Source organism: Lampetra planeri, chromosome 1 (genome assembly GCF_965212315.1).
Source record: "Lampetra planeri chromosome 1, kcLamPlan1.2.h2, whole genome shotgun sequence".
NCBI classification, from domain to species: domain Eukaryota; kingdom Metazoa; phylum Chordata; class Hyperoartia; order Petromyzontiformes; family Petromyzontidae; genus Lampetra; species Lampetra planeri.
Window position 1 is genome coordinate 15,154,515 of NC_136107.1, and position 576,716 is coordinate 15,731,230.

Here is a 576,716-nt window from a genome sequence, read left to right on the forward strand (position 1 = left end):
TACTCATTTTGAGCATGAGTCGACCTAGGTGAGCCCATGACCGGTTCAATTAATCGTCACTGGTGTTGGTCATGGCCTGGAATCGAATTTGGGTGGCTGGTTTCATAGCGCAGCGAACTAACCACTACACTACCGCTCCCACACACACATATATAAATAATTCTGCAGCTAGATGAAGGCCTCCACATTACATGTTAGTCATGCGATTATTTGACCATACTTCACCACATAGGTAGTGTAGGTTGGTAAAGGAGATGGGCCAGTAGCATAGCTACCAACTCAGTGATCAGTGTGGCGTAGTATCATCAAATAATACCTCACAACCGACACAGCCTGGAGGAGAAGTTGATTTACAAAGATACTTACATTTAAATAATAAGAGCAATTTTTGTTATTTGATGCAATATCTATTTGCCTTTTTGTAACACGTTGAATGAAATAGCTAAATAAATATCTGAGGTAAAGCATCGCTACATAACTGTAATGCGGGAAGAAGGAGAGTGGGGGAGTGGCAGTTGTGGAGATTCCTGCCATCGAAACCGTCCAATGAGCGCCAAAATCACACTTCTCCATTCACATACCACTGTGCCATTTCTGAGAGCATTGATGCTACCATACAACCTACAATTAACCCCCACGAGTGCTTCAAACATTTTCTGTAATGGGGTAGTAAAAATACATTGTTATGCCCGACATGTAATATCCATTGCATGTAACGTATATGAAATAATCAATTGCCCATGGAAGCATCATCTTAAAAATGGTGCTGGGTGTAGATGTATTGACGGTGCTGTTCTTCACAAGATTGCTATTAACCACAATAAATGTGTCTGCCCTCGAATTGGAGCACCTGACCACGTCCTTCATTTCGAGTGTGCAACATATTTGTGCAACATATTTGTGCAACATATTGTGGTTAATAGTAATCTTGCGAAGAACAGCACCGTCACTCTGTAAAATGCACCAGCACGTGTGTCACACACAGCAATTCTTCCGAGTCGCCATTAACCATGTGGCTGGTGTCCAAGTCCGGTTAATCATAAACCCTGCCAGCCACCTACAGGCCCAACTCAGTCATCACATGCTGCTGTACACACATGCATTGATGCACTGCACAGCACATCAGGACTTTCACAGAACTACACTTTACTCCCTTGCTGCACAAGGACATAATTAAAAGAGTGGTCCCTTCCTAATGTGCCACAGATGCTATATGTTTATGCATACGTGGATCCATTATGGAGCAGTGCTACGGAGGTATAGAGGTTGATGTGCTGCGATATGAACCTTGGTGACCTTAATTTGATTCCTGCCCTTGGTTATCAATAGTCGCGAGTTATATCCAAATCGGTGCTGATCACTCCCTTTACCGGTATGGCCTGGGCAGGCCTTTATTGATCAGTGGATTGACAAAGGGTTTGCTATTATTATGAAGGAATTATTTCATGAAAACGTGTGCTGAATTTCTCTGTGGTATGTCATGTTATATTTTTCATCATCTCTTAAATAAATGTAAACTTAGAATGAACTGTACTTTAGTTAATCTTGTTCATAAGTGTCCTGTCATTAAATATACATTTCTTGGAGGCTCAAACAGGGCAATATGATGAGTTGTCATCCCCTCTTAACAATCAGCCTTTCCCCATTTAACATGTCCACACCCACTCAATAACTCCAACCACTTGCCGCTCCCTTTTGCCTTATCATGAGTCGAATATGAGGCCAGAAAATGGTAAACGGGGACAAATTCCTAATTTTACAAACATTTCAGGAACACAAGGATAGCCTTTTTGAAACGTGGATTGTCCTAGCCATATGAAACATTTGGTAGCCTTACCTATCATCTGCAGTTAATAATTTTGCTCATAGATGGGACCAGTCCAGTGAATAAGTTAAGACGAGTGTGGATTCATTCGTGAGTATGGCAAAATATGTTTCATCCACCTAGCAGTGAATTGTCTGTATTTAACCAGTTCAGCAGCTATTACAAGAAGCCCCAATAGAGTCGTGACATTGGTGCTACAATTCACCACTTTCCAGACCCTTCTGTGTATACGAGCTGGGTAAAAAAATCATTGTGATAAGTTGGCCAGAAAACCTGAGATAATTGTACACCATTGGACAGTCTGGTAGTCTCTGGAAGTACTGCCACGTGTAAACAGTGAAGAGTTTCGAACCTCATTTGCCAGTAAAAATATGATAATTGGTTCTTTACCCTTCTATCTGGCAACAAAACTGACACCTTTTTACAAGGAGTCATGTTTGAATAGACCGCAATACCTGCAGTCATAATACAAACAAAAGAACATAACTCTGATAATGTGCACTGTCCTTGAAGTTGATTGGTCCACACCCGAGACAGCTTTCCTTAGAGCCTAGTCTCACATGGGTTGGACCAGATGACGCCAAAAGGCGCACAACTCAACGACAATGCACCATCAGAGTATGAGAGCTCGGGGCAAGCATCTACACTATGGGAACCTCATTTGCCAGTAAAAATATGATAATTGGTTCTTGACCCTTCTATCTGGCAACAAAACTGACACCTTTTTACAAGGAGTCATGTTTGAATAGACCGCAATACCTGCAGTCATAATACAAACAAAAGAACATAACTCTGATAATGTGCAACTTCAAGGACAGTGCACATTATCAGAGTTATGTTCTTTTGTTTGTATTATGACTGCAGGTATTGCGGTCTATTCAAACATGACTCCTTGTAAAAAGGTGTCAATTTTGTTGCCAGATAGAAGGGTAAAGAACCAATTATCATATTTTTACTGGCAAATGAGGTTCCCATAGTGTAGATGCTTGCCCCGAGCTCTCATACTCTGATGGTGCATTGTCGTTGAGTTGTGCGCCTTTTGGCGTCATCTGGTCCAACCCATGTGAGACTAGGCTCTAAGGAAAGCTGTCTCGGGTGTGGACCAATCAACTTCAAGGACCGTGCACATTATCAGAGTTATGTTCTTTTGTTTGTATTATGACTGCAGGTATTGCGGTCTATTCAAACATGACTCCTTGTAAAAAGGTGTCAGTTTTGTTGCCAGATAGAAGGGTCAAGAACCAATTATCATATTTTTACTGGCAAATGAGGTTCCCATAGTGTAGATGCTTGCCCCGAGCTCTCATACTCTGATGGTGCATTGTCGTTGAGTTGTGCGCCTTTTGGCGTCATCTGGTCCAACCCATGTGAGACTAGGCTCTAAGGAAAGCTGTCTCGGGTGTGGACCAATCAACTTCAAGGACAGTGCACATTATCAGAGTTATGTTCTTTTGTTTGTATTATGACTGCAGGTATTGCGGTCTATTCAAACATGACTCCTTGTAAAAAGGTGTCAGTTTTGTTGCCAGATAGAAGGGTAAAGAACCAATTATCATATTTTTACTGGCAAATGAGGTTCCCATAGTGTAGATGCTTGCCCCGAGCTCTCATACTCTGATGGTGCATTGTCGTTGAGTTGTGCGCCTTTTGGCGTCATCTGGTCCAACCCATGTGAGACTAGGCTCTAAGGAAAGCTGTCTCGGGTGTGGACCAATCAACTTCAAGGACAGTGCACATTATCAGAGTTATGTTCTTTTGTTTGTATTATGACTGCAGGTATTGCGGTCTATTCAAACATGACTCCTTGTAAAAAGGTGTCAGTTTTGTTGCCAGATAGAAGGGTAAAGAACCAATTATCATATTTTTACTGGCAAATGAGGTTCCCATAGTGTAGATGCTTGCCCCGAGCTCTCATACTCTGATGGTGCATTGTCGTTGAGTTGTGCGCCTTTTGGCGTCATCTGGTCCAACCCATGTGAGACTAGGCTCTAAGGAAAGCTGTCTCGGGTGTGGACCAATCAACTTCAAGGACAGTGCACATTATCAGAGTTATGTTCTTTTGTTTGTATTATGACTGCAGGTATTGCGGTCTATTCAAACATGACTCCTTGTAAAAAGGCCAGATAGAAGGGCAAATAACCAATTATCAGTTTCGAACCTGTTACCGGCCTAACTAATATAATTACTGTAAGCTTGTCCCAAGTATATTGAGTCATTTCAGAGGTGTAGCCGGTGTAAGCTTACCCATGATGAATCGCATGAATAATTGTGCACTATGTGACTGCGCATTCATGATGGATTGGACTCATAAAAGTGTGTAATAACAATATTCTTACTTTGTTCCTGTAATTGCTACGGAGAGCCAGGTGCGTTTTGTTATAATAAGTGTAGGCCATGATGATTAGAGATAGGACTCCAAGCCTCACGTGCACAGCAGGCCAGACGCAGGAGTGTGTAGACGATTCAGATAGTGGGGCACGCCCCAAAATGAGACTTGGGGTAGACTCCGTGATAAGCTGTTGTGCGACGTGGAGGGAGATAGGGGTATACTGTACCTTGTCATGATTACAAATACGCAAATGCCTCTCGGAAGAACACTTTGAAATAAAGCATTGCCGTTTCACAAACGTCTGGTACTCACTTCTCAGGACAGAACACACGGCAGATAATCTATTTTGTTGTCTATTTAGCCGAACTGTCCACTCGTTACGATTCACGAGAGCAGAATGACATGGCGGGCCGGCTACAGAGGCATGATCTTTTGGTATTTTTTTGACATAGTACCCACTCTGCATCTCTTGTTTCTCTGATGTATCAGATATGTGTTTAAAAGGTGGTGTGATGTGGAAGGATGTGGATAAACTGGTACATTGCTGATCCCTCTGAAGTAAGATTGCCACCTCTGAGGTACAAAAAACCTGGGACACTTCATGGTAAGTAAAATATCTCATACTGAGAGAGGGAAAGCTTCATGCTGCATAGTGTTTGGTGGTAAATTCTTACTCAACAGGCAAACTGAACTTTTAATATCCCAGGAAGACTTACAGATTTTCCCAGGACAACTAAACTCAAAAAGAGGACTATCCTCAGCTAACCTGGGCAGACAGTAACCCTCCTCTCAGAATGTGAGAAAGGCTGCAAATCAGTACAGTCTACTGTTGCCTTATGAAGCGCAACTTATTTGCATTAACTGTACATGCATCCTGAATGGTTCCTGTGAAGCAGAACCACTCAAAGTGCAAAGCAGCTTTGCATGTGTGAGCATGTGATTTGAAGGCACCTTGTGGAAGAAGCGAGTCTGCCTAGTGCAGGTTTTAGTTAACTGTTTTTGTAATTGATGGGAATGATGTCGAAGGTTTTAAGTGGCCACGTTAAAAAAAGGCCTCAAGAATTATGTGAGGAAATTATGGAAAAATAAAAAAAAATTCATTCTTAGAAAATTGGAGGAAATAAATTATGTAAACTCAAAACTACATAGATTTTTCCAAGACGAAGGTACTCTGTAAACCCACTGGCTATCATCAAATATTTGTTCATGAAGCCATCCAAATATATAAACATAGACACAACTTCAACCGAGAAGATGGGTACAAATTGAGCAATCATTGGAAGAACGTGATTAACCAAGTAAAGACTTAACTTGCTATGATGATTCCATCCTTTCTACCGATGTTAACTGACTCTGATTATCATGACTAGGTTGGATGTCTTTGTATTGACAGGCTGGGTGTCCACTGCCCCAGCCTCTGTGGTTGGACCATCTCTAGCTCCACCCACCGATCTTGATGCACCCTTTTCAGGACAGGATAATCTCTCACAATACAAAGGCCACTGTCCCAGCCATTGACATACTAATCTCTCACAATTTCTAAGGACACTGCCCCAGCCAGCCTTCGTTGGTTGGACCACCTCTACATGCTAATCTATCACAATACAAAGGCCACTGCCCCAGCTTCTGTTGGACCATCTCTAGCTCCACCCACCTACCTTGATGCACCTTGTCTCAGCAGCTTTCTCTCTCTCTCACCTGAAGACGATTGCTTGTGTTGCGATCAAAACGTTGTGATCTATTATTTTTTATTTACATGACTTGACCGAAAGACCCAAGAGTATAAACATTGTATTGTTTTTAGTGAAGTTACACAATCTTGTGTTCCTGCAGTCTTCATAGCCAAAACATGCATGTTGTGTATGGAGTATATAAATAAGTCATATAGTATATAGTAATTGGTTATCAAGGAAGAAGCGGTGCACTTTCTTAGCATGGTGCGTTATGAATCTCATCACCTGAGTTTGATTTCCAGGCATGGCTAACATCGGTGGTGAGTGATATTTGAACGGGGTCCTATATCCTGCAATTTTAATGACTTGCAATGATCCACATGGCCAAACTAGTGTTCAGACAATCCCTATGATTGGCAGTATATTGACAAAGCCTGTTAAAACATCTGTACCTCCGATAAGCCCGGTTGGCATTGTACGGTGTAAAAGAAGTTCAACATTCGTATATACATTTAAAAGTGCACCTTTTGGCGTCATCTGGTCCAACACCATGTGAGACTAGGCTCTAAGAAAAGCTGTCTTGGGTGTGGACCAATCCATTTCAAGGACATTGCATGCATTATCAGAGTTGTGTTTTTTGTTTGCATTCCAACCGCAGGTATTGTAGTCAATGCAAACATGACTCCTTGTAAAAAAAATGCGTCAGTTTTGTTGCCAGATAAAAGGGTAAAAAAAACAATTATCACATTTAAAAGAGTTTAACTAAGTAATAATGTAACGTTTCTGTATATTTTAAAACTCTGAAGTCAGACTTGGAAAAAGTTGGAGACTGCTTTATTCAGTGTTTCATTCCTCCCAGTCCCTCCTTCTGGCTACTTCTTCCTCTCTCACCGTGCAAGTATTTGATCAATGTATCCAAGCCAAACACAGGCAGCGAGCAGAGTTAACACGTAACTGTTTGGTTAGCCCTGAGATCCACAGAGGCCAGGCAGTGCATTGAGCAAATAGACCTCATCTCTGCAGCACCACTTTTTAATACACCTGGAAAATCTATATGTCTTGCGGGGATTTATTTTATTTTAGGCACGCTCTTTTATTTTGATGTATTGATAGAATATGCTCTCAAACAGACAACACAATGAAATAGGCAAACTAGTAAATAAAGACAATAACGTCTTGGGAAAGTAAAAAATAATTGTCCTCAAGGAAGCAACTGCCAGAGAATTGAGATATGACGAGCAGCTTTGGTCAGTGCGAGTGGCACAATAAGTCAGCGTTGGTATCGATGCGAGGTGCGTTAAGAGCTGCGCAGCGTGTACCGTGCCGGACGGGTCGATGCACGGATGATGGACGTGCGTGCGCCTGGGCGCTCGGGCTCCTGCGACATGGCTCTGGGGGGTGTTATGTGCGCACGTGTGCACGTATGCGTACGTGGGTATTCATGTTTGTAGGCACATCAGCTCGTGGTGTGCCTGTGCTTTTCTGACACATTTGCCTGTTCTGTTCGTGGAAGTGCAATCTTTCGTATATGTCTCATATAGTAATTTGAAAGAATCATCTCTTTTCGTTTCTCTGATTGCTCTCTATTAACTTTATATCCCCCTCTTTTCCCTGCTGGTTTCTCTGTTTCTGGTGTTTATCCCTTTGTCAATGGTTTCTGCACATTCGTGAGCTGCTCGTAAAGCCTATTAAAACAAAGCCACATGTTTGCACTTGGCATGCAAATGTATTTTCAGCAGGTATGATAAACCTTATTTTATGAATCATATATGTCATGAATTAAATTAACAGTATGAAGAACGATATTAGTTATTTTCACGATTGAATTAATAATACTGATAATTGACTTAGTTCTGTCAGATCGAATTACTTATTTTTAGAAGATAATTACAATGCTGTATTACTGTAGTGATATCAATAATCAACGTTTTGGTAAATTGACTTTCCCGTGTTAGGTTAAATTACACAGTGTTGAAAATTAAATTCCTATATTTCTAAATACAATTTTCTGCCTCTCAATTGAATTACCAATATAAAGATTGCAATTAGCGGTGATACTTGTATTTGGAACCTTTTCTCATTCTTAGTGATCTTATGGTTCATGAAATCTGTATCATCAGTAAGTCAGTCCTTGATATTGAAAACTGCATTTTCGTCGTTGTCAATGCCTCAAGTAGTGTTGAGGGTACTTGGCGTGTGCATGTTTGTTTTGTTTGTTTTTGTTTGTGTGTGTGCGTGCGTGGGGAAGTAGTGAGTGGTAGAGCAGCGGTTAATGACCTGTGCTACTAACCCAGCGACCCGAGTTAGATTCCCGCTCATGGCCAACACCAGTGACGATTATCTGAACCGGTCCTGGGCCTCCCTTGGGTCGACTCAGGCTCAAATTAGTACCTGCTGCGATGTGTAAACATCGCCACTAGGAATACAAAGACGGCCGGGTGTGGTAAGGGTCACCAACCCCCTCATGTGCCGTGCCGGCCTTCATAGGTGCTCGCTAACAGCACTTGCCCCAACAGTCTGTTAACGCTAAACGAGATATATTTGTCTTTGTGCATGTGCGTGCGTGTACATGCATGTATATAACGGGCTTTTGAGAATCTTTAGGAATGGCCTAAAAACATCTCCATACAAGAACAATGATTGTGCTCGTACTCATCACGATACTTCTGTCCGCAAAACCCTGCTGGGAACAAGTTACCTGTGTAATAGAGTTCACGACTCTTGGACGCCGGAGTTGGAGGCACACGGGTTTATTCACACAGCACAGTTGTGGCATACAACACTAGAGGGGGTGTCGGCCCCCTCACCCGGCTAGCTGGGGATACACGCGCTAGCTACTTCCTAGCCTGCCTCCTAGTCCTCCTCTAACGGGCTAGGGGAGGCTATCTGGCCCGACACTGGTAAGTCGGGCCCGGTACCCTGAGTCCCAGACCAGCGCTGACAAGAGCACCGGCTCTGGATCTCGGGACCACGCCGCTGGCTCGGTCTTGTTCGGCCCTGATAAGGACGGCGAACCAGGGGAGTCCAGGGCTCTAGCTAAGACGTCTTCAGTCTTCACTGGTTAGCTTAACAAGAACCCCGAGCCCTCCGATACATCCCCTTTTATACCCAACCCCCCGCTGAGGGGTGGGGCCCCCCCGGGGTGCCTGGTGCGGACGTCGTAGAGAGCACCTCCCCGTGCACTCACGTAGCCCCGCCCACTGTGTTTGTTTGCCATAAGCTGCCATGCATAACGGGCTCTCTCTCTAACACCCCTACACCTGTAACAAAGCCAGAGTTTTATATTCACACCACCTGCACAATGTAATTCCACATTTATTCGCATCAAAGGGATCCATAACAAATCATACCAATCATGCTTTATTCAGCACTGCATCTCCATCATCCCGTGATCAGTAGACTTGCTACATAACACAGGTCTCATTACTTGAACATACTAAATAATTAAATATTTTATCTGTCATCTGTAATGATGTTCTTTATATTTTTTTATATTTTTTTCACCCTATTAATTTTGTCCGACTGAGCTATTCCAAACCGAGATTCTGGATGGTGGCATTTTCTTGCGGTGCGCTGATGGCAGGGCAGAGCTGTGTTCTCTGAGCCTTGGCCTTTCAAAGGCGTGAAACACAATGTCAGCCAGGTGTTTTCTGAGCCTGCAGGAATTGGAATGCTTTGCACATCCTACAATATAATTTTATATGCGCATGTATAAATGTCCCGTATTAAGTGCATTGAATTTGGTCAGGTGATGCAGTGATTAGAGGGCATGAGTGGAAATTCTGGTCAGGGATCAATTTAACCTTACATCCAGGGTGAATGAAATGAGTATCACTTTGTAGGAGCTGGCTTAGTGCTGTAAATGGGAGATAAGCACCTTCTATACTAATTTAGCAGAAGCTAATTTAGAAGTGTTTTATGACATGCTATGGTTTTGCTAGCAGATACCTTTATTCATTAACTTATGAATGAAGTCATATGAACTGCCACAACATATTTTCATGTCGGCACGAGTGATATTTATTGACTTAGACAATAATTGGTGATTTCGATTTAAAGCTTTCGTGACTGCAGGGATTCATCTTCTTGGTTCTTTCGGTAAAGTCACGTAGAAGGTAAGTAATACAATAATAAAAATACAACATAATAAAATAATTCTCACGACGTTTCGGCCACAACGCAAGCAGCCGTCCTCAGGTGAAAACCAGGTCTGTCGAGGCGACAGCGTCTGAATGAAACAGCACACGAGCTTGGAGCATATATATATAAGCTGGGCGCCTTGACAAAGGAATTTGCATATCAAGAGGAACTTAGCATATTTATGGGAAATGCAGGAATGTGATTAGTACTACATATGCATGTGCATTATGCAGGATTAACAGCATCAAAAGGAGAGGATATGGGAAATGCAGGTATGTGAATAGTACTAATTCAGCATCAAAGGGAGGGGATAGGGGTAGCATTAATAAAGGGAAGGAGTGTTAATAGTATGTAGCTGCAGTAACTAAAACCAACACGTAAACAACTAAAGTATAAACTACATAGTATCATCAGTATACTTACTATACTCTACAATAAGCTGAGTTACTAACAGTAAGTAATACATTACAATTCTACGTCGTAAAAATTATATAATATGCTTCCATCTAAACTGTATTATCTTACATCACACGAATCTACACCGTACTATATACTGCCATAGACAAACCCAACATTAAATTGCTATAAACCACCTTATACATTTTAATATAACACTATGTATTATTCTACCCACCCTAATGTGTATCACACTGCTATATATTTACTATACAATTACGATACTATATATTACTTTGTACATTGTATTAAGCATATAAATGTTATACTATTTGTTATTATACACGGTACCATTGACCATTGACCGTCGTGTCAATGGGTGAATAGTGAGGGGACTTGCAGCGGAGCAAAGAATCCATTCTCTGCGGAGAATACAATGCCAGTGAGTGGAACGCGGTCTGAAAGTCACCGTAAACGTGAGGACGGCTGCTTGCGTTGTGGCCGAAACGTCGTGAGAATTATTTTATTATGTTTTATTTTTATTATTTTATTACTTCCCTTCTACGTGACTTTACCGAAAGAACCAAGAATATGAATTGGTGATTTGTTTAGATTACATTTTATTTTTTGTTGCAAATATTACACTGTACTTCACATATTTACAATTCTTTTTACATATTCTGTGAAAATATTCTGTTATAATTTACCCATATTTTCCATATTGACAGAATACTTAATAAACGAACCCCAAGAACGACAGTCATAGTCATAAATATTATCTGCTGCCCTGGGAACAATTTCCGTGAGTATGAGAAGCATTTATAACAACTGCTGTGGAAATCTGCCACTGCTAATTTGCCCTATCTGATTTTTCCCATACCTGTATTCCAGGGAATAGCAGGTAAAGCAGGTTAAGCCACTCTGTCAAAATTCATGAATAACTGTAATGTACTGGGGGGTTCTATAAAGACCATCAGTAATGTGTCAGTTTTTTTTTCTGGCCGGCCAGAACTCAGCCTCAGCCACTATTGTTTGATGGGATCTCGTCTCCGATGGGGAATTATGGGGTATAAGGGCGAGAAACGAATGATGATGGCGGCTGGAGAATAGGCAGCTGGGTGAGAGGAGGCTATTGAGAGTGGGGGGTTGGGGTTGCTGTGGGCCATGCCTCTGCTTTGATGGAGCATCTGGCGCATTGACTGACACACGCTGAGAATGATGAACTATTTCAGCCACTCTGCTGTAAAAAAAATTAAAATGTCTGCATTGTGGGGTGTACAATGTGTTGTGTTGATTTTTATTCACAACAACATTTGTACAAAATGTGATATCACCTTTTGAATACATTCTGATTTAAAATGTATTTCCTCCCTCCAAAAACACTTACATACTGGTGGCAGCATAAAAGCGATTAAGCAGCTGCAGGGATAACAATTTTAAGATATTAGCGTTAGTGTTAACAAAGTAGTAATAACAAATGTCCATGCCACTCGACACACTCTACTGCCTCCACAGTCAAGTCAGATTTCTAGATCTCCATGGAGTTATCTGTTACCTGTTTGTGTCATATCCCCTATTAATGTGTTGACTATACATACTGAATAACTTTCTCGGCCATCAAACCATTTCCTTGTCACTCTTTTATAAATACTATCACAATCACCGTGTCCTAACTTCATTATTTTATACCTCCGGAAATTTCATGGACTCGTTTTGCCAAATGTTTCCTTTGCTGTCATATTATCTTCAACTACCTCATTGAAGGATGTAAGATTTATCTATATCCTTCCTCAAACCATTATACTTTGGAACTCCATCGCATTGTCTATTTTTTATTAATTTTGTTAACCTTGGACAGTTCAAAAGACGTATTAATTATTATCTGCTATTCTATCATTGGCACTCTCTGTTCCTGCCTGCTGTGCATTGTCATTTGGGTCTGATAAACAAAACATCACATGGCAGTGTTTTACTTGTTGCCATGTGACTTGATAACGTATGACAGTGTTATTTGTGATTCTCACTTGTTATTCGTGGTCTTTATTTGACGTGATGAGATCCCACTTAGACTTATCGATTGTTGCAAGTGAGTTCTGGATATATATATAGTTAAGTAAAGATCTGTTTTCTGTAAAATGTTATTGCAACACAATTTTGAAATTTGGAATGTATTCATTTGTATCACACAATGGTTAACTTGAGCAAATTATTATGTTGCAGGCTCTTTAACACTCATTTTACAGCATAACATACTTTGGTAATTTCTTCAAGAAATTCTAGCCCGAGCTTGGAATCACATTGTTAATTCTGTGAATACTAATAATCACTGAAAAGTACAGCGAGTCCATTCCATTTCGTGGATAATTGTAATTGGATTGCTATGGCTGTGAATATGCCAGGTTTTTACTTATGGATTTTTTTTTTAAAGTACCTTGTATAATTGGTTCACGGATCATTTCAGATTTGCTGTTTTTGTTAGCTGTGTTATCACTTCATTAGAAATGTTAGATCCCCAGAGGCCAATACTAAGTCCAAAGTCATACACATTTCTACAACCCCATAGGAACAGATTCCCCCTGATAAGCATCAGGTTTTCCATTTTTATATCCCTGGGTGTAAAATAAGAGCAGCCTTCAGGACCTTTGCGCGCATCACTGCAGAAAAACTGACCCAATATGGTATTCTATTCAGAAATGTTCTAGTGAATAGTATTTTAACATAATCTCGTTCATTGGACCCATCAATCTGTTGAACTCTAACATAACTGTTGAACTCTAATGAACCCATAACCTTTATGTGCTATGAAGAAGGGTCATTTCCCAAAACGTCGCAGATGTTATATTTTTATATTTATTTTAAGGCAATGTTATTTACAAATGTGTTGAGGCTCCCCCTCCCCTCCCCCATAACTGCAGGACCTTTAAAACATACCTATATTTGTTGGGGGTTTCACATATATATTACATTTTTCCATCACTCAGTTTCATGATTAGCTACTGCCACTGACAATGAGACAAATATACTCATTCGCAACCTTTGTTGGGGAGATATATAACACAATTCCACCAGATAACAGCATCAACTTTGGAATGCCACAAATCTATTACAAATTATGCAAATTACATGAAGGATGCATTTTACATGCATCTACATTTTTTTGTTGCTTTCAAAAAAAGTTAAGCCACTGTAATTTATTCATTTTAGTTCCAACAAATATCTGTCACACTTGAAGATGTTGCGGTAAATTATGTATGACTACAGTTATGCATGCAAATGGGGCTGATATGTATATATTTTTTTATATAAGCCACACGGCAGACTGGCCCCCACAGAGCCGTTGTCAGAGATCGTCACTCTAACCAAACATGCCATTATGTAGTGCTGAGAGGGCCGAGATAAAAATAATGAATTCGGGGTAAAAATACCGGATTAATATCCCCAGCTCTGCCAACCATCGTGCATATTAAGGACAGGCTGAAGACGTCCAATTGAAGACAATTAGATTAGCAGCCTCTTGCGAATGGCGGTAGGGGCTAATTGCTCGAGGGTGCAGATGGGAAGGTGTGTATAGGGAACGGCTGTTCTTCGGAGCTCGCGACTGACTCCGTAAATCAATCTTGTTCATTGCTGTCTGCCACAGGACTTGCGTTACTTGAGTTCCACAATGTTGTGGAGTTTTTTGTTTCCTTATTGCCATGCGTGTTGAAACACAGATTTCCCCAAGTGGCACGACGCATCTTGTTTGTCTGAAACGCAAAGTGTTTACCCGCATCTGTGCTGGCTGAGTTGCAAGAAACGACTCGGATAATGTTTTACAAATCATAGCTGGACACAGACAAGCATAATGTCTCTCACAGTGGAGAGGCAAAATTAATTTGTGGGGCAAACGCACACAGGTTGTAGCCTGTTTTCCAAAGGCATTGCCCTATTCTTCAAGGCAACACAGTGTCAAATGCCACTTTCACCGTCTTCTCTGAAAGACATCCATTGCTTTAGAACGCTTATTATTCATAACTTGGCTAGAAGGCAGTGTTAATGGTGATGGTAGTAGAGTGCTTTCATGTTCGGCAATTTAAACACCACTGACAAACTCTTTAAATTAAATTTATGTACAGCATTGTTTAGCTGCATTAGGTTTCCCATAATGGCATAGCAACTGAGAACGGGACAGCAGATAGTTTAACACTTCCTACCCCCAGCAGTATATGAAAAAAATGACATCACAGTTAGTCGATCAGCAGATTGCCTGTGGTGGAGTAGAGTATGGATATTCCCACCTTTAAGAAACCTGGCAATCGTGGAAGAGTAGGCAAAAATACCCTCTCGAGGTGCTGTCCAGACCTCCATCAAGTGAAGGTATTTGTGGCAGAAGGCATTCTGTACTGAATGTTTTTATCCCTGTTTTTACCCCTGACCCTGGGTCGGTCTGATAATTAATTGTGTAACAATTTTTATTTATTTGTTTTGTTCCTGGGTAGTAAGTGTTATTTCCTAATTGCTTATGTCTCAAAGGTATAGACAATGGCTATCATTCCCCACAAACTTTGCTTTTGTGACCAGGACAGTAATATTTTGAAATTTACATATTTTCAAGAACATTCCAGATAGATTCAGTACTGAGTAAACTTGGAGTAACTTCTAGAACATTCTCGAACTTTCCAGTAATATAAATAGTAGTATAAATTCAGGGGCCTTAAGCCCACCAGTACAGTTTAGTTCTAGCTGTCTAAGTGGATACATATCTGCATTTTTCTGAGATGGCATCAAGAGGCTGCAAGCATCCAGCAGACGCATTTTGCTATGTTTGCGGCCAATTTATCAAGACAAGAGCGAAAAAGTACTCTGTGGAAGCATCTGCTAAGATGTGTGAGGCCTACAAGGCATCTTTCGGCATGCCTGTCGGGGATCAAAACAAACCCTGGGCACCTCATTTCACCTGCGAGCAATGCAAAAAGCTTTGGAAGGTAAGATGTACAATTGTTGCTCAGAATTTTACGTTATTAAATTTGTTACAATTTTAAAAATTGTAAAAGTTTTAAATTTGAAAATGTTTTACAATTTTCAATGTTATTGAAAAAATATATCATATATGAAAAATGTGGCGAGAATCTCTTACACATTAGTCATGGGTGAAATAAATGTATTTTTGTAGGATGGTACAGAGGGGAAAAGAGAGCCATGAAGTTCGCTATCCCAAGAATTTGGCAAGAACCCACTGACCACTCAAGCAACTGCTACTTCTGCATGGTGGACCTTTCCAAACGCCGGACTGGCAAGAATGCACCTGCTATCAGGTATTCGGACCTTCCTTCATCCATCACCCTGGTGCCGCACTGCCATGAGCTCCCCGTACCCACTCCTCCGGAGAGAGAGAGCAGCCATCTTTAGAATAGAGCACCAAGTCAGAGAGCGAGGAAGACGTTGTAGATCCAGATGACAATTTTAGAGGTGAAGCTAAGGAGAGAAACCCATACTACCCCAACCAAAAAGACCTGAACGACTTGATCAGAGATCTTGGTCTCACCAAGTCCAATGCCGAGCTTTTGACATCGAGGAAGCAGTGGAACTTGTTGGATGAAAGTGTGCAAGTCGCAGATCAGAGAGGCGTCACCAACCTTTTTGCAGCTTTTTCACCCGTCAAGATGGGCTCTGCTTCTGCCACAATGTGACCACTCTGTTCGAGGCAATCAGAATCACCTGTGTAGTGGGAGAGCGAGACGACCCGTAGAGGCAACGCGTTAATTCCAATAAACGCTACTAGCAACAGTCACAGCCTTCACTAGGGCAACGGCCCTTTTTACCTACAGACTGGGAAGGTACGGCCTCCGGACTAGTGTGCCCTAACACGGGGCAACGGGATCTAAGTCCCCCAGCTACAAGTGACCTAGGGGAGGCTACACTGACCTGACCTAGCCAAGGTTTGGGTCCCGACCACTGGCCCACTCGGACCCGGCCCTTACAAGGACGTCGGGCCGGGGGTTCCCAGGGTCTCACCACTGGCCCACAGAGTCCCGGCCCTTACAAGGGCAGCGGGGCTAGGGGTCCCAGGGTCCTAGGCTAGCTGATCTTCTGGCTTCGGTCTTGGACTGGCCCCGGACCCTTCTAGAGGTCCAGCCTTTATACACCTCCCCGGTGTGTCCAGAGAGTTCCAGGGGGATCTCGGGGGATCCTAGGACACCCCGCAGCCCCCTCCTATTGGGAGGGGTCTCGGGAGATCCCAGAACACCCCACAGCCCCCTCCTGCTTTGGGGCTGGGGAATGTAGTGAGTCACATGCAGGTGTAAGTTACTGCCCCCGATGGGCCGTGTCTGCTACTGTAGGAAAGTGCACGCAGCCCATTTACAGCGCAACACCTGTAACCACAAGGAGTGGTGCCTCTTCATTGACAGCTCATCCAGGAGCCTCAAAAACGTGCTGCTCCATAATGGTAACAAGTACCCGTCTCTTCTCCTGGCTCACTCGGTGCAACTCAAAGAGGATTACAACAGCATCAAGACCTTGCTGGAAGTATGATGAGTACAGCTGGGAGGTAATCGGAGACTTCAAAATGGTAGCATTCCTGATGGGTCTCCAAAGTGGTTTTACCAAGTTTCCCTGCTATCTTTGCCTTTGGGACAGTAGGGACACCAAGGTGCATTACCACAGGTGGGAATGGCCACAGTGGGGAGGAACAACGTCAAGTGGGAGCCACTGGTGGACCGCAGGAAAGTGCTGATGCCACCACTGCACATCAAATTGGGCCATATGAAACAATTTGTCAGAGCTGTAGATAAGGAGTCGGCAGCCTTCAAGTACCTTCAAGACTTCTTCCCTAAGCTGTCTGAGGCAAAGTTCATAGCTGGTGTCTTCATCGGACCACAGATAAAGAAGATCCTGGAGTGCAATGAATTCCCCAAGAAGCTCACTAGTAAGGAGAAAGCGGCTTGGAACAGCTTTGTCGCAGTGGTGTGTGGCTTACTGGGCAATCATAAGGTTGAAAACTACGTGGAACTGGTTGAGACTCTGGTGAAGAATTACGGCATAATGGGCTGTAGGATGTCCCTCAAAGTCCATATCCTTGATGCTCATCTTGATAAATTCAAGAAGAACATGGGAGCATACTCGGAGGAGCAAGGCGAGCGCTTCCACCAGGATATACTGGACTTTGAACGCCGCTACCAAGGACATTATAACGAGAACATGATGGGAGACTACATTTGGGGGCTGATTCGTGATAGTGATTTACAGTATAATCATAAATTTTGAAAAACTACTCGCATCTAAATCTTTTGTAGTCATTTTTCTATTGCTTTAAAATAAATACATGTTAATTTGTATTCATGTTTTTTTCTGACTTTCCCTGAACGAAAAGACACAAATTCGCCCGTTTTCTCATTCAAAATGGATTAATTAAAAATATCACTGCCCTGGTCACAAAAGCAAAGTTTGGGAGAAATAATAGCAATTTTTTATATTTTTTAGACATAAGCAATGAACACTTACTACCCAGGAACAAAAATTGTGTTACATAGTGAATTATAACATTAAATAAACTGGTTTGCTGCATGGTGATTGCTGTCGTCGTTTCACACCCGAGCAGGCCGTGCACTATAAAGCAGGTGTTAGTAATAATATGATGAACAGAATTCTTAGAGTGTTACACAAAGAGGGAATTTGAAGTTAAACTTTGAAGATTGTACATTTTTCTTGGAAGTATATTGCTGTAAAATGGAGATGGAAAATTATCCCAGCCCTACCGCCGTGTCCCTTATTAACCCTTGTACCGCACTGATGGTTGTGGTGGGTGTACAGCAATTCATCTTTTGTAGAATTAATGAACCAAGGCATAATGCCAGCTATGTCGTGTTACTTTAATTTGTAAATTCTCATTTTTGAAGTTCATTAAAATCTATTGAACATGTAGATTGCAATTATTAAAATAGTATTTAAATATAGTAAATACAATCTGCAAGAAAAACTAATTAAAATATATGCCAATCTATTGATAAAAGGAAGAGTAGGAAGACTTTAAAGTGTGTCGATTAAATGTTCACCTCTACTAAGTGTGTGCACTACAGAACAGCCTGAAAGTGCAAATGCTTATCGTGAGCCCCTATTAAAGCTGCTATGGGATACAAGAAGGTCATATTGACAGAACCATGTCTGGCTGCTTTTGCTACCCAGTACAAATGTTCATATACTGTACCAGAGTTGAGGGCCATACCCAATTACCACGAATACTATTATCCATTGATATTAATTAATGCAGTCCACTAAAAACTGTTACTGCTCCCCAACGTTTTCTAATAATGGCCGATGACATAACCTGAACAATTGTGCCAGGTTAGGTGCACTTTGACAATGGTGTGGAGTGGAAGAGATTTTTTTTGGGAGATCATGGGACAGAGCCCCAGGTGTTATAGGTTAACAGATGCGGGCAATTGAACGGTGAACCACCTGTGCTCCCCACTGCCAACGCACTGAATTTCTAGCTACCCACTGCTCTGTCCACTATTGTTATGGCCTCTACTCCGTCCGCTGCTGTTGCTGGAGGGCAGCTGCCATGAGCCGCCCAGTAGCACCATTCACTGGACTCTCCCACAAAGAGTCTTCTACATACACACCTATATGCTGTAAATATGGATGTATTTAAAAGGCACTTTCAGTCCATCGAGAATATGAGATGTGCTCTGATTTTTTGCAGCGCAGAAATCTAATTCATCTCGGCGTGTCAGCACTGGCTGATGCAATGGGCCAGAGCGCAGGCTCCAACTGGCTGACAGCTTAATCAAGACAGATGAATCCAGCGTTTTGCGGGACTGCGCTCAACACCCTGCGGAAAGCACTTGCGAAACCTTTAATGTCAAAAAAATGCATCTTAATTATCTGGCTATGGTGCATGGGCAGAATCCCCCATCATTTTCATTTAAGATCCAAGTTGTTTAAGATTTTGGAAATATTTTTGGTAACACCTGCTATGTATGGTAACGTGATGGTTTTGATCGGTGAACTGGAACAGGTACACTAGGCCCTCAAGATGAATGGGTACTCGGACCGCATTATTCGCAAAGCTGTTTCTCCAACCATTGAGAAAAAACCCCTGAGAAGCCGATCAAAACCATCACGTTACCATACATAGCAGGTGTTTCAAAAAAGATTTACAAAATCTTAAACAAACACAAGATCCAGGTCCGATTCAATACAGTACACAAAATCCGTGATCTAATCCCATCTGTGAAGGATGTCATTCCTGACATGCAATATCCTGGAGTCTACAAACTGAGTTGTACCTGCGGTAGCAGTTACATTGGGGAAACGAAAAGATATGTCTCGGACCGTGTTCGCGAACACAAGGCAGATCTAAAACACGGCAGAACCAATACCTCTGCCGTGGCTGACCATTGTTATAACGCTGTGGGGTCGCATGATATTGTTTTTTCCGAGACCTAACCTTCAGGCTACTATCAAAGGTTTGTTCATAAAGCCATCCAGATATATAAACATAGACATAACTTCAACCGAGAAGATGGATACAAATTGAGCAATCATTGGAAGGATGTTATTAATCAGGTAAACCCTTAACTGTTTGTTCCATCATATCTGCCGGGACCTAGTCTATTTTTAAATCCTTTATATTAAGGTCGCTTGCTTGCGTGCTTGCTTGCGTGCTTGCTTGCTTAGGACCGTGCAAATCTTTCGCTCGTTTTTTAACCCACTTCCCGTGATCCAATCGAGCTGACATTTTCCACACAGACTCGTTGTGCGAGACAATTAATGTTCGTTAAATTTTTTTACATTTTTTTTACACTTTTTAGACAAAAAAAATGTATTTTACATTTATTCAAATACAACTCATTCATGGCTTTGGCTGAACGTCACAGTGTAGGAGCCCAGAGCGTAACCCCTCCACAGGCCGTGGCGGAGTAGCGCAGTTGGTAGCGCCCTCGCTTCCCATGCCAAAAGTCGCGGGATCGATCCCCGCGTCCTCCACAAGCGAATATATTTTTAAATCCTTTATATTAAGTTCGCTTGCTTGCTTAGGACCGTGCAAATCTTTCGCTCGTTTTTTAACCCACTTTCCGTGATCCAATCGAGCTGACATTTTCCACACAGGCTCGTTGTGTGACAATTAATTTTCGTGAAAATTTTTTTCCAAAATTGTACACTGTTTAGGGAAAACAAATTAAATATTTAATTACCAATTGCTTAATACTGGCAGACAATCATCTGACCCATAGGTGGCAGCCATCTCAAGCCAGAGGACGAGAAGACTCTAGCCGCCACACATATAAAGGATTTATAGTGAAAAACTTTGTTTTTACGGGTTTACTTGTTAAGTCCTTTATATTAAGTTCGCTTGCTTGCTTACGACCGTGCAAATCTTTCGGTCGTTTTTTAACCCACTTCCCGTGATCCAATCGCGCTGACATTTCCACACAGACTCGTTGTGCGTGACAATTAATGTTCGTGAAAAAAAAATTCCAAAATTTTACACTTTTTAGGACAAAAATATTATATTTAATTACCAATTGCTTAATGGTGCAATGCAATCATCTGACCCATGGGTAGCAGCCATCTCAAGCCAGAGGACGAGAGGACTCTAGCCGCCACGCATATAAAGGATTTATAGTGAAAAACTTTGTTTTTACGGGTTATACTTGTTCCGAATTAATTCCCCCCCCCCCGCTTACCCAGTGTCTCAAGCCTCCCACTTCCAGCCCCACCCACTCCCCCTACCCCACACCCCGCCCCCTCTCTCTCTCCCCCTTTCTTACCTATATAACCTCTTGCCATGGCAGCTCTCTCGCCCACTGCATTGGCATTGTTGCTGTATTGGCATTGCGGCTACATTGGCATTGTTGCTGCATTGGCATTGTTGCTGCATTGGCACTCGTGCACCGCCCATGCTCCTGGTGCTGTTGATACACTTGGGCTACACCCATCCCCAAACCTTTATAAACAGTTTGCCTTTAGAGGCTGACTCCTTTGTCTGATGATGACTGCTTGTGTTGTGATCAAAACGTCGTGATTTGTTTTATTTTATTTCTAACTACGTGACTTTACCGAAAGAACCACAGAGTACAAATTTGAATTCTTTGCATCCATTTTCCATCCTGAATTTTCACAAGTGCATACAGAAATACCATCGTTTCCTTACGATAATCATGATAAGTTATAAAGTGTAAGAGGTAATTGTTCTAATTTACACCATTGGAACCTCCTTTGCCATTAGCAAAATATGATAATTGTTGTTTTACCCTTTTATCTGGCAACAAAACTGGCACCTTTTTTTTTAGTGCACCTTTTGGCGTCATCTGGTCCAACACTATTTGAGACTAGGCTCTAAGAAAAGCTGTCTCGGGTGTGGACCAATCAATTTCAAGGACAGTGCATACATTATCAGAGTTCTGTTTTTTGTTTGCATTCCGACCGCAGGTATTCTGGTCAATGCCAACATGCCTCCTTGTAAAAAGGTGTCAGTTTTGTTGCCAGATAAAAGGGTAAAAAAACAATTATCAATTGTTTTAATGTTAGTGATTGTTCAGTTGAATAGGACTGTTTTTATTTATTTGCTTCAGGTATAATTTGGTAAATGATCACAAACATTGAAGATTGCAAGAGTATATTTTAAATACAGCAATGATGTTGTGTAGACCCTTGGGCTACACCCATTTTAAACCTTTTAAACAGTCTGCCTCAGCAGCTTTTCCCCCTCTTTTTTCTTCTTAACGACGAACGCTTGTGTTGCGATAGAAAAGTCGTAGTTTTTTGTTATTTTTTGTTATTTTTTTTTTAACATATCTACGTGATTTCACCGAAAGACTCAAAGAATAAAAAAGTTTTATTACTTTATTCACCCAGAAAATATATATTTTCATCACTATCAATGGATAGTTAGTCTTGATTTTAAGCTTTCGTGACTGCAGGAATCAATACTCTCTGGTTCTTTCGGTAAAGTCAGGTAGATAGAAAAAATTATAAAAGAAACACGACGTTTCGGTCGCAACATAAGCGTCCGTCATCATGTGAAAAAAATATCTGCTGTTGTGGCTTTATATAGGCACGTGCCTAAATAAATTCATAGTGAGCACAAATGTTCATGCATTTTAATGCTCATGCATTAGTTCCATATATCTGTCTGTCGGCAACACGATCACATCTCATATAGATCATCCAATCTAAATTAAATGTAAGTATATAGATTGCTTGTTAAAAACCGGCCAAATTGATGAAAGGCTTACCAAAAACTCTTGCGATAATAAAACCAGCGCGAAACATAAAAGCCTTTTCGGCCAATGTGATAATTTCCCACACTATGCACCCACTTTCCGAAATTGATAATTGTACAATGTCATTGGGAAGTGCATGCATGATGTGACATCATCTTACGTCACACACTATGTGTTGTGACCTCTTCATCTGGCTCGAAAGATAATGTCATCATCATCAGCCATAATCAATTCACCGCTGGATGAATGCCTCTCCAAGCCGGACCACCAGGTCCTACTCGCCTGCGATGTAACAATAAAAGCAGCAACTGAACATGGCCTGATTTCATTGCTCAATCTCCACGATGGATGTCCTCTTGAAAACTATTCCTTCATTGGCTGCCGCTGTCATTATTCTCAACCACAATCCATCTTCCTTCAAGTGATGCGTTCTGCCCAAGCCTACTTGCTTGTCTTAACGGTCGATATGATGTCTTTAACCTGTGCGGTTTTTTTTCTGATCCATATGTTAATCTTTCTGTTTCTCAACATAATTCCAAGCATGCACCTCTGTATGCTTCTTTGCAAGCTTTTAATTTTATTACGCTCTTTCCATGTTTTGGTTGGTGACCATGTTTCAGATCCACATGTTAAAGCAAGCAGTATGCATTCATAAAAATAAATCCCAGTAAAACTACACGTTGGAAAGCATTACAAAACGCCACGTAAAATCGTGCATTGTTTTGCTTGTTATAGTTATAAATCCAGCTTGAAAACGTGGTTGTTGGCCTTTAAATTGTCCCTTGTTCGGTTCCCTATGATGTTCATGAACAATATATATCCAGGCGACTGGGAGACTCGTGAGCCTGTAATTTTTCAAATCAATTTTGAATAGGATAATGACTGAGGCATCCTCCCACGAGCTAGGTATTTCAGGTATATGTAAATATTGGGAATGTAGGTCTGCTAATTTTTTTTCAACAGCTGGTCAACCTTTTGTTTGGAATATATCCACAGTTTTTCCATTCGATTCAGAGCTTTTATTTTCTTCATAAGGCAGTTCTTACTAGATTTTTGTTGTCACTCTCTGCTTGTGTATCGGTCTTCGTGTCTGTGTCTTACACATTTCACACTTAACTTCTAATTTAGCAATCTTTGTATCTCGGCCTCGCTGTGCGCTGCGTTGCACCGCTAGTCGAGTAGATAACCTTGCGTTCAATAAACCCTCGGAGCCAGGATGAACGTCCAACTCCAATCGTCATTTATTGATTGTAACAAGGTAAAACTGGTGAGAAAACACAGATACAGCATCTGTTATAATCCGGAAACACCAACACAATGAACACCACAGCATCAAAACATTGTCTTAGATAACAAAAGATACTGGACAGACCAGGCCCCTACATTACCACTTAACTAGACAAAAGCACAAGCCGGTGCGTTGCATACAGGCACATCGTGTATTCATCCCACTGCACCCCAAATGTACAGCATTACACATAACACTAAACTGTGGATGAGATACTTCGTCATCTTTACTCTCAGGATCGCAACATAGGCACAAGTCTGACTCGACCTACTAAATCACAAGTAACATCCACAATAAGGAAAGTCGCAGGCTTCGTTACTAACAAGGCCTCGTATTTACTACAACAACTTAACGGCACCATAAAGGCATTTACATCACTATAACGGTCATTCCAACATTACAACAGCATTGCCAATATTATACGAATACAAACAACTTACAGACAATGCTTCTTAAGCTCCCACAATGGACAAGTGCGGCTGTGGTCTCACTGAGATGCGATGCGTGCCGCCATCTTGAATTATCAGTAAGATGGCAGAAGCCCGCGTGGTTCACTGAAAATCTAAAATCGTCACTTCCTGGTCACGTGACCAAAATTAGCATAAAAAAACAGGAACTTCCTGTGAACGTACGCTCCACATCTGCCGTGAGGCAAGACACTTTGTAAGAACGTAATCAACCAGGCTATGTGTTAATTGTGTGTTGACCGACCCTCTGTGTTGCATTGCATTATATTTCGAAATTTTGCTAGGTTTATTTGATTTAGTGTACTTTCTCTGTCTCCACTCGTTTTGTCGTTCTTATGTTCTGCTCTCTCTGTGTGTCTCGGCTGTTGTCCCTCTCCCTCTCTGCAGCGTGCCACTCATTGACATTCTAATTTCTCTAACCCCTCCCTCTCTCTCCGCCCCCACCCCCCTCTCTCTATTTAAGGCCTCGACACAGAGACGTGGTTTCTCTGTGTGCCTATGCACGTCTCTCTCTCTCTATGTATCTCTGTGATATCTGTCTCTACTTATATGTCTGTCTATATGTCTCTGGTTCTGTGTTCAGGAAGAACGTAATCAACCAGGTAGGGTGTTGACTGTTATGTTATCCGACTCTCTGTTGTATTACATTACATTTCTAAGTATACTAGATTTGTGTTTCTATTTCATTTATACCTGATGATGATTGCTTGTGTTGCAATCGAAACGTCGTATGCTAGTATTTAATTTATAATTTTCTCTTTATACGTGACTTTACCGAAAGAACCAAAGAGTATTGTTAATATTATGTGTGAAGGACTAATTTAACCTTATGGCGGTACCCCGAGGTACCATATTACCCCGGCTCTTGCATAATGTCCGTGATGCAGTCATTTTTAGTCTGTTGATGGTCGGCGATGCGGCAATCGACTCATCTCGATGAGCTGTACACGATGCACTATGTATGGTGCATACGAGCGTTCAGGGTTTCAGCGCAATCGTCCTTGCTGCGTTTCGACATCGCGGAGTAGCACTGATTTCGGATTGATTGGTACCCCAGTCGCGGAGTTAAATACATCCCTGGAAAAAATAGTGTCCCAGAAATAAAATGTTTAATTGCCTCGGCCATTTTGTATTATTTGGTACCCCGGGATACCGCCATAAGGATCAATTGTAGACAGTCAGGTGTAATAATTGGAGTGATCAGTTTGTGTGATGGTGTTCATCTTAATGAATCATAATGAAGAATTTGCATGTATTCATCAGGTTAATGTGCAATTATTGTGACAGTTTAATTAATACTGTTACAGTCAACGAGCTTAGAGGGTAAGTGTTTTCCTTCACATGTTTGGTTGTGCAATGCCAGATATGGGTTTTAGCACACTCCAGCATGCTCCTGTGTGGTCTCATAAACATATTGAAATGTTATGTAATTTTTTATTTAGTCATAGGAAGGGTTTTTTTCATTCACGTTTGCTGCTTCAAAACAGAATTTACTTTATTATGACAATGGCTCTCCCTTTGCATGATTTGGCTCTGGAATACACCTCATGGACATTCTTGGTGTGACTCTGGTCATGGATTCACATGTTTTCCAGCAATATTCAGTACTGTTTTCAGGCAGGTTAGCTGTGCTATTGCATAGTTTTTTCTCAACACTGGCTGAAAGAAATAAGAAAATCAAAGGCCTTGAAAATCTGTTTATGAAGCACCTAAATATATTTATTTGAACAAATTTTTATTTCCACACATGGATAAGGCAAGCACAAGTTTTTGGATGTGCAGACCACCGTATTATGTTACCAGTTGCTGATATGTGTGTACGTGCCTGAAGGCACACTTGGCACTATCATGTGGTTGGAGACAGAGAGTGAGCTGCAGGATTGCGGATGAAAATGTGAGGTTGGTTGCTACACTGTTTAGGGTTAGAGAGGGATGGTGAGATCAGCGTGTTCATGTGATGAGACAAAATTGCCATTTTTTTTTTTTTACTTTTTATGAGACGGCATCTTGAGCCAGGGTGCGATGAACTCCAAGTCCCCGAGGAGAGTTGGCACTGCTGTGAATGTGGGCAACTCATCAACCTCGCACCTCGATCTGGTTTCACGGATCTCAGCAGAGGGCCACATCTCCACTAAGTGGCAATCATCTGGTTTTGCCAGTGCAAGCTAAACGCCGCCAGATGCACCTATTGTACTCTGAGTGCTGACTTGGATTGTTGGTGACACACTGTGACAGTGGCATACCAGCCTCGAGCTGAAAATTTAAATATTGGAGCATGATGTTCTCTTGATGCTACGAACATCAGAAAGAAGTGTACATCTGCTTCATAGATTACGAGAAAGCCTTTGACTCAGTCGACCACGACCGACTAGCTGCTCTATTAAAACAATTGGTACTAGATAAAAACGACATCAACTTCATCATTGCTCTTTATTGGAAGCAAACAGCCGAACTCCGATATGACAACGAATTGACAGATCCAACACCAATACAAAAAGGTGTACGACAAGGCTGCCCACTTTCACCCAGTCTTTTCAACATCTACTCGGAGCAGATTTTTGATCGAACACTAGCAGATAAAAACATTGGTATTAAAGTCAATGGACAATACATCAACAACATCAGGTATGCTGACGACACTGCACTGCTGGCCGATTCGGAACAAGACCTACAACAAATCTTGGACGAGGTTGCCACAGAGAGTCAAATATGGGGCTTACGAATTAATAAAAAGAAAACAAAGGTTATGAAGGTCAGCCGAACTACAAGCGAAATAACAATCAAGCTTGGCAGCGAAAAATTGGAACAAGTACACCGATTTAAATACCTTGGTGTAATCATTGACGATCAGTTGAACCATGAAGTCGAAATCAAGAGCAGAATTGCACAAGCAAGGCAAGCATTTATTAAATGGAAAACACTCCTTGCAGACCGCAACTTGAGTACATCACTGAAACTGCACACACTGAAAAGCTACATCTGGTCAATTTTGCTGTACGGAGTAGAGACGTGGACATTGACAACAAAGGCAACAAAAAGGCTCGAAGCTTTCGAGATGTGGCTGTATCGAAGAATGCTGAAAATCCCATGGACAGCCAAAACCACCAATACACAAGTTCTGCAAGATATGGGCACTGACAGGCAACTGCTGAAGACCATCATTAGCAGGAAGTGTTACTACCTAGGCCACATTGCATGAAACGACCACAAATACCAGCTATTAAAGCAAATCCTGGAAGGAAAAATCGACGGGAAAAAACGACCAGGACGGCCAAAAACGACATGGCTCAGTAACATCAAAACATGGCTACAATTAACAACAGCACAAACTCTACACGCCATGCTAGACCGGGACCAATATCATCGTGAAGTCGCACACGCCGTTAGGCAGCACTAAAGAAGAAGATGTTCTCTTTTTAAATCCTTTTTATTAAGTTCGCTTGCTTGCGTGCTTGCTTGCTTACAACCGTGCAAATCTTTCGGTCGTTTTTTAACCCACTTCCCGTGATCCAATCGAGCTGACATTTTGCACACAAACTCGTTGTGCGTGACAATTTATTTTTAATCATAATCAACGTTTTTGGGTTTAGATCGCGTTATTTATAAATGTGTCGTAACCCTCCACCACCCGACACGGCCAATCAGTAAAAAAGTGTCACGTTGACAAAGGACAAATAGTTCACTGCTTTAGCCCACCGGTGTGTTGAAGCGTGAAACCACAACATTTACAATTTGAGTACGACGTTTCGCTGGTAATTGCATCCAGCATCATCGGGGAATTCGCCAGAATGGTGAGGCTCTGCTGTGTCTCCCGTTCTTATATAGAGCAGCAGCAGGGTGACGTCATCATTAACTCATTAATTCGTCAGGTGCAAAGATTTGAGGGGGGTTATTGTAATTATATACTAGATTAGTAATCAGGCTATTGTTACGATGCGAGTTGTAGATTAGTAATCATTTGGCATGTGTTTTAGTGTGATTATGCTACATTAGTAATCAGTTAGTGTTTGTTTCCCTTATAAGGAATTGTAAGGTATCTTATTTAATAATACGCTTCCAGGCCGCACTAAGCCTGTAGCTGTCTGAGCGATTAAAGTTATTTCTGTTTCTCTCAATTTCAATGGATTCTCTAATTAGTCTTTGCCAGTAGTAACTAGTTTTACACAATACTTCAACGTTGTCAAAATCAATTGAGTGTCCCTGTTGACATGCATGTTCTGCCACTGCCGACAGTTGTGTTTGCGATAGTTTAATATTTCTCTGGTGTTCTTTTAGTCTTACACTAACGTTACGCCCTGTCTGTCCAATATAGCATCTGCCACATACACAATTAATCCGATATACACCTTCTGTTGATAATTTAGGTAATTCGTCTTTAGTGCACGTTACTAGTTGTTGAATTTTGTGTACTGTACCAAATCTTACTGTAATGTTTTCCTTTTGCAAAACATGGATAATTTGTCAATTACTCCTGAGATATTGCAAACACAACTGTCGGCAGTGGCAGAACATGCATGCCAACAGGTAGTATTGGGAGGCTTGCTGAGCTGGGTGCATGCAGGTGGGTGGTTGGGAATGAGGTTGGTAAAAGGCGTGTACAATAATGGCGAGATGCCTTTTTAGAATTTTCATTCAATAATGCTTCGCATTTGAATTTATGTATCAGAAATGCTGATGCAACCTTTTAAACTGTGTCTGTTTTCACACGTGCTATGCTCTGTTTCACCTGGCACACATCCACCTCTCTTGTGGCCACTGGAAAATGCCAACTCTGCACCGTGACATTTCATTACGGAACATTTTGATCACAGTGACAACTTTGATGTTGTCTCATGGCTCTGAGATTCTCTGACCTCTCTTATCACAACTATAACGTAAATATCCAGGACCATTATATGCTCATGATGATTATGATGATAATCATCACGATTGCTGAGGCCATTCTAGATATTCCTACCACTGAAGCCAACGGGAGAATCACAGTAATCGTAATGATTATGATTGTCAATCATCACCTCTCACTGCATATATCACTACTTATGGCTTGGTATGAAATAAGCTGGTTGTCTATATATAAGGGAAATTTGTGGATATGTGTGTCTGTTCGAAATGTTTAGCATACTTCCCAACATGCTACAAACTTGAAATTTTGCATGTGGGTAGCTCCCATACTGTACACAATGTAAAACGTATAAAAATAGACTTTTATATTTGGGGGAGGGGGGGGACGACCATGAAGTGTGTGGCGTCAACCCGCAACCCACCTCAATTAAGCAGTCTGCAATGCTTACCCCTACCATATGGCTCTTCGCGCGCCATAGTTCTACGGCTGTTAACAGCGTGCCGGGAGATTTTAGGTGGTGTCTCGCTCCTGGCCGATGAAGCCATTGGCTTCTCGGAGTTTCAATACTTAACATCGTACGCGCCATCTCTCTAAGTTTCAATATTTTACGGTTATAACCTACTCTTGGATTTGTAACTGATATAATATCTTGATTTAAAGCTTTCGTAACTGCAGGGATTCATATTCTTGGTTCTTCCGGTAAAGTCACGTAGAAGGGAAATAATAAAATAATACAAATATATTATTATTGATTTGTATTATTTTATTATTTCCCTTCTACGTGACTTTACCGAAAGAACCAAGAATATGATATAATATCCTTCAGAAGAGCATTGAAAATCACTATCTTGGATTATATTGTGTTTTATAAGAGCAAACCTCTTACTTTCAAGGCCTAGGGAGCCATTAATATTCACCCAATTTGTGGAGGGGCTTGACAGACCTGCTCCTGGTTACTATAGGCCATTGTTTACTTGGGGATTGTTAACATATTTGATTTCACCGTCTGCACTAAGAGCTAGCGTATTGTTTGGAGCTTGGTGTCTGTTCTCACACACCCTCCAGTTCAGAATCAGCAGCAGCACTTAACTTGACTATTTTATATTACGACTAGCAATATTGTGTACAATGAAGCATTGGTTTAGGAATAATCGTATACCAATGCTGGCAGTAGTCAAGAGGGCCTGCCGGGACAAATCAAACTCCCCATAAGAAACGACGTATGGTCACCTCCAAGCGTTGTTTTTCGGGTAACGCAAAAAACCATGGCACATCATAATTTATATTAGTTCATTGAATAAACTTAAAACTAGGACTAAACTATTAATTTCCGTGTGAAATACGGGTACAACTGCTAGTTATTTTATATACAGTTGTGATGATGGATTAATGCAACAAATTTAAGAGCACAAAGTTGTATCTGCTTTGTTGTTTGCGCATATCAGCTATTTAATTGTTATTATTTTATGTGCCTAAAACTCCATGACGAAATGGTAAAAAAATTTGATTTAATGTTTGCTCTTCAAGTATAGGATGCAAAATTTTAAGCCAACATCTCCATTTACAGATGAACAAGTTTTAATGCATAATATATATGCATTCAAAGAACACTGAAATATATCATAAAATTTCATGCATTATTTCCTATTTGCCATTATTTTAATTTCCCTTTTTTGTTGCCACTTAAAAAATGGTCTGTAATAGGAAATGGGGCCATGTTCCTCCTTCTGAGAGAAAGCTGTCATGGTAATAATACATGGTATAGAGAGCACCATTTTACAGAATGTATTTTTAGCTTTTAACCTTTGGTATAATGGAATTTTCATCTTCATGATATTGTAAAATAGGAATATTTTTTATTTTATTTTTATTCTGAGGACATTTCCACTCTTACTTTAAAATGTTGCATATCTATATTTAGTGTATGAGACCAAAAACCAGATCTTTATTTTTTTTATATATTGCATACTAATTTTAACACACCTATTAATGTTTTATGTGTATTGTTTTAATGCATAAATGTCGGTGTTAAAATTGACTAATCGTTCCTTTTAATACTTTTCTCTCATAGCCCTTCAAGTCCTGCCCTCACTTCATTCCTGTCAACTCACATAACCCACCTCCCTCTGCTTACATCATTCCCATCCTCTGCCTCCAGCCTCCATTCCCAGCATTCACCAATACCCTCCATTTCTATTTTCCACATCCAGCCTTCATCCCCAGCCTTCACCTCAAGTCTCCACCACCACCCTCCATTCCCATCTTCTGCCAGCACCCTCCATCCCCAGTATCCATCCAGTGGTGTCTTCATTCATCCACCTACAGCATCCATCCCCAGCTTCAACCACGAGGCTCCATGCCCAGCATCCACCACCCTCCCCCCTTATATCTCCCACATGCCCGGCCCTGATTGGGAAGCATCTGTGCCTACTGTTTTGCTTATTCTCCTGGAGAGAGGGTGTGTGCGCACGTGCTGTGTTCCATCACTGAGTATGGCATACAGGAGGTGAGGAGCGTGGGGTGGTAGGGCTGGGTAGGTGGCCATGCTCGAGTGCAGGGAATGGTAGAGGAAGATGGATGAAAAGATTAGAAAGTGGTTAGGGAAGGTTAGAAGAGTTGTGAAGCGTCATCAAATTCTCGAGTCTAGTGGCGCATCCAAGGTTTATGGAACGGGGGAAAGCGACGAAGGACGGGTGCTGAGCTGTCATATGGACATGGCTTGAGATGGGAATGGAGAGTTTGGTTTGTTCTATTCATCAACAAAAGTGGTGTAAATTGTAGGTGGGGGGCAGTGTTCACGTGGCGAGTGTGTCATTGAAACATGCCCCCTGTAGACCTAGTGGAAACAGGGACTAAGATACTGCACGCGGTTTCATCTCGTGTCATAGGGCCTGTCCTGCTGTTTCATCTCATTACGGGGGCCTTAACTATTTTCACTGAAGCCTGTGGATTCTAATCGTTGGGTATAAGCGATGGGTCATAAAAAAGTATCAGGGAGCTGACACTGTGACACTCACTAAGACTGTCAGGTTTTTTTTCAAACAAAGTCTCCTGTCATTGTGCTTATGGCTTTGCTTTTTACCACAAGATCAGGATTTATATTACAATCTTAAGCTAGCTTGTGAAGCATTAATCATCATCAGCCATGGTTAATAAACTGCTGGTTAAAGGTCTCCTCAAGCCACCACTATATCTTGCGATATAATAATCCTGCTAGCACTTGCACAATACCTTATTTCATCACTCCATCTGCTCGGTGGTTGTCCTCTTGGATGCATTCCATTGCTTGGCTGCCACCCCATTAATATTCCTTCGTAATTTCTTTAATTGCTTTACCATGAACTTATTTATAGTATGACCATGCATGCAAACCAATGCTATTACTCTGGTGGTTGTATACGGAGTAGCACTTCAGTACATAAATACACTTATGCTCAGCATGGCATAAGTTCGAGTACCGATACTTCAGGCGCATTGAGTCTCTGTGGGCTCACCCAATATCGTTAAGTCCCTCCCTGCCACCTCCCCTTTCATGATTGGAGTGAGTTTAACACGTAGGCCTTCAAAACCAATATCATCCATAAGAGGTATTTGGGTTAGATCGCGTAAATATATAAATGTGTCGTTAAAATCCGCCACCACCCGACAGCCAACTAGTAAGGGTGTCACGTAAACAGAACGTGCCAATTTGTCACTAGTACAGCACACCGGTGTGTTGGAGAGCCAAGCCACTACATTTACAAAATGAGTACGACGTTTCGCCAGTAATTACAACTAGCTTCATCAGGCGACAGACAGATTTGTGGAGAAGTCTTACTGTTTCGTTCCTTATATAGAGGCGTAGATGTGTTGACCACCCTTCTGTGCCGTTGCACAATGTAGGGGGGGGGGGATTACTGAGGAAACGTACATTATGTATGTGCATTATGCCAGCCCTTTGAACTTGTCCTTCCTGTCTATTGTGTTTATTAAAATAGCCCTACCAACGGTAATCCCTACTGAAGTACGCTGCCCTTTGTAGGCATGCATTTAAATAATGTATTATTTGATTATTCGCTTCCACGTAGCACTAAGAAGGTAGCTATCCGAACGGTTATAGTTATTTTGATTTTTTTCAATTTCGATAGATTCTCTAATTAGTCTTGGCCGGTAGTAGCTAGTTTTGCACAAAACTTCAACATTATCAAAATCAATTGAGTGTCCTTTTTGGCACGCGTGTTCTGCTACTGCCGGCAGTTGCATTTGGGAGAATTTAATATTTATCTGATGTTCTTTTAGTCTCGTGCTGATCATTCGTCCTGTTTGCCCAACATAACATTTGCCACACGTGCAGTTAATCATGTACACACCTTCTGTTGATTGCTTCGGTAATACATCTTTTGTACCAGATATTAAATTCTGTATTTTTATGTACCGTGCCAAATCTGACGCGGATGTTTTGTTTTTCCAAACATCTGGCTAGTTTATCAGTTATTCCCACAATGTACGGATATTTTGATCGTTTTAATTACTTGAGCATTTAAAAAGTGCCAAAAACAAATATTAACTTCAGTGAAGCAAACGCCTTAAGATAATTGAGAGCAAATAAAGATATCCAAATTCTTGCTGCTGATAAGGGCCGATCGACTGTTCTGATGCCCCGTGAGGACTATAATAATAAAATCAAAGATTTACTCGATGAAGGTACCTAGCTTCAAATTAAACAAGACCCAACCAGCACCTTGGAAGGTAAAACAAAGGCAATCATTGCCAAGTCATCAATTCCCAAGGAAGAGCAATACCTGATCAAACTAAGGGAATCAAAACCACCAAGACTTTATGGGCTACTAAAAATTAACTAACCTGATGTCCCATTAAGACCCATAGTTAGTACAATAGGCTTTGCCACGTACAAATTAGCACAATATGTCTCAAACTCGCTGTGCGCTGCGTTGCACCACTATCTGAGTCGTCAACCTCGCATTCAATAAACTTTCAGAGCCAGGGTGAACATTCGACTCCGACGTATTTAATTAATTGAACGAGGTAAAACTGATGGAAAAAAAACAGCACAAAATACAGCATCTGTTAATACTTGGAATATCAATACAAAGAACACTGCAGCATCGTAACATTGTCTTAGATAACATGAAACTCCACAATAGGTCCTGGATGGACCAGGCACCTACATTAGCACTGAATACCTATATAAGAGAATAAGCTACTGTGTTGAATAACGTCAATTCGTGTAATCACCATACTGCAGCCTAAATGTACGGCACTGCACATAACACTGAACTCTGGATGAGATACTTCTTCATCCTTGCTCTCAAGATCGCATTAAAGTTAAATGGGTGCAAGTCCGACTCGACTTATTCAATTACAAGTAACATTCACAATAATGCAAGTGGCAGGCTTCGTTGTTAACTAGGCCTTATATTTATCCTAACAAGTTAACATCATTATAAAGGCATTTACAGCATTATCACGACAATCCTAACATTATAACAGCATTCCCAGTATTATAAGAACATAAACGAACTTACAGACCATGCTTCCATACTCTTTGGCTCTTTCGATAAAGTCACGTAGATAGAAAATTAATAGATCACGATGTTCGATCGCAACACAAGCGACCGTCTTCAGGTGAGAAAAAGAGAAAGCTGCTGAAGCAAGGTCTATTATAGGCCTGAGATGGGTTCAGCCTCAGGGTAAGAGAGCGGGTTTAGAGATGGTCTCCCTGAGGCTGTGGAAGTGGCAATTGTATTGTGAGAGATTAGTATGTCAATGCACGAGCTTAGTATGTCACAGCACCGGTGACTTGCCTAGTATGTTGCAGCATCGGTGACTGAGCGAGAAGGACATCCAGCCCATCAATACAAAGACATCCAACCTAATAATGCAACTCAAAGAGTCAGATAAAATCGCAGGAAGGATGGAAGCATCACAGCAGGTTAAGACTTTACCTGGTTAATCACGTCCTTACAATGATTGCTCAATTTGTACCCATCTTCTCGGTTGAAGTTGTGTCTGTGTTTATATATCTGGATGAGTTCATGAACAAATCTCTGATGATAACCAGTGGGTTTGCAGAGTACCTTCGTTTTGGAAAAATCAATGTCGTGTGTGCCCACATCGTTAAAACAATGACCAGCAACGTCAGAGGTATTGGTCCTACCGTGCTTCAGATCTGCCTTATGTTCGCGAACACGGTCCGAGACATGTCGTTTCGTTTTCCCAATGTAACTGCTGCCGCAGCCTCAACATAGTTTGTAGACACCAGGATATTGCATGTCAGGAATCACATCCTTTACAGATGGGACCAAATCACGGATTTTGTGTACTGCGTTGAAACGAACCTGGATTTGTTTGTTTAAGATTTTGGAAATATTTTTGGTAACCCCTGCTATGTATAGCAAGGTGATGGTTTTGATTGGGTCCTTAGATGGTTGTCTCCCCATAGCTGGGGAGACAGCTTTGCGGATTGTAAGGTCAGAATATCCATTCATCCTGAGGGCTTGGTGTACGTGCTACAGCTCACTGGCTAGGTGGTGCTGGCCGGAGATGCAATGGACCTTATGGTGCAGTGTTTTGATGAGGGAATTCTTCTGGGCTGGGTGGTGGTGGGAGTTAGGCTTTAGATAGGCATCTGTGTGGGTGGCTTTCCTGTAGACAGAATGTCCCAACGAGCCATCCGGTCTCTTCTCGAACAAAACATCCAGGAATGGTAGCTTGCCATCCCTTTTCACTTCCATGGTGAATTTGATGGCTGGGTGTATGGAATTGATGTGGTTGAATAATTGGTCTAGTGCTGGCTGGCTATGTGGCCAGATGACAAACGTGTCATCTACGTATCTCTTCTACAAGGAGGGTGGATGTCTGGATGGCATCTGTCTCAAATGTATCCATGAAAAGATTTTCTACCACTGGCGATAAGGGAGAACCCATTGGAGTACCCTCCTCTTGTTTGTAGAATGTAGCATTCAAGGTGAAGTAAGTATTGGTAAGGCAGTGCCTCGCCAAAGTTGGCACATCAGAATTCAGTCCCTGTTGGACCAAGTCTTCAATGATTGCAATGGTGTCAGGCACAGGTACCTTGGTGAATAGAGAGACTACATTGAAACTGACAAGCAAATCATCTGGAGACAGTGAGATGTCTTGGAATAGAGAAACCAAGTGAGTTGAGTTAAGTACAGCTGAGGTGGTCTTGCCAGTGAATGGAAGCAGGGTCTCAGACATAAATTGTGCCTGTTTGTCGGTGGGTGAGTTAATGGTGGAGACGATGGGATGGAGTAGTGTACGTTCTTTGTGGCTTTTTGGAAGGCCATAAAATCTGGGTGGTCTAGCAGCAGAAGGTTTTAGAGAGTGAGCAGCTTGGTTGGTTCTATTAAAGAAGTTGAGTTAGGGATGACATTGTTGGTTTTCGTAAACAAGCGGTTGGTAGGATCTCTACTGATTTTGGAATAGCAACCATCCATAAGAAGACCCTGCATTTTGTTGTTGTATGTGGTTTTATCCATGATGACAGTGGCATTGCCCTTGTTGGCTGAGAGGATGACAATATAATCTTTCTTTTTTTAATTGAGCAAGTTCAAAACGCTCGTCCTTGCTGATATTGCTCACGGGTTTCTTAGCGTTTTTCAGGATAGCAGCGATTTCAGATCTTTCTACGTCTGCTGGGATGTGTCCTAGGCCTTTGAGGGCTAGATCCACCTGGGCAATTATATCAGCCACTGGGATGTGTTAATGGGTGACTGCGAAATTCAACCCTTTAGCTAATACCGATTTTAGGCTGTCGGAAATTGGGATGTTACTTTGATTGATAACAATCTTCTTTTACATCTAACTTTTTAACATTTGGATCTGGCTTCTTCTTAGACAGGAAGTTGAATTTAGCAATGAGGGTTAACTTTACATTTGGCTGACATTGAAGCGGCATAAGAAACTATCATGTTATCTACATGGTCCTAATCAGGTGTGGAATTATTTTCTATCAATGCTAAGTGAGATTGTAAGAGAGTCTTGTCTAAATTATCAAGTTCAAATCAGAGCAGTCTTATTCTCTCTGAGATTAGGGCTAGGCTAGCACTGAACAAAATCCGTTTAGCATTAGGAGAAGAGACAGCAGCAGATGTGAGTGTAAAGGCGATCGGTAATACCTTGGTGTCGCGGCATCTCTTCAGACAGGTGAGAGACTCGATTAAGTGAGCCTTCTTGTCTCACAGTCTGTTAAAAGATCTATAAGTTTGGTGAAACCCCTCCCCGTAGAGGCGGTTCAATCTTGATTAGAAGTTTTCGTGACTGCAGGAATCCATACTCTTTGGTTCTTTTGATGAAGTCACGTAGATAGAAAATTAATAGATCACGACGTTTCGATCGCAACACAAGCGACCGTATTCAGGTGAGAGAGAGAAAGCTACCGAAAAAAGGTCTTATATAGGCCTGAGATGGGTGCAGCCTCAGAGTAAGAGGGCGGAGCTAGAGATGGTCTCCGTGAGGCTGTGGAAGTGGCTATTGTATTTTGAGAGATTAGCATGTCAATGCACGAGCTTAGTATGTCGCATAATCGGTGACTTGCCTAGTATGTCGCAGCATCGGTGACTGAGCAAGAAGGACATCCAGCCCGTCAATACAAAGACATCCAACCTAATAATGCAACTCAGAGCGTCAGCTAAAATCGCAGGAAGGATGGAAACATCACAGCAGGTTAAGACTTTACTTGGTTAATCACGTCCTTCTAATGATTGCTCAATTTGTACCCATCTTCTTGGTTGAAGTTGTGTCTGTGTTTATATATCTGGATGGTTTCATGAACAAATCTCTGATGATAGCCAGTGGATTTGCAGAGTACCTTCGTCTTGGAAAAATAAATTTCGTGTGTGCCCACAGCGTTAAAACAATGATCAGCAATGGCAGAGGTATTGGTCCTTCCATCTCTAGCCCTGCCCTCTTACCCTGAGGCTGCACCCATCTCAGGCCTATATAAGACCTTGTTTCAGTAGCTTTTTCTCTCTCGCCTGAAGACGGTCGCTTGTGTTGTGATTGAAACGTTGTGATCTATTAATTTTCTATCTACGTGACTTTACCAAAAGAACCAAAGAGTATGGATTTCTGCAGTCACGAAAGATTCAAATCAAGATTAGACAATGCTTCTTAAAGTCCCACAATAAACAGATGCACCTTTCTTCACTGAGACGCTATTTGTGCCTCCATTTTGTACTCTGTGTAATGGCTAATACACTGCCTCATGGCTTAGAGAATCTTAAATCGTCACTTCCTGGTCACGTGACCAAACTCAACATCATATCAGGAAATTCCTGTGTACGCAGACCCCACACCTTCCATGAGGCAGAACAAAAAAAATATTTTCGTAAGTTTTGATGTGACCTCTCTGTTCACGAGGGTTCCGGTCAACGAGTCAATTAAATTACTCGACACGCTGGTAACGAACAAAGGTTTAGCCAAAGATATCCCAAGACTAGCTGAACACTGTGTAATGAACACTTACTTCTTGTGGTAAGGTGACTTCTATAAACAAAAGGAAGGAGCATAAATTGGCTCACTTTTGTCTCCTGTGATAGCGAATTTGTAAATGGAAGATTTTGAAACAAAAGCATTAATTTCAAGCACACTAAAACCATCTGCTTGGTTTAGATATGTGGATGACATATTGGTGGTCTGACCACACGGCAAAGACACACTGAACGCATTTCTAAACATAAATGTCACGGGTCGATCGAATTTATCCAGCACACCCTTAATAAGACTGCTTCATTGAAAAAATGGAGCACATCTGCTCGTAAATGTACACACTATTTTTTGCACTGATAATGTACCTCACTCTCTGCTAACAAGCGCCACCACAGAAGATACATCAGTCACATTCGAAAGCAAGCTTCTTCATTGTACTATTTTATTACTTTTATTTTGCTGTCGCAATTATGCTGCTTAAATGTTCCTACAATTACCATGAAATCAGGAGATCTGGCAGAAAATTCATTCCAGGAACTGGATTTCATACGTGGGCAACAATTATGAAGCTACACATTTTACACATTCATAAAAAAGCTATCAAGAGTATCAGTTAAAAAAATGCATTTAATTTTTCATAGTGAACAAAAAAAATAAACAGCATCATTCATCTATCTATTAACTATGCACTCAGATGGAGTATATTGACTTTTTTATTTGATTAATTTCACATTTCATTGATGGTATCATGAACATAAAATGTAATACTCACTGCCCAGCTGTCTTGGTTTAGTTATCTAAATAAACCCAGCAATGTCTCATTTCAACCACCTGCTGGCCTAGGATTAGCACCAAGGACTGGGTCATTGATGCTCACTCTCAATGAGCAATGAAGCACATCGGTCCATCCATTAGTTTGAGCCTTGTGTCATATTTGTAGAAGATGCACCTTATGGACACTGCCATCTTGGTGTAATGGTTAGCACACTGCAATTGTAATCTCGAGTTTCACTGGTTCAATTCCATCCCCTGGCTTGGCAATTGAAACAATGGTGCAAGTTTCTTAAATGCCCCTGGCTTTGTCCCCTAAGTGGTGTAAATATGAATCCCACAGTTACTCATTTAACATTTTGTGTGTATTGGGGTAAAGTGTGGGTACATTTAATTTTATCAAGTCGACATGTGAGGGATAACATTTAGAAAATGAATACACGTGGATTGATCGAGTTTGCAAGTGACTCCAAAACAAGTGTCAACTGGAGTGGCGTCTTCTGAGCATGGTGCTGCACTTCATGTGATTCTTTAGTGACTGAAGGTGTTTTTGGATGTGGTTTATTATCAATAGGAAATTACTACATGGACACAATCGAGGGCATTTTTTTTTTTAATCATAAGATTCGACGTAATACATATTCACTCAACTTCCAAACCTGATATGGAGGTTGTGGTAAATATCCTGTATTTAATCTCACAGCTTATTACTCAATGAGACAGATGGAGGAGTGGAACAAACAATGCCACATTTCGAATGGTCAAATTAATGCAGAAGATATCATGATAAAAGCATGCTTCCTTTAGCCACTGTTTGGTGGGATATTTCAAGCAAATGTCTCACTTGTAGTGTGCTGTCAGAAAAGCAAATGCGACCAAAATGATCTCTGACAAAGCAGAGTCAACTTGGATTCTTATTTCTCAGCTAACATGGGTGCCATTCCAATTCTTACAGCTTGATTTGATGTAAATGACATTGCTCAGAGAACCTGAAATAAATATAGTTTCGAAAGCAGTTGTACAATGTTAACATTTAAACTCAATGTTTCACTGTTAAAATGAATATGTGAGTGATGTGTTAAACACGACTTCACATTGGCTTCGTTGAGCTATAGGCAGGAATATAAAAGGTTGGATGTAAAAAGCTCGTATTTGGTTCAATGCTCGTGCAGGAATCACACTCTTTTACCCAGTGGGTAATCACACTGTTTTACCCAGTGGGTCAATTTAATGTTAAAATAATGTGCATGTCCAGAGCTCGGAGGCTACTTCACGTATACTCAAGAAAAAATTGAGATTACGTGAGCAAGACAAGAAAGTGTGTGTGAAACAAGAATATATAGCATTGCTGTCATTCTTAATTAATCTGACCATCATCACCATTATTATATTCATATTTTTACATATATCAGGTCAGAGTCTATTGAGACCAAGATTATATTATTCACGGGAGACCTGGGTTATGGCAGTTAACAATATTTAACATTCAACAAAAACAATGAACAATGAAGCAGTTTAAAGTAAAAAAAACACAAGCGTGAAATTACTTGTTCCCACTACTGTGGAAGGAAGGGCCTCCACTCGAGGTAGCGAAAAAAAACCCTCTGGAGGGTATTTGGCCTATTCTTCCACTTCCGTGCCACTCCTCACCTACCTCCCTTTACGCAGTGAGTTGTTGTTTCAGACATTTTGGCCAAATCGAGCTTTATGTACCCATGAGGCATGTCGGGTCAGCAAGCTGAGTGTAGCCGGCAGCCGTGTTATAAAGCAAGGTGTGAGACATCTGTCTGATGCTTGCCCCAGCACCCTGATCGGCTGATTGAAAGAGGATGTGTTGGCTGAGGTATCATTTGTGGAGATGAAGGAGGTGGTCGTGGGGAAGAGGAATTAATGGGAGGTTCTGTAAAAAGACTAACACTGATATAATTTGTCTGGTGTAGTGATAAACATTCCAGCACATAAGTGTAAAATACGAACGTTTATTTTTATTATTTTCACCCCTGAGCATTACGTTTAGTAAATTGTAATCCATAGCAACAGAACTTTAATTTGTTTTGCTTGGGATCAAACAGTCAAGCATAAGCTGTAATTCTCACATCCATTACAATGCACATACTCGTGTAATTCACTTGATACCTGAGATCATATTCGATGTACCGTTGTGAGTTAAGGACTGTATTGTAGTTATAATTGTGTTATTATAAATAGGAATCACGCCAACTCATAATGGCAATTTGTGCATTGATTTCCATTGATGGGAATGACTCAACTCATCATATCTCTGAGTCATTATTTTCACTTTTTGGGAAATCAGCAGTTGTCCTATGGGAAGACTTGTCGTTGCTTTGGAAACATGGAATTTCCAGAATTGGCTGAGGGCCACCAAGGCAGATAACCACTGGCAAATGCTCAAGGTGACTTTTTTTCATGTACAGCGATGCATAGAGTAGCATGTTGTCGAATAGCACGGTTGTCTGTGCACGGTGCGAAAGAAGTTCAACATATGCATACATTATTACGTATACACACTTGAATGGTTATGAAGTGCCTTATAACAACAAATAAAATGCACTCATAAAGGGACACGCACGCAAAACAAAACTGTGGGAATGTTCATGTGCTACAGCCACGAAACCTCTGCATTCTTCCAAACAGCAATTCCTTATGTCCCACCCACTCCATACCGTTCTGCTTTCCAGGACATTTTTGAGAGCACTTAATTAAAAAAACTGTCAAGAAATGCACGTTGGAAAATAGCACGATAAATTTTCATCACGTAAATTATTATTACTAATTTGCAAATACAAATGTAGTTGTTTTAATAAGCTGATGCACAAGCAACTACTGTAACTACCGGAATGTTTTGTCTGTTACATTTTTTAAAAATCAAAATAACTAATTTGTAGAAAAACGGATTTCTGAAATACTAAAACATTTTCATCATAACCATATGGGTAAACACCTAATATTACAGGAGGAATTTTAATGAATTGCACAAGGTTCTTCACTAAATGGAAGTGGTGGATATATCGACTACAGGAGTAACGCATGCACATACATAATTGTGCACGCTTGCAGAGTAGGGAATCTGGCCTTGTTAGTTACTGCTTTCTATGATGAAGAGAATACCAGATATTAAATTCATGCATTAGCTAAAGGTTAGATGTGCAATATTTATTTATTAATGCTCTCCTGCATGCCATACTTAATCACCATGTGTGATCATGCCCTGAGACAGCTGCACATGCCTTGTGGAGCGCCCTGCTGCAATCATACTGGAAATTAATGGCAATGCCAGATTTGGAGGTTGGTAGGAGGACAGGCATGTGTGTGTGTCTGCGCATTATATGGAAGTGGGAAACATAGGTACAGTGGTTCACAAACTATACCACTTACCCGGTAACTTGAGTTCGATTCCAAACCGTGACTAACATCAGTGGAGAGTTATGTCTGTACTCGGCCTCCCCTAAGTCGATTCAGCCTTAAATGAAAACCTGGTGCAGTGCGTAAACATCAGCACTGTGGAGACAATAGCGACCCGGCATGCCGCTGGTCACACCACCCCTCGAGTGCCATGCTGGCATTCATACCTGCTCAATAAAATTACTTGCCCCAACAGTCTATATAGGTTACATGGGAGATGTTTGTCTTTAGAGGTGGTTTAGCAGTTAAGTAAATATGTACAGATCACGATGGAAGGCATTTGCTTTTTCCCAAGTGGCCCTTTTTTGGATGTTGCTGCAATATATGCATTACACTTAGCTGGCAAGGGCACATTTTCAAATTAACTGAGCAGGGGAGTGAAATAAATGAAAAGCACAACATAATGGCAGCTTCTGTGCCAATGCTGTCCACAGAAGGAGGGAGCACTGTGTTCTGGGTGGCTCATTAAATTGTAGGGCATCTGTCAGTATGTGTATCAGCTTCGTCATCATCTTCTTTATACCTCATGGTTCAAAAATCCAGGCCAGTGAGCTATGCTGCCATCTCATGTCATATGGGATATCATATTACTTTTATCCCACGTTGACCGGTGAAACCTGTATTTTATACCTCACCAATGCCCGACTCAAGCTGCCTGAAACTCAGCATTCCCCGTGTTCCTGCTACCCTTCCCACCTCAGCACTATCAATTTGATACCTTCTGGCCACCCTCCTTTCAAATTACAACCCCCTGCTGCGTTCATCTCCCCATCCCACCTGTTTGCTGACCTCTCAGCCCCCAGGCCCCCTCGTGCCAATAACGACAAGGGGAATTAGGATGCACAACCGCAACAAGGGAGGCGTTGGGGAGGACATGACGTCTTTCACTAATAATAAACTCTTCTCAGCCATAAACTGTATGTGGAGGTTGTTACATATAAACAATACTTTAATTATGCACAAGGGTATTTTACAGTTGCATTTGTTTTGAGAATTACCTTTTACGTGTTTGTGGTGTTGTGAACTATTTTAATGCACATTTACTGAAGTGGGAAAGCTGAGCTACATGGCTGACTGAGATGTAATGGTAAGTTCATTAGATCAATGACTTAATTGGCAATATCAATAACAACAAATTTAATGTGCGTAAAATGAGATGCACATTGAGGACAACATATGAGCTACAATTTACATTATGCATTAGCGATGGCTCAGTGATGTGTGCACTTCACTGCGAACCCGGTTACCTGGGTTTGATTCCTATCCATGGCTAACATCAGTTTCGAGCAATATCATAACTGGCGCTGTGCCCCCTATTCACCAACCCGCACTGACCGGCATGGTGAAATATGTAAAATAAAAACTGACACTGGCTATAAAAATAGTAATAATAATTGTTCTAAATACTACTAAATATGCACAGTATACTGTGTATATGTATATTTTTTAAATACATGATACGGATGAGTGCCTGAACTCATATTAACATACGCTCAGGATAAAATCTATGGCAGTATTTATATATCGATAGATCAATGAGCTAAGTCACAAAGTGAGATGGCTTGCTCGGAATTGTTAATGTCATTAATTCTGGATTCAACGCATTTTTGACACTCATATGGGCAATTCCAAAAGCTTTATAGTTTTGTGTGAGGGAAAAAAAGGCCCCAGCCTCCAAATTGTTGTGTTCGAGCAGTCGGCCAAATGAGGTGTGTGCCAATCAATAGGCTGTTAGCATTTAAAATGGTCCATTTTAATGAGGGCCTCCAAGTGTGGGTGGAGGAAGGTGGGACGTGAGGGGCCAGTGGGGTTGGTGGCTCTGAAGCAGCGATGATTGAAGATATTGTGGTCATGGTGAGGAAGAGGGGGGGTACCCCTGGGATTGCCCATTGGTGTGGGGTAAGGGGGGACCAGTCAAGGCAGGAGCCCTAATGTGGCATCATCCATATCTGTGACAGAATCTTGCCTGCAGATGAGCGATGATGTGATTAAAAGCTGTTAGGTGTAAAGTTTCACTTCACGGCCTCAGGCAAATTGTTGCCTTGTGATCTGGAAATGCATCCCATAATAACAACCTTGAAGGTATATTGCTGCTGTTTATGCTGCTATAGCAGCACACCCACTTCTCCTGCATGTTCCCACTCTCCTCCCACGTTTCCTCCACCACCTCTCCATCCCGCCGCGATTCTTTCCCCAACCATCCCACATAACGCTCGCTGTGCATTACAAAGCATAATTCAGCAAGTAGCATAATAATCAAGGCTTAATTTGTCATTGAATGTGTAATGAGTTCAACAAAGTCGCAGACATACTCTTTGGAGGCAATACATTTATTAACACCAACACACGGAGTAACTGCCCCTTAACAGAATAACAACCTATGGTGGTGACCACTGGGCTTTTTAAACTAATTACACCGTAACTAGTTACAATGGACCGGACCACAGCTTGGGTCCCGGTCCACGTGTTGGGGACTCTGTAGGACGTAGAACGTAGATGAAGGTTTCTTCAGGATGAACAACAGCGCCGGTCCCTCTGAGGGACCCGGCTTATATCCTCTGGTGTGGCCAGCTCCGCCATTGGCCAAGACCACCTTCGAGAATCCTCGAGCAGGATCTCGACCCTGACACGTGACTACCCCTAGCCCCCACTTGGGGCCCCTGTGTCGGCTTAACCAGTCACGTGTCCCTCTGGGGTCAACCAGAGTGCCACGGCCAATAGTAACCGCATTTCCATGGCCAGCACTCCCACACCCTATCCTGTAGGGACCGGCACTGCACGCCGAGTGTGGTGCCATCCAGCGCTATCGATCAGCGCTCACCGAGCCCCTCTAGGGCCAGTACTGCTCCCACATCCAAGTGGTGTCTGCGATGTCAATACATCGCATGCTGTGCCTCTATAGGGCCGGCATTACAGTGACATTCCGCGATGTCACTACAAATGTATTCTGAGTCACTGATGGCACATGGGGAGAGTTGTTCAAGTTCAAGTTCATTTATTAGGTATAGCCCTGTGAGCCATTCGGCTCTTGAATTGGGTGCAACCGCAACAAAAAAAAACATGAACAAGAATACATCTTATAGTTGGCACATGGTATGCTAGGTGTATACATATATTCCAACCCGCACAAACCCAGCTAAAATGAATACTTAAGTATAATGCTTTCGCGTTATTTTCACGAAAGCACACCTGTGTTTTTGTTTGTGTGTAAGCGATGTATTGTTTGCTGTTGTCCAACAACAGCAGTAACAGGACATTCAAAATGCAAAAACCCCCATAAATGTTTGATATGTTAACAAAGGGAATACATTTGTGGCATTAAAATATCCGTGACAGGCATTGTAATTGAAGGGGGGAGCGATAGCCGAGAGACTGGAGTTGTCTCCCACGCCGCCCGATCTCATGCACACTGGGGCTATCGGTAGTAACTGTCCACTGCCATTTGCTTCATTGTGAAGAGACAGCAGACAGCCGGTCCCAGAGGTGCCACACAAATCGGGGAAAGGGGAGAGGGCGCTCGTGTTCTGGGCTCCTGTCAGAGAGCACCACACGCTTGTGTGGGATATTCAATTTGGTGCTTTTGGAGAGAGCGCCTAGCTGGCTCTTTGTATATGATTGGCTCCCGTGCGAAACAAGAGTAATGGAGGTGATAGTGGTGTTGTTGTTGGTAGCAGTGTTCCTGTTTTTGGTGATTACTCCCATGGTTATGGTAAGGGTGGAGGTCATTGTGTTGTTGGTGTTGATGATTATGGCAGTAGTGGTTCTGGTGGGAATAATGGTCAGACTCAGCATTAGTGAAGTGTATGACATGGCATTTGTGGTGGTGACAGTGATGGTGGTAGCCAGGAAAAGAGCAAGGCAGGAGCGAGTGGACACAGACTTTGACCGTGTGATGACGTGATAAAGTGAACAGGCGAGATATAACTTTGGAAATAGTTCGTTTTGTGCAACTAAGAAATAAAGAAACAGTTTTTTATTTAAGACAGGTCAAACGTGTGTCAGACTTATTGCTCTCAGGTTAAGGCGTAGCTTATTTTTTGGTACAAGAAAGCTGTGCCTACACTCAAGGTGAGAACTCAAAAGACCAGGACCTGGAGCATTAGTCTGCCAGAAGGGAACGAAAATCGCTATGTATAATCCCAATTTGAAGGTAATTTTCGAATTTGGAAAACTTGGATACCGGCACACAATGGCCTTCTTTTGCAAAAGACATGAGGGGATCTTTAACGTCCACTACAAAGCATGAAGTGTGTACTATCATCGTTATCGATCATCGTTACTGATGATAGTACACACCAGAGGTGTGGACTCGAGTCATGTGACTTGGACTCGAGTCAGACTCGAGTCATGAATTTGATGACTTGCGACTCGACTTGGACTTGCATAACAATGACTTTGTCCCACCTATGAGATGTGGACTCGAGTCATGTGACTTGGACTCGAGTCAGACTCGAGTCATGAATTTGATGACTTGCGACTCGACTTGGACTTGCATAACAATGACTTTGTCCCACCTCTGGTACACACTAGAGCCCAGATAGCTCAGTTGGGAATGGGATGCCACGGTGATGCGATGTTAACTACCTCACCTGGTATAGAGAAGGTAGTTGGTTCGATCCCAACCCTAATTCCTGTATATTTGAAGTTTGCATGTTCCCCCTGTGATCGCTTGGATTTTTCTCCAGGTCCTCCACATTTTAGAAAAATGTGTTTATGGTATTTGGCTGCTATAAATTTCTGCATGATAAGGCACTTCGTTGAGATTTCATTTGTGGCCAGGTCGCTTCTGAAAAAGAGCAATATTGCTCAGTGGGCCATACCTGGTTAAATAAAATAAAAATAGTTAAAAATTTGTAATATTGGACCTGCAGTAATAATCGCGAGGGTTGTGTTGATGGTGTGCCAGGGCTCATTGTTAGGGTGATGTTGGAGGTGGTGGTACCAGTTGCTGAAGCAGTGGATGCCATACATTGTGCATCAGAGCTAGTGTTTGCTTCCAGCTAAACGAGCATGCGCATCTGCCTTTGCTGAGCACGATCTCCATGAGAGCGCTCGTCATTAATTGGTGTCACTCCGCTTTTGTGCCACTTCCAGGCACCTCATTTTTTCCATTCTTACCAATGCCACAGCATATTCTGAGCAGATATTAATCATTTAATATACGAGGCTGTGTCCACCTCTTTGCAGATCAATAGTGTACATCTACAACCAATAATGTGCCTGAAATCACTCTACTTCACAAGGGTTAGCTAAATGTAATACCCATGTGGAGTGTTTTTAATAACTATGTCTTTCAGATGGAATATCTCATTTTTGTAAAGGAAGTCTACGTATAATGCTGAGAACACACTATTGATATAACTGTTTAATAATTTAGCTGCTTGTTATTCAACCGTTTTTATCAATATTATTATGGTACCATTGCACTATGCCTTACTATACCCCACTCTTGTGGATGTATGATGAACTTTTTTTGCACCATACGTAGCCAACCGTGGGTTATGCCACAGGGTCATTTAATGGGATTTAAAATTAATGTCTTGCCAAACTTTGTTATATTTATGCGTTCCACCCGGTTGCTGATGTAGGTGTAGAACCTTCTGGTTTGGTTATTTATGTAGCCTAGTACGACCTTACTGTCCATGTAGAACTTGACCGCATCCAGTTTAATGTCCAATTCGTTTAAGATCAGTTCCACCATTTCTGTAGCTAGAACGGTTCCATACAGCTCGAGCCTTCGGATGGTATGTTCTGGTTGTGGGGCCTTGCCGTGAAACTCCGTACAGGATTCCCACTCGGCCGACAGCTCCGAGTCGAGGAACGGAGAGGCCACGGTCGCAGCGACCACCGCCACGACCACCAGCAGAGCGACGAGCAGCGGCTTCGTCTTAGTCTTCTTCCCGTCAGTCAGGACTGGCTTTGAGAAACGTGGAGGAACAAACTCCAGCGAAGACGGTGGATGTACAAGCGAAGTCGTGGTGGTTTCTATGTAAGTCTGCATGGTACAGCCTTGACTTCTCTCGCCGAGTTTCTCTTTCAGCGTGAAGTGTTTGGGGCACGGTTTGAAGAGTGACGTGCGTCCATTCGTGAGCACACTCGTTCTGAATGTGCTAATGTGGTCTGGTTTGTGTGTTCCATCGAGACAGACATCAGCTACGATGACCCATCCTAGGTCGAGTCTCTAGGCGTAGGGACGGTCGTGAGGTCCGTTGCGTTGATCATGAACCTTGTGGACTCTCAGCATGTCCCTGCCAAGCAGAAGTAAAATCTGTGCCGCGTGATCCAATGGCGGGATGAACTCTGCTATGGGTTTCAGGTGTGGGTGGTGACGTGCGACTTCGGGCGTGGGAATCTCACTCCTGTCGTCCGGTATCTCATTACACTCTGTCACCATAGGAAGGGCTAGCTTCATGGTGTTATCCATGGTTTCCACCATGAGGCCGCTCGCTCTTCTTCCCGCTGTCTCCATCAGTCCTGACCATGTTCTGAGCGTGTATGGAAAGGAATTCCCACCTACACTTAGCTGATCAAAGAACTCTGACCTTGCGAAAGACTTGTTGCTCTGGTCGTCCATTATGGCGTACATCCTTACTGCCCTTTCAGGATGTCCTTTGGGTGACACTCGGACGAGGCATATCTTTGAGCAAGATCTTCCTTTGAAGCCTTCTCCACAGACTTCTGTGCATTTGGTTGTGATTGACGAGGTGAGTGCGGCGGTCTCGCATTGCTCCCCGCCGTGCTCTGCTTCGGGATTGGAAGCCTTAGTGCCACTGGGTTTAGAGTAAAATGTGTGCAGGGCAGTTGTGTGTTTGTCACTGCCACATTCCTCGCACTTAATATCTGCCTTGAAATTCCTTGCAAGGTGGTTTGTAGAAGCACAGCATTTGAAGCACACTCCAAATTCTTTCAGCATGTTCTTCCGCTCTTCCAATGGCTTCCTTCTGAACTCACGGCATTTCTGGAGGGAGTGGGGTTGATCATGCAATGGGCATTGCTTCTCTGGATCCTCTATCTTTTTCTTTGTGGTGGTTGCCTGGACGGAGTTTGTGAATGTCGTAGGAAAGACCTCAGTCTTGTGTACGGAAATTGGCCATCTCGCTGTTCCTCGTTTCGCCATTGCGCTTTCCTTTTTTGGGAGATCTGGACTGGAAATCCCCGTGGTGCTAAACATAAAACTTGGGTCATTTCTGGTCTTAGCCAGGATGCGGATAAACTTTGAGAAAAACGAGAATGGGGGAATGCAACCTAATCCTCTGACTTGTATCTTGAACCCGCTGTTCTCCATTTTTCCTGCACGTCAAATGGCAATTTCTCTACGATGGGGTTCACGCCATGGTAGTTATTCAAGAAAATGAGACCTGGTAAGTAGGGATCAGCCTGGGCTGATTCAAGCTCCATCAAAAGATCTCCAAGCTCCCGTAACCTTTTATTGTCTCGACCAGAGATTTTTGGAAAGTTCTGCAACTTCTTGAAGAGAGCCTTCTCAATAGTTTCTGGGCTACCATAGCACTCCTCGAGCCTCTCCCACACCACATGCAGGCTTGAGGCAGGGTTGTCTATGTTTGCTGACCGGATCCTCTTTGCGTACTTTGCAGATTAATTTCCTAACCATTTCACCAACAGGTCGAGTTCTTCACTTGCAGAGATGTCTGCATTTCGGATTGCATTCCTGAAGGTAGATCTCCAGGCTCGATAGTTCTCAGAGTGGTCATCAAACTTAACGAGTCCTGTGTTGATTAGTTCGCGGTCAGCCAGGTACCTAGCAAAGTCCCCTAGTCCTGCTGATCCAGGGTGTGTCCATACTGGCGCTTGTGAGGTGCCATTATTGACTGTATTGCCTTGCATGCCGTCATTTGCGATGGCCTTGGACTGTGGGCCCAAAGGGTTTCGATCACGCTGGTTGGATCCCCTTATGTGACTATCTGGAATGTGGGTCTGACTGGATGCATCCATGTCTGACCCCACGTGCGCGACGCTGAGTCGGCGACTAACCCTCAGGGCAGGGTATGAATTTCTACCATTCCCGTAGACAGCATTCATGTTCATTCGGTGTGGAGATGGTGATGCCTGAACGTCCACCTTTTGTTCAGTATCGTTTGGAGAAGCATTGATGCATTGTTCAGACCAGTCCAAAATATTTTTTCTGTTGAGTTGATCACGGTCCTTGACAGGTATCTGAGTGCCAAACTCACTCCAATTCTTTTCCTTATCCAGGTTGGCTGCTGCTTCGAGCACCTCTGCTTGGGCCCTAGCAGCAGCTGCTACTTTTTTGAGTTGTAGGGTGCTTAACTTAGCATCCAGCTCAATTTTCTTCCATGTGGCAGTAGCCACTAATATACTCTCTTGTTCTTCAAACTCTGCTTTCTTCCGTGCAGCAGCAATTGCTATGCTTGTTTCTTCCTGCTCTGCTTTCCTCCGTGCTGCAGCAGTTGCTATGCTTGATTCTTCTTGTATGCGGGCCTTTTCAATTAGCATGGCTTCCTCTTCAGCCATGTAGGCGATATGGGCGTTTGCTGCTTCTGCTACGGCGCGTGCCTGAGCTGCTGCCATACTAGTAGATGATATATGTGAGTGTGCTGAGCCTTTAGATCTTGTGGTGGACCTGGATGAGACAGAGTGCTGAGATCGTGTCTCTCTTAAGCCCTCCACACGGTCCATTGTATCTTGTATCACTGCCTGCACATTATCATCGAGCAGTTCGAGGAAGTGCTCTTGCGTGCGCACTCCCTCAATGCCCTCATCTGTTTTCACCTTCATCAGGAGGAAGATGTATTTATTTGCCAGGAGCTTGTAGCTTGAGCTGCTCACCTTCACTCGCTGGATGGCCCGCTGAATTGAGGCCACTGTGTCTGAAGCGTTTGAAGCTTCAGATATATCTGCTTCAACCTGGTCCCATGCCCTTTGTATCCTGGCATCAAGGTCCTGCTTCTCAGCATCATAGCTTTCCAAGGCCCATTGTGTCAACCTGACCTCTCTTTGGGGCCTTGAACTCCCTTGGTCTCTTGAGGCAGGATGGGAGGTCCTGGATTGCTTAAATCACCTTCTTCAGCATCTTTCCCTGCTGAACTGTGGCTTTCCATGCTGCGATGCTTGCAACACAATTTTTAATGTAGACTTGCTGCAGGGCTGGCTGCAGGGCTTGCTGCAGGGCTGGCTGCAGGGCTGGCTGCAGGGCTGGCTGCAGGGCTGGCTGCAGGGCTGGCTGCAGGGCTGGCTGCAGGGCTGGCTGCAGGGCTGGCTGCAGGGCTGGCTGCAGGGCTGGCTGCAGGGCTGGCTGCAGGGCTGGCTGCAGGGCTGGCTGCAGGGCTGGCTGCAGGGCTGGCTGCAGGGCTGGCTGCAGGGCTGGCTGCAGGGCTGGCTGCAGGGCTGGCTGCAGGGCTGGCTGCAGGGCTGGCTGCAGGGCTGGCTGCAGGGCTGGCTGCAGGGCTGGCTGCAGGGCTGGCTGCAGGGCTGGCTGCAGGGCTGGCTGCAGGGCTGGCTGCAGGGCTGGCTGCAGGGCTGGCTGCAGGGCTGGCTGCAGGGCTGGCTGCAGGGCTGGCTGCAGGGCTGGCTGCAGGGCTGGCTGCAGGGCTGGCTGCAGGGCTGGCTGCAGGGCTGGCTGCAGGGCTGGCTGCAGGGCTGGCTGCAGGGCTGGCTGCAGGGCTGGCTGCAGGGCTGGCTGCAGGGCTGGCTGCAGGGCTGGCTGCAGGGCTGGCTGCAGGGCTGGCTGCAGGGCTGGCTGCAGGGCTGGCTGCAGGGCTGGCTGCAGGGCTGGCTGCAGGGCTGGCTGCAGGGCTGGCTGCAGGGCTGGCTGCAGGGCTGGCTGCAGGGCTGGCTGCAGGGCTGGCTGCAGGGCTGGCTGCAGGGCTGGCTGCAGGGCTGGCTGCAGGGCTGGCTGCAGGGCTGGCTGCAGGGCTGGCTGCAGGGCTGGCTGCAGGGCTGGCTGCAGGGCTGGCTGCAGGGCTGGCTGCAGGGCTGGCTGCAGGGCTGGCTGCAGGGCTGGCTGCAGGGCTGGCTGCAGGGCTGGCTGGGAGCTTCAAGAAGAGTGTCTTTTTACTATCTCGGCCTCGCTGTGCGCTGCGTTGCAGAGCTAGCTGAGTAGATATCCTCGCGTCTCCAATAAACCCTCAGAGCCAGGGTGAACATCTAACTCCGAATGTCATTTATTGAAATTGAACGAGAGAGGTAAAACTGGTAAGAAAACAGCACAAATACAGCATCTGTAAATACCCAGAAACACCAAAACAATGAATAAACACCACAGCATCATAACATTGTCTTACGAACTAGACATTTTGTTATTACAAGTTTGAATCCACTTACTCGATTACGGGTAAGTCACAACAAGGCAAGGTGCAGGCTTTATTGTCAACTAGGCCCCGCATTCCTCATAACAAATTAACAGCATTATAAAGGTCCTAACAGTATTACAGCATTATAAAGGTACTTCTAACATTATAGCAACATTGCCAATATTATAAGAACACAAACGAACTTACAGACAATGCTTCCCAAAGTCCCACAACGGACAACTGCAGCTGGCTTCACGGGGACGAGATGTGTGCCGCCATCTTGAATTATGTCTGTAATGGCCGACGCCCGCGTGGTTGAGCGGAAATCTAAAATCGCAACTTCCTGGTCACGTGACCAACCTCGGCATCATAAAACAGGAATATCCTGTGTACACATGCCCACATCTGCCGTGAGGCAAGACACTTGCCGTGAGGCAGAACAATGTACTTTTGAGGCATAAGCAATTAGGAAATAACACTTACTACCCAGGAACAGAATTGTGTTACATAGTGTTATAACATCTAATAAACTGGTTTGCTGCATTCTGATTGCTGTCGTCGTTTCACACCTGAGCAGGCCCTGCAATCCAAAGCAGGTGTTGGTAATAAGATGATGAACAGAATGCCATTAGGGGATGGCTCTGCTCGCCCGGCGAGACGTGGCCGCGGGGCCAAGCTTATTTACGCACGGATACTCCAAGATGTGCATTGTGCACAGAAGTAAATTGTCTCAGTGTGGCCCTTTATGAAACAGATGTGGAATAGAGCAATCAAAATACGTTCACTGTAAGAATATAGCATACGTTAATAATACATGACTGTAGCAAATGAATGTCAGGAAAATATGCATGTGTGAGACAATTCTTCCCTGATTCAAGTTTTTTCAAAGCAATGGTTTATTAAACTGTGCAAAGTTGCTTACGAAATAATATTTGTTTCTACTAATGTGTACACATTTTGTGAGTAGTGGCGTCGTATTTCGTGCACTGCACTATGAACCCGGTGCCCTAAGTTAAATTGTCGGCTATGGCTAACATCAGTGGTGAGTGATATCTGAACTGGTCCTTGGCCCCAGTGTACTGGACAGCATGATGAAGTATGGTCAAACAATGCCCATAACTAACATGGTGTGGGGAGGCCTCTACCAGCGACGAATTGACCAAGGGCTGTAAACTATTTAAATGTACTTTTTCTTATACTGTATACAGTCATTATACTTATTTTGAAGGGAGTGGGATCAAAACGGTTCTGCACTGTATTATAATCCTGACAATTACAGTTCAATTTCTGGCCAGTGCAGCAACGTTGGCAATTGTCATCAGAACCAAGCCAGCACTTATCATTGGTTCACTAAGCCTAAAATTCAAACTTGGCTCAGCATGTCGTCTAACATAATAAGCAATGATTATTTCAAAGGAAGCCTGGCATAGTTCTGGATAAACAACTCTACTATGCACCGTGCTGACCCTTTTGAACATTGTCTAATTTGTGTTTGTGTCTCACGCGGTAGTGTATCGGTTAGCGTACTGCGCTACAAACCTGGCGACCGAGGTTCGATTCCAGCTCACGGCCAACACCAGTGACGATTATCTGAACCAGTCCAGGGCCTCCCCTAGGTCAAGTCAGCCTCAAATGAGTACTTGATATGGTGTGTAAACATCACCACTGGGGAGACAAATGTGGCCAGGCGTGGTGTTGTCCACCCACCCCCTCGTGTGCGGTGCCGGCCTTCATAGGTGCTCGCTAACACTTGCCCCAACAGTCTGTTCAGGCTATACGGGTGTCATCCTAGATTTAACTTTATCCTTCGACCGTCAAACTAACCATATCATCAGCTCATGTAACTTTCACTTGAAGGCTCTCATACACATACGTCCTCTCATCTCTACTGAAATTGCCAACACATTGACATGTTGCATAGTTGGGTCTCGCCTTGACTATTGCAACTCCGTCCTAGTCCGGACCTCCGCTGGCAACCTAAAGAAACTTAAAAGACTACAAAACATCCTAGCACGCGTCGTCATTGCCCACACTCATCGCCGTCTCGACTCACTAGCTTGTCTCCGTGCTCTCAACTGGCTACCCATCACCAGTAGGGTCACATACAAGACCGCCTGCCTCTGCCACAATGCCTTCATATCCGCCTGCCCGCCGTACCTTTCTTCATTATTGACAACTTGCAGCTCAGCACACGGCTGATGCCTGCGCAGCGCGACTCACGACCTCCTCTTGATACCAAGATCCAGGATGGTCATGTTTATGCGCCGCTTCACGGTGGCAGCCCCAACAGTCTGGAACGATATCCCTCTGCATATTCGCAGCATCACCTCAATCGCCTCCTTCAAGAGAGACTTAAAAACTCACCTCTACAATCATGCTTTCGAGCGACTCTGAGCTTGGCTCCGTGCCTTTGAGTTGCGGCCACTACGTCTGCAAATTTGCGCGCGTTATAAATTGAACTATTATTGATAATTGGTTCTTTACCCTTCTATCTGGCAACAAAACTGACACCTTTTTACAAGGAGTCACGTTTGCATAGACCGCAATACCTGCAGTCATAATACAAACAAAAGAACATAACTCTGATAATGTGCACTGTCCTTAAAGTTGATTGATCCACACCCGACTTTAAGGACAATGCACATTATCAGAGTTATGTTCTTTTGTTTGTATTATGACTGCAGGTATTGCGGTCTATGCAAACGTGACTCCTTGTAAAAAGGTGTCAGTTTTGTTGCCAGATAGAAGGGTAAAGAACCAATTATCATATTTTTACTGGCAAATGAGGTTCCCATAGTGTAGATGCTTGCCCCGAGCTCTCATACTCTGATGGTGCATTGTCTTTGAGTTGTGCGCCTTTTGGCGTCATCTGGTCCAACCCATATGAGACTAGGCTTTAAGGAAAGCTGTCTCGGGTGTGGATCAATCAACTTTAAGGACAGTGCACATTATCAGAGTTATGTTCTTTTGTTTGTATTATGACTGCAGGTATTGCGGTCTATGCAAACGTGACTCCTTGTAAAAAGGTGTCAGTTTTGTTGCCAGATAGAAGGGTAAAGAACCAATTATCATATTTTTACTGGCAAATGAGGTTCCCATAGTGTAGATGCTTGCCCCGAGCTCTCATACTCTGATGGTGCATTGTCTTTGAGTTGTGCGCCTTTTGGCGTCATCTGGTCCAACCCATATGAGACTAGGCTCTAAGGAAAGCTGTCTCGGGTGTGGATCAATCAACTTTAAGGACAGTGCACATTATCAGAGTTATGTTCTTTTGTTTGTATTATGACTGCAGGTATTGCGGTCTATGCAAACGTGACTCCTTGTAAAAAGGTGTCAGTTTTGTTGCCAGATAGAAGGGTAAAGAACCAATTATCATATTTTTACTGGCAAATGAGGTTCCCATAGTGAACTATTATTATTATTACTTCCAATTTTAAGTGTACAGATTTGTACAGATGTATACAGAACCGGTCATATGTGGTCAATTCAGAATCAGAATCTTTATTTATCCTGGATAAATCCGATCATGCCCAGTCAGGGTGGGTCATAAAGTTCAACAACAAATAAGAAAGGTAAGCAAATCATTTTAACATATGTATACCGTATATAAATAATGTACGTATATATATATAATTGCATAAGTGCATCAATTCCTAAGCTTGGGCAGCAAAACAGCAAAAACAGTCCCAGATCACACCAGGACAACACAGATTCACTCAATAAAATTGCGCATGAAAATGTAACTATCAATGCACTGGTTAGGATCAAAGTTACGAATCACATTGGGAAATGTGGTTGTATTCAGGACTAATCTTCTGCTGCAAGATATTGTTTAAAGGGATATTTACGATATTAAGGTAGGAAAAAGGTTTCTGCAAAACGTCGGTGCTCTAACGGCAAAGGTTTTGTTACCCATTCCAATTATTGTGCTTGGGGATAGATGGACATATTAGCTGTCTTGGGTTTGACAATTGGGTGAATGAAATAGACTTTATAGATTATATATATATTAGTCCTGAGAAAATATATTAGTCCTGAGAATGTTATAGTCACATGATGGATAACAAATGATAGCATATGACAGGGTTATTACCAGCAGATTACTTGCAAGTGGCACCACACGTTTTCCCCTTCACAGGGCTCCATTTACATTGAAGCAAGGACTGGCTGCAGATATCCTTCTGTTTAAAAATTGTTTGAACACTCATGCATTACCACCGCCAACACATCCTGATGTTTTCAGTAAAGTTTACTTTGCATTTTACAAGCAAACAGTGTTTCTATTTTTTCACAAGACGAATACTTTTGTGCGATCAGCGTTATATTTTGAGGTGAGAAACCATCAGAAATCTTGTGGTGCATTGTGCACCGTCTATCACAAAATGGCTGTGGATATTTTTCACAGAACTTCTGAAAAATCTTTCGAGTGGCCGCTTTATTTATTTTTACTTTCCTATCCATATACTCAAAGTTTGCTTGATGTGCAACAGTCAAACCTACCGACATTTCTAATTCTCAAAGCTGGACAAATTTGTATTTAATTTCGGGAAATGAAATACAAAACCAAAGTTAAATTGATGGAGATTTGTGCAATCATTGGTAAGCAAGCTGAGACCCCTAATGTTATTACACTTGATAACCCATTTTAATCACAGGTGGATGCCCAGATTGTAACCCTGTCAGTGGTGCCAGCTCTGCATATTATACATGTGTAATAATCCTTCCAGAGACGGTATTCGGAATCGGTCCTTTTATTTCCACTCCACAATACACTTTGCTCACTCACTCTCCGTTGCTGGCAGACAACGGAGAGAGGACAGACCACGCACTAAGTTCCCACCGCGCACGTGGCAATCCCAGCCCCCGTCCGCGCGTGACCCTGCTCTTGTCAGTTTCAGTCTGCTCTCGATCGTTCCCCTCCACTCGCTCTTAATACCTTCGTCACGTGGTTCCCCCAGCCAATCGTACATGGACAGCTTTGACCATTCTCGATGGTTCCCTGTCAATCCCGGGACCACGCCCCTCATCCGGCTCCCCATTGGCTGGGGCCCCGAATGGCTAGGCCAATCACTCCTGATGACCTGTCGTGATGACAAATGGGCCATGGTCCCTATCTCAACCCTTATTGGCTACAAGCAGGACCGGCAAGCCAATCCCCATGTGAACCCTCTATGGCTGTTATTACATCACCCCGCCCCCCCCCCCCCCGGTGAAAAAAATGTTGCCGTCTCGGCTGGGAAAAGGGTGAAGAACCAATTCCGCAACATCTTATTAGGGCACCAAGGTGCGTTTAACAATTTGAGGGTGAACCGGCGTTCCCGCGCCTAACAACATTTAAAACAGTCACCCATAATAATAAAAAAAAAATCACAACATACATTAGGGCGCCCCTGCAGCGCGGTAACGACAGGGATCAGCGAAACGATCAAACGTTAACGAAACAGAAGAGATTTCGACCGCGTACGCGACGCGGGACCCTCTCCGCTCCCAGCGCAAGGTCGCTTTGCTTCCGGATGGACAGGAGGTGGCAGGCTCGAAGAAGAAGTCGGTTGTTGGTGCTTGGTCACGTCCAGGGCGGGCCCCGTTGGAGGGGGGGCAGCGGGGGCTTCCTCAGCCCTCAGAACCTGTTCATCTGCAGGAGGCACAACACAGTCCCCCCTGGGATCAACGGGCGTGTCAAGCGGCGTAGTCGGCCCAGCAGAACCCGACAGGTCAGCTATTGGGGATGAAGGACCGACACGCGCGTCAACATAGGGTTTAAGTCGCGAGGAATGAACATACCACCGACGTTTGCCGTATTGAACGCGGATACTTTGCGAGTTCCGAACGTCTACGAGCGTCACAGGCCCACGCCATGGCCTGTGCAGTTTAGGGGATGTGCCCGCCGGTACCTGGGGGCAGTGGAGCCACGCCAGGTCTCCCACTGACCAAGGCATGCGAGTATGCGATCGACGCGCGTACCGTTCGTTCCTTGCCTGAGCACGGGCCGTCGCACACCGGGCAGCCTCTCGCGCTTCCGTTACTCGTTCAAGCGAGTCACGCACGTGGTCAGGCAGGGAGCGGGACGGTTGTTTACTCGGCGTACCCAGTTGCACATCGATGGGTGGAACATTTTCACGGCCATACATAAAAAAAACGATGAGTATCCCGTGGACATGTGCGGAACCATGCGGTATGCCGCCAAGACGCCTGGTATGTGCAAGTCCCAATCGGTTTGCTTTTCACTGACCGTGTGACAAAGCATAGCGGAAAGGGTACGGTTGAATCGTTCCACCATACCATCTGTTTGTGGATGGTATGGGGAGGTGCGAACTTTCTTTGTACCCAGCGCGTCACAAACTTCCCTAAGCAATTTAGAGGAGAAATTCCGGCCTTGATCTGTGAGCAGCCTTTCAGGTGCCCCCTTGTCCATGACATACCCGTTCAAGAAAGCGTCGGTGATGGACGCTGCCGTTTGGTCGGGCAGAGGCCAGGCCATCGGCCATCGAGAAAAATATTCCACCCCGACCAGAAGGTATTTATTGCCCCTAGCCGACGGGGGAAACGGCCCCAGAATGTCGAGAGCCACTAATTCGTTAATACGGGACACTTCAATGGAACGCAACGGTGGTACATAGTGGTTCCGAGGCGGCTTCCTTTTCGCACAGTCATGGCACGAGCGGACAAAATCATTGATGTCCGCCGTCATACCGGCGCAGAAAAAATCCTTTTGCATCGCAGCCACAGTCTTTTGGACGCCAAGGTGCATCAACTTATCAGCGTGCAGAGCACGGAGCAGGTCGTAGCGAAGCGAAGTAGGCACCACCAAGCGTGGTCGGTCAGACACCCCGTCGGTACACATTAGCAATCCCGACTTACCCCGGAACATATGCCACTTCCAGCCCGCCAATTGCGATTTCTGTTTCCCAACCAATTTACGTAGTGGAGACAGCGAGGCATCGGCCTCCTGCTCGCGCAACCAGACCGCGTGCGGCAGCCGTAAGGTGTCATCGGTGTCCACCAACACCTGCTGGTCCTCCTCCTTCGCTTTCGCCCCTGCGTCGTCCTCATTCGCTATCGCCCCCATAACCGGGCAGGGCGACGTGGGCGGTGCGGCGCAGCGGTGCGTGCCCGTCAGGCAAGTGCACGGAGGAACGGGCGGCAGCCTTGAGAGCGCATCAGCGTTCGCATGACGGGCTCCCTTTCGGTACGTTATATCGAAGGAAAATTCCTGTAACGATTCCAACCACCGGGCCAATTGGCCTGACGGCTGATCCAATTTGAGGGAATATTGCAAAGCCGCATGATCAGTGCGGACCAGGAATTTCCGTCCATACAGGTACGGTCGGTACAATCGAACAAAATGGACAATTGCCAAAAGTTCCCGCCTTGTCACGCAATATCGCGTTTCCGCAGGGGACAGAACCCTGCTGCCATACGCCACCACTCTCTCAACCCCATCCTTACGTTGCGACAAAATGGCCCCAATGCCGATATCACTAGCATCCGTATCAAGGATGAACGGCTGTGAAAAATCTGGGTAATTTAACGTAGGCGCCGTGGCGAGGTGGTCCCGAAGTGCCATAAAGGAACTTTCTTCCTCCGCCCCCCATTTAAACCTTTGATTTTTGCCAGTCAGAACGTGTAATGGTTTTGCCAACGTCGCAAAGTTCTTCATGAAGCGGCGATAATAGGAAGCGAATCCAATAAACCGCCGAACATCACCCACTGAAGTGGGTGTGGGCCACTCACGTACACACTTGGTTTTCAGAGGGTCAGTGGATACGCCGTCCGAACTGACAATATGACCCAGGTAACGGACGGAGTGTTTCAGGAGGTGGCATTTCCTCGGTTTAAACTTAAGGTCAGCCGCACGCATTCTTTGAAAAACTGTCTCAAGGCGTTGGAGGTGTTCCTCGAACGTGCGGCTAAAGACAATTATATCGTCTAGATATATGAGGCACGTTTCCCACTGCAGTCCCGCCAACACCAATTCCATGAGCCGCTGAAACATGGCCGGAGCCGCGTTCAGGCCCATCGGCAACCGATTAAATTCAAAGAGGCCTTGCGGCGTGCGGAATGCCGTTTTGGGTTTTGACTCGTCATCGAGGGGAAGCTGCCAGAAGCCCGAGGACAGGTCAAGGGTGGAAAAGAATTTAGCACCCGATAAAGCATCCAATGAGTCATCCATCCTCGGTAAGGGGTACGCGTCCGCTACCGAGATTTTGTTCAACCGGCGGAAATCAACTCAAAACCTCGTACCGCCATCTTTTTTCTTAACCAAAACGACGGGCGCGCCCCAAGGACTATTGGATGGCGAGATAATATCCGCCGCCAGCAATTCATCTACCGCCCCACGCACGTGTTCCCTTTCCGCCGGGCTCATGCGGTGAGGGTGCATACAGACAGGTGGCGATGCACCGGTTTCAATATGGTGCGACAAAAGCGATGTGCGTCCGAGGTCCAAATCATTCCTGCTGAACACATCAGCGTACTGCAGCAACAGCGAACGCAAGGCGTTCCTATGTTCATTTGACAAGGAAGAATTCTCTCCGCATAAATCCGCGATCCAACGTTCTTGTGAACGATCATGCGGAGACCCATCAGCAGGCATCCGATCGCGCGGCGGTTTTTCACAAGAGGCGAAATCGGTAGTGGCGTGAGCCAGCACCGATCCCTCCGGAACAACAACGCGATCAGGTCCCCCATTCAAGACCTGTATGAAAGGTGCCTGACCTGGGCGCACAATCGTTTGTGCCGCCGCCAAAGAAAAATATTTCGATACGGAATTCGATGGGGATAATAGCACGCCTTTCGCACCCCTTCCCATTTGAAGTGGTTTTCGGAAACGTAGCGGAATGAGCATTTGCGCTCCCGATGGAACTTCCACCGTAGCCGCAACTACAGCAGTAACTGCGTTACCTGTAGGCGCTTTGGCCAGCAGGGAAGGCAGGAACGCCATCCTACGACCCCCCGGCATTTCCAAACAGTCCTGGTCGACCCGTATTCGCAACGGCATCCGGCGCAGGAAATCCGTCCCCAACAAGCATGGAACAGCTAGCGAGCGAGAAATTAACACAGGTCCTGCGGCGGTAATATTTCCGATAGCGATGCGCACATCCACCTGTCCGCAGATACCCATGCTCCCCCCATTGGCGGCAACACACGCATCATTAACCTTGCGTATTCTCGACGCAGGAATGGACAACAAATGAAAAATTACATCCGAAATGATGGTAGCCGATGCGCCAGTGTCCACCAAGATACTGACGTCAACGCCGTCGATGGTACCACGTACCGTCGACGAGCCCGACGCCGCAGCCACAATCCTGCGAGCCAATTTCTTCCACTGTGTAGCAGAGCGTGTCAATGGAGCAGGAGAAGTAAAATTGGCCTTAGGAGTGTAAGAATGAGTGCGAGTGGATGAGTGATGTGACACGACCTGCCGGGTGTCCGATTTGTGCCGACTCGCCCGAGGTTGTTGCAGCTCCGCGGCAGGTAGAGGAGATGGAGGTCCCCTTGGCGGAGGAGGCGACAGCAGAGGTCGGCAGCGGCAGTCACGGGCGAAGTGGCCCGTCTGCCGCACTTAAAACACGCGGCCGACGTCGGCCGGTGGTTGGACGACCCGGCCCTCGCACGCGGTCGGGCCGTGTAGTCGTCCCGCTGGTCGCGCAGCCGCCGGCCCGGAATCCTACGCGGGACAGCAGCAGCCAGCATGTCGTCGTCGCCCGAGTCGTCGGAGCAGTGGACAACCAGTCGCGGAGACCACCCCAGAGGCGGCCCGTCGATCTCGGGTTTCCCCGTCCACGCCGCCATCTGGTCCCACCGCTTGATATTAAACTTAGCGTCCAGGCAGCGCGCCACCCACCGTGATGAACGCGGTTCGTGGCCGCACACTGGTAGAGAGATGTTGAGCTCCTGAGACAACTCCAGCATGCGGGAAAGGATGAGTGGATCCAAATGCTCGGCCGTTGCGTCGGGGTAGGCAGCCATGGCCATCGCCATCAACGCCCCCCGATAGGCCAACGGCGATTCCTCCGGTGCCCGGCGACGCGACATAAATTTTCTGGTGGCCGATGTCGGCGGGTCGTAAAATTCCGCCATCTCTGTGAACGCATCCTGCAGTGTCTTCTTCTTGGACGCCGGAATGGAGCAGAAGACTCCCAGAGACACATCATCGAGCAGCGTAGGTAGCGCTCCCAGCGCTTCTTCCTCCGTCCAGTTGACAGATCTAAAAGCCGACTCGAAGCGCCACGTAAAAGCACTCCAATCGCCCCCGGCGATAAATTCTTTTATTTGTGGAAGGCGATGTCCGCGGTGGCAGGCGCGTGCCGCGGGTGTCTCCGGCCGCCGTTCCCGCTCTCCGCTCGTTGCAGACAAAATGGCGTCCGGCGGCTGCGTGGTAGCAGGCGCGCCCAAAATGGCGGCCGACGACTCCGGCGCAGCCGCCCCACCCAAGACGACGGCGTCCTCCCGCGTGGCAGGAGCAATGGCGGGTCCCGCTTCCATAGCAGGACCCCTTCCCGCGGCGTCCAGCTGATCGGCGATCTGGCGACCCACGGCTGGTGAGGACGCCACCGCGGTCACCAGGCTTAGCAGAATTGCGCGCAACGACTCAATCTGCTCCGCCATCAGCCGCCATTCGTCTCTCAGTCCTGCGGTGGTCGCATCTTCCCGCGGTCGACGCTGAGAGGTGTCGAGGCGAGCGTCGTCAGTCGGCGGCACCAGGGCTGTAGCTCCCAACAGCTCATCTTCCTCCGTCTCGGCCTCTTCCTCCGACAGAGGCACGGGCAGGTTCTTTTTTCTGAGGTGTTTAGACATCTTGACGATCGTCCAAACAGTCGCAGAATTACTTCTGACACCAGTGTAATAATCCTTCCAGAGACGGTATTCGGAATCGGTCCTTTTATTTCCACTCCACAATACACTTTGCTCACTGACTCTCCGTTGCTGGCAGACAACGAAGAGAGGACAGACCACGCACTAAGTCCCCACCGCGCACGTGGCAATCCCAGCCCCCGTCCGCGCGTGACCCTGCTCTTGTCAGTTTCAGTCTGCTCTCGATCGTTCCCCTCCACTCGCTCTTAATACCTTCGTCACGTGGTTCCCCCAGCCAATCGTACATGGACAGCTTTGACCATTCTTGATGGTTCCCTGTCAATCCCGGGACCACATCCGGCTCCCCATTGGTTGGGGCCCCGAATGGCTAGGCCAATCACTCCTGATGACCTGTCGTGATGACGCATGGGCCATGGTCCCTATCTCAACCCTTATTGGCTACAAGCAGGACCGGCAAGCCAATCCCCACGTGAACCCTCTATGGCTGTTATTACACATGTATTCAGAGTGATGTCGGCTTCATGCAACAACTGCGACATATATTGTGTTTACATTGATCCATATTTATGATACATTTATCATAGAATAAATACTTTAAGTAAGTGCCTATTAACACAGAAAGGTGCATATTTACATGTATTTGCTTGTACATTTCATTGGCAGAGACAAGAACTCATCTCTAATTATCACCTTTCAGGTGACTCCATTTTCTTAATTAACGGGTTTCTCGTTTCTTGGTTTTCATATGATTTATCATGATTACATCATTTTTAACCGATCTCACTTCCCAGTTTGTCACCACCCAAACGTTCTCTCTACCACCCTTATCCTCTGCTATCCTATCATCTGCATCCACTATCCAGCATCCTCTTACCAAATAGCTGTTAAATATCAATACGCCTCTCTTTAAATTACATAACAATCAAAGCCAAAATGGTTTTCTACACAATTAAGAGGGGGGCGTTGTTCATCCCCATTTACAAAAATGAGCCAGTGGTGAAAATTCCAAAGAACAACCTCTTGATTTCCCCACAATGTAGTACAAATGGTATTGACCCTTGAAAGATGAACGACCGAGTCAATCCCCAACCAGAATGTTTAACTCGCAATGCTGTGATTACAATCCACGCCTTTACCGCTGTGCTACCAGACTGGATATAATAATGAAAATGAATAACATAAACAAAGCAATTAAGTAGTTACAGAAATAGTCTCCAGCAGGTTTCGGGCTCTGCGCTGATTATAGCCATCAGCTCTCTAATGATTATGGCACTCATATCGATTATCCCGTAAAAGCCCTTTTTATCAATTGGTTGTTATGGTGTGGATGACGAAGAGTGTGCATTATTGTCTGTACAAAAATGTTCACCTCCTCTGATCCCCACAGTGCTGCTCACGCCATTCCAAGCTGCCCTCTTCATTAGGCTTCTGTCCATAAGCTCAACTACCAGGGCTGATAAAATTAGTCGCTATGAAGGCGTGGTCAGGTGAGGTCAAGCAGTGAAGCCCATTCTCCAATTACACACCCCATTATTACACCTTCATGGGATTAAGCACAAATCTCCTGGGGGGAAAAAAACAAATCCAGAAATCTTTTACATGCCAGGAAAATGCAGGTGGCAATTATTCAAAACGAGTGCTTACGATATAAACTGACAGCTGACGTGGAGAGTATGTGATGGTGATTTGAATTGTCAATATGCTTCTGCTCTTAGAGTGTAACGTTTCGATGTGCTGGGGGTGCAAGTGGGATAAGTTAGGGGTTTTTTTCCTTCAGGATAGTGAACGATGGCTTGGTAGTAAAGATGTGTGGAGGCAATAGGGGATTGTGGCGATGGAGTAAAGAATTGCTTGGCGAATGCATGATGCTTCAGAATTGAGTCAAACGGAAAAAACACGGTTTTGGGGTCAGGTGTTTAATGGAGCAGGCCTCGTGCTGATAATCACGATTGTGCAGTCTGATGGAGAAAGTGACTGGGGGCACTGCTTTTAGGTGGCGCAGGATCAACAGCCGGTTTACCTGACCCAGGGGGAGTGCTTCACAGCTGCCCCACCAAGCATGTCCTTGATTTCACGCAAGAGCAGCGTCGTATCGTGGCATGCTGGGGTTGGGTTCCACGCCGCTCACACTCACTCATTGGTGTTAGATGTTGGCGGAGGCACTCTCACATCTACAGTGAATGCCTGTTGCCACAGGGGATATGGGAGTACCTGCGTGGTTCACAGAATCAAACTAACCAAGAGTACTTTTCTATGCTTTTAAACCAACACCTAACTTTATATAAGCAACAGAGAAATAACGTTGTTAGATATAGCCGTGAATGATATTACAGTGGCAGTGTCATCATTTTAGAAGTTGCTTGGTTAATGGTTGCAACTTAGAAGCGCAAGAAACAATGGCTAATTCTTCACATGGCTTAATTTCAACTGGAAAAAACGATCGCTCAATGCACACTTTGTACTTTCCCAGTGTAGTTGTGGAGGGGGGGGGGGGCTCGTCTTTCTTTGAAAAAAAAAGGAGCACGTGGTAAAATAAATATTAACACAGAGAAGAGAGAATTTTATTTGGAGCCGCGGTGATGAATTATTCGCGAGCATAGTGAGGGTTTAAGCAGTGCAGTGCGCATCGTGGAATGTTGTTGACATCCTGTGAAAACGTTAAAACAATTTACCTGCTTTGCGTGATAGTTTATACTTGAAGGTCTCTAAAATCTAACACAAAATATTTTAATGACTCATTGCGGTGGATGTCATAGAGATACCAGCAAAGCAGTCTGAAAGTGCAATATGCATTGATAATTTATCTCCATGTAACATGAGAAAAAAACTGCCCTGCCATGCTTTTATTAACGTAATTTGTAAGTTTTCATGACTGTGAAATAATGTCGGACATTCCGCTCCACATGCTGAGAGCGTCTTCTCAAGTCAGTTCCTGGCAGAACTTTCTCCACGTGGAGTGAAACGCCGGACATCGTGGCGAATGACACGCCATATCGCAGGGGTGTTTGACATTACACAGCATAAAATAGGCGCAACATGTTTAAGGATACAATTACTCATTACGCTATTGAAATCTATTACGGTGGTATCAGATTGTCCCATTTTTGAAAACTACATTCATTAGTTACGTATACAACAAAACTACTCAACACAATAATTAATAACACTGCCTCAAAATAAAATATAAGGATATGTTTTGGGCAATGGCCCTTCTTATAAGCAATGAACAAGAGCCAATTCCTCAAAATATGGTTTAATATATATTTTAAGAAATGGTTATTATAAATGTGAGTTATTTTGTTTGACGTGCTTGTGCACTACTGCCAAAGTAGCATCACCAAATAATTAGTTTTTTTTATAAGATGATATTTTTGCTGATTTTCACATAATTGGCAACATAAATACTGTTTTACTGATGTAGTTGTTTTATTACTGTAACGTGTAAGCTTTTCATCCTGTTTAACTTTGTATTGTAAGTGATCTGAAAACAGGTGCAAGGCTTATTTAAGTTCAATGTGTGTCAGTAATGACTGAATTACCATGCTTCATTGATCGCACTAGTGGAACTGATCATTTGTTTGTTTATCGAATGCACGTAACTCTTGTACGTTTTGATTTTCATGAAGATTAATGTATACACTTTTAAACGAATAGAACCTAGCAATGGCAATCTCTAATCGATTAGTGGATGTTTGAGTGATGAAAGTTATAGTGCACATATACTAGTCTATGTATAATACTTGCATAGCTCCACCACAAAAAGTGTTTATCTATAAAAAAAAAAGTGTTTACATTATGATGTTAAATGTAGGCATGCTCGAAATTATAACTTTCATTTTCCAAATTGTCACCCATACCATTACATTTAACGATTGCTCTCACTATTCTTAACAACGTAGGTCATAGCTAGATATGTTGGATTTATTTTTGTATATGATCTCCTTTTGTATTTGTAACGTGTGTTAATTAATCAATCAATCTGGATATTTAAGCTCAAGATACATGCGTAGAATCGCGTGTGTAAGAATCAACATTTTTATGCGTATATATTTTATGTAATGAGTCCATATGACCGCTGCAACCACTAGACGCTGCTATATTCACCACAGTGGGAAATAAAAATAATCGACTCCGGAATAAAATTGTAATTGATAGAAACTCAAGCGGGACAATTTGTTACAACTTTATAGACAATTAAAACATTTGTTAGACTTCATGTCATATTGGTTACTGATCTAACGCAATAGATAATAGCTTCTGCCCAATAGTTTGGAGATCATTTAACATGTATAAATGTCCTAGTATCGTCTTATTTATGCTCAATAAGACATGTATTTTGAAGTTGTATTAATTGTCAATGTACACGTATTGTTTTTAGTAAGGTCATTACCAAATGTTATCATCATCAAATTTGGATTTTATATAACAACTCTGCATTTCATATTTTTGGGTCTTTCGGTAAAGTCACGTAGATAGGTAAAAAAAAAATAACAAAAATAACAAAAAACTACGACGTTTCTACCGCTTGTGTTGCGGTTTTCTTTGAACCTATCTACGTGACTTTACCGAAAGACCCAAGAATATGATTTCCTGCAGTCACGAAAGCTTTAAGTCAAGATTTAACTCTTCATTTGAATGAACACATTTCTAATTGCTTTTGAAATATATGTATGATGACAGTATGCAAATATACATACAACCGGGGATTATTTTCAGATGCAGCTGTCCACGGCTGATCTCCAGAAAATATATTAATCTGCCTCCGCTCCTGCTCTTGGTGGGTTGGGGGTTAGGTGCCTTTGAAACTCTTAAATAAGGAATTAAGCACTGCATAAACAACATATATACATACGTGTATTGTATTACCAGAAAAACAGCCCACTTCTAATTTTCTTGAGTTTCCCCACCTCTGTCCACAAAGAAGAATCAATGGGTGCACCAAAATTAGTATATTAGCAGGTCATGTGTGGTGGTTTAAATTGTAGGTTCTCCCACCTCTTCCAAGACATCAGATCAGCATGAAAGAGAAGGCTAAAACATATCCTCTAGAGGTGGTTAATTGAACTCCCTCGTGTGGAGGCCTTTCTCCCAGCAGTGGCGTGAGCAAGCAATTGCGGTGCTACACATTTATCTTTCTCTTTGCCGAAGCCTATCGATTAAAAATCCCTTTTTGTTTATCTATTATATAACAAAAACGTATTCCACTAAAATATGAGTTCGTAAAGAATGCATAATTCAATCGTGAAATTCATAATAATCAACAAATAACGGAGGAAATAATATATTGACAAAAACTGTCAAATTCACAAGCATCAATAATATATTGTTATGCTGTATGGGGTTATACGGGGAGGTAAGTGGAGTGTTGATAGGGAGGGAGCTGTAGGTGGGGTGGGGAGGAGGGCTTATAAGTTTCGATGGTGATGGCAGGAGGTGGCTAATCAGAGCAAACCACTGCCATCACTTCACACTGGCTCCACATCCCACAGGAGCGGATTAGTCACGAGCACATCCATTACAAACCCCACAATTAAATACGCTCACAATTAAAAACGCTCACAAATTGGGTAATGGCATAGCTTCCAAGATAATTACCATAATATTTTTTTTCTCAAGGATCGCAATATTTCTTGGCTGTTAGACATTGGTACGTGCAGTAATGAAAAATAAATATTGGTAATTTAAATTAATGTACCAAAGAAATGATTGCCATGATTGTTAATAATCAAGCATGAAATAGCTGAGAGGCTCTGAGCAACGAGCACTGCTGGCGCTGTCAGCTGAGATGTGCATCATATTATTAAGAGTGCTGCTTTCTGCTTCTGCAAGGAACGCTAGTTGATTTTGTAATAAACCACCTGTTCTCATGTTGCCTTCAAACGGGTGGAAATGGAAATAATGTGCACTTTGAAAAGTTTTTTTGTCATGGTCAGTGTGTGATAAGCTCTTATTTGTAAGCGCAAAACAGCAACAGCATTCATCGACCTCTCTTCAGCTTACGATACCGCATGGCGGAAGGGACTCCTGCTTTAGCTAGCAAAAGCCGTGCCTTGTCGCCCGACATTTAGACTAATCGCCGAAATGCTGAGCAACCGATGGTTCACTACTCTTTGGTTCTTTCGGTAAAGTCACATGCAATACCCTGGTGTCTACATACTAAGTTGTGTCTGCGGCAGCAGTTAAATTGGGGAAACGAAACGACATGTCTCGGACCGTGTTCACGAACTCAAGGCAGATTTGAAACATGGCAGAACCAATACCTCTGCAGTGGCTTATCATTGTTTTTACGCAGTGGGCTAGCACGATATTGTTTTTTTCCGAGACCAAGGTACTCTGCAAACCTTCGGGCTATCATCCTTCATTTGTCCATGAAGCCATCCAGATATATAAATACAGAGACAATTTCAACTGAGAAGATGGGTATAAGCTGAGCAATCATTGGAAAGACGTTATTAACCAAGTCGTAACTTGCTGTGGTGCTTCCATTCTTCCCTGCCGTTTGGCTGTTATCTCTGACTCTCTGAGTTGCATTGCCCTGTTAGGTGCCTCTGCATTAACGGGCTGGGGTCTCACTAACATGGCCACCTCTGCTCCCTTAGCCTCGATGTATCAATGGTTCTGGCTGTGTGATGGGCTTTGTCTCTCACTGCCGCAACCACCGTTGCGGTGGTTCTCTTGCGTGGATGCGCTTGCCTCACAGCGCAGTTGGCAGCGCCGCAGCTTGTGTTACACATAGACATGACATTAACTTACTAATCTCCCTGCCTAATCTCTCCCAGCAACATAGTGCTAATCTCCCATTAACACTGCTGTTGTGCGCATATGCAGGGATGATACTCTTATGCGGCGACGGAAGCGCATTTCATGCTAATCTCTCTCCCTAATCTCTCTCTCCATAATCTCCCCCATTAACGCAACTGACGTGCTTGCGTCTGGGGATGGAATTCCTTTCCAGCTCAGAAACCACTTGCTTGCCTATCACCACGTAAATAACCTCTTGTTGTAACAGCTCTCTCGCTGGTTCAGCAGTTCCACTGCTTGATTATTTTGTCTGCCTGAGGACGACTGCTTGTGTTACAATTGAAACGTCGTGATATATTATGTTTTGTTTTATTTTATTTTTCTACCTACGTGACTTTACCGAAAGAACCAAAGAGTATGGATTCCTGCAGTCACGAAAGCTTCAAATCAAGATCGATGGTTCACTGTCCATCTTGGTGAAGCTGCCAGCAGCCCACGAAGATTGAACAATGGACTCCTGCAGGGATCAGTTCTGGCACCGGCGCTGTTCAATCTCTATACTAGCGACATTCAAGCAACATCTAGCCATAAGTTCACAAATGCAGATGATATTGCACTCGCAACTCAAGCACGGAAAATGGAGGACACTGAGGCGGTCCTCAAAAAAGATCTGAAGAATCTGGAAAAACACTTCAAGAATTGGCGCATAAAGCCTAACTCATCGAAGAGTGTCGTTTCTGCCTTCCACCTGAACAACAGACAAGCTTCTAAAACGTTGAACGTTAACTTCTGCGGGCCGAAGATAAGGCATGATGAACACCCTCGGTATCTACAAGTTACCCTGGATCGGACACTTAACTACCATCACCACCTCAAACAAGCTAAATAAACTTGCAGGAACAACCTGGGGAAGCGATGCTAGCATGTTGAAGATATCAACACAGGCCCATGTTCACTCCATTGCGGAGTACTGTGCACCGGTGTGGGGTGCAAGCCCTCACATGAACCTTGTCGACGCCGAAATTAATAATGCGCTTCGTATCATCAGTGGTCCCCTAAAGTCTACTCCACTCCCGTGGCTTCCTGTGCTGGCGAATATTTCTCCAGCCAATATCCGACACGATGATGCGATGACATGGGAGTACAACAAGATAATGAAAAACTTCACTTTGCCACTTCATCAAGATCTAAAGGAAGCCCTACGCCTAAGGCTAAATTCCAGGAAACAGTTTTGGATACGCGCCTCTGCTCTAGCAGCTGAAAATAAAGACACTGCCACTCAGTGGTCTGATGGATGGCTATGGACGTGACAAACAAAAACATCATTCATGATCTGACGGTGGAAGTACCGGGATTCTCTCTTCCACGACGACTATGGACCATGCTGAACCGCGCTCGAACACAACACGCCAGATGTGCGTACACGTTCCATAAATGGAAGATCCTTTGCCCAACTGTGACTGGGGAGAAGTCCAAACCATCAAGCACATCGCCGATGAATGCTCCATCCATGCACACCCTCCTGGCGGTATCACTGAAATCCACACTGTTAACCACAACATTGGACTGGATGAGGAACCTTTGCATTCATTTATGATTATCATTAAGAAAAAAAACTGTTGCTTTTCACTGCCATAGGAGAGAAGAAGAATTTGTAATTTACTTCAGTAATTGTCAGATTGTTAATTTGGCTTCTTGGATTGGTCACCGGACGGTGTCGAGAGGACTGTGTGATGATAAACACGTAAATGGGGGTGACATGGGTTGTATCTGAATGCAAGGTTCTTTGTTAAACGCTTCGCTATAAAGAGAAAAACCACACCAACCCACCGACACGGGCTCCCGTTGCTCAAGAGCATTGTGGGCTCTCGATCTCTGTGGCCGACGTAAGTCTTTCAAGCGTGTTAACTCTTGTAAAGCTGCAGGAACAGATGGCATTCCAAGCCGCGTTCTCAGAGCATGCACAGATCAGCTGTCTGGAGTGTTTACGGACATATTCAATCTCTACCTATCCCAGTCTGTTGTCCCCACGTGCTTCAAGAGGTCCACCAATTTTCCTGTATCCAAGCTTGCTAAGGTAACTGAACTAAATGACTATTGTCCCGAAGCACTCACTTCTGTCATCATGAAGTGCTTTGAGAGGCTAGTCAAGGACCATATCAGCTTTACCTTACCCGACACCCTACACCCACTACCATTTGCATACCGCCCTAACAGATCCATTGACGATGGAATCACCACTGCAGTACACACTGCCCTATCCCACCTGGACAAGAGGAATACCTATGTGAGAATGCTGTTCATCAACTACAGCTCCGCTTTCAACAGCATAGTACCCTCCAAGCTCTTCACTAAGCTCATGGCACTGGGTCTGAACTCCCTGTGCACCTGGGTCTTGGACTTTATGACGGGCCGACCCCAGGTGGTGAGGGTAGGCAATAACACCTCTGCCACGCTGATCCTCAACACGGGGGCCCCCAAGGGGTGTGTACTCAGCCCCCTTCTTGCACTCCTTGTTCACCCACAAGTGCGTGGCCATGAACGACATTGGTAGGCCTGATCACCAACAATGACGAGACAGCCTACGGGGAAGAGGTTGGAGTCCTGGTGGAGTGGTGCCAGGACAATAACCTCTCCCTAAACGTCAACAAAACCAAGGAATTAATCGTTGACTACAGAAGACAGAAGGGAGAGCATGCCCCATCCACATCGACGAGGCTGCAGTGGGGAGGGTCAAAAGCTTCAAATTCCTGGGCATGCACATCACCGAGGACCTGACATGGTCCCATCACATCGACACTGTGGGGAAGAAGGCACCGCCCTCGATCATAAAGCTCTACAGAGGGTGGTGCGGGCAGCCCAGCATACCACAGGGGCACGCTGCCCGACCTCCAAGACATTTACACCACTCGGTGTCGTAGGAAGGCCAGGAAGATCATTAAGGACCTCAGCCACCCGAGCCACACGGACTCTTAACTTTGCTACCGTCTGGCAGACGGTACAGGAGCATCGGATCTAAGACCAACAGACTCTACCGCCAGGCCATCAGACTGTTGAACAGCCATCACTAGCTGTCTATCTGCCCTGTACTCTGAACTGCACCTTAGATATCTTTTTGCAGAACAACAGTCGCCATTTGCCACTAAGTGGCAGTGACGTCACCACGGCGCTTGTGCCAGGCTATGTGCACGTTAAAGCCACGTGAAGTGTCGAACAACAACAACAACAACTGCCATTCGCCACCAAGTGGCGGTGACGTCACCACGACGCTTGTGCCAGGCCATGTGCACCTTGAGGCCACGTGAAGTGTCAAACGCCCACTGGCAGGAGGTCACGGGGCAGACCCAGGTGCCACGGATCGACTGACTGAGATGACCGAGATGACTGGCTGATGCACCACCGGTACCCCCTACTGTACCAACTTGTTGTGCTTTAGCCACCTGGCGCTTCGCTCGTTGTTGTGAGTGATAGAAGGGTTGCCAGATAGAAGGGTAAAAAACCAATTATCATATTTTTACTGGCAAATGAGGTTCCCATAGTGTAAATGCTTGCCCCGAGCTCTCATACTCTGATGGTGCATTGTCTTTGAGTTGTGCGCCTTTTGGCGTCATCTGGTCCAACCCATGTGAGACTAGGCTCTAAGGAAAGCTGTCTCGGGTGTGGACCAATCAACTTCAAGGACAGTGCACATTATCAGAGTTATGGCTTTTGTTTGTATTATGACTGCAGGTATTGCGGTCTATGCAAACATGACTCCTTGTAAAAAGGTGTCAGTTTTGTTGCCAGATAGAAGGGTAAAAAACCAATTGTCATATTTTTACTGGCAAATGAGGTTCCCATAGTGTAGATGCTTGCCCCGAGCTCTCATACTCTGATGGTGCATTGTCTTTGAGTTGTGCGCCTTTTGGCGTCATCTGGTCCAACCCATGTGAGACTAGGCTCTAAGGAAAGCTGTCTCGGGTGTGGACCAATCAACTTCAAGGACAGTGCACATTATCAGAGTTATGGCTTTTGTTTGTATTATGACTGCAGGTATTGCGGTCTATGCAAACATGACTCCTTGTAAAAAGGTGTCAGTTTTGTTGCCAGATAGAAGGGTAAAAAACCAATTGTCATATTTTTACTGGCAAATGAGGTTCCCATAGTGTAGATGCTTGCCCCGAGCTCTCATACTCTGATGGTGCATTGTCTTTGAGTTGTGCGCCTTTTGGCGTCATCTGGTCCAACCCATGTGAGACTAGGCTCTAAGGAAAGCTGTCTTGGGTGTGGACCAATCAACTTCAAGGACAGTGCACATTATCAGAGTTATGTCTTTTGTTTGTTATTATGACTGCAGGTATTGCGGTCTATGCAAACATGACTCCTTGTAAAAAGGTGTCAGTTTTGTTGCCAGATAGAAGGGTAAAAAACCAATTATCATATTTTTACTGGCAAATGAGGTTCCCATAGTGTAGATTACACTATGTATTATTCTACCCACCCTACAGTATATCACACTGCTGTATATTCACTATACAATTACGATACTGTATATTGCCTTATATATTGTATTAAACATTACAATTTTATACTATTTATTATTATACAATCTGCTATACACTATACCATTGACCGTCGAGTGAAATATACTAAGAGGAAGCAACGAAATATGTCAATGGAAGAGTGGTAGTAGAAGACTTGCAGCGGCGCAAAGAATCCATTCCCAGCTCCACGTCCTCCTGTACCACATCACTCCATCTCTTCTCTAGCCCGTGCCGCGCCCGTTTAGCCCCCTGGATCCGGCCGAACAAAAGCTAAAAGCTGTTAAGGAATGGGGTGGCTGGGCATGCGGGCTACGTGACCCAGCCACCGCAGCCTTGCCTGCCGGAGGAGCTCACCGATGGGACTTTGCCCAGATCTTTCAAGGATTTGAGAATTCCTCACACAATCCAGCCTGGTTAAACCCAGGATGGATCGTAGGCAGGCCTGCCTAAATGTTTCCAACCAGCGAAGATGCTCCATTAGGGGGGTCCACGTTTCGCAAGCGTAGAGAAGGGAGGGAATGACTGTGGCCGAGAAGACCTGAAGCTTCGTGTGGAGCGACAGACCAGGTAGCTTCCACACAGCGTTACGCAACCGATGAAAAGATATTGCCGCTCGACTGATTCGGGGTGAGACCTCTGCTGTTAAACTGGAGCCGGTCATAAGCACACTGCCCAGGTATGGGAAACTCTCCACTATCTCCACTACTGCCCCATCACCGATTTGGAGTTGTGGGGGTGGAGTGCCCGATGGTACAAAATACCCAGGCAGGTGCTTAGTTTTGGTGGGGCTGATCCCCTGCTGATGTTGTACGTTTGCCCACTGACAAAGAAATGATAAGTCTATAATTTTAATGGTAGGTTTATTTGAACAGTGAGAGACAGAATAACAACAACAAAAATCCAGGAAAACGCATGTCAAAAATGTTATAAATTGATTTGCATTTTAATGAGGGAAATAAGTATTTGACCCCTCTGCAAAACATGACTTAGTACTTGGTGGCAAAACCCTTGTTGGCAATCACAGAGGTCAGACGTTTCTTGTAGTTGGCCACCAGATTTGCACGCATCTCAGGAGGGATTTTGTCCCACTCATCTTTGCAGATCTTCTCCAAGTCATTAAGGTTTCGAGGCTGACGTTTGGCAACTCGAACCTTCAGCTCCCTCCACAGATTTTCTATGGGATTAAGGTCTGGAGACTGGCTAGGCCACTCCAGGACCTTAATGTGCTTCTTCTTGAGCCACTCCTTTGTTGCCTTGGCTGTGTGTCTTGGGTCATTGTCATGCTGGAATACCCATCCACGACCCATTTTCAATGCCCTGGCTGAGGGAAGGAGGTTCTCACCCAAGATTTGACGGTACATGGCCCCGTCCATCGTCCCTTTGATGTGGTGAAGTTGTCCTGTCCCCTTAGCAGAAAAACACCCCCAAAGCATAATGTTTCCACCTCCATGTTTGACGGTGGGGATGGTGTTCTTGGGGTCATAGGCAGCATTCCTCCTCCTCCAAACACGGTGAGTTGAGTTGATGCCAAAGAGCTCCATTTTGGTCTCATCTGACCACAACACTTTCACCCAGTTGTCCTCTGAATCATTGAGATGTTCAGTGGCAAACTTCAGACGGGCATGTATATGTGCTTTCTTGAGCAGGGGGACCTTGCAGGCGCTGCAGGATTTCAGTCCTTCACGGCGTAGTGTGTTACCAACTGTTTTCTTGGTGACTATGGTCCCAGCTGCCTTGAGATCATTGACAAGATCCTCCCGTGTAGTTCTGGGCTGATTCCTCACCGTTCTCATGATCATTGCAACTCCACGAGGTGAGATCTTGCATGGAGCCCCAGGCCGAGGGAGATTGACAGTTATTTTGTGTTTCTTCCAATTACGAATAATAATCGCACCAACTGTTGTCACCTTCTCACCAAGCTGCTTGGCGATGGTCTTGTAGCCCATCCCAGCCTTGTGTAGGTCTACAATCCTGTCCCTGACATCCTTGGAGAGCTCTTTGGTCTTGGCCATGGTGGAAAGTTTGGAATCTGATTGATTGATTGCTTCTGTGAACAGGTGTCTTTTATACAGGTAACAAGCTGAGATTAGGAGCACTCCCTTTAAGAGTGTGCTCCTAATCTCAGCTCGTTACCTGTATAAAAGACACCTGGGAGCCAGACATCTTTCTGATTGAGAGGGGGTCAAATACTTATTTCCCTCAATAAAATGCAAATCAATTTATAACCTTTTTGACATGCGTTTTCCTGGATTTCGTTGTTGTTATTCTGTCTCTCATTGTTCAAATAAACCTACCATTAAAATTATAGACTGATCATTTCTTTGTCAGTGGGCAAACGTACAAAATCAGCAGGGGATCAAATACTTTTTTCCCTCACTGTATGCCATTTAACAGGCACACGTAGTTGCAACTGATGCAGTTTTCATGAAAAATAAGATGTGACCAGATGGGCTGTAGCAGAACCGCAACGTGTCGGGCTTTAGAGTCCAAACTATGAGCAGCTGAGCTGTTAATAATTGTTGGTGGGGTGAAAAAAAACTCATGAAAATTAATTCAGTTTATTAATTAAAACAAAACATGGCAAAAATGTATGCTTTTTTTACTGTCAATAATGTTACAGGGTGGTACTACCTTTACGTAATGCGGCCTTCAGCTAATGTCGACCCCCATCACCGCACGAGGTATAACGCGAGCTTGTCTTGATGAAAACACAATAATTAAAATCCGTCTTCTACTTGTGCGGAGATGTGTGTCTGCTCCAAATGGTCTCTTGTTCTTCATCGCTCCCCAAGCTCACATTTTCCTTAACCCCAGAACCCCACACCTTCCCTCCGCCTCACCCTCCTCGCAGTGTAGACGTTTTTAATGCATACAAGGGTTTACTTAACGTAATGAAAGTATGGACATATTGTTTAAAATGGATTGCAAGTTATTGTCTGTAGTTATCCATGCTCTTTATGGCTATATACCCGTATACTTTACCACCATTGGAACCTCCTTTGCCAGTAGCAAAATATGATAATTGTTTTTTTACCCTTTCATCTGGCAACAAAACTGACACCTTTTTTTTTTAGACTAGGCTCTAAGAAAAGCTGTCTCGGGTGTGGACCAATCAATTTCAAGGACAGTGCATACATTATGAGAGTTGTGTTTTTTTGTTTGCATTCCGACCGCAAGTATTGTGGTCAATGCAAACATGATTCCTTGTAAAAAAGGTGTCGGTTTTGTTGCCAGATAAAAGGGGAAAAAAACAATTACCCGTATACTTTTCAGAGTTAGTGCAGCGTAAAAAGACAAAATGGAATGGTATGATTTTGTGCTGAAAGTTATGGTCACGTAATTTTCACACGAGCAGCAAACAAAACGGTATTAAAAAAAAATACTCGGTGGGTCTCACATACGTCTATAATTAAATCACTGTACTGGTTAATATTTAAAATAGGGCAGCAAGCTTAACATGCATTTTGCAACCTTTCCACACCTAATTTTCAACATGTTTAAAAAACGATAGTCTTTGGAATGGAAAATGGCGGTTACACAGAACTAATTTGCTCTCAGGGAAGCTTATTTAGGCAGCTCCGTGTATGCAGCTGCAAACGGGACCTACGTGGTGACATGGAAACAGTCAAACAATAACTGTGTGCGCCTCTCAGCAGGAGGCATCAGTATTGTTACATGTGATTGGAGTAGTGGAGCAGTGGCTCATTGGTTAGTATGCAGCATTATGAAGCGGGGAATCTGAGTTATATTCCCAGCCATGGTTAATATCAGTGGGGGGGAGGGGGGGATGTTAACCAGGTCAGAAGAAACTCCCTTTATCAACCCTTCAATGTAACCAGCGTGATGAGGTGTGGTCAAGCAACCTCCCATAATCGACGTGGCTCGGGAAGTCCTTCGTTAAGAGGTTGACTGACAAATGAACCTCATTGCGGGACCCTGGGGTCCCGAATAAACGGGAGTCAAAATCGTAAATTATTTATTTATTTTTGGCGACTACATCCCACCGCGCACATAAACGCCGTGACCCACCTTGCGCGGATCATTCTGTTGTCATGTCGTCCAAGCGCAGCAGCGAGGACGAATGCGCAGAAGAGCTGAATAAGCGAATGCACTCTATGCTCAGGTATGGGCAGGATCATAAGTCGTATCCAAAGTTGCGCAAACTGCCTACATGACTTAAGTCCTTTATTTGTCATAACGGTATGCATAATACAGTGAAACTGCAATCTTATCTTCATTATTATGTGACCTACCAATGTCTGCAGCCAGAATCAATCGATGACAATCATATTACTTGCAGATATTTAACAGATGAGATGCGTTGCACCGTTAATTACTCCTGTTTGATAATACTTCTCTTGTCCGTATGCATCTGTGCAGATAGGTTTTTTTTGCGGTTAAGCCATAGTCTCCACATACCGCTCGTATCAATGCGGATAAGAGGAGTGGCGACCCACTACTCTGTAGAGTAACATTGGTATAAACGCTTATAACAATGTAAACAGCGCACTGAAAACGCGTACTATTTTATGTACTGGATACAAAGTCCACACTGATAAATACGATGATAGAGGGGTGTAAATAATTTTTTCGATAGTTTACTTAAATAGAGGTACTGCAGATAAGTAGTTTCCAGTTTTAAAGGCATAGTTTAACAAGACAACTGTGGGGGCCGACGTCCACCTCTTCGCTCCCCGTGAGCAGGTGGAGCGCAACGTCCACCCCCTCCACTCCCCTCTCCTCCTCGTCGGCCGCCTCTCGCTGGGCCCTCACCGATCGGGTGATCGGCCCCCCCCGCGTCAGCGCCCTCTCTGAGAGACATCGCTACTCGGCTGGCTCACCACCGCCCGGGGTTATCTCCCACACTCTCAAATCACACCACCACACAAACTAATGCGGGGGCGTGCACGCGCGCCCCTGCAGGTGCGTATTTCCCTCACAAAGCTGGCGCTGACCAAAAGGAACGGCGGCGGAATGAATATGCACGCTCCCCTCCGAGTGGTTAAGACCTAATCCACGTGCCCACAATGCTAGTGCTAATGTAAACTGAAAATAAACGGCAGCTGTATGAATATCTATAGGCGCGTGCATTCCCAACGGCCAGCGCTACGGCCCCCAGAGGACCCGGCAGCGTAATGCAAACACGTGGTGCAAACTCGCTGCGTAAAGCACGCTGTGTAAACACGCACGCGAGCGCAAGCACACGCAAACGATGGCGGCCGTATGTGCTGCAGTATACGCGCCTCACGCGCACGCTCAAATCACTCACACCACCCCCACGCTGCAGTTCTGCGCTCGCGCTCACGCCGGGCACACCGTCTCTCCACTCAGACGCGCCACACACAGATCACAGACGCTACGCCGAGGTTCTGCCCACACACACAGACATCACACTACACTGATATTCTGTACGAGAGTTTATTAATGGCGCCAATACACATTACCCGGAGAAGGAATGTTTCGCGAGGAGAGCCTAGCGTAACTCTGCCTATGAACCCAGTCACTCAAGCGTTCTACCACGTACCTCGTAGTTGTACTCCCCGCGTCGCACGGACGCTGTGAGAGTCGGAGGGAGAGGGACGAGCCAAAATCTCACCTATCACTGCCTCGTAGCAGCACTCGCTGGCATTACACGGATGCTGCGAGCGGCTCGAGGAGGCAGGACGGCAGGGTGTTGGTCTGGACGGCCTGGAGGTTGTAAACAACTAAACTAATCGTCCCGGGGCTCCCTCGCGTCACGCAGCCAATCACGCGCCTACCTTTCGAATTACAATTGATGCCCCGCCCTCACCTGGAGCGTCCGTCACGCCTCCACCCATTGTCCCTTGCTCAGGGTTCCTTGCTCAGGGTGCCTAATATTCCACCCTCCGTCCTCCCGCCAATGTTGTGTGTAACTCATTGCGGTTGGCCCAGGGAACCTTTTCTTTTTGCGCCCATACAATTTTAAGCCAATTTAGGGGCACCGCAATGAAACCTGTCCTGTGGGGGTCGGCCAATCTCCTGGCACCGGGAAACCGTTGGACTCTCCCCCTAGGGGCCCTTCGGATTAAAACCCGATGTGCCAAGGAACCCCCCGCAAGGACACTACGTGGGTGCTGTTGTATATGCTGGATTATGAAATTTAGATTAAAATAATAATAATAAAATTTCGAAAAATGCGTAAATCGCATCAATTATGTTAATGTGTGTAATTATATGCATTAATTATGATAATCACTGAGATAATCGTTTTAATTTATGCGAATGCTTGCGATTATCTTAGTGTGTTTATGTTATGATAATTAGGCTTAGCTTCGTCATCCAGAGTTGTATCAATCAGGATAAAACGATTATCTTTGATTAAACATTTACTGATTATCTTCGTGTTTTTATGTTATGTTAGGTCTCCAAATTCATATCTCATCGCAGGTTACAGTTATTATGAATAAGACAGTTTTGCATGGACTGGGAAAGAAGCACTCGAACACTTGGTGTTAAGCAATTTGAATTCTAAAAAAACATGACACTCTAATATGCAAAGGCAAAAGTATACGTCAATAGATTCATCGGCAAGATTATGCAATCAACGAAAATAAATGACTCAAACATTTCTTATTCATGTAACTCGACAGCAGAAACTGCTTTGCACGATCAGTTGATATTGAACGCACCACCTTGAAATGGCAACCCTTTTTGAAACACAAAGATATGCGTGTTGTGTGTGCATTGTCCCCTTGTAAAATTAATTAAATTTTTCTTAGAGCCGGGAGTTGTGTCGTTAGCTTGTGGGGTGGGGGAGGGAATATACAAACAGCGGCCAGAGAGGTTCTCTCTGGCTTGGGCATGGCCGCAGCGAGCCCGTTCTGCTTTCTCTCTCCACTGCTTGATTGAGCGGCGTTGGCACGATGCTCGCCGTCGTGGTGCGCGATGATTCCGTCGTCGGATAGTGCGCAGCTCCTCCACGAGTCGGCGCGACGCTCGGTGACGCCCGAGTCGTGCTGCTCGTGCGCTCTCTCTCTCCGCTGCTGGATGACGAGTTGGCACGACGCTCGCCGACGTGATGCGCGATGATTCCGTCGTCGCTGCTGGACGTCTTGTCTGTTCTCACTGGGTGTTGGTCGGTGTGTGTGTATCAAACACACGGCGCATTCGATGGCGCTCTCTCTCTCTCTCTCTCTTGGTCGCAGCTCCAGGCTTCTCCACTGCTGGATGATTGTTGAGTCGGCACGATACTCGCCTTCGGCGGTGCTTCTGCTGCTGTCCCTCTCTCCTTGATTGCTGCCAACTTCACACGGACACCCGCCCTTACTTCAGGCTGTGTTGGCACAGGCTTCTGGACGACGCGGCTGTGCGCTCTCACCAGCTTGGAGCGCTCTGGCGATGAACGATGGCTCTTGTTGCTCATCCGCTGCTGCTCGTCCTTTCCGATGCTCGCTTGGTCGACGCTTGGTGATTTCCGCCCTTTATACAGGTTGATTGCTTGTTGTCACTCGTCACTCTCTCTTTTCCGTGCTTTCCTTTGTTCGTGCAGCTGCCAGCTTCACTCGCACTTAACCACACCTCGCCACTTCGTTCTGCGAGAAGCGACACCTGCCATCGGTATCGGTGTTTGCTCCCTCACGACACTCCGCCAGCCAGAGCACGGCTGAACCCAGCCTCGACCCAGGTTGAACTCAGACTTCTGCGACTCGAACGACCCCTCCTCGTTCCATCTCTCTTCGAGGCACGACTCGCCCCAGCTCCCTTGCGATGCCCCGTCGCAACGCCGCGTCGCAAGCCGAGTTGCAAGACTGAGCGCAACTCGAACCAGACTGCTCATTCATGATGTGTGCTTGTGCTTAACTCGAAACGTGAACACCCTCTCCTCTCTCCGCGTCTCTTGCGAGAGGAAAACAAACAAGAAAACAGACGCCCTCGGAATGTCAGCACAGACCCCCCCCTCGCGACCCTTTGAGTATTTATGGTGCCATCTGTTTGTGCCGGACCGTTGGAGACAAAGGTGGCTGAGGAGATTTTTTTGCAATACATTTATGTGGTCCTGTGTGTTACATTTATTCTTGATATTTCTTATGAGTTCCCTCGGTCTTAGTATATCGTGGTTATTATTCGGTCTATGGTTAATGAATATTCGTAATGATCCTCGTTACATCATTATTTTGAGGGCTTTGCCAAGTTTGGTTATGCGTTTGTTTCCAGGGATTGGTGTTTTATTCTGAGTTATATTTTAATGTTCTGAGGTTAAGTGTAACTAAGTTTCCACTTAAGCTTTCTGGAATTCATATTCTTTAGTTTTTGGTAAGGTCATGCAGATAGAAACATACAATACAAAATAATATATATGCGGTGAATACGAGTAATATAAGGGAATATCTAATAAAAAGCCCCTATTGTAGGCTGCAGTCTTATACCGTTGATTTTATTTTTTGTTAAGTTTCTACTTTTCGTTAAGGAAAACGTTAAAGAAAACGCGAGTTGCAATAGTTGTTTTTCTCTGCTCTGCACCTTATCCGTGCATCTCCAGACGTCTTGGGAAGGTTAGGCCATCGACCTTTTGTCCATCTGGATGTCTCTGACCTCTCTGTGCTCTGAAGTCTTGTCGTTTAATGGCCCTCCCAGTTTCACAGATTCCTCGTGTGCTTGTGAGGAGTAGAGGCTGTTTTCATTATTTAATAAATAAATAAATATATATGTATAATAATAAAAAAATATTGGCCTAGTTATTCTTAATATTAAATTTTGAAAAACAGGACATAGATACAACAGTGCGCTGCGTGCGGGTGTGTGTTTAGTGCGGAGGGCGGGAGGGAGTCGCGGCACTTGCGGAGTTGCTCCGCGGTGGTGGCACCACACAACACTTGCCACCATCCTCCAAACCCACTGGTGAAAAAGAGCAAAGTTTTTCTTTACATTATATAATGTTAATGCGAGAGACGGGGGCTTATGGGACCCCGGGGTCCCGCCATAAGTTTCAAATAGCCATACATTATTATTATCATTAGCTATTCATAATAAGATATAGATGTGTGGCAATGTGAAAGCAGCACACCCAACTGCCATTTTCTCCCCATTGCTGTATTTCAGTATATAGGGAGTACATGACTAAGAGTTCAACCCTATGGATCTATGTGTGTATTAGCACATTTATGTCTGTGTATATATGTGTCTGTGCAAGGCTGGGGAGAGGTAGTGCAACGGTTAGCGAGTTGCGCTATGAACCCGGCGACCCGGTTTCAATTCCCGCTCATGGCCAACTCCAGTGACGATTATCTGAGCTTATCATGAGCCTCCCCTAGGTCTACTCAGCCTCAAATGAGTACCTGTTGAGGTGTGTAAACATCACCACTGGGGAAAGGCGGCCGGGCGTGGTGTTGGACACCCACCCCCACGTGTGCCGTGCCGACCTTCATCGGTGCTCGCTAACAGCACTTGCCCCAACGGTCTTTTATGGCTACACGGGGTATCTTTGTAATAAATAATTATCAAAAATGAGGGAGGTCTTGGACGTGGCCCACTGGCCATTTTACTGCTTCTGAATCTGTTAAGGTTGAGGTAATGATCCACAGTATCTTTGTGTTTGTATGTGTGTGGGCACGCGCGTGTGTATGTGTGTTTGTCTTTGTGTGTTCGTCCATGCACAGATTTCGTTAGTTTGTCCAAGGCCAAACAATTGGCTTGTGTTATCTAACTGATGGCTGGTGAGCCATGTATTCCCAATACGACTTCACGGCATTCAATCAGATGTCTCAGGAAAGCAGTATGTTGCTGTGTGGGACAATGGTGGGAGTGAGGGGGGTGGTATTACATTTTGTTGGGCTCAAGGGATGGGAATGTGGGCCTCGTGAACGATTATGTAGCTCTTGCTTTAAACATGATATTGACCATCTTAGTTCACCTTTAATATATTCTTGGAGGCCATTCTTTCGCACTATTGCATATTTTTATCGTCGACTAGCGGAAGTACCCGGCTTTGCCCGGGTGAAAAATATCTTTCTTAAAAACCTTACATATATATACACAGATACTAAGGTATTGTCAAAGCCCGGTGGGCTGTTTGTACATTTCTCCACCAACAAATATATAAGAGGCTTTCACAAGTCCAAAAAGTTGTAGAAAATGTGGGGTAAATAGTTGATGTCAAAATGTTTCCGAAAATTGTGGTCTCCCCCCCCACTCAAAAAATATCTTTACCCCTCGTAGGTATATATACTAACAACACCTTACATACAACAGAGGAAGTGGTATATATTGACTCTGTAGTAGTATCTACTGACTGTACCGTAGTATCTACTGAGCCAGTAGTAGCTACTGACTGTGTAGTAGTATTTAGTGACTGTAATAACTACTGAGCATAGTAGTATTTACTGGGCCTACAGTAGTATCTACCGACTATATACTCGTAACGACTAACTGTATAGTATCTGCTGACTCTATAGTTGTATCCACTGACTATAGTAGTAACTACAAAATCTATAGCAGTATCTACTCACTCTATAATAGTATCTACTGACTCTAGTAGCTACTCACCGTAGCAGTATGTACTGACTGTATAGTAGTATATACTGACTGTAGCAGTATTGACTGACTGTAGTGGTATATACTGACTGTTTTAGTATTTACTATAGCGGTATCTACCAACTCTATAGCAGTATCTACTATCACTACAGCAGTGTATACCGACTGAGGTCGTACCTGCTATCACGACAGCAGTGCATACTGCTGTGTTGGTACCTGCTATGATTACAGCAGTGCATACTGCTGTGTTGGTACCTGCTATGATTACAGCAGTGCATACTGCTGTGGTGGTATCTGCTATGATGAGAGGAGTACATATTGTGGTGGTGGTACCTGGTATGATAACAGCAGTGCATATTGACTGTACTCATCATTCACCCTCACCATTCACCACTCACAACTCATCCTTACCACTCATCCTCACCACTCACCACTCCCACTCACTATTCACCATTCACCCTCACAACTCACCACTCACCAACCTCCCTCACCAATCTCCCTCACCACTCACCCTCACCACTCACCCTCACCACTCACCCTCACCACTCAATCACCACTCACCCTCACCACTCACTCTGACCACTAACCCTCACCACTCTCACTCACCACTCTCCCTCACCACTCACCACTCACTCTCACCATTCACCCTCACCATTCAGCCTCACCACTCACCCTCACCACTCACCCTCACCACTCACCCTCACCACTCACCGTCACAACCACCACTCACCCTCACCACTCAACTTCACCCTCACTACTCACCATTCATCCTCACCAATCACCACTGACCAATCACCACTCACCACTCTCCACGAACCCTCACCACTCAACCTCACCACTCACCCTCAAAACTAACCACTCTCTCACCACTCACCCTCACCACTCAGCACTCACCCTCACCACTCACCACTCACCCTCACCACTCACGCTCACCACTCACCCCTCACCGCTCACCACTCACCCATCACCACTCACAACCGCCACTCACCCTCACCACTCATCCTCACCACTGACCCTCACAACAACCACTCACCCTCACCACTCACCCTGACCACTCGCCACTCATCCTCACCAATCACACCCTCACCAATCACCACTCACCCGCACTGCTCACCCTCACCACTCACGCTCACCCTCACCACTCACCCCTCACTAATCACCACTCATAACCGCCACTCACCCTCACCACTCACCACTCACCCTCAACACTCACCCTCACCACTCACCGTCACCACTCACCCTCACCACTCACCCTCACCACTCACTCTCACCACTCACCCTCACAACAACCACTCACCCTCACCGCTCAGCACTCACCCTCACTACACACCCTCACCACTCACCACTAATCCTCACCAATCACACCCTCACCAATCACCACTCACCCTCACCACTTGCCACTCACCCTCACCACTCACCACTCACCCTCACCATTCACCCTCACCACTCTCCCTCACCACTCTCCCTCACCACTCACCAGTCACGCTCACCACTCACCCTCACTACTCACCACTCACCCTCAACACTCACCCTCACCTCTCACCACTCACCCTGACCACTCACCACTCATCCTCACCAATCACACCCTCAACAATCACCACTCACCCTCACCACTCACGCTCAACACTCACCCTCACCACTCATGCTCACCACTAACCCTCACCACTCACCCTCACCACTCACTAATCACCTCTCACAACCGTCACTCACCCTCACCACTCACTCTTACCACTCACCCTCATCACTCACCCTCACCACTCACCCTCACAGCAACCACTCACCCTCACTACTCATCCTCACCAATCGCACCCTCACCAATCACCACTCACCCTCACTGCTCACCCTCACCGCTCACCACTCAACCTCACCCTCACCACTCACGCTCACCCTCACCACTCACCTCTCACTAATCACCACTCACAACTGCCACTCACCCTCCCCACTCACCCTCACCACTCACCCTCACCAATCACCAATCACCACTCACCCTCACCACTCACCCTCACCATTCACCCTCACCACTCACCCTCACCATTCACCCTCACCACTTTCCCTCACCACTCTCCCTCACCACTCACCCTCACCACTCACCAGTCACGCTCACCACTCACCCTCACTACTCACCACTCACCCTCAACACTCACCCTCACCGCTCACCACTCACCCTCAACACTCACCCTCACCGCTCACCACTCACCCTGACCACTCACCACTCATCCTCACCAATCACATCCTCACCAATCACTACTCACCCTCACTGCTCACCCTCACCGCTCACCCTCACCACTCACCCTCACCACTCACGCTCACCCTCACCAATCACCCCTCACTAATCACCACTCACAACCGCCACTCACCCTCACCACTAACCCTCACCACTCACCCTCACCACTCACTAATCACCTCTCACAACCGTCACTCACCCTCACCACTCACTCTTACCACTCACCCTCACCACGCACCCTCACAACAACCACTCACTCTCACAACAACCACTCACCCTCACTACTCACCCTCACCACTCATCCTCACCAATCACACCCTCACCAATCGCCACTCACCCTCACTGCTCACCACTCAACCTCACCACTCACGCTCACCCTCACCACTCACCCCTCACTAATCACCACTAACAACCGCCACTCACCCTCCCCACTCACCCACACCACTCTCCCTCACCAATCACCACTCACCCTCACCACTTACCACTCACCCTCACCACTCACTACTCACCCTCACCACTCTCCCTCACCACTCTCCCACACCACTCTCCCTCACCACTCTCCCTCACCACTCACCCTCACCAATCACCACTCACCCTCACCACTTACCACTCACCCTCACCACTCACTACTCTCCCTCACCACTCTCCCTCACCACTCTCCCTCACCACTCTCCCTCACCACTCTCCCTCACCAGTCACGCTCACCACTCACCACTCACGCTCACCACTCACCCTCACTACTCACCCTAACCACTCACTACTCACCCTCAACACTCACCCTCACCGCTCACCACTCACCCTCACCACTCACCCTGACCACTCACCACTCATCCTCACCAATCACCCCCTTACCAATCACCACTCACCCTCACTGCTCACCCTCACTGCTCACCCTCACCACTCACCCTAACCACTCACGCTCACCCTCACCACTCACCCCTCACTAATCACCACTCACAACCGCCACTCACCCTCACCACTCACCACTCACCCTCACCACTCACCCTCACTACTCACCACTCATCCTCACCAATCACACCCTCAACAATCACCACTCACCCTCACCACTCACACTCACCCTCACCACTCATGCTCACCACTAACCCTCACCACTCACCCTCACCACTCACTAATCACCTCTCACAACCGTCACTCACCCTCACCACTCACTCTTACCACTCACCCTCACCACTCACCCTCACAACAACCACTCACCCTCACAACAACCACTCACCCTCACTACTCACCCTCACCACTCATCCTCACCAATCACACCCTCACCAATCACCACTCACCCTCACTGCTCACCACTCAACCTCACCACTCACGCTCACCCTCACCACTCACCCCTCACTAATCACCACTAACAACCGCCACTCACCCTCCCCACTCACCCTCACCAATCACCACTCACCCTCACCACTTACCACTCACCCTCACCACTCACTACTCACCCTCACCACTCTCCATCACCACTCTCCCACACCACTCTCCCTCACCACTCTCCCTCACCACTCACCACTCACCCTCACCAATCACCACTCACCCTCACCAATTACCACTCACCCTCACCACTCACTACTCTCCCTCACCACTCTCCCTCACCACTCTCCCTCACCACTCTCCCTCACCACTCTCCCTCACCGCTCTCCCTCACCACTCTCCCTTACCAGTCACGCTCACCACTCACCACTCACGCTCACCACTCACCCTCACTACTCACCCTAACCACTCACCACTCACCCTCAACACTCACCCTCACCGCTCACCACTCACCCTCACCACTCACCCTGACCACTCACCACTCATCCTCACCAATCACACCCTCACCAATCACCACTCACCCTCACTGCTCACCCTCACCGCTCACCCTCACCACTCACCCTAACCACTCACGCTCACCCTCACCACTCACCCCTCACTAATCACCACTCACAACCGCAACTCACCCTCACCACTCACCACTCACCCTCACCACTCACCCTCACTACTCACCACTCATCCTCACCAATCACACCCTCAACAATCACTACTCACCCTCACCACTCTCCATCACCACTCTCCCACACCACTCTCCCTCACCACTCTCCCTCACCACTCACCACTCACCCTCACCAATCACCACTCACCCTCACCAATTACCACTCACCCTCACCACTCACTACTCTCCCTCACCACTCTCCCTCACCACTCTCCCTCACCACTCTCCCTCACCACTCTCCCTCACCGCTCTCCCTCACCACTCTCCCTTACCAGTCACGCTCACCACTCACCACTCACGCTCACCACTCACCCTCACTACTCACCCTAACCACTCACCACTCACCCTCAACACTCACCCTCACCGCTCACCACTCACCCTCACCACTCACCCTGACCACTCACCACTCATCCTCACCAATCACACCCTCACCAATCACCACTCACCCTCACTGCTCACCCTCACCGCTCACCCTCACCACTCACCCTAACCACTCACGCTCACCCTCACCACTCACCCCTCACTAATCACCACTCACAACCGCCACTCACCCTCACCACTCACCACTCACCCTCACCACTCACCCTCACTACTCACCACTCATCCTCACCAATCACACCCTCAACAATCACCACTCACCCTCACCACTCACACTCAACACTCACCCTCACCACTCATGCTCACCACTAACCCTCACCACTCACCCTCACCACTCACTAATCACCTCTCACAACCGTCACTCACCCTCACCACTCACTCTTACCACTCACCCTCACCACTCACCCTCACAACAACCACTCACCCTCACAACAACCACTCACCCTCACTACTCACCCTCACCACTCATCCTCACCAATCACACCCTCACCAATCACCACTCACCCTCACTGCTCACCACTCAACCTCACCCCCACCACTCACGCTCACCCTCACCCCTCACTAATCACCACTAACAACCGCCACTCACCCTCCCCACTCACCCTCACCCTCACCAATCACCACTCACCCTCACCACTCAACCTCACCCTCACCACTCACCCTCACCACTTACCACTCAACCTCACCCTCACCACTCACCCTCACCACTTACCACTCTCCCTCACCACTCCTCTCCCTCACCACTCCTCTCCCTCACCACTCCTCTCCCTCACCACTCCTCTCCCTCACCACTCCTCTCCCTCACCATTCCTCTCCCTCACCACGCCTCTCCCTCACCACTCCTCTCCCTCACCACTCCTCTCCCTCACCACTCCTCTCCCTCACCACTCCTCTCCCTCACCACTCGTCTCCCTCACCAATCCTCTCCCTCACCACTCCTCTCCCTCACCACTCCTCTCCCTCACCACTCCTCTCCCTCACCACTCCTCTCCCTCACCACTCACTCCTCTCCCTCACCACTCCTCTCCCTCACCACTCCTCTCCCTCACCACTCCTCTCCCTCACCACTCCTCTCCCTCACCACTCCTCTCCCTCACCACTCCTCTCCCTCACCACTCCTCTCCCTCACCACTCCTCTCCCTCACCACTCCTCTCCCTCACCACTCCTCTCCCTCACCACTCCTCTCCCTCACCACTCCTCTCCCTCACCACTCCTCTCCCTCACCACTCCTCTCCCTCACCACTCCTCTCCCTCACCACTCCTCTCCCTCACCACTCCTCTCCCTCACCACTCCTCTCCCTCACCACTCCTCTCCCTCACCACTCCTCTCCCTCACCACTCCTCTCCCTCACCACTCCTCTCCCTCACCACTCGTCTCCCTCACCAATCCTCTCCCTCACCACTCCTCTCCCTCACCACTCCTCTCCCTCACCACTCCTCTCCCTCACCACTCCTCTCCCTCACCACTCCTCTCCCTCACCACTCCTCTCCCTCACCACTCCTCTCCCTCACCACTCCTCTCCCTCACCACTCCTCTCCCTCACCACTCCTCTCCCTCACCACTCCTCTCCCTCACCACTCCTCTCCCTCACCACTCCTCTCCCTCACCACTCCTCTCCCTCACCACTCCTCTACCTCACCACTCCTCTCCCTCACCACTCCTCTCCCTCACCACTCCTCTCCCTCACCACTCCTCTCCCTCACCACTCCTCTCCCTCACCACTCCTCTCCCTCACCACTCCTCTCCCTCACCACTCCTCTCCCTCACCACTCCTCTCCCTCACCACATGTTAAGGGCGATCCTAAAGGAATCTACAACCTTCAATGATTCCTTTGCGCGATTCAAAGAATCGATTCCTGGCGCATAGGAGGTTTCCATTTTTAATTACAGAGTTTTATTTTCATTGTTATGTTATGCTTTAAAGTTTTCAGGAGTTTTTAATTATATTTTAGCCCCGGTCAACGCCGGATATTTCCCATTTGTAGCAGTTCATATCAACTCTATAACCAACTTATATTAAACGGAAATAATGCGATTCTAAATGAATCTACAACCTTCGATTCCTTTTCGAGATTCAGAGAATCGATTCTTGGCGCGGTCGGTTTTAGAGTTTTAATTACACAGTTGTATTTTCATTGGTATGTTATTTTTTTAAGTTTTCAGAAGATTTTAAATGTATTTTTCCCCCGGGCAACGCTGGGTATATCGAGTTTATACCACAAAGTCTTCGCCTGACAGAGTTGCGTGTCGAGGCCTAGTACCGTGCAGAGCCTCCGGCCTCGCCTAGATTGCCCACCCGGCTGAGGCTGGGTACTGGGGCCGTTACGCCCCCCCCCCCCGCGCTACAATAATACTGTCTAATCGCTATAATTGTATTATCTACCGACCCTATAATAGTAATTGCACACATTGGGGTGGGGAGGGAGTGAAGAGGACGTGAAACTTTGATGAATTTACCTCAGAGTCGCGTGTTAATGCGTGCGCATATTTTTAACGGGAATTAAAAATGGCGTCCACCCCGCAGCGAAGTTGTTGTTACCCGTTGCCAGGGGCAACCGCCGTGGTCCGCGCCGGCCGGCAATATTAAATAAATAAATAAAGAATTATATTAATAACTAAAGAGAAATCGCACTAAATCGATAATCGGTCCGATTTAAAGTTTAGAGACGAAAAATCGGAAATGCCTAAGTTTTCCGCGGGCCGGGGGCGTGCCCACCTGCAAAATGTAATCTCGGCGAACCCCACGGTCCGAGAGCTAAATCCCCCGGAAGGGAGCGTACGCAGACGGACGGACAGACAGACAGACAGATAGACAGACAGACAAAAAATGAATTATATAGGTTAGATAACGGCCCTGAGGGAGAGCAGAGTCAATGGGGTTATGTGAGGTTTAAGGTCACATAGGGGTTCGAGGAGAGCAGCAAATTAGGCCTCCAGAGAAGGACCCATGAATATTTAAAAAAATATAACACACGTGGGTGGATGTGTGGTCAGTTTGGATATGACACAGCAGGTAAAGGCAGTGGATCACTGACCTGAGATAGAGGTGGGCTTCTTCATGCCAATCATACAGCAGCAAAGGTGGGATATAGTTGGCAATAGTCTGGAACAATTAACCCCCCCTTCCCCCCAACCTCCACTGCCATCATTGATTAGATTTTTGTGATTCAGGGTTCTAATCTGATTTAATAATTAACAAATTGGGAACATTGCAGTGCATATTTTGTGCACATATACTTAATGTCTTTGTTGGCGACATGTATTTTTTTTTAAACGTTATATACTAGGCATGTAATGGTAGTGGTGGCAAACAAAGACATGATCCCAGGTAAATGTCCCTCTACAATTGTCGATCGATCAAACTGCCCCCCCCCCCCGTCCATTCCCCTCACCCCTGTCCCTCTACCCCTCGACTGAAACATCTGCCTCCTTCACAAGGGGTATATGGATAGGTGGTTGTATTGTCAGCCACAAAAGAGGCATTAGAGTTACAAAATGCCTTGTGTATTTTATTGCTTTCGAATTTACAGCCTATTATTTATCAGTCGCCCGGCCAGCCTATGGATGACAGAGAAATCTGGTCTGCAGCGATACCACTCTCGCTGCCTCTACACTTTCCACCCTCAATATATCGTAACTCCTTCTTGTCCTACCTAATATGGGCAATAGAATTGTGCACTGATATTGTCTTATGATAGTCAAATATTTATCAAAGTTGGCACCACATTATACTCATAGATACACATGTTCAAACAACATGGGCCAATTGTCTGAAACACGTGTTTAAACGTGTTTTGGGCAGCCGAATTAATATACATGTCGAAGCTCAAATGTATCATTCATTTTTTACGAGATGTAACAATAAAAGTGGCACGCAGGATGTAAAGTAGAAGTGATGTGCATACAAGATCAGCAGTCATGCAGTAGGACCCATGAGGCTGCTTTTATGACGACACGTTTAAAGCAATGCAGCCTGGTCGAGGGGAAGGGGAAATATGGATGACATTTTAGTCATATTGTACAACTATAGCCTGTCAACAGGGGAACCACCGTGTGGTCAGATATTTTTAGAATGAACCAAAAAGATCAAGCTCAAAAGTGCTTCTTTCACAGTATCCCATAACTTGACTTCAGGGCTTTCTCTTGTTACACAGTGAAGACATCCTGCAGTTTTATCATTGTCACCATCTGCGCTTAGGTCTTCCCCTCGGTCAGTGACGTGTGTGTGTGTGCCACTCCAAATACCTGTCTCAATAACCTGGCATCTTCTATCCTGCACTATGTGTCCGACCCCTTGGAACCTATTCCCTTATAATATGTTGACAGTGTTTTCTTGCCATGTTTACTTCTTATTTTAGAAGCTGCTTATCCCTACCTTTCCATGCCATTCATAATATTATCCACATACACCTATATTACAAAAATGTTAAAAGCTGGGATTTTAACAGAAACTATTATGTTTCTGTTAACAACTACAATTAAAAGAAAATGTGCGTCCATTGTTAAAGAGCCAATTCTAGATCCAAATAGAGTAAAGTGCATTATGAGTTTTCGGTTAATACAATATCTAAACCCACACTGCATGTGGTTTTTTTTATTCCTGCAGCAGATTTGAACAATGCTCGTGTGACTTTTAATATCTTAAAGAAATGTATCCAACATTAATTTTAGGTTTCATGTTTGTTCATTCATTTATGAGTTTATTTAGCATGCAAGTCATGTAGTTGCCGTATGTCACAGTTCAACAAAAGTATCATGGGTACAAAAAAATATGTAGTATAGTGTATATCTTTAAACGTGTCTTTTTGAATAATATATACATTTTTTCGAATTACTTTGGCACTGTGATGTAAGTGCAGTAGATACGCTTGAAGTATGAGCATCGACATTAAACAGTTCAGTGACTTCTTAGTGATGAGAAGGCTGATCTAGCTTGAGAAAGACTGTTGACAAAATATTACTTATTCTCAGGTTTTTTCGGTAAAGTCACGTAGGTAAAAACATTAAAATTAATGAAAGTAAAATAAAACAAAACAAAAATAAAATTCACGACGTTTCGGAGGCAACACAAGTCTCCGTCATCAGGTGGGACCGTCACAGCCGAATTAGCTGCATCAAGTGAAGCAATGATTCAAGATGTAATCCCTTATAAGCAAGTTGAAGGGAGGTGGAGAGGGGGGGGAGAGCTTATCAGGCTGTGGTAGCCAATGAATGGAAACGTATCGGGAGGGAGGAGGAGCGGTGATCAAAGACTGCACGCAGTGCTCAACACAATGAATGGAGACGTGTCGGGACGGAGGGCGAGCGGCGATCAAAGACATCACGTAGTGCTCAACACAATGAATGGAAACGTGGCGAGCGGTGATCAAAGAACAATGAAGAGATTACTGTTAAACACTGTGGATGTTAACACTCGGTGAAGTAAATTAAAATAGTGCCTGTCAGATAAGATGGTCCAAAAAGTGTAATTAAGTCTTTTTTGCGTGGTTAATAACATCTTTCCAGTGATTACTGAGTTTGTACCCATCATCACGGTTGAAATTATGTCTGTGTTTGTATATTTGTATGGCTTCGTGTACAAACCTTTGATAGTAGCCCGGAGGTTTGCAGAGAACCTTGGTCTCGGAAAAGACAATTTCATGAGAGCCCGCCGAGTTGTAGCAATGATCGGCAACGGCCGAAGAATCAGTTCTGCCGTGTTTCAGATCTGACTTGTGCTCGCGGACACGATCAGCAACATGACGTTTTGTTTCTCCAATGTAGCAATCACCACAAATGCAACTCAATTTGTAGACTCCAGGATACTGTAAGTCAGGAACGACATCCTTCACAGATGGAATCAGATCACGGATTTTATGCACTGTACTGAATCGGACTTGAATCTTATGTTTGTTTAGAATTTTGGAGATCTTTTTGGTCACGCCTGCTATGTATGGTAACGTGATAGTTTTGGTCGGAGTTTCATGTGGTTGTTTCTGTGTGGTGGGAGAGACAGCTTGGCGGATAGTGCGGTCAGAGTATCCGTTCATCCTGAGGGCCCGATGTACATGTCTTAATTCATCAGTCAGGTGGTGTTGGTCAGAAATGCCATGGGCTCTGTGGTATAGCGTTTTGATGAGAGAATTCTTTTGAGATGGGTGGTGGTGGGAATCCGGTTTCAAGTAGGAATTTGTGTGGGTGGCTTTCCTGTAGACAGAATGTCCCAAGGATCCGTCAAGCCTCCTCTTAAACAGAATATCCAAGAATGGTAGTTTACCGTCTTTCTCCACTTCCATGGTGAATCTGATAGATGGGTGTCTAGAATTGATGTGGTCCAAGAAGTGGTTCAATGCTGGGAGGCCATGTGGCCAGATGACGAAAGTGTCATCCACATATCTCTTCCACAGGGAAGGACGCAGGGTGGATGTCTGGATGGCGTCTGATTCAAACTTTTCCATGAACATGTTGGCTATAACTGGTGACAAGGGGGAGCCCATAGGGGTACCCTCATTCTGTTTGTAGAAGGTGCCATTCCAGGTAAAATAGGTGTTGGTGAGGCAATGCCTAACCAGCGCAGGTACATCAGAATTCAATCCATGTTGGACTAAGTCCTCAATTATTGTTAGGGTGTCCGGTACTGGGACTTTGGTAAACAAAGATACTACATCAAAGCTGACGAGGATGTCATCAGGAGATAGTACCATGTCCTTAACCATAGAGACTAATTGGGTTGAGTTGAGTACTGCCGAAGAGGTCTTGCCTGTGAAGGGGAGCAGAGTATCTGATAGAAAACGGGCTAGTTTGTACGTCGGAGAGTTTATCGTCGACACGATGGGTCGTAGCGGGGTGACTTCTTTATGGATTTTGGGAAGACCATAGAGTCTGGGAGGTCTTGCCGCCGATGGTTTTAGAGAGGGACGTTTGCTTGGTTCGATTAGGGAAGTCGAACTCGTGATGATACTGTTGTTTTTTGTCGTTAGGCTTTTAGTGGGATCGTTTTAAATTTTGGAGTAACTCCCATCATTAAGCAGGTCCAGGATTTTGTTGTTGTATGAATCTTTATCCATGATGACCGTGGCATTGCCCTTGTCTGCCGAGAGGATGACTATATCATCTCTCTTTTTTTTTTAAATTCGCGAGTTCAGAGCGTTCGTTTTTGCAGATGTTACTAGTGGGTTTCTTAGCATTCTTAAGAATAGTAGCTATTTCAGCTCTTGCTACATCCGCATGGATGTGTCCTATGCAAGAGCTGAAACAACAAAATCCTGGACCTGCTTAATGATGGGAGTTACTCCAAAATTAAAAACGATCCCACTAAAAGCCTAACGACAAAAACCAACAGTATCATCACGAGTTCGACTTCCCTAATCGAACCAAGCAAACGTCCCTCTCTAAAACCATCGGCGGCAAGACCTCCCAGACTCTATGGTCTTCCCAAAATCCATAAAGAAGGCACCCCGCTACGACCCATCGTGTCGACGATAAACTCTCCGACGTACAAACTAGCCCGTTTTCTATCAGATACTCTGCTCCCCTTCACAGGCAAGACCTCTTCGGCAGTACTCAACTCAACCCAATTATTCTCTATGGTTAAGGACATGGTACTATCTCCTGATGACATCCTCGTCAGCTTTGATGTAGTATCTTTGTTTACCAAAGTCCCAGTACCGGACACACTAACAATAATTGAGGACTTAGTCCAACATGGATTGAATTCTGATGTACCTGCGCTGGTTAGGCATTGCCTCACCAACACCTATTTTACCTGGAATGGCACCTTCTACAAACAGAATGAGGGTACCCCTATGGGCTCCCCCTTGTCACCAGTTATAGCCAACATGTTCATGGAAAAGTTTGAATCAGACGCCATCCAGACATCCACCCTGCGTCCTTCCCTGTGGAAGAGATATGTGGATGACACTTTCGTCATCTGGCCACATGGCCTCCCAGCATTGAACCACTTCTTGGACCACATCAATTCTAGACACCCATCTATCAGATTCACCATGGAAGTGGAGAAAGACGGTAAACTACCATTCTTGGATATTCTGTTTAAGAGGAGGCTTGACGGATCCTTGGGACATTCTGTCTACAGGAAAGCCACCCACACAAATTCCTACTTGAAACCGGATTCCCACCACCACCCATCTCAAAAGAATTCTCTCATCAAAACGCTATACCACAGAGCCCATGGCATTTCTGACCAACACCACCTGACTGATGAATTAAGACATGTACATCGGGCCCTCAGGATGAACGGATACTCTGACCGCACTATCCGCCAAGCTGTCTCTCCCACCACACAGAAACAACCACATGAAACTCCGACCAAAACTATCACGTTACCATACATAGCAGGCGTGACCAAAAAGATCTCCAAAATTCTAAACAAACATAAGATCCAAGTCCGATTCAGTACAGTGCATAAAATCCGTGATCTGATTCCATCTGTGAAGGATGTCGTTCCTGACTTACAGTATCCTGGAGTCTACAAATTGAGTTGCATTTGTGGTGATTGCTACATTGGAGAAACAAAACGTCATGTTGCTGATCGTGTCCGCGAGCACAAGTCAGATCTGAAACACGGCAGAACTGATTCTTCGGCCGTTGCCGATCATTGCTACAACTCGGCGGGCTCTCATGAAATTGTCTTTTCCGAGACCAAGGTTCTCTGCAAACCTCTGGGCTACTATCAAAGGTTTGTACACGAAGCCATTCAAATATACAAACACAGACATAATTTCAACCGTGATGATGGGTACAAACTCAGTAATAACTGGAAAGATGTTATTAACCACGCAAAAAAGACTTAATTACACTTTTTGGACCATCTTATCTGACAGGCACTATTTTAATTTACTTCACCGAGTGTTAACATCCACAGTGTTTAACAGTAATCTCTTCATTGTTCTTTGATCACCGCTCGCCACGTTTCCATTCATTGTGTTGAGCACTACGTGATGTCTTTGATCACCGCTCGCCCTCCGTCCCGGCGCGTCTCCATTCATTGTGTTGAGCACTGCGTGCAGTCTTTGATCACCGCTCCTCCTCCCTCCCGATACGTTTCCATTCATTGGCTACCACAGCCTGATAAGCTCTCCCCCCCCCTCTCCACCTCCCTTCAACTTGCTTATAAGGGATTACATCTTGAATCATTGCTTCACTTGATGCAGCTAATTCGGCTGTGACGGTCCCACCTGATGACGGAGACTTGTGTTGCCTCCGAAACGTCGTGAATTTTATTTTTGTTTTGTTTTATTTTACTTTCATTAATTTTAATGTTTTTACCTACGTGACTTTACCGAAAAAACCTGAGAATATGAATCATTGCAGTCACGAAAGCTTCAAATCTAAAATATTACTTGTTTGCACCATTGTAAAGTTTTGGTACACGGTGCATCATGTAATATAATGCATTTTTGGAGACCATTAATGTAAAAGTCAATCCTGGATTCTTCATTATCATCATCAGCCATGTTCAATCCACTGCTGGATCAAGGTCTCGTCAAACTACCACCAACCCTCACAGCATCTGCACATTGATTTCATCGCTCCATCTCCTTGGTGGTCATTATCTTGCACACCTTCCAGTCCTTTGCTGCCAATATTTTATTATTCTTGACCATCAGCCATCATCCCTTCTAGCCATGTGTTCTACCCAAGCCCCCTCACTTTTATTAATAGATTCAATAATCTCATTAATATGAGGATGTTCTCTTATCCATGTAATTTGTGAAATCTTACGTAATCAAATATTTATGCAACGGCAGCTCTAGATACTTAATGCAACAGCAGCTCTGGATACCTAATATATCACATATACTCTCTATTTTCCCACTTGCTATCTTCTCTGACTGTTTGCAACAACTTCAGGTTTCTGTACTTTTGGTTTTCTTCTTGGATTACGGTCCCTTTCTTTTGCGCCGGGTGTAGGTGGATTTATAAAGTTAAATGATGATTTATATTTTTATTTGCCCACATCACATCAGAGGATCTCGAAAGCTAATCAGGATGTGTCTGGATAGTGGTATGAGCTGCAGAGTGCACTGTACTGTGCTGCTGGCCGCTGGGCTGCTGACAGTTGGGCTCCCATGTATTTGCTCTCTGCCTTCACAACCCGCAGTGACCAGCACGGTGAAGTATGATCAAATAACCCCATGGTCTGTATGGCAACTGGAGGCAGTGGATTGACAAAGGGCTGTTCAGGTACATACTGTTGTAGTTGGCCTGTAACCTCCCACTGCTGGACAAAGGCCTCTCTAAATTCACTCCATTCCTTTCGAGGGGAAGGGGAAACAGTATTTTAGAAGTTAGCGTATTTAACCGCTTGGCAAGGAACATGCATGCGTATATTCTCATTTCCTGGAATCGAAGGAAGTACATTGGATTTAACACAGGATTGGAGGAATCTGGGATTGGAAGCGGTTGTACAGTAGTTAGCAGAGGTGGGACAAAGTCATTGTTATGCAAGTCCAAGTCGAGTCGCAAGTCATCAAATTCATGACTCGAGTCTGACTCGAGTCCAAGTCACATGACTCGAGTCCACATCTCATAGGTGGGACAAAGTCATTGTTATGCAAGTCCAAGTCGAGTCGCAAGTCATCAAATTCATGACTCGAGTCTGACTCGAGTCCAAGTCACATGACTCGAGTCCACACCTCTGGTAGTTAGTGTGATGTGCTATGAAACCGAGGACCTTAGTTTGATTTCCAGCCATAGCTAACATCACTGGCAGGCAATATCAGAAACATTCCTGCCCTCCTCTCAGACAATTATGGTGATATATAGTAAAAAGAAACAAAAACATTACCAACATAGCTTCCACGGTGGTGTGTAGCATATTATCGAAAAGGCTCGAATATTGCAACTCACTATTCTACGGGACGTCTGGCAAAAATAAGCTGCGTGTACAAAATTATTTGGTACGTGCCATAACGAGTACTGCTCGCCAAGCTGCATTGGCCGCCGGTTGCTGAATGAATGCATAGTAAGATCACACTCATTACACACAAATTAACCACAAAACCTTGCTGATCTCGTCAAGGAGCATAAACCATTACGCAAACTTCGGTCATCCTCATTGTGGCTTTTGGCTGGCCAACAAATGCAGTCACTGCATCGTGTGCTTTCAGATGTGCTTCTATGGCAATCTGCAGAGGTGTGGACTCGAGTCATGTGACTTGGACTCGAGTCAGACTCGAGTCATGAATTTGATGACTTGCGACTCGACTTGGACTTGCATAACAATGACTTTGTCCCACCTATGAGATGTGGACTCGAGTCATGTGACTTGGACTCGAGTCAGACTCGAGTCATGAATTTGATGACTTGCAACTCGACTTGGACTTGCATAACAATGACTTTGTCCCACCTCTGGCAATCTGAAATGTTCTTCCTTCTGATATTAGGAAGCCATGAGATCGATGCACTTTGAAATCTGGATTAAAAACGAATTTCTTTAGAACTGCTGTTTGTGTTTAGCTTATACTCTTAGGTCAAGTCACGTAGGTAAAAGAATAATAAATAAAATAATAATAAATGAAAATAACTAAATTAAATCACGACGTTTCGGAGGCAACACAAGTCTCCGTCTTCAGGTGGGACCGTCACAGCTAAATTTACTGTATCTAGTGAAGAGAAATCCAAGAGACAAGATCTTAAATACAAGTTAAGGGGAGGGGGGAGGGGCTTATCTAAATGTGGCAGTTAGGGACTGGGAGGGTGGGGGGGCAGGGCTAGAAGGGAAGGGACAAGTGGAGAACCTTAACCGGGGTTATGGCCGATGTTGGCTGCCACATCCAAAATAGCAGCACTATGAAACGCTGGGGATGTCCACACTCGGTAAAATAGACTAGTACCTGTCAAATAAGATGGTACAAATATGCGTAGTTACATTTTTTTACATGGTTAATAACATCTTTCCAATGATTGCTCAATAGCTTGTTGTGCTTCCCCCGCACCTCCGATTAGCACGGTTGGCTACATACGGTGCGGGAGAAGTTCAACATACATACATTTGTAATAAGAGCCTATGTCAGATTCACGTGGTGATCGGCTTGGCCGGTCCCGCTTTACAGCCAATGGGGGAAGAGCCTGGGAGCATGGCCCCGGCGTGATCACGGGATGTCAGCTAGGTGATTGGTTTCGGTGGTCTTGGCCTCAGCCAATTGGAAGACAAGTCAGGGGCGTGGTCCCGGGAGTTGATGGGGGATCTGGAACATTCGGCGCAGGCTATTGAGGATTGGCTGGCGGGTACCACGTGACCCAGGCATTAAATAAGGGGAGAGAGGAGAGACACGGGGTCAGACACGGAACTAAGAGAAGGAGAGGTCACGCGCGAGTGGGGCTCTGGGTGCCACGTGGTGGTGGGTCTCTGGTGACTGTCTGCCCGCTTCCCGTTGCCTGCCAGCAACGGGGAGTGTTTGTGAACTGCAAAAGAAGTGAAATAAAAGGACCGATTCTACAAGCCGTCTCCAGCGTGTTATTACATTGGTGTCAGAAGTTCTTCCGGGACCGTTTGGACGATCTTCAAGATGTCCAAGCACCTCAGGAAGAAGAAACCACCCGACCCTCCATTGGAGGAAGTTGTGGAGATGGACGACGACGATCTGCTGGGAGCTACGGCTCCTCTACCTCCGACGGCCGCTCTCCTCGACGCCGCTCATCGCCCAAGGGAGGAAGAGGCAACCACCTCAAGGGCGGACGAAGGATGGCGGCTGATGGCGGAGCAGATCGAGTCACTCCGCGCGATTCTGCTCAATCTGGTGACGGCGGTCGCGTCCTCTGCGGGCCTGGGTCGGCCGCCTGCGGCTCAGCTCGATGCCGAGGACCAGGATCTTCGGCGGGAAACGACGTCCGCCATTGCTCCTGCCACGCGGGGGGAGGCCTCCATCTTGGGCGGGGCGGCGGCGACGGAGCCTTTCGACGCCATCTTACGCGAGGCTGCTACCACGCGGCCGCCATTTTGTCGGAGACACGCAGAACGCGGGAATCGCAAGTGGAGACGCCCGTGGCGTCTGCCTGCCACCGTGGACATCGGCTTCCACAGATTAAGGAATTTATCGCCGGGGGCGATTGGAGTGCTTTTACGTGGCGCTTTGAGTCGGCCTTCAGATCCATGCGATGGACGGAGGCGGAGGCGCTGGCAGTACTGCCCACGCTGCTGGACGATGTTTCACTGGCGGTCTTCCGATCCGTCCCGGCGTCCAAGAAGAAGACGCTTCGTGATGCTTTCGCAGAAATGGCGGAGTTTTACGACCCGCCGACGGCGGCCACAAGGAAATTTATGTCGCGTTGTCGAGGATCGGAGGAGTCGCCCTTGGCTTACCGGGGGGCGCTGGTGGCGTTGGCATGGCTGCTTACCCCGACGCGACAGCGGATCACCTCGATCCTCTCATCATTTCCCGTATGCTGGAGCTGTCTCAGGAACTCAACATATCGCTGCCGGTATGCGGCCACGAACCGCTTACATCGCGATGGGTGGCGCGCTGCTTGGACGCTAAATTTAACATCAAGCGCTGGGATCAGATGGCGGTATGGACGGGTAAACCCGAAATCGACGGCCCACCTTTAGGGTGGTCTCCACGACGGGTTGTCCATTGCTCCGACGACTCCGGCGACGACGAGATGGTGGCTGCTGTTCCACACTGCATCCCGAGACGACGGCTGAACGACCGGAGTGGTGACTACGCAAACCGACCATGTGCGGGGGCCGGGTCGACCGACCGCCGGCCGACGATGGCCACGTGCTTCAAGTGTGGCCGACGAGGCCATTTTGCCCGCGACTGCCGCTGCCGACCTCTGCCTTCGCCGCTTCCGCCGAGTGGGCCTCCATCTCCTCCACCGGACGCGGAGCCGCGACACCCTCGGGCGAGTCGGCGCAAATCGGACACCCGGCAGGTCGTGTCACATCATTCATCCCCTCGCACACATAGTTGCACTTCCAATGATATTTGTGATTCTTCGGTGTTATTACCACGCTCTACTACACAATGGAAAAAATTGGCTCGTAGGGTTGTGGCTGCGGCGTCGGGTTCGTCGACGGTACGGGGTACCATCGACGGCATCGACGTCCGGATTTTGGTGGACACTGGCGCGTCTGCCACCATCATTTGAGATGTTATTTTTCACCTTTTGTCTATTCCCACGTCGCGAATCCGCAGGGTTAATGACGCATGTGTAGCAGCGAACGGAGGTAGCATGGGTATTTTCGGTCAAGTTGATGTGCGAATTGCTATTGGTAATATTACCGCCGAAGGATCGGTGTTGATCTCTCGCTCACTGGCCGTCCCATGCCTATTAGGCACTGACTTCTTGCGCCGCATGCCACTTAAGATACTGGTCGATCAAAATTGTTTAGAAATGCCGGGGGGTCGTAGGATGTTGTTCCTGCCTTCCCTGCGGGCCCGTTCGCCACCGGGTAACGCTGTTAATGCCATGGTTGCTGCCACAGTAGCAGTTCCATCGGGCTCACAAATGCTTATCCCGCTGCGTTACCGTAAGCCCCTTCAGGTTAAGGATGGTACGATGGGTGTGTTATTATCCCCGTCGAATTCGGTGTCTAAATCTTTTTCCTTGGTGGAGGCCCAAACGATCGTACGGCCAGGTCAGGCCCCGTTCATACAGGTGTTGAATGGGGGGCCAGACCGGGTCGTTATCCCGGCTGGATCGGTATTGGCTCACGCCACTACCGATTTCGCCACTTTTGACGGAAAACCGCATATTAAAACACGGTGTGTGTTTTAATATGCGATCGTTCACAGGAACGGTGGATCGCGGACTTGTGCGGAGAAAATTCATTTTATCGAACGCGCAGAGGTCCGCTTTGCATTCGTTGATAGTACAGTATGCTGACGTTTTCAGTAAAAATGATTTGGATCTCGGCCGCACGTCGCTTTTGTCGCACCATATTGACACCGGTGCGACACCTCCGATTTGTATGCATCCGCATCGCATGAGCCCTGCAGAAGGGGAACACGTGCGCGGCGCGGTAGATGGGATGTTGGCGGCGGATATTATTTCGCCGTCCAACAGTCCGTGGGGCGCGCCGGTGGTACTGGTTAAGAAAAAGGATGGTGGGACGAGATTTTGCATCGATTTACACCGGTTGAATAAGATATCCGTGGCGGACGCATACCCTTTACCACGATTGGATGACTCATTGGACGCTTTGTCAGGGGCAAAATTCTTCTCCAACCTCGATCTGTCCTCGGAGTTTTGGCAGCTCCCCCTCGATGACGCGTCCAAACCCAAGACGGCATTCCGCACACCACAAGGCCTCTTTGAGTTTAACCGCTTACCCATGGGCTTGAATGCGGCTCCGGCGACGTTCCAACGCCTGATGGAACTGGTACTGGAGGGACTACAGTGGGAGACATGCCTCATATATTTAGACGATATTATCATTTTTAGCCGCACGTTCGAGGAACACCTCCAACGCCTGGAGACCGTCTTTCAGCGGATGCGCTCGGCTGACCTAAAGTTTAAACCAAAGAAATGCCACCTTTTGCAACACTCCGTCCGTTACTTGGGTCATATTGTCAGTTCCGAAGGCATGTCCACTGACCCTCAGAAAACGCGATGTGTCCGAGAGTGGCCTACACCCACTTCGGTGGGCAACGTTCGGCGCTTTATAGGCTTTGCGTCCTACTATCGCCGATTTGTTAAGAACTTTGCCACGCTGGCTAAACCACTGCATATTCTGACGGGCAAAAATCAAAGGTTTAAATGGGGTCCGGAGGAGGAACGCTCTTTTCACTCGCTCCGGGAACACCTCGCCACGGTGCCTATGCTCGACTACCCAGACTTTTCCCAGCCGTTCATCCTTGACACGGATGCTAGCGATATCGGCATCGGGGACGTTTTATCGCAACGTAAAGATGGGGTTGAATGAGTGGTTGCATACGGCAGTAGAGTTCTGTCCCCGGCAGAAACACGATATTGCGTGATGAGGCGGGAACTTTTGGCGATCGTGCATTTTGTTCACCTGTACCGGCCGTACCTGTATGGAAGGAAATTCCTCGTTCACACTGATCACGCGGCTTTGCAATACTCGTTGAAATTGGACCAACCTTCAGGCCAATTGGCACGGTGGTTGGAATCGTTACAGGAATTTTCCTTCGATATCACGTACCGCAAGGGTGCTCGCCAAGCCAACGCGGATGCGCTCTCCCGGTTACCACCCATTCCCCCGTGCACTTGTCTGACGGGTAAGCATCGCTGCGGGGCGCCGCTTACCTCGCCCTGTCCGGTTATGGGGGCGATGTCGAACGAGGACGGCCAGGATGTACCAGTGGATACTGATGATACTCTGCGGCTGCCGCACTCAGTTTGGCTGCGTGAGCAGGAGGCCGATGCCTCTCTGGCTCCGCTGCGGAAATTGATCGGGAAACCGAGAGCTCATTTGGCAGGATGGAAGTGGCGGATGTTCCGGGGCCAGGCGGGACTATTAATGTGTACCGATGGATTGTCTGACCGACCACGCCTGGTCGTGCCTACATCCCTTCGCCATGATCTGCTTCGCGCTCTGCACGCTGACAAATTAATGCACCTCGGCGTGCAAAAGACTTTGGCCGCAATGCAGAAAGATTTCTGTTGGCCCGGCATGACGGCCGACGTCAACGACTTTGTCCGGTCATGCCATGATTGCGCGAAGAGGAAACCGCCCCGGACACATTATGTGCCGCCATTACGTTCCATTGAGGTGACCCGTATAAACGAATTAGTTGCTCTGGATATCCTCGGGCCGTTTCCTCCGTCCGCTAGGGGCAACAAATACCTTCTGGTCGGGGTAAAATATTTTTCTCGATGGCCTATGGCCTGGCCTCTGCCTGACCAGAAGTCAGCGTCCATTACCGATGCTTTCGTGAATGGTTATGTCATGGATAAAGGAGCACCCGAGAGGCTGCTCACGGATCAGGGACGTAACTTCTCCTCCAAATTGCTCAAGGATGTTTGCGATGCGCTGGGCACAAAGAAAATTCGCACTTCCCCTTACCATCCGCAAACGGATGGCATGGTGGAACGATTTAACCACACCCTTTCGGCTATGCTTTGTCACACGGTCAGTGAAAAGCAGACCGATTGGGACTTGCACATACCGGGCGTCTTAGCGGCATACCACATGGTTCCGCACGCGTCCACGGGATATTCGCCATTTTTCTTGATGTATGGTCGTGAGAACGTACCCCCCATTGATGTACAACTGGGTATGCCGAGGATACAGCCGTGCCTTTCTTTGCCTGATCACGTACGGGACTCGCTTGAATGAGTTACAGAGGCGCGAGAAGCCGCCAGGTGTGCGACGGCCCGTACGCAGGCAAGGAACGAGAGGTGTGCACGTCGATCGCGTACCCACATGCCCTGGTCGGTGGGCGATCAGGCATGGCTCCACTGCCCTCAGGTGCCGGTGAGCATATCCCCTAAATTGCACAGGCCTTGGCGAGGACCTATCACGTTGGTGGACATTCGGAATCCACAGAGTGTTCGCGTCCAATACGGAAAACGTCGGTGGTACGTCCATTCGTCGCGACTCAAACCCTACGTTGACCCATGTACCGACACCTCATCTCCACTTGTTGACCTGCCGGGGTCCGTTGTGCCGAATATGCCGCTTGCCTCGCCCGTTGATCCCCAGCGGGACTGTGTTGTGCCACCCGCAGATGAACAGGTTTTGAGGGCTGCTGAGACCCCCGCCGTTCCTCCTCCAATGGGACCTGACCTGGACACGACCGAAATCGGAAATCCTCCTTCTTCTTCTTCTTCACGCCAACCACCTCCTGTTGATCCGGCGGCAAGGCGACCGTGCGCAGGAAGCAGAGAGGGTCCCGCGTCGCGTACGCGGTCGAAATCTCTTCCGTTTCGATAGCATTGATTGCCTTGCAGTCTCTTCCCTGTTGTTACCGCGCTGCAGGGGTGCCCTAATGTATGTCTGGTTATTCATGGGTGAATTTTGTTGTTGTTCAGGCGCATAGACGCCCATTTCGCCCTTCATGGTTAATGCGTCTTCGACGCCCTAATAAGCAATTTTATGGAATCGGCTTGTCACCCTTTTCCCAGCCGAGACGGCTGATTTTTTCACCGGGGGGGGGGGGGGGTGATGTAATAAGAGCCTATGTCAGATTCACGTGGTGATCGGCTTGACCGGTCCCGCTTTACAGCCAATGGGGGAAGAGCCTGGGAGCATGGCCCCGGCATGATCACGGGATGTCAGCTAGGTGATTGGTTTCGGTGGTCTTGGCCTCAGCCAATGGGAAGACAAGTCAGGGGCGTGGTCCCGGGAGTTGATGGGGGATCTGGAACATTCGGCGCAGGCTATTGAGGATTGGCTGGAGGGTACCACGTGACCCAGGCATTAAATAAGGGGAGAGAGGAGAGACACGGGGTCAGACACGGAACTAAGAGAGGGAGAGGCCACGCGCGAGTGGGGCTCTGGGTGCCACGTGGTGGTGGGTCTCTGGTGACTGCCCGCTTCCCGTTGCCTGCCAGCAACGGGGAGTGTTTGTGAACTGCAAAGGAAGTGAAATAAAAGGACCGATTCTACAGCCGTCTCCAGCGTGTTATTACACATTGGTGAACTGGGAATGGCTAGAGGATTCTGGGAGCAGATGCCACGGACAGTGATCTGTATGTGCAATGCCTTCGCGTGACAAAGCAGGTTTCTTAGGGAGAATACGTCAGGCCTCATGTACTTACCTTGCTTAACGAAGCAGCCAAGCCGTAATTATGCACTCACTCACCTGTCGCCTGGCACTCTGCGCGTATTGTAGCACAAATGAATTGCATACTCAAAGGATAGTGTGCATGGCTTAGGGATGAGGGGGGGAGGAAGTATCCTGCCACTGTGTTAGGGATGGGAGAAGGGTTGAGTGGGGGCTATTTGTCCTGTTTTCCCACAGCCCCTCACCCGCATTACGGTCGTCAGTCACCTGCCAAACAAGCTCACTGGCATGGGATTTAAGAGATTCCCATGAGCCCACAAGCCCACTGTTCATTTGTTATGGCGAGCTGTGTTTACAGTTACACTTTGACTTAACGTGAACTAAGTTTGTGAATGAGGGATATTGTAAGACAATATTTCATGCAACCTTACACCACCCAACCCGCCCCTGCTCCACCTCACACTGAGAAGAGCTCTTGACCTGTGGATTAGAGCACGGGAAGGGTAGGATTGGGAGGACATTGTGCTGGCACAGTGTGAAGGTGGCGGTTTGCAGGTGGTTGACTGAGCGAGAGAGTGGGGCTCTGGTGCAACATTGATCATCCCGCTCATCGATCAGTCGCGTTTGCATAGTGTTGCACCGCACTTGGGAATATCATGCGATGATACACACCGGCTGCTTTGCACATCTTGCTAATTCCGAACCCTCACCGCTGCTCCCCACCACCTCGTGAGACTTTGCCAATGCCGTCGAGTGTCCCCTTGCTGTGGCGGGGCTATAAGCCAGCAGTGATGGATGTTATGGATTCCACACGTTGCCCGCTGTAACCTTGAATGCGAGCGACGCCACATCCCCAGCTCAAGCCCCGACCCATGCCCCAGCTGTGCCATGAACCGCCACCTCCCCCACCAACACACCGTGAAAACGCTGCAGTCACCACTCCACAAGGAAACTTGTTATCTCAGCAAATATCACTTCGCAACTCATGAAAGTGATAATTAATTAAATGATTGCATGCCCTGACAGGCGCAATGTGCTTACGTATTCTTGGAAGTGTTGTGTATTGTCTTTTGAATGGCAGCACGCCTTAATTTGAAATGCCACCCGACAACAGACGTGAGTGCTCAGAAGGTACGTGTGCATGAAAACAATAACTCGGTTTGGCTGCTGTAATAGATGGCAAGACAAAAATTTGGCAGGTGCAGACATTATATTTCATTGTGAATATCAAGTGGGCACTCTTATGCGATGCTTAAGATGAAAAGGGCAAATGTAAAGGTTTGGTTTCAGTAAAAGGAAACAATTACTTTATCAAAAAATATATATATTTTAAGTGTGTTGGATTGAAAGTGGCAGTTGTTGCTGATGTATGGGTGAGGGAAAGCGACGGTAGTTAGCGTCATTGCCAATTGTTATTTATCCAGGAATTCTTAACTGGGTCCCAAAACATTTTTTCAGGAGGGTCCTGCTGTAAGACGTTTAGTTAATACCACTAAGTAGTGTTTTGTATGTAGCATGGATTTGGTGAAAACCCACGTTTAGGAGTGGTAATAAATTACATGACAATTAATCAAATAATATCTACTTTGAACAGAATTTGATGATATCCAGTGGTTTATTTGGGGAGATAAAGCTGTCTCCTCTTGCATTTTTTAATATATTTTGAATGGTTAATATAAACCTAGTATAACAGTGGTATAATATAAACATGTGTCTTGTAATTGAGCACAATTGGTGTGGATGATATATAAATAGTGGAGCAGATGGCATATGTGATTTTGAGTTTTTTAAGCTGCTTCTCTGTTTTGGAGCTCCGGCTCTCCTAACTGGAGTAATATTATGTAGGTAGCCTAATGGAAGATAGGTCAGATTTGCACGTAATTTTTATTTCTCCAGAACTATTTTCTTCTCAACAATGTTTATTGTCGAAACAATTACAAGTATTGTAGGGTAAAGCTCTACTACACAGCCTAGATGCTCAGCAAACAGGTGAACTTTAGATAAAATGGTTTTGAGATGAAAGTGGTGCAAATATAATCATACGTGCTTTGATCATGCACAGGTGTGTTTTTTTTATTCATCACGTTGAGGCTGGAAATTTTCGCTCATTTTCTAAACGTGGCTGCTTATAAAAACTATTAAAAAATATTTTAATTAGAATTCCAGATCAAACATCTCAGATCTCATCAGCGAGCAACTGTAATGCTACTGAATTTACAAGTTCACCTGCTGTGCACATATGCAGGTGTGTGTCAGTTCCTGGTGATTGGTGCTCCTGTCTCAGGTGCAAGGTCTTATCAAGAGGGCCACGTGTGTGTTTCTGGTGCTGCATAAAAATTGATTTAAATCACTATGATTAAAAACGTGTAATGCTAATTGGGGGATACAGTACCATGTTTTAATTAATAACCAAATTACTGCCTCGTGCACATCTAAATTTATGCACTTTCAAGACATCATCAACATCTGGTTGGCCATGATGCTATGTTCTCAGTTATCCATGCCATGTCGTAAACCACATGCAATGAGTTAACACCTCCAGTGGCTTTTATAGTTACAAGAATATGGTTACTTATTAGAGTCTCCGCTTTTCATGGAGGATGTTAAAGTTATAATAAACCACAGACAACACTTGGATTTGGCCATGATATGTGATCATGATTTAAAATGTTTAACTTGAACTAGGCAGCAATAAGTAAGATCTTAAATGTGTGCTTGTCTATGATGCTCATTCGTGTACTGTACTAGAATCCTGACAACGCAAGTTTAATTCCTGGCCACATAGCACGACATTAGCGTGAATTGAAGACTGAACCAAGCCTAGGTTTCCCTGAGGTTGATGCAGCCTAAACATTGGTACCTGGTATGATATGGCCATGAACATGGAGGTCATTAAATTGGTAGCCAAAGGTGAACCATGCATGGATAATGTGGGGCACAATACCACTTTATGATTATGATAAAATAACAAGTGCTCGATAACAACATTCATGCCCCTAGTCTGTGCATCCGGTTACCGTATTTTCCCGCATATAACCCGCAGACGCATATACCCCGCAAAAATTGCGTTTTGTATAAAACAAATTTCAGATAGCCCGCACCTCCATATACCCCGCATGCATTCATATCTTTAACGTCGTTACCACAGCTTAATTCCATCATATTAATACGAAGTTTACATTTATAATACATTCCACTATCAATTGTTAACATTAAAATCATAACGTGCACAAAGAAAACAAACTAACCGGAAACGAGTGAACTTAAAACAGTAAATAAGTAACAAAAGTAAATATCTAATAAATAATTAACACATAACTGGTAGATAAGTAAGTAAGTTAAGGCACTGGTAGATTGCGCACTGCGCAGATAATAGCGGCACTACGGTATCGTCGTTGCCTCGCCCCACCATCTCTCCCTCCGTCCCAGCTCTCCCGTCGCCACCGCAGATCTTGCTTTGCCCCACCCCCCAACCCCCCACCTCTCTCTCCCCACCTCTCTACCTCTCTCTCGTCCCAGCTCTCCCGTCACCAGTAAACAAAGTGCGCCCACTTTCGAACATTGTCGTTTTATTGTATAAACAATTCGAATAATTAAAAACGTGATAACATGTGCAATTTTAGTGTAAGTGGTTTATTCAGCAGTGCTTTAGTGAAAGGTAAGTGTTGCATAGTGGATAGTCCTACCATAATTTTTTTTAAACACATTCCTGCGGTTGGAGCTGGTAGGAACGTTGGGTTGCTCGGTCAATGGCCAGGGTCAACGGCGGCGTGGTGTGTTCCGCAAATATGGCCGAGTGTGAGGGCGGGCACATTCTGGCGTGAGTAGGTTAAACATTGAGTTTTATAAGGGCACCACGGGGTGACCAGCCCCACCCTCCCCACCCAGCCCCTCCCCACCCTCCCCACCCAGCCCCTCCCCACCCTCCTCTCCCAGCCCCACCCTCCCCACCCAGCCCCTCCCCACCCTCCTCTCCCAGCCCCACCCTCCCCACCCAGCCCCATCCCTCCCATTTTTGGATGCACGACGGATGGACGGACACAATAATCCCCTGTGGGCTGGGGTAACCAGGAGGTTCCTACCAGTACGAGTTATGACATGTCACACGTGTAAAATATTTTGGGATAGCCCGCACCTCCATATACTCCGCAGGGTCTTGTTTTGTTTGTAAAAAGTGGTATACCCCGCGGGTTATATGCGGGAAAATAGGTAAATGAAAGAGTTTGCATCATCGTCTTGTTGTTGTGTGGCTCACAGGCCCATGGGGGCAGTGCGTGGCAAGACAGTGCGGGGCGCACGGGGTGCAGGGTCGTGCCGTGTGGTGCGTACATCCCACGGGCCGCGCCATCGTCTCCTCTTCGACTGCTGCCACCACCACCACTCTCAACACCGCAACGTGCGACCCATCCACACGGCCCCCCCACAGACGCAGCTGTGTTCGCACGTGCACAGAGCGGCTTTGGCACGACACGTCCCTGCCATGGGACACGGATACGACTGGCAGCACGGGCGAGCCAGGCGAATGTCGCCCCTTGCAGCAGCAGCAAGAGCTGCCGGCCTTTTCTGCTGGAGAGTGTGACCCTGCTGCTGAGCCCCCTGGCTGCGGCCCAGCACCGGGAACGAGCTCAGGCGCCCAGGACGGCGGCCCCCCGGGCAGTGCGTGTGATGCACGGCACGGCGGAAATTCCGGCGGTGCTGGCGGTGGCGAAGGTGCCGGCGGCAGATTACAGGATTCGTGCATCGTGAGCGGCTGGTCTAAATGGGGGGCCTGCGGCGGCAGCGGCGGCGCAGGGTCGGCGTGTGGCCCCGGCGGGACACGCTTGCGTGTCCGTCGCGTGTTGTTTCCGCCGTCGCATGGAGGTGCCGCGTGTGTGGAGCTGTCGGAATCACAGGCATGCACCGTGCCGGCCCCATGCCCTACTTCGGCACCGGGGGACGCTTTTTCCAACAGCCAGTATGAGCTTATTATGTATACACACAATCATTTGTTGTGCGCACGCTTTAATGTGGTTATTTTTGTTGTTGTTCGTGCGCGCGTGTGTCATACACACCCTTGACTACAAAGGCCACTGTCGTCGTGCTTTGACTGGCTTTTCTTGATGTGTTTTGAGTGTCAATGCCGTGGTGTGTTTCTTGTGCATTTCTGTGGTAAATGTTTCCTTTCTTAGATGCACAGGTGAATATCTCATGAAATAATGGTATCACACTCTTGGCATCTATTTAAATAGCAATATTTATTTAGGTAAATTATTACATTAATATGTCAGACAGTTACAATTTCCTATACATAAATGTAGCAAAAAGGTAAAATTCTTAGCTTCTACCACGTGGATATAATATGCATCTCAATGCTTATTTATGTCTCGATAAGCCTAGGGCCTATTGTCAAACTGCAATCTCAGTCTTAATTGAAAGTCATTGTCTGCTTTGCATACCTCTCTAAATTACAAATGGCTACCTCTAATACCGATTAAATTACATGCATATGCTAAGGACCTGTATGTGCATCCAATAATTTAAGCAATGGATATTTGTCATCCTTAGGTTTCATTGGAATACTTGATAATTTAAGAGCCAAACTGTCATTTAGGATGCTAACAGCTGTCAAAATAATAGGCATGTAAAATGCACGATATTTAATTAAAATAGATTCTTAATTAAAATCGCATTTTAGGTATCTGTGTTCATGTTTTATCTCGGCTAATTGAGCAAACAACTCAAAAAATAAGATCGAAAAATAAGAATACAAATCAGGTACAGTAATACAATTTTCTAAATAAAAAGAGTTGATTCTGAAATTACATCCTGAACTCAAATGTGTCGATTTAACGAGATTTATATATTTACGCGATCTTACCCAAAATACCTCGATTATGGATCAAATTGCGATAATTCAACAAATATTTGTGGGGATAAACAATTACATTCTAAAGAAATATGGCACGTGGCAGTCTGATGAATTTCCAAATCAGCAGGAAAACCAGCTCATCCGACAGCCTGTATGCCAAAGATATGTTTGCTTTTTAACTCTTGGAGAGTTTTGCATTTGTATTCACTAGGTCATATATACATTACAGTATAAGGTACCATACATTTTAGTTCTGTCTAAACGCAATTGCATCTGTAGACGCTGCTCATCAGTTACCATACATATGTATAGTCTGTGTGCTTAAGAGGTGTACACAAAGCCTGTCTGGATAAGTAAAACAACCACAGGGTGTTTGTCTTTAAAATAAGCATTTATAGATTAAGGAAATATTCGTTAGTCATAGAACACAGCAAGAAATGTACGTAAAACAATAATCTGTTTCTTAATACACATTGTATTGATGTAATAATATCCGCATACCAGCCAAGAGTGAGCAAATTAAATCCCGTAAATGAAAAATTCTATGCATTATTCACATTGTAGTATTATGTATACAGTATGTATTCATGAACAACTCGTATTCTGTGTACATGTTACTGGTGAATAATTTAAATTGCGCACATATATGTGCCTATATGCATGTGTGTATGTATGTATACAAGTGTGTTAGTGTGCATGTACAAACCACATAGTGTGCACATCATAATACATGCACACGCGCACATGCACAAGCAGCCTGTGCGCATTCCACACACGTGTAAATTGTGGTCTCCACGTGCCTCCCGTCCAGGTACCGGCTGAGGGTGGGAGCCTGGACTGAGTGCCTTCCAGTGTCCGAGTCCAGGATAGCACGGCGCTCCGTGCCACAGGTGCGGTGGGCTTTGCAGGCATCGAGGAAGCGGTCGCAGAGGAGCTCGGCGTCGTGGTGGCCCGAGGAGGCCGGCGGGGAGCCCGACGAGGGGCAGGCGTGGGACGTGCGGCTTGGGGCTCACGCACGCGACCTGTCATGCTTGTCTCGCCTGGGAGAGCACGTTGATCTCGTGTGAGTAATCAATTTCATGAATTGCTTCAATTTATTTCATTTGGTATGCGTGCCAAGTGCAATGCTCTTACAGAGGTGCTGTTATTTCACATATGAGTATTGTCACTGGCGGAGCCAGTGGGGAGGGGGGGGGCAGTCCCAAATGATCCGATCGAAATCTCTAATTTCGATCGGATCATTGGGGTTTATTAGTAATAAATCGGCATTTTGCGACCCCCCACTGCCACTGCGTAGCATATTATTATGTGCCAGGGACTCTATGAGATGATAGGACAATAGTCTGAGTCCATAATTGGCAATAAGTAACAGCAAAGCAGTTATAAGTGACTCACAGAATTGTGCACAGTTGTGTATACAGTACACGACTTCCCTGAAAGGCATACCTTCAGCGAGCGCGATGCTGATCACACACAGTTCAAATTCGACCCTCGATCGATGGCTGTGCCATCGCCGCACACGCGTCGAATAAAAAGCAAGGGACAAGTCCTTACTTACTAACAACTCCTATCATTTTTCATTGCTGGAGGGGTTGCCCCCCCTACCTGAAAATCCTGGCTCTGCCATTGAGTATAGTCTACCAGTTGGAGAGGGGGGGTGATGTTACTCTGTGATTTTAAACCAATTTAGCAGTTTGTGAGTCATTTTTACATTTTGGACCGTGATGTCAGCACAAATGGCTTCCTCGTATTACAAACAATGCCACGGGACATTTTATATCACTGTCAAGAAAATAACGCGTGTTCATGGTTAACACCCACAGTATTAGCCATGACAAGCACTGGGTTCAAACGGCACACCTCTGTAGCATAACAGCAAATGTCCCATGTCACCGCCTTCTCATCCCCACCACAGCACGATTTGTTCTCTTTAAAGACTGTCTAGAAGTAGCGACACTGATTTATTGCTTGATACTGGTAGGAACCACCTGGTTCCACCAGCCCACAGGGGATTATTGTGTCCGTCCGTTCGTCGTGCATCCAAAAATGGGAGGGGTGGGGCTGGGTGGAGAGGGGCTGGATGGAGAGGGGCTGGGTGGGGAGGGTGGGGAGGGGCTGGGTGGGGAGGGGAGGGTGTGGAGGGGCTGGGTGGGGAGGGTGGGGCTGTGTGGGGGGTGGGAGGGGTGGGGCTGGGTGGGGAGGGGCTGGTCACCCCGTGGTGCACTTATAAAACTCAATGTTTAACCTACTCACGCCGGCTTGTGCCCGCCCTCACAGTCGTCCATATTTGCGGAATACACCACGCCGCTGCTGACCCTGGCCATTGACCGAGCAACCCAACGTTCCTACCAGCTCCCTCTGTAGGAATGTGTTTAATGAATGGATTGATTTCTCTTATTTAAACCAGGTGGGAGCTCAGTGAGTTCAGGTACATTTTGTAATGGTAAAAAAGAACAGAACTGTTTCGAACTACAGGACATTGAATGCAATTTAATGTATAGTCATTTAAAAACGTTGATGATATAAACATGTTTGACTAACAAATGACATCGATTATCATCCTCACCTATCATTGACCACGATAACAGGAGTGGTGTCAATAGAGACTTGTCATCATCATTGTCATCAATTATCCAGAATTTTTATCTCCGTTCTCTGAGAAAGATCACAGGCAATTAGAAGTCCAGTCCATGTCTCGGTCAGCGCCATCCATGTTACACGGTTTGGGTTGTGTTGAGGCTAGGCTAGGTGACTATGAGGAGTGCGAGGACAAACCTGTGAAGTGTGGACTTGTTAAATAAAGAAGGTGCCTCCTGGAAACCCTTGTCTCCGAATCACATAAAGTTATACCATGCAGACATATACTGTATGTATAAGGTTTGGTGTTTCCCTCCACATTTAAAACGTACGTTTAGAGTATTTGTCGGCTATACATTTCTACGTGATGAGCCACTTAATTTAGCTATCATTTGTGGCCAGGTCGCTTTTGAAAAAAAGCTATATAGCTCAGTGGGCCTTACCTGGTTAAATATAAAATAGTTTTGTTTATAATAAGGGGCCGTCCATAAATGACGTCACGCACCGGGGGGGGGGGGGGGATCAGACACATGTGGCGATGTGTGCCGAGGAGGGGGGGGTGAGAAATGTGACGTCACATCAAAATGCACAACTTTAAATAACTATAGAATTGTTATAACAACACAAATTTTCATTATTAACTATTTGATTATTTTAATTTATTAAGGTCACCTTTTATTCCATGAAGGAGCATTTTGCTTCTCCATGGGATAATGGAGAAGCATACATTTAGAATTTTTTTTTAATGATTGTTATTCAACATTTTGATTCTAATGATTCTACCAGGGCTTTTCATTCTGTGGAATGAATATATGATTGTTATAATTGTACTCTCCATTTTGCTTCGTTCTACTACAAAATTTAAAGTTTTTTTTTAATAGTTATAATTACTTTTAATATTTTATAATTTTAAGATAATTTCAATATAATATTCTGAACATCTGCAATTTTAGTTAAACATTGAATATTTTCCAGTGAATCTTATGCTAAATTTAAGCTTTCCAACGCCTCCTTTTAATGTGTTTTCTACTACAACATCATGATGCAGCGCCACATTAAATACGGACTCCAATGACAACAGTTTAAAGCGATTTGAAGCATGTTTTACTTTCAAAATGGAAATATGTTTTGGGGGGGGGGGGGGCAGAGCTTTGTGATGTCATATTTGAGGGGGGGTCTGATTTTTTGTGACGCCGTGTGACGAGGGGGGGAGGGGGGTCAAAAATCGTGCAAAATCGCGTGACGTCATTTATGGACGGCCCCTAAGTACTGTACATTTAAAGGAATATTTTATTATTTTGCTCCTACCATTTGAAACTCCTAAATGCCTCCTTGGTAAGATTTGCCAAACCATTGTCCAGCTTTAAATCACACATGTAAAACATCGGTTTTAAAAGCTTTTCATAACACTTAACTTTACATCAATGACTGTATAATTTTTAAAATATTTTAATTGATGTGTTTTATAGTAACTGCAGCATGTGGTTGTATTGTTCATAATCAACGATTTTTGGGTTTAGATCGCGTTATTTATAAATGTGTCGTAACCCTCCACCACCCGACACGGCCAATCAGTAAAAAAAGTGTCACGTTGACAAAAGACAAATAGTTCACTGCTTTAGTAATAATAACCCCCCCCTCAAATCTTTGCACCTGATGAGTTAATGAGTTAATGATGACGTCACCCTGCTGCTGCTCTATATAAGAACGGGAGACACAGCAGAGCCTCACCATTCTGGCGAATTGCCCGATGATGCTGGATGCAATTACCAGCGAAACGTCGTACTCAAATTGTAAATGTTGTGGTTTCACGCTTCAACACACCGATGGGCTAAAGCAGTGAACTATTTGTCTTTTGTCAACGTGACACTTTTTTTACTGATTGGCCGTGTCAGGTGGTGGAGGGTTACGACACATTTATAAATAACGCGATCTAAACCCAAAAATCGTTGATTATGAACAATATTGGTCGCGAAAGCCTACGTGTTAAAATGTGGTTGTATTGTAAAGTGCTTTGCGAGGTCTTAATCTTGAAAGGTGCTCGCCATATAAACTTATTGTTGTATGTAAATATATTGAACTTTTTTAGCACCATACGTAGCTAACCATGCTAATCAGAGGTGTGGGGAAGGACAACAAAAAAAACACAAAGCAATTCTAGAGAATTGAGTTTTCAATCTAGATTTAAAAGTGCATAGCTCCAGTGGATTCCTAATATCGGAAGGAAGAGCATTCCAGATTGCCGCAGAAGCGCATCTGAAATTGCGCGATGCGGTGACCGCCTTTGTTTGATGGCTAGCCAAAAGCCGCTACGAGGATGACTGGAGTTCGCCTGATGACTTATCCTCCTTGACGAGATCAGAAAGGTATTGTGGTTCATCGTTGTTGTATATGCGAATGCTTGCGATTATGTTAATGTGTGCAGTTATGATAACTAGGCTTAGTTTCGTTATCCAGAGTTGTATCAATCGGGATAAACGATTATCTTTGATTAAAGATTTATTGATTATCTTAGTGTATTTATATCATGTTAAGTCTCCAAATTCATATCTCATCGCAGGATACAGTTCTTATAAATAAGACAGTTTTGCATGGACTGGGAAAGAAGCACTCGAACACTTGGTGTTAAGCAATTTGAATTCTAAACAAACATATGACACTCTAATATGCAAAGGCAAAAGTATACGTCAATAGATTCATCGGCAAGATTATTCAATTAACGAAAATAAATGACTAAAACATTTCTTATTCATGTAACTCGACGGCAGCAACTGCTTTGCACGATCAGTTGATATTGAACGCACCACCTTGAAATGGCAACCCGTTTTGAAACACAAAGATAACTTTTTGAAAGTCTTATTCGTGTGCGTGTTGTGTGTGCGTTGTATTGTTCCCTTGATAATTAATATTTCAAGTAGAGGCAGGGCGCTGTGTCGGAGCTTGTGGGGTGGGGGAGGGGAGATACAACCAGTGGCCAGAGATTCCTTCTCGCTTGGGCATGGCCGCAGCGAGCCCGTCCTGCTTTCTCTCTCCACTGCTAAATTGAGCGGCGTTGGCACGATGTTCCTTGAAGAAACTTGGTTGCTTGGCGCTTGATGGCGCCCGGGGCTTGGTGCTGCTCGTGCACTCTCTCTCTCCACTGCTAGATGAGTGGCGTCGGCACGACGCTCGCCATCGTGGTGCGCGATGATTCCGTTGTCGGATAGCGCGCAGCTCCTCCACCGCTGGATGACGAGTCGGCATGATGCTCGCCGTCGTGGTGCGATGATTCCGTCGTCCACTGCTGGACGTCTTGTCTGTTCTCAGCGGGTGCTGGTCGGTGTCTGTGTATCAAACACACGGCGCATTCGATGGCGCTCTCCTCTTCCTCACTTGGTGGCAGCTCCAGGCTTCTCCACTGCTGGATGATTGTTGAGTCGGCACGATGCTCGCCTTCGGCGGTGCCCAATAGCGCTCGCAGCTCATCCGCAGGTCGTCAGTGCTGACACACTTTCTCGGTTGCTGGTCACGCTCTCTCCCTTGGCGTGCAGCTACCAGCTTCACGCGGGTACCCGGTGGCGCCTCTCCCGCCCTTCCTTCAGGTTTTCGCTGGTTCAGGTTCTCTCACGAGAATGATAGCTGGAATTTCGCAAGCTTCACTCGCACTTAACCACACCTCGCCACTTCGTTCTGCGAGAAGCGACACCTGCCATCAGTATTGGTGTTTGCTCCCTCACGACGCTCCGCCTGCCGGAGCACGGCTGAAACCCAGCCTCGACCCAGGTTGAACTCAGACTTCTGCGACTTTAACGACCCCTCCTCGTTCCATCTCTCCTCGAGGCACGACCCGCCCCAGCTCCCTTGCGAGCCCCGTCGCAACGCCGCATCGCAAGCAGAGTCACGAGACTGAGCACGACTCGAACCAGTCTGCCCTCAGACTGTCACTCTAACGACCCCTCGTCGTCCCATCTCTTCTCGAGGCACGACGCGCCCCAACTCCCTTGCGAGCCTCCTCCGCCACTCCGCGTTGCAAGCTGAGAGCAAGACTGAGCGCGACTCGAACCAGACTGCTCTGCGTGATGTGCGTTTGTGTTTAAAACTCAAAAACGTGAAAAAAAAATGAACGTCAGGGATGCCAGGCACAGACCCCCCCTCGCGACCCTTTGACCCCTTCTCCCCCTGGGTGGGTCACCCCGAGGCCAGACCCCCAATACGTATTCAGGCTGGTATGTGTTTGTGCCAAATCGCTTGGAAGACAAAGGTGGCCGAGGAGATTTATGCAATACATTTATGTGGTCCTGTGTGTTACATTTTTTCTTGATATTTCTTATGAGTTCCCTCGGTCTTAGTATATCGTGGTTATTATTCGGTCTATGTTTAATGAATATTCTTAATGATCCTTGTTACATCATTATTTTGAGGGCTTTGCCAAGTTTGGTTATGCGTTTGTCTCCAGGGATTGGTGTTTTATTCTGAGTTATATTTCGATGTCCTGAGGTTAAGTGTAACTAAGTTTCCACGTAAGCTTTCTTGACTGCTGGAATTCGTATTCTTTAGTTTTTGGTAAGGTCATGTAGATAGAAACATACAATACAAAATAATATATATGCGGTGAGTACGAGTAAAATAAGGGAATTACTAATACAAAGCCCCTATTGTAGGCTGCAGTCTTATACCGTTGGTTGATTCTTTTTGTTAAGTTTCCACTTTTACCGTTAAGGAAAACCGTTAAAGAAAACGCAACAGTTGTTTTTTTCTGTTCTGCACGTTATCGGTGCATCTCCAGACCATCTTGGGAAGGTTAGGCCATTGACCTTTCATCTGACCTCTCTTTGCTCCGAAGTCTTGCCGTTTAATGGCCTTCCCCGTTTTACAGATTCCTGGTGTGCTTGTGAGGGGTTGTTTTCATTATTTAATTAAACAAAAAAAAAATTGGCCTAATTATTCTTAATATAAATTTTTTTAAAAGGGGCATAGATACAACAATCCGCCCTTTTAAAAATGATCAGTGGTCAATATGGCCACTGGCGATTTTTAAACAAAATGATTGCCCCTTTTTTTTCGTTAACCCATCAGCCGCCCTCGTGTTTCGGCGGTTATTCCTTACAACGCGCGCGTACGTATCACAAACTTAGCATGGTTACATTTGAAACAAGAAGAAAAATGTTAAACATCAATGCAACAAGTTACATCGGTTCTTATCCATCATAACTACTGAAAAAGAGAGAAGAAGAAAAAAAAATGTTATAAAATAATTTTTTTTATATTTAATAAAATTATTTTTTATTTTTAGTTCCTGGGAAGCGCTAGGTAGTGGTTTCGAACGCATTTATGCGTTATTTTCCTCCTGTTACCTCCTGGCCATATCTTTACCAAGTTATTATCATCTGGTTTGCCACTTTTGGTTTTATGTTGACATGCTGCTTTCCACGCACTGTCCTTCAGACTTGGTTCGTCTATAGCCTTTTCCTGTCCATTAACAATATTCTCATGGCCAGATATTTTAGAGTAACCTTTTACTCTTTCATGCAATCTCCCAACATCATTAACTTGGTTCATAGTGCTTATCGCTTTGATCTTTTGATCACGGTTTGCTGGTCCGTTTTTGTACTTTCTCATGTCACTCTTTCGCGTCGTGGGAGTGTGTGGTGTAAAATTGTGTTGCACATTATCAGAATTCGCGCACACAACCAACTTCTGCACTCCGTTATCAGTGGCACTTGCTCCCTCTGCGACAACATGCACATTTGCCGAGTCAGTGTGTCGATTCAATTCTGTGCCCCGTGGTGTCACCCCCTCCGTGTCCGTGAGGGTGCTGGATTTCGACACAACTCTCGATACGTTCTGGAAATTCGCCTCCTCAATTTCAGCATTCCGATCCACATTAATTTTTTTTCATTGGGATATTTTTCATTCAAATGCTGACTCCTGCACTCCTCAGGGCATGTCTCTGTGCTCCATCTCCCTGCACCACCATCGTGCGATCCTGCGACGTGCTGCACTGTTTTTCCTGTGCGCTCTGGTTTTTCTCTTTGTCTCTGCTGTCTGTTATCTACTGTCCGATCATACTTCACTGCAGTCATGTTTTTGCGTTCGATCGGCACATCATTTACGGGAGAAATGCTTGCGTTTTCTACCGCATCGTATGCATTTAATGTTTCCCGATTGTGGCGATATTTGCTCGCCCTGTCACTCGCAGCCTGCTTGCATTTTCCAGTGGGGCCGTGATCTGGCCTCAACTCAGCGGGTGGGGCGCGTATGGGCAGCTCGCTCTCAATTACTGTGGGTGGTTCATCACGTATTTGGGCCGCATTTTGTGTCTCAGTTAAGCCAGTTTGTTTTTCCGCATTATCTGTTTCTCTATCCCCTCCTGGTATAGCCGGTGGGGGAATTGGTCGGAATTGGACCGATTGTGTTTGACCTCCCATCCTGCGATTCTCATGAAGGTTTGTCTTTGTGCCTCCGCAGTCTGTGTGCCACCCTCCCTCTATATGGTTATCTCGCCATCGGGGTGTGTAATTTTGACCTTGCTTGTGTCATGGCATGGGGTGCTGATATGGTTCTGCTCTGGACCTCCACATCCTGCGATTCCTATGAATGTTTGGCCCCGTGCTCCAATCTGTGTGCCAATCTCTCTCTGTGTTATCTTGCCATATGTGCGTGCGTGTTCGCTCCTCTCTGTATTGTGGGGCAGCTTGGTGGTTTTTATTTCTCTATGAGAGGCTGGGTTCATTATCCCTATCCCTGTGTTCTGGATCCGAATTATGATTCTTAGCTTTGTATAACCATGCCATGTACGCCTTGCTCTCTATGCGGTGTAAGGAGGCTGTTTCTGGGTTCAAAACCATTCTCACACTTTCTGTAATCTCTGGGCTCATGGATTCAAAAAACATAATTTTGAACATGTTGTCCCCTTCGTGATACCGATTCACATTGCCTGCATAATACGCTTTTTAAAATTGTAAAAGATGATCACGCGGGTCTTGGTCCATGTCCTGGGTCATCGATTTTACAGCATAAAACCCCTCAGTGAGTGTTGAATATTCTCCAAACTTCCGAATCACTGCCAGGCTCAGTTGTTTGAAATCATTCTTAACCTTGTATGGTAGCGATTCTACCCATGGTATAGATTGTCCATGTAAACTCCTTTTCAGCAGACTCGCTTTCTCATCCCATCTCCTCAGACCTCTGATCATTGCCTCCTCTTCTACTGTTGCGATGTGGGTGTGTATATCCCTGTTCTTATTGTGTGGGTCAAAAACGGGAATTCTAACGAGAGCTTTGTCCATCAATTTGAGGGTTTTACCGTTGAAAGAGTATTCGGATAGTTGGTCGTTGTCAGAGGAGTCATCGTCAGACGATCTGTCACTTTGATGTGTGCTGTGTCGGGCGTGTTTTAGCGGCGTGCATTTTTTTGGTGAGCTGTCTGGGCTGTGTCGCTCGTGTCGCCAATTCCCTGCAGTTTTTGCATCTGCTCTTAGTGGAGTATGTTTTGGCAACTTTATTTTAAGATTTTGCGTTCCTCTAGCTTCGGGGTTGTCAGTTCCCCCTTTTTTTATTTTCAATCTGTATCTCCCCATCCCTTCTCTCGAATTGTGAGGGATTTTCTTTGTCAAGGATATTTTGATCGATACCCATAATTTTTGTGCGATCTGTCCCTGGACTATGTCCACGTACCCAAGATTGTTGTGTACTGCTACTTACATATTTATTCTGTGGATCAACGCCTGTGAGTTCCGCTGGTGTCGCGAGCACTGATTTCTCCTCCCTTGCGATGGTGTGGGGACATTTTACCTCGTTTATTAGAGACGATTTTCCTCATTCCACAATCCCTGTCTGTATGCCTGTGTGAGAAGGCATGAGTCCTGTTCTGCTTTTTCTGCAGTTTTTACATCGTATTCGCCTTTGTCACATTTTATCCAGTCAATTAGTTTCCCACGATGTGTCTTAGTGTCATGGATACAGCTCCCTTCCCACATGTCTCTCTGCCTTGTCTGTTCTGTAGCAGAACTGCCTGTACGTTTTAATACGAGTTCCCAGTATTCCGCAATCCATTAAAAAATTCCTCCTAATCCTAGCATCTCATGTGTGGCAGAGCTACAGACATTCCCTTTCAGAGTGCATATAAAACAATTATATCACAGAGTGTAGTCAGTTTGACTCGTGTTATTCTGTTATTTTTCAATTCAGAGTGCATATCTCTAACACAGTTTATCACAGGATGCAATCGGTTCGATATGATGTTTTCTTAATCCCACTGTATTTGTTCCAACCTGCTATTCTGGAGTTCCGCCTCGGAGGGCGTTTTTTTTTGTTTTACGCCCGTTTACAATCACAAGGCAATGTTGGATCACAATACTCTTGTTAACACGTAGTGATTCGTTCCTTCATCCATGCAAAACACTGTCTGCGAGAGATCCCGGACGAACCCCCATTATGTAGTATATGCTGGATTATGAAACTTTGATAAAAATAATAACAATTAATACAATTTAAAAAAATCGTAATTCGCATAAATTATGCTGCTGTGTATCATTTTATGCATAAATTATGATAATCACGGAGATAATCGTATTAGTTTATGCGAATGCTTGCAGTTATGTTAATGTGTGCAGTTATGATAACTAGGCTTAGCTTCGTTATCCAGAGTTGTATCAATCAGGATAAAACGATTATCTTTGATTAAATATTTATTGATTATCTTAGTGTGTTTATATTATGTTAGGTCTCCAAATTCACATCTCAACACAGGCTAGAGTTCTTATGAATAAGACAGTTTTGCATGGACTTGGAAATAAACATTCAACCACTTTGTGTTAAGACATTTTAATTCTAAACAAACATATGACACTCTAATATGCAAAGGCAAAAGTATACGTCAATAGATTCATCGGCAAGATTATGCAATTAACGAAAATGAATGTAACTCGACGGCAGTAACTGTCCCGCACGATCAGTTGATATTGAACGTACCAACTTGAATTTGCAACCCTTTTCGAAACACAAAGATAACTTTTTGAAAGTCTTATTCGTGTGCGTGTTGTGTGTGCGTTGTCTCCTTGTAAAATTAATTATTACATTTTTAGAGCCGGGAGTTGTGTCGGAGCTTGTGGGGTGGGGAAGGGGAGATACAACCAGCGGCTAGAGATTCCTTCTCGCTTGGGCGTGGCCGCAGCGAGCCCGTCCTACTTTCTCTCTCCACTGCTAGATTGAGCGGCGTTGGCACGACGTTCCTTGAAGATCTTGGTTGCTTGGCGCTTGATGGTTCCAGGGACTTGGTGCTGCTCGTGCACTCTCTCTCTCCGCTGCTAGATTGAGCGGCGTTGGCACGATGTTCCTTGAAGAACTTGGTTGCTTAGCGCTTGATGGTTCCGGGGGCTTGGTGTTGCTCGTGCACTCTCTCTCTCTCCACTGCTTGACGAGTGGCGTCGGCACGACGCTCACTGTCGTGGTGCGCGATGATTCCGTTGTCGGATAGCGCGCAGCTCCTCCACCGCTGGATGACGAGTCGGCACGACGCTCGCCGTCGTGGTGCGATGATTCCGTCGTCCACTGCTGGACGTCTTGTCTGTTCTCAGTGGGTGCTGGTCGGTGTGTGTGTGTATCATACACACGGCGCATTCGATGGCACTCTCTCTCTTGGTGGCAGCTCCAGGCTTCTCCACTGCTGGATGATTGTTGAGTCGGCACGATGCTCGCCTTCGGCGGTGCGCGATGATTCCGTCGTCGGATAGTGCACAGCTCATCCGCTGCTGGATGACGAGTCGGCACGACGCTCGGTGACGCCCGGGTGGTGCTGCTCGTGCGCTCTCTCTCTTCTTGATCGCTACCAACTTCACACGGACACTCGCCCTTACTTCAGGGCTGTGTTGGCTCAGGCTCTGGACGACGCGGCTGTGCGCGCTCACCGGCTTGGAGCGCTCTGGCGATGAACGATGGCTCTTGTTGCTCATCCGCTGCTGCTCGTCCTTTGCGATACTCGCTCGGTCGACGCTTGGCGATTTCCGCCCTTTTCTACAGGTTTATTACTTGTTGTCACTCGTCACTCTCTCTCTCTCTCATTTCTCCGTGCTTTCCTTTGTTCGTGCAGCTGCCAGCTTCACTCGCACTTAACCACACCTCGCCACTTCGTTCCATCTCTCCTCGAGGCACGACACGCCCCAACTCCCTTGCGAGCCTCCTCCGCCACTCCGCGTCGCAAGCCGAGAGCAAGACTGAGCGTGACTCGAACCAGACTGCACTGCTAGATGTGCGTTTGTTTTCAAACCCAAAAACGTGAAACCCTCCCCTCTGCGCATCTCTTGCGAGAGAAAAACAACAACCAAAAAGCAGGCGTCCCAGCTATGCCAGGCACAGACCCCCCCCTCGCGACCCTTTGACCCTCCTCTCCCTGAGTGGGTCATCCTGAGGCCAGAGAGGTTCTGACGTTTGCTCTTTTTGGTGGCATTCCACTTTCCAGATGCCCGGCGTGGAATGTGGCGAGTAGTGGGTTGTTTTCATTATTTAATTAATATTTATATATAAAAATTGGCCTAATCTCAATATTATTTTTTGGAAAAAGGGGTATATATACAACATTGTGGCTGTAGATATGTTCGAGGCTAGTAATAGTAGTGTAATAGACAAAAAGATTGATGGGGTGGTTGTCACTGTTTGGGAGGTGAGAAGGGGGTACTGAAACCTTTTAACTGTGGCTTGGGTTCTTCAAGTTTGCCCTTAAGTGCTTGAGGCTTCAAAAGCACACCGTTTGATTTCAGCCTCGTAAAATCTGCACATGAGGCGAGTCGTGTATATTTTGCATGCAATCCATTTGCTGATTTACTGAAAAAGAGATATTTGAGGGCGTTTGCTGATTTTATTAGCATAGTTTATGAACTTCATTGCAACAGATAGACGTTTTAATGATTGCATTAATCATGCAAACAGGCCATCAAGAGTTATGCATCATAAACAGTGGGAGTTGCCTTTTTATTTTTATTCTGAATATGGTGTGAAGTTGGCTGGGGGAGGAGATGTGGTGAACATAAATTGGAAAATCCTGCATATTACCTAAGTTAGACTCAAGATGATTTACATTGAGGGTTGGCATGAAAAAACAAACAAGGGTTGCATTGAGGGGGTTGGATGGTGGGTAGACAGTGAAGGTGTTGTGGTCGATTTTTTTGAGTTCCAGTATGGGTTTATAAATTATTCACAGATGCACCATGCTCTGGCAGCACACGCTGATCATGGTGGTTGTGGTCAACCCTTGGCGACTTGGACTGACCAGAATTGAATGCAGGATTTGTAACATGTCTGGCTAGTATCTTTCTTCTGCCATACTGCGGTTTCTGCGTGGACGTCACCTCTCAGCTTGGTTAGAAGACTATCTTGCACTGATGTTATTTTCAAATCCCTTCATGATGTAAATCACTGAAGGAACATCGGAATGGATGTAAAAAATAATAGAATGTCACTGTAACATCGCTTTTCCATACTCAAGAGATATCCGTAACATTTATTTTGTTCAATTATACCATTTAAGAGTTTATTTTATTTAAATGTTACTGCAAAACTCAGACATTTCATTTGGAGAAACAAAGCCAATACCACCAGGCTTATCCGGCAGTGAGCAGCGTTTAGCATTCCAGCCACATTGCTGTCTCTCCTGCGCATGCCGTGCATGTACACAAGAAAGAGAAAGGGGACAGCTCTGTTAGACAGTGTGAGCATGACGATACTTTACAGCACACCATCCCGTGAGCTACCAATTTATTAGCCTCCAACCCACTAGCTCCTTCTCCCCTCCCTCCCGTCGCTCGGTTCTCCAACCCCTCCTCTTGCTTCTTCGTGGCTCAAGGCATCCCTCTGCAGCATCCATTCCTCACATGTATTTCTCCCCCCCCTTCCCTGCCATCCCCTTCCCTTTCCATCTTCTTCCCTCTCTTTCACTATTTTCTATTCCTCCCTCTACGCCTCCAGTTTGTGTATATGTGTGTGCACACATCATTTCTAAAGATCACACCCCGTGAACTAATTTCTAAAGTTTTTTTCAGAACCTGCCCTTCCCCACGGTGCCTTTTCCGCTCTCTTCATTCTCTTTGGCACCTTTGCTGGCTTCTCCTCTCCCCTCCACCGTTCCATGACCTCAGGCTTCTACACACTCCCGGACTTCTCCCCTCACTCTGCGTTGTCCTATCGTCTGGCCCATCATGTATGGATTTTGTCATCTGTGTTGGCATGTTACGCTGGTGATATGTTGAGGACGGCTGCTTGCGTTGTGGCCGAAACGTCGTGAGAATTTTTTCTTTTTATGTTTATTATTATTTTATTATTTCCTTTCTACGTGACTTTACCGAAATAACCAAGAATATGAATCCATGCAGTCACGAAAGCTTTAAATCTAAAAATATGTTGAGGCTGTTAACCTTTTTGCTTTGTAGGATTCCCTGATGCTTCAATTAAACTAAATGAGGAAACCATAACAGGGGCATTGCAATTCTATTTCCACCTGTATCTTTCTGTGGCTTTTTATCTCCGCATGCCTCTGTGTATGTGTATATATTCAAGTGAGAGAGTGTGCGTTTGCATGGTGAGTGGTTGTTATAACGCTGTGCTATGAACTCAGCGACCTGAGTTCGATTGCCGGCCATGGATAACATCAATGACGAGTAGTTATCATAAATTATACTCAAGGTCAACTCAACCTCACATGAATAGCTGCTGTGTATTAACATCAGTGCTGAGGAGACAAAGTAAATATGGCTACATGGAGGACATTTGTATTTGTGTGTGCTTGTGTGTATGTTGTGTATATGTTTGATAGCTAGGATTTTCGTACATTGAGTAAACCAGACTTTCAGTTAAGTTGTGAGTTTATTGACATTACACATTTACTCCCATTGTCTGTTTATTTTTTTAATGCTGAAATATATTGGTTGGAGGCAATGCTGTAATGAAATTCGTATTTCTGTTGACCAGGAACTAGATCATGGTTAATTTGCCTATCAATATCATGACCTCCGTTGCATACCAGAAATATTGATAGCATATGGTCTAAATTTGTAACTGAAGTTGCATATTTAATGAACAAAGTACTTTGGTTTTTATAAAATTTTATGAAATTCAAAACACCCATGGTGGAGCATTGCAAAATCCTTGCTGACCTATATTATAAACCAAATTACTGAGGACTAATTAATTCTGTATATTAAATATATTTTGCATGCTCACAACAAAACATGTTGTCAACAGTTTTATCAATTTCCTACAAGTGAATGAGCTATGTGTATTAATTGAGTCAGAAAATTATGCATTTCATTAACATTAAATGAACATGATGTGTATTTTAACACGCTGCCAAGGTGATTCCACTGACATTATGTGCCCTCTGTGCCCATGTTTCATCGTCATGCAGTTGTCAGTTATATTTGCTGGTGGCAAAAACCTGAGATAATGAGTGTGTGGACCTCCTGCAGTTAAACATATTAGCAATAACACCATAACAACCGAGGGTCACTCCCTCATTTGCAGTTAAGGCAGGCTGACCCAGCAGTCAGAAAATTATAAACAAAAGCAATAAAGTAAGCTCACACAGCTTGGATATAAGCATTAGATGAATAAATTGTGCCAGGCAACATGCTTGAGTCACTGTGTAGGCAAATTATTTTGGGTAATATTTTAGGTGAAGCAAGAGATGCATATAACTGCCCAGTATGCAGGTGGACTTTAAGGCCAAGCAGTGCGCTGTTAGGAGTAGGTGACGCACTGTGGGCAGTTGCCTCTGGCGCAAAATGCAGGGAGCGCAAAACGTATTTCAGAAGGTCCCCTCCCTCTTACCCTCCTTCCCATCCCCTCCCCGACCGCCCTTCCTCCCTCCCCCCTCAACATTTTCTTCCAACGAACACAGACAGGGGGTCTGATTCTTGAAATGCCATTGAGGGCACCAGTAAACTTTGTGGCAGCCCTGGGGGCGAGTGTTGATGGTGCATTTGTCTTCTGCACCATCATGTGTGAGAGGGACCAACATGGCTATCAGCCGCCATTGTTTAACCCGCAGCTGTGCTTGTTGCGACGATTACCAATTTATGGCTGATTTTCATTTTGGTTGGCGAGCGTTACTTGACAATCACTTCCTGATGAGCCTTCCTTGGGGAAGTCATTATTGGGCATTCATTTCAGGCTGCATAGACCTTGAGGCATGCTGCTGCAGTGTAATGACTAGCACAACGTATTTGCAATCCAAAGGTCCGTCGATCCAATCTCCTGGCACAGCAGGTGAAGCACTATGCAAATGTTTTAAATCCCCCCACCTCTCTGTACCCCAGTAGTATAAATGGCTAGACCAGTCAATCCGAAGGTCGCATGTGGTGGTGTAAAGTGTGGATAGGCCAAAACATCCTCTCAAGCGGCTCTCTAGAGTTTGCTCTCGTGGATGCCCTCTCGCCAGCATTGGTGTGATGCAAGCAATTGCAGGGCATCACCTTTAACATAGGCCTTGAGAAGACACTCATAAGGTTTCCTGTTTTTAGCTGAAGACAAATCTTGGAGAAAACAATCTTAGATTGTTCACTTTTGGGAGGGCCTCAGCAAGTGCCTACCACCAGAGCAAGACGGTGGGGGTCTGTCACTGGGGAGGCCAGATGGCGTAAAATAGTTTATTGTTCATTGCGTAACAAGGATGCTGTTGCACCCGACAGGCTGTGCAATCGCGAGCTCATGGCGGTGCCCTCCATGGAGGAGGTGTGCATTCTCCCAAGGGACTGCGATGTCGGCGAGTGGTCGCCTTGGTCTCCCTGCTCGGTCACCTGCTCAGGGCAGGGCCACAACCAGGGGCACGGGCAGGTCCAGTCCTTTGGGCTAAGGGGACTGAGGACACGAATTCGCTCGGTGCAGCATCCAGCTCTGGCCGGAGGCAAGGGCTGCCCATCTCTCCAGGAGACGGAGGCATGTGGGGGCAGCATAAATGGGATTCTGCCTCCATGTCCACGGTACAGAGACGCACACAAGCAAAATGTGGATTAAAACGCACACATGCAGCAACGAGGAAAAGTGTGTGCAGACAATACATGAACACACAGCAGCAGACAAAAGAGACATACAGAACAGGCGTCCCTCGTGTCACGTGCTCCCCCATAGCGTGAATTTGCAGTTACACAATTTATCTTTTAGGGACATCACACTTACGCTATGCGTTTCACAATTACGCGCTCAAGAAAAAAACTAAAACATTATTTAAAACGCGCGTGGGCGACGCCACGTCCAGCACCGATCAGCACACAACCCTCCACGAGTGAAAAAGCCCACAGAAGCGTTCAAGAAGCCCTGAAGTTACTTCTTATGAACTCGTCTTTGCAAGTAGTAATCTTTTAAATACGTTTATTTGTTGTTAAAATCCTTACTAAATATTTTTGTAATGTTATTGTTATTAAGTATTATAGTTATACATATTTTGTAAATCCAGGGCTAAAATAATTAAATGAAATGATACGGAATAATTATTTCGTAACGCACCCCCCGTTATAACATGTATATCTATGAAAAAAAGGCTTCATTCAGCGTGATTCGACTTAGGCGCTACTTTTCAGAAACGTATGTTGTGCGTCATGCGAGGGACGCCTGTATATGTACAGTATGACCACACACACATACAAGAACAAACACGTACAAAGACAGTGCCTGAAACAGCATTAACAACCGCCATGTTACAATAAGTGGCAGTTATATCACCGGAGCACTTGTGCTGACCATAATGACACACACATCTGCAAGTACACACACGCGATGTAAATCAAACATGGATAAACACATAGACACCAACATAGGTGTACATAAATACGTACATACAGTACATCATCACACATGACCACACACATATACACATGTGCATGCATGTTAACACGTACGTACACCAACACAGGTTGCTTTGCATGGCTTTTCATTACAGAACTTTAACCCATTAAAAACATATTCTTTGGTTCTTTCAGTAAAGTCACGTAGATAGAAAATAACAATATTCCATTAAAACAGTAAACTGACCAGTTTTAATTATATTTTACATGATATCTTGGAGATGGCCAGGTAGCTCAGGAACTGAACACGAAGCCATCACCGGTGACTAGCCTGTGATGAATCTACATTTCAACTACTTGTCATTTAACTGGTGTTGTAAGTTGATGCTCTTAGCCTGTTCACTCATTACATCACAAAAAACTCGTCACATTTAATTGTTTTTCAATTAATTTGGCAAAATTGCAGCTATCATAATGAACATTTAATTTGATTGCTAAGGACTATTATAATCACCTCAGAAGTAGTTGTGTGATTGTCTGACCACAACGTGACGCACTGCTAGCTGGGAGATTTCTGAATTTAATTAGATTTTTTTTCATGATATGACACCAATAGTGCAATTAGAATCTAACAGGAGAAAACAGCTAAACATTCAGCCTTAAAGACTTCAATATAAATACGGTATGAATATTCAAGTAATGGAATACATGTCACTAATTCGAAGAACATATGTCATTGGGAAAATTTAGCCAATGGTGATGGTCATCATTACACTTTTCACCACCTCCTGTGCGTTTCCATCGTATAATTTATTCAGAAGTCAGCTCTTTTTGCCTTTACAGTATTTTAGCCCGAGGCATTTGAAAAGACTTGTATGCAGAATAAAAATGGATATGCATGAGAAAAACTTACTTAATTTGATATGACTGGACAAAATAGTATAGCATGTATCATTTCCTCACTTATAATTTTTACATTTGAATCTCATTTCTGTCTTAATTTTCGTCGTCAAAACGTACCCTTTGCCTCTTGAAAATTCAGCTGGTCTTTATCACTTTCATTGTTGTGTGAGTTCTCGGCAGCTGTCATTTTTTAAAACAATTAACGAACAAAATTGGCCAATCATCCAATTACAGGACCCATTTATTTATCATGGTGCAATTGGCCAGGCACAAACGATGTTATGACATCATTGTCACTTAGTGTGGCGAATGGCAAAATTGTTGTTGACGTTCATGTGTGTGTACCCGTGTGCGTATATGTACATCTGCATGTGCATGCTTGCACGTGTGCGCCCACACATTCTTTCCAGATACCGCTGGAGGGGTGGAGCTTGGGCTGCGTGCACCGTGGGTCCCTTGCTGGACCAGCACGAACGCTGCTGGGGAAACCAGACGGCGTGGTGCGGTGGAGGGGTGCAGGTGCGCGACATCTACTGCTCTCTGGACGACGACAATGTGTTCTCATACTTGAAGGGACTACGGGACGCACCCTCCAGGACTGGTGCGCAATCTCACCCATTCAAACACCCCGCTGGTCTGTCCGTCCACTGCTTTGCTCGTAACAAGAAACGTTAGTATCAGCAACATCATCATCAGCAGGCGTATCCTCATCCATATTGTCGGACCTTTTGCTGCAGGGCCTGAATGTAGTTAGCATGGCCACTGATATTGTGCAATATTTAAAATGCAGGCTAAGGTTCCTTGCCAAAGGTCACAATTCTAATAAGGATCATGAAGTAAATTCACGAAAATATTTGTTTTAAATATGACGTGCAAATTTAGCAAGTGGTGTGATCATTATCAAAATCACCACAGCAGCTTAAATAATTGATAGCTCACTTCCCAGATTGCATGTAATCATTTGATTTCTGCAGCAGCCCAGTAATTTATTGGGATAATTCCATATATGTACCAAATGCTGCAATACCAGTGATAAAGACGTTGTGATGTCACTTGCAAAGTCAGTCACCTGTGTCAGTCATTGTTGTATCACTATGCCAAAAACATTTTCTGCAAAGGATTAGAAAACATTAACAAATCATTCTACATGACTGCGGGTATCAGGTCCTGTGTAGAAATCCAATAATATACAAACTAACGAGCTCTCATCCAGATAAATGAAAGGGCATTAAATCATCAGCAGCAGTAGCAATATACACGCATGCCTTACCATGCTAATGCCATGGTCTGTATGTTTAAAATGTCATGTTCCCACACACCTTGATTTTCATCATTCCAAGATTGTCTCTTTGTCTTGTTTTATACCTTCCTTCACTCCAGGTTTTTCCATCAGTTATTTTTCATCCACGCAACCACATCCATTTATTAATTATAGTAGCGAGTGTGATGCCTTGGATTCTCGTTTTTTCAATCCAGCTGTCCGTTCTTTGTCTGATAGCCATGCCTATTCCACATTATACACTTTACGTGTGTTAATAGCTCCCATAAAGCACTATGCTGGGCTGACTTTTTTACTTATTGCAAGGTGCTGATGTGTAAACACGTCATAAGTTTAACAGTGCGTAGGTTTTTTGAGACATTTTAAATATTTATCCGTGTGGCATGCTTGTACGATATTGGATTTTTACCACCTGACTGCAATCACAGTGGGACCGCTTTGTAAACGGGGAACCTGTAGTTCATTGATGATAGTGCACGCAGCACAGATTTTTTTTAAAGAAGTGAGGAAAAATAATTGCAAGCATTTTAAATACAGCTTTACTCGTGATTGTTGTTAATATATAGCCATAGTTTACGTTTGGAGGCGCTCGTTTTCAAAAGTAACTGCCACATTAATGTGGTAATTTGGAACATGGCCAAATTAGAAGGAAAGGCAACAACGCTGAAGGATGTAACTTTGGCCTCTTTTCTTGACAACTTACATCAGCTGCCCTACTGATGCATGGCCATGACCAAATATTAAGTTAATTACCAGCTCACAAAATAATATTTAATGAAGACAAACTTTTGTTACAAGTGGGACAACTTTGAGTGTTATTTTGTTTCCAGTATGGACAGTTCACAGTGCAAAAAAATCTTCATCTATTAAATTGCTGTGATTAATTACACTAATTAATTGGCACAATAAAATGTCATGTGTTCACAGTTCCATCATGTTGATAAGAGGCCATGGTGTGGCTGTAATGTTTAGGTCCCCTGCGGGCTGTTCGTTAATGAGCCTGATTGCTGCCTCCATCCACCACCTTCTCCCCACCCCCAACCCATCTCCCCCCACACCCCCGTCTGACCCCTCTCCCCACTCCATTGTATGTGTATAGTGCACGTATACAAAGACAAAAATCCCCCCTATAGCCTGACCAGACTCTTTCTCCCCAGTGTTTTTACACACCACACCAGGCACTCATTTGAGGCTGAGTCGACCTAGGGGAGGCCCGAGACTGGTTCAGATAATCGTAACTGGTTTGGGCCGTGAGAGTGAACCGAACTCGGGTCAAAGGGTTCATAGTGTAGCACGCTAACGGCTACACTACCGGTCCCTACTATGCATGTATACACACACACACGTACTCAGATATGGTGAGCAGCAGCATAGTGTTTAGTGTGCTCGCTATGAGCCCAACGAATTTAATAGATTTTTGGCTAACATCACTGGAAAGTGCTATCAGAACATCTTCGATGTCCATTAATTTGCATTATTTTTTAAAATGGACAGCCTTTTGCCAGTCCACTGCTGAATGAAGGCCTCTGCACACCGCGTCAGTCATAGGGGTCTGTTTGACAACATTATATAGACTCGCTCATAAATGAGTATCTGGTCTAGTGTGCAACATCAGGACTGAAGAGACAAAGGCATCCTGTTGTGGTGCTGCCCACACCACCCCCCCATGCACCGTGTTGGCCTTAATAGGTGCTCGTTAACAGCACTTGCCTCAGCAGTCTGTATGGCTACACTGGGGATCTTTGTTTTTATACGTGGTGTTCTGAATTTGTTGTCAGTGCACTATATCAAAACACCGGGGACGCCAGGTTCATTGAATGCCATGACCATAATTTTTAACTTTAATGTGAAATTTACTCGAAACCAATTTAAGTCCCTTAAAATTGGTACAGCATTCTCATCTTTATTCTCTCACTCTTGTACAGGTAATGGCCGGTTCACAGTGTCAACTAAAAGAGGCATCAGAAGTCAATTGTAGCTGCTGCCGTTTGTGTGCATATATATGTGTGCATGTGTGGGGAGTGCTGACGTAGTGGTTAGCGCGTAGTGGTTAGCGCGTTGCGCTATGAATCCGGCCACCCGAGTTCGATTCCCGCTCCCAGCCAACACCAGTGACGATTATCTGGGCCTCCCGTAGATAGACTCAGCCTCAAATGAGTACTTAGTGCGGTGTGTAAACATTACCACTGGGGAGACAAAGGTGGCCATCGCTAACAGCACTTGCCCCAACAGTCTGTCAAGGCTATACAGGAGCTCTTTGTATTAGTTTGTGCATGTGTATTTGCATGTGAATACACATACACAGGGATAGTTTAGCGGTTAGCGTGCTGCGCCACAAACCCGATGACCCGAGTTCGATTCCTGCTCAGTCAACACCAGTGACGATTATCTGAACCGGTCCTGGGCCTTCCCTAGGTCGACTCAGCCTCAAATGAGTACCTGGTGCAGTGTGTAAACATTGCCACTGGGGAGACAAAAGCGGCCGGGCGTGGTGTTGGCCACCCACCCTCTCATTTTCCGTGCCATCCTTAATAGTTGCTCGTTTACAGCACTTGCCCCAACAGTCTGTGAAGGCTACATGGGGGGATCTTTGTCTTGCATGTGTAAGTGTTACAATTATCTGACAAGTTCTGGGCCTGCCATAGGTCGCCTCGGCCTCAAATGATTGCCTGATGTGGTTTGTAAACATTGCCACGAGGGAGACAAAGGTGGCCGGGCATGGTGCTGGCCACCCACCCCCTCTTGTGTCATGCCAGCCTTCATAAGTGCTCGCGAAGAGCATGTACTCCAACAGTCTGTTGAAGGCTAAATGGCAGATATTTTTTGTGTATGCTTGTCTGTGCACTTTTGGGCAGGCCAGCGAGCTGGAGAGGGAGGGGTTCCCACCACACAGCCACTGCTCTCACTGCCCCTGGAACCAGCAGGTATGATTAAGGAAAGTGACCAAGGTTGGGTGGAGTTTGGGCTGGAGGAACTTCCAAGGTGAATTTGGGAGTTATTCATAATCTCCACCATTTTCAGAATATCTACATCTCAACTAATCAGAGGGAGCTTCAGTCTTCCTCTTCACTACCTTTACCATACTGCACTCTCTTTGTGTAATACATTTTGTCCTTGGGTGCATTCTTTAAATCATTGAGGGTGGATGTGGAAAAAGTAATTGTAGTGGCACACACTGTGAAGTGACATGTTAAGCGAAAAAGTGTTCATCTCAACTCACAAAACTGCCACCGATTCATTGCCTCCCCATACTCTGCGTCATTTGAAATAAATTAATGTTTGTAAAGGTGCCAATCAATGGGATGTGACGGCACGGAGCTGTGGGGAATGCAAGGTTGTGCGTGCACGCGTGGGTCTCTGGGCATGGGTGCCGTAGTCGACATAGCCCCGCAGTCAGTGAATGCACAGCCATTCTCTGCACACCCATGTCGTAATAATAATGTGCACAGGCGCTTTCATGGCACAGCAATGAGCATCGTGTGTTGATCGTAATCGATGTAAATTGGGATTGTATGAGGCGGGCGGACTTGGAAGACAGCTGGGAGGTGAGATAGGAGTTGGAATAATTCTCAAATGCGGCACAATGAGCAGCAATCTTTCCCAATCAGAATTGTGAAAAAAAAAATGCAATCTTTAATGTTCAAACGAATTATATACTTATGAGGTATGTTAATTGTTACATCCAGGGTAGCGTGGGCCACTGTCTAGTTTTTTTGTTCTAATTTTGTGTCCACTGCATATTTTCTCCTTACCATCTATCCACTCTTAATTTACCTTGCAATGGTTGTCTCCACCCCCACCCCTAACAAAACTCATCCCTTCCTCTACAACACCCCCATGGGCCAGCCCCCAGGCCAGTAGAAACTGGGTTGTGCCCTGAGCTGGTTCCACTGGAGTCGACGCGACCATGCGAGCAGCCCTGTCCGCACGAGTGTGTCCTATCTGCCTGGTCCGTGTGGGGACCTTGTGTGCCCGAGACCTGCACGCCACCCACAGCCACCACAGGTACACGGTGACATACGCACAATGGTGGGGGTGGGAGGGGCGCCCATGGAAATGTCCTGATATGCATTTGACGACTCGCATACGACAAGTGATGCCACAGTGGCGGCGCTGGCTGTGCTCTCGTCAACACCACGGACACACTTCCTGCAATCGTTCTTTAAGTGAACACTCAATTGCCATGCGATAAGGATAGGGGTTGAGGGCAGCAGTGCGTAGGTAAGAGGACTGACGTTGGAAGCAGTCACTCTGGGGACCAAGAACCCTGAAAATTCTCTTCGTTGATCGTCGATCAAGCCTCTCAGACAAAAGGTAATGCATTTTAGATTACGTGTCCTCAAACCCATCAGACAAACAAACGTGGCTCGCCGCGCACTATTCGGCAACACATCACCTCCTATTATGCCGCGTCGGAGTGATGCACCATCACACTGATTGACGGGGGCAGGTGGCCACCCGAGCCTTGCCACTGCTATCCAGAGCAGATTGCGGTGGGAAATTGGGTGCACCGTTATACACGTCCGTGCCGAGCACAAGAAGGGCCTCATGGAAGTGGTGGCGGGTGGTGGTAGCGTGTGGATGGAAGGATAGGGATGAGACGGCCTGTTCTTTCACCCATACATTATTCCTCTGATGAACTTGCATGCGTTAACAAGTTTCAGGCTTGTCTCTGTAACTAATGACTGGACATGGAAATTGTATTTGTCGATTACTTTTATAAACGACCTGTTTGTACATGGGGCTATTTAGTATTAGCTTTCACCTGTTTGAGTTGTATGAACTAGTTTATTTCAGACATGTATGGTTATTATTATTATAACACGTGTTCTTATAACTAAGCGACATGTCTCAGACCGTGTTCGCGAACACAAGGCGGATCTGAAACACGGTAGGACCAACACCTCTGCCATGGCTGATCATTGTTTTAACGCTGTGGGCATACGTGAAATTGATTTCGCCAAGATGAAGGTACTATGCAAACCCACTAGCTATCAAAGATTTGTTCATGAAGCCATTTAGATATATAAACACAGACACAATTTCAACCGAGAAGATGGGTACAAACTGAGCAATCATTGGAAGGACGTTATTAACCAGGTCAAGTAATAACTGGCTGTGATGCTTTCATCCTACCTGCCTATGTTAGCAGTTATTTACGACTCTCTGAGTTACATTACCTTGTTAAATGTATTTACATTAACAGGCTAAATGTTTCACTAACATAGCTGCTGCTCCCTTTTCCTCGATGCGGTGGTGGCGCTCATTGTTTAATAGGCTAAATGTCTCATTAACACATCCGCTGCTGTGGGAGCCGTCTCACATTGACATGCTAATCTCTAATCTCGAGCAATACAATGGCTTCTTCAGCACCGTAGCCGTGGGGTTACATTAACAGATTAACATGCTAATCTCGAGCAGCACAATAGCCGAGGTATACCTAGCTCTGCGATCTTACATTTACTTGCAAATTCCATCTCTAGCCCCGCCCACTTACCCTTAGGTTGTACCCATCTCAAACCTATATAACTTTTGGCTGCAGTAGCTCTCTCGCTAGATTTATTCCTGCCTCAGCAGTCTGCCTGCTGTATTTTTTCACTTGAAGACGATTGCTTGTGTTGCGATCGAAACGTCATGAATTTTTTATTATTGTATATATTTTTCTATCTACGTAACTTTACCAAAAGACCCAAGAGTATGTGTTCATATATGTTATAATTTGCAAATGCAGATGGCTATCTCTTCAAACTGATTAGACCTCAGGAGCAATATTGGTTATGTGGGTCCTCTGCTGTCAGTTCAGCATCGATGCTAACCAAGAGCATCGCCCACCACCTTTCAACACCATTCAATCCTCCTATAGAGTATCTGTATGCCCTGACTCTTGGGAACATATAGGGTCAACTATGTCAGATATGCTAGTCCACTAACCATTTTCATACCCCTGCCCTAACACTAACCCTTAATCTATAGCCATTGACCCTGCAGCCTCAGCTTATCATGAACCAATTATGGGAAGAGCCTCATTTTGATGTGGTCAATCTGATTGCAATAGGGTGGAAATGTCACCTGTGGTCTTTTTGCCTCTGAAATGGGGTTCTGGCCTCTTGGTGTATGTGTGTGCCTGTGTACCCATGAATGTGCTCGCATGGCCATGTGGGCACGGAGTGTGCAGACAAGTTTATATAAATACAGTCCTTTTTGCTGTAATGTGTATTGTTTTCTTACTTTTTTTGTCACAAAACTTGTACAATTGGCCCAATACTATACACCATTGCTGACACAAAAACAATTACACATGTAAACAAAGCCATTTTATAAAACTATCGCAATGGCACAAATGCGGTTTGTCTCTTTCATCCAAGCACTTCACCAGGTGCCACCTGCCAAAAACTTTGCAGGTACCTCCCCCTCTGGCTGCCTGCATAAAGCTTGCAACTGTGTGTACAGAATTGGCACGCTGGGCTTGACATTCATCACAGGTTTCAAATTTACACCAGGCTCCATGGCGCTGGAGAGCGACAACTTCCTGGCCACTCACTTGGCATGCGGCGCTGGTCCTCGGCAAATATTACTCACATCTGCAAGCAACTCGTTTCTCTCCTGTCAGATTAATTGTTACTTTTTGAAAATTGCTTTGATGGCCATTACATTATCTCCCCGGAAATTACTCCCTTATTCCTTAACGTTGGTGACGCCTTCGACAAGAACACCACATTTATCATCTAATGAGTGGTGCTCAACTCTGTCTGCGCATTCCACATTATTGTAACGCTGCTCGGCCATCTGGGGATGGAGTATGGAGGTATTTTGCCGCCGTCGACTTTGCAAAATGACTCCATGCTGTGTTAAGCGGAGATGTGCTGAGGCTTTGGGAGGGCAGCAGGATGCCCATCCTTGTGCACCGCACTGTGGGTGTTATGCTGCAGCATCCCAGAGAGCACTTTGACCATGGAAATAATTGACCTCGCTGTCCGCTCTTTATTACAAACTGTAGACATTCTCATACAGCCGCCAATGCATTAATCTATCAGAGACAAAGCTCTACTTTAAGCCTGCTGTAACTCAACCTTAAAAGTCACAGAATATATTACAGTGTGTGATGTACACATAAATTGCCTTAAAATTCCCCTGCATGTAAGTAGAGAATATCATCAGGGAATTAAATTGTTGAGCTGCAGGGTTGCCCAGACAATTGCATTTTGAACATTCACTGTTGCCAAAAGCCACCACTGCTCAACATTGGTGGTTTGTGCTTCCAGTTTGAGGAGACAACAAATTTCACCTTAGATGTTCAGTCTTAGATAAATTTACATTTTACAGCTGGGAAAATATAGTAAAAATGTATTCAAAATGTATAAAATATATCTTGAGTGAAAGTCATGTACAAGTTTGCTGAATAAAATAAATACATTTTAAAGGGGCACAGTTGGAAAACACAGCAGAAAATGTATACCATGGTCTATTATTGAAGGATGTTTTTGCCATTACAAATACTTTCTAATCACTGCTTACTGCCAGGTATAATATATGGATCAGAAATATAAACAATAACAGAGGAAATGGAGCAAATGCTGAGCCGAAAGTGTGCAAAGAAAAATACACGCTTTCAACTACACTGAATAACAGAGAAAGGAATGCATGGATCAGAACCCAAACACATATAACAGATAACATTAACTATTGAGAAAGTGGGCTGAGCAGGACATATACCCAGAGAAGATGACTAATAGACAAGACTGGTCATGGAATGGCAGCCAAAGAGGAAAACACACCCACGCCAAGAGAATGACCACCACAGAGATGGAGCAATGGGATCATATGTGCAGGAGTGAGATAGATTTTAGATCTTCATTCAGCAGTGGATAGACTATGATTGATGATGAAACAGGCAAAGGTAGATTATTATTTTTACGTGTCATTTGCCAAAAAACATGTTAATTGGATAACTGACCAAAAACAAGGAATACGTGAATTGTTGAATGACCAGGTTCTCCAGTGGAAGCCCAGATGGCCATTGTACAAGAGTCAGTGGTGCACAGCCTTGGGTGTCACACTGTTGATCAGGATTTGTACCGTGTGTGTTTATTTACTCTACTCCTGCAAAGACATTAGTTAACAACTGAGCAAGAATATGAAGGACACTTTTAATAGGGCTTGTTGACTCATTTAACTTTGCATCTGTTGTCATTCAGGGGCCGGCTTTATTTCCTCGCCTGGAGCTTGTTTGATGCTGTGTGACTGGTCATATATTGGCTGTCGCTCTTCCCCCACATTGCCTCCACGAATTTAATTCAGTTATTGAGGTGAACACTAAAAATTAACCCGTAAAAACAAAGTTTTTCACTATAAATCCTTTATATGCGTGGCATCGGTTTTATTTTATTATTCATTTCTGTTTTTCTTGAGTAAGAGTTTCATTTTTATCACATTGGTATTTTAAATAAAATATGAAAACAAAATTTCCTAAAAAGTGGCAAATTTTGGAAAAAAATTTTCACGAAAATAAATTGTCACGCACAACGAGTCTGTGTGCAAAATGTCAACTCGATTGGATCACGGGAAGTGGGTTAAAAAACGACCGAAAGATTTGCACGGTCGTAAGCGCGCAAGCAAGCAAGCAAGTGAACTTAATATAAAGGATTTAAAAAGTACAGGCAACATGTGTAGTGGCTGTATACTGGGGCAACAGCAACTTATTTTATTTCCTTCCAATTATTTTTTTTATTTAACACGTAGGCTTTCGTCACCATTATGATTTGTAATAGATTTTTGGGTCACACCATTCGAGTAAAATGTACTCATGTGACTAAAATTGACTGTCACGATCTGACCCAAAGATCAATTATGAATAATTTCTATTTAAATTGTCATTTCAGCACCATGTCAAGAAGACACATTTTCTAGATATGCTCTCACAGACAGGAGTATGTCATCTCAAATCAAACATCAGTCCCAGAAGATTATATAAAACAACTAATTTTATATGCCATTTAATTACAAATCTTATCCAGTAATAGGTGGCGCACATTTTCATATGCTTTGCAAATAGTGTTCCACGCATGACATTCAGTGCAAAATATTCTAGTCCTGAGAGCTGCAATCTGCAGAATGTAGTGACAAATCAGATGAACAAATTATGCGTATTTTTTGTCCATTCATTGGTGTCAGGATTGTGACCATCAATTCGCTAAAATTGAGAAGCTCGGTGGCTGCCCAGATTCAAATTTGGGATGTTAGAGGTGCCGCTCAGTGCACCTATATAGCTCACTTGGCCACCTTGGCTGTGGAACATTCTTAATTGAAACCCTGTGAATGAGGACTCGGGCATTTTGCATAAATCTCAATACGGGGAGTAATGCATGTTCGGTCTACTTGCTGAGTGTAATTCAGCTGCGTATGTTTTAAAGGAGACGTTGATGACCCTGTGATGTTAATTGCTAGAGGAGGATATTGTATGGCAGTATCAACACACCAATCACAAATTAAAATAACACCTGTAATTTATGTATCAAAATGTGTGTAGCTTTTTCCATTCGTAATTGCATTGGCTAATGCCTCCATTACGTAGGATATACTATCAATAGGAACTTAAGTGGATACATAAATGGCATTTATTTATATTGCTCCAGGTTTGACCTTCACATCACTGATAAGGCATTGATGCTGGGTATGTGAGAAAACGATTGTTTTCACACAAATGCATATAATTATGAGTATGCATGCATAGGAAAGTTTACATTGGGTATTGTGAGATTCTCAGCAGTTTTGTTATTGCCTCACTCACTGATTGTGGGTGACACTGCGTGATGAATGATAGATATGCTTCGTGGCACACATTAAAAGGGGTTCAGTGTGCTGAATGACCTTCTTCCAAATTGTGGCTTCGTGTTTTTTTAGATAACGCCTTTGAGAAAAAGTTACAAAAATATAGAAAAAAACCTTTCTACAGTTGTGTAATGTAGTAACTCCACGGGAGACGACTTCACGGGTAACACACTCTTTATTTTATCAAACTTGGTTACAGGTGACTAACACCTACTTTGTATCTCGGGTGACAACCACCCACTTAGCTACTTGGCGACTAACGCCCACTGAGCTACTCGGATGACCAACATCCACTTAGTACTCGGGTGACAAACACCCACTTAGCTACTTGGCGACTAACGCCCACTGAGTTACTCGGATGACCAACATCCACTTAGTACTCGGGTGACAAACACCCACTTAGCTACTTGGCGACTAACGCCCACTGAGCTACTCGGATGACCAACATCCTCTTAGCTACTTGGCGACTAACGCCACTGAGCTACCCGGATGACCAACATCCACTGAGTACTCGGGTGACAAACACCCACTTAGCTACTTGGCGACTAACGCCCACTGAGCTACTCGGATGACCAACATCCACTTAGCTACTCGGCGACTAACGCCACTGAGCTACTCGGCTTCACTAGGTCTTCAGCTCCGTCTTCGGGTCTTCAACTGGGTAACTCCCCCCGAGTGCTCTCGCGCGTCCCCCTTTATACCCCACCTGCGGACGTCGCTGCGAGCACCCACTTATTCGACCAATCGCCGGGCGCTGGCTACGATCCTCTTTTCCCACATCTCATCGTGCCTCACCACTCACTCCGCGCCGCCTCGTCATCTGTCACTCCCGGCGCGCGCGTCCACACCACGCCCACTGCGCGTGCCCAACCCCGCACCCCGCGCCGCCCCGTGATCCATCACTGTCACAGTCGGCGCACGTCAATACCACCACTACATCACCCCCTACCACATAGCTCGCAGCCGCCCCGGCTGCTACAAAAATATACAAACCCTCCCTGTGTGCCCCGTAACACAACACAACAATAATCAACGATTTTTGGGTATAGATCGCGTTATTTATAAATGTGTCGTAACCCTCCACCACCCGACACGGCCAATCAGTAAAAAAAGTGTCACGTTGACAAAAGACAAATAGTTCACTGCTTTAGCCCACCGGTGTGTTGAAGCGTGAAACCACAACATTTACAATTTGAGTACGACGTTTCGCTGGTAATTGCATCCAGCATCATCGGGCAATTCGCCAGAATGGTGAGGCTCTGCTGTGTCTCCCGTTCTTATATAGAGCAGCAGCAGGGTGACGTCATCATTAACTCATTAACTCATCAGGTGCAAAGATTTGAGGGGGGGGGTTATTGTAATTATATACTTGATTAGTAATAAGGCTATTGTTACGATGCGAGTTGTAGATTAGTAATCATTTGGAATGTGTTCTATTGTGATTATGCTACATTAATAATCAGTTAGTGCTTGTTTCCCTTATAAGGAATTGTAATGCATCTTATTTAATAATACGCTTCCAGGCCGCCGTGTTAAACAACACAACAACAAGAACAACAACTAAGCTAACAACACAACACGACGCGAACACCACCATCCGCAACCCTCAACCAATGCCACCGCGACAATAGAACAATATATACAAACCGGCGAGTGACAATAGCAATGTGTATACAAAAAAAATAAATGGAAAATTTTTTTTTTTCTTTCGACTCGTGCAGTGTCCCCTTTTCTTCCGAGCGTCCCTACAACGGGACATTACCCCGGCAGAGGGGAACACCGGGCGAGCTCGGTGTAGAGCACAAAAAAACCGTCCTCATGAAAATTGTTGAGACCTAGCCCGAGTCCGCCTTGCCGGTCCGTCGTACGGCACCAGACGCGGTTGAACGTCCGGTGGTGCCGGCGGTTCAGGAAGACATCGGCCAGGCATCGAGGACTCGTGCGTGCCCCGGGGTTCAGGCTCTCGACGGTCAGCAGCCGTCAAGCCCGAGGCACCTGGGGGTGGGTCAGGTGGAGACACGTGAGGATCAGCCTGCGACACCTCCCTCCCCGAGTCGACGGTCACATCACACGCCCGGTCGTCACGGCACAGAACGGGGTCACACGGTGCCGCATAGGGCTTCAGTCGGGAGGGGTGCACATACCAACGGCGTTTCCCCCATTTAATCTGTATACTCTGGGGCCGTGCAACCCGCACAATTTCCACCGGTCCCCTCCAAGGTCTCAACAACTTGGGGGACGTAGCCAACGGTGCATGTGGACAATGCAGCCAGGCCTTATCGCCTGGTTTCCAATCATGCGTATGCACCCTCCGCTCATGCAATTTCTCGTTTGCAATTTGCCGCGACCGCGAATTCAACCTTGCCCCCTCCCGCGCTTCAGTCAATTTGGCGATATTAAATTTGATGTGGTCTGCCAATTTAGATTTTGCACGTGGCTGGGAAATCCCCAGTTGGACGTCCATGGCCGGATCGGCCTCCTGCCCATACATGAGAAAAAATGGGGAAAACCCTGTCGCCGCATGAGGGGCCATTCGATAGGCCGCGAGTACCCCCGGCACCTGTAAGTCCCAATCAACCTGATCGTCGCAGACCTGTTGGCACAACATAGACGTAATCGTTCTGTTCAGACGCTCAACCATCCCGTCAGTCTGCGGGTGGTAGGGGGAAGTACGCACTTTCTTTGTACCCAACAGGTCGCACACCTCGCGCAACAAAACGCTCGAAAAATTCTTCCCTTGATCCGTCAGCAAGCGTTCGGGGGCGCCCTTGTCCAACACATAACCCTGGACAAAGGCGTCCGCCACCGCCGCAGCCGACTGGTTGGCGAGCGGCCATGCCATAGGCCATCGGGTGAAGTATTCCACGCCAACCAGCAGGAACCTATTTCCCCTTGGTGTAACCGGAAAGGGCCCCAAGATGTCCAACGCTACCAATTCGTTTATACGCGAAACCTGAATGGATTGCAGCGGTGGATTAGCTGGCAATGGTGGCGGTTTCCTTTTGGCGCACCCTACGCATCCCTTAAGAATATTTGCCACGTCGTTACCCATCCCCGGCCAATAATAGTCTCGCTGGATTAGGGCGAGCGTTTTGTGAAAACCCAGATGCATGAGCCGTTCATGAGCTGCCAGAACAACCCTACCCCGCATAGCAACAGGCACCACGAGCACGTGACGCCGGGACATGTCGTCCCACCTCATCAACAGGCCCTGTCTGCACACCCAGGAACCGACCCGCGCCTCCCCTTGTTCGGGAGCGCCAACTTTCCGACGCAGCGTAAGTAGGGAGCTGTCGGACATCTGGAGGCGGCCCCACTCAATGAGGGGCAACGACAACAGCGAATCCCTCCCCGTGGGGGCGTCCTCTCCCGGGGTGTCAGTGGCGGCGAGCGCAACTCCCGGGGTGCCGGCGACCGGGGGTTTGCACCGCGCTGATCCCAACAAACATGTGCAGTCCGTGCACGGCGGCAACCGCGACAAGGCGTCCGCGTTTGAGTGCCGCAACCCTTTTCGGTAAATCGTCGTGAATTGGTAGTCTTGAAGGACCTCCAACCATCGGGACAATTGGCCCGATGGCTGCGCCACGCGCATAGCGTATTGTAGAGCCGCATGGTCCGTCCGGACCGTAAAATGACGGCCGTAAAGATACGGCCTGAATTGCTGTGTAAAAAACACAATGGCTAACAATTCACGACGAGTTACGCAATAGCGTTGTTCTGCGGGGGAAAGAACCCTACTACCGTAGGCGACCACCCGTTCAACCCCCCCGACCAACTGTGAGAGCACCCCCCCGATACCCGTATTGCTGGCGTCCGTGTCAAGCAAAAACGGTTGTGTGAAATCGGGGTAACACAAGGGGGGAGCCTGCACCAAAGCGTCACGGAGGGAGCAGAACGCATCCTCCTCCTCTGCCCCCCAGTGAAACCTCACACCCTTAGCCGTCAAAGCGTGCAGGGGCTTGGCTATGGTGGCAAATTGCTTGACAAAACGACGGTAATAGGAGGCAAAACCAATGAAACTACGAACCTCCGTGACCGAGGTTGGCGTTGGCCATGAGCTGACGCAATGCGTCTTAGCAGGGTCCGTCGAGATCCCTGAACGACTCACGATATGGCCCAAATACCTGACCGATTCCCGAAGCAGAAAACATTTAGCCGGTTTAAATTTTAGCTTAGCGGAACGCATCCTGAGGAACACCGCTCTCAGTCGCTGGAGGTGCTCCTCGAAAGTCCGACTAAAGACGATAATATCGTCAAGATAAATCAAACAGGTATCCCATTGGAGGCCCGACAAAACCAATTCCATGAGTCTCTGGAACGTGGCGGGAGCGGAATGTAAGCCCATGGGCAAACGGTTGAATTCAAAAAGGCCCCCAGGTGTCCGGAAAGCAGTTTTAGGTTTAGACTCGTTATCGAGTGGCAATTGCCAAAATCCAGAAAGCAGATCGAGTGTGGAAAAAAACTGCGCTCCCGCCAAGGCATCCAGCGACTCATCCATCCTGGGGAGCGGATACGCATCCGCCATCGAGATTTTGTTTAAGCGGCGGAAATCGACACAAAACCGCAAGGACCCGTCCTGTTTCTTTACTAGGACAATAGGAGCACCCCACGGACTAGAAGAGGGCGAAATGATATCGGCCGCCAACATATCATTAACCGCCGATTGCACATGTTCCTTCTCGGCCGGGCTGAGCCGGAAAGGATTCTGACGAATAGGGGCCGCGTCCCCTGTAGCTATGTGGTGGCGCAACAGGTCAGTGCAGCCGATATCGTACTTATGTTTGCTGAACACGTCAGCAAACTCGATGAGCAAACCCCTCAATGCTCCCAATTGCACCCCGGACAAGTTAGCAGAACCCGCACACAGCGAGTCCAACCACTCAGTCCCCTCATCACTTTGAGGATGCGACTCGACAGTAAAATCTGCTTGAGCCACGAGCCGTTCCTCAACGGGCAGCGGCGCGGCGTGAGCCAGCACCGTTCCCTGCGCAATTACGGCCGGCCGCGACCCCGTATTCAGGACCATTACGAACGGCTCACTGTCCCCTCTCACCATGGTTTGAGCAACCGCTAAGTCGAGGCCCTTACTGGCTCTGTTTGACGGCCCCAACAGCACCCCCTGTGCCTCCGCACCCACCTCGAGTGGCTTCCTGAACCGAAGGGGTACTAACATTTGCGATCCCGGGGGTACCCGTACAGTGTGAGTCGCCAGCGCCTGCACCGTCGCACAAACCGTGCGCACTTTGATAGGGCTCGACAAGAAGGCAACCCGCCGACCTGACGGAAGCTCTATGCAGGCCTGATCAATAAGAATTTTGATGGGCATTTTTGACAAAAAGTCCGTACCTAGCAAACAGGGAACGGCCAGCGATGATGATACAAAAATAGGGCCCGCTAATTTAATGTCCCCAATGCAAATAGTCGCCCGAATCTGGCCGATGATCCCCAGGGATCCCCCATTCGCCGCATAAAATGGCACGTCTACCGGCAGAAGGGGTCTACTTTGGACGGGAAGAATGTTATAAATAAGGTCCGAGATGATGGTGGCCGACGCACCCGTGTCAACAAGCACCCGGACCTCAACCCCGTCAATGAACCCCGTTACCACGGACGACCCGGCTGACGCAGCCACGATCCTGTGGGCCAATTCGGACCACTCGACTGCTTGCGGGCCGCGTACGGACCCCCCTCGCCGAATTGAACCCCCGGCACCCAGCCGCGAACCCCCCACCGCGAAGCGGCGACCCGAATGTGCCGTGTTTGTGGACCGAACGTGTGAGGTGCCGCGACTTGCCGGGTTTTGTTGGGATGACTTGTGGCCCTGGTCGTCGTCCCGACGTGGTCCTGCGGCGCGCGGACGCGGGGCCCGGCACCCGGCTGCGACGTGACCCCGAAGGCCGCAGTTGTAGCAGACGACGGACGTCGTAGGTTTCGGTTGCTCCAGCTTGCGGGGCGAACGTGTGGGCGAACGACCTCCCGTTCTCCACTCCCCCGGACACGATGCAGCGAAGCCCCGCTCCTGCACCGCAGCTGGCTGAGGTTCGGCGATCGTGGCGGCCAGTGCCGCATTCCCCGGCCATTTGCAGACGACCCCCGGCTTGCGTTTGAGGACCTCGTACGCGTGAATGCTCGTGGCGATCGCCAGGGAGCAGATCTCCATCTCGTCTGCCACGTTGATGGGGACCCCCAACTCGTGGGCCAACACCAGCAGCTGCTCCGTCACCATGGCGTCCTTCCCCTCCTTATCCATGCGGGGAAAAGCCGCGTCCGCCAAGGCGAGCAGTGCCGTGCGGTAGGCTAGCGTCGTTTCCCCAGCCACCTTCCGCCGATCGTAGAACTGGTGGCGGCACGTGGAGGGCGGCCCGAACACCTTCGCCATCAGGTGTAGTGCGGCCTGGAGCGTAGAGCGGGACGACCTTGCAGCAGATGTGAAGGCTGCAAGCGCGTCGTCGTCAAGCATCGCTGGCAACGCACGCAGGGCAGTGGTGTCGGACCACCCCGACATCTCCTGATGAGCGAGGAACCTTCGTTGGAAGGCTCCCCAGTCGCCCCCATCCGCCTTGAACGCCGACAGCGCGGGCAATCTTTGCTGGAGGACCCGATCGTCGTCGACGTCGGAGAGATTTTCCCGCGCTCCGCTGGAGTTGTGTAAAATGTCGGCTCGGTTGTCAGGCGCAAAATGGAGGGCTCCGGCGCGCGCCGATGACGTGGGCTGCGCTGCGCGGAGGTGTCCGGCCACGTGGCGTCCGTCTTTCCCGCCAATCGGTGGCGGCCCCCCAAAAACGGCGGCAACTTCCAGGCTTTTGGCGCGAAGCGCCCTTTGGCGGGAATCCTCCACCGTCGCTTCCTCCACGACCCCCGCAGCCGTTTTTCCGCTCGCCGGAACGGAGATGTCGGCCAAGACAGCGGCGGCGGCGAGTAGCAACTCCGCCAAGCGGGCGTGCGCGTCCTGGAGGCCGGTGTCGGAGGCAAGCGGAGCGTCGGCCATCACCGCGAAGTGCTGCATCGGCGGCAACTCCTCGTCCTCTACTCCCGAGGTCGGTGTCCCCGGTACGCCGTCGTCATCCCGACCTCGCTCGTGGGTACGGGTAGTCTTCCTTGTGTCCATACTTCTTGAAGACAGGTTTACTTCTGACGCCAGTTGTAATGTAGTAACTCCACGGGAGACGACTTCACGGGTAACACACTCTTTATTTTATCAAACTTGGTTACAGGTGACTAACACCTACTTTGTATCTCGGGTGACAACCACCCACTTAGCTACTTGGCGACTAACGCCCACTGAGCTACTCGGATGACCAACATCCACTTAGTACTCGGGTGACAAACACCCACTTAGCTACTTGGCGACTAACGCCCACTGAGTTACTCGGATGACCAACATCCACTTAGTACTCGGGTGACAAACACCCACTTAGCTACTTGGCGACTAACGCCCACTGAGCTACTCGGATGACCAACATCCTCTTAGCTACTTGGCGACTAACGCCACTGAGCTACCCGGATGACCAACATCCACTGAGTACTCGGGTGACAAACACCCACTTAGCTACTTGGCGACTAACGCCCACTGAGCTACTCGGATGACCAACATCCACTTAGCTACTCGGCGACTAACGCCACTGAGCTACTCGGCTTCACTAGGTCTTCAGCTCCGTCTTCGGGTCTTCAACTGGGTAACTCCCCCCGAGTGCTCTCGCGCGTCCCCCTTTATACCCCACCTGCGGACGTCGCTGCGAGCACCCACTTATTCGACCAATCGCCGGGCGCTGGCTACGATCCTCTTTTCCCACATCTCATCGTGCCTCACCACTCACTCCGCGCCGCCTCGTCATCTGTCACTCCCGGCGCGCGCGTCCACACCACGCCCACTGCGCGTGCCCAACCCCGCACCCCGCGCCGCCCCGTGATCCATCACTGTCACAGTCGGCGCACGTCAATACCACCACTACAGTTGTATTAATGAACAGCTTAACAATGATCCTTCCAGGACATGGCCTGTGTATGGAGCGTAGTACATGATTTCTAAACAAGTGCCTTGAACTCATTTCCCCAGCAATAAACTAACGTAGTGTTTGGTGCGTGCCAAAGTGTAATTCTATGGAACGTATTTTCTGTCATTCATCTGGCACCATCAGCACCCATTTCTCACTTTAGAGCCATGTGAAATTTTGTAGCGGTGTGCAGAGTTTGAGTCGATCCTTCTTTACAACCTTACCAAGACAAAGCTAAAGATCCCGCAATATCGCTTTAACAGGTTGTTAGGTCAAGCGTTATTAGCGACCACCTATGATGGCCGGCATTGTGCATGACGAGTGGTGTGGTCAGCACTATTCTCTGCCATCTTTGTCTCCCCTGTACTTGTGTTTACATACCGCATTAGATACCCATTTAAGGCTGATAGGGGAGACCCACGACCAGTTCAAATATGAAGAGGGAAGATGATGGTAACCTCACATGCTGTGCATACGTTTGAAAATATTGATACATTAAAATGAGCCTTAGCGAATGAGATACTGTATATACTTATACAAGTTTCTTTATTTTTATTATTAATTTCCATTTACCTTTTTCATACGATTACTTTTAACCCCTGTTTGTCTTGTTTTCATAGGACCCATATTTTTACACAATTGTTTATTATGAAATATTTTATTAGGCTTAAGAACATAATTACTTATGTTCCTGTCTCCCAAGTCTACTTTCACTGTGTCAACTGATATCAGGGTAGAAGCATTTGAGCACTATCAATGTGATTGGCTACGGATGCCTTTATATGCAGTGCATCTGTATATAATAGGAGAATCATCCCCTAATGAAGCTGTGTCGTTGTTGCATGGAGCAGCAAGAGGTGAAACACATGGGCTGCTGCAATTGAGATTGGAAATTTCCACCTCTGTTTGAGCTTAAATGCCTATTAAGGAAAAAAAATACTTTGTAGCACAAGCCACGACACTACATGCCCAATTAACTTTTGTTTGGGTTGTTTAAGAGAAGCTAAACATGTGTGGCATGTGCTAGAGAAGAGATAGACTGATGTGATATAGAAGGATCTTCGGGCAGAGTGCACTTCCCTTCTGTGAAGCCAGCGGTGTCCGAGTAAGCGTGTGTGAGGAGGCTCGTGAATTATGCTGCACAGGGATTATTTTTTATAAAGAACAATAACGATAATGTACAGATGTTTGTCAATATACTGCTGGATTAAGGCCTGCCATGCCATGTCAATCATGGACAGTGCAGGTTAAACCAACCCCAATGACTGACAGTGCAGGTTTGTGAAAGGGTTAGATATGGTTCATAGGACAGCGCAGTAACCACTCTATCCCTACTCCACCCCACGTTTTTCAACGGTTTTACTCAGCTTGATTCCTCTGTTTGTCGTGGTCAAATCTTGTAATCAAAATTTCGTCCACTTCCCCTTGTCCAATCAATTCCACATTTTGCACACGTACCCAGATCCGGTGACAAAGCATGCCTGTATCAAAATCGGCATCAATTAATACATAAATTCGCTACTTTAAAGCTATTTACATTTTGTATGGACGCCTTATTATTTATATATATATTTGTGTAGGCCAAAAACGCAGCGGTCCCTAAACTGGAATCGGCTCGCACAAAAAGCAGGCGCCGCTTGTCTCAGGCGCCATTGACGTTCTTCTCGACCGTGAGTTAAACGAAGTTGTCTGTCGAGAAGACAGAGTCTGAAATTTCAGACTCTGTCTTCTCGACAGACCTGTTCTCCACCTGAGGACGGCTGCTTGCGTTGTGGCCGAAACGTCGTGAGAATTATTTTATTATGTTTTATTTTTATTATTTTATTATTTCCATTCTACGTGACTTTACCGAAAAAACCAAGAAGATGAATCCCTGCAGTCATGAAAGCTTTAAATCGAAATTTAAACGAAGTTGTTAATGAAACCGTTGTTTTAAAAAAAAAAACTTTTAAAAGGAGTTTATTATATGTGTCGTGCCATTGTTCAGCAGTATGGTTATCACCATTGATTATTACCTGCAGTAGCGGACATGTGCCAACAGAGGTCAGTTTTGCCCATACAATGACCACCACAAAGTAATACATTACTCCATGTGTAATAAAGGACTCTTTCACTGTGTCTGTCTCCGTTGTCCTTTATTCGGGTTCTTACAACTTGTCCCACACGGCCCTCGCTCAGAGCCTCCCCGCTTGGCAGCTCGACAGCTGCCGTCGCTCCCGTAGCCTTTCTCCACTCCGATGCAGCTCCGCTGCAGGTTTCCTTGTGCAGTCTTTCAGCTGCTCTCACTGCAGCTCCACCGCTGCTCCCCGTTCCTCCCGTGCCCGGTCACCGCTGGCCGACGGTGCCGAGTCTCACCGCGTGGCGATCTCGCCACTCTCCACCCTCTGCCCTGCGTGGCCTCTCCTTGTCTCTATTCCCATACTCTCCTCCCGTCTCTTCCGGTTCTCTCCCTTAAGAGCTTACCCCTCTCTCTCACGTGACCTAACCCCTCCCCCCGTGACGTCATATCCGCGAGGCCGTTTACGCCCGCATTTACACCACCCTCCCCCGTGGAGAAAATTCCAGCCGTCCTCGGCTGAACAACAACAACAAGTAATGAGAGCGAACACAACCATCATACATGCGAGGACAACGAAGCATACAATAAATATAACAACAAGAACACGAACAGTATAAATTAACGAAACGTAAGGGACTTAGACCGCGTGCGGGTTGCCGGCCCGTCCTGGACAGGCGGCGGCCCCCCTGCAGACCGGGAACGCGACGGGGTTTTAAGAGCGACAGGATCAAGTCTTCCTGTCGCTATTGGAGGCCCGCCAACGTCCCGGCCCCGTATCCCTGAAGGCCCAGAGTCCGGGGTGTCCCGCAATCGTGTCTGCGGCGGGGTCGGAAGGGCGGCGGGGCTCGGTGTCCCCGCAGCCATGGTGGGCACACCCCGAGCAGAGTCCCCTGTGTCCTGCAGTGTCACGGCCAGCTTGTCTGTAAAAGGCACGACAGGCGCTCTTGCAGGGTCAACAGGCACAGGCAAGGGTGCGTCGGCAGCAACAGACCCCGGCAAGGCAACATCAGGAGATGACGCATCCGTTCGAGGGGCCACATATGGTTTCAAGCGAGACGTGTGAACGTACCAACGCCGAGATCCAAACTGAACGCGTGCAGACTGTGGGTTGGGAACCTCAATGAGGCGAACAGGCCCTTGCCATGGTTTATGTAATTTAGGAGAGGTCCCTGGCCGCACCTGTGGGCAATGCAACCAGGCCATGTCCCCCACCTTCCAGGGGCACTCCCCCTTAGAGCGTCGAGCGCACCGTTCGTTCCGGGCCTGGGCTTTGGCCATAGCCATGCGGGCCCGTTCCCGCGCCTCAGTGACACGGCGAACGGTGTCCTGAATGTAATCAGGAAGAGGTATAGTAGGTCCCCTCACTCCTGTTCCCAACTGCACATCCATCGGCGGCACGTTTTCGCGACCGTACATAAGGAAAAACGGCGAATATCCTGTAGCCGCATGCGGCGTCATCCGGTATGCCGAGAGTACCCCAGGGATATGCAAATCCCAATCTGATTGTTTTTCACTCACCGTGTGACACAGCATGGCGGACAAAGTCCGATTTAGTCGTTCGACCATACCATCCGTCTGTGGGTGGTAGGGAGATGTCCGTATCTTTTTAGTTCCCAGAGCCGCGCACACTTCACCCAACAATTTAGAAGAAAAATTTCGGCCTTGATCTGTGAGGAGCCTCTCCGGTGCCCCCTTGTCCATAACGTACCCAAATAGAAAGGCGTCTGTAATGGACGCCGCCGACTGGTCGGGCAAGGGCCAGGCCACCGGCCAGCGGGAGAGGTACTCCACCCCAACTAGCAAGTATTTATTACCTTTAGCGGATGGCGGGAAGGGTCCCAAAATATCTAACGCCACCAGTTCATTAACTCGAGATACCTGAATAGACTGTATCGGCGGCACATATGGGTGTTTAGGTGGCTTCCGCCGGGCACAATCGGGACACGCGCGAACGTGACCGACGACATCCGTTGTCATGCCGTGCCAAAAGTAATCTCGCTGCAACGTCAATAGGGTCTTCTGCACCCCCAGATGTAAGAGCGTGTCGCAATGCAGAGTCCTAATCAATTCGTACCACAAGGATGCCGGTACAACCAGACGCCAGCATTCCTGTAACCCTTCCCTCCACATCAGCAGACCATCGCGGAGAGCAGTTTCCGGCGTACCCCCCGAACCCGGTCCCCCACTCTCCTTTGCAGCCCGATTCCGTAAGGTCACCAATGAATCGTCCAGCATTTGTTCTCGAATCCACACAGCCCTTGGAAGATTCAAAACCCCATCAGCCGGTCCCGGCCCCATTGGAGCCTCAGGCACCTCGACCGCCAACGCGACAGGCTGAGGGGGATGCTGGATCGGCGCACACCTATGTGTCCCGGACGCGCACGCGCAAGGGGATCGCTGCGGCAACCTAGAGAGCGCGTCCGCATTCGCGTGACGCACCCTCTTCCGATGGTGAATTTGAAAGGAAAATTCTTGCAGCGTGTCCAACCACCGCGCCAGCTGGCCTGATGGTTGGTCCACCTTGAGAGCATACTGCAAGGCCGCATGATCCGTGCGCACAATAAACGAACGGCCGTAGAGATACGGTCGAAATTGACGGAGAAAGTACACAATAGCCAAAAGTTCTCGGCGAGTGACACAGTAGCGGGTTTCTGCGGGAGACAAAACCCGGCTACCGTACGCCACCACGCGCTTCACACCGCCTTTGGACTGAGACAACACGGCCCCAATGCCCGTGTCACTCGCGTCCATATCCAAAATTAAGGGGTGATCAAAATCAGGATAATCCAACGTCGGCGCCGTAGCCAACCGATCGCGCAGGCCCTGAAACACCGCCTCTTCTGGCGGTCCCCAAGCAAATTTCCGTCCTTTACCCGTAAAGAGGTGCAAGGGCCTCGCGATCGTCGCAAAATTCAGAACAAACCTACGATAATATGAGGCAAACCCCAAAAACCGACGCACATCCCCCACCGTGGCCGGGGTTGGCCAGTCACGGAAACATGCTGTCTTGTCCGGATCAGTGGCAACCCCGTCCGCACTAACGATATGTCCCAAATAGCGCACGGACCGTTGCAGTAGGTGACATTTCTTCGGTTTGAATTTCAAATTAGCGGAACGCATCCTGGTGAACACCGCCTCCAACCTCAGTAAATGTTCGTCTGATGTGTGGCTGAAGACGATAATATCGTCTAAATACATCAGACATGTCTCCCACTGCAACCCCGTTAATACCAGTTCCATCAACCTCTGAAATGTGGCGGGGGCAGCATTCAACCCCATCGGAAGACAATTAAATTGAAATAACCCCTGCGACGTACGGAAAGCAGTCTTTTCCCGCGAGGACTCGTCAAGGGGAAGCTGCCAGAATCCCGAAGAGAGATCCAGCGTCGAAAAAAACTTCGCCCCCGACAAGGCATCGAGGGAGTCGTCCATACGCGGCAGGGGGTACGCATCCGCCACGGACACTTTATTCAATTTCCGAAAATCCACACAAAATCGCAATTTCCCGTCTTTCTTTTAAACCAAAACAACAGGCGCGCCCCATGGGCTGTTAGATGGAGATATTATGTCCGCAGCCAACATGTCATCCACTGCCCCTCGAACATGATCTCGTTCCGCCGGACTCATCCGATGCGAGTTCAACCGAATAGGGGCAGCGTTCCCTGTGTCAATATGATGGGAAAGCAATGAGGTGCGTCCCAAGTCCAAATCGTCTGAGCTAAACACGTCAGAATAACTCAACAATAACTTATGAAGCGCGCAACGTTGGTCCCCGGAAAGGGAAGGATTTTCCCCGCACAATTCGGCGATCCAGCGATTATCTGCGGCCCCAGGGCCCGAAACACCGGCAACCATGACCTGGCTGCCCAGATAATCCTGGGCCGTAAACGCCGTAGTGGCATGTGCCACAACCGTACCAGCTGGCACACACACGTTTTCGGTACTCCCATTAAGCACCTGCAAAAATGGCTGCTGGTCCGGCCGGACAATAGTTTGCGCCCCGACGAGCGCCGATCCGCCCGTTATGGTGGCGGACGGCGACAACAAAACCCCAAATGCACCTTCACGACCAGGCACAGGTTTCCGATATCGCAAAGGGATAAGCATCTGTGAGCCAGGTGAAATGTCAACAGATACCTCGGACAGCGCCTGCACCTGGCTGACTTGAGCAGGTCGCCCCCAGGGCGATGGCAGAAATGTAATTTTACGACCCCCCGGTAATTCAATACAGTTTTCATTAATTCTTATTAGAATGGGCATTTTGGCCAGAAAATCAGTTCCCAACAAACAAGGAACCGCAAGGGACCTCGAAATTAACACAATTCCCTAGGCCGACACTCCCCCCATATATATATTGGCGTCCACCTGGCCCACAATGCCCATACTACCCCCGTTCGCCGCGACGCAGGAATCATAAACCGGACGCACGGCCTCTGGTGGGATGCCCAACAGATGGAAAATTACATCCGATATAATGGTCGCGGACGCCCCGGAGTCCACTAAAATACGCACATCAACCCCCTGTATAGAACCAGGCACAGTGGACGAACCAGTAGCGGCCGCGACGACCCGCCGTGCCAATTTACGCCACTGCGTTACCGAGCGACATGGCCCCGTCGATGGCCTCCCGTCATTAACAACACCCGGATCGCGCGACAATGGTGATGAATGAGGTGTCAAGCCTTGCCGGGTGTCTGGTGCGCACCGACTTGCCTGTCCTGGAGGATCCTTCCGCGGCGCGTCCGCTGTCGAGGCCTCCTGCTGGGGCGGACCTGGGATACGGGCCCAGCAGTCCCTGGCGTAATGGCCCTTACGACCGCAGCGGAAGCAGTCGATGTCGTTGCGCCGCGCCGCAGGCCCCCCATCCCGACGCTCCCGTGTCGGCGGTGCAGATTGCGGCCCCGGTCTACTGCGGGCCGACCACTGAGCAGAGGCGGCTGTCAGCTCCTGCGGGCCCCCCCTGTCAGGAACGTACACCGCCTTCTTGGGATCCCAACCCACGGCACCTCCCTCGATGATGGGCCCCCCGTCCACGCCGTGACTTGCTTCCAGCGGCGTAGATTGAACTGGGCATCCAGACATTTAGCGGCCGCCCGGGATGTCAGCTTTTCGTGGCCACACACCGGCATAGGGATCCCCAAATCCCGGGACAGCTCGAGCATTTTTCCCAAAATGAGGGGTTCGAGTAGGTCAGGCTCCGTCTCCGGGTATGCGGCCATGGCTAACTCCAAGACAGCACCCCTGTACACGGCGACTCCTCGGGTGCTCGCTGGCGTTGAACAAACCGGCGATGAGCATCATCCGGTGGCTCGTATGCATCTGCCATCTCGTCGAAAACTCCTCTCAACGTTTTTTTCTTCTCGGCCTTTATAGAACGGAAGAATCGCACCGACTCGTCGTCGAGAAGAGTTGGTAGAACCTCCAATGCTTCAGCGTCAGTCCATCTGGCGGAGCGCACCGCCGCCAAAAATCTGCAGGCGAAAGCACTCCAATCGCCACCGATGGAGAATTCTTTAACGGTTGTCAGATGACGACTGCGACTCCTTGTTGCGCCGTCCTCAGCAGATGACTCATCACGCGGCATATTCAAAATGACGTCGCATCGCAACGTGTCCAAGATGGCGGCCCCCCGCCGCGGAGATCGCAAGATGGCGGCTTCCCGCCGTTCTTCCCCTGCCACGCCCAAGATGGCGTCTTCGTGCCGCGTGGCAGATGGCGCTGACAGCGCAGGCAAGGCGGCGGCCTGCAGATCACCACCGGCCCTCCCCGACGCCATCCTCGGCGTGACGAGCTCGCACAATTGCGCCAGCACGATTTTCAAGGTCTCCAGCTGCGCCGCCATCTGTCTCCATCGTAAGTCCGCGTCCTCCGGCGCGGACGGGTCCACCGACGCGGCGACATCTTGTACACCCGGACCCGTACTCGTTCCCGCACGGATCTCCTCTTCCATCGCAGGCAGGTCCACCGCCTGAGGAAGGTCGTTGTCGTCGGATGATGTAGCAGATGATGGCGCAGGAATATTCTTTCTTCTGAGCTGTTTTGACATGCCGTTTCACTTCTGACACCAGTGTAATAAAGGACTCTTTCACTGTGTCTGTCTCCGTTGCCCTTTATTCGGGTTCTTACAACTTGTCCCACACGGCCCTCGCTCAGAGCCTCCCCGCTTGGCAGCTCGACAGCTGCCGTCGCTCCCGTAGCCTTTCTCCACTCCGATGCAGCTCCACTGCAGGTTTCCTTGTGCAGTCTTTCAGCTGCTCTCACTGCAGCTCCACCGCTGCTCCCCGTTCCTCCCGTGCCCGGTCACCGCTGGCCGACGGTGCCGAGTCTCACCGCGTGGCGATCTCGCCACTCTCCACCCTCTGCCCTGCGTGGCCTCTCCCTGTCTCTATTCCCATACTCTCCTCCCGTCTCTTCCGGTTCTCTCCCTTAAGAGCTTACCCCTCTCTCTCACGTGACCTAACCCCTCCCCACGTGACCTCATATCCGCGAGGCCGTTTACGCCCGCATTACACATGTATGCAAGACATGCACTCTAACACGTGTGTATTATAAATCAACTTGTTTCCCTCTTCACTAGAAGTTACGTTTGATGGTGACAACGCATGGCAATGTGGGCACAGGACATGTGATTGTGGCAGGGACGTAATGAATATGTTTGTGATGCAACTAACCTTGGCTCTAAAAGGAAAACAAACAGTGCCTACCACTTAGTTCCAACGCTAAATGTTCTCAGGGAACATGTTCTCAGGGAACATTTAACAATTTGTGAATTGCGCCCTTTGTCTTGACATCTGAATTTTCATTTATCTTGCTGCTTTGCTGAAGTTATTGAAGATGGTGTGTATGTACGTATGCATGAAATACTTTCGGTTTTGTTCCTCTCAAACTAAGGTACAAATGTATGAAAGAAAACATTGGGCTTCAGTGTTATCAAATGTGCTTCCTGAGAAGAGTGACAGCAATATATTGTATTGACCTTTCAGAGTTTGACTTTCAATCCCATCATGTAGCAGTTGGTAATATCATCCTTTGAAAGATTATTGTAGATGTACGTATGTGGAGAGTGGTGCTATCGTGGTTAATGTAATTTATAAAGATTGGCAGCCATGATTAATCCACTGCTGGTTGAAGGCCTCCCTAAGCTGTTGCCATTTCTCATGATGTTCCTTGTTAAAATGCTGGTGGTAAAAAGTTTGTTTCCTGAGCATGACTTCATAACAATTATAATAGCAATGGCAATTTCCACCTGATTATGACTTGGGACTCTTCATTCATCAACTCTGGCTGTGTAAAATGTGTAAAATGGGTAACTTATGTGGTGTGGCCAAAGTCAGCACTGCTGGTTTGCTGAAGTTATTGAAGATGGTGTGTAGCTACAAAGGCAATCAAGTGTACTTGGTGTCAACCACACCATTGCCTTGTATTTAATGTCAGATTTAATCGGTGCTTACTCACAGCACCTGCCTATTGAGTCTCTTTGGCTAAATCTGTGTTCTTTATCTGCCTCAAAATAATTCGGTTTTTCTTTTGCCATAGAGTTATCCAAAGATAATGTGTAAAAGATATGGTATTTTAGCAGTATATCACCCATTGTGTTATTTATCATTCGTGAGAAATCAAATATACTGCATGAATAATGCACGCATGTACACATGCATATGTTGATTTAGTACCAAAACATGTAATCTTTGCTAGTTCAGTTAGAATATACAGCAAGGCCAAGCCCCATGTAACAGATGTCAATGTGTGTGTTTATGGATTGGTGGGTTTATTAAGTTGCAACAAACTATAACTCTGGGAAGCAGCATGCTGCATGATGTCAAAGGAAATGCTACAACGCATACACATGTAAGCGCAGCTTACAGGTCATTTAATGTGTTTTATAGGGGAAATTATATTCCGCGGTATCATGATTTCCCTCAAGCAGTACACAACTGCTCGCAAAGATTTTAGTGTATGGTATGCTCTAAATGCACTGCAGACTGGCTCCGCATTGCTACAATGGGTATCTTTCTTCTGAAAATCTTACTTTGAAGCTTCTCTAACATCCCTGCAAGTGAATTCTCAACTTCATTTAAAATTTAAAATCCAGTACGATTAATTAGCAAAGCAGGAAGCTTATCTCACAATTCAATGAATTGTCAGAATTAATTGTGAGTTTTTGTGTGCATGTGTGTTATTGTGTTAATGTATATTTTGTGTATGTATGTATGTATCTGTGTTTCTGTGGGTACATTCATGTGTGTCTGTGTGTGCGGCGGGGAGCGGTAGTGTCGTGTGTAGTGCGCTGCGCTACGAACCTGGCGACCGGGGTTCGATTCCCGCTCACAGCCAACATCAGTGAGGCCTTCATACAGCAGCGGATTTGCAAAAGGCTGTAAAAAAAAAAAGTGGACATCGAAAATGTTCTGATAGCGCCTTCCAGTGATGTTTGCCAAAAATCTATTCAATTCGTTGGGCTCATAGCGAGCACACTAAACACTATAACGCTGCTCCCCATATCTGTGTACGTGTGTGTGTGTATACGTGCATAGTAGGGAGCGGTAGTGTAGTGTTTACCGTGCTGTGCTATGAACCCGTTGACCCGAGTTCGGTTCCCGCTTATGGCCAACACCAGTGACGATTATCTGAACCAGTCTCGGGCCTCCCTTAGGTCGACTCAGCCTCAAAGGAATACTTAGTGCGGTGTGTAAACTTCGCCATAAGAGAGACAATGGCGGCCGGGCATGGTGCTGGCCACCCACCCCTTCGTGTGACGTGGCGGTCTTCATAGGTGCTCGCAAACAGCACTTGCCCCAACAGTCTGTTAAGGTTATACTGGGGATCTTTGTATTTGTGTTTGCACCTGTGTGTGCGTATTCACATATGCGATGCATTTTTTAATTGTGTATTAATATATATGCGTGTGTGCGTGTGTGTGCTCAACGTGCGGTTCCAGGGTTCATGATGCGCACGCGGCGCGTGCTGGGCGGCCCCGTCGGTGCTGGTGGTGCACCCGATGGCTGTCCCCACCTGCTGGAGGCAGTGCCATGCGAGGGCGCACTCTGTTTCCGCTGGCGCGTGGCCGAGGTCAGCATCTGCATCCCCACCAACACCAAGTGCGGCGCAGGCACCCAGTTCCAGCGCGTCGTGTGCACGGACCAGCGCGGTATGACATGGGCACAGCAACACGTGCGCCAACACTCTAACCGTACACAGAAGTGGCAATACAACAGTTTACCTTCACAACTAAGTGACGGGGACGTCACCACGATGCTCGTGCCAGGCTACTTGCACTTTTAGGTCATGTGAAGTACTGTACTGTATTGAAAGCTCTTTGGCTGGCAGTTATGGAACTAGACCCAGGTGGTATGGTTTCATTTACTGAGATAATTAGCAGATGCACAAACTGTGCTCTTCTCCAGATTTGAAGCTTTCGTGACTGCAAGGATTCATACTCTTAGGTTTTTTCGGTAAAGTCACGTAGGTAAAAAAACAATATAAATAATTACATAAATAAAAGAACAAATCATGTGATTTATTATTTTATTTTTATTATTATAAATCATGTGATTTATTATTTAATTTATATTATTTGGTTTATTGTTTATTTACTTATTTCCCTGCATGACTTTACCGGAAAAAACCTAAGAGTATGTGCTCTTCTCTACTTTGGCAATCATCGCCACTTGAGAGACATCTGAAAAAGAGCTTTATAGCTCATTTGATTCCTCCGGTATAAATAAAGATTCTCATTCTGTCAATCATGTACACACTGATACGCAAAAGACAAAGGTAACCCATATAGCATGCACAGGCAATGCTGTTCGTGAGCACTTGTGAAGGCCACATGGGCGGCTGGTGTTTTCACCACCATGCCCAGGCACCTTTGTCTCCCTAGTGGCGACATTTACACACTGTACCAGGTACTCATTTGAGGCTAAGTCGACCCAGGGGAGGCCCATGACCGGTTTAAATAGTCATCACTGTTGTTGGCCGTGAGCGTAAATTGAACTCAGGCCACCAGGTTCATCGCACTGCATGTTAACCATGATACAAAGACAACAATCCCCTTTATTTCCTATTAGCAGATTGTTGGGTCAAGTGCTGTTAGCGAGCACCTTTTAAGGCCGGAATCTTACATGAGGGGGTGGGTAGACAGCACCACGCCCAACTACGTTTGTCTCCCGAGTGGGGATGTTTCCACACTGCACTAGGTACTCATTTGAGGCTGAGTCGACCTAGGAGAGGCCCACGACCAGTTCAGATAATTATAACTTGTGTTGGCCATAAGCGGAAATCGAACCTGGGTTGCCAGGTTTGTAGTATAGTGTGCTAACCGCTACAACGACAAAGATCCCCCGTATAGCCTGTAACTGATGGTTGGGACAAGTGCTGTTAGCGAGTAGCAGCACCTATGAAGGCCGGAATGGCACACAGTGGGTGGGTGGCCAACACCACGGCTGCCCGCCTTTGTCTTCCCAGTGGCGATATTTACACACTGCACCAGGTACTTATTTGAGGACTGAGTCGACCCAGGGAAGGCCCAGGACTGGTTCAGATAATTGTCACTGGTGTTGGCCGTGAGAGGGAATCAAACTCGGGTCGCCGGGGATTCGTACCACAGTGCACTCACCGCTACACTACCGCTCCCCACAACCTACACACTACCGCTAACCGCTACACTACCACGTACACACACATACAAATGGATTAGTTTTTTGTGTTCGTCATGGTAACAATGTCATCATCAATATGCATCGCCGTCATTTGTTTTTCAAGTACATTTTTACATTGCTGGAATTATTTATTCAAATTATTTTCAATCGTGATATTTTCCACCTTTTATGATTGTCATTCTCTTCTATATGTTGTCTTTGTCGACCTTGTTATCATTGCTGTTTGCAAAAATGAAATGTCTGCGCTTAAACATTTTTGAGGAATTGGACAAATTTTACATCATTACCATTGCTTGGCTTGATCGGTCATGCTGTCAAGTTGATGCGCGCCATCAGCTTACCACAGAAATTTTCTTATAAAAGCTTAAATTAAGACAGTGACATGGGTACATATATGTACTTACTGCACCTATATCTACATGAGGAACGTGCTGGCAAGTGTTTGCAGCTGTGAAAAGGCAATTCATCATTGGTGCCTGGGACAAATGGGTTGCTTGGTTCAGAGGCAGATACTGTACATGCAAGTGGCTCGACCTGCCAGTCATGTGTTACACTCCGAGTCCTTTCAGCCGTATCATATATTTTCTTCCTTGTGCCAGGTGAGATGTTGCAAGCCAGTAATGAAGGGGTGGTTTGCTCGTGCAGAGATATAGTTATCAGCTGACCTCTAGGACAAATGGTCACGTGTGTGCAATTCGTTCCCAAGACAGATAAACTTGACTTCTTCAGGTGAAATTCGAATGAAATACACCACGCAAAATAATCAGCAGTGTCATTGTTGGATACACAGCCATTTTTCAAGGGATTCCTTGCAAACTGCAAGGGATACTGGCACCAGGGACAATTATCTGCACAAGTCCTGGGCCTCCCCTAAGTCGACTCAGCCTCAAATGAGTATCTGGTGTGTAAACATTGCTATTGGGGAGACAAAGGTGATCGTGCATGGTGTTGGCTACTTCCTCCCTCGTGTACTGTGCTGGCCACAATAGGTGCTCGCTAACAGGACTTGCCCCAAAATTCTCTTAAGGATATACGGGGGATCATTGTGTAAAAAAGTACTTCCACAACAACTGTTGACTGGCGTCTTTCTTTATTATATGACTGAACAGCTCTACTCTCTCTCTCTCTCTCTCCGGATGGTTCCACTCTCTCCCTCTGCCGTGACGCGTGCCCTTTCTGCTCCACCGTCGCCGCGCGTCTCTCCCTCTTGCTCCCTGTCCACCGCTGGCTGACGGTGTGCCGGGAGGAGAGACGGCATCGCTGGAAGGACCGCCACGTGGCCGATGGCGAGTAGAGGGTGGCGATGACGCAGTCCGGACTCCAGGCTTCCCACACCGACCTCGCATCCTTTCACTGCCTCCCCTTATATTCCTCTCGGCGGAGCAAGCTCCACCTTCGGACACGCCCCCTCGTAGAACCTTCCTCGACTGTCCTCGCACGTACTCTCTAGCTCCGCCCGTCACCTTTGGCCCAGATGGATCCCACACTTCTCATTGGGTAATAGTTACCCAGTGGTGGCTTATGCAGATACCCCTCGTCGTCTCCTAGATGGCGCTTTCTCATTACATCACCCCCCCCATGATGAAAAGACTAGCCGTCCCGGCTAGGAATGAACCCGAACAAGTAATGGAAGGAGTGACATAACCCTAGTGGCAACAAGCACAGGAGCATACATAACAAAGAAGAGTGCATGAACGACAATGAACGTAAGAACAAGGAAGTTAGGCGAATACCCACCACAGGCAGGGGCACATGTGGAACGTTAACAAAATCGGGGTGTCTTTGAATGGGTCCGCGATGCCGGACCATCCATGACATTCGTATCCAGCCCTGCATGGGTTGGCTCAGCAGGAGGCAGGGCAGTCAGCGGAAGGGTGGTAGAGTCCGTTGCTGCGGGGCTGGATCGGGCGGGGTCGTCGTCCGCAGCAACAGTCAAGGGCTCGGGTACTGTGGGCATTAAAATAGAATCCCACGGGGGATCAATCTGCAACCGCTCCGGCTCGTCGGACACATCAGACCCCGGCAGGCCAATTTTTAGGGATGACGAAGCAACGCGCGGAGGAATGAACGGTTTCAACCGAGATGGGTGGACGAACCAACGACGGCTACCCGCTCGAATGCGTACGCACTGGATGCCTAACCTAAACCACTTGAACAGGACCATGCCACAGCCTGTGTAACTTGGGAGAGGTGCCCTCAGGTGCCAACAGGCTCTCAGGTGCCAACCGGCACCTGAGGGAAATGAAGCCAGGCCCGGTCACTGACGGACCACGGCATGTCGCGGCCGGACCTGCGTGCACAACGCTCATTGCGAGCCTGCGTTTTAGAGGTGTTAACCCTAGCCGCCTCCCGCGCCCAAGAAATCTGGCACAGGGAGTCTCGAACATGGTCAGGTATGGTCCGTTTTGTGCCCCCATCAGTCGTGCCTAATCGGGTATCAATGATTTGAAGCTTTCGTGACTGCAGGAATCAAATAAGAACCAAAGAGTATGGGTATCAATGAGTGGCACATTCTTCCTTCCGTACATGAGGAAGCATGCGGGGCCATTCTATATGCGGCGAGCACGCTCAGTACGTGTAAATCCCAATCGGCCTGTTTTTCTTTGACAGTGTGGCAAAGCATGGCAGTCAGAGTACGATTCAGTCGCTCGACCATCCCGTCGGTCTGAGGATGGTACGGCGACATCCCGATTTTTCTAGTGCCAAAGCGTCACAGACGTCGCGGAGCAATTTGGAAGATAAATTGCGACCTTGGTCCGTAAGCAATTGTTCCAGGGCACCCTTGTCCATAATGTACCCATTCACAGCGGCGCACGGCGATGAATGCAAGAGGAGAGATTGTAGAAAAAACAATTTGCGACCAGAGGGCATTTCCAGACAATCCTGATTGACAAGAATCTTAACAGGCATTTTCCCAAGAAAATCAGTGCCCAACAAGCAGGGCACAGCCAAGGACCGCAAAATCAAGACCGGCACTGACGCAGCGACATCCCCGATCGCAATGTGGGCATCCACCTGGCTAATGATGCCAATGCTACCCCCATTAGCAGCAACGCAAGCATCAAAGGCCTGTCAAACTCGTGAAATGGGAATAGACAGAAGCTGAAAATTACATCAGAAATGATTGTAGCGGAAGCCCCCTTGTCTACTAAGACACGAACATCAATGCCCTGAATGGAGCCAGGTACCATCGAGGATCCCGCTGCCGCCGCGACGACATAACATGGCAGATTTTTCCATTGCGTTATCGAGACAGGCCATCCCTTAGCGACAGTATCCGAATCACGTTACGAACGACCCTGCTCAGTGATATGAGATGCCTGAGGTGACAAATTAGGCGGGTGTCCGACATGTGCCGACTCGCCTGCATGGGAAGATGTTGGGCCGTCGGAGAAGGAGTTGGAGCCGGAGCAGCAGGCAGAGTCGGAGAACGAGGGCGACTCCGGCAATCCCACGCGAAGTGGCCCAATCAGCCACACCTGAAGCATGGACCGTAGAACCCCCGGCGACGTTGAATTTTACCCCGTCGTCGATCCCAACGAGGAACAGCCGCCGCAAGATGACCCTCTGAAGGTGCATCATCTGGATTGTGGACGACTTTAGTTGGTGACCAACCCGTCGACTCACCATTGCGAACAGGATCCCCAGTCCATGCAGCCATCTGCGTCCAACGCTGTAGGTTCTCGTGCACATTCAGGCATCTGGCGGCCCATCGAGACATCTGCGGCTAGTGACCGCAAGCAGGTAGAACCACCCCCATGTCCCTTGCCAAAGCTAGCATTCTTTCCATAACCAGCGAGTCGAGGACTTCTTGCTTGACATCGGGGTAGGCGGCCACAGCCAAGGCCATCAAAGTGCTACGGTAGGCGAGGGGGGATTCGGAATTCCCCCGCCTACGCTGCATGAACTTTTGTTGAGTATCGCAAGGCGGTTCGTAGACCTCAGCCATTTCCACGTACACATCCTTCAACGTTTTCTTTTTCTCAGGAGGAATCGATCGAAATACCGCCAGCGCGACGTCATCCAAAACGGTCGGCAGAGCGACCAACGCCTCTTCCTCTGACCAGTGTACTGACCGGAACGCCTCCTCGAAGATGCCAAGTAAAGGCGCTCCAATCGCCGCCTGCAGCGACTAATTCCTTGACTTGAGGAAGACGGCGGCTGCGCTCGGCTACGTTCTGTCCAACAGCAGCAGCCCCCACCGGCTGCACACCACGGGGCTCCTCAGAAATGGCAGACTCCAACCGCGCTACAACAGCGCCGCTCAAGCTGGTGGTGTCCCGCTGTGTGGTCTCCGTAGCATGTGTTATGGCGGAGAGTTCTCCGGCGCCCACAATGGCAGCCGTTGACACAGCAGGTGGACCCTCTGAGGCTCCATCCCGAAGCCTCTGCTCATCACCCCTCGGCAAAACATCCTGTGGGTGCCCCGTCACCGTAGACGACGAGACAAGCGACACCAGCTGGAGAAGCACCGTCCATAATCCAGCTGCTCCTCCACCCGTTTCCAGCCGTCCTCCGCCCGTTGTGGCGAAGATGCCGCAGCTGCGTCATCTGTCTCTGGCACAGTGACCTCACCAGCCGCAGTACCTGTGACCAGGACCATGGATCCTGGGGTCGGCAGGTCCTGGGTCCCCGCCTCATCATCGTCGGAAGATGCCACAGGTGGGTTCTTCTTCTTGAGATGCTTGGACATTTTGCTTTCCGTTGTACTTTCTTGTCTCTAGAAGAACCACTCCAGTTGTAAGAAAGCACTTCCACGACCACTGTTGACTGTCATCTTTCTTTATTATATGACTGCACAGCTCGCTCTCTCTCTCCGGATGGATCCACTCTTTCCCTTTGCCGTGACGCGCGCCCTCTCTGCTCCACCATCGCCGCGCATCTCTCCCTCTCGCACCCTGTCCACCACTGGCTGACGGCATGCCGGGAGGAGAGACTGCTTCGCTGGAAGGACCGCCACGTGGCCGGTGGCGAGTAGAGGGTGGCGATGATGCAGTCCGGACTCCAGGCTTCCCACACCGACCTCGTGTCCTCTCACTGCCTCCCCTTATATTCCCCTCGGTGGAGCAAGCTCCGCCTCCGGACACGCCCTCTCGTAGAACCTCGACTGTTCTCGCACGTACTCTCTAGATCTGCCCGTCACCTTTGGCCCAAATGGATCCCACATTTCCCATTGGGTATTAGTTACCCAGTGTTGGCTTATGCAGATACCCCTCGTCGTCCCCTAGATGGCACTCTCTCATTACATCTGTATTTGTGTGTTGGAATGTGTTGGAATGTGTTTGAGTGTGTATAAGTGTGAGAGAGAATGTGTGTAAGACTGCAAATGTTTGAGGATCAGTGAGTGTGTAGGTATCAGTATGTATGTGTAGATGTTTATGTCAGATTGTATATAAATTGTCATATTTGTGTCTAACTATGTATGTGTGTGAGGTGAGTGTGAGAGCTTTAACCTATTACTGTATCTACTTTTTTGTTATTTTTAAGAGAGTGTTATTGATGAATGTGTGCAATGTTTTCAAAGCAAGGGTTGGTACATATTTGTGAAGCTCCCAAACCCGCGGGGGCAGGATGTTAACTGCCTCGCCTGGTATACAGTATGTCATGGGTTCGATCCCGACCCTAATGCATGTTCTCCCCGTGGTCGTGTGGATTTTTCTTCGGGTCCTTCATTTTTTTCCTCAACATTTAGAAACGTGCATTCAGAGGATTAGGCTGCTACAAATTTACACTCGACGAGCCACTTTGTTGAGTTATCATTTGTGGCCAGGGTCGCTTCTGAAAAAGAACTATGTAGCTCAGTAGTGGTTACTTAGTAACATAAAAAAGTGCATAGTTGTTTTATAGTTTACATTCTAAACCCACTGGGAGGCTGCAAGTTGGTGGCTGGCATTTAGGCAAACAGTGAGTGGGATCATGAATCCATCTGTATATTGAGCGATATACCTGCCGTGAAAGGTGGCTTATTTGAAATTTCAAATTTAGATAGAATCCTGGAAAAAGTCTTGCGATTCGGGGCTTTCCGCAAATGAGGGTATTGTACAATTATTTTTTATAACGTTTTACATATTTTTTTACGAATTATAAATATTTAATGAACAAAATGAATGAAATTATTAAATAGTTTAAGAATATTAAAAGAGAGACTTAAAATATTAAAAAAAAAAATTTAATATGGAGAGGTAACATTTCTTTCCCTGCAGATTATTGGTAAAACTAGAAATTATTAATGTATAATAATTTTAGTGAATGTAAAAATGTATTTCTAGATTTGAAGCTTTCGTGACTGCAAGGAATCATACTCTTAGGTTTTTTTTCGGTAAAGTCACGTAGGTAAAACATCAAAATTAATGAAAATAAAATAAAATAAAAACAAAAAACAAAAATCACGACGTTTCGGAGGCAACACAAGTCTCCGTCATCAGGTGGGACCGTCACAGCCGAATTAGCTGCATCAAGTGAGGCAATGATTCAAGAAGTAATCCCTTATAAGCAAGTTGAAGGGGGGAGGAGAGGGAGGGGGGAGCTCATCAGAATGTGGTAGCCAATGAATGGAACGTATCGGGAGGGAGGGGGGCGGGGCTCAAAGACAGCACGGGGCGCCACGCACAACGCATCGGGAGGGGGAGGGGAGTGGGGCCAAAACAATGGACGACGGCTTGGACGCGGTTGCCGCTGCACACGCCAACACAATGGACAGAGAGGGGGGAGGGGAGGTCTGATACACATGATAGACAAAAGAACGAAAATGTATCCTGGAGTCTACAAATTTAGTTGCATTTGTGGTGATTGCTACATTGGAGAAACAAAACGTCATGTTTCTGATCGTGTCCGCGAGCACAAGTCAGATCTGAAACACGGCAGAACTGATTCTTCTGCCGTTGCCGATCATTGCTACAACTCGGTGGGCTCTCATGAAATTGTCTTTTCCAAGACCAAGGTTCTCTGCAAACCTCCCGGCTACCATCAAAGGTTTGTACACGAAGCCATACAAATATACAAACACAGACATAATTTCAACCGTGATGATGGGTAAAAACGTAGTAATCATTGGAAAGATGTTATCAACCACGCAAAAAGACTTAATTACACTTTTTTGGACCATCTTATCTGACAGGCACTATTTTACTTTACTTTACCGAGTGTTAACATCCCCAGTTGTTTTTTGGCAGTGCTCTCTTCATTGTTCAGCCGGCATTGGTGTAGGCATGGGCATTTTCGTTCTTTTGTCTATCATGTGTATCAGACCTCCCCTCCCCCCTCTCTGTCCATTGTGTTGGCGTGTGCAGCGGCAACTGCGTCCAAGCCGTCGTCCATTGTTTTGGCCTCGCTCCCCCCCCCCTCCCCCTCCCGATGCGTTGTGCGTGGCGCCCCGTGCTGTCTTTGAGCCCCGCCCCCCTCCCTCCCGATACGTTCCATTCATTGGCTACCACATTCTGTTGAGCTCCCCCCCCCTCTCCTCCCCCCTTCAACTTGCTTTTAAGGGATTACTTCTTGAATCATTGCCTCACTTGATGCAGCTAATTCGGCTGTGACGGTCCCACCTGATGACGGAGACTTGTGTTGCCTCCGAAACGTCGTGATTTTTGTTTTTATTTTATTTTATTTTCATTAATTTTGATGTTTTACCTACGTTACTTTACCTAAAACACCTAAGAGAATGTAAAAATGTGTCCAAGATATGCAATATTGCCCAAATCCCAAAAATGTAAATGAAAATTGTCCCTAACAGTTAAAAACGAGTTAAATTACACTTAAGCAATACTTGTTAATGCAATATAATACATAATATAATATATTCTATGGTTCTTTCGGTACAGTCACGTAGATAGTTAATGCAGTGTGGGTGCATGGAACAAGTGCAATGCTTGATTGGTGTAGACCTACTGCTGGTGTCGGGGCTTTCTCCAACATTAACATTAGCTGCTCCGCCCATCTCTATACCGTTATAAACAGCTCTTTGATTGGTGTAGACCTACTGTGGGTGTCGAGGCTTTCTCCTACATTAACATTAGCTACCCCGCCCATTTCTAAACCTTTGTAGTGTAGTAGAACGACACAACTGTGTTGGCTCGGTATGGGGGCTGTAGGCGGATGTCACGGAGGTCGTGTCAGGCCGTGACACTCTGCCTGAAGCCAACAGGACACGTTACCGAATAAAGGGGGGCCAGGGGCCCTAGGGGGGTCATGTGGTTGGGGGCTCGGACCATCCCGAAGGATTGAAAAGGGGGGTGTGGCCTGGGGCGGAGCCAGCCACGCTGGAGTAGTTATAATCGGGGTGTGGACGGAGAGCTGGGCTGTTCTGTGCTGTTCTGCTGGGTCATCTCTGGGATGAAGCTCTCCAGTCTCTGCTCGTGGACCAGGCAGCGTCTTGAGCTGTCCTGGTCCAGTGATGTAGTACCCCCATGGGTTAGCTAAGTTAGGAACGGTGGTTACCACCTTAAGTCCAGTGTGCGCCTGAATTTAACCCACTACACCTTTATAAACAGTTTGCCTTCAGAGGCTAACCTCCCTGTTCCTGATGACGAGTGCTTGTATTGCGATCGAAACGTCGTGATATTTTTAATCACTTATTTTTTAAATATTTTTTTTCTATCTACGTGACTTTACTGAAAGAACCATAGAATATTAATTCCTGCAGTCACAAAAGTTTTAAGTCACAATATAATCTACTAGCGGTAAGTACCCGGCGTTGCCCGGGCGAAAAAGGCAGACACACACATGTAGTTACACACGCAAATCGACTCACACACATAGAGTTACACATACATACATACATAGACTGAACAATAACTGCCATTCACCACTAAGTGGCGGTGACGTCACCACAACGCTTGTGCCAGGCTATGTGCACCTTGAGGCCACGTGAAGTGTCGAACGCCCGCTGGCAGGAAGTCACGGGGCAGACCCAGATGGCACAGGTCGACTGACTTAGACGACTGGCTGATGCACCACCTGTGCCCCCTACTGTGGCAACTTGCTGTGCTTTAGCCACCCGGCGCTCCGCTCGTTGTTGTGAGCGTCGCTCCTCCGCCCTCCATTGTTGTTGGAGGGCGACTGCCTCCAATTGCCCAGTAGCGTCCTTCAGGAGCCTCCTCCACAGAGGCCGATCTTGACATGGCTGGTACCAGTCATCGGCAAGTCCACTCAGCTCCACGTCCTCCTGTACTACATCACTCCATCTGTTCTCTAGCCCGTGCCGTGCCTGTTTAGCCCCCTCGATCCGGCCGAACAAAATCTGTTTAGGCATGCGGTGGCTAGGCATGCGGGCTACATGACTCAGGCAACACAGCCTTGCCTGCCGGAGGAGCTCACCGATGGGACTTTGTCCACATCTTTCAAGGATTTGTGAGCTCCTCACACAACGCAGCCTGGTTAAACCCAGGATGGATCGTACTGTAGGCAGGCCATCCTAAATGTTTCTAAGCGGCGAAGATGTCCCATTATGGGGGTACAAGTTTTGCAAGCGGAGAGAAGGGAGGGAATGACCATGGCCAAGAAGACCTGAAGCTTCGTGTGGAGTGATAGACCAGGTAGCTTCCACACAGCGTTGCGCAACTGATGAAAAGATTATGTGGCTCGACTGATTCGGAGTGAGACCTCTGCTGTTAAACCGGAGCTGGTCATTAGCACACTGGCAAGGTATGGGAAACTCTCCACTGTCTCCACAACTGCCTCATCACCAATTGGGAGTTGTGGGGGTGGAGTGTCTGATGGTACAAAATACCCAGGCAGGTGCTTAGTTTTCGTGGGGCTGAAGGTAAGGCATCACCTCTTGGTGGCAAGCTCCAGGTTCAGCAGCAGCACCTTGAACTCCTCCGAGTGAGCAGCAATTACCAGATCATCAGCATACATAATGTTGTTGAGCAATAGGGAGCCATCCCTTGACCGCACTTGGGGATCGATCAGCCTCCCATTGTATCTGTACCAGATGGTAATTCCTCCGAACTACATGGTAAAAATATATGTAAAATAATGTGGGAGCCAGACATCCCTGTTGCACCCAAAGGTGTAAAGGGAATGGCTCTGACTCACGACCATGTAGTTTGATGCGGGGCCGCTCACCATCATGAAGGTCCTTAAAGATCATGAGCAGAGGGTCAGGGACTCCGAAAGCATGAAGAACAACCCAGAGGCCAGGCCTACTGATGGTATCATAGGCCTTGACCAGGTCAATAAAGCACACACATTGACTAAGACACACACGGGGACCAACAGACACGCAAAGAAATGGACTTAGACTAACATGGAGCCACGCACACACAGCGACTCACACACACACACATAGACTCACACACATACATATGTAATGCGGGCGTAAACGACCTCCCGGAAGTGACGTCATGGGGGGAGGAGTTACGTCACGTGGGGGAGAGGGTAAGGGTCTATAAGGGGGGTAACCGGAAGCGGTCGGGAGTGATCGGGGACTGGGAAAAGTGAGAGGCCACGCAGGGCGAAGGGTGAGAGAGAGTGGCGAGGTCGCCACACACCCGAGCCATGAGGATCGGCACCGTCGGCCAACGGTGACCGACCCCGGGGCAGGAGGAGCAGCGGGGAGGCTGCAGAGAGCAGCGGGTCTGCAAGGGAGGAGTCGGCAGCAGGGGTCTGCACGACGTGACAGCGGCGGGGCTGCTAGGAGGAAGTTTGGGCTACGTGAGGGACAGCAGCCTGGGGCTGCAGAGTGGGGGCTACGTGAGCGACAGCAGCCTGGGGCTGCAGAGTGGAGAGTTATAGGGGAGTACATTGAGGAAAAGAGATCGAACCCAAATAAAGGACACAGGACAGAGAGAAGCGTCCGAGTCTTTTATTACACTGGTGTCAAAGTGGAACGGTATGGCTAAACAACTGAGAAAAAAGAATATTCCGTCTCCGGCATCGGCTTCATCTTCCGACGACGATGACCTTCCTCCTGCGGTGGACCCGACTCCGGCAGAGGAGGAGATCCGTGCTGGGACGAGTGCGGGTCCAGGGGTCCAAGATGTCGCCGCGTCGGCGGACCAGTCTGCACCAAAGGACGCGGATTTGAGATGGAGTCAGATGGCGGAGCAACTTGAAATTCTCAAGAACGTGCTTGCACAGTTGTGTGCGCTCGTTACGCCGAGGACGGCGTCGGAAGGCGATGTTGGTGGTCCGCAGGAGCCCGGGTTGTCTTCAATGTCGCCGCCATCAGCCACGCGGCATGAAGACGCCATCTTGGGCGTGGCGCACGACGAAAGGCGGGAAGCCGCCATTTTGGGCCCTCCGCGACGGAAGGCCGCCATCTTGTCGACGCCACGCTGCGACGCCATATTGAACATGCCACCGGAAGAGTCAGCGGCTGCAGGGAACGCGCCAAGGCGTCGCAGTCGTCACCTAACGACTGTCAAGGAATTCTCCATCGGGGGCGATTGGAGTGCGTTCGCCTGCCGATTTTTGGCAGCGGTGTGCTCGGCGAGGTGGACTGACGCCGAGGCATTAGAAGTTCTTCCGACTCTCCTTGATGATGAGTCCGTTAGATTCTTTCGCTCTATAAAAGCCGCGAAGAAGAAAACATTGCGTGGTGTGTTCGACGAAATGGCAGACGCTTACGAGCCGCCGGATGATGCTCATCGCCGGTTTGTGCAACGACAACGCGCACCCGAGGAGTCTCCGGTGGCGTATAGGGGCGCGGTACTGGAGCTGGCAATGGCCGCATACCCGGAGATGGAGCCTGACCTGTTGGAACCTCTCATCCTGGGGAAGATGTTGGAGTTGTCCCGGGATCTCGGCATTCCCATGCCGGTGTGCGGTCACGAGAAGCTCACATCCCGGGCTGCGGCTAAATGTCTGGACGCCCAGTTCAATCTGCGCCGGTGGAAGCAGGTTACGGCGTGGACGGGTGGGCCCATCGTCGAAGGGGGAGCCGTGGGTTGGGACCCCAAGAAAGCTGTTCATGTGCCGGACGACAGGAGCCCGCAGGAGCTGTCGGCTGCCGCTGCTCCGTGGCCGGAGCCGCGGGCTGCGCCGCCGACACGGCCGCGTCGGGACGGCGTAAGGGCCATTATGCCAGGGACTGCTGGGCCCGCGTCCCGGTTCCGCCCCAGCAGGAGGCCTCGACAGCGGCCGCTCCAAGGAAGGATTCGCCAGCACAGGCAAGTCGGTGCGCACCAGACACCCGGCAAGGCTTGACACCTCACTCATCACCGTTGTCATGCGATCCGGGTGTTTTTAATAACGGGAGACCATTGACTGTGCCTTGTCGTTCGGTAACGCAGTGGCGTAAGTTGGCTCGGCGGGTCGTCGCGGCCGCTACCGGTTCGTCCACCGTACCTGGGTCGATACAAGGGGTGGACGTACGGATTTTGGTAGATTCCGGAGCATCCGCGACCATTATTTCGGATGTAATATTCCATCTCTTGAACATCCCACCAGAGGCCGTGAGTCCGGCTTACGCTTCCTGCGTCGCCGCGAACGGGGGTAGCATGGGCATTGTGGGCCAGGTGTACGCTACAATTGCTATCGGGGGAGTGTCGGCCTCGTGAATTGTGTTAATTTCGAGGTCTCTTGCGGTTCCTTGTTTATTAGGGACCGATTTTCTGGCCAAAATGCCCATTCTAATTAGAATTAATGAGAACTGCATTCAATTACCGGAAGGCCGTAAAATTGCCTTTTTGCCGTCGCCCTGGGGGCGACCTGCTCCTGTCGGCCAGGTGCAGGCGTTGTCCGAAGTGTCTGTTGATATTCCACCTGGCTCACAGATTCTCATTCCTTTGCGTTATCGGAAGCCTGTACCTGGTCGTCAAGGAGCGATTGGGGTTTTGTTGTCACCGTCCGCCACCATCACGGGTGGATCGGCGCTGGTTGGGGCACAAACTATTGTTAGGCCAGACCAGCAGCCGTTTTTGCAGGTGTTTAACGCGAGTGCCGAAAGCGTGTGTGTACCGGCGGGTACCGTTGTGGCACATGCCACTACTGCGTTTACAGCTCATGATGATCTGTCCGGCCGGGGGGTTGTTGGGGGTGTTTCGGGGCCCGGAGCTGTGGATGACCGCTGGATTGCTGAATTGTGTGGGGAGAATTCAGCTCTTTCCGGGGAACAGCGTTGTGCGATTCGTAAATTGTTATCGAGCTGTTCTGATGTGTTTAGTTCCGATGATTTGGACTTAGGACGCACCTCGTTGCTTTACCATCATATTGACACAGGGGACGCTGCCCCTATTCGGTTGAACTCGCATCGGATGAGTCCGGCTGAGCGATAGCATGTTCGAGGGGCAGTGGATGACATGTTGGCTGCGGACATAATATCTCCGTCTAACAGCCCATGGGGCGCACCTGTTGTTTTGGTCAAGAAAAAAGATGGCAAATTGCGATTTTGTGTAGACTTTCGTAAATTAAATAAGGTGTCGGTGGCAGATGCGTATCCCCTGCCGCGTATGGACGACTCTCTCGATGCCTTGTCGGGGGCGAAGTTCTTTTCAACGCTAGATCTCTCTTCGGGCTTCTGGCAGCTTCCCCTCGACGAGTCCTCGCGAGAAAAGACTGCTTTCCGTACGCCGCAGGGGTTATTTCAATGTAACTGTCTTCCGATGGGGCTGAATGCGGCCCCTGCCACTTTTCAGAGGTTGATGGAGTTGGTATTAACGGGGTTGCAGTGGGAGACATGTCTTATATATTTGGACGATATTATCATTTTCAGCCGCACATTTGACGAGCATTTATCGCGGTTGGAGGCCGTGTTTACCAGGATGCGTTCTGCTAAATTGAAATTTAAGCCCAAGAAATGTCACCTGCTGCAACACTCCGTGCGTTATTTGGGGCACATCGTCAGTGCAGACGGGGTGGCCACGGATCCGGACAAAACTGCGTGCGTCTGTGACTGGCCAACCCCTGCCACGGTGGGGGATGTGCGTCGGTTTTTGGGGTTCTCCTCATATTATCGGAGGTTTGTTCCAAATTTTGCTACGATCGCGAGGCCTTTGCATCTCCTGACGGGTAAAGGACACAAGTTTGCTTGGGGACCCCCAGAGGAGGCGGCGTTTCGAGGCCTACGCGATCTATTGGCTACGGCACCGACGTTGGATTATCCGGATTTTGCGCATCCCTTCATTCTGGATACGGACGCGAGTGACACGGGTATTGGGGCGGTGTTATCTCAGTCCAAAGATGGTGTGGAACGCGTGGTCGCGTATGGTAGCCGGGTTTTGTCTCCCGCTGAAACCCGCTACTGTGTCACTCGCAGGGAACTTTTGGCTATTGTTTTTTTTCTCCGCCAATTTCGACCGTATCTGTACGGTCGTTCGTTTATTGTTCGCACGGATCATGCGGCCTTGCAGTATGCTCTTAAAATGGACCAACCTTCCGGCCAGCTGGCGCGATGGTTGGACACGCTGCAAGAATTTTCCTTCCAAATTCACCATCGGAAGGGAGTGCGTCACGCTAATGCGGACGCACTTTCCAGGCTGCCGCAGCGATCCCCTTGCGCATGTGCGTCGTGAACGCATAGGTGTGGGCCGATTCAGCACCCCCCTCCGCCTGTCACGCTGACAGTCGAAGTGCCGGAAGCTCCACTTGAGCCGGGGCCGGCTGATGCGGGGTCGGCTGATGGGGGACCGGCTGATGGCATTCTACATCTCCCGAGGTCTGTGTGGATTCGGGAAGAGATGTTGGATGATTCCTCGGTAACGTTACGTAAGCAGCCTGTCAAGGGGAGTGGGCGACTCTGTGCGGGCGGCGTGCCGGAAACCGCTCTCCGTGATGGCTTGCTGATGTGGAGGGAAGGGATGCAGAAACGCTGGCGTCTGGTTGTACCGGCATCATTGCGGTACGAATTGATTAGGACTCTGCATTGTGACACGCTTTTACATCTGGGGGTGCAGAAGACGCTATTGACGCTGCAGCGAGACTACTATTGGCACGGCATGACGACGGATGTCGTCGGGCACGTTCGCGCGTGTCCCGATTGTGCCCGCCGTAAGCCGCCTAAACATCCATATGTGCCGCCGATACAATCCATCCAGGTGTCTCGAGTTAATGAGTTGGTGGCGTTAGATATTTTGGGACCCTTTCCGCCATCCGCTAGGGGAAATAAATATTTGCTCGTAGGGGTGGAGTACCTCTCCCGCTGGCCGGTGGCCTGGCCTTTGCCTGACCAGTCAGCGGCGTCTATCACGGACGCCTTTCTTTTTGGGTATGTCATGGACAAAGGGGCGCCGGAGAGGCTCCTTACAGACCAAGGCCGGAATTTTTCCTCCAAATTGTTGGGGGAGGTGTGTGCGGCGCTGGGTACAAAAAAAATACGGACATCTCCCTACCACCCACAAACGGATGGTATGGTGGAACGGCTTAATCGGACCCTGTCCGCCATGTTGTGCCATACGGTTAGTGAAAAACAATCGGATTGGGATTTGCATATCCCTGGGGTGCTTTCAGCGTACCGGATAACGCCGCATGCGGCTACAGGATATTCGCCGTTTTTTCTAATGTACGGTCGTGAAAACGTACCACCGATTGATGAACAGTTGGGAACCGAGGCGAGGGGACCTGTCAAGCCTCTTCCTGATTACATTCAGGACACCGTTTGCCGAGTCACTGAGGCGCGGGTGGAGGCTCGCATGGCTACGGCCAAAGCCCAGGCTCGGAACGAGCGGTGTGCGCGACGTTCAAAAGGGGAATGCCCTTGGAAAACGGGGGACCTGGCCTGGCTCCATTGTCCACAGGTGTGGCCAGGCACCTCTCCTAAATTGCATAAGCCATGGCAAGGGCCGGTTCGCCTCATCGAGGTTCCCAACCCACAGTCGGCGCGTGTTCGGTTTGGTTCTCGGCGCTGGTTCGTCCATACATCTCGGTTGAAACCATACGTGGCCCCTCGACCGGATGCGTCATCTCCTGAGGTTGCCTTGCCGGGGTCTGTTGCTGCCGACTCGCCCTTGCCTGTGCCTGCTGACTTTGCTAGAGCGCCTGTCGTGCCTTTCACAGACGAGCCGGCCGTGACGCGGCGGGGGAAAGCAGACCCAGCTCGGGGTGCGCCTACCACGGCTGCGGAACCCTTGAGGCCCGCAGCCCTTCCTACCCCGCCGCGGACACGATCGCGGGACGCCTCTGATGCTGCGCCTTCGAAAATAGGGGACCGGGACGTTGCCAGGCTTCCAATAGCGACAGACGAATTTCAGCCTGTCGCTCTTAAAACCCTGCCACGTTCCCGCTCGGCGGGAGGGCCACCGACCGTCCGGGACGGCCCGGCGACCCGCACCCGCTCGAAATCCCTCACATTTCGTTAATTATTGTGTTGTGTTCTTGTTCTTTCCGTATATTATCGTGTGTTCTGTGTCCTTTTTCGTATTCGGTCGTGTTCGCTCGCATTGCTTATTGGAGTTGTGTTCAGCCGAGGTCGGCTGGATTTTCTCTACGGGGGAGGGTGGTGTAATGCGGGCGTAAACGACCTCCCGGAAGTGACGTCATGGGGGGAGGAGTTACGTCACGTGGGGGAGAGGGTAAGGGTCTATAAGGGGGGTAACCGGAAGCAGTCGGGAGTGATCGGGGACTGGGAAAAGTGAGAGGCCACGCAGGGCGAAGGGTGAGAGAGAGTGGCGAGGTCGCCACACACCCGAGCCACGAGGATCGGCACCGTCGGCCAACGGTGACCGACCCTGGGGCAGGAGGAGCAGCGGGGAGGCTGCAGAGAGCAGCGGGTCTGCAAGGGAGGAGTCGGCAGCAGGGGTCTGCACGACGTGACAGCGGCGGGGCTGCTAGGAGGAAGTTTGGGCTACGTGAGCGACAGCAGCCTGGGGCTGCAGAGTGGGGGCTACGTGAGCGACAGCAGCCTGGGGCTGCAGAGTGGAGAGTTATAGGGGAGTACCGTGAGGAAAAGAGATCGAACCCAAATAAAGGACACAGGACAGAGAGAAGCGTCCGAGTCTTTTATTACACATACACTGACACACATTGCCATACACACACATACACATATGGACTCTCATACACAGACCTATACTTTAGATACAGACACATGGAGTTACACACACATACCAAGTCACACACACGCATTGACTTACACACACACATGGAGTGACACGCACACATGTATGGACTTATACACACATGTGGACTAACACACACACACATATGGACTGATATACACATACACATGGACGTACACACACACATACGCACATTGACTTACACACTGGCATGGAGCCATGCACACACATCGACTAACACACACACACACAGCGACTGATACACACACATGGACCGAGACGCACACTTGGACTGACACACACACACAAACACATCGACGTAAACACACAGACACATCGGGCGTTGTCCGTTCGAAAAAGACAGACACACAAATGGACTTACACACAGACGCATGAACCGACACGCACACAAATGGACTCAAACACACATCGACACACACACACACACATCGACGTGCACAGCAATCCCCGATGATGGCACAGCTATCAGCATCGCAGTACTACGTATCAATAAATTGCGGGACGTGAGCAATCGAAACAATAGAAATGCATAGAAGAAATAATCTGAAATAAGTGTCCATTAAATAGCAGCAGTACGCACAGGTAAGTTGAGAAGCAGGTTACAGTATAGATGATAGACTGCCAGTACGCCGACTCAATGACATAAGCATTGCTACAGTGGACATAAAAGCTGGAAATACAGGCAGCAGCTGAAAAAGCAGGATAAGTCGACATGAAAGGCTGGCAGTACAGTGAGCTTGACTGAACGCGCATCACTTGGCAGGGTCCGCCCCTCCCCCACCCATTTAGCGTGAGTTGGTACGGCCGTTGTCGCGCAATAAATATATCGAAATCCGACTAAATCGCTAATTTAACAAATTTAAAGGTGACGGACGTGAACAGGGAAGAGCCTATTCCCACCATGGGGCTTACGGCGTGCTGCCTGGCAAATGTTTTTGGTCGCAAAACCCCACCGTTCGAGAGCAAAATCCCTCGCAAGCGCGCTCGGAGACTTTTATATATAAAAGAATAAAAATAAATAAATTTATATTATAAATAAAGACCTTCATCTGTATGTCTAAAAACCTCTAGGGTACTTCCCGACAAGGTAGAAAGCTGAAATTTAGTACATAGGTAGCTTTTGTGACACAAACAACAGGAACAACATAAAAATTGTGCGTGTCATTCAGAAACCATTCAAAATATAAGATTGTATGGTTTTTTCGTTTGATAGAGTGTTAAACATCAAGTAAAATTTAAGTTAGAACCATCGTTTTATCTTTTATTGTTTTTGAGATATTTCGGATTCAAGCGGTTTGAATGACATAATACGCATTTTATGATGTTCAAATCTGAATAATTCGAAAACCGTCAGAGATAGGATTTTCCCCTCATCGAGTATTAATTTAATTAATTTTGCTTCTTTAAATTGAGCGTTTTCCGATGGGTACGTCTTTAAATAGGAAGTTAAATAAAATCGTCAACATTTTTGTTTTTTTCTCGTGGGAAAAATACACATTTTTGGAGTAGTTGTTCGTGTTTGATTATAAAAAAAAATTGTACAAAAAATCACATTACGTTCATTATTTTATTTATTGAAAACTTTGGCCTGGTGAAGACAAGCTTCATGAACGAGTCATATATAAACTGTTTTTCATTTATTTCTTCAAAAAACCCATTCCAGTAACAACTCCATAACAATAGCACACACGTACAATAGAACACAGAAAATCTGGCTGTCTGCACATTAGTGTAAAATAACTCCAACTAAACTTTTCCAATTTATACCTGGCATGAAGTATAATGTTTATAGATGTCTAAAACTTCCCTACATTATTCTAACTGGAGGTTTTTGTTTCCATACTCTGGAAAGATGGCTCACAGTCACACCCAAGTTCACCTTTACACCCTCTGCCTCTGCCACCATCAATGACTCGGCACAATAGACTTGCAATGGGATTAACAATCAGGGGCAGTGATGAGCAAATGTGGAGTAAGCTCATTGTTCCCAAGATGGGCAGCAGTGTTTGGAAGCCAACTTGATGTTTGCACATCACTGCCTCTGATTGCTAATCCCAATTTGATTAAACTTCGATAAAGTTTTGGAGATGGCTGTGACAAGTGGTGGGGACTACTTGGAGATGAGGTCAGAGGGTGCATGGGAGGATGGAATGAAGGAGGGAGTTGTGGTTGGGTTAATAATGATCAATGAGAGAAGACTGCATGTTTCTTTTGGCCTAATCATGTAGTGATGAGTGTCCAATGAACACTGCTTCTTCTGTCCTATTGTCACTCCTGTGTGCTCATATTTATGGTAAAGCATAGCGTGTGTGCAGAAAAGGTAAGCTGGAAATGGTATTAGGAGATCCATGGGCAAAAATGTACATGCAGTTCCCTCACAAAATCATGAATACACGAGATTATTATGTTGCTCTGGCATGTATCATTATTATTGTATTTCATGTAACAATACGGACGATACAAGCAATTGCTGCTATACATGATTCGTTTTCATTGATAATGGGTATGTAATAATCCTTCCAGAGACGGCTTCGGAATCGGTCCTTTTTATTTCCACTCCACAATACACTTTGCTCACTCACTCTCCGTTGCTGGCAGACAACGGAGAGAGGACAGACCACGCACTAAGTTCCCACCGCGCACGTGGCAACCCCAGCCCCCGTCCGCGCGTGACCCTGCTCTTGTCAGTTTCAGTCTGCTCCCGATCGTTCCCCTCCACTCGCTCTTAATACCTTCGTCACGTGGTTCCCCCAGCCAATCGTACATGGACAGCTTCGACCATTCTTGATGGTTCCCTGTCAATCCCGGGACCACGCCCCTCATCCGGCTCCCCATTGGCTGGGGCCCCGAATGGCTAGGCCAATCACTCCTGATGACCTGTCGTGATGACGCATGGGCCATGGTCCCTATCTCAACCCTTATTGGCTACAAGCAGGACCGGCAAGCCAATCCCCACGTGAACCCTCTATGGCTGTTATTACATCACTCCCCCCCTGGTGAAAAATTTAGCCGTCTCGGCTGGGAAAAGGGTGAAGAACCAATTCCGCAACATCTTATTAGGGCACCAAGGTGCGTTTAACAATTTGAGGGTGAACCGGCGTTCCCGCGCCTAACAACATTTAAAACAGTCACCCATAATAAAAAAAATCACAACATACATTAGGGCGCCCCTGCAGCGCGGTAACGACAGGGAATCAGCGAAACGATCAAACGTTAACGAAACGGAAGAGATTTCGACCGCGTACGCGACGCGGGACCCTCTCCGCTCCCAGCGCAAGGTCGCTTTGCTTCCGGATGGACAGGAGGTGGCAGGCTCGAAGAAGAAGACGGTTGTTGGTGCTTGGTCACGTCCAGGGCGGGCCCCGTTGGAGGGGGGGCAGCGGGGGCTTCCTCAGCCCTCAGAACCTGTTCATCTGCAGGAGGCACAACACAATCCCCCCTGGGATCAACGGGCGTGTCAAGCGGCGTAGTCGGCCCAGCAGAACCCGGCAGGTCAGCTATTGGGGATGAAGGACCGACACGCGCGTCAACATAGGGTTTAAGTCGCGAGGAATGAACATACCACCGACGTTTGCCGTATTGAACGTGGATACTTTGCGAGTTCCGAACGTCTACGAGCGTCACAGGCCCCCGCCATGGTCTGTGCAGTTTAGGGGATGTGCCCGCCGGTACCTGGGGGCAGTGGAGCCACGCCAGGTCTCCCACTGACCAAGGCATGCGAGTATGCGATCGACGCGCGTACCATTCGTTCCTTGCCTGAGCACGGGCCGTCGCACACCGGGCAGCCTCTCGCGCTTCCGTTACTCGTTCAAGCGAGTCACGCACGTGGTCAGGCAGGGAGCGGGACGGTTGTTTACTCGGCGTACCCAGTTGCACATCGATGGGTGGAACATTTTCACGGCCAAAACGGTGAGTATCCCGTGGACATGTGCGGAACCATGCGGTATGCCGCCAAGACGCCTGGTATGTGCAAGTCCCAATCGGTTTGCTTTTCACTGACCGTGTGACAAAGCATAGCGGAAAGGGTACGGTTGAATCGTTCCACCATACCATCTGTTTGTGGATGGTATGGGGAGGTGCGAACTTTCTTTATACCTAGCGCGTCACAAACTTCCCTAAGCAATTTAGAGGAGAAATTCCGGCCTTGATCTGTGAGCAGCCTTTCAGGTGCCCCCTTGTCCATGACATACCCGTTCAAGAAAGTGTCGGTGATGGACGCTGCCGTTTGGTCGGACAGAGGCCAGGCCATTGGCCATCGAGAAAAATATTCCACCCCGACCAGAAGGTATTTATTGCCCCTAGCCGACGGGGCAAACGGCCCCAGAATGTTGAGAGCCACTAATTCGTTAATACGGGACACTTCAATGGAACGCAACGGTGGTACATAGTGGTTCCGAGGCGGCTTCCTTTTCGCAAAGTCATGGCACGAGCGGACAAAATCATTGATGTCCGCCGTCATACCGGCCCGGAAAAAATCCTTTTGCATCGCGGCCACAGTCTTTTGGACGCCAAGGTGCATCAACTTATCAGCGTGCAGAGCACGGAGCAGGTCGTAGCGAAGCGAAGTAGGCACCACCAAGCGTGGTCGGTCAGACACCCCGTCGGTACACATTAGCAATCCCGACTTACCCCGGAACATCTGCCACTTCCAGCCCGCCAATTGCGATTTCTGTTTCCCAACCAATTTACGTAGTGGAGACAGCGAGGCATCGGCCTCCTGCTCGCGCAACCAGACCGCGTGCGGCAGCCGTAAGGTGTCATCGGTGTCCACCGACACCTGCTGGTCCTCCTCCTTCGCTTTCGCCCCTGCGTCGTCCTCATTCGCTATCGCCCCCATAACCGGGCAGGGCGACGTGGGCGGTGCGGCGCAGCGGTGCGTGCCCGTCAGGCAAGTGCACGGAGGAACGGGCGGCAGCCTTGAGAGCGCATCAGCGTTCGCATGACGGGCTCCTTTTCGGTACGTTATATGGAAGGAAAATTCCTGTAACGATTCCAACCACCGGGCCAATTGGCCTGACGGCTGATCCAATTTGAGGGAATATTGCAAAGCCGCATGATCAGTGCGGACCAGGAATTTCCGTCCATACAGGTACGTTCGGTACAATCGAACAAAATGGACAATTGCCAAAAGTTCCCGCCTTGTCACGCAATATCGCGTTTCCGCAGGGGACAGAACCCTGCTGCCATACGCCACCACTCTCTCAACCCCATCCTTATGTTGCGACAAAACGGCCCCAATGCCGATATCACTAGCATCCGTATCAAGGATGAACGGCTGTGAAAAATCTGGGTAATCTAACGTAGGCGCCGTGGCGAGGTGGTCCCGAAGTGCCATAAAGGAACTTTCTTCCTCCGCCCCCCATTTAAACCTTTGATTTTTGCCAGTCAGAACGTGTAATGGTTTTGCCAACGTCGCAAAGTTCTTAACGAAGCGGCGATAATAGGAAGCGAATCCAATAAACCGCCGAACATCACCCACTGAAGTGGGTGTGGGCCACTCACGTACACACTTCGTTTTCAGAGGGTCAGTGGATACACTGTCCGAACTGACAATATGACCCAGGTAACGGACGGAGTGTTGCAGGATATTCTTAGGTTTTTTCGGTAAAGTCACGTAGGTAAAACATTAAAATTAATGAAAGTAAAGTAAAACAAAATAAAAATAAAAATCACGACGTTTCGGAGGCAACACAAGTCTCCGTCATCAGGTGGGACCGTCACAGCCGAATTAGCTGCATCAAGTGAAGCAATGATTCAAGATGTAATCCCTTATAAGCAAGTTGAAGGGAGGTGGAGAGGGGGGGGGTTTGGAGAGCTTATCAGACTGTGGTAGCCAATGAATGGAAACGTTCCATTCGAAACGTCGTGATTTTTATTTTTATTTTGTTTTATTTTACTTTCATTAATTTTAATGTTTTACCTACATGACTTTACCGAAAAAACCTAAGAATATGAATCATTGCAGTCACGAAAGCTTCAAATCTAGAATTAAGTGTTGCAGGAGGTGGCATTTCCTCGGTTTAAACTTAAGGTCAGCCGCACGCATTCTTTGAAAAACTGTCTCAAGGCGTTGGAGGTGTTCCTCGAACGTGCGGCTAAAGACAATTATATCGTCTAGATATATGAGGCACGTTTCCCACTGCAGTCCCGCCAACACCAATTCCATGAGCCGCTGAAACGTGGCCGGAGCCGCGTTCAGGCCCATCGGCAACTGATTAAATTCAAAGAGGCCTTGCGGCGTGCGGAATGCCGTTTTGGGTTTTGACTCGTCATCGATGGGAAGCTGCCAGAAGCCCGAGGACAGGTCAAGGGTGGAAAAGAATTTAGCACCCGATAAAGCATCCAATGAGTCATCCATCCTCGGTAAGGGGTACGCGTCCGCTACCGAGATTTTGTTCAACCGGCGGAAATCAACGCAAAACCTCGTACCACCATCCTTTTTCTTAACCAAAACGACGGGCGCGCCCCACGGACTATTGGATGGCGAGATAATATCCGCCGCCAGCAATTCATCTACCGCCCCACGCACGTGTTCCCTTTCCGCCGGGCTCATGCGGTGAGGGTGCATACAGACAGGTGGCGATGCACCGGTTTCAATATGGTGCGACAAAAGCGATGTGCGTCCGAGGTCCAAATCATTCCTGCTGAACACATCAGCGTACTGCAGCAACAGCGAACGCAAGGCGTTCCTATGTTCATTTGACAAGGAAGAATTCTCTCCGCATAAATCCGCGATCCAGCGTTCTTGTGAACGATCATGCGGAGACCCATCAGCAGGCATCCGAGCGCGCGGTGGTTTTTCACAAGAGGCGAAATCGGTAGTGGCGTGAGCCAGCACCGATCCCTCCGGAACAACAACGCGATCAGGTCCCCCATTCAAAACCTGTATGAAAGGTGCCTGACCTGGGCGCACAATCGTTTGTGCCGCCGCCAAAGAAAAATATTTCGATACGGAATTCGATGGGGATAATAGCACGCCTTTCGCACCCCTTCCCATTTGAAGCGGTTTTCGGTAACGTAGCGGAATGAGCATTTGCGCTCCCGATGGAACTTCCACCGTAGCCGCAACTACAGCAGTAACTGCGTTACCTGTAGGCGCCTTGGCCAGCAGGGAAGGCAGGAACGCCATCCTACGACCCACCGGCATTTCCAAACAGTCCTGGTCGACCCGTATTCGCAACGGCATCCGGCGCAGGAAATCCGTCCCCAACAAGCATGGAACAGCTAGCGAGCGAGAAATTAACACAGGTCCTGCGGCGGTAATATTTCCGATAGCGATGCTCACATCCACCTGTCCGCAGATACCCATGCTCCCCCCATTGGCGGCAACACACGCATCATTAACCTTGCGTATTCTCGACGCAGGAATGGACAACAAATGAAAAATTACATCCGAAATGATGGTAGCCGATGCGCCAGTGTCCACCAAGATACGGACGTCAACGCCGTCGATAGTACCGCGTACCGTCGACGAGCCCGACGCCGCAGCCACAGCCACAATCCTGCGAGCCACTTTCTTCCACTGTGTAGCAGAGCGTGTCAATGGAGCAGGAGAAGTAAAATTGGCCTTAGGAGTGTAAGAATGAGTGCGAGTGGATGAGTGATGTGACACGACCTGCCGGGTGTCCGATTTGTGCCGACTCGCCCGAGGTTGTTGCAGCTCCGCGGCAGGTAGAGGAGATGGAGGTCCCCTTGGCGGAGGAGGCGACAGCAGAGGTCGGCAGCGGCAGTCACGGGCGAAGTGGCCCGTCTGCCGCACTTAAAACACGCGGCCGACGTCGGCCGGTGGTCGGACGACCCGGCCCTCGCACGCGGTCGGGCCGTGTAGTCGTTCCGCTGGTCGCGCAGCCGCCGGCCCGGAATCCTACGCGGGACAGCAGCAGCCAGCATGTCGTCGTCGCCCGAGTCGTCGGAGCAGTGGACAACCAGTCACGGAGACCACCCCAGAGGCGGCCCGTCGATCTCGGGTTTCCTCGTCCACGTCGCCATCTGGTCCCACCGCTTGATATTAAACTTAGCGTCCAGGCAGCGCGCCACCCACCGCGATGAAAGCGGTTCGTGGCCGCACACTGGTAGAGAGATGTTGAGCTCCTGAGACAACTCCAGCATGCGGGAAAGGATGAGTGGATCCAAATGCTCGGCCGTTGCGTCGGGGTAGGCAGCCATGGCCATCGCCATCAACGCCCCCCGATAGGCCAACGGCGATTCCTCCGGTGCCCGGCGACGCGACATAAATTTTCTGGTGGCCGATGTCGGCGGGTCGTAAAATTCCGCCATCTCTGTGAACGCATCCTGCAGTGTCTTCTTCTTGGACGCCGGAATGGAGCAGAAGACTCCCAGAGACACATCATCGAGCAGCGTAGGTAGCGCTCCCAGCGCTTCTTCCTCCGTCCAGTTGACAGATCTAAAAGCCGACTCGAAGCGCCACGTAAAAGCACTCCAATCGCCCCCGGCGATAAATTCTTTTATTTGTGGAAGGCGATGTCCGCGGTGGCAGGCGCGTGCCGCGGGCGTCTCCGGCCGCCGTTCCCGCTCTCCGCTCGTTGCAGACAAAATGGCGTCCGGCGGCCGCGTGGTAGCAGGCGCGCCCAAAATGGCGGCCGACGACTCCGGCGCAGCCGCCCCACCCAAGACGACGGCGTCCTCCCGCGTGGCAGGAGCAATGGCGGGTCCCGCTTCCATAGCAGGACCCCTTCCCGCGGCGTCCAGCTGATCGGCGATCTGGCGACCCACGGCTGGTGAGGACGCCACCGCGGTCACCAGGCTTAGCAGAATTGCGCGCAACGACTCAATCTGCTCCGCCATCAGCCGCCATTCGTCTCTCGGTCCTGCGGTGGTCGCATCTTCCCGCGGTCGATGCTGAGAGGCGTCGAGGCGAGCGTCGTCAGCCGGCGGCACCAGGGCTGTAGCTCCCAACAGCTCATCTTCCTCCGTCTCGGCCTCTTCCTCCGACAGAGGCACGGGCAGGTTCTTTTTTCTGAGGTGTTTAGACATCTTGACGATCGTCCAAACAGTCGCAGAATTACTTCTGACACCAGTGTAATAATCCTTCCAGAGACGGCTTCGGAATCGGTCCTTTTTATTTCCACTCCACAATACACTTTGCTCACTCACTCTCCGTTGCTGGCAGACAACGGAGAGAGGACAGACCACGCACTAAGTTCCCACCGCGCACGTGGCAACCCCAGCCCCCGTCCGCGCGTGACCCTGCTCTTGTCAGTTTCAGTCTGCTCCCGATCGTTCTCCTCCACTCGCTCTTAATACCTTCGTCACGTGGTTCCCCCAGCCAATCGTACATGGACAGCTTCGACCATTCTCGATGGTTCCCTGTCAATCCCAGGACCACGCCCCTCATCCGGCTCCCCATTGGCTGGGGCCCCGAATGGCTAGGCCAATCACTCCTGATGACCTGTCGTGATGACGCATGGGCCATGGTCCCTATCTCAACCCTTATTGGCTACAAGCAGGACCGGCAAGCCAATCCCCACGTGAACCCTCTATGGCTGTTATTACAGGTATATTCCATTGGAACCTCATTTGCCAGTAAAAATTATGATAATAGTTTTTTTTACCCTTCCATCTGGCAACAAAACTGACACTTTTTTTTACGAGGAGTCATGTTTGCATAGACCACAATACCTGCAGTCATAATGCAAACAAAAAACATAACTCTGATAATGTGCACTGTCCTTGAAGTTGATTGGTCCACACCCGAGACAGCTTTCCTTAGAGCCTAGTCTCACATGGGTTGGACCAGATGACGCCAAAAGGCGCACTGGACCCCTTTTGGCGTCATCTGGTCCAACCGATGTGAGACTAGGCTCTAAGGAAAGCTGTCTCGGGTGTGGACCAATCAACTTCAAGGACAGTGCACATTATCAGAGTTATGTTTTTTGTTTGCATTATGACTGCAGGTATTGTGGTCTATGCAAACATGACTCCTTGTAAAAAAAAAAGGTGTCAGTTTTGTTGCCAGATGGAAGGGTAAAAAAAACAATTATCAATGGGTATATTCTTGGTTCTTTCGGTAAAGTCACGTAGAAGGGAAATAATAAAGTAATTAAAAGAAAACATGCTATAATAACATTCTCACGACGTTTCGGCCACAACGCAAGCAGCCGTCCTCAGGTGATGAAATAGAGCTGTCGGAAAGACAGTGTCTTAATGAACACTGCTAAGCTTGGCAGCGTATTTTAAGCTGGGTGGGAGGAGGTATCTTGGTGATATCTATGATACTTATGGCTGTATCTAGATTATGTATGTAGAATGTACAGTGAGGGAAAAAGTATTTGATCCCCTGCTGATTTTGTACGTTTGCCCACTGACAAAGAAATAATCAGTCTATAATGTTAATGGTATATTTATTTGATCAGTGAGGGACAGAATAACAACAAAACAATCCAGATAAACGCATGTCAAAAATGTTATAAATTGATTTGCATTTTAACGAGGGAAATAAGTATTTGACCCCTCTGCAAAACATGACTTAGTACTTGGTGGCAAAACCTTTGTTGGCAATCACAGAGGTCAGACGTTTCTTGTAGTTGGCCACCAGGTTTGCACACATCTCAGGAGGGATTTTATCCCACTCCTCTTTGCAGATCTTCTCCAAGGCATTAAGGTTTCGAGGCTGACGTTTGGCAACTCGAACCTTCAGCTCCCTCCACAGATGTTCTATGGGATTAAGGTCTGGAGACTAGCTAGGCCACTCTAGGACCTTAATGTGCTTCTTCTTGAGCCACTCCTTTGTTGCCTTGGCCGTGTGTTTTGGGTCATTGTCATGCTGGAATACTCATCCACGACCCATTTTCAATGCCCTGGCTGAGGGAAGGAGGTTCTCACCCAAGATTTGACAGTACATGGCCCCGTCCATCGTCCCTTTGAGGCGGTGAAGTTGTCCTGTCCCCTTAGCAGAAAAACACCCCCAAAGCATAATGTTTCCACCTCCATGTTTGACGGTGGGGATAGTGTTCTTGGGGTGCCAGAGAGCTCCATTTTGGTCTCATCTGACCACAACACTTTCACCCAGTTGTCCTCTGAATCATTCAGATGTTCATTGGCAAACTTCAGACGGGCATGTATATGTGCTTTCTTGAGCAGGGGGACCTTGCGGGCGCTGCAGGATTTCAGCCCTTCACGGCGTAGTGTGTTACCAACTGTTTTCTTGGTGACTATGGTCCCAGCTGCCTTGAGATCATTGACAAGATCATCCCGTGTAGTTCTGGGCTGATTTCTCACCGTTCTCATGTTCATTGCAACTCCCCGAGGTGAGATCTTGCATGGAGCTCCAGGCCGAGGGAGATTGACAGTTCTTTTGTGTTTCTTCCATTTGCGAATAATCACACCAACTGTTGTCACCTCTGACCCAGCTGCTTGGCGATGGTCTTGTAGCCCATTCCAGCCTTGTGTAGGTCTACAATCTTGTCCCTGACATCCTTGGAGAGCTCTTTGGTCTTGGCCATGGTGGAGAGTTTGGAATCTGATTGATTGATTGCTTCTGTGAACAGGTGTCTTTTATACAGGTAACAAGCTAATATTAGGAGCATTCCCTTTAAGAGTGTGCTCCTAATCTCAGCTCGTTACCTGTATAAAAGACACCTGGGAGCCAAAAAGCATTAGTACTGTATTATAATAATATACAGCGCTTTGTCAATTCACTGCTGGATGAAGGCATCCCCGTGCTGAGTTGGTTATGGAGGTTGAATTACCATAATTGACCACGTTGGTCGGTGCAGATTGGTGAAGTTGGGGGAGGGGTTAGAATCGGTTCAGGCACCATTCATGAACCGTAGCTGGGAATCGATCTCAGGTCGCCAAGTTCATAGTAAAGTGCGTTAACCACTCTGCACGACCGCTCTCCCACATGCAACGAAACACAGCATTACATACTATTGCTTATTTCAGCATGAACACCCACCCACACCCAGACCCAATTATTGTATGCGGCGTATACAGCACTGCAGTGTTTACGCTACACTTGATTTCCGGTCGCAATCCATTGCGGAATTTATTAAGAATATCATGGCCAGGCGACAGTGGCTGCAGTTACTTTAATAAGCACTGCTCATGTATAAATATATCATGTGAGATGTGCGGTGGTGGTACCTTTATTTCCACTGTGTTTAATTAGCTGCTCTCCCCATGGCCTGCAGTGCTTGCTTATGAAGCGATAAAATGCTGCATTCACAGTTGGCCAACCATCGTAAATAACCCCTCTCCTCCCTCCTCTCCCTCTCCATTCCCCATCTACTGCTAGATTTTTTGACTCCGAAAATTAATATACTTTTTATATAAAATTTCAAAGAAGGTCACCAATGCAATACATAATAGACTGGTATATTTGTTTCTGTTTTTGTTTATCAATCACGCAATATTTTATTGACATTACTTATTTACAAGAGCTCCTTCGGCACCTGAAGTTCCATTATGGACCGGAAAGGGGGCGAGATTTTGACTGTGGCACAGGTACTCACTGAAATACTCTTCTATACAAATTGTGCTTTGTAATCTTGACAGCACATAGGGCATATTGTGATTCCCTATAGAAACGACCATGCCACCTAAAGCAAGGATGCTCCTACCTATCAGTGCCAGTGAGCCAGATAGGCTCAATGCTGAAAGTACTGGTTGCTAGGCTACTGAGTCCTTCTAATATGTTTCGGGAATATTGGATCATGATGTTTGCTTTCATTTATTTTTTACTACATACATTATCACATTAGTTTTTTAACTTTCAATAATGTCTTGCATTTCCTCATACTTTAACAGTGTGTATTTATAATGTGTTAAAGTTACTGAGCTTGATAATTCTGTAAGCGCAATTTGTTCATGTGATGCCCTTTATTTAACCAGGTAACACATCCTGAATTATCTGAATGGAGATTTACTTTGTCAAAAATATATATATATATTCAGTGTATTAAAAATGTATTCTAGATGTCAGCGAGGATAGACCTTGAATACAAACTTGTTATGGGACAATTTTCAATATAAATGTATTGTAACATATGAAAGCATTGAAACCAAATTTTTCAACGTTATAAGCTTCACCTGTCGGTAAATCAAATATAAAATGTCAGTAAGCTCTGAGAATATTACTAGATAGATTGAAGAAAGTAACATGAGTGATGAAAAATATTGCACATCTGGTGTCTTTAAACAATGAATGTCATTTAACTATGCGAAATCCAACAAAGTTTTCTGGTATATAAAACATGTGCATAATGCGCCCAAGAGGATATCCACCACAGAGATGGCGAGATGAAGATCAGCTCATGTGTGGGTGCTGGGGTGGATTGTCAATTGTCACATCGCGGACTGTGGGAGATGGCGTCGACTTGGAGAGGTCTGCATCCAGCGCTGAATTGATTTTGGCTGTTGGTGATCTTGTGAGCATCCATTTGAGCACATGTGCAAGTCTTCGTGATTTGTGTATGGAGTGTTCGTGGGCTGGTGGTAGTGCATGAAAAAACATGGTAAAAATATCAGTTGCTGGTTTGCCGTACATTTAGAAATGTCAAGGAACAGAAGTAGCAGCTTTACCTTTGTAACTGAGAAAAGGAGATACCACAGTGGTGCAATGATTATCACACTTGACTTGCAATCCAGTGTGCACCGATTTGATTTTGTCTCTCGACTTCGCCGTGTGTTCCAAACAATAGAGTACATTTCTTAAATCAGTGTATGCATGACTAAAATGAGATTGGAAACAGTTACCGGTTTCTGCCTATCAGAACCGGTTATCTATTCTGAAAACAGTAACTGGTTTACCGGTTATCGTTTAACAATCTGACTGCAAACCCAGCAACCTTCATTTGAATTTTGGCCATGAGGAGCATTGGTGGCAAATGGTATCTGATCCTATCCTGAATCTCTAAAACACATCCTTAAAATTAGTACCTGGTGCAATGTGTAAATATCAGCAATAGGGTGACAAAGGTGTAGTGCTGGCCCACTACCTTCTCCTGTGCCGTGCTGGCGTGAATACGTTCTTGCGAAGAGAACATGTTTGTAAGTGTATCTTTGTCTTTTGTGTAAGTACCAACTGTGCAACCGTGTACTGCGGGCACAATGGGGGGCGGGGGGGGTGTAACTGTTGCATCTGGTGCGAGCATCACCTTTGCCACCTGTACCATACTTGCCTTAAAGCTGCTTGCCAAAAGTACTTTCCCTATCCATGGCTAAACAGAGACATTTGCATTTATGAGCGCGCACGAGTGCATGTGTCGCAATGTCCACCTGCCCCACCAAAAGACAGGAAATAGCGGCACACATTGTGTGCACATGTTTATTGGTGTGCCATGAGCTTTCCTGGCCCGTTTGTGAAGGCCTCATTTATTCATCCCATGTTCTTGTATCCATATGGCAATTAAATGCCACATCACCTACACCGAAAACCCAGGTGGTGCCGTGCGCTCTTATCCTCGTGCTGCTCGTGCCAGTAAACCCATCACTGGTTCCAGGCTTGGCTGCGAATCTTGTGGGGTTTAATGTATCGGTTACGGATACTGGTTAGCGGCCATGGCAGCCATGGCAGCCCTATTAAAGAGGAGCAGCTGCAGCGTCTTTATGACAGTATTACGCTGGCAATTGGCTTTCAGTGTTATTATACATCCCACCTAAAAAGCTATACTATTAGTTTTTTGAAGATACTGCGCATTACATTTTGGAGAAGAATATTATACATTCATGTTTTATTATGTGTCTGAATATGTGTGGATATGTATACTGCACTCCAAACAGCACCTGGAGTTCGATTTCCGGCCATGGCTAACATTAGTGGTTATTATTTGAATTGATTCTGGGCATTACCTAGGTTGAGTTGACCTTATCTAACATGGTATGTAAACATCAGCACTGGGGAGACAAAGATGGCCAGGTGTGATGCTTGTCACACCACTAACTACCTCACCTACGATTAGCACGGTTGGCTACGTACGGTGCAAAAGAAGTTCTACATACATAGAAACTTGGTGTAGTCTCGTATTCCCCACAGTTACTTAAATATTCATCAACCATGACATCCATATACTTGTGTTATACAATGAATATACAGTAAATTTTTATTTTTTCAAGAAAGCCTCACTGAATATGAAGACTTTTTCAGGAAGGATGTTTTGGCCAATTACATGTACAGTAGGAATGTTGAATACGTGGAAGTATACCAGAATACCTCAAAAAAGCCCAGCACATATACAAGTGGGTACCATTCAAAGCCCAATCAGTTTTAGAGTTTAAATATGTCGTTAAACTCTGTCCGCCTGATGATGCTCGTTGTAATTACTGGCGAAATGTCGTACTCGAATTGTAAATGTTGTGGGTTTACTCTCCAACACACCAGTGTGCTGAACTAGTAACTAATTGGCAAGTTTGTTCACGTATCAAACATTACTAATTGGCTGTATCGGGTGGTGGCGGGTTTAACGACACATTTATATTGACGTGATCTAACCCAAAAACCTCTTATGGACAGTTTTGGGGTTTCAAAATTATGCATAGAGCGCTAGATTGTCTCCAGTGCTGGATTGCAGGCGTATGTCCACCATTCTCAGCTCGAATAACTTGCAGTCTCAAAACAAATCATGAATCTATTGTAATGCAACAATTACGCTTTCTCATTATCAACACCTTTTCACTTGTTTTTTTATTAAGTATGAATTCTTTAAAAAATTCTTTATATTTACAAAATGTATCAAAACTCAGCAATTGCAGTCCAATAGTTATAATAATTAATCTTTACTCTTTGGTTCTTTTGGTAAAGTCACGTAGGTATAAAATAAAATAAATCACGATGTTTCGATTGCAACACAAGCGACCGTCATTATGTGGAACAGATACAGCAGGAGAACTGCTGACATAGGAGAAAGAGCTGCTGCAACAAGAGTCTATATATAGGATTTTGGTGGGCTCAACCAAAGGGTAAGTGGGCGGAGCTAGAGAAGGAACTTGCACGTAAATGTAAATGTGAGACTTTAGCATGTCAATGTTGGACGGTCCCAGCCACCAGAGGTGGCGGGGATCCTCCTGTGGCTGGGCCGCCTCACAGATATTTAACCTGGTGATGTACTCAGAGAGTCGGAAATAACAGCTGACATAGGCAGGTAGGATGGAAACTTCAAAGTCAGTTAAGAGTTTATCTGGTTAATAACGTCCTTCCAATGATTGCTCAGTTTGTACCCATCTTCTCTGTTGAAATTGCGTCTGTGTTTATATATCTGGATGGCTTCATGAACAAATCTCTGCAGGTAGCCAGTAGGTTTGCAGAGTACCTCCGTCTTGGAAAAATATATTTCATGTGAGCCCACAGCGTTAAAACAATGATCAGCAACGGCAGAGGTATTGGTCCTACCGTGTTTCAGATCTGCCTTGTGTTGACGAACGCGGTACGAGACATGTCGTTTCGTTTCCTCAATATAACTGCTGCCGCAACCACAACTCAGTTTGTAGACACCAGGGTATTGCATGTCAGGAGTTACATCCTTTACAGATGGGATTTAATCAGTTCTCCTGCTGTATCTGTTCCACCTGATGACGGTCACTTGTGTTGCGATCAAAACGTCGTGATTTATTTTATTTTATACCTACGTGACTTTACTGAAAGAACCAAAGAGTATAGATTCCTGCAGTCACGAAAGCTTCAAATCAAGAATAATTAATCTAAGAACATAATACAAATTTCAAATGCCCACATGAAATTGGCATTGGAATTAGATGTCTCCCTCTGTTGTAACACCTTGAAGCAATTCCTTAAAGTCATTCAATATTTTCAAAGGCACATGATCATCAAAGCATTAAGCGCAAGGACACACAAATTTATGGAAGCTATACACTAGTGGTCTTTGATCGATGCCATAAAATCCCTCAAAAACTATTTCAACCACTGCAGAATTATTTAAAAGTTTCAGTTTTTGAATATTTTATGCAAGTAGAGAATGAAGCACACTGGCAGAGACTGCATGTAAGCACGTTCACTGATTAATTCATGCACTGCGAATAACGAAAAAGTTGAGACATTATGTCAGTGGTACTGATGGAGAAACACTGCTGTGGGTTCTGATGCTGAGTACGAGCTGTGTCTGTTTGAATATAATATAATTGCTAAAGAACCGATGACTTGAGTTAACTTTTCAGCTGTTTTCATTTGAACCTCAAAAGTGTGTAACAGAAATTACCATAAAGGACATGAAAGAGCTGCCACAGGTAGAAAGTGTAGCAGTCAGCACTCCCGCTGCCAAGACGACATAATTTTGTGGCTTTGCAGCCTTAATCCTGCCTCCAATACATCCACACTGTGGAGCGTTACAAAAGTGCATACACTGCTGGAAAAGAGACCTCGATGAACTTGTGGCATGTGCCACGTAAGGTCACTGTGTGGTGGCAGTGGCATAACTATAATTTTCAATTTTCCCGAAGCCAACATGGCACCAAACAATATATGGCTTTCATATGATAATTACATTATACATTCAAGCGTATATTTTCGTTCAAATGCAAACGACATCTGAACGCATATGCTTTCAGATGTGTACATAGTTCAGCACATCGTGTACTTCTCCAGAGTGTTATATTTGTATTATTAATGAATAAAAATAAAATTTCAACTTGTAATGCGCATATTATTTTCTCACTCGCAAAGAAAGGGAATGACTCGGAGGCTTAAGGAACCACATACATAAGCAAAAAGGCAGCCATGTGATGAACTGACACCAACAATTTCCCAAGCACTGAGGCCCTTTAAATATTTAGGTGTCTACATATGGAAGGAAACCGAAGCACCCAGAGAAAACCCATACATGTTTCACCGGATCACATGTTTCACTGGATCACATTGCCTCTGTTGCACCCTGGCAAGTGTCTCCACAATGTCTGTACCCATGCGCGGTGACGAGATGATGGCTACGTCGCCTGGTATACAGGAGGTCGTGGGTTCGATCCCAACCCTGGTGCCTGTTTACTTGGAGTTTGCATGCTCTCCCTGTGCATTTAGAATCGACATGCGTTTAGAGTATTTAGCTTCTGTAAATATTCTACACGATAAGCCACTTCGTTGGGCTGTCATTTGTGGACTGGTCGCTTCTGAAATAGAGCTATATAGCTCAGTGGACCTTACCTGTTAAAATAAAAATAGTTTAAATAGTTGTAGAACCTTGTGTCTCTGCGCATCATAATCCAAACATGTCCCCGTGCGTCGACGGTGTGCGTACGAGGCAGGCGTGACCGTTGGACCGGAACTGTGTGGGGAGCCGGGCTTCCCGATGCAACTAGCATGCCAAGTGCCATGTTGGGAGGACTGTGCGATGTCCGAGTGGGGACAATGGATGCCCTGCTCCCACACCTGCTTGGGGGGTGAGGGGAGCCGGGTGGGTGACAGTGCCACCCAGGGCCGGCAGGTGCGCGTGCGCGCCATCCTTGCACTTCCCGGCGACGGTACGACCTCCAGCACCACACACACAAATCACGCACACAAGAGACAAAGATCCCCCGTGTAACCTTAACATACTGTTTGGGCAAGTGCTGTTAGCGAGCACCAATGAAGGCTGATATGGCACACAAGGGGGTGGCTGGCCAAATCCACGCCTGGCCACCTTTGTCTCTTCAGTGCTAGTGTTTACACACTGAACTAGGCTGAGACAACCTATGGGAGGCCCAAGACAAGTTCAGATAATTACCACTGATGTGAGCCATGGTGGGGATTTGAACTGAGCTCCACAAACACACTGATGCACATTTGTATATAGTTTTTACTTTACATTTCTGTCGAACTTTTATCAGTTCAAATTATAGTGGAGGTCCGCTCAGGCTATTCATTATTCCTCCAATCTAAAAAAAAAATAGTTCCTTCGAAATTAATGTCATCAGTGGTTGTCCTTGTTGACAAACCTGATCTTTACCCCAGGAGTTTGGGGTATCCAGAGCTAGCTCAGGATGACACACAGATATAAGTGCAACACAACACTTGTTTAAGCATCATCATTTCACCTCCTTTGCCAGTACCAAAATATAAGGATAGGGTTTTACTGGTAGGAACGAAGTGGACCAGCCTACAACAGATTATATCGTCCGTCCGTCCGTCCGTGTAGCAACATCGCCCCCTACTGCAAACACTTGGCATGACCCTACAAAAACCTTTAGACTCAGTGACGCTTTCCTGGCTAAACAAGTGTAACATTCCCTTATAATTCCCTCAGATAGCTTTTAATTAAAACATTTAAATTAATGAGGCTTTCCTGGCTAAACAAGTGTAACATTCCCTTATAATTCCCTGAGATAGCTTTTAATTAACACTTTTAAATTAAAATTTAACTCACAGCGCCCTAAAGCCTACAGCTAGGCCTGAAGCCTCGAACTACGCCTCCCTTCGTATCGTACCCCCGCGTGTGTGCAAGGGAGTTAATGTTTAACAATGTTACATTCCCTGATGCTTTTAAATAGAAACATTTAAATTTAAAGTTTTTACATAAATAATAAAAACATTTACATTTAAAATTAACTCACGGTGGCCTAATGCCTACAGCTAGGCCTAAAGCGTAGAACTAGGCCTCAAAGTCTCCCTTCGTATCGTACCCCCGTGTGTGTGAAAGGGCGTTAATGTTTAACAATGTTACATTCCCTGATGTTTTTTAAATAGAAACATTTACATTTTAAGCTTTTACATAAATAATTAAAACATTTAAATTAAAAATTAACTCACAGCGGCCTAACGCCTACAGCTAGGCCTAAAGCCTAGAACTAGGCCTCACACTCTCCCTTCGTATCGTCCGATTCGGTGTAGCAACATCGCCCCCTACTGCAAACACTTGGCAGGACCCTACAAAAACCTTTAGACTCAGTGGGGCTTTCCTGGCTAAACAAGTGTAATAATACATTATGTTTATATTCTTTGGTTATTCGTTCCTACCAGCCCACCCCGCAGGGTCCTGTTTCCCCTTTTTTTCTGGCAACAAAACTGAAACCTTTTTACGAGGAATCATGTCTGCAAATGTATGTTGAAAATGTGTTGGTGTCTGATATTCTTAGGTTTTTTCCGATGTCTGATGTTTTTTGCCTGCCCATTCTGTGTGGATTGGTTATAATAGTACTGCGTATGTTTTCTCAATTGTGCTCTATCTCTCTCCGACGTGTTTGACATGTCGTTCTTCATTGTTCCTCTCGAAGCTCCCAGCACATGGAGTGAAACGTCAGACATCATGCGAAACAACACGGCATAACCCCAAGACACACAAGATAATTAATTGGTCATAGTTATATAAGGGAGCGATGAAACCACATGGGTGGCCGTTAGGAACTCACATTTGCCCCCATCTGTTCCTCCTTCGTGGTGCGAGCACGTAGGTGGGAGGCAGTGCCCGGACCGGCTGGGCCTGCAAGAGTGGCGTCCCTGCAACCAGTATGGCTGCACCGTGCACTACTGGCATGCTCTGCCCTGGGGGCCGTGCGTGCACGAGGTCACCCAGGGGTCACCTAACGCCTCCCAGGTTGTTGCCGACGGGGAGGCCGCGTGCGCCACCGGCGTCCAGATGCGCGTGCTCACGTGCGTGCATGTGGGAGGAGGGCAGCTCCCCACTGATAGGTGAGTGGCGGCACAGATTGCGGCGAGAGGTGTGTTGTTACGGTCGTTTGGAAAGGTGTGGAGTGGGTGCATCTTGAGATAGCGTCGTGTCGCCAAGCCTGTGTGGTGAATGAGGGATTTGGGGTGCACTGTGGCGTTGGAAGCGGGTGCTAGGGATGTCGTTGCAAGACAGGAAAAGCCATGTGAAAATACGGAAGAGAACTTCCGTACTTCACAGGTAAGTGTTGTAAATATGATGATGCAAAAACATCTTTGCTGGCTAGAATGTGTGTGCAGGATGAAGGAGGGCCAATGGCTGAGATAGAAATTGGAGCAGTCTCTACGAATTTGGCTATCGAGATCTTTGTGCAGATCGTGGGATAGATAGAGTTAGGGTAGATATTGGAGGTTGTGTGTCTACTGTGCAGCAACTCCTGGATCTGGTAATAGATAGAACGTGTTGGTGAGGTGTGGTGACATATTAGCTTTGGCAATGATAACATCTTAAAAGCGCTGCTAGACTCCGGTTTAAATGAACTTATATGCTATTCAGACATTAATTTAATCGTGTAAGTATAGAGTGATATGATGCCAGTGCTTGTTTGGACAATTAGGACGGCTACTAGGAGTATTTATCAGGAGATACATTTTTTGCATATAACCAAGTCTGCCAACGTGCATGAATATTTTAAACTGACAAGAATATATGGCAAACTATGCAAGTGAGAAATGGCTGATGAATACATAAGAGTGCATGGTGCCTCAAAGCATAGGTCAGTGAAATGCTGCGATAACATTAGTCTACCCTTTTAAAGTCACCATTTAAAAAACAAATGTTTTTTGGTGTCCAGGTGATGAGATTTCTAGCCATTTTTCTGAAATAAAATTAATTACATTTTCAACTACTTCTTCTGAAGACTTTGGATTAGACAGTGACTTTGCCAGCTGCTATCTAGTGTGTCTGGTACTAAAAAGCAACCGCAATTGCAGGTTGATGGGAGCAATGCAGCCCCAAAGCATATTAATACAATTCCGTAGCAACAAGAGGAGACTTAACCCACATAATTTCATCGTCAAAATTATTATTCATAATAGATGTTTGGTTGAGGCTGCGTAAGAAGCAAATTAAAGGAGACTGCTGATTTTATTACATGTCCTAAGGCATACATCATGTTTGAGTTTTTTTTACATTTAAACATAATAGTTCTCCAGAAATGTGCTACTTTACTTTTTGTATTTGTTTGAACATGAAGTAAAAACAAAATCACAACGGCATAAGTTATTAAGTTATTATTTAAGTGCTTACACATACAATATAGTGAGATGTATAGCGGTTAGGCTTCACTCCTCCCGTAAATTCACATAGTCAAGCCACTGGTGTTGAATTGTAATGTTGGAAGAATAATCAATTCAAAACCAGTGGCAGTTATGCTTCAGAGTTCAACTCCATGAACACCCATAACCACAAACCATGTTTATTTTTGGGTTAGGCCACAAGTGGTAGTTTTATGCCAACATTCTTGTCATTAACCCTTTTTCCACCCAATAATATTGTCGCGTTTTACAAATATTATTTATGCGTGCCGATGTATTGATAGAATTCCGATAAATAAAGCTCTTCACTTGTGGCTTACGACTTTTAATGACTGAAATTATCATCAACGTGAAACGCTTCCCTCAAAACCGCTTTGAGCTTCACCGGGGAGTGAACTCGGAAATCGAGTGTGCTGTCCCAGCTGACTCTGTGCTCTTACATCGATATCTGACGTTGTGTTTAATTAAAGGTTTTAAGCCACTGGTGATGAGCTTTATTGGAGGTGTTATTGACAATATTTTTGTCATAAAATTACCACATGGCCAAATTCAAAAAGAAACATAGATCATTGTATTGGCTATGAAAACCTACGCTTAAGGTTTACCCATAATCATATAAACAGCCCTTAGTGGAGTGAGAGCTTAAGCAGAATGCATGTCAGATGTACACAGATTTTAATAATGACTGTTTAGCATTTAACATTTGTTAAAAGTGTGTTTGATAAACTCCCTCATGTCTCCCCGAGTTTCTATATGTCCACTTTCAACAAGCTCATGCTCCAGGGTTATGTTTACCATAACAGAAACTCCGTTCTCCGCAACAATAAAAGCATGCACCTGTGGCAAGAAATTGCCATTGTGAACTTCCAATGCTATTTTAATCGCTATTTTAATAGCATTGGGTTTATATGGCCATAACAACTTGGTGAGAATTAATTAAAAAACACAACACACATTTATATAACATCATAGTAATCAGGCTGAACAAACATTTTCAAGAAGATATACTCGATCAAATTGATGACAACTTTCTGGAATATCAAACGTCTTGGATGTGAATCCTGCTAAATATTTATCAGCACATTTTTTCACATGGTATGGAACTTTGAATTGGAAACTGAGTTGGATTCATATAGATCTGTGCAGAACATAAGCATTGTACTTTGCTCCAGGCTTTTTGCAAATTCCCCTTGCCATAGAGAAGACCCTTGAGGTTACAGGGCATGCTTAGTACACAGGAATATAAATTTGAGAAAGTCGTTTTAAAAAACTTTTATTTCAAGAGTGAATACTAACTTAATTGCAAACATAAACCACGTATCACGCAATTTATTTTCGTATAAATACAGATTTCCATCTTAATTGAATGTTGCAATTTTGAACTGATTCGATAGCCATAAGGAACGTTTATTTCAGGCAGTGACATTGCAAGGTATTGATTAATCACCGTTTGATTACGCTATATTAACTGGCCATGCTCCAACGAGAAATTGTACAGCTTTACATCTGCTGCTGCACAATAAAGAATATAACGCTAACCATAACGAAAGAAATGTAATTGAGGTTATTGATTGTCTCTGAAGTAATTTTCAACTGGAGTAATACAACAGCGATGTAGATGGGACAAACTGCCCTGAGTCCTATCTGCTGCCTCCCACCCACATATTTTCTGACCACATACTGTATGTGTGTGTTCGTGCTAGTCCTGCAATAGCACGTTATCATGATTTAAGTTGGTGGCCCTGTTGCTTGCTGTTTGTATTTTTCTGTGGCAGTGCTTGGTTGACGATATTGAATGGGTGGGTATCTTTGTATGCATGCGTGTAAGTTGTCTTTGTTTTGTAGAACACTTCTGAATATTACTGCATATGTCTCACTTGAACATTGCAATGTATTGTGACATTCAAAATACTTTTAAAGTCACATGCGGACCCTCTTGTAAGGATGTGCTGGAACAAGGAGTGCTCTGTGGGGGATTATGTTTGGAGATTATTTAACAGCTGGGGTTCAAATGTATTATATGAAAGATACATTGTATTAATTACAAGTCATGACCATGTAAAAAAAGTCAGCAATGTGGTGGGGGTGTAATGAGGGCAGTCTTACACACCATGGACTTTTTAAGCCCGTTTAAGCCCATGTGCGTTTTAAGGTGTTTCCTGAAATGAGCCTGGCGGCATTAGGCGATAGCCACAAATAAATGTATGCACACTGATTGAACTTTTACGGATAGCCATGTGATTTTCCAACGAGTTACATGTTCACACACGTCACGTGTATTCTCATTACAAAGATAAAGATTCCCTTATAGAAATACAGACTGTTGGGGAAAGTGCTGGGAGCACGTATTTACACTGGTACGGCACACGAGGTGGTTGGTAGCCAGCACCACACCTGACCGGCTTTGTCTTCCCAGTGCAGATATTGATACACTGCACTAAGTACTAACTTAATCTCAGGCAGACCCAGAACTACTTTAGATATTCATCACTGATGTCAACCGTGAGTGGAAATTGAACATGAGTCACCAGGTTTGTAGTTTGGTACGGTAACCACTATGCCACCATTTCTCCCACTACACACACCACATGTGAATTCCAACCATGATGAAAATAAAAATTCTAGGACTTTGGGGAAACAGATGGCATTTAGATCAAATCCATTGGCATTGAAAGTGGAATTTAAAAGATGAACTTTACTGGGCCATGACCTTAAGGCTCAGGTTCTCAGTCTTGAGTGGCCTCACAGATCACATGTACTTATGATTCTGCAAGAAAATCTTGCATCCTTGTATGTAGGCTTACAAAGAGAATATAGAAACATTATCTTCATGAGATTCTACTTCATTACCAATCCTTTACACTGAATCGACATGTACAGTTATTTATTTTGTCTAATTAAAACACATTGTAATCCCAACCTCTCATACCAGTGGGGCAAACAAGCGAAATTATTTTTCTCTTTTGTTTTGTAGGGCTGTCAAGGGCTGTCACGGGCAGTTTCTCACTGGTGTGTACTTTGTTTTCAGTGTAAACCACTTCATACATCTGACAATGAACCATCATCGCCATAGTAATAATTAACTCATTGCAGCTTGCATACCACCCAAAGGGCCAAGTCAAGTGAAGGTATTATCCTCTTTCCTCTCACATGGCAAATTTCGCATGGCAATGCGAGATTTGTCGTGTGCTGGGAATATATTGCTGGCCTGACCATAAGCACCGACTTACCAACATAGGGCTGCACACAAGTTTGGAGTTACGGGCTGCAGACATCTGCTTATCAGTGGCATGACCTTATCTTACTCTGCCCCCAGTTTTCTATGCTACAGCATCTCATCATCATGCAATCATTCTACACATGGTGGGAGGTTTCTATTTTTGTTCCTGCTACCTTCGTTGTCAAGAATAAATTTCCCTTTGCTGTCAGGGTTGGGGTTTACCTTCCTTTGTTTAGGACATAATCCCATGTCGTCATTGCTCCGCATCGTTTTGCATTGTTTGCTTACATACAGCGTTTGCATACTTTTTTCCCCTAAGAATCACAAAGCATTAACCCCATACTCACATACTGGCTGAGCTTTTTTGCATCTAAACATTATCGAAAATCAACTGGCTTCACACGACCTAGCAAATTCCCAACGTTTTCTTAGAATTGTTTTCTCAACGCTTAATAGGTAGATCTAATTTCCTCAATCCATCTGACGTGATTACCCTGTCCCGAGCTCTGATTTATAATTGTGTTCGTTTTTGAGCTGCAAACTTTAAGGTGAACTCCCGGCAATTCATCCATAACCGCGTGGTACACGGGCCTTATTTTATCAGTAAACATGATTTAAGGTCAAGTTTTCATTTAATTTTTTTCATTCATTTAGTATAGCCCTGTGAGCCATGTGGCTCTTGAGTCGGGTGCAACCGCAACAAACAAAATATGAACAGAGAACATCTTAAAGCGACGATGCGCAACAGAAACATCCTGGATAAACCAACAAATTTTCCAGAAAAAAAACACCGTATTACAACGCTGTGTGCAAAAATCCCAGTGCGATGCAAGTCAGACAACAACAACAACCATAAGACAACTTAGATTCAAGCTATCAGGCCAACTCCGCACTTCCGCAAGAAACATGGCTTAACCATATGTTTTCGAAATCACCAAAATAAAGCTATAAAATACAATGTAACAACAGTAATCATAGGAACTTTGATTCAAATTTAACAATAAACGATACACACAACATGTACGACCAAACCTGCAGCCATATCCGACAGCATGACACTACCAGTGTATGATGTGTGAGTGAGTCAGTGTATGATGTGTGAGTGAGTCAGCGTATTATGAGTGAGTGTATGATGAGTGAATCAGTGTATGATGAGTGAATGGGTCAGTGGTTGTGTGAGTGTATGATGTGTGAGGGAGTCAGCGTATGATGAGTTAGTCAGTGTATGATGTGTGAGTGAGTCAGTGTAAGATGAGTGAGTGTATCACGGCATCCTCTCCGCCATCACGGCCTCCTCCACGCCATCGCGGCCTCCTCCCCGCCATCGCGGCCTCCTCCACGCAATCGCGTGGAGGAGGCCTCGCACCACGCCACAGAGGCTGGGTGGCGATTTTCTTGAAACGGTCGCAGGCAAGCCTGTCACTCAGCCCTCCTGTAACTCCCACTGCTGTTGCCTTTCCCCATCCCTCCTGTATCGACTTACCTCAGCCCTGTTAATGGTTCTAGATTTTAATTATTGAGCAACGCAAATGATAAACTCCTATGGGATTCACAACACTTCTATATTTAAGGTGAGTGAACTCCAGTGGGACTGGTTTATCATTATATACTATGTGCTGGTTATAGATGTGTAACGGGCGTATGTGACGCAGGAGAAGTTGATGGAGGCAACACGTATTTATTACAATTAAATTAAATACAGCAGAGTAACGACTCTAACACTCGAAGAGGTATCGGCCTCTTCACCCGGTCTATTAGAGGAAGTGTTCCCCAGCTAATGCTCCCCGTTAACTCCTTACTTCCCTCTATCCCAGACCTTCCCCAATGTAGGCTAGCTAACCTGGCCCAGCTTCGGCGCAGGTTCCGACCCTCAGCCACACGAGTCTGGCCCTTACAAGGACATCAGACCTCAATGCTCTGAGGTCGCACCACTGGCTTGCCCTGCTCGGCCCTTACAAGGACAGCGAGTCAGAGGAGTTCCAGGTCTAGCTCGCTGGCCTTCAGTCTTCACTGGTTCTTCATCTTGACCTGTACCCGACAACTCGAGCTCTCTCGCTCTCCGCCTTATATACCAACATGCCCTCGAGGGGCGGGGCTGTGTTGGATCCCAGCCTCCCCCCCACACAGCCCCCCAGGGTGGTAACCGTTTACGGACGTGGATGTAGACAGCCCAGTGTAACTGCCCGTTTCTCCCCGTTACGTAACACCTCTACAGATGCACTATCTTTCATTGACTTCTATTCTTCTTTGGTAAGGTTCAGGAATGGATTTTAAAATGGCTGGTGGTTGTTGGATTGTAATATATGCCAATCAACATATACGTAAATAAATAAATACTTCTTTTTTTATATTATATAGGTTGTCTTGTGATGAGGATTGATTAAGTGTTTTGCTGGATGATGGCCTTCTTAATCTGCCATCATCAATCATAACACTTTTATATAATAATTCACCTCGCACCTGCACACTACTTGATTTAATCACTCCATCTCTTCAGTGCACATCCAATGGAGCCTATTTCTTCCCTTTGCGACTGCCTTCCGTCATTGTTCTTGATCCTTGATGACCATTCCTTCTAGCATCATGACAAACCCAACTTGCTTTTATTAATAACTAGCAGTAAGTACCCGGCGTTGCCCGGGTCTTAAAAATATTTCAAAACTACTTTTAAAAATCTAACAGCAGTGCGTACTGACTGTGGTGGTACCTGCTATCACGACAGTAGTACATGCTGACTCTATATCAGTATCTATCGACTGTATAGCACAAAGTACTCACCTGACAGTGGCGTGGTGAGGCGTAGTCATGTGCAGAGCCTCCGGCCTCGCCGAGATTGTCCAGCCGGCCGAGGTGGCATCTTGGTAGGCTGGGGATGGGGTGCTACCCCTGACCCCCCACCCCCCCCAGGCCATGATCTCCCCGGCCGCTCTGCAGTAATATATACGGCCTATAGTGGTAGTGACTGTATAGTAATAACTACACACGTCGGGTGGGGGGGACATCACACAGTGAAGAATTTACCTGAGCGTTTAGTGTATTTTTATAGCATTTTTAACGTGAAAGGAAATGTCCCCCTCACTCCCACCGAAGGCATGCGACTTGGCATGGGCCGTTCCCCCCACCACAGGCGCGTGAGTTGGTACGGTCGTGCAGGAGTCATAAATAAATAAATAAAATGCAAGCGCACAAAAATCGCACTAAATCGCTAATTACACTAATTTAAAGTTGACGGGTGTGAAAAAGGAATAGCGCTTGCTGACCGCGGGGCTTATGGCGCAGTGCCTGGCTATTTTTTTTTACGTTAACCCCACTGTTGGAGAGCCAAGTGCGCGACCACACACAAACCAACACAAACCCACAATTTTTGACTTTTTTAAATATATGTAGTGCTGTACTTTACGCGGACAACTTATTGCTTTTCTGTCGTCACTTTATTTCTACTAACGCAGCACATTTCAGTAACATTCTCCGGCGTGTTCTCCGCTCGCTCGCCGCGCTCCGCCGGTCTCGCTCGCTCCGCTCTGCCATTGCTCCCGACTCTCTTCTTCGCTCCTCCGCCACAATCCAGCCGCCCTCTCGTGGTCTCTCCGCCTCACTCTTCTCTCCGCCTCACTCTCGCCGCTCTCTCACGGTCTCCCCGTCTCACTCCAGCCGCTCTCTCGCGATCTCTCCGTCTCACTCTCGCCGCTCTCTCGCGGTCTCTCCATCTCACTCCAGCCGCTCTCTCGCGGCTTCTCCGTCTCACTCCAGCCGCTACACTATACTTCTTCCCTTACTCCACTGCTACTCTATACTTCTTCCGTTACTCCACTGCTACTCTATACTTCTTCCGTTACTCCGTGTCTTCAGCTCCGACCGTCTGCATCCATTCCCAGGCACAACTCCACTCCAACTCCCCTCAATTCCAAAACTCCCCTGTATTTATCCCCGCCACTATTCATTCCCAATTAATTAGTTGGCTTCCCCCCGATGCCCCTCGCCCCCAGCCCTCGCTGCCACCTGTCTCCTTTTCCAGACTTGGAGGCGCCATTCCAGACACAACAACAACAACCAGCCAATCACAGCCCCGCATCCATAATTGCCCAACGGGCCGTTTCCGACTCACCCTTCGGCCCCTTGTAAGTCGCGTGTCCCGATATGCCCCCACTGTACCCCACACGCACCTGTGTGCAATTTCCCCCCTTGGCGCGTATTAAACCACTACATATATATAGGAGATTTTAATTCACGTCATAAACCAGTGTATGTTTTCTAATCGAGGTATTTCTCTTTGTCTCTGAGTGTTATTCCAAGTTTCATCTCTACATGCTTGATTGCAATTTTTTAGTTTTTGTTCAATTTATTTCGTTAATGGCCATGTGTCTAAACCATCTGTTATAGCAGTAATATGCACTGAATAAAAACCTTATTCTTTGGCACACTGCTTAGTGACTTTTCATTTTCAAGTTCAGCTTTCATACATTCTTAATGGATGTAAATGATCTGCAATTAGTGATTTCATGAGGTTTTCTTTGTATTCTCAAACTCTGTGTTTTCCCAATCTGATATACCCTTGAGAGTTCCTCTCGATGCACTCGTGTTCTCTTCAATGTAATCTGACATAATTCGATCTCATTTGATTTTCAAAAATTTTCAGTCAATTTAATTAAACGGTTTAATTTAATTTCACTTCATTGTGCTCGGTTCATTTTAAGCAGATGTACACTCATAGCTTCTGATTGTCCTTGTTCTTATTCCAAGGTTTGTAATGTGTATTTATGTTGGGGGTGGAGCGGTGGTGCCACGGGTCACGCACTGCGCCCCAGTGAACCCAGCGAACTGAGTTCTATTGTCAGGGACAGCTAGCATCACTGGTGAGCAATATCGGAACCAGCCATGGGGGGGCCCATCCTTAACATTCCACAGTGATAAGTGTGGTGAAACACAGGGATAACCTCACATGACCAACACAGCATGAGGATTGGCAAGAGCTGTACATTTTCCAGAACCCAGAAAAAAAATCACCCGACAAAGTCGAGAGAGAACTACATATACACCTATGCAGGCTTCAGGGTAGAGATGGAACACACTACCTTTTGCATACCCAGCAAAAGAGGTAATGTCTCATCACCACAATAACCCAAGTGATATCAGAACTGCTCCTGCCCTCCCCCGCAATTACCACTGTGCATGGACCAGCGTACTATAGATGCTTTTTAAAAATGCTCCATCGACGCCCATAAATTGTAACAAATTGCCACTCTAGAGCATCTAAGTGCAAAACTAAGGGGCAGGGAGGAAGCCTACCATCAAATATGGAACCCCTTTACTACCTCTCCTTCAGTGGGCATTTATTCTTAAGAGCATTCATTAGGGCATTTAGGTACTCCCTCCTTCCCTCCCCCTGTTTATTCCTCCTCCTTTAGGGGTATCAGAGCTTAACAATGCACCCAGGGGGTTGTAGAGTTTATTGAAACCGTTTATTGAAACATGCGCTTTACACAGGTTTCCATTGCACTGTAATCTGTAATGTGTTTGTGCTGGTGTAAACCTCCTTTCATATCCTCTGTGTGTACGTGAATCGTCTTTAAAATAAAATACTTTTAAAATAATGCTCCATCGACAAAGTATGATAATCAGCCACCTACCACAATGTGATTGTTTACCCCCCCCCCCCCGCCGCTCCTGTTTATTCAATTTGCCAAACAACATGCACTTTCAATTGCGGTTTCACCATTTCTAATGGATTTACGTGATTCATCTGTGCATTTATTTACTTGTTTATTTCTTCGATGTAGCTGTTTATTTCAGCCACGTCATACGTGTCCCTATATATTCGCATCAGCACCTCGGTTGTGCAGCCTCATGGAACTGCACGTCACTGCTGAATTTTTTTATGTCCCAAAATGGAATTTATTTTCAGCCATCGTTTGATTTTAATGCATGGGGAGACTGCCTCACCAACACTTACTTCACTACTTCACCTGGAATGGGACTTTTTACAAACAAGATGAAGGTACCCCAATGGGTTCTCCCTCAGTTGTAGCCAATATTTTCATGGAACAATTTGAGACAGATGCCATCCAGGCATCCACTATATGTCCATCCTTGTGAAAGAGGTACGTTGATGACACGTTCGTCATGTGGCCACATGGCCTACCAGCTCTGAACCAATTCCTCAACCACATCAATTCCATACACCCAGCCATCAAATTCACCATGAAGGTGGAAAAGGATGGCAAGCTACAATTATTGGATGTTTTAATAGAAAGGAGACCAGATGGCTCAATGGGACACTGTCTACAGGAAAGCCACCCATACAGATACATATCTAAAACCTGACTCCCACCATCATCCTTCCCAGAAGAATTCCCTCATACAAACTCTACACCATAGAGCTCGATGTATTTGCGACCATCATCACCTAGCCAGTGAAATGAAACACGTACACAAAGCTCTCAAGGTGAATGGATATTCAGACTACACAATCCGTAAAGCTATCACCCCAACCGTTGGGAAAGAACCATCTGAGGACCCAATCAAAACCATCACCTTGCCATACATAGCAGGGGTCACCAAAAAGATCTCCAAAATCATGAGCAAAGACAAGATCCAGGTTCGATTTAACACAGTACATAAAATTCGTAATCTGATCCCATCTGTGAAGGATGTGATCCCTTACATGCAATACCCTGGTGTCTATAAACTAAGCTGTGTCTGCGGCAGCAGTTTCATTTGGGAAACTAAGCAACATGTCTCGGACCGTGTTTGTGAACATAAGGCAGATCTGAGACACGATAGGCCGTGGCTGATCATTGTTTTAATGTGGTGGGCTCACACGAAATTGATTTGTCCAAGACGAAGGTACTTTGCAAACCCACTAGCTATCAACAAAGATTCGTTCATGAAGCCATTCACATATACAGACACAACTTCAATCGAGAAGATGGGTATAAACTGAACAATCAATGGAAGGACGTTATCAACCAGTTTAAGTCATAACTGACTGTGATGTTCCCATCCTACCACCTTCCGATGTTAGTTGTTATTTTTGGCTCTCTGATTTTACATTAACAGGTTAAATTTTTCACACTAACACAGCCACCTCGCTCGCCGAGCTCGACGTAGCTGCTCTGCGATCTCCCATTTACATGCTAAACTCTCACATTAACATAGCCACCCGCGCAACTTGTCGCGGACGCCGCTCTCCGATCTTACATTAACATGTTAATTTCTCACATTAACATCACTAGCTCCGCACACTTCGTTTATGACCCTAGGACTACACCCTATAAAAACAGTCTGCAATCAGCAGCTTTCCTGTTTCCTCCTGATAACGATTGCTTGTGTTGTGATCAAAACGTAGTTTTTTGTTATTTTTTTGTTATTTTCTTTGAACCTATCTACGTGACTTTACCGAAAGACCCAAAGAATACTGAGAGTCGGGACTCACGTTTGACGAAGTGCACGTGAAAGAGGGCTGTATTTAACTATTGCATCATATTTAAAATAGGGAGCTTTGGATATGGACCATTCACTGTGATTAAACTGGAGGGATTAATACAGTCATATTATAACGTTTTCTCAGAAATGTCATTGCCCTTGTGAGGATTCTGAGATTCTGGGTATTCTATGTCTCCAGTCATATCCATAGAATTGTAATGCCAGTTTTTGTGAAGCGGTGAAATGTCAGTGGTTTAAATAAGCAGATATGAGGCTGCTTTATGCATGCACTTCGCACGCATCTTGATTTCTCAAGCGAAATCCACAGTCCTTCAAAATGCAAGGTTGATTGCAATTTGGATAACAGAACTGAGAGGGTGATGCATCTGAGCACTTTTTGAGAAATCTACCACTACTCCACAAACTGCTCTGCCAGAGTCTGTTTCATCTTCCCCATCACCATCGAAGAAGTACAACCAGAACATCGTTACAGCACGATGCACTCTCAGACCAGACAGGGACATTGACAGTGAGCCACGTTCACCAAGAGTACCTGCTAGGTTGTGAAAAATAATTGTATTAACACCAATTATTACTTTTGACAAGATCATTTTATAAAGTTGGCCCAAAATTGTCAGGGGTAGTGATTGTATAATGTATTTCGTGTGTATAGGCAAGTTACTTTTATTTTCGACCAGGTGGGAACCCACTTGAGACAAGGCTATTTTTCAAGGGGTTATAAGGCAAATACATAGAATTCAAAAAGCCATTGTCCAAGTAGATTCGATTAACCTTCAAAATTAAAGCAAACATAAACAAACAACAGTTCTTACGCTATGCTAGAACTTCGCCACATAAATGCTGCTATTGCATTTGCTGCTGTGCTATCCATTGACAAACACTGCATTTGTATTTTACATATAACTGTTTCCATCGGCAGCCATTGTCTATATACTATCGCATAAAAGCATCTCCATGTTGATGCAATTGCCTCTGGCTTTTCACTACTGCATTCAATCTCGTTCCCTACTGCATTCAATCTCGTTCCCACACTTGCATTGATTACTTCATTCGATTGTCCACGTCACCTCAACCCAGTCACTGCTGTGGCAGATAGTCTGCTGTAAGTTGTATGCATGAGCTCTCTTCCCCTCTTAACATTATGTTCTGTGCAACTCTACTTTCATTTCATTAAAAACTAAAATGGGTACAATGTGTCACGTTAGCATAAAACAATCCTCACTTAATTTAATTACTCATTTACATGTATAAAGTTTCTGACCTATCTGTGTATAGTTTGCATATTATACACTCATATTTGAGTATTTTTTTTATCCAGACATTCTGCTTTACTTTCATGTGCATACATTATGATAAGAATTGGCTAACTATTCTCTAAGCAGGGTCCTCCCTTTGAGCTTTGAGAAGCTTTCATGTTTCTCTAACTGTATAACAAATCATTGCATATTTTTTAAAATATAAATGTCAATCTTGCTTTGAAGCTTTCGTGACTGCAGGAACCCATACTCTTTGGTTCTTTTGGTAAAGTCACGTAGGTAGAAATAAAATAAAACAAATCACGACGTTTTGATCGCAACACAAGCAATCCTTATCAGGTACATAAACATGGACTGAATCCTGATGTACCAACTTTGGTTAGGCACTGCCTTACCAACACTTACTTCACCTGGAACGGTACTTTCTACAAACAAAATGAAGGTACGCCCATGGGTTCCTCCTTATCACCAGTGATAGCGAATGTTTTCATGGAGAAATTTGAAACAGATGCCATCCAGACATCCACCATACGTTTTTCCTTGTGGAAGAGATACGTAGATGACACTTTCGTCATTTGGCCACATGGCCCGCCAGCATTGAACCAATTTCTCAACCACATCAATTCCATACACCCATCCATCAACTTCACCATGGAAGTGGAGAAGGATGGTAAGCTACAATTCCTGGATGTTCTGTTTGAGAAGAGGTCTGACGGCTCGTTGGGACATTCTGTCCACAGGAAAGCCACCAACACAGATTCCTACCTAACATCTGATTCCCATCACCATCCAGCCCAGAAGAATTCCCTCATCAAAACACTACACCATAGGGCCCACTGCATCTCCGACCAACACCACCTAGCCAGTGAATGTACACCAAGCCCTCAAGATGAATGTGTACTCGGACCACATTATTCGCAAAGCTGTTTCTCCAACCATGGAGAAACAATCTCCTGAGAAGCCAATCAAAACCATCACTTCACCAAACATAGCAGGTGTTACCAAAAAGATTTCCAAAATCTTAAACAAACACAAGATAAAGGTCCTATTCAATGCAGTACACAAAATCCATGATCTAATCCCATCTGTGAAGGAGGTCATTCCTGACATGCAATACCCTGGAGTCTAGAAACTGAGTTGTACCTGCGGTAGCAGTTACATTGGGGAAACGAAACGACATGTCTCGGACCGTGTCCGCGAACACAAGGCAGATCTGAAACACGGCAAAACCAATACCTCTGCCATAGCTGACCATTGTTATAATGCTGTGGGCTGGCATGATATAGTTTTTTTTCTGAGACCAATGTACTCTGCAAACCTTCATGCTACTATCAAAGGTTTGTAAATGAAGCCATCCAGATATATAAACATAGACATAACTTCAACCGAGAAGATGGATACAAATTGAACAATCATTGTAAGGAAGTTATTAACCAGGTAATGCCTTAACTGGTTGTGGTTGTTTCCATCGTACCCACCGGTCTACTAGCACGTTTTTTTTCAGTTTCCCCCCGTGTCCACACTCAGCTTCCCACTTCTAGCCCCGCCCACTTCCCCCCTAGCCTCACGTCCTCTTTTTCGAGCGCTCACATGCCCCCTTCCCCCTGCCCCACACCCCTCTCTCTCTCTCCCCCCTTGCTCCTCTGGTCTACTAGCACTTTTTCTGTTTCCCCCCCGTGTCCACACTCAGCTTCCCACTTCTAGCCCCACCCACTTCCCCCCCCCCCCAGCCTCACGTCCTCTTCCCCTAGCGCTCACGCGGCCCTCCTCCTCCTACACCCCCCCTCTCTCTCTTCCCCCTTGCTCCTCCCCCCTTTCTTACCTATAAAACCTCTTGCCATGGCAGCTCTCTCGACCTGATGAGGATTGCTTGTGTTGCGATCGAAACGTCGTGATTTGTTTTATTTTATTTTATTTCTACCTACCTGACTTTACCGAAAGAACCAAAGAGTATATAAATGTCAGTGAAGTAATCCTTTTTGTAAACAAATATCTCATCTTTTTTTCATAGTGCCAAATAAATTGTTCGTGATGTTTTCTTTAAGCGTTTATGGTTTGCCGCGAGAAAAATGCCAAGCGAGTGGGATGAGTGGAATGAATGCCGATTCAACTTATTTTCCTGTAAGCCAGGCCATTAAGTTTTATTAAATAGGAAGTGAATGCATGTGTATTGCTAAAAAGTAATAGATTGCATATAAAGAGTGAATGGGACAAGGGGTTTTACTGAATGGTTGATCTTGGTCAAGCACAGAAGATTATGTGTATAGTTTGGGTCGAGTCTAGTGAGAGAGTAACGGATATCAAAACTGAGGCGATTTAAGAGGGTTGGTTTGTCTTTAATTTGTAGACAAGCTCCCCCTGCCTGCTTTCACACCATAGCGTATATCTGGACAACACGGTGCGCTTACAGTAGACCACAGAATGACCCCTTTGTCCAACACTCACACCTGAGGCCACACGAATGGTGATTGACACGCTGTTTGATGTAGGTGTCTCTATTTTTCACTTTTTCACTAGGCCTCACCAAATCAACACTGACCCTCTGAAAAGGTGTGCCAATTAGCGCCATCTGACCCAGCGGCACTTTAGACACCCGACCCTTCGCAATCGTGTGCTGACATATCACACAAATGGCAAAATTGTTCCACATCATGATTAACTCCTGGCCAATAAAATCTTCCCAACACCCTTTGTTGAGTTTGCTTTCCTCCCATGTGAATTGCCATTATGGAATAATGTGCTAAAGACAACACTAGGTCACGCAATGTATGCAGGACCACCAACTGTCGGAACATTCGACTCTTTTCTACATTGGCATTCTGGAATTTTCTGTGTAGCAAACCCCGGTGAATAATCATTCTCGCAGTGGTTCCTACACCAGAATTCCATACCTTTCCTTTCATGGCGTTCCTCCAGAGATCAGTTAGACTTGGATCCTCCCTCTGTAATTTCATCATCCTTTCCGAGGTGATCTCTGCATTTATGCCTGTGGGAACCTTCAAGGGTTTGGTAATTGTTTTCTCCCTCTTAGCCTGTCCTCGGGTAACCACTCATTGTGCAAACTCTCTCGAGGGTGTTACTCCCTTCACTAATTGACCATGGCAGGTGGAATCCGATGTCTGTGGATCCCTCGCCCCTTGGACATTACCAATCACTACCCAAATAGTGAGCGTTCCATACAGAGGGCTTTTATCTTCACTTTTAGGTATGGAGTGTCCAATTCAATATTGGCTAGGGGACAAAGTCGTGCAGTCTCATCCGTTAATATGCACATACGTTCCTCACCTGTCATGTCATTTGTATCAACCAGGTGCTTATCTACTATAATCCCACTGTAACCTCTATCACAGAGGACTCTTACATGATGTTCTATCGCTCCAGATTTTAGGATTCCAGGTTGGGTTGGATATTGTCTCCGATTTTCCCATTTCCCCAATCGTGGTACATGTGAACCATCATCATAAACTGTGACCTGTCCTTTCCTGATATTACAGTGAGTGGGTTTCCCATTAATCCTGTGTGGTCACTGGGACACTCCTCATCTACTGGCCACAATCATGAGCTTTATGTCCAGACTTGCCACATTTATCACAATTAATTGTCCTCTGAGTATTGGCACGCCCAGGCCCCCCACTCTGTTATCCACAGGTTTTTGACTCGTGATCTCATGGCTGGGATTCACTACTGGACTACTAGTCCCTGGTACCAATATCACATCCTATTACGGGCAGCAAGGTACTGCTCAGCTAACAGTACCACTGTCTTAATATCTGCAGAAACACTGCTAAGTCTAGTGGACTTGAATGAAGTGATTGCTCCCTTAGCAGTAAATCTCGAAGACCTTCATACATTTGGGCCACTCCACCTAGTGCAACTCACCGATCAAAATCATTTTGGAGGCGCACAGCAAACTGCCCAAAGCTCTCACCCTGCAATGTTCTTCCATATAGAGAACAGGACACTAAGATTGATCACCTAGTCACGCATTGGCCATTCATAGCATTCGGCATACTACTCGAAAGCTGTGAAAATACATTCAACTGATCATGGGTCTCATCAAACTTTGGAAGTTGTGGTATCGTCACTTTTCCTGACATGGGCCCCTGAGGTGGTACTTCCCCAGCTGCTACCATCTGTTGTAATCTAGATTCCTCCAATCTGAATTTTTCCAACTGGAGGACCCTATTGCTTTCCAACCTCTCCCTCTCCAACTGTCTTTCCTCATCCTGCCGTTCTAAACGGTCTTGCCGCTCAAGTTTCTCCTTATCAAGCCGATCTTCCCTCTCTTGATTACGGATCTCTTTCTCTACAACTAACCGGAGTTTCTCCATTTGCCTTGTAAAGGGACCTTCTTGGCAGAGCCTCTCAATCTGCAGTGCTTTCTCTGTTTCAATCCTGGCTCGCTTGACAGCTTGCCTCTCCGCTCTTTGTTCTCTGAGAAAGGTAGTGTGTTTTGCTCCGTCCATACCATCAGATGTTGCATACTCTGCTGCTTCTCTGGGGTCCATTGCAGTACCACCTTAGCCTGCAGGTGGCACTGTCGACTGTACTCTTCCAACTCACTCCACAATACACAAGCACTGTGCCCTTGGCTGACACAAGAATAGTCTATTTCCCCCCTCAGGTCCAAGAGATTTTCTCCAATTTATCCCAACTGGGAGAGCTCAGGAACATTGCAGCCGGGTTAGACTACCCTTACTGGAGTATTCCCGGACGAGCCCCCATTAAATGTGGTGCTTTTGGCTCGAGCCTACTTCAAGGCTCACCTTTATTTCCACCACTTATATTTTTGGTCAGCCAAGTCATGCTCGTGGATCGTTTGGGTCGAGTCTAGTGAGAGAGTAATGGATACCAAAACTGAGGAGATTTAATAGGGATGGTTTGCCTTTAATTTGTAGACAAGCTCCCCCTACCTGCTTACACACCATAGCATATATCTGGATAAGACAGTGCGCTTACAGTAGACCACAGAATGACCCCTTTGTCCGACACTCACACCTGAAGCCACACGAATGGTGATTGACACGCTGTTTGAGGTAGGTGTCTCTATTTTTCACTTTCCCTATTACAGGTGGACCCCACCCTCCATTGTATTCTGCCTTGCCACTTATTTGTGCCATGTGACATATGTCATGAATGAGTGCAGGCATGCATATGTTTTTCAATGCTGAAAGACCCCTGGAAAACCAAGTCATGTATACATACGTGTGTGTATGGGTGCACATGTATTTTCACGGTTCTATCTACCAATGCATGCATTTGTGTACTGTACTGTTAATTTTATACATATGTAGTGTTGTTCACCAACACGGAGGCACACACTATGAACTGGGAGGCAACACTTTTATTTAACAACTTCCCTAGCAGGTAACACTGAACGTAACTCGGGTTCTATAGTAGGTGATATGGCTAACTATGTGAGTAGCGAGTTAACTCTAGATGAAGACCTGGACACGACGAGACGTGAGTTCCAGGCTTGATTCCACCGACGAGCCAAGAAGACTCTCGGGACTGCCCCTTTATGCTCCTGAGCGTGGCCTCGCTCCGCCTTCGGCCACGCCCCCTTCGAGACCTTTTCCGAAGAATCTCGAACGAGTATCACGTGCCCCATTCAGGCTACCACGTCCTCCCTTGTCCTCTCTCAGGCCATCAACAGGACTATGCCCCTTCTTGGTTCTTTCGGTAAAGTCACGTAGAAGGGAAGGAATAAAATAATAAAAATAAAACATAATAAAATAATTCTCACGACGTTTCGGCTATAACGCAAGCAGCCGTCTTCAGGTGAAGAATGAAACACTGCCAAGCTTGGAGCGTATATATAAGCTGGGTTGGAGGTGGAAGAAGAGCGCCTTGACAAAATAATTTGCATATCAAGAGGAATTTAGCATATTTATGAGAAATGCGTAGGAGGTGGGCGGGGGTGTTTCAAAGTCATATTATGCCCATGCATTATGCAGGATTAGCAGCATCAAAGGGAGGGGTAGGGGGTAGCATTAACAAAGGGAGAGAATGTTAATAGTATGTAGAAGCAACGAAACATGTCAATGGGAGAGCGGTGACAGGAGACCCGCAGCGGAGCAAATAATGCATTCCCTGTGGAGAACACAAGATACACAGTCAATGCCAGTGAGTGGACTGCGGTCTGAAAGTCACCGTAAACGTGAACAACAATCAGTTAAGATCCGAAATGGTTTATTACGTCTTTCCAATGATTGCTGAGCCAGAATCCATCTTCTCGGTTGAAATTGTCTCTGTGTTTGTATATGTGGATCACCTCATGAACGAATCTCTCATGGTAGCCAGATGGCTTGCAGAGAACCTCTGTCTTGGAGAAGTCAATGTCATGTGAGCCCACTGAATTGTAACAGTGATCTGCCACGGCTGAGGTGTTTGTCCTACCGTGTTTCAAGTCTGCTTTATGTTCACGGATGCGGTCCGAGACATGTCGTTTGGTTTCTCCAATGTAACTGCTTCCACAGAGGCAACTTAGTTTGTAGACGCCAGGGTACTGTATGTCTGGAACCACGTCTTTTACAGACGGGACCAGATCACGGATTTTATGTACTGTGTTGAATCGGACCTGGATCTTGTGTTTAATTAGGATTTTGGAGATCTTTTTTGTGACCCCAGCAATGTAGGGTAAGGTGATGATTTTGAAAGGCTCCTCAACAGGATCCTTCTTGATGGTTGGAGTGATGGCTTTGCGGATTGTGTAGTCGGAGTAACCATTAGCCTTAAGAGCTTGGCGTACGTGTTTGAGTTCACTGGCAATGTGTTCCTGGTCGGAGATGCATTGGGCTCTATGGTATAGAGTCTTGATGAGGGAGTTCTTCTGGGATGGATGGTGGTGGGAATCCGGTTTTAGGTAAGCATCCGTTTGGGTGGCTTTCCTGTAGACAGAATGGCTCATTGAACCATCAGGTCTCCTTTTAATTAGGACATCCAAAAAGGGTAGCTTGCCATCTTTTTAGACTTCCATGGTGAATCTGATGGCTGGGTGTATGGAATTGATGTGGTCGAGGAATTGGTCTAGAGCAGGCCGGCCATGTGGCCAGATGACAAATGTGTCATCTACGTACCTCTTCCATAAGGTCGGGCGTAGAGTGGCAGTTTGGATGGCGTCAGTCTCAAATTTCTCCATGAAAACGTTGGCTACAACCGGAGATAGGGGGGAGCCCATTGGGGTGCCCTCAGTTTGTTTGTAGAAAGTTCCATTCCAGGTGAATTATGTATTGGTTAAGCAGTGTCTCACCAGAGGGGGTACCCCAGTATTCAGTCCTTAATGAACCAAGTCTTCAATGATTGCGATGGTGTCAGGTACAGGAACTTTGGTGAATAAGGAAACTACATCAAAACTGACAAGCAGGTCGTCTGGGGACAGGGAAATTCCCTTGATTGTCGATACCAGGTTAGTGGAGTTTAGTACCGCAGAGGTGGTTTTTCCAGTGAAAGGCCGCAGGATGTGGGGGAGTTGATAGTAGAGACAATGGGACGAAGAGGCATATCTTCTTTATGTATCTTTGAAAGGCCATATAATCTTGGTGGCCTGGCTGCAGAAGGTTTCAACGAGAACTGTTTGGTTTGATCAATTAATGCGGTTGAATCAGAAATGATTTTGTTGGTTTTAGTAACGAGGCTGTTGGTGGGGTCTCTTTTTATTTTTGTATAGCTGCCATCGTTGAGTAGTTCTTTTGTTGTTGTATTCTATTTTGTCCATGATGACAGTGGCATTGCCTTTGTCAGCTGAGAGGATGACAATGTCATCCCTCTTTTTTAATTGAGCTAATTCAAAACGCTCATCTTTGCTGATGTTACTAGCTGGCATCTTAGCGTTTTTGAGGGTTGCAGCGATTTCAGATCTTGCTACGTCTGCAGCGATGTGACCCAGGCCCTTGAGAGCCACATCTACTTGGGCAATGACATCATTAACTGGTATGTGTCTAGGTGTGACTGCAAAGTTTAGTCCTTTAGCTAAAACGGATTTCAGACCATCAGAAATAGAACTGTTACTGCGATTAATTACGACTTTGTTAACGTCTAGTTTTTCAGTGTGTGGGTCCGGTCTCTTATTTGAGAGGCGGTTGAATTTGGAAATCAAGTTGTCCTTACATTTGGTCGACATAGCGGCAGCTGAAGAGGCAGTCATATTGTCTACATGTTCCCAATCTGATGTGGACATTGTTGCAGTTTAAGATAAGTGTGATTTGTAGAGTGTCTTGTCTAACTGATCTAGTTCGGTGCACGTTAATCTGATTTTCTCTGAGATAAGAGCTAAGCTAGTTCTAGACAGAATTCGTTTAGCATTAGAAGAAGTTACAGCAGCAGTGGTTAGTGTAAATGCGATTGGTATTACCTTAGAGTCGCGGCATCTCTTCAGAAAGGTGAGAGACTCGATTAGCTGAGCCTTCTTATCACGGAGCTTGTTGAAGGATCTCAAAGTTATGTGGAATCCATCCCCGTAGAGGCGGTTAAATTTCGATTTAAAGCTTTCGTGACTCCAGGGATTCATCTTCTTGGTTCTTTCGGTAAAGTCACATAGAAGGGAAGTAATAAAATAATAAAAATAAAACAATACAATAATTCTCACGACGTTTCGGCTACAACGCAAGCAGCCATCTTCAGGTGAAGAATGAAACACTGCCAAGCTTGGAGCGTATATATAAGCTGGGTTGGAGGACTATGCCCCCTAGGGCTGGCTAACATGCCGTACTTACTCTGGTGCTAGTGAGAGGCTCCAGACGCACAATTGCACTCCTGTAACAGTAGCTGGCGCGAACACCCTAGTGGCACCATTTACGTCACTGCACATATAACAGTGTGTCGGTGCTTATGAAGAGTACATATATATGTGCCCTTTACAATTTTTCCCTTTTTATGAAATTATATGTTTAATATCATTGTTATCAAATGCCCTCTACCTGGACCTTTAAGAAAATGTAATTGCTGGCAGTTTTTTAGATTGCAAAATGTGTACACAGAGATGGTAGCCATTGCCTGGTGCAGCATGCACTTGGGAGTAAAGTCCTGTTTCAGGTTAATTAAATTGAAATGTATGGGAAAAAGTTGTGTTTTTGAGTGGCTCCCGGGAGCAGCCATGTATGTTATATTTAACGCCAATGTAAACACAAACTTGACTGACATTTGGACAGTGTTCAAGTTTCTGAAGCAGGAGTTGGGTTTGGGGTAGTGAGGGCAATGCGAATGTTCACCATGCATTTATTCAGCAGAATGGTTTTATGAATGGATTAGAACTCAAAAATCATCGCTTGAATTTGCAGGTCATTGCTGGTATTTAAAATTGTTGGCAAGTGAGCGAGCATCACTCATGATATGAAACAGCCCTTGTCATTCTGGTATTTCAGAACAACAGGTGGAATTTCAATTTATACGTGATGTATCAAGGTATAACTGATTTATATGCAAATTCGAGGAGAGGATGAAACTGGATTGTGGAAAATCAGAGAAGCATGCAAGGAGCGGGGACAATGAATTATACAGACCAAGCAGAAACACGCTGTTGATTTGAAGCTGAATTATCGGTACGATCGCATGACAAGAGCTATGTAGGAGTCATACAGCGAGCAGTCGAGCTGCAGGGGTGGTTTGCAATGCAAGGCAATGGGAGCCCGAAAGACTGGAGAGTGTGATCATTGGAGACCAGACAGTTGTGATAGCTATGGGCTGATTGCAATACGTTAAGTTGTTTTGAGGCCTGTATACAGATAGCCTTTTACACCTAACGTGAAAACAGACTATCACAGAGCTCAAATTAAGATTCTGTATTGAGAGGATGTTATACATTCGAATGTAATTTCAGCAATTGATACCTTTACAGTGATAAATCAAATCACTTTATTATATAGCTATAATCATCAATTCTGTGTGGTATATTGAAGGTACATAACTATTTGAATATGCACAGTGTATAAATTGCATTATTTCTTCGCACTGACATGAGTGTCCAAATTAGTTTCTCTTGGTAATTAAATTTTCTATTGATTGCATATATTTGAAAATAAAAATGCACACTGGTTTGGCTGTACAACTGCTGTTACAACAATTTTAATGGCATGCTTGGGTTCTTTTAAGAAATGCTGGCAAGTATGAGGCTAATAATTGGAAGCCATTGCCTCCGTCAGTAATGAGGAAACCCATGCAGCCACAGCTGTAGATTGGGATAGCTTCAGCGGCCATTGCTGTCGTTGTTTTTGTTATGTTTTATAGGAAGGACCTTCATTTTTTAAAATATTGATTGTGAGCTGATTTAATCAAGCAGCAGAAGGGATTGATCGATACCTGGGTATGGTTCAGGCCTATTTCATGAAACAATTTGCAGATTAGTCAACAGAGACAACATCCTGAATAAACTGCTTGGCAAGAAGCATGTCGTTAATATGTCTAAGTTGGACAACTATGCACAGATTGTGCGAACACTATGGAATTTGATGTTATTCTACGAAGATTACGATCGTACATAACATGATAAACTTACAAACTGACAAATAAATATGAAGGTATGTTGAAAGTTCATTGGGACAGTGAAGTGCACGTGAAGATCGCCCATATATGACGACTACCCCAGGACAAATGTATGTGTGTCACTCCATACATGTCACTCACAATTTTTCACAATCTGTATTTCAGGGCCATGTAATAGATGCAATTTTTTTTTACCTTAAATAATGCACTCAGCCCGATGTACTGCGGTGCACCGGCAGCTGCTGATGGTTCAGGTCTCATGTAAGGTTCAGATCCAAAGGTTCTGTCTTTACCCACAGCTTTTCTATGGGAATTAAAGGGAAACTAATAACAACGATCCAATATAATGATTTAATTTAGTAAATTCACCAAGCAATGGACAGTTGCCTATTGCTGCTACACAAACAGATTTAGTAAGCCCCCCTCCCAACCCCAACTGGCCCTTTTTTGCATGACAGTTATTTGTTTCTGTGCTTCAGTCTGTTGATTGGGATTGACATGTATGTAAATGATGTCAGTCACAGCTGTCATATTTGAATAAATATGAACAACAAGGTAACACCATTACATTTATTAAGTCATGAAAAGAGATCGTTTGAAGGCAAATCACAGTGAAGGCAAAGGTCTTTAAAATACACGAATGCACATGCACCATCTAGGAAGAAACACGAGTGAGTGGTGTAAATAGGAGATTAGAGCAGCTAAGAGGATGAAGCAAACACCAATCCAGGGATGTGTACTTTAAAGTCCATGAAACACAACCCTGAACAGGTTTTGCAGAACACATTGGACAAACTGTTATAGGTAAAGTTGTAGTGCCAAAAACAGCACAAGGTTGCAGCAATTTGTAAATTAAGTGGGATAATGCTCAATTTGCTATCACCGTGCGGATGGCTGTATTGATACAGCCCTACATATCAGTATCATTCCGCGGGTATTTCAACATTATAAAAGCCCAGCGTTCCATTTGTCTGTTTGTCCATCAAATAAATTATGAGAACCTTTCAGAAGGCCTGAATCAAAAAGTTATAGAAAGTGGATCCCCACCCCCAAACATGGGGGTAAAAAGTTTATTCAACAGGTTTCCAAAAATTGTCGATCCCCCCCCAAAATAGAAATGTATTTTGTGTAGGCATATATGCCTACACACCCTACATACAATAGAGTCACTGCACACCTTGGTGGGGGAGGCGGGGAGAAGAGGACATCAGTGGGTACGACGGGCGAGATGCGAAACGCAGAGAAGTCCTCTGCAGGGGGACACATTTGTAATGATACCTGTCGGCCTGAAGGGGAGTAATTGCGGTTATGGCTATGTTACATAATGCCTAATTATCAGGGGGGCGTATCTGGGGTAAAGGTAAAAGGCGGAGTCAGTCCAAGCTCCAGGAACCTGCTTGAAGGTTCTGGAAGGGGGCGTAGCCGGAGGCGGGGCTTGGCCGCGCTGCGACATATATAAAGGGGACCGAACCAGAGGTTCGGTGCTGTTGTGGGTCCTGGGTTCTGGCGGCGTCGCTGCTCGCCGTCATCTCTCTTCATCGTCCGACCACGTGGCCGATCTTCGGCAAGGCTCTCATCATCGCCGTTGCTGCGCTAGTCGGACAGCTGCGTAGTTGGACGCCGACGATGGAGTTGTGTGATAGGGTCGGCTATGTGTTGCTGCGTTACATAAATGTATTGACCAGTGTGTTCCTAATAAATAAGAAGCCTTCTACACGACGTGTCTCGGAAGCCGCTCACTACACATGTGAGAAAACATCAGCAGGGTAATTCTGCGACAGAGCTGGAAGGCACCCTCCAGGCAACTGGTATAGACTCAAACTGATCCTATTTGCCAGTGTGCATCCTCAATTGTGTCAAATGCCGCTTTTTTAATGTTGTGGGGGGGTCTTAGTTTTTAGTCCTCATTAAGAAACACTGTGCCAGTGTTTGTATGTTAGAAATATACCAATCATATATACTTATGTAGGTTCTGTATATTTATATTCACTTTGGAGCTGTGTTTTAGAGCACTCTACTCAATATCTGGAGTTAAAATCCAAGTCAGAGGTAAACTCAGCCTAGCATTACTGCTCATGTTGATAAAAAGTACTACTGTTTAAGACATCAACAAACATCCTCCTTTTGACACACTACCCATACAGTGAGGGAAAAAAGTATTTGATCCCCTGCTGATTTTGTACGTTTGCCCACTGACAAAGAAATGATCAGTCTATAATTTTAATGGTAGGTTTATTTGAACAGTGAGAGACAGAATAACAACAACAAAATCCAGAAAAACGCATGTCAAAAATGTATACATTTATTTGCATTTTAATGAGGGAAATAAGTATTTGACCCCCTCTCAATCAGAACGATTTCTGGCTCCCAGGTGTCTTTTATACAGGTAACGAGCTGAGATTAGGAGCACACTCTTAAAGGGAGTGCTCCTAATCTCAGCTTGTTACCTGTATCAAAGACACCTATTCACAGAAGCAATCAATCAATCAGATTCCAAACTCTCCACCATGGCCAAGACCAAAGAGCTCTCCAAGGATGTCAGGGACAAGATTGTAGACCTACACAAGGCTGGAATGGGCTACAAGACCATCGCCAAGCAGCTTGGTGAGAAGGTAACAACAGTTGGTGCGATTATTTGCAAATGGAAGAAACACAAAAGAACTGTCAATCTCCCTCGGCCTGGGGCTCTATGCAAGATCTCACCTCGTGGAGTTGCAATGATCATGAGAACGGTGAGGAATCAGCCCAGAACTATACGGGAAGATCTTGTCAATGATCTCAAAGCAGCTGGGACCATAGTCACCAAGAAAACAGTTGGTAACACACTACGCCGTGAAGGACTGAAATCCTGCAGCGCCTGCTCAAGAAAGCACATATACATGCCCGTCTGGAGTTTGCCAATGAACATCTGAATGATTCAGAGGACAACTGGGTGAAAGTGTTGTGGTCAGATGAGACCAAAATGGAGCTCTTTGGCATCAACTCAACTCGCCGTGTTTGGAGGAGGAGGAATGCTGCCTATGACCCAGAGGTGTGGACTCGAGTCATGTGACTTGGACTCGAGTCAGACTCGAGTCATGAATTTGATGACTTGCGACTCGACTTGGACTTGCATAACAATGACTTTGTCCCACCTCTGAGATGTGGACTCGAGTCATGTGACTTGGACTCGAGTCAGACTCGAGTCATGAATTTGATGACTTGCGACTCGACTTGGACTTGCATAACAATGACTTTGTCCCACCTCTGCTATGACCCCAAGAACACCATCCCCACCATCAAACATGGAGGTGGAAACATTATGCTTTGGGGGTGTTTTTCTGCTAAGGGAACAGGACAACTTCACCGCATCAAAGGGACGATGGACGGGGCCATGTACCGTCAAATCTTGGGCGATAACCTCCTTCCCTCAGCCAGGGCATTGAAAATTGGTCGTGGATGGGTATTCCAGCATGACAATGACCCAAAACACACGGCCAAGGCAACAAAGGAGTGGCTCAAGAAGAAGCACATTAAGGTCCTGGAGTGGCCTAGCCAGTCTCCAGACCTTAATCCCATAGAAAATCTGTGGAGGGAGTTGTAGGTTCGAGTTGCCAAACGTCAGCCTCGAAACCTTAATGACTTGGAGAAGATCTGCAAAGAGGAGTGGGACAAAATCCCTCCTGAGATGTGTGCAAACCTGGTGGCCAACTACAAGAAACGTCTGACCTCTGTGGTTGCCAACATGGGTTTTGCCACCAAGTACTAAGTCATGTTTTGCAGAGGGGTCAAATACTTATTTCCCTCATTAAAATGCAAATAAATGTATAACATTTTTGACATGCGTTTTTCTGGATTTTTTGTTGTTATTCTGTCTCTCACTGTTCAAATAAACCTACCATTAAAATTATAGACTGATAATTTCTTTGTCAGTGGGCAAACGTACAAAATCAGCAGGGGATCAAATGCTTTTTTCCCTCACTGTAGCTATCATGACAATGTGGAATCGCTATTACTAGCTCCGAACTGCCAACAGAAACGAGCAGCACATCACTGTTCCATTGTGTGTGAAGGCACTTTGATTTGGCACCCTATCACTCTTACAGATGTATGAGGAATTTTGGTGAACTTTTATTTTATATTGAAAATGTTTCTTCATATATCATGTGTGTTTTAAACTATGTAATGCGTATATATTTGTATACTTATGCACTTTACTGGAATCTAATTTTCCTTCAATTCTCTCTTTTGGAAAAGGAAGAAATATAAAAGGGCTTGCACCTTGTCAGACAGGATATACAATTTGACTTAATTCCGATTCATATAGCCTGGCCAATTAAAACATATTTTCTTACCTACTGTGTAAAATACATTACTTGAAACATTCTAAATGTTAAATTGTATATGAAGGCCTCGTTTGGATGTCAAGCTTTTAATGGGGATTGACAGGAATTAAGTAATCAAGCACTTTGTAAGTGTGAAGACAGATAATTCTCGTTGCTTGGATGGGATTACAGTCAAAATTTAAGAGAAACTAAAGAGAAAGACCTAAGGTTGCTTTGTTCAATTGCATGCAGAACTCGATCTTGTTTTTTTGCGTTTAGTTTGTCCTTCTCTGCACCTCCGATTAGCATGGTTGGCTACGTACAGTGCGAAAGAAGTTCAACATACATACAATTACAGACTGTTGAATATCTCTATTGTGTGGTCTCCATGCAAGGGAGGGTGAAATATAACATTGAGAACTACAGAACATTTGGAACTCGCAAGAGTTGTGTAGATATTACGTTTAAATAAAATACTTGAATGCACGGATGTTTTGACTGGAAAAGTGGATATTGATTAAGTATGGTTGGCATGGTTTCAGTAAGGGAAGGTCATGTTTATCTAACCAATAACTTATTTCTATGAGAATGTCACGACGATGGCAGATTAAGGGGATCTCCTGGAAATGATTATTTATTGAGGCATCCAAAAAAGTATTTGACGTGACACCTTGCGGGAGCTTCACTGAGGAAACAATTGTGCCTAAGATGTATAGGGTCTGGCGGTGCATCTGATAGGTAATTGCTGAAATGTTCCAGAAGGCAAAGGCTTGCCACAAAATGGGGAGAAAGTATGGCCTCATGAATATTTTTAAGAAATGTAGGCAGAACAAAGAGTCTCTCCCCGTACCAGGAGCCACCTTTATATCAAGAACAACGCATCTCCATTTCACGACAACTGTTAAAGCTGGGGACTTTTCTGATAATTAACTTTCGAATGCATGAAACAATTCATAGATATTTTACAGTGCTTATGTGCACTGTGACAGTATAATTGAATCGTTGGTGTAATTAGATTTTTGTAGCACACTTAAGACTTAAAATATATGCTGTTTTATAGCCTTTCTTAGTTTGCAAAAAGGCTGAATACTGTTGTTTTGGTCTCTACTATGAATAACATTTCTTGCTCTAGCCTTGATGTGCCCAAGTCCATGTGCCAGAGATGTCAAGCTGTGCAGTATTAATTTCACATCAACTTGAAAGCTAGCATTTCCTTTCTTCTCGTTGTCCTGTATTGTTTTTAAACACGGTGTGATTTACAACCTCGGGTTAAAGACCAGCAACTCACACAGTAGTGCAAAGAGCATTAGTTTCTGTGTAAATATATTATATTTCGATTTAAAGCTTTCGTGACTGCAGGGATTCATCTTCTTGGTTCTTTCGGTAAAGTCACGTAGAAGGGAAGTAATAAAATAATAAAAATTAAACATAATAAAACAATTCTCACGACGTCTCGGCCACAACGCAAGCAGCCGTCCTCAGGTGAAGAATGAAACACAACCAAGCTTGGAGCGTATATTTAAGCTGGGTTGGAGGGGGGGAGGTGGGAAGAAGAGCGCCTTAACAAAATAATTTGCATATCAAGAGGAATTTAGCATATGGAAAATGCGTAGGAGGTGGGCGGGGGTGTTTTAAAATTAATATTATGCTCGTGCATTATGCAGGATTAGCAGCATCAAAGGGAGGGGGAAGGGGGGTAGCATTAACAAAGGAAAGGAATGTTAATAGTATGTAGCTGCAGTTACTTAACAACCAAGTAAAAGTCTGAAGTATAAACTACATAAACAACTAAAGTATAAACTACATAGCATCATCAGTGTACTTACTATACTCTACAATAAGCTGAGTTACTAACAGTAAGTAATACATTACAATTCTACGTCGTAAAAAAATGGATTCTTTGCTCCGCTGCAAGTTTTCCCCTCCACGACTCACCCATTGACACGACGGTCAATGGTACAGTGTATAATAACAAATAGTATAACATTTATATGCTTAATACAATGTGCAAAGTAATATATAGTATCGTAATTGTATAGTAAACATATAGCAGTGTGATACACATTAGGGTGGGTAGAATAATACATAGTGTTATATTAAAATGTATAAGGTGGTTTATAGCAATACAGTATATAATTTAATGCTGGGTTTGTCTATGGCAGTATATAGTACGGTGTAGACTCGTGTGATGTAAGAGAATAAAGTTTAGATGGAAGCATATTATATAATTTTTACGACGTAGAATTGTAATGTATTACTTACTGTTAGTAACTCAGCTTATTGTAGAGTTTAGTAAGTATACTGATGATGCTATGTAGTTTATACTTTAGTTGTTTATGTAGTTTATACTTCAGTCTTTTACTTGGTTGTTTAGTAACTGCAGCTACATACTATTAACATTCCTTTCCTTTGTTAATGCTACCCCCCTTCCCCCTCCCTTTGATGCTGCTAATCCTGCATAATGCACGGGCATAATATTAATTTGAAGCCCCCCCGCCCACCTCCTACGCATTTTCCATATACTAAATTCCTCTTGATATGCAATTTTTTTTTGTTAAGGCGCTCTTCTTCCCACCTCCCCCCCTCCAACCCAGCTTAAATATACGCTCCAAGCTTGGTGGTGTTTCATTCTTCACCTGAAGACGGCTGCTTGCGTTGTGGCCGAAACGTCGTGAGAATTGTTTTATTCTGTTTAATTTTTATTATTTTATTACTTCCCTTCTACGTGACTTTACCAAAAGAACCAAGAAGATAAATATATTATGGTGATGCATTTCAAGTAGTGTGTTGAAGGATAATATTTACATAAAAAAACAAAAACCGTACTCTCAAAGTAACATGTAAGTGACGATACTGTGTCACTTTACCCATTTAGAAATGTCTAAAGCTCACAGCGTGTTGCCAATGAATTAGTGGCAGCACACCTGCAGTAGAAATAAGCTAATTGTGGTCATACCACTCATCATCTCTGCAGTTTGATGCCACCAGAGTCCCCATTTTATGCAAAGACCCTCTGCAGGGAGTGTATGAGCGTGCTTATTTAATACAATTCTGCATTGATCGACAGTCCCTCAAGCCAGTGGGGCAGCAAGAACCTTGACTTAATGATTTGGGTTGTGTCACTAATGCTGCCATTGCACGATTACTTAACTACTGATACCTGGAGACCACACACACGCACACGCAGCGCGTGCCCACAGAGAATGTTGTTAAGGCCCGGACATATAGAAGCTGCCCTAGCAGCGTGGGGTCCTTTACACATTGTGCGTGGACAGGGACGTGTCAGCTTGTGCCTCCTGGGTTTGTTTTCAAAAAAAATATTATAATAACGAGTAATTGCACCAAGTCACCTGTGCTTGCCGTCGGTGCAGAGTCAGCTCGTTGTACATCAAGGTGTAAGCATTTTTATGATTAAGGACATATTAAGGACATCTTAAATTGGTAAGGTCAATGTGCAAACCACGACCTTTTGTTCCATACGTTGTTTATTTAATGCCTTTATATCTTGCATTGTGAAAACTTCAGGTAATAATGCTATGTCAACTTAAGAGCTGTATTTTTTTTACAGAAATTAGCTTCAATGTCGATTTAAAGCTTTCGTGACTGCAGGGATTCATCTTCTTGGTTCTTTCGGTAAAGTCACGTAGAGGGGAAGTAATAAAATAATAAAAATAAAACATAATAAAATAATTCTCACAACGTTTCGGCCACAACGCAAGCAGCCGTCCTCTCCCCGACAGACCTGGTCTTCACCTGAGGACGGCTGCTTGCGTTTTGGCCGAAACGTCGTGAGAATTATTTTATTGTTTTATTTTTATTATTTTATTACTTCCCTTCTACGTGACTTTACCGAAAGAACCAAGAAGATAGCTTCAATGTATCTATTTCTTATTAGATAATTTTTTTTACAGCTAATATCATGTATGCAGTTTGTGTAAGTGTGCAATTTACTTGGGTTATGTGTGACTGTGTGATTATGTGAAGGGAGTGGTGGTGGCGGGATTTGCACTTTGGACTGAAATGCTAATGACCCAAGTTCGAATCCCAGCCATTTATAACATCAGTGTCAAGTGATGTTTCTAGTTCTACTCTAGGTCAACTTAGCCTTCAATTTGTGAATACTGTCATTGGAGAAATAAAAGACTTCCATATGTGGTGCTCTGGCCACATATCCTCATGTGTTGTGATAACCTTAATGTCTACTAAAACACATTTTGCAACAATATCTAATGATAGTTTTGTCTATACTATTTGGTTCTTTCGGTAAAGTCACGTAGGTATAAAAACAAAACAATAAATAAGTATAACCCGTAAAAACAAAGTTTTTCACTATAAATCCTTTATATGCGTGACGGCTAGAGTCCTCTCGTCCTCTGGCTTGAGATGGCTGCCACCTATGGGTCAGATGATTGCATGGCAGGATTAAGCAATTGGTAATTAAATATAATATTTTTGTCCTAAAAAGTGTAAAATTTTAGAAATGTTTTTTTCATGAACATTAATTGTCACGCACAACGAGTCTGTGTGGAAAATGTCAGCTCGATTGGATCACGGGAAGTGGGTTAAAAAACGACTGAAAGATTTGCACGGTCCTAAGCAAGCAAGCGAACTTAATATAAAGGATTTAATAACATATCACGACGTTTCGATCACAACACAAGCGGCCGTCTTCAGGCAGAAAAAAGATAATCCAGCAGTGGAACTACTGAACCAGCGAGAGAGCTGTTACAACAATCCAGCACTCAATATGGAGTACTTCCCCCCCTCACTAATAATCACGCGCAAGTGACATCACTCCACATCGAACAGCCCCCCTCATTAATAATCATGAGCAGGTGACGTCCTCCTAATGGACCTCCCGCCATTATTATTACCTACTATAATGAGCCAAGAATGTCTGTGCGCAACGCTCGTGACGTCACTCCACGTCGACCAGCCCCCCTCATTAATAATCATGAACAGGTTACGTCCTCCACATGGAGCACCCTCCCCCTTATTAATAATCATGAGTAGGTGACGTCACTCCACATCGAACAGCCCCCCTCATTAATAAGCATTATAAGGTGACGTCCTCCAAATGGACACCCCCCCCATTTATTATAATTAACGGCTGACGTCACTCCACATGGGGGGCCGAGGCGCCTCCTCCTCTCCTCCTCTCCTCCTCGGGGTCAACTTACAACCCTCACTACAAAGGCAGAACCCTCAGGTCACGCGATCTCCGTAACACTATTGAGACATCAAAGTAAAATGGACGTCATGTTGAACAAGGGATTATAAACTTAAAATGAAATAAGTATGTGTCACCGCGGCCTTACAAATTGCACACGCCATTAATGCAATGAATATCACGTCGCGGTCTGCTTTTTCGCTTGCAAGTTTCAGATTTACTGCAATACACCCGTCCTTGGACGGGCAAAAGGCTAGTTTAAATATATTACAAATTACATACAGATATTTTCCAACCTTTTAAGTGGCCATAATTGTATCATAATTTGTTTGTAGATAATCCAATTATTATCTTACCTATATAATTCATTTTTTGTCTGTCCGTCCGTCCGTCCGTCCGTCTGCGTACGCTCCCTACCGGGGGATTTAGCTCTCGGACCGTGGGGTTCGGCGAGATTAAATTTTGCAGGTGGGCACGCCCCCGGCCCCGCGGTAAACTTAGGCATTTCCGATGTTTCGTCTCTAAACTTTAAATCGGGCCGATTATCGATTTAGTGCGATTTATCTTTAGTTATTTATTTAACGCTTTATTTATTTATTTACGCTTGCCGGCCGGCGCGGACCACGGCGGTTGCCCCTGGCAACGGATAGCAACGCGTTCGCTGCGGGGTGGACGCCATTTTGAATTACCATTAAAAATATGTGCACGCATTAACACGCGACTCTGAGGTAAATTCATCAAAGTTTCACGTCCTCTTCACTCCCCACCCCAATGTGTGCAATTACTATTATAGGGTCGGTAGATAATAAAATTATAGCGATTAGACAGTATTATTGTAGCGCGGGGGGGGGGGGGGGTTAACGGCCCCAGTACCCAGCCTCAGCCGGGTGGGCAATCTAGGCGAGGCCGGAGGCTCTGCATGGTACTAGGCCTCGACACGCAAGTCTATCAGGCGTCGACTTTGTGGTATAAACTCGATATACCCAGCGTTGCCCGGGGGAAAAATACATTTAAAATCTTCTGAAAACTTTAAAACATAACATCCCAATGAAAATACAACTGTGTAATTAAAACTCTAAACCCGACCGCGCCAAGAATCGATTCTCTGAATCACGAAAAAGAAATCGACGGTTGTAGATTCATTTAGAATCGCCTTATTTCCGTTTAATATAAGTTGGTTATAGAGTTGATATAAACTGCTACGAATGGGAAATATCCGGCGTTGACCGGGGCTAAAATATAATTAAAAACTCCTGAAAACTTTAAAACATAACATACGAATGAAAATATAACTCTGTAATTAAAAATGGAAACCTCCTATGCGCCAGGAATCGATTCTTTGAATCGCGCAAAGGAATCATCGAAGGTTGTAGATTCCTTTAGGATCGCCCTTAACATGTGGTGAGGGAGAGAGTGGTGAGGGGGAGAGTGGTGAGGGGGAGAGTGGTGAGGGGGAGAGTGGTGGTGCTGTGGGTGAGTGGTGGGGAGAGTGGTGAGGGGGAGAGTGGTGAGGGGGGGAGTGGTGAGGGGGAGAGTGGTGAGGGGGAGAGTGGTGAGGGGGAGAGTGGTGAGGGGGAGAGTGGTGAGGGGGAGAGTGGTGAGGGGGAGAGTGGTGAGGGGGAGAGTGGTGAGGGGGAGAGTGGTGAGGGGGAGAGTGGTGAGGGGGAGAGTGGTGAGGGGGAGAGTGGTGAGGGGGAGAGTGGTGAGGGGGAGAGTGGTGAGGGGGAGGGTGAGTGGTGATGGTGAGGGTGAGTGGGGAGGGTGAGTGGCGGTTGTTAGTGGTGATTAGCAGAGGTGTGGACTCGAGTCATGTGACTTGGACTCGAGTCAGACTCGAGTCATGAATTTGATGACTTGCGACTCGACTTGGACTTGCATAACAATGACTTTGTCCCACCTATGAGATGTGGACTCGAGTCATGTGACTTGGACTCGAGTCAGACTCGAGTCATGAATTTGATGACTTGCGACTCGACTTGGACTTGCATAACAATGACTTTGTCCCACCTCTGGTGATTAGTGAGGGGAGAGTGGTGAGGGGGAGAGTGGTGAGGGGGAGAGTGGTGAGGGTGAGTGTTGAGCGTGAGTGGTGAGGGTGAGTGGTGATTGTTGAGGGTGTGATTGGTGAGGATGAGTGGTGAGTAGTGAGGGTGAGTGGTGAGGGTGAGTGGTGAGGGTGAGTGGCGGTTGTGAGTGGTGATTAGTGAGGGGTGAGTGGTGAGGGTGAGCGTGAGTGGTTAGGATGAGTGGTGAGGGTGAGCAGTGAGGGTGAGCAATGAGGGTGAGTGGTGATTGGTGAGGGTGTGATTGGTGAGGATGAGTGGTGAGTGGTCAGGGTGAGTGGTGAGTGTGAGTGGTGAGCGGTGAGGGTGAGTGTTGAGGGTGAGTGGTGAGTGGTTAGGGTGAGTAGTGAGCGTGAGTGGTGAGCGTGAGTGGTGAGTGGTGAGCGTGACTGGTGAGGGAGAGTGGTGAGGGAGAGTGGTGAGGGAGAGTGGTGAGGGAGAGTAGTGAGTGGTGAGGGTGAGTGGTAAGTGGTGAGGGTGAGTGGTGATTGGTGAGGGTGAGTGGTGAGGGTGAGTGGGGAGGGTGAGTGGCGGTTGTTAGTGGTGATTAGTGAGGGGTGAGTGGTGAGGTTGAGTGGTGAGCAGTGCGGGTGAGTGGTGATTGGTGAGGGTGTGATTGGTGAGGATGAGTGGTGAGGGTGAGTAGTGAGGGTGAGTGGTTGTTGTGAGGGTGAGTGGTTGTTGTGAGGGTGCGTGGTGAGGGTGAGTGGTAAGAGTGAGCAGTGAGGGTGAGTGGTGATTGGTGAGGATGTGATTGGTGAGGATGAGTGGTGAGTGGTCAGGGTGAGTGGTGAGCGGTGAGGGTGAGTGTTGAGGGTGAGCGGTGAGGGTGAGTGTTGAGGGTGAGTGGTGAGTAGTGAGGGTGAGTGGTGAGCATGACTGGTGAGTGGTGAGGGTGAGTGGTGAGGGAGAGTGGTGAGGGAAAGTGGTGAGGGTGAATGGTGAGGGTGAGTGGTGACGGTGAATGGTGAGGGTGAGTGGTGAGGGTGAGTGGTGATTGGTGAGGGTGAGTGGTGAGGGTGAGCGTGAGTGGTGAGGGTGAGGTTGAGTGGTGAGCGGTGAGGGTGAGCAGTGAGGGTGAGTGGTGATTGGTGAGGGTGCGATTGGTGAGGATGAGTAGTGAGGGTGAGTGGTTGTTGTGAGGGTGAGTGGTGAGGATGAGTAGTGAGGGTGAGTGGTTGTTGTGAGGGTGAGTGGTGAGGGTTAGTGGTGAGCATGAGTGGTGAGGGTGAGTGTTGAGCGTGAGTGGTGAGGGTGAGTGGTGATTGTTGAGGGTGTGATTGGTGAGGATGAGTGGTGAGTGGTCAGGGTGAGTGGTGAGGGTGAGTGGTGAGAGGTGAGGGTGAGTGTTGAGGGTGAGTGGTGAGTAGTGAGGGTGAGTGGTGAGCGTGACTGGTGAGTGGTGACGGAGAGTGGTGAGGGAGAATGGTGAGGGAGAGTGGTGAGGGAGAGTGGTGAGGGTGAATGGTGAGGGTGAGTGGTGAGTGGTGAGGGTGAGTGGCAAGTGGTGAGGGTGAGTGGTGATTGGTGAGGGTGAGTGGTGAGGGAGAGTGGTGAGGGAGAGTGGTGAGGGAGAGTGGTGAGGGAGAGTGGTGAGGGTGAGTAGTGAGTGGTGAGGGTGAGTGGTAAGTGGTGAGGGTGAGTGGTGATTGGTGAGGGTGAGTGGTGAGGGTGAGTGGTGGTTGTTAGTGGTGATTAGTGAGGGGTGAGTGGTGAGGGTGAGCGTGAGTGGTGAGGTTGAGTGGTGAGCAGTGAGGGTGAGTGGTGATTGGTGAGGGTGTGATTGGTGAGGATGAGTGGTGAGGGTGAGTAGTGAGGGTGAGTGGTTGTTGTGAGGGTGAGTGGTTGTTGTGAGGGTGCGTGGTGAGGGTGAGTGGTAAGAGTGAGTGGTGAGAGTGAGTGACGGTTGTGAGAGGTGATTAGTGAGTGGTGTGGGTGAGTGGTGAGGGTTAGTGGTGAGGGTGAGTGGCGGTTGTGAGTGGTGATTAGTGAGGGGTGAGTGGTGAGGGTGAGCGTGAGTGGTGAGGGTGAGTGGTGAGGGTGAGCGGTGAGGGTGAGCAGTGAGGGTGAGTGGTGATTGGTGAGGATGTGATTGGTGAGGATGAGTGGTGAGTGGTCAGGGTGAGTGGTGAGCGGTGAGGGTGAGTGTTGAGGGTGAGTGGTGAGCGGTGAGGGTGAGTGTTGAGGGTGAGTGGTGAGTAGTGAGGGTGAGTGGTGAGCGTGACTGGTGAGTGGTGAGGGTGAGTGGTGAGGGAGAGTGGTGAGGGAAAGTGGTGAGGGTGAATGGTGAGGTTGAGTGGTGAGGGTGAATGGTGAGGGTGAGTGGTGAGGGTGAGTGGTGATTGGTGAGGGTGAGTGGTGAGGGTGAGTGAGGAGGGTGAGTGGCAGTTGTGAGTGGTGATTAGTGAGAGGTGAGTGGTGAGGGTGAGCGTGAGTGGTGAGGGTGAGGTTGAGTGGTGAGCGGTGAGGGTGAGCAGTGAGGGTGAGTGGTGATTGGTGAGGGTGCGATTGGTGAGGATGAGTAGTGAGGGTGAGTGGTTGTTGTGAGGGTGAGTGGTGAGGGTGAGTGGTAAGAGTGAGTGGTGAGGGTGAGTGACGGTTGTGAGAGGTGATTAGTGAGTGGTGAGGGTGAGTGGTGAGGGTTAGTGGTGAGCATGAGTGGTGAGGGTGAGTGTTGAGCGTGAGTGGTGAGGGTGAGTGGTGATTGTTGAGGGTGTGATTGGTGAGGATGAGTGGTGAGTGGTCAGGGTGAGTGGTGAGGATGAGTGGTGAGTAGTGAGGGTGAGTGGTGAGCGTGACTGGTGAGTGGTGAGGGAGAGTGGTGAGGGTGAATGGTGAGGGTGAGTGGTGAGGGTGAGTGGCAAGTGGTGAGGGTGAGTGGTGATTGGTGAGGGTGTGATTGGTGAGGATTAGTGGTGAGTGGTGAGGGTGAGTAGTGAGGGTGAGTGCTGAGCGGTGAGGGTGAGTGGTTGTTGTGAGGGTGAGTGGTGAGTGGTGAGAGTGAGTGGTGAGGGTGAGTTGTGAGGGTGAGTGGTGATTGTTGAGGGTGTGATTGGTGAGGATGAGTGGTGAGTAGTGAGGGTGAGTGGTGACGGTGAGTGGTGAGGGTGAGTGTTGAGGGTGAGTGGTGACTGGTGAGGGTGAGTGGCGGTTATGAGTGGTGATTAGTGAGGGGTGAGTGGTGAGGGTGAGCGTAAGTGGTGAGAGTGAACAGTGCGGGTGAGTGGTGATTGGTGAGGGTGTGATTGGTGAGGATGAGTGGTGAGTGGTCAGGGTGAGTGGTGAGGGTGAGTGGTTGTTGTGAGGGTGAGTGTTGAGGATGAGTGGTGAGGGTGAGTGGCGGTTGTGAGTGGTGATGGGTGAGTGGTGAGCGGTGAGGGGTGAGTGGTGAGGGTGAGTGGTGAGGGTGAGTGCTGAGTGGTGAGGGTGAGTGGTGAGAGAGTGGTTAGTTTTGAGGGTGAGTGGTGAGGTTGAGTGGTGAGGGTTAGTGGAGAGTGGTGAGTGGTGATTGGTCAGTGGTGATTGGTGAGGATGAATGGTGAGTAGTGAGGGTGAAGTTGAGTGCTGAGGGTGAGTGGTGGTTGTGACGGTGAGTGGTGAGGGAGAGTGGTGAGTGAGTGGTGAGGGTTAGTGGTGAGGGTTAGTGGTGAGAGTGAGTGGTGAGGGTGAGTGGTGAGGGTGAGGGTGAGTGGTGAGGGAGATTGGTGAGGGAGTTTGGTGAGTGGTGAGTTGTGAGGGTGAATGGTGAATAGTGAGTGGGAGTGGTGAGTGGTGAGGATGAGTGGTAAGGGTGAGTTGTGAGTGGTGAATGGTGAGGGTGAATGATGAGTACAGTCAATATGCACTGCTGTTATCATACCAGGTACCACCACCACAATATGTACTCCTCTCATCATAGCAGATACCACCACAGCAGTATGCACTGCTGTAATCATAGCAGGTTCCACCACAATATGCACTGCTGTCATCATAACAGGTACCAACACAGCAGTATGCACTGCTGTAGTGATAGCAGGTACGACCTCAGTCGGTATACACTGCTGTAGCGATAGTAGATACTGCTATCGAGTTGGTAGATACCGCTATAGTAAATACTGAAACAGTCAGTATATACCGCTACAGTCAGTCAATACTGCTACAGTCAGTATATACTACTATACAGTCAGTACATACTACCACGGTGAGTAGCTACTAGAGTCAGTAGATACTATTATAGAGTGAGTACATACTGCTATAGATTTTGTAGTTACTACTATAGTCAGTGGATACAACTATAGAGTCAGCAGATACTATACAGTTAGTCGTTACGAGTATATAGTCGGTAGATACTACTGTAGGCCCAGTAAATACTACTATGGTCAGTAGTTATTACAGTCACTAAATACTACTACACAGGCAGTAGCTACTACTGGCTCAGTAGATACTACGGTACAGTCAGTAGATACTACTACAGAGTCAATAGATACCACTTCCTCTGTTGTATGTAAGGTGTTGTTAGTATATATACCTACGAGGGGTAAATATATTTTTTGAGGGGGGGGGGGAGACCGCAATTTTCGGAAACCTTTTGACATCAACTATTTACCCCACACTTTCTACAACTTTTTGGACTTGTCAAAGCCTCTTATATATTTGTTGGTGGAGAAATGTACAAACAGCCCACCGGGCTTTGACAATACCTTAGTATCGGTGTATATATATGTAAGGTTTTTAAGAAAGATATTTTTCACCCGGGCAAAGCCGGGTACTTCCGCTAGTGCATTTATAAACTTCTAGGCTATCCTAAAACACACTTACAAGTATCTTAAAAAGATGTGAAATTTTTAATATTTAAATTATTTTTGGTCAGAACCCAAATTCCTTCAACGGTATATTTTTTTATACCAGTAATTTTTTAAGTTTATGAAGGTGACGCACCTTTCTTCCAAAGGACAGTTCTCATCTAAAACTGAAAGTTGAGCCTCACCAAGAATCTACCTTTCATTAATATGTCTGCAGTGCAGGTAAACGCCTCAGTGCCATCTCTGTTTTGTCACACAGTTACCAAATTACACTTGTATATATTCTTGGTGTGATAAGGTGCAGTTAAAATGTGTCAGAACCCTCTTAATGTATTTCCAGTTAGAATTAGCCATTTCAAATGAGCTACTCTTTATAAAAATGGATCCAGTAGACCAATAGTAAGGTGCAAATGAACATTACCACCTGGATTTTTTTTTGTGTGTGTGTACATTTGTAATGGTTAGTGAGTCAGTCAACCCATGGCACTTGGGTCTATCTCGTGACCTCCTTTAAGCGAGCTTTCCACACTTCATGTGGCCTCAAATTGCACCTGACCTGGCACAGGCACTGTGGTGATGCCACCGCCACTTATTGGTGAATAGCGGCTGTTGTTTTAATGGTTAATGCACTGCACTACAAACTCAGCAGTTGAGTTCAATTCCCACCCACAACCGATAACAGCGTATATATGAACTTATTCTGGACCTCCTCTAGGTTTACTTAGCCTTAAATTACTACTTAGTGCGGTGTTTAAACATCAGCATGGGGGAGACAAAGGTCAACAGGCATGGTACTGGCCACCAACCCCCTCATGTGCTGTGTCGGCCTTAATAGGTACTCACTAACAGCACTTGCTCCAACAGTCTGTTCAGGCTACATGGCATGTCTTTGCTTTTTGTCTTGGTATGTATTTATAGAAGTCCTATATGGAAGAATATTCCTGACAATCTAATGGTCACATGGTCCCCGACTTACTGCTCATTTCTCCTACCTCCCCTTGTCCATTCAGGTGCCCATTGAGCCAAGCCCCCATGAGCCGGAGAGCCTGCCTCGTGCCATGTCGCCGGGACTGCACTCTCTCACCGTTCAGTGACTGGACGCCGTGCCCCGACCCTTGCCGCCAGACTGGTCAGATATGCAGGCGTACATGCCATTTTGTCTATGTGTGCGTGAGTAGGGATTTGTAGTGCAGCGGTGAGTTCAGTGGGTAGCACATTACGAACACAATGCCCTGAGTTTGATTTCCACTCACTACCAACACCAGTGACAATTATATGAACTGAGCGTCCCCTAGATCGCCTGAGCCTTAAATTAGTATCTGGTGCCATGTGCAAACATCACCACTGGGGATATAAAGGCGGTCGGGCATGGTGCTGGTCACCCACCCCTTCCTATGCCTCGACTGCCTTCGTTGTGAGAACATGTCCCAAAACTCCTGTTAAGGCTATACGGGGGATCTTTGTATTTTGTGTTTGTGTTGGGGGAGCGGTTGTGTCATGGTTAATGCACTGCACTATGAACCAGGTGACCTAAGTTTGATTCCCAGCCACGGCTAACATTAGTGGTGGTAGTCGTTTCCACTAAATAACAAGAATAGCCTTTTTTTTTTATTCGGTAAAAAATGCACGTGAATACAAGATGGCTCCGGAGCCACAGGATTTCAACACCTGCCCTAGGTCAACCTAGCCTTAAATAAGTATCTGATGTGGTGTGTAAATATCTGCACTCAAGAGTTAAAAATGGCCACACACCGTTCTGGCCACACCACCCGCTGGTGTGCAATGCCGACCATTAAAGGTGTCCGCTAAGAGTACTTGCACAAACATTCTTTGTAGGCCCTCAGGGGATCATTGTCTTCGATTTGGTACATTTGGTATATTGGTCCGTTACCCCAGTTTGTTAAATCATGAAGCTCAAGTCTCTTCTTTGACCTCCAACGATCAGGACTTTATCTCATTTTGTTGCCTCAAAATGCAAAGAGCTTGGCACCGGCTCTTTAGTAATATCACTCTCACTTAGTGGTGAATGGTGCCCTTTTTTAGTTTGAAGGCAAAATTGGACACTTTTATCCAAAGTACATGTACAGTCCTTTATTAAGCCACTTGTGAATGACCTCCCATGCCATTCGATCGTGGGGGTTATTTGAACATTCATCACCACGCTGGTCAGTGCTGGTTGTAGAAAACGGGGAGCATAGACACAGGAGTGTAGAAGTAAAGTACAACAATGGATTTTTCTCACTGTCCTCTGGTGCCCCCCAAACAGCCTATTTGTAACATAGTGGTGGAATATTTGTGTGTTTGTCGTTGAGAAATGGTGTAGTTCTGAGCACACTGATGTCATCCAGATAACGCAGCTTCGATTCCTGAAATTGGTGCACAACACCAAGGGCAACTAATATATGAACCTAGGACTTTGTCTTCACAAGGTCAACTCAGCATAAAATAAGTAATATACCTGGTGTGATGAGTGAATGTAACCAGAAAGGAGGCAAAGACAGTTGGTAATGAGTGGTGTTGGATAAACTGCCTCATGTGCTCTGCTGACCATAACAATGGACATATGATAAGGGTCTTCCACATGCCTCAACTGTCTATAGTTAAAAGGGGGGACTTAGTTTGTTCGAAGGACCCATCATAAAAGTGGTTTCTCCTATCAGAAAAACCTTTAAAAATTATGTCCAAATTGTCATCTATCATGGTTACCAAACACATCTCTAAAATATACAATTATACAAGAAACTAAAGTTTCACACAGTGACCCTTCATAAGTTGACATTATTTCGGTAAAGTAACGTAGATTATTTTTTTTTTTAATCACGACGTTTCGGAGGCAACACAAGCTTCTGTCATCAGGTGGAACAGCCACAGCAAAATTACTGTAGTGAATAGAGAGAGCTATTTGTGACAAGCGATTATATAGGGTAAGAGGGGGGGGGGGAGCCAGGGAGGAGGGATGCAGGGTGGGGCGTGCGGAGTCGGGGGGGGTTAAGCTGAGATAAGCTGATTGATAGCGTCCTTTTAGGACGGAGGGGGGGGCCCAGTGTGTGGACTTGGGGGCGGAAGTTAAGCCAATTAATAGATAAGCTGAGTTAAGCTGATTAATAACATCCTGTTGGAATGGGGGGGGGGAGCGTGTGTGGGCTTGGGGGTGGAAGTTAAGCCTATTAATAGATAAGCTGAGTTAAGCTGATTAGTAACATCCTTTTGGAATGCAGGGGGGGGGGTGGACTTGGGGGCAGAAGTTAAGCCTATTAATAGATAAGCTGAGTTAAGCTGATTAGTAACATCCTTTTGGAATGCAGGGGGGGGGCGTGTGTGGGCTTGGGGGCGGAAGTTAAGCCGATTAATGGTTAAGCTGAGTTAAGCTGATTAGTAACATCCTTTTGGGATGCAGGGGGGGCGGTGTGTGGAGGAGTCGGGGGCGGAAGTTAAGCTGATACAGGTAGGAACAATGTTCCACACTGCCCACCAGGGATTTTTTGTCTGTCTGACTGTCTGTCGTGCATAAATATATATAATATAAACAGTTATTTGATTGGTGGAGACCTACTGCCGGGTACGGAGAGGGGAGGGGCCTAAGGGAAGGGGGTCAGGGGAGGGGCCTAAGGATATGGGGGGGTGGTCAGGGGAGGGGCCTAAGGGAGGGAGGGGGCAGCGGAGGGGCCTGAAGGAGGGGGGTAAGGGGAGGTGCCTAAGCAAGGGGGAGGGGCCGATAGTTAAGGGGCTGGCTACCTGGCTGGCTGCCTGGCTACCTCAAGTCAAGTTATCTTTTATACAGGTAGGAACAACAGGTTCCACACTGCCCACCAGGGATTATTTGTCTGTCTGTCGTGCATATTTGTTTGTCGTGCACGAATGCGCTGTCCAACCAAGTTCTGCCTGCCCACTCCGAAGGAACGTGTTTTCTTTGTTGTGCATCAGAATGCAGCCCACCCATGCACCCCCCCCCCCACCGACTGCCGAGCAGGGCCACGATTAGTTGAGGATGTCAGGGAGGGTGGGGGGAAGGTAAACACGCCCAATCATCCAACTTCCCCCCCAAACGCCGAGCGGGGCCGCCATTGGTAGAGGTGGGGTGGAAACACGCCCACTCATGCAATCCCCTCCCCACCAAACACCGAGCAACGCCGCGATTGGTTGACGATGTCGGGGAGGGTGGGGGGGAAGGGTAAACATGCCCACTCATCCAACTGCCCCCCCTGAACGCCGCGCTGAGTGTGTGTGAGTCTGAGAGTGAGTGTGTGTGAGTCTAAGAGTGAGTGTATGTGTGTGTGAGTCTGAGAGTGAGTGTGTGTGTGAGTCGGTAGAGTTTGAGCGTGTGTGTGTGAGTCTGAGAGTGTGTGTGAGTCTTAAAGTGTGAGAGTGTGAGTCTGAGAGTGTGAGAGTGAGTGTGTGTGTGAGTCTGAGAGTGTGAGATTGAGTGTATGTGTGTGTGAGAGTGAGTGTGTGTGTGAGTCTGAGTGTGAGAGTGAGTGTATGTGTGTGTGAGTCTGAGAGTGTGAGGGTGAGTGTGTGTGAGTCTGAGAGTGTGAGGGTGAGTGTGTGTGAGTCTGAGAGTGTGAGATGAGTGTGTGTGTGTGAGTCTGAGAGTGTGAGGTTGAGTGTATGTGTGTGTGAGAGTGAGTGTGTGTGTGAGTCTGAGAGTGTGAGAGTGTGTGTGTGTGAGTCTGAGAGTATGAGAGTGAGTGTGTATGAGTCTGAGTGTGAAAGTGAATGTATGTGTGTCTGAGTCTGAGAGTGTGAAGGTGAGTGTGTGTGTGAGTCTGAGAGTGTGAGATTGAGTGTGTGTGTGTGAGTCTGAGAGTGAGATTGAGTGTATGTGTGTGTGAGAGTGAGTGTGTGTGTGAGTCTGAGAGTGTAAGAGTGAGTGTGTGTGAGGCTGAGAGTGTGAGAGTGAGTGTGTGTGTGTGAGTCTGAGAGTGTGAGAGTGAGTGTGTGTGTGTGAGTCTGAGAGTGTGAGAGTGAGTGTGTGTGTGTGAGTCTGACAGTGTGAGGGTGAGTGTGTGTGTGTGAGTCTGAGAGTGTGAGAGTGAGTGTGTGTGTGTGAGTCTGAGAGTGTGAGGGTGAGTGTGTGTGTGAGTCTGTGAGGGTGAGTGTGTGTGTGAGTCTGAGAGTGTGAGTGTGTGTGTGAGTCTGAGAGTGTGAGGGTGAGTGTGTGTGTGTGTGAGTCTGAGAGTGTGAGAGTGAGTGTGTGTGCGAGTCTGAGAGTGAGTGTGTGTGTGAGTCTGAGAGTGTGAGATGGAGTGTGTGTGTGTGTGTGAGTCTGATAGTGTGAGGGTGTGTGAGTCTGAGAGTGTGAGAGTGAGTGTGTGTGAGTCTGAGAGTGTGAGAGTGAGTGTGTGTGTGAGTCTGAGAGTGTGAGAGTGAGTGGGTGTGTGTGAGTCTGAGAGTGTGAGAGTGAGTGTATGTGTGTGAGTCTGAGAGTGTGAGATTGAGTGTATGTGTGTGTATGTGTGTGTGAGTGTGTGTGTGAGTCTGATAGTGTGAGTGAGTGTGTGTGAGTCTGAGAGTGTGAGGGTGAGTGTGTGTGTGTGAGTCTGAGATTGTGAGGGTGAGTGTGTGTGTGAGTCTGAGAGTGTGAGTGTGTTAGTCTGAGAGTGTGAGAGTGAGTGTGTTAGTCTGAGAGTGTGAGAGTGAGTGTGTTTGTGAGGCTGAGAGTGTGAGAGTGAGTGTGTGTGTGAGTCTGAGAGTGTGAGAGTGAGTGTGTGTGTGAGTCTGAGAGTGTGAGAGTGAGTGTATGTGTGAGTCTGAGAGTGTGAGATGGAGTGTGTGTGTGTGAGTCTGAGAGTGTGTGAGTCTGAGAGTGTGAGAGTGAGTGTGTGTGTGTGTGAGTGAGAGTGTGAGCGTGAGTGTGTGTGTGAGTCTGAGAGTGAGTGTATGTGTGTGAGTCTGAGAGTGTGAGTGTGTGTATGTGAGTCTGAGAGTGTGAGAGTGTGAGAGTGAGTGTATGTGTGTGAGTCTGAGAGTGAGTGTGTGTGTGAGTCTGAGAGTGTGAGAGTGAGTGTGTGTGAGTCTGAGAGTGGGAGGGTGAGTGTGTGTGTGTGAGTCTGAGATTGTGAGTGTGAGTGTGTGAGTCTGACAGTGTAAGGGTGAGTGTGTGTGTTTGAGTCTGAGAGTGTGAGAGTGAGTGTGTGGGTCTGCGAGTGTGAGGGTGAGTGTGTGTGAGTCTGAGAGTGTGAGAGTGTGTGTGTGTGAGTCTGAGAGTGAGTGTGTGTGTGTGTTAGTCTGAGAGTGTGAGAGTGAGTGTGTGTATGAGTCTGAGAGTGTGAGGGTGAGTATGTGTGCGAGTCTGAAAGTGTGAGAGTGAGTGTGTGTGTATGAGTCTGACAGTGTGAGGGTGAGTGTGTCAGTCTGAGAGTGTGAGTGTGTGTGTGTGAGTCTGAGAGTGTGAGAGTGAGTGTGTGGGTATGTGAGTCTGATAATTTGAGAGTGAGTGTGTCAGTCTGAGAGTGTGAGAGTAAGTGTGTGTGTGAGTCTGAGAGTGTGAGAGTGAGTGTGTGTGTGAGTCTGAGAGTGTGAATGTGTGTGTGTGAGTCTGAGAGTGTGAGATTGAGTGTGTGTGAGAGTGAGTGTGTGTGTGTGTGAATCTGAGTGTGAGTGTCAGTGTATGTGTGTGTGAGTCTGAGAGTGTGAGGGTGAGTGTGTGTGTGAGTCGGAGTGTGAGTGGGTGTGTGTGAGTCTGAGAGTGTGAGAGTGACTGTATGTGTGTGAGTCTGAGAGTGTGAGATTGAGTGTATGTGTGTGTGAGAGTGAGTGTGTGTGTGAGTCTGAGAGTGTGAGAGTGAGTGTGTGTGAGTCTGAGAGTGTGAGGGTGAGTGTGTGTGTGCGAGTCTGAGATTGTAAGGTCGGTGTGTGTGTGAGTCTGAGAGTGTGAGTGTGTGAGTCTGACAGTGTGAGGGTGAGTGTGTGTGTTTGAGTCTGAGAGTGTGAGAGTGAGTGTGTGAGTCTGAGAGTGTGAGGGTGAGTGTGTGTGAGTCTGAGAGTGTGAGAGTGAGTGTGTGTGTGTGAGTCTGAGAGTGTGAGAGTGAGTGTGTGTGTGTGAGTCTGAGAGTGTGAGGGTGAGTGTGTGAGTCTGAGAGTGTGTGAGTCTGAGAGTGAGTGTGTGTGTGTGAGTCTGAGAGTGTGAGAGTGAGTGTGTGTTTGAGTCTGAGAGTGTGAGAGTGAGTGTGTGAGTCTGAGAGTGTGTGAGTCTGAGAGTGTGAGAGTGAGTGTGTGTGTGTGTGAGTCTGAGAGTGTGAGAGTGAGTGTGTGTGTTTGAGTCTGAGAGTGTGAGAGTGAGTGTGTGAGTCTGAGAGTGTGTGAGTCTGAGAGTGTGAGAGTGAGTGTGTGTGTGAGTCTGAGAGTGTGAGAGTGAGTGTGTGTGTTTGAGTCTGAGAGTGTGAGAGTGAGTGTTTGAGTCTGAGAGTGTGTGAGTCTGAGAGTGTGAGAGTGAGTGTGTGTGTGAGTCTGAGAGTGTGAGAGTGAGTGTGTGTGTGAGTCTGAGAGTGTGAGGGTGAGTGAGTGTGCGAGTCTGAAAGTGTGAGTGAGTGTGTGTGTATGAGTCTGACAGTGTGAGGGTGAGTGTGTGTGAGTCTGAGAGTGTGAGAGTGTGTGTGTGAGTCTGAGAGTGTGAGAGTGAGTGTGTGTGTGAGTCTGAGAGTGTGAGAGTGAGTGTGTGTGTGAGTCTGAGAGTGTGAGAGTGAGTGTGTGGGTCTGAGAGTGTGAGTGTGTGTGAGTCTGAGAGTGTGAGAGTGTGTGTGTGTGAGTCTGAGAGTGTGAGTGTGAGTGTGTGTGTGTGTTAGTCTGAGAGTGTGAGGGTGAGTATGTGTGCGAGTCTGAAAGTGTGAGAGTGAGTGTGTGTGTGTGTGTGTATGAGTCTGACAGTGTGAGGGTGAGTGTGAATCAGTCTGAGAGTGTGAGTGTGTGTGTGTGAGTCTGAGAGTGTGAGAGTGAGTGTGTGTGTATGTGAGTTTGATAGTTTGAGAGTGAGTGTGTCAGTCTGAGAGTGTGAGAGTAAGTGTGTGTGTGAGTCTGAGAGTGTGAGAGTGAGTGTGTGTGTGAGTCTGAGAGTGTGAATGTGTGTGTGTGAGTCTGAGAGTGTGAGATTGAGTGTGTGTGAGAGTGAGTGTGTGTGTGTGTGTGAATCTGAGTGTGAGTGTCAGTGTATGTGTGTGTGAGTCTGAGAGTGTGAGGGTGAGTGTGTGTGTGAGTCGGAGAGTGAGTGGGTGTGTGTGAGTCTGAGAGTGTGAGAGTGACTGTATGTGTGTGAGTCTGAGAGTGTGAGATTGAGTGTATGTGTGTGTGAGAGTGAGTGTGTGTGTGAGTCTGAGAGTGTGAGAGTGAGTGTGTGTGAGTCTGAAAGTGTGAGGGTGAGTGTGTGTGTGCGAGTCTGAGATTGTAAGGTCGGTGTGTGTGTGAGTCTGAGAGTGTGAGTGTGTGAGTCTGACAGTGTGAGGGTGAGTGTGTGTGTTTGAGTCTGAGAGTGTGAGAGTGAGTGTGTGAGTCTGAGAGTGTGAGGGTGAGTGTGTGTGAGTCTGAGAGTGTGAGAGTGAGTGTGTGTGTGTGAGTCTGAGAGTGTGAGAGTGAGTGTGTGTGTGAGTCTGAGAGTGTGAGGGTGAGTGTGTGAGTCTGAGAGTGTGTGAGTCTGAGAGTGTGAGAGTGAGTGTGTGTGTGTGAGTCTGAGAGTGTGAGAGTGAGTGTGTGTGTTTGAGTCTGAGAGTGTGAGAGTGAGTGTGTGAGTCTGAGAGTGTGTGAGTCTGAGAGTGTGAGAGTGAGTGTGTGTGTGTGAGTCTGAGAGTGTGAGAGTGAGTGTGTGTGTTTGAGTCTGAGAGTGTGAGAGTGAGTGTGTGAGTCTGAGAGTGTGTGAGTCTGAGAGTGTGAGAGTGAGTGTGTGTGTGAGTCTGAGAGTGTGAGAGTGAGTGTGTGTGTGTGTGAGTCTGAGAGTGTGAGAGTGAGTGTGTGTGTGAGTCTGAGAGTGTGAGAGTGAGTGTGTGTGTGAGTCTGAGAGTGTGAGGGTGAGTGAGTGTGCGAGTCTGAAAGTGTGAGTGAGTGTGTGTGTGAGTCTGAGAGTGTGAGAGTGAGTGTATGTGTGAGTCTGAGAGTGTGAGATGGAGTGTGTGTGTGTGAGTCTGAGAGTGTGTGAGTCTGAGAGTGTGAGAGTGAGTGTGTGTGTGAGTGAGAGTGTGAGCGTGAGTGTGTGTGTGAGTCTGAGAGTGAGTGTATGTGTGTGAGTCTGAGAGTGTGAGTGTGTGTGTGTGTATGTGAGTCTGAGAGTGTGAGAGTTTGAGAGTGAGTGTATGTGTGTGAGTCTGAGAGTGAGTGTGTGTGTGAGTCTGAGAGTGTGAGAGTGAGTGTGTGTGAGTCTGAGAGTGGGAGGGTGAGTGTGTGTGTGTGAGTCTGAGATTGTGAGTGTGTGAGTCTGACAGTGTAAGGGTGAGTGTGTGTGTTTGAGTCTGAGAGTGTGAGAGTGTGTGTGTGTGAGTCTGAGAGTATGAGAGTGAGTGTGTATGAGTCTGAGTGTGAAAGTGAATGTATGTGTGTCTGAGTCTGAGAGTGTGAGAGTGAGTGTGTGTGTGTGAGTCTGAGAGTGTGAGAGTGATTGTGTGTGTTTGAGTCTGAGAGTGTGAGAGTGAGTGTGTGAGTCTGAGAGTGTGTGAGTCTGAGAGTGTGAGAGTGAGTGTGTGTGTGTGAGTCTGAGAGTGTGAGAGTGAGTGTGTGTGTTTGAGTCTGAGAGTGTGAGAGTGAGTGTGTGAGTCTGAGAGTGTGTGAGTCTGAGAGTGTGAGAGTGAGTGTGTGTGTGAGTCTGAGAGTGTGAGAGTGAGTGTGTGTGTGTGAGTCTGAGAGTGTGAGAGTGAGTGTGTGTGTGAGTCTGAGAGTGAGTGTGTGTGTGAGTCTGAGAGTGTGAGGGTGAGTGAGTGTGCGAGTCTGAAAGTGTGAGTGAGTGTGTGTGTGAGTCTGAGAGTGTGAGAGTGAGTGTATGTGTGAGTCTGAGAGTGTGAGATGGAGTGTGTGTGTGTGAGTCTGAGAGTTTGTGAGTCTGAGAGTGTGAGAGTGAGTGTGTGTGTGAGTGAGAGTGTGAGCGTGAGTGTGTGTGTGAGTCTGAGAGTGAGTGTATGTGTGTGAGTCTGAGAGTGTGAGTGTGTGTGTGTGTATGTGAGTCTGAGAGTGTGAGAGTTTGAGAGTGAGTGTATGTGTGTGAGTCTGAGAGTGAGTGTGTGTGTGAGTCTGAGAGTGTGAGAGTGAGTGTGTGTGAGTCTGAGAGTGGGAGGGTGAGTGTGTGTGTGTGAGTCTGAGATTGTGAGTGTGTGAGTCTGACAGTGTAAGGGTGAGTGTGTGTGTTTGAGTCTGAGAGTGTGAGAGTGTGTGTGTGTGAGTCTGAGAGTATGAGAGTGAGTGTGTATGAGTCTGAGTGTGAAAGTGAATGTATGTGTGTCTGAGTCTGAGAGTGTGAAGGTGAGTGTGTGTGTGAGTCTGAGAGTGTGAGATTGAGTGTGTGTGTGTGAGTCTGAGAGTGAGATTGAGTGTATGTGTGTGTGAGAGTGAGTGTGTGTGTGAGTCTGAGAGTGTAAGAGTGAGTGTGTGTGAGGCTGAGAGTGTGAGAGTGAGTGTGTGTGTGTGAGTCTGAGAGTGTGAGAGTGAGTGTGTGTGTGTGAGTCTGACAGTGTGAGGGTGAGTGTGTGTGTGTGAGTCTGAGAGTGTGAGAGTGAGTGTGTGTGTGTGTGTGTGAGTCTGAGAGTGTGAGGGTGAGTGTGTGTGTGAGTCTGTGAGGGTGAGTGTGTGTGTGAGTCTGAGAGTGTGAGTGTGTGTGTGAGTCTGAGAGTGTGAGGGTGAGTGTGTGTGTGTGTGAGTCTGAGAGTGTGAGAGTGAGTGTGTGTGCGAGTCTGAGAGTGAGTGTGTGTGTGAGTCTGAGAGTGTGAGATGGAGTGTGTGTGTGTGTGTGTGTGAGTCTGATAGTGTGAGGGTGTGTGAGTCTGAGAGTGTGAGAGTGAGTGTGTGTGAGTCTGAGAGTGTGAGAGTGAGTGTGTGTGTGAGTCTGAGAGTGTGAGAGTGAGTGGGTGTGTGTGAGTCTGAGAGTGTGAGAGTGAGTGTATGTGTGTGAGTCTGAGAGTGTGAGATTGAGTGTATGTGTGTGTATGTGTGTGTGAGTGTGTGTGTGAGTCTGATAGTGTGAGTGAGTGTGTGTGAGTCTGAGAGTGTGAGGGTGAGTGTGTGTGAGTCTGAGATTGTGAGGGTGAGTGTGTGTGTGAGTCTGAGAGTGTGAGTGTGTTAGTCTGAGAGTGTGAGAGTGAGTGTGTTAGTCTGAGAGTGTGAGAGTGAGTGTGTTTGTGAGTCTGAGAGTGTGAGAGTGAGTGTGTGTGTGAGTCTGAGAGTGTGAGAGTGAGTGTGTGTGTGAGTCTGAGAGTGTGAGAGTGAGTGTATGTGTGAGTCTGAGAGTGTGAGATGGAGTGTGTGTGTGTGAGTCTGAGAGTGTGTGAGTCTGAGAGTGTGAGAGTGAGTGTGTGTGTGTGTGAGTGAGAGTGTGAGCGTGAGTGTGTGTGTGAGTCTGAGAGTGAGTATGTGTGTGAGTCTGAGAGTGTGAGTGTGTGTATGTGAGTCTGAGAGTGTGAGAGTGTGAGAGTGAGTGTATGTGTGTGAGTCTGAGAGTGAGTGTGTGTGTGAGTCTGAGAGTGTGAGAGTGAGTGTGTGTGAGTCTGAGAGTGGGAGGGTGAGTGTGTGTGTGTGAGTCTGAGATTGTGAGTGTGAGTGTGTGAGTCTGACAGTGTAAGGGTGAGTGTGTGTGTTTGAGTCTGAGAGTGTGAGAGTGAGTGTGTGGGTCTGAGAGTGTGAGGGTGAGTGTGTGTGAGTCTGAGAGTGTGAGAGTGTGTGTGTGTGAGTCTGAGAGTGTGAGAGTGAGTGTGTGTGTGTGTTAGTCTGAGAGTGTGAGAGTGAGTGTGTGTATGAGTCTGAGAGTGTGAGGGTGAGTATGTATGCGAGTCTGAAAGTGTGAGAGTGAGTGTGTGTGTATGAGTCTGACAGTGTGAGGGTGAGTGTGTGTCAGTCTGAGAGTGTGAGTGTGTGTGTGTGAGTCTGAGAGTGTGAGAGTGAGTGTATGTGTGAGTCTGAGAGTGTGAGATGGAGTGTGTGTGTGTGAGTCTGAGAGTGTGTGAGTCTGAGAGTGTGAGAGTGAGTGTGTGTGTGTGTGAGTGAGAGTGTGAGCGTGAGTGTGTGTGTGAGTCTGAGAGTGAGTATGTGTGTGAGTCTGAGAGTGTGAGTGTGTGTATGTGAGTCTGAGAGTGTGAGAGTGTGAGAGTGAGTGTATGTGTGTGAGTCTGAGAGTGAGTGTGTGTGTGAGTCTGAGAGTGTGAGAGTGAGTGTGTGTGAGTCTGAGAGTGGGAGGGTGAGTGTGTGTGTGTGAGTCTGAGATTGTGAGTGTGAGTGTGTGAGTCTGACAGTGTAAGGGTGAGTGTGTGTGTTTGAGTCTGAGAGTGTGAGAGTGAGTGTGTGGGTCTGAGAGTATGAGGGTGAGTGTGTGTGAGTCTGAGAGTGTGAGAGTGTGTGTGTGTGAGTCTGAGAGTGTGAGAGTGAGTGTGTGTGTGTGTTAGTCTGAGAGTGTGAGAGTGAGTGTGTGTATGAGTCTGAGAGTGTGAGGGTGAGTATGTGTGCGAGTCTGAAAGTGTGAGAGTGAGTGTGTGTGTATGAGTCTGACAGTGTGAGGGTGAGTGTGTGTCAGTCTGAGAGTGTGAGTGTGTGTGTGTGAGTCTGAGAGTGTGAGAGTGAGTGTGTGGGTATGTGAGTCTGATAATTTGAGAGTGAGTGTGTCAGTCTGAGAGTGTGAGAGTAAGTGTGTGTGTGAGTCTGAGAGTGTGAGAGTGAGTGTGTGTGTGAGTCTGAGAGTGTGAATGTGTGTGTGTGAGTCTGAGAGTGTGAGATTGAGTGTGTGTGAGAGTGAGTGTGTGTGTGTGTGAATCTGAGTGTGAGTGTCAGTGTATGTGTGTGTGAGTCTGAGAGTGTGAGGGTGAGTGTGTGTGTGAGTCGGAGTGTGAGTGGGTGTGTGTGAGTCTGAGAGTGTGAGAGTGACTGTATGTGTGTGAGTCTGAGAGTGTGAGATTGAGTGTATGTGTGTGTGAGAGTGAGTGTGTGTGTGAGTCTGAGAGTGTGAGAGTGAGTGTGTGTGAGTCTGAGAGTGTGAGGGTGAGTGTGTGTGTGCGAGTCTGAGATTGTAAGGTCGGTGTGTGTGTGAGTCTGAGAGTGTGAGTGTGTGAGTCTGACAGTGTGAGGGTGAGTGTGTGTGTTTGAGTCTGAGAGTGTGAGAGTGAGTGTGTGAGTCTGAGAGTGTGAGGGTGAGTGTGTGTGAGTCTGAGAGTGTGAGAGTGAGTGTGTGTGTGTGAGTCTGAGAGTGTGAGAGTGAGTGTATGTGTGAGTCTGAGAGTGTGAGATGGAGTGTGTGTGTGTGAGTCTGAGAGTGTGTGAGTCTGAGAGTGTGAGAGTGAGTGTGTGTGTGTGTGAGTGAGAGTGTGAGCGTGAGTGTGTGTGTGAGTCTGAGAGTGAGTGTATGTGTGTGAGTCTGAGAGTGTGAGTGTGTGTATGTGAGTCTGAGAGTGTGAGAGTGTGAGTGTATGTGTGTGAGTCTGAGAGTGAGTGTGTGTGTGAGTCTGAGAGTGTGAGAGTGAGTGTGTGTGAGTCTGAGAGTGGGAGGGTGAGTGTGTGTGTGTGAGTCTGAGATTGTGAGTGTGAGTGTGTGAGTCTGACAGTGTAAGGGTGAGTGTGTGTGTTTGAGTCTGAGAGTGTGAGAGTGAGTGTGTGGGTCTGAGAGTGTGAGGGTGAGTGTGTGTGAGTCTGAGAGTGTGAGAGTGTGTGTGTGTGAGTCTGAGAGTGTGAGAGTGAGTGTGTGTGTGTGTTAGTCTGAGAGTGTGAGAGTGAGTGTGTGTATGAGTCTGAGAGTGTGAGGGTGAGTATGTGTGCGAGTCTGAAAGTGTGAGAGTGAGTGTGTGTGTATGAGTCTGACAGTGTGAGGGTGAGTGTGTGTCAGTCTGAGAGTGTGAGTGTGTGTGTGTGAGTCTGAGAGTGTGAGAGTGAGTGTGTGGGTATGTGAGTCTGATAATTTGAGAGTGAGTGTGTCAGTCTGAGAGTGTGAGAGTAAGTGTGTGTGTGAGTCTGAGAGTGTGAGAGTGAGTGTGTGTGTGAGTCTGAGAGTGTGAATGTGTGTGTGTGAGTCTGAGAGTGTGAGATTGAGTGTGTGTGAGAGTGAGTGTGTGTGTGTGTGAATCTGAGTGTGAGTGTCAGTGTATGTGTGTGTGAGTCTGAGAGTGTGAGGGTGAGTGTGTGTGTGAGTCGGAGTGTGAGTGGGTGTGTGTGAGTCTGAGAGTGTGAGAGTGACTGTATGTGTGTGAGTCTGAGAGTGTGATATTGAGTGTATGTGTGTGTGAGAGTGAGTGTGTGTGTGAGTCTGAGAGTGTGAGAGTGAGTGTGTGTGTTTGAGTCTGAGAGTGTGAGAGTGAGTGTGTGAGTCTGAGAGTGTGAGGGTGAGTGTGTGTGAGTCTGAGAGTGTGAGAGTGAGTGTGTGTGTGTGAGTCTGAGAGTGTGAGAGTGAGTGTGTGTGTGTGAGTCTGAGAGTGTGAGGGTGAGTGTGTGAGTCTGAGAGTGTGTGAGTCTGAGAGTGTGAGAGTGAGTGTGTGTGTGTGAGTCTGAGAGTGTGAGAGTGAGTGTGTGTGTTTGAGTCTGAGAGTGTGAGAGTGAGTGTGTGAGTCTGAGAGTGTGTGAGTCTGAGAGTGTGAGAGTGAGTGTGTGTGTGAGTCTGAGAGTGTGAGAGTGAGTGTGTGTGTTTGAGTCTGAGAGTGTGAGAGTGAGTGTTTGAGTCTGAGAGTGTGTGAGTCTGAGAGTGTGAGAGTGAGTGTGTGTGTGAGTCTGAGAGTGTGAGAGTGAGTGTGTGTGTGAGTCTGAGAGTGTGAGGGTGAGTGAGTGTGCGAGTCTGAAAGTGTGAGTGAGTGTGTGTGTATGAGTCTGACAGTGTGAGGGTGAGTGTGTGTGAGTCTGAGAGTGTGAGAGTGTGTGTGTGAGTCTGAGAGTGTGAGAGTGAGTGTGTGTGTGAGTCTGAGAGTGTGAGAGTGAGTGTGTGTGTGAGTCTGAGAGTGTGAGAGTGAGTGTGTGGGTCTGAGAGTGTGAGTGTGTGTGAGTCTGAGAGTGTGAGAGTGTGTGTGTGTGAGTCTGAGAGTGTGAGAGTGAGTGTGTGTGTGTGTTAGTCTGAGAGTGTGAGAGTGAGTGGGTGTATGAGTCTGAGAGTGTGAGGGTGAGTATGTGTGCGAGTCTGAAAGTGTGAGAGTGAGTGTGTGTGTGTGTATGAGTCTGACAGTGTGAGGGTGAGTGTGAATCAGTCTGAGAGTGTGAGTGTGTGTGTGTGAGTCTGAGAGTGTGAGAGTGAGTGTGTGTGTATGTGAGTCTGATAGTTTGAGAGTGAGTGTGTCAGTCTGAGAGTGTGAGAGTAAGTGTGTGTGTGAGTCTGAGAGTGTGAGAGTGAGTGTGTGTGTGAGTCTGAGAGTGTGAATGTGTGTGTGTGAGTCTGAGAGTGTGAGATTGAGTGTGTGTGAGAGTGAGTGTGTGTGTGTGTGTGAATCTGAGTGTGAGTGTCAGTGTATGTGTGTGTGAGTCTGAGAGTGTGAGGGTGAGTGTGTGTGTGAGTCGGAGAGTGAGTGGGTGTGTGTGAGTCTGAGAGTGTGAGAGTGACTGTATGTGTGTGAGTCTGAGAGTGTGAGATTGAGTGTATGTGTGTGTGAGAGTGAGTGTGTGTGTGAGTCTGAGAGTGTGAGAGTGAGTGTGTGTGAGTCTGAGAGTGTGAGGGTGAGTGTGTGTGTGCGAGTCTGAGATTGTAAGGTCGGTGTGTGTGTGAGTCTGAGAGTGTGAGTGTGTGAGTCTGACAGTGTGAGGGTGAGTGTGTGTGTTTGAGTCTGAGAGTGTGAGAGTGAGTGTGTGAGTCTGAGAGTGTGAGGGTGAGTGTGTGTGAGTCTGAGAGTGTGAGAGTGAGTGTGTGTGTGTGAGTCTGAGAGTGTGAGAGTGAGTGTGTGTGTGAGTCTGAGAGTGTGAGGGTGAGTGTGTGAGTCTGAGAGTGTGTGAGTCTGAGTGTGAGAGTGAGTGTGTGTGTTTGAGTCTGAGAGTGTGAGAGTGAGTGTGTGAGTCTGAGAGTGTGTGAGTCTGAGAGTGTGAGAGTGAGTGTGTGTGTGTGAGTCTGAGAGTGTGAGAGTGAGTGTGTGTGTTTGAGTCTGAGAGTGTGAGAGTGAGTGTGTGAGTCTGAGAGTGTGTGAGTCTGAGAGTGTGAGAGTGAGTGTGTGTGTGAGTCTGAGAGTGTGAGAGTGAGTGTGTGTGTGTGAGTCTGAGAGTGTGAGAGTGAGTGTGTGTGTGAGTCTGAGAGTGTGAGAGTGAGTGTGTGTGTGAGTCTGAGAGTGTGAGGGTGAGTGAGTGTGCGAGTCTGAAAGTGTGAGTGAGTGTGTGTGTGAGTCTGAGAGTGTGAGAGTGAGTGTATGTGTGAGTCTGAGAGTGTGAGATGGAGTGTGTGTGTGTGAGTCTGAGAGTGTGTGAGTCTGAGAGTGTGAGAGTGAGTATGTGTGTGAGTGAGAGTGTGAGCGTGAGTGTGTGTGTGAGTCTGAGAGTGAGTGTATGTGTGTGAGTCTGAGAGTGTGAGTGTGTGTGTGTGTATGTGAGTCTGAGAGTGTGAGAGTTTGAGAGTGAGTGTATGTGTGTGAGTCTGAGAGTGAGTGTGTGTGTGAGTCTGAGAGTGTGAGAGTGAGTGTGTGTGAGTCTGAGAGTGGGAGGGTGAGTGTGTGTGTGTGAGTCTGAGATTGTGAGTGTGAGTGTGTGAGTCTGACAGTGTAAGGGTGAGTGTGTGTGTTTGAGTCTGAGAGTGTGAGAGTGAGTGTGTGGGTCTGAGAGTGTGAGGGTGAGTGTGTGTGAGTCTGAGAGTGTGAGAGTGTGTGTGTGTGAGTCTGAGAGTGTGAGAGTGAGTGTGTGTGTGTGAGTCTGAGAGTGTGAGAGTGAGTGTGTGTATGAGTCTGAGAGTGTGAGGGTGAGTATGTGTGCGAGTCTGAAAGTGTGAGAGTGAGTGTGTGTGTATGAGTCTGAGAGTGTGAGAGTGAGTGTGTGGGTCTGAGAGTGTGAGGGTGAGTGTGTGTGAGTCTGAGAGTGTGAGAGTGTGTGTGTGTGAGTCTGAGATTGTGAGGGTGAGTGTGTGTGTGAGTCTGAGAGTGTGAGTGTGTTAGTCTGAGAGTGTGAGAGTGAGTGTGTTAGTCTGAGAGTGTGAGAGTGAGTGTGTTTGTGAGGCTGAGAGTGTGAGAGTGAGTGTGTGTGTGAGTCTGAGAGTGTGAGAGTGAGTGTGTGTGTGAGTCTGAGAGTGTGAGAGTGAGTGTATGTGTGAGTCTGAGAGTGTGAGATGGAGTGTGTGTGTGTGAGTCTGAGAGTGTGTGAGTCTGAGAGTGTGAGAGTGAGTGTGTGTGTGTGTGAGTGAGAGTGTGAGCGTGAGTGTGTGTGTGAGTCTGAGAGTGAGTGTATGTGTGTGAGTCTGAGAGTGTGAGTGTGTGTATGTGAGTCTGAGAGTGTGAGAGTGTGAGAGTGAGTGTATGTGTGTGAGTCTGAGAGTGAGTGTGTGTGTGAGTCTGAGAGTGTGAGAGTGAGTGTGTGTGAGTCTGAGAGTGGGAGGGTGAGTGTGTGTGTGTGAGTCTGAGATTGTGAGTGTGAGTGTGTGAGTCTGACAGTGTAAGGGTGAGTGTGTGTGTTTGAGTCTGAGAGTGTGAGAGTGAGTGTGTGGGTCTGCGAGTGTGAGGGTGAGTGTGTGTGAGTCTGAGAGTGTGAGAGTGTGTGTGTGTGAGTCTGAGAGTGAGTGTGTGTGTGTGTTAGTCTGAGAGTGTGAGAGTGAGTGTGTGTATGAGTCTGAGAGTGTGAGGGTGAGTATGTGTGCGAGTCTGAAAGTGTGAGAGTGAGTGTGTGTGTATGAGTCTGACAGTGTGAGGGTGAGTGTGTCAGTCTGAGAGTGTGAGTGTGTGTGTGTGAGTCTGAGAGTGTGAGAGTGAGTGTGTGGGTATGTGAGTCTGATAATTTGAGAGTGAGTGTGTCAGTCTGAGAGTGTGAGAGTAAGTGTGTGTGTGAGTCTGAGAGTGTGAGAGTGAGTGTGTGTGTGAGTCTGAGAGTGTGAATGTGTGTGTGTGAGTCTGAGAGTGTGAGATTGAGTGTGTGTGAGAGTGAGTGTGTGTGTGTGTGAATCTGAGTGTGAGTGTCAGTGTATGTGTGTGTGAGTCTGAGAGTGTGAGGGTGAGTGTGTGTGTGAGTCGGAGTGTGAGTGGGTGTGTGTGAGTCTGAGAGTGTGAGAGTGACTGTATGTGTGTGAGTCTGAGAGTGTGAGATTGAGTGTATGTGTGTGTGAGAGTGAGTGTGTGTGTGAGTCTGAGAGTGTGAGAGTGAGTGTGTGTGAGTCTGAGAGTGTGAGGGTGAGTGTGTGTGTGCGAGTCTGAGATTGTAAGGTCGGTGTGTGTGTGAGTCTGAGAGTGTGAGTGTGTGAGTCTGACAGTGTGAGGGTGAGTGTGTGTGTTTGAGTCTGAGAGTGTGAGAGTGAGTGTGTGAGTCTGAGAGTGTGAGGGTGAGTGTGTGTGAGTCTGAGAGTGTGAGAGTGAGTGTGTGTGTGTGAGTCTGAGAGTGTGAGAGTGAGTGTGTGTGTGTGAGTCTGAGAGTGTGAGGGTGAGTGTGTGAGTCTGAGAGTGTGTGAGTCTGAGAGTGAGTGTGTGTGTGTGAGTCTGAGAGTGTGAGAGTGAGTGTGTGTTTGAGTCTGAGAGTGTGAGAGTGAGTGTGTGAGTCTGAGAGTGTGTGAGTCTGAGAGTGTGAGAGTGAGTGTGTGTGTGTGTGAGTCTGAGAGTGTGAGAGTGAGTGTGTGTGTTTGAGTCTGAGAGTGTGAGAGTGAGTGTGTGAGTCTGAGAGTGTGTGAGTCTGAGAGTGTGAGAGTGAGTGTGTGTGTGAGTCTGAGAGTGTGAGAGTGAGTGTGTGTGTTTGAGTCTGAGAGTGTGAGAGTGAGTGTTTGAGTCTGAGAGTGTGTGAGTCTGAGAGTGTGAGAGTGAGTGTGTGTGTGAGTCTGAGAGTGTGAGAGTGAGTGTGTGTGTGAGTCTGAGAGTGTGAGGGTGAGTGAGTGTGCGAGTCTGAAAGTGTGAGTGAGTGTGTGTGTATGAGTCTGACAGTGTGAGGGTGAGTGTGTGTGAGTCTGAGAGTGTGAGAGTGTGTGTGTGAGTCTGAGAGTGTGAGAGTGAGTGTGTGTGTGAGTCTGAGAGTGTGAGAGTGAGTGTGTGTGTGAGTCTGAGAGTGTGAGAGTGAGTGTGTGGGTCTGAGAGTGTGAGTGTGTGTGAGTCTGAGAGTGTGAGAGTGTGTGTGTGTGAGTCTGAGAGTGTGAGAGTGAGTGTGTGTGTGTGTTAGTCTGAGAGTGTGAGGGTGAGTATGTGTGCGAGTCTGAAAGTGTGAGAGTGAGTGTGTGTGTGTGTGTATGAGTCTGACAGTGTGAGGGTGAGTGTGAATCAGTCTGAGAGTGTGAGTGTGTGTGTGTGAGTCTGAGAGTGTGAGAGTGAGTGTGTGTGTATGTGAGTCTGATAGTTTGAGAGTGAGTGTGTCAGTCTGAGAGTGTGAGAGTAAGTGTGTGTGTGAGTCTGAGAGTGTGAGAGTGAGTGTGTGTGTGAGTCTGAGAGTGTGAATGTGTGTGTGTGAGTCTGAGAGTGTGAGATTGAGTGTGTGTGAGAGTGAGTGTGTGTGTGTGTGTGAATCTGAGTGTGAGTGTCAGTGTATGTGTGTGTGAGTCTGAGAGTGTGAGGGTGAGTGTGTGTGTGAGTCGGAGAGTGAGTGGGTGTGTGTGAGTCTGAGAGTGTGAGAGTGACTGTATGTGTGTGAGTCTGAGAGTGTGAGATTGAGTGTATGTGTGTGTGAGAGTGAGTGTGTGTGTGAGTCTGAGAGTGTGAGAGTGAGTGTGTGTGAGTCTGAAAGTGTGAGGGTGAGTGTGTGTGTGCGAGTCTGAGATTGTAAGGTCGGTGTGTGTGTGAGTCTGAGAGTGTGAGTGTGTGAGTCTGACAGTGTAAGGGTGAGTGTGTGTGTTTGAGTCTGAGAGTGTGAGAGTGAGTGTGTGAGTCTGAGAGTGTGAGGGTGAGTGTGTGTGAGTCTGAGAGTGTGAGAGTGAGTGTGTGTGTGTGAGTCTGAGAGTGTGAGAGTGAGTGTGTGTGTGAGTCTGAGAGTGTGAGGGTGAGTGTGTGAGTCTGAGAGTGTGTGAGTCTGAGAGTGTGTGAGTCTGAGAGTGTGAGAGTGAGTGTGTGTGTGTGAGTCTGAGAGTGTGAGAGTGAGTGTGTGTGTTTGAGTCTGAGAGTGTGAGAGTGAGTGTGTGAGTCTGAGAGTGTGTGAGTCTGAGAGTGTGAGAGTGAGTGTGTGTGTGTGAGTCTGAGAGTGTGAGAGTGAGTGTGTGTGTTTGAGTCTGAGAGTGTGAGAGTGAGTGTGTGAGTCTGAGAGTGTGTGAGTCTGAGAGTGTGAGAGTGAGTGTGTGTGTGAGTCTGAGAGTGTGAGGGTGAGTGAGTGTGCGAGTCTGAAAGTGTGAGTGAGTGTGTGTGTGAGTCTGAGAGTGTGAGAGTGAGTGTATGTGTGAGTCTGAGAGTGTGAGATGGAGTGTGTGTGTGTGAGTCTGAGAGTGTGTGAGTCTGAGAGTGTGAGAGTGAGTGTGTGTGTGAGTGAGAGTGTGAGCGTGAGTGTGTGTGTGAGTCTGAGAGTGAGTGTATGTGTGTGAGTCTGAGAGTGTGAGTGTGTGTGTGTGTATGTGAGTCTGAGAGTGTGAGAGTTTGAGAGTGAGTGTATGTGTGTGAGTCTGAGAGTGAGTGTGTGTGTGAGTCTGAGAGTGTGAGAGTGAGTGTGTGTGAGTCTGAGAGTGGGAGGGTGAGTGTGTGTGTGTGAGTCTGAGATTGTGAGTGTGTGAGTCTGACAGTGTAAGGGTGAGTGTGTGTGTTTGAGTCTGAGAGTGTGAGAGTGTGTGTGTGTGAGTCTGAGAGTATGAGAGTGAGTGTGTATGAGTCTGAGTGTGAAAGTGAATGTATGTGTGTCTGAGTCTGAGAGTGTGAGAGTGAGTGTGTGTGTGTGAGTCTGAGAGTGTGAGAGTGATTGTGTGTGTTTGAGTCTGAGAGTGTGAGAGTGAGTGTGTGAGTCTGAGAGTGTGTGAGTCTGAGAGTGTGAGAGTGAGTGTGTGTGTGTGAGTCTGAGAGTGTGAGAGTGAGTGTGTGTGTTTGAGTCTGAGAGTGTGAGAGTGAGTGTGTTAGTCTGAGAGTGTGTGAGTCTGAGAGTGTGAGAGTGAGTCTGTGTGTGAGTCTGAGAGTGTGAGAGTGAGTGTGTGTGTGTGAGTCTGAGAGTGTGAGAGTGAGTGTGTGTGTGAGTCTGAGAGTGTGAGAGTGAGTGTGTGTGTGAGTCTGAGAGTGTGAGGGTGAGTGAGTGTGCGAGTCTGAAAGTGTGAGTGAGTGTGTGTGTGAGTCTGAGAGTGTGAGAGTGAGTGTATGTGTGAGTCTGAGAGTGTGAGATGGAGTATGTGTGTGTGAGTCTGAGAGTGTGTGAGTCTGAGAGTGTGAGAGTGAGTGTGTGTGTGAGTGAGAGTGTGAGCGTGAGTGTGTGTGTGAGTCTGAGAGTGAGTGTATGTGTGTGAGTCTGAGAGTGTGAGTGTGTGTGTGTGTATGTGAGTCTGAGAGTGTGAGAGTTTGAGAGTGAGTGTATGTGTGTGAGTCTGAGAGTGAGTGTGTGTGTGAGTCTGAGAGTGTGAGAGTGAGTGTGTGTGAGTCTGAGAGTGGGAGGGTGAGTGTGTGTGTGTGAGTCTGAGATTGTGAGTGTGTGAGTCTGACAGTGTAAGGGTGAGTGTGTGTGTTTGAGTCTGAGAGTGTGAGAGTGTGTGTGTGTGAGTCTGAGAGTATGAGAGTGAGTGTGTATGAGTCTGAGTGTGAAAGTGAATGTATGTGTGTCTGAGTCTGAGAGTGTGAAGGTGAGTGTGTGTGTGAGTCTGAGAGTGTGAGATTGAGTGTGTGTGTGTGAGTCTGAGAGTGAGATTGAGTGTATGTGTGTGTGAGAGTGAGTGTGTGTGTGAGTCTGAGAGTGTAAGAGTGAGTGTGTGTGAGGCTGAGAGTGTGAGAGTGAGTGTGTGTGTGTGAGTCTGAGAGTGTGAGAGTGAGTGTGTGTGTGTGAGTCTGACAGTGTGAGGGTGAGTGTGTGTGTGTGAGTCTGAGAGTGTGAGAGTGAGTGTGTGTGTGTGTGTGTGAGTCTGAGAGTGTGAGGGTGAGTGTGTGTGTGAGTCTGTGAGGGTGAGTGTGTGTGTGAGTCTGAGAGTGTGAGTGTGTGTGTGAGTCTGAGAGTGTGAGGGTGAGTGTGTGTGTGTGTGAGTCTGAGAGTGTGAGAGTGAGTGTGTGTGCGAGTCTGAGAGTGAGTGTGTGTGTGAGTCTGAGAGTGTGAGATGGAGTGTGTGTGTGTGTGTGTGTGAGTCTGATAGTGTGAGGGTGTGTGAGTCTGAGAGTGTGAGAGTGAGTGTGTGTGAGTCTGAGAGTGTGAGAGTGAGTGTGTGTGTGAGTCTGAGAGTGTGAGAGTGAGTGGGTGTGTGTGAGTCTGAGAGTGTGAGAGTGAGTGTATGTGTGTGAGTCTGAGAGTGTGAGATTGAGTGTATGTGTGTGTATGTGTGTGTGAGTGTGTGTGTGAGTCTGATAGTGTGAGTGAGTGTGTGTGAGTCTGAGAGTGTGAGGGTGAGTGTGTGTGAGTCTGAGATTGTGAGGGTGAGTGTGTGTGTGAGTCTGAGAGTGTGAGTGTGTTAGTCTGAGAGTGTGAGAGTGAGTGTGTTAGTCTGAGAGTGTGAGAGTGAGTGTGTGTGTGAGTCTGAGAGTGTGAGAGTGAGTGTGTGTGTGAGTCTGAGAGTGTGAGAGTGAGTGTATGTGTGAGTCTGAGAGTGTGAGATGGAGTGTGTGTGTGTGAGTCTGAGAGTGTGTGAGTCTGAGAGTGTGAGAGTGAGTGTGTGTGTGTGTGAGTGAGAGTGTGAGCGTGAGTGTGTGTGTGAGTCTGAGAGTGAGTATGTGTGTGAGTCTGAGAGTGTGAGTGTGTGTATGTGAGTCTGAGAGTGTGAGAGTGTGAGAGTGAGTGTATGTGTGTGAGTCTGAGAGTGAGTGTGTGTGTGAGTCTGAGAGTGTGAGAGTGAGTGTGTGTGAGTCTGAGAGTGGGAGGGTGAGTGTGTGTGTGTGAGTCTGAGATTGTGAGTGTGAGTGTGTGAGTCTGACAGTGTAAGGGTGAGTGTGTGTGTTTGAGTCTGAGAGTGTGAGAGTGAGTGTGTGGGTCTGAGAGTGTGAGGGTGAGTGTGTGTGAGTCTGAGAGTGTGAGAGTGTGTGTGTGTGAGTCTGAGAGTGTGAGAGTGAGTGTGTGTGTGTGTTAGTCTGAGAGTGTGAGAGTGAGTGTGTGTATGAGTCTGAGAGTGTGAGGGTGAGTATGTATGCGAGTCTGAAAGTGTGAGAGTGAGTGTGTGTGTATGAGTCTGACAGTGTGAGGGTGAGTGTGTGTCAGTCTGAGAGTGTGAGTGTGTGTGTGTGAGTCTGAGAGTGTGAGAGTGAGTGTATGTGTGAGTCTGAGAGTGTGAGATGGAGTGTGTGTGTGTGAGTCTGAGAGTGTGTGAGTCTGAGAGTGTGAGAGTGAGTGTGTGTGTGTGTGAGTGAGAGTGTGAGCGTGAGTGTGTGTGTGAGTCTGAGAGTGAGTATGTGTGTGAGTCTGAGAGTGTGAGTGTGTGTATGTGAGTCTGAGAGTGTGAGAGTGTGAGAGTGAGTGTATGTGTGTGAGTCTGAGAGTGAGTGTGTGTGTGAGTCTGAGAGTGTGAGAGTGAGTGTGTGTGAGTCTGAGAGTGGGAGGGTGAGTGTGTGTGTGTGAGTCTGAGATTGTGAGTGTGAGTGTGTGAGTCTGACAGTGTAAGGGTGAGTGTGTGTGTTTGAGTCTGAGAGTGTGAGAGTGAGTGTGTGGGTCTGAGAGTGTGAGGGTGAGTGTGTGTGAGTCTGAGAGTGTGAGAGTGTGTGTGTGTGAGTCTGAGAGTGTGAGAGTGAGTGTGTGTGTGTGTTAGTCTGAGAGTGTGAGAGTGAGTGTGTGTATGAGTCTGAGAGTGTGAGGGTGAGTATGTGTGCGAGTCTGAAAGTGTGAGAGTGAGTGTGTGTGTATGAGTCTGACAGTGTGAGGGTGAGTGTGTGTCAGTCTGAGAGTGTGTGTGTGTGTGAGTCTGAGAGTGTGAGAGTGAGTGTGTGGGTATGTGAGTCTGATAATTTGAGAGTGAGTGTGTCAGTCTGAGAGTGTGAGAGTAAGTGTGTGTGTGAGTCTGAGAGTGTGAGAGTGAGTGTGTGTGTGAGTCTGAGAGTGTGAATGTGTGTGTGTGAGTCTGAGAGTGTGAGATTGAGTGTGTGTGAGAGTGAGTGTGTGTGTGTGTGAATCTGAGTGTGAGTGTCAGTGTATGTGTGTGTGAGTCTGAGAGTGTGAGGGTGAGTGTGTGTGTGAGTCGGAGTGTGAGTGGGTGTGTGTGAGTCTGAGAGTGTGAGAGTGACTGTATGTGTGTGAGTCTGAGAGTGTGAGATTGAGTGTATGTGTGTGTGAGAGTGAGTGTGTGTGTGAGTCTGAGAGTGTGAGAGTGAGTGTGTGTGAGTCTGAGAGTGTGAGGGTGAGTGTGTGTGTGCGAGTCTGAGATTGTAAGGTCGGTGTGTGTGTGAGTCTGAGAGTGTGAGTGTGTGAGTCTGACAGTGTGAGGGTGAGTGTGTGTGTTTGAGTCTGAGAGTGTGAGAGTGAGTGTGTGAGTCTGAGAGTGTGAGGGTGAGTGTGTGTGAGTCTGAGAGTGTGAGAGTGAGTGTGTGTGTGTGAGTCTGAGAGTGTGAGAGTGAGTGTATGTGTGAGTCTGAGAGTGTGAGATGGAGTGTGTGTGTGTGAGTCTGAGAGTGTGTGAGTCTGAGAGTGTGAGAGTGAGTGTGTGTGTGTGTGAGTGAGAGTGTGAGCGTGAGTGTGTGTGTGAGTCTGAGAGTGAGTGTATGTGTGTGAGTCTGAGAGTGTGAGTGTGTGTATGTGAGTCTGAGAGTGTGAGAGTGTGAGTGTATGTGTGTGAGTCTGAGAGTGAGTGTGTGTGTGAGTCTGAGAGTGTGAGAGTGAGTGTGTGTGAGTCTGAGAGTGGGAGGGTGAGTGTGTGTGTGTGAGTCTGAGATTGTGAGTGTGAGTGTGTGAGTCTGACAGTGTAAGGGTGAGTGTGTGTGTTTGAGTCTGAGAGTGTGAGAGTGAGTGTGTGGGTCTGAGAGTGTGAGGGTGAGTGTGTGTGAGTCTGAGAGTGTGAGAGTGTGTGTGTGTGAGTCTGAGAGTGTGAGAGTGAGTGTGTGTGTGTGTTAGTCTGAGAGTGTGAGAGTGAGTGTGTGTATGAGTCTGAGAGTGTGAGGGTGAGTATGTGTGCGAGTCTGAAAGTGTGAGAGTGAGTGTGTGTGTATGAGTCTGACAGTGTGAGGGTGAGTGTGTGTCAGTCTGAGAGTGTGAGTGTGTGTGTGTGAGTCTGAGAGTGTGAGAGTGAGTGTGTGGGTATGTGAGTCTGATAATTTGAGAGTGAGTGTGTCAGTCTGAGAGTGTGAGAGTAAGTGTGTGTGTGAGTCTGAGAGTGTGAGAGTGAGTGTGTGTGTGAGTCTGAGAGTGTGAATGTGTGTGTGTGAGTCTGAGAGTGTGAGATTGAGTGTGTGTGAGAGTGAGTGTGTGTGTGTGTGAATCTGAGTGTGAGTGTCAGTGTATGTGTGTGTGAGTCTGAGAGTGTGAGGGTGAGTGTGTGTGTGAGTCGGAGTGTGAGTGGGTGTGTGTGAGTCTGAGAGTGTGAGAGTGACTGTATGTGTGTGAGTCTGAGAGTGTGATATTGAGTGTATGTGTGTGTGAGAGTGAGTGTGTGTGTGAGTCTGAGAGTGTGAGAGTGAGTGTGTGTGTTTGAGTCTGAGAGTGTGAGAGTGAGTGTGTGAGTCTGAGAGTGTGAGGGTGAGTGTGTGTGAGTCTGAGAGTGTGAGAGTGAGTGTGTGTGTGTGAGTCTGAGAGTGTGAGAGTGAGTGTGTGTGTGTGAGTCTGAGAGTGTGAGGGTGAGTGTGTGAGTCTGAGAGTGTGTGAGTCTGAGAGTGTGAGAGTGAGTGTGTGTGTGTGAGTCTGAGAGTGTGAGAGTGAGTGTGTGTGTTTGAGTCTGAGAGTGTGAGAGTGAGTGTGTGAGTCTGAGAGTGTGTGAGTCTGAGAGTGTGAGAGTGAGTGTGTGTGTGAGTCTGAGAGTGTGAGAGTGAGTGTGTGTGTTTGAGTCTGAGAGTGTGAGAGTGAGTGTTTGAGTCTGAGAGTGTGTGAGTCTGAGAGTGTGAGAGTGAGTGTGTGTGTGAGTCTGAGAGTGTGAGAGTGAGTGTGTGTGTGAGTCTGAGAGTGTGAGGGTGAGTGAGTGTGCGAGTCTGAAAGTGTGAGTGAGTGTGTGTGTATGAGTCTGACAGTGTGAGGGTGAGTGTGTGTGAGTCTGAGAGTGTGAGAGTGTGTGTGTGAGTCTGAGAGTGTGAGAGTGAGTGTGTGTGTGAGTCTGAGAGTGTGAGAGTGAGTGTGTGTGTGAGTCTGAGAGTGTGAGAGTGAGTGTGTGGGTCTGAGAGTGTGAGTGTGTGTGAGTCTGAGAGTGTGAGAGTGTGTGTGTGTGAGTCTGAGAGTGTGAGAGTGAGTGTGTGTGTGTGTTAGTCTGAGAGTGTGAGAGTGAGTGGGTGTATGAGTCTGAGAGTGTGAGGGTGAGTATGTGTGCGAGTCTGAAAGTGTGAGAGTGAGTGTGTGTGTGTGTATGAGTCTGACAGTGTGAGGGTGAGTGTGAATCAGTCTGAGAGTGTGAGTGTGTGTGTGTGAGTCTGAGAGTGTGAGAGTGAGTGTGTGTGTATGTGAGTCTGATAGTTTGAGAGTGAGTGTGTCAGTCTGAGAGTGTGAGAGTAAGTGTGTGTGTGAGTCTGAGAGTGTGAGAGTGAGTGTGTGTGTGAGTCTGAGAGTGTGAATGTGTGTGTGTGAGTCTGAGAGTGTGAGATTGAGTGTGTGTGAGAGTGAGTGTGTGTGTGTGTGTGAATCTGAGTGTGAGTGTCAGTGTATGTGTGTGTGAGTCTGAGAGTGTGAGGGTGAGTGTGTGTGTGAGTCGGAGAGTGAGTGGGTGTGTGTGAGTCTGAGAGTGTGAGAGTGACTGTATGTGTGTGAGTCTGAGAGTGTGAGATTGAGTGTATGTGTGTGTGAGAGTGAGTGTGTGTGTGAGTCTGAGAGTGTGAGAGTGAGTGTGTGTGAGTCTGAGAGTGTGAGGGTGAGTGTGTGTGTGCGAGTCTGAGATTGTAAGGTCAGTGTGTGTGTGAGTCTGAGAGTGTGAGTGTGTGAGTCTGACAGTGTGAGGGTGAGTGTGTGTGTTTGAGTCTGAGAGTGTGAGAGTGAGTGTGTGAGTCTGAGAGTGTGAGGGTGAGTGTGTGTGAGTCTGAGAGTGTGAGAGTGAGTGTGTGTGTGTGAGTCTGAGAGTGTGAGAGTGAGTGTGTGTGTGAGTCTGAGAGTGTGAGGGTGAGTGTGTGAGTCTGAGAGTGTGTGAGTCTGAGAGTGTGAGAGTGAGTGTGTGTGTTTGAGTCTGAGAGTGTGAGAGTGAGTGTGTGAGTCTGAGAGTGTGTGAGTCTGAGAGTGTGAGAGTGAGTGTGTGTGTGTGAGTCTGAGAGTGTGAGAGTGAGTGTGTGTGTTTGAGTCTGAGAGTGTGAGAGTGAGTGTGTGAGTCTGAGAGTGTGTGAGTCTGAGAGTGTGAGAGTGAGTGTGTGTGTGAGTCTGAGAGTGTGAGAGTGAGTGTGTGTGTGTGAGTCTGAGAGTGTGAGAGTGAGTGTGTGTGTGAGTCTGAGAGTGTGAGAGTGAGTGTGTGTGTGAGTCTGAGAGTGTGAGGGTGAGTGAGTGTGCGAGTCTGAAAGTGTGAGTGAGTGTGTGTGTGAGTCTGAGAGTGTGAGAGTGAGTGTATGTGTGAGTCTGAGAGTGTGAGATGGAGTGTGTGTGTGTGAGTCTGAGAGTGTGTGAGTCTGAGAGTGTGAGAGTGAGTATGTGTGTGAGTGAGAGTGTGAGCGTGAGTGTGTGTGTGAGTCTGAGAGTGAGTGTATGTGTGTGAGTCTGAGAGTGTGAGTGTGTGTGTGTGTATGTGAGTCTGAGAGTGTGAGAGTTTGAGAGTGAGTGTATGTGTGTGAGTCTGAGAGTGAGTGTGTGTGTGAGTCTGAGAGTGTGAGAGTGAGTGTGTGTGAGTCTGAGAGTGGGAGGGTGAGTGTGTGTGTGTGAGTCTGAGATTGTGAGTGTGAGTGTGTGAGTCTGACAGTGTAAGGGTGAGTGTGTGTGTTTGAGTCTGAGAGTGTGAGAGTGAGTGTGTGGGTCTGAGAGTGTGAGGGTGAGTGTGTGTGAGTCTGAGAGTGTGAGAGTGTGTGTGTGTGAGTCTGAGAGTGTGAGAGTGAGTGTGTGTGTGTGAGTCTGAGAGTGTGAGAGTGAGTGTGTGTATGAGTCTGAGAGTGTGAGGGTGAGTATGTGTGCGAGTCTGAAAGTGTGAGAGTGAGTGTGTGTGTATGAGTCTGACAGTGTGAGGGTGAGTGTGTGTCAGTCTGAGAGTGTGAGTGTGTGTGTGTGAGTCTGAGAGTGTGAGAGTGAGTGTGTGTGTATGTGAGTCTGATAATTTGAGAGTGAGTGTGTCAGTCTGAGAGTGTGAGAGTAAGTGTGTGTGTGAGTCTGAGAGTGTGAGAGTGAGTGTGTGTGTGAGTCTGAGAGTGTGAATGTGTGTGTGTGAGTCTGAGAGTGTGAGATTGAGTGTGTGTGAGAGTGAGTGTGTGTGTGTGTGAATCTGAGTGTGAGTGTCAGTGTATGTGTGTGTGAGTCTGAGAGTGTGAGGGTGAGTGTGTGTGTGAGTCGGAGTGTGAGTGGGTGTGTGTGAGTCTGAGAGTGTGAGAGTGACTGTATGTGTGTGAGTCTGAGAGTGTGAGATTGAGTGTATGTGTGTGTGAGAGTGAGTGTGTGTGTGAGTCTGAGAGTGTGAGAGTGAGTGTGTGTGAGTCTGAGAGTGTGAGGGTGAGTGTGTGTGTGCGAGTCTGAGATTGTAAGGTCGGTGTGTGTGTGAGTCTGAGAGTGTGAGTGTGTGAGTCTGACAGTGTGAGGGTGAGTGTGTGTGTTTGAGTCTGAGAGTGTGAGAGTGAGTGTGTGAGTCTGAGAGTGTGAGGGTGAGTGTGTGTGAGTCTGAGAGTGTGAGAGTGAGTGTGTGTGTGTGAGTCTGAGAGTGTGAGAGTGAGTGTGTGTGTGTGAGTCTGAGAGTGTGAGGGTGAGTGTGTGAGTCTGAGAGTGTGTGAGTCTGAGAGTGTGAGAGTGAGTGTGTGTGTGTGAGTCTGAGAGTGTGAGAGTGAGTGTGTGTTTGAGTCTGAGAGTGTGAGAGTGAGTGTGTGAGTCTGAGAGTGTGTGAGTCTGAGAGTGTGAGAGTGAGTGTGTGTGTGAGTCTGAGAGTGTGAGAGTGAGTGTGTGTGTTTGAGTCTGAGAGTGTGAGAGTGAGTGTGTGAGTCTGAGAGTGTGTGAGTCTCAGAGTGTGAGAGTGAGTGTGTGTGTGAGTCTGAGAGTGTGAGAGTGAGTGTGTGTGTGAGTCTGAGAGTGTGAGGGTGAGTGAGTGTGCGAGTCTGAAAGTGTGAGTGAGTGTGTGTGTATGAGTCTGACAGTGTGAGGGTGAGTGTGTGTGAGTCTGAGAGTGTGAGAGTGTGTGTGTGAGTCTGAGAGTGTGAGAGTGAGTGTGTGTGTGAGTCTGAGAGTGTGAGAGTGAGTGTGTGTGTGAGTCTGAGAGTGTGAGAGTGAGTGTGTGGGTCTGAGAGTGTGAGTGTGTGTGAGTCTGAGAGTGGGAGAGTGTGTGTGTGTGAGTCTGAGAGTGTGAGAGTGAGTGTGTGTGTGTGTTAGTCTGAGAGTGTGAGAGTGAGTGTGTGTATAAGTCTGAGAGTGTGAGGGTGAGTATGTGTGCGAGTCTGAAAGTGTGAGAGTGAGTGTGTGTGTATGAGTCTGACAGTGTGAGGGTTAGTGTGAATCAGTCTGAGAGTGTGAGTGTGTGTGTGTGAGTCTGAGAGTGTGAGAGTGAGTGTGTGTGTATGTGAGTCTGATAGTTTGAGAGTGAGTGTGTCAGTCTGAGAGTGTGAGAGTAAGTGTGTGTGTGAGTCTGAGAGTGTGAGAGTGAGTGTGTGTGTGAGTCTGAGAGTGTGAATGTGTGTGTGTGAGTCTGAGAGTGTGAGATTGAGTGTGTGTGAGAGTGAGTGTGTGTGTGTGTGTGAATCTGAGTGTGAGTGTCAGTGTATGTGTGTGTGAGTCTGAGAGTGTGAGGGTGAGTGTGTGTGTGAGTCGGAGAGTGAGTGGGTGTGTGTGAGTCTGAGAGTGTGAGAGTGACTGTATGTGTGTGAGTCTGAGAGTGTGAGATTGAGTGTATGTGTGTGTGAGAGTGAGTGTGTGTGTGAGTCTGAGAGTGTGAGAGTGAGTGTGTGTGAGTCTGAGAGTGTGAGGGTGAGTGTGTGTGTGCGAGTCTGAGATTGTAAGGTCGGTGTGTGTGTGAGTCTTAGAGTGTGAGTGTGTGAGTCTGACAGTGTGAGGGTGAGTGTGTGTGTTTGAGTCTGAGAGTGTGAGAGTGAGTGTGTGAGTCTGAGAGTGTGAGGGTGAGTGTGTGTGAGTCTGAGAGTGTGAGAGTGAGTGTGTGTGTGTGAGTCTGAGAGTGTGAGAGTGAGTGTGTGTGTGAGTCTGAGAGTGTGAGGGTGAGTGTGTGAGTCTGAGAGTGTGTGAGTCTGAGAGTGTGAGAGTGAGTGTGTGTGTGTGAGTCTGATAGTGTGAGAGTGAGTGTGTGTGTTTGAGTCTGAGAGTGTGAGAGTGAGTGTGTGAGTCTGAGAGTGTGTGAGTCTGAGAGTGTGAGAGTGAGTGTGTGTGTGTGAGTCTGAGAGTGAGTGTGTGTGTTTGAGTCTGAGAGTGTGAGAGTGAGTGTGTGAGTCTGAGAGTGTGTGAGTCTGAGAGTGTGAGAGTGAGTGTGTGTGTGTGAGTCTGAGAGTGTGAGAGTGAGTGTGTGTGTGTGAGTCTGAGAGTGTGAGAGTGAGTGTGTGTGTGAGTCTGAGAGTGTGAGAGTGAGTGTGTGTGTGAGTCTGAGAGTGTGAGGGTGAGTGAGTGTGCGAGTCTGAAAGTGTTAGTGAGTGTGTGTGTATGAGTCTGACAGTGTGAGGGTGAGTGTGTGTGAGTCTGAGAGTGTGAGAGTGTGTGTGTGAGTCTGAGAGTGTGAGAGTGAGTGTGTGTGTGAGTCTGAGAGTGTGAGGGTGAGTGTGTGTGAGTCTGAGAGTGTGAATGTGAGTGTGTGTGTGTGAGTCTGAGAGTGTGAGAGTGAGTGTGTCAGTCTGAGAGTGTAAGAGTGAGTGTGTGTATGAGTCTGAGAGTGTGAGAGTGTGTGTGTGAGTCTGAGATTGTGAGAGTGAATGTGTGTGTGAGTTTGAGAGTGTGAGAGTGAGTGTGTGTGAGTCTGAGAGTGTGAGTGTGTGTGTGTGAGTCTGAGAGTGTGAGAGTGAGTGTGTCAGTCTGAGAGTGTAAGAGTGAGTGTGTGTATGAGTCTGAGAGTGTGAGAATGTGTGTGTGAGTCTGAGATTGTGAGAGTGAATGTGTGTGTGAGTTTGAGAGTGTGAGAGTGAGTGTGTGTGAGTCTGAGAGTGTGAGTGTGTGTGTGTGAGTTTGAGATTGTGAGGGTGAGTGTGTGTGTGAGTTTGAGAGTGTGAGTGTGTGAGTCTGACAGTGTGAGCGTGAGTGTGTATGTTTGAGTCTGAGAGTGTGAGAATGAGTGTGTGTGTGTGTCAGTCTGAGAGTGTAAGAGTGAGTGTGTGTGTGTGTGAGTCTGAGAGTGTGAGAGTGAGTGTGTGTGTATGAGTCTGACAGTGTGAGGGTGAGTGTGTGTCAGTCTGAGAGTGTGAGAGTGTGTGTGTGAGTCTGAGAGTGTGATATGAGTGTGTGTGTATGTGAGTCTGAGAGTGTGAGAGTGAGTGTGTCAGTCTGAGAGTGTGAGAGTGAGTGTGTGAGTCTGAGAGTGTGAGAGTGAGTGTGTGTGTGTGCGTGTGAATCTGAGTGTGAGTGTATGTGTGTGTGAGTCTGAGAGTGTGAGGGTGAGTGTGTGTGTGAGTCGGAGAGTGAGTGTGTGTGTGAGTCTGAGAGTGTGAGAGTGAGTGTGTGTGAGTCTGAGAGTGTGAGAGTGAGTGTGTGTGAGTCTGAGAGTGTGAGAGTGAGTGTGTGTGTGAGTCTGAGTGTCAGTGTATGTGTGTGTGAGTCTGAGTGTGAGTGTCAGTGTATGTGTGTGTGAATCTGAGAGTGTGAGGGTGAGTGTGTGTGTGAGTCTGAGAGTGTGAGAGTGAGTGTGTGTGAGTCTGAGAGTGTGAGAGTGAGCGGGTGTGTGTGAGTCTGTGAGTGTGATGGTGAGTGTGTGTGTGAGTCGGAGAGTGAGTGTGTGTGTGAGTCTGAGAGTGTGAGAGTGTGTGTGAGTCTGAGAGTGTGAGAGTGTGTGTGAGTCTGAGATTGTGAGGGTGAGTGTCTGTGTGAGTCGGAGAGTGAGTGTGTGTGTGAGTCTGAGAGTGTGAGAGTGAGTGTGTGTGAGTCTGAGAGTGTGAGAGTGAGTGTGTGTGAGTCTGAGAGTGTGCGAGTGAGTGTGTGTGTGTGTGAGTCTGAGTGTCAGTGTATGTGTGTGTGAGTCTGAGTGTGAGTGTCAGTGTATGTGTGTGTGAATCTGAGAGTGTGAGATTGAGTGTGCGTGTGTGAGTCTGAGAGTGTGAGGTTGAGTGTATGTGTGTGAGAGTGAGTGTGTGTGTGAGTCTGAGAGTGTGAGAGTGAGTGTGTGTGAGTCTGAGAGTGTGAGAGTGAGCGGGTGTGTGTGAGTCTGAGAGTGTGATGGTGAGTGTGTGTGTGAGTCGGAGAGTGAGTGTGTGTGTGAGTCTGAGAGTGTGAGAGTGTGTGTGAGTCTGAGAGTGTGAGAGTGTGTGTGAGTCTGAGATTGTGAGAGTGAGTGTGTGTGTGAGTCTGAGAGTGTGAGAGTGAGTGTGTGTGAGTCTGAGAGTGTGAGGGTGAGTGTGTGTGTGTGTATCTGAGAGTGTGAGAGTGAGTGTGTGTGTGTTTGTCTGAGAGTGTGAGAGTGAATGTGTGTGTGAGTCTGAGAGTGTGAGTGTGTGTGTGTGAGTCTGAGAGTGTGAGAGTGAGTGTGTGTGTGAGTCTGAGAGTGTGAGAGTGAGTGTGTGTGTGAGTCTGAGAGTGTGAGGGTGAGTGAGTGTGCGAGTCTGAAAGTGAGTGAGTGTGTGTGTATGAGTCTGACAGTGTGAGGGTGAGTGTGTGTGAGTCTGAGAGTGTGAGAGTGTGTGTGTGAGTCTGAGAGTGTGAGAGTGAGTGTGTGTGTGAGTCTGAGAGTGTGAGGGTGAGTGTGTGTGAGTCTGAGAGTGTGAATGTGAGTGTGTGTGTGTGAGTCTGAGAGTGTGAGAGTGAGTGTGTCAGTCTGAGAGTGTAAGAGTGAGTGTGTGTATGAATCTGAGAGTGTGAGAGTGTGTGTGTGAGTCTGAGATAGTGAGAGTGAATGTGTGTGTGAGTTTGAGAGTGTGAGAGTGAGTGTGTGTGAGTCTGAGAGTGTGAGTGTGTGTGTGTGAGTCTGAGAGTGTGAGGGTGAGTGTGTCAGTCTGAGAGTGTAAGAGTGAGTGTGTGTATGAGTCTGAGAGTGTGAGTGTGTGTGTGTGAGTCTGAGATTGTGAGGGTGAGTGTGTGTGAGTTTGAGAGTGTGAGTGTGTGAGTCTGACAGTGTGAGCGTGAGTGTGTGTGTTTGAGTCTGAGAGTGTGAGAGTGAGTGTGTGTGTGTGTCAGTCTGAGAGTGTGAGAGTGAGTGTGTGTGTGTGAGTCTGAGAGTGTGAGAGTGAGTGTGTGTGTATGAGTCTGACAGTGTGAGGGTGAGTGTGTGTCAGTCTGAGAGTGTGAGAGTGTGTGTGTGAGTCTGAGAGTGTGATATGAGTGTGTGTGTATGTGAGTCTGAGAGTGTGAGAGTGAGTGTGTCAGTCTGAGAGTGTGAGAGTGAGTGTGTGAGTCTGAGAGTGTGAGAGTGAGTGTGTGTGTGTGTGTGAATCTGAGTGTGAGTGTATGTGTGTGTGAGTCTGAGAGTGTGAGGGTGAGTGTGTGTGTGAGTCGGAGAGTGTGAGTGTGTGTGTGTGAGTCTGAGATTGTGAGGGTGAGTGTGTGTGTGAGTTTGAGAGTGTGAGTGTGTGAGTCTGACAGTGTGAGCGTGAGTGTGTGTGTTTGAGTCTGAGAGTGTGAGAGTGAGTGTGTGTGTGTGTCAGTCTGAGAGTGTGAGAGTGAGTGTGTGTGTGTGAGTCTGAGAGTGTGAGAGTGAGTGTGTGTGTATGAGTCTGACAGTGTGAGGGTGAGTGTGTGTCAGTCTGAGAGTGTGAGAGTGTGTGTGTGAGTCTGAGAGTGTGATATGAGTGTGTGTGTATGTGAGTCTGAGAGTGTGAGAGTGAGTGTGTCAGTCTGAGAGTGTGAGAGTGAGTGTGTGAGTCTGAGAGTGTGAGAGTGAGTGTGTGTGTGTGTGTGAATCTGAGTGTGAGTGTATGTGTGTGTGAGTCTGAGAGTGTGAGGGTGAGTGTGTGTGTGAGTCGGAGAGTGAGTGTGTTTGTGAGTCTGAGAGTGTGAGAGTGAGTGTGTGTGAGTCTGAGAGTGTGAGAGTGAGTGTGTGTGAGTCTGAGAGTGTGAGAGTGAGTGTGTGTGTGAGTCTGAGTGTCAGTGTATGTGTGTGTGAGTCTGAGTGTGAGTGTCAGTGTATGTGTGTGTGAATCTGAGAGTGTGAGGGTGAGTGTGTGTGTGAGTCTGAGAGTGTGAGATTGAGTGTGCGTGTGTGAGTCTGAGAGTGTGAGGTTGAGTGTATGTGTGTGTGAGCGTGAGTGTGTGTGTGAGTCTGAGAGTGTGAGAGTGAGTGTGTGTGAGTCTGAGAGTGTGAGAGTGAGCGGGTGTGTGTGAGTCTGAGAGTGTGATGGTGAGTGTGTGTGTGAGTCGGAGAGTGAGTGTGTGTGTGAGTCTGAGAGTGTGTGTGAGTCTGAGAGTGTGAGAGTGAGTGTGTGTGAGTCTGAGAGTGTGTGAGTGAGTGTGTGTGTGAGTCTGAGTGTCAGTGTATGTGTGTGTGAGTCTGAGTGTGAGTGTCAGTGTATGTGTTTGTGAATCTGAGAGTGTGAGATTGAGTGTGCGTGTGTGAGTCTGAGAGTGTGAGGTTGAGTGTATGTGTGTGTGAGAGTGAGTGTGTGTGTGAGTCTGAGAGTGTGAGAGTGAGTGTGTGTGAGTCTGAGAGTGTGAGAGTGAGCGGGTGTGTGTGAGTCTGAGAGTGTGATGGTGAGTGTGTGTGTGAGTCAGAGAGTGAGTGTGTGTGTGAGTCTGAGAGTGTGAGAGTGTGTGTGAGTCTGAGAGTGTGAGAGTGTGTGTGAGTCTGAGATTGTGAGAGTGAGTGTGTGTGTGAGTCTGAGAGTGTGAGAGTGAGTGTGTGTGAGTCTGAGAGTGTGAGGGTGAGTGTGTGTGTGTGTTTCTGAGAGTGTGAGAGTGAGTGTGTGTGTGTGAGTCTGAGAGTGTGAGAGTGAATGTGTGTGTGAGTCTGAGAGTGTGAGTGTGTGTGTGTGAGTCTGAGAGTGTGAGAGTGAGTGTGTGTGTGTGAGTCTAAGAGTGTGAGAGTGAGTGTGTATGTGAGTCTGAGAGTGTGAGAGTGAGTGTGTGAGTCTGAGCGTGTGAGAGTGTGTGTGAGTCTGAGAGTGTGAGAGTGAGTGTGTGTGTGTGAGTCTGACAGTGTGAGGGTGAGTGTGTGTGTGTGAGAGTGTGAGTGTGTGTGAGTCTGTCTGGCAAAACAACCTCCTACCTCCTCGCGGTGCCGGACGGGCAACACTGTCGTGGACAGTGCTGTGGGAGGAAGGCCAATGCCTCATTGGCCTCTCCCCTCATGGCGTCTGTGACCACCACAGTTGCTACACGGGAGCTCTGGACGGGTGCGAGGGGCTGGTAACCCCTCCACCTTCAATTAATTACCACGAAACCACGACTTAAACATAAACCTGTAACAAATAAGCTTGTGCCGGAGGCCCCGGGGGGACAGGCATCTATGACGTCTCCTGGCCAAACCCCAATTGGCGGAGCCAGGAGATTGAATCTTCACCCTCGGGGCTCCTCCAGAAACAACGAAAAGCCATTATGGATGGCCACGTGGAATGTTCGAATGCTCACTGCGGAGGAGAGGTTGCCACTCCTTTGTCGGGAGCTGGACCGGTACCGCCTGGATCTCTGTGGCATTCAGGAGGTCCGGTGGACCGGTTCAGGTTCCTGCTACCATGAGGTGTGGACAGTCCTCTACTCGGGGCAGGAGACTGCCAAACAACAGGGTGTGGCTCTTCTTTTGAACAAAAGAATGAAGGGGGCGTGGGAGCGTGGCGGTGAGGTGTGGGAAGCTGTAAGCCCCAGGATACTTTGGGCTCGCCTTCCCATCAACAGGAGGCGAGGAGTGGTGGTCGTGGTTACTTATGCCCCCACCGAAGACGAACATCCGTGGAGGGATGCAGGCAAAGCCGATGAGTCAGATGCCTTCTATGACCTCCTGTCACAGGTGCTGGCTAAAGTGGCCACTCGGGACAGAGTTATCTTGTTGGGTGACTTCAATGCCCGAGTTGGTCATGATGCTGGCACCTGGTCTGGAGTGATTGGAAGGCATGGGCCAGATCAGCTCAATAACAACGGTAGGAGGCTGCTAGATTTTTGTGCAGCCCATGGGCTTGTAATTACCAACACGCTCTTCCGGCATCGGCGCATCCACACAACATCATGGACGCATGCCGGGTCCAAGCAAGAACATATACTGGACTACATAGTGACGGACCAGCGGATGCGAGCCCATGTCCTTGACACCAGGACCTACCGTGGAGCTGATCTGCCCTCTGACCATCGACTAGTCATCAGTAAGATGTGCCTGCCATTCTTCCACTCCGGTGGTGGGTGTACACCCAGGACCCCATTCCAACCTAAAGTGGCCTGGTCTCAGCTGATGAAAGTTGCAAGCGAAAATTTCATCATCGCTTGCAGCTGGGGTTGGCATCGTCCCCCACTCCTACTGCTGTCGAGGGTAAATGGGCGAGGTTTAGGAGTGTGACTCATGCAGAGGCAATGGCTGCTTTGGGTACGCGGTCCAGACCTCCCCAGAAACCCTGGCTGACAGAGGAGGTGTTCAGGTTAGTTGAGAAAAAGAGACAGGCCCACTCTCATCGGCTACAGCATCCCACGTCAGAGAATGAGGAGGTTTACCACAGCCTTTGCTCGGAGGTTCGGAGAGCCGTAAGGCACTGCAAGGATGGGTGGTGGTCGGGGGTTGTTGAGGAGATAGAGTCTGCCTCAGTGGCCCGCGATCACAAATCACTGTTAAATTCCATCAAAAAAGTAACCTGCAGCGCCACACCTATTACCATCATTAGGGGAAAAACGGTGATCCAATCTCCGACCCCTATGAACAGGTTTGCAGATTTGCTGAGCATTTCTATGAGGTCCTGGGGGAGGGGAAATCCCTCAGCCAGGAAAACATCATGGCACAAAGTGGGGATAACCCTGCTGAGGCTGCGGTGCCTCAAATATTGGAAGAGGTCACCACCTGTGAGTGGCTGGCTGAGGTGCCATCTGTTGAGGAAGTACTGCAGGCTATCCGGAGTCTGAGACTAGGAAAGGCACCGGGCAGAGATGATCTCCCAAGCGAAATGCTCAGGGAGGGTGGCGTTTGTGCATTACATCATAACAACAGACTGGACCACTGGACAGGTTCCGCAGGATTGGAAGGATGCCCTGGTGGTCCCCCTCTTTAAGAAGGGGGACCGCACAGACTGTAACAACTACAGGGGCATCTCACTCCTCGGTGTGCCGGGAAAGGTCCTGGCAAGGATTATTCAACATCGCCTTGCTAAGCACGCTGAGGAGGGGCTTGCGGAGCCCCAATGCGGTTTCAGAAAAGGGCGGTCCTGCACAGATGCCATATTTTCTGTCCGTCTGCTACAGCAGAGATGTAGGGAATTCCAACAAGACCTACATATCTGCTTTATTGACCTGGTCATGGCCTATGATACCATCAGTAGGCCTGGGCTCTGGGTTGTTCTTCGTGCTTTCGGAGTCCCTGACCCTCTGCTCACGATCATTAAGGACCTTCATGATGGTGAACGGACCCGGGTAAAACTACATGGCCGGGAGTCAGAGCCTTTCCCTGTACACCTTGGGGTGCGGCAGGGATGTCCTCTGGCTTCCACATTATTTAACATCCATTTTGACCGTGCAGTTCGTGAAGCCTTCAATAGCTGTACCGGGGGAATTTCCATTTGGTACAGATATAATGGGAGGCTGATCGATGCCCGGGTGCGATCAAGGGATGGCTCCCTATTGGTCAACCACGTAATGTATGCCGATGATTTGGTAATAGCTGCTCATTCAGAGGAGGAGTTGGAGACGCTGCTGCTGAGACTGGAGCGTGCCACTAAGAGGTGGGGCCTTACCATCAGCCCCACCAAAACTAAGCACCTGCCTGGGATATTTGTACCATCGGACATTCCACCCCCACAACTCCCAATCGGTGATGGGCAGTAGTGGAGAGAGAGTGGAGAGTTTCCCATACCTGGGCAGTGTGCTTATGACCGGCTCCAGTTTAACAGCAGAGGTCTCACTCCGAATCAGTCGAGCGGCAATATCTTTTCATCGGTTGCGTAACGCTGTGTGGAAGCTACCTGGTCTGTCGCTCCGCACGAAGCTTCAGGTCTTCTCGGCCACAGTCATTCCATCCCTTCTTTACGCTTGCGAAACGTGGACCCCCCTAATGGAGCATCTTCGCTGGTAGGAAACATTTTGGCTGGCCTGCCTACGATCCATCCTGGGTTTAACCAGGCTGGATTGTGTGAGGAGCTCACAAATCCTTGAAAGATCTGGGCAAAGTCCCATCGGTGAGCTCCTCCGGCAGGCAAGGCTGCGTTGGCTGGGTCATGTAGCCCGCATGCCCAGCCACCGCATGCCTAAACAGCTTTTGTTCGGCCGGATCGAGGGGGCTAAACGGGCACGGCACGGGCTAGAGAAGAGATGGAGTGATGTGGTACAGGAGGACGTGGAGCTGAGTGGACTTGCCGATGACTGGTACCAGCGGTGTCAAGATCGGCCTCTGTGGATGAGGCTCGTGAAGGACGCTACTAGGCAGTTGGAGGCAGTCGCCCTCCAACAACAACGGAGGGCGGAGGAGCGATGCTCACAACAAGTTGGTACAGTAGGGGGCACAGGTGGTGCATCAGCCAGTCATCTTGGTCATCTCGGTCAGTCAACCCGTGGCACCTGGGTCTGCCCCGTGACCTCCTGCCAGCGGGCGTTCGACACTTCACGTGGCCTCAAGGTGCACTTGGCCTCAAGGTGCACTTGGCCTGGCACAAGCGTCGTGGTGACGTCACCGCCACTTAGTGGCGAATGGCGGTTGTTGTTGTTGTGTGCGAGTCTGAGACTGTGAGAGTGAGTGTGTGTGTGTGAGTCTGAGAGTGAGTGTGTGTGTGTCTGAGAGTGTGAGAGTGAGTGTGTGTGTGTGAGTCTGAGAGTGAGTGTGTGTGAGTCTGAGAGTGAGTGTGTGTGAGTCTGAGAGTGTGAGAGTGAGTGTGTGTGTGAGTCTGAGAGTGAGTGTATGTGTGTGTGAGTCTTAGTTACCTATAGTGTTATACAGGTAGGAACAACAGGTTCCACATTGCCCACCAGGGATTATTTGTCTGTCTGTCGTGCATATCCGGAATTCCACCCACCCATGCACCTCCCCACGGAACACCGAGCTACGCCACGATTGGTTGACGATGTCGGGGAGGGTGGGGGGAAGGGTAAACACGCCCACTCATCCAACTGCCCCCCCCCCCGCTAAACGCCGCGCTGTCCAACCAAGTTCCTACCTGCCCACTCCGAAGGAACGTGTTTAATATTGTGTGGCAGGCAACGGCTGGTGATACAATGGTCTGCGTGGGTCTAGGGGGGTTAGTAGCGTGCTGTAGAAATAGAAACTGGAAATGTGAGTATGGGAGCAAGCTATGAAAGCAATTAAGATCCCTCCTCCCTGGCTCCTCCCCCCCTCTTACCCTATATAATCGCTTGTCACAAATAGCTCTCTCTATTCACTACAGTAATTTGCTGTGGCTGTTCCACCTGATGACGGAAGCTTGTGTTGCCTCTGAAACGTCGTGATTTAATATAGTTATTTTCATTTTATTATTTGTATTATTATTTGTATTTTTCATCTTAGTGACTTTACCGAAAGAACCAAGAGCATGGATCATTGGAGTCACGAAAACTTCAAATCTAGAATTGACAGTATTTGGTTAGAGTAATGGTAGAAGTTTGGAGGTAATGCGTTAGCATTTACTGAACATTTATAAGGGGTTTTATCTATGGTGAGCCCTCAACTTTGGGATAAGCCTTTATGTATTATCAAGCTAAAACATATCCATAAGGTATTAATGCCTTAAATCTCTTTGTTAAAGATGCCCACCTGTGTGCAATATGTATTCCCCAATACCTGTGTCCTAAAGAGGAAAAAAATATATAACAGGCATTGATTTGGGCAATGATCCTCCATAGGGGAGAAATAAAAGAAGGGCCCTTGCACAGTATCGCTTATAATATATTTTTTCCTCTTTTCGACAGTGTTGTTGGCGATTTTGTTTAGGTATTTTTATTTGTTCTTATGCCCCACTGCCAACGCAGCATCACAATTTGTTTGTGTACAATACAGGTCTATTGAGAACATTTTAATGACACTCGTGTCTCCAGTGATTAAAATGTCCATTTAATAAATATGTAGTGAGTCCAACTGAGTCGCAGACGTTATCTTGGGAGCAACACTATTTATTATACAACAGCATGCAACATAACACGATCTACACTCGGGTCTCGAATGCCCATCTAACCATGCTACGGCAGAACTAGACACAGTTCGCTATCCCGGTCCGGACCACAAGCTGGGTCCCGGACCGCGTGGCTAGAGGCTTCTCCTCTCCGACGTGGATCTTCGTACCACCAGCACACGAAGAACCTCGAACTCCTCACGAGGCTCTCGTTATCTGCCCCTGGGCTGGGGCTGACTCCGCCCTTCACCCCGCCCACCTTCCAGGTGTCTCAAGTTCTTTCGCGAAGGTTCCGGAGAGCTCTTTTGGATCACGTGACCACCTCGTGGCCCCCGTCCACCGGTGGCCCCCCTCCACCGGTGGCCCCCCTCCAATATCATTCATTCACGTGTCAGCAGGTCAACCAGCGTATCATGCCCCAACGTAACCCTGGCTGGCTGACACTCCCTCTTGCTCCCTCACCGGGAGCCCGCACCACACACTGCTCGTGATGTCTCCGCACTAACCAGCGCTCACCCAAGCCCCGCTAGAGCTGGTACTACACCCCATAACCTGGGCTGCCCATAATTACAACACATTATCTGCCGTGGCTTCATAAGCCCCCGCACCATACAGTGACAACCACAGTCACTACAAATATGAGTAATCTGGACTAAATTAGCAATGACTGATCTGGGAAAAAAATCCCAACTACAAAGCCAAGTAGCACATGGCACATTCTCCATTAATGGGAAGCATACCTCAGCCCTGTTCGTTTCAATATATAGTGCCATTATTTCATAAAGTTGAACTCCTTTATATATAGAATATCTGCCATTGACCTCTAACTACCAAAAGTCATTGGCCATGATGTGCATGACACTCTTAATGCCAGTGGCTGTTTTAGCTGGGCATGAGCTCTTGTTGAAGCCTCAGCATGGAATGTTGTATGCATGTACGTGTCTTACGGTCAGCACGGGTGTCATATTTGGCAACTTTCCAGTTCATCAGGCAAACCTACATGCTCATCTTCTGTGTGATCAAACTACTTGTGACCTTGTGCTATTTTGGATGTTAAGAGTTATGGTATTTCTGTGTTTCATTTGACCGGTGTTGTTGACATATCCTTCTTTTTGTGACCAGTCATCCTCCCAGTTCTTGTATGAAAGAAATTAACAAAAAACAGGAAGATGAAGGCTGATGTATGCAGTTGGGTATAAATATTTGTAATGTGGAAGTTTTACATTAGCCCTGTGATCTTTGTGGTGAAGTATAGCCAAACAACCCCAACGAACAAGAGCATGGGGAGGCCTTCTTCCAGCAATGGATTGACAAAGGCCTGTTTACTGTGAGCTTAACAGTGGAACATTAACGTTAAACCATTTTTTTGGTGTCTTTCGGTGAAGTCACGTAGATAGGTTAAAAGATTATAAAAAATAGTACGACGTTTCGATCGCAACACAAGTGGTCATCATTAGATAAAGCTTCTAAAGGCAAATTGTTAAAAAGGTTTGAAATGGGCATAGCCCTTTTCCTCATAACGACCGCTTGTGTTGCGATCGAAACGTCATAGTTTTTTGTTATTTTCTTTGAACCTATCTACGTGAATTTACTGAAAGACCCAAAGAATATGAATTCCTGCAGTCACAAAAACTTTAAGTCAAGGTTAAACCATTTAATATGTGCTGTTTTGTTTTTGTTAGTGCTCATTCCTGTTTGGAGTGAGAGTGGATTTCAAGCGCATATTTGTAATTGTATACATTCCTACATGGAGTGAGAGTGGATTGCAAATTAATTTTTGTATTTGTATACATTCATGTACTATGCGTGTGTGTGCATTAGCTATTATCTCTTGAGTTGAAATTTCCAAGCACTGGGGGGATTCTGAATGGAGCGAAAACATCTGCAACTAAGCGAGTGGCTTGACATACGTTTACACTTTGGTTATGTGATGGTAATGGTACTGAGTAGCTTTCTTACGTAATTTGATCAGCTTTAATGATGCAGCTGTAGTATGCGCATTGTATTATGAACAGTTTATCTGCAATTTAAACACTGACAAGTACTCTACACACATGTTATAATAGTCATTAATAATTCGTCCCGATCATAATCTTTCATCTTTTGTCATCCATTCCTGGATGAAGGTCTTGTCGCACCACATTAGTTATGGTGGTTACTTTGCCATACTTTACCACGCTGGTCAGTCTCGGTTGGGGGAGGGGGTGGTGTGGCTCACGTTTGGTTCAGATATCACTCACCACTAGTGTTGGCCATGGTAAGGAATTTACCTCAAATTGCCGAGTTAAACGCACATTGATCTAATCACTGCACCTCCACTCCGGCCCTAATGTGTAATTATGGACATATTCACGTCACATAGATAGAAAAATAATAGATCACGACGTTTCGATCACATGTGTGTGTGTATACATGTGTAGTGAAATAGCGCTGACTGTTGTACAGCAGCTGCAACTGCAGATGGGCACTTAGCGCGCACACAGCGTAACCAGGCAGGTTGGAGCAACTGGGGCAAGGGTCATGGTAGACCTCGTGGGGAAGCCCCTGGAACCCTCTCGAGGGTTCGAGAAGGGAGACGCGGTTCGGGCAGAGCCAAGCCGCGCCGAGGGGAATATAAGCAGCGGAGAGCGAGTGCTCCGGGCTGCCAGGTCTGGGATTGGACTCGTCGTCGATGTCGTCGTCGCTGCCCTCGTCGCTGCCGCCTTCGCCCGATCATTGTACGGCCGGAGAGTAGTTGGCTGTGCCGGTCGACGCCGTCGGTGCAAAGTGGACAGGGTCGTGTCTGGGACGGGTCGCGCGGCAGCGTGGTCGTGAGAGAGAGGTTGCCCAAGTAGTGGTGTGAACTCGAACAACAATAAAAGGGGAGGATGGTGCCTTCTGCGACTACCTCGTCTCCGACTGAGTGTGTGTGTGTGACGCACACTACCCGCATGCACACACAAGCCTCGGGCGTCGCGCAGAAGAGAACGAGCAGAAGAGATGTACACATGAAATTACACATGTATGGGTAATCTTGCCGCTGGCTGGCACCAGCAGTATTAGAATCGGCTTTTGTTGAGACGACTCAAACAGAGAAACTGGCAGCAGGTTCCCTTCAGCAGGGCAACAGGAGGTAGAGGAGCAGCATTCACAATGATAAATAGAGCACGAGGTGGATAAAACACAGCGTGTTGGCACAGTGGAGACCACATGTGGTGCTACCGCCAATTCACTAGTCTGTTTACTCGTAACACCTGGGTTGATCTGGAGGCCTCCCATCAGCGATTCTTTGCAACTCCATGTGGCTTAAAGTGTATTTAGCCTGGCACAAGTGGGAGGCAGAGCTGCTACCACACTGCCAAGCCGCATTGGTCACACACTGAGGCCGGCATGGCTCCACTGGCTGGTGATTAATGATGTACTGCCCATTCATTCTCATTCTATATTTACTCCAATGGCTCACACCAGTTTCTGCAATTGGAGGCCATATTCCTGGCATTTGCCATTTTAGAGTGTCTGCCAATTCATAAATTGTAAACTTTTTAAAATTATCATCAGCCATGTTCTATCCACTACATCAAATGTCACACCCCATGGTCCCGCGATGCCACAATTCATCTCGCTTCCTCACATGAGCCGACTCATCACTATCTCTGCGGTGATCATCCCTCTCAAGTGCTATCGCTCCCCTGACTGCCATTGTCACCAGTCACTCCCGTTGGTCATCACCTCTTCCATTGATGTGTCTTGACAGTCAACAGCATGTCTTTAATTTGTGTTTGTTCTCTCGTCCATGTGTTCCCCTTTCTTGTCTTATTGTCTAATTTTCACATGCACCTCTCCACGCATATTGGTGTACTTTTCAGCTTTTTTTTACTTTCTTCACGATTGTAGTGGATGTTTGAGATCAATATTAGATTGAATAGATGAATCGTTTCAATATCACTCAAAACAGACCGTTATGTGCTGTGTTTTACTCGCCCTTCTCGGCAAACTGAATTTTCAGGTTCCTTCATGTTCGTATTTGAATTCAACATTGATCGTCAACCGTACCCTGCCAGGAAAATACATTCTAAAAAATATTTAGAAGTAAAAAGCCTTCCACACCCTTTTGTAATGAAGGCTTTCAGTTTTTACCAATGAAGGTTATGTAACCTTATCTAAGATTTCTCTCATATTTCTATATGGATACCCATACAGCACTTTCATAATTTATTAAAGTTAATTTCATTTTGAGATAGCATTAATAACTCCTTAGAAGTAAATTCAACTGTATTGAATGTTGTAGTTTGCATAATACAACGTGTCATAAAAATAAATGGTGTTATAATGATTGAGATGGTTAAAGTAATTTCTGCATTTAACGTGTTCTTAAGTACTCTTAGGTTTTTTCGGTAAAGTCACGTAGGTAAAAAATAATAGTAAGATAAAATAATAATAAATGAAAATAACTCTATTAAATCACGACGTTTAAGTACAGCATTATATAATGTAGACAGGTCAAAGTTTGTGCGTGCATGAAAGAGCAATGGGGCAGTGCTCATCTCTTTTAGAGGCCCTCACCTAAGATGGAATTGCCACAGTTCTGTTGCAGAGGTCAGTCTCCGTTTAAGACAAACACTGTTGACTTCTCACAAAGTGAGCAGCCCTGAGCCACTGGTGAAAATACGACTCTTCTATAGCAAATTCAAGTACCGTCGCCTAAACAAGCTCTCATATGTAATCATTCATTTGCACAATAGCATGAATTATGCAATCAATTTTCGAATCATCTTATTTGCATTAGTAATATAATGAATGTTACTTAATTGAAATCAGTGTTGCAACAACGCAATTACCTGTTACGATCGTAATGTTTATGACTGCAATCAATTAGCAAAGTATTTTAAACAGTGTTTCATAATTACCCATGAGATAACGCAAGGGAATATAGCATACATTTACATTGTTCCACATTACACCATGTTCCACTAAGACGGGCAGAGGTGTCCATGCATTGAACTGTAGCCTTGAAGCCACAAGGTAATACAGCAGATGGTATAAAAATGAGATTTGCAGTGTTCACGATGTTGATCGTAATAATGGTGATGTTGCTCACGGCCATCGATGTTGGTCCTGTTGAAGACTACTGGTAAAAGATTGATATGAGATGATGATATTGGTAATGGTGATGATTATCATAATGTTGTCTTGATGACAATGATGAAAGCGATAATGATGTCAATAATGGTGATGTTCTCAGTGGCAGTTTTGAATGTAATCGCCATTGGTAATGGCGATGGTGTTGCCAATATTGTCTTTAAATAGATGGTATTGATCATTATTCTTATGGCATGAATAGTTATGTTACCAAAGATTATGTTCAATCAAGCCTGTGTTCACACATGGCTTCTGTGCGTTACAGACGGCGTCCCGACACCGCGACAGTGGCGCTTTCGTGTGGTGATCCAGCGTGCCAGTGGCGGAGGACGGCCCTGTCCCAAGAGTCTTAGCGACATGAGGCCTTGCCCCACACGGCCCTGCCCTCAATACAGGTAATGCACTTGAACTTTGCCTACCCACGAACAAAAGTTGATGATTTCATATTTATCAACGGTTGCTGAGCACTTATTCAAAGGCCGAAAAAGGCAAGCGACCACCGACAAACAGCACTACTGAAGGTTATCATAGATCAGAGTTAAATTAAATACAATTTTACGTAATTTTGGGTGGGTGGAGGGGTAGAAAATTAGCATGCACAATTAAGAGAGTGCAAGTTTTGGCAGGAGCAGAGCACAGGGTAGATCAACACATCCAAAGTCATGGGTGCACAGGTTTACCAACTGCATCCGTCGTGCCTCATGCTCTGTTAACTTTGGCTCTGCGCTCCTTCTCCACGAGTCTGTGGCTTCGAAAGATTTTCCTGTATAGGTTGCATTTGATGCACATTTAGGCGAGAATGAGTTTAAACCCCCGTTGACTTTGCGAACATCCCAAAGCAGGACAATCCTAAAAAATGTCGGTTAGGCTTTCCTGGCACAATTGTAATGCGAGCGGACGGAGTCAGGGTCACATGAGGAGGAGGAGGAGTCAGGGTCACATGAGGAGGAGGATATAGGGTGAGAGCCGGAAGGGGATCGGGAGTCGAGAGAGAGTGAAAATAGGAGAAGCCACGCGTGGTGCTGGCGGAGGAGTGGCACCATTTGCCACGTGGTTGGAGTCACGGCACCGTCGGCCAGCGGTGTACGTGGAGCAGCGGAGTGGCTGCAGAGTGTGTGGGGGCACACGGAGCAGCGGAGTGGCTACAGAATGTGCGGAGTCACACAGAGTAGCAGGGTGGCTGCAGAGTGTGCGGGGCACACGGGCAGCGGTGTGGCTGCAGAAAGAGCGGAGGACTCGAACGGCGTGCGAGGCACGCGAGGGAAGAGGTGCGGGTCCGACCGGGGACATCGCGGGGTGCGAGACAAGAACCCAATAAAGGACAGACGGAGACCTACATCGCCTAAGAGTCCTTTATTACACAATGGCAAATCTGCCTCGGTTCGGCCTGCAGCCAGGCGACTCCCCCTGACAGGCACTGTACCCCACAGCCACTTGCGTCTCTCCATGTTCGGGCGCGAGTGAGCAGGTGGCGCACATACCGGTGGGGGCGATGCCACTTGCTGGCGTCCTCCTCTGCACGTGCGGCCGGAGCGAACCCTGGAGAATCACCCTGCGGCCAGGGCTTGCAGACCCGAGGTGAGGGTCGCAGTGGAAGTCTCGTTGTCCCATTGCCACATTTGCGTTGATTCTTAAGAAATTGTCTCAGTTTGAATTTCATTCACAAACGTATGCTCTGGTGATGCTATGACCAAAATAAATCTAAAAGGTAGATTTCCATCAAGTCTATAGTGACTCAATGCATTTTAACAATGGTTCCAACGAATGCTGTGAAGTGACATTAAATACTCTTGCTTGAAGCTCTCCGATATGTATTCAGATTGTGCTGTGTTTGGTTCAACATCATGTCTGACGTTTCGGTCCATGTGCAGTACGTGGAGCTGAACATCGAAAGTCATGCAGAACAACAAACACGTCGGAGAGCTGTTGAGCACAGCCGGGAAACCCTACACAGTACAATTGTTCCCAAGAATAGTACATTAAGTACCAGTTGTCATCTTCCATTTCAAATAAATATGAAGTTCACGTGGAATTATATTTCCTAGGTCATCACTGCAATAGATATTGTGCTAATCTACTCTCTCTATGCCAGCTCACGTGCCGAGTAAGCCTAAATCCATGCTCGCGAACGGCACCTGCCCTAACAGTCTACTGCGTTTACATTAAGAGGTGCATTGTCTGGGAATGTGGAGAGGGTGGGATGTGAATGAAAATGAAATTGGGTGGAGGGGGTGGAAGGAGGTACATGGGGAGAGAAATCCCTGCAGGACTCTTGCCAGTTGCTGAGCCAAGTGAACAACTCCTCCCTCCCTGTGAGTGCCACACAGAGAAGAGAACACATTCCTGCGGAGGGAGCTGGTAGTAACGTTGGGTTGCTCGGTCAATGGCCAGGGTCAACGGCGGCGTGGTGTATTCCGCAAATATGCCCGACTGTGAGGGCGGGTACAAGCCGGCGTGAGTAGGTTAAATGTTGATACAGGTAGGAACAACAGGTTCCACACTGCCCATCAGGGATTATTTGTCTGTCGTGCATCGGAATGCAGCCCATCCATGCCCCCCCCCACCGACCACCGAGCAGGGCCACGATTGGTTGAGGATGTCGGGGAGGGTGGGGGGGAAGGGTAAACATGCCCACTCATCCAACTGCCCCCCCTGAACGCCGCGCTGAGTGTGTGTGAGTCTGAAAGATCTGGGCAAAGTCCCATCAGTGAGCTCCTCCGGCAGGCAAGGCTGCGTTGGCTGGGTCATGTAGCCCGCATGCCCAGCCACCGCATGCCTAAACAGCTTTTGTTCGGCCGGATCGAGGGGGCTAAACGGGCGCGGCACGGGCTAGAGAAGAGATGGAGTGATGTGGTACAGGAGGACGTGGAGCTGAGTGGACTTGCCGATGACTGGTACCAGCGGTGTCAAGATCGGCCTCAGTGGAGGAGGCTCGTGAAGGACGCTACTGGGCAGTTGGAGGCAGTCGCCCTCCAACAACAACGGAGGGCGGAGGAGCGACGCTCACAACAACGAGCGGAGCGCCGGGTGGCTAAAGCACAGCAAGTTGGCACAGTAGGGGGCACAGGTGGTGGATCAGCCAGTCATCTCGGTCATCTCGGTCAGTCGACCCGTGGCACCTGGGTCTGCCCCGTGACCTCCTGCCAGCGGGCGTTCGACACTTCACGTGGCCTCAGGGTGCACATGGCCTGGCACAAGCGTCGTGGTGACGTCACCGCCACTTAGTGGCGAATGGCGGTTGTTGTTGTTGTTGTGTGAGAGTGAGTATGTGTGTGTGTGTGTGTGTCTGAGAGTGTGAGTGTGTGTGTGAGTCTGAGAGTGTAAGAGTAAGTGTGTGTGAGTCTGAGAGTGGGTGTGTGTGAGTATGAGAGTGTGAGAGTGAGTGTGTGAGTCTGAGAGTATGAGGGTGAGTGTGTGTGAGTCTGAGAGTGAGAGTGAGTGTATGTGTGTGTGAGTCTGAGAGTGTGAGAGTGAGTGTATGCGTGTGTGAGTCTGAGAGTGTGAGAGTGAGTGGATGTGTGTGTGAGTCTGAGAGTGTGTGTGTGTGTCTGAGACTGTGAGAGTGTGTGTGTGTGTGTGAGTCTGAGAGTGAGTGTGTGTGTGTGAGTCTGAGAGTGAGTGTGTGTGTCTTAGTTACCTATAGTGTTATACAGGTAGGAACAACAGGTTCCACACTGTCCACCAGGGATTATTTTTCTATCTGTCGTGCATATCTGGAATTCCGCCCACCCATGCACCTCCCCACCGAACATCGAGCTACGTCGCGATTGGTTGACAATGTCGGGGAGGGTGGGGGAGAAGGGTAAACATGCCCACTCATCCAACTGCACCCCCCCACCCCGAACGCCGCGCTGTCCAACCGAGTTCCTACCTGCCCACTTCGCAGGAACGTGTTAAGGGCACCACGGGGTGAGCAGCCCCCCCCCACCTAGCCCCACCCCTCCCACTTTCCACCCAGCTCCACCCTCTCCACCCAGCCCCTCCCCACCCTCCCCACTCAGCCCCTCCCCACCCTCCCCTCCCCACCAAGTTCCACCCACCGCACCCAGCCCCTCCCTCCCCACCCAGCTCCTCCCTGTACGACGGACGGACAAAATAATCCCCTGTGGGCTGGTGTAACCAGGCGGTTACAACGGTTACTACCAGTATAAGTAAAGTTAATCCTAGTCCATAATTATGTAATAAAGGACTCTTGCACTGGGTCTGTCTCCGTTGTCCTTTATTGTGGTTCGTACAACTTTGCCCGCACGGCGTCTCGCTCAGAGTCTCCTCCGTTTCCCGCTCGGCAGCCCCACTGCTGCCGTCGCTCCCGCAGCCTTGCTGCTGGCTCACAATGCAGCCCCGCTGCTGGCTCTTCACTCAGCCTCTCTGCCTCCGACCTGCAGCCCCACGGCTGCTCTCTATGCAACCCCGCTGCTGCTCTTCGTCTCCTCCGTGCCCGGACACCGCTGGCCAACGGTGCCGAGTCCCGACCTGTGGCGATCGCGCCACTTTCCACCTCCTGCCCTGCGTGGCCTCCTCCTGTCTTTATTCCCACACTCTCCTCCAGCCCTTCCGGTTCCTGCCCTTAAAAGCACTCCCTCTCCCCACGTGACCCAACTCCTCCCACCTGTTACGTCATATCCGCGAGGCCGTTTACGCTCGCATTACACCACCCTCCCCCGTAGAGAAAATTCCAGCCGTCCTCGGCTGAAACAGAACAAGCAATGCGAGCGACCCCCAACCATCAGCCGTGAACGGACAACGGAGAAGACAACGAATATAACAATAACAACAAGAACGAGAACAACAATCAACTAAAAGAAAGGGACTTCGAACGCGTGCGGGTCGCCGGCCCGTCCCGGACGAGCGGCAGCCCCCCTGCAGACCGAGAACGCGACGGGGTTTTAGTAGCGACAGGATCAAAACCGCCTGTCGCTATTGGAGGCCCGCCAACGCCAAGGTCCCGTTCCCCCGAAGGACCAGAGTCCGGGGTGTCCCGCAACCGTGTCTGTGGTGGGGTTGGAAGGGCGGCGGGGCCAGGTGTCCCCGCAGCCGTGGTAGGCCCACCCCGAGCAGAGTCCGCTGCCTCCTGCAGTGTCACGGCCGGTTTGTCTGTAGAAGGCACGACAGGCACTCTTGCAGGGTCAACAGGCACAGGCAAGGGTGCGTCGGCGGCAACAGACACCGGCAAGGCAACATCAGGAGATGACGCATCCGTTCGAGGGGCCACGTATGGCTTCAAGCGAGACGTATGGACGTACCAGCGCTGAGATCCGAACCGAACGCGCGCGGACTGCGGGTTAGGAACCTCAATGAGCCTAACAGGCCCCTGCCATGGTTTATGCAGTTTAGGGGAGGTTCCTGCTCACACCTGCGGGCAATGCAGCCAAGCCATATCCCCCACCTTCCAGGGGCACTTCCCCTTCGAGCGTCGAGCGCAACGTTCGTTTCGGGCCTGGGTTTTGGCAGTAGCCACTCGGGCCCCTTCCCGCGCCTTAGCGACGCGGCGAACGGCGTCCTGAATGTAATTGGGGAGAGGCTTAGTAGGTCCTCTCACTCCCGTTCCCAACTGCACATCCATTGGCGGCACGTTTTCGCGACCGTACATGAGAAAAAACGGAGAATATCCTGTGGACGCGTGAGGCGTCATCCGGTATGCCGAGAGTACCCCAGGGATGTGCAAATCCCAGTCAGCTTGCTTCTCATTAACCGTGTGACACAGCATGGCTGACAGAGTCCGATTTAGTCGTTCCACCATGCCATCCGTCTGCGGGTGGTAGGGGGATGTCCGGATTTTTTTGGTCCCCAGAGCAGCGCACACCTCCCCCAACAATTTAAAAGAAAAATTCCGGCCCTGATCCGTGAGCAGCCTCTCCGGCGCCCCTTTGTCCATGACATATTCAAGTAGAAAGGCATCCGTAATGGACGCCGCCGACTGGTCGGGCAAGGGCCAGGCCATCGGCCAGCGGGAGAGATACTCCACCCCAACTAGCAAGTATTTATTACCCTTAGCGGATGGCGGGAAGGGTCCCAAAATATCCAACGCCACCAACTCGTTAACTCGAGACACTTGAATAGACTGTATCGGCGGCACATATGGGTGTTTAGGCGGTTTCCGCCGGGCACACTCGGGACATGCGCGAACGTGCCCGACAACATCCGTCGTCATGCCGTGCCAGAAGTAGTCTCGCTGCAACGTCAACAAGGTTTTCTGCACCCCCAGGTGTAATAGCGTGTCGCAATGCAGAGTCCTAATCAATTTGTACCGTAATGACGACGGTACAACCAGACGCCAGTGATCATGTAACCCCTCCCTCAGCAGTCCGTCATGGAGAGCGGCCCCCGGCGTCCCCCTGGAAACCAGTCCCCCCCCTCCCTTTGCAGCCCGACTCCGCAGGGTCCCCAACGAGTCGTCAAGCATTTGTTCACGGATCCACACTGCTCGTGGAAGGTTCAGAACCCCATCGGCCGGTCCCGGGCACACTGGAGCCTTAGGCACCTCGACCGCTAACGCCATAGGCCGAGGGGGCTGCTGGGTCGGCGTACACCTATGCGTCCCCGACGCGCAAGCACAAGGGGATCCCTGCGGTAACCTGGAGAGCGCGTCCACATTCGCGTGACGCGCCCCATTCCGATGTTGAATTTGGAAGAAAAACTCCTGCAGAGTGTCCAACCATCGTGCCAGCTGGCCAGATGGTTGGTCTACCCTCAGAGCATATTGTAAAACCGCATGATCCGTGCGCACAATAAACGGCCGAAATTGGCGGAGAAAATCTACAATGGCCAAAAGTTCACGGCGAGTGACGCAGTAGCGGGTTTCCGCGGGGGACAAGACGCGGCTACCATACGCCACCACACGTTCCACACCGCCTTTGGACTGTGACAGCACGGCCCCAATGCCCGTGTCACTCGCGTCCGTGTCCAGAATGAAAGGGTGATCAAAATCGGGATAGTCCAATGTCGGCGCCGTTGCCAAACGATCGCGCAGGCCCTTAAACGCCGCCTCCTCTGGCGGTCCCCAACTGAATTTCCGTCCTTTACCCGTAAGGAGGTGCAGAGGCCTCGCGATCGTTGCAAAATTGGGAACGAACCTACGGGAATATGAGGCAAACCCCAAAAAGCGACGCACATCCCCCACCGTGGCCGGGGTTGGCCAGTTGCGGACGCACGCCGTCTTCTCCGGATCCGTGGCAACCCCGTCGGCACTGACTATATGTCCCAAATAGCACACGGACCGTTGCAGTAGGTGACATTTCTTAGGTTTAAATTTCAGATTGGCGGAGCGCATTTTGGCGAACACCGCCTCCAGTCTCTGTAGATGTTCATCAAATGTGCGGCTAAAGACGATGATATCGTCTAAATATATCAGACATGTCTCCCACTGCAACCCCGTTAATACCAGCTCCATCAACCTCTGAAATGTGGCGGGGGCAGCATTCAACCCCATCGGAAGACAATTAAATTGAAATTGACCCTGCGGCGTACGGAAAGCGGTCTTTTCCCGCGAGGACTCATCGAGGGGAAGCTGCCAGAATCCCGAAGAGAGATCCAGCGTCGAAAAGAACTTCGCCCCCGACAAGGCATCGAGGGAATCATCCATACGCGGCAGGGGGTACGCATCCGCCACGGACACTTTGTTTAATTTACGGAAATCGACGCAAAATCGCAATTTGCCATCTTTCTTTTTGACCAAGACTACAGGCGCGCCCCATGGGCTGTTAGACGGAGATATTATGTCCGCAGCCAGCATGTCATCCACTGCTCCACGAACATGGTCTCGCTCCGCCGGGCTCATCCGATGCGAGTTCAACCGAATCGGAGCAGCGTCCCCCGTGTCAATATGATGGGAAAGCAGGGAGGTGCGTCCCAAGTCCAAATCGTCGGAGCTAAACACATCGGAATAACTCAACAATAGCGCACGAAGCGCGGATCGCTGTTCCCCGGTCAGGGATGAATTTTCGCCGCACAATTCGGCGATCCAGCGATTATCTTGGCCCGCAGTGCCCGAAACTCCGGCAACCACATCCCGGCGGCCCAGATGGTCCTGGGCCGTGAACGCCATTGTGGCATGGGCCACGACCGTTCCGGCCGGCACGCACACATTCTCCGTATTCCCATTAAGCACCTGCAAAAATGGCTGCTGGTCCGGCCGGATAATAGTTTGCGCCCCGACCAGCGCCGATCCGCCCGTAATGGTCGCGGACGGCGATAACAAAACCCCAGGCACTCCTTCCCGACCAGGCACCGGTTTCCGATATCGCAAGGGGATAAGCATCTGTGAACCAGGTGGAATGTCAACAGATACCTCGGACAGTGCCTGCACCTGGCAGACCGGAGCGGGTCGCCCCCAGGGCGATGGCAAAAATGTAATTTTTCGACCCCCCGGTAATTCAATGCAATTTTGATTAACTCTTATTAGAATGGGCATTTTGGCCAGAAAATCAGTTCCCAACAAACACGGAACCGCAAGGGACCTCGAAATCAACACAGTTCCCGAGGCCGACACCCCCCCGATGGATATATTGGCGTCCACCTGGCCCACAATGCCCATACTTCCCCCGTTCGCTGCTACACAGGAATCGTAAACTGGGCGCACTGCGTCTGGCGGGATGCCCAACAGATGGAAAATGACATCCGATATAATCGTCGCAGACGCACCGGAGTCCACTAAAATGCACACGTCGACCCCTTGTATAGAACCCGGCACAGTGGATGAACCAGTAGCGGCCGCGACGACCCGCTGTGCCAATTTACTCCACTGCGTTACCGAGCGACATGGGCCAGTCGGCGGCCTCCCGTTGTTAACGACACCCGGATCGCGCGGCAACGGTGATGAATGAGGTGCCAAGCCTTGCCGGGTGTCTGGTGCACACCGACTTGCCTGTCCAGGAGGGTCCTTCCGCGGCACGTCCGTGGTCGAGGCCTCCTGCTGGGGCGGCCCCGGGATACGGGCCCAGCAATCCCTGGCGTAGTGGCCTTTGCGACCGCAGCGGAAACACTCGACGTCATTGCGACGCACAGCACTCCCCCCATCTCGACGCTCCCACGTCAGCGGTGCAGATCGCGGCCCCGGCCCTCCGCGGGCAGGCCACTGCGCAGAGGCGGCCGTCAATTCCTGCGGGCCCCCCCGTCAGGAACGTACACCGCCTTTTTGGGATCCCAACCCACGGCACCCCCTTCCACGATGGGCCCCCCCGTCCACGCTGTCACCTGCTTCCAACGGCGCAGATTAAACTGGGCATCCAAACACTTCGCAGCCTTCCGAGACGTCAGCTTCTCATGGCGGCACACCGGCATAGGGATCCCCAAATCTCTCGACAGCTCAAGCATTTTGCCCAAAATAAGGGGTTCCAGTAGGTCAGGCTCCGTCTCAGGGTATGCGGCCATGGCCAATTCCAGGACAGCACCCCTGTATGCCACCGGCGACTCTTCGGGTGCCCGCTGGCGCTGAACGAATCGTCGGTGAGCGTCATCCGGTGGCTCGTACGCATCTGCCATCTCGTCAAAAACCCCTCTCAGTGTCTTCTTTTTCTCGGCCTTGATGGAACGGAAAAATCTGACCGACTCATCGTCGAGAAGAGTTGGCAGAACTTCCAGGGCCTCTGCGTCAGTCTATCTGGCGGAGCGCACCGCCGCCAAAAATCGGCAGACGAATGCACTCCAGTCGCCTCCAATTGAAAATTCTTTAACTGTTGTCAAGTGACGGCTGCGGGTCCTCCGCAGACGGCGCATCACGTGGCATGTTCAAGATGGCGTCGCACCGCAACGTGTCAAAGATGGCGGCTTCCCGCCGCGGAGGGCGCAAGATGGCGGCTTCCCGCGGTTCTTCCCCTGCCACGCCCAAGATGGCGTCCTCGTGCCGCGTGGCAGAGGGCGCTGGCGGCGCAGGCAAGGCCCTGGTCTGTTGGTCACCCCCGGGCCTCCCTGAAGCCGGCGTGACGAGGTCGCACAGTTGCGCCAAGACGGTCTTCAAAGTCTCCAGCTGGGCCGCCATCTGTCTCCATCGCTGGTCAGCGTCCTCCGGCGCGGGCGGATCCACCGAAGCGGCGACCTCTTGCACCCCCGGGCCACCACTCGTCCCCGCGTCGATTTCTCCCTCCATCGTTGGCAGCCCCACTGCCTGAGGAAGGTCGTCGTCGTCGGAAGATGTAGCAGACGATGGTGCGGGGATATTCTTTCTTCTGAGCTGTGTTGACATGCCGTTTTACTTCTGACACCAGTGTAATAAAGGACTCTTGCACTGGGTCTGTCTCCGTTGTCCTTTATTGTGGTTCTTACAACTTTGCCCGCACGGCGTCTCGCTCAGAGTCTCCTCCGTCTCCCGCTCGGCAGCCCCACTGCTGCCGTCGCTCCCGCAGCCTTGCTGCTGGCTCACAATGCAGCCCCGCTGCTGGCTCTTCACTCAGCCTCTCTGCCTCCGACCTGCAGCCCCACGTCTGCTCTCTATGCAGCCCCGCTGCTGCTTTCTCTCTCCTCCGTGCCCGGACACCGCTGGCCAACGGTGCCGAGTCCCGACCTGTGGCGATCGCGCCACTTTCCACCTCCTGCCCTGCGTGGCCTCCTCCTGTCTTTATTCCCACACTCTCCTCCAGCCCTTCCGGTTCCTGCCCTTAAAAGCACTCCCTCTCCCCACGTGACCCAACTCCTGTTACGTCATATCCGCGAGGCCGTTTACGCTCACATTACAATTACATGCAATTTAGACCAAATGTAATTGGATGGAGCTACAAAGACACCAGGGCAGTAGCAGCCATGAGTCGCGAAACGACAAGTGGCAGATGATACATGGGTGGTTTTCGGTGTTTAAAAAAATACTCAACATATCTGGTCATTTCAACAGTCCTCACAGGATGTTTGTTTTTGGATTAAACTGAAAGAAAATATTAAGCGTTTGAATGATCAAGTATGTGGTATCACTGTGAAGGTTTTTGTGGTTGTGCTATGTCGTTCTTCGATGTGTTATCAGGTTGTACAGGAGTGTTGTTCGGCATGATGTGTGATGTTTCATTCCACGTGCTGGTAGCTCCTTCAAGCCGCCCGAAATGTGGTGAAACCAAAAAAACACGTCAGAGCACTGAGGTAAAATGTAAGATTAATTTAATATATTTCTTTAAAATTGTGGCAACCATCAAACGACCATGTGCCACCACGATTGGAGGCATAGAGGATTATTCGAGGACAGCTATTGAGGCGAGACGCCGCTGATTGCAGCGTGTGCGACCCCTGTGCAACCATATATCACATGTTCATTACACGTATTGAAAGGCTGAACTGCTTACATTCATGCTCGAGGAATTTTTTCATCGCTAATGAAAGAAAGAGTCACTGGGAATCAACTTCATGACCTCATTTGCAGCGTAAAAGCTTTCACTCCGTTTATTGGAGGCAGCCCCTCATGTTGAGTACGGACCGTGCGCTGGTCGGCAGGAGGGAGCAACTGCTGCTGGGATAGCAGTGGGGTTGGGTTGAGAGGCGTGATCGGCAAAGTACAGGTCGGGGTGGGATGGTCGATACGACCCTAATTTTCCAGACGTAGCTAGAGCATCAATGAGTTGGGCTTGATTGTTGATGCAGTAATCATGTGCGGCATAACGCAGCATTAGTCGACAATGGGAAATGGGGTGTCGCTAATTCTGCGCGTGTGCACTGACCCACACGCACAAGCACACATGGAGCAATATTCCAGTTTGAGTGCACTGTTCATTCTGCCCCAATGGCCTGTGTCTTATATCATCATGTGCACCCAAATAAAGTCCATACAGAATTAATGAAATACCCAGTGGTTCTTTACCAAGACTGTATTATATATAGATTTTGTGACATACACCGCTATCTCTGAAAACAGCTTCACTCTTGCACTGTAATTTCTGTGTATTTATACAGCTCATATCGACACATTCGCTATTGAGCATAAGGACCTAAGTGCATCGCAGCAGTGGCATATTCCCACCTGCAATAGCCTACCCATCCATTCAGCTCTATTATTGTCTATAGAAATTAAATGAAAATACCAGCTGGTTACATATGGCACTGAAACAAGGAATGCTGTCATGTTTAAATACATGTGTCCTGAGTAATTTCATATTTTCCTTTTATTACAGCATTATATGATGATTCAATCAACAGTACGATTTATTTAATTGCAGGCTTAGTGGCTTTTTTTTATTTAATAGCATTGTAATTGCTTTAAATGGACACGTAAAAAAAAAACAAGAAACATGGGTGGTATAACTTCAATTTTAAATTATAATACAAAAGGAGAATTGTCCTTAGGTTAGCTATGTATGAGCCTCCAAAGCTTTCATATTTGTCGAGCAAGAATTATATAGATGATATGAAATATAATCTTGAGAGCATCGAAGACAAATTTGATGTATTTACAATTTCATCCAAAAAATTGGGACACTGCGTTTTCATGCTGCAGACTTCATGGTACATGATAAAACACGAATATTAATAATTATCAACCATTACTTGCCATACCCATGGGTGGCTGGGAGCTATTATCATTTCTCGGTGATGGTTATGATGACATGGGGGTGGTGTTAAGTGTGTAATGCTACGCAATGATGTGTAGCTGGGGGCTTTCGTCGAGTGTTTATGGTGGTGTTGATGTTGGGGGTGGTGTTAGGTGTATCTTGCCACGTAGAGGGCGAGGGACACGTGGACCCACGGGAGTGCCTGACCCGCGCTGCACCGATGCCCATGCTTGCCCAGCCGTGCCGAGTACCGTGCGCCTCAGACTGCGCGCTCAGTACCTGGTCCCCATGGACTCATTGTCCATCACACCTGGGCTGCGGGGCAACACAGACAAGACGACGCTCACTCACCGGTAAATGCAGAGCGTGTACGTACTTTATGCTTGCATGTGCGAACACGCACACACGCGCGGCAACAAACTATGATTTACAGCTCATTGTCAACCATTGCTCAATGAAGGCCTCTCCATATCACTTGGTCATGGGGATTATTTGACCATACTTCTCCACGCTGTTTATTGTGGGTTGGTGAAGGGGGTGGTGGCCCAGGATTGGTTCAGATAACACCCACCACTGTTGTTCGCCATGGCCAGGAATAAAACTCAGGTAACCGGGTTATAGCCTAGTGCTCTAAGTACTGCACCACCACTCCACATACGAATCAATTAATCATATATTAATCTGCACGCATACCGCTCTACATATTTCAGTTCCCCAGTAACACTGACAATGCACTTATTATCTTATAGCAGGGAATGTACTGGATCCGTCTGCGGCATCTTAATTTTCACAGTGATTGTTAATCTAGTGCACAATAAGTGCTGACAATTAGAGCAACCCACCTGAACATTGGGTTCATTGCTTTCGTGGTGAGTATTGTGAAACTCATCACCATATGTCCAATTAGCACGTATGGCTATGTACGATTCTAAAGAAGTTCAACATACCTCCTATCCATGCCACTCACCTGCATTCTCACATTTTCACCATCAAAATAAGAATCTTTATTTATCCTGGAGAAATCCGATGAGCGATAAAGCTCTTTTTCACAGATGTCCAATAGATGTTTATCACACCGCCACATCCTCTTCCCACGCAGGCAGGAGCAAGCGGCGAGAGGAGTGCAAGGTCGCCCACACCTTCCCTCTTCTCGAGAGCCAACTATGCCCGTGCAACACGCACACGAGCCGCCCGACGGGGCCCTGGTCGGACTGCATCGTGACGCTGGGGGAAGGGCGGCCCGGAGACGGCCCAGCGGTGGCTGGAGAACCTGAGTGCGGGAAGGGCATGCGATTGCAAGCCGTGTCTTGCTACGACCACGAAGAGCACTTGACGAGGCCTGAGATGTGCAACAGCCCCGGTCAGTCGAGTGCAGCGTAAGCCCCGGTCACCGGGTTCGGAGGAGCTTTGTTGGAAAACTCTAAATCTCGGTTCTGTTTTGGGTAGGGTTGCCACCTTTCCTGGTTTTCCCAGGATTATCCTGTTTTTGAGGTTTTCTCATGACATTAATAGTCCCGATGTTTGTCCTACTGGAAATCTGTGAAAAATAACTTCATAGCTCATCATATGCCTCTAATATAAAAATAAAAATCTGATTCTGAAATATTCTGATTCTGTTTGTCAATCTTTTTAATTATACACAGTTGACAATGATACACATGTAATTATACAATGATACACGTGAAATGGACGGGGCGTTCATGCAGTTGTGTATGTGCAGCCACATTGAGAAGTGGTGTGGACTTAGTGCGAAATAATTCAATCTGTGTGTTAATTAATTAACTTAAATGACGCAGTTTTATTCTCGCTAATACGTTTTGTACGCACGGCTCATTTCCCGCATACTCATTAGTTAATGTGTGGTCACATGTTGAAATCTTCATGATGCGTGTGCAGTGAGTTAAATCCGTTTTTTAGCTTTCTTTCTGTACTGGCCATATCATCACTCAAACCGATATTCGTTTAGCAAAGAGATAAGCACATTGATTGCAGATTTTTTTTTTTATTATCTGCGTGTATTTACAGCAAGTTGCTGATTGCTGAAACCCAAAATAGAGTAAGCATATGTATTAAGGGGGGTAGCTTAAAACATTTTTTTTTTACAATTTAGCCTTTATTGCATATGTTCTTCCTAAATCGTGACCAAAATAGGGTTGCTATATTGCTATTTGCGTAGGTGTTCACAGTTGTTCTGTATAGCTCTCTGATCACCTGTTGTTCGGTATGATGTCCGACATTTCACTCCATGTGATTGGAACTTTTTTCCGTTCCTTAAAATACACTGTAGAACTGACGAAGCCCGAAAGGACTGAAGAAACTAAAGAAGTTCCCAGCACGTGGAGTGAAATGTCAGACGTCATGCCGAGAAACACGTTTACAACCCGGAGCCGTATTGGAGTAATTAAGTCTATATATTCAGTCCTGAGCTCATGGGAGGCCTCAAGCTGGCCCCATGTGAAACACGTATAGAAGCTGAACATTCGACTAAAATAATGTGGTGAGATCGTTCAGCAGATATTGCCGTGTGTCCGCATGTGACCCAGGGTGGAGGGAAGAGGCCTGCGAGGTTGCCTGTCCTGTGGACTGCGCACTGGGTGAGTGGATCTCGTGGTCACCGTGCAGCAAGTCGTGCGGGGCTGGGATGAGCATGCGTTCCAGGAAGATCCAGGGGGCCCCCTCTCATGGAGGGCGACCGTGCCCGCCTCCCCATCACGCGCTGCAGGTGACGTTTGCTTTCAAACCCTTGTCAGTCGCCCTCAATGTTTACACTCTGCAAATCCACACCTGTATAACCCAAGGTGCCAGCACTTTCTCCAGACATGAATTCACCTTTCCATATTTGCCCCCGATTCTCCATTCAAATGTCATTGCACATTAGACACATGTGATCATTGGTAATGAAGGAAACCTGTGCCATGGCACATGTGCAATGGAGTATTTTTAAATCCTTTATATTAAGTTCGCATGCTTGCTTGCTTGCGTGCTTGCGTGCTTGCTTGCGTGCTTGCTTGCTTACGACCGTGCAAATCTTTCGGTCGTTTTTTAACCCACTTCCCGTGATCCAATCGAGCTGACATTTTCCACACAGACTCGTTGTGACAGACAATTAATGTTCGTGAAAAAAAATTCCCAAAATTTTACACTTTTTAGGCAAACATTTTTTATGTTACATATATTCAAATAGAACTCATTCTTGGCTTTGGCTGAACGTCACAGTATAAGAGCCCAGAGCGTAACCCCTCCACAGGCCGTGGCGGAGTAGCGCAGTTGGTAGCGCCCTCGCTTCCCATGCCAAAGGTCGCGGGATCGATCCCCGCGTCCTCCACAGGCGAATATATTTTAAATCTTTTATATTAAGTTCGCTTGCTTGCTTAGGACCGTGCAAATCTTTCGCTCGTTTTTTAACCCACTTCCCGTGATCCAATCGAGCTGACATTTTCCACACAGACTCGTTGTGTGACAATTAATTTTTGTGAAAAAAATGTTCAAAAATTTTACACTGTTTAGGGAAAACAAATTAAATATTTAATTACCAATTGCTTAATACTGGCAGACAATCATCTGACCCATAGATTGCAGCCATCTCAAGCCAGAGGACGAGAGGACTCTAGCCGCCACGCATATAAAGGATTTAGAGTGAAAAACTTTGTTTTTACGGGTTTACTTGTTAGAAGCTTCCATTGGCTTGTCTACGTTCTTTTCCACCAATGAAGGTGTTTGAATATATTTTGACAAGGGGGCTTTTTCATCTCCGTGCCTACCTGTCCTCTCCTGATAACAGTACTGGTTGATAAGTATTTTCTAAATATAGTTCATATTTTATTATGCACAATTTGTTACATAATAAACATGCATGACCATATTTAATTTTTCCCTTGGTAGTGGAATATGTAATGTTATTGCTGTCAAATGCAATCTTGATTTGAAGCTTTCGTGACTGCAGGAATCCATACTCTTTGGTTCTTTCGGTAAAGTCACGTAGGTAGAAAAAATAATAGATCAGGACGTTTCGATCGCAACAACAAGCGACCATTTTCAGGTGAAGACGGTCGCTTGTCGTTGCGATTGTCTTCAGGTGAAGACGGTCGCTTGTTGTTTCTGATCGAAACGTCGTGATCTATTATTTTTTCTGTCAAATGCAATTTAATTGGAATATTATTGAGATGTAGAATTGAAACGAAAAATTTCACTGCTTTAAACCATTGGGGGTATAAACATGCCAACATGAGCTATTGATGTAAAAATGTAACCAAAATCCATAACTTAGAGCAATTTATACATTTTAAAGCTTCATGCTATGATCAAAATATTAATATTATAAACATACAGCAAAACAAAATATGCACATTTGCTTGATTGATCTGTCAATGTTATTTGGCAAGGACCTTTTTTATTTCATGGGACCTCCTTTGCCAGTACCAAAATATGATAATAGGTTTTTCCTCTTTTTTTCTGGTTTAACTGTGTTAGTACTCTTAGTTCTTTTGGTAAAGTCACGTAGGTAAAAAATGAAATAAAAAATAATAAAATAAAACAATTGTTTTATTTTATTATTAAAAATAAAATATAAAATAATTAAATAAAACAAATGCTATATTTTATTACTCTTTTTTCATTTTTTAACTACGTGACTTAACCGAAAGAACTAAGAGTATGAATCCTTGCAGTCACGAAAGCTTCAAATATAGAATTAACTGTGTTAGACCAGAGGACGCCTATTGGCCTATTGGCGTCCTCTGGTCGAACACCGTTTGAGACGAGGCTCAAAAGAAATCTTACTCTGGTGTGGACCAATCAGTTTCAAGGACAATGCATATATTATCAGTCTTTTTTGTTTGCATTCTGACCACAAGCATTGTGGTTAATGCAGACATGATTCCTTATAAAAGGTTTCAGTTTGGTGTTTTAACATCTTGACACCTGTTTTGTTGCCAGAAAAAAAGCGAAAAACCTACGACCTTTATGTTTCACATACTTCTATAATGAGCCAAGAATGTGTGTGTCTCGCGTGATGTCATGCCACATGAGGCCCACCCCCTCGCGTGACGTCACTCCACATGAGGCCCACCCTCCTCATTAATATTCATGAATGGGTGGATTTTTACACTAACGCAGATGAAGGTCGAGCTGAATTAAATAATGTATTATGCAAAGTCACTTCAAATATGACGTTTCTTTACAGAAAGTGACGGTAAAAAAATAAATCTAAGCAGCACAGTGCTAGATCCATGCGTGACGTCACTGCAAAAGAGCCCCCCCCCCCTTAATTACGCGTGAAAATTTGCACTAACGCACAAGGTCTCGCACTCCACATGCCGCACCCCTCCTCTCTTTAATAATCATGAGCGGGTGACATCACTCCACATACCGCACCACTCCACAATAACCATTAGCGGGTGACGTCACTACACATGGGGCAACCCACCGTCATTAATAATCATGAGCTGAACTATTTTTCTATTGAATATTTCAGATTTACTGCAATATACACCCGTCCTTGGATGGGCAAAAAAGCTAGTATAGAATAACAACCTACATTACTTATATTTTACATTGAATAAACTGTGTAATTTCATCTTCTTGGTTCTTTCAGTAAAGTCACGTAGAAGGGAAGTAATAAAATAATAAAAATAAAACATAATCAAATAATTCTCACGACGTTTCGGCCACAACGCAAGCAGCCGTCTTCAGGTGGAGAACAGGTCTGTCAAGTAGACAGAGTCTGAATGGCACGCTCCAGGCTTGGAGCGACTATTTATGCTGGGATGGATGGGCGAAGAGCGTCTTGACAAAATAATTTGCATATCAAGAGGAATTTAGCATATTTATGGGAAATGCAGATATGCGACTAGTACTACTTGTGAAATGCGTAGGAGGTTTGGCGAGGGGTTTAAAGTCATTATGCATTATGCAGGATTAGCAGTATCAAAGGGAGGGAGTAAGGTTAGAATTAATAAAGGGAAGGAATGTTAATAATATGGCGCCGCAGCAACTAATATGCTTATTGACTATACCTTGTCATATTACACTGTTTTATTCTACCCACTCAACTGTATAGCACACTGCTATATATTCACTATAAAATTACGATACTATATATTACCTGTTTAATACAATCTATAAGGTAATATATAGTATCGTAATTGTATAGTGAATATACAGCAGTGTGGTATACAGTTGGGTGGGCAGAATAATACATAGTGTAATATTACAATGTATAGTCTAAAAACATATTAGTTGCTGCGGCGCCATATTATTAACATTATTTCCCTTTATTAATTCTAACCTTACTCCCTCCCTTTGATACTGCTAATCCTGCATAATGCATGGGCATAATGACTTTAAACCCCTCGCCAATCCTCCTACGTATATCACAAGTAGTACTAATCCATATCTGCATTTCCCATAAATATGCTAAATTCCTCTTGATATGCACTCCGCAGGGAATGGATTCTTTGCTCCGCTGCAAGCTTCCTACCACCATTCTCCCATTGACATATTTCATTGCTTCCTCTTAGTACCTTTCACGCGACGGTTTATGGTATAGTGTATAGCATATTATATAATAATAAATAGTATGAAAGTGTAATGTTTAATACAATGTATAAGGTAATATATAGTATCGTAATTTTATAGTGAATATATATAGCAGTGTGCTATACAGTTGAGTGGGTAGAATAAAACAGTGTAATATGACAAGGTATAGTCAATAAGCATATTAGTTGCTGCGGCACCATATTATTAACATTCCTTCCCTTTATTAATTCTAACCTTACTCCCTCCCTTTGATACTGCTAATCCTGCATAATGCATGGGCATAATGACTTTAAACCCCTCGCCAAACCTCCTACGCATTTCACAAGTAGTACTAGTCGCATATCTGCATTTCCCATAAATATGCTAAATTCCTCTTGATATGCAAATAAATAGTCGCTCCAAGCCTGGAGCGTGCCATTCAGACTCTGTCTACTTGACAGACCTGTTCTCCACCTGAAGACGGCTGCTTGCGTTGTGGCCAAAACGTCGTGAGAATTATTTTATTATGTTTTATTTTTATTATTTTACTACTTCCCTTCTACGTGACTTTACCGAAAGAACCAAGAAGATGAATCCCTGCAGTCACGAAAGCTTTAAATCGAAATGAGTAATTTCATTATGTAAATAATGAAGTCGGTATTGAGGTAATGAAGCAACGTTTCTCAAATAAAAAACAATGTCAAAATATGCATATCTTTTAAAAGTAACTCACTCTTCAACACTATTTCATGGATGTTCTTGCTAGCTTGTAAAGTCACGTATTTAAAAAATATATATTTTCCGAATGAGAGGATACCAGAGCAACCACAGCACACCCATATGTAGAAGAGGAGAGCACTCACTCCTTAACAAATAAAATGTGTAATCCTTCATTGGCAGTGGTGCACGAGCTGAAAATAACAAAATCTCAACACATTCGTCGTTAGCACTGCTCTACAAGAAATAATACATTAAAGGCAACATTTCAGGTAGCCCTGAGAGATGATCTCTCAGCTATGAAGAGGATCATTGGCCAAAATATCGCATGTTGTATATTCACTCCCTTACAGATAGATTAGAAACCCAGTTGCGACACTACCTCTTCCAGGCTCCACAGTCATTACCCTGCTCCTGCAAGATGATTGTTTTATCGCATATCACACGCAGAACCTTGTTGAACCGCAATAATCCACCGAGCGTCGATAATTCCTGCTTTTATGTCTTCTTCCAGAGTAGACCTGGCAGCACATTAAATATTTGTAAAACAATCACAGATTGGCATTGTTACTTATTCTATAAAATGTAATATGTACATGTGCATCTTGTAATGAACTTTGATGACACTGCACACCAACTTGTCAATAGAAGTTAAAGAGCTTTACTATTTGGTTCTTTCGGTAAAGTCATCATCAGATGATGATTGCTTGTGTTGCAATCGAAACGTCGTAGTCTATTATTTAATTAATTTTATTTCTACGTGGCTTTACCGAAGAACCAAAAAGTAAAGTGCTAACTTGTTCCTCCTTGTTTTGTTAAATGTTTAACAAGGGCATATGAATGACTATTCATAGACAACGACAGCACTTTGATTTTAAAGGATTAACAACGACACGTTATTGGATGTCAATTGTTGCCACATTTACAGCATTACGCCTCAATACAAATATCTGTGCTTAAATTGATCGTAGCATTTTTCTACAGGAGGAACTAAAATCAATTTATTTCAAATTATGTCTGCGACAAAACCAAATGGCCCAGCATGGCACGTTTACCAAAAAATATGTATGATATATATGACTGAATTCACACACGGATTATTTTGCTACATGTATACAGAGAGGTGTAATTGACGTGGAACCCTTGACTGTAGATGAGGGAGAGAGGATTCTCAAGCACGGGTATAGAAAAGTCCAAATATATATGCACGTATAAAACTGCAACGTGGTGGATACACTTCCACAATCATAAGCAAATGCGTATTCACACAACCTCGTGCACCCCCATATCCCCTCCCCCTTACACCTCAACAACCACACAACACCGCTCTTCCTTCTCATTGCCTAACGCCCTCCACCTCCTGATTCTCACCGCGACTGGCATGCGATTGTGAGAGCTCATCGAGCGGGTTTCCATCAGCCCTCGGGTCACGCTGTCAGATTCCAATCAATAGACGACAAATTACGCCGGAGTCGCAACACTGCACCGGCTCCGCAACAGATGGTCAGCGCACTGCTCGGGGAGCGCGTCATACCAGGAGCCGGCACCATGATGCGCCCGAGGATGTTTTATAACCATTTGTGTATGTGTGTGTGTATATATATGTATAGGCCAGTATACGATATCTAATGTAGTGGTAAAGGTCAGCTTTGCATATTGTGCCTCACGCCTCTAATAAGGTTGCGCTATAAGCGTACGAGGGGGGTCGAGACAAGAAACGTGATCTTAATGCAAATTAGCGAGACTGCAGTGAGCAATGTCGATTAAAATTACATGAATAGTCCAGTTTTAACCTCATGTCCACATCCTAATTGGGGAGATCTCTAAAAGCCGAAGGTGTTTCAGTTGAACCCCCCGTCTTACGTCGGTCGTTTACATTGCCAGGTGTGAACACACCGTCGAGCAACGGCGGGAGGAGAGGGCTCAAGTAGGTGGGGGGGATGGGTGCAGAGGTCGGTGCATGCACAGTCAGTAGTGTGGTGTATAGTTACACACTCTGTTATTTTATGCTTGTACATGCATAAGTAGATTTGTTGTGTAAGCATTTGTAAAAGTTGGGATCCGTCGAAATCCCAACAACATGAGTTCGATTTCTGACCATGCCAAATAACCAAGAACATTGAGTATCGAAACCTGGTCAGAGATGCTGCCAGATCAATGCAGCCTAAATTACTTTGTGGTCATCACTAACATCAGCCGTCCAACATGCGTAAGGAAAACAACATCTCGGGTGTGTGTTGCTGGTCGTAATAGGCATTTACCAACATCACAGACTGTATAAATCATCAATGGCTATCTCCGTTTTGTGAAAGCGGATGCATGTGGAGAAGAGACTGGAGGCTAAGGTTCAGGGAGCATAAGAATGGCGATTTTTTTAAAGATACAGCAGCAACAACAACAGCACATTACGTGAACAATAAACATTCACCTCGCCGCGTTGCCGGCAGAGCTGCATGTCACGCTGCCAGTGGGTATTTATGCAGCCTTTGAAATGTGTCGCCTTTTGGCCGGCGACGTTGCACTGACAGATGCGGTTTAATCCGCAGAAATGAAATCTGACAGAACTGAGAAAGGTGTATTTTCGTAATGGGGAATGCACACTTGCTGAAATCTTTTTTATTTAATTTTGTGCGTGTCAAATTATTCAACTTTGCGTTAGCAGTTATTACTTACAATTTATATAGGGCACAGCTTGCTTTAATTTTGTTTTGGGGGTTTAAATTAATTCCACGCGCTTAGAATATGAGTCTGAGTGTCGCAATATGAACGTGTGGACTCTGCGTTTGTGTATGTGTTTGTCTACTCAAGTCACATCCACATACAGTCCCTCATCTGCGTAGAATTTTGATAGTTAGGCTTTTATGAATGTAAACGTCTCCAACCTTCCTCGAAAAGAAATAATTAAATATTGTTCTTCTATTTCACCTCATTCGGAATTTAGTAATAAAAGGAGGAAGCTGAATCTGCTGGTGTGGTAAAGGAGGCCTTGTCATATTCATTTGCTGTTCTTCAGTGTAGACTATAACTGAAACTCATGGTGTGTTTGTGCGATGGTGTCATTATCCTTTCGCACACCACCGTCTCACCCGGACACCCTTTTTAAGACTGTGCTCTTCCTGACTAGGCAAAATAGTGATGACATGTTTTAAGTGAACCTGGCTTGATCCTTGCCTGCGTCAATTTTGTCGCAAATAATTGGGCCTATAGTGAAGTACACGAATATTTTTTATCAATGGGAAGACAAAACAAGACAGGTGGGGGTGGTACAGTCCCTCCAACCACATCCTGTACTGTGCAGACATTCGGTGGTCGCTAACAGCATTAATTCTGACATTCTAATGTGCAATAAGACTGGAGATATATGCATGTGTTGATTGTGCCCGGCGTTATCAACACAGCCTCCTGAGTTCGGTGAACATCAGTGATTTTGATGTGTTACTGTTTTGGACCTCTGCTAGGTCGACTCGGCCTAAAATGAGTATCTGGTGCAGTCTGTAAACATCAGCACTGGGTCGGAAAAGGTGGCCAAGCGTGGTGCCTTCATAACTGCCCAATAACAGCACTTTCCCCAACAATCTATGTAGGCTACATGGGGGATCTTTGTGTTTGTATGCACACCCACCTGTTGTACAATGTTTATGTTGTGTGTGGATGGGTGCAATATCTTGGCACTCCTCGGCTCCCGGGGGAAATTAGCGAAGCCGCCTAGCCCCCCAACACATCCCACAGTGGGTGGTGGCGACAAGGGTGAAGGCCCGATAACGTTAAATTGCCTCTTATCGGCCTGCGAGGAGGCCGGCGCGCTGGGTGCTGGTGTGTGGTGCAGTACCAATGGCATCCCACACCTTACAAAATGCTGCTTTTAGGTGAAAACATGGGGCCAGATTCACGTGTTGAAGAATGTTGTTTTTTGTCCTATTTTTCGTAAAAACTACCTATGTGTCCATCACCGACAATGGGGCAATTACGAAGGTGGTGTAATGGTGCCATGTTGTCAATATATGAATCTGGCCAATCGGGTGTACAATCTTAATCTCATCGTTATATCATCATTTTTTGCTTTGCTCTGGAACCTCGTACTTTATTATATATATTTTTTCCATCTGATCCCTTCTTTTCCTGGATATGTAGTATGTACACCTTATATAAGACAATGATAGAACGTTGTGTGTATATATGTAATGGGTTCCGGAGACACTTGTAGAGGTAACTTCTTTATCACAATACAACACTCCAACAGTCCTGATACTCTGTTACAGCCTAGGTACACAGCCTAGGTACACAGCCTAGATACTCTACTCTGGCTACGCTCTGGAACTCTCCCTCACAAGGTCGTAGAGTCGGGAGTTCCAGAGTCCCACCACTGGCTCTCACAACATCCTAGGGTCCTCAGATGGCTGGTCTTGTGTCTTGGGTCTTGAGCTACGACTGGCCCTGATCGTCCAGGGAGCTCCCCTTTTATGCCTAGTCCAACGAGGGGTGGCGGCGCCAAGAGGCTTAAGCGCCTGGGAACCCAACGCCTGGCGCCAAGAGGCTTAAGCGTCTGGACCCGCCTGGGAACCCAGCGCCTGGTGCCAAGAGGCTTAAGCGCCTGGCCCACCCAGGGTCCCAGAGCCCCCAGGAGCCCCTCCCTTCTTATGTCACTACATATATATAATTCCAGACACAAATATGAGCATATACTAATTAGATCAGGTGTGATACATGGACACTTCCATCATTGAGATGTTTGTATTTGTTATGAGTGCAGCCCAGTGCTTTGGGTGCTTACGCAAATCTGTATGGTCCACATATCCCGAATTCAAAATTAGCTTAATCTCAAGCGTGGCAATGGACGTGTTAACCACACATGACAATAAATGGAAGGATAAGGTTAAATATACATGTAGGCTGTGTGTAAGAATATGGGCACGATCCAAACATGTTGATAAATATATTTTTTGCAGATTATGTTTCATTGTTTATTGGCCAGTGCCCTATATGGTCACATAACTAATGCATTTGGGATACTGGACTCGGCCGATGTTTCGAAAATTCACGGGAGATCATTTATGTTCTCATTGAGTACGGTCAGTTTTGGGTCAGCCAACACTTTATCAGCACTCTTTGGTTCTTTCGGTTAAGTCACGTAGGTAGAAAAATAAAATAAAAAATAATATATCACGACGTTTCGATCGCAACACAAACGGTCGTCCTCAGGCGGAAAACAATAATCCAGCAGTGGAACTGCTGAACCAGGAAGAACACAGCGAGAGAGCCGTTACAACAAGAGGTTATATATGTGGCAAAGGGCAAGCAGGCGGGGTCTGAGCTGGAACGGAATTCCATCCCCACAGCAAGAAGATGGGAGGTTAGTGTCTAACTGTGTTGTTGGCCGACTGGTTTGCATCGCATTATATTTCTAAGATTTGCTGAGTTCTCGTCTCCGATCTTGCTGTATTTGCCTCCGTGCAGTTTGCCGTTCACGGTGTGCTCTGTGTGTGATGTCCCTCTGTGTGTTCCCTCGCTGTGTGGTTTACGCCATTTTCACCTGAGGACGGGCGCTTGTGTTGCGTTCGAAACGTTGTGATCTATTTTAATAGTATTTTTATTTTATTTCTACATACGTGACTTTACCGAAAGAACCAATGAGTATAGTAATTCCTCCAGTCACGAAAGCTTAAATCCTAGATCACTAACATATATTACATAAGGGGCCGTCCATAAATGACGTCACGCGATTTTGGACGATTTTTGACCCCCATCCCCCTCGTCACACGGCGTCACAAAAAGTCAGACCCCCCCCCCCTCAAATATGACGTCACAAAGCTCTGCCCCCCCCCCCCCCCAAAACCCATAAAACACGCTTAAAATCGCTTTAAACTATTGTCATTGTAGTGCATATTTAATGTGGCGCTGCACTCTGATGTAGGAGAAAACATTTATTAAAAAGACGATTTAATAAAGTAGAACGTGTTGTCTATTTATTTAATGTTGCGCATTTTGATGTGACGTCACATTTCTCACCGCCCCCCCCCCCTCGTCACACATCGTCACAAATGTCTGACCCCCCCCCAGGTGCGTGACGTAATTTATGGACGGCCCATAATCTAATATATAGCTATTATAAGCGGATAGAACACCGATAACTCTCCACCAGTGTCAATGAATGAGGCGTCATTTGAAAGCTTGCGACGTGTAGTTTGTGAACGGGGTTGAAATTAGAAAAATACATGTCATTTGCCTGGATAATTGGCTCATCAGCCCCAACACTTTTTCCACTCCCCTTTACATTAGCCTGACACTTGACAATCTCCATTCAAAATTATACAATACATAAGCATGTGCCACTGGGGAGAGGGGTTGTATAAAGTACTTCCTTGCTGGGCTGGGAGGAGGGTGTGTGGGAACCACAAAAAAATTACCTGTGAGTGTTATTACCATTGAATCTCAACCAGCACCGCACTCGTTCCATGTAATGAGCACAAGGCACAAACAAACAGCTAACGGAGATGTTCGGCTGTTTACTCTGGTTTTTTTGTATTCTTCATGTCGTGTTTCTGCACTTAAAGCATTCATCCAAGTGTCCTGGACATAGGCCCAGGCATGATTCTCTCCCTCAATGTTCGTCTGTCATCTGCCGCTCTCTTCATCTTTTCCGTATAGCCTTCCTTGTTCAACATCTCGTCCAGCATCGTCATTCGTTTTCTTCCTCTGCTCTTTTCCTCAAGGAATCTTCCTTCAGTGAGCTTCAGTTCATTCCCTCCCGCTGCTACTCCACGCCCAATCCTGATTGTCTTCCTCTTCCGAATTTATTGACGAGCGCACGTTCTCCCTCCACGTGAACCAGCATATCTTTCATTAGTTTTTTTCTTTTTTTGTTCAGATTATTTTCATAACTGTCCTCCAAATCTACATTTGAAAAAAAAAAAACCTTCCCAACCTATTTATATTCTTTGGGTCTTAATTCATGCAGTCACGAAAGCTTTAAGTCAAGACCTTCCCAACCGCTTTGCGTCTTCCTTTCATTTCCCTCCACGTCTCGCAGACACAAGTTGTCGCACTCCAGACACGGCTGTTTGTTCTCCTAAATAAACAACCCAGCGAGCGTCGCTGTAGGGCTTTAGAAACGTCAACTTTATTTGGTTTTTCATATCACATTCTCCACTGATGTTTGCATCATGCGTCCCCTGACAGTTCGTGCTGCCCCTTGCGGCTGTGTTCCAAGCGGATTTGCTGGGTTGAGTCGAATAGAGAGGGAGGTATATAACAACAGCTGAAGCACCGTGATTTCTTGCCATTTCCTTCACATGTCTGCGGGTAGCTTCACTCTGAACGAACTAGAGACGCGGCGAGCCTGAGCTTCGCATAACGTTGCGCCGACGACGTATGTTCTGGGAGATTACAATTTTGATTGATTTTCGCGCATTCCGTGCCAGCATTTAACGAGATGCTTGACTTCATTGATTGCACGCTTCTGTCGGCTTGCAAATTAGTGTAAATAACCGTCGGCAAACAATGGTTATAAATCAGCATTTGGCAAAGCAATAGCCTGAGTAATGGGCGTGTATCCTCCTGTTGGGGCGCACTGCTCGCTCTGGCCGTGCGTGCCTCGCGATCGCGTTCCACGCGACGCCCCACGCGATCCGTGTGCCCTTGCGTGTGCATTTATATTATTGTGGGGGGGGGTTAAAACTTTTATTTTGTGTATGCTACAATAATGTAGCGGTTCGCACGCTAGAACCGGAAATCCAGAGAGCACCGGTTCAATCTCCCGGCCCGACAGTTGAAAAAATGGTTGCAAATTTCTTAAATCCCCCCTCTCAACCCCGGGCTAATTGTGGATGCATTTAGGCGATCAGTAGTCATGGTGGTAATGGGTACTCCCACCTCTTCCAAGATATCTGACCAGCGTGAAAGATTAGGCCAATTGCTCTCTAGAGAGTCTCTCTTGAGTTCACGCTAATGGAGAGCTTTCTGCCAGCACTCACGTGAGCCAGCAATATTGGGACTACACTTTTATAGACTTTATTTAATACTCGTTCAGACAGATATGGCATGCGATAATAGAAGATGGTTTTATACCGCGTGCTGTTGTCGCAGCACGTAAAACAATATGTTTGTAAAGTTCTCATCTGTGTAATATTAATTGTGCCCATCTGTAAGTAATTAAGGATATGCGGATCACATACGGTACGGAGGCTATGTATCTGAACCTTGGTTAAAGGACACGATTGTTTTTGAGCTGCCGCATTGCAGCACAAGGTCTGGCTTTGGGATCAACTCCAAACGTTTCCATTTAATAGTGGCAGTTTCTCCTATAGATTCCACAGCATGACACTGCACATTACGTTCGTTAAGATGCGTTTTTTATTATGAATTTGTATACACCGAATATATTCCATGACTTTTATGCAAATGAGGACCTCACTTGCTAACGCTTGTTAATATGTCACGACGTCTTGTGCATTTTTATTCCATCAAATATTTCCGCACAACTTAAGGCGGAGCACCGAAGAAGCCTGAGAACGCACGCAATGTACACACACTTAATTAATCGGCTGAGAATGTGCAAAGCGAGCGCGCCCTGGTGAGCAACACTGAACCAGCCCCCATTTACGGGGTCGCGGCGGCCCTCATGCTCACGTCCCGCTTGCACCTCCCTCGTCGTCATTCTTCTCACTCCCCGCTGGAGTGTGGACTCTGGTCTGCCCTCGCGAGTATTGACCTATTAAGCCGAATTCATTTATTTTCTACCCAGCCCGCTGGGGAAAATAAAACTTTTCACGTACATATAAACGTAGTAACGACTTGTTTTGATAACCCGTGCGTATGTCGAAGGTCATTTGTGTGCACGTCTCTCTGCCTCGTGTGTCTGTGTAAGGGTAGGGGAGCGGTATGTAAAGCGGTTAGCTCACTGTGCTACAAACCCGGCGACCCGAGTTCGACAGCCTCAAATGAGTACCGTGCCTGGTGTGATGTGTAAAAAAATATCGCCTCTAGCGAGACAAAGGCGGCCGGGCGTGGTTCTGGCCACACCCCCTTGTGCACCCTTCTCGCAAATAGCCCTTGCCCCAACAATCTGTTACAAGCTAGCTATTCAGGGGGAATTTTTGTGCTTGGAGCGGTGGTGTAGTGGTTAGCACACTACGCTCCAAACCTGGATACCCGAGTTCGATTCCCACTCATGGCCCACGTTAATTGTGAGTGATATCTGAACATGTTTTTGGCCACCCCTAAATCAAATCAACTTCAAATTACGACCTGATGTGGTGTGTAAATATGAGCACTGGGCAGACATAGGGGGTTTGGCATGGTCCTGGCCACACTGCTATCTCGTGTGTGCTGTGCCAGCCTTTTATTAATTTCCTCATCTGAAACACACTGGGTCTAAAGATTTTATTTCAGGAGGGTCTTGCTAGATTGGAACGTTAGGCCAATTCCAGTGTTTGGCATGCGGAAGGAAATTAGAGTGCCCTGCAACACCAAAAGCTTTACACGGACAAATAAAAAATATATTGCTGGACATATGCCAGACACTTGGCAGCCCAAGCCTACAACACCTGGTATTCTAAGGCAGTCTATCTTCATCCAAGTAAATTATGCTTGGCATCTAAGACTGGTCAACATGAAATTGGAATAACAAAATTGGCCAAATATCCTAATCCAGGAACTTTCTGAAAATGAGTCTTGAGATTCAGTGACAACTTTTGGGTAAATAAAGGGTATTACTTTTCATTAATATATATACTTTGTATATTTCGCGGAGAGGAAATATACGGAACATGGCTCTTTGCATGAGTGTGTGACAAGAAGCTGTGTGTGTAAACTTAGAAATTACCTGTTCATTCAATAACGCCTGCCGTTTCGTCTTATATGGCGGTTGTATTTAATGTGATATTTCCACATTAGCTACTTATTGATAACATGTTTCACTTTAACTGCATTCCTTTTGTTTACTGTGATGACAGTTCATGATGGTCATATATATTTGCTTAATTTATTCTGTTTGAGGGTGACGTGTTTTTGTTGTTCACATTTTTTCCCACCAAAATTGCTTGTATGCCCCTGGTATTTGTAAATAACAGTTGTTTGGAGCTTAATATTGCGTGATGTTTCTTTATTTCCACTGTGGGACCCATTGTATTACTGTAAATAATGGGCAATGAAATGTTGTGTTGCCAAGTTTGCCATGCAACAGAGTATTATTAAACAAAAGGCCTCTCTTTCCAGGTGCAACTTAGAAATTGATGATTGAATGGTAAACCACAATATTGTCCACGTGATACAATTGGGAATTATTTTAAAACATTGGAAAATATTGCCATGGTGTAAATAAAGTATTCTATCTACTATTGAAAAAAAATTGTGTTTATTAGGAAAATAAATATTGGTTTCCATAAATGGATAGTGATTGTGTCAATGGAAGTAGCTTAACTCTCACACATTATCATGATGTTCATGCTTCCCCTGAATCTATGATAATTTTCAGATATTGGACTTTCACTAATACTAGTCCAACATCGACTCACTGACATTGATGGGTTTTCCATTGACCATTATCACAGTCACATAGTCACATGTGCAGGAGAAATTGTGTGGCCAAGTAAAATTTCAGGAGTGAGTGATTGACAATGATGTTTTTTCTTTGAAACTATTGATGAGTGTGCTTATATAGTACACGTCAATCAAAAATTGTAGCTAAGTGTCAGTGCTGCTCTTAAATTTTCCAGCAATGAAAAATGGGCATATTCCACAGTGTTTTTCTATATTCAGCAGTGCTCCAGCACTGGGCACACCACGCCACTGGCAGTGACACCAATGGCCATCGACGATAAACTGATCTGCTGAGTGTTTACGATCTCTTACTCCATGTCACACCCCCACAGGCTTTACGCCTCCCCCCTACCCAAACTGCTTTTACGGCTCCTTTCATTCCTTTTGAGTCCTCCTTCCTCTCCCAAACCTCTCATCTCGTTTTTCTGTAAGGCACAGATGCGGTAACAGATAACGCAATAAATCACAGGGAGTTATATGTTGTTGGGGTTTTGGGTAGAAAAAGATCGAAGGAAGACAGGAAAAGATGACGGCATAGAAGCGGCTGGGTTATGCTTTGCAGTGGTGAAGAACGGGGTAATAAGGGTGGGCCGACAACAGTGGTGACACCCACGAGACTGCAGAGTACACATCACACGTGTAATCGCGGCTGGATGATGGCGATAGCATCGACAACCATGGAAGTGGAGTTGAGGATGCAATGTCGTTGCTGGAGTTCACCACAAATGACCTGTCTTTCTCCTGTGATTGATGTAAGAAGCTTTGCTCACGAGGTCACTGCAGAACCGAGCATGTGTAGATGCGCAGAGTACTCACGCTCATTCAAATCCTGAGCACAAAACCTCGTCACCCAAGACTTTTCTAAAAGCACAAAATATTTTTAGTGAGATAATTCTGTGGGCTGCACACTGTTGAGTAATATACTTGAATAAACCATATTTTGGAACAGTGCTGTAACCTGCTGTAAATGTTCAGGTTTCATTCACAATAATGTTTTGATAAAGGAACTAAGTCTCCCAAAGTGATATTTACCCTTCACTACAGGTTAAAATGCAATGATTAGTGGTCAAACAGGATAGTGCCTAATTCATTTTCTGAGTGTTTTGATCATCGTCATCATAAATATCTGCCACTGCTGATGCCATTACCTTCTCTGTAGTCCCATCTTACCTGTGCACATGCTTTCATCTGTTTGTTCTACAGGAAAAGTTTGCTCATCCTTATTCTTAGGTTTTTTCGGTAAAGTCACGTAGGTAAAACATTAAAATTAATAAAAGTAAAATAAAATAAAAATCACGACGTTTCGGAGGCAACACAAGCTTCCGTCTTCAGGTGGAACCGTCACAGCCACGACAGCTGTATCAAGTAAATGAGAGATTGCAGGAGCTACCACTCCGTTTATATAATGGTTGGAGAGGGGGGAAGGGCCAAGTACAGCACACTTTTTATTCATATGGTAAGGTGAGGCTTAAGAGGGTGAGCCTTTATTATGGAGAGGTACGGTTTGTGACTCAACCTGTGACAAGGAGAAAACAACTGAACATGGTAAACCTGTAATAGTTGTATGTCAAGTAAGATTGGCCAAATAAGTGTAGTTAAATCTTTTTTGCATGGTTGATCACATCTTTTCAATGATTACTCAGTTTGTAACCATCATCACGGTTGAAATTATGTCTGTGTTTGTATATTTGTATGGCTTCGTGTACAAACCTTTGATGGTAGCCAGGAGGTTTGCAGAGAACCTTGGTCTCGGAAAAGACAATTTCATGAGAGCCCACCGAGTTGTAGCAATGATCCGCAACGGCCGAAGAATCAGTTCTGCCGTGTTTCAGATCTAACTTGTGCTCGCGGACACGATCAGAAACATGACGTTTCGTTTCTCCAATGTAGCAATCACCACAAATGCAACTCAATTTGTAGACTCCAGGATACTGTAAGTCAGGAACGACATCCTTCACAGATGGAATCAGATCACGGATTTTATGCACTGTACTGAATCGGACTTGGATCTTATATTTGTTTAGAATTTTGGAGATCTATTTGGTCACGCCTGCTATGTATGGTAACGTGATAGTTTTGGTCGGAGTTTAATGTGGCTGTTTCTGTGTGGTGGGAGAAACAGCTTGGCGGATAGTGCGGTCAGAGTATCCGTTCATCCTGAGGGCCCGATGTACATGTCTTAATTCACCGGCCAGGTGGTGTTGGTCAGAAATACCATGGGCTCTGTGGTATAGCGTTTTGATGAGAGAATTCTTTTGAGATGGGTGCGAATCCGGTTTCAAGTAGGAATCTGTGTGGGTGGCTTTCCTGTAGACAGAATGTCCCAGGGATCCGTCGGGCCTCCTCTCAAACAGAATATCCAAGAATGGTAGTTTACCATCTTTCTCCACTTCCATAGTGAATCTGATGGATGGGTGTCTAGAATTGATGTGGTCCAAGAAGTGGTTCAATGCTGGGAGGCCATGTGGCCAGATGACGAAAGTGTCATCCACATACCTCTTCCACAGGGAAGGATGCAGAGTGGATGTCTGGATGGCGTCTGATTCAAACTTTTCCATGAACATGTTGGCTATAACTGGTGACAAGGGGGAGCCCATAGGGGTACCCTCATTCTGTTTGTAGAAGGTGCCATTCCAGGTAAAATAGGTGTTGGTGAGGCAATGCCTAACCAGCGCAGGTACATCAGAATTCAATCCATCTTGGACTAAGTCCTCAATTATTGTTAATTGAGGACTTAAAGAACTGATTCTTCGGCCGTTGCCGATCATTGCTACAACTCGGTGGGCTCTCATGAAATTGTCTTTTCCGAGACCAAGGTTCTCTGCAAACCTCCTGGCTACCATCAAAGGTTTGTACACAAAGCCATACAAATATACAAACACAGACATAATTTCAACCGTGATGATGGTTACAAACTGAGTAATCATTGGAAAGATGTGATCAACCATGCAAAAAAGATTTAACTACACTTATTTGGCCAATCTTATTTGACAGACAACTATTACAGGTTTACCATGTTCAGTTGTTTTCTCCTTGTTACAGGTTGAGTCACAAACCGTACCTCTCCATAACAAAGGCTCACCCTCTTAAGCCTCACCTTACCATAGGAATAAAAAGTGTGCTGTACTTGGCCCTTCCCCCCTCTCCAACCATTATATAAACGGAGTGGTAGCTCCTGCAATCTCTCATTTACTTGATACAGCTGTCGTGGCTGTGACGGTTCCACCTGAAGACGGAAGCTTGTGTTGCCTCCGAAACGTCGTGATTTTTATTTTATTTAACTTTTATTAATTTTAATGTTTTACCTACGTGACTTTACCGAAAAAACCTAAGAATATGAATCCTTGCAGTCACGAAAGCTTCAAATCTAGAATTTGCTCATCCTTCTTTTAACTGGCATACTATTGTTAATTTTGTTAATTTAGTTACTGTCATATTTAGTCCTAGCATAGTCCACTTGTGTCTGTTCTTTTGGCGGTGAGTCAGGTCAGTGATTTTGACTGCTGTGTCTCATCCACGTGACTATATTATCTCTGCATTACTGTGAGCGGGCTCCAAGCAGGAGTTATTGCCTATTTGCTTGACATCACAGTACAACATGTTGAATGACTAACTGCCTCGTGAAGCTCAAGTCAAAAAGTGAAAGTACTTTCCCACCCCAACTAGTGTGGGATGCATAGCTCTGAGCCAATAATTGAAATTAGTAAGCATATAATATTGCATCAATTAATTGAATAAAATTGATTCTTATGCTCCAGGTACATGTGTAGTGGTGGTATTGACGTGCGCCGACTGTGACAGTGATAGATCACGGGGCGGCGCGGGGTGCGGGGTTGGGCACGCGTTGTGGGCGTGGTGTGGACGCGCGCGCCGGGAGTGACAGATGACGGTGCGGCGCGGCGTGGCGCCCGGCGATTGGTCGAGTGAGTGGGTGCTCGCAGCGACGTCGGCAGGTGGGGTATAAAGGGGGACGCGCGAGAGCACTCGGAAAAGAGTTACCCAGTTGAAGACCCGAAGACGGAGCTGAAGACCTAGTGAAGCCGAGTAGCTCAGTGGCGTTAGTCGCCGAGTAGCTAAGTGGATGTTGGTCATCCGAGTAGCTCAGTGGCGTTAGTCGCCGAGTAGCTAAGTGGATGTTGGTCATCCGAGTAGCTCAGTAGGTGTTAGTCACCTGTAACCAAGTTTGATAAAATAAAGAGTGTGTTACCCGTGAAGTCGTCTCCCGCCGAGTTACTACACTACAACTGGTGTCAGAAGTAAACCTGTCTTCAAGAAGTATGGACACAAGGAAGACTACCCGTACCCACGAGCGAGGTCGGGATGACGACGGCGTACCGGGGACACCGACCTCGGTAGTAGAGGACGAGGAGTTGCCGCCGATGCAGCACTTCGCGGTGATGGCCGACGCTCCGCTTGCCTCCGACACCAGCCTCCAGGACGCGCACTCCCGGTTGGCGGAGTTGCTGCTCGCCGCCGCTGCAATCTTGGCCGAGATTTCCGTTCCAGCGGGCGGGAAAACGGCTGCGGGGTTGGAGGAAGGAGCGAGGCTGGCGGGATCCCGCCAAACGGCGCTTCGCGCCGAAAGTCTGGAAGTTCCCGCCGTTTTTGAGGGGCCGCCATTGATTGGCGGGAAAGACGGACGCCACGTGGCCGGACATCTCCGCGCAGCGCAGCCCACGTCATCAGCGCGCGCCGGAGCCCTCCATTTTGCGCCTGACAACCGAGCCGACATATTACACAACTCCAGCGGAGCGCGGGAAAATCTCTCCGACGTCGACGACGATCGGGTCCTCCAGCAAAGATTGCCCGCGCTGTCGGCGTTCAAGGCGGATGGGGGCGACTGGGGAGCCTTCCAACGAAGGTTCCTCGCTCATCAGGAGATGTCGGGGTGGTCCGACACCACTGCCCTGCGTGCGTTGCCAGCGATGCTTGACGACGACGCGCTTGCAGCCTTCACATCTGCTGCAAGGTCGTCCCGCTCTACGCTCCAGGCCGCACTACACCTGATGGCGAAGGTGTTCGGGCCGCCCTCCACGTGTCGCCACCAGTTCTACGATCGGCGGAAGGTGGATGGGGAAACGACGCTAGCCTACCGCACGGCACTACTCGCCTTGGCGGACGCGGCTTTTCCCCGCATGGATAAGGAGGGGAAGGACGCCATGGTGACGGAGCAGCTGCTGGTGTTGGCCCACGAGTTGGGGGTCCCCATCAACGTGGCAGACGAGATGGAGATCTGCTCCCTGGCGATCGCCACGAGCATTCACGCGTACGAGGTCCTCAAACGCAGGCCGGGGGTCGTCTGCAAATGGCCGGGGAATGCGGCACTGGCCGCCACGATCGCCGAACCTCAGCCAGCTGCGGTGCAGGAGCGGGGCTTCGCTGCATCGTGTCCGGGGGAGTGGAGAACGGGAGGTCGTTCGCCCGCACGTTCGCCCCGCAAGCTGGAGCAACCGAAACCTACGACGTCCGTCGTCTGCTACAACTGCGGCCTTCGGGGTCACGTCGCAGCCGGGTGCCGGGCCCCGCGTCCGCGCGCCGCAGGACCACGTCGGGACGACGACCAGGGCCACAAGTCATCCCAACAAAACCCGGCAAGTCGCGGCACCTCACACGTTCGGTCCACAAACACGGCACATTCGGGTCGCCGCTTCGCGGTGGGGGGTTCGCGGCTGGGTGCCGGGGGTTCAATTCGGCGAGGGGGGTCCGTACGCGGCCCGCAAGCAGTCGAGTGGTCCGAATTGGCTCACAGGATCGTGGCTGCGTCGGCCGGGTCGTCCGTGGTAACGGGGTTCATTGACGGGGTTGAGGTCCGGGTGCTTGTTGACACGGGTGCGTCGGCCACCATCATCTCGGACCTTATTTATAACATTCTTCCCGTCCAAAGTAGACCCCTTCTGCCGGTAGACGTGCCATTTTATGCGGCGAATGGGGGATCCCTGGGGATCATCGGCCAGATTCGGGCGACTATTTGCATTGGTGACATTAAATTAGCGGGCCCTATTTTTGTATCATCATCGCTGGCCGTTCCCTGTTTGCTAGGTACGGACTTTTTGTCAAAAATGCCCATCAAAATTCTTATAGATCAGGCCTGCATAGAGCTTCCGTCAGGTCGGCGGGTTGCCTTCTTGTCGAGCCCTACCAAAGTGCGCACGGTTTGTGCGACGGTGCAGGCGCTGGCGACTCACACTGTACGGGTGCCCCCGGGATCGCAAATGTTAGTACCCCTTCGGTTCAGGAAGCCACTCGAGGTGGGTGCGGAGGCACAGGGGGTGCTGTTGGGGCCGTCAAACAGAGCCAGTAAGGGCCTCGACTTAGCGGTTGCTCAAACCATGGTGAGAGGGGACAGTGAGCCGTTCGTAATGGTCCTGAATACGGGGTCGCGGCCGGCCGTAATTGCGCAGGGAATGGTGCTGGCTCACGCCGCGCCGCTACCCGTTGAGGAACGGCTCGTGGCTCAAGCAGATTTCACTGTCAAGTCGCATCCTCTGAGTGATGAGGGGACTGAGTGGTTGGACTCGCTGTGTGCGGGTTCAGATAACTTGTCCGGGGTGCAATTGGGAGCATTGAGGGGTTTGCTCATCGAGTTTGCTGACGTGTTCAGCAAACATAAGTACGATATCGGCTGCACTGACCTGTTGCGCCACCACATAGCTACAGGGGACGCGGCCCCTATTCGTCAGAATCCCTTCCGGCTCAGCCCGGCCGAGAAGGAACATGTGCAATCGGCGGTTAATGATATGTTGGCGGCAGATATCATTTCGCCCTCTTCTAGTCCGTGGGGTGCTCCTATTGTCCTAGTAAAGAAACAGGACGGGTCCTTGCGGTTTTGTGTCGATTTCCGCCGCTTAAACAAAATCTCGATGGCGGATGCGTATCCGCTCCCCAGGATGGATGAGTCGCTGGATGCCTTGGCGGGAGCGCAGTTTTTTTCCACACTCGATCTGCTTTCTGGATTTTGGCAATTGCCACTCGATAACGAGTCTAAACCTAAAACTGCTTTCCGAACACCTGGGGGCCTATTTGAATTCAACCGTTTGCCCATGGGCTTACATTCCGCTCCCGCCACGTTCCAGAGACTCATGGAATTGGTTTTGTCGGGGCTCCAATGGGATACCTGTTTGATTTATCTTGACGATATTATCGTCTTTAGTCGGACTTTCGAGGAGCACCTCCAGCGGCTGAGAGCGGTGTTCCTCAGGATGCGTTCCGCTAAGCTTAAATTTAAACCGGCTAAATGTTTTCTGCTTCGGGAATCGGTCAGGTATTTGGGCCATATCGTGAGTCGTTCAGGGATCTCGACGGACCCTGCTAAGACGCATTGTGTCAGCTCATGGTCAACGCCAACCTCGGTCGCGGAGGTTCGTAGTTTCATTGGTTTTGCCTCCTATTACCGTCGTTTTGTCAAGCAATTTGCCACCATAGCCAAGCCCCTGCACGCTTTGACAGCTAAGGGGGTGAGGTTTCGCTGGGGGGCGGAAGAGGAGGCTGCGTTCTGCTCCCTCCGTGACGCTTTGGTGCAGGCTCCCCCCTTGTGTTACCCCGATTTCACACAACCGTTTTTGCTTGACACGGACGCCAGCAATACGGGTATCGGGGGGGTGCTCTCACAGGTGGTCGGGGGGGTTGAACGGGTGGTCGCCTACGGTAGTAGGGTTCTTTCCCCCGCAGAACAACGCTATTGCGTAACTCGTCGTGAATTGTTAGCCATTGTGTTTTTTACACAGCAATTCAGGCCATATCTTTACGGCCGTCATTTTACGGTCCGGACGGACCATGCGGCTCTACAATACGCTATGCGCGTGGCACAGCCATCGGGCCAATTGTCCCGATGGTTGGAGGTCCTTCAAGACTACCAATTCACGACGATTTACCGAAAGGGGTTGCGGCACTCAAACGCGGACGCCTTGTCGCGGTTGCCGCCGTGCACGGACTGCACATGTTTGTTGGGATCAGCGCGGTGCAAACCCCCGGTTGCCGGCACCCCGGGAGTTGCGCTCGCCGCCACTGACACCCCGGGAGAGGACGCCCCCACGGGGAGGGATTCGCTGTTGTCGTTGCCCCTCATTGAGTGGGGCCGCCTCCAGATGTCCGACAGCTCCCTACTTACGCTGCGTCGGAAAGTTGGCGCTCCCGAAGAAGGGGAGGCGCGGGTCGGTTCCTGGGTGTGCAGACAGGGCCTTTTGATGAGGTGGGACAACATGTCCCGGCGTCACGTGCTCGTTGTGCCTGTTGCTATGCGGGGTAGGGTTGTTCTGGCAGCTCATGAACGGCTCATGCATTTGGGTTTTCACAAAACGCTCGCCCTAATCCAGCGAGACTATTATTGGCCGGGGATGGGTAACGACGTGGCGAATATTCTTAAGGGATGCGTAGGGTGCGCCAAAAGGAAACCGCCACCATTTGCAGCTAATCCACCGCTGCAATCCATTCAGGTTTCGCGTATAAACGAATTGGTAGCGTTGGACATCTTGGGGCCCTTTCCGGTTACACCAAGGGGAAATAGGTTCCTGCTGGTTGGCGTGGAATATTTCACCCGATGGCCTATGGCATGGCCGCTCGCCAACCAGTCGGCTGCGGCGGTGGCGGACGCCTTTGTCCAGGGTTATGTGTTGGACAAGGGCGCCCCCGAACGCTTGCTGACGGATCAAGGGCAGAATTTTTCGAGCGTTTTGTTGCGCGAGGTGTGCGACCTGTTGGGTACAAAGAAAGTGCGTACTTCCCCCTACCACCCGCAGACTGACGGGATGGTTGAGCGTCTGAACAGGACGATTACGTCTATGTTGTGCCAACAGGTCTGCGACGATCAGGTTGATTGGGACTTACAGGTGCCGGGGGTACTTGCGGCCTATCGAATGGCCCCTCATGCGGCGACGGGGTTTTCCCCATTTTTTCTTATGTATGGGCGGGAGGCCGATCCGGCCATGGACGTCCAACTGGGGATTTCCCAGCCACGTGCAAAATCTAAATTGGCAGACCACATCAAATTTAATATCGCCAAATTGACTGAAGCGCGGGAGGCGGCAAGGTTGAATTCGCGGTCGCGGCAAATTGCAAACGAGAAATTGCATGAGCGGAGGGTGCATACGCATGATTGGAAACCAGGCGATAAGGCCTGGCTGCATTGTCCACATGCACCGTTGGCTACGTCCCCCAAGTTGTTGAGACCTTGGAGGGGACCGGTGGAAATTGTGCGGGTTGCACGACCCCAGAGTATACAGATAAAATGGGGGAAACGCCGTTGGTATGTGCACCCCTCCCGACTGAAGCCCTATGCGGCACCGTGTGACCCCGTTCTGTGCTGTAACGACCGGGCGTGTGATGTGATCGTCGACTCGGGGAGGGAGGTGTCGCAGGCTGCTCCTCACGTGTTTCCACCTGACCCACCCCCAGGTGCCTCGGGCTTGACGGCTGCTGACCGTCGGGAGCCTGAACCCTGCGGCACGCACGGGTCCTCGGTGCCTGGCCGATGTCTTTCTGAACCGCCGGCACCACCGGACGTTCAACCGCGTCTGGTGCCGTACGACGGACCGGCAAGGCGGACTCGGGCTAGGGCTCGACAATTTTCATGAAGACGTTTTTTTCTCTATACCGAGCTCGCCCGGTGTTCCCCTCTGCCGGGGTATTGTCCCGTTGTAGGGACGCTCGGAAAGAGGGGGACACCGCACGAGTCGTGAAAAAAAAAAAAAAAAAAAAATTTTTGTCTATTTATTTTCCTTTCTGCATACACATTGCTATTGTCACTCGCCGGTTTGTATATATTGTTCTATTGTCGCGGTGGCATTGGTTGATGGTTGCTGATGGTAGTGTTCGCGTCGTGTTGTGTTGTTACGTTAGTTGTTGTTCTTCTTGTGGTGTTGTGTTACGGGGCACACAGGGCGGTTTGTATATTTTTATAGCAGCCGGGTCGGCTGCGAGCTATGTGGTAGGGGGTGATGTAGTGGTGGTATTGACGTGCGCCGACTGTGACAGTGATAGATCACGGGGCGGCGCGGGGTGCGGGGTTGGGCACGCGTTGTGGGCGTGGTGTGGACGCGCGCGCCGGGAGTGACAGATGACGGTGCGGCGCGGCGTGGCGCCCGGCGATTGGTCGAGTGAGTGGGTGCTCGCAGCGACGTCGGCAGGTGGGGTATAAAGGGGGACGCGCGAGAGCACTCGGAAAAGAGTTACCCAGTTGAAGACCCGAAGACGGAGCTGAAGACCTAGTGAAGCCGAGTAGCTCAGTGGCGTTAGTCGCCGAGTAGCTAAGTGGATGTTGGTCATCCGAGTAGCTCAGTGGCGTTAGTCGCCGAGTAGCTAAGTGGATGTTGGTCATCCGAGTAGCTCAGTAGGTGTTAGTCACCTGTAACCAAGTTTGATAAAATAAAGAGTGTGTTACCCGTGAAGTCGTCTCCCGCCGAGTTACTACACTACACATGCATAAAAGTGTGTATGTCGGAATACATTATTTTGAATTCGTATATGCATGTTAGTATTTCAGTTAACTCTGCAAGCCACTACATATTCCACACACACCACAGTCGTAAAACAAATTTGATTCTTGAATCGAGACATGACCCCGAATCGGGTTAATTTATCAAATAATGAACGGGTGCATGTTAATAATAGGCTTTTTCCCATTTTTTCTGGTAACAAAACTGAAACCTTTTTACAAGGAATCATTTGTGCATTAACCACAATACTTGTGGTCAAAAAAGCAAACAAAAAACAATCTAATAATATATGCATTGTCCTTAAAACTGATTGGTCCACACCAGAGACATCTTTCTTTTGAGCCTCGTCTCCAGAGGACGCCTTTGGGGAAGACCCCTATTATTATATTGTGGTACTAGCAAAGGAGGTCTAATGATGCTTACCCCAAGCCCTCATTACTTTGACAGTGCATTGTCTTTGAGCTGTACGCCTTTTGGCGTCCTCTGGTCTAGCACCAATTGAGACGAGGCTCAAAAGAAAGCTGTCTCTGGTGTGGACCAATCAATTTCAAGGACAATGCATATATTATCAAAGTGTGTGTGTTTTTTTGCATTTTTGACCACAAGTATTGTGGTTAATGCACACATGATTCCTCGTAAAAAGGTTTCAATTTTGTTGCCAGAAAAAAGGGGAAAACCCCTATTATTATATTTTGGTACTGGCAAAGGAGGTCTAATGATGTATATGCTTACCCCGAGCCCTCATTACTTTGATAGTGCATTGTCTTTGAGCTGTACGCCTTTTGGCGTCCTCTGGTCTAGCACCAATTGAGTCGAGGCTCAAAAGAAAGCTGTCTCTGGTGTGGACCAATCAGTTTCAATGACAATGCATATATTATCAGAGTGTGTTTTTTGTTTGCATTTTGACCTCAAGTATTGTGGTTAATGCACACATGAATCCTTGTAAAAAGGTTTCAGTTTTGTTGCCAGAAAAAGGGGAAAACCCCTATTATTATTATTATTATATTTTTGTACTGGCAAAGGAGGTCTAATGATGGGTGCATGTTAACTTGCTTAGGTGAGGGTAAGTCACTGCGTAGGACAGCCACTGTTGAATTTCCACAAAGTGATATCGATTTTACTAACCCCAGAAGAATGAAGCCCTTTGTCAATCCCTGACTAGTTGAACTGGCATCTTTACAATGTGGAGCTTTGACCATGGTATCACAGTAGAACTCCTCTTAACGACCACCCCTGTTAATGACTAATCGCTTAACGACGGGCCTCCATATAGCCCAATGTGTTCGCTTACTGACCATTCCCCTGTAAACGATGGGCTGTTGTGGTTAAAGTAAATATTCATTAATGCATCTGTAGTGACATCGGGGATGTCACTGTATGGTGCCGGCCTGAGAGGGCCATGGCACATGATGCACCGTCATCGCATACACCCTGTGAACGGGTGTAGTACCAGCCTTAGCAGGCTTGGTGGGTGCTGGATAGCACGGACACCACGCATAGCGTGTGGTGGGGGCTCCCATGAGGGGGAGCGGGAGAGTGTCAGCCGAAAGGCAGGGTTGCCCCGGGCCATGGCACTCTGGTTGACCCTGCAGACACATGATCTAGAGTGTCCATAGAGAGTGCCCCAGGTGGGGGGACTAGGGGTTATCACGTGTCCGGGGAGAGCTCTTGAGAGGGATTGAGAGGGAGCTAGAAGGCTCCAGAAGGCAGGCGGGGCAAAGGGCAGAGCAGCCCCGACTGTAGGGGGATATAAGGCAGGTCCCTGAGAGGGACCAGGGTCGCTGCAACCTACAAGCTGGAAGCTCTACATCTCAAACTGGAAGCTCTACAAGGCAGCCACGTGGTTGCGGACCCGAGTGAGGGCCCGACCCTTCGTAGCAGTAACTCCTCTATCTAGAGTAGTTGGCTGGGTGGTCACCACCCTAGGCTGTATCTGGTAAAGGGGCAGTTACCCCTTGTGTTACGTGTTACAAATAAATGTGTTACCTCTAAAAGGAACAAAGTCTGAGACTCAGTTGGACTCACTACAACTAGTGTCGGAAGTGGCCAACACGCTAGTTATTCAACTAGCTGTAGACTATGTCTACGCGTCGCAGACCACGTACCAGGACGTCGGACAGTGAAGACGAGGACCTCGTGCCGCCTACAGCGCTGGAGGATGCGGGGGAGATGCTGCCAGCAGAGCAGGGCGCCATCCGGCCGCTTGACGCTTCGCCATCGGCGGGAGCGACCCTCCGGGAGGCGCACGGACACCTCGCGGATCTCCTCCACGCTGCGGCTTCACTCCTTGTGGAGATCAGACCCACGGTCTCGCCGGTGAAGGAGGGAGCGGCGATGCCGCTTGGGGATGACGACTCCACTTCCATTTCGCAGCAGGGGGGAAACTCAGGGGCTCAGCCCGCGCATTCGGCCGCAATATTGTCGCCGGTGCGGAGTGCGCAGCCCGCCATAATTGAAGACGCGCCATCGGCGCCAATGGACATCCTGGCCCTCCAACGTCGGCTTCCCTTTATTATAGAATTTGCGGCCTCTAGTGGCGACTGGGTGGCCTTCAAGCGGTGGTTCCTCATGGATGCCGACTTGGCCGGTTGGATGGAGGCGGAGGCGCTGCGGGCGTTGCCTGCCGCTCTCGATGACAACGCCCTTGCAGCATTTCTTGCCATCCCACCGCTGGAGAGGTCCACCATTACGTAGGCTTTCGACCAGATGGCATTTATTTATGTGCCTCCGGCAAACACGCACCACAAATTCGCCACGCGATGGAAGGGGGAGAACGAGTCAGCCCTCACCTTCTGTAGCGTGCTATTGGCACTAGCGAAAGCCGCCTTCCCTAAGATGGACCACGATGGGATTGACGCGTTGGTCCTCGAGAGACTGCTGGCCTTGGCAAAAACCCTCCACACCATTTCTCCGGCCGAGGATGGTGACATCTCGCCTCTTAAAGTCGCCAGGAGCATCCAAGCCCAGCAACTTCTACAACGGGATAGGGCGCTTGTGACATGAGCTGTGTCCCACATGGAGCTGGGGCCACCAGAGGGAGCAGAGCCCCTTTCGGCATGCGCGTCGACTCGGGGTGGCGGCGACCGGGGTGACGGTGGCGCGCGACGGATGGACGAGCAGCGGCGGCCAAGATCATCGTCCCGTTCCAGAGCCCGCTGTGTCACCTGCTATAATTGCGGCCTGCCGGGGCACGTGTCTTCAGGCTGCAGCGTAACACGACGGCGCCTTCCAGCGTCACCGCCATCCTACACCTCTCCACATCCTAAGGCGAGTCGCGACGCACTCCACACTCGACCCCTGGCCTCACCTCACCCATCTAGGCAGTTCGGTTCACGTCAAGGTCGCACGTTGGTACGGGGGAATCCTATGCGAAATCGGGAGGTTCGTCAGCTCCGACCGGATCAGTGGTCAGAGCTGGCACATTGAGTTGTGGCGGCGGCCGCGGGTTCATTTGCCGTGCTTGGATTTATTAAGGGTGTGGAAATAAGGATGCTAATCTATACGGGTGTGTTGGCAACTATCATTTCAGAGTTGATTTACAATATTTTGCCTCCTAAGTGTCGGGTTCTAGACCCTGTCGATGCACCATGTTTCGCCGCTAACGGCGGCTCATTGGGTATTTTAACGACCGTCATGCGCATCGCTGACGTTAAATTGTCAGGGCACGTTCTTGTCTCCACGTCCCTGGTTGTTCCATGTTTACTTGGAACCGATTTCCTCGGGAGGATGCCCTTGAAAATCTGCATTGACCGTAGCTGTTTGGAATTGCCATCCAGTCGTCGTATGGCATTTTTGCCTTCCCCCACCCGTTTGTGCATGGTCAACGCTACAGTGCAGGCGCTCGTGCGCCGAACAGTGAGAATCCTTCCCGGCATGCAGATATTGGTTCCCCTCCACTTGAGGAAGCCACTCAATTCGGGAGCTACGGTAGACGGGATTGTTTTGGGACCTTCCAACAAAGGTCAGTAGTGTACTTGCTTTGGTGGTGGCCCAAACGTTGGTGTCGAATTACTAGGAACCTTTTATTCAGGTTCTTAATGCTGGGTTGGACACCGAGGTCATCCAGGAGGGTACAGGTTGTGGCTCATGCGTCGCCGGCACGTCCGGAAGGGGGCGTCGTCAGGAAAGTGAGTGCTGCGCCTTGTACACGAAATTCTTGGGATGTGGATGAAAGTTGGATTGAGAGTGGTTCCTTGTCCGTCGACCAGTTGGGGAAGCTGCGGGTGCTCTTGCACGAATTCTCTGATATTTTTAGCAAGGGTAAATTTGATATTGGACGCACGTCGCTACTGAGTCACCACATTGATACGGGTGATGCAGCGCCTATCCGGCAGAATCCCTACCGGCTGAGTCCGGCGGAAAAATAACATGTTTGGCTGGCGGTTGATGAGATATTGACCGCTGACATCATCTCACCATTCACCAGTCCCTGGGGAGCTCCGATTGTGCCCGTGAAAAAGCACGATGGTAGCTTATGATTTTGCGTCGATGTTCGGAAGCTTAATAAGATTTCTGTTGCGGATGCGTATCCCCTGCCTCGCATGGATAATTTGCTGGATGCGTTGGTGGAGGCACGTTTCTTTTCTACCCTCGATCTGGGTTTTGGCAATTGCCGCTTGACGATGTCTCGAGACCTAAGACGGCCTTTTGTATGCCTCAGGGATTGTTTGAATTTAACCGGCTTCCCATGGGGCTCCATTCCGCACCAGCCACGTTCCAACGTTTAATGGAACTGGTCCTGGCAGGTCTCCAGTGGGACTCGTGTGTGATATATCTCGATTATGTAATTGTCTTCAGTCGCACTTTCGACGGACATTTGGTCCGCCTGCGTGCTGTATTTCTCAATGCGGGCGGCTAACCTTAAATTTAAACCTCAGAAATGTCACCTCCAGAAATCGGTTCGATATCTTGGCCACATCGTTGACAAATCGGGCATTGCAACCGACCTGGAGAAGACTGCGTGCGCTCGAACTTGGCCGACCCCCACCTCGGTGACTAAAGTGCGCAGTTTTATCTTCTTCACTTCTTACTATCGCCGGTTTGTTGCCGGGTTTGCATCAATTGCTAAATCCCTCCATGCGTAGACAGCTAAGGTCATACGTTTCATTGGGGGGAGGTGGAGGAGGCTGCATTTCGTGCTATCCACGATGGGTTTGTGAATGCCCCTCCCCTACGTTATCCGGATTTTTCATTGCCGTTTATCCTGGATACGGACGCTAGCAATACCGGAATTGGAGCTGTCTTGTCGCAGGTCGTCGACGGGGTGGAGCACGTTGTTGCGTTGCGCGCCGTGAGTTGCTAGCCATTGTTGTTTTCGTGCAGCAGTATCGCCCCTACTTGTACGGGAGCCTTTTTGAGGTGCGTTCCGATCATGCGGCGCTCCAATACACGCTGCAAGTGGATCAGCCGTCAGACCAATTGTCGCGCTGGCTGGAGATGCTGCAGGACTTCTCATTCCACGTTACGTACCGCAAGGGTACTCGCCATACGAACGCCGATGCTTTGTCGCAACTGCCGACGTTTGAGGGTTGTGTGTGTTTCTCGGGTTCTGGGTGCTGTAAACTGACCGATGTGACTTCACCTCTTCCTCTTGCGGCATCTGCCGATGCAGCAACAGGCGGGATGGCCGCTGGTCCGGGCGCTCGGGACGTGGTCATTGGTCTAGATTATATGGAATGGGGATGCATTCAGGTGGAAGACGCTTCGTTACTCAAGTTGCGCCGTCGTGTGAGGGACGCTGATGGGGGCACGGATCGATGTGGCGTCGACTCGGTGGTTCTGCGGGGCGGCTTGCTCATGCATTGGGATGGAGGCCTTTGCCGTTATATCATTGTTGTCCCCACTATCCTGCGAGGCGAGGTTGTTTGGGCTGTGCACGAGCGTTTTTTGCACCTGGGCGTGCAGAAGACGCTGGCCACACTCTAACGTGATTTTTATTGGCCGGCCATGTCTGCGGACGTGGAAGATTTGCTTAAAGGGTGCGTGCTGTGTGTTCGGCGAAAGCCCCGGCTAAACCTAGCCGACCCCCCTTGCAATCGATTCAGGTATCGCTCGTCAATGAACTTGTTGCTCTGGACATACTTGGACCGTTTCCCACTACCTCACGGGGTAACAAATACCTGCTTGTGGGGGTCAAGTATTTTTGATGATGGCCTTTTGCGTGGCCGCTCCCTAACCAATCGGCTGTGACTATTACGGAAGCATTCCACAATGGTTATGTTATGGACAAGGGCGCTCCTGAACGCCATTTGACCGACCAGGGCAATAATTTTTCTTCTAAATGGTTACAGGAGGTCTGCGTTTTGTTGGGAACAAAGAAGGTGCGTACGTCGCCGTACCACCCGCAGACCAATGGCATGGTCGAACGGCTACATAGGACTTTGACCTCCATGTTGAGCCACCAGGTCAATGAATCACAACTTGATTGGAATTTACATATCCCCGCGGTCTTCGCCACTTACAGGATGGCCCCGCACGCGTCCCCCGGCTACTCGCCGTTTTTTTAATGTATGGAAGGGAATAAGACCTCCCCATGGATTTACAGTTACAGGCCGTGCCAACGAAGCATAAATCTAAGATTTCTGACTCCGTTTGCTCTACTCTTCAGAAGCTTTCCGAGGCGTGGGAGGCCTCCAGGGTTAATTCGGAGTCCCGGCAATTGGCCAACAATCGGCTTAAGGAAGTGCGTGCTTCCCTGTATGAATGGTCGCCGGGGACAAGGCCTGGTTGCACTGTCCCCAGGTGCCGGTAGGCACATCACCTAAGTTACTCCACCCTTGGCAGGGACCGGTCGATGTTGTCTGAGTTGTTCGACCACAGTTGGTTCGTGCATCCCTCTCGCCTGAAACCGTTTATCATGCCGCGTGAATTCGTTTCATCTCCACATCGCAGGGGCCGAGTGTCGATTGTGTCCGACGAGCCGGGGTGTGTACCCACTGAGGTTGATCCTCAGCGGAGCGATTCTCTTCCGTCCGCAGGTGCTGCATGATTGACATCCCCTGAACGGCCACGTATGCCGCCTTCACAGACTTCGAACACGGAGGATTCGTCACCACGGTTTACTGCTCGTCGTGAGCAGCACCTCCCCTGGGGGCCCGGCATCACGGATTCGCTCAAAGACTCGTTTTTCGTGATTCCCTTGCACACACGCTCCCACGCTGTCAGTTGCTTGTCGCGTACATTGTGTCATGGCGGTCATTGGCTGATCCTGGCGCCATTGAGCTCACGTGCGTTGTTACATGGTGAAGGTGGGAGGTGTGGTGGTGGGGATCCCGAGGTTTCACGTGTTTTTTTAAAATATATTATTGTTGGAATGGTGTTGTTATTGTTGGTTGACACCCTTCTCCCTGTTGGTTTGTACATTTGTAAATAGTGTAATTTTTGTACAGGTGGGTTGGGGAATTTTTTTTTTCTTGTTAACTGTTGAGGCACACTCTTTTTTTTCTTGCATTTCACTTAAATTGCTTGTTGCAGGGATGTCACTGTATGGTGCTGGTCTGAGAGGGCCATGGCACGCGATGCACTGTCATCAAATACATCCTGTGAGCGGGTGTAGTACCAGCCCTAGCGGGGCTTAGCGAGCGCTGGATAGCGCGGGCACCATGCATAGCGTGTGGTGGGGGCTCCCACGAGGGGGAGCGGGAGAGTGTCAACCCAAGGCCATGGCACTCTGGTTGACCCTGCAGACACGTGATCTACAGCAGGAAATGCTTATGGAAGATTTTGAGATCGCGGTGATATATTAATAATGGGGAGGGCCAAAGTGAGCATTCTCTGCATAACAAGCATTTCTTAATTGATGGATTTTCATTTCAGGAGTGAATAACACGAACAATAATGTGATATTGTACATGGAAAAGGGAGTACATGGGAAAGGGAGTCCATTTCTCGCACCTTCGGTTAGCGCGGTTGGTTATGTATGGTGAAAAAAGTTCGACATACATGGTATTCATCTTCTTGGTTCTTTCGGTAAAGTCACGTAGAAGGGAAATAATGAAATAATAAAAATAAAACATTAAATAATTCTCACGACATTTCGGCCACAACGCAAGCAGCCGTCCTCAGGTGAAGAACAGGTCTGTCGGAAAGACAGCGTCTGAATGGGCACCACCAGGCTTGGCAGCTTATATTTAAGCTGGGTTGGAGGGTGGCAGGGGCGCCTTGACAAAGGAATTTGCATATCAATAGGAATTTAGCAAATTTATGGGAAATGCAGATATGGGATTAGTCACTACTTGTGGAATGCGTAGGAGGTGGGGGGGGGGGTTCCAAAGTCATATTATGCCCGTGCAGTATGCAGGATTAGCAGCATCAAAGGGAGGGAGTAGGGTTAGCAGTAATAGAGGGAAGGAATTTTAATAGTAATGAGCTGCAGCAGCTAAACCACCACGTAAAAAACTAAAATATAAGCTACATCAGTATCATAAATATACTAAATATACTCTCCAATAAGCTGAGCTACTAACAGTAAATCATACATTACAATTCTATGTCGCAAAAAATATAATATGCCTCCAGCTAAACTTTTTTCTCTTACATCACACGGGTCTACCCCGTACTATATACTGCCATAGACAAACCCAACATTAAATTATATACTGCATTACTATACACCACCTTAGACTATACATTGTAATATTACACTATGTATTATTCTACCCACCCTACTGTATACCACACTGATGTATATTCACTATACAATTACGATACTATATATTACCTTATGGGCTCCCCTCTATCTCCGGTTGTAGCCAACGTTTTCATGGAGAAATTTGAGACTGACGCCATCCAGACTGCCACTCTACGCCCGACCTTATGGAAGAGGTACGTAGATGACACTTTTGTCATCTGGCCACATGGCCGGCCTGCTCTAGACCTTGACCACATCAATTCCATACACCCAGCCATCAGATTCACCATGGAAGTCGAAAAAGATGGCAAGCTACCCTTTTTGGATGTCCTAATTAAAAGGAGACCTGATGGTTCAATGAGCCACTCTGTCTACAGGAAAGCCACCCATACGGATGCTTACCTAAAACCGGATTCCCACCACCATCCATCCCAGAAGAATTCCCTCATCAAGACTCTACACCATAGAGCCCAATGCATCTCCGACCAGGAACACATTGCCAGTGAACTCAAGCACGTACGCCAAGCTCTTAAGGCTAATGGTTACTCCGACTACACAATCCGCAAAGCCATCACTCCAACCATCAAGAAGGAACCTGTTGAGGAGCCTTTCAAAACCATCACCTTACCCGACATTGCTGGGGTCACAAAAAAGATCTCCAAAATCCTGATTAAACACAAGATCCAGGTCCGATTCAACACAGTACATAAAATCCGTGATCTGGTCCCGTCTGTTAAAGATGTGGTTCCAGACATACAGTACCCTGGCGTCTACAAACTAAGTTGCCTCTGTGGTAGCAGTTACATTGGAGAAACCAAACGACATGTCTCGGACCGCATCCGTGAACATAAAGCAGACCTGAAACATGGTAGGACAAACACCTCAGCCATGGCAGATCACTGTTACAATTCAGTGGGCTCACATAACATTGACTTCTCCAAGACAGAGGTTCTCTGCAAGCCATCTGGCTACCATGAGAGATTCGTTCATGAGGCGATCCACATATACAAACACAGAGACAATTTCAACCGAGAAGATGGATTCTGGCTCAGCAATCATTGGAAAGACGTAATAAACTATTTTGGATCTTAACTGATTGTGTTCACGTTTACGGTGACTTTCAGACCGCAGTCCACTCACTGGCATAGACTATATATCTTTTATTCTCCGCAGGGAATGGATTCTTTGCTCCGTTGCAAGTCTCCTACCACCACTCTCCCATTGACATATTTCGTTGATTCCTCTTAGTACCTTTCACGTGACGGTCAATGGTATAGTGTATAGCAGATTGTATAATAATAAATAGTATAAAAGTGTAATGTTTAATATAATGTATAAGGTAATATCTAGTATCGTAATTGTATAGTCAATATACATCAGTGTGGTATACAGTAGGGTGGGTAGAATAATACATAGTGTAATATTACAATGTATAGTCTAAGGTATAGGGTGGTGTATAGTAATGCAGTATATAATTTAATGTTGGGTTTGTCTATGGCAGTATATAGTACGGGGTAGACCCGTGTGATGTAAGAGAAAAAAGTTTAGCTGGAGGCATTATATTTTTTGCGACATAGAATTGTAATGTATGACTTACTGTTAGTAGCTCAGCTTATTGGAGAGTATATTTAGTATATTGATGATACTGATGTAGTTTATATTTTATTTTTTTTCGTGGTGGTTTAGCTGCTGCAGCTCCTTACTATTAAAATTCCTTCCCTCTATTACTGCTAACCCTACTCCCTCCCTTTGATGCTGCTAATCCTGCATACTGCATAATGCACGGGCATAATATGACTTTTAACCTCCCCCCCACCACAAGTAGTGACTAATCCCATATCTGCATTTCCCATAAATATGCTAAATTCCTCTTGATATGCAAATTCCTTTGTCAAGGCGCCCCTGCCCCCCTCCAACCCAGCTTAAATATACGCTGCCAAGCCTGGTGGTGCCCATTCAGACGCTGTCTTTCCGACAGACCTGTTCTTCACCAGAGGACGGCTGCTTGCGTTGTGGCCGAAACGTCGTGAAAATTATTTTATTATGTTTTATTTGTATTATTTTATTATTTCCCTTCTACGTGACTTTACCGAAAGAACCAAGAAGATGAATCCCTGCAGTTACAAAAGCTTTAAATCGAAATACATGGTATTGCGATCAATATATACGTAGATAAAGTTTCATGGAAGCGATCGTCATTCTACAGTTTACTGAAACACATGCAGCACGGTATTTTTCCACATTGCTTCCGGCTCAATTACAATGAAGGTTTTGCACACGGCAAAACACGTTGTAATTTCCAGTTGTTATCCATACATATTTAAATGTGATAACTGTACCTGTGTGCATGGCAATTTTGCACACAAATTGAGCAAGCGGTGCATCCCCTCTGCAGGATGGCATGCTAATATTCTAGCATTCCTTGACCTTGACCAGGGGTCGGCAACCAAAATAACAAGAAGAGCCATTTCTTTCCAATTCGGTACAAAATTCAGTATTTCAAGAGCCGCAATGCATCTGAGTACATACTGTACATACGTACATATCGTCAAGAAGCAGCCCATAAAGAGCCGCATGCGGCTCCGGAGCCGTAGGTTGCCGACCCCTGACCTTGACGGACTGAAGAGTATGTTTCCATCCCGCCGCCATTTTCGGCTGTTCTCTGTCAACTGCTGTGTGAAGGCCACCAATGAGTGTGGCAGTCATTTCTGTAATAAAGGACTCTTTCACTGTGTCTGTCTCTGTTGTCCTTTATTTATTTAGGTTCTTACAACTTGTCCCACACGGCCCTCGCTCAGAGCCTTCCGCTTGGCAGCTTGACAGCTGCCGTCGCTCACATAGCCTTTTCCCCGCTCCCGATGCAGCTCCGCTGCAGGCTTCCCTCTTAGCCTCTCCGCCTTTGTGCAGTCTCTCAGCTGCTCTCGCTGCAGCCCCACCGCTGCTCTCCGTTCCACCCGTGCCCGGACACCGCTAGCTGACGGTGCAGTGTCCCACCGCGTGGCGATCTCGCCACTCTCCACCCTCTGCCCTGCGTGGCCTCCTCCTGTCTTTATTCCCACACTCTCCTCCCGTCTCTTCCGGTTACCGCCCTTAAGAGCTTACCCCTCTCCCCCACGTGACCTAACCCCTCCCCCCGTGACGTCATATCCGCGAGGCCGTTTACGCCCGCATTACATTTTCATTAACATCTCAGAGTAGGATGCAATTGTATTGCTTTCACCCAGTTACAAAGTGGGGGTGATTGCTTTTGTCCTGCGGAAGCAATGTGTGTTTTTGTCGCCAACTATGTCTGCAAATATGTATTTGTGAACATATATCGTGGGAGTAACTGACAAATTAGATCGAGTTTTGCAAAATCAAAATATCAAAGTAAGATTTGGCATGGTACACAAAATTCAAAAACTCGTATCTTGTACTAAAGATGAATTGCTTAAGTTATCAACAAAAGGTGTGTATCAGATCAAGTGCTTATGTGACAGATGCTATATTGGACAGACGGGACATAACATTAGCATAAGACGAAAAGAACACCAAAGAAATATAAAATACTCTCAAACACAACTGTCGGCAGTTGCAGAACATGCTTGCCAACAAGGACACTCAATTGATTTTGCCCCCCGGGCAGACCACGTCTGACATGGACATGCACGATTGAGGCTGATTTTCGACACCACGGCCTTGGCATACATTCAGCGTGGCAGCTCGCGCAGGATAGGATTGCCTGGTGGTGGCTCATGGGGACTGCGACGCCCTGAGGGGCATGCACATTATGATGATGATAAGGTCGTGTGGCTGAGGGAATGTGATTTTTTTTCATGTCGAGGGAGGTGCATTGTCTGGTTATTAATATTGTTATTTATTTTGTTATTTATTAGTGTGTTTAGTTGTGTTATTTATGCTTGTGTACCACTACTAATTATAGTATCACAGTTATCTCTGAATACCTGCCTTGCTTTTACTAATGCGGATGCGGTGCCTGCATCTTTGTCTGATGCAGATGTATGAGGCTGTGCCATGCTACAGCGACTGCGCTCTGTACACGTGGGTGTCGGACCCATGGGAGGTGTGCTCGGTCCCACTGAGCGGCATGTGTGGAGAGGGAACTCAAACGCGTACAGTCAGGTACGTTTCCTTTGTATGTGTGAGACAAAGCCATGCTGAGTGGGCCAAGGGAGCCAAGTGACCATTGAGCACAGAGTTTTATTTTCTCACCTGTATCTTACCTATATTTGTGTAATGGCTAGTGATCTGGACTGGCAATCCAGAAGTTACCAGTTAAATTTACAGGCGGGGCAGTTGAAACAATGAGTATTTCTTAAATCCTTCCACCTTTGTCAAACAAGATGTGTGGCCAGCATGCAAGAGTAGGCCAAACTACTCACATTATCAAGTAATTAGAGGGCTGCACCTTTACCTCTTTAACCAATTAGTATAATGCTATTGTGCTATTGAAGTGATGCCATAAGATAAATAAACTTTTATTTTGGTATTACATGGCAGGGTATGGGCCAGGAAGACGACTCTACTGAACTACTTCTGAATAAGATTGAACAGCCTCGCGTGTGAAATACTGGAAAACGCTCATATATCTCATTCCTGTCCTCTAACGAGTGTAGGTCACATGTCACTTATTCAACACTGAATATTCAAAGTGTAATGAGGGAGCGCCATCCAGGGGATACCAGAGGGTAATGAGTATGGGCACGATGATGTCATCGGGATCCAATCCTAAGGGGGGATATGATCGGGCCGGTGAGGCGTTCGGGAACCCTCGAGGAGGTTCCCTGAGGGGGTGTGGCCAGAGGCGGGGCTTAGTTCCGCCGAGGGAGATATAAGGGAGATTGGGGGGAAGGTTCGGGGTCGGTGTGGAAGCCTGGGTTCCGGACGGCGGCGCTGCCCTTCTCCTTGCCACGGGCCACATGGCGGATCTTCCCTCGAAGCTCGCCTCTGCTTCCACCATGCCGTTAGCCAGCGGCGAGGCCGAGAGAGTGGAGTGAGCCTCGCGGGAATGCTGAGAGAGAGAGAGGCGCCTCGTCCACGGGTTGGGAGAGTGAAACCATTGGGAGGGGAAGCGAAGCTGTGCTGTACCATTGTGAATAAAGAAGCGCCCAACAAGTATCGTCGTGGAAATACTTTATTACAAAAGTAAGCTCAAGCTACATGTGATCAAAGATCAAAGTAAAGTCAAAGTATATCCCAGTTGAATTGAGCAATGAGGTGATAATTCCCTCTACCAGTAGCCCTGAAAAGGTATCGGCAGCTACACATTTCCGACGTGGCCAATGGTACCTGGGGGCAGTGGAGCCAAGCCCTGTTGCCCGCAACCTACACGTGTCCGGGTGCGCGGAGGCCCCACATTGGCTATTTGGCGCGAATTTGAATTTTCCCTCACTGCCTCCCGTGCTTCCGTCAATTTCTGGATATTGAAGCGCATGTGGTCCGAAATCTGAAATTTAGATTTGTTAGATGTGACCCAGAGCTGCACATCAACGGGTGGGTCGACATCCCTGCTATACATTAAAAAGAACGGCGAACAGCCAGTTGTCGCGTGAGGGGCCATCTGGTAAATACCAATCAAGTTGCGACTTGCTAACTTGATGGCACAGCATGGAGGTCAATGTCCTGTGCAGATGTTCCACCATGCCATATGTCTGGGGATGGTATGGCAACGTATTAATTTTCTTCGTACCCAACAGGACGCATACCTCCCGTAGCAAGGTGGAATAAAATTTTTCCCTTGGTCGGTCAATAGACGTTCAGGTGCACCCTTGTCCAGGACATAGCCGTGGAGAAAGGCGTCGGTGATGGCCGCCGCCGACTGGTTGGGGAGCGGCCAGGCCACAGGCCAGCGTGAAAAATATTCCACCCCAACCAAGTACATATTGCCCCGGGGGGTGGCGGGAAAGGGACCAAGGATGTCCAAAGCGAAGAGCTCATTAATGCGGGACACCTGGCTGCTGACATTTGGGCTACGCCCATTTCAAACCCTTATAAACAGTTTTCCTTGGAAGCTAACCCCCCTTTTTCTGAAGATGACCGCTTGCGTTGCGATCGAAACGTCGTAGTTTTGTGTTATTTTAGATTATTTTCTTTGAAACTATCTACGTGACTTTACCGAAAGACCTAAGCATATACTTGTCCACCCTGGTCAGTGCAGGTTGCTAAAATAGTACTCAGGACTGATCAGACATTTCTGGCCACGAACTGATCACTCGGTTTCATAGCACAGCATGCTAACCACTGCACTACCGATTCACCCAAAACAACCTCAAAGTTGCATAAAATTGTAGTTTAAAAGCACAAGAAGAGTATCTGCATGGTTACTCAAGTCGACCTTGCAGCAGATAATCTGTATATCGCCTAGATGAGAAAAAGAAAATAGATTTATTGATTGGCACGAGTCCTGAGCCACCAAGTCCAAATGTGCCTAGTGGCTTCATAAAGGTTTCACCGGGTCGAGTGTGAGGGGAGCTGGCCTAGATCTACAACCCAGGGCAATGCTTGCCTTGCGGGGATTGGGGCTCATGCGGCACTTGCAAGAGCAATGCAGCTTTATCCAAACTGCTGCGTGTGCAGCGGGTGATTATGTCAGTTCTCGGGATTCAGATCTCACTGCAGGATACAGTTCGTCATTACGACATAGATGCACGAATTCAGGAAAGCGCTCAGAAACCTGTTTTTAATCTAAGCAACTTTAATATTACTTACTCTAACATCAAACTCTTATCATCAGAATACCGATAACAGTACCCATGCAAATATACATACTCATCAATCCGTACGAGATGATCATAAAAGCATCAATGGTCAAATCTCACGTTGACGTGGTTAAACCATAACAATAGGCAACACCTCAAAATGGCAATATTCGCACAGAATGTGTTCTCATCAAATGCGTATTAAATAGTTAGAAAACGTCAACGATTGGATCTCACAATCACGTATAAAAAAATAGGCTGTCTCATGGAAACGCGACCATGCACAATTCCCTTGTTATGGGGTGTGAGGCATGCAAGCTGATATTTTTCTTGGCCCACAACCTGTGCAAGGTACAGTGAAAAATAGTGAGTGAGTGTAAAGTTAATGTTTATCCTTTCTGAACAATACCTCAAGTCCCACAACGATGTGTAGAGTGGTGGGCTTGGTCCACACTTGTCGTGCTATCGCCCTGCTAATTGCTGCTCCTTCGCACTGTTGTCTGTGCATTATGCTCGATCCACGCTGGAGGGTGCTCGGGGCTCCCGAGTTAGCACGCTCGTGGTCAGCCGTGAGCAGTTGCGCTGCACGTTTGCACGGCAGGCTCGATCTGCAGTTGGAGTACTCTGTGGTCACGCTGCTCCGTATTCCTTGTCAGCAGCTGCCTGCTTCGTGCGATCACCTTTGGTGCCCCCTCCTCCCTCGGAAGGTTTCCTGCTGTGCGCTGCTCATCAAAACTCTTATCATCAGAGTATCAGTCCCTTGACCAACATAACTTTTCCAGCCTATAGCTTGGACAGCATTTCATGCACACTCGATATTGCTTTATAACTAAAATCTCCACTTAACTTCTCGAACGTCTTAGCTGATCACAGTATTATATGAAAATGCATTCGCACACCTCTTAGCTTCTCACAACTTTAATTTAGTACAGTACATATTCTCGAAGTCCTTGACTCTGCAAGCAACTCAAAACATAAGGAAAAACGTAGAATAAAACTTTAAGTGATACTCAGTCTGTCACCGCATAACTGAACACTTAGCGACACAGAGCCTTTGCCTCTGCAAAACTCAACACTTGGCACTTCATGGTTGATTTCGAGGACCATGCCCCAGAGTTTGCCTCAGCAAGACTCCCTTCTCTGGTTGTTCACGAGGACCATAGCCCGGAGTTTGCCTCTGCAAGACTGACTTGTATGATTTTCGGTGCTGTTTACAAAGGGTTTCTAGCTCATGTGGTTAATTACCTATGGTACATTATGGCCCAACATCCTCCTCTCATCTTTGCAAATGTAGTGCATCCATAGGTTCAGCCTGAGTTCATCCCTGGTTCTGGCTCCACAGACATCCTGGCGCCTGATGAGGTTATGAGCGCAGTTTGATTGGGACAAGAGCGCACAAGCGTGGTCACCACATCTACGCCTCTATATAAGGAACGAAACAGTTAGACTTCTCCACAAATCTGGCTGTCACCTGATGAAACTGGTTATAATTACTGGCAAAATGTCGTACTCAGATTGCAAATGTTGTGGCTTGGCTCTCCAACACACCGGTATGCTGTACTAGTGACGAATTAGCATGTTCTTTTTACGTGACAACCCTTACCAGATGGCTGTGTCGTGTGGTGGTGGGTTTTAACGACACATTTATATATTTACGTGATCTAACCCAAAAAACCTCTTATGAATCAACCTCCAGATGCCGAGTCTCTTTGGCCTTGTTGTCTCAAGGCAGGCGTTCATAGGCCTCCATTACTGTGTTTTTTAGAACGCGCTAAATCCAGGTATATGAAAAAAAGATAACTATTACATTAAAAATAGACAATATCACTGTTAATATTATTTTTTGGAAATGGCATATATACAACACTAAGAGGAGGGAATGTGTGTACATTTCGGTCTCGAGCAACAATACTGTGTGTTGAGGTGCCGTGTTTACCGTTACAGAGCGATATTTTACCACAACTATCATGATAATCATCAGCAGTAATTATCCCTCATAAGCTTGCAATGTAACAATCCATCTAGCTGCGTGCACATTAACTGATCTTTTTAGTGCACCATCTCCATGATGGACATCCTTTCGTGTGTGTCCCCTCCTTCGGATGCCACTGTCGTTAGTTGCAACCATGGGCCAAAATCTTTTCTTTTCACAAATCCTGCCAAAGTCCTCTTACTCTCCTTACCAGTCAATATGACGTCTCTAATTTGCACATGCGCTCTCATGTATTCATATTTTTGTTTCTCACTCTAATTATACTGGTCTACAAACTTTTAGACGTCGTCTGCTTCAGAGATGAAATGTGCTGTTTATTATGGATGTTACGTGCTGAATTCAAATATGACAATTAAAACAACTGATTGGCTACTGTTCCCAAGATATTAAAAATTTTACATTTTACGTCTATGTATATTGTATAGATAGTAGAGTTTTACTCATAAATTGTAAACCTAGGTCTTTTCATGTGTGTATGGTTGCTTTACATGATGACATGTCACCTGTTCTGTTCATGTAACACTTAAAAAATCAGCCAAAGGGTTATATAAATTAAATGTATTTTGAAACAAAAGGCAAAAAACTCGAATGCATATAGAAGTACATACTTTAGTCCTTACTCAGTGTCTACTCGGCGCTCATTGGCTTATCTCTTGTATTCATTAAATGGAGCATTTCTTGTCACTGTCCAGCAATAGTCTGCAAGCATTGATGGGCACCATTTGCCCTGATAGCGTTTCTCGATTGTTGCAATGTCCTGGTGAAATCGCTCGCCATGCTCGTCGCTCACTGCTCCACTAAAGATATATTTTAAATAGTGCAAAAAATGTATCTTCAGTAAGATGTTGAAACCAAGGCTTTTGTATGCCTTGAGGTTGCCGAGAATTTGTTGCCACTAACTGAAAGGCGTTCCATGCCGTCTTTTCCTTGCCACGCAGTGCACTGTCAAATGCATCATCTCGAAGAAGTTCATGAATCTGAGGACCAACAAAGACATCTTCCTTTATCTTAGCTTCACTTAACCTTGGAAATTTTCCAAGGAGGTACTTGAAAGCTGCTCGTGTTTTGTCCATGGCTTTGACAAAGTTGTATAAGGGTGGTAACAAAATCTTCCTTTATTCAACAAGTGGTGGATGCTGAACACTTCTCCTCCCAGGCTCTAATGACTGTTGGAGTGGCCAATCTATCTTGATGTAGTGGGAATCACTCGCACGACGATCCCATTCACACAGAAAACAGCAGTACTTTGTGTATCCAGTCTACAGACCAAACAAGAGAGCAACAACCTTCAAATCGCCTTCAAAGTTGCCACTGATGTTGGTTATAGTTTATCCACCTCAAAAGTTGTTTCATGTTGTCATAGGTTTCCTTCATATGACTGCATGACCAACTGGAATTGATGGCAAAACATTGCCATTATGCAGCAAAATAGCATAAAACTCATCTTCGATTAATCAATGAACAGTCTCCACTCATCTGGATCATGAACGATGTTAAGGGCTGCTATCACACCATCGATGTTATTGTAGGCTACAAGATCACCTTCCATGAAGAATAATGGGACAAGATCCTTTTGACGGTCACGGAACATGGAAACCCGAACATCACGTGCCAGATTCCACTGCTGCAGTCTGGAGCCCAACAGGTCTGCCTTACTCTTGGTAGTTCTAAATCCCTGACAAGGTCTTTCAGTTCACCTTGTGTTATGAGGTGTGGTTCAGAGGAGAAGGATGGGAGAAAATCTGGGTCATGTGACCTTGATGGTTCAGGACCAGAAGTTTAATCCTCTTCCTCGTCTGACTCAAGTAATAATTATTCTCGTGCATCAGGAACCGACAGTCCTACATGGGGTACTGGGCGTATAGCTGATGGAATGTTTGGATAATGCACAGTCCACTTTTTCTTCTTTGATATGCCTTTCCCAAATGGAGGTGCCATGCAGAAGTAACAATTGCTGATATGATCTGTTGACTCTCTCCAAATCATTGGCACTGCAAAAAGCATATATTTCCTTTTCCTGTTCAACAACTGGCGAAGATTTGTTGCACAAGTGTTGCAGCATATGTGTGAGGCCCACATCTTGTCCAGGATCTCCAATTTTGCAGCCAAAATATAGGTGATAGGCTTAACCATAGTGGTTATATTGCGCTTTTGTGATGCAAAAGTCACTTCACCACAAACATAGCAGAAGTTATCTGCTTTGTTCACACAAGTACGTGGCATCTCTACTCACTTTGGCTAAGCAGAAATGTGTCCTTTTGCAAAATCAAACACTGACAAATAAGAGAGCACGACACTGCATGATTTCTAGAGCTGATATAGGGCAATTTGTTCAGCAGAGGGATGTAAGCCTAGTTATGATTGCCATCATCCATGACTTCTAGGAATAACGTGATGCAATTGATATCATGTATGGCATAAAACCAGGTTCAGATTGCATAATTCATTGTTTTGCTCAAAAATAAAGTACCCTCCAAAACCAGTCATAGATTTATTCATAGATCCAGTCAAAGATGTATTTTAGTAATTTCTGGTTTAAATTGAGATCCCTTCCCTTTATAACTCACTTATCCTCCGCCATTCCCAAGTCAAGGGTCGTATATACTGACCCAGTATCATATCTTGAAAACTAGAGCCAATCAACAATTGTAAGCATAATTTTTATTCTCATTGACCCAGAATGAGTAAAGTTGGACTACATTTATTTCAGAAGCATTTTGGCTGCAGACCAGTGTTGCAAATGTGCACTTGTCCATGCTTCTATACACACTTTTCAGCCCTTCCATTTTATTTGTAATTTTCCACAATTTTTATCCATGTGTAGCGACTGACTCAGAGACACTAAGAGTAGGAGGCACTCTGTTTATTAACACGGCCTGACAGTAACACTTAGTAACTACGGTTCCCAGTCAGGACAGCTGTTAGACTGCCTGACTGGCGACGCCGAAAAGGTGAAGATGGAGACTCCAGCAGCACGACGGGATCCCACTCCAAACGACAGCTTCGAGGTCCCCTCTGAGGGCCCCTCTTATACTGTCAGCATGGCCTGGCCCCGCCACTGGCCATTGCGCCTTTCTGGAACCTACTAGTGGGTTCTCGGTGTGCCCCTTCCATGATCCTTCCCCTAGATCCCTCTCTGGTCTATCACCTGGCCTGCTGTCAATCAGGGCTGTTGTAAGCTGCAGACCCCCTTCCCTGCCAGCAGCTAGCGCTATGCTGCTACGTGACTGATTATATGTCACTACATCACCCCCCCCACCCCCCCCCCCCCCCACATAAAAAAAAAATCAGCCATCCCGGCTGACATCACTCACCCTCGTAGCAGAGGGAGATGCATGAAGTGACTGTGGCGGCCGGGTGTCTGATGCATTGCGACTTGCCTGTGGGCCCGGGGAAGCAGAGATCGGCGGGGCGGAGGAAGACAAAGGTGAGGACAACGATCCAGGGCCGGTACGGCATCCCTTGACGATGTGGCCCAGCTGGCCACACTTAAAACAAGTGACCGGGGACCTCCACATTGGAAGGGTGGTCCTGCCTCGTTGTTCTCGCTCCCACTACGCTATTCCTCCCGCGCGGGCTCCGGACAAATGAAGCGCAGGCTCGCTCCAGCTCCTGATGCTTCAGCTCGTCCTCATCCTCTGGGAATCCCACACAGGCGGCCACCGCAGGCCACTTCTGCAAGTTGACATGGGCCTGGATGCAGCGGGCTACCTTCAGAGACGATAAGTCATCCTCTTCCATGGCAGGCAGAGAGATGCCCAGCTCCTAGGCCAGCGACAGCAATTTCTCCAGCACTTGAGAGTCCAGCGCCGTCTGCTCTATCCACGGATATGCAGCGTGGCCCAATAACAGCAACGCACTGTGGAAAACAAGAGGCATCTTGGTCTCCCCCCAGATCGAAAATAGCTGCCATCTAGGTGCATGCCTGAGGCAGCGTCGCTCGATCCGCTGCAGGGATGGCCTCGAATGCCACCAAGGAGTCGTCATCCAAAGTGGTGGACAGTGCCTCCTCATCGGACCATCCCGCGAGGGTGCAAGCAGTGGCAAAACGGCGCTGGAAAGCTGTCCAGTTGCCCCCCGTAGCCACGAATTATTTGACAAAAGGCAGTCGATTTTGAAGAGAAGGCACCTCCAGACGAGGCGCCGACGGTAACTCGAATTTGGCGTGAAGCGTTTCCCCCCGGGGTGGCAAAATGGTGGGCAATTTTGACGCCACCCACGTGGGATGGAGCTCCACCATTTCCCGCGCTTGCACGGTGGCGACGGTTGAGCTGCCGACCTGCTGCCCCCGTGCTGCAGCATCCTCGGCAGGCGGTGCAGACCCGAGCTGGACAACCAGCTCTGCTACGAAGGAGAGCAAGCCCGTGAGACATGTGGCGAGCTCGCACCACCCCTCTCCAACTGCCGGCAGCGAGTTGTCGATGTCCCTCCCTTGCTGCTCCTCAGGGATTGCCGCTTCGGGCCTTATCTCTGGAGTCCTCAATTCTGGGGCAATTGGGGGGATCACATCCCCATCGTCCTCCTCACCCGAGGACACAATCGGTGGAATCTTCCTCTTGGCCAACTTGGACATGACGACTAAATTTATTTAACACTTCTGACGCCCAATGTAGTGACTGACTCAGCTGGCTCTTTATTTCATAATTTTTGTGTTACATAAACTGAGGTGTTATCTGGTCATTGTATTTAATGGATTTATATTTATTGTTATACTGACTATGTAATCAGTAAATCTCAGATAGTAAATGTTTCTACATTTGTGTACTTAGCCTTTATTTCTCCAATCCATTTGTTGGGAAAAGATGTCTAGGTGAATCACATTGGTGAAAGCGTGTTTCCCCTCGCATGTACTTGTCCCTCTCTTCATGCCAACCCAGTGGAGCTGTTCCATCTAACCTATATAATTCATTTTTTGTCTGTCTGTCTGTCCGTCCGTCTGTCCATCTGCGTACGCTCCCTTCCGGGGGATGTAGCTCTCGGACCGTGGGGTTCGCCGAGATTAAATTTTGCAGGTGGGCACGCCCCCGGCCCCGCGGTAAACTTAGGCATTTCGGATTTTTCGTTTCTAAACTTTAAATCGGACCGATTATCTATTTAGTGCGATTTCTCTTTATTTATTTATTTACTATTGCCGACCAGCACGTAACGAAGCACGCCGTTGCGCATGAGTGAAGGCGGTTGCCCCTGGCAACGGGCGATTGGCCCATGGCAACGGTTAGCAACGCCGCTTCGAGGTGGACGCCATTTTTAATTCACGTTAAAAATATGCGCACGCATTAACACGTGACGCTGAGGTAAATTCATCAAAGTTTCACGTCCTCTTCACTCCCCCCCCACCCCAATGTGTGCAATTACTATCATAGGGTCGGTAGATAATAAAATGATAGCGATTAGACAGTATTATTGTAGCGCGGGGGGGGGGGGGGGGGGTGACGGCCACAGCACCCAGCCTCAGCCGGGTGGGCAATCTAGGCGAGGCCGGAGGCTCTGCACGGTACTAGGCCTCGACGCCCCACACGTCTTAGGCGACGACTTTGTGGTATAAACTCGATATACCCAGCGTTGCCCGGGGGGAAAATACATTTAAAATCTTCTGAAAACTTTAAAACATAACATACCAATGAAAATACAACTGTGTAATTTAAAATCTAAAACCGACCGTGCCAAGAATCGATTCTCTGAATCGCGCAAAGGAATCGAAGGTTGTAGATTCATTTAGAATCGCCCTGTTCCCGTTTTAATTTGGAGCTTTTGTGACTGCAGGAATTATTCTTTGGTTCTTTCGGTAAAGTGACGTATAAAGATAAATTAATACATTAAATAATAGCATACTACGACGTTTCGATTGCAACACAAGCAATCATCATCAGGTATAAAAGAAATAGCAACAAAAATCTAACCAGAAAACTATAGACAGACATTTGGTAAAAAATGTTTTTAATATTTACATTTTTGATATTTGACAACTTTTTTTATTTAAATAAATAAATCTCTTTAAGCTTTCGCTCCAGCTTCTTCACATTTGCACTCTCAGTACGGGCGATATTCAATGAGATTATGTTTACTCTCACACTCTCAGACTCACCACTCGCTCTCTCAGACTCACACACACACTCTCAGACTCACACACACACATACACTCACACTCTCAGACTCACACACAGACTCACTCTCACACTCAGACTCACACACACATACACTCACTCTCACACACTCAGACTCACACACACACACATACACTCACTCTCACACTCTCAGACTCACACATTCACACTTTCAGACTCACACACACTCAGACTCACACTCTCAGACTCGCACACACTCGCGGTGGTGTTCGGTGGGGGGGATTGCATGAGTGGGCGTGTTTACCTTCCCCCCACCCTCCCCGATATCGTCAACCAATCGCGCCATGGGAACGTGGAATTTCCACCACCAGCTGATCACGGCTGTAACAGCACGTCTGCGCAGTATCGCCGCATGATCAATCGAGCAGAAAGTCATTTCCACTCACATTCTCTTGACTCTACATTCCAGAGGGTGAGTGGTGAGCGTGAGTGGTGAGCGTGACTGGTGAGTGGTGAGGGTGAGTGGTGAGAGTGGTGAGGGTGAGTAGTGAGCGTGAGTGGTGGGGGTGAGTGGTGAGGGTGAGTAGTGATTGGTGAGGGTGTGATTGGTGAGGATGAGTGGTGAGTAGTGAGGGTGAGTGGTGAGGGTGAGTGGTGAGGGTGAGTGGCGGTTGTGAGTGGTGATTAGTGAGGGGTGAGGGTGAGTGGTGAGCGTGAGTGGTGAGTGGTGAGGGTGAGTGGTGAGGGTCAGTGGTGAGGGTGAGTGGTGAGCGGTGAGGGTGTGATTGATGAGGATGAGTGATGAGAGTGAGTGGTGAGGGTGAGTGGTGAGGGTGAGTGGCGGTTGTGAGTGGTGATTAGTGAGTGGTGAGGGTGAGTGGTAATGGTCAGTGGTGAGCGTGAGTAGTGAGGGTGAGTGGTGAGCGTGAGTGGTGAGGGTGAGTGGTGATTGGTGAGGGTGTGATTGGTGAGGATGAGTGGTGAGTAGTGAGGGTGAGTGGTGAGGGTGAGTGGCGGTTGTGAGTGGCGGTTGTGAGTGGTGATTAGTGAGGGGTGAGTGGTGAGGGTGAGCGTGAGTGGTGAGGGTGAGCAGTGAGGGTGAGTGGTGATTGGTGAGGGTGTGATTGGTGAGGATGAGTGGTGAGGGTGAGTGGTAAGGGTGAGTGGTGAGCGGTGAGGGTGAGTGGTTGTTGTGAGGGTGAGTGGTGAGTGGTGAGGATGAGGGGTGAGAGATTGGTTAGTGGTGAGGGTGAGTGGTGAGGGTGAGTGGTAAGGGTGAATGGTGAGCGGTGAGGGTGAGGGGTGAGAGATTGGTTAGTGGTGAGGGTGAGTGGTGAGGGTGAGTGGTAAGGGTGAATGGTGAGCGGTGAGGGTGAGTGGTTGTTGTGAGGGTGAGTGGTGAGTGGTGAGGATGAGGGGTGAGAGATTGGTTAGTGGTGAGGGTGAGTGGTGAGGGTGAGTGGTAAGGTTGAGTGGTGATGTTGAGTGGTGAGGGTTAGTGGAGAGTGGTGAGGGTGAGTGGTGATTGGTCAGTGGTGATTGGTGAGGATGAGTGGTGAGTAGTGCGGGTGAGTGGTGAGGGTGAATGGTGGTTGTGACGGTGAGTGGTGAGTGGTGAGGGTGAGTGGTGAGGCTGAATGGTGAGGGTTAGTGGTGAGGGTGAATGGTGAGGGTGAGTGGTGAGGGTGAGTGGTGAGGGTGAATGGTGAGGGTGAGTGGTGAGGGTGAGTGGCGGTTGTGAATGGTGATTAGTGAGGGATGAGTGGTGAGGGTGAGCGTGAGTGGTGAGGGTGAGTGGTGAGCGGTGAGGGTGAGCAGTGAGGGTGAGTGGTGATTGGTGAGGGTGTGATTGATGAGGATGAGTGGTGAGTGGTGAGGGCGAGTGGTTGTTGTGAGGGTGAGTGGTGAGGGTGTGATTGGTGAGGATGAGTGGTGAGTAGTGAGGGTGAGTGGTGAGGGTGAGTGGCGTTGTGAGTGGCGGTTGTGAGTGGTGATTAGTGAGTGGTCAGGGTGAGTGGTGAGGGTGAGTGGTGAGCGTGAATGGTGAGTGGTGAGGGTGAGCGGTGAGGGTGAGCGGTGAGCGTGAGTGGTGTACACTTGGCGACACGTAAGCAAGTTTTTTTAAAAATGGGAATAGGGTGAGTGGTGAGTGGTGAGGGTGAGTGGCGGTTGTGAGTGGTGATTAGTTAGGGGTGAGTGGTGAGGGTGAGCGTGAGTGGTGAGTGGTGAGGGTGAGTGGTGAGGGTGAGCGGTGAGGGTGAGCAGTGAGGGTGAGTGGTGATTGGTGAGGGTGTGATTGATGAGGATGAGTGGTGAGGGTGAGTGGTTGTTGTGAGGATGAGTGGTGAGGGTGAGTGGTGAGGGTGAGTGGTGAGGGTGAGTGGCGGTTGTGAGTGGTGATTAGTGAGTGGTGAGGGTGAGTGGTGAGCGTGAGTGGTGAGTGGTGAGGGTGAGCGGTGATTGGTGAGGGTGTTATTGGTGAGGATGAGTGGTGAGGGTGAGTGGTGGTTGTGAGTGGTGATTAGTGAGGGGTGAGTGGTGAGGGTGAGCGTGAGTGGTGAGTGGTGAGGTTGAGTGGTGAGGGTGAGCGGTGACGGTGAGCAGTGAGGGTGAGCAGTGAGGGTGAGTGGTGATTGGTGAGGGGGTGATTGGTGAGGATGAGTGGTGAGTGGTGAGGGTGCGTGGTAAGCGTGAGTGGTGAGCGGTGAGGGTGAGTGGTTGTTGAGAGGGTGAGTGGTGAGGGTGAATTGTGAGGGTGAGTGGTGAGAGTGAGTGGTGAGGGTGAGTGGCGGTTGTGAGTGGTGATTAGTGAGTGGTGACGGTGAGTGGCGAGGGTGACTGGTGAGGGAGAGTGGTGAGGGTGAGTGGTGAGTGTGGTGAGTGGTGAGGGTGAGTGGTTGTTGTGAGGGTGAGTGGTGAGGGTGAGTGGTAAGGTTGAGTGGTTATGTTGAGTGGTGAGGGTTAGTGGAGAGTGGTGAGGGTGAGTGGTGAGTAGTGCGGGTGAGTGGTGAGGGTGAGTGGTGAGGGGTGAGAGATTGGTTAGTGGTGAGGGTGAGTGGTGAGGGTGAGTCGTAAGGTTGAGTGGTGAGGGTTAGTGGAGAGTGGTGAGGGTGAGTGGTGAGTAGTGCGGGTGAGTGGTGAGGGTGAGTGGTGGTTTTGACGGTGAGTGGTGAGTGGTGAGGGTGAGTGGTGAGGCTGAATGGTGAGTTGAATGGTGAGAGTGAGTGGTGAGGGAGAGTGGGGAGCGTGAGTGATGAGGGTGAGTGGTGAATAGTGAGTAGTGAGGGTGAGTGGTGAGGGGTGAGTGGTGGGGATGAGTGGTGAGGGTCAGTGGTGAAGGTGAGTGGTGAGGGTGAGTGGTGAGGGTGATTGGTGAGGGTGAGTGGTGAGGGTGAATGGTGAGGGTGAGTGGTGAGGGTGAGTGGCGGTTGTGAATGGTGATTAGTGAGGGGTGAGTGGTGAGGGTGAGCGTGAGTGCTGAGGGTGAGTGGTGAGCGGTGAGGGTGAGCAGTGAGGGTGAGTGGTGATTGGTTAGGGTGTGATTGATGAGGATGAGTGGTGAGGGTGAGTGGTTGTTGTGAGGATGAGTGGTGAGGGTGAGTGGTGAGGGTGAGTGGTGAGGGTGAGTGGTGAGGGTGAGTGGCGGTTGTGAGTGGTGATTAGTGAGTGGTGAGGGTGAGTGGTGAGCGTGAGTGGTGAGTGGTGAGGGTGAGCGGTGATTGGTGAGGGTGTTATTGGTGAGGATGAGTGGTGAGGGTGAGTGGTGGTTGTGAGTGGTGATTAGTGAGGGGTGAGTGGTGAGGGTGAGCGTGAGTGGTGAGGTTGAGTGGTGAGGGTGAGCGGTGACGGTGAGCAGTGAGGGTGAGCAGTGAGGGTGAGTGGTGATTGGTGAGGGGGTGATTGGTGAGGATGAGTGGTGAGTGGTGAGGGTGCGTGGTAAGTGTGAGTGGTGAGCGGTGAGGGTGAGTGGTTGTTGAGAGGGTGAGTGGTGAGGGTGAGTTGTGAGGGTGAGTGGTGAGAGTGAGTGGTGAGGGTGAGTGGCGGTTGTGAGTGGTGATTAGTGAGTGGTGACAGTGAGTGGCGAGGGTGACTGGTGAGGGAGAGTGGTGAGGGTGAGTGGTGAGTGTGGTGAGTGGTGAGGGTGAGTGGTTGTTGTGAGGGTGAGTGGTGAGGGTGAGTGGTAAGGTTGAGTGGTGATGTTGAGTGGTGAGGGTTAGTGGAGAGTGGTGAGGGTGAGTGGTGAGTAGTGCGGGTGAGTGGTGAGGGTGAGTGGTGAGGGGTGAGAGATTGGTTAGTGGTGAGGGTGAGTGGTGAGGGTGAGTCGTAAGGTTGAGTGGTGAGGGTTAGTGGAGAGTGGTGAGGGTGAGTGGTGAGTAGTGCGGGTGAGTGGTGAGGGTGAGTGGTGGTTTTGACGGTGAGTGGTGAGTGGTGAGGGTGAGTGGTGAGGCTGAATGGTGAGTTGAATGGTGAGAGTGAGTGGTGAGGGAGAGTGGGGAGGGTGAGTGATGAGGGTGAGTGGTGAATAGTGAGTAGTGAGGGTAAGTGGTGATGGTGAGTAGTAAGGGTGAGTGGTTAGGGGTGATTAGTGAGGGGTGAGTGGTGAGGGTGAGCGTGAGTGCTGAGGGTGAGTGGTGAGGGTGAGCAGTGAGGGTGAGTGGTGATTGGTTAGGGTGTGATTGATGAGGATGAGTGGTGAGGGTGAATGGTTGTTGTGAGGGTGAGTGGTGAGTGGTGATTAGTGAGTGGTGAGGGTGAGTGGTAATGGTGAGTGGTGAGCATGAGTGGTGAGGGTGAGTGGTGAGCGTGAGTGGTGAGGGTGAGTGGTGATTGGTGAGGGTGTGATTGGTGAGGGTGAGTGGTGAGGGTGAGTGGCGGTTGTGAGTGGCGGTTGTGAGTGGTGATTAGTGAGTGGTGAGGGTGAGTGGTGAGCGTGAGTGGTGAGTGGTGAGCGGTGATTGGTGAGGGTGTGATTGGTGAGGATGAGTGGTGAGTGGTGAGGATGAGTGGTGAGGGTGAGTGGTGGTTGTGAGTGGTGATTAGTGAGGGGTGAGTGGTGAGGGTGAGCGTGAGTGGTGAGTGGTGAGGGTGAGCGGTGACGGTGAGCAGTGAGGGTGAGCAGTGAGGGTGAGTGGTGATTGGTGAGGGTGTGATTGTTGAGGATGAGTGGTGAGTGGTGAGGGTGCGTGGTAAAGGTGAGTGGTGAGCGGTGAGGGTGAGTGGGTGTTGTGAGGGTGAGTGGTGAGGGTGAGTGGTGAGAGTGAGTGGTGAGGATGAGTGGTGAGGGTGAGTGGTGGTTGTGAGTGGTGATTAGTGAGTGGTGAGGGTGAGTGGCGAGGGTGACTGGTGAGGCAGAGTGGTGAGTGATGAGTGGTGAGGGTGAGTAGTGAGTGGTGAGCGTGAGTGGTGGGGGTGAGTGGTGATTGGTGAGGGTGTGATTGGTGAGGATGAGTGGTGATTAGTGAGGGTGAGTGGTGAGGGTGATGGTGAGTGGCGGTTGTGAGTGGTGATTAGTGAGGGGTGAGTGGTGAGGGTGAGCGTGAGTGGTGAGTGGTGAGGGTGAGTGGTGAGGGTGAGTGGTGAGCTGTGAGGGTGAGCAGTGAGGGTGAGTGGTGATTGGTGAGGGTGTGATTGATGAGGATGAGTGGTGAGGGTGAGTGGTTGTTGTGAGGGTGAGTGGTGAGGGTGAGTGGTGAGGGTGAGTGGTGAGGGTGAGTGGTGGTTGTGAGTGGTAATTAGTGAGGGGTGAGTGGTGAGCGTGAGCGTGAGTGGTGAGTGCTGAGATTGAGTGGTGAGGGTGAGCGGTGACGATGAGCAGTGAGGGTGAGCAGTGAGGGTGAGTGGTGATTGGTGAGGGTGTGATTGGTGAGGATGAGTGGTGAGTGGTGAGGGTGAGTGGTAAGGGTGAGTGGTGAGCGGTGAGGGTGAGTGGTTGTTGTGAGGGTGAGTGGTGAGGGTGAGTGGTGAGAGTGAGTGGTGAGGGTGAGTGGTGAGGGTGAGTGGCGGTTGTGAGTGGTGATTAGTGAGTGGCGAGGGTGAATGGTAATGGTTAGTGGTGAGTGGTGAGCGTGAGTGGTGAGCGTGAGTGGTGAGTGGTGAGGGTGAGTGCTGAGCGGTGAGGGTGAGCAGTGAGGGTGAGCAGTGAGGGTGAGGGGTGATTGGTGAGGGTGTGATTGGTGAGGATGAGTGGTGAGGGTTAGTGGTGAGGGTGAGTGGTGAGCGGTGAGGGTGAGTGGTTGTTGTGAGGGTGAGTGGTGAGAGTGAGTGGTTAGGGTGAGTGGTGAGGGTGAGTGGCTTTTGTGATTGGTGATTAGTGAGTGGTGAGGGTGAGTGGCGAGGGTGAGTTGTGAGCGTGAGTGGTGAGTGGTGAGGGTGAGTGGTGAGTGTGAGTGGTGAGGGTGTGGTGAGGGTGAGTTGTGAGTGTTGAGTGATGAGTGGTGAGGGTGAGGGGTGAGAGAGTGGTTAGTGGTGAGTGGTGAGGGTGATTGGTGAGGCTGAATGGTGAGTTCAATGGTGAGAGTGAGTGGTGAGGGAGAGTGGGGAGTGGTGAGGGTGAGTGGTGAGGGTGAGTGGTGAGGGAGATTGGTGAGGGTTAGTGGAGAGGGTGAGTGGTGAGGGTGAGTGGTGAGCGGTGAGGGTGAGTGGTTGTTGTGAGAGTGAGGGTGAGTGGTGAGGGTGAATGGTGAGAATGAGTGGTGAGGTTGAGTGGTTAGGGTGAGTGGTGAGGGTGAGTTGCGGTTGTGAGTGGTGATTAGTGAGTGGTGAGGGTGAGTGGTGATGGTGAGTGGTGACCGTGAGTGGTGAGGGTGAGTGGTGAGCGTGAGGGTGAGTGGTGAGGGTGAGTGGTGAGTGATGAGTGTTGAGGGTTAGTGGAGAGTGGTGAGGTTGAGTGGTGAGCGTGAGTGGTGAGGGTGAGTGGTGAGGGTGAGTGGTGAGGGTTAGTGGAGAGTGGTGAGGGTGAGTGGTGAATGGTCAGTGGTGATTGGTTAGGATGAGTGGTGAGTGGTGAGGGTGATTGGTGAGGCTGAATGGTGAGTTCAATGGTGAGAGTGAGTGGTGAGGGAGAGTGGGGAGTGGTGAGGGTGAGTGGTGAGGGTGAGTGGTGAGGGAGATTGGTGAGGGTTAGTGGAGAGGGTGAGTGGTGAGGGTGAGTGGTGAGCAGTGAGGGTGAGTGGTTGTTGTGAGGGTGAGGGTGAGTGGTGAGGGTGAATGGTGAGAATGAGTGGTGAGGTTGAGTGGTTAGGGTGAGTGGTGAGGGTGAGTTGCGGTTGTGAGTGGTGATTAGTGAGTGGTGAGGGTGAGTGGTGATGGTGAGTGGTGAGCGTGAGTGGTGAGGGTGAGTGGTGAGCGTGAGGGTGAGTGGTGAGGGTGAGTGGTGAGTGATGAGTGTTGAGGGTTAGTGGAGAGTGGTGAGGTTGAGTGGTGAGCGTGAGTGGTGAGGGTGAGTGGTGAGGGTGAGTGGTGAGGGTTAGTGGAGAGTGGTGAGGGTGAGTGGTGAATGGTCAGTGGTGATTGGTTAGGATGAGTGGTGAGTAGTGAGGGTGAGTGGTGAGGGTGAGTGGTGGTTGTTACGGTGAGTGGTGAGGGTGAGTGGTGAGGTTGGGTAGTGAGGCTGAATGGTGAGTTGAATGGTGAGAGTGAGTGGTGAGGGTGAGTGGTGATTGGTCAGTGGTGATTGGTGAGGATGAGTGGTGGTTGTGACGGTGAGTGGTGAGTGGTGAGGGTGAGTGGTGAGGTTGAGTGGTGAGGCTGAATAGTGAGTTGAATGGTGAGAGTGAGTGGTGAGGGTGAGTGGTGAGTGGTGAGGGTGAGTGGTGAGTGGTAAGGGTGAGTGGTGAGGGTGAATGGTGAGGGTGAGTGGTGAGAGTGAGTGGTGAGGGAGATTGGTGAGTGGTGAGTTGTGAGGGTGAATGTTGAGGGTAAGTGGTGAGTAGTGAGTGTGAGTGGTGAGGATGAGTGGTGAGGGTGAGCATGTGAGTGGTGAATGGTGAGGGTGAGTGGTGAGTACAGTCAATATGCACTGCTGTAATCATAGCAGGTACCACCACCACAGTATGTACTGCTCTCATCAGAGCAGGTACCACCACCACCACCTCAGTATGTACTGATGTCATCATCGCAGGTACCACCACACTCAGTATGTACTGCTGTCATCATAGCAAGTTCCACCACCACAATATGTACTCCTCTCATCATAGCAGATACCACCACAATATGCATTGCTGTAATCATAGCAGGTACCACCACAGCAGTATGCACTGCTGTAATCATAGTATCTACCACCACAGTCAGTATGCACTGCTGTAATCATAGCAGGTTAGTGGTGAGGGTGAGTGGTGAGTGGTGAGGGTTAGTGGTGAGGGGTGATTGGTGAGGGTGAGTGGTGAGGGTGAGTGGTGAGCGTGAGTGGTGAATGGTGAGGGTGAGTGGTGAGGGTGAGTGGTGATGGTGAGTAGTGAGGGTGAGTGGTGATGGTGAGTAGTGAGGGTGAGTGGTTAGGGGTGAGTGGTGGGGATGAGTGGTGAGGGTGAGTGGTGAGGGTCAGTGGTGAAGGTGAGTGGTGAAGGTGAGTAGTGAGTTGTGAGGATGAGTGGTGAGTGGTGAGGGTGATTAGTGAGTAGTGAGGATGAGTGGTGAGTGGTGAGGGTGATTAGTGAGTAGTGAGGGTGAGTGGTTAGGGTGAGGGTGAGTGGAGACAGAGAGAGTGAGTGGTGAGCGTGAGTGGTATTGTCAAAGTCCACCGGGCTTTGACAATACCTTAGTATCTGTATATATATGTAAGGTTATTAAGAAATATATTTTTCACCCGGGCAACGCCGGGTACTTCTGCTAGTTAAATATATTTACTTTTGCCATTTTTATACTTTTATATATATACATATAATTTTGGCCTCAGTTTGTGAGGGCTTGGATGACTACAACAATGTGTGCATGTCTGCATCAGTTAATTTAAATGGTATCGTATACTGTACCATTGTATCAAACACCATTATGTTGCATTGTATTGATTCACTCATCACTTAAATACGCGCACAAAATATACCTCTTGGGCACAGGCCTGGTATATGTATTATATCATTTTGTGTGCATTCATGCTCGCGAGTTTGTGATTTCGAGTTTAATAACAATAATATAAATTATTTTATACACCCCGAAAAACATTTGACTGAGCATCGCTACTTTTCTTTAGCATAGACCAGTTTGGGATTCTCGGCCAAGTATTTTACACTGTTGGAGGAAAACAGATTATTCAGAGATAAATACGCATTTTAATGCAAAAAAATCGTATGATAGGTCTACAGCTTACTTGCAGTACTGCATTCTGATGGCCTCCGTGTACTCTGCAGGTTTGAAATTATTACCCACATGAAAGTGATCAACAACCATTCCTCCAGGCCTGCATCAACTATGTCAGTTATGTATGTGTTTATGTCGCTCATGCAGCTGCAATGGCTGCCTTGGGTACCTTGTCATATGTAAGATGCACCTGCCATTCTTCCACTCCAGTGGTGGGTGTACACCCAAGACGTCATTCAAACCCATAGTGGCCTGGTCTCAGCTAGCTGATGAAAGTTGCAAGCAAGAATTCCTTTATCGCTTGCAGTTGGGGTTGGCATCGTCCCCCACTCCTCCTGATGTCGAGGGGAAATGGGCAAGGTTTAGAAATGTGGCTCATGCAGCTGCGATGGCTGCCTTGGGTACACAGTCCAGACCTCCCCAGAGACCCTGGCTGACAGAGTAGGTGTTCAGCATCCCACATCAGAGAATGAGGAGGCTTACCGCAGCCTTCGCTCAGATGTTCGGAGAGACGTGAGACACTGCAAAAATGGGTGGTGGTCGCGAGTTGCTGAGGAGATGGAATCTGCCTAAGTGGCCCTCGATCACAAATCACTCTTTAATGCCATCAAAAAAGTAACCTGCAGCGCCACACCTATTACCATTATTAGGGGAAAGAACAGTGATCCAATCTCCAACCCCCAGGAACAGGTTCACAGATTTGCTGAGCATTTCTGTGAGTTCCTGGGGGAGGGGAAATCCCTCAGCCTGGAAAACAACATGGCACAAAGTGGGGATGACCCTGCTGAGGCTGCAGTGCCTGAAATATTGGAAGTAATAGTCACCCCCTGTGAGTTGCTGGATGAGGTTCCATCTGTTGAGCAACTACTGAAGGCAATCCAGAGTCTGAGACCAGGAACGGCAGTGATGATCTCCCAAGCGAAATTTTGAGGGAGGGTGGCGCTTCTGCACAGACATTGTAGGGGATAATGTTACTTTGTGGTCTCTTTCAATCATGTAATGTGTAATAATTTAACACATTTGGCAAGTTTGTGGATGCTAAATATCCCATGACAATTACACTCATGGGATATTTAGCATCCAATGTGAAGCAGATGGAGCATATGTATGACTAAAACGCATACAGTAATTTTTAGGGCGGCCGCAGGCCACAAATCGCGAACCTCTACAGCAAGAGGCAATGTCAAACGTCACCAGCACTTGGTCGGGTTGTAATTGTTGTAATTGTGTGTGTGTGTGTGCGCACACACTGCAGGTGTGAGGTACAGGGTGTGGAGGGCCCGGGCACACCTGTGGAGGAAGTGTGGTGCGACCCCACGGAGAGACCCCAGGATGCACGAGCGTGTGTGCTGCAGTGCCCTGGAGCGTGTGTCATGTCTGAGTGGGGGCCCTGGACCAGGTGCCCACAGGTAACCAACTTAATGGCCCAAATATTGTCCCTCTGTTTTCCCTCCACTCCTTCAACCCCACAACCTCTACTTTCCCCAAACCTAACCCAATTTTACTCCACTCGCATCCCTCACTGTCCTCACTTCCCACGTATAAAAGCACAGAAGTTACGTTGAAAACATCTCGCCTTAATAACTTGTAGATAAAGGTACAACCTTGAAATTGCTTACATACGCAACTGCTGCTGAGAGGGCCTCCATTTGAGAGAACTCGAGAGCCCCTTCCAAGAGGGAATTTGGCCTACTCTTCAACGCTCACCAAACATTTTGGAAACGGTCGGATTACCCACACCTCACCCCACCACACACGACCTGCAGGTCAACTGGTGTGTACCCATTTATACTGTGGGGTCGACAGAGATGGAGGAAATTTTTTTTTTTATCAGCGTGGTGCCGGAAGAAGGAACCATTGACCTCTGGATTGCAAGTCCAGTATACTAACCATTACCCCATTGCAGCATCCCTCCTTATTTTCTTGGTTATTTGTTGATAGACTGTAATAATTACCAGTTACAATGATGGTACTCTGGTTCTTTCGATAAAGTCACGTAACCAAATGAGCAGAAAAAACCCTTCCTTGCCATATCTGTCCCTTGACATTTAAAAAACGTATTTTTTACACATTCCATCAGCCACAAAGTCTTCTGAGAGGGCATAATTTTGGCAGTATCTGTTCAATAAGCAAACTCAGGACTGGTTTTGCATTCGTTGTTTCATCAGCATAGCAAGGCTTCATTGTACCAATGCTAGTGAACTCTTATAAATGGGGCCTAGTTTAATGCAGAACTATAAAAGCACAATACAAAATAATCATGTGCATTGTTGTAGAGAATATAAGAAAAACATAAGCAGACAACAAACCTCATTCCCATTATATGTCCCTGTACGTAAAGAGATACATTGGCTACCCAAGCATTTAAAAAGCAGATACAGAAGGGAAAAAAGCAGTGCATTCATTACAAAAATATGTATTTTTTTGTGCAGTGCATTCATTACAATGTTTTTTTCCCCACCTGATGATGAACGCTTGTGTTGCGCCAGAAACATCGTGATTTATTTATTTTTATTTTTATACCTACGTGACTTTACCCAAAGAACCAAAGAGTATGGATTCCTGTAGTCACGAAAGCTTCAAATCAAGATAGAACACGTAGGCTTTCGCGACCAATATCATCCATAATATAGGTTTTTGGGGATAGATCCCATAAATATATACATGTGTCGTTAAACCCACCACCACTAAACACAGCCATTTAGTAAGGTTTGTCACGTAATCAGAACATGCCAATTCGTTACGAGTACAGCAACTTGTCATCTTGTTACAAGGTTTAGAAGGTAGGTGTTTCTCAACTCGTAGATTTATTCTGTCTCTCATAGTAGTGCATGGGTTTTGTCTGGGCACAAATATTTACAAAAGAAATTGGTCGAACATCCCAAGATGCATTTTCACAGCTTATTAAAGAAAATACTTAAAAAGTAAATTGCAGTATAAATACAAAGGAATGTGGGTAAACAAAATTTAGATGAAAATAATAGGCTAGTTTTTGGCATCAAACTCATACGAATTCATTATTAGAGTTATTTTTTACACTAAACGCATGTATAATCCATTTCGATTGTGCATTGAATAGATACAAATTATTAAAAGGAATAATGGTGAGGAATAATATTATGAAAACCTACACGGAGCTGAATTTTTCGGAATTTGTACATGTTGAAAATGAGGTAACTGAATTTTTATTTCAATCTTAAGCACCATCACCATAGTGATTCCAGTTTTATCGGGGCAATAATTAGCATATCCATTATTCTGTTTTGTGTGTTTGCATTAAAGTCACAAACTTTTGGACAGAAAAAAATATATTGTTGACAGATTAAAGACCATCTGATTCACGATTTTAGTGGTAACATAGTCACAGTGTATGTGTAATGATTTGACACACTTCTCCTAAGATGGCACTTTATTGAAGACACATTCACTTGACACAGGCAGAGACCCCACTGCAACAGCCCAGAGTCTCCCTTATATACCAACTGAGGTCACGCCCCACTTCCCCGAACCTTCTCGCTGACTCTGGACGCTCGCTCAACCGGCAGACTCTACCAGTCTACCGTCCTCTTCTGCCACTTGATCATGCTCCTAGTCTCGTCGCACTCACAACTGATACCCCTGTCATTACCTCCCGTGGCCACTAGTCCACTCACACCGCATAGAGGCTCTACTGTCATTACAGATGTATGAAAAGTCCAAGGAAGAAGGGTGAGAGATGGTGCGATTTGCTATTCGAATGCGGCCCAGTTTACAAATTCCCCAAGCTCTGCATTATACACTTTGTCTTAATACCACCTCTAAAATCATGTAATATGCAACCAGGGTGTGCGTGCATACATCGGCCACAATATATCTTCCTAAATGTTGATATTAACTGTGCTATTAGTACATGATACTTTATCTATATGAATAAATATGCACGTAAAATAAAAGGAGGAATAAGCTGCCACTATCCAATTAAATCTAAGGGGGCGAGCTACTCTGTTAACTGTCCTTGGAAATAACACATTAATTACTCATCTATCTGCTCGTATTAATAAGACATATTCACTCATGCGTACTCTTTGTGCTGTGATTTGATCCTGCGCTTCAAACTTATGAATACGAAGACAACTCCAATGCGAATCACAGGAGGCATTTAGCCTCATCCCCCACAATGCTTCCAACACTCACTTCACTGCAGCTGCAAAGTTCTTGAATAGATGTCAGACACAATGACTACTCACTGGATGCCTCAACGAATATGGCATCATGCTAGGATGATATATTCCATGAATAATGTCCTTTGTTTATCCAGTAAAAGCCTCACTGAATCTTGAGATCCTTTTTCAGTAGGGTCCTGCATTGAAATGTTTGACCAGTACCATTATGCAATTGAAATGACCATATTTAAATATAAATGGTTTCTATGGCGTGGAGTGTTTTTTATGAACGTACAATTACTAGTTCATCACAGCAATCCAATGGATTCTCGTATGCACTCAGCCCGGCTTATTGCAGTGCGCCGGCAGCTGCTGCCAATTTTTCCGGTCTTATGTAAGGGTCAGCTCAAAAAGTTTTGTCTTACAGCTTTTCTATGAGAAAAACGCAGGAAACTTTAAAAAAATCCAAGGTCATTAACACATTCCTGCGGAGGGAGCTGGTAGGAACGTTAGGTTGCTCAGTCAATGGCCAGGGTCAACGGCGGCGTGGTGTATTCCGCAAATATGGCCGACTGTGAGGTCGGGCACAAGCCGGTGTGAGTAAAAGTTAAACGTACGGGGTGACCAGCCCCTCCCCACCCAGCCCCACCCCTCCCACCCCCCACCCAGCCCCACCCTCCCCACCCAGCCCCTCCCCACCCTCCCCACCCAGCAGCTCCCCACCCTCCCCACCCAGCCCCTCCCCACCCTCCCCTCCCCACCCAGCCCCACAATCCCCACCCAGCCCCTCCCCACCCAGCCCCTCCCTGCATGACGGACGGACACAATAATCCCCTCTGGATTGGTGTAACCAGGAGGTTCCTACCAGTATTATTTAATTTACTATGGTGCCCTTTACTAAGTGGGGTATATAAGCATTTTGTTGCTACGCAAACTCATTTAGTAATCCCCCCCAACGCCCATTCAAAAGTCAACTCATCCTTGCCTGCATGACAAGTATATGTTACTGTGCCTTGGTTTTTTGGATTTCTCTCTCATTTTCTTGGGATTGTCACAGTTTCTTGGTTTTTTCCCAAATGTTTTTAGTAGGGGCCTTACTGATTTGAAATCGTTGTGGTTGATATGCAGGTATGAACGTTTTGCCGTTATATGAGCACGTCACTTTTACTGAATGAACGTTGTGATGGACTAAAGATACATTCCAAGCTTCCCCATAGCACTTTTTTTTATATTGTTCTGCAACAACAAATCAATTTATGCATCTATGATATAAATAGATATCTCACTCTTAAAGGATATATTGTCAGCTTATTTGGAACACTTTACATGAAGTTCTAAATGTGATTCAATTAAACTTATAATGACACGCTGTGCATACAGTTAATTTGCTTGTCCATTAAATGCAGTAACAGGCTGGAGAAACAAATATATAAATAACCCCTCGCTGCATTATAGTACTTTGGTTGAAAAGCGGGTGCAAGTTTTGACTGTGGAAAGGTTTTATGGGTAGCTGTGACCAATGAAAGATGTGTGTAGCCACGGTACCTCCAAACAATAAACCTGGCAAGAATTTGTTCAGCCCAAATCCTTACATCCACGCCATTGTGAGATGCTGTCTGTGTGTGTAGGTTGAGGAGGCAGTAGACATAAGTGGTTGCCTCGCAAGAAAAACTGGTGCTTTAAAAAATATCCACTGCATCTCATTAGTAGCCCAATCCTATCCACCCTTCCCCCACGCCTCCCATGAGTTTCTGTATGCCCCCCCCCCACCCCTTAAACAAGGTAAAGCTGCCCTAACCTCAGACCTGGTTGTCCCCTTTTCCCCTTATGTGGACTTGGCGCACCCATCAATATACCCATCACAGTTCCCTGTGAGCCACAAAACCAATAGCAATTGGCAGTAGCAGTACTTTTCAGAGAAGCAGTCTTTTTTTACCAACAGCACCTTCCTATGGTATCTGGGATTGATAAAATGCCCCCTGGTCACACATTCAAATATAATATTTCAAAGTAAAGACCAATTAAGAAATAATGCTCACGAAAACATATTAATGCTCAAACGACAAATGGAGGATGAACGAGGCGGGTTGTGTGGCCTCCTTTTTTTTCTCAGTGCCAGTGGCAGTTGACGGTGACACACAACCGCACCACGCACTGTTATGGATTTTAGGCTCAACTGACACAGAGGAGGTCGCCACGCTCGGTGTTTGTATAACTTGCGAATGGCGTTGCTTATGGCAAGGGTCATCTGGATTTTATCACCGCATGCAAATCGCGGTTTCAATAGTATATATATGTAGAAGCCATATACAGTGTAAAAATAAAGTCACCTCATTTAACCTGGATATACTCTTGGTGCAGTTGGTGTTAGAGAATACCTATTAAGGCTGGAACAGCACACGTTCTGTATTGTATGATGATAACATAAAGGGCATGGATTCCAGGTAAGCTGCAAATTATCATGTCAACATGACACTTGTTTACATTTTTTATTTGTCGCCTGTTCCATTGAAATAATCAGCGAGAGACGCTCAGCATAACCTTTTAAAGCGACCATTGCGTGACCCTGTGCAAAGGAAACAGTTGAATACCAGAAGATATTCTTGCAGTCTTAGCTGCACGTCATGTGGCCCCCCTCCACCAAGACTAGATGGTGCTTTTTCACATGCTCTATGATTGTAGAATTTGGATTGGATTGTTTGAGGCGATATGTTAATTACCTCACCTGGTATACAGGAGGTCGTGGGTTAGATCCAGACCCTAACACCTGTATATTTTAAGTTTGCATGTCTCTTTCCCCATGGTCGCGTGGGTTTTTCTCCAGGTTTTCTGTTTTTTCCATCCAAATTTATAAACATGCGCTTAGAGCTGCTCTAAATTTCCACGTGATAAGCCACTTCGTTGAGCTATCATTTGTGGCCAGGTCACTTCTGAAAAAGAGCTATATAGCTCGGTGGGCCTGGTAAAATTAAACATTGTTTATAGTTGTATAGGAGTTTATAGTTCTCATCGCTGTAATATGCAGAATTAAGTTAGAACAAAAAAATGTGAATTGTCTCTGTGCAGGCAGGGGTGGCCTGGCTGAGACCATTAATGCACTTTACTTGACAGCATGGTTTAACCTTGGATAGCTGCCCACATTCAGACTTAGGTGCTCAGCGGCACGGTCCAATGCTCTGACATGGATGTTATCTCCTTGAAAAAGTTTTCAGCGTCTCATTTTTATTATTACATGCTTTTATTTAACTCACTCTGTCTGTTGTTGTTGTCGTATCCTAAAATCTTGTTACTCAATTTTAACCCACTTCCCAATGTGGTATCGACTGCAAACTTGGTATACTTACGTCATACTTATGACAATACTATATTCTATCAAATAAAATAAAAACAATTATTTTGAAACATTCATTTGTATATGTTATGTTTCGGCTTGGTTCTAATTGTCCACGCTCAACTGACGTTGGCTGTAAATCACCACGGTCCCTTACGTTATGGCAAGCTTTGCGGTCACTTCCTGGAGTTCTGCCATTACGAGTAGGGTACATTTCATTAACGCGTGTTTTTTTTGTTTTTTTAAAAATATTACTTCATTTATTCAAACTATTGCAACGTGTTGCTGTTTCAGCGACTTAATGTGTGCGGGTAGCGTATATGCAGTTAATTACAAATTGATAAATGAACCGGCTCCCTGTTTAGTTGATCATCCATCTTTATAAAACAGAACTTACTTAAACCTCCATAAGCCACGGAACCCATCGCAAAGACATAGGTTATGCTGATTGGCCAATTCAAATCAAAGCCCAACAAGAACCTCACCTCCCACTGAGAGTAATACTCCCTGTAATTCATGTGCGGTGCACGACATTTGCTATTCATTATAGTTGTTGTTTACCATGATTATTTTCTTTTACTACAGTCGGCGATGTTGCAGTGTAATTGGATGCGCCGGTTCAATTGTCGCTATTCTAGCATAAGTGAAGGTCACAGAGTGTCATCACAGTGCATCTCACAGAAGCAGTATGAGCCCGGCTCACAAAGTCCCCATCGCTCACCTTGCTTTCTCTCAATACATAATTAAACACCACAGCCGCCCACTCGATGCCGCTGCTGTTTGGTACTGATCACGCATGTTGCCCTCCGCCTCTGTATCAACAAGTGTAAGTGATCAATAGCCAACTGATGCGTGTGAGCATTGTGGACGCAAATGTATAAGTGGTGGTCATAAAGTTTTGGGAATGAGCTGCTATGTTTTTGATTGCATTATGACTTGTTTTGTGGTAATGTCAGAAAAGCACAGCTGGGATATCCAATACATTAAGTAATGGATTGCTTGAGAGATTATTGCTTTGATTACTAGAGCAATCAAATAACACAAAAATAGTTGGAAGGAAAAGGCTCATCACCCCTGTTTCCCACATGTGCCACAGGAAGGGAAAGCAATAAGTGGGGCTAGGTGCCGTCACCGCATCATCAGCCACGTCACGCTGGCTGTGGCTTGTCGGGAGGGGGTTTCCCACCTTTGGGAGGCAGGATATAGAGGTGGCTGTTAGATTTAAAGTTGTCCGAGTATTCGATGACAATAAACTCCTTTTTAAAAGTTGTTTTTAAAACAACGGTTTTATTCACAACTGGCGCGCCTGAGACACGTGGTGCCTGGTTCTTGGGCGAGGCGATTCAAGAGTTTAGGGACCACGGCGTTTTTGACCTACACAAATATATATCAATAATAAGGCGTCCATACAAAATGTAGATTGCTTAAAAGTAGCGAATTAATTGATGCCGATTTTGAATAAGGCATGCATTGTCACTGGATCTGAGTACGTGTGCAAAATTTAGAATTAATTGGATAACAGGAAGTAGACTAAATTTTGATTGCAAAATTTGACCATGACACAGGAGTCAAGTTAAGTAAAACCGTTGAAAAAAGTAGTCCATTATACATTTCAGTTGATTAATCAAAGAATCATCACAGCTCTAAATTAAAGTCTCCATGCTCAATTGGACGTAGCATGGGGCTCATATACCCTTGGCGATCTTGAGCCAGTGAGTTGTGAAAATCCAATATTTATTTGGCAGAGTTCAGTTTATACATCACCACAAACCCTTAATATTCGCGGGTTTTGTGATTACTGTTTTGTGCATTCTCAACAAATGTATTGTAGTACTATTTGAAATATTTGCGGCCATAGCACCCGACTGCCTGACAAGAGTTTGTGAGGAATGGGAGCGGTGTAGATCGTGAGACCACTAAAGTTGCCCACGTTACGCTCTCCCTCTCAGTCTATCTTTGTCCGCCTGCACTTTATCCACCACGTGGGTGCTTTCATGACAAAAAATACGTCCTGTATAATATATATTCTTTGATATTCGCACTTTTAAATAATAATACTTTTCATTTTATATAGCATCATTCATGTCAACAGCATCCCACAACGCTGTACATTAATTATATATAAGGACCAAATCCAATATACGCGGTTGGCTACATTTTAGAGAAGCCCAACACACGCATGCCATCATTATTAAAGGCAAGTTGAATAACACAATAATACTATACAATAAGTGTATTCATTAATATATACACAGTTTATATGTTTTATGTTAAAAGTAATATATGTTTATGCCCCTAACCCTACTTTTTCATAACATGTGCCTATTAATATTCATATCTCTCCTCTCTCTCACCTTAAGACGATTGCTTGTGTTGCGATCGAAACGTCGTGATATTTTTATTTATTATTTTTCTATCTACGTGGCTTTACCGAGAGACCCATAGAATAAATAATATTCGTATACTTAATATTCACGATATTCTCTAGAAATGTGTCCCCGTGAATATTAAGGTTTTGACTAAACAGCCAGCAGTTTAACTTGCTATTAACGGTCTGAAATGACTACAAAGACAGGAACATCAAACACAGGCATTAATATGCCATTGTATTTGAGGTGGATCATGGTTAAGTTCTATACTGCAGTTTTACACAAAGATAATTATGTTTCAAATAACCTTTCACTGGAGGAAATAAAGGCTGAACAATTGTCACTTTGGGTGCAAGCATGAAAAAAGTGTAACATCTGATAATAGACTCGACCAATGTGTGATAAACATAGAAAAACTCATGAAATTTTTAATATTGTTTAATTATGAACAGCTAACTTATATATTTCAATAAAGAAAGCGTAATTGCCCCAGACAATAAAAAGCAGTTATATTAAATACTCAAAATCTAAAAAAATACGTAATTAAAATTGCAATTACGATAAGGCCCATTCTGCCATGTGCATTGTCTTGTGTAATGTATATTTAATACATATGCTGAGCTCATGGGTTTGCCTTCAGCACTGTTTTAATGGAATACTTTGATTTCTGACTGCATATCAACAGTGACGTGATATTAATCAGGACTATATTACTGGTAGGAACCTCCTGGTTACACCAGCCAACAGTGGATTATTGTGTCCGTCCGTCCGTCATGCAGGGAGGGGCTGGGTGGTGAGGGAGGGGCTGGGTGGGGAGGGGCTGGGTGGGGAGGGTGGGGCTGGGTGGGGAGGGGAGGGTGAGGAGGGGCTGGGTGGGGAGGGGCTGGTCACCCCGTACGTTTAACCTACTCACGCCAGCTTGTGCCCGCCCTCACAGTCGGCCATATTTGCGGAATACACCACGCCGCCGTTGACCCTGGCCATTGACCGAGCAACCCAACGTTCCTACCAGCTCCCTCTGCAGGAATGTGTTTCCCACTACATGTAAGTGTGAAGTCGTTGCTATTTGTTTGTGGGTAATAGGATTCACACTGCAGTAACAGCCCCATATGTGCTCGTGCACTCGCATGTTACGGTTGCTCATTGTCCAAGTAATTGAACATGTACGTTAATTTTACTATATTGGGCATATACATGGAAATATTTAGTGGAGATTATGTAATGTCTGATTTGTGATTCCTATTTGAAAACATTACAATTCTCATGAGTGATAAAGCAGTTGTGGAGAGGTTATAAAAGTTTCCATACCTGGGCAGTGTGCTTCAGTTTGGCAGTGGAGGTGTCACTCCAAATAAGCTGTGTAACGTAGATACTACCTGGCCTATCACTCCATACGAAACTTTTGTGTCTTCTCGAACACAATTATACCCTCATTTATCTTTGCCTATGAAACGTGGAGCCCTTTAAATTGATATCTGCACTGGTAGAAACCTTCAGGCAAGCCTGCCTATGATCCATCCTGGGTTTAACCAGACTGGATTGTGTGTGGAGGTCACATATCCTTGAAAGATCTTGACACAGTCCCATCAGTGAGCTCCTCTGGCAGGCGAGGCTGCATTGTCTGGGGCATCTTGCCTGCATGCCTTGCTACCGCATCCCCAATCAGCTTTTGTTTGGCTGGAAAGAGGGGGGCTAAACTTTGTGGCACGGGCTAGAGAAGAGATGGACTGATGAGGTACAGAAAGTTGTGGAGCTTATTGGACGGCATATGGCTGTTGCTAGCAGTGTCAAGATCAGCCTGTGTGGAGGAAGCTTGTGAAGAATGCTACTGGGATATTGGAGGGATTTTGCACTCCAACAACAATAGAAGACAGAGGAGTGATGCTCACAACAACAAGCACATATAATGCAATGAGGTGGCACAGTGGGGAGTACAGGTGGTGCAAGTCATTTCACTCAGTCAACCCATAACACCTGGGTCTGTCCCATGACCTGCCAGCGAGGCTTCAAAATTATCATATGGCATCAAGGTGCATCTAGCCTGGTATAAGTGCCGTAGTGACGTAACCGCCACTTAGTGGCGAACGGCGGTTGTGTATATGGAGTGGTTGAACCATGGTTCGCACAACTGTTCGATGAACCCAACTATGGATGAAATCAATGGCACGTTATTATCGAAACCTGACCTAGCTGGTTGTTATCCCTTATGTCAACAGTCATACATGAATATTCTATTCTATTTAAGATTTATATTGTGCCCTTTCCATGGGTATGTGTCACATTGTGCAAACACGAGCACTGGGTGTGGTGATGGCCACACCAACTATGTCTTGCACCACTCCTGGCCTAAATAGGTGCTTACTAACAGAACCTGCCCCAGCTGTCTGTATGGTTAAACGAGAGATCTGTGCCTTTGTTTTTGTGTGCAGCCGTGCGAGGTTGATACTGTGCGGATCCGCTCGCGGTTCATACAGCGAATGCCAGCAGATGGAGAGATGTGCCCCGATGACACCGAGTCAGAGCCATGCACCCCACAGCACTCCTGCTTCTACTATCACTACAATGCGACCGGTGCGTGTGTATGTGTGCACTCATGGTTGCGTGTGCGTATCGGTTTGCTTATGCCCACAACTGTGCTTTATGCTGTTTGCTGCTGTTTTTTTTTTATAGCTGACTGCCATGCAAACAATTTTTGTGTTTCGTGTTCATAAGCAATACACGTAAAAATAACACCGATGACCAAATCACTTAGAATGCACCCAAACCTGTCAGACCTTGGAAGCAAAGTAGAGTTGAGCCTGGGTAGTGCTTGGATGCGTGACCACCATGCATGTAACAGGTGTAAAAGGTGCTGTGGCCAATAGTGAGCAGTGCTTCAAATTTAAATGTTCTGTACTGCTGCCCGACCTTCACCAGCCGGCATGACCCTCACTGCACGGTGTGATGAGGCCCTCATCCAGAAGTGGATTGACAAATCGACTGTTCATGTGCTTGTTCAAGAATGTTTGAAGTCTTAAATCGAGGATTTGTTTTTGGTAAGATTTTTAGACAGCTTTCATTGATCAAAACATCAGATTTCTTAGACTCCTGAAGGGACACTTGTCGATGGGATTGGTAATTACTATCGTCCCTTTTTGGATTGCTGCCATCTGCCGTTGTGTAGCCACTGCACCGCTCTGCCAACATTTTCCCAAAAAAAAATGCTTTATTCTTCCTTTAAACGTAGCAGGGAAACACACTTTCAGACGCAACGCTCGTCAAATGTTTTGAGAAGGGACATTTTAAGCGTGTGCATTACAACTTTAGTAGCACATTCTGCTTGTCGAGTTAAATAACTCCTTTATGCTAGCCCATTATAAATACATTGCGTGCACGTGCTGAACTTTGTAATACATATATCATAGGGAGGTAATATGCACTGACTGAAAACTTCAAGCACTGGTATTTTGCTTCTCACTAAAAACAATTAACAAAAATATTGTGCTCTCATTTACCTCTTTATTTAATCATTTTTATTCAGATCCTACCGAAAATAATTGTTCTAGCTATGAATATTATTATTGGTTTTCCAAGTTGTGTTTTTGAGTTGTCTAATTTTGCAATTATATTTGTTAAGTTCGTCTTCAATCCCTTCCCACAATTAATTTCCATTGGCCATTATAACGACTATGTCATGAAAAAAATCTGACATTGTTAATCATTTCTTTATTCATGTTTATGTCTTTATTACTCCAGTCTAATTTTTGGACGATATTTTTTTATTCGGCTGTGAATAACCATTGTGAGAGAGTGTCTCCTTGTCTCACTCTTCATTGGATTTGTATTTTGGTGCTTATTCATGCAACCTCATTGTAACTTTTCATTTATTATAGATGACTTTGGCCATTTCTATATCATCTTACTTATCATCTTCATCTTGCTTAGTTTGTGAAAATTGCATCACTTTTTCCTGCATTAAGTGCCTTTTTCATAATTTACAAAAGCCAGGCATAATTATATTTGGTATTTGTTTATCTTTTCTAAGATCTAATTGATAGTATATATGTGGTCAATGGAAGAAAATATTACAAAATCCAGCTTGCTGGTTGATTGGCCTATACCTTATCCTTTATTTGGTTCCCGATGATCTCCGTGAATAATGTATAGGCTTGTGATAGGAGGCTTATTGATCTATCTGTTTCAAATCAGTATATTTTTCCTTTTTGAAGAGAATAATGGTTGAGGCATCACTCCACTAATGATCGTTTTAATTTATCAGTCAAATTTTGTTTAGCCTATCATATTTTAAAAGATGGTCCAATTTCTTTGATGGTGTTCACAATTATTTTATCTGGTTGGGAGCTTTCGATATTTTCACACTTAAGGGTGGTAGTTACTTCTTCAAGTTTGACATCTGGAGTTTCCTCGTTGTCTAAACAATATTTTTCCCCTGAAGTATATGATTTGTATCTTCATCATGGGACCTCCTTTGCCAGTACCAAAATATACTAATAGGGTTTTTCCCCTTTTTTTTTCTGGCAACAAAACTGACACCTTTTGCAAGGAATCATGCTTACATTAACCACAATACTTGCAGTCAAATGCAAACAAAAAACAATACTCTGATAATGTATGCATTGTCTTTGAAACTGATTGGTCCACACCAGAGACAGCTTTCTTTAGAGCCTAGTCTCATATGGTGTTCGACCAGATGACGCCAAAAGGCGCACAGTTAAAAGACAACGCACTACCAGAGTAATGAGAGCTCGGGGTGAGCAGCTACATCATAGGACCTCATGTAGCTGCTCACCCCGAGCTCTCATTACTCTGGTAGTGCATTGTCTTTAACTGTGCGCCTTTTGGCGTCATCTGGTCGAACACCATATGAGACTAGGCTCTAAAGAAAGCTGTCTCTGGTGTGGACCAATCAGTTTCAAAGACAATGCATAAATTATCAGAGTATTGTTTTTTGTTTGCATTTGACTGCAAGCATTGTGGTTAATGTAAGCATGATTCCTTGCAAAAGGTGTCAGTTTTGTTGCCAGAAAAAAGGGGAAAAACCCTATTAGTATATTTTGGTACTGGCAAAGGAGGTCCCATGATGTAGCTGCTCACCCCGAGCTCTCATTACTCTGGTAGTGCGTTGTCTTTGAACTGTGCGCCTTTTGGCGTCATCTGGTCGAACACCATATGAGACTAGACTCTAAAGAAAGCTGTCTCTGGTGTGGACCAATCCGTTTCAAAGACAATGCATAAATTATCAGAGTATTGTTTTTTTGTTTACATTTGACTGCGAGTATTGTGGTTAATGTAAGCATGATTCCTTGCAATAGGTGTCAGTTTTGTTGCCAGAAAAAATGGGAAAAACCCTATTAGTATATGATTTGTAATTTTTATGCTTTAGAAATCTGCGTAATAATCCTTCCATAGCATGCATTATTGTTCAATATTGATCCCTCAAGGGCCACAATTTGTATTTTACTAGTAGTAGGTTTTTACCCTTTTAAACTGGTACAAAACTGACACCTTTATTCAAGGCATCATGTTTGCAATAACCACAACACATGTAGTCAAAAAAGCAAACAAAAAGAAGCAACTCTGATAATGATAATAATATGCACTGTCCTTGAAGAGCCTAGTCCCCATTCAAGGACAGTGCATATTATTATCATTATCAGAGTTGCTTCTTTTTGTTAGCTTTTTTGACTACTTGTGTTGTGGTTATTGCAAACATGATGCCTTGAATAAAGGTGTCAGTTTTGTACCAGTTTAAAAGGGTAAAAACCTACTACTATATTTTGCCACTGGTAAAAGAGATCTCATATTTATATTACTAATCATGCATTTAAATGTTGCTGCTTATATGCTCCCATTATATATTGTAACATCGTCAGTCACTTTTGTGTTGTGTCCTCTGATTTCCGTTTCCATTGTTTTCCTAATGGTTGTATGGACAAATTGGACTATAGGGTTGAGGTGTGTGCAGTGTTGATCCAAGAATATTTCGCTTTTTAAATGTTGTTTTTATGTGCTCAAGTGTTTTGTAAAATTGCTAAGGCCGGATACTCAGTCCTGTTGCCACTTAGAGTCTGCAGTTCATTTCCTGCACCCACTCTAATTTCTAAAGGGAATTACCAAACTATAATGTGTGTTGTAAAGTCAAATTAATATAACATGGTTTGGCATGGCATATTCCATTAAGCCTTTGTGCTCACGTTTTCAACCCAAATCTCAAAGTATAAAGTGACGTAAAACCATAAAAAAATCTAATTTTACCCTTAACAACTATATGAGTAATTAGATTTGTATATAATCCTAATACTAGGAGGAACTCTAGACGCTGTACAGGAACAGCTATTCCCATCAATTGGTATGGAGGAGACATCATGTAACACAGTGATCAAGCACACATAACCGTAAAACAAAAGGTGAAAATTGGCTTAAAATGTGATACAATTAAAACTCTATCTGACCAGATGCTAAAATCATATGCGGTGTAACTCTATAGTCATCCTGGTGTCATTTAAAAATACAGGACAACCCCTCTTAACGACCACCCCTGTTAACGACTGATCACTTAACGATGGGCCTCCATAGAGCCCAATGTATTTGCTTACTAACCATTCCCCTGTTAGCGATGGGCTGTTGTAGGTACATTACATTTTAATGAATGCATTGATTAACGATATTTATTTTAATAGTATTTTCTTATAATGTTGTTAGTATCTTTATGTATTAATTCCCATTATTTCAATATTATAAAGTATTGTTTTTGGGTGAAAAAGGGTAACTTTCGATGCTATCAGAACGAATTAAGCCTTTAACATTTATTTCCTATACTCGCTTATTGACCAAATCACTTAACGACCGATTTTGTGGAACCAATTACAGTCGTTAAAAGGGGTTCTACTGTAAAGCTCACGGATCCCAAAGAGCTGTCACCTGGTCAAGAAAAGAGCGTACTGTGCTGTTATATATGTGTGTGTGCTCTCTTGTGGCATGCACGCTCTCTGTGCATTGCTCACAATGCAGGATGGGGGTCGTGTGTGCTGGGCGGCCCTGCGGTGTGTGGCCAGGGCAGCCGGGCACGTGCCCTAGAGTGCGTTCGTAACGACCTCAAGCCCGTGGACTTGCGCATCTGCCAGGCGGTGAGCGATGGGCACATCTCACAAAGTTATTGCCACAAATGAACCACCGATACCTTGCTGATCTCGTCAAGGAGCATAAACCATCACACAAACTCTAGTCATTCTCACAGCGGCTTTTGGCTAACCATCGAACAAAGATGGTCACTATATCACGCGCTCTCAGATGCGCTTCTGCGGCCGTCTGGAACACTCTTCCGATATTAGATAGTCACTGGAGCTATGCACTTTTAAATCTAGATTGAAACGTATTTTTTTAGAACTGCTTTTCGTGTTTAGTTTTCTTTCAACCGCACCTCCGATTAGCACAGTTGGCTACATACGGTATGAAAGAAGTTAAATATACATACAACTCTATCTCTTCCCACACCTTCGTTTCACGTGGTCATAATTATAGCATCCATTAAATAACACCCTTCTAGATATATTTTATTAACAAGGATATTCAATATTCATTATTAGCTCTGGGATTTGGGACTTGTTGATGAAAAACTGCGCATGATTTATATGACATCGCATTTTATTAGAAAGGTTGAAATGCATTTCAGGGTGGGAACCACGGGGCAGACTGAAGCTAACAACCTTATTACAGTTATCTGAGCCCCTAGGCCTGATACAAGTTAGAACAAGTGATGGAAGTGGATGGTCAGGGGTGAAGGGGAAGGAGTAAGAGGAGTGAGTATTGGTGGGAGAGCACTGGCTAGTTCGTTTGTGTCCGTAACTCCATTGAAATACCTGCAATGAAGTACTACTGCCTTAGTTTTGGCAGTTGTGCTGTATATTTCTCCGATGTGTTTTTGTGTTGTATCGTGTTTTGTGCGGTACGATATCCGAAGTTTTTCTTCACTTGATGGGACATCATGCCAGACATCATGCAGGACATCATCCCAAACAACATGTGGCGTTACAACCTGAACACATGAAATAGCCCTACAATGACGACTTCACCTTTTTTATATATATTTCGGCTGGATAGATCCACTGAAATACCTCCATTTTAGTTATCAGGATGTGCAGAGCTCATCTTTGGAGATTCATTTGCAGAGCAGATGATTTGAGTCAGTTGTCAAATTACAGCACCCTTTATGACCTTTGTTGAATGATTTTGCTTGGGTATGAATGCCCACTTGCGACCGGTGACCACACACTTGGGCAACGCCGTGCAAAAAGTCAGAGGTGTGAATCAACTTGTCGAACCTTTATGTTTATTATCTCAGCCGTGAGTGTGGTGAGCTTGCTGCTTGATTGCCCAGCCGTTTGATGGCACTTGCATGTGTGCAGTGCATGCCAACAGTAACAGTAACGCTGATGAACACATCCGTGATAAATGTGTCCAGTGTGTCATTAATATTGGCAAGGAACACCTCCCAGGCATCTGTATTGACCTTCTAATAGCAGTGGCACATCCAGCAATTGTCTCATAAAGAAGGAGGTTATCACGATTCATTTGGTGGGTGTGAACACATAAATATTTGTGTTCAGTAAGAACACATTTTGCAGACCATTAGGAATGGCTGAGGGAAGCACGAGAAAATGGCCAGGAGTATTCCACCTCAGCCTCCAATGTCTCTCATCCACGTTCCTTTATATTCACTCAATGAGAAGAAGACATCCGTTGTACATTATCCTGTTGTCCCACTCGTTTTTTTCTTCCAAGGTTGGGTTGCCAAAACTGCATGTTACCTGCCAAGCCCTGTAGACTCACACAACGCACACATGCACATACCCATGTGCACACATACACACAATCTCATTCATAACAAAATACATTGTGCTGTTTCTCTTAGCTTCACAGCACCTCTGGGATACATTAATCACAACAGCGTGTTAATATGTAATGCGAGTATCGTGCAAACTTAGCATATGAGTAACCCTCATGCACAGGAGCCTCACCCTGAATGCCAGTACATTACAGCATCAATTATTCACGGGTGACTTAAAATTGTGCCCTGGATTATGGATGCTCTCGGCTCGTCCACTCGGAAATATATCCTATTTGGCTTCTGTCTGGCAAGAGCTACAAATCAGAGTGTGTTCACTGCTGGTGTGGCTCACGGGACTTAGCTCACCTCGGTTCCTCGCCGCTCATAAACCCTCTGCCCCCACAAACTCTGTTTATCCTGTGCCCCCCAACCATCACCACATCCCCCAACACTCCCTCTCGTGGGCCCCCTTAGAATGCTACTAATTGCCGCTGTATATCATGGTGGTAGGGATGCGGCGTTGGATATGGTGTGTGCTTAGGAGTGTTTGACCCAACAATTTGTGCCCTTGTGCATTTAAAATTTTCCCCTGGCATCTGCAACTGAGATTGTGTGTCATGTTAATGTGCTGCCATTGAACACTAAAGAGGGCCTTTTTACCGCCGTCAATTGCTGATTGAATTTACGCAGACAGTGCGTTGATCCTGCAAACATCCGTGCATTCAAGCAGTGGTCTAAAAAGTCAACTTGTGAATATCAGATGTAAACAGTACCTTGTGTACTGACTCATATTCTTGGTTCTTTCGGTAAAGTCACGTAGAAGGGAAGTAATAAAATAATAAAAGGTCTGTTGAGGCGACAGCGTCGCCTCGACAGACCTGGTCTTCACCTGAGGACGGCTGCTTGTGTTGTGGCCGAAGCGTCGTGAGAATGATTTTATTATGTTTTATTTTTATTATTTTATTACTTCCCTTCTACGTGACTTTACCGAAAGAACCAAGAAGATGAATCCCTGTAGTCACGAAAGCTTTAAATCGAAATTTACTGACTCATAGTAATGCATTAACTGCAATACTGTATAAGTAATTTGATGTAACGTTAAGCTTCTCGCTATCGAATAGTTTTGAATTTACATTACATATGTAATGAGACGACTTCCGAGACACGACTTGTAGAGAGTTTCTTATTTTACTTACTTAATGACAGGGTCACAGAGTAATATAAGCGCTGACTGACTTATAGCTTAGCCATCCATACAGCGACATTGGCGACGTACAACCATATAGCTGGCTGACTATATGGTGACGACGGCGATGAAGACTGTATAGCTGGCTAGCTATACAGCGACGACGACGAAGAGATGGCAACAATGACAGTAACGACAGCCAGGACCCAAACCCCCACGACAGCCCCAAATTCCCGTTTGCCTCTTCCTTATATTCACCCAGCATGGCCAAGCCCCGCCCTTGGCCACGCCCCTCTTCTGGAACTCTCTCGCGGGTTCCAGGAGATTCCAGTTCGATCCCCTCTTTGACCCTTGGCCCAGTTATGCCCCCCTTGTGGTCACTTGCATATGTGTCGTTCTATCCTGCACCCATACCCGTAGTTAGCACCCCTCGCCACCAGATGACAAACTGTCATTACACATATATAGATCATAAAAATATATAACATGAAAAAAATACTTCAAAATATAAAAGAGGAATCCATTGGTTTTTTTGCTCAGTTATTATTGTGCATTTAAGATTCTCCTCCACATCGATTTTTTTTTTACTACATCCTTGACTGCTTCTGCAGCCTCGCCAAATATTTCCAAGTTTATTGAGCACTTTATACAACCTCTGTATTTACCAATAATAGAGTAAATCACGAAAGAAAACGGATCTTAAATCGCGATTTACGGTGGTCGTCACGTGGGGAGTGGGAGAACACTTGAAGGGAGTGCATGAGGGCTAGCAAGAACGTTGAGCCCCCCACCACCATGGGGAGTGGGGAGAACATGGGTGGTGGTGGTGCCACCACTAATGGCCGATAATTAAAGCGGGTTTATCAGCCGCAAGAGACGCCGTCCGCAGTTTGCCATATTAAGGCCGCTTATTATTCCGCTGATGCAATTAAAGCGTGATGGATTGGTGGGCTGAAATTATATCTGGTAAAGCCATTAGCGTGAGCGATGAGGGGTGCGGTTCGGCATCTGTGTTGTGCGAGTGGGCACGGAAATGTGAAATGTAGATGGATTCTGGGGACCAGGGGTTGGGATGTAATACAGCGGGGGGGGGGGGGTTGGAGATGGTTAAGTGGGTGGGTGGTAGTGTGGTGAGGAGGAGGGTTTGCAGGTGTTCTTCTTGCACAAGTAGAGGAATGAACTGTGGAGCCATGGTGGCCCAAGCGTTAGGTTCAATGTGCTGCCTTGAACTACCACTGCCAGCTTGCCTTTGTGCCCCAATATGGTAGGTACTTTACCTCCCACCGTTTTCTACTCCTCGTGACCTCTAGTATACCTGCAAACATAGCGCTCAAGTGTGAAAAAATACAAACTTGTTCCTATGCATCATCTTTTCCCTCCCGAGTGTGGTCGTAAACGTTCATGGGAATTCACCAGGGTTCCTTATCTAGAACCCCAGGTTGAGGAGAAATGAACGAGCCTGAGTTGTCTGGGGATTCCATACCCATTGTGTGCAATGTGCATAATTGAGTGATTGATCGCTTTATGTGAGCTTCATAATGAATCTCTTTCTCACACTTTACTTAAGCTCTCTAGGGGAAATGTGAACTGGCCCACTTTTGCTTTGACTGTAAATTACTTTATTTGTCATATACTACGATGTGGATATTGATTTTCAAATCATTACATTAACCGTTGAGTAAAGTAAGTGGAAGTAGTAGTAGGTTTTTACCCTTTAAACTTGTACAAAACTGACACCTTTATACAAGGCATCATGTTTGCAATAACCGCAACACAAGCAGTCAAAATGCAAATAAAAAGAAACAACTCTGATAATGGTAATGATATGCATTGTCCTTGAAGTTGATTGGTCCACACCCGAGACAGCTTTCCTTAGAGCCTAGTCTCCATTGATGTTGGACCAGACGACGCCAAAAGTACGCGTGGCGTCATCTGGTCCAACACCAATGGAGACTAGGCTCTAAGGAAAGCTGTCTCGGGTGTGGACCAATCAACTTTAAGGACAGTGCATATCATTACCATTATCAGAGTTGTTTCTTTTTGTTTGCATTTTGACTGCTTGTGTTGCGGTTATTGCAAACATGATGCCTTGTATAAAGGTGTCAGTTTTGTACCAGTTTAAAGGGTAAAAACCTACTACTATATTTTGCCACTGGTAAAGGAGGTCTCATGGTGTAAAGTAATTGGACTTTGGCAGAGCAAGTAGCTAGATAGAATGATGGCTGGTGGTCAAGACTAACGACAGAGTGACAGACAAAAGGAGGGAACGCACTTAAGTGGATGTTTTGATTTCATGCAACAAGGATATCAGCATGGATGGCAGAGCTAGAATAATTGTTTCTTTGTGTGACTGTGATGGATGGTGACGCTTCGGGGAGCTCTATATCCAGCTTTGGATAGATCGTGGTTGACGATGATGATGGACAAGATTGGTGAGTCACAAACTATTTATCCCCAAAACAGTTATATAATCATTCAGGGGAAATATTTAGGCTTGAAAATAACCACGCAGATGTAACAGGGGTTTTGTATGATCAGACCATACAGGTCATTAATGCAAAGGTGTAAAAATATAAACAAAGATGTTAAAGTTAACACAACTGTTGGGCCTTAAATGTGTACAAAGTAGACAGCGCCTCAGATTAGTGTCTTTTTTTATAACCCCGCTCCCATTGCAGCATTGCGTTCCCCCAAGGCAGAGTCCTGGGCCATTGATCAATCTCCAGCTAAATGAGGAAAGTGCCCCCCCTCCCTAATGAGCAGCCAACACTACATCCTGTAGCAACTTGAGTTTGCCTTAGAAATCACCATATAAGTTGATACCAACTTGGCCAGATCTGCTTAGCTTTTCACATATGGAGATGTGAGGTACTGTTACCATTAACACAGTATTGCTGCAGATTGCACCATTACATTTACAATTAGGAAGTTTACTGTACTGTCGTTGTACTGTGAAACATTCACAATGCCTCATTTACATTGTCACTCTTTAACTTTGTCTGGAATTTTAGAAAGCATCTGCTATATTACTATTATTACCAAACTCAATTGGTCTTGCTTATCCCAGGCCCAGTGGCCAGTTGCATAAAATACCGAATGTAGTTTGAACCCTGAGCTTAAAATATGAAGGTGCAGCCCTGCAATTTCCTGCTCGTTCCACTTCAGACAGACGGGCCCCTCTATAGGGCATTTTGACCTACTTTTCCACACTTGCCAGACATCTTGAAAGAGCTGGGAATACCTAAACTGTACCTCACCACCTGCAACCTGCCCTTCAACTAACTGTGGTGTACTACTAGTTGGACAGGTAGCGTGATTTAAGAAACTTGAACCATAGTTTCAACTTCTGTGCTGGGAGTTTGAATCGAACTGGCGATCTCTGGATTGCTAGTTAGTGTGCAAACCATTACATCATGGCAGCTTGTATGGCATTACATGATAAACTAAGGTGACATTCTACTTTAAATGTTTTTCATGGAAACACAACTGCAATTTTCCACACGAAACAGTTCAATAATACACATTTCGTACATTGGTATGGTGGCAAAAATGATAGGTTGAGATGTGATCCAAGTGAGACAACTGGAGTTTTCATACCACAGCTGTAATACACAATGAATTGTTAATGTTTTTTTTTAAAAGTTGTTATATGCGGCATTGTGAAGTTAATGGAACACAAATGTGTGGATAGATGAAATTCAATAAATGTTTACATTTCCCATGTGTGTGTTGCTATTGCCTGGACAAGATAAGGTTTGGAAATAGTATCCTGTTATTGCAATACTCCTAGGCACGATCTCACTGTGACAGTATCGTATCAGTACCATCCCTTTGGAGAGCAGTCAAATATGGATTTTGTTTGTTGTACATTTGTGAATTTCTATATTTACAATCACAGGCTGTTACGATGTTCTTTCAGAATGCACACTTGTCAATACACCTTGTAATCAAGGTGGTGTAGGCTGTTTGAAAGAAATCTAGTTAATGGAATTCTGTAAATGAATTAAGGAAATCATCATTATCACCAACCTTGGTCAATCGACTGCTGATGTTATAATCCATCTGGTATTTATACACAAGCTGATTTAATCGCTCCACTTACTCAGTAGATGTCGTCTTGGACACATTCTGTTCCTTGGCTGCCGCGATATAATTATAAACTCATAGTAGATATGAATGTTTTAACTGTAGATGTGTTCCACAATAAAACATGATTATCTTTATAACCTTCCCTAAAACTTGAATGAAATTTTTTTTCAATTCAGCTTGTTCTTCCAAATAAATAAATGCAGTATACTGGAAATTTTATAAAATGTATCCCTATATAGCATCGTATTATTTCAAATACTCTCCTTGTCCATAGAAACATTATGTGCTATTAAATTAGACCAATCCTGCACAGCCCACACACATGCAATTACATGATACATATATCCACTTATGCAGGCTCACAGAAACAACAACAGCCACCATTCGCCACTAAGTGGCCTGTGCCAGGCCAGGTGCACTTTGAGGCCACGTAAAGTGTCCAAGGCTCACAGACAGGAGGTCACGGGACAGACTCAGGTGCCATGGGATGACTGACTGAGATGACTGGCAGATGAACCAGCTGTGCCCCCTAATGTGCCAACTTGCTGTACTTTATCCACCTGGTGCTCCGCTCGCTGTTGTGAGCGTCATTCCTCTGCCCTCCATTATTATTGGAGGGTGACTGCATCCAACTGCCCAGTAGCATCCTCCACGAGCCTCCACCAAAGAAACACAAACCAACAAATACTAAGATCCCCCGTATAGCATTAACAGGCTGTAGGGGCAAGTGCTGTTAGCAAGCACCTATAAAGGACGGCACAGCACACGAGGGGGTGAGTGGCCAACACCAAGCCCGACCGCCTTTCTTTCCCCAGTGGCGATCTTTACACATTGCACCAGGTACTAATGTGAGGCTGAGTCGACCTAGGGGAGGGCCCAGGACCGGTTCAGATGATCGTCACTGGTGTTTGCCATGAGCAGGAATCGAACCCGAGTCGCGAGGTTGGTAGCACAGCGCGCTAACCGCTACACTTCCACTCCCCATAGAAACACGACCATACATAGATATATATTATAATCTGTGTAATAAAGGACTTCGTCACACACTGCTGGTCTCCGTTGCTCTTTATTTAGCTTCTTGCTCGCACCCCACTGGTCCTGACAGCGGACCAGCGTCTCCTCACGCGCTCTCTCGTCAGTCCTTCCGCTCCCCCACTCCGCACACCGCTGGCCGACGGTGTGCCGAAGCTCCTCCAACCACATGGCTGATGGCGCGGATCCCCTCCGGCCACCCAACGTGGTCCAGCTTCTTCACTCCAACAACTGACCCGGGTTCGATTCCCGCTCACGGCTATCACCAGGCAGTAGGAGCTGGGTCATAACGTTACAGCAACAATAAACGATACACAAACACTATAAGGGTGCAAAGTATATTTCGATTTAATGCTTTCGTGACTGCAGGGATTCATCTTCTTGGTTCTTTCGGTAAAGTCACGTAGAAGGGAAATAATAAAATAATAAAAATAAAACATAAAATAATTCTCACGACGTTTCGGCCACAACGCAAGCAGCCGTCCTCAGGTGAAAAACAGCTGTCCTGAGGGATCCGAGAGGCCTACGTCGGGGCCTACGTCGAGGCCTACGTCGGGGCCTACGTCTACGTCGAGGCTACTTCGAGGCCTACGTCGGGGCCCACGTGGGGGCCTACGTGGGGGCCTACGTCGGGGCCTACGTCGAGGCCTACATAGAGGCCTACGTCGGGGCCCACGTGGGGGCCTACATAGAGGCCTACGTCGGGGCCTACGTCGAGGCCTACGTGGAGGCCTACATAGAGGCCTACGTCGGGGCCCACGTGGAGGCCTACATAGAGGCCTACGTCGGGGCCCACGTCGAGGCCCACGTGGGGGCCTACATAGAGGCCTACGTCGGGGCCTACGTCGAGGCCCACGTGGAGGCCTACATAGAGGCCTACGTGGAGGCCTACATAGAGGCCTACGTGGAGGCCTACATAGAGGCCTACGTCGGGGCCCACGTCGAGGCCCACGTGGGGGCCTACATAGAAGCCTACGTCGGGGCCTACGTCGAGGCCTACTTCGAGGCCTACGTCGGGGCCTACGTCGAGGCCTACTTCGAGGCCTACGTCGGGGCCCACGTGGGGGCCTACGTGGGGGCCTACGTCGAGGCCTACGTGGAGGGTGCTCGTCAATGGAAGCAGAACAATGAAGCTGATGGGCCAAACATCTCGCCTCTCCACGTCCACATCACGCAACTATTCGGCCTCGGCGCCTCCAGGCCGCACGCCCGCTGCTGCTCTGCTGTAGTACACACAGCTGCGGCTGCTTCGTGTATGACTCCTGCAACTGCAGTTGGGTCGGCTGCAGCTGCTACAGCAGCTGCAACAACAACAGCAGCTGCAACAACAACAGCAGCTGCAACAACAACAGCAGCTGCAACAACAACAGCAGCTGCAACAACAACAGCAGCTGCAACAACAACAGCAGCTGCAACAGCAGCTGCAACAGCAGCTGCAACAACAACAGCAGCTGCAACAACAACAACAGCAGCTGCAACAACAACAACAGCAGCTGCAACAACAACAACAGCAGCTGCAACAACAACAACAGCAGCTGCAACAACAACAACAGCAGCTGCAACAACAACAACAGCAGCTGCAACAACAACAACAGCAGCTGCAACAACAACAACAGCAGCTGCAACAACAACAACAGCAGCTGCAACAACAACAACAGCAGCTGCAACAACAACAACAGCAGCTGCAACAACAACAACAGCAGCTGCAACAACAACAACAGCAGCTGCAACAACAACAACAGCAGCTGCAACAACAACAACAGCAGCTGCAACAACAACAACAGCAGCTGCAACAACAACAACAGCAGCTGCAACAACAACAACAGCAGCTGCAACAACAACAGCAGCTGCAACAACAGCAGCTGCAACAACAACAGCAGCTGCAACAACAACAGCAGCTGCAACAACAACAGCAGCTGCAACAACAACAGCAGCAAGATGGCGGCGGCGTGTGCGGCCGTGTGTGCGTTGTGCTGCATGGGTGTGGGCTGTGCGTGAGAGTGGGTGAGGGTGAGCTGCGTGTGAGTGAGCTGTTTGTGTGTTTAAATTTAGTGTTTTAAAGATGTCAATTCACCTGCTGTGTATCTTACTACTGTCCTTCCCGGCCATATCTAGTGCCACACTCAACTCTACAAACGGCTACCCGCGTTATTTCGCGTCAATACTTATTGCTAAATTTGCCACTACACCTGCTAATGAAACAACTTATAGACACTTCTACACTCCATCATTGTATCCTTTTAAACCCTATCTTTGTCCCATTACTTCACCAGCACTCCTTCCAAACTTCATTCTGCTCTTAAAAATAACACCATCTGTGAGCTGCTGCTATTCGTCCAAGGTTCGTCGCTCTTCATCCTTTCACAGAAAATACCTGTGCAAACTATTAATTCTACTTTTCTTATTTCTGGGTGGTATTGAGCTTCATCCTGGCCCAAATGTAAAGAACTCATATAATTCTGTAGATTTTTCTGGCAGAAAAGGTGTTGGTGTTCTACATGTCAACATCAGAGGGCTTTTGATTAAATTAAGTCAACTAAAACTAGAAGTAGCAAATCTTGACCCGGACATATTTTGCCTAACAGAAACATTTCTCACTCCTGCCGTCAATGACTTGCAGATTACGATTGACAACTACAACCTTTTTCGGCTTGACCGAGGATCTAAAGGAGGTGGAATTGCCATCTATGTTCGTAATACTATTGCATGTTCACCAGCTCACTCCTTGTTTAAAAAATGTTGCTTTGAAGGTCTGGCTCTCAGAATAACTCTCCCTAATAATCAACACATATTGGTAGTGTGCTGCTATAGACCGCCTAGTGGTAAGGATGTTGAAGCTGCATCTGCACTGAGAGAGCTTCTTGGGGGCCTCCCTAAAGGTGAAATAGTTTTAGTGGGTGATCTAAATTGGAATTGGCTAAACCCGCCGGCCGTGGCCACAAATTTTGCAGATGAATTTAACCTGTTTCAATTAATAAATGTCCCCACAAGACCCAACCTAAAAAATCCGGGACAGTCATCTCTGCTTGACGTCCTATTGACAAATGCCCCTCACAATTTCGCACTGACTGGTGTTCTAGGTAATAACCTTAGTGATCACTCCTTCATTTTTGGGGTGAGATCATCAGCCAGACACAAAGCCCCCCCTAAATTGGTTGAGAAGCACTCCATGAGACACTTCAGCATACAGGCATTTACTAATGATGTGCTTCACTCGGATATTGACAAGGTCTGTGATATTCCAAACCTGACTACGGCTTGGGAGACCTTCAGGTACACGTTTCTACAAATTCTTAACAAACATGCTCCGTTGGTTAAATTTAAAACTAAAGGCAATCGTCCACCATGGTTTGATCCTTTGATTACAAAACTCATGAAAACTAGAGACAAGGCTTGGGCATGTGCTCAGAAAAGTAATTTGGTTAATGACTGGCTAGAATACAGGATTTTAAGGAATAGATGCGTCAAAAAAATACGGCATGCAAAAAATGACTACTTCTCTTCTACTCTCCTTGAATCTCATGGAAATGCCAGGATTTTCTGGAAAACAATCAAATGTATCGAAAAGGCATCCAAAACAGATCATCTGCCCGTTCAGCTTAACCGAAATGGGGAATATTTTTCAGATCCCCAAAAAATAGTTGACAATTTTAACCTTCATTTTTCTGAAGCTGGTACCCTATTTGATAATCTATTGGGAGTCACCCCTGCTCATGCAAATTCCTACACCCCTATCCAAACATTAAGCGAATTTAGTTTTCAGCCAATCCACGAAAGTAATGTTCTGAAACAACTGTCCTTCCTCAAAGGGTCCTCCTCTACCGGAGCAGATAGTATTCCCGTCTTTGCTCTACTAAGTGTTGGTCACCTAATATACAAACCTATAGCCCATATTTTCAACCTGTCCATCAAAGAAGCATCAGTTCCTCTAGAATGGAAACATTCCTATGTTCGTCCACTTCACAAAGGGGGCCCTAAAGATGATCCAAATAACTACCGACCTATCTCAATTTTGTCCCCGTTGATGAAAATTTTTGAAAAATTATTGAACTACCAAATTATCAGTTTCCTGTCCGCCAACAATCTATTACATCTAAAACAATCTGGGTTCCGAAAAAAATACAGCACCACATCTGCTGCATTAGACTCTATGAATCACATTTACAGTAGCCTTGATAATAAGCAGTACTGCGCCTGTCTTTTTCTTGACTTGTCCAAAGCTTTTGATACAGTAGACCACAACATCCTGCTTAGTAAAATAAGTTGCCTCGGTTTTTCCGAAAACACAGTAAAATGGTTAAAAAATTACCTCTTTTCTCGCACCCAAACTGTATTCACAGATGGTTGGAGGTCAAACAGTGTTAAGATAACAAAAGGGGTTCCACAGGGTTCCATTCTCGGCCCCCTCTTGTTCTCTCTTTATGTAAATGACTTGGGCACTGAACTGGATTATTCCAGGGTAAATCTTTTTGCAGATGACACGGTACTAATTACTGCTGGCCGCTCTCCGGATGACGTGATTGCTAAGCTCCAGAGTGATTTCAACAAACTACAACATCAGCTAGTTGCTCTTAAACTAGTCCTAAATCCTGCCAAAACCAAGGTGCTATGCTTCTCACCAGGACTAAAGCGGGAAGTTATTTTCCCCAAATTACATTCCTTAAATAATGATCAAATAGAGCAAGTTAAGATCTATAAGTATCTTGGGATCATCCTGGATTCAAAACTGAATTTTGAAGATCACATTGATTATATTGGGAAAAAGACAAAAATTAAAATTGGTTTTCTATATCGACACAAGCACTGCTTCCCCCCTATGTTCCGTTTGGAATTGATTAAAGCTACCATACTGCCTCTACTTGATTACTGTGACATTGTTTATAAATCAGCCCCAAGTACTGTACTGAAGAAGCTTGACTCAATGTATCACTCGGCCTTAAGATTTGCATTGAACTGCCCATATAGGACTCACCACTGTGACCTCTACATTGGGTCAAACTTAACATCTCTGAATGTTCGACGGCTTGTGCACCAGATCTTATTTATTCATGATGTACTTGCAAAATAATCTGCAGATTACCTGCTGGATCTCATCTCTGTTTCAAAGAACAAATTTGACCTAAGGTCTACACTCATTTACCAGCTTAATATTCCCTATTGCCGTACATATACTGGAGGAAGGGCCTTTGCTATTGATGCCCCCAGGGTCTGGAATGCTGTTGCCAATAAATTGAAACTTGAGTCACTACCTATGAGATCTTCACTCAAAACTGCTCTAGAGGAGTTGTACACCCCTAGCTGCCAGTGCTATTCAGTGACCTAAAATAAAATGTTTCGCTCCGGATGATCGCTACAAAGTATGACCTGTGTTTTGATTTAGTGTGCTGATCTTAAAGGTGGAGTGACTCATGCAGCCAGCTATGGCTGCAGGGTTTTGGTAGTACATGTTGTTTATGCCATTTATTGTGAAAATTCTGTCACAGTTCCTATGATTGCTTTTTCATTGCTTTCATGGCTTTATTTTGGTGATTTCGAAAAGTGTATTGGTTTAGCCATGTTTGTTTGTTGTAGTACAGAGTTAGACTGATGGCCTTAATTTAAGCTGTCTTGTGGTTGTTGTTGTTGTTGTTTGACTTGCATCCCACTGGGATTTTTGCACACAGCGTTGGTGTACGGTGTTTTTTCTGCAATATTTTGCTGTCTTTTCTTGGATTTTCTGTTTGCACTTAGTCACATATTCACTTTAAGATGTTTTTTTGTTCATGTTTTTGTTTTTTGTTTGTTGCGGTTGCACCCGATTCAAGAGCTGAATGGCTCACAGGGCTATACCTAATAAATGAACTAAATGAACTAACTGACCCGGAGCCCTTCCGGGCTCCCACCTATATCCCCTTTACCACGTGATCCTGTCTCCTCCCCTTCCGGACCGTCAGATCCGGCCTTCCCATAGCGCCCTGCTGGCTCCACCCCCGTTCACCTCGCTTCCAATTGGACCCGAGGTGAACGGCGGGCCCTCCCATATGCCCCCATACTGAGCTCCGCCCCCCAATACCCCGGGCCGTATGATTGGGCCAGAGCCCAGCAGTGAACCCCGTTTACGCTCGCATTACATGACCCCCCCCCCCCCCGATGTGAAAGACCTGCCGTCCCGGCTGAAACAGGATGCGAGCGATGGCAACACATTCACGAATCACAACAGACGCAACGGAGAGCACAATAACGACGAACACAATCAACGAAAGGGAAGGGATCTGGAACGAGTGCGGGTCGCCGGCCCGTCCTTTACGAGAACCGGCACCCTCGGAGATTGCAGTCCCGACAGGGTTTGAGGAGCGGCAGAAACGGAATTATCCGCCGCTGGTGGAGGCCCGTCCTTCGCAGCACCCCGCTTACCAGAGAGGCCCGTAACCGGGGCCCCTTGCAGCTGCAACCTCGGCGGGGTTGGAGGGGCAGCAGAAGCAGGTGCCCCCGTCGCCGTGGTAGGCCCACCCGGTGCAAAAATCCCTTTGTCCGGTAGGATCACCGTCGGCCCGTCTACAGGAGGCACGACAGGCGCGCTTGCAGGTTGAACAGGCAAGGGCAGTGGCACGTCGGACGCGACAGACACCGGCAAGGCAACGTTAGGAGATGACGCATCGACACGCGGGCAACGTAGGGTTTCAATCGGGATGTGTGAACCTACCAACGGCACGACCCGACTCGAACGCGTGCGGACTGTGGGCTAGGGACCTCAATGAGCACCACCGGCCCTTGCCAGGGTTTGTCCAACTTAGGGGAGGTCCCCACCGGCACCTGTGGGTAGTGGAGCCAGGCCATGTCCGTTCGGCGCATGGCTTCTGCCACGCGCCGAACGGACTCGCGAATATAATCGGGGAGGGGTTTAACAGGACCCTTCGCCCGCGTGTCAAGTTGGACCTTCACAGGCGGCACATTCTCGCGACCGTACATCAAAAAGAAAGGTGAATACCCCGTCGACGCATGTGGTGCCATCCGGTAAGCGGAGAGCACTCCCGGGATATGCAAATCCCAATCGGCCTGCTTCTCGCTAACCGTATGGCAGAGCATGGCCGACAGGGTCCGGTTCAACCGTTCAACCATCCCATCAGTTTGTGGTAGGGAAAGGTCCGAACTTTCTTAGTTCCCAGTGCGTCGCACACATCCCGCAATAGGTTTGAAGAAATATTTCGTCCTTGGTCCGTAAGCAGCCTTTCCGGCGCCCCCTTGTCCATCACGTACCCAAACAGGAATGCCTCCGTGATAGACGCCACCGACTGGTCGGGCAAAGGCCAAGCCATTGGCCATCGCGAAAGATATTCGACCCTGACCAACAAAAATTTGTTCCCCCGAGCGGACGGGGGAAAGGGCCCCAGAATGTCCAACGCCACCAATTAGTTAACCTGCGTCACTTTAATTGACTGCACTAGGGGAACATACGGTTGTTTGGGCGGCTTCCTACGGACACAGTCGGAGCACGCCCGAATGTGCCCGACGACGTCAGTCGTCATGCCGTGCCAAAAATAATCACGTTGCAACGTCAACAAGGTTTTCTGCACTCTGAGATGTAACAACTTCTCAGCGTGCAGAATCCGAATCAACTGGTATCACAACGACGATGGCACAACAAGGCGCCAGCGACCCAGCAAGTCCTCTCTCCACATCAACAACCCGTCACGGAGAGTTGCTCCCGGCATCCCATCAGATGACGGACACCCCTTCGACTTTTCAGTCTGACTCCGCAAGGCCCCAAGCGAGTCATCGAGCAATTGTTCACGAACCCACACGGAACGCGGCAAATTCAAAACCCCGTCAGCCGGTTCCAGACACGTAGAAGCCGCGGGCTTTTCCACAGCGGACATGACAGGCCGCGGGGGCTGTGGAACCCGCGTGCACCTATTCGTGCCAGAGGCACACGCGCAGGTAGACCCCTGCGGCAGTCGGGAGAGCGCGTCCGCATTAGCGTGACGCGAGCCCTTACGGTATTGAACATCAAACGAGAACTCCTGCAAAGTTTCCAGCCATCGTGCCAGCTGGCCAGATGGCTGGTCAACTTTCAGGGAGTATTGCAAAGCCGAATGGTCCGTGTGCACAATGAATTTCCAGCCATACAAATACGGCCGGTATTGGCGGACAAAATGCACAATAGCTAACAATTCCCGTCGGGTGACGCAATAGCGGGTCTCCGCCGAAGAGAGAACGCGGCTCCCGTAAGCCACAACGCGCTCGACGCCACCTTTACACTACGATAGGATGGCGCCAATACCCTTGTCACTAGCGTCGGTATCCAAAATGAAAGGCAAAGCGAAATCAGGGTAATCCAGCGTCGGCGCTGATGCCAAGCGATCACGTAGGCCGCGAAACGCCGCCTCCTCCGCCGGCCCCCATTTGAACCTCTGGTTCTTCGCCATCAAATGTCATAAAAACCTCCCCGAATTTCACACAAGAGGAAAAAGGGGGGGGGGGGTTGCAAGTGGGGGTTAGGATAACACCCACCCTTCAAAAAAAAAACCCCTAATGATACAACAACAGGCGCCCCGAGGAATATATAATTATATTCTTGATGGCTAAAAAAATATAGAATTGTCAACCAGAAAGCAAACAAGGCGGGTTTTGAACCATATTAGTTAAACGAAGTTACCAACTTAACCATGAAGATTAAGCAAACATTATCTATCCTCGCTCCAATTGGAAAGCAGACTACAGTCTGCACCAGGGTCGCGATTCATCATTTGTTGATTAAATACGGACATTATTTACCCTTAATAATGTCTACGCGGCCGGGCCGAAGCATCAAAGAATAATTATGGCAGTCAGGGTCGCTCCTAAGCAAAAAAACAAATTCCCTAGCCCCGAGATATCAGATAAAATAATAACAGGCTAAGTCAAATAATAAGTACGAAATTAAAGTGGATCTCCTAGAGAGTTAAGGGCAGAGAAGTCTATCATAATTAACCAACATACAACACTCCAGGGGAAGTGAGCAGCTCACAGCTGTCTTTGTCTTCCCGAGAGAAACGGCCACAGAGCAGGCACAAAGCCAGGAAATGGCCCTCATAAAAGTTCGTGGCGAGCGGGCGACTGCTCGAGAAAGGAAATCAACAGATGCCTCTCAGTATGCTCCAACGATGGAGCACAGCCGTCTTTGTCTCCCCGCAGCACGGACAGCAAGATTTGCGCACACGAGCAAATAACATCTCCCCATAAAGAAACCAAACCACGATGGAAATACCGTGAACACGGCTACTTACAATCAAATCACAATAATACTAAGCAGCAAAAGTGAGCATCATTTTAACTTCCAGACCAGGCATACGGCTTGGAGCCGTATGAGACAAAGGATAAACGCCAAGAGCGAGGGAAGGGATTATAGAGCTCGCTTAACGTGTAGGCTTTCGCGACCAATATTATTCATAATCAAAACCCAAAACGTGGATTATGATTTAGCAACCTCGGTGCGAACGCGAATCGTCAGTCTGGTTTGGTTTGATGACTCATGTGTGGCGACGTTTCGCGAGGAAACCCCCACCCCTCCTTCCAGAATTATTGCGGGCAGTTGTGTCTTTGAAGAACCTTTCCTCCAATAAGTCGCACAAACAGACCCACACACGACACACACGGACGGACACGCACACGACACACCCAGCGGACGCAGATGTGTCCACACACACAAACAAACAAAAAAAGTTATATTGTTCCGGCCTTTGAACAACTCGGAAAAAGCCGAGTGGATTTTCCCGATATAAGCCGAGGCAAAATCCATTCAGAGTATCCCACCGGGGCTCAGGCCTCCATCTCTCCGGGGCTCTGGCCCCCCATCTCATCTCATCGCCACCGGGGCTCAGGCCCCCATCTCATCTCGTCGCCGACAACGAAGGAGCTCTTCCGTCATCCAGAATGACGATGTTCGCGGGGTAGCGACGTGCATTGACAAGCTGAGGTCTGCACCACCTAAGAAGAATCGCTACACTGAGCCGCCGAGCTGCGAGTGAAGCTGATGGAGATTCCAGCTATCATTTTCATGAGAGAACCTAAAACAACGAAGCCCCTGAAGTGAGGGCGGGAGAGCGAGTGCCTGTATGAAGGTGGCAGCTGCACGAACAAAGGAAAGCACGGAGAAGAGAGAGTGACGAGTGACAACAAGCAATCAACCTGTAGAAAGGGCGGAGATCGCCAAGCGTCGACCAAGCAAGCAAAGCAGAGAGCACGAAGCAGTGGAGAAAGCCTGATCGAACGGCCGTGAGGAAGAGGACAGCGCCAGCGCATGCGCCGTGTGTTCAATACGCACACACAGATCAACCAGCACCAATGAGAACCGACTCGTCATCCAGCAGTGGAGAGAGAGAGTCAGAGCCTTCCGTACGAGCGCCGCCGTGCCGTCAGAGCTGCAGAGAACGCGACCGCGTCGTCAGCTACAGAGAACGGCACCGCGCCGTCAGAGTCACACAGTACGGGTGCCTGCGCCAAGCGCCGCCAAGCACTGCCAAGCACCACCCAGCGGGCAAGCCTCTCCGCTAACCGCAGCGGGCCGAAGCCGCTCATCTCCCAGCGGAGGAAGTCGCAGCTGCAACCCGCACGGGCGAGAGGAGTATCTCCGAGTCGGTCGTATCACTTCCCCCACTCACAACCTCAAGGAAGCACACACACACATCTACTTCCCGCAGGGCATGCAAGAATTTATCCAAGGGACAATCGACCTCTCTCACAATGGGACCAACCCTAGACAATCATCAGAAGACTAATTATACAGTTCGAACACCAGCTGGCCGTGAGGAATCGTGGCCCTTTGAGTAATTAAGAACCCGTCGGTTATAAGAGTGGGAAGTTTTTCTTGCCTTTTTATTTTCGTTTCTCTTATCGCATAAACGACCAATAGATTCATCGATGCTAACTAAAACTCTCGAAATCCTCATTGCGAATCGACACGTTTACAGAGAGAGAATATCGTGTCAAACCTGTTTCTTTGTCATAGAGTCTCGCCGAAGAATTAATTAAGGCAGAGCCAGATACGCGCTCACACAAACACACGCCCTCAACCACCATTGTCTCAAACATTTCGCTAACAAATATAATCTTGCCGACGAATCGATTGACGTATGCTTCGCATTCGGGGTACAATAAGTGCTTTTATTGCCCGTCATATGAATATCGTTGCATGCCTGTTTTAAAACTCCGCCAGTCGCCGGTTGTGCTCGATACATGGGATAACTAATGAGATGTCTGGTGGAAAGTCGAGATTACGATTGTTAGAAGAATGTTAGCCTTCAGTTTCGTTAATTGCATAATCCCGCCAATGAATCTATGGACGTATGCTTTTGCCTTTGCATGTTAGAGTGTCATGTGTTAGTTTAGAATAAAAATTATTAACACAGAAGTATCTCGAGTGTTTCTTTCCAAGTCCATGCAAAACTGTCTTATTCATAAGAACTGTATCCTGCGATGAGAAATGAATTTGGAGACCTAACATAACATGAACACACTAAGATAATCAGTAAATGTTTAATCAATGATAATCGTTTTATCCCGATTGATACAACTCTGGATAACGAAGCTAAGCCTAATTATCATAACTGCACACATTACCATAATCGCAAGTATTTGCATACATTAATACGATTATCTCCGTGATTATCATAATTTATGCATATAATTACACACCTTTTTTAAAATTTTATAAATTTTTATTATTTTTATCAAAATTTCATAATCCGACAAATACAACATCCCACCGTGTCCGGAGTCGGCCAGTCCCGAACGCACGCCGTTTTGTCCGGGTCCGTGGCCACACCATCAGGGCTGACAATGTGACCCAAATAGCGCACGGAGTGTTGCAAAAGGTGACACTTCTTGGGCTTAAATTTCAAATTGGCGGAACGCACCCTCGCAAAAACAGCATCCAATCTCTGAAGATGCTCATCAAACGTGCGGCTGAAAACAATGACGTCGTCCAAATATATCAGGCACGTGTCCCACTGCAGGCCGGTCAACACGAGTTGCATCAACCTCTGGAACGTAGCAGGGGCGGCGTTCAAACCCATGGGGAGACAATTAAACTGAAACAGGCCCTGCGGCGTACGGAAAGCCGTCTTTACCCTCGACGATTCGTCCAGGGGGAGCTGCCAGAACTCCGAAGAGAGGTCGAGAGTCGAAAAAAATTTCGCCCCAGACAAGGCATCGAGGGAATCATCCATACGCGGCAGGTGGTAAGCGTCTGCAACCGACACTTTGTTTAACCTCCGAAAATCAACACAAAATTGCAGGCTACCATCCTTCTTCTTCACCAGGGCCACCGGAGCACCCCTGGGCTGTTGGACGGAGAGATAATGTCGGCGGCCAGCATATCATCTACTTCCGCCGCGGACGTGATCCCTCTCCGCTGGGCTCAATCGATGCGGATCCATACGAATGGGACTAGCATCCCCGGTATCAATGTGATGGGAGAGCAGCGAGGTGCGTCCCAGATCGAAATCATCTTTGCTAAAGACGTCGGAATATTTGGATAGCAGCGCGCGAAGCGCAGACCGCTGGTACGTAGTCAGGGACGCGTTTTCCTGACACAACCCGGCGATTCATCGTTCGTCCTGCGACATAGAAGCCGAAACCCCCGCTACGAGACCCTGGCGATCCGCATCATCATGGGCCGTGAAAGCGGTCGTGGCATGGGCCAAGACCGTACCGGCCGGCACCACAACATTGTCCGCGCCTCTGTTTAACACTTGCAAAAACAGAGGCTGACCCGGCCGAACAATCGTCCAGGCTGCGACCAGCGCCAGGCCGCCCGTAACAGCATTGGACGGCGACAACAACACACCCGCCGCCCCCTCAACCCCAGGCACGGGTTTCCGATAGCACAGCGGAATGAGCATCTGCGAGCCCGGCGGAATGTCGACCGAAACGTCGGACAGCGCCTGCACCGAGAGGTCCGGGGTGGACCGGCCCCACAGCGTCGGCAAAAAGAAAATCTTACAGTCCCCCGGTAACTCAATGCAACCCTGATCGACCCTTATCTGAATCGGCATCTTTGCCAGGAAATCGGTCCCCAATAAGCAAGGCACAGCGAGGGACCTGGAGATCAACACCGTCCCCGAAGCCGACACATCCCTAACGGAAATGCGTGCTTCCACCTGACCCACGATGCCCATACTCCCCCCGTTAGCGGCAACACAGGCATCGAAAACCGGACGTACCCGCGACGGCGGACTGGATAGGAGATGGAAAATAACGTCTGAAATGATAGTGGCGGATGCGCCCGAATCAACTAAAATGCGCACGTCAATCCCCTGTATAGAGCCCGGCACGGTCGAAGACCCAGTGGTGGCCGCAACGACTCTGCGAGCCAGTTTCCGCCACTGCGTCATCGTCCGACGCGGATCACTTTAGAGTCCCCCCGTTAGAACAGGCACCCGGAACGCACTCCGACAATGATGAATGAGATGACAGGCCTTGCGGGGTGTCTGATGCGTACCAACTTGCCTGACATGGGTCACCGTCCGACGTCGATGGCGCGTCCTTGGTCGGGGACTCCGGGCGAAGAGGTAGACGAGGGCGACTCCGGCAGTCACGCGCGAAATGTCCGAGACGTCCGCAGCGATAACACGCCATATCGGCCCGTCCCCCGGCATCCCGGCGATCCGCCGACGAGGGCCCCGAGCGCGACACCGCTCCCCCCCGTGGAACCCACTGGGCCGCTGCCGCAGTGAGATCACCAGGCCCCGCATCGTCCAGGACGAAGATGGCCTTCGACGGTGTCCAACCAACGGCCTTCCTCGGGAGGTCAGCTGCTCGTGGCCGCACACGGGCAGTGGAATGCCCAGGTCCTTGGAAAGTTCCAACATCTTCCCCAGTATCATGGGCTCCAACAAGTCGGGCTCGGTCACGGGATACGCGGCCATGGCCAGCGCAATCACAGTGCCACGGAAGGCCACAGGTGATTCCTCCGGTGCCCGTTGTCTTTGGACAAATCTATGGTGTGCATCGTCTGGAGGCTCGTATGCTTCCGCCATCTCGTCGAAAGCCCCTTTCAGCGTCGCCTTCTTCGCAGCCGTGATGGAGCGTAAAAATTTTAAGGACTCTGTATCTGTCCACTTGGCGGAGCGAACAGCCGATTCAAAGCGCCAAGCGAATGCGCTCCAATCCCCTCCGACGGTAAATTCTTTAATAGTCAGACGGTGGCTGCGAGTCCCCCCGCTGCTGTCACCCGAAGCGGGCACCCCACGTGACGGTGAAAAGATGGTAGCTTCCCGCCAGTCAGTCGTGGCCACGCCCAAGATGGCGGCGTCCAGCCGCGTGTCGGGGAAGGCGGGAAGCCTCGCAGAGGCCGCAATGGCAGATGTCTCGGCCCCACCCGAAGTTTCCCCCCGGAGAGGCCCAACGCGTGGTTGTCCCGGCATCGTCGCTGGCGCGACCAGGGTGACCAAGTCCAGCAAAACGGCCCGTAACGAATCAATTTGCTCCGTTACGAGCCGCCAGCCGTCCTCGGCGCCCGAAGACGCAGACGGCCCGGCTCCCACGACGACATCTTGTACACCTGTCGTGTCGCTCACCGCCGTCCCGCCCGCGCCCTCCGTGTTTCGGACCGCCACCGCTGGAGGAAGGTCCTCGTCGTCCTCTGAAGAAGGCGTAGGTTGATTTTTCTTCTTGAGATGTTTTGACATCTCGAAGCACTTCTAACCCCAATGTAATAAAGGACTTCGTCACACACTGCTGGTCTCCGTTGCTCTTTATTTAGCTTCTTGCTCACACCCCGCTGGTCCTGACAGCGGACCAGCATCTCCTCACGCGCGCCCCGCACGCGCTCCCTCGTCAGTCCTTCCGCTCCCCCACTCCGCACAACGCTGGCCGACGGTGTGCCGAAGCTCCTCCAGCCACGTGGCTGATGGCGCGGATCCCCTCCAGCCACCCAACGTGGTCCAGCTTCTTCACTCCAACAACTGACCCGGAGCCCTTCCGGGCTCCCACCTATATCCCCTTTACCACGTGATCCTGTCTCCTTCCCTTCCGGACCGTCAGATCCGGCCTTCCCATAGCGCCCTGCTGGCTCCACCCCCGTTCACCTCGCTTCCGATTGGACCCGAGGTGAATGGCGGGCCCTCCCATATACCCCCATACTGGGCTCCGCCCCCCAATACCCCAGGCCGTATGATTGGGCCAGAGCCCAGCAGCGAACCCCGTTTACGCTCGCATTACATCTGTATACTGTATACACAACACATACACATGTACACACAGTCATACAAATACCTACACATTCATAAAAATTCATATACAAATACACCTACACACAGATGCGCAACAGCTGAATTTGGTGAGCACTTTTAAAGGCCTGCATGGCACATGTGTTATGGGAGTGGTGGGGCCAGAAACATGCACAAGCTAGGCAGGACAAACTGTTCAAAGAAAGGATCAGAATCAGAATCTTTACTTAGACTGGAGGAATGCGATGAGCGATAAAGCTCTTTTTCGCAGATGTCCAGTAGTGGGTGGGTCAGTAAATTACAATACGAAACACGACAGAAGTGCAATTAAAATGTGCAAGGCCAGTTGTACAGCATTGCAGGGATCAATGCAGCTCATCATCACAACCATCTTCATCCCAATCAACTCCTTAGTGGGCATTAAATGTGCATTTTATTGGATTTACTCTGGATTGACTAGCTCTCACCAAAGTAATGTGTGATTTCCACAACTGGCTCAAAATCACCTTCACAAACGAGCACAATGAGCTCTTTTGCAGGACAGTTATCTTCCTATCAGACCTGTTCCGCAAAGTGCACATGCAATTACAAACTCACACGTGTTCAAACGTGTGTATATGAGATCGATTGGATCCCAATTGGCATACATTTTCACCATGGGCACGGATTGTACTTTGATGGCATGACATTTGTGGTGGAATTCCCTCATCCCACGCTAAGTTTCTTCACCCATTTCTCAAACCAGAAGAGCATAACAGCTAAAAGGACAACAGCTAAAATTATCCTGGCACTGATACATTCCATCACAGAAAAATCCCCAAGTAGATGAATGGCACCCTAGATGTCCTGACAGTGAATGGGCATTGCAGGGAGTGAAAAGGTTAGGGCAGAAATCCCTCCAATCCGCTAACTACCCACACTTGGCTCAGTGACCCATTGCAGGACAAGCCTACAGCTCACCAACGTAAGCCATGAGTTGCAGTGATCACCAACTTCCGTTTCCTAAACAACATCCAAAGCAGGTAACTGCTCATATGCCCACGGGGTTCAGAAATTGAGAGCCGAGGATTCACGCCATGAGAACTGATATATTGTCAGAGGGCTCGGTTTTACATTTGTCCGAATCAGTTTATATATTCATTTATCCATTCTGTGAGACATTTGCATCCAGCCCAGATTTTTGCAGCATGCAGTTATGCACAAGTGTGTTCTTTGTCACCATAATTTTCAAGCGCCTCTAATTAGGGCTGTTTTTTTTCACTTGTTACATGTGTAGTGGTGATACGCGCTGGGTGTATATGTCGTGTGCCAGCGCGTATGTACGGGTGTGTGTGTGGTGACGCGCGCTGACGGGGAGGAGCAGGCGTCAGTGCGCGGGTGGGGGTAGTGCTGCTGATTGGCTGTGTGCCGGTGACGCGCCCAGAGGGAGTGATCGGGTAGCAGCGCGGTGTGATTGGTCGGGGAGTGGAAACACGCGCTGAGCGGAACCGGATCGTAGGGATAGCGCGTGGGGATTGGGTAACTGAGGAGCGGTGCCGACGTTGAGGTCCGCATCCGCTCCGTCTCCCGGGAAGAAGGGGTATATAAGGTGATGCACAGAGGAGCAGGGGGCAGAAGTGGAACCATCTAAGAATGAAGACGAAGGTGCAGAGATAGAGCCCGGAGAGGAGAGTAATGGAGAGTAGAGGAGAGTAAGGTATAAGTGTGTAGCCAGCGAGAGAGAACGGTCTACACGAGCTGAGTAATGTATAGTGTGTAGCCAGCGAGAGAGAACGGTCTACACGAGCTGAGTAATGTATAGTGTGTAGCCAGCGAGAGAGAAAGGTCTACACGAGCTGAGTAATGTATAGTGTGTAGCCAGCGAGAGAGAAAGGTCTACACGAGCTGAGTAATGTATAGTGTGTAGCCAGCGAGAGAGAAAGGTCTACACGAGCCGAGTATGCATACGGTGTAGCCAGCGAGAGAGAAAGGTCTACACGAGCCGAGTATGCATACGGTGTAGCCAGAGAGAGATGCAAAGTCTACACGAGGCGAGTGGAGAGTGTAGCAGAGGCGCAGAGTCTACACGAGGCGAGAGAGGAGTGTAGCCGAGGCGCGGAGTCTACACGAGGCACAGAGAGCCGGCAGCACAGAATCCAGAGCCAAGAGAAGCGCATTGTGAGAAGAGAGGCCACGCGTTGTATTGTTACAAGTCAAGATTTAATAAAAGAAGTGTGTTCCCGTCAAGGAGTTTCCTGCCGTCATTTTCCAATACTTCACATGTAATTGTAATTATGAATGCACCTGCGGCATACCAGCTTTCTCCAGCACACAATGAAGGCATCGGTGAGCTTGTACCTACAGAGGAGTTTTTGGGTCGAGTGTGTGCACATATGTACATTAAAACTATTAAAATTTGCATGTATGCGTATTTCCCATATATAAAAAATGTAGTAATATATGAATTATTATTTATATATGATCTAAAAAAATCACCATGCCAGTGACACTTATAATCTGCCTAAAACCTTCTGATTCATGGTTGAAATACAATCTCTACATGGATGCAAAGGTTGACTGACTATTCCTGTATGTAATTAGCAATTAAGTCAAAGTGCAGGAGTGCTTTGTCACATTGGTTCAAAGACTTTGCTGAAATCCTACTGACGCTTGTTTTATTTATGACTATCTATATCACCAGCATCATTCGATATCTTAACCTGTTCTGGACCACACGTAATTTGACTCACCATAAAATTATTACCTGTCGCAATATCCCAACATCAGTGCTGAGAAACAAAATATTTGTTGTGGTTGTGCTGGCCACACCACCTCCTTCTGTGCCGTGCTGGCCTTTATTAGTAATTGTTATTTGTAATCTACATAATCGGGGTTGTTTGTCACTGTGCCAATCGTATGTGTGTGCATGTGTTAGGTTGTCTCAGTAAGCTGTGGAATAATGCCACAGGAACCAACAATTTAACCTCTTAATTGGATAGTACTTTGCAGTGGAACTTGAAATTGTTGAGCAAAGTTTATTTGTATAAATTAACAATGACATTTTAATACAGGTTGTTTTTGGTAGTGGATTTAGATAAACTTTTGTTATTATAATAAGTAAAACAAAATTATACCCAGGGATACTGAGATCAACCACTTTTGGCCAGTTATATGTTTTAACAGCTTATCAATTAAAATATCACACATACATTAGAGAAAAAGAGTAATTTTGCTGAATGTATCATTATATTCCTTTATATAAAACACAAAAATCAGAAGCGGGGAAGTTAGCAAGCATCATTACCATTCTAGCAACTCTGATACAAATTCTGCAAGTGGTATCTGTACCTGGCATTAACAATCTTCCAAGTCAAAAGCTTACCATGGGCCAACAATGCATCTTCAACATGAAGCAGTGATGAAGCAAATGTTACCGAAAAAAACAAAAAGTATAAATGTTGCCAATTTCTACCCGTTACTGTCCAGCTCTTTCTCAAAGCTGGCCACAAGAGTTACTTGCCGATAGCACTTAATTTGACATTCAACGAGACCAACAATGATAAAAAAAATATTCAAACAATAAGATGATAAATCCTTGATACCTTTCACAAGTGGACACATTTTGGAGCTCCTAGGAGCGACCAAGAAAATGACTGGGGGCCCAAATCCATCAATCTGTTTTCCCTATGATTAGTGCTGCCACTAAGTCTTCACTGAAGGGTGGGGCCATTTCTGGACTAATCTTTCCCCCCCCCCACTTTACCACGGGTGCTGTGACGCTGAGGTGACATAACCATTCTCTTCTCCATTCTGATTCGCTTTCTATGGGCAGATTGGTCTGGAGACACCTCGTCCTCTGAGTGAGCCCTGCTCCGTGGAGTGCCCTCTGGACTGCCGCATCTCTAGCTGGACGTCGTGGTCATCCTGCTCACGCACGTGCGGCCTGACAGGTCGGCGACTATCTGCCTGTGTGTTTTTTTGGAATGGTGGCATAGTGGTTTTTGCACTGCGCTGTGAACCATGTGTAAATGTGTTCAATTCCTGGGTATGTAAACATATCTCTTATTCAAATGAATTATCATGCTTAGAATACATGCATCGAATCACACGTCTATTAAATTATTATTTGCTGATTTCTGCAAATATTCGAATGTTTACATTTGGGCTGAATGAGTGAACAAAACTGTAAGGTCACATCTCTACAAACATGAAGCGATATAAATGAGATTGTGAACACAAGACAAAATAATTTTTACTTTAATCGAATCCTGACCCCGACTTGTGGCAATTCAAAGAATCGCTGTGGCAGTGGCTATGATGCACAACTCCAGTAGCAATTTGTCTCCAGCACCTATCCAATATTTACTCAGAAAAAAGGTTCTGTACTTAGTGTGGTGTTTTACATTAGCAAAGGGGTGACAAAAGTGGCCAGTATTGTGTGCTGCGAGTACATTATTACCTGGAGAGATGTGTGGATCACAACAGGAGCCCATTAACAGAGGTAGACCTGACATTATATCAGGTTCAATAGAGTATTAGTGTCATTATCTACATGAATGTTTATTTTTTATATATATAGCAATGGGAACCATCGTATTTCAAAGAACCACTGGATATTTTTTTTCCATTGTGCTCATGGAAAGTGTACTTGTGCCCTTAAACAGTTATTCCCTGTTTTTGAGACGTAATTTAAATGTCAGTGGCTGCATTTCCAGCCAGACATTTAAAAATGCATGCAAATGTATACGTTTGTTCATGATTAAGGGTTCATAGTGAGCATGGGAAAGACACGCTCCCCAAAAGGGAGGGCAAACTAAACTTCATGCCTGCCCTCCTTGGACCTCATAGACTACTCGACAAAGGCAATATAAATGTGTTAACTTTTGCGTGTGCGGCCACAGGTGCTGGTATTTAGGGCAAGTGTACACTCTTACCCTGAAGCAGTTTGTGTGTGCGCGCACGTATTGGGCTGTATTGCGCGTGACCGTGTGCGTGTGTCTGTGTGCTCCACAGGGATGATGAAGAGAAGTCGCAGGGTTCTCCGAGCTGCTCGGGGCTTTGGTCGGCCCTGTCCCTCCCAGCTGCAGCAAAGCAAACCGTGCACCCCCATGCCCTGCTACCACCTGCAGCTAGGAGACTGGTCCTCATGCCAGTTGAACGTGAGCTTCGTCTAATCCGCGTGAACAACAAATGCCCTCAATAGAGTCGTGGGGCACATTCGAATGCCCCGCCCCTTCGACCCGACCTCACAGACACTCCCCAAGGGGTCACCAGCAGCTATTGCTATTTTCATGAGAGCTTCACGGTCCGCTTGGCGCGCCCCCAAATGTCTTTTGATTAAAAATAAATAATCATCGCAGCGCGAGTCGTTATGTTATGTTGAATAGTGCATTACAAAATAGTAGGGGACATTAATCTCGCCTGCCCAAGTGTGCCCTTGAATATGACACTATTTATTGACTCCTTTAACAGTCTAAACATCATTAAGCTTCGCTGTAGAGAATAAAAATAAAATATTACGTGGCAATACTGGACAGAATTATTCATGAAAAGTATTAAAATAAAATATTAAGTATTTTTAAGTTTTATGGATATTTTTTTCTTTACATGTGGCAATATTTCAAAATGTCACAAAGTTGGCAGTTTCCCCTGGACCTATTCATGCAATGTCACAGGTGATTAGGAACAGGAGGCTGCTGTCAGCAGAGCATTTTCGTACATGACTACTCACGTAATCAAACATTTAATAATACAATCAGAGCCCTCATACATGTACAAAGAGTATATGACACCACCAAACAACAAACGCAATTGAAATTATGAAAGTACTATCCATGATTTTTCGTACATGACTACTCACGTAATCAAACATTTAATAATACAATCAGAGCCCTCATACATGTACAAAGAGTATATGACATCACCAAACAACAAACGCAATTGAAATTATGAAAGTACTATCCATGATTTATGTTACAAATTCACATCCGTGGATACGTTGACTTTGTGCGTTTTGATTTAAAGCTTTCGTGACTGCAGGGATTCATCTTCTTGGTTCTTTCGGTAAAGTCACGTAGAATGGAAATAATAATATAATAATAAATAAAACATAATAAAATAATTCTCACGACGTTTCGGCCACAACGCAAGCAGCCGTCCTCAGGTGAAGAACAGGTATGTCGATAAGACAGAGTCTGAATGACACGTCCTAGGCTTGGAGCATCTATTTAAGCTGGGAGCAGTGTGGTGTGCAGTAGGGTGGGTAGAATAATACATAGTGTAATATTACAATGTATAAGGTATAGGGTGGTGTATAGTAATACAGTATGTGGTTTAATGTTGGGTTTATCTGTGGCAGTATATAGTACGGGGTAGACCCGTGTGATGTGGGAGAATAACGTTTGGCTGGAGGCGTGTTATATTTTTTGCGACGTAGAATTGTGGTGTATTACTTACTGTTGGTAGCTCAGCTTATTGGAGAGTATTTTTAGTATACTGATGATACTATGTAGTTGGTTGCTGCAGCTACATTCTGTTAACATTCCTTCCCTTTGATAATTGTTTTTTTTACCCTTCTATCTGGCAACAAAACTGACACCTTTTTACAAGGAGTCATGTTTGCATAGACCGCAATACCTGCAGTCATAATACAAACAAAAGAACATAACTCTGATAATGTGCACTGTCCTTGAAGTTGATTGGTCCACACCCGAGACAGCTAAAACAATTATCATATTTTTACTGGCAAATGAGGTTCCCATAATTCCTTCCCTTTATAATGCTTCCCCCTATCCCCTCCCTTTGATGCTGCTGGTCCTGCATAATGCACGGGCAAAACATGACTTTAAACCCCCCGCCAAACCTCCTATGCATTTCACAAGTAGTACTAGTCGCATATCTGCATTTCCCCTTAAATATGCAAAAATTCCTCTTGATATGCAAATTCTTTTGTCAAGGCACTCTTCCTCCTCCCTCTCAGCTTAAATAGACGCTCCAAGCCTAGGACGTGTCATTCAGACTCTGTCTTATCGACAGACCTGTTCTTCACCTGAGGACGGCTGCTTGCGTTGTGGCCGAACCGTCGTGAGAATTATTTTATTATGTTTTTTTTATTTTATTTTATTATTTCCATTCTACGTGACTTTACCGAAAGAACCAAGAAGATTTGTGCGTTTTGTGAAAAGAAAATTTGTTGTAAAAGGAAGTAGCGCTATATCATTTTTTGTGTTTTAATCTCTTTGCAAGACAAAGGGCCTTTACTTGAGATGTTATAAAACTCATTAGTATCAAACCAATGTGTCATGTACCATTGTCAAGTAGACAGGCTTCATGTGTGAGATACAGACAGTTTACAGGTGGGTTTTTTTGTTGCCAGAAAAAAGGGTAAAAAACATATTCTTGGTCTGTGGTTTTACATTTTAATTGGGTTTGAATACAGTTGTAAGAAGTATTGTGGGATGAGGGTGGGAAGGAACACGAGATAGACTGATTAAGGGGGAATTAAAGGAGATGGGGGAAAATATCAGAAAGAAAAAACGGAACGTTGTGAGGGTGAGACAGTAGAATAGAGATAGAGAATGCACAAGAGAAAAATAGACCTAAGATGACACCTTATGGCCAGTAAGCATTCGCAATACACCAACATTTCATCTACATTGATCAGCCAACCAGTAGCATGGCCCCAGAGAGAATCAAGCCATGCGACTAATTGTCTTCAGTTTGACTAATTACCTCTCCTCGGTGACTTGCATGTTTGCCTCAATGCTCTGTTTCCATCACAACACTTCGCTGGTCTCATTTGAGTACCCTTTTTTAAGCCATTGCGAATATTTTCCATCCTCATATATTATGCCTCACGGTCTTGTTACCAAATATCTCTCTGCACTCTTGAGGTTTTTCTCAGCCCCTTTTGTTTTGCTCAATTGAAGGTTAACTGCAAAATGTCCTAGGACTTTCCCCAGAGTCAAGTCTACAAACGTATTTCATTAGTCCATAGAAGGTACGGAGTATACGAGTTTGAGTTTAATTAGTTTTATGATACAACTCTTTAAATCCTCAGTGGTAGGTTCATCTGGGTTTTCAAGCACTAAATTTAGACTTAAAACTTTCGTGACTGCAGGAATTGATATTCTTGGTTCTTTCGGTAAAGTCACGTAAATAGAAAACAAAAAATCTAAAATAAAAGTAAAAAACCCACGACGTTTCGATCGCAACACAAGCGGTCTTCGTGAGGCGGAGAGCACTACTTTTAATGTCTGTTTATCTGTGCACTTGTGAGACTATCAGGCTTGGTAGACATGATAAAACATTATAAACAGTAACACCCCAATTTTACGCCCTCCCACTTTACGTGCTTTCGCTATTATGTACTAAAATTATTGAATACCAATCCTGTTTTACGTACCGTTTACCTCACCATAACGTACTGGAGAGTTACGAACTTTCCCATTAAGGCCCAAATTTGTTACGTTCCACGGCGAATATCCAAGTGCCAGATGTTCTGAAGCACCCAACCATGAGCATCCCTGACTAGCTATAGTCTCTTTCATGTGTACTTTATGAATATTTTTTCCCCACATACAGTATTCATGGCGACTATTTTTGTACAAGTGTAAACAATTTTTATATGATAAACTAATATTAAGATGTATAGTACCATAGACATGGTTTATATATCTTAATTAATCAATAATATACACTTACTTTTCACACCGATGGTTGTATAATATAGATGCACAATGGGTTACTGAGCATCCTCTGTTTAGATACTGCACCACGTTACAACCCACCAACAATTTTTCGATTTAAGTACTTTCGATTTACATTTTGGATTTCAGGAACACATCTGGGCATAATCCAGGGTATGCCTGTACCAAGGGTAATGACCCAGGACTTGAATCTTGGTTATCAGACATGCTGGCTAAGTGCCCTGAAAAATGCATCAATGCTCAAGAGTTGCCCAGCCACCTCTTGTATAGTTCCTTTTGTTTTGTTTCTCCCAGAAAATATTTGTCATCCTTTCTGCATTCTCAGTTTCTGTCTCAGAGTACCCGGATTCAAGATTATTGTGTGCAGTGAATTATCCTGCAAGATGGCATGTCAACAAAATAAAATGTGGTATGATGCTAATAATCTCCCACTTTTGGAAAATAATATAATGTCTGTTGGATTACCACTACATAAGACTGGATAAATAAAATAAACATTAATGTAGCTTGCAGGTCCATGCCCATTAAACCATCACGCTGGCCTCCAAGCTCCCCTACACCCATGTAAGATGCCATGCCCAGTAATCAGCTCGGAAGCTTCTTTTCACTGCAGTGTCAACGCTATCTGCTGCTTAATTTCTGACACTGTCCGGCAGATGTCTTGCCACTGGTTCTGGCTTGAATGTTTATAACGTCAATAGCAGATCAAAGCTTTACCGCTGACAACAGTCTCAATTCTGCCACAAGCCTATTTTCCCACTCTTGTCTTCAACTATTGCCCCAATGTACCCCCTCCACTTCTCTTGTTCACTATATATTATCTTCTTGGTCTTGACCTTCCCACCTCATGAACCTCATCAATACCCTCTTACTCTAAACCTTTCTCTTGTGTTCTGTTGTGGTATATTATTGTGTGAACATGGTGATGTGCTCGTGGCCCATGAGGGCATGGGTTGCATGGCATTTTATGGTGTTATATTTTGAGTTTTGCCATCTTGTGCAAAGCAGTATGTGCTGTCTCTCAGGGAGGTGACTGCGGCGAGGGTGGAAGTGTGAGGGAGCTCACATGCCTGTCCCACAATGGCTCAGGAGACGATCCTGTCAAGAAGGTGGAGCAGAGTCTCTGTGAGGAGGTGCCTTGGCGAGAAGTGATGGGGGCACTGGGTGAGGAGGGGAGACAGCCCGAATTGAAAAAATCCTGCATCGTGTCCTGTCCAGGTAACACCTTTTCACTTTGAGAGTGTGTGTGTACGCATGTCTGTTTGCATGTATACACAGTGTCAAGAGCGGCAGTGAAGTGGTTAGCGCATTGTGCTAAAAAAACTGAAAGCCTGAGTTTGTTTCCTGCTCATCGCCAACATCCGTGGCAAATATCTGAACCGATCCTCAGCCTTCCCGAGGTCAACTTAAGAAGGCTGGTAAAATCAGTACCTCATCATGAACTACATCACATAGAGGTAAGTCATTCCTGTAGAGAGATTGGTCGATACCATAAGAACATTTAATAATAGCGCACTGGACATGCAATTCAGAGGTCGCTGGTTACATTTTATTTCCCAGCAAAGCAGGTGATACAATGGTGCAGGTTTCCTCAATCCCCTCACCTCTGTCCATACAGCAGTATAAATTGGCAAACCACAGCTGGTTATTCGGCAGTTTGCGTGTGGTGGAGAAATTGTGTGGGTACTCCCACATCTTCCAAGATATCTGGGCAGAGTGAAGGAGTAGGTTCCTTGAGTTCCCTCTTGTGAAAGACATTCTGCCAGGAGTGGCATGAGCAATTGTAGGACTGCACCTTTATCTGTTCTTTACCCAGAGAAAGTTTCGAATGAGTCAATAATATTTTTTAGGAGAGTCATGCTCGGGGGAAGTGTGACAAATTCCTTATTTCGTATGGGTGTTTTTTACATGGGAGAAACCCACATTGCCTGCAGAAAACCACGTACAAGTCAACAACAAAAATAATCTTTAAATATAGTTGAGTAGACTAAAAAAAAAATTGCCCGAATTTCGTGACTTTTGAAGATTTGGATCACAAATCGATTGATGTTTTTTTCTTTACATTGTGGTGGATTTAGTGGCTCTAGTCGCTAGAAGGATCACGTGGTACACATGCAACATATGTGTACCTATATCTGTATGTACACAGATTGAACCATTTTTGTCATTCCACTGATTGATGAGGGACTGCCTATGCCATTCAGGTCGTGGGAGTTATATGACGATGATTCACAATGTTGGTCCCTGCGGGTTGATAAAGGCAGAGAGCATAAACGTTGATGCATAGCACAGCACAACAATGGATTTGTCTGCACTGTCCTCTGCTGATAATGCAGCCCTACAGCAACCTATGACACCAGTTATTACACGGGGTAGTCGCCCATCCAAGCACCATCCAGCCTCAACCCTGATTTGTGTCTGAAATGGAGCAAGATTGGACACATTGCAGTTGATTTGGTCAAAAGCACATGAAACAAAATTTTTTTTTTATTTATACATTATTTTTATGCATGTATCGTGAACATAAGAATCACTTTAATCGATGAATCTATGCATCACTACAAGCATAGCAGTCAAGTTGCCCTCATGCCATTTACATTGCAATCATCACAATATTGACCTATTCATCATCTAAATACGAGGACCATATCTGGATGCAGTAGAGGATAAGATATTCACATCAAATATAAGCATGTAACATACAGACAAGCTGAGCATATGTAACAATAAAACATAGCATGAATAAAGGATGAAAATGCTGTTATATTTAAATGAGACATCATATGAAATCTTATTCGAAAAGGAGTAGGTGTCCTACACACAATTTCTCAATCAGAAATGAACAGGCATAGGACCAAATTTCGATTTAAAGCTTTCGTAGCTGCAGGGATTCATAGTCTTGATTTAATTTTGGTGGTGCTGATGGTAAGGTCCCACCTCTTAGTAGCAGGCTCCAACTTCAGCAGCAGCACCTCCAACTCCTCCTCTGAGTGAGCAGCAATAGGCAGCCATCCCTTGACCGCACCCAGACATCAGCCTCCCATTGTATCTGTACCAGATGGAAATTCCTTTGGTACAGCTATTGAAGGCTTCACGAATTACGTGATGGAAATATATGTTAGAAAATGTGGGAGCCAGAGGACATCCCTGTCACGCACCCCAAGGTGTACAGGGAATGGCTCCGACTCCCGGCCACATAGTTTTACCCGGGCCCGCTCACCAGCATGTAGGTCCTTAATGATCGTGAGCAGTGTCAGGGACTCCAAAAGCACGAAGAACAAACCAGAGCCTAGGCCTACTGATGGTATCATAGGCCTTGACCAGGTCAAGAAAGCAGAGATGTAGGTCTTTTTGGAATTCTCTACACCTCTGCCATAGCAGACAGACAGAAAATATGGCATCTGTGCAGGACCGCCCTTTCCTGAAACCGCATTGAGGCTCTGCAAGCCTCTCCTCAGCGTGCCTAGCAAGGAGATTACATTTTGACTTAAAACTTTCGTGACTGCAGGAATTCATATTCTATGATTCTTTCGGTAAATCGCAACACAAGTGGTCGTCATCAGGAACTTGGAAGTTAGCCTCTGAGGGCAAGCTGTTTATAAAGGTTAGAGATGGGCGGGGCAGCTAATGTTAATGTAGAAGAGGTCTCCGACACCGGCAGTAGGTCTACACCAATCGAAGCATTGCACCTCGCTCCACGCACCCACACTGCTGATGGTGGAGGTGGACAAGAAAACACAAATCAAGTCATGACCCAAAGTGGTTGATCAGCCCCACGGTAGGTCCTGGTGTCAGGGACATGGGCCCACAACCGCTGTTTCGTCACTATGTAGTCCAGCAGATGTTCTTGCTTGGACCCGGCATGCATCCATGATGTCGTGTGGATGCACTGATGCCGGAACAGCATGTTGGCAATTACAAGCCCATGGGCTGCACATAAATATAGCAGCCTCCTGCCGTTGTTATTGAACTGATCTGGCCCATGCCTTCCAATCATTCCAGACCAGGTGCCAAAATAATGACCAACTCGGGCATTGAAGTCACCCAACAGGATGACTCTATCTCGAGGGGCCACTTTAGCTGGCATCTGTGACAGGTCATAGAAGGCATCTGACTCATCGGCCTTGCCTGAATCCCTCCACGGATGTTCATCTTCAATGGGGGCATAAGTAAACACGACCACCACTCTTCGCCTCTGGTTGATGAGAAGGCGAGCCCAAAGTAGCCTGGGGCTTACAGCTTCCCACAACTCACCACCACACTCCCACACCCTCTTCATTCTTTTGTTCAGAAGAAGAGCCACTCTCTGTTGTTTGGCAGTCTCCTGCCCCGAGTAGAGGACTGTCCATCCCTCATGGTGGCAGGAGCTAGAGCCAGTCCACCGGACCTCCTGAATACCACAGAGATCCAGGTGGTACCGGTCCAGCTCCCAACAGAGGAGTGGTAGCCTCTCCTCCACAGTAAGTGTTCGAACATTCCACTTGGCCACACGTAGTGGTTTTTTGTTGTTTCTGGAGGAGCCCCGAGGGTAAGGATTCAGTCTCTTGGCTCCGCCAAATGGGGTTTGGCCAGAAGACGTCATAGACGCCTGTCCCCCCAGGGCCTCCGGCACAAGATTAATACATTTTTTTAACTCGTAGTTTAGTGGTAATTAATTGAAGGTGGAGGGGTTACCAGCCCCCCGCACCCGTCCAGAGCCCCCATTTGGCCGCTGTGGTGGTTACAGACACCATGAGGCGAATGGCCAATTTAAGTTGGCCCTCCCCCCACGGCACTGCCCACCACAGTGTTGCCATCTGGCACCACGAGGAGGTAGGGGGTTGTTTTTGCTGGACCATATTCAACGCACTTTATCACACACACCACACAAGCATGCAATACTTGAGTAAATCTGAGAACAGCTATAACACATCCTATGATATAAAACTACACATGAGACAACACTGCACTTAGTATTCTCGCAGGGAAAAAGGCAACCATAATTAATGCCATGAACGACACATTTTATACAAATTAAGATGTCACACTACAGCACTGTAAATTATCTTAAAATGCCTACTATGTTTTACTACTTAAATCGTATGTTGTTGTGCATTGTGCCCGGAGTACATGCATACCAATTTAATCCTAGCTGAGCACTGTTCTTCACGCAATATAAGCAAAATTGTTTATAGCAGCATCGATGAATTGTAAAGACAATTTTAAATGATTTATAGGTGCAATGATGTGAATTTTTGAGGTGCTTTTAAGTTGGGCAAAGTCTCAAGAGAAAATTTTTTTTAACAGATTTAAATATATGTAATAATGGACTCGATCCTGGTTCTGTCTCCGTCGTCCTTTATTCGGGTTCTTACACTTTTCCCGCACGGCCCTCGCTCAGAGCTCTCCCCTTGGCAGCTCCATAGCTGCTCTCGCTCCCGTAGCCTCCACACCTCTGCAGCTCCGCTGCAGACCCCCTGTGCAGTCCTCCGGCTGCCCTCACTGCAGCTCCACTGCTGCCCTCACTGCAGCTCCACCGCTGCCCGTCGTTCCTCCGTGCTTGGTCACCGCTGGCCGACGGTGCCAAGTCTTACCCTCCGTGTATGTGGCGATCTCGCCACTCCTCGACCTCCGCCCTGCGTGGCCTCACTCTAACTCTGTCTCCCACACTCTCCCGTCTCTTCCGGTATCTCTCCCTTAAGACCTCACCCCTCTCTCCCACGTGACCTAACTCCTCCCCCCATGACGTCATATCCGCGAAGCCGTTTACGCCCGCATTACACCACCCTCCCCCGTAGAGAAAATCCAGCCGACCTCGGCTGAACAATAACGAGACAAGTAATGCGAGCGAACACAACCATCACACATTCAAGGACAACGAAGCATACAATAAATATAACAACAACACAACAGTAAAATTTAACTAAATGTAAGGGACTTTGAGCGCGTTCGGGTCGCCGGTCCGTCCCGGACGGGCGGCGGCCCTCCTGCAGACCGGGAACGTGACGGGGTTTTAGGAGCGACAGGATGAAGTCCTCCTGTCGCTATTGGAGGCCCGTCAACGTCCCGGTCCCGTGTCCCTGAAGGCCCAGCGTCGGGGGTGCGTCGCGATCGTGTCTGCGACGGGGTCGGAAGGGCGGCGGGGCTCGGAGTCCCCGCCGCCGTGGTAGGCACACCCCGAGCAGAGTCTCCTGTCTCCAGCAATGTCACGGCCGGCTTGTCTGTAAAAGGCACGACAGGCGCTCTTGCAAGGTCAACAGGCACAGGCAAGGATGAGTCGGCAGCCACAGACCCCGGCAAGGCAACATCGGGAGATGACGCATCGTCTCGAGGGGCCACATATGGTTTCAAGCGCGACGTGTGAACGAACCAACGCCGAGATCCAAACCGAACACGCGCAGACTGTGGATTGGGAACCTCGATGAGGCGGACCGGCCCTTGCCATGGTTTGTGTAATTTAGGAGAGGTACCTGGCCGCACCTGCGGGCAATGGAGCCAGGCCATGTCCCCCACCTTCCAGGGGCACTCCCCCTTCGAGCGTCGAGCACACCGCTCGTTCCGGGCCTGGGCTTTGGCAGTAGCCATGTGGGCCCTCTCCCGTGCCTCAGTAACCCGGCGAACGGTATCCCGAATGTAATCAGGAAGAGGCTTAGCAGGTCCCCTCACTCCAGTTCCCACTGCACATCCATTGGCGGCACGTTCTCGCGACCATACAAAAGGAAAAACGGCGAATATCCTGTAGCCGCATGCGGCGTCATTCGGTATGCCGAAAGTACCCCAGGGATATGCAAATCCCAATCCGATTGTTTTTCATTCACGGTGTGACACAACATGGCGGACAATGTCCGATTTAGCCGTTCGACCATACCATCCGTTTGCGGATGGTAGGGAGATGTCCGTATCTTTTTAGTTCCAAGAGCCGCGCACACCTCCCCCAACAATTTAGAAGAAACATTACGGCTTTGGTCTGTGAGGAGCCTCTCCGGCGCCCCCTTGTCCATAACGTACCCGAATAGAAAGGCGTCTGTGATAGACGCCGCTGACTGGTCAGGCAAAGGCCAGGCCATCGGCCAGCGGGAGAGGTACTCTACCCCAACTAACAAGTATTTATTTCCCTTAGCGGATGGCGGGAAGGGTCCCAAAATGTCCAACGCCACCAATTCATTAACTCTAGACACCTGAATAGACTGTATGGGCGGCACATATGGTTGTTTAGGTGGTTTTCGCCGGGCACAATCGGGACATGCGCGAACGTGACCGACGACATCCGTTGTCATGCCGTGCCAAAAATAGTCTCACTGCAGCGGCAATAGGGTCTTCTGCACCCCCAGATGTAAAAGGGTGTCCCCATGCAGAGTCCTAATCAACTCGTACCGCAAGGATGCCGGCACAACCAGACGCCAGCGTTCCTGTAACCCTTCCCTCCACATCAGCAGACCATCGCGGAGAGCGGTTTCCGGCATACCCCCCGTACCCAGTCCCCCACTCTTCTTCGCAGTCCGATTCCGTAACGAGACCAATGAACCATCCAACATTTGTTCCCGAATCCACACAGCCTTTGGAAGATTCAGAATCCCATCAGCCGGTCCCGGCTCCTTTGGAGCTTCAGGCACGTCGACCGCCAACGCAACAGGCTGAGGGGGTTGCTGAATCGGCGCACATCTATGCGTCCCCGACGCGCACGCGCAAGGGGATCGCTGCGGCAACCTAGAAAGCGCGTCCGCATTCGCGTGACGCACCCCCTTCCGATGGTGAATTTGGAAGGAAAATTCTTGCAGCGTGTCCAACAACCGCGCCAACTGGCCGGATGGTTGGTCCATCTTAAGAGCATACTGCAAGGCCGCATGATCCGTGCGAACAATAAACGAACGAGAGGTACGGTCGAAATTGGCGGAGAAAGAAAACAATAGCCAAAAGTTCCCTGCGTGTGACGCAGTAGCGAGTTTCTGCGGGGGACAAAACCCGGCTACCATACGCCACCACGCGCTCCACACCACCTTTTGATTGAGACAACACGGCCCCAATGCCCGTGTCACTCGCATCCGTATCCAGAATGAAGGGGTGATCGAAATCAGGATAATCTAACGTCGGTGCCGTAGCCAGTCGATCGCGCAGGCCCTGAAACTCCGCCTCTTCCGGCGGTCCCCACGCAAATTTCCTTCCTTTACTCGTAAGGAGGTGCAAGGGCCTCGCGATCATCGCGAAATCCGGAACAAACCTCCGATAGTATGAGGCAAACCCCAAAAAGCGACGTACATCCCCCACTGTGGCCGGGGTCGGCCAGTCACGGACGCATGCTGTCTTGTCCGGATCCGTGGCCACCCCGTCCGCACTTACGATATGCCCCAAATAGCGCACGGACCGTTGCAGTAGGTGACATTTCTTAGGCTTAAATTTCAAATTTGCGGAACGCATCCTGGCGAACACCGCCTCCAACCGCAGTAAATGCTCATCAAATGTGCGGCTGAAGACGATAATATCATCTAAATATATCAGACATGTCTCCCACTGCAACCCCGTTAACACCAACTCCATCAACCTTTGAAATGTGGCAGGGGCAGCATTCAGCCCCATCGGAAGACAATTAAATTGGAATAACCCCTGCGGCGTACGGAAAGCAGTCTTCTCCCACGAGGGCTCGTCAAGGGGAAGCTGCCAGAATCCTGAAGAGAGATCTAGCGTTGAAAAGAACTTTGCCCCCGACAAGGCATCGAGGGAGTCGTCCATACGCGGCAGGGGGTACGCATCTGCCACAGACACTTTATTCAACTTACGAAAGTCGACACAAAAGCGCAATTTGCCATCCTTCTTTTTAACCAAAACAACAGGCGCGCCGCATGGGCTGTTAGATGGAGATATTATGTCCGCAGCCAACATGTCATCCACTGCCCCTCGAACCTGATCTCGCTCCGCCGGACTCATCCGATGCGAGTTCAACCGAATAGGGGCAGCGTCCCCTGTGTCAATATGATGGTAAAGCAACGAGGTGCGTCCCAAGTCCAAATCGTCGGAGCTAAACACATCAGAATAACTCAATAATAATTTACGAAGCGCACAACGTTGTTCACCGGAAAGGGAAGAATTTTCCCCACACAATTCGGCGATCCAGCGATTATCAGCGGCACCAGGACCTGAAACACCACCAACCACGACCTGGCTGCCCAGATGATCTTGTGCCGTAAACGCCGTAGTGGCATGTGCCACAACCGTACCAGCCGGCACACACACATTCTCGGAACTTGCATTAAGCACCTGCAGAAACGGCTGCTGGTCATGCCGGACAATAGTTTGCGCCCCAACGAGCGCCGCTCCGCCCGTTATAGTAGCGGACGGCGACAACAAAATCCCAATTGCACCCTGACGACCAGGTACAGGCTTCCGATATCGCAAGGGGATAAGCATCTGTGAGCCAGGTGGAATATCAACAGATACCTCGGACAGCGCCTGCACCTGAGCGACCGGAGCAGGTCGCCCCCAGGGCGACGGTAGAAATGTAATTTTTCGCCCACCCGGTAATTCAATGCAGTTTTGATTAATTCGAATTAGAATGGGCATCTTGGCCAGGAAGTCAGTTCCCAACAAGCAAGGAACCACGAGGGACCTCGAAATTAACACAATTCCCGAGGCCGACACTCCCCCGATAGATATTGGTAGCGTCCACCTGGCCCACAATGCCCATGCTACCCCCGTTGGCAGCGACGCAAGAATCGTAAACCGGACGCACGGCCTCAGGTGGGATGTTCAACAGATGGAAAATGACATCCGATATAATGGTCGCGGACGCCCCGGAATCCACTAACACACGTACGTCCACCCCTTGTATAGAACCAGGTACGGTGGACGAACCAGTAGCGGCCGCGACGACCCGCCGTGCCAATTTACGCCACTGCGTTACCGAGCGACGTGGCCCAGTCGATGGCTTCCCCCCGTTATTAACAACACCCGGATTGCACGACAACGGTGATGAGTGAGGTGTCAAGCCTTGCCGGGTGTCTGGTGCGCACCGACTTGCCTGTCCTGGAGGATCCTTCCGTGGCACGTCCGCTGACGAGGCCTCCTGCTGGGGCGGACCCGGGACGCGGGCCCAGCAGTCCCTGGCGTAATGGCCTTTACGGCCGCAGCGGAAGCAGTCGATGTTGTTACGCCGCGCCGCAGGCACCCCGTCCCGACGCTCCCGTGGCGGTGGCGCAGTTCGCGGCCCCGGCGTACTGCGGGCCGACCACTGAGCAGAGGCGGCTGTCAGCTCCTGCGGGCCCCCCCCGTCAGGAACGTACACCGCCTTCTTGGGATCTCAACCCGCGGCACCTCCATTGACGATGGGCCCCCCCGTCCATGCCGTGACTTGCTTCCAACGGCGCAGGTTGAACTGGGCATCAAGACATTTAGCGGCCGCCCGGGACGTAAGCTTTTCGTGGCCACACACCGGCATAGGAATCCCCAAATCCCGGGACAGCTCGAGCATCTTACCCAAGATGAGAGGTTCGAGCAGGTCAGGCTCCGTCTCCGGGTATGCAGCCATGGCCAACTCCAATACCGCACCCCTGTATGCCACCGGCGACTCCTCGGGTGCTCGCTGACGTTGAACAAACCGGCGATGAGCATCATCCGGTGGCTCATATGCATCTGCCATCTCGTCGAAAACTCCTCTCAATGTTTTCTTCTTCTCCGCCTTGATGGAGCGGAAGAATCTCACCGACTCGTCATCGAGAAGAGTCGGTAAAACCTCCAATGCCTCAGCGTCCGTCCACCTTGCTGAGCGTACCGCCGCCAGAAATCTGCAGGCGAAAGCACTCCAATCGCCCCCGATGGAGAATTCTTTGACGGTCGTGAGATGACGACTGCGACTCCTTGTTGCACCGTCCTCAGCCGATGACACACCAGGCGGCATATTCAAAATTTCGTCGCATCGCCGCGTGTTCAAGATGGCGGCCTCTCGCCGCGGAGAGCGCAAGATGGCGGCTTCCCGCCGTTCTTCTCCTGCCACGCCCAAGATGGCGTCTTCTTGCCGCGTGGTCAATGGCGCCGACAGCGGAGGCAAGGCAGCGACCTGCGGACCTCCATCGGCTCCCCCCAACGCCGTCCTCGGCGTGACGAGCTCGCACAATTGCGCGAGCATGATTTTCAGCGTCTCCAGCTGCGCCGCCATCTGCCTCCATCGCCAATCCGCGTCCTCAGGTGCAGACGGGTCCACCGACGCGGCGACCTCTTGGACTCCCGGACCCGCACTTGTTCCCGCACGGATCTCCTCCTCCATCGCAGGCAGGTCGACCGCCCGAGGAAGGTCGTCGTCGTCGGATGATGTAGCAGACGATGGCGCAGGAATATTATTTCTTCTGAGCTGTTTTGACATGCCGTTTCACTTTTGACACCAGTGTAATAAGGGACTCGATCCTGGTTCTGTCTCCGTCGTCCTTTATTCGGGTTCTTACACTTTTCCCGCACGGCCCTCGCTCAGAGCTCTCCCCTTGGCAGCTCCATAGCTGCTCTCGCTCCCGTAGCCTCCACACCTCTGCAGCTCTGCTGCAGACCCCCTGTGCAGTCCTCCGGCTGCCCTCACTGCAGCTCCACCGCTGCCCTCACTGCAGCTCCACCGCTGCCCGTCGTTCCTCCGTGCTTGGTCACCGCTGGCCGACGGTGCCAAGTCTTACCCTCCGTGTATGTGGCGATCTCGCCACTCCTCGACCTCCGCCCTGCGTGGCCTCACTCTAACTCTGTCTCCCACACTCTCCCGTCTCTTCCGGTATCTCTCCCTTAAGACCTCACCCCTCTCTCCCACGTGACCTAACTCCTCCCCCCATGACGTCATATCCGCGAAGCCGTTTACGCCCGCATTACATATATATATATAATTTTCCCCACTCTCTTCATGTTGTGCAGAGCAGCACTGCTGAGTTGCCTATTTATAAGAAAATCCAGCATTTCTGGGTGGTTTGGGAACATGTTGCATGTTTCTGCTCATAAATATTACAAAAACACTGGTACACAATGGAATAAGATGCATGCACATTTGGAAAATAGCGGACTTCAATCATGTTGGAGAAGCCGGGTCAGGGTAGAAAGGGCAAGGTAAAAATGGGGAGGAACATTTTTCAGTTGACTCTTCTTTGTCACACACAGTAAAGGGTCAGAGGTCTTACCTACAGAATGCAGATATTAGGTTAACCCAGACAAGTGTGGTATGAAGGGGAACATGTTTTAAGTCCCAGAAGCAACCACTGATGAGGAACCAAGCTTGCTGCCTTTGAGCTTCTCACACGAAATTATTTCATTGCTGCCCTGTCAACAACTCTACGTGAGTTTACAATGGTTTATTTCAAACAACTGGTTATTATTTAATTGGATGCTGCACGTTTCTTATTAAACTTGGTGGCCACTGGAGTATTGCCGAGTGGTGATGTGTCGCCTTCGATCCAAGGTGTCCCAAACTGACCCAGGACTTTCAGGACCAGGTTGAAAAATTGCACGTCAATGGGAAATTTCCAGATTGAGGTCTACTGGTAGTAATACACAGGGCTTAATTTCAGCCCAGTCTATCCGGGTCTGTGGGGCAGAAAATATATATGTACCCGGCACACAATATCCAAGTTACCTATTGCTCCGACTGGGTACTCGTGTGCCAGTCTACTCTGAAATATTGAGTAATTAAGCCCTGATTATAGATGTTTGCGATCTTTGTGACGTTAACTCTCCTGGATATATATGTGCATAACAGCCAAGGTTCTATACAAACTACATTCAACACCTCGCAGCACTCTTGTGTGACATGCAATGTTCCAAAGTGAACGTCTACACACCTACACATTTTAAGGCGCTCCAAATTGCAAATGTCCAAATTAAATGTTTGGGTGTGCCAAATAGGTGGAGCTCTTTGTAAAGCACTTCATGTTATCACAAAGGTGATAAAGTGTACATTAAAAAAAAACATTCTCAGTGTATCACTCAGCAACTCACCACGACGCCCTTTTTCAGATGCCGTTTCTTAAATTGAGTTTGAATAGAGTGTGGTTATAATCCTGCAAACTTGCATTGAATGGTTTGTATTATCAACCTATAATCAGCGTCCGAAAGGATATGAAACAATGTGCATTAAATGCAGTTGACGCAAGAGGTGCAGTCATTTATTCCATTGAAATCCTGTCTGCTCGTGGAGCCACGCATCGATGTCCCCGGATTCCGCTCCCCCACCCCGAGTTCCAGAGCCGTTTGTCAGCCACAGCACGCTTCGCCCGCATGCCGACACAGAACATTTGTTACGAGCCAGAGAGGCTGCCTTTGCAAGTGATTACTTTCCTCCAATTACTGCGCACATGATGAAGTTTTTCTACGCACGTGTGCACAAAATTAATGAAAAATACAGTGGGAATTGAAAGACTTTCTACAAGTAGGTGAATGACAAAACATTGACAAACGAGGGCATTTCTTGGAGAATGGCTGTGGCTTATGGCAACGGTCGCTGCTATATACATTTAAAACAAGTGACTTACACGATGGTAAGTGAAAAAGTATCCTGCTTGTTGTATATATGCCCCCTTTTTCAAAATGTATATTAAGAGTAATTCTGCCAATATGTTTTTTGAAAGTTGTAATAATCGATCATATGCCCCCTCGCAGAGAAAAGGGACGATGTATTGTTAAGATCTGAGTTCAGCATGGACCGACAGAGTATCGCTGAAAGTGTTGTTCTATATCTACCCTTATGTTTTGAGTCGCTTGCTGAGTCGAGGACTGCAATAAGTTGTATTATGCTAAGCTATAAGAGTTGTGAGAAGCTAAGAGGTGTGCTAATACAATTTACAAGTTTTGAGAGTGAGTGATCCAGCCAGCGACAAGTAGCTCACAGCAGGAGCCCTCTTGGAAGAAGGGCGGAGAGCACGAAAGTTGAAAAACAGCGCTGCACACCAGCAAAGGTCAAGTCTACAAGGATCAACGGAAATTGAGTCTTGCTGCGGTAAGCTCCGGGGGTGGGCCCCGCAATTGACCATGGATGATGAGGCTTGCAGAGAAGCGGTATGTCGCCGAGTGTGACTTCGGCGCTGACAGACGAAGTATGGCTACAAGTTGTATTCTACATTGAGTGCCAGCTCCCACCAGCATCTGCAGCAAGAGAGAAAGAGAGAAAAAGAGTGACGAGCAACGACGAGCAATCAACCTGTAGAAAGGGTGGAAAGCGCCAGGCATCGACTAAGCGAGCATCGTGGCGAGAGCTGGTGCAGCCTGAAGGAAGGGGCGGGAGAGGCACCACCATGTGTCCGCGCGAAGCTGGCAGCTGCCCGCCAAAGGAGAGAGAACAGAGCAGTGGAAAGAGCCTGAACCAGTGCAGCCCTGAAAGAAGGGCAGGAGAGGCACCACCGGGTGGCCGCATGAAGCTGGAAGCTGCACGCCAGAGGTGAGAGCACGGAGAGAGCACGGAGAGAGCTTGCGCAGCCTGAAGAAAGAACAGGAGAGGCACCACCGGGTGCTTGCACGAAGCTGGAAAATGCACTCTCAGGGAGAGAGCACAAAGAGAGCACGGAGAGAGCACAGAGGGAGCTGGCGCAGCCTGAAGGAAGAGCGGGAGAGGCACCACCGGGTGCCTGCGCGAAGCTGGCAGCTGCACGCCAGGGTAAAGAGCACGGAGCAGTGGAACCAGTGCAGCCAAGAGGAAGAGTGTCGGCGCAGGCAAGAGCACCATGTGTTCAATACACACACATGCCAGCCCAGCGGCCCTACTGGGAACCTGAGGTATTTTCAGTACAAGGAACGCTGTACCGCGTAAGCCGCTAATTCAACAAGTGGCAAAGAAGACACACACATAACATGCATATCGGGACTAATACGATTGTTCGAAAAAGTTATCTTCGTGTCTCGAAAAGGGTTGCCATTCCAAGGTGCTGCGTTAAATATTAGCTGATCGTGAAAAGCATTGCTGCCCATTGAGTTATATGAATACGGTCGTTTAGAAGTATTTTAGTAATTAGTTTTCGTTAATTGCATAATATTAGCAATGAATTAATTGAGGTATACTTTTTACCTCGGGTACATGTTTCTTTATGACTGTTCGTATGAATATTGTCACATTCATTTTTTAAAATAAACTTTTCCTATCACCGTGTATGCTCGCTCGACTCTGAGAGATTAGCCGATTGTTTTGTGCTCAGTTTAACAAACGTAACCATTGAAGGTTATTTGTATGGATCAATGAGTAGGACATCTCGAGGAGTATTGTGTTGACAATTCCGAGCATAAGTGTAATGCGGGCGTAAGCGACCTTCCGGAGGTGACGTCACGGGGGGTGGAGTCATGTGACGTGGGGGGAAGGTTCGGGGCCTTAAGCGGGTAAACCGGAAGGGGAAGGCAGTCGGGGTGTGAGCGGAAAAGAGTGAGGCCACGCGGGCGAGTGTGGAGAGGGGGGGCGCCGACGGCCATCGGGAGCCAACCCCGAAGATAAGAGGAAGCTGCGGAGTGGTGTGGAGCTGCAGAGGAGACAGCCAGGAGGGCTGCGTGTTAGAGGCAGCGGTGTGGCTGCCAGGAGGAGCTGCGGGGAGAGAGAGAGAGGGGGCTGCTTGTTAGAGGCAGCGGAGTGGCTGCCAGGAGGAGCTGCGGAGAGAGAGAGAGAGAGCAAGAAGCTGCGAGAGCTGCGGAGGGAGAAGAGCAGCAGCGAGTACAGCCAAGGGGGGCTGTGTGGGAGAAACAGCAGTGGAGCTGCTGTTGTGGATCGGGCCGACATTGGAGTCAGCACCGTGGAGAAGCTACGGAGTAAAGACAGCCGTGTGGGTGTACAGCACGAACCGAATAATAAAGGACACTGAGCCAGACATCGTGGTCCAGTCGTTTATTACACTGGTGTCGGAAGTGCAACGGCATGTCGAAACAAGTGAGGAAGAAAGTTAATCCGGCGCCTGCATCGGCTTCTTCGTCCGACGACGACGAACTCCCTCCAACCACGGATCCTGTTGGGGTGGTGGAGGAGAGCCCGGCTGAGGCGACCACGGGAACGGGAGTGGAGGATGTTGGCGCGGTGGCGGGTCCGTCGACATCATCAGACGCGGATCAACGATGGCAAGCGATGGCGGTACAACTGGAGGCACTTAAGGACGTCCTGGCGCATCTATGCCATCTCGTCGCGCCAGGGACGATGGAAGACGCAAGTGGTGCTCTGCGGGCCGCCACGTTGCCTGTCCTGCCGCCGCCATTGCCCACGCGGCAAGAGGCCGCCATTTTGCGCGCTCCGTGGCGCCAAACCGCCATCTTGGCCATGCCGCGGGCCGACGCCATTTTGAATTTGCCATCACAGCCACCACCATTGGAAGACGGCGGGAAGAGGAGTCGGAGTCGCCACCTTACAACGGTTAAAGAATTTTCCGTCGGTGGGGACTGGAGCGCGTTCGCCTGCCGCTTCTTGGCGGCGGTACGCACAGCAAGATGGACCGATGCGGAGGCTTTGGAGGTGTTGCCGACTCTCCTGGACGACGAATCTGTCCGATTCTTCCGTTCCATAACGACCGATAAGAAGGAAACTTTATGTGGTGTTTTTCAAGAAATGGCCGATGCTTATGAGCCACCAGATGATGCGCATCGGCGATTCGCTCAACGACAACGAGCACCAGAGGAGTCGCCCGTGGCGTTCAGGGGTGCGGTGCTGGAGCTGGCCATGGCAGCTTATCCTGAGACGCCACAGGATCTGCTCGAGCCTCTCATATTAGGGAAAATGTTGGAGCTGTCTCGGGATCTAGGGATCCCCATGCCTGTGTGTGGGCATGAGAAGCTAACTTCCCGGACGGCTGCTAAGTGTCTCGATGCGCAATTCAACCTCCGTCGCTGGAAACAAGTGACGGCGTGGACGGGAGGGCCCGTCAAAGAAGAGGATGCGCTGGGGTGGAACCCTGCGCAGGCTGTCTATGTTCCGGATGACCGGGGCCCTCAACAACTGACGGCCGCCTCCGCTCCATGGACGGGACGCGGCGGGCCGAGACCGCGCGCGGCGCTACCAGAACGGGGCCGTCAGGAGGCGAGGCCTGCGCTTCGGCGCAACGAGGCCGAATGTTTCCACTGCGGGCGTAGGGGCCACTACGCCAGAGACTGCTGGGCCCGCTTCCCGGCTCCGCCGCAGCAGGAGGCCTCGGCACCGGTCAAGTCGGCTAAAGATCCTCCGAAACAGGCATGTCGGCACGCACCAGACACTCGGCAAGGCTTTCCACCTCACCCACCACCTGTGTTGCGCGATCCTATTGTTGTTGTTAGGGAAAGGCCATCGACGGGGCCTTGTCATTCAGTTACGCAGTGGCGCAAATTGGCACGGAGAGTTGTCGCGGCCGCTACGGGTTCGTCCACCGTACCGGGGTCCATACAAGGTGTGGACGTGCGCATTTTGGTCGACTCGGGGGCGTCTGCGACTATTATATCGGATGTCATTTTCCATCTGTTGGGCATTCCGCCGGGGGCTGTGCGTCCGGTTTATGGGTCGTGCGTCGCTGCGAACGGGGGTAGCATGGGTATCGTGGGTCAGGTGGATGCTAAGATATCTATTGGGGATGTGTCGGCCTCGGGTGTTGTGTTGATATCGAGATCTTTGGCGGTTCCTTGTTTGTTAGGCACCGATTTTTTGGCTAAGATGCCCATTTTGATCAAAATCAATGAGAATTGTATTGAACTGCCGGGGGGCCGTCAAATCTCGTTTCTGCCGTCGCCCTGGGGGCGACCTGCTTCGGCCGTACAAGTGCAGGCGCTGTCCGTCGCATCTGTGGACATCCCACCTGGTACACAGATGCTTATACCCTTGCGGTATCGGAAGCCCCTGCCTGATCGGCTAGGAGCAGTAGGGGTCTTGTTGTCACCGTCCGCCACGATAACAACCGGGTTGGCGTTAGTGGGGGCACAGACCATCGTCCGGCCGGATCAATTACCGTTTTTACAGGTGCTTAATGCGGGGGGAGAAAACGTCCGTGTCCCGGCCGGTACGGTTGTGGCACATGCCACTACGGCGTTTGCGACCCATGATTGTCCACATAGCCGGGGAGTTGTTGCTGGGGTTTCCGAGCCAAGGAGTTCGGATGATCGTTGGGTTGCTCATTTATGTGACGAAAATTCTTCCCTGTCCATGGAGCAACGTGGTGCGCTGCGTAAATTGTTGTTGACATATTCCGATGTGTTCAGCTCCGATGATTTGGATTTGGGCCGCACTTCCTTGCTTTACCATCACATTGAGACGGGCGATGCTGCCCCTATTCGATTAAATTCGCATCGGATGAGTCCTGCGGAGCGAGAACACGTACGGGGGGCAGTGGAAGACATGTTGGCTGCGGACATTATATCGCCATCTAACAGCCCATGGGGCGCTCCAGTCGTCTTGGTTAAGAAGAAGGATGGCAAATTGCGATTTTGTGTTGATTTCCGCAAATTGAATAAGATATCGGTGGCAGATGCGTACCCCCTGCCGCGTATGGATGACTCCCTCGACGCATTGTCAGGGGCTAAGTTCTTTTCCACACTGGACCTCTCTTCGGGATTTTGGCAGCTTCCCCTTGACGAGTCCTCACGGGAGAAAACCGCATTCCGTACGCCGCAGGGGTTATTTCAATTCAACTGTCTCCCGATGGGATTGAATGCGGCCCCTGCTACATTTCAAAGATTGATGGAGCTCGTTTTGACGGGGTTGCAGTGGGAGACATGTCTTATATATTTGGACGATATCATTGTCTTCAGCCGCACATTCGATGAACATTTGACGCGGCTGGAGACAGTGTTCACGAGGATGCGTTCTGCCAAATTGAAATTCAAACCAAAGAAATGTCACCTACTGCAACGGTCCGTCCGCTATTTGGGGCACATTGTGAGCGCTGAGGGAGTGTCCACGGATCCGGAAAAGACGGCGTGCGTCCGGGATTGGCCGACTCCGGCCACCGTGGGGGATGTTCGGCGGTTTTTGGGATTTGCCTCGTATTACCGAAGATTCGTGCCGGGTTTTGCGACGATTGCGAGGCCTTTGCATCTCCTTACGGGTAAAGGACGGAAGTTTGTTTGGGGACAGCCGGAGGAGGCGGCCTTTCGGAGTCTGCGTGATCTATTGGCCACGGCCCCAACATTGGATTATCCCGATTTCGATCACCCATTCATTCTTGATACGGACGCGAGTGACACAGGTATTGGGGCGGTGTTATCACAGTCTAAAGGGGGTGTAGAGCGTGTCGTGGCGTATGGTAGCCGAGTCTTGTCTCCTGCGGAAACCCGCTACTGTGTCACTCGCAGAGAACTATTGGCGGTTGTTTTTTTCCTACGGCAATTTCGACCATACCTCTACGGTCGTTCCTTTATTGTGCGTACGGATCATGCGGCCTTGCAATATGCCCTTAAAATTGACCAGCCATCCGGACAGTTGGCACGTTGGTTGGACACGCTACAGGAATTTTCCTTCCAAATTCAACATCGGAAGGGAGTGCGCCATGCGAACGCTGACGCACTTTCCAGATTACCGCGGCGCGCCCCTTGTAAATGTGAGTCGGGGACGCATAGGTGTTCGCCGATTCCAAACCCCCCTCAGCCGCTCACGTTGGCCGTCGAGAAGTCGGACACTCCGATGGAACCGGGACCGGCTGACGGGGTTTTGAATCTGCCGCGGTCTGTCTGGATCCGGGAACAGATGATGGATGAGTCATTGGTGTCCTTGCGGAAGCGGTCTGCTAAGGACAATGGGAGTCCGAGTACGGCTGTGGGGCCGCAAACCGCTCTCCGAGATGGTCTGCTTATGTGGCGGGAGGGGTTCCAGGAACGTTGGCGCCTGGTGGTACCAACGTCCTTGCGGTTCGAGTTGATTAGAACCCTCCATTGTGACACTCTCTTACATTTAGGGGTGCAGAAGACCTTGTTGACGTTGCAACGTCATTATTTTTGGCACGGCATGGCGACAGATGTCGTAGGGCACGTGCGCGCGTGCCCTGCGTGTGCACAACGTAAGCCGCCGAAACATCCTTACGTGCCGCCTCTCCAGTCGATTCAGGTGTCTCGAGTCAATGAATTGGTGGCACTGGACATATTGGGACCTTTTCCACCATCGGCGAGGGGTAATAAATATTTGCTGGTAGGGGTTGAGTACCTCTCCCGTTGGCCGATGGCCTGGCCGTTGCCCGATCAGTCGGCCGCGGCCATTACCGACGCCTTTTTGTTTGGGTATATTATGGATAAGGGGGCGCCTGAGAGACTCCTCACGGACCAGGGCAGGAATTTCTCTTCTAAATTATTGGCGGAAGTGTGCGCGGGCCTTGGGACTAAGAAAGTACGGACATCCCCATACCATCCGCAGACGGATGGTATGGTTGAACGGCTGAACAGGACATTGTCTGCCATGCTTTGCCATACCGTGAGTGAACAACAATCAGATTGGGATCTGCACATCCCCGGGGTGCTTTCGGCGTACAGGATGACGCCTCATGCGGCTACAGGATATTCGCCGTTTTACCTTATGTATGGTCGGGAAAACGTGCCGCCGGTGGATGTGCAATTGGGAACTGGGGTGAAGGGACCTCGGAAACCACTTCCTGAATACATTCAGGACACGGTTCGCCGAGTCACGGAGGCACGGGAGAATGCCCGCGTGGCTACGGCCAAAGCCCAGGCCCGGAACGAGCGATATGCGCGACGGTCTGAGGGGGAGTGCCCTTGGAAGGTTGGGGACCTAGCCTGGCTTCATTGTCCACAGGTACGTCCGGGGACCTCGCCGAAATTGCACAAACCCTGGCATGGTCCCGTACGCCTCATTGCGGTTCCCAACCCACAGTCAGCACGCGTCCAGATTGGGTCTCGTCGCTGGGTTGTGCATACGTCGCGCTTGAAACCATATGTTGCTCCCTTACATGATGCGTCATCCCCCAATGTTGCCTTGCCGGGGTCTGTTGCTGCTGACTCTCCCCTGCCTGCGTCCATTGATCTTGCTCGAGCGCCTGTCGTACCTGTTCCAGACAGGCCGGCCGTGACATTGCGGGGGACGAGGGGCCCTGCTCGGAGGACGCCTGCCAGGTCTGCGGGACCTTCGAGCCCTGCAGCCTTTCCGACCCAGCTGCGGGCACGGTCACAGGACAAGCCCAAGACTAACTCTTTAGAGACACGGGACGGCGGTGGACTTCCAGCTGCGACAGGGGGATTACCCCCTGTCATTCCTCGACTTTCATCGCGTTCCCGTTCTGCGAGTGGGCCGCCGACCGTCCGGGACGGGCCGGCGACCCGCACACGTTCCAAATCGCTTACGTTTCGTTGATTGTTGCTGTCTTGTTATTTTTTTTTTTTCTTACAGTTGTATTTATTGCATGCTTTTTGTACGTTCGTTGAGGTAATTGCGTTGTTGTTGTTGTTCTTGCTGTTACATTGTATGCTTAGTGTCCTTTAGGGGGGGAAGCTCGGTTCGCCGCATTACGATTTGCTATTGGTCAGCCGAGGTCGGCTGGGATTTTTCTACGGGGGAGGGTGGTGTAATGCGGGCGTAAGCGACCTTCCGGAGGTGACGTCACGGGGGGTGGAGTCATGTGACGTGGGGGGAAGGTTCGGGGCCTTAAGCGGGTAAACCGGAAGGGGAAGGCAGTCGGGGTGTGAGCGGAAAAGAGTGAGGCCACGCGGGCGAGTGTGGAGAGGGGGGGCGCCGACGGCCATCGGGAGCCAACCCCGAAGATAAGAGGAAGCTGCGGAGTGGTGTGGAGCTGCAGAGGAGACAGCCAGGAGGGCTGCGTGTTAGAGGCAGCGGTGTGGCTGCCAGGAGGAGCTGCGGGGAGAGAGAGAGAGGGGGCTGCTTGTTAGAGGCAGCGGAGTGGCTGCCAGGAGGAGCTGCGGAGAGAGAGAGAGAGAGCAAGAAGCTGCGAGAGCTGCGGAGGGAGAAGAGCAGCAGCGAGTACAGCCAAGGGGGGCTGTGTGGGAGAAACAGCAGCGGAGCTGCTGTTGTGGATCGGGCCGACATTGGAGTCAGCACCGTGGAGAAGCTACGGAGTAAAGACAGCCGTGTGGGTGTACAGCACGAACCGAATAATAAAGGACACTGAGCCAGACATCGTGGTCCAGTCGTTTATTACATAAGTATTCACATGTTAGAGTGTTTTTAGATATTAAAGTTGTTTAACACAGAAGAGTCTGAGTGGTACCTTCCTAAATTGATGCATAATAATCTTATTTATGACAACTGTTTCCTGTGGTGAGATCTGAATTTTGAGACCTGACATAAATGCACTAAAACATAATCAGTAAAAGTTAAAGCGAGAATCAATGCATTATCACAATTGGTAATACTGTACACCCTAGACAACGAAGCCGAGCCTAATTATCATAATCCCATACACTTGCATAACCTAATACAATTACACCTTTATTGTATTATCACGATTGGTAATACCCCTAGATAACGAAGCAGAACCTAATTAGCATAAATGCATTATTTGCGTATTTTTTAAATTAGCATAATTTCGGAACATTACACTTTTTTACGTTAAAATGTATTTTTTTTTCAAGATCTAATATATACAACATGCGTACACACTGTAAAGGATGTCCAACGGTACACAGCACGATGTCTACACCAATAGCTCACATGAGTGTGCCCCAGTACTTGCAACACTCGTGTGTTTTGAGTGCTTCATCGTTGACAATTAACTTATGTTTTTACATTCAGCATGTTATTTCTTACTTATTGGGGACATGTAGTTTCAGTATTAAAGATGTGTGTTTCTTAAATAAGAATTAATTGTGCATATATGCGGTATTTGGGTGCTGCAGCAGTTAGTGCGCTGCGCTATGGACCCGGCGAACCAAGTTCAATTTCCGCTCACGGCCATTGCCAGTGACGATTAATTATCTGAACCGGTCCTGGGCCTACCCTAGGTCGACTCAGCCTCAAATGAGTTCCTGGTGCAGTGTGTAAAGATCGCCACGAGGGAGACAAAGGTGGCCGGGCGTGGTTCTGGTCACCCATCCCCTCATGTGCCGTGCCAGCCTTCATAGGTGCTAGCAAACATAACTTTCCCCAACAATCTGTTAAGGCTATACGAGGGACCTGTCTTTGTGTGTGTGTACATTTAACAAGGTGGTCGTCGAACTGTATTCCAGGTCCTTTGAGTATTGTGTACCAATAATGTTTGCTTATTTTATTATTTAAATAGCTTCATTTTTATTACCGTGTTCATTTCCCATTCAGGTACACATGCTTTCTTTGCCTTTCATGAAAATCTGCTCGAAGTCGATTTATAAGCAAGACAGTGTGAATATATTGCATCATTAGAGCACTTCAGTGTGAATATAAAAGTTTGGTATTATTCAGTTGAGTACTTGAGTTTTTGTATCCATTCACTGCCAATATAAGAGATATTTTGATCTCTTGGCCATTGCATAGAAAAACGTATTTTACCAGGTAAGGCCCACTGAGCTATGAACCTCTTTTTCAGAAGCGACCTGGCCACAAATTATCGCCCAATAAAGTGGCTTATCGTGTGAAAATGTATAGGAGCCAAATATTGTAAACTCATAATTCTAAATGTGGAGGGGAAAAACCGGAGGACTCGGAGAAAAATCCACAGGACCACAGGGAGAACATGCAGACTCCAAATACTATATACAGGCATCAGGGTTGGATAGAATCCACGACCTCCTGTATGCCAGGCGAGGTAGTTAAAATCTTGCCACCGCAGCACCCTTCTATCTGAAGAACTGTGTTCTCTTCTTCTTATGCTTCTTATAATCCTTTTGCGCCATTGGGACAAGCCCGTTTCCTTCATTGATATCTTCTTAAAGTGATATTTGCACTTGACTGTGTCCATCACTGCGTCTTGCAACAGAGATAGCTTCCATTTCATCTGACGTTTTGTGTTTGACATCCTGTCCAGTATAGTTTCCTCTCCCCGCCCCGTCCAGAGCACCTTCAAGAGGTTTAATCTCCTCAGCGGTCTGTCGTGCAGGTGACTGCCGGCTGGGCACATGGTCCACATGGGGCGTCTGCCAGTTGTTAAGCTGCAGGCACGGTGTTCCTGTGGCTGGACCGAGAGGGCCGGGGGTGCAGGCCCGCTCCCAGCATGTAGAACTCCCACAACACGGCATGCTCGGCAGCTGCCCTCTCCAGCAGTGGGAGGCTCGCGAGTGCTCTGGTGGGGATTGTGCAGCACACACAGTCCCACACACACAGACACACACATGTTAACCTAAAAAAGTAAAAGCTGCCTTTTCGATTACCCATTTGGCTTTGTTCACATATCGCTGTTGTTAGTGTCCTGGATTATTACACATTAAGATGCTCCCGTAGTGTAATGGTTAGCACATTGGACAATCCAGAGTGTCTTGTTAAATCTTCTGGCATGGCAGGTGAAACAATGGTGCAAGTTTCTTAAATCCCCCACGTTTCTGTCCACCCAAAAGTAAAAATAGACACACAGTCAATCAGCAGGTCGCATGTGGTGGGGTAGTGAGTGTGGAGACTAAGGGGAGCGGTAGTGTAGCAGTTAACGTGCTGCACTACAAACCCGACGACCCAAGTTTAATTCCCATTCATGGCCCACATTGGTGACGATTAACTGAACCGGTCCTAGGCCTCCCTTAGGTCAATTAAGCCTCAAATAAGTACCTCTTGTGATGTGTAAGCGTTGCCACTTGGGAGACAACGGCGGCTAGGCGTGGTGCTGGCCACCACCTCCTCGTGTGCTGTGACGGTCTTCACAGCGAATAACCGTGCCAGTTACTCGGTAACAGCACTTGCCCCAACAGTCTGTTAAAGCTATATGGGGGATCTTTATTTAGTGACCCTTCCATCAGCAGTGGCTTGAAAAAGCTATTTCAAGGTTGCACCTTTACCTTTTTACCTTTTACTGAGTTATCATGCAGTTAATTTTTGTTTCTCATAATTGACTGGAGACATCCCTTGTTAAAGACAATTATATCTCTAAACTTTCACCTGATAATAAACACACAATCGTGCCTGCACGCATGTGGGTATATCTACGTATACCTGGATTATTACAAGTGCGCAATTGTATGCAACATCTCCCATGTATACTCATATGAATTTCGTGTCCCTGCTGATACAAACATGCATGCACTTGCTTTGTTAAAAATGTCCCCAGGATGTTATAATTGAACGAACTTCATTGTTCACGAAACAACACAACCCCATTGCTATGGCTTGTCTCCATATTGCAGTGTTGTATAATAAATAAAAGGATACAATCTACTGTGACATGACAACCAGTGAGCTATATTTTATATTTACTTCAATGTAAATTGGACAAATATTCTACATGGGGTATAAAGAAACAAACATGCATATACCATTGCACAAGCATATCCAAGCATAAATGTGCATCATTTATTCACGGTTTTATATATATGCGAGTAAATATTCTACATTGGTGCAGATACACACCATTGCACATCCACACACAAGTAAAAATGTGCAGTCATCCATGTAAGGATTTACACACACATCACATCAACATGTCCTGACGATTTTATATACAGCACCCTTTGATACAAAATAAATCTGAAACATACTCGAATACACACATCAAATATTCCAGTTGTAAATGTTCTATAGCTAGTACATCTTCCCAAACAACAACAAAACTAAATGAAACACCTTGTCTTTATTACTGTACTCGAGTTTTGTGCTCGATTCTTATTCCTCGTCTGTAGAATGTGATTTGCTGCATTATAATTTGTGAAATACTGTGGCTTGCATTATTGTGCCGCATGTGACAGGGGGGAAATGCTACAGCTATGAGTGGCACGTTGGGCCTTGGGTAGGGGGCCGACGGGACCTCTGGTGTCAGCGGTCGGATGGAGTCAATGTCACAGGTTTGGGCCTCAAGTTGTGCTACTCCCATCTCTACCTTGCCCCCCTCCCCTCAAATCCATCTTCTCACAGCCCGCTGTCCCTCTTGCCATGACATGGCCGAGCAATAGTGTGTTTTGTCGCTTGTTACAGAGGTTTGCGGTTCGAGCCCCCTTGGCTGCCCTGGTTAATGCTTCGAGTGTATTTATGAAAAATATACGTGCGTCGTTTGCTCCATAAAATATGCACCGTCTGCTTTGAATAACGTGATATTATTCAAAAACGAGTAGGCTACGTGTGCCGGCATCATAGTACGATTTATGCAAACTTTAAAAATTGCTCAATTGCGACAACACATACCAACATCTTCCCTACCTCTGTGGCTTGCTTGGGTAAATAAATGTTAATGATAATTGCAAGCCAGTGAAAAGCTGTACATTATGTCCGTTACAATATATAATGACATGCACTGTTATTTCATTTTCGGCATATTTTGTATCGTCATGTTTTGAGTAACCCAATTCCTCTGCTATGTGAATTTAAATTATTTCAGGCAAGGTATGACCAGTGGACTTTACCTAAGAGTGTGGAAGATAAATCGGTTATATACACTTGCCTTACAGGCAACATAGATCAGTCTTCTCATTTTTAGGTTTTATCTCCAAACACTTGCTCGCTCGGGCTATGTGTGCTTTCATGGACATTTTTCTTTGCGATTTAAGACTTTGCTGCTCTGTAAGGATTTGCTGCTCTGTAAAGAACATTTGGCCGTGTGTCTGCAGGTGGCTGTTCTCTCGCCAATCAACCCAAAGCCGTACACTCCTGCATACCACCCTGCCTCCTGCCACACTCTTATTGTGCCGAGGTTAGCGAGTCGCCAACATGGTCACTGCAATACAAACACATTCAATCACTCCTGAACTCCCAACTCCCAACTTGATTTATGTTTACACACTTTGTGATTTCTTTAACAAAACCATTGCACGATGCAATAAATATTTATGCAGAATAACTACAAAGTTCAACTGGTACAGTTGAATAATAGTCTCAATCATCATCCTTCTGAAAAAGCTCAACGTGAGTAAAAACATTTCTGCTCACTGGGTCCCTCTTTTAGAGGGAGGAGATCTTAATAATAATAATGTTTGATGAGCACCAGAAGGTCCAAATTTGTGCGCAGCCTACGTAATAAAATGCTGCTGGTTAATGTAAGTCGAGAAGTCCAATAAAATATGTAAATTTTAGGGCGATAAAGAACAGACGTAGATTTATTTCATCTTTTTTATTACTCATACACTACAGAACAAAATGGATTTTTTTCAATTTAGAAAAAAAAAATCGTAATTGAACATTTGTATTGTCATGTATGTATTTCCACGTATTCCATGAAATCCATCTGTATGCAGGTTGTTATAATCAAACGCACACACACACACATCCCTGCAAACAAAAACTATTATTGGATCATGATAGGCATTATTACATGTACCTCTATACACTGTGACATATTGATGAAGGCATTGGCAATTAGCATGGGCTTATTCCATTTTTGCGAGGAGTTTTAGTGGTCACTGTTAAGCCGACTATCCGACTTTGCTAGACAGCTCAATGCTACACAATCTCATGCTCATTTGAACCATTTCATATTGATGCTTTTACATTTAAATTTGCAGATGGGTTACATTACATTTAATATGTGTATGCAATTAAAGATAAATCTGTACATAACTGCAAAAACTTAATTTAGCTTGTTTGCTGTAATGGCTCTCCAGAGTATAATCTGGTTACTAGAACAATTTTCCTCATTAGGAATTGTAATGCACTGGTATCATATGTATGCACGTGCCCATCTCTTGAGAATGGAAATAAATACTACGTAGTCACACACACATGCTCACATATGCATACCAGTCACACTTGATGCTCAGATACGACCACAGGTGAACTCATGCTATTCAAAGTGCTCACATGGAAATGTTAATTGCATTTCACATGATGGTTCACCTTTTGCACTTAAAATGTTTCTGAGTTGTTGTTTTTTCCGTAATAATGTGGGTAAATATGGACCTCCCCCTACTAGAGTGGTCATGTACCTAATCTGTGATATGGTTCATTTCACCCAACATTGATTTCTGACCATGGATATCTTCTGAATTCGGTTTTATGTAATCCCTAGATATCCTTAGGCTAAACATAGCACCTGATGTGATACAATAAGCAACGAAGAGATAAAGGCAGACATGTATTCTACAAACCTCTCCTGCCACATATTGGTTGCCCATGCCAACCAAAATGATTAAACCAATTACCAAAATTCTAGATTTGAAGTTTTCGTGACTGCAAGGATCCATACTCTTTGGTTTTTTCTGTAAAGTCACGTAGGTTAAAAAAGAAAACAAATTAATTAAATCACGACGTTTCGGAGGCAACACAAGCTTCCGCGTTCAGGTGGAACCGTCACTTGATACAGTAATTTTGCTGTGACGGTTCCACCTGAAGACGGAAGCTTGTGTTGCCTCCGAAATGTCGTGATTTAATTTATTTGTTTTCTTTTTTAACCTACGTGACTTTACCGAAAAAACAAAGAGTATAAATTACAAAATATGCTATAAATTATGAGTAACTTATGACAGGAAGAGGGCAGACTGGAAACAAGACTAATATTACACAAAAAGTTATTTATAGACAAAAAAAGGTGTGGTTATCAAAATGAATATGGTACATCCAAAATGTTGACTTTTGAGTTGAAGGTCATGCAATATGCAAGGCATGGTGGGAGAACTGACACAGTGGTCAGAAACACGCGTTTTGCTCTCTTTATACAACCTTTTGGGTGTGTTATTAATCTTAAACATAATGATTACTAACCAACAAGCACCTGCTATTACAACTCAGAAGTCAGTGTGTTTCCCTGTATTCATCTCTATTGATGGCTGTGATCCATTGGTGGAAATCTTACATCCACGGCAGATGCCAAAATATCAATATTATCAAAAGATTATAATTTAAACATTCATGTAACATACCATATTAATGTAAAATATAATTGGTTGGAAAGTACGTGCTACTCAGACACACATTTGACACTAGATGATAGTGTCGACTGCAGGAAGATGACTAAGTTCCTCTAGCTATTGGATGTGTTTTTGGGGTGTACCACATGTCCGGCATAATGTTTGATGTTTCACTTCAGTTCCTTTCCTGAAAAATCTCCAAGAAATGCCAGAACAATATGCAGTACAATCCGAAAATATTTTGAAGACCTATACAGCACAACTGTGCAAACCCTTCGTTGCACTATGTTCCTTCGTTCTTTAATTCCAGATTTCTGTTCCTGTGCTTGCCGTCCAGGGGGATGTTTGTGTATGCGAGGAGGGCTACCAGGAGGTGGTCACTCCTCAGGGCTCTCTGGAGCACTGCACCCAGGTGTCACGGGGCAGAGAGCGCCCGGCAGAAGGGCAGGGCTGGGGGCAGGGCTTTGGGGGAGGTGCAGCATTGCCCAGCAGTCCTGAGCCGGCCTGGGAGGTGGGAAGCTGGGCATTGGAGCCATTTGGGGATGGTGGGTCCCTGCATCCCACTAACGCACGTGTTAAATAGGACTTCTTGACACCAAGGGGGATTGTAGAACCAGCCAGAGACAAGTACCCTTGCTCAAGGCTGCTTGCCGTTTATTTACTCATACACACTCTGTTCACTGTACACTCGCTGCTACTTTACACTCTCTGCACTTGACGCTTACACCCATTATGGCGCACGTCAGAACTCTGTCCTTTACGCGGACATCCCTTCATTTATCTACGCCCCGGTACGGCTCGTCTGCCCCGGGTGGGGGATCATCCAACATCGCCCGGCGACGAGGTGAGACCTCTACATCTCGAGCCCTCTTCGACGGCAGCTGGGATGTCATCCACGCAGGCTCTCGTTCCTCTCTCTCCCAACGACGACGACCCAGAGCTCACGCACACTCCTGCTTATATATCCCTACTCATTCTGAGTCCCCACGTGCTCCCACTTAGGCTGCCGTCTACCCCCTCGCCCTCGCTAATCCTTATCATCACCCCCATCTCCACGGTGCCAACCCCATGTTCCCACGTCCACACCTGTTTGCCCCCAATTGCCCCCACTCACAGAGAGTCTTACGCAAGGTTGTATCATGCATGCCCTTGCACGACCTTTCCACAAACTCACACTTTCCCGCTCTCGCCCCTCGCGGTACTCCTCTACACATAAAGGCATAATGTTCTGTTACTGTGTGTCAGACCTGGGATATGCCTTGCCGTGGTTGATTATTCTGTATAGTAACTGACATCGTTTTGGATATTTGTCATTTCAATTCAGTAGCCTCAATTTAAATTACAATGTGAGTCATAATTGCTTTATCCATGGAGAATAGATGAAATGTTAATACAAGGGTACAGTAATTAATTTCATTTAATTAATAGCAATGGGGGGGAGCTATGGTGCAGTGGTTAGTCACAGTACTATGAACCCGGTGACCGGAGTTTGATTCTCGGCCACAGCCAACGTCAGTAGCGAGTGATACTGAAACCGGTCCTAGGCCCCTCTTCATCAATGCACTTTAACCAGTGTGGTGATGTATGAACAAGTGTGGCGATGTATGATCACACAACCAACATGACATGAGGAAGCCTGTGAATTTGCAAATGGTCGGAAGCAATTGTTATTTTTTATTCAATCAATATTTCACAATAGCTAAAGCTACATTCCATGACAAATTAGGATCTAGATTTTAAGTTAGGCATGCTTGTGTGCCACAACATGTGACCTCAGATGGCAAGCTGCGGGGATGGGTATACGGAGTGGCGGTGGCTTCTCTCCTCATCATCGGGTTCCTCTTCTTCACAGCTTACCTCTTTTGGTAAGGTTACCTGCGATGCTCACACGTTTTATTTGTACACTAAATACTCAACTATCATCGGTGTTCAAAATATCTTGATGAATGTTACCTTATCTTTGATGAAAATTGGCTTTGATTTATGTATTAGGAGTTAAATATATAATTTAGCGAATACTTTTACACGTGAATTTCACACAGTTAGAGCACCAGGAGTTAAATGATAAGAGCATTCAATCAGTTAATTACGAAGAAAAATGTGACTTCTTTGTAATGAGAAACTAGCAGAATAATCCAGTAATTTCCTACATTTGCATATATAGTAAGGATAGTGACATAAAACTATATTGGCTTTGATTTTTTTTTTAAGATAAAAGATCATATTCTGGAAAAATGCAATCTCCAAATCACGACTAGGAAATTAGAAAGAAAATGGTTTGTAATTGTAACTGTGTTTTTTGTGTAATAAGGATAATCACCATAAACCTACGACCTTCATTCTCAGGTTGGCAGTAATTATGATTCTGCCTGTGTACATATCTTTAAATGTTGTTTGAGAGCAAAAGTTGAGTGACCGGGACAGCACCATTAAGTTTGTTGTTTTCAGGAGGAGATCAAAGAGACCCAGGCGGCGAGTGCCCAAGAGGAAGCCCCTGCCACTGCCCTTTGATGGCGATGCTGACCTGTAGCCGGTGAGCAACGCTGGAGTTTGCGGCGCTCCACTGCAACACACAGCTCAACGATCCGGCCCATGTATCCAGGGACAATGCTCCACTTTGTGACTCACCCTCTGGTCTTGACAATGTCCCCCGAGAGCAGCGGGAGGCGGAGCAAAGCATTTGAGGAGGAATGCTGCTTCTTTTTCTCTCCCTTTTTTCAAGAAAACAGTGACGCCGTTGGAGAACTGAGTGTCAGAAGAAAACTACCAAGGACACGCCGTCCCTGAGCAATGTACTGTGCTCACTGTTGTATTTCCCTCCCTAAAGTATTTCATAATGAGGCTTGCATGTACAGAAACGATCTATTTTGAAGTGCTGATTGAAATCCATATGTATTTTTATTTACATGTATTATTTAGCAGGTCCCTGTGTAGTTGTTTCCCCACTTCAGTGAATGGTTGCTGTGGGCGCCAGTTTGCCATTCCGTATACTCCGAGCACTCATTTATCAAGCCCCAGTAACAGAAGACGAATTGCATTTTCAGTTTCATAATAATGCCAGCGGACTGAAGCAAAATGTAATTTTAAGTGAAAGAAATCGTTATTTTATACTTGAATGGATATTATCTGCTGGAAGACTATTCTAGAGTCGTGTGTTGGTCATGGAGTCGGCCGCATCTGTCACGTTATTGGAGTCGCCAGGACGATTATGGTCACTGCATGACTGCTGAAAGGGATGGGGAAAGATTAACATAAAACGATATGAACACACGTATAAATAAACATGAAATTTTTTTTTATATACAGTAAAACCTTGGATTGCGAGCATAATTCGTTCCGGAAACGTGTTTGTAATTCAAAGCACTCGTATATCAAAGCACTCGTATATCAGTTGTGATCACGTGACGCTCGGCAGACAAAGCGTATACCTACTACTCGTATTGCAAGACCTCGCTCGTTTATCAAATTAATATTTATAAAAAAAATTTGCTCGTCTTGAAAACACTCGCAGACCAAGTTACTCGCAATACAAGGTTTTACTGTATAGAGAAAAAACGTGTGACCATCGAATTGCGAGTGCTTGGGTTAGAGGTTCTCGATTTTTCGAGAATTTCTGTAACTTTTTACGTACGATGAAACACACTTTTTTTGTATTTTCCTTAAATTCAAGCGTGGTGTTTGTGTTCCGCCCATCTTTTTGCTGGATGGCACATGATCACACATCGACAACACTCAGTCAGAGAGCAAGAACTGTCTTTCATCAATCGCCACCAACATCCCCCAACAAACCCTTCAACTGCAGCCTCACACATCCTGCAAATTCTCACTCAGATTTCAATTGTGTGGTTTTTACTCTTTTTGTGAAACAATCAAAAAATATTCAATTATATGCAGGGTCTGCTAAATTATTGTAGTCGCCGATGTGCAGTATGTTTAGTGCGCAAAGTAGAAAAAAGGGACCAATGAATGGTTGCGTGGCTCAGCAGGTGCCTGGGTCGTATTGCATAGATCGAACAGTTGAAACCCTTATTAACTGCTGACCAACATAGGGGAATGCGGGTCCATTCTGGCTCGGGGAAGAAGACCCCATGCAGCAAGAAACAATCGAAACAGAGGTCTGTAGTGCTCTGTGTTAAAACAAGGGTTTTGCACAGAATAACCGTTTAAAAATAGATATGTTTTAAATGCACACACTTTAAATTCTGGGAATACTTTAACTATGAAAGTAGCCAGCTTTATAATTCTAAAACTGTATTTTTGTGAAATCTGTTTATTGTTATTGGCTGACACAAGTTTGAAAACATGGAGAGAAAAACAGGTGGCCACCAAAAAAATGGCACAGCTGCAAGGTTGTGCTGTGTATGAAAATATTTGATACATTACGCATAACGGCACAGGACAAAACGTATCTGCAACACTTGCTCCTGTAGTACCATACACTGTGACCAATATTCATGGACCAGCGGTATCACGGTGTAACATGGCCCAAGGGGAAGCAGTGACATGACCCAGCTGTAGAGGCTTTGCCGCTTGAACAAAGCCCCCCCCGCCCACACTGCATCATGATTGGGAGTTGTTTGACCATACTTCACCATCTTGGTTGTGGGCTGAAGTGGGGCCAGTACCAGTTCAGATATCACTCACCACTGATGTTAGCCGTGGCCAGCAATCAAATGGTGGATGCTGGTTTTGTATCAGAGTGAGCTTGTAACTGTGCCACCGCTCCACATATAGTTTCAGTCATGGGAAAAAGGAAGCCGCGTCACATGTCCATCTGTCACATGTCCATCCTCACAAGTCTTTAAATCTGAACTCCATTTGAGTAGGTGCCGAGTCAGGGTGAGTGCTGTACAAATTCACTCTTTGGAAGTGTTTCTTTTTCTGTTAAATAACTCTTTTATGTGATATGTCACTTGCTGACCTTGACTTTGTCAAGAAACCTTAGTGAAAACACTGCCTGTTGTGGGAGAATAATCTTTATCAACCTTTGCAAACATCTGCAAATCTGGCTCAAATGAAATGAAACCCCCACCTGTTACCGAGATACAGAAAGAAAGGCCCTGTCCACCTGTCGTGTTGAAAATAGCTGTCGAAATACAATACATTAGATCAGGCGCTTTCCTCTATATTATTTCAAGGATGCAATACACCACTCTGTATTTCCATTGTACGACAGAAATGGGTAGAGGCTAGGGATGTCACTCGGTTGAATTTTGTTTTTACTATGAACATATGCTTTTTAAATATATTTTTGTCAGAAAAAATTAAGATGTTTAGTGCCCCCACCCTATCAGTGACCTTTTTGTAAAAAAAATTGCCACACTTTAGCCATCACTTTTGCGAAAAATGTACTGTGCCAAAGTCGTAGTTCTACTCGCTTCATCTACTTCAGAGAACGGTTGACATTCGCTGCAGGCATGCCACCCTTGGTCGATGTTGATTGCAATTGATGTCACGTTTCCACTCTCCAGCAGCCGTGTCCGTCTATATTAGCCCTCTGCAGTGAGTAGCTACCACGAACCCTCCCACTCATCAACCAATGCGCAAAGATAGAGTGCATTGAGACAGCGTCAGTGACTCGTGTGTTATTGTTTATGCGTAAAAATCAAGGTAACAAAACAACGTACCAATTAAAAGTTTTTTATTGATTTTTAGTTACAGCGATACAATTTGAGATACCTTAATTTTAAACCATGTGAATTGGCACCAAAATTAAAGTGTGATTCTTTTTAAGCGTGCGTGTGAGAGTATGAGTGGAGGAGGCAGGTGTTTTCTTGGACATGTTCATTTATGAAAACAAAGGTGAACACACGTGTGTTTGTTTAATCTGTATGCCTTCATGTGTGTGCATGTGGTGATGGATTTTGAATTTTCTGCACAGGATAGCTTTGACACTGATACAGCATCTTAAGACCTTGTGGTGTGCGAGATTAATTCAGGACTTGTATCTGCAGAGGTCATGGGCTCAAATCTAATTTATTGTTACTTTATTTTAAATTTTAAAAGACGAAAAATAAAATATGAAAATAAAAAAATCAGAACATCTTTCTGCGTGTGAATAATGTAACATACTATATATATATAAGTTGTGTATGCTCGTTTTTGTATGTCTCTAACATGGTTTTCATATATTTCTGAACAGAATGAGAAAATATTTGACCAGGGGTTCTTAGAGTAAGCCTCTTGAGAAATATTTTCAAATAAAAATGTGTTTTTACTGCAGATGCTGAAGCAGCAATATTACACAAACATATTGTAAATTGCTAAAGAGTATAAAACACTTTTCTTGAAATTGGAATATTTTCTATTAAATCTTTGCCACATTTAATTAATTATTTTACAGCACACCAACGTGGATGTCCGAGACATTGTTGTACAGTCAACCATCTAGGATTTTAAACAATGTCGTAAGCTCAGTAAATATTAAATTGTCAAAATAGAATAAAACATTTAAGTTGAACTACATAACAACTTGTAAATCATATGACCAATATGTAAAAGCAATTGAGCTTTTAATAACGTTTTATCCTGACAATTTACAAACTTTCAATGTAACATTTTCTCGATGTTTATGCCACATAAACATTGGCCCTTTTCCAAGTTTTTTTGTATATATTCACTGTCAAACTGCATATATAACCAAAATTAAATTAGATGTCATTCTCACACTATATCTCAATATAACCATGAAAGCAAACACTAACCCAGATAGAGACCTTCTCAAGTCTATTATTGAGGTGAATATATGCTGTTAGCCAATAAAACAACAATTTGCATTCAAGCTGGCATGCTCATGATCTCAAGAAAATACTGCAGTGAATTATAATTGTGCGTGTTGACTGCAATGACATTTTAGCAAATTGAAAACACGTTTTCATTGCTGTAAAATATGAATATCCACAAAGGCTAAAATAAATTGTGCTTTCAAGTATGGAATATAATTGTAACTTTATAAAAACATTTAAAACAAAACATGAGTAGGCCTCATTGTGTAAAACTGCAAACCATTTTATTGAATGTGTTCTTACTGTGTTAAAATGTGGGGTACTGTAATACTTTGATTCAGCCACACATTCTGTAAATGACTGAGGCCAGTTCGGTTGTTTAAGCACATTTGTTAAAACTAAGCCCTAGTTTATTACACTCAGGAATTTCTGACAAAAAATAGTTAATACATTTTGTTTCAATGCAATCAATTCGTTTCCAGGCCTCGACCGGGCATAGTGGTCCTCACGATGTACTGCCAGGCAACCCTTTCCTTGCAACCGACGCAACGCCGAGTGCAGGCCGAGCCATAATGCCTACGTACAGCTCTGCAATATGAAAAAGTTAAATGAAAAAAATAATTGTGAAATGTTGAAGTAATCCAATATCATGGAAAATGTGACTACTTTATTTTTGCTTTAAAATATGACAAGCCTTATTTAATTATTTAGATTTCATATTTTTGTGGTGGAAATAATGTATGTGCAGATATATGCATTTGTTCACACCTGCTTGTGTTTAACCAAATTTGCACAATTTAGTGATATTAGAATATTTTTCTAGACAGGCTATGCTCCAAGGTAAGATGCTTAACTTTTAAAGGGCAAAGTGAAGAAGGATAAGGAACGTTTGCCTCCTAAGCGCCGAAAGGAACGTTTGCCTCCTAAGGGCCGAAATGCTGGGTTAATTAGTATTGCACTGCCTTCTAAAGGGCAGCATGAATTATTTAGAGATGCGTTGTTCAGAATGCAGGGTGTGTACTTCCCTTTTCGACCACACCAAGAACATTTATTCAGGTGTCTAGGTAGCTAAACCCTCCGTCAGAATCCAGTACAGGCAGCCATCTATGATTAAAATAGGGGTTCAATTGTTGCAAGTTTATGGTTTGAGGCTGGTCAACAATTACTGCATATTAAATGTAGTTCTGCTTAATTTGGCTTATTCCAGCTCTGATAATGTAAAAAATATATTGATTGCATGTATATGCCCCACAAACGTTTTGCGTTTATCAAAGGTGCAAGTGCGTTCAGAAATGGTGAACTGTAGATCTGATATCACCTCTAACACGGTATAGTGTAAATATAGCTGTCAAAATGCCAAATACAAAAATCCCCCACCAACCGCGTTTTTTGCATCCACGGTTTTTATGTATCCACGGTTTCCCTTCAGAATACCGATTTGCTAACTGCGGTATGTGGTTTTGTGTATCTGCGGTTTAGTACGGGGACCAGCAATCTTAATTTCAAATCACCCACATGTGTCCCCTCCATGCATCATCTCATCCCACCACCACTCCCTTCCGCATAGTGACTGTTGTAGTGTGTGGACGTTGCCTATTGCTACGCATAATTCTGCGTTTAACCTTCCATTGTTTCTCTTTGGTTATTTCGGTAAAGTCACGTAGAAAGAAAATAAATTAAATAGAATACGCTGTTTCGATTGCAACACAACCAGTCATCATGTAGAACTAAATTTGAGAGAGACAAGACACAGAGACACACAGGCAGAGAGACACAGAGAGACACACAACATAGACACAGAGACCCAATGCCTCTGTCGTAGCCTTAAAAAGAGAGGGGGGGAGAGAGAGAGAGGTGGGTCTGCTGGAGCAGAGAAATTACCATGTCAATGAGAGCTGTGTGGAAATCCACCCCGCGGCGGCAGGGGGAGAGAAATAGCGAATGGACCTATGAAAGCCTGGTAAATTTGAGAGAGAAATAGGCAGTTATAAAAAAAAAAGAATTTTGGAAATGTAATGCAATGCTGGGTCTTTCTCTCCCCCTGCTGCCGCCGGGTGGATTTCCACACAACTCTCTCATTGATATGCTAATTTCTCTGCTCCAGGAGACCCAGCTCTCTCTCTAACCCCCTCACTCTCTCCAAGGCCACGACACCGAGGTAGTGGGTCTCTGTGTCTATCTGTGTCTCCGTGTCTGTGTTTTGTCTCTCTCTCAAATTTAGTTATACCTGATGACGACTGCTTGTGTTGCAATCGAAACGTCGAATTCTATTACATTTCTTTTCTTTCTACGTGATTTTACCGAACAAACCAAGAGTAATTCCTGCAGTTACAAAGCTTCAAATCAAGTCTTCCGTTTATTTGCTTTAATTTTTCCTTTAATCATGGCCCCTAAGCATGCAACCAAGAGGGTTGACAAAGCCCCTCTTCCTTCTGTTACGAGGTGGTGAGACTCAAGAGTTCACTGGCGCGGCCACAGCAGGTTTCTGTATCCATCAGGTATTCTTTATACTGGTAGTAACCTTCTGGTTACACCAGCCAACGGGAGATCATTCTGTCCGTGCATTCCAAATATGGGAGGGGTGGGTGGGGCTGGGTGGAGAGGGGAGGGTGGGGAGGGAGGGGCTTGGTTGGGAGGGTAGGGTGGGGAGGGGCCAGTGGTGGGGAGGGTGGGGCTGCGTGGGGAGGAGAGGGTGGGGAGGGGCTGGGTGAGGAGGGTGGGGCTGGGTGGGGGGTGGGAGGGGTGGGGCTGGGTGAGGAGGGGCTGGTCACCCCGTGGTGCCCTTATAAAACTCAACGTTTTACAGGTAGGAACAACAGGTTCCACACTGCCCACCAGGGATTATTTGTCTGTCGTGCATCGGAATGCACCCCACCCATGCACCCCCCCCACCGACCGCCGAGCAGGGCCCCGATGGATTGAGGATGTCGGGGAGGGTGGGGGGGGGAAGGTAAACACGCCCAATTATCCAACTTCCCCCCCTCAAACGCCGAGCGGGGCCGCCATTGGTAGAGGTGGGGTGTAAACACGCCCACTCATGCAATCCCCTCCCCACCAAACACCGAGCAACGCCGCGATTGGTTGACGATGTCGGGGAGGGTGGGGTGGGGAAGGGTAAACATGCCCACTCATCCAACTGTCCCCTCCCCCCCCGAACGCCGCTTTCCAACCAAGTTCCTACCTGCGCACTCCGAAGGACCGTGTAACCTACTCACGCCGGCTTGTGCCTGCCCTCACAGTCGGGTATATTTGCGGAATACACCACGCCGCTGTTGACCCTGGCCATTGACCGAGCAACCCAACGTTACGACCAGCTCCCTCCGCAGGAATGTGTTAGACTGCCAGTACGCTCATTCAGTTTAATAACCATTTCTACAGTCGACATAGATTGCCAATATGCTCACCAGCTTAATAACCATTGCTATAGTCTACATTATAGACTGCCAGTACACTCACCAAACTTAATAACCAGACTACAGTCCACATTAGAGATTGCCAGTACACTCATTCCGATTAAGAACCAGGCTAGTCTACATTAGTGTTATTTATTTTATTATTTGTATTCACTTTATTTTTATTTTTCTATCTACGTGACTTTACCGAAAGAACCAAAGAATAGGCAACTTAGGCTTTAACGAGTGTGAACGCAGTCGCGGTTGCCCTCAACCCCTATTTCCCATAAGACCTTAGTATTGCCAACCACAATTTTGCCAACCACAGAGGCTTTCAGGAACATAACCTCCACGGTCGGCGAGGGATTGTCTCGTGACATGGCAGTGATCGCGTAATTTAAATATGATTGGGAATAAGTTAAGTTTATTTCAAATAGCAGGACACATTTCTATAGAAGGGATGATGGCCCATGTCAAGAAAAAGGATGGAATGGCAGCCAAAGAATGCAACTCATCTGAGAGGACATCTTTTGGAAACCTTCACGCAGCAGTTGCGACGATAAAAATTGACCATGATGTTTGAGGTTGCAGTAAGAAATGTGTACAAGTAATATAATATATTCCAGACAATATAATGCCTGCGTGGAACGTTTATGTGGCTCGTTTGTAATTTACACACCCTGATTGGCTATTATGAAAACATGTGCAAGTCTATCCGTGAACCCCCCCCCCCCCCATAGAGGACTGCAATGGCTCATCAATGTCAGTAATATTCTTGGTTCTTTCGGTAAAAGTCACGTATAAGGGAAATAATAAAAATGAAATATAATAAGATACAATTATCACGACGTTTCGGCTACAACGTAAGTAGCCGTCCTCAGGTGAAGAACAGGGCTGTCGGAAAGGCAGCATCCTAATATGAATCCATGCAGTCACGAAAGCTTTAAATCGAAATGTCAGTAATGATTACCGATATCAGAGGTCAGCAACCTGCGGCTCCAGAGCCGCATGGGGCTCTTTGAGGACTGCTTTGTGACGTTATTCACATGCATTGCAACTTTTTAAATATTTTTTACCGAATTCTAAAAAAATGGCTCTTCTTTGTATGTTGGTTGCCGACTTCTGACCTATATCTTCTTTATCCAAAAGCATTCCTAGCAAAGTGTTCTGATAAGAGTGTCTGTAGAGGGCAGTAATATTACATTACACGTCATCTTAATTTTCCAAATGTTTCGTACTCATATTCAGATGCTTATACAGGTAAAAATAAAAATTATGGTATCGTGCATTTTGATATAGTACATTATTTTCTCATTCTATTTAGCACATTGAAAAATAGCTGGCACACATTTATCCAATTTTCAGCCCATGTGTAAAATTAATTAAAAACCAAAAAACAGCTGGAAGTCACCTCCAATGAGATGTGTAATAATACATATTTAAACATCTCACTAGCCTCAGGGACAGTACACCTGTTTAAAATTATAATGCATCATCATTATAATGCTGTAGGCCATGAGCCAGGGCTCAAAATTTTGGATCCGACTACACTATGGTTTTCAGTTAACCTGATGTCTTAACTGTCTGGAAACATGTCATGACATTCCAAATTCCCAGCAAAATGAAATTTTGGAGTCCATCTTTAAAGCTAGGTCGCTTCATTGTATAATTGTTTTACTCAAATAGCAGAAATTGCAATAACTATAGTCATAATAACCTCCAAATAAGTTTCATTGTATAGCTATAATATAGAGCCATATAATGACTATAATAGATTATTTGTTATAGCTTTTCAAAGGTTTGTAATATGTGTAATGAGAGCGCCATCTGTATTATGTAGGACGTTGTTTGCTACGCAGTTATGGTGAAAGAGTGGAGTGACCCGGGAAGCCTCTGGAACGTTTCGGAAGGTTCCATGAGGGGCGTGGCCAGAGGCGGGGTTTAGTCGCAGGGAAGCGCATACAAGCGAGGGCCGGAGCAAGGTGCGGGGTCGGTGTGAAGAATCAAGAGGAGCTCTCCATTGCTGCTGCCCCGCCATCTCCATCGGCCACGTGGCGGCTCGACCTCCAGCCGCTCAACCACTCCCTAGCGCGCCATCAGCCAGCGGCGTGTTAGAGAGCGGCTGAGCGCCATGTGGCGCGGGGCAGTGAAGCCGCCTGGGCGGCGATCATTCCTTAGTGAGAGAGAGAGAGACAAAAGACAACCAAGCTGTACCGAAGATTTATTAATAAACGACTTAAAGTGCTTACTGTGTCGGAGTCACTTATTACATATGTATATATATTAAGCAAATAATTGTCTTCTGATTCATACCCCAACATTTCAAATATGTTTTTTTAAGTTCAGCTAAGATATGCATGATGGAATAAAACTCGGATTAAACATTCATTCTCTACAGGGTAAAGCAAGGGTTGGCAAACAAAATAACAAGCCTTTTTTTCCAATACGGTAAAAACACTCTATTTCAAGAGCCGCAATGCATATGAATACGAGGCGTTCCTTAATAAATAACGTCACAAAACAGTCCTTAAAGATCCGCATTTGGCTCGGGAGCTACGGGTTGCCAATCCCTGGGCTATACTGAATAGCAGAGGTGGGACAAAGTCATTGTTATGCAAGTCCAAGTCGAGTCGCAAGTCATCAAATTCATGACTCGAGTCTGACTCGAGTCCAAGTCACATGACTCGAGTCCACATCTCATAGGTGGGACAAAGTCATTGTTATGCAAGTCCAAGTCGAGTCGCAAGTCATCAAATTCATGACTCGAGTCTGACTCGAGTCCAAGTCACATGACTCGAGTCCACACCTCTGCTGAATAGATATTGTGTAAAAGAAAGATGCTTCTGTGCCAATGCTTGTGTAGTGAGTCATTTCAGAGACACTATTTAGGAGGCAACAAAGTTTATTCTACACTCATGCAACACCGTTACACACGGGACTAAATACACCTATCTCTCACTCTCGTTACGCTCGAGACTACAATACACCTATCTCTCTCGCATACTGGATAACTATAATCGGGTCAGAGCGGCCAACGTTCTGCCTGACCCACGATGTCGAAGACAGAGCACTTGAGTTCCACTTCACCTTCAGACAGCCCCAATATTTGAATGGAGCTTCCATTTTATCCCTCTCGGCGCGGCCTGGCTCCACCCCTGGCCATGCCTACCTCTGGAATATTCCGTAAGGTTCCAGGCCACCTTACACCTGTTCCCTTTCTGGCTCCGCCCTTAACCACGCCCCCCTCAGGAACTCTCCAGACCTTTCTCAGCTACTCTTCCCGTGTCCCCTCGCTCACCTTTGGCCCACATTCCTCACCCCGGCCCATCAGGTGCTTAACCAGGTGCCAGGGTGACTCATCCTCACATGCCCCCCCTACCGCCAGCCGCCCCCACCACACTCCCCCAGTGACTGACTCTGTGGAAATTACCTGTGGCGCTGGCGGAGGCTGCTATCTCCTACTCTGTCAAGATGACTCATCTGGTTCTCTTCTGCTAGCACCCAGTATCATGCCATTTGTGACCCACTGTATGGTGCTGCACGGTATGTTAGCCTCAGCGCCCATTTCTATGACACTTGGTGCTATGTGCCATAGTGATTCATTTAATATCACTACACTTGGGAACCAAGAGTGAAGACATCTCGCCGCTGCCACTCCAGCCGGTGTTTGCTGAACCCCCCGCCCGGGACAGATGGGTGAGCGGGTATATAAGAGCGTAGGTGAGGGCAGCGGTGGAGATACAGAGTCGCTGAGTGTGGAGCTGCTATATGCAGAATTGCTGAGTGCGTAGCTGCTGTGTGCAGTCGCTGAGTGTGGAGCTGCTGTATGCGGAGTCGCTGAGAGCAGAGTTGCTGAGTGCAGGATAAGTGAGGTGTAGAATAGATAAGAGCGGGGAGAAGTCAAGTATATGTGACTGTACAGATAATTTTCGGAGTGCCTACAACTGGCGCAAGAACAGGTGAATAAAGTGTAAGCAGGTGACTTGTTACAACGTGTCGGTGTGAGTAATTTTTGAAGACACTACATATGCTTAGTCTTGATATAACTGAATAGTAACAAGCATTTTAGAACATTACATGTTAAGATTGAGTTTCTTCCAAAATGTCGAATGCTATAATTTTTGCCGTTTTCTTGCAGAACATCATCAATTTGGCGGTGCCCAGGAGAGTGAGTAAAGACAGAATACATTTCTGTTTAGATATATGGTAGAATTACACTTTCTTTATCTTTAATTTGTCATTATATACCAATAACACGTTCATGAGTTCGTTGATACTTTCAATGTTGTTTCAGGGAAGCGGCAATAGTGATACTCTGCAGTTCCTATGCACAATCACACTAATCTGGTCCCACAAGTCCTCAACATGAAGCTCAAGCAAAACAAGAGAAGGAATTGACCAGCCCCTAAGATAACCATCCGTGGATAACACTTTGTGAAAGCTGCAGTAGTGAGACAATTTCAGCAAATTGTCAAGCTTGCAGGAGACAATCCGACTGTTGCTCCAAAGATAGTGTCACGGAAACTACAGATGAGAATTCATTCATAAAAATTAATTGGCCAGGCTGGTCAAATATACTCACGAGTGTACTGCATGACAAAATGTGCATGTTTCGTATGCGACAAGTGTATGAAAGAAACAAATAGCCGTGAACCGTTGGAAGCCAGCAGTAGAACTGAAAACTGACAAAAAAATTTGACATTGCAACCCAACGCTCAGGTGAATTATTTCTATAACCTCAAGAGATATTGTCGCAGCAGATGTGCACTTTCGATTTAAAGCTTTCGTGACTGCAGGGATTCATCTTCTTGGTTCTTTCGGTAAAGTCACGTAGAAGGGAAGTAATAAAATAATAAAAATAAAGCATAATAAAACAATTCTCACGACGTTTCGGCCAGAACGCAAGCAGCCGTCCTCAGGTGAAAACCAGGTCTGTCGGCTGCTGACGGCTGCTTGCGTTGTGGCCGAAACGTCGTAAGAATTGTTTTATTATGTTTTATTTTTATTATTGTATTACTTCCCTTCTACGTGGCTTTACCGAAAGAACCAAGAAGACAGATGGAATGTGTTACATAGACACCTTCCGTGTCATAGTTAATATTAAACGTATATTAAGTTATTGTAGTGTTTATTTATTATTCATAATGGTATTGAGTAGTGTACTGTATTTTATTCGGTGTTTAGTTAATAAACAGCCAAGTTAATTCAGCTATTACGAGTCTGACCGCGACCGTAGGTCCCCTAACCACCTATTTCCCATAGGCCCTGTAGTTTATCAATCACGGACTTGCCTACTGGTTGGCGAGGGATTACTGTATTTAAAAGCTGAATGACACAATTTGTGCCATTCATGAGCTTCACTGGAACACGTGTAATGCAATTCACAATACCACATTGCAGAACTAATCATGGAAGAAACGTCTGGACTTGTTAATGGCTTACCTGAATGTTTTGCGGCATGAGAGAGGTCCACTCTCAAGAGTTTTGGATGACTTACATTGAAATGGTCGATTGTCTGGCCTCGATCCACGTGAGCTGAAGTGGATCTATCCAGACTGTGAACGCTAGCTCATAAACACAGTCGAAAGTCAGGCTGATATTCTGAACTTGATACGTTTAATGAGCACGGCCCTCTCTACAACGGAGTGGAAACGGATCCATCACAGGGTAAATTAAATATTTAAAAATACTTTAAAAAACACGCTTTAATGAAATGTACTGTCCGAGCTGCCCCTCCCCCTGCCCCCTTCCCCCATCGCCCCTCCCCGCCTTCCACATCCCCCGCCCCTCGGCGTGGCTCCCCGAGGCTTGCCGTGACGTAAGGGACCGTGGTGATTTACAGCCAACATGAGTTGAGCATGGAAAATTAGAGCCGTAAAAAATATCGTTTAAAATATGTATTTTAATTTTAAATGATAGAATATAGCATTGTCATCAGTATGACATACCTATACGAAGTTTGCAGTCGATACGACATTGGGAATACGGTTGAAATTGAGTTACAAGATTTTTGGATACGACAACACATACAGTAAGTTAAATAAAAGCGTGTAAAAAGTTTAAAAATATGTTTTGGATTTTTTTATGATAGAATATCGTGTTGTCATCAGTATGACATACCTATACGAAGTTTGCAGTCGATAGCACATGAGGAAATGTGTAGAAATTGAGTCACAAGATTTCTTTTTTGAGGATACAATAGACGAAGTGAGTTAAAAATAAAAGCGTGTAAAAAAGGTATTGTGTCTCCAGGGCTGCAAATTGGCTGAATTAACATTCAATTACAGAGCTTAGCGTGGAGACTTCGTTTTCAAAATGTCTGGCCCTGCTTCTCCCTGGTTATGTGCCCAGGGGCCCCTAAATCTGAATACAAAATATCATACCTGTTTATCTTATGTTCGACATTGCAAATGTTCAAGAGTCATGCGGACAAGTCACCTCACCAGGCTATCAATGTCGCCCGTCCTCTTGCTGCTATTTCGTGGCCAATTGCCCACATAGTTTCACGGTGGCAAGATGTTAACTACCTCGTCTGGTATACAGGAGGTCGTTGGTTCGATACCGACCCTGACGCCTGCTGTATATTTGGAGTTTGCGGTGTCTCTCTCCCCATGGTCGCATAGATTTTCTCCCGGTCTTCTGGTGTTTCCCTCCACATTTAGAAACATGCGTCTTGAGTATTTGGCTGCTATAAATGTCCAAATTTGTGGCCAGGTCGCTTGTTAAAAAGATCTATATAGCTCAGTGGGCCTGACCTTGTAAAACAAAATATTCTCGGTTAGAATAGTCATCATCCTGCTCGGGCGGCCGTTTTACAAAATTGTGGCCAATTTACAGAGTTGTGTCCAACGTAAAGAATGTTGAAGTAGTTTGCACATGGTATGCTTAATCGTCACTGCTAGATGGCGCTCTGAACATTCAAGCCTTGAGATGTGCACGTGTTGATTGGTGCAACCATGTCTCATGCTAAGCCGTTTCAAGTTTACGGCCATGTCTCGCTCGTTGTCAGTCCACTGCTGGATGAGGGCCTCCCCACGCCATGTTGGTCGTGAGGGGTATCTGACCATACTGATCAGTGCGGGCTGGTGAAGGTGCAGGAAGTTCAGAACAATGGATATGTTTGTATTGCCCTCTACTACTATTACTGTTCACCCATGCAAACACAATCCAGGCTCAATACCCATAACTCCTATTACTGTTCACCCATGCAAACACAATCCAGGCTCAATTCTCCTTTGTTTACAAGATATGATAACATGGGGCGCATTTCGGAAAATCAATTGTGCTCTGTATGTAATGTATTTTAACACCCAGAGGCCCACATACCGAACTTCTAACGCAATTCTAAACATTGCATAGGTAACGTTGTATCACATTCCCGATTCCCCGCAGGATTTTTGCACGAGGATAATAAACGTATAACATAAACAACATTGCATTTTACGACATCATCCACTTTGATTACCTCTCCAAAATGGTTCACATTATTTATAACGATATGATAAACTATGGGCTTCATCTTCTTGGTTCTTTCGGTAAAGTCACGTAGAAGGGAAGTAATAAAATAATAAAAATAAAGCATAATAAAATAATTCTCACGACGTTTCGGCCACAACGCAAGCAGCCGTCCTCAGGTGAAGACCAGGTCTGTCGGGGAGATGGCTGTCGGGGAGACAGCTGGTCTGTCTCCCCGACAGCTATCTGGTCTGTCTCCCCGACAGACCGAAAGAACCAAGAAGATGAATCCCTGCAGTCACGAAAGCTTTAAATCGAAAACTATGGGCTGTTTCCCACTCTTTTTAAGGGACTCTTGTTCGGGAGCCTGCAGCACACAAAGCCGTGACCCAGTGACGTCACAAACATGTCATTAGCATGCGTCGACTCGGTTTCCTGGGCAGAGTGGCGCTGTAATGCGATTATAATGAACGGTGACCGAATCACTGATCAACATTGCAGTCGGATCACCCATTAACGGTATCGATATCATATTCGGTGCCTCGATTCAGGAAGTGACATAGAATCTGTCATGTTGCAGCATCGCGCTGGTTGCTGGAAAGGAAGGGGATCTGCAGCTTACAGCAGCCCTGACTGATAGCAGGCCAGGTGATAGACCAGAGAGGGATCTAGGGGAAGGGTCATGGAAGGGGTACACCAAGAACCCGCTGGTAGGTTCCAGAAGGGGGCGTGGCCGGGGGCGGAGCCAGGCCACGCTGACAGTATAAAAGAGGCCCCCCCCGGAGGGGACCTCGTGGCTGTCGTTTGGAGTGGGATCCCGTCGTGCTGCTGAAGTCTTCACCGTCGTCTCCGTCTTCACCATCTCGGCGTCGCCAGTCAGGCAGTCTACCAGCTGTCCTGACTGGGAACCGTAGTTACTAAGTGTTACTGTCAGGCCATGTTAATAAACAGAGTGCCTCCTACTCTTAGTGTCTCTGAGTCAGTCACTCCACATGGGCAAAGACACACCTATACAGGGCATGGCTATATTCTTCCATATATGGCTGATCGCTGATCGGTGATTTCGGTGGCTGTGCAATTTTATCGTATTGCAGCGCCGAGCCCAGCAACTTTGCTTTTTTGCACTATTATTCTGCCTCACGGCAGGTGTTTTGCTCCACGGCAGGAGTGGGGGTGTGTGTAAACAGAAATTTCCTGTTTTGATGCCGAGTTTGGTCACATGACCAGGAAGTTACGATTTAAGATTTCCTCTCAACCACGCGGGTGTCAGCCATTACACAGTACAAAATGAAGGCACAAATAACGTCTCGGTGACCACAGGTGCATCTGTTCATTGTGAGACTTTAAGAAGCATTGTCTGTAAGTTCGTTTATGTTCTTATAATATTGGGAATGCTGTTATAATGTTAGAGTGACCGTTATAATGCTGTAAATGCCTTTATAATGCTGTTAAATTGTTATGATAAATATGAGGCCTAGTTAAGAATGAAGCTTGTAACTTGCCTTATTGTAAATGTTACTTGTAATTGAATAAGTCGAGTCAGACTCGTACCCATGTAACCTTATTGCGATCTTGAGAGCAAGGATGACGACATATCTCATCCACAGTTCAGTATTATGTGTAGTGCTGTACATTTAGGCTGCAGCATGGTGATCACACGATGTGCCCTTACTTAACACAGTAGCTTATTCTCTTGTATAGCTATTCAGTACTAATGTATAGGTGCCTGGTCCATCCAGGATCTGTTGTTGAGTTTCATGTTATCTCAGACAATGTTATGATGCTGTAGTGTTCATTCATTGTATTGATATTACCAAGTATTAACAGATGCTGTATTTGTGCTGTGTTTTTCCATCAGTTTTACCTCGTTCAATTCATTAAATATGTTTGGAGTCGGATGTTCACCCTGGCTCTGAAGGTTTATTGGATGCGAGCTTATCTACTCGGAGAGTGGTGCAACGCAGCGCACAGCGAGGCCGAGACAACTATGCATTTTAGAAGTGTACGCAAATCGCTTCCTCGTTATATTTACACAATATTTCAGAACTCAAGCCCCAGGGCCTCACGCCTCGCTGCTGTCATCAGCTGCCCTGCCACGACACCACTGCCAGTGATCCACTCTTGCCAGCTGTGAAACGACATAATTACAGGCAGATATGAAAATCGTAGTTGACAGAGTGACGTGGGAATCTGCAGTTGACTCAATGCATCTCTAGTTTGTCCTGGGTCCTGCCACATGTCAAGAGAATGGCTCATGTCCCCACTATAGAAGGAAAAATAGAAGGAAAATGTAATTGGGAGCTTGGTCGTGCGGCTGAGATAAGGCATTGTGGTTGCAGGCGGGAACCACATGTTTCCTGTCCACAGCGAACACATGCGGGCACAAACTCACACAACGCCCGCTTCATTTACACTGCACCAGCAACACCTTAAAAGTCACCTGATGCTCACAGACATGTACATGTACAGCCATTTTTGTCAATCCACTGCTGGACTAGGGCTTCCCCAAGCTTTCACGGGTTGGTGAATGTAATAAGCGTAGACGTGGAAGTACGGTACAATAAAGGTATGTGCTGCACTGGTATGTCCTGGTCACCACGTAGCCTCACAGCCCTATAACAGACAGCCTTTTTTTCTGCATGGTGGTCGCCAATTCAAGCCAGTTCTCCTGGCGCTGTAGTTAAGCAATGGTGCAAGCTTATCAAATCCAACCGCGCCATATTCCACCCAGTAGTCTTAGTATGAATGGTTAACACCAGTTTGTTGATCGGCAGCTTGGAAGAATAGGCCAAATGCCATCTAGAGGTGCTGTCTGGAGCTCTAAAGAGAGGTTATTTCTGTCAGCAGTAGCGTGAGCAAGCAATTGCAGGAATGCTTATTTATATTTTTGTTTTACCTTTTCTGAATTAGATATAGGCAGCTGATAAATCGACTAGTGCTTCTCAACCCAATTTCCGTAAAGGTAAGTATATCTCTGTGTGACCCACCAGTTGGTTCTATATATTTCCACGAAGGACAACAACTAGCCTCTGAAAATATTGCAGAATACTTTTCGGGCATTGATACTGCCTCATCAGAAAAATGTGACTGTTACAAGGCAACCAACTAACTTTACTGCAATTATACGAATTGTCGTGACTGTCTCACTGTGGCAAATTTCTTTTTTTTACTCATGAGCCACTTCTCGTCTGTGGCACGCACATCCCGTCTACATTCATGCAGTAATAATTGCCACCTCTTACATCTGCGTGGGAGGCTAGAACAGCGGGTGTCTCACGAAATTATTTAGTAGCCCCCACCATAATAGGAATTTTGCATTTCCGCCACTGACTCAGGGCTGCAAACTCATAGGGAGATCCGTGTGGTTAGCGCATTGCATAGCGTATTAGCAAAACAAACTTAGGTTCACTTCACTGGCCATGGCTAACGTCAATGATGAGTGCAGCAAATCTTAAGAATTACGACAATACAAATGTGAGAGAGTCTGGTTCTACCCTATGCACTGTGAAGGACCATTGCTCAAAACTTCGTCTATGATACGGTATAGGGGCCGTCCATAAATGACGTCACGCGATTTTGGCCGATTCCCCCCCCCCCCTCGTCACACGGCGTTACAAAAATTCAGACCCCCCTCAAATATGACGTCACAAAGCTCTGCCCCCCCCCCGCCCCCTAAAACCATATTTCCATTTTCACACATCGTCACAAATGTCTGACCCCCCCCCCTAGGCGCGTGACGTCATTTATGGATGGCCCCATATACCTTTTTCTTTTAAGGCCACTTATTGACGAATGTGTGGAGTTTTTTTTTGTTATTTCTGGTTCCGTGGAGAGTGTTTCAAGGGGCGTTCATGAAACTCGGATTCGTGAGCAGTCAACTGGCGTGATGTCATAATTTCTCTTTATAAAAGTTGAGTGGATAATGATGCAGCAGATGTAGTAGCCCAGTGCGCTAAGAGCTCACTCAAAGACATCTAGGCATTGTCATTGACAGAAGCCTGACATTCAATCCCCACATAAAACAGATCAGTGAAAAGACCAATTCAAGAATTGCTGTATTACAAAAACTTGTAGGAATGACCTGGGGTGCTCCTCAGATGATGTGCTGCGAACTGCTGTCCTCTAACTGATCGACTCAATGGAAGAGTATTGTGCTTCAGCCTGCTCCAGAAACTAATACATATCTGCTAGATTCACAATTAAATAACACAATACACATCATAAACCGGAATATTAAAACCAGCAATCTCCTGGTTCCTTGTTCTGGTGCATTTTGACACCAAATATCCGGAGAGACGTGCAAACTGCAAAGGCATTTACACGGCAACCTATCCATCAACCAAGACTTCAACAGTGTAACTCACCGCCGATTCAAGTCTTGATCCCCCTTCTGGGATCATCCTGTCACCATCCTAAAATCTCATCCAGATCTGTAAGAGTGTTAGCAAACAGAGTGAAACAACGCAGATGTCTGGAATAAACACCTCATTTCAGACACAAACATCACACCTTATGGCTTTGACTTTCCTCGAAGACATTGATGTACCATCAACTGCATCAGAACATCAACTGGCCGATACATATATCTCTTTCAGACATGGACATCTAAAGACAAACCACACCTCCGATTAGCACGGTTGGCTACGTACGGTGCAAAATAAGTTCAACAAACATACACAGTGGTGCGATTGTGGCCATGCAACACAAAGTATGAACCACATAGAAAACACTGCAAGCTGTGCTCCTTCAATTGAGGGATAGCAAAACTACTCAAACCCTATCTAAATTTGAAGTTTTCGTGACTGCAGGGATTCATATTCTTTGGTTCTTTCGGTAAAGTCACGTAGGTATAAAATAACTTTACCGACTTTACCGAAAGAACCAAAGAGTACTCAAATCCTCTCCTGAAGCCCTCTCATGGCTTCCAAACCTCAACATCGGGACTTTTTTTCCTGAATATATTGCTACCATACACAAGCACAATTGAGTAGAAAGCATACAAAAATGGGATAATGGGTTCAAGACCAGAATCATTCTCATTGACTACGGTATTTTCTTTTACAATTGAAAACATTCATATGTGTAGTGAGTCCAACTGAGTTGTAGACGTTATCTTGGGAGCAACACTATTTATTACACATTAACATGCAACACAACACGATCTACACTCGGGTCTCGAATGCCCATCTAACCACGCTATGGCAGAACTAGACACGGTTCGCTATCTCGGTCCGGACCACTAACAGGGTCCCGGACCGCGTGGCTAGAGGCTTCTTCTCCCCGACGTGGATCTTCGTAACACCAGCACACGAAGAACCTTGAGCTCCTCACGGGGCCCTCGTTATATGCCCCCGGCCCGGAGCTGGCTCCGCCCTTCACCCCGCCCACCTTCCAGGTCTCTCGAGCTCCTTCTCGAAGGTTCCCGAGAGCTCCTTTGGACCACGTGACCGCCCTATGGCCCCCGTCTACCGGTGGCCCCCCTCCAATATCATCCGGTCACGTGACAGCAGGTCAACCGGCGTATCATGCCCCAAGGTAACCCTGGCTGGCTGACGCTCCCTCTCGCTCCATCACTGGGAGCCCGCACCGCACACTGCTTGCGGTGCCACCGCGCTAACCAGCGCTCACCCAAGCGCCGCTATGGCTGGTACTACATCCCGTAACCCGGGCTGCCCGTAATGACAACACGGAAATGGTATAATTAATTTTATTTTATTGTTATGTTATATGTATAGACATTTGAAACAGGGATATCAATCAAGGCAATGATTTTACAACCATAGCATTGATGATAGTCACCAGATCTACATAGTGGAGTGGGTAACGTGGTTGCTTCTCAAGTAGGAAACCTGGGTTCGAATCCTGAAATTTACTTTTTTTCACAAATCTCAATTGCATGTCCACTCAATTATCCTGTTCTACCACGCAACCGCCAGGGGATCACTCTTTCACTACTAGTGAGTGCTCTTATATTGAAAACCCGATTAAATCCAAATGTTCCTGCAAATAACTCCCTTTAAACTGGTATTTAAACATTTAAGCTGTTTAGTAGTGGTGATAGGCCTCCACTTCACGAATTACGCCGAACCTAACCGGCGTGGTGAAGTTTGATCTGGCAACCTTCATGACAGTCACGATGTGGAAAGGGAGGCCTTCACCCATCATTTGATTTAAAATCGGCTGCACATTGTTATTTACATATTTGCTAAAAAGGTTATATACAAATAGAACCAACGCCATAAAATGATGAAATGTGGAATATTTGGCATAGTCATCTGTTAACAATGCAATTTGTAATGGGCATAAGGTTTCACATATATGAATTACATTAACTCTGAAGCGCAGAGCTCGGTGTCATTCAAAAGCCAAGTGAAATTTATGAGACTTTTCGCTGTCTCTTTAAAGTCGGTGGGCGCTGCCACTAGCGGAGGCTGCCGATGAGAAGCGACCCCTGGCAGTGATGGTCTTGGTCATCATTGTAGAGAGGATTTTTGGAGTTGCTAATCAATTATATTCGAATCTTACATTCATTGTGCATACATGGGTGCATGCCAGAATCGGCTGCTTTCGATTAGTATGCGTTGTATGTAATGGGTTCACATGACACAAGAAGCCGCTAGAGGCTCCTATATTGACAATTTAAGAAATCATCGATTATTTAAGAGAAAGGATTCAATCGTTACACCCATAACATATATACACAATCACAAAATGTACGGTTCTGTGAACCGCATGGGGATTGTGCACATGGGCAGATGGAGGGTGAAATGAATTCGTGACATTTAGGCAAGGAGCGAATATCACGCTGTCAATGAAGGTCAGCAGAGAGAGAGAGAGAGACAAGGTGTTAAGGCGTTCAACAAATGCTTCTAGTTTTAGGTCAAATTACAGTATAGTTCTAGTGCAGGTGAATAAGGAACCTGCATTTGCATATATCGCAAATTATCTATTGGGTGGTTCATGTGTTTGTACTAGGCATCAAATAATTGTATTTTACAGTGTGTGTAATAATTAACATAAATTGTCACTCCACTGCTGGATGAAGACCTTCCGATGCTGTATGGTTCCGTGAGGGTTGTTTGACCATGCTTCTTCTTCCGTCAATGTGGATTGAAAACGTTTCGGAATGGGGCAGGATTAGTTCAGATATCAGTCACCGCCTCTGTTAGCGGTGTTTGGGAATCGAACTGGTGTTTGTCGGTTTGAAAGCACAGTACGCAAATGGAAAAGTAAAGACATAAGCCACAGTGCTATTGTGGCCGAGAAAACCACACTATGGACCATATAGTAAACCAATGTAGGCTGTGCTCCTTCAACGAAGGAATAGCAAAACAACACGAACTCTCACATGAAGCTCTCTCGTGGCAAGCAGACTTTGAAATTGGGCATTTCTCATGAACATATTGCAAGAATAAAAAGCAAATCATAATCCGTCCTGATTAATCCATTGCTGGATGAAAGCATCTCCGAAACGCGAGAGTTGGCGACGCTGTTTGTACTGTACTCTGTGAGCCAATCTGTTAATTCATAAGTTGTGTTGAAGATACCAGTGACAGACTCACAAATAATGTGTAGTTTAGTAGTGCTACACGTAATTCCGATTTAATTGCTTACTATGAAAATGTGTGAGTCTGCTAAGGCTCGCATCTTTTCACGCTCAATAAGATATTGACAGGATGAGAAATGCACTGTTAGATGTTTCACGTTTGGTCTGCTTGCTTGCATCATAACGGGAGTCATTATCGTTTCAGCCATCGGAATACTGCAAGTTCAAATCTCGGTTGGCGGATCGCCGCATTCCCTCCAGGGCCGATTGAATTACAATCACTCTGGGTAGTCTACAGAACAGCAGTTTTCCGATGACATTGGGTTTACCTCTAATAACATGCATTGTACATGGGTACATTAAGTTACAATTAACAATTAAATGTGCATACAATTTCATGTTATCATGTTCAATGTGAAAACATTTGGAGTGCAGTGTGTAAAATGGGTAACACGATGGATTTATTCCATATTGCTCTTCATGTACGCAGGCGCCTCCATAATTCCATTCATTTTAACAGTATCCTGAACCTACAAGACACATTTTATTGTGGCTCCTGTCGGAGGAATCCGAAGTAAACGGAAAACCCCACGCATGACGGTGGCATAACGCTCAAAGAACCACATAGATAGCCACCTGTATTGGCATGGCTCATCCAATTAACTCGAGTATCGCCCTCCGTTAGGCTTTTTGCCCCCTCATGGAAACGCTGTAAATGTGACGCTAGGGGGCACGCCAAATGATTTCGCTACTCGGCGATACATATCTGCATTTTTATTTCATAGTTTGAATAGGAGTACGTCTCTACATTTGATAACCCGCCAGACTCTCCCAGGGCGCGCATGGCTTTTTCAAAGGTCAGGGAATCAAATGGCCCTTTGTCCCTGCGATGATGACGTTTTCCAATGAGACCACACTTGTCAATATTTGGCCATTTTTTTAGGAGTGTAATCTTGTACACTGACACACGGACACGCATTTTATGAACGTATTGCTTCTATTCTGTGTCATTTATCCAGTGCTATATTTAAAGAGGGTTCTGCATTTGGGTATCTGGACAATTCCAGATATTAGTGTTTGGCTTCATGTGACAGGAATGTCACATAAACGATGGGATGATACTCATAGCCCTCCCACGGACACGCTTTAAATTCAATCCACAGCCTCAATCCAATGATGGGGCCACATATTACTGTATTGTAGACTGCGCCCAGGGTTTTAATTTCAACCAGATTCGATCAAGTTCGGCGACCCGAAAATACTTTATCCGCACTCGGTACACCAAATCCAGTATACCTCTCGCTAAGGCTTTAACTACTCGTTTGACGTGCCAACTCCAGTCTACGAGCGACCAGGAAAAAAAATGTAGTAAGACATTAAACGATGACTTCATTAACTCCACTACCGTCTCCTCACACCTCAACAGCCATACGCGCCTACAACACCTGGCTATATCCATCTGTGGTCATACCTTCCAAGCAACGAACAAACCTCCCACCCTCCCTCCCTTGACAGACACCCGACCATCACAGACCGCGCGCATTCGTGGTGATATGAACACGACACCGCGTGCCAGGAATGGTGCGCCAGATGAACTTCGTCGGGATTTTGGAAGCTAAGCTGACTTTGAGCCCGCATATAAACAGTGCTCGGATGAGCGAGCATCGTGCACAACATGTGCTATAGGCTGCGCGCGAGGTTGTACCACGGTGCGGGCAACAGAGGCAGGGCAATGCGGTAAATACCATGATTGTATTGCACTATGCCCCGCCGCCCTCACAAACCCCGCACTGACGAGCGTGATGCATGCAGCACGGCATGGGAGGCTGGGGGTGGTTGGTTTCAGTTTCAGTTTTCAGTTTCATTTATTTGGTATAGCCCTGTGAGCCATTCGGCTCTTGAATTGGGTGCAACCGCAACAAACAAAAACATGAACAAGAAACATATTAAAGTGACTACGCGCAAACAGAAAAATCCAGGAAAAGCACCGTATATAAATGCTGTGTGCAAAAATCCCAGTGGTATGCAAGTCAAACAATAACAATCATAGGACAATTTAGATTAAAGTTATCAGTCTAACTCTGTTCTACAACAAACAAATATGGCTAAACCAAAATGTTTTCGAAATCACCAAAATAAATCTATAAAAGCAATGTAACAGTGATCATAGGAACTGTGATTGAAATTTTACAATAAACGATTTACATAACATGTACGGTGTGGTTGGTAATTCCATCATACAGTACTTTATACTTCACCACGCTGGTCGAATACTGCAGTACGATTAAACAGCCCCCACGTCCCGGGCACATCGCCTGGGGGGAAGCCCTCATCCAGTAGTGGGCTGACAACAGGGCCGTCTAACGTGCGCTTTCAAATCCCCATTAGTGCCGCTCGCTTAACATGTTGACAAATTGAAAACTATTGCGTTCGTGGGTGGGTGGTGGCCAGCAAAGGGAACAAAACAGGGCGAGCTTTGAGTCATACCTGTTCTCACGGAAAGCACCGGCGACTCGCAAAGGGCATCAAGCGGTAGCGAGAAGCTGACATGAGAAGAGAGAGGAGAGGTAGCTGCGTGTGAGGGGCCAGCTCATGACAGCCCCGTGCGGGTAACGGCAGGCAGAGGTGCTGTCCGGAGGGGCTCGGACCAATCACCCCGCCCAAACCCCCCTCCCCCATCCAACAGGAATCTTCCACAGGAAGGTGAAATCATCAACTTCGGCTGTCTGTGCCATCACCCATTGCAGGTTGGTGTCACAAACGCACTTTATTTTGACATATGGCGGTCGTCAATGCGGTGCATTGAGTTATGGCTTTGAAGAACACAAAAACTCGGCATATTCGTCAATAAAACTGCCCTAAATGGAACCTATATATGTAATAGACGACGCTTCGGAGCAGCGGCCCTTCTTCATAGCAGCGATCATAGCAGGGGTCAAATCTCAATGCTCTTAAGAAGGTAAATTGCTCGAAACGTCGGCTGTTACTGTACATTATTTCCTTTTAGAGCAGCGTTTTTTTACAAATGCGCTGAACCTCTAAATTGTGCACCACCGTCCAGCGTATTGTCAGAAATGTGTATGCGTGATTCAAGCTTTGTAGGGTTGAACATTGTTTCGACTCTAATGACGCGCGTGTTGGTAAGCCGAGTCTTTTATTTAGGCGTGGTGGTGGTGGATGAATGGCCCGGGGTGCATGAGGAAATGAAATGCTGCTCAGTACAGTTCTGTTGTGTATTACACCATTTTAGCGCCCAATGTGGAAATTAAAAGAGTGTTTATAGAAATGCTGAACAACCTTCCTGACTCTTATTCACATCATATAATGTGTTTGTACTTCTTCCAGTCTCAGGGGAGCTGTTCCATTGTTTTTTGTAAATGAGTTTTACCGTCGTAATATTATCTGTTAAGGAAATTAAGTGGGCTTAGGCAGGACACGTGGCTATAATGGATTGATGGTTGCCGGTAATCGAGACTAACGGTAGACTGGCAATTGAAGGGTAGAATATTATTTTATAGGACGTCCACCTCGTAGATGGAGTGATGAGATCAAGTCATGTGCAGATGTTAACTCGGATTGTTGCATTGCGGGACCGTGATAGATGGTGACGGCTTGGGAAGGCCTTTGTGCAGCAGTGAATAGATCATGACTGGTGATGATTACTGTAAAAATACTTGACTGCTTTCGCATAATATGAGCCACATGTCTTGCTATGCAATAAAACAGTATCCATATTAAATATACAGCACCATTACCCCTGATAAATAGTCTTACATCGTCTGAATAAGATATTGTCAACAACATACTTAACATAAGCGGCGGTTTGTATGGCAGCGAATCGACATATAGCCAGATGAACTGATGACTTAAGTAGAACTGGGATATCAAATTACAGTATCTGTACATGAATCTATTTTGTGCATAGTACAAACAGCTGGTCTGGCGGGTGAAGTCCTGGTGACTCTACCTATACTGGTGTTTGTGATTTGTACATTTTAAGAAGAGGCTGTTAACAGGTACATGGCAGCCTTTGTGTGATGCACTCACCGACATGCACCTTTTTGCCAATACGAAATAGGAAAAATAGGGCTACAGCTGCCACGGATATTTGAAACCATAATAGAGCTACGGATAAGAGATATCCAGTACAGTTTGTATCCTATCTATACTTCCCGCCGTAATTCCTATTTTCTAGATTAATATGTTCACCATTTGTTGGCAGCTGATGCAACTTCATCATGGGTTGGTGAGAGTAACGGCAGATTGCACATTTTCAAAGGATATTGCAACTATACCTACTCTACTTCCCTTTTTCCCAGATTGGCCCAGCATATGATAAAATAAGTCTAGACATTAAATAACATAATGTACTTATTATTACTTTAAGAAATTTGAAAAAGGAACGCACAAATGCACATGAAAGTCGTTATCAGTCGCTGACAACTCGAGGTCTCATTAGCTGCACATTCAATTGCAAGCCTGGTATTGCTAAGTTGCCCCACACAAGTAGGTGTGTATGACAAACAGTATTTTTGAAAGTTAGCCATTTCAGGTCACATTGAAACAATTTGCATTTAAGTTTGGTGTGTGTATACTGTATATGGGACTCACCTAAGTTGGCGGGTAATGTCAAGGATGATCATGTGTAAACTCATAAGTTGAAGGGTTTAACTTGTGCCAGTAACTCACGTTAAAGGGTTTTCACCTTTTCCAGCAGTTGGTTCAGGAATCGCACTGAGTGCCGCCAGGTGATCAAGTTTGCCGTGTGCAGCCATGGAGACCGTGAGTCCCCGAGATAAGAAGGGTCCAACTTTGCCTGCTGCTGTCGAACTACGTACAACAAGAAGTTCCAAGCGGGATCTCTGGCTAACCAGCAGGGGAGGCTGGCAGGCGACTGCTGTGGACCTCCAAGCGCCACCCACCACAGGGAGTAATGCCACCAAAGTTTGCCTTGGACACCAGAGCGACAGCCTGCATGCGCACTGCACCCCTCGAGTGTCGTAAGTGAAAAGGGGATAAACTGGAATGTCCTCAATTTCACCCAATTTTACGAGTTAATCTGTTGAGAGAGGTTGAGTAAACAGCACATTCCTTCTAGAAGTGTAATAATGCATCGATTAACATTGATTCACAAGCTAACAATGTATTGATTTGAGTTTGAAATAATCAATTTGTTGATGTAATGGCGTTGCGTGGCTACTCTTTCCTCTACTTTGAAAAAAAACCTTATTCAGTTTCATGGCAATTCATTGAATCTTGCTGGGGACATTATTATACCCTTACGTTTTAGAGACTACACATGGAGACATGGAATTTCTTGGTTCTTCATATATTATTTATTGTCCTCAGTCTTACAAGTTTTGGCCCACCGAGTTAGGAACAATTAACTGAGCCCTCACCACTGAATTTTAAAATTAGATATAGCTATATGCATTCAGAGTACAGGTACGCATTCACACAAGGGAACACACAGTTTTAGAAGCTCATTATGATTCATTTTGATGACTTATCCATTAAAGTATCACTCGAGGCTCGAATTTAACCACAGTATTTTTGTAGTTATTGCTTGTTCTTACATACAAGCCAAACATTACCAACACCACTGTCACCAGCAGGCCTGCACCACTGTTCCACTTTGGTTTTAAAAAATCATGAAGTAAACCTCGAGCTCTCGCTGTTTCTCCCAACAGGGTAAGCGAGCTGCTTTGTAAGCGTTCAGAAGACCCAGAGAAGGTCCTGTACAACCTGGGCTTTGGGAAGGATGAACCAGATGTCACCACCAAGATCCCAGCACGTTACTTCTCCAGTGTGTCGCAGGCACGGGGGATCAACGGGCAGGTGCTCCTCGCATCGCAGCTCGCACGCCTCTCAGGCGAGCACTCTGGTCTCGAGCGTAAGTTGCCTCTTCGATGTTCACAACGTTTCTCTGTCGTGCTGTTTAACTCACAGCCACAGCAGGCTCGGCCAAGTCTGCCTTCAGCTGCATGACTATCAACAAGGCCATCAGGAAGAAGAAATTGCCAGTTACAATTCCCATGCTCAGCTAGGTGGTTTTCTGGTGCTGTATTTGTATTTGGCAGAGTTACAACAATTATGTAAGGAATAATTTAAACTTAAAACCCAACAATTTACATTTTATGAAGGTCTTAACAGTGTAATTTATAGATGTCGAAAATATGGATTTTTTTTTTTACTGTAAACGGTTAAACATTTTGCTCAAACAAAACTATGAATTATGCTTAATTATAAAACAAAATTATGCTGTGGATTAAGAATAGTTTTAGACTTACAAAATATATATACTAATTAGGCAAATTCTGCAACTAATATAATTGATGGTTTAATTTTCACCTTGTTTTATTTGTTCGCGATTGCTTTAAACTGCAGTCTAATTGCCATAAACTGGATGTTTGTGAGGTTACATTTTTTTGCAGTTTTTACGGTCCATTTAAAACTATTTTTTACAGGAGATAGCCCCTGTTTTCAGTTGTGTGATAATAGCTTTTATACATTATGTGAAAGGTACTATATAAGTAAAGGCCGTAATTATAATATATATTGGGGGACACACCCCCCCCCCCAATATTCAAATATGCTCAATATATATTGCTATAAAATATATTTATGTTTATATGATTGTGGTTATGGTTGTACTTTATTAATCCCTAATCTCTGCCATTACATACAATGAAACAAGAAAATATAAAAAAGAAAAAACAGAGCAATGTAATACAATACACTATTAGACATTATTGTAAAAAAGAGATAAAAAGTCCATCCTATGTGTTAGTGATTTTTTTTTTATATTTTGGGCAGGAAATTCGTTTTCAAATTTAGATTTTTTTTCTGGGGGGGGATCCCCACACCCCCTGGAAGATTTTGTCCCCCCCCCAATGTTGACTCCATGGCTATGGCCTTGATATAAGTAAATAAAATATTGATATTTATGATGATGGTGGCGGTGGTGGTGATGATTATGTTGATACTATAATACACTGATAATAAATGACTCATTTTTATCTTGGAGAGGTCACATATCTTTCTGTGCACAGGCCGTTTCCGCCAGGTCAGGATGCTGGCCAACGTGGCTGACACGTTGAACCAGATCTACTCTCAGGTGTCAGGAGTGCACGTCCCGATGCTGCTGCCACTGGTGCGCACCCGTAGCCTGTTTGTGCAGCAGGGACAGGGCGAAAGAGAGGAGGACCAGTGCACTAGCGTTGGCAACATTCAGCGCTCTGGCAAGACGAAGGTTGCCCGCAGGCTCATCAAGACTCTGTCCAAGCACAAATTGTTCGGTGGCACTGTTAACATGACAGATTGCAACAGCTTGATGCTGGTCAGACAGAAACTCACCGTTCCCACTGCCGAGCCTGGCAAAACGTCATTACAGCGACCTGCCATCGCCACTGCTGGTGGCCATTTAACAAGAGAGAGCATGCTGGCTGAACCGTCACTCAAGACTGTACATTTTCAGTTTGGCGAGGCTTTAATAGCAGCAGGTTTAACTAACACTTGTCTGAAAGTGGTTGAAGAAAAATACTCGTGCACGTGTAGGGATTGCAGAGAGCCAGACTCAGGGACAGAGGTTACTTTTCTAAAGTCTGGCATCTCAATGCTCACAAGCTGCAAGGTGGGCACAGCTGGTGAAGAATCAAGGGCTTCTGGGGAGCACAGAGACGAGCCCTCCGATGTCATAGGCTGCTTTCAGACAAAATTAACTGATGAGGCGGAAATTCCCATGAGCATGCAGTCATGCATCCCACGACCCAGTGCAGTCGTGCACAGAGACAAAGGATCATCAACTACCCACCACGGCCCGCAGGACAAGCCCAGACTCAAGGACTCGTTTGACCTGGAAGAGATGGGGGTAGTGGATTAAGGATGTCAGCTACCTACCTTGGAAACCCATTACTGTATTTTTCCCCCCCCTCCATATGTTCATATTTTGCACCTTCTAGTATGTAATCACAGTGTTTAATTTTAAAGAAAGTATTTGTTTAATATTTTATTTTTTTATTAACACTCTTGTAAATTATTATAAGACAACATTTTCATAATTTGCTTTTAATATGATTTCATGAGTCATAGGAACCCCCACCAAATGTGTTTTTTTTTTCATATAATTCGATGGCAGTCATATATATCATAACAGTTTACCTTAGTGGACATGATGCATGAGAGGGTTTTAATGTAGTGTAACCTTAATTTTAATCAGGTGAGATCCCATTTATACATGTCCTTTGTATGGAATATCCTGAACATGGGACATAGATGCTAGGGTACAGTGTATAAAATTGTTATAATGCAAAATAAATTTGGAAAAAGTGTAAATATATATAATAATATATTGAATATGGCAGATTACAGTGCAATTTCAGAAAGTTGTAATTACTGAAGATAATAAGTCATACTATGGTATGTAATAATTTAATGTATTCTTACTCATGGCTGCTATTAAAATGCAATGCTACACACATACACTGCCACCGATATGCGGAGTGTGAAACGGTTTCAAAAATATATACACGTATACATTTGCAGCAAAATATGAATCTGTTTATTCCAAGTCCTAAATCACCTCACCCTCGACCCTAGGTTCTGAGTAATGATGGAGAGACCTGCCGAGCAGGGCTGCACTCGGCGGGAGAGAAAGAGTTCTGGGGTAAGTGGACATTTCTAAATTAATGCAATGAGTTTGCTTTCCACCGTTTCTCAACTCTTTACTTTCTTCAGCTGCCCCTCTATCTCATTTAATGTACACACAAGCATGCATTAATTCGTACATACACACACTCATTAGGGTCCTTAGATTAAAACTAAAATATAATTCTGATTATTTTAATAAATAGGGTGATTGACTTATATATATTCAGATAAAATAATAGGGATACATTGAACAGAACACGACAATTCAATTCAAAACCTCTGAAATCAATGCTACTGCCTACTCTAAATATTCAATCACTTGTTGAGAAAAAGGTCATAAATGGATCACCCTGTATTTTTTTTATCAACTATTCTGAATGACATTTCGATGTTACATTTGTTTCATTCATTTTTAAATCTCGAATCCAGGTTTTGTATTAGGAAAATTGTATCTGAATTGTCTCAAATTACGGGTTTCTAGCGATTGCAAAAGAATATCACCGGAATTTACTCACTCGGTCACGCAGTCAAGACTGTGTTGTTATGTATCCGTATTATTGTACATGGAAATTGAGTTTTCAGGTCCATATGGCGTACAGCCATTTCAATACGGGAAAAAAGTGTCTATTTGTTTGTGTTTCTCCCTTGTGATTGTACTTTGTATGATGAACGTTGAGATGTATAAGGGCACGGGGTGACTAATGAGGTATGGCACCATCACACGCGCCAACCCTGCGTGTATACGCTGTACAGGGCTCCCAGCGCGGACCGGCAGTGCACATTCAGACAGCAGTGGCTATGCCGAAGACCCGGCCATCTTCGACTGCAGCTCTGCTGTGCACCACCAAGTAAGACAATCCATTTTCACCAAATGATTAAGATCGTTATATCAATTTCCAAAAACTTTGTAATTGCAGTGTGCAGGTTTATTACAGTTATGCTTTGCTGTATTTCTAGGAAAAATCTAACTTCAAAGTTCTTGAACTGCAGGTTACACAATATAAGCCTGCATCATAGGTTTCCTATAATGCATATGCTATCAGTTAAACAGTGTGCAATAAAATATTACATTTAACTATGAAAATGATGACTCGTATAGCCACTAAGGCCATGAATTACACAGGGATTTCTTAAAAAATTGTTAATGTAATAGCTGCAGCATTTATGTATAAACTTGAAGTGTTGTGTTATTTAATTATTTAGTACGTTTTTTTTATAAATGTACAATGACAATTAGGATATTTTACAAAACTGGTGATATGATTATGATGGTTTTTATATTGTATGATATATCATATATCGGCTTATCATAGGAAACTTAATGCGGATCCGCCTGATGGATTCTATAACGATCAGATAATGATCGAATTTCATTTATAAGGGTACAACCTGCTAGCGATGCGGATATTTTTCAACGGAAAATGTCAATGGCCTAACCTAATTAAATGAATATTCCTAGGATTAAATGGAGATGCTGCAAGTGTTTTTTGTGTTTCAGTCACAGTTATCTTTAAACCAGTGATTAGCATATTGCACTTAAATCCGACGACCTGAGTTCAATTCTTGGTAAAAGCTAACATCAGCGAGTCAAACAACCCACACCGTCATCCAGCAGTGGATTGATAATGGGGTGTAAATATTGTGAGACTAAAGAGCCCTAATCAACACGTGTCTAATTGGAGAAGTTAGTATCAAAGAGTATACTACCGATAAAGGCACAAGGATTAGACCTTGAGGACGTCTGGCATTAAAACACCCCAATTAGTGTGCTATACTGAGAGCTCGGTTGCTTTATGTTTCACCCATGAACGGTATTTGATCGTTAACAGCATAGCACGGACTCGCTGAGTGGTGCTGACAGCCAAACGAGCCAAGGGATCCACTTAGCACCATCATGCATCTCTGAACTGTTGCCATGCGGATCCCTGCTGCCTCCCTGTGATATGCGGTCGTGGCCACACCTCGGTGAGGCCGTGCCCTTGGCTGACAAATGTCATCGTGACGGAGAAAGAATTGGGCTCAAGACACACCCAGCAAAGAGCTTCTACGAGCAACCTGGGGGATTGCACTTTTCCGCTTTTGAGGATTTCATCGGTGGGTCACAGACATTGAAAAGGACGCAGAATGGGTTTTCTGACTCATTGGGAAGCCCACTCATCTACAAAGTGCCTCAGAGGAACATATTCTCATCACGCACACCCAACAGGCAATGCGCAGCCTGCCAGACAGAGCATGTCCCTAGCGAGAACGACAGTGTGAATGCTGATGATGAATGTGTGGCCACTGCACCAGGTGACGCACAACATCACTCACTCAGGGAACACAACAAACAGCGGTCGGTGTCCACTCAAACGGACAGTGTGGACACATCCAGTATAATCAGGGATGCTGTCCCTCCAGCTTGCACGTTCTCACATCTGCCTCTGCGCTCCCACACAATGATAGTGATGGGAGACCACGAAAAGACTTGCGAGTTTGCAATGTCCAGTCGTGGAGGCACGCCTGAGACCCAAGATGGGACTTCGGGCCATCAGAAGTATGCGTGCACCAGCAACAATCGCGTCCGGTTAGCATGTGTGCGGGCATCATTGTGAATGCCATCTCCACCTGCAACATCAGTGCCACCATCGAATGTACCCAGAATGCATCGATTGTCACAAGAGCTGTGAGCCACGTATGCTCTTCCGGTCACGCAGTCTGGATGATCTTGTCATGAGCAAACGTGCACTGCACTACAGCCTCATTGTCCAAGTGTGAACCTGTGCGATTCGTCGCCACTGCCTGTGGGCTGCAAAAATGCTGTTAAATATGTACCTATATTCCTTTGTTACGATCGCCACCTGGTGGTGTTTTGTGTTACATTCAGCGATTTTTGTTATCGCTGGAATTGATATAAAGCATCAGGGTTCATCGCATTATCAGTAAGTTTGCCTATGACACCTTCCGACGAAGAAGGAAGATACATCATACATAAGTTAATGAAATACTTTCTAAGATGTATTTGTTCTCGGGAGTATATAATAAACAAAATTAACGTAAAAAATGCTGTCGTTGTGTCATGGTGACCACACTGGACTTGCCATCCAGAGATTGTCTGTTCGATCTCCTGGCATGGCAGTTGAAACAATTAGCAATATACACAGCACCAAGACCCACCAGCAGCAGATGGCTGCATTGGTAACAGTAATGTTTTTGGGTAATAACACCAGGGTAAACTGCTTGGGTAGGCAAACCTAATCTTGCAGAGTGTATTGTGCACTGTGGTAGCCGTTGAAAGACGACCTTTGTCTATGTTTTTGTGGTGCTGATGGATCGGACCTGCAACCATTGTAACCACAACCAAATGAGTCGTGGCCGCCACAGGAGTTGCCCTCGACCTGTCAGCCAAGCCCTGTCGGCAGTTCTCTGTATAAGAGCCTACCTGCCCGTCTATTTATCACCGCGTATCTGCTTGCCCAAGGCTGCATCGCACACCTTGTCTCCAATAGTTGTGTCGGTCACACCTGGTGCTTGAAGTGTCGCCAGTGTCACGTATGTAGGGGCCGACGTCCAACGCACCGCCCTCGCCGGGCAGGTGGGGCGCGAAGTCTGCCCCTTCCACTCCCTCCTCCACCACGTGATCGGGCCCCCCGCGCTAGCACCCTCTCTGAGGGACATACTCATACTGCTGGCTTACAGCCGTACGGAGTTACTCCACACACGCCCGCGTACACCACCACTAATGCTAACGCGGTGGCGAGAACACGCGCGTACCTGCAGGTGGTTATATCCTAACACGCGCACATACCACAGCTAACGCTAGCGCGGCGGCGCAGACGCGTGCGCACCTGCAGGTGATTGTACCCTAACACGCGCACACACCACAGCTCACGCTAGCGCGGCGGTGCGAGCGCACGCGTTTCCCCACGCAGTCGCTCCACACACAAATCACAGACACTACACCTATGCTCTATGCTAACTTTTATTCACAGCGCAAAACCTGTACTACCCGGAGAGAATATTCTATGAGCAGAGCCTAGCCGACTGCTACCCAAGTCCCCAAATACACTCCCTATCACATACCTTGCAGCTGTACTCACGGCGTCGCACGGACGCTGTGAGATTCGGAGGGAGGATGACGACAAAACCTTGCCTATCACTGCCTCGTAGCAGCACTCGCTGGCATCACATGGATGCTGCGATCGGCTCGAGGAGGCAGGACGGCAGGGGAGGGGGGGCTTGGCGACCAAGCTGTTGAAGAAGAGTTCTCCTCTGAACAGTTTTTGGCTCCCCTTTTTATGCCCCTTGACTTAAAAAATCCAGGGTTACGTTATCCCACGCGGCCAATCGTGCGCCTAACTATGATTTTCGCTCGTTTTCCTTCCCGTACATGGAGCGTTGCGATGGTTACTTCTGCGACCTATTGTCTATGCACCCGTACTCTGACTCAACCTATTTAATCTGGAGGGACGGCCGGCTAGTGAATACACACCCTGCTAGTGTGTATTTAACCTGGGGATGGGGGAGGTGGTGGCGCTGGGATCCCCTGACATCATTGTCTGCTCGCTTAATATTTCACCCCAGCCCCCCTCCCCGATGTCGTGCATGACTCATTGTGGCTGGCTCGGTGAACATTTGTGTGCCCATACAATTTTAAGCCATATTCTTGGTTCTTTCGGTAAAGTCACGTAGAAGGGAATAGTTTTTCCCTTCTATGTGACTTTACCGAAAGAACCAAGAATATGGATCCCTGCAGTCACGAAAGCTTTAAATCGAAATTTTAAGCCAATTTAGGGGCACCGCAATGTGACTGGAAACCGTGGGATTTTCTCTTTAGGAACCCTTCGGATTAAAACCCGTTGTGTCAGGCAATCCCCCGCCCGCACACTACGTGTGTGTGCTGCGTGAGTGTGTGTGCTCAGGGTGGGGGCCAGGGGGGAGTCGCAGCGCTTGCGGAGTTGATCTGCGGCCGTGGAACCACACGTAGACATGGCCTTAAAATCCAGTCCCTCACATCTGGACCTATTTAATTGTGTGTTGAAACACTTTCAGGAATGTCAGACCCCCTTTTGTGTATTGCTCCTGAGAACATTCAGTCCTTGCTTTCACATCACTCCATTCATAAAGCATTGTTCAGCCTTTAATATTGACCTCCATAAAACACAGTACTAACTCTTGCAAAATGCCAACCTTGTAAAATATGCTCAGGTGCGTTATTGTGCACTTGCTACCACTCAAAGGGTCTACAGTATTTCTTATGTTATGTTAAACATAAATACAGTTGTATCATTTTAATGGTACCCTATTATATATGAACACTATTATATGCAATGTTGTATGCTGTAATGGTTAGCGCACTGGAATATCAATTTAAATGTCACCGGTTCGAACGCCATTGAAACAATGGCAGTTAAAACAATAAATAAATCCACCCCACACCACAGTTTGTCGATTAACATGTCACGTGTCATGATTTCAAGGCGTCTGGTCAGTTTGAAAGGGTAGACGAAACACCTTCTTGGAGGGGCTCTTTAGAGCTCCTTCTAATGGATACTATTTTGGCACCCATGTAAGCAAGACATTCCACGGTTTCCAATCGCACCTTTATCGTATTCTGTAAATGTCGTGCAGACACTATACTCTGGAGACGAATGCAGTACAACCAATCTGTGCCATGAACGCGTGCTTATAGATTGCCTTGCCAAATCCTGGCACGTTGCCACAACTGATTGCTCATTGTATCTTTCTATATTAATATTTCGGTTCAATGCAATGTTGTATATATAGGCCTTTTTCCAAAATTGATATTAAGAATAATTATTCCAATATTTTTTAAAAATAATTGATTGGGGCGAGCATGGGACATGAAAAGGGGAGGCACACACCCCCCCCCCCCACGAGCAGATGCCTTTCACACCGACCAAGCCGGAGATAAGCCATAAAAGTTAATTAAAAAAACAGGCGTTGCCAGCTTCCAGGGGGGCGAAACCGAACAGACAAATATTTTTTTAGGTTATTTTACTTAACGGAAAAGTCCTAAAGCTTAGCTAAAAGAATGAGTCGACATCATAGTCTACACACACTCACCCAGTGAAGGAACCAGACTGCAGTCACATTGGTGGCATTGAGTTATTAATTACCTTATTTTACTCTCATTCACCTCACATATTGTTTCTTGTTGTATCTTGCTATCTACAGTGAGGGAAAAAAAGTATTTGATCCCCTGCTAATTTTGTACGTTTGCCCACTGACAAAGAAATGATCAGTCTATAATTTTAATGATAGGTTTATTGAACAGTGAGAGACAGAATAACAACAACAAAAATCCAGAAAAACGCATGTCAAAAATGTTATAAATTGATTTGCATTTTAATGAGGGAAATAAGTATTTGACCCCTCTGCAAAACATGACTTAGTACTTGGTGGTGAAACCCTTGTTGGCAATCACAGAGGTCAGACGTTACTTGTAGTTGGCCACCAGGTTTGCACACATTTCAGGAGCGATTTTGTCCCACTCCTCTTTGCAGATCTTCTCCAAGTCATTAAGGTTTCGAGGCTGACGTTTGGAAACTCGAACCTTCAGCTCCCTCCACAGATTTTCTATGGGATTAAGGTCTGGAGACTGGCTAGGCCACTCCAGGACCTTAATGTGCTTCTTCTTGAGCCACTCCTTTGTTGCCTTGACCGTGTGTTTTGGGTCATTGTCATGCTGGAATACCCATCCACGACCCATTTTCAATGCCCTGGCTGAGGGAAGGAGGTTCTCACCCAAGATGTGATGGTACATAGCCCTGTCCATCGTCCCTTTGATGCGGTGAAGTTGTCCTGTCCCCTTAGCAGAAAAACACCCCCAAAGCATAATGTTTCCACCTCCATGTTTGACGGTGGGGATGGTGTTCTTGGGGTCATAGGCAGCATTCCTCCTCCTCCAAACACGGCGAGTTGAGTTGATGCCAAAGAGCTCAATTTTGGTCTCATCTGACCACAACACTTTCACCCAGTTGTCCTCTGAATCATTCAGATGTTCATTGGCAAACTTCAGACGGGCATGTAAATGTGCTTTCTTGAGCAGGGGGACCTTGCGGGTGCTGCAGGATTTTAGTCCTTCTCGGCGTAGTGTGTTACCAACTGTTTTCTTGGTGACTATGGTCCCAGCTGCCTTGAGATCATTGACAAGATCCTCTGATTCCTCACCGTTCTCATGATCATTGCAACTCCACGAGGTGAGATCGTCCATGGAGCCCCAAGCAGAGGGAGATTGAAAGTTCTTTTGTGTTTCTTCCATTTGCAAATAATCGCACCAACTGTTGTCACCTTCTCACCAAGCTGCTTGGCGATGGTCTTGTAGCTCATTCCAGCCTTGTGTAGGTCTACAATCTTGTCCCTGACATCCTTGGAGAGCTCTTTGGTCTTGGCCATGGTGGAGAGTTTGGAATCTGATCGATTGATTGCTTCTGTGAACAAGTGTCTTTTATACAGGTAACAAGCTGAGATTAGGAGCACTCCCTTTAAGTGTGCTCCTATAGTTAGTCAGTGGTAATGTAGGGGCCTGGTCCATCCAGGGTCTATTGTTGAGAAACATGTTATCTAAGACAATGTTCTGATGCTGTGGTGTTCAATCCTTGTTGGTGTTTCTGGGTTATAACAGATGCTGTATCTGTGCTGTGTTCTCACCAGTTTTACCTCGTTAAAATCAATAAATGACGTTTGGAGTCGGATGTTCACCCTGGCTCTGAGGGTTTATTGGACGCGAGGTTATCTACTCAGCTAGCGGTGCAACGCAGCGCACAGCGAGGCCGAGACAGTATCGCTGAAAGTTTTATTCTACAATTATCCTGATGTTTTGAGTCGCTTGCAAAGTCAAGGATCGTGATACGTTGTATTGTACTAAGCTTTCACAGTTGTTTAAAAGGGTGTGGATACAATTTACAAGTTTTGAGAGTGAGTCCCAGCTCCCACGAGCAGCTGCAGCCCGAATTGAACTGACGAGCAACGTCAAGCAATCAACCTCGAGAAAGGGCGGAAAGCGCCAAGCGTCGACCAAGCCAGCATCACAGAGAACCAGCTGCATGTGCAGTTGTGCACCGCCAGAGAACACAGAGCAGGAGAGAGCACGCAGCAGCGCCACCAAGCGCCACCGAGCAAGGGTGTCAGCTGCCAGCGGACAAGCGACCAGCGTTGTGCCGACTAAGCTCATCCAGCAGGGGAAAGAGCCTGACCAGCCGCCCGTGAGGAAGAGGAGAGCGTAGGAGAGAGCATGTGCCCCCAGCGCCACCGAGCAAGGGTGCCTGCCACCAGCGAACGAACTGCGAGCGCATCGTTCATCGCCAGAGAGCACGGAGCAGGAGAGAGCGCGTGCCCCCAGCGCCACCGAGCAAGCGTGTCAGCTTGCCAGTGGATGAGCGGCAAGAGCGATCGAGCATCTTCAAGGACCGTGCCGACGCAGCTTATCCAGCAGTGGAAGGAGCCTGCAGCTACAGCAGCAGCAGCTCCATCTGACGCCCCGTGCATCAAAGAGCAAAAAGCCGTTTGAATGACACGCCCACACTCACTACCAACGCCTCGCCCGGCGTCTGCCTGACGCAAAGAATTGATCAAGAAGACCAAACCACACACACATTAACATACCCGGACCAATAATAAGGATCAAGGAAACAAACCACCACACACACATGAAACACATACCCGGACCAATAACAAGAAGACTAATAATAAGAATGCGTCAACTAATAGCTGATAATGAAGAAGTATTTTAGTCGTTATTTTTATTTTTAATTGCATACATTTTACCAATGAATTAATCGATGAAAACTCAACGTTTAGAAACCTACGTTACGAATCTACACACTCACAGGGAGAATATTGTGTTGAAATCTTTCTTTTGATCACAGAATTTTGCCCTAGAATTTATTGAAGCCTTAGCCAATTGATAAGCATCTGCTGAAGCAGGCACACTGCCGCACACCATTGTTCCAAGACAATTCGTTCAATGCATAATCTTACCGATGAATTCATTGACGCATACTTTGCCTTCGGGATATGTTTCTTTATTGCCATTCGTATGAATATCGTCGCATGCATGTTTAAGGACTTTTTTCTATCGCCATATATGCTCGCGTTACTCCGATGAATTAATCGATTGTTCTGATTACCCAGTTTGACAACGTAAACATTTTTAAATGTACGGATCAATGAGGAGAACATCTCCAGGAGTACTGTTAACAATTCCAAGCATAAGAGTTCGCATATTAGAGTGTTATGTTTTTGTTTAGAAATTAAAATTGCTTAACACAGAAGAGTCTGAGTGGTGCCTTCCTAAGTTCATGCATAATAATATTAATTATAAAAACTGTATCCTGCGGTGAGATTTGAAATTGGAAACCTGACATAAACACACTAAGATATAATCAGTAAATGTTTAAGCGAGAATCATTGTATTATTCCGATTGATAATACAATCCTAGACAACGAAGCCAAGCTTAATTTAGCATAATTACATCACACTTGCATAACTTCATACAACTCATATTATCCCGATTGATAATACAACCCTAGCCAACGAATCTAAGCCTAATAATCATAACGGCATGCATTAGCAGAATCGCATGCATTTGCATAACTTAATACGATTATACCTCCCAATTAGCATAATCTGTGCGCATAATTACCTAAATTAGCATATATTCGGATAGTTACGTGTTTTGCCATTTTCATTTAATTTGTATTATTTGTATTAATTTTTCAAGACCTGACATATACAACAGCAACTAATTCGACTAAACTGTGAATTTATATTTATTTTTTTCTCAATACCTGACAAATCAGTAATTGATGAACATTCCTCATTTTCTAAACTTTTTTAGCAAAACCAGGCTATATTCTTCGAGATAGAGAGGGTCACTGGAAAAGTTTTCCTATTATTGACCATCAGATGGAGCCACAACACAAGACATCAACAGGCGAAAACAACTGCAGCTCACTATATAATTTATGCGTGTATTTTGTTCATGGGAAACTAAGTCGAATTATCAGAAATAAATTCCTTTGTTAAAATACATTTCACACATTCAAATGTGAGTTCCAGCTCATTTGACCCAATATGATGTGTAATTAAGTGCTCACAACATATTGCCGAGTGTAAGAGACACCATATTGTGGCTTGTATAATACCAGTTTTTTCCCCCCACTGATGAATTGTGCTCCATTGGACATTGATTTTTCTCAAACCGCAAGTGCTGGATATAGGTATGTTTCATCTGGCTGCTATCTCTGTTCACATCTGGCCGAGAGCACAGATTGCGATAAAAATGTAGATACCCATAGTCGTTGGTTCTTTCGGTAAAGTCACGTAGATAGAAAAATAAAACAAATACAGTGAATAAAAATAAAATAACAAAAAAAAGACAAATGTAGACTGTAGCCTGGTTGTTAAGCTTGGTGAGCGTATTGGCAGTCTATAATGTAGACTGTAGCAATGGTTATTAAACTGAGTGAGCGTACTGGCACTCTATAATGTAGACTGTAACCTGGTTCTTAACCTCGGTGAGTGTACTGGCAGTCTATAATGTAGACTGTAGCCTGGTTTTTAAGCTTGGTGAGCGTATTGGCAGTCTATAATGTAGACTGTAGCAATGGTTATTAAGCTGGGTGAGTGTACTGGCAGTCTATAATGTAGACTGTAGCCTGGTTTTTAACCTCGGTGTGCGTACGGGCAGTCTATAATGTAAACTGTAGCCTGGTTCTTAACCTCGGTAAGTGTACTGGCAGTCTATAATGTAGACTGTAGCCTGGTTTTTAAGCTTGGTCAGCGTATTGGCAGTCTATAATGTAGACTGTAGCAATGGTTATTAAACTGAGTGAGCGTACTGGCAGTCTGTACTGTAGACTGTAGCCTGGTTCTTATCCTGAGTGAACGTAGTGGCAGTCTATAATGTAGACCAAGAATAAGTCTACATTATAGACTGTAGCCTGGTTCTTAACCTGAGTGAGCGTACTGGCAGTCTATAATGTAGACCAAGAATACGTCTACAATTTCACAAATACGTTAGATTGTATTTCCGAAGAGACTTATGTTTGGAAACCAGTGATATTCATTTATTTTCCCATAAATGTTTATTTTCCCCCTATTTAAAGCATGCAGCCATTATGTTCATATAGCAGCAACAAATCCCTCAATGCATGTTTATGCATGAATAGCTAGTCGATGAATTAAAAGTGTATTTTAAATATACGTATAAATTGCCCAATCGACAATGGAGTTTGAATATCTGGTTTAGAGTACTATTCCTAGAGGAAATTAAAATTGCATTATTACAAACAGCGAGGACAATGCATATTTGAATCGTATAACATATACCTGGGATGTCCGATTATTTAAGAAATCGATTACTCCACCGATTATCGGTCTCATTGCGTTAGTATTTGGATACCCTGAAAATAACTGGAAAAAGTCACACCTCTGTTCCCACGTGTCCCGCTCGATGGGAAGTGGTGGGCAGAGCTTAGTGAAGTCACCAGCATCATGAGCTGCACAACACTGGGCTTGTAGAGTATTTTCTGCCTTTGTGTGGAAAGATCTCAGGATGGCCTGAGTTATCGACCGCAGCACTAGTCGATTTAGCTGAATTAATCGACAAATTGTTCATTTGTAGTACTGTATTATGTCAAAATTGCATAACACTTTGTAGCATATGTTGTAATAAATTACTAGATGAATTAGAGACATGGCCGAGCATTATTAATTCATTATGTGTCTACTTTTTATATCTCAATTGGTTATTGCCTTTTCTTCGGGCATTCTTAATATGTGAAACAAACTGGGACAACAAATTAATTTTTTTCAAAATAGAATATGAAGCAACAATGTTTATTTCCCATTGAAACAAAATGTTACACTTTAAATAGTGAAGAAATAATTTGTATGTACTGTATTTGTACAAATATAAAACTTTCTAAATTTTTAGTGCCCTGCAGTATCAACGAATCAAAGCATCTGCCCCCTTTTTTAGTGTGGAAATTCTACAATGCGACCCAAAAAGCTATGGCGGCTCAGGCCGTGTTCCTCCGTTATGCATGCAGAGTACAGACCTCTGACAGCACACATGGTTCGTGCGTGAAGCGAGCCTAAAAGTAAAATCCTTGAGCAGGAATTTAAAAGTTACTGTGCTTCACATTCTTTGTAATTTTGTGTCTGCTGGGAAATAGCTTTGGACATCCGCATTGCAATTAGGGGAAGACAGAGCCAGGCCACACTGGGATATTGCCTTGGAAATAAAGCAGTGTTCAATTGCAGCACATTCTCATCCATCACACTCGGTGGCTTCACCTTTCTCTGTGAATGTTAATGTGGTCGCTTGAGATACGTTGGAGGCCCATTCCCCATCACATCACTGTAGGAATCACAAGATTTGTACAAACCACGGAAGACCGCTATTGTACGCTGAATAAAGCCTAACGTATTTGGCAAGACTCCGACACAAGGAACCAATAACCATGATGTTAAACAGCTCATGTTATCCAACATTTGCAAAAGACTAAATATATCAAGAAAAACTATTAACACAATGTGTGGCATTTTTGCAAATCCACAATGTGGAAATTATACACGTGCATAATTTGTTATTTCTAAAACGCTTCTGCCGTGATGTTATTACGTGACGTGTATGTATACACTGTGTCTTGTCTTTGTGAAAGGTATTCACGGAGTGGAATGCATACTATCACATTCGAAAAGTTAGTTAAAAGTGATTTCCTGCTCAAATAAAAGTGGTATTCATCCCCTGTCTATTCAATGCCCCAAGTCATTGGTGTAAAATCCACATTCCAATGGCCTGGATTCATTCAGCTACTGGGAAACCACGTATATTTAGACTGAATAACATGAATATACAATTGCAGACATTTTCACCATTGATGGTATGAAACTAAACAGGAATCATAAACTTACCTTGACCTCCATTGACCACAGAATAGACTTTAACTGGTCCATTTGAATCAAAGATTTGTATGTATGGATTCACTACCAAGGGTAGCATTATTCACTACCATGGTTAACAGGGCAAGGCCGGCTATAATGTCAGAAAAACAGTAAAAAAACACTTTTCTTGGAGGTAGCTGAGCCTAGGAGGGTGGTGGTCTGTGACTTTTATAACATTGCAAGACTCCCAGGAGCTTTGCTATAACCGCCGATAGCCATCTCAATGGGGTGCACGTGTGTCTGCCACTGGCTTGCTGACTCTGCCAGTCACAACTCCATTACCCTATTCCTGCTGCTAAGTAAACAGCTGCCCTAATGCACCCCAACCCTGCCACCTCTGTCCTGCTAGAAACCATTGCAATGCCTCTAGCTCACAGAGGCCTATTTCATAGTGAAGTAGTAAAGTATAACATGTATCTTGTAAAATGAATACCATTGCAAGAGAGTATGTGCCAATCCAATATCACAATAGGCTAGTAAAATAATAGATTTATTTAGCAATCTACTACGGTAAATAAACTATTAAAGAACTTAACAAATAAGGTTGCAAAAGTGGGCTAAAAAAACTAAAGTCATGTACAAGTGTAGTGAGCGACTTCCGAGACACGTCGATAAGAAGGCTCTTGTTTATTAAGAGCACATGGGGCGATACATTTTGTAACGCAGCTACACATAGGCGATCCTAATACATAGCCCATCTCCGGCATACGTTATGCTTAGCTGTCCGACTAGCATAGCGATGGCGAGGGAGAGGGTCTTGCAGAAGATCAGCCACGTGGTCAGAGACGAAGAGATGACGACGAGCAGCAATGCAACCAGGACCCAGGACCTGCAACAGCACCCAAAGCTCTGGTTCGGTCCCCCTTATATGCGACCCGGCATGGCCAAGCCCCGCCTCTGGCCATGCCCCCTTCCAGAACATTCGAGCAGGTTCCCGTATCCTCTGGACTAATTCCACCTTTCACTTTCACCCTAGATACGCCCCCCTTATAATAAGGCATTATGCAATACCCCCAAAACCGCAATTACCCCTTCAGACCGACAGGTGTCACCCTGTCATTACACAAGTAAAAAAAAAGGTAATTGTTGTAGGGACACAGCTGAAATATATAGAGAAATATGTATATGTACAGCAATTGTTGAATGCAGGTCAAGATTAAAATGATGAAATCATATAGGAGAGATGCCAGGGTGTAGTGCTTTTGGGAAACTGAATTTTAATTATAAAAGCAACATACCATTGTGCCAGAACAGGAAAGGGTTCAATCTGTTTTTGTTAACTGCCATGGCATGAATCAGAATAATAGACACTGGCAAATAACATTTACACTGACAGACAGAGAGAAACTCAAAGGTCATAGAACAAGCAAATTCTAGACGTAAAAATAACTCTTAAAAGTTGGACTTAGGCAGAAGATGGTCTACAGTCCAATATGGTGATCAAAATCAGAATCTGGAGGAATTCGATGAGCTATTCACATTCACATATATACAGTAAGGGCAGGTCAGCAAGTTACAAAGGAGAGAACATGTCCAAGAGGATGGCCACCGTGGAGATGGAGCAATTGAATCAGCTCATGTGAGAGTAAAATAGTTTATAGTAACGTGGGATCATGAGAGATGGCGAAGTCATAGAGAGGCCTTCACCAAGTTGTGGATAGATCATGGCTGGCAATGCAAAACCTGATCTCATCCATTTATGAGAAGGTATAGGTTGTGTAGAGAGCACTTGCCAAGTGGTTTGTTAATTGTCTCTATTTGCAATACTGCAGTCACATCATGGAGGGAAAACCCTCGCTGACGTCTGGATTCCCATGGGATTGCTCCAAATAAGAGTGGCTGTGTGGCGATAGAGATTGGTCAGATTGAGCTGATGGCTGTTCAGGCTTCAGGAAGGTAGGGGGAGAAGGGGGTAATGCATTCCATGACAGTTCGCAGAAACAGTTCAGGGGCCCGAATACAGAAAATGCTCCTAAAATCCGGCAGGCTGCGATTGTTGTAGGGCTCTGAAATTCATGAAGGCAAAACGTAAGATCACAAATTTAGGGGCGTGGCAGCAGTTGCTAGGGATTACATAATTACTAACACTACACCAGCCAATCATGTTGCATGGCAAAGACAACCCCGTGCAAAATGCCCAACATGAGGTTGCTCATGAAACATAGATGTCTATTTGGTTCTTTCGGTAAAGTCACGTAGAAATAAAATAAAATAAATAATAGAATATGACGTTTCGATTGCAACACAAGCAACTCTCATCAGGTATGAATGAGTGAGAAAACAAACCTAGCAAACTTAGAAATGTAATGCAATTTCCACACAACTCACACAACCAGGTAAAGTGTTAACTGTTGTGTTCACCGACTCTCTGTGTTGCATTGCATTACATTTCTAAGTTTACTAGGTTTGTTTTCTCAAACTTCCAATTTCTCTCCCCCTGCCGCTCTCTAAATTTTACCAGGTTTGTCAAGTTCCATTTTCTCTCCACCGGCCGCTAAATTTTACCAGGTTTGTCAAGCTTGATTTGAAGCTTTTGTGACTGCCGGAATCCATACTCTTTGGTTCCTTCGGTAAAGTCACGTAGGTAGGTCCAATTTCTCTCCTCTGGCCGCTCTTATTGACATGCTAATTTCTTTGCCCCCCCCTTTCTCTCTATATATAATGCCTCGTCACAGAGTCGTTGTTTCTCTGTGTGTCTCTGTGTGTCTCTCTCTCTGCTTGTGTGTATCTCCCCCATGTGTGTGTGTCTCTCTTTCTCTCTGTATCTCTCTCTATGTCAGGGGCGGTTTCTTCATTAGGGCGATTGGGCGACGCACCACCAATGCCATTCAACCACAGAGTTACGCTAGCCGTTACTGTGCCTCTGGATATAGTCCAATCAGCGTCATGTCACGTTCTGTGGATTACTGCCTCTTTTTTGGCGATTTCACTCTGGCTGAGAATCGCCCAGAGTGTTCCCATAGACTTACATTCAAAGATGTTTTTTTTCGAACGGCGAGTGCTCCAATGCATTCTTTATGGCTTCCGGGAGGGCTCGCACTAACGTGCTTACGTCATCACACGTAAGCACGTTTCAGTCAACAATATTATTTGTCGCCACCTAGTGGAATCTTTAATTAAAGAAACTGAGTGGATTGTAATAATAGTGAGTATAGAAATAAACAAGATGTACTGTGAGAGTCACTTTATTTTTCATTAATATTAAAGAAGTGAAGTTGCCTTTACATGCTTAAGCTGTTAATTTATCCATTGCATGGGTGGACCTTATCCTTATCAATCATCCAGACATTTGCCCCCCCTGAGAGATTTTGCAGGAGCCGCCACTGCTCTATGTGTGTTTGTCTCTCTCTCTCTCTCTGTCTTTCTCTGTGTATGTGTCTCTCTCCGTGTCTGTGTTTGTTTTTCTCTCACACTTAATTTCAATTTCGATTTAAAGCTTTCGTGACTGCAGGGATTCATGTTCTTGGTTCTTTCAGTAAAGTCACGTAGAAGGAAAATAATAAAATAATACAAATAAAAGATAATAGAATAATATAATTCTCACGACGTTTCGGCCACAACGCAAGCAGCCGTCCTCAGGTGAAGAAGTTTCTTCTACGTAACTTTACCGAAAGAATCAAGAAGACTTAATTTCAAAGTTAGCAATCTTCGGAAGAACGTAATCAACCAGGTAAAGTGTTAACTGTTGTGTTAGCCGACTCTCTGTGTTGCATTGCATTACACTTCTAAGTTTACTAGGTTTGTTTTCTCATTCATTCATACCTGATGACGGTTGCTTGCGTTGCAATCGAAACGTCGTATTCTATTATTTATTTTAATTTATTTCTTCGTGACTTTACCTAAAGAACCGAAGAGTAATTCCTGCCGTCACGAAAGCTTCAAATCAAGTTTAAACATAGATGTCGTGACATCATCGCTCTCGAAGCTTTAGCTGTTCTGTGGCTGAGCAACGTATATTTATCTTATGAATGTATATCATATTCATTATTAATAATTGATATTTTATTATCGATTCCAACAATTATGCTATGTTATTATCTAACTTATTCTTTAGGTCTTTCGGTAAAGTCACGAGATCGGTTCAAAGAAAATAACAAATAACTACGACGTTTCCATTGCAAAACAGGCGCCCCCTCTTCCTCATGACGAACGCTTGTGTTACAATCGAAACGACAGTTTTTGTTATTTTCTTTGAACCTATCTACGTGACTTTACCAAAAGACCCAAAGAATACGAATTCCTGCAGTCACGAAAGCTTTAAATCAAGATTTATTATCTAACTTTACAATGATTATTTGTCCTAACTACCCTGATGAAATAAAAATGATGGCAGTCTTAGTATAAGGAATATTTAGATTTATGTAAATCGTTCTGTACGCTTCCTTGATTTTCACCCCAAAGCTCAGCGGGCTAAAATGCCTTGGGGGAGGCTTCTAGGAAGAGGATAGGAAAAAAACAACGACCGTATGAGAAATCACAGAATATGGCCTCATACCCAACTACAGGAATCATATGCAAGCCAGCTCCACAGAATTATACATGCCAGTGAACCGCGTCACGAGGTATACAGTACTTTATAATTATTATAAAGACTGAGATATTTTATTTTCAATGTTAAGCAAATCATTAAATCACGCAAACTTAAAAATGAACATATGGTGAATGCCATTTAGAAAATTGTATGAGACGTAACATTTTTAAAAAGATATTTGGCTAAAAATAAAGAATAAATTACCAAGCCGTATGATATGATCACTATGTTTCTTAATAGAATGCAAAGAAGAACATGCTGGTATTTAAAAAAATTCATTCATTAAATACTAGGCTGATTGATTGCCTCATTGACAGCTTTGGTGTCAGACAATGTTCCTATGCAGATGACACCCTAACTCTTCACCTCCGTCGAGGTCACTAATTCCTCTGGACTGCAGAGGCTCGGGCAGCGGATTGCTGTCCTGCAGCAGTGGTCCTGGGCCCGCAATCTATCCTTGAATGCTTATAACTCCGAAGCCATCCTGATCAGCAACAGACAGCGTCTCACCACGTCCACGCTCCCTTCTAGCATATTAATCATCGGCCCCACCATTAATTTTACAACTACATCAGGTTAATCAGTGTCACTCGCAACTGCAACTTATCTTTCGACAGCTACACCAACCACAATCATATTTTGCAACTATCACCTTAGGGCCCTCCAGTTTAGTCCACTCTCCACTGAAATCGCCAACGCCCTCGCTTGCAGCATTGCCAAGGTCTCGCCTCAACCATTGCAACCCCATCCTTGTTCAATGTTCATGAAGTAACCTCAAGAGACTCAAAAAGTTGAAAATCCATCTCATCCACGTCATCCGGCACCTATCATCCACCGACCTCAAACTCCCTCCAATTGCTTCCCATCACCAGCAGGGTCAGATACAATATATCCTGCCAGTGCAACCATGCCTTTACTTTCGATCGTTCCACAATATCTTTCTTCACTCCTTTCACCCTGCACTGCAGCTTATGGTAGAACTCTCGTAAATGCAACTTACAACTTCCTCTACATGTAAAGGACCAGGACCATCACTGCAGGCGTCGTTTCTCTATGACAGCTCCTGCCTTCTGGAATGACATCCCACTGCCCATTTGCAGCATTCAATCTACACCTATACCTACTGTAGGGCTTGAGTATAGCGCGCCACGCATCCCCCGCCTCTGTTGCTATGCAAGCAAGCACAGTACAGTGGGGTGATGTGAGGTAATGGTTGTTGTTGTGACTTTAGGCGAAGTGGGTCGTTAAGGGTTGAAACAGGTGTCAGGGTAGCCGGGAGAACACAGGCCAGTGATTGGCTGGAAAGGTAATTGGACATTAGCTGGCGTTGCTCCGGTGGCGAAAACAAGGCCACGTGACACGGGGGGCCAGGGGGCGAGCGATAAGCGGGGGGTAGAGATAATTAGGGAGATTAATTGGTGTGGGGATATAAGCCAGAGCGCAACGGAGAGAAGGGAGTCCTGTACGAGTCGGTGTCATGGATGGAGCTGCAGTAACGGTGCCCGGAGAGTCGCAGAGCAAGTGATAGTAGAGTAAAGCATAGAGACAGTGTTAGTAGAGTAAAGCACGGAGAGACAGTGGTAGTGAGGACGCAGTGAGCAACCAGGGTAGCCATGCATCGGAAGGATGCAGAGTAGGAGAAACCGTAGAGACGACAAGCATAGCGATAGTGAGGTAGAGGGCACGGAGAGACGCAGAGCGGTGGTGCAGCAGAGAAACGCGGAGCGGAGCGAGGCCGCGCCGAGATGCGGAGCGGTGGCGCGGCGAAGGTGGACTCTAAGAAGAAAATAAAGAGGAGAGAAAGACAACCCTTGTACGAGTCCTACAACTGGTGTCAGAAGTGATAACGGACCTGCACCGAGATGTCCAAGAAAGTCATGAAGAAAAAAAACTTACCGGCAGCCTTGTCGGCGGAGAGCAGCGATGCGGACGTGATACCTCCATCAGGAGCGGAGGCCCCCGCATCGCCGGAGGACGTGACGGAGCAAGCACCACCGCACGACGAGGAGGAGCCGAGCCCGCCGCATGTGTGGAGAGCTGCGATGGCGGCGTGAGAGGCCTGGATGGCGGTGCTGGCGCAAGAATTTGAGTGCTGCGGTCGATGCGGGAAGCGCCGACGGGATTGGATCCGCAGCCGCACGACCTCGTTACATCTGCGGGGGCTGACGGCGCGGCTGGATCTCCCGAGGCGCCAGGTGCGCCGCTGGACGAGGAGGAGGAACCAGAGTCGCTGGCCTCGAGCACGCCACGTCGGCTGCACGTGGAACGCTTCGAGGTCCCGGTCGGCGACTGGACGGCGTTTACACGACGATTTCGTGCAGCGTATGAGTCGCTTGGGTGGACGGAGGCTCAAGCGCTACGGGCGCTGCCAACGGCTTTGGACGACGACGCGTTGGCGACGTTCTACAGTCTCCCTCGAAGGGTTCGCTTTTCCTTGCCAGAGATATTTGCGGCGATGCAGAAGATTTACGAACCTCGCTCGGTCGCCAAGCGCAAGTTTCAATTGAGGCGACGGGTGGAAGGAGAATCTCCCCTCGCGTATCACAGTGCGCTGTTGACTCTTGGCCAAGCGGCTTACCCGGCAATGGACGAAGCGGCCCTTGATTCTTTGGCCCAGGAGAAGCTGTTGCAGATGGCGAAGGAGCTACAAGTCGTCCTCCCACTTCCCAGCGACAACGACGACGACGGGTCATCCTTGCAGCTTGCCAGGAACATCCAGGTCAACCAGGATCTTTGCGACGAGCCGTCGGCGGGGCCATCTCGGCCCCTGGTGGTGGGCGTTGGATCAGACGGTGGTCTACCGGAGGGAGAGCTGACGCCACTGTCGGCAGCGGCCGCACGACCACCGTTGAGCCTACACCGCCGCTCGGATTCGGGCGGACGTGGCGGTCCGTCACGCTGCTACGAGTGCAGGCGGCGAGGACACTTTGCGCGGGACTGCTGGAGACGGAGACGCGTCTTCCCACGTTCATCGGGACCCTACAATCAGGGATTCTACCCAGCGCAGGATTACCAGGCGAGTCGCGACACGTGCAATACACGGCCGTATTCTACACCTCACCCATCCACGTCGATACATAATGTTGATCTCCCTTCGTATGATGCTCAAGGTAATGCGGTATGGGGTGCGTTGGCTCATCGTGTTTTGGGAGCTGCGCCGGGTTCGTCGGATGTGATGGCGTTTGTTCAAGGGATTCAAATTCGGGTTATTGTTGACACGGGGGCATCCGCGATGCTTATTTATTTGCACACCTTCCGATTGCTCCCTGCTTCGGCCCATGTTTTGGAACCGGTGGAGGGCCCGTGTATAGCGGCAAATGGGGGTAGTTTGGGAATTATGGGTCATACACTAGCAACAATACAGGTCGGGGAGGTGTGTGTAATGGGGTACATTTTGGTTTCGTCTGTTCTGGCTGTGCCGTGTTTATTGGGCACGGATTTTTTGCAAAAGATGCCGATTAAGATTTCTATTGAAAAGGGACAGTGGGAATTGCCGTCAGGGAAGTGCATAAAATTTTTGGGTACTCCATCTAAATTTGCTCGTGTCAACGCTGTGGTCCAGGCGGTGGTTAGCCGCACGGTGCGCGTTCCGCCTGCGACGCAGATGCTTGTCCCGTTGAAATTGAAAAAGGGGCTGTCAGTAGGTAACTTTGAGGAGGGTATATTATTGAAACCTTCAAATGCCGTGTCACGAATGCCCTCTTTGGTAGGGGCTTTTATGATGGTGCCAGCGATGGCCGAACCGTTTATTCAGATTGTAAACACGGGGCACGAGCCGGTCGTTATTCAGGAAGGGATCACGCTGGCACACGCGTCAGTCGAACGAGGTTCAGAAAGCCATGTGTGTTTGGCAGCGGGGGGGGGGGGGGGGGGGGGGTAACATGCTGCCGCGACCGGAGGAGGAACCGAGCTGGTTTCGCGAATTGTATGAAGGTAATGACGATTTGACACCCGAGCAGCGGACGCGGTTAAGGGAGTTGCTTTGGGAATTTAGGGATGTGTTTAGTTCGGGGAAGTTTGACGTCGGTCGTACGACCTTGTTTGGACATCACATTGACACTAGAGATGCGGCCCCTGTTCGATTGAACCCTCACCGGGTGAGCCCGCTGGAGAAGGATTGCATTCGGAGGACGGTTGACGAGATGTTGCAACAGGATATCGTATCCCCTTCATCCAGCCCATGGGGAGCCCCGATCGTGTTGGTAAAAAAAAGGGACGGCTCTCTGCGATTTTGTGTAGATTACCGGAAATTGAATAAAGTTTCTGTGGTGGATGCTTATCTGCTTCCGCACATTGACGACTCATTGGACGCATTGTCCGGCGCTAAATTTTTTTCTACATTAGACCTCTTATCGGACTTTTGGCAATTGCCCTTAGACGAGGCATCTAAACCGAAGACGGCTTTTCGCACGCCGCAAGGATTGTTTCACTTTAATGTATTGCCAATTGGGCTGCACTCCGCACCAGCCACTTTTCAACGACTGATGGAGCTGGTGTTGACGGGATTTCAGTAGGAGTCGTGTTTGATTTACCTGGACGACGTCATTGTGTTCAGTAAGGATTTCGAGGGACATTTGCAGCGGCTGCGAGCTGTGTTTGGCAGGGTAAGGGGCGCCAATTTGAAGTTTAAACCCCAAAAGTGTCATCTGTTGCGAACTTCCGTTAAATATCTTGGTCATGTGGTCAGCGAAGCGGGGGTCACAACGGATCTGGAGAAAACTAGTTGTGTTCGTGCGTGGCCAGTGCCTAAAACGGTGTCGGAAGTATGCAGCTTCGTGGGCTTTGCGTCATATTATCGGCGATTTGTTAACAATTTTGCTACGATTGCGAGGCCACTGCACACGCTGACTGCTAAGGGTAAAAAGATTTTATGGGGTGATGAGGAGCAGTGTTCATTTGAAACGCTCCGGGATGCTTTGGCGGACGCACCGCCACTCGGGTATCCAAATTTTGCGGAAATATTTATGTTGGACGCGGATGCCAGTGACACGGGCATCGGAGCTGTGTTGTCGCAAACGATTAACGGTGTTGAAAGGGTCGTCGCGTATGGCAGCCGGGTACTGTCCCCAGCGGAACAAAGGTATTGCGTAACACGCAGGGAATTATTGGCGATTGTTCATTTTGTGCAGTCGTATCGACCATACTTGTACGGGCGACAGTTTTTGGTCCGCACCGACCACGCGGCATTGCAGTACTCCTTGCGGATTGATCAACCCTCGGGCCAAATGGCCCGCTGGCTTGAGGTCCTGCAGGGATACTCATTTACGGTCCAGCACAGGAAGGGTACGCGTCACGTTAACGCGGATGCTCTGTCCCGGTTGCCTCAGGCATCGGGCTAGTGTCGGTGCTCCGAGGGATTGCCGCGTTGTGGGCCGCCGCTGCAGAGCGAGCCGAGAATGGCCGCGGCAGCTAATTCAAACCGGGTTGACGAGACACCGGATACTGAGCCTGGGTTGTTGGGTTTGTCACGGGGGCGTTGGGTGCGGTTGAAAATAGAGGATCTGTCACTTACCAGGATGAGGCTACGGGCCTCTCGCTCCAAACAGTCGGATGATTGGCCTTTTCTCCGACTCATTGACGACCTCCTGGTCAGATGGGATGTCGTCTTACAGAAATTTTGTATAGTGGTGCCACTGTGTTTACGAGGGAAACTCATTTCCGACACGCACGCGCGGTTGATGCACTTGGGGGAGAAGAAAACCGCTTTGACTTTAAGAAATGATTTCTATTGGCCGGGGTTGCAAAATGACGTTCATTTGTACGTTAAAGCTTGTCACGAGTGCGCACGGCGGAAGGCGCCAGCCCAGCCATATCGGGTACCATTGCAATCGATATGTGTTTCACGGGTTAACGAAATTGTGGCCCTTGATATTTTGGGACCATTCCCCGTTACCCCGCGAGGTCACAAATACTTGCTCGTGGGGGTCGAATACTTAACTCGGTGGCCTATGGCATGGCCGTTAGTGGATCAATCAGCGGGATCAATTGTGGAGGCCTTTCTGCAGGGTTACGTTTTCGATAAAGGGGCCCCGGAGCACCTGCTTACAGACCAGGGGAAACAAATTTTGTCCCGCCTTTTGAAGAAGATGTGTGACACATTGGGTACGAGAAAAATCCGGACATCTCCATACCACCCGCAAACCGACGGGATGGTCGAGCGTCTTCATCGAACATTGACATCTATGTTGTGCCAGCAGGTTAATTCGGCTCAGACGGATTGGGATTTACATGTCCCGGCGGCTTTGGCCGCTTATAGATTGGCCCCACATGCTTCTACAGAATATTCGCCCTTTGATCTGATGTATGGGCGTGAACCAGAAGCCCCGGCCTTGGTCAGGCTGGGTGTGAAATCTAAGAGCAAGTCGCCAGTGGTGGCTGTCCCCATGCGCGAGTCATTGGATCGGTTGAACGAGGCCTCGCTGCGGAATACGGAACGAAGGCAGGCAGCTAATGAGCGTCTGCATGGGGGGCAGCCTCCATGGGAACCATGGCGAGTGGGGGACAAGGCTTGGTTACATTGTCCGATGGTGCCGGTGGGCACATCACTAAAGTTCCACCAGCTCTGGCAGGGGCCCGTTGAGATTGTGGAAGTTCGCCGGGATCAAAGTGTAAGGATTCGCTACGGTCGACGGTTGTGGCACATTCACCCGTCACGGTTGAAAAGATATGTTGTGCCATATGATGCGTCATCTCCAATCCCGGAACGGCCTGTATTGGATGTGTCCGACGAGTGTCCTGGGGGGCGATGGGAAGATGCACCTCAGCGGTTTACCCCCTGTGTGCCTGCAGGAACACCATCTTTGAAGCGACGGACACACAAGGCCGTGGGTGGCTCTCGTCGAGAGATGGACAAGGGGATGGAGATGGACACACGGTTCGGGCAGAACGCTGCCCTGTGGCCACGGACGGGGATGCCCTAGCCCCTGTTCCATTGAGTCGGGGAGACGGACCGGCCGCGGGAACACGTTCACGACGATTAACTTTTACTTAAATTCCTGGGACTCGGGGTTGTATATATATTGTGCATCTGTTGAACTTTTCGTGTACTGTGGGTTTCGCGTTTTGCGTTGTTTTAGCTGGGACGGCTAGTTTTTTTCACGGGGGGGGGGGGGGTGATGTAGGGCTTGAGTATAGCGCGCCACGCATCCCCCTGCCTCTGTTGCTTTGCAAGCAAGCACAGTACAGTGGGGTGATGTGAGGTAATGGTTGTTGTTGTGACTTTAGGCGAAGTGGGTCGTTAAGGGTTGAAACAGGTGTCAGGGTAGCCGGGAGGACACAGGCCAGTGATTGGCTGGAAAGGTAATTGGGCATTAGCTGGCGTCGCTCCGGCGGCGAAAACAAGGCCACGTGACACGGGGGGCCAGGGGGCGAGCGATAAGCGGGGGGTAGAGATAATTAGGGAGATTAATTGGTGTGGGGATATAAGCCAGAGCGCAACGGAGAGAAGGGAGTCCTGTACGAGTCGGCGTCGTGGATGGAGCTGCAGAAACGGTGCCCAGAGAGTTGCAGAGCAAGTGATAGTAGAATAAAGCATAGAGACAGTGTTAGTAGAGTAAAGCACGGAGAGACAGTGGTAGCGAGGACGCAGTGAGCAACCAGGGTAGCCATGCATCGGAAGGATGCAGAGTAGGAGAAACCGTAGAGACGACAAGCATAGCGATAGTGAAGTAGAGGGCACGGAGAGACGCGGAGCGGTGGCGCAGCAGAGAGACGCGGAGCGGAGTGAGGCTGCGCCGAGACACGGAGTGGTGGCGCGGCGAAGGTGGACTCTAAGAGGAAAATAAAGAGGAGAGAAAGACAACCCTTGTACGAGTCCTACACTACTATAATCACCCAATAATGTCTGTTCTTAACGCTCGTGACGTCACTCCACATCGACCAGCCCCCCTAATTAATATTCATGAGCAGGTGACGTCCTCCAAATGGACAACCCCCCCACCCCTCCTTATTAATAATCATGAGCAGGTGACGTGACGCCACATCGAACAGCCCCCCTCATTAATAATCATTATCAGGTGACGTCCTCCAAATAGACACCTCTCCATTCATAATAATGAGCGGCTGACGTCACTCCACATGGGGGGCCGAGGCGCCTCCTCCCTCCTTCTCGGCGTCAACTTACAACCCTCACTACAAAGGCAGAACCCTCACGTCACGCGATCTCCGTAACGCAATTGAGACATCAAAGTAAAAAGGATGTCTTGATGAACACGGATTCTATCCTTAAAATTAACTAGTTCTGTGTCACCGTGCCCTTACAAATTGCACATGCATTAATGCAATGAATATCACGTCGCGGTCTGCTTTTTGCTTGAAAATTTCAGATTTACTGCAATACACCCATTCTTGGACGGGCAAAAGAGTAGTGTTTAAGAGGCGCTTAAAGGCCACACCTCTATAGCCAGGCTTTATACTTACACTGAGTTTGGCTCCGTGCCTCAGAATTAGGGTTATTTATGTCTGTGGAATATGGTGTATGTTACAAATGTCATTATTATCATTAATTAAAAATGCCACTGGCCAAATCATTTAGAATACACCAGATATCATCATATCTCAGAAGCTAAGTATAATTGAGCCTGGAGGATAATTATACAAGTTACCACCATGCACAATGGGTGTTATAGGGTTGTGAGGCACGTATTGGTCAGCATATGGCAATGCAGCAAATTCCAGTCTATGTCTATGCTTCCACATCTACGCTGTCTGCCATTCCCAACCTGCACTGACGACATAAGCCCCATGACCCGTAAAAATGTGGGGAGGCTCTGATTCAGCAGTGAATTGATAAAAGGCCGTACATGTAATAAAATAATAACAGGTTTTTGAATACTGTTAGTGAGAGGAGAAGAGGTTTTACTTTTCAGCTGAGTCACCTCCAGGCCTTGATATTTCCTGAAAAATAACAAGTTGGCAGTAATCTCAAGAATCTTTCTCTCGAATCAATCATATAAACTGTTTAGTAATCCAGAATAATTTTTTTTTTACATGCATGATTCAATTAGTGCATCATGAGAAAAAGATTCTGATAATCAACGAATTAAATCATCATTACATGCATACTATTTAATTGTTATAAAATTGCCGCTTCAAAGAACTTACAAAATAACAGACGACTTAACCAAAATAACAAGAGTTTTTTTTAATATGGTAACAGAGGGGAAAGAAAAATCTCAAGCTATCAGATTAGACTTCAGAAATTATGGCTGAAGGGTTTCCATAAACCTGTAGGGTTTCAATGATCTAATCCCAATATAATTATGACCCAAAATTGTCGTGACATTTTCTAAAAGTACGGAAGGGATAAATAATTACAATCCATTAAACACATGACTCAAAATAATTATTTGTGTCATGGAAAATATTAATATTATATAGATAAGTAGACAAAAGGTCTCCTTCATATTTCTGTCTCTCCACATGGACAAAAAAATACATGTGTAGACAGATAACTGCAGGAGATATTTTTCTATTTGTTTTATTAGGATATAAGTGTGTATTTCAACATATAAGACTTGGATGCAATTGGAAACATTTTTCATCAATGAATAAAAGTTCAACATTGAGTCAAGCATTGATTAGTCCATTAAAAAAATATCCACTCAATCGTGCAGCTATTGCTGTCCCAACTATCCCTATCACTTTACATGCTCTGCAAGAGATACAGTGAGGAAAAAAAGTATTTGATCCCCTGCTGATTTTGTACGTTTGCCCACTGAAAAAGAAATGATCAGTCTATAATTTTAATGGTAGGTTTATTTGAACAGTAAGAGACAGAATTACAACAGCAAAATCCAGAAAAACGCATGTCAAAATTGTTATAAATTGATTTGCATTTTAATGAGGGAAATAAGTATTTGAACCCCTCTCAATCAGAAAGATTTATGTCTCCCAGGTGTCTTTTATACAGGTAACGAGCTGAGAATAGGAGCACACTTTTTAAGGGGATCAAATATTTTTTTCCCTCATTGTAGCAGCAGCCTGTTTCCAAAGGTACATATGAAGATAAAAAATTCATATATATGTTAACTGGATTTGCATTTGTGGTGCTAACCCAGTTTTAAAAAATGTGGGATTATAGCGATTTCACCGCCAAGATGTTTTATTTTACCTTTTCGGTTGGCTGGCCTGCAACAATGCAGTGCTCATTTCCTACCCCCCGTCTCCCCCCACAAGTCTTCTTCAAGCTCTAGTTGCTCGATGAACGTGCTGCCAAACCAGCAAGGCCTCGGTGAGGATGTTCAGTACTGACCTCTGCACTAATTGGCATTCGGAACACTCCTCAGTTAATCTGATATGCTAATTCGTAAAATAAATATTTTATCACAATGATCTGCCATTGGGAAGTACGAGAAATGTTGTTGCGTAGAATTCACGCCACATTCTACCTGATGCATGATGCTGCCGAGCTGCAGGATGCCTGAATTGAGCCAATTACTTTTAATTGTTCAGTTCAGCTTGAGCCAGAAACATGCGCGGTGTCAGTTCATGCAAAGTATCATTTACTCATCTTAAATACATTATAATACTGTTCCAAAATACCGATGTTACGTGAAAGAATGCAGGTAGGATAAAATGCGATACCATGCTTGTGCTCGTTTTCTTGCATCAAATGTAGTGTGATGTGAACAATTTGATGAATATCGCTATGCTATATGTATTTGTGTAATCGTGCGGATAGAAATTAATTAACAGTTTTAAAAAAGTTATATGTGGTCCATTTGAGGGATCACAGACTATTAAGAGCCTGTCCACACTGCCAAATTCAATAATAACCTCCTTACATGTTAGGCTTAGCTACTGGTGTAGATGCTCCAATATCACTTTGGAGAGTTCCTTGGTGATAAATGAAATATATATTTGCTTCGTAATAATAACAGTACCTGCAGCAACAATGCATATGATACCAACTTCATACAAAGTTTATTCATACATTCATGCAATCATTCACGCGCCGAAAATGTACTTGCACACTGATGTACATACATATATGCAGTGTAGGTGTAATGGGTTCCGGAGACACTTGTAGAGGTAACTTCTTTATTACAACACAACACTCCAACAGTCCTGATACTCTGTTACAGCCTAGGTACACAGCCTAGGTACACAGCCTAGATACTCTACTCTGGCTACGCTCTGGAACTCGCCCTCACAAGGTCGTAGAGTCGGGAGTTCCAGAGTCCCACCACTCGCTCTCACAACATCCCAGGGTCTTCAGATGGCTGGTCGTGGGTCTTGGGTCTTGAGTTACAACTGGCCCTGATCGTCCAGGGAGCTCTCCTTTTATGCCTGGTCCAACGAGGGGTGGGGCCGTGTGCGCCACCAGACATCCCACAGAGCACACACAGCCCCCCCCCCCCCCCGTTGGCGGCGCCCAGGGGATTAAGCGCCTGGGAACTCAACGCCTGGCGCCCAGAGGCTTAAGCGTCTGGACCCCCTGGGAACCCAGCGCCTGGCGCCCAGAGGCTTAAGCGTCTGGACTCGCCTGGGAACCCAGAGCCCCCAGCAGCCCCTCCCTTCTTATGTCACTACATTACCCCCCTCTATGTAGCCTCCAGCCGTCCCGGCTGTCAATAATTAGAAAGTTTAAATTAACGAAAGGGAGAGAGAGAAAAAAAAAATACGCGAGCCTCAACAGGAAAAGAAAAGAGAACAAGAAAGCAACCATAAATACCATAACCAACCTGTACAACTCTACACTATATACAAGCATCAATCAACAAAAAGGTGAAGCAATGACACCTGAACAAACAACCCGCGGCACACCTAGCCCTCCTCGGGATCCGCATAGAAAACGGGGAATTAACAACAACAAATATACAGATTCCGACGCATTGGATGCACAACCACCGCATGGATGGCAGGGATCCACACCACCCTGCCACCCTCCCATCCGTCAGGTGGTGAGAAGGCGAAGACCAACATGTCTAGCACCCCTCTACACACACTTATCAGGACGTCTGTCTACGTCCCGGGTCGAGAAGTCGTACTTCAGGGCCGACCCATGTACTGGGCAAAGAAGTCGCACTTCAGGGCTGCTCCAGTATCTACATTTTTAAAATATATATATAAAATTTACATGACACAAACAAAATAAATCTGCCTGCTCGTGTCCATAAATGGTGGCCGCACGCGCGAACCGCATCTCCAAGGCATCCCGTGCTTGCATCCCAGCAGCCCTCAATGAGGACCACCACCGACATTACATGTCAACTGTTAGCACCCCCCGCCTTTCCAACGTGGCGCCTCCATCCTAAAACTGCGCACGTCGGCCATATCGGGGGGGAATTTCCGTGTTACCACCCCACTGCCTTTCTGACGCGGCATCACAACCAGTAGTACGCGTCGGCCATATCGGGGGGCTTCAACCCAGTCTCTCTCCAAGACTCGCATCGCAGCATATAGCTGTACCGACCGAGCTGAGACCCAATCTCTCTCCAAGACTCGCATCGCAGCATATAGCTGTACCGACCGATCTGAGAACCAACCTCTCTCCAAGACTCGCATCGCAGCATATAGCTGTACCGACCGAGCTGAGACCCAATCTCTCTCCAAGACTCGCATCGCAGCATATAGCTGTACCGACTGATCTGAGAACCAACCTCTCTCCAAGACTCGCATCGCAGCATATAGCTGTACCGACCGATCTGAGACCCAATCTCTCTCCAAGACTCGCATCGCAGCATATAGCTGTACCGACCGATCTGAGACGACCCATCGTTCACTCCCTGCACAACATGCACCCTAACAACTGAGGGATACAGTCCCAACGTAACGGGACAACTACACCTGAACACCACGAATCTCCAGCCCACTGTTTCAACGCGCCTCGGAGTGTTTCAATCTCTGGGCCGTCAGGGCGAGCCTACTGCTCCAGACGCACCACGGAGGGTCTCAACCTCCGGGCCGTCAGGTCAAGCCGTCAGCTACTCCATGACGGGACCACACTCTCCGAGCCATGTGAGCGCACAGCCCACTAGGCTAGACATGCCACGGAGTGTTTCAATCTCCGGGCTGTCAGGTCAAGCCGTCAGCCATAGCATGACGGGACCACACTCTCCGAGCCATGTGAGCACACAGCCCACTAGGCTAGACATGCCACGGAGTGTCTCTATCTCCGGGCTGTCAGGTCAAGCCGTCAGCCATAGCATGACGGGACCACAACTCTCGTGTTAGAGACGCAACACCCGCTGGCCCATCCTGGTCAGGATCTGCACCCCAAGATATTTGAGAGCCAGCCTGACAATTCCAAATCCTTGGCAGTATGTCATCATCTCAAGATAAATGCCCCATACAGTATATACATCGTTAACAATGACAGCACAAGCTATACATTAACAATCACGAACAAAGCTCAATACAAACCATACATTGTTAACAATCACAAGCAAAGTTTCGCACACACATTGACAACACTCACGAGCGAAGCTCCACACAGTTTACCCAACAACAATCACGACTCCCCGATGACAACGAAGAGAATGTCAACAAAAAAATCATTAATCCGGAGCGTGTAAATGTACGAAGTGTCAGGGGCCTGGTCTCCCGACCTCCAACCTTTGGCCAGAGCAGCAGAGGCGGCGACCTGCGTGTCGGTCGATGTGCTGGCCCCGGCGCTGGTTACAGTAAGAATGGCGCCCTCACTGTCCGATCGCAGCGCTGATGACGCGGTATGCTAGGTTGCAAACAGCTGTCACCCGGCGGTGAGGGACGCAGCGCTGATGACGCGGCATCTCCGGGTTGGCCCACGCTGGGCCAGGAAGTGACGTCGCTCCCAGCGGTCACTGCTCCTCCGGTGGAAGTGATGTCATTCCCGGAAGTATCCCTCACATCCGTGGGGGGAACGCCGGTGGCGGGAATGGCGGCGGCGTCCACCATGTTTGTGGCGGCGGCGGCGGCGGCGGGCTCGGGCGAGCGCCGCGCCTCCTCTGTCCCTCTCCCCATCGTCCGCGAGCACCGCATCTCGCCCAGGAGGGAGGCGGTGGCGCAGAGCAGCTCTGCGAGGCGAAGCAGCGCCTCCTCCATCCCTGCTCCCGACGCTGGAGAGGGGACGGTCGGCGGAGCAGACAGCTGCTCAGCCGGCAGTGCGGCGTTGTTGTCGGCCGGCGGTGCAGCGTCGCTGTCGGCCGGCGTTGGCCGCCCCATCGCTGCTTGTTCCTCGACATCGCCGTCAGGACTGAAGGTACGTGGCTTACTTCTTGTCTCCATTGACACTTCTGACGCCAAATGTAATGGGTTCCGGAGACACTTGTAGAGGTAACTTCTTTATTACAACACAACACTCCAACAGTCCTGATACTCTGTTACAGCCTAGGTACACAGCCTAGGTACACAGCCTAGATACTCTACTCTGGCTACGCTCTGGAACTCGCCCTCACAAGGTCGTAGAGTCAGGAGTTCCAGAGTCCCACCACTCGCTCTCACAACATCCCAGGGTCTTCAGATGGCTGGTCGTGGGTCTTTGGTCTTGAGTTACAACTGGCCCTGATCGTCCAGGGAGCTCTCCTTTTATGCCTGGTCCAACGAGGGGTGGGGCCGTGTGCGCCACCAGACATCCCACAGAGCACACACAGCCCCCCCACCGTTGGCGGCGCCCAGGGGATTAAGCGCCTGGGAACTCAATGCCTGGCGCCCAGAGGCTTAAGCGTCTGGACCCCCTGGGAACCCAGCGCCTGGCGCCCAGAGGCTTAAGCGTCTGGACTCGCCTGGGAACCCAGAGCCCCCAGCAGCCCCTCCCTTCTTATGTCACTACATAGGTATACAAGCAGATAATAACAAATACACAAAAAAAATTGTCAAGGAAAGCACACACCATACCTTGCAAGTGTAATGGGTTCCGGAGACACTTTGCAAAGGCAAATTCTTTATTACAACACACCACTCCAACAGTACTAGTACAGTTTAGCGACACAGCCTACTTCTAGCGTCCCTTGGGGAGGCTACCTTACCAGACCCAGTCAAGGTGCAGGTCTCGACTCTGGATTCCTCGGACCTCGCCCTTACAAGGGCGAAGGGCCGGGAGTCCCAGAGTCCCACCACTGGCCTGCACAGCGCACCGGCCCTTACAAGAACAACGGGGCGAGGAGTCCAGGGTCCTAAGCTGGCTGGTCTTGGTTCTTCAGCTGCGACTGGTCCCGATCAGCTGGGGAGGTGCCCTTTTATCCCCCTTGCCCATCGAGGGGTGGGGTTGTGTGGGATCGTAGATCCCCCGCAGCCCCCTCGTTGGTGGCACCGAGGGGCTTAACTGTCTGGGATCCTGAGGTCCCAGCGCCGAGGGCTTAGCTGTCTAGGATCCTGAGCCCCCAGCAGTCCCTTCCCTCTTGGGCTGGCACAGCAGCCCCTCCCCTGGCGGTACGAGGTACCCTTGCAGATGGGCCCTGTCTACCACTGCCGGTAAGTGTGGCTCATCTACGGCACTACATTACCCCACCGCCCCCCCCTACGTAGCCTCCAGCCGTCCCGGCTGTCAATAACACAACGGAACAATAAAAAGTTGTTAACCATCAAATGAGTGTGTGCATGCATCAATGACTGAACGGATGACAAAAAAAATTAGAAGAAAGCACCTCTGCCCCTCCTGCGGTCACGCATAAAAACCCCCAGGCCACCAATACAGAAGAACACTATATAAACACATATATGCAGGACGAACACACACCCCAACCGCCCACTATACATTATGGCAAGGTGAGTGGTGGCGAGTTGGGATGATAGTTCGTGGGTGAGGGTCATGAAAATCGTTTGAGTTTTGAGAGAGTCTGAGTGGCAGGTCCATCGGTCGCGACGGAGGCGGGAGGGTACCGACAACCCGCTGTTGGGCTTGTGTCCTGGGCCGCCGATCCCGCAGGCAAGTTCGTTCCCACTGGGTCGGCCGTGGCGGGTGGCCGGGCTGATTTCACTCCCGAGGCACCTGAGGGCGTGACAACGGGACTTGCCCGAGAGTTAGAACCAGTATCGTCGCGGAGCGGCTTGTCGGACACATCGCGCTATTGGCCCCCGAGAAGTGAGGAGGGTGTGCAGGGTTGAATGTAAGGTTTTAGGCGTGATGGGTGTACGAACCAACGGCGCTTGCCGTGCTGGATCCTGACGCACTGTGGGCGGACAACGTGGATAATAACAACCGGGCCTCTCCAAGGCTTAAGCAGTTTTGAGGAAGTAGCCAGTGGTACCTGCGGGCAGTGGAGCCAGGCGCGGTCCCCTTCTGCCCAAACATGGCGGGACGTAAGGAGGTTCGGCAACCACTCGTTAGCAAGCTGACGAGCTTCCGAGTTATTTTGAGCAGCCTCCCGGGCATGCACCAGACGACGCACATTAACACGGATGTGGTCGGCAATCTTAGCCGTAGGTGCGGGCTGTTTAATGCGCAATTGTACATCGATTGAGGGGCAAACCTCCCTACCATACATAAGATAGAATGGTGAGTACCCCGTGGCAGCATGGGGCGCCATTCTATAGGCGGCCAAGACACCAGGTATGTGGAGATCCCAATCAGTCTGTGACTCAGACACCTGGTGGCTTAGCATGGAGGTAAGTGTCCTATGTAATCGCTTGACCATACCGTCAGTTTGGGGGTGATGTGGCGAGGTGCAGATTTTCCCTTGGTCGGTCAGCAGGCGTTCGGTAGCACCCTTATCCAGGACATAGCCCTGGAAAAAGGCCTCCATAATGGCTGCCGCAGACTGGGTGGGAAGTGGCCAGGCCATGGCCCATCGGGTAAAATATTCCACCCCAACCAAAAGGTACTTATTACCCCGAGGAGTAGTGGGAAACGGACCCAAAATATCCAATGCGACGATCTCATTGACCGAGGAAACCTTAATGGATGGCCTAGCAGGTGGTTTCCACCGTGCACATTTGTTGCAACCTTGCACAAGGTCAGCCACATCGTTTGCCATGCCCGGCCAAAAAAATTCCAATTGGATCTTGGCTAGCGTTTTCTGAACGCCCAAGTGCAAGAGGCGACTGTGGGTTTCCCATACCAGCCGTCCTCGCAGGGAGGTGGGCACCACCAACGTGTAGGATTGGGACCCCCCATCCCAATGCATGAGAACGCCTTCCCGGATGACAAATGATACGGGGCCCCCCTGCCCCCTGTGACCCTCGGCATCCCTAGCCCGGCATCTCAATTTAAGGAGGGAGACGTCTTCCATCTGAAGACGTCCCCAGTCGTCCAACCCGAGGCCCAGCAACGCGTCCTGTGAAACTTGCGTGGAGGGAGCCTCGTGGTCTCTGACCCCATACCCGGCCGCGGCCGCAAGGGATGGGGGCGGTACTCCGTCAGACTGCCTACAACGCCCCGCACCAAGAAAACAAGCACAGCGGCCGTCGGTCGGCAGTAGCGACAACCCGTCGGCGTTCCCGTGTTGAATCCCCTTCCGGTAAACGACAGTGAATGCAAAGTTTTGGAGGATCTCGAGCCAACGCGAGAGCTGTCCAGACGGTTGGTCCACTCACAAGGCGTATTGTAGTGCTGCGTGGTTGGAGCGTACTGTGAAATGCCTGCCATACAGGTAGGGTCTGTACTGGTGAAAAAAACCATAGCAAGCAATTTGCGGCGCGTCACGCAGTAACGTTGCTCCGCGGGCAACAGTACCCTGCTGCCATAGGCGATGACACACTCCCCTCCATTGACAATTTGCAACAGCACTCATCCAATTCCGGTGTTCCTGGCGTCTGTATCCAGAATGAACGGAGCGGTAAAATCTGGATAAGACAAGGTAGGAGCATTGACCAGTGCTTGTCGGATAGCATTGAACGAGGCCTGTTCTAACTCTCCCCAATGGAATTTTACGCCTTTCGCCGTTAATGCGTGGAGAGGCTTCGCGATGGATGCGAATCCTACAGCAAATCGCCAATAAAATGAGGCAAAGCCAATAAAACTCCGCACCTCCCCCACCAGAGGTGGGAGTCGTCCATGAGCGCACGCAATTTGTTTTTTTCGGGTCAGTGGCAATGCCCGAGCAGCTGACAATATGGCCCAAGTAACAAACCGAATCTCGCATGAGGTGGCACTTTTGTGGTTTGAATTTGAGGTTAGCTACCCGCATTATAAGGAAAACTGCCTTCAACCGTGCAAGTTGTTCATCAAAAGTTTGGCTGAATACGATGACATCGTCGAGGTAGAATAGGCAAGAATCCCATTGGAGCCCAGCGAGGACCAGCTCCATCAGGCACTGGAATCTCGCCAGGGCCGAGTGAAGACTCATAGGAAGCCTGTTGAATTGGAACAGTCCCTGCGGCGTGCAAAAGGCCGTCTTTGGTTTGGATGCGTCATCAAGGGGCAGCTGCCAAAATCCTGAGAGGAGATCCAAGGTGGAGAAGTAGTGCGCACCTGCTAAGGCATCGAGCGACTCGTCCATCCTGGGAAGCGGGTAGGCGTCGGCCACAGAAATCTTATAAAGTTTCCTGAAGTTGACACAAAAGCGGAGGCTACCGTCATGTTTCTTAAAAAGAACGATCGGCGCTCCCCATGGGCTATTTGATGGTGCAATGACATCGGCCGCCAACATATCGTTGACGGCCACCCGTACATGTTCCTTCTCGGCCGGGCTCAACCGGAATGGATTTTGATGAATTGAAGATGCATCACCCGTGTCGATGTGGTGGCTAAGCAATTTAGTACAGCCAATGTCGTATTTCCCTTGATTGAAAACGTCAGCGAAATTGCTCAGCAGCGTACGTAATTTAGCATGCTGTAATGGTGACAAATCGGCAGAACTGGAGCAAAGCGCGTCGAGCCATCCTGCGTCAGGACCCAGCTTGTTAACGGAAGGGACACGTCCCCTATGTGACCCACGATCATATCCCCTGACGGGGCTGGCGTCGCGTGAGCAAGCACCATTCCCTGAGGGATAACGGCCGTTTCCAATCCCGCGTTAAGGACCTGGATAAAGGGCTGGCGGTCGCTTCGCATGAGCGTTTGTGCACACACGAGGTCCGACACCCGCTCAGCCGAATGCGAAGGCCCGATTACAGCGCCCCCCATGAAGGCGTCGGAGTTAAAAGGTTTCTGAAGCCGGAGGGGAACCAATATCTGAGACACGGGAGGAATGTGAATTGTACAGGTCGCCAACGCCTGCACCGTCGTAGATGCGGAGTGCAACCAAGTGGGTGTGGGCAGGAAGGCCATGCGTCGGCCGGAGGGGAGCTCAATACACCCCTTGTTAATGAGAATTTTAATGGGCATCTTCCCCAAGAAATCCGTTCTAAGGAGGCACAGAACGGCAAGGCTTGATGAGACCAAAATGGGCCCATCTAATTGGACGTCACCAATGCGGATCTGGGCATTGATCCGTCTCGTAATGCCCAATGAACCCCCATTTGCGGCAAAGCATGGCACATCAACTGGCTGCAAGGGCTGGCATGTATCAGGTAGTATGTTATAAATTAGATCCGATATGATGGTCGCCAACGCACCCGTGTCGACCAACATACGAACATCGATCCCCTTGATAGAGCCCACTAGGAACCTGCTGCCGCGGCAACAACCCTATGGGCCAACTCAGACCATTGTCCTGGTCCGAGCGCCCAGTCGCTCAATGATGAGCCCGAATCTCCCTACTCCGACGCATGACCACCCTGTGAGGTGTGAAGGTGCGTGATTGGTGTAAGCCGGGGTCGAGAGTACGAGGTGCCGCGACTCGCCTGGGTATGCCAAAAAGCCGGTGGTGAGCGAGGCGCTGTGGTCGGAGGTCCTGAAGTCCGGCATGGGGGGACCCTGCAGCCAGACGCCACATGGCCCCGAAGGCTGCAGTTGTGGCAGACGATGGATGCACCGTCCTGGTGTGAGGTCGGCCGTTCCCGCTGGAGGTAGTCGCGCTGGGATCGGCGGTCAGACGTGGATCCATGACCTCCCATTGCCGCGAAGGCCTGACGAGGCCCCGAATCCACGTCATGGCCCTGGCCCTCAGGTGGGGCCACGCAGGCGTCGACAGTCGCGTCCCCCAGGAACTGGAGATGTGCTTGGCTGCACCTGGCAGCGCATAGAGATGTGAAGTCGTCGTCGTCGGCTGCTGGCATGGCAACCTGAAGCTCGCGGGCCCAGCTCAGGAGCTGCTGCAACACCAATGAATCCACGGCGTCTTCATCCATGCGAGGGTAGGCAACCCCCGCCATGGCCAGCAGCGCGCTGCGGTACCCCAGTGCCGACTCCGAGGCCTTTACCTTAGTGCAAGAGAAAAACGTTAAGTCCATTATGCAATAATGACATTAAAGACTTGAAGAAAATATTAGCCTCATGTCATAAAATACATGTTAGGACATTTTTTTAATTCGTAGTGCTACAGTATTTGATGATAAAAAAATATGTTGCTTTAGTAACCCGATTGCAGTTAACAGGGCCATAATGCTGTTTTCAAGCCACAACCATAAATGCTATTGAATGGAATCGAACACAACACTAAGACACTGTTTTAAATGAAACTAATCCTCTGCGAGGTATTTTCCATAGTCACAAATGGATTATAAAAATACGGAATTCACATAGTAGAGGCTACATTTTCACATAAGCACAATGCCTCTCTTTCTACTCTCATGATCCAGTGATGGGCATATAAAAAGCCTACTTATGAATGTACAAACTACTGTTCCTTCCGGGCCCTAAAAAATATTGTCTGAAACACTTATTTTAAGTTTCCTGGTGTAGAGGGAAGAATCGACCACACACCCTCTATAGATCCCTCTAATAGAGGCTTTCCACCAGCAGTGGCGTGAATAAGAAATGACATGGCTGCCTGTGAAATTGTCTTTTTGCGTTGTGTGTTGTTGGGCGACCACATGTTCAAAATGTCCGATGCTTGAAGTAACGATCGTGGTGGTTGCGTTGCGTGCGTTGTTCACATTGTTATTGTTGTTGGTTTGGTTTTGTTTGTCTGCACTGTTCTTTTGAGGAGTAAGTTGTTCCTTTTCATGCTCTTTGGTCCTATAACATTGATTATGTGTAGCGTTGTGTCAAATGTATGGTTTGGCCTAGGAGAAGTTGGTTTAAAATGGTGTTAACCAGGGACGGCTATATTTTTAAGAGGGGGGGGGTGATGTAAAGACAGTACGGGGCGATAGAGGCACACAGTATTGAGAATACATCATGGTATCCATGTACTTTTTCAATACGTAAACCCCACAGTTTGTCAGTTAAAAAAGTCACAAGGTACCGGTACAGACAGACACAAACACAGACAAAAATTACTTACCGATACCATTCATATAATTTGTTAATGCCGACGACAGTAAAGAATGCACAGGTGCAGTTGCACATGTCCTCCAAATTGCACCGGCCATGGCAAGGGCCGGGTGAAATCGTTGAAGTTAGACGGCCGCAGTGTGTGCACGTGCAGGAAGGGCGCCACCGCTGGTTTGTCCACCCTTCGCGCCTGAAGCAGTACGTGCGTCCCCGATCCCCGATTGGAACATCCATCTCTCGTGTCTGTGCGGTTGGGATCTGGTGTGTCGGACGGGCCAGGCCGGTTGGCCGAAGTAATCGGATGCCGAGGAAACTATGTTGTGCCGCCCACAGTTCTCGAGCCCCTGACATCAGGGGAACCCCGAAGGCCTGCCACACGCAAGGGGCCACCGGCAGAGGACCTGTCAGCCTCTCCCAGGCAGGCCTCCAAGGACTTCGACCCCCCCAGTCTGGTGGCCAAGCCGTCATTGGCTGAAGAAAGCCGAAATCCTGCCCAGGGAGATGGCCCGGCATCGAGGACTCGGTCAAGGGGATTATCATTTCGGTGACGGATCGCCTGTGAAATTGTGTTTTTGCGTTGTGTGTTGTTGGGCAACCGCATGTTCAAAATGTCCAATGCTTGAAGTAACGATCGTAGGGGTTGCGTTGCGTGCATTGTTCACATTGTTATTGTTGGTTTGGTTTTTTTTGTCTGCACTGTTCTTCTGAGGAGTAAATTGTTCCTTTTCATGCTCTTTGGTCCTATAACATTGATTATGTGTAGCATTGTGTCAAATGTATGGTTTGGCCTAGGAGAATTTGGTTTAAAATCATGTTAGCCGGGGACGGCTATATTTTTAAAAGGGGGGGGGGGGGTGAAATAAAGACAGTACGGGGCGATAGAGGGACAGTATTGAGCATATGGCATGGTATCCATGTACTTTTTCAATACGTAAACCCCACAGTTTGTCAGTTATAAAAAGTCATAAGGTACCCGTGTAGACAGACAGAAACACAGACAAAAAATACTTATATAGGTAAGATGATATAAACACAATTTACAATTGTACTTTATATGGTGTCGTTCGTGCAAATTGCATCTCAAAACACTGAACATTGCAAACCACATTAACATTGAAAATGGTACGAGCCATACCGGATACACAACACAAAGACGATACAGGGTACAGACGAAATCACACCACGAGCCAGAGTATGCACCATAGAGAAACGACACAAACACGATGGAGGGTATGGTGGTAAACACAACATGAACCAGATAGGGCAAAAGTAAACACTTAAACTCCTGATATCAGCGAAAATCCATTAAAATAATGATAATAGTTTAGATTATATATTATACTGTCCCGGGTGATCCATTTAGAGATACCCAATGATTTATAAAAATGGTCCTATTGATTTATTTCCTACTTGTAATCAATCAGATCGGCTATGGTGGTCAATATGTATAAGGAAAGTGTTAAAATATTTCATATGTTTATTGACATTGGTGGGAGACATGTACAGTAGAGGCTTTGAGTTCAAATGTTGTTTTCTCCGCAATTTCTCTCTTTTATTTCAGTGGGGTATGTTTAAATTAACCACACTGTGCAATACTTGTACAGACATTAAATAAATAGCAATGTGTACCGCACTTTATTCACAGTTGTCCGTGCCAAAGTTAAACATTGACCATCACCACCAGATGGCAGATTTGCACAGGATTACCTGAAGAATTCCCTAGCTGGGAAAAATTACACTACTTGCCATACCCGTAAAAGTTGTTGTATTAATTTGTCACGTTGCGTAAAATATATAATCTATGTTTACTTACGTGCACCAGATAAAATCATTATGGGTGATTGCAATCCACTGATCTTGCAGGAAATACTCCAACATCCTTCATGTTATGGGCCAGCAATGTGCATTCCATACCAAGTTCACCCTAGCAAGGCATTCCACCACATGTCGACTGACCTGCACATGTTTTAAATTGTTTAGAAAAGTATTCATAATATTTTCAACTCGTATACGCTTGGCTGTAAAGGAAAATACCATCTCTACAAAATGTAAAAATTACGACGGCCAAAAGAAGCATAACTACTTCCAATTGTGTATTACACAACTTGAGTTTTCAGTTTCAGAAAGCAACTTGATGAAAATATGGTCATGCCAAAAATGCCATGCTATACCTCCAAAAAATAGCATATTGTAGGATTTATAGACTACCAAATGCTGAATTACATTTTTACTCATTGTATGTTTGCGATACACCATTAATTTTCAGGCATTGAACCATGCCTTTGAGCGTTTATTACATAATTAGATGGTGTCAAAATTGTTGTGCGCACATTACGATTATATACATGACAGCTGTCAGAAATCTGTGGTAACAAAATATAATGGATGTTAACTTCTACATTGGGGAATGGTAACGGCTTCGTGTTTAAGTGATTATTTTCAGAGGCAGTAGGTCCCAAATATATATATCCCTTTAACAATCTCTCACTTGATATGAAGGTTAAAATACAACACAATAACGGCATAATATGTCAAGCACATTTTTAATGTGCAATGTGCATTTTTGCGTATAAACAAACCTTTACTATTATTTCTGTTAACAAAATGTGAAAATTCTAGTTCATCAGGCTTAAATAAAGAATTTATTTTGAATTAAAATATGTATGATATATTGATCATCAATACTGTCAAGAGAAATGTCTTCTAACAATGTGTATAAGTAAAATGCCTGCACGAATCTCATCAGCTATAAACAAAGATCCATTCATTGACTCATGTGTTTAGAGAATAAATGGGCAAAGGCTATCCTGACCCAACCATATTTTTTGCCCAGCCATTTGATTTATTTGACTGAGTGGACATTTCTTGGAAAGATGCTTCCAGAGAAAAGTTACCAACTTTCGACTGCATCCCACTGAGTTCCTGGAATTACGGAGGGCACAGTGGGTGTTCATGCCACACTGGTGTATAGAGTAATTTCCAGAGGGCCATTAGTTCAAGGAGCAATACAAAAATGAATGGATTACATCCGGTCAATGTTGCTTTTATAATTACTCTGTGCCCCCAAAATATTTGGCTAATAAAAAATACATTTTTTGCTGACTTTTTTTACATTCCACACATCCTAAATAGATTCTGTCCTGTGCATATAGCACCAACAAAATAATGTGGCTTGTTTCCATGACAGGTCAAGTCCTGGCCATTTTACTAAGTCTGGTGCATTTGATTTGTACATTTTAAGGAAAGGTTAACAGGTCGAGGAAAGCCTGGTGTGTGGTGCATGAAGATACATGTTGATATGTTGGTGAATCATTGATACCCTAACATAGAGCTGCCAAGCAGAGCTGATCTGTTCGTTTATTTAAGTCAATTACTCGATATATTTTAATGTCTATTCCTCGACAAATCAGATAACACGACAATAGTTGGATAAGAAGTCTCACCTCTGTTCTCACTTGTGCCGCTGGACGTAAGGTGATGATCAGGGCTTAATGATGTCATAAACATCATCAGGACACGGCTTGTAGAATGTCAGGGTAGTCACTATTTTTAGAGGGGTCTCAATCATTGACTCAAAAAAGGAAGTTGATTATAATGTTTAGTTTACTAATCGACTGAATGAACTAATCATCCTAGCTCTAATCTCAAGAATACATGTTGCTCATATATACCCCATGCATCTCAGAACAAAATAATAAAGAATTAAATAACAAAAGCATGCTTTATTGCGTTTAAACAGCACGCAACTTATTTTATAGCTGAAATCTCCAAATATCCAAATTATGTTGTCTCAACACAATTGTTATCTATATTTTTTAGCCAAACACATCTAAAGAGGAAAACAAGTCTTGATTTGGCAAAGGCTAAAGACACAATTGAAATCATTTATTGACATTTTTAGTCTGATTTATATCTTCATTTATTTTTTTCAGAATGCTCATTGTTGTAACACATTTTTTTGGGCTCTTGAGTATATGTCCAATATAACATGAACTGCAGATTGAAATTAAATATAATTTCATATTCTACATATAAAAAAATAGAATAACTGTTCTAAAAAACCTACGCATATAAGTCATATACTTAATCGCTGCTGTATAATTGTGCTAAACTAGCCATATTTTACTCAGAAGTAAATACAATTAATCATACCAAAAAACCCACACAAATGTTGCTATTTGCAGCTGTTAATGTCAGAATGAAGATGAAAATATGGCTTCAAACACTCGCTTTCCCAGCTGTGTATACATTCTTGTAATAGTAGACATAATGATGTTACAAGCAAGATATTGTAAATCAGCTTCTGAACTGGTCCACTAATATTTTAAACACCCGATGGGACAGTGTAATGGACTCGTCCGTTATTTTAGATGCAAATTGTCTTTGCACAAACTATATAACTTTCCATTTAAAATGTATACTTTATTTTTACCTTCCCATGAAAAACCACATCCATGCCTATACAGTAAATGTGTCCGTAGACTATGTTTGGTATTAATTCTAGATTTGAAGCTTTCGTGACTGCAAGGATTCATACTCTTTGTTTTTTTTTGTAAAGTCACGTAGGTAAAAAATTAAACAAAATAAATTAAAACAACTAAATTAAATCACGACGTTTCGGGCACAACACAAGCGTCCTTCTTCAGGTGGGGACAACGTAGCGAAAGCACAACCGCTTAAGTGTGTAATATAAGTATAACCGCTTAAGTGTATTTTGACATATAAAAGTTTCTCATTCTCAAACGGTCATGTGGCTTTCTCGCCCAAAATAAAAGCCGAGCCACCTTGGAATGCCACCAGGAAGCTCGCAAGCACTAGAAACATTTCCTTTACTGAGACATGGAAAACCTTGGAGGCACAAGCACACCGTTTCATCTCTAAATACCAAGCTGCCAACCGGCCAACCAGATGGAGTAAAAGGTAAAACATTTGAAACAACGCATAAATTACACCAAAAAAAAAGTAAGAACCTTATACATTTGTCAAAATTCTTGGGTATAACAAAGATATTACTGATATTTACAAATTGATCATGGCTAAGCATTGCTATGTAATATTTATCATCCATGAAAGGAACAGTTTTCCCTGCATGGTTTCTTAAATTGTTAAATGCGAAATAATGTTAAAACGTCTAAAAGTAAAATCAAAAGCGCAAATTCCAGAGCTAAGAAATGTGAGTGCCAGTGAACCCTTGGGTATAGGAAGACATCTTAAAGGATTAAGGCTCTGATTGTTTTCCAAAATGATATACTGCAAGGACCTGCTTAATGTGCAATAAAAGCAGGACTTGATTCAGAATAAAACATCAATTGAGATGGGTGCAGTTTGCACGTTGGCTCGCTAGAAAAATTGAAAGGACTGCTTTTTTGCTATACCAACTCAATCAGCCTGGTGACCTGCACACATTTGGCTCCATCCCACTTCACATAATGCACGCATCACTTTTAATGGACGTATCGATGATATAGGTATAGCATGTAAGACAATATCTCTAAGCTGTTTTAATTAAATCACTGTTACACATCATTTTAAGTTCTGGATGTTTTTTTATAATACAGTACCGGAAAAATGCTAATCTTTTCTTAAGGACATTTATAAAATTAATAGTACTGTACTCTGTATTTACTGATAAAAAAATATATATATATACCGTATAATATAAATGTATATGTGTGCGCATACAAGTATTTATGCGTGGTATAAAACGGACAAATGGAACTTACAGAATGAAATATGGTGGAGCAAAAACTAAACTATTCTTCATCATTAACTTTGAGTTGTGGTCATGTTCCACATGTTTGTGGTTGGAAAGAATGACGGCTCTTTCTCAGGATTTAAGGCCAATGGATGCTCCAGCAGGTGCACACTGCGAGTCCGAGCCGAGCCTGGAGATGATGAATCGCAGGCTCCACCAAGCCAAATAGCCTCCAGAGGAAGTGTGACCTTGTGTCGGCTTATTTCCAAGATATAGAGGTCATGAGGCATGATTGCACAGATGAGGTTAGGAGGGGGGCAGCAAGGGGGGTAGAGAGCAGTTGATGGAAGAATGGGGGCGAGGGAGGGAAGGCCGGAAAATGGGCAAGGCATGAGGAAGAACTCGGATTGCGGAGAGGGGGATTGTCAGGGAAAAGCTTGTGTGTACGCTAACCCTGCCAGCTCCAATTACATACAGGTCTTGTCACATGGCATGGGCTTTGCAAAGACGTTTCATTAATCCATCTACAAATCTTCTTGGTTCTTTCGGTAAAGTCACGTAGAATGGAAATAATAAAATAATAAAAATAAAACGTAATAAAATAATTCTCACGACGTTTCGGCCACAACGCAAGCAGCCGTCCTCAGGTGAAGAACAGGTCTGTCGAGAAGACTCGGTCTGTCGATAAGACTCTGTCTTCTGCTTGCGTTGTGGCCGAAACGTCGTGAGAATTATTTTATTATGTTTTATTTTTATTATTATTTTATTATTTTCATTCTACGTGACTTTACCGAAAGAACCAAGAAGATGAATCCCTGCAGTCACGAAAGCTTTAAATCGAAATCCATCCACAAATTCTTAAAATATCCCAGAAGAATGTGATGTATTCCTGTTACCCGCTTGTGACATTTGGTGAATGAGTGATTCAATTATTTTAATATTACATTCCGAATTCAGATATATATAATTTACTCTGTTCCTGATAATAACAATTCTCCTAAACACATCACCTTTAGCTTTGAATATAGTAGTATTTATGGACCTATACATGTAAGAAAACACATGTATAAACTGTCCTACTTCTACAAATAATAACTGTATTGAATCTTAGTAATATTTTTACATGATTTATGTTCAAGTAGTTACGTAAAGATGTGCTTTTTTTTCCATTCCAAAAAACTAAATTTTTGAAAATGTCTCTTAAGTTATAAATTATCATGATCAAAACTAAATGCTAAAACGCTACCTCAATTAACATTTACATTTAATCGTGGGCATTCCAACAACTCTAAGACATTGTAATTCATGGAGAATAATAAAGTAAATGGATCAAAGGAACGTCTTGGTGTATGACAGAAAAAACGAATTTCATGCAATGAAAAAGTCCTTCATGGAAAATATTCTGCAAACTATACAAAGATCAATGGAAATTAATCAGGGGCATACGATACATACATCTGAGCTGCAACTCATTATTCAATGGTTACACAGCTGCCTCTCAGCAATCAAGCACCGAAAACAAGAATGAGGAAATGCCAATGCGCACAGCTCGATAGCCGCTGCTGAGATACGTTATGTGGACCGATGAGCAAACGGGCATGTGTGAGGGCCGACGCCCGCCTCCCCGCTCCCTATGAGCGGGCGGGGCGTGACGTCCACTCCCTTTACTCCCCCCTCCTCCTCGTCGTTAGCCCCTCGCCGGGCCCCCGTCGATCGGATGATCGGCCTCCCCGCGCCCTCTCTGAGGGACATAACTAATCGACTGGCTCACCACCGCCTGGGGTTATCCCGCAAACGCCCAAGTACACCACCACAACAGCATATGTCATGCCGCCGCCACGAAGCCGTTCAGCAGGCGCCCCATCTAAGACCTCGCCACCACCAAGCGACGGAGCCGACCCCGTGTCCCCCTCACCTCACCTCGCACGGACACACCCGCACGCATTCCCCCCCCCCCCATAGAGCTCGTGGGGAGGTCACCTGGCCGACCGGTTTTTATCCGAGAAGCCCTTATCGGGATTAAACTTTCACGGTTTCCGGCGATCAGGGAATTGGACGACCTCCCCCGTGCTACGTGGCGCCGCGGCGCTGCGACCAGCCTTAATATGGTGGGGTCGCGGCATGGGGCATTCGGCCACCGCGGTGGAGGCGCATTTTCCCCCCACACACACCCCCACGGGTCGACGAGACAGGCGGAGGAGGGAGGGGACAGCATGAATAGCGGGACCGCATGGACTCTTGCGCATAGTCATGGAGGGTTGGGAACATTATGCTTGAGCGCACAGGCCCCATTGTTAGGAAGGGTAAGGGAGTAATTAGGATGTACGCCGCCAACGCCGCTCACTGATTAGCATATCAAAAGCGCCGGAACCGCCGTGCGCGGGCTCGAGGTGCACGAGCCCATTGTTCAGCGCAGCCTCCCTTTGATGTAGAGAGGATAAATAGTGGGGCAAAAAGGGGAAATAGCTCTCTTACTCCAGCGCAAGGCGACGAGACACAGCTCCAGCCAGCGACCCGGACGTCCGTGCGACGCACCGAGGTACGCTGTTAGCACAAGGATCAGCGGACCGCCGTGGACCCTTAACAGTGAGTAAGAAGGTGAATTAGAATCATAGCAGATAAATCGGGAATAGGTATAGAGGTATCAGCGTAGGCCAGCCTCGTCGACTCACTGATTTAACATCTAGTTCCAGGTAGCGGATAATAAATCATTAATAGCTGATCGTGGCCTCGTGTGATCTCGTGTTATAAGTGTGAACGCGTGTGGTACTGTGTATGCGTAAGCTCGCGGCGTGCGTAATCAGCGTACTCCAGGTGCGCGATCATAACGTGAGCGGCGAGCGCGGCGCAGAGCGGCGCAAGAGTGGGTATCGCGTGTGGAGCTGTAGGCGTGTGTGCGCGCACGTTCACGACGTGTATAATACAGGTGCGCGATCCTAGCGTGAGTGGTCAGGGTTGAGTGAGTGCCGCGCGGAGCTGTGTGTGGGTGTGCGCGTACGTAATTAAACATGCCTACTACGCGGACCCGCGGGGGAGGAGAATCCTGGAGCGACGGCTCTCACCCCATGGGTGAAGAACGCAGCAGCGGTTCGCCTAGCAGCGAGGGGGCGAGTAATGAGGTTAACCCGGCCGTTAGGGGTACCGAGGGAGGGATCTCGGGGGCTAGCGACCCCCACATATTGGTGTCAGAAACGGGACGATCCCCCGCACCCCCAAGGGAAAGAGGCCCCCCAACCCAGATTAAAATCAAATGCACATTTACGGGCAAAGGAATTCCAACATGGAAATCGTTTGCCCGCAGCATCAGGGGGGCGAAAAAGGTTAATGGGTGGTCAGATGAGGAGGCGTTGCAGCAGTTAGAGCTACATTTAGATGGACGGGCAGCTGACTTTGTGGAAGCTTTGCCCGCAAGCGTACAAACTCAGTGGGAAAAATTAATGTGCGAACTCGAACGGCGCTTCGGCGCCTATGACGAGGAGGATGCGCAGGCGGCCTTAGAGGCACGCCGCCGCCAACCCGGCGAAGATCTACGAGATTACGCCGAGGATGTGCGCATGTTGACCCAGCTCGCGTACCCAGAGTACGAGGCAAAAATAATTGAGGGCCTCGCCGCCGGTAAAATCCAGCGATATTTGGCACGCACCCCGTGGTGGCAGCCAAATGTAGACGGTGCACGCCTCTCCTTTAGCACCCTCGTCGAGCGCGCGCGTAAATGCGAGAAACTCTCGGGTGAGCGCGCGCAGCCTCGAGGGAGGGGACGAGAGTGCGCCGTAGCGAGCCTACTCTCCGACGAGGAGGAAGAGCTCGCCATTGCAGTAAGGGGACGGGCAAGGGAGCCCCAGAGACCCAGCGAGACTACCCCGGGGTGGGTAGCCGGGTTACAGACCGGCATTGGAGATATTGCTGGCCGGGTAGACCGAATGGACGGTAAGGTAACCCACGTAGGTGAGAGGGTAACCCAGGTACGCGAGGAAGCAAATAAAAATATGAAGACCCTCCAGTCTGAGATGGGTGAACTACGCTCGACAGTAGGGGGACTAGCCGGGAGGGTGTCCCAATTAGAGTCCGATGTGGGGCAACTGCGTACTGGGGGAGGGAGAGGGAGCGGACAGGGGACCCGCTACGGAACCGCCACCCCTCCCCGGGCGTGTTATGTGTGCGATCGGCGAGGGCATCTCAGGAGGGACTGTCCGCAGGTCGCCCGAGCTAGACAAGAGCTAAGGTCAAACACTAAGGCCCCCCTAGAGAGGGGACCACCGGGGGGTCAAATCGACGTAGCCCCGACACAAACAAGCTGTGAGAATAATGGCGAGCGAGTGATCTCCACACAGGTTCCAGCAACAATGCCAACGGAAACGGTGACTCCTGACGACTGGCTGCGGGAGCTGGTGGCGGGGATCACGGGGGCCACGTCGCTGGTGGAAGGGGAGGTAAACGGAGTGCGTACCCGAATTCTGCTGGACACGGGGGCGGTGGCCTCGCTCGTGAGCGCAGCGCACTGCAGCGCGATCGGGGTCGACGTGCGTCACCTGCAGGCACCGGACCGCGCGCTGCACACGGCGAGCGGAGCCGGAATGGGGCTGCTGGGGAGAGCCACCCTAGAGGTCCGCATAGGCAGTCAGGTGTGCACCCAGGAGTTCTACGTGTCGAGTGCGTTGTGTCACGAGTGTATCGCAGGTACCGACCTCTTAGAACGGCTGGGACTCAACGTGCAACCCCGCCAGCGATGCGCCACCATGGAGAGCAACGGCGAGCGGATACCGTTCTTGGGACGAGAACCGACGCGCCTCCGCTTCGCACCTGTGGCCGCTATCCTGGCGACGGCAGTCACCATCGGCCCGCTCACCGAAATGCTGGTGCCGGTGGCAACATTCCCCACCGACCCCGCGCTCCGACCATCAGGGGAGGTAATGCTAACTCCTCACCCGGAGTTGGCAAAACGGTATGGGGTTGTGGGATCCGCCACGTTGGTAAACGCAGATGGGGGCCGATTGTTTATGCGGATGTTTAACCCCCACAGTACCCCAGCGATACTGCGGCGGCGCACCCCGATAGCCACTGTACACCCCCTGCACGCACGCCACTCTAACGACTCGGTGTTCGCACTCTGGGCTGAAGACCCCGGTCGTCCTGAGGGTGACCAGGACCTGGCCTGGCGAGTCGGCCCGACTCCCCGAGCCGAGGTCATTCCCCTGCTCGACGCGTTACATGTACCATGGGCGGATTTACCTAAGGGAGAGGCCGATCGGCTGCGCGAGTTACTGCGGGAGTATGCCGACGTATTCAGTGAGCACGACTCGGACGTGGGTCGGACCGATCTTGTTAAGCACCAAATTGACACCGGTGCAGCCCGACCCATCAAACTCCCTTCGTACCGAGTGGGCGCACCCGAACGCGCCCAAATCAAAGAGGCAGTTGGGGACATGCTTCGCGATAACATAATTCAGCCCTCGGCGAGCCCCTGGTCAGCCCCAGTGGTACTAGTTACGAAAAAGGATGGGTCAACCCGGTTCTGCGTCGATTACCGTAAACTAAATGCAGTCACGCTCGGCGATGCCTTCCCCATACCCCGCATCGATGACACCTTCGACAGCCTCGCCGGAGCGCGATATTTTTCCACCCTCGATCTCGCGTCCGGGTACTGGCAGGTGGAGATGGCGGAGGAGGATCGGCCGAAAACCGCATTCACCACCCCGATGGGACTATTCGAGTTTCGAGTACTCCCGTTCGGACTCACCAATGCGCCTGCGACGTTCCAGCGGCTGATGGAGTTGGTGATGCGGGGCTTGCAATGGGAACAGTGCCTGATTTACTTGGACGATGTGATAGTGTTCAGTAGATCTTTGTCTGAGCATTGGTCCAGGCTACGAGAGGTGTTCCAGCGATTGCGAGCGGCTCATCTCAAGCTCAAGCCACGTAAGTGTTACATCGCACAACGCGAGGTGGGGTACCTCGGGCATCGCGTCAGCGAGGCAGGCGTGCACACTGATCCGGAGAAGGTACGCGCCGTAGTGGAGTGGCCACGGCCAAGGAATCTGACGGAGATCAGATCATTTTTGGGGCTCGCCACCTATTATCGTCGATTTGTAAAGGGATTCAGCGAGATTGCACGCCCCCTCACCCAACTCACCTCCCCTAAGCACCCCTACCAGTGGACGGGGGCCTGCCAGACGGCCTTCACCACTCTCAAAGACCACCTCACCCACGCCCCCACCCTCGCTTTCCCCGATTTTACCACCGATTTTATTTTGGACACCGACGCCTGCAGCAGCGGGCTGGGCGCGGTGTTGTCACAGGTACAGGATGGGACGGAACGAGTCATCGCGTACGCCAGCCGGACCTTGAGTGGGGCCGAGCTGAACTATTGCGTGACCCGCCAAGAGTTGTACGCCGTGATTTTCGCATGTAAGCAGTTCCGGCCGTATTTGTACGGCAGGAAATGTCGCGTACGCACTGACCATTATGCTCTGCAGTTCCTTCTCACATTCAAGGAGCCGCGGGGGCAGATGGCCCGGTGGTTGGCGCAGTTGCAGGAGTACAACCTGCAAATCGAGTATCGGGCTGGCCGGACGCATGCAAACGCGGACGCCTTGTCGAGGCGACCCACGGTGGACGCTGAGACAAGGGCGGAGGAGGCCTGCCCGTGTTTCACGGGGGGACGCTGCCGGCAGGCAACGGACCCCCGAGCGGCCGCGGCCACTGACCCCCCCCCAGCGAGAGAGAGTGCAGTGTGCGCCACAGAGGCCCTCACAGGTGGCACCGAGGATCCCGTCGACCGCCCGGCAAGCGCGGGACCCGCGGCTCGGGACCCGATCGGACGGATCCAGGAGGACGTCGGCTGCGCCTTCCCGGGCCTGAACGACGAGCAGCTGAGACAGACCCAGCAGCGAGATCCCGATCTGGCGGCAGTGGAGGCGGCACTGCGGGAGGAAAAGAGCGCCCTGCCAGGACCCTGGAGCGGTTTGTATGCCCGGTTGTGTGTGCAGAACGGAGTGGTACGGGAGTTAACCGAGGCCGGCCAGCCGGGGTGCATCTGTGTTCCTGCCCAGGTGCGACCCCAGCTGCTTCGGCTGGTGCATGACCACCCACTCGGGGGCCACGATGGGGAACGACGCACTCGAGAGACCCTGCGTCGCCAGTATCTCTGGCCCAAATTGGCACAAGACGTGGCGGCCTGGGTACAGGGCTGCCGCGCCTGTCAGCAGTGCGGGCCGAAACCGGCACGATACCAGGTACCCCTAAGGCCGTTCCGCGTCAGCCGCACGAATCAGCTGGTCGGGATTGACCTACAGGGGCCATTCCCGCGATCCCATCGAGGCAACCGATATATCCTAGTCGCAGTAGAGTATTTCACCCGCTACCCCGTGGCAGTGGCCATCCCTGATAAAACGGCCTTGGTGGTGGCCCGGGCATTCGTGGAACACTACGTACTTAAGCACGGGATCCCAGAACGAGTCCTCACCGACCAGGGTAGCGAGTTCGAGGCCGAGTTGTTCCAGGCACTGTGCCGAGAGTTCGGAATCCAGAAGGACCGAACCACAGCGTACCACCCCCAAGCGAACGGTATGGTGGAGCGCATGAATCAGACCCTAGCGGGGAAACTCAAACGTATGGCGGCCGCAAATCAACGGGATTGGGACGAACACCTCCCCTACGCCCTTTTCGCCTACGCCACCACCGTACACACGTCGACGGGACAAACCCCGTTTTTAATGATGTTCGGCCGTGAGTCTCGTTTACCCGCAGATCTGCTATTCGGCGTCCCTTCCCCCCAGCCGGAGGAAGGAAGCCGCCCCGTGGAACACCTGTTGGAGACCCTGCGAGAAGCCCGAGGTCGAGCATACCCGCAAGGGGAAGCCGCGCATCGGCGGCAGGAACAGGGCACCCGACCCCGCATGGAACCCCCCTTATTCCTGACAGGCGCTAAGGTGTGGCTACACACCCCTCGCGTCGGGGCCGGGCAGGTGGGGAAACTGACGACCTACTGGCGGGGACCCTGGACCGTGGTGCGACAGATCTCCCCCTGGACGGTACTAATTTATGGCGGGGAGAGGGATCGAGAGACGGTGGTCAACGTCCGCCGCTTAAAACCGTGGAAAGCGGCCCCGGCGAGAGAGAACCCCGTCACTCGAAGGCCCCGTAATCCCGGAGTACCCGCACCCCTCGTGTTGGGGGGCCTCGCACCCTACATGGGCCCCGCCGGGCCCCCGAGACGCCCCGACCCCGCCAGGGGACGGCGCGGACGACGGCCCCTAAACCCCTCCGCTTCTGAGTTTGTACCCCAGCCCGCAGGTACCGAGGTACAGGGAGAGCCGCTGGAGTGGAGGAGGAGGCCGCCGCAGGAGCTGCAGAGGACGGAGCCACCCACCCCGAGACCAGCCACGAGGGCCGGACGGACCCCTCGGATCCCGCAGCGTTTCCTCGTGGGCGCGGCTCAAGCAAGGTGCTCCAGTCAACCCGGGACGGGGACCAGCACCTCGGGGGGCTATGTCATGCCGCCGCCACGAAGCCGTTCAGCAGGCGCCCCATCTAAGACCTCGCCACCACCAAGCGACGGAGCCGACCCCGTGTCCCCCTCACCTCACCTCGCACGGACACACCCGCACGCATTCCCCCCCCCCCCATAGAGCTCGTGGGGAGGTCACCTGGCCGACCGGTTTTTATCCGAGAAGCCCTTATCGGGATTAAACTTTCACGGTTTCCGGCGATCAGGGAATTGGACGACCTCCCCCGTGCTACGTGGCGCCGCGGCGCTGCGACCAGCCTTAATATGGTGGGGTCGCGGCATGGGGCATTCGGCCACCGCGGTGGAGGCGCATTTTCCCCCCACACACACCCCCACGGGTCGACGAGACAGGCGGAGGAGGGAGGGGACAGCATGAATAGCGGGACCGCATGGACTCTTGCGCATAGTCATGGAGGGTTGGGAACATTATGCTTGAGCGCACAGGCCCCATTGTTAGGAAGGGTAAGGGAGTAATTAGGATGTACGCCGCCAACGCCGCTCACTGATTAGCATATCAAAAGCGCCGGAACCGCCGTGCGCGGGCTCGAGGTGCACGAGCCCATTGTTCAGCGCAGCCTCCCTTTGATGTAGAGAGGATAAATAGTGGGGCAAAAAGGGGAAATAGCTCTCTTACTCCAGCGCAAGGCGACGAGACACAGCTCCAGCCAGCGACCCGGACGTCCGTGCGACGCACCGAGGTACGCTGTTAGCACAAGGATCAGCGGACCGCCGTGGACCCTTAACAGTGAGTAAGAAGGTGAATTAGAATCATAGCAGATAAATCGGGAATAGGTATAGAGGTATCAGCGTAGGCCAGCCTCGTCGACTCACTGATTTAACATCTAGTTCCAGGTAGCGGATAATAAATCATTAATAGCTGATCGTGGCCTCGTGTGATCTCGTGTTATAAGTGTGAACGCGTGTGGTACTGTGTATGCGTAAGCTCGCGGCGTGCGTAATCAGCGTACTCCAGGTGCGCGATCATAACGTGAGCGGCGAGCGCGGCGCAGAGCGGCGCAAGAGTGGGTATCGCGTGTGGAGCTGTAGGCGTGTGTGCGCGCACGTTCACGACGTGTATAATACAGGTGCGCGATCCTAGCGTGAGTGGTCAGGGTTGAGTGAGTGCCGCGCGGAGCTGTGTGTGGGTGTGCGCGTACGTAATTAAACATGCCTACTACGCGGACCCGCGGGGGAGGAGAATCCTGGAGCGACGGCTCTCACCCCATGGGTGAAGAACGCAGCAGCGGTTCGCCTAGCAGCGAGGGGGCGAGTAATGAGGTTAACCCGGCCGTTAGGGGTACCGAGGGAGGGATCTCGGGGGCTAGCGACCCCCACACATACGCCGAGGCGTGCACACGCACGCCTCTGCAGGCGCATATTTCCCCCACACGCGCGTAAGCACACGCGCCCTTACAGGCGTTTATTTTGCACACACGCGCGCATAAACACGCGCGAGCGTCGGCGAGCGGTTTTAACTTTACCCCTTCCCCCACGTGTGCCCCTGCAGGCGCTTGCTTCACACAAAGGCTAGCGAAAAACTAAAAGAAATGGCGGTGGTATGAATATGCTCGCGTACCCCCCGGGTGGTTAAGCCCTAATCCTCTGCACACCAAGGCTAACGTTAAAGGGCTGCGGAAATTTGTGCACGCGCCTCGCCATTGGTGCTATTGTCGCTGTGTAAACACACGCGAGCGACGAGCGGGTTAATCGCACCCTGCCCCCACCCTAATTACTCACGCGGCACACTGCAGGCGATCGTTTTCCACACACGCGCTCGTAAACACGCACGAGGGTCGGCGGCCCTGTATGTTTTAATACACGTGCACCTCACACACACGCACTCGCTGTCTCGCTCACAGTGTCTCCCCGCGCAGTCGCACCACACACAAATTGCAGACATCAGGCCCTCCCCCTTCCGGACTCAGCCGGTTTGGTCGGTGTTGCCGTCCCACGGAATACACCTCCGCGGGGGGTCCAGGGCTTTATCTCTCCTCTCCCCGTCTGCGCTGCCGGTGTGATATTTCCCCCCTGGCCCCTCCCTCCATGCTGTGAGTGTTCTCATTGCGGTTAGCCCGATGAGTTTCTGTGCACCCATACAATTTAAGCCGAGTTACAGGGGGCCGCAATATAATTTGGCCTGGGAGGGGGTCGGCCAATCTCCTGGCACTGGGAATCCATGAGACATCCCTGCTAGGGGCTCTTTGGATGGAAACCTATGGTGCCAGGCAACCCCCCACCAGGACCCTATGTGTGTGTGCATCTGAGTGCGTTCAGGGCAGAGTGTAGTGGACCATCGTGGCGTTTGCGGAGCTGCTCCGCAGTCTTGGTACCACATAGCCCCCCGAGGTGCCCATCCCGGGTTGACTGGAGCAGCTCGCCTGGGTCGTTCCAACCAAGTAGCGCCGGGGAGTCCGTGGGACTCACCCGGCCCTTGTTTCCGGTTTCGTGGGCAGTGGCCCGGCTGTCCGAGGCTCCTGCGACGGTCTCCGTCTCTATTCCAGAAGCTCTTCCTGCCCTCCGGCATCCGCTGGCTGGGGAACAAACGAAGGGGCAGAGGGGTTTAGGGGCCGCCGCGCCCGTCACCTCCTGGCCGGGCCAGGGTCCCCTGGGGCCTTGGGCCCAGTGGGACCCATGTATGGCATGAAGCCATTGGGTACAGGGGGCATGGAGAGTGCGAGGATTCCGGGGTTTCGGGGTACCCGAAGGGCGGGTGCCTCCCCCACCAGGGCCGCCCTCCACGGTTTTAGTTGGCGGACATTGATCACCGTCTCTCGGCCCCTCTCCCGGCCCTGGATCAGTATCGTCAGAGGGAGATCTGCCACACCACAGTCCAGGGTCCGCGCCAGTAGGTGGTCAGCTTCCCTACCTGTCCAGCCCCTACGCGCGGGGTATGAAGCCATACCTTAGAACCCGCCGAGTAGAAGGGGGCTCCACACGGGGGCGGGCGCCCCGCTCTTGCCTCTGATGTGCGGCCTCCCCTCTTGGTAGGCCTTGCCACAGGCCCCCCACAGGGTTCCCATCAGGTGCTCCACGGGTTGACTCTCTCCGGTTGTGGTGGGGGCACGCCGAACAAAAGATCGGCCGGTAGGCGAGACTCCCTACCAAACATCATTAGGAAGGGGGTCTGCCCAGTGGAGGTATTCACCGTGGTGGTGTAGGCGAACAGAGCATAGGGGAGGTGTTTGTCCCAATCTTGCTGATTGGCGGCCACCATACGTTTGAGCTTCCCGGCTAAGGTCTGGTTCATGCGCTCCACCATACCATTTGCCTAGGGGTGGTATGCCATGAAATAGCTCTGCCTCAAACTCACTACCCTGGTCAGTAATGACTCGTTTGGGGATCCCATGTTTAAGCACGTAATGCTCCACAAATGCCCGGGCGACCACAAGGGCCGTCTTATCGGGGATGGCCACTGCCACTGGATAGTGCGTGAGATACTCTACCGCTATGAGAATATACCGGTTGCCTCAGTGGGATCGTGGGAATGGCCCCTATAAGTCGATCCCAACTAGCTGTTTCGCCCGGCTGACATGGAACGGCCTCAGGGGCACCTGATACCGTGCCGGTTTCTGCCCACACTATTGACAAGTGCGGGTCCCTGTACGGCGACCTTTTCCTCTAGCAGGGCCGCCTCCACTGCCGCCAGGTCCGGGTCTCGCTGCTGGGTCTGTCGCAGCTGCTCGCAGGGACCTCTGTGGCACACACGGCACTCTCTCTCAAGGGGGGGGGGGGGTTAGTCTCAGGGCATTCCAGGAGGACCGTTGCCTGTCGGCAGCATCCCCCCGCAAAGAATGGGCAGGCCTCCTCAGCCCGTGTCTCGGAGCACACCATGGGTCGCCTTGACAATGCATCCGCGTTTGCGTGCATCCATCCAGCCCTGTACTCGATCTGCAGGTTATACTCCTGCAGCTGCGTCAGCCACCGGGCTATCTGCCCCCGCGGTTTCTTGAATGTGAGGAGGAACTGCAGAGCATAATGGTCAGTGGGCATGCGACATTTCCTGCCGTACAAATACGTACGGAACTGCTTACACGCGAAATTCACGGCATACAGTTCCTGATGGGTCACGCAACAATTCAGTTCAGCCCTGCTCAGGGTACAGCTAGCGTATGCGATGCCCCGCTCCATCCCATCCTGCACCTGGGACAACACAGTGCCCAGCCCACAGCTGCAGGCGTCGGTGTCCAAAATAAAATCTGTGGAAAAGTCAGGGAAAGCTAGAGTGGGAGTATGGGTGAGGTGGTCCTTGAGGGTGGTGAAGGCCGTCTGGCAGGCCTCCGTCCACTGATAGGGTTTTTTAGGACAAGTGAGTTGGGTGAGGGGGTGTGCAATCTCGCTGAATCCCTTCACAAATCGATGATAGTAAGTGGCTAGCCTAAAAATGACCTGATCTCCGTCAGATTCCTCGGCCATGGGCATTTCACTACGGCGTGTACCTTTTCCGGGTCGGTGCGCACCCCTGCCTCGCTGACGTGATGTCCGAGGTACCGAACCTCGTGCTGCGCAATATGACACTTGCGCGGCTTGAGCTTGAGATAGGCTGTTCGCAGTCATTGGAACACCTCCCGTAACCTGGACCAGTGCTCAGACAGGGACCTTCTGAACACTATCACATCATCCAGGTAAATTAGGCACTGTTCCCATTGCAAGCCTCGCATAACCAACTCCATCAACCGCTGGAACGTCGCAGGCGTGTTAGTGAGTTCGAACGAAAGTACTCGGAACTTTATCAGTCCCATCGGGGTGGTTAATGCGGTATTTGGCTGATCCTCCTCCGCCATTTCCACCTGCCAGTACCCAGACACTGGATTGAGGGTAGAAAAATACCGTGCCCCCACGAGGCTGTCAAAGGTGTCATCGATGTAGGAGATGGGGAAGGCATCGCTGAGGGTAGCCGCGTTCAGCTTTCGATAATCAACGCAAAACCGGGTCGACCCATCCTTTTTTGTAACCAGTACAACCGGGGCAGACCAGGGGCTCGCGGAGGGCTGGATTATGTTATCATGGAGCATATCAGCGACCGCCTCTTTAATCTGGGCCCATTTGGGTGTGCCCACCCGGTATGCGGGGAGTTTAATGGGTCGGGCTGCACCTGTATCAATTTTGTGCTTCACGAGGTCTGCCCGGCCCACATCCGAATCGTGCTTACTAAACACGTCGGCATACTCCCGCAGTAACCCTCGCAAGCTGGTAAGCCTCCCCCATGGGTAAATCTGCCCAGGGTACATGCAGCACATCAAGCAGGAGGACGACCTCTGCTCTGGGGGTCGGACCGACCCACCATGCCAGGTCCTGATTGTCCTCGGGGTGGCAGGGGTCCTCAGCCCAGAAGGCAAACACCAAGCTGCTAGAGTGGCGTGCATGAAGGGGGTATACGGTGGCTACTGTGGTGCACCATCGCAGTGTTGCTGGGGTACTGTGGGGGTTAAACACTCACATAAATAGTCGGCTCCCGTCAGCGTTTATCAATGTGGCCGACCTGACAACCCCGTACTGTGCCGCCAACTCCAGGTGAGGAGTCAACATTACCTCACCCGATGGTCAGTGAGAGGGGTCGGTGGGGGGCATTGCTATCGGCAACAGCATCTCCGTGAAGGGGCTGATGGTGATGGCCGACGCCCAGATAGCGGCCAAGGGCTCAAAGTGGGGGCGACCAGGTTCCTGTCCCAAGAACAGAATCTGCTCCCTGCTGCCCTCCACGGTGACGCATCGCTGGCGGGGCTTAAGTTGAGCCCCAACTTTTCCAGGAGGTCGGTACCTGCAATACACTTGTGGCATAACACGCTCGACACATAGACCTCCTGGGTCCACACCTGGTGTCCGAGACAGACCTCAAGGGTGACCCTCCCCAGCAGTCCCATCCCAGCGCCACTTGCAGTGTGCAGCACGCGTGCCAGGGCCTGTAGGCGGCCCACGTCAACCCCGACCATGCTGCAATGTGTTGTGCTCACGAGTGAGGCTACCGCCCCCGTATCCAGCAGAATCCGGGGACGCCGCCCGTTCACCTGCCCTTCCACCAGCGACGTGGCCCCCGTGATTCCTGCCACCAGCTCCCACAGCCAGTTGCCCTAAGTTGCCGCGTTCTTGGGTGTTGTTGCTGGCATCTGCGTGGGGGTCACTCGCTCGCCATTATCATGACAGTTTATTTGTGTTAGGATCACGTCGAGTGCACCCCTCGTTGGTCCCCTCTCTAGGGAGGCCTTGGTGTTTAACCTTGGCGCTTGTCTAGCACGGGCGATCTGGGGACAGTTTCTCACGCGATGCCCCTGTTGGTCGCATATATAGCACGCCCGGGGAAGGGTGGTGGCTCCATTAGAGGCCCCTTGCTCACTCCCCCTTCCCCTCCCAGTGCGCATTTGTTCGAGCTCTGCCTCTAATTGAGACACCCGCCCAGTTATCCCTCCTACCGTGGAGCATAGTCCACCCACCCCGGACTGGACCACCTCCACTGTGGGCTGCAGCTTTTCCATATTTCCGTGTACTTTGGTCACCTGCTCGGTTATATCTCCTAGGCTGGTCTGTAGCCCTGCCACCCATCCCGGGGTGGTCTCACTGGGTCTCAAGGGCTCCCTCGGCCCCCTCCTCACCGTCCTGGCGAGCTCTTTTTCCTCTTCCTCCTCTGGAAGATGGCTTGCGATGGTGTGCTCCCGTCCCAGCCCTCGGAACTGCACGCGCTCACGACCAAATCTCTCCCACACGTGCGCGCGCTCGACAAGGGTATTAAGCGAGGTATATGGGCAGTTCGCATCTGGCTGCCACCACGCCGTGCTAATCAGATTCTGCTGAACTTTCTCGGCGGCGAGGTCATCAATAATCTCGGCAGCGTACCCCGGGTGTGCCCTCTTCGTTAGCGAGCGCACGTCCTCGGCGTAGTTGCGGAGGTCCTCGCCGGGCTGGCAGTGGCGTGCATTTAATGCAGCCTTTGCCTCCTCACGGTCATACGTACAGAAGCATTGGCCGAGGCAGTGCATTACCTCTCCCCAATATGCTTGTGCGCTTGTGGGTAGCGTTTCCACAAAGTCGGCTGCCCGCCCATCCAAATTAATATTTAGCTGCTGCGGCGCTTGTGCGTCCGTCCAGCCATTCATATCTTTTGCATATGTGAGGTTCCGGGCAAACGATTTCCATGACGGTACAGGTAGTGCCCGAGTTACGATGGTCCGACTTATGATATTTCGATCTTACAATGGCGATAGCGATACGACAAAATTGTAAAATATTTTACATTTCGCATGGCAGGCAAGCGCAGCAGCTTACGAGGTAAAATACTGTACTTTTTCATAACCATCCTCCTCTTCCGACAACGAAGTTAATGTAGCCATCAACAACCTAACATCGTTCAAGTATACAGACGACGGACAGAATCTTGGTGAGTACAGTACAATATGATACGTTACGATACGTTTAATGCATGTATGATACGTAGCTTTAGCGATTTCATTTTAGGGTTACCACGATGCGATACATACGTTTGATGCATGTTAAAAGTTTTTATAGCAGATAGGATTGTTTCCTGCAAAAACGTTCTATTAAATTGCAGTTCATATAGGTAGGCTAAGAATTTACCTTGTTTTTTACTTTAAATTGTACTGTGCAATACCGTATTGTAATTAATAAATACATACAGTGTGTAGTTTATACAGTACGGTACTGTAAATTGCTCCGTTTTGATTATTTATCATCATTCTTTAAGACTCCTGGATAGGCGAGGCCATCTTCGACTTACGATATTTTCGACATACGATGGGGTCGTCGTAACGCATCTCCATCGTAAGTAGAGGACTACCTGTGTAATAACACGCTGGAGACGGCTTGTGGAATCGGTCCTTTTATTTCACTTCTTGCAGTTCACAAACACTCCCCGTTGCTGGCAGGCAATGGGAAGCGGGCAAACAGCCACCAGAGACACACCGCCACGTGGCACCCGGAGCCCCACTCGCGCGTGGCCCCTCTCTCTCTTCGCTCCGTGTCTAACCCCGTGTCTCTCCTCTCTCCCCTTATTTAATGCCTGGGTCACGTGGTACACTCCAGCTAATCCTCAATAGCCAGCGCCGAATGTTCCAGATCCCCCATCAACTCCCGGGACCACGCCCCTGACTTGTCTTCCCATTGGCTGAGGCCAAGACCAGCGAAACCAATCACCTAGCTGACATCCCGTGATCATGCCGAGGCCATGCTCCCAGGCTCTCCCCCCATTGGCTGTAAAGCGGGACCGGCAAAACCGATCACCACGTGAATCCGACATAGGCTCTTATTACATCACCCCCCCCCCCCCCCCCCCGGTGAAAAAGTCAGCCATCTCGGTTGGGAAAAGGGTGACAAGCCGATTCCATAAAACTGCTTATTAGGGCGTCAAGGACGCATTAACCATGAAGGGGCGAAATGGGCGTCTATGCGCCGAACTAAGATAAAATTCACCCATGAATAAACAGACATACATTAGGGCGCCCCTGCAGCGCGGTAACAACAGGGAAGAGACTGCAAGGCAATCAATGCTATCGAACGCATACGCGACGCGGGACCCTCTCCACTTCCTGCCCACAGTCGCCTTGCCGCCGGATCAACAGGAGGTGGTTGGCATGAAGAAGAAGAAGGAGGATTTCCGATTTCGGTCGTGTCCAGGTCAGGTCCCGTTGGAGGAGGGACGGCAGGGGTCTCATCAGCCCTCAAAACCTGTTCATCTGCGGGTGGCACAACACAGTCCCACTGGGGATCAACGGGCGAGGCAAGCGGCACCGACGTTTTCCGTATTGGACGCGAACACTCTGTGGGTTCCGAATGTCCACCAATGTCACAGGCCCCCGCCAAGGCCTGTGCAATTTAGGGGATGTGCCCACCGGCACCTAAGGGCAGTGGAGCCATGCCAGATCGCCCACCGACCAGGGCATGTGGGTACGTGATCGACGCACACACCTCTCGTTCCTTGCCTGAGTACGGGCCATCGCACATCTGGCGGCCTCTCGCACCTCTGTAACCCGTTCAAGCGAGTCCCATATGTGATCAGGCAAGGAAAGGGACGGCTGTTTCCTCGGCGTACCCAGTTGTACATCAATGGGGGGTACGTTCTCACGACCATACATCAAGAAAAATGGCGAATATCCCGTGGACGCATGCGGAACCATGCGGTATGCCGCTAAGATGCCCGGTATGTGCAAGTCCCAATCGGTCTGCTTTTCACTCACCATGTGACAAAGCATAGCCGAAAGGGTGCGGTTAAATCGTTCCACCATGCGGTCAGTTTGCGGATGGTAAGGGGAAGTGCGGATTTTCTTTGTGCCCAGCGCATCGCAAACATCCTTGAGCAATTTGGAGGAGAAGTTACGTCCCTGATCCGTGAGCAGCCTCTCGGGTGCTCCTTTATTCATGACATAACCATTCACGAAAGCATCGGTGATGGACGCGGCCGTCTGGTCAGGCAGAGGCCAGGCCATAGGCCATCGAGAAAAATATTCTACCCCGACCAGAAGGTATTTGTTGCCCCTAGCCGATGGAGGGAATGGCCCGAGGATGTCCAGAGCAACTAATTCGTTTATACGGGATACCTCAATGGAACGTAATGGCGGCACATACTGTTTCCGAGGCGGTTTCCTCTTCGCACAATCATGGCATGACCGGACAAAGTCGTTGACGTCTGCCGTCATGCCGAGCCAAAAGAAATCTTTCTGCATTGCGACCAAAGTCTTCTGCACGCCAAGGTGCATTAATTTGTCAGCGCGCAGAGCGCGAAACAGGTCATGGCAAAGGGATGTAGGCACGACCAGGCATGGTCGGTCAGACAATCCATCGGTACACATTAATAGTCCCGCCTGGCCCCGGAACATCCGCCACTTCCATCCCGCCAAATGAGCTCTCGGTTTCCCGATCAATTTCCGCAGCGGAGCCAGAGAGGGAACTGCCAAAAGCCGGATGACAGATCGAGGGTGGAGAAGAATTTTGCCCCTGACAAAGCGTCCAATGAGTCATCCATTCATGGTAAAGGGTATGCGTCCGCCACGGATATCTTATTCAACCGGCGGAAATCTACGCAAAATCTCGTCCCACCATCCTTTTTCTTAACCAGTACCACCGGCGAGCCCCACGGACTGTTGGAGGGCGAAATAATATGCGCCGCCAACATCTTGTCTACCGCGCCGCGCACGTGTTCCCTTTCTGCAGGGCTCATGCGATGCGGATGCATACAAATCGGAGGTGTCGCACCGGTGTCAATATGGTGCGACAAAAGCGACGTACGGCCGAGATCCAAATCATTTTTACTGAAAACGTCAGCATACTGTAATAACAACGAATGCAAAGCAGTCCTCTGCACGTTTGATAAAGATGAATTTTCCCCGCACAAGTCCGCGATCCACCGTTCCTGTGAACAATCGCGTGGCGGTCCATCGGTGAGTGTTTTAATTTGTGGCTTTCCGTCAAAGGTGGCAAAATCGGTAGTGGCGTGAGCCAATACCGATCCAGCCGGGACAATGACCCGGTCCGGCCCCCCATTCAGCACCTGTATGAACGGGGCCTGACCCGACCGTATGATCGTTTGGGCCGCCACCAAGGAAAAAGATTTAGACACCAAATTGGACGGGGATAATAACACACCCATCGTACCATCCTTAACCTGAAGGGGTTTACGGTAACGCAGCGGGATAAGCATTTGTGAGCCTGATGGAACTTCTACTGTGGCAGTGACCATGGCGTTAACAGCGTTACCCTGTGGCGAACGGGCCAGCAGGGAAGGCAGGAACGACATCCTACGACCCCCCGGCATTTCTAAACAATCCTGGTCGACCAGTATCTTAAGTGGCATGCGGCACAAGAAATCGGTGCCTAATAGACATGGGACGGCCAGTGAGCACGAGATCAACACCGATCCTTCGGCAGTAATATTACCGATAGCAATACGCACATCGACTTGACCGAAAATACCCATGCTACCCCCATTTGCGGCTACACACGCGTCATTAACCCGGCGGATTCGCGACGTGGGAATAGACAAAAGATGAAAAATAACATCTGAAATGATGGTGGCAGACGCGCCAGTGTCCACCAAAATCCGGACGTCGATGCCGTCGATGGAACCCCGTACCGTCGACGAACCCGACGCCGCAGCCACAACCCTACGAGCCAATTTTTTCCATTGTGTAGTAGAGCGTGGTAATGACACCGAAGAATCACAATTATCATTGGAAGTGCAACTATGTGTGCGAGTGGATGAATGATGTGACACGACCTGCCGGGTGTCTGATTTGCGCCGACTCGCCCGAGGGTGTCGCTGCTCCGCGCCCGGTGGAGGAGATGGAGGCCCACTCGGCGGAAGCGGCGAAGGCAGAGGTCGGCAGCGGCAGTCGCGGGCAAAATGGCCTCGTCGGCCACACTTGAATCACGTTGCCATCGTCGGCCAGCGGTCGGTCGACCCGGCCCCCGCACGTGGTCGGCTTGCGTAGTCACCACTCCGGTCGTGCAGCCGCCGCCTCGGGATCCAGTGCGGAACAGCAGCCACCATCTGGTCATCGTCGGAGTCGTCGGAGCAGTGGACGACCCGTCGTGGAGACCACCCTAAAGGGGGCCGTCGATTTCGGGTTTCCCCGTCCATGCCGCCATCTGATCCCAGCGCTTGATGTTAAATTTAGCGTCCAAGCAGCGCGCCACCCATCGCGATGTAAGCGGTTCGTGGCCGCATACCGGCAGCGAGATGTTGAGTTCCTGGGACAGCTCCAGCATACGGAAAAGGATGAGAGGATCGAGGTGATCCGCCATCGCGTCGGTGTAAGCGGCCATGGCCACCACCACCAGCGCCCCCCGGTAAGGCTCCGTCGCCGCCACCCCGCCCAAGATGGAGCAATGGCGGACGTCGATTCCCGCCGAAGATCCTGGTCCTCGGCATTGAGCTGAACCGCAGGCGGCCGACCCAGGCCCGTAGAGGACGCGACCGCCGTCACCAGATTGAGCAGAATCGCACGGAGCGACTCGATCTGCTCCGCCATCAGCCGCCATCTGTCGTCCGCCCTTGAGGTGGTCGCCTCTTCCTCCCGTGGGCGATGAGCGGCGTCGAGGAGAGCGGCAGTCGGAGGCAGAGGAGCTGTAGCTCCTAGCAGATCACCGTCGTCTGTCTCCACAACTTCCTCCGATGGAGGGTCGGGTGAATTCTTCTTTCTGAGGTGCTTGGACATCTTGAAGATCGTCCAAACGGTCCCATAAGAACTTCTGACACCAATGTAATAACACGCTGGAGACGGCTTGTGGAATCGGTCCTTTTATTTCACTTCTTGCAGTTCACAAACACTCCCCGTTGCTGGCAGGCAACGAGAAGCAGGCAGACAGCCACCAGAGACACACCGCCACGTGGCACCCGGAGCCCCACTCGCACGTGGCCCCTCTCTCTCTTCGCTCCGTGTCTGACCCCGTGTCTCTCCTCTCTCCCCTTATTTAATACCTGGGTCACGTGGTACACTCCAGCCAATCCTCAATAGCCAGCGCCGAATGTTCCAGATCCCCCATCAACTCCCGGGACCACGCCCCTGACTTGTTTTCCCATTGGCTGAGGCCAAGACCAGCGAAACCAATCACCTAGCTGACATCCCGTGATCACGCCGAGGCCATGCTCCCAGGCTCTCCTCCCATTGGCTGTAAAACGGGACCGGCAAAGCCGATCACCACGTGAATCCGACATATGCTCTTATTACACCTGTATTCCCTGCTTGGTAAACACGTACCTTACCTTTGCTTGGGGTGGGGCGCCTGTCCCCCTTAGAGGTGTAGGGAGTTGTACCACCTCTGATACCAAGTTGTGGAGGCTGACGCCTGCCTCCCCACTCCCTGTGAGCGGGCGGGGCGCGACGTCCACCCCCTCCACTCCGCCCTCCTCCTCATCGGCAGCCGGGCTCCCGCCGATCAGGTGATCGGCCCCACCGCGCCAGTGCCCTCTCTGAGGGACATAGCTAATCTGCTGGCTCACCACCGCCTGGGGTTATATCGCACACGCCCACCACCACAACGCGGAGGCGTGCACATGCGCGCCCCTGCAGGCGCATATTTCCCACACACGCATGTAACCAGGCGCCCCTACAGGCACTTATTTCGCAAACACGTGCATGCGCGAGCGTCCGCAAGCGGTTTTAACTTTACCCCACCTCCGCGTGCGCCCCTGCAGGCGTTTTCTTTACACAAGGCTAGTGCTATGGTATGAATATGCTCGCATACCTCCCAGGTGGTTAAGCCCTAATCGCTGCACACCAAGGCTAGCGTTAAAAAACAAAAAATGGCGGCAGTATGAACATGCGCGCGTACCCCCTGGGTGGTTAAGCCTTATTCTGCTGCACACCAAGGCTAGCATTAAAGGGCTGCGCGAAATTTGCGCGTGCGCCTCGCCGTTGATGCTATTGTCGCTGTGTAAACACGCGGGAGCGCCGGCGAGCGGGTTTATCGCACCCCGCCCCCGCCCTAATTACTCACGTGGCACAATACAGGCGCTCGTTTTTCACACACGCACTAGTAAACACGCACGAGCGTTGGCGGCCGTGTATGTTTAAATACACGTGCACCTCACACACACGCACAAATTACCAACACCACACCGACGCTGCAGCCCTGCGCTCGCTCTCTCGTACACACCGTCTCCCTGTGCAGTCGCACCACAAACAAATCGCAGACACCACGCCGAGGTTCTACCCACAAACACAGAAATCATGCTGCACCGATACTCTGTACTAAAGTTTATTAACGGCGCAAAAACCCTCTACCTGGAGGGGGAATATTTTGCAAGAAGAACTTAGCCTAAAACTGCTTACGAACCCAGTCACTCAAATATGCTACCACGTACCTCGTAGCTGTACTGACAGCATCGCACGGACACTGCGAGAGTCAGAGGGAGAAGGATGAGCAAAAACCTCACCTATCACTGCCTCGTAGCAGCACTCGCTGGCATCACACAAATGCTGCGAGCGGCTCGAGGAGGCAGGACGGCAAGGATTGGGTCTTGACGGCCCGGAGGTTGAAGACAACTTAACTAATCGTCCCGGGGCTCCTATCTTAGTCTCTAAACTTCAAAGGCCCAGGGGGACGTCGTGCCGTTCAGCCAATCATGCGCCTACCTTTCAATTTTAAACCGATGCCCCGCCCTTACCTGGAGCATTATTTTCCGTTACTCCTCGACCCATTGTCTACGTGCCTGCCCTCCCTCTTCCGGACTCAGCTGGTTTGGTCGGTGTTGCCATCCCGCAGGGCTTTCCCTCCCCCCTCCCCATCTGCGCCACCCGCCTGATATTTCCCCCCTAGCCCCTCCCCCCGTGCTTTGACCGTTCTCATTGCGGTTAGCTCTGTGAGTCTCTGTGCGCCCATACAATTTTAAGCTGATTTAAGGGGGGCCGCAATGTAATTTGGCCTGGGGGGGTCGGCCAATCTCTTGGCACCCATGGTGCAAGGCGACCCCCCACCGGGACCCTACGTGTGTGTGCGTGTGTGTGTGTGTGTTCTGGCAAAACAACCCCCTACCTCCTCGCGGTGCCGGATGGGCAACACTGTCATGGACAGCACTGTGGGGGGAGGGCCAATGCCCATTGGCCTCTCCTCTCATGGCGTCTGTGACCACCACAGTGGCTAAACGAGGGCTCTGGATGGGTGCGAGGGGCTGGTAACCCCTTCACCCTCAATTTATTACCACTAAACTACGAATGAAACATAAATATGCAACAAATAAGCTTGTGCCGGAGGCCCCGGGGGGATAGGCTTCTATGACGTCTCCTGGCCAAACCTCAATTGGCGGAGCCAGGAGATTGAAACTTCACCCTCGGGGCTCCTCCAGAAACCATGAAAAACCACTACGGATGGCCACGTGGAATGTTCGAACGCTCACTGCGAAGGAGAGGCTGCCACTCCTTTGTCGGGAGCTGGACCGGTACTGCCTGGATCTCTGTGGCATTCAGGAGGTCCGGTGGACCGGTTCTGGCTCCTGCCACCATGAGGGGTGGACGGTCCTCCACTCGGAGCAGGAGATTGCCAAACAACAGGGTGTGGCTCTTCTTTTGAACAAAAGAATGAAGGGGTTGTGGGAGCGGGGCGGTGAGGTGTGGGAAGCTGTAAGCCCCAGGATACTTTGGGCTCGCCTTCCCATCAACCGGAGGCGAGGAGTGGTGGTCGGGGTTACTTATGCCTCCCACCGAAGACGAACATCCGTGAAGGGATGCAGGCAAAGCCGATGAGTCAGATGCCTTCTATGATCTCCTGTCACAGGTGCTGGCTAAAGTGGCTACTCGGGACAGAGTCATCTTGTTGGGTGACTTCAATGCCCGAATTGGTCATGATGCTGGCACCTGGTCTGGAGTGATTGGAAGGCATGGGCCAGATCAGCTCAATAACAACGGTAGGAGGCTGCTAGATTATTGTGCAGCCCATGGGCTTGTAATTACCAACACGCTCTTCCGGCATCGGCGCATCCACACAACATCATGGATGCATGCCGGGTCCAAGCAATAACATCTGCTGGACTACATAGTGATGGACCAGCAGATGCGAGCCCATGTCCTTGACACCAGGACCTACCGTGGAGCTGATTTGCCCTCTGACCATCTGTAAGATGCGCCTGCCATTCTTCCACTCTGGTGGTGGGTGTACACCCAGGACCCCATTCCAACCAAAAGTGACCTGGTCTCAGTTAGCTGATGAAATTTGCAAGCGAGAATTTCATTTGCAAACGAGAATTTCATCATCACTTGCAGCTGGGGTTGGCATTGTCCCCCACTCCTCCTGATGTCGAGGGTAAATGGGCGAGGTTTAGGACTGTGACTCATGCAGCTGCAATGGCTGCTTTGGGTACGCGGTCTAGACCGCGAAACCCTGACTGACAGAGGAGGTGTTCAGGTTAGTTGAGAAAAAGCGACAGGCCCACTCTCATCGGCTACAGCATCCCACGTCAGAGAATGAGGAGGTTTACCGTAGCCTTCGCTCAGAGGTTCGGAGAGCCGTAAGGCGCTGCAAGGATGGGTGGTGGTCGCGGGTTGCTGAGAAGATAGAGTCTGCCTCAGTGGCCGGCGATCACAAATCACTATTTAACTCCATCAAAAAAGTAACCTGCCGCGCCACACCTATTACCATCATTAGGGGAAAAACGGTGATCCAATCTCCGACCCCCAGGAACAGGTTTGCAGATTTTCTGAGCATTTCTGTGAGGTCCTGGGGGAGGGGAAATCCCTCAGCCAGGAAAATATCATGGCACAAAGTGGGGATAACCCTGCTGAGGCTGCGGTGCCTCAAATATTAGAAGAGGTCACCCCCTGTGAGTGGCTGGCTGAGGTGCCATCTGTTGAGGAAGTACTGAAGGCGATCCGGAGTCTGAGACCAGGAAAGGCACCGGGCAGAGATGATCTCCCAAGCGAAATGCTGAGGGAGGGTGGCGTTTGTGCACAGACTGCCCTATATGACATCATAACAACAGTCTGGACCACTGGACGGGTTCCGCAGGATTAGAAGGATGCCCTGGTGGTCCCCCTCTTTAAGAAGGGAGACCGCACAAACTGTAACAACTACAGGGGCATCTCACTCCTCAGTGTGCCGGGAAAGGTCCTGGCAAGGATTATTCAACATCGCCTTGCTAGGCACGCTGAGGAGAGGCTTGCGGAGACCCAATGCGGTTTCAGGAAAGGGCGGCCCTGCACAGATGCCATATTTTCTGTCCGTCTGCTACAGCAGAGGTATAGTGAATTCCAACAAGACCTACATCTCTGCTTTATTGACCTGGTCAAAGCCTATGATACCATTAGTAGGCCTGGGCTCTGGGTTGTTCTTCGTGCTTTCGGAGTCTCTGACCCTCTGCTCACGATCATTAAGGACCTTCATAATGGTGAGCGAGGCCGGGTAAAACTACGTGGCCAGGAGTCAGAGCCTTTCCCTGTACACCTTGGGGTGCGACAGGGATGTCCTCTGGCTCCCACATTGTTTACATTTATTTTGACCGTGTAGTTCGTGAAGCCTTCAATAGCTGTACCGGGGGAATTTCCATTTGGTAGAGATATAATGGGAGGCTGATCGACGCCCGGGTGCGATCAAGGGATGGCTCCCTATTGGTCAACCACGTTATGTATGCCGATGATTTGGTAATAGCTGCTCATTCAGAAGAGAAGTTGGAGATGCTGCTGCTGAGACTGGAGTGTGCCACTAAGAGGTGGGGCCTGTCCATCAGCCCCACCAAAACTAAGCACCTGCCTGTGTATTTTGTACCATCGGACACTCCACCCCCACAACTTACAATCGGTGATAGGGCAGTAGTGGAGAGAGTGGAGAGTTTCCCATACCTGGGCAGTGTGCTTATGACCGGCTCCAGTTTAACAGCAGAGGTCTCATTCCGAATCAGTCGAGCGGCAATATCTTTTCATCGGTTGCGTAACGCTGTGTGGAAGCTACCTGGTCTGTCGCTCCGCACGAAGCTTCAGGTCTTCTCGGCCACAGTCATTCCCTCCCTTTTCTACGCTTGCGAAACGTAGATCCCCCTAATGGAGCATCTTGGCCGGTTGGAAACATTTAAGCTGGCCTGCCTACGATCCATCCTGGGTTTAACCAGGCTGGATTGTGTGAGGAGCTCACAAATCCTTGAAAGATCTGGGCAAAGTTCCATCGGTGAGCTCCTGTTCGGCCGGATCGAGGGGGCTAAACGGGCGCGGCACGGGCTAGAGAAGAGATGGAGTGATGTGGTACAGGAGGACGTGGAGCTGAGTGGACTTGCCGATGACTGGTACCAGCAGTGTCAATATCGGCCTCTGTGGAGGAGGCTCGTGAAGGACGCTACTTGGAAGTTGGAGGCAGTCGCCCTCCAACAACAACGGAGGGCGGAGGAGCGACGCTCACAACAACGAGCGGAGCGCCGGGTGGCTAAAGCACAGCAAGTTGGTACAGTAGGGGGCACAGGTGGTGCATCAGCCAGTCATCTCGGTCACCTCGGTCAGTCGACCCGTGGCACCTGGGTCTGCCCCGTGACCTCCTGCCAGCGGGCGTTCGACACTTCACGTGGCCTCAAGGTGCACATGGCCTGGCACAAGCGTCGTGGTGACGTCACCACCACTTAGTGGCAAATGGCGGTTGTTGTTGTTGTGTGTTCAGGGTGGGGTGTAGTGGACCATCGCGGCGTTTGCGGATCTGCTCCACGGTCGTGGCACCACACACGTCTGCTCTGCCCTACACAATGGCGAAATAATTGGCGTAAATCCCAAAGCTAATGCGACATAAAAGGCTTTACATTCGGAAGAATGCATTTAGAAATGTCCAATCATTCGAGATGAAAATTACTCAAATAAGAGTCATAAACCTTTATCTGCATTTACCCATTTCTGGGTCAATTAACCACAAAACAAGAGGTTATTTATAATTATTTTGCTAAAATAATATACAAAGCCTATCATTGTTTATGTGGCACAGTGGTTAGTGCACTCGGCTATGAACATGGCTACCTGAGTTCGATACCCCCTCCATGGCTAACACAAGTAGTGAGTGATACCTGAACTAGTCACCAACCCGCACTCACCAGTGTGGTGAAGTATGGCCAAACAACCTCCATAAATGATATGGCATAGAGGCCATTAGCCAGCAAAGGACCGACCAAAGGCTGTACATTATGTCTATTACCATTGTTTTAATTAAATAAACCTGCTTGAATTCCATGTGTATATAACCTGTGTGCGAAATCTAGTCGTTGACAAACTATCCTGAGATGTGTTTAATCAAAAATACTTTCTCCTCTGTAATCACAGAGAGAAATATCCACATAAAGGCACACATTAAAATGATAGGGATGAATGAGTTTGTGCAGGGTTTTTTTCTTGGGGGGATAGTATGTAGTGGAAGAGTAGAATGACAATACACATGCATGCTCCAGTTGGCTTTAAAATACTGGCAACGTTTGGCAGTAAGAGTGGAACCTTCTAAGGACAATACACCTCTGGCTGCATATTACCTTGCCAATCAAGCGAAATGCATTACCATTGGCTAAGTTGAGAGCGAATGGATGCAGCTTGGCATAGCTATTTTAAGCAATCTAATCTAGTCTTTCTCCATTTAAATTCAGTGTTGTTTTGCGATGCACAACTAGCCTGATTGTCGTCATTTTATGCCACTGCAAGGGGTGGTGGAAGATCCTGTTCCAAGCTGTCAGTGTATCTCTGAGTAGGGTGTGCCGCTTCGATGCGATGGGATGATGGATGGGGTGCGGAGGCCTTAAGGTGACTCATTGCGATGGGATGTAAACTAAGTTACATCGAAGCTTTCCATCCAGACTTAAATAGGGCAGGCTGTTTTGACCTGGCGTCCATTTAGCATAATGTTTCAAGCCAGTTTGTGCATATTTTGCGTAGCTTCTTTGCTCACCACTCTCTGTCATCATACCCTATAACTCGCATTGTTCAATGAGCACCAACCCCACCATTTGGAATTGGGCTGTTACTTAAACATGACCAGCCGGACAATGTGAACCACCTGCGGAGTGTCATAATAGCAAACGTTTTAAAAAATGACAATCAAAAATTCAGATGGAAGAATATTATGCAGAGGACGTCAAGCCTTGCCATAACATCCTCCAGCAAACGAAGTATGTCCCTGACATCAATGGGAGGGATACATTTCTACACACTGCAGAGTACGAAAGCTCTAGCTCATTTTAATTTACTGATATGTACGTTTGCAGCCCTTTTGTCAATCCACTGCTGGATTGCTCATGGCTGGTAATTATATTGATTGAGAACATGGAATACCTCTATAGATCTTGACTTAAAGCTTTCGTGACTGCAGGAATTCATGCTCTTTGAGTCTTTCGGTAAAGTCACCGAAAGACCCAAAGAGTATACCTCTATAGCTTTGCAACAGCAAATGTAATTATACATGAGGGTTTGTTTTAGGACAAATACATTTGTATCAAGAAAACTAGTATAACCTGAATAAACAAGCTGGTGGTAGCACAATATACATTTGAATAAGAGACAAGCATAATAACGAACACCGGGACCAACACTGCGTGTATTAATAGTTTATCTGCGTCATAAATAAAAGGTCAATGCCAACACAATTATGTTTATACTGTACAACTCTTTCCCGTTTCCCCGCGTCTGTGAGAACGGACACAACCGAAACACTCATCAGAACGTCAAACATTCAGTTATTTCTTTTTTTATGTGAACAATTCCAAATTAGCTGGCTCACGATTATGGAAAAGTGTACTTACCATTCTACACGCATTGACATAAAATATAAAGGTGAGGCCCTAAAATTACACGCTCTAGCATTTTTGGTAGAAAGGGCCTCCCATATATATCCCCTCTCGAGTGCATGTTTGGCTTACTTCTTCCATGCTCTTCTACTCATCCATGCTGGTCAGATGTCTTGTTAGTTAATCGATTGGAAGGTGATGGGTGATGCGGTAAAAGTGTTGAAAACCCACACTGTGGTGTATATTCGAGCATGAAGAGGGGGAGGGAAGAGGGGAATGTAATATGCTTGCCCCATTATATCAACTGTCGTGCCGGGAAAAATAAACGGAACCGTCAACTTCTGGATTGCAAGTCCTGTGTGATAACCATTACACCACATTGGCAGCGTGCATTTTTAAATACTGTCCATAAATTAGAGCGGACACATTGTGTGATTTATAAAATGAGCACATTGATGCTGAAAATAGTGCTCAATTACAATGAGCATGGCGTTAATTTTGCATTGAAAAAGTATTTGCCAAACAGTGCTGTGATTGCTATACCTTCAGTCCGTTGTAAAGGGCACCAATATAAGCATGTCACAATGATATTTTCTCACGAATTTACTCACCACTATTTCCAGGAAAATTATTTTGAAACCTCTGCATCCCAAGAGAATAGAAGTAAAATTCTCACCGTGATTTTGAATGTCATTTAAGGGAGGGGGGGGGGGGAGGAATAAAAAATAGCAAAAATACAGTTTGTGGTTTTAGAGAAGTTAAGACAAGAGTAAGTAATGTCAGCTTACATGAGGCTAACGCATACAGGTAACGCAGTGCATGAGGTTTTACTTTGCCAATATAAGGGAGCCCGATTCTCACAAAAGAAAACCAAACAGTGTTTTTTGTTGCTAAAACGCAAGAAGAATACAATCCTCTTTCAAAATAAAACTATTTAAAACAGAGAGAGAAATGTGGCTTTTCAAAAAATAATGCATCGACGTCACAGGAGGGATGCAGTTTATAATATTTTCAATGTTGGCGGGTTTAATGTGGTGTTGAAGATTGGAGGTGGACGACTTCTTGTCTTTTTCTTCCCGGGCCACTTTTACAATACTTGTTGCAACATGCTGATATTCTGCCGTGCGCCGCTCGTTTGCTCTCTCACTCGCCACCTACCGGTTTCACTCTCTACAATCCTCTCCTCGCCCCTTTCGGCTGCCGTGTCTCGCTGTCTCAGCAGGTCGATACCACGGCAGCCGCGGCATTTAAGCGTGCCGACGTACGGACTGCGCTGTGCGGGTCCCGCTTCAACTTGTGTTGTCTTCTGACTTCAGCCCACTGCCCCTCCGAGCTCGTTTGCTCGTCTTATATAGCCCTCCCGACCCTTCCAGAACATTTTGTCCGGAAGATTCCTCCTGTGATTGACAGGTACCGGTCTCTTCAATTCCGGTCCATATCCTACTTTAATTACACCACCGGTCTTGACGCACCCCTCCCAACGTTCCCCAGCCGCGTCGCGCTCCGGTTCCCGTGGCAACGCTCGCCAACTGCCTTCCCCTGGCAGCCGAGCGCGTACATGCATCCCTTATAAACACGTGCGCGCTGCGCCACTACACATGTAAAACCTGCCTGGCTACGTGTGAATGAGGTCATATACCCAGCATCGTCATCAGCAGGGAGTTCTCAGGGTTCTCACATTCTGAGGCACGTCGGCTCTGTGCCGTTTGTTTCCCAAAGGATGCAGCAAAAGCAAGTAGGCTGTTTCAGCTATTCTGGTGTAATTTCAAATCAACCTTGACTGAATTGTATTTTATAAGAAGCTTCATTGCCGTGTAGTCTACAATTGAACATCTTGAAAAATATTTGATGTGTAGAATAGAACACGCGCACACTGGAAATGCAATGATTTCTCATAACTACAAAAAAATTGTCCCTTGCTCTTTTATTCGACGCGTGTGTGGCGATGGCGCAGCCATCGATCGAGGGTCGAATTTGAACCGTGTGTGATCGGCATCGCGCTCGCTGAAGGTGTTTGCCTTCAGGGAAGTCGTGTACTGTATGCGCAACTGCGCACAATTCTGAGTCGCTTATAACTGCTTTGCCGTTACTTGTTGCCAATTATGGACTCAGACTATTGTCCTATCATCTCATAGAGTCCCTGGCACATAATATGCCACACAGTGGCAGTGGGGATCGCAAATGCTGATTTATTACTAATAAACCCCAATGATCCGATCGAAATTTGGATTTCGATCGGATCATGGGGTGGGGGGCACGTGCCCTCCCCCCTCCCAATGGCTCTGCCAGTGCATCTGAGGGCACAGCTTGGCATTGCAAAGATAAAATCCAAAGCCTGCTGGTGGAAAAAAACACCAACATAAGGCGCTTCACATAGAAGACGATGAATGTGCCTTTTTATGACGGGTTTGCTTGAATTTCCAAATTAACAAACGTGGCTTGTAAAGCTATTATGCCTTTTATAAAACTAGGTAAATAAAAAAGGGTGCAAATAATGCATAATTGGCACTAAGCTCACGTTTAGGCTGTCTTACTTCTCCAGTGCCTTATAATTATGGAGAATATGGTAAACCTTTGCACGAGCCCATACTTAGTATGCACTATTAAGATGTTCTTGCCCAGATGAGCACCATTATTGTGTGACAACAATATGATAGGGTGCGAGTCACAGCAGAACGACCCAAATACGTTCATTTCGAGGTCAGCAGATAACATCATTGCTCAAGGGGTCGACATGCATGGTATTAGATTATCTTTTATCTCCTAATGATTATTTCACTCCATTTCAAACATCAATCATCAGTCACTGTTGGTGACATCATTGATTTGTATTTCAAGTCAAACTAAATATGTTCTATCAAAAAAAAGACAATCAGACAATGTGCTCCAGTTATATAGTTACAGATGGGGAGCTAAGCATATAATTAGAGATACAAAACATTTTCTATGCTAAAAACCATACCATGTATCATGCATATTGTGACTGATTAAGTCTCGAATTTATACATAAAACTTGTATTTACTACAAGCCAAAAACACCGAACGCATGTTGAGTGTCTGTGTCTGAGTATGATTTAATAATGTTATTGTATTTGACTAAGAACATAAAACACGAGACAAATCAGACACAGAGATACATTACACCAACATCAATGCTCCCCATCTTCACCAAACCCCACTGACCGGAATGACGAGGTCTAGAAAAAGAACCGACATGAACGACACGACATGGGGAGACTATCTTCCAGCAGTGTATCTACAATAGGGCTGAAATGTATTCACGTTAAATGGTTACACCCTTATTCTTTGGGTCTTTCGGTAAAGTCACGTAGATAGATTCAAAGAAAATAACAAAAAACTACGATGTTTCGATCGCAACACAAGCGTTCGTCATCAGGAAGAAAAATTAACCCGTAAAAACAAAGTTTTTCACTATAAATCCTTTATATGCGTGGCGGCTAGAGTCCTCTCGTCCTCTGACTTGAGATGGCTGCCACCTATGGGTCAGATGATTGCATTGCACCATTAAGCAATTGGTAATTAAATATAATATTTTTGTCCTAAAAAGTGTAAAATTTTGGAAAAAAATGTCACGAACATTAATTGTCACGCACAACGAGTCTGTGTGGAAAATGTCAGCTCGATTGGATCACGGGAAGTGGGTTAAAAAACGACCGAAAGATTTGCATGGTCCTAAGCAAGCAAGCAAACTTAATATAAAGGATTTTAAAAAGAGGGGGAAAGCTGCTGAGGCAGACTGTTTTAAACGTTTAAAAACGATGTAGCCCAACGGTCATAAACAAAGTAGGCAGGGCTAGTTATGTTTATGTGAGAAATTAGCATGTTAATGTAATATCGGAGGGCGACGTCCACGACGAGCTGGGCGAGCGAGGTGGCTGTGTTCGTGTGGGAAATTTAACCTGTTAATGTGAAATCAGAGAGCCAAAAATAACATCGGAAGGTGGTAGGATGGGAACATCACAGCCAGTTATGACTTAAACTGGTTGATAACGTCCTTCCAATGATTTCTCAGTTTATACCCATCTTCTGTGTCTGTATATGTGGATGGCTTCATGAACGAATCTTTGTTGGTAGCCAGTGGGTTTGCAAAGTACCTTCGTCCTAGAGAAATCAATTTCGTGTGAGCCCACTGCATTTAAACAATGATCAACCACGGCCGAGGAATTGGTCCTACCGTGTTTCAGATCTGCCTTACAGTGAGGGAAACACGTATTTTATCCCCTGCTGATTTTGTACGTTTGCCCACTGACAAAGAAATGATCAGTCTATAATTTTAATGGTAGGTTTATTTGAAGAGTGAGAGACAGAATAACAACAAAAATCCAGAAAAACGCATGATAAAAAATGTTATAAAATGATTTGCATTTTAATGAGAGAAATAAGTATTTGACCCCTCTGCAAAACATGACTTAGTACTTGGTGGCAAAACCCTTTATGGCAATCACAGAGGTCAGACGTTTCTTGTAATTGGCCACCAGGGTTGCACACATCTCAGGAGAGATTTAGTCCCACTCCTCTTTGCAGATCTTCTCCAAGTCATTAAGGTTCCGAGGCTGACGTTTGGCAACTCGAACCTTCAGCTCCCTCCACAGATTTTCTACCGGATTAAGGTCTGGAGACTGGCTAGGCCACTCGAGGACCTTAATGTGCTTCTTCCTGAATCACTCCTTTGTTGCCTTAGCCGTGGGTTTTGGGTCATTGTCATGCTGGAATACCCATCCACGACCCATTTTCAATGCCCTGGCTGAGGAAAGGAGGTTCTCACCCAAGATTTGACGGTATATGGCCCCGTCCATCGTCCCTTTGATGCGGTGAAGTTGTCCTGTCCCCTTATCATAAAAACACCCCAAAAGCATAATGTTTACACCTCCATGTTTGACGGTGGGGATGGTGTTCTTGGGGTCATAGGCAGCATTCCTCCTCCTCCAAACACGGCGAGTTGAGTTGATGCCAAAGAGCTCCATTTTGGTCTCATCTGACCAAAACACTTTCACCCAGTTGTCCTCTGAATCATTCAGATGTGCATTGGCAAACTTCAGACGGGCATGTATATGTGCTTTCTTGAGCAGGTGGACCTTGCGGGCGCTGTAGGATTTCAGTCCTTCACGGCGTAGTGTGTTACCAACTGTTTTCTTGGTGTCTATGGTTCCAGCTGCCTTGAGATCATTGACAAGATCCTCCCGTGTAGTTCTGGGCTGATTCCTCACCGTTCTCATGATCATTGCAACTCCACGAGGTGAGATCTTTCATGGAGCCCCAGGCCGAGAGAGATTGACAGTTATTTGGTGTTTCTTCCATTTGCGAATAATCGCACCAACTGTTGTCACCTTCTCACCAAGCTGCTTGGCGTTGGTCTTGTAGCCCATTCCAGCCTTGTGTAGGTCTACAATCTTGTCCCTGACATCCTTGGAGAGCTCTTTGGCCTTGGCCATGGTGGAGAGTTTGGAATTTTCTATGAACAGGTGTCTTTTATACAGGTAACAAGCTGAGATTAGGAGCACTCCCTTTAAGAGTGTGCTCCTAATCTCAGCTCGTTACCTGTATAAAAAGACACCTGGGAGCCAGAAATCTTTCTGATTGAGAGGGGGTCAAATACTTATTTCCCTCATTAAAATGCAAATCAATTTATAACATTTTTGACATGCGTTTTTCTGGATTTGTTGTTGTTATTCTGTCTTTCACTGTTCAAATAACCCTACCATTAAAATTATAGACTGATAATTTCTTTGTCAGTGGGTAAACGTACAAAATCAGCAGGGGATCAAATACTTTTGTCCCTCACTGTACCTACCGACGCGAAAGGTGAGAGGTCGGAAGGTGCGCACAGCAAATTGGAGATGAGAAGAGGTGTGACGAGGGACGGGAGGAGAGAAGTGAATGGATGGAGGAAAAAGGGGAGAGAAAGAGTGGAAAAGAGAAAGGAGAAGAGGATCAGGGAAGGCTTGGGGCACTTTTGATGGTGGAAATTTACATGAACGCACGCTGCAGAAGATAATAAAATCGTCTCACACCTTTTCTACAATCAACGTGTTGAAGTAATTACAGTGGTGGCAGCGGTGGGATCGACTACAAGATGTCTCGCGCTGGTCATAAAAGGAACCCCACCAAGACTCCAGGAGAAGAAGAGGATGGGGCAGCGGCCACCCCAAGCGCCCCGGGCTGAAATGGCCTGGAAGGACAACCATTAAGAAGCCCGTAGGTGGCCATGTTCCAAGAAGGGGCATAGCTGAGGCCGCAAGCTGAAGAGAGAGACGCTAGATACAGAAGGGCCACAGATGACCGGGGGATGGAGACTGATGGAAGAGCGAATGGATCGCCTCACAGACGCCGTTTACCTTCTCCTCCAACGAATTTCGGAGGGAACTGGTCAAGCCAGTGCACTGCCTCCAGAGGCGGAGGGACAGAGATAGGAGACGCCACAAAAATAACCACCTCGAGGATTGCCAGAAGAACCACGTCGTTGGGCGGTCCTTGAAATGGGGATTGTGTCCACCATCACAGGCCCAGCCACAGAGGCAACCGCGTTACCCAGGGGGAATCCCCGATCGGAGGGAGAACCGGGAAATTGCTCTCTCTTCCTCGGGGAGAGCGAGTCACACCTGTGGAAAAAGAGAAGGAGTCACCACAACAGTCACAGAGGATGGGCAGACAAGGACAAAGAGAGAAGTAGGAGATTATCCATCTCCAAGTGAAGAACGTGGAGACCATGGAAGTAGGGCCCGAAGCCACAAGCTAGGTCCCATAATAGAGTTTATGGTGGTGGGAGGTGACTGGGCGCCTTTGTACAGCGATTATAAGCGTCGTATAATAACCTGAACTCATCAGAGGAGGAGGCGCTGAAGGCCCTACCCACAGTCTATGGGTGACGTATGGCCAATTCTATTAAATTATAATAGGATGGGGCCAGCGGAAAGAGCACATTCAGCAGGTGGTAGAAGCGATGTTGCAGGCAGATATCTTATATCCATCAACGAGCCCCTGGGGAGCACTTGTTATGTTGGTGAAGAAACCAGACGGCTCATTACAGTTTTGTGTTGACTTCCGCCACCTGATTAAGGTGACGCTGGCGGAAGCATATCCCTTGCCACGCATTGATGACTCTTTGGATGCATTAGCAGGGACAAACTACTTCTCAACATTGGATATGTCATCAGGGTTTTGGAAAATACCCTTGGATGATAGTTCTAAAGACAGCGTTCAGAACACCCCACTGACCTTACCAATGTAACAGATTACCCATGGGGTTACTTACAGCGCTGGCGACATTTCAGAGACTCGTGGAATTGGTGCTTAGAAGACTACAATCGGAAACATGTCTGATATATTTGGATGTCATTGTTTTTGGCTCCTCCTTCGAGAAGCACTTAGATAGACTAAGACAGGTCTTCCTTAGAGTGTGTGCTACCCATCTTAAGCTCAAACCATCCAAATGTCACTTAGTGCAGTCGTCCGTTTGTTATTTGGGACGTCGTTAGTGCCGCAGGAGTTGCCAGAGACCCAGAGAAAATTATTTGCATCTGGGAATGGCCGACACCAACTTCAGTTTCTGAGGTCAGGAGATTTGTTGGCTTTGTGTCATATTACTGCCACTTTGTGCCACAGTTTACGAGCATTTCCAAGCCCCTACATGCACTGACTGCCAAAAACCAGAGGTTTCACTGGAGGGAGGCTGAAGAGAAGGCCTTCACTACCTTGCGTGATCAGTTGACCAAGGCTCTGCCTCTAGCATACCCTGATTTTTCTCTGCCATTCATTCTTGACACTGATGCGAGTAATGTAGGCATCAGGGGAGTTTGTCACAATTGCAGAATGGAGTAGAGGTGGTCATAGCCTATGGCTGTCGCGTGCTGTCTCCTGCCGGGCAACGCTATTGCGTAACCCGCAGGGAGCTACTGGCAGTTGTCCACTTGCCCTCAGTTCAGGCCATATCTCTATGGACGACTGTTCACGGTGCGCACAGACCATGCAGCACTTCAACATTTGTTACGAGGCATTCCATCCAGCGAGTCAGGTTGCTCGCTGGATGGAACGACTCCAGGAGTTCAAGAACAAAATTGTGCACCGGAAAGGCTTGCGAGACAATAATGCTGACGCACTATCACGACTGCCACCATTGTAATCCTGCTCATGTGATTCAGGGGCGGTTCATTGTAGGCAGTCCCCCGGGACTTCTTCTGTGGTTGTGCCGGTGCAGTCTATAGGGGACGGTCATCCTACGGCTCCAACAGACTGTCACCTGGCACTTACATGTGAAGAATGGATTATACTACAATCGGCTGATGGCTCCTTGTGAGCGCTACAAGAATGGGCAGAGACAAACACACCGCAAAGGGAGGTGTTACCGGAGCTGTACTTTATTTTGGACAGGATTGTTGATGTATTGGGATAGCAAATCTCAGAGGCACTGTCTTGTAGTACCAGAAGCTCTGCGTCAACAACTATTCTACGAAATCCACATTAACCGCTTGGTACATCTGGGTCACCGAAAGACACTCTTAACTTTCAAACAAAACTACTATTGGCGGGGCATGTCGGCAGATGTGCAGAAATGCGTAGCGGAATGCCTGGAGTGCATTAGCCGCAAACTACCCGCTCAACCCATACGACCACCCTTGCAGTCCATTACAGTAAAATGGGTAAACGAGCTCGTTGCATTGGACATTTTGGGCCCGTTTTTACGCACTACAAAGGGGAACAAATATGTGTTGGTTGGTGTGGAATATGCTACCTGCTGGCCCATGGCGTGGCCCTTTCCCGATCAGACTACTGCTTCGATTGCCGAAACTTTTATCCAGGGGTATGTGTTGGACAAGGGAGCATTGGAACGTCTCCTTACAGACCAAGGAAATAATTTTTCCCCAAAACTACTGCAGGACATTTGGAACATACTGGGTACCAAGATGGTCCGAACGTCCCCCTACCATCCTGAAATGGACGGCATGGTGGAAAGACTGAATCGCACCTTGTCCAGTATGTTACGTCATATTGTTTCAGACAACCAAAAAGATTGGGACATGCATATGCCAGAGATACTGGCGGCTTACCACCTGCCTCCACATGCATCCACAAGGTTCTCGCCATTCAATTTAATGTACGGCAGAGAACCAGAGCCACCTATTGATAGTCAATTAGTCTAACCTCCAAGCAAGTCGGTCTCTTAGCTGGTTGCTCTTTGCCTGCCCTTGCAGAGACTGCAGAAGGCTTGAACGGCTGGTCTCGCATCATCGACTGCGGCACAGGGTGTGAATGAGCGTTGGAGGTTGGCATCTGCTACTCTGGTTCCCTTCAAGGTGGGGAACCCTGCATGGCTACATCATCCTCAGGTTCCAATAGGCACGTCGCCAAAGTTACATCGCCCTTGGCAAGGGCCTGTTAAGATTGTGGATGTGCTAAGGCCTCAATGTGTGCGGATTCAACTGGGACGTTGTGGATGGTTCATACATCTTAGCTGTCTTAAGCCACATAAGATGTCATCGTCACCGCCTGCCACTTTATCATCACTGCCTGGATCTGTAGTACCGCATCTGGGGTCAATGTTGCAGACCCCAGTTCTCTCACCATTCCCCCCCTCCCTCACGTGCGACAGTAACAAGAGAGGCAGCGCCGGCGACTTCTCCGATCGCTGCCGAAGGACCAATTACACGTTCATGGGCACGAGCTCAGAATCTTCATTGACCAGCCGGATCGTGTGATTGCGTCGGGTTCGCCATCACCAGAGCAGAAGCTGTTGTATGCGGCACAGGCGGAGGGAGGTGCACTGATGCACATTGTGTTGTGTTGTATATTGTAATGCTTATGGAGAATGGACTTCTCTCACTACGTTGGGTTTGTTGGTGAGTCGAGTTCGTCAGTGTGTCGGGTTCATTGGTGCGTCGAGTACGTCAGTGGGTCGAGTTCGTCGGTGCGTCGGGTTCGTCAGTACGTAAGTTTTATTGGTGTTTTAGTTTTGTCGGGTTATACACAAGCAAGTCAGACAGCTCCGCGCTGTGTCGGTAGGAAAAGCGCACACAAATCCACAGGCACAAAAATTGATCGGTCATCACACTCCTTTATTGAGAAGACGCTTGACTACCCCTCTGTATCCGGGTTCGAAATGGGAATATCCGTGACAGCTATGTTTCTTAGGGGGGGTGATATAGAGTACTTACCTCCACAAACGCAGACGCATTGTGTGGACCGCAGGGTGGATGAGCAACATGGTTCCCTATTGGCTGAAAGAGCACACCTACGAATAAGCTCACTTGCCGTTGGTGGAGGGAGACGTACCTCCCGACGCGGAGGTAAGAGGTCGAAAGGTGTGCGCAGCAGATGGAAGATGAGAAGATGTGTAACGAGGGATGAAATGAGAGAAGTGATTGGATGGAGGAAAACGGGAGAGAAAGAGGATCGGGGAAGGCTCGGGACGCTTTTGATGGTGAAAATTTACATGAACGCACGCTGCAGAAGATAATACAATCGTCTCATACCTTTTCTACAACCAACGTGTTGGTGTCGTTACACACTGATGGCCTTCTTGCCCTTATAATTACATGCGTGCATCCTACTTACAATATTAGGAACAAGGTCGCAGCTTTACACATTTAGCTGTCATGAACTACACTGGCAAGGGTATGTACATTAGGTGCTAAGTTTTACCTATCCGCACACGATGGAGGAAGTTCATTTAATTTCCCCAAGCACATTTTTATTTTGGTATCAGTCTCACACCATTAGATGAAGACATTTGAATGCGGTAGTGCACAGCTGACAGTGGATCACCCTGTGCCAGACAACTACATTACCGACATATTTTTAAAAGCACGTCAATATTCATCTTAATCCCCACTAGAGACATGCCTTCTATTGCTCTGCAAAGGGCGTTCTCTCTGCATGTTAATCGACCAAAGTCTCAACCTGATTATTTTTACCGTTCGAGAGGCAAATCTCTCGCAAGAGCAGTGGCAATGTTCACACACCACATCAGTTACTCGTTTGAGGCTGAGTCGACCTAGGGGAAGCCCAGGACCTGTTTAAATAATCGTCACCGGTGGTAGCCGTGAGCGGGAATCGAACTCGGGTCGCCGGGTTCGTAGCACAGCGCGCTAACCACGACACTACAATGCGTTACGCTTCCACATGCGCGGGTCACGTGACAGATTTGACGTCACAGCTCACTTGCCGTTCAAAAATATATATAATATATGCATTATTGAGCTCCCCCCCCCCAAAAAAGTGTATTTTTTATCATTTTTGCATGGTGTACAGTTTGGAAAGTACCCACATGGCAAATTTGCTGTTTGTTGCATGTCGGGAAGTACGCTAAACATTTTGAACAGACACACATATTCACAACTTTGCCTTTTATATATATGGAGATGATGTATTTCTCGTTGAACCACACTTTGCAGCCTTAATCACTGCATTTTCTTTTCAGTAATTTACTGGAGTTCATTTCCAATGTTTTTTTTATATTATGATGACGACATTAAAGTATGTTCACCCTCCAGTGGATAGTTCATTGCTGATGGCAATATATGATACGTGTGTAAGAATTGGGCCTGGCAGCCAACCCTATGTCTGTGTATGGGGGGTAGCTTGCCAGAAGTCTTAACGACTTCACAGGCAAGCCAAGTATAAAAGTAGCAGAGCCACTGACAGCTGACTTGATCAGCGACGCCACGTACCAATCTGATTGGAAGGCATCTGAGCATTCAAATCAGATTGGTGCAAAGGGAAGAGGGGAGGAGATTAAATAATTAATAAGGAATGGTTGATAACAGTTTGAAAAGGAGAAAGGGGATCGGAAGAAAGAGGATAACCTGCTAGGAAGGGGGGTACAGGATATATAAGGGGCCCGAGAGATAGCTCGGGGCGCATTCTGGAGTGAAGCCTCTATAAGTATGGACTTTATGTGTTTGTACATTATCTGCGAATAAATAATAAAGTTCAGCTATACCTACCTCATCTGAAGTCTTTTTCAACTGGTGGCAGCTGTGGGATCAGCACCATGTCTCGTCTCAGCAGAGTGAAAAACCCAGGAACAAAAGCGAACAGAGGATCTTCAACTCCTAGCGTCCCGGGTTGTTCAAACTCGGAGGAAGCATCAACGAGAAGCCATTCATATTGCAGCAGCTCAACCAGCATTGGCACCACTCTGTTTGAGCACCTCCAAAGCCTCGGGCACAATGTCTCGACCAAGCTGCTCACTGTCACCAGCGACAATGACTCCTATGTGATCAGTGCTGTCAAGGCGTTGTTCGCCCTGGTCAACGCGGACGCCGGATATGAGCAGTTGCGGGCTTGCCACCATATTCGCTGCGCGGATCATTCGGTCGAGATCGGCGTCGTCCAAGTTCTCAAACTGATCAAGTCAACCAATGCCAAACTGCGCGAGGTGCTCGTCAATATCAGGCACAGCAAGGTCGTCCGGCAGTCATACCGCTGCGAGGCCGAGATCGCCAAGCTCGCCAGCGCGAAGAGTGAAGCAGGGCGGGAGTTTACATGCGTTCGCCAGTCGCTATCGTCGACGCTCTTCATCCAGTCCATGTGCTTACGCTCGTGTCTGAAGGTCCCATCTAACTGGGCCGGAGCGGCACAGGATCTTATTGCCCGTCATTCGTCCGAGGACGACGGCAATGACGAACTTTATCAGATTGTTGATGAGATCGACCAAGATGACTGGGACTAGGAGGTTATGGAGGACGGTGTCATCTACAGCCTCAACGCCTGATTCGAGAGTATTCTATATGAATAAAGTGCTCTACCTAGAATTTACCTGTTATAAACCTTTTAATGTGTAGTACCCCAGTAATTACCCTGTAATCGGGTAATTTGTATGGGGTAAGGGTAAAAGGTAGGGTAAAGGTAGGCTCGTTGCTTTTGAACCTTTACCCTTAACCTTACCTTGCTAAAGGGTAAATGTAAGGGTAGAGTGATTGTATTGTGGTAAGGTAGGCTTGTTGTTTTTACCTTTTACCTTATCTTGCCACGGTCTAGTGCTGCGGTGATCACGCAAGTATGTCATAATGATCCCATCACTCCTGGGACGCCCACACGCAACAATGTGCAGGGAAGTGAGGACACCCCGGAAACCCAGGCAGCTCTTTTCATATCACGGCCACTCCATCCCTCGCTCACGCTCACACTCCTCCCCATTACCTCCATCATCTCAGGATGTTGAGCGGCTGACAACCCAGTGGCACGACTGAGTCACAAAATGGCTTAAGTTAGCCAGGCCTGTGGCGGCTGCCACAGCAGGGACATCAGTGTTGGTGGGTTCCGTGGAAGGGGTTAATGTGTGCATTTTGATTTACACGGGAGCTTCTGTAACGATTATGTATCTACAAATATTTAAGATGCTTCCGTCCAAATGTTGTGCATTATACCCGGTACAAGCGAAATATATAGCTGCGAACAGTGGAAGCATGGGTATTATAGGGCAATATGCATAGGAGAGTTGTTGGTGTCAGAACCAGTGCTGATTTCCAGCACGCTTACGATACACTGCTTGCTGGGGACAGATTTCCTGAACCAATCGTAGAAAACGCCATCAAGGGGACGGGTGTATTTTTTATGACCGGATAGCGACATGAAAGAGGTGCCCTCAGTGCAGGCCATGGTGAGTGAGTCAGTGACTATTCCCCCGGCGACACAAATGTTCATTCCACTACACTACCGCACTTCTCTGGTTACACCTCGCTTGAAATCGGCCATATTAGTCACACCAGCAGTCGCAGCGACGGATCGTCATTCACAGGCAGCTGCGGATATGGTCCTCCTCAGTAACCAGCGATTGTTATTTCAAGTCCTAAATACGTATGACGTAGCTACGACTGTGCAGGCAGGGACGATCCTTGCTCATGCCACCTATGTGCAACACACGCAGTGAGGATTGTTCCCAAATGGTGGGGGGAATCGGGGAAGTTTCGGGGCAGGTGAATGAGTCTTCGATGGACTCCAAATCCATGCAAAATCCGGAGCTATCAGAGGGACAGGTACAGCAACTGAGAGCGCTGTCATGTGAGTTTCGTGACATTTAGCAAAGGACCCTAATGGAACACCACATAGAGACGGGGATGCAGCACCAATTAGCCAAAGGCACATGTCCAGCGAGTGGTGGGTGAGATCTTGCGAACAGATATCATAGCACCCTCCACAAGCCCATGGGGCGCTCCTGTGGTTCTTGTAAATAAATCTGATAGTTCGCTGTGATTTTGTGTTGATTTCCGTCTCAACAAAGTTGCGCTTGCAGATGCCTATCAATTACCACGCATCAATGACTCACTAGATGCATTAGCATGGGCAAGATTTTTTTGTACCCTAGATTTGTTGTTGGGGTTCTGGCAAATGCCAATTGATCTTGAGTTCCGGGTCAAAACGGCATTTAGAGCTTTGCAAGGATTGTACCAATTTAATTGCTTGCCTATGGGCCTCTAAACGGCAGCAGCTACTTTTGAGCGCCTGATGGAAATGCTTTTGGCAGGCCTTCAATGGGACGTATGTCTTATCTATTTGGACGACTTCATTGGCTTTGGCCGTTCCTTTGAGGAGCATCTGTGTCAGCTGTATCAGTTATTCAGTAGGGTTCGGGACACTCATCTCAAGTTGAAGCCAACTAAATGTCACGTTGTCCAGCCGTCAGCCCGTTATTTTGGCCATATAATTTCTTCGGGTGTGGCGACTGACCCGGCAAAAACAGCCTGTGTAATGGACTGGCCCACTCCCACATTGGTTTCAGAGGTCAGGAGGTTCATTGCCTTTGTGTCCTATTACCATCGGTTTGTGCTTAAGTTTGCAACTATTCCAAAGCCCTTGCATGCCTTGACAGCCAAGAACCAACGGTTTTTATGAGGACCAATGGAAGAGGCAGCTTTTCAAACGCTGCGCTCACATCTCACAGATGCGCCACCCTTGGCTTATGTAGATGTTTCCACTACTTTCATCTTGGACACCGATGCCAGTGATGTCAGTATCGGGGGCGTGCTCTCTCAAATTCAGAATGGGCAAGAAGTGGTTATCGTGTATGGCAGCCGTGTTTTATCACCGGCTAAACAATGTTATTGTGTGATTCATCGGAAACTGCTCACGGTTGTGCACTTTGTACACCAGTACAGACCGTATCTATACGGCCGGAAATTTACAGTACATACTGACCATGGCACGTTACAGTGCAGCTAGCAAGGGGATAGTGTGGCTGCAGGAGTTTTCGTATGAAATTGTACACAGAAAGGGCACGTGCCATGCGAATGCCGATGCCCTGTCATGGTTGCCCCTGTCAGGCGCTTGTTTATGTGCGGAGGGAGCAGCCAAATGCAGAACAGCTGTGCCTGACACTGCAGGACTGAATATGGTTGCAGGGAGGATATGAATCCCTCGCACCTCTACACGCCATTGCGCATGGTGATGTTGATAACCCTGATTCTGCTGGGTCATGTCAGCTGGAAGGGACTTTTGATGCGATGGGACACAACCTCTCAAAACCGGTGCGTAGTGGTCCCACCCGCTTTGCGTGAGAAATTATTCACGAAAATGCATGTGCGCTGTCTCTTGCATCTGGGAGACTGGAAAACTGCACTCACCCTATGCAGCCAATACGTTTGACTAGAATCACAGCGGATGTGCGTCGGGGGGTGGCTGCTTGGTATCAATGTGCATGCCGTAAGCCTTGCGCCCGCATTCCACAAGGGCCCTTTCAGTCCATCGTGGTGTCTAGAGTAAACTAATTACCCTATTTTCCCGCATATAACCCGCGGGTTATACCACTTTTTACAAACAAAACAAGACCCTGCGGGATATATGGAGGTGCGGGATATCCCAAAAAGATTTTACACGTGTGACATGTCATAACTCGTAAAAAAAATCATGGTAGGACTATCCACTAGGCAGTACGTACCTTTGACTAAAGCACTGCTGAATAAACCACACACACTAAAATTGCACATGTTATTACGTTTTAAATTAATTGTTTGTACAATTAAACGACAATGTTTGAAGTGCGCGCACTGTTTACCGGCGACGGGAGAGTGGGAGAAGGGAGAGGTGGGGGTCGGGGGTGGGGCAGCTGGGGAGAGAGAGAGGTGGGGGGGGGCAGGCGACGGCGTACCGTAGTTCTGCTATTATCTGCGCAGTACGCAATCTACCAGTCCTAATGGAGTCCCGTACAAAGTGTATAAGAACGCACCAGACGTCATGAGGTTCCTCTGGAGGCTCATGAGAACAGCTTGGCAAAAGAAGATAATACCCAAAGTGTGGCGTAGGGCAGGCGGGGTCCTGATCCCTAAGGCGAAGGATGCAGTGAACATCAGCCAATTCCGCCCAATCTCCTTACTGAATGTCGAGGGTAACATCTTCTTTAGGGTCATTGCCCAGAGGATGGCCGAGTACCTGCAAAGGAATGCGTACGTCGATACATCTGTACAGAAGGCAGGAATATCAGGGTTCTCTGGCTGCTTGGAACATTCCAGCATGATCTGGCACCAGATCCAAATGGCCAAGGTGGAGAAAAGGGACCTCCATGTAGTCTTCCTCGACCTCGCTAATGCATTTGGCTCTGTGCCCCATGAACTCCTGTGGTCTGCCTTCAGATTTTTCCACATACCGGACACCATCACAACCCTGGTGAAGTCGTACTTTCAGGATCTGCAGTTCTGCTTCACCACCTCAGAGTTCACCACCTCATGGCAATGCCTGAATGTAGGTATAATGGCGGGATGTACCATTTCTCCATTGGCATTCATAATGGCAATGGAGGTTATCATCAGATCCTCAAAATGGGTTGCTGGTGGACAGCGAGTCGACTCTGGTTTTCGCCTCCCTCCACTCAGAGCCTACATGGACGACATTACAACATTGACCACCACTGTCCCATGCACCAGGAGACTGCTCAGAAAACTCGAGGAGAACATCAGCTGGGCCCGTATGAAGATTAAACCATCCAAGTCACGCAGCATCTCGATTGTGAAGGGAGTACTCTGTGACTTGAAATTCTTCATCGGAGATGACCAAATCCCAACAGTGTCTGAGCAGCCGGTAAAAAGCCTTGGAAGGTGGTATGATGTAAGCCTGAAGGACAAAGACCAGGTGCAACAGCTGCGCAAAGACATCAGTAGTAGCCTACAGTCCATCGACAACACCCAGCTACCTGGAAAGTTAAAGGCCTGGTGTGTGCAGTTTGGTCTCCTACCCCGGGTGTTGTGGCCCCTAGCAGTGTATGAGGTTCCAATCTCAACAGTGGAGAGGATGGAAAGAGGAGTCACGAGCTACTTAAAGAAGTGGCTCGGAGTTCCACGATGCCTTACCACAATAGGCCTCTATGGAGATGGTGTCCTCAAGCTGCCCCTCACCAGTCTAACCGAGGAATTCAAGTGTGCAAAAACCAGGCTCCAGATGACACTGAATGAATCTCGAGACCCAGTGGTGAGCAACAACGCGCCGACGTTGGCAACTGGGCGCAAATGGAGGCCAGGAAAAGCAGTCCAGGAGGCAACAGCAGCCCTCAGACATGCTGACATTGTGGGTCATATTCTTAGATTTTTTCGGTAAAGTCACGTAGGTAAAACATCAAAATTAATAAAAAAATAAAATAAAATAAAAATCACAACGTTTCGGAGGCAACACAAGTCTCCGTCATCAGGTGGGACCGTCACAGCCAGATTAGCTGCATCAAGTGATGCATCAAGTGATGCAGCTAATCTGGCTGTGACGGTCCCACCTGATGACGGAGACTTGTGTTGCCTCCGAAACGTCGTGATTTTTATTTTATTTTATTTTTTATTAATTTTGATGTTATACCTACGTGACTTTACCAAAAAAACCTAAGAATATGAATCCTTGCAGTCACGAAAGCTTCAAATCTAGAATTGTGGGTCATGTTCAGCAAGGGAGAGGAGGCCTTGGGCTAACTCGCCGTGCTGCTTGGAGTAAGGCCACTGCACCAGAGCGGCGGAAGATGGTAGTGCAGGAAGTACGCCATCAGGAGGAGGCTGCAAGGTGGGCCAAGGCAGTCTGTCTTGCCAAACAGGGACAGTGGACTCGATGGGACAGTGTGGAGAAGAGGAAGATCAGCTGGAAGGATCTGTGGGCCATGGAATCGAGGCGGTTGAGCTTTTCCATCAGAGCAACATATGACGTCCTTCCAACACCAGTTAATCTTCACCAATGGTATGGTGAAGATCCGGACTGTGCCCTCTGTTCCATGCCAGCCAACCTCAGGCACATTCTCACAGGGTGTAAAACAAGCCTCACCCAAGGACGCTACACTTGGCGTCACAACCAAGTCCTTAAAAACCTTGCGTCCGCCCTGGAGGACAAGCGAGCTGCCACCAACTCCCTACCACCCCCAGCAGCATCACACCCCTTACGGACGACCTTTGTCCGCGAAGGGGCTAAACCACCGAAGAGCGGCTCTACACCAATAGAGCGAGACCAGCTGCGCTTGGCCCGCGACTGGAAAATGCTAGCTGACATTGGCCGGCAACTTGTGTTTCCTCCGGAGATCGCAACCACCACCCTAAGACCTGACATGGTGCTCTGGTCCCGTTCGCTCAAGAAGGTCTTCATCATTGAGCTCACAGTACCCTGGGAGGACTCAGTAGATGAGGCTTATGAGCGAAAACATCTGCGCTATGCCGATCTAGCTGCCGAAGCACGGCATCATGGCTGGAACACAGAAGTCCGACCAGTGGAGGTGGGCTGCAGAGGTTTTGTGGCAACATCTACAACCAGACTGGTTAGAGACCTGGGAATTAAGGGCCAGAGCCAGCGTTCGGCAATCAGAGCTGTATCGGAGGCGGCAGAAGGCAGCAGTCAGTGGCTCTGGATGAAGAGGAAAGACCCCAGCTGGGCCCCAAAGTGAGAGGGCCAGGAGGTATGCAGTCAACAATGCTTTACTCAGGGAGGAGGACACCCCTGCCATGCATAGTCCCATGGGATGTTGGCTATCAACAACAAGGCAACTCCTATGACTAATTGGGAATGGGACGCAAGCGTAGGATTGATCACCCTATCGCTGGCCGCCTTTGGGGAGGGTGTATAGTATGAAAGGCCGAAACACCCTAGGATCCAAAGGTTCACTACTGACGATGCGCTCCCCAAATTTCACCAGGCTCACTGTTCATGAACTCTTGGAAGTGCTTGCACAAAGGATAGTAACATCTCATCCTGTGTTCTTTGGAATACCAGTTATGCGTTACTTATTTATTGGATATTTACTTTTGTTACTTATTTACTGTTTTAAGTTTACTCGTTTCCGTTTAGTTTTTTTCTGTGTGCACGTTATGATTTTAATGTTAACAATTGACAGTGAAATGTATTACAAATGTAACTTCGTATTAATATGATGGAATTGAGCTCCGGTAACGACGTTACATTTTTGAATGCATGCGGGGTATATGGAGGTGCGGGCTATCTGAAATTTGTTTTACACAAAACGCTATTTTTGCGGGGTATATGCGTCTGCGGGTTATATGCGTATGCGGGCTCTATGCGGGAAAATACGGTAGTTGCTTTTTATATTTTGGGCCCTTTTCTCCATACTCCAGTGGGAAATAAATGTTTGCTCATAGGAGTTGAGTACACTACCCAATGGCCCATGGAGTGGCCTCTACCAGACCAGACAGCACAATCAATAGCCGAAGCTTTAATTCAGGGATATGTCATAGACAAGGGGGCTCCGGAATGATTGCTGACTGATCACGGACGACAATTTTCCTCCAAACTGCTCCAGGATATTTGCGACATCCTCGGTACAAAGAAAATACGCACCTCACCATATCATCCTCAGATGGATGGTATGGTGGAACGGTTGAACCATACTATTCTGACGATGCTATGCCAAGTCGTTAATGATAAACACACAGATTGGCACTCACGTTCCAGCAGTCCTCACAGCCTGCCACCAAACACCGCATACGTCCACGGGGTGTTCACCCTTCTTCCTTATGTATGGCCGTTATCCCAATCCGCCCATCGAGAAGCAATTGGTAGACATTCCTATTCGAGCAGCTGCTTGGCCAATGACCCTTTGTCACTCCATGACGTATTTAAAAGAGGCCCAGGAGGCCGCATTGGCAGCGTCAGCTTCGGCCCAGGCATGGAACAAGAGGATAAGGCAGAGAAAAGTCACTATCGCAACTTTTGCAGTCGGGGACAGTGTATGGTTGCATTGCACGCAGGTACCCCTGGGAATGTCACCGAAACTCCACCGATCATGGCAGGGCCTGGTCAAGGTGATTCAGGTACTTAGACCTCAGTGTGTTAGGGTCCAACTGGGTTTCTGCCATTGGTAAATCCACCCCACCTGACTGAAACCATGTGCCATTCATCCCATCAATCGCCAGTCATCACCACCTCCACCCTCGCCATCAACATCTCTGCTAAGTTCTGGGGTGTCCACGGTCTCACGAGCTTCTGCTTATCTGCCTCCTCCCTCTTCACGTACTCCTGCTCCTTATTCAGAGAAGGCGGTGAGGGAAGACCCAGGAGGAGCCAATGGGCAGGCTCTTTTCAAGAGTCCCATTACTTGGGCACGTGCACGTGCCAGGGAATCGGACACCCGCAGCAACACTCCCAAGGACGTCCCATAGTTAGATTTCACGTTGCGTTCGTTCCCCTGCATGCAATTTCGCGATTTAATTTATATATATATATACATTTTCATATTTTTTCGTGTTTTTTTATGTGTGTTTCTTCGGGTATGCGTGTCAGTCTACGACTGGTTGTAATTAATAAGGAAGGGTTGATATACGTTGGAAAAGGACAAAGGGGATTGAAAGAAAGAGAACCTGCTAGAAAGGGGGTTACAGGATATATGAGGGGCCCGAGAGAGAGCTCGGGGCAAATTCTGGAGTGAAGCTTCTATAAGTATGGACTCTATGTGGTTGTACATTACACTATGTAACACAATTTATGTTCCTGGTTAATAAGTGTTATTTCGTAATTGCTTATGTCTAGAAAGTATAGAAAATGGCTATTATTCCCCACAAACTTTCCTTGTGTGACCAGGACAGTGATATTTTGAAATTTACCTATTTTCAATGAGAAAACGGGAGAATGTGTGTCTTTTCAGTCACATAAAGTCAGAAAAAACAACACATGAATACAAATTTACATTACTACAAGAGATTTAGAAGTGAGTAGTTTTTCGAGATTCATGATTATACTGTAAATTAATAGAGTTTTTTTTTAGATCGCGTAAATATATAAATGTGTCGTTAAAACACGCCACCACTCGATACAGCCAACTAGTAAGGGTTGTCATGTAAACAGAACATGCCAATTCGTCACCAGTGCAGCACACCAGTGTGCTGTACTAGTGACGAATTGGGGAAAGACGGCAGCGAATAATTCCAATTCACGGATAATTAATAAAAAATATATATATATACATTTTCCACGAATCTCTATGCCAAAAACCTCAAAAATTGGTATAAATTAAAACTCACAAAATAAATGATTGGATAAATCACTCAAAATGAAGTGCAACTGACGATTTCGATTATTACTCTTTCGATTAAGAACGAATACTCACGATCAACCGTTCGATGCATGAGCTCAGTAATAACACTTTCCTGCTCCTGCGCAGAAGACTCCGCCTACTAAGTCGATCGCAGTGCCACGCTCATTAATACCAATCAAACTCTGCCCACTGTTTTAAAGATATGCAACCACTTTACTGTAGAGGCGATTACATAGATTTCGAATTAACCGAAGTACATATTTGTTTTGTTTAAGCACGTGACTTGTAATAAACATTTCTTTCTAAGAAGAGCAATGTATAACTGTTTTTAGATTATTAATTTGGGCTTAAGGGAAAATCCAAGGGCTATTAATGTATGCCAAATCTCATGTGCGCGGTTAATCCGCAAATCGGATAAACCGTACGCGGATAATGTAATCGAGGGTCTAATGTATAAATAAATGTTTTAGTTTTTCTACCACTAGATGGCATTAAATGTAAAGAGCCAAGTTAAAAGTAGTAAATATAAACGTTGCCCTAAATTGTGACATGTTATCAGCAATATAAAGTAGAATACTGGATATGAATACAGTATATAGATGCACGAGTTAATTCTAGCGGTAACTATCTGTGGCTGAGCTCCTGGCGATCCCATAAAAATCATTCCATGAAAATCAAGTTTGTATCGATGCATATGTTGAATACACTGCCTTATACTGCATTTTAGCGAATGTTATAGTTGCCTGCCTGTATACAAATGCTTTTAAAATATATTTGAGGAAGTTTGTACTGATTTAAGATTCATAGACATTCTCTGTGATATTAACGAGGCACTTATCTACAATATAAAAGTTTATGTTTTTGATTGATATTTTGATGGAAAACGCATATGTTGAACTTTTCAAGCAAGGAACCTGTTGGACACTCACTTACTTGCAGATACTTTAAGTAAAGAAAGCTGCACATTGGCATTAAAATATAAAATGCTTCTTATTTAAAGTCCAATATGATGCTCCTTTTCCACAATAACATGTCATCTGCATGTTAAAGGTGCGGCCCTACAATTGCTTGCTCATACCACTGCTGGTAGAAGGACTTCCCTCGAAGAGGGGCTCTAGAAGGTATTGTTGGCCTACTCTTCAATGCTGGCCAGACTTCTTCGAAGAGGTGGAAGTACACACACTTTACCCCACCACACACAACCTGCCGATCAACTGTGGTGTACTAGAGGTTGAACTGAGTGATTAAATAAGCGTGACGCATTGCTTGAACTATCGTGCCAGTGAAATACATTGCGAAGTCCAATATAATAACCATTACGCCACTGCAACATAAATTCAGGACAACACACTTTCATTTATTATTCTCAATTAATGGTATAACACTGCTCTTCTTAATAGCAGTGTTTGGAATCCATAATCAAGATGTGTGTGTTCCAGCTTGCACCCCTTAAGGTGCTGCCCTCGAGTTTTGCACAAATTCCTCTAGCACCCTTGGAGGGCTCTTTATGGCCACGTTCAATTTTCTCTTGTAATGGTTTAATTATCTATTTTTTCCCACACGCTACAGAGAGGAGCGTGTGCCCTCCTGCCGTGTCTGCAGTAACCCCATTAACGGTGTCAGTATGGTGCATCCAGCACTGATGGAATTCTGCCAGCTGCCTGAACTGGGGTCACACTGCACTGCATGTACACCATTACACTACCAAGGGTCTTCCTTGCTTCCCCATGAATGTTGTTGGTGGAATGATAAAAAAAGATATGTGCAGCTCTACACGACAATGGCATGTTTTAATACAGTACATATGTAGTGGTTCGAGAACGTCTGCATGTCCGCGCTCGGCAGCCAGAAGAGGCAGTTGGTGAGCATCATCGTGGGAATGTCAAGAGCAGCCAGGGTCAGGATGACCGTTGGGGTAATTCCGTTGGGGTAAACAAGGGGGGAGGTGGACCGGAATTAAAAAGACCGGTATCTGCCAATCATAGAGGGATCTTCTGGAAAATGTTCTGGAAGGGGTCGCGAGGGATATATAAGACGGGCAAAACGAGCCTGAGGGGCAGTATGATGAAGACAGAAGACGAGAGAAGCTGAAGCCGGACCCACCCAGCTAGTTAGAGTAGTCTTGGGCGAGAGTAGTCCTGTGTGGACCTGGGTAGGCTAGGATAGGGTTGCTAGGGGCAAGTGCAGTCCTTACGTCGGCACGCTTGACCCCCGGGGCTACTGTGGTATCGACCCGCTGAGACAGCGAGACACGGGCCCCGTACAGATTAGGAGTAGGACGCTAAAGGCGCGAGCGCAGTCCGACCGTCGACATGCTTAACGCCGTGGCTGCCGTGGTGTCAACCCGCTGAGACAGCGAGACATGGCAGCCGAGAGGGGTGAGGAAAGGAGAGTAGAGAATAGGATAGGGACGCGGCGAGTGAGGGAGCGAACGAGCGACGGATGGCGGATCCTCGGCATAACTAAAACAAGTTTTATACAAGCAGACTGTAAAATTTCGATTTAAAGCTTTCGTGACTGCAGGGATTCATCTTCTTGGTTCTTTCGGTAAAGTCACGTAGAAGGGAAGTAATAAAATAATAAAAATCAAACATAATAAAATAATTCTCACAACGTTTCGGCCACAACGCAAGCAGCCGTCCTCAGGTGAAGAATGAAACACCACCAAGCTTGGAGCGTATATTTAAGCTGGGTTGGAGGGGTGGAAGAAGAGCGCCTTGACAAACAAATTTGCATATCAAGAGGAATTTAGCATATTTATAGGAAATGCGTAGGAGGAGTTTCAAAGTCATATTATGCCCGTGCATTATGCAGGATTAGCAGCATCAAAGGGAGCGGATGGGGGTAGCATTAACAAAGGGAAGGAATGTTAATAGTATGTAGCTGCAGTTACTAAACAACCACGTAAAAAACCTAAAGTATAAACTACATAGTATCATCAGTATACTAAATATAATCTCCAATAAGCTGAGCTACTAACAGTAAATAATACATTAGAATTCTATGTCGCAAAAAATATAATATGCTTCCAGCTAAACTTTTTTCTCTTACATCACACGGGTCTATCCCGTACTATATACTACCATAGACAAACCCAACATTAAATTATATACTTTATTATTATACACCACTCTATACCTTCGTCTATAATATTACCCTAAGTATTATTCTACCCACCCTACTGTATACCACACTGCTGTATATTCACTATACAATTACGAAACTGTATATTACCTTATACATTGTATTAAACATTACAATTTTAAAGTATTTATACAATCTTCTATACACTATACCATTAACCGTCGCGTGAAAGATACTAAGAGGAAGCAACTAAATATGTCAATGGGAGAGTGGTGAAAGGAGACTTGCAGCGGAGCAAACACGTACGCCAAGCTCTTAAGGCTAATGGTTACTCCGACTATACAATCCGCAAAGCCATCACTCCAACAATCAAGAAGGATCCTGTTGAGGAGCCTTTCAAAACCATCACCTTACCCTACATTGCTGGGGTCACAAAAAAGATCTCTAAAATCCTGATTAAACACAAGATCCAGGTCCGATTCAACACAATACATAAAATCCGTGATCTGGTCCAGTCTGTAAAATATGTGGTTCCAGACATACAGTACCTTGGCGTCTACAAACTAAGTTGCCTCTGTGATAACAGTTACATTGGAGAAAGCATACGACATGTCTCGGACCGCATCCGTGAACATAAAGCAGACCTGAAACACGGTAGGACAAACACCTCAGCTGTGGCAGATCACTGTTACAATTCAGTGGGCTCACATGACATTGACTTCTCCAAGACAGAGGTTCTCTGCAAGCCATCTGGCTACCATGAGAGATTCGTTCATGGGGCGATCCACGTATACAAACACAGAGACAATTTCAGCTTCTGGCTCAGCAATCATTGGAAGGACGTAATAAACCATTTCGGATCTTAACTGATTGTGTTCACGTTTACGGTGACTTTCAGACCGCAGTCCACTCACTGGCATTCACTATATATCTTGTATTCTCCACAGGGAATGGATTCTTTGCTCTGCTGCAAGTCTCCTTTCACCACTCTCCCATTGACATATTTCGTTGCTTCCTCTTAGTATCTTTCACGCGACGGTTAATGGTATAGTGTATAGCAGATTGTATAAATACTATAAAATTGTAATGTTTAATACAATGTACAAGGTAATATACAGTATCGTAATTGTATAGTGAATATACAGCAGTGTGGTATACAGTAGGGTGGGTAGAATAATACTTAGGGTAATATTATAGATGAAGGTATAGAGTGGTGTATAGTAATACAGTATATAATTTAATGTTGGGTTTGTCTATGGTAGTATATAGTACGGGGTAGACCCGTGTGATGTAAGAGAAAAAAGTTTAGCTGGAAGCATATTATATTTTTTGCGACATAGAATTCTAATGTATTACTTACTGTTAGTAGCTCAGCTTATTGGAGATTATATTTAGTATACTGATGATACTATATAATTTATACTTTAGTTTTTTACGTGGTTGTTTAGTAACTGCAGCTACATACTATTAACATTCCTTCCCTTTGTTAATGCTACCCCCATCCCCTCCCTTTGATGCTGCTAATCCTGCATGATGCACGGGCATAATATGACTTTGAAACTCCTCCTACGCATTTCCCATAAATATGCTAAATTCCTCTTGACATGCAAATTATTTTGTCAAGGCGCTCTTCTTCCAGCCCTCCAACCCAGCTTAAATATACGCTCCAAGCTTGGTGGTGTTTCATTCTTCACCTGAGTACGGCTGCTTGTGTTGTGGCCGAAACGTCGTGAGAATTATTTTATTATGTTTTATTTTTATTATTTTATTACTTCCCTTCAACGTGACTTTACCGAAAGAACCAAGAAGAGGAAAAAAACAGACTGTAATAAAGTGGCCCGGGAAGAAGACAAGAAGTCGTCCGCCTTTATTTACAACACTACACATACATATTATTATAGACAACACAACGGCAAAATCGAATTTTAAAATACCTAGCACGAAACTACATTTGTACAGAAAGACAGTGATAGAAATACAAGTATTCCTGAGAACCGATATGGGCATTTATCAAATCCTTAAATTAGCTATGGGCCCAATTCATGCAGCGTTTTTGGCAATAGTTTCACCTATGTTGGCAGAATCACAGTCATTTTTTGCTGAAATTCAGCCCGATTCCACAAATCGCTTTTCATGGAGGCCCGTTTTCTCCAATTGCACAAATTCCTCCGTGCTTCATAACAAGATGGATGAAAGTAGATATGGTTCGGGTGGAGCCATGATGGAGCCACAGAATTGGAGAATTTTCCAACTTCATAATCCGTAATTCTGCCAGAGTAAATGTGTAATTCTATACCTGGGGGTGTGGCCACTCAAGGGGACTGTGATGGGTATGACTTCCACAAAAACAAATGTTGGAAACTTCACCTATCTTGGCATTGGGAATACACCTAACTCAAGTTGAAAATTTACCACTGGTGAAATTCATCACAAAGTCGCGCAATATCACCTTCATAAATCAGGCCAGTGACTGCAAACAAGACGAGAATAAAGACTGCTAAATGTACAGCATTTGCCAAAATCCTATACTTATATATAAGATAGCACTGAATATAAACCCAACAAATGGGTATATGCCTATGACCAAAGCATTTGTAATGCACAATTTAAGATCTTACATTTCCAATGTGCATGATCAATATATCTTAACAGCTAATGGGCACTGATTCAAACTTTATTCCGGCACAATAGTATGTTGCTTTTCATTATTACATTAAGTTCATTTTTACAAACGCAATACGATCTGCTGTCAACCACCTCATCAGTTATTTGATCATGTTTTTCCTTCAATAACTGCCCTAGGGTGTTTAAAAAGGATGGACACGATTTCAAAGTAGTATATTTTGCAATAGCAACATGTTACAATTACACAAAAAGTTACAAACGGTTTAATGAGTTATCAAGTTTTACTAACCATTTTATAAATGCTCTATGTGTCCTCCACCTGCTGTACGGACAACATCGAGACAATAGTTGAATTCGTCCCAAACGCCTCTCTTCTCGCGTTTTCCTCTGAGGTGCGTGGTCACCCTGTGCTCTTCCCCTCACATTAACAGCCTGTTTCCTCAAATTGTCGGTACCAACGACAAATGTTCTTTGACATTGGCAGATTAATGCCAAAACACCATTGAAACGCACGCTGCACCGCAATTACGGATTCAGTCCTGCTGAAATGCAGAACGCAAAACGCCTTGTGTTGCTGGGTCACCATCTTGTGAATGACTCAGGCTAGGGGCTGTTTGTGCGCTGCGAGACGAATCTAGCAGTAATCATTTGAAACTATATGCTCTGCCCTTTCAACTGGTAAAAGTTTCATTCATGGACGGATTGTGGTTGCAGAGATATAGCGATTTCAAATCAGATCCATGTTTTTCAAACACCCTGTACATACTCCAGTGGAGACTCTCTAACAGGTATCTTCAATTGCTTATCAAATGTATCATACATGACTTTCATTGCACAAATTTGCCCAACATCGTTTGTTTGTTAGTGTCCTGTTGAGGGTCGCGGTGGCAGCATATTGAGTATGGCGGTCCAAACCTCCCTTTCCCTGGAAATGGACTGTAGTTCTTCCTGGGGAATTTCTAGGTGTTCCCAGGCCAGCCTAGTAATATAGTCCCGCCAGCGTGTCCTGGGCCATCCCCGGGGTCTTCGCCCAGTGGGATGTGCCCAGTAGAATTCTAGGGGGAGTCCTTACCAGGTGCCCGAACCACCTTAACTGGCTCCTCTCGATATGGAGGAGCAGCAGCTCAATTCTGAGGCTCTCCCGGATTACCAAGATCCTCACACAATCACAGAGAGTGAGCCCGGCAACCCTGCGGAGAAACCTCTTTTTGGCCCCTTGTACTCGGGATCTCATCATTTCGGCCATTACCCAAAGCTCATGACCATAGGGAGCATAGATCGATCTAAAAAAACCGAGAGCTTTGTCAAGAACTCAGCTCCCGCTTCACTACCACGGAATGGTACAGCGCACACATCGCTGCGGATGCCGCACTGATCCGCCAGCTGATCTCCCACTCCCACTTACCATCACTCGCGAAAAAAACCCTGAGGTACTTAAACTCCTCCACTAAGGGCAGCTGTTCCCCCCTCACCTGGAGTGCACACTCCACCGTCTCCCAAGAGTGTACCATGACCTCAGGTTTGTAGGTACTGATCCTCATCCCACCCACTTCGCAGTCGGCATCAAACCATTCAAGTCCACGCTTGAGATCAAAGACTGACGAGGCAAAGAGGACGTCATCTGCAAAAAGCAGCAATGCCACCTCCATGCCCCCGTACTGGATACTCTCCATACTTCGGCTGTGCCTTGATATCCTGTCAATGAAAATCAAAAACAAGAGTGGAGACAAGATGCACCCTTGAACGGAGTCCAACACTCACAGTGAACAACTTTGATTTATCACCAAGAATACAGACACAGCTCTCAGTCTGGAAATAGAGGAACCGTATAGCACACACAAGCGGCACCAATACATCATACTCCCGCAGCACCTCCCCCAATACATTTCAGGGAACACAATCATATGCCTTCTCCAAGTCTACAAAGCAGAGGTAGACTGGAGAAGCATACTCCCATGAACCCTCAAATATCTGTGATAGGGAAAAGAGCTGGTCCATTGTTCCAGGATGCTGACATAATCCATATAATTCCGCTTGAATCTGAGGCTTAACCACTGGGCACAGCCTCCTCTCCAGCACTCTGGCATAGGCTTTACCTGGGACACTGAGGAGAGTGATCCCTCTGTAGTTGGAGCACACCCTCTGGTCCCCTTTTTTTCTAAATGGGGACCACGACCACAGTTTGCCAATCCAGAGGTACTGTACCCGCTCTTCCATGCAACATTGAAGAAGCATGATGTTAACCACGACACTCCTACACTGTCCAGCACTTTCAACAACTCTGTGCGAATCTTGTCCACCCCAGCAGCGTTTCCAATACAAAGGCCCTCGACCACCGCAGCGACTTCAGCAGCTGTAATGGATCCAACGCACCCAGCTGTTTCCAGGGCTGCCTCCTGAGAGGAGGGCATGTCAATGGGGTTGAGGAGCTCCTCAAAGTGTTCCTTCCACCTTTCGACTATCTCCTAAATTGAG

The 576,716-nt window shown here is 47.2% G+C and overlaps 6 protein-coding genes and 4 long non-coding RNA genes across 13 annotated transcripts; 7 read left to right on the forward strand and 3 right to left on the reverse strand.

The window, feature by feature from the left end:
* Positions 1-23,789: 23,789 nt before the first annotated feature.
* On the reverse strand, positions 23,790-24,514 carry LOC144718899 (uncharacterized). Its single transcript, XR_013585492.1, has 2 exons — positions 24,301-24,514; positions 23,790-23,836 (listed from the first exon to the last, which is right to left on the reverse strand). It is a non-coding gene; the product is annotated as an uncharacterized LOC144718899 (long non-coding RNA).
* Positions 24,515-102,755: 78,241 nt separating this feature from the next.
* LOC144723398 (thrombospondin type-1 domain-containing protein 7B-like) lies at positions 102,756-132,561 on the forward strand. Its single transcript, XM_078602150.1, has 7 exons — positions 102,756-103,063; positions 103,336-103,627; positions 106,331-106,430; positions 107,540-107,629; positions 113,139-113,835; positions 115,541-115,792; positions 131,964-132,561. Exons 1-7 carry the CDS (start codon positions 102,756-102,758, stop codon positions 132,286-132,288), a joined length of 2,064 nt encoding a protein of 687 aa, XP_078458276.1. The 3' UTR covers positions 132,289-132,561.
* A 775-nt stretch (positions 132,562-133,336) lies between these two features.
* On the forward strand, positions 133,337-164,601 carry LOC144723400 (thrombospondin type-1 domain-containing protein 7A-like). Its single transcript, XM_078602164.1, has 5 exons — positions 133,337-133,344; positions 134,369-134,559; positions 138,093-138,161; positions 139,084-139,242; positions 164,057-164,601. The coding sequence occupies exons 1-5, from the start codon at positions 133,337-133,339 to the stop codon at positions 164,398-164,400; spliced, it is 771 nt and encodes a 256-aa protein (XP_078458290.1). The 3' UTR covers positions 164,401-164,601.
* A 5,776-nt stretch (positions 164,602-170,377) lies between these two features.
* On the forward strand, positions 170,378-368,982 carry LOC144723406 (thrombospondin type-1 domain-containing protein 7A-like). The gene is made up of 12 exons (XM_078602178.1): positions 170,378-170,438; positions 200,942-201,157; positions 203,063-203,300; positions 244,320-244,438; positions 289,597-289,726; positions 290,800-290,909; positions 301,945-302,145; positions 302,892-303,152; positions 304,336-304,514; positions 342,618-342,742; positions 363,926-364,079; positions 368,926-368,982. Exons 1-12 carry the CDS (start codon positions 170,378-170,380, stop codon positions 368,980-368,982), a joined length of 1,851 nt encoding a protein of 616 aa, XP_078458304.1.
* Positions 368,983-405,147: 36,165 nt separating this feature from the next.
* Positions 405,148-412,950, forward strand: LOC144723412 (thrombospondin type-1 domain-containing protein 7B-like). The gene is made up of 4 exons (XM_078602191.1): positions 405,148-405,159; positions 406,646-406,763; positions 407,827-407,972; positions 412,547-412,950. Exons 1-4 carry the CDS (start codon positions 405,148-405,150, stop codon positions 412,757-412,759), a joined length of 489 nt encoding a protein of 162 aa, XP_078458317.1. The 3' UTR covers positions 412,760-412,950.
* A 21,305-nt stretch (positions 412,951-434,255) lies between these two features.
* Positions 434,256-446,325, forward strand: LOC144718906 (thrombospondin type-1 domain-containing protein 7A-like). The gene is made up of 6 exons (XM_078594504.1): positions 434,256-435,586; positions 437,190-437,285; positions 438,045-438,127; positions 440,614-440,821; positions 442,054-442,141; positions 442,725-446,325. Exons 1-6 carry the CDS (start codon positions 435,538-435,540, stop codon positions 442,804-442,806), a joined length of 606 nt encoding a protein of 201 aa, XP_078450630.1. The 5' UTR covers positions 434,256-435,537; the 3' UTR covers positions 442,807-446,325.
* A 4,021-nt stretch (positions 446,326-450,346) lies between these two features.
* LOC144718911 (uncharacterized) lies at positions 450,347-456,122 on the reverse strand. The gene is made up of 2 exons (XR_013585495.1): positions 455,836-456,122; positions 450,347-452,566 (listed from the first exon to the last, which is right to left on the reverse strand). It is a non-coding gene; the product is annotated as an uncharacterized LOC144718911 (long non-coding RNA).
* A 2,505-nt stretch (positions 456,123-458,627) lies between these two features.
* LOC144718936 (uncharacterized) lies at positions 458,628-459,752 on the forward strand. Its single transcript, XR_013585505.1, has 2 exons — positions 458,628-459,207; positions 459,707-459,752. It is a non-coding gene; the product is annotated as an uncharacterized LOC144718936 (long non-coding RNA).
* On the reverse strand, positions 459,749-469,247 carry LOC144718931 (uncharacterized). The gene is made up of 3 exons (XR_013585504.1): positions 467,882-469,247; positions 462,213-462,278; positions 459,749-459,976 (listed from the first exon to the last, which is right to left on the reverse strand). It is a non-coding gene; the product is annotated as an uncharacterized LOC144718931 (long non-coding RNA).
* LOC144718916 (uncharacterized) lies at positions 467,094-477,086 on the forward strand. Of its 4 annotated transcripts, none has more exons than XM_078594537.1 (7): positions 467,094-468,141; positions 469,320-469,410; positions 470,109-470,394; positions 471,085-471,287; positions 472,447-474,059; positions 474,797-474,891; positions 475,873-477,086. In XM_078594537.1, the coding sequence occupies exons 3-5, from the start codon at positions 470,168-470,170 to the stop codon at positions 473,274-473,276; spliced, it is 1,260 nt and encodes a 419-aa protein (XP_078450663.1). In that variant the 5' UTR covers positions 467,094-468,141; positions 469,320-469,410; positions 470,109-470,167; the 3' UTR covers positions 473,277-474,059; positions 474,797-474,891; positions 475,873-477,086. The 4 variants fall into 4 exon arrangements, with proteins under 4 accessions (XP_078450663.1, XP_078450672.1, XP_078450653.1 ...); XM_078594546.1 differs by having other exon boundaries at positions 470,112-470,394; XM_078594527.1 differs by lacking the exon at positions 469,320-469,410.
* Positions 477,087-576,716: the final 99,630 nt, after the last annotated feature.

Bases quoted from the DNA above. Each gene is read 5' to 3' on its own strand.
- LOC144718906 (XM_078594504.1), top strand. From the start codon at position 435,538: ATGCTCGGCAGCTGCCCTCTCCAGCAGTGGGAGGCTCGCGAGTGCTCT. The intron at 437,286-438,044 runs GTTTGGGCCTCA...GTGTGTCTGCAG, and splicing joins GGATGGAGTCAATGTCACAG to GTGGCTGTTCTCTCGCCAAT. The intron at 438,128-440,613 runs GTTAGCGAGTCG...CTTGCCGTCCAG, and splicing joins CACACTCTTATTGTGCCGAG to GGGGATGTTTGTGTATGCGA.
- LOC144723400 (XM_078602164.1), top strand. The intron at 134,560-138,092 runs GTGCGCAATCTC...ACTTTTGGGCAG, and splicing joins GGACGCACCCTCCAGGACTG to GCCAGCGAGCTGGAGAGGGA. The intron at 139,243-164,056 runs GTACACGGTGAC...GTGCGGTTCCAG, and splicing joins GCCACCCACAGCCACCACAG to GGTTCATGATGCGCACGCGG.
- LOC144723398 (XM_078602150.1), top strand. From the start codon at position 102,756: ATGTCCAAGCACCTCAGGAAGAAGAAACCACCCGACCCTCCATTGGAG. The intron at 103,628-106,330 runs GTATGCTGGAGC...GAATCGTTACAG, and splicing joins CGATCCTCTCATCATTTCCC to GAATTTTCCTTCGATATCAC. The intron at 113,836-115,540 runs GTATGAGCTTAT...CCTCCCGTCCAG, and splicing joins GACGCTTTTTCCAACAGCCA to GTACCGGCTGAGGGTGGGAG.
- LOC144718916 (XM_078594537.1), top strand. From the start codon at position 470,168: ATGGAGACCGTGAGTCCCCGAGATAAGAAGGGTCCAACTTTGCCTGCT. The intron at 470,395-471,084 runs GTAAGTGAAAAG...TTCTCCCAACAG, and splicing joins CACTGCACCCCTCGAGTGTC to GGTAAGCGAGCTGCTTTGTA. The intron at 471,288-472,446 runs GTAAGTTGCCTC...TTCTGTGCACAG, and splicing joins CGAGCACTCTGGTCTCGAGC to GCCGTTTCCGCCAGGTCAGG.
- LOC144723412 (XM_078602191.1), top strand. The intron at 406,764-407,826 runs GTCGGCGACTAT...TGTGCTCCACAG, and splicing joins ACGCACGTGCGGCCTGACAG to GGATGATGAAGAGAAGTCGC. The intron at 407,973-412,546 runs GTGAGCTTCGTC...GCTGTCTCTCAG, and splicing joins GGTCCTCATGCCAGTTGAAC to GGAGGTGACTGCGGCGAGGG.
- LOC144723406 (XM_078602178.1), top strand. From the start codon at position 170,378: ATGGATCCTGGGGTCGGCAGGTCCTGGGTCCCCGCCTCATCATCGTCG. The intron at 302,146-302,891 runs GTAAATGCAGAG...CTTCCCACGCAG, and splicing joins AAGACGACGCTCACTCACCG to GCAGGAGCAAGCGGCGAGAG. The intron at 304,515-342,617 runs GTGACGTTTGCT...TGTCTGATGCAG, and splicing joins CTCCCCATCACGCGCTGCAG to ATGTATGAGGCTGTGCCATG.